This window comes from Mustela lutreola, chromosome 7 (genome assembly GCF_030435805.1).
Source record: "Mustela lutreola isolate mMusLut2 chromosome 7, mMusLut2.pri, whole genome shotgun sequence".
Lineage (NCBI taxonomy): Eukaryota > Metazoa > Chordata > Mammalia > Carnivora > Mustelidae > Mustela > Mustela lutreola.
In genome coordinates, this window is record NC_081296.1 from 69,817,745 (window position 1) to 70,307,167 (window position 489,423).

The 489,423-nt window shown below is 40.2% G+C and overlaps 6 protein-coding genes and 1 long non-coding RNA gene across 14 annotated transcripts; 4 read left to right on the forward strand and 3 right to left on the reverse strand.

Annotated features, from left to right (window-relative positions):
• Positions 1-9,967: 9,967 nt before the first annotated feature.
• Positions 9,968-11,790, forward strand: SERF2 (small EDRK-rich factor 2). Of its 2 annotated transcripts, none has more exons than XM_059181385.1 (3): positions 9,968-10,112; positions 10,720-10,828; positions 11,430-11,790. In XM_059181385.1, the coding sequence occupies exons 1-3, from the start codon at positions 10,106-10,108 to the stop codon at positions 11,713-11,715; spliced, it is 402 nt and encodes a 133-aa protein (XP_059037368.1). In that variant the 5' UTR covers positions 9,968-10,105; the 3' UTR covers positions 11,716-11,790. The 2 variants fall into 2 exon arrangements, with proteins under 2 accessions (XP_059037368.1, XP_059037369.1); XM_059181386.1 differs by having other exon boundaries at positions 9,969-10,112; positions 11,453-11,728.
• A 143-nt stretch (positions 11,791-11,933) lies between these two features.
• Positions 11,934-17,535, reverse strand: SERINC4 (serine incorporator 4). Of its 2 annotated transcripts, XM_059181388.1 has the most exons (12): positions 17,128-17,535; positions 16,464-16,640; positions 16,115-16,293; positions 15,609-15,688; positions 15,371-15,464; positions 14,902-15,113; positions 14,624-14,719; positions 14,401-14,527; positions 13,926-13,998; positions 13,452-13,500; positions 13,152-13,305; positions 11,934-12,964 (listed from the first exon to the last, which is right to left on the reverse strand). In XM_059181388.1, exons 1-12 carry the CDS (start codon positions 17,533-17,535, stop codon positions 12,766-12,768), a joined length of 1,848 nt encoding a protein of 615 aa, XP_059037371.1. In that variant the 3' UTR covers positions 11,934-12,765. The 2 variants fall into 2 exon arrangements, 1 of the variants encoding a protein (XP_059037371.1); XR_009355538.1 differs by lacking the exons at positions 11,934-12,964; positions 13,152-13,305; positions 13,452-13,500; ... (2 more) ...; positions 15,609-15,688; positions 17,128-17,535 and having other exon boundaries at positions 13,821-14,719; positions 16,115-16,682.
• Positions 17,536-17,633: 98 nt separating this feature from the next.
• Positions 17,634-19,126, forward strand: HYPK (huntingtin interacting protein K). Its single transcript, XM_059181387.1, has 4 exons — positions 17,634-18,006; positions 18,346-18,401; positions 18,760-18,811; positions 18,961-19,126. Exons 1-4 carry the CDS (start codon positions 17,845-17,847, stop codon positions 19,054-19,056), a joined length of 366 nt encoding a protein of 121 aa, XP_059037370.1. The 5' UTR covers positions 17,634-17,844; the 3' UTR covers positions 19,057-19,126.
• Positions 19,127-21,841: 2,715 nt separating this feature from the next.
• On the reverse strand, positions 21,842-35,717 carry MFAP1 (microfibril associated protein 1). Its single transcript, XM_059181383.1, has 9 exons — positions 35,584-35,717; positions 29,765-29,984; positions 28,433-28,562; positions 27,974-28,161; positions 27,341-27,449; positions 27,079-27,239; positions 25,384-25,543; positions 22,608-22,697; positions 21,842-22,513 (listed from the first exon to the last, which is right to left on the reverse strand). The coding sequence occupies exons 1-9, from the start codon at positions 35,660-35,662 to the stop codon at positions 22,331-22,333; spliced, it is 1,320 nt and encodes a 439-aa protein (XP_059037366.1). The 5' UTR covers positions 35,663-35,717; the 3' UTR covers positions 21,842-22,330.
• On the forward strand, positions 35,625-99,709 carry WDR76 (WD repeat domain 76). 2 transcript variants are annotated; one of them, XM_059181374.1, is made up of 14 exons: positions 35,625-36,020; positions 37,397-37,498; positions 38,419-38,829; positions 49,631-49,723; positions 51,367-51,422; positions 59,501-59,627; positions 60,847-60,948; positions 61,046-61,089; positions 61,966-62,119; positions 76,733-76,891; positions 82,954-83,171; positions 91,650-91,802; positions 93,430-93,483; positions 97,733-99,709. In XM_059181374.1, exons 1-14 carry the CDS (start codon positions 35,625-35,627, stop codon positions 97,986-97,988), a joined length of 2,325 nt encoding a protein of 774 aa, XP_059037357.1. In that variant the 3' UTR covers positions 97,989-99,709. The 2 variants fall into 2 exon arrangements, with proteins under 2 accessions (XP_059037357.1, XP_059037358.1); XM_059181375.1 differs by lacking the exons at positions 35,625-36,020; positions 37,397-37,498 and adding an exon at positions 37,638-37,782.
• Positions 99,710-101,923: 2,214 nt separating this feature from the next.
• Positions 101,924-418,558, reverse strand: FRMD5 (FERM domain containing 5). 5 transcript variants are annotated; one of them, XM_059181392.1, is made up of 16 exons: positions 418,239-418,558; positions 146,779-146,883; positions 143,096-143,138; positions 142,774-142,852; positions 134,707-134,804; positions 132,209-132,332; positions 128,914-129,001; positions 120,119-120,207; positions 117,004-117,067; positions 116,328-116,419; positions 113,506-113,580; positions 112,910-112,978; positions 111,945-112,051; positions 105,290-105,633; positions 104,365-104,416; positions 101,924-104,021 (listed from the first exon to the last, which is right to left on the reverse strand). In XM_059181392.1, the coding sequence occupies exons 1-16, from the start codon at positions 418,338-418,340 to the stop codon at positions 104,008-104,010; spliced, it is 1,545 nt and encodes a 514-aa protein (XP_059037375.1). In that variant the 5' UTR covers positions 418,341-418,558; the 3' UTR covers positions 101,924-104,007. The 5 variants fall into 5 exon arrangements, with proteins under 5 accessions (XP_059037375.1, XP_059037374.1, XP_059037376.1 ...); XM_059181391.1 differs by having other exon boundaries at positions 101,924-104,416; XM_059181393.1 differs by lacking the exon at positions 101,924-104,021 and having other exon boundaries at positions 104,365-105,110.
• Positions 120,165-122,708, forward strand: LOC131836212 (uncharacterized). The gene is made up of 2 exons (XR_009355540.1): positions 120,165-120,260; positions 121,728-122,708. It is a non-coding gene; the product is annotated as an uncharacterized LOC131836212 (long non-coding RNA).
• Positions 418,559-489,423: the final 70,865 nt, after the last annotated feature.

A 489,423-nucleotide genomic window follows, 5' to 3' on the forward strand; every position in this document is an offset into this window, starting at 1 on the left:
GCAGAGAGCCCGATGCGGGACTCGATCCCAGGACCCTGAGATCATGACCCGAGCCGAAGGCAGCGGCCTAACCCACTGAGCCACCCAGGCGCCCCCTGTTTGAAACTTTTAAAAACATTTTGTTATTGAGATATAACTGACATAACTTTTTTTTTTAAGTGAGCTCTATGCCCAATGTTGGACTCACACTCATAACTTTGACATCAAGTCATATTCTCTGAGCCAGCAAGGTGCCCCTGCTTGAAAATTTCTTCTATTTCCTATCTTTGTTGAGGATCTCACTGTGTTCATCCATTCTTCTCCCAAGTTCAGTGAGCATCTTTACGGCCACTACTTTGAACGCTATCAGGTAGATTGCTTATCTTTGTTTCATGATGCCTTTTTCTCATGTTTTGACTTATCCTTTCATTTGGAATATATGCCCGTCTCATTTTGACTCACTTTTTCTCTATATTAGTCAAATCAACTACTTCTCCTAGGCTTGAAGGAGTAACCTTGTGTAGTAGACAGCATGTGGAGCCCAGGAGCAAAATTCCCTCTGACCACTAGGACTAGGTGTATCTGTGGCATTGGGGGGTAAGGGGGGGGTAGTGCCCTTTTGTGATGCACAGCTGTGCTGTGGCACAGGGGTGGGCAGGGTTGGCACTTGGCCTGGCCATGATGCACAGTTGCACTGGGTGTGCAAGGGTGATCCCATGCACGTTTTTTAAATTAAAACAATGCTTTAACTGTGGTAAAACACATATAGCTAAATTTACTATCTTCATCATTTTTAAGTGTACAGTTTACTAGTGTTCATTACCTTTACAGTGTTGTACAATCAATCTCCAGAACACTTCATCTGGCAAAACTGAAACTTTCTGCGTATTGAACAACTCCCCATTTTCCTCTCTTCCTAGTCACTGGTGACCACCCTTTTTTGATTCTGTGGATTTGACTACTCTAGATACCTCATAAGTGGAATCAGACAGTATGTATCTTTTTGTGACTGACTTATTTCACTTAGAATAATGAATGTCCTTAAGGGGCGCCTGGGTGGCTCAATTGTTAAGCATTTGCCTTGGGCTCAGGTCATGATCCCAGGGTTCTGGGACTGAGGCCTGCATGGGGCTCCCTGCTCAGTGGGAAGCCTGCTTCTCCCTCTACCACTCTCCCTGCTTGTATTCCCTCTCTCGCTGTCTCTGCTCTGTCAAATAAATAAAATCTTTATTTTTTTAAAAGAATTTATTTATTTATTTGACAGAGAGAAATCACAAGTAGGCAGAGAGAGAGGGAGAGGGGGAAGCAGGCTCCCCACTGAGGAGAGCGCCCGATGTGGGGCTCGATCCCAGAACCCTGAGATCATGACTTGAGCCAAAGGCAGAGGCTTAATCCACTGCGCCACCCAGGTGCCCCAAATAAAATCTTTAAAAAAAAAAAAAGAAGAAGAAGAACGTCCTTAAGGTTTATCCATGTTGTACCATGTATCAGAATTTCTTTCCTTTTTAAGGCAGAGTAAGATTCTATTTTATGTATATACCACATTTTCCTTGTCCATTCATCTATTAATGGCCACTTTGGTTATTTCCACCTTTTGGCTATTGTGAATTAATGCTGCCATGAAAATGGGTGTACAATATCATGGGTGTATTTTTTAAAATATACATTATTCTGAGAAGTCACCTATGATCTTTTCTAAACTTCCAAAGGAATCCATGCCACATAAGAATCCCAGTGAGTGGTCTGGCTGGGATTTGAACTCAGGCCAGCTGTCTCTAGAGCTTGTGTTTTTTTTTCATACTCATTAAGTCATGTCACCTCATTCTTCTACATCAGGACAAGTTCTGCATCAAGGTATACGGAAGAGAGGGAAGAAGACATTTTCTAAATGTGCACGTATTCCTGCTTCACAATATTGTTTTAAGTCTTCTCATCCTTCCGTCCCCCCATTCATCTCACCACTACATGTTCTGGACTTGGTAATCCTTTCCAGTAGACAGAGGTATGTTTCTCTCCTTTTTACCAGAGTCTGCTGGGCCTGTAGCCCTTTGGCTTTGAGGTGTCAGTCTGCACTGAGAGGGCTCAATTTACTGAGAATCATATGTTCTCCAAGGGTACTGGTATTGCTGTGTTGATGGTATACTTTAATAGATGACCCCAGCACAAGACCTTGAAGCCATGTCTTAGCAGGAAGAGGGCCATACATATTTTCCAGCAGGGTAGCAAAGAGTAGCCTAGATTCTGTTATGTATTAGCTCCTTGCCTTTGAACTTTTACCCAAAGTGCTGAGGGAGAAAGGGAACACTTGAAGGGAATAGATAAACTGACTGCTAAAGTAGAGATGGTTGACAGAACTATGCAGTAGTTGAGAGTTTTAGTAAACACGGAGTAGGGAGGGAGTGGGAAGCAGAAAAGAAAACTGAACTGGGAAGGGACTATACGCTATCAGGGAAACTTGCTTATTCAACCCTGGTGTCTCCCAAAGCAGAGAAGAAGAAACAGAATTTATGTATAAGGCAAATGCCAATTCAGCTAAACCAAGGGACAAGCAGAGCTATCTGGAGGAAATGCTGCTCGGAGATCCTAGCTTTGCTTACAAGATGTTAATAGAGGTTGGTCAGCTGAGAGGAGATATTCAATGGAGGGAGGAAGCCATTCAGGAACACCAGTGTTCAGGAATGAGACATTATCGTCCAACCCAGGAGAAGCTCAAGGTGAAAGTGAAAAGTACCTTAGTTCCCCTCCTCAGATATTTCCTGGCCCATATTTAGTAGCTTTTCAAGAATGGAGACCTCAGTTGGCCTTGGGTCTCCCAGAAGTTAGAATCTGATTCCAATGCAAAGCCACCAACCCTTATGGGGATAAACTTAGCCATGTTTTTTATGGATTCTTCCCCTTTCCTGTGTATCCCAGTCTTTGGATATGCTCCCAGAAGTTCTTCCTCTTCCTCTTCTCTTTTTTTTCTCTTCCTGTCAACGCTCTGTTTTCTCAACTCAGATGTATTTCCCACTGGGAGTACGGGCTAGAGGGAAAGGAGATACTTCTCTGACAATTAGTGACATGTAAATGAGTTCCTAAGAAATTGGTACCTAGATTCCTTCACATTCTACTCTCTCCTCCTAAACTATTTCATTTGAAACCATGGTTGGGGTTGTAACTTACTATTTATTTGTTCTTATGGAAGTTACACATGAACATACAAGTTCTATACAAAACATAACAAAGGACTTAAAAAAATAAAAATAAAAAAAAAGGTTAGGGGTGCCTGGGTGGTTCAGTGGGTTAAGCCTCTGCCTTCGGCTCAGGTCATGATCTCAAGGTCCTGGGATCGAGCCCCACATCGGGCTCTCTGCTCAGCAGGGAGCCTGCTACCCCGTCTCTCTCTGCCTGCCTCTCTGCCTACTTGTGCTGTCTGTCAAATAAAGAAATAAAATCTTTAAAAAATAATAAAAATAAAAATAAAACATAACAAAGGGGCACCTGGGTGGCTTGGTGGGTTAAGCCTCTGCCTTCAGCTCAGGTCATGATCCCAGGGTCCTGGGATTGAGCCCCACATCAGGCTCTCTGCTCAAAAAGGAGCCTGCTTCCCCTCCTCTCTATCTGCCTACCTGTGATCTATGTCTATCAAATAAATAAATGAAAATCTTAAAAAATAAACACAAAAAAATAATTATCCCACTTGGTTTCCCACTGCTTAAAGATTAAAACTCCTTTAGCTGCTTCTTCTGACATTTGTTGCTTTTTCTACATATCATGCCATTTCTGGATTTTTAACTGATATTAGCCACTGATTTCTATTTTAAAAATGAGGACTTAACTCTCTCATCTTTCCCATAAATACGCATGTACTTTCTCCTTCCATCCTTCTAGTGCAGTGTTATTTTGGTTAGATCAATATTGAATGTTTATATTTTATGAGTGTGTAAATGTTATTTACCAGCTGTGACAGTTAGTGTACTGTTTACATTTCCTTTCTTGTATGCTTTCCCCCAAATTATCTATTTGGTTTTTTACTTAGTTGCTTATGTACTTATTATCAATTTATTTTCATACTGTCTTCTAGAAGTAGAAATCTCTCAATATATTCAAATACAATCAGGTAATTTATCAGTTTTATCAGTTTCCATTTTTTCCACTTAGATACATGGCTCCTGAGCCTTTCATCCTCCTGTTCTAATCTGAAATGGTTGCTCTCTAAGCCTGATGCAAAGCTATCATCCTGGGATCTCCCTTCACCAGTAGCCTTTTACTTATCTCTTATGTTAGATACTCTTTTTCCTGGATCCTGTGATTTTTTTTTCCCTTGGTTTATGCCTCATTTTGGTAGAGTACACCTTCAATATTTTGTAGAAAAGGGTGCATGGTAGGTAAGTCTTTTTCAACTCTGTATGTCTTTATTCTATTCTCAGACTTAATTAATAGCTCAGCTGGGTGAAAAAAATCTAGGTTGTTATTTTTCTTCAAATATTTGGTAATATTGCTCTATTGTCTTCTGGCTTCTAGTATTGTTGCTGACAAGTCTGAAGTCATTCTGATTCTTCACCCTTTCTGTGTGTTCTATGTTGTGTCTTAGAAGCCCCAAGGGTCCTCTTTTTGACTCCAGTGTTCTGATATGTGGCGAAATGGATCTGTTCTTATTCCTTATTCTGGCCACTCAGTGAGTCCCCTTTATTTTTGTTTTACTTTCCTCTCATTCTGAAATTCATATAATTCAGATGTTGGACCTCTTGAATGGATTCTTTAATTTCCTTATTTTTTCTTCTTCTACTATCCACTACTATCTTTTTTGTCCAATTTCCTGTAATATTTTTTCAGTTTTTACCTTCCAACTCTTCTATTTTTTTCTTTCAGCTATCATAGTTTTAATTTCTAAAAGCTCTTTATTATTCTCTGAATGTTTGTTTTTTATAGCTACCTGTTTTTATTCAATATCTTCTTCATCTTTAAGGATACTAATTATAGTTTCTCTCCCATTTTCCTTTGTTCCTCTAATTGTTTCTGTATCCTTGGATACTTTACTTTCTGTTTTGTTGTGTCTTAATTTTATATTGAGTGTTTTCTCCAATGCTTGATGATCCTTAAGTATCCACCTCTTTCCACAAGGAAAGCACTGAAACGCTGACTGGAAGCTTGGTATGCATGTGGAAGGCTGGTTGCATTTTAAGATAACCTGGATCGTTTCATTATGCGATCCCTTATATGCATCTAATATTCAAGCTTTCCCCACTTCAGGGCCTTAGCATATACTGTTTCTTTTGCTTGTATATTGATTAAAATGTATTTGGCTGAAGAAACAAAAATCCGACTCAAGGCAGCTTAGACAAAAACATATGATTCTCATAGCTGGAAGCTCAGAGGTAGAACAGATGTTACAGCTGATACATCCAGTGGTCCAAGGGCATCATCAAAAACCAAGATTCCTTCTACCATTCATTTTGCTTCAACCTAAAGCTGGCCCTTCTAGGTCACAGAAGCCAAGAGTGGTAGGAATTCTTTACTTCTTTGTTCAAGTCAGTGAGACAGAACACCATGCATACTCTTATAATGGAACAAAACCCCCCTCTGTTTGGTCTGAGCAGGCCAAGTTAGGTCCCATGCTAACTCCTGAATCAATAACATTCACTAGGTGAATACTATGCAAACAATCAGTATTAAGAGGGATGAGTTTACTTTGATTGACTTAGCCCTTCCAGGACCACCCTTGGAATATAGGGTGGAGGGGGAGAATTTCCTAAAGCTGCACTGCTTTTCCTTCATAAGAAGGGATGTAAAGAATGTTAGGGATTCAGTCATATTGCTGGAACTCTCTTCTGTTTTTCCTGCAACTGGCTCCAGGCCTCAGTTTAAATGTCACCACAGAACTGGATCGCTTCCATTAATCTTCATCCTTGAACTTTCGTTTTCTCTTTTAGCACTTAGTGCAAGTTGTAATTTTATATTGTTTGGATTACTTGTGAGTTGTCAGTTTCCTCCACTAAAATATTAACTTCCTGAGGTCAGAGACCATGTCTATTTTGTCCATCACTGAATACTCAGTGCCTAGCAGTGTCTGGCACATAATAGATGTACACTTAAAATTTGATGAAGAAATGAATGAACTCAGGAATATATAGTATCTTCCTTTCTCAACAAGTCTCCAAAATATATCTTGATGCTGCACACTGCCATTTCTGCTGCCATCATTTCAGCTCAAGTAGCTATCTTCTCTCTTTCATGTATTGGACATCTTTTGTTTTATCTGTCTCTATTTTCCTTTCTTGGGGAACAAATTCCCTTTCTTTGATAAACCTGTTCCTTCACATGCTCATCATGTGGGGCTATTTATATCTTGCCATTATATCCTACCTCACACCTACCTCCTTATCATAAGGTTAGATACCCAACCTATCCTGGATTTTAAAAACTAAAACTAAAGAGATTCAGATATCTCTCAAGCAAGCTATGAGATGTGAGGGGAGGGACCAGAGGTGGCCATTTCCTGTCATGTCAAGGGATCTGGGACTGAGAGGATGAAACAAAGAGACAGGGCGGGGTGGGGTGGGCATTCCCTGTTACCTTGTGGTTCTTGATAGGCTAGCCTCAGGGAGCAGGACCTTAGGGCCTTCACATATGATATCCCCTTCCCTGAAATGTTCTCCCTGCCTCTCTTCCATTGGCCTGGCTGACTCCTCCTTTTTGCCTCAGCTCAAATGTTACTTGCTTCACTTTCCTAATCAAAATTAGGGTCTACAGGTATACTCCCTTCACAGAACTAGCAGTACTAGGATTCCTTACCAGGACAGGTAGAAAAACTGTTCACAGATAGTATTCACTCAGATTATACTGAGTCCTGTTTTGTTGGGTAGGTGCTTATGCTGTGTACCCTGTTAAATATTTTGAATATCATCCTTGCGTAGAATCTGTTATCTTCTCTCACAATCAATTTGCATATATATATATATACAAGCTGTTTCCTTTCTACACTATATGTTTTATATATATGTGTGTGTGTGTGTGTATATATATATATTTTTTTTTTTGCTTTTTTTGTCACTGTATACCTAATGTCTAAACAATAGTTGGCACATAGTTGGTGCACAACACAGTATGTGATGAAAGAATGAGTGAATTTTTTTGGCAACTCCTGGGAAAATTAGACGGAGGGGTGTGGCAACCAGTCCAAGTTCTGACAGGATTGGAAACAGACTCTTAGTCATGGGGGTAGGGTGGGGTAAGTTGATAAGAGGAGACTGGTTATAAGGCTGTTCTACTCTCTCACCCACCTGAAATGCTGGAGTTGATAAGCAGGTAGCAGGTGCCCAAGAGAACTTGCTTCCTCACCCTATACTATTCACTCACAATGTGGCTCCGTTTTCTTCATGGGGCTGGTTCTGTAGTCTCTTTACATGCAAAGGAACCCAAGTGGCTTGGCTTCATTGGGAACCTTAGAGTGGTAGACTAGACAGCCCAAATTCTGCTTAAGAGTTGTGGTCAAACTGCTGCTGCAGGTCTGCAGGTGATGTCCCCACCCTTCAAGTTAGTTTCCTCATTTTCTGATGTGTCTGGGGTCCTTAAATTTTGCCTTACATCCTTCTCTGTTTCAGAGCCTCATCTCTGTAATTTATTTCCTCTCAATTTTGTGATGAGTTTAAATGGAGGTATTTTCCCTTCCCCTTGGCTATTAGCCACAGATTCAGTTCTTTACCATATGGGCCTTTCATGAAATGGCAGCTGGCTTCCCCCAGAGCTAGTGATCCAAGAGAGAGAGGAAAGAGGAAGCCACAATGTCTTTTATGATTTAGCATCAGAAGTGACGTATCAGGGGGACCTAGGTGACTCAGTCAGTTAAATGTCTGCCCTTGGCTCAGGTCATGATCCTGGAGTCTCCTATCAGGCTCCCGCTCAGTGGGGAGCCTGCTTCTCCCTCTCCCTCTGCTCCTCTCCCAACTCACGCTCTCTCTCTCGTTCTCTGAAATAAAATACTAAAAAAAAAGTGATATATCATCACTTCTGCCATATTCTATTGGTCGCAGACCAACCTTGATTCAGTGTGGCAAGGACTCCTCTAGGATATAAATACCAGGAGGAAAGGATCATTGGAGGCCATTTCAGATATTGGCTCAGGAGGGTTAGAGGAATTTAGAGAAAGAAAAGGAAGTTTTAGGACTTGGAAGAAGGGAGATGGAGGAGACATTAACCGAATGCCTACTATGGGCCAACCCTTTGGTATTGCATTAATCTCTTCCACAATGCTAAGGGTTAGAGATTATTCCCATTTTTCATATAAAGGAATTGAAACATGGAGGAAATAAGGGTCTAAAATCAAATCCAGTATGTAGCAGAGTCAGGATTTGTACAAAGTTATATGGGCCATCAATGTTGATCTAGTACATTTAGTATGTACCAAAGGGTGGGACATATGGCACTTGCGGTATGAGAAATAATTTTAGGTAGTATGGAGATATAGCATTAAGTAGCACTGAAAATATAAAAATTATTGTTAATCTGTATCAAGAGAAAGTTTTAGTTTCAAAGACATATGCCATATTACCTCTCTAAAACTTGTTAATTTATCTTTTTAAGATAGAGAGGGCAGGCCCCAGGCTCAGCATCTATGACAATGATATTATTTTGGTAGAATTTGATAACATATTTCATTTTCACTGTATTGATTTTTGACTTTTAAAGTTACTTTCTGTTTGTGGTCAGGTGATACCAATTTTAAATTTGCTAAAGGATTATGAAGTTTTATTTATCACTTTTATTTAAGTTTGGTACTTTTCCTTTTTTAAAATTTTATTTATTTGTCAGAGAGAGAGAGCACAGGCAGGCAGAGTGGCAGCAGAGGGAGAAGCAGGCTCCCTGCTGAGCAAGGAGCCTGATGGGGGACTCAATCCCAGGACGCTGGGATCATGACCTGAGCCAAAGGCAGCTGCTTGACCAATGAGCCACCCAGGCGTCCCACAAGTTTGGTACATTTTAAGCAATAGTAGTTCAAGTGATACTTTGTTTTGGCAAAAACTGTGAGGATGGCACTGAGGTTCATTGCCTTCCCATCAGGTCTATGTTGAGGGGGAAGCTAGTCCGAAGTTCCAGACTCAGCTCCGTTTTGCTATGAGCACCAACTGGAGAGAATCACATAATAAAATTTACAAACAGTCCTTTCCTGTGATATTTCCTAAGCATTTCTCCTTTATCCAGTGAATTCCTCGGGACTGGTGGGGAGGACTGTAGACAGACAGTGGAACTGGGGAGAATGAGTTTAATGCCCAGGCTTCCTGCCCTATTCTTTCATAAGCCAGTAGTATACTGGGGAAACGTCCAGAGGGAGAAATGTTCACAGTATGTGCATTTCCCAGTCTCTTAGTCTCTGATCCAACTCCACAGTTTGTGATTTTCGGTTTCTCCAAAATTTCCAAACTATTGTCATCTTCCCATTCAATATTTCTGTGGGAAACGAACAGGACTGAAGTTTTAGGACACACGGGATGTGGCTCCTAGTTTCTACGGGAGGGGTTTGCGGTGAGGGTACAGTTGGAAGGGGGTTTCTTAAAGTTACGTTTGTACCCGACTTTACCTTATAGGTGAACAACTCGTGTCTACATAGCTGGCTACTGGGGGATAAATCCTGAGTAAAAGGGCCAAGTACTGATAATACAGAAGTACCAGAGTCCTGATAATACAGAACAGAGTAAACCATTACGGCCCCCCAAAACCCCGCCCTCCATCCCCTACCGTTCCCCTTGGGCGAGTTTGCCGGCGTCCCAAACGGTCCCCGCATGAGGTCACTCCGCCAAGTCACGTGCTCTAACCCGCGAGAACGCCACATCGCCAGCCGCACCCCTCCACCCCCACCCTGCCCACGTGACCCGGCCTACTTTCTCCCCGCCCGACCCAACGCCTAGCTCAGGAAGCCCCGCCCCACGCAGCGCACTCGGCCTGCGAACCTCCGCCCCATATCCGCTCGGGCTGAAGCGTGGCTCGCAGCCCCACGTGTTTCTTTCTGTCCAATGAGAGACTGAGCCCGGGCTCAAAGGGGCGGGGAGGAAAGGACGACTTCGTTACGCTTGGAGAAGGGGGCGGGGTCTGCAACGTCGGACAGAACGAGGGGACGCAACGGAGGCAGGCCGGAGCCGCTGCCGTCGCCATGACCCGTGAGCACCGAGACCCTCTCTTCTTACCCCTTTCTCCCCGTCCACCCTAAACACGACTGCCGAATCTTGGCCTTGACCTCCACCTGGCTTCCCCAGCAAGGCCTTTTTCTGGAAGCGCTTTTTGAGACCCTCACACTCGGCGCCGGAAATCGGCCTTTTGCCCACCGCCACTTCTTGAGAACCCCCTCCCCCTTCTCCAGTCAAGCAAAGGCCCCCGCGACCTTCCGCGCCGTGGCGAGAAGCCCCGCGCCCCTGTGATAGGCCCAGAGCCCCCTACCCCAGATCGCAGCCCATCCCCCACAGAGATCCAAACTGTCCACACATCACCACCAGTCTGGACCCCCGTGCCGCCCCGAAACTCGAAACACGCCTTTAGCGGGCTCCTCGGAACCGTTCTTCCACCTCGCAATCTGACCTGCCCCGTGGCAGCTTGCCACCAACACCCCCCATGCTCCTGCCCCACTCAGTAGCCTAGGCCCCAAAATGGGCCGGTGTCGGGACAGAGGAATAAGCGCTGGACCCTGCTGGTGTCCGGGTGAGGGAGGAGGGTCGCCTGTGTGTGGCCATAAAGGCCCCCCGCGCCTCACCTTTTACCTTCTTTCTTTAGGCGGTAACCAGCGCGAGCTCGCCCGCCAGAAGAATATGAAAAAGCAGAGCGACTCGGTTAAGGGAAAGCGCCGAGATGACGGGCTTTCTGCTGCCGCCCGCAAGCAGAGGTAGCCCCAGGGAGGGGAAGGGAAGGGAGGGGAGGGGTGAGACCTGGGCTAGACCGAGGGTTGTACCAGGAAAGAGAGCTACCTCAGGGTTTACGTCTGGACTTGTGAGGGGCAGAGTGCATTGCTTCCTCTAGAGTTTTATTTCCTCCCCACCCTCTAAATTGTTAGCTCACAGCCTGACAGGAAGGGACTGGGGCGGGTGCCTGCCCACGGTTGATTTCTGAGTGCCCCTGAGTCTGACCTTAAGGGCAAGGGCAGGGAGCTTCACATTTCAAATGCAGTAGTGGTTATGACAGCACGGTACTTACGGCCCTCTTTGGTGTTCAGTTTCTCCTCCCTTCTCCCAACCTTCTCAGTGGTGTTGCTGGGTGTGGTACTCAGCAAAGAATAGCCTTGGGCCTGTGTGGCCAGACTTCTGACCCCTTAGGCAACAGCCAGATAGAGACTGATTGCCTTTTAAGCCTCAGCTCTCTTCCTCTTGTTCTCCTAGGGTGGGAATACAGCAGGCACACGCTGAATTTTGTCCCATCCACTTCCATCTTATCCTTTGTGCCCTTCATCCCCCTGCATCTTGTCCTTTTTGCCCTCTGGTACCTCCCAGTGCCCCATCATCTCTACCCCCAGGGACTCGGAGATCATGCAGCAGAAGCAGAAAAAGGCAAACGAGAAGAAGGAGGAACCCAAGTAGCTTTGTGGCTTCGTGTCCAACCCTCTTGCCCTTCGCCTGTGTGCCTGGAGCCAGTCCCACCACGCTCGCGTTTTCTCCTGTAGTGCTCACAGGTCCCAGCACCGATGGCATTCCCTTTGCCCTGAGTCTGCAGCGGGTCCCTTTTGTGCTTCCTTCCCCTCAGGTAGCCTCTCTCCCCCTGGGCCAAGCCTGGGGGTGAGGGGGTTACCCCTTCCCAGTGTTTTTTATTCCTGTGGGGCTCACCCCAAAGTATTAAAAGTAGCTTTGTAATTTCTTGACCGCCTGGTTTGACTGGGGATTTGGGGGGATGGGGATGGAGGAATGGCTGCCCTTTCCCACCAAAAGGGGAGAGAACTTTAGATTCTAAAAGGTTGTAGATATATAGACTAAGTGAAACATCACAGAGGAAATTCTTTATTTTACTACAACAAACAGACAAGTACTCCAAGTATGTGGTAGAGGAATCCTCTAAGAACTTTAGGAACTTCTTTTCTGTGATTTTTGTCCCCCACCCAGACCTTGAACACCATCCCAAGGATGGAGTTGAGGGTCTAGGAAGACTTCAAGACCTAAGTTTATGCTCCTCTTTCTCGTTCTTTCTCATTTTGCTCGCCTGAAACTTTGCTTGAAAGTTGGCCCCCAAATCCTGCTGCTCACTGACTTCCCACGGTCAGCTGCTCTCTAGTGTTCACATTCTCTTCTGTTCTGTCATTCTTCGTGGATTGAGGGTGGTTTTTGTCTTCCCACTTCCTTTGACCTCAAGATCAGGATAAAACCTAGGGTGGTCTCTGGTCCTTTCTTTCCGTGTCCTGGTTTGTTCTGGGCTGCTTATCTCCCTGTGCCCAGGGCTGAACTGCTTGTTTTTCTTTTTATCTCCAAGGGCAGAGCCAAGTAAGTCTTCAGTCCCTATTGGTCTTTCCCTGCCCCCATCTCCACTGTGAGAGCCAGGAAAGGGCTAGTGCCGCACTGTCTGCTGGGATCAGCAGTGGTTTCTGAGCTGCTGACTTGGGAGTTAGGTTCTTGAGCTGGGGTAAAGATGTAACACTAGCTCCAGTGAGTGAGACACTCTGCCCATGGCATTAGAGTATGTATGGCCACTATCTCCTGTTCAAAAATAGTACTGACTTCAAGGGGAGATAACTGCCCATTGTGTCCTTGAGGTACCTGCTGGGCTGGGCAGTTCCTGAGTCAAGACAGGGAGTATGACCTTAAGGGAACCCCAGTTAACAGTACCTAGATTGAATATTTGTTACCTTGCAGTACTTCTGCGAAGGTCGGGTCCCCTGAATGTAGGAGGTGACTGGGAGTCCTGGGTGGGGGACCAACAGAGTGGTACCAATAGCAGCCCAAGATAGAGGAGTACACAGGCCCAGCATGAGGCAACCTTGACCCAGAAGGTAGCCCAGCTACCCTTGGTGAAGGTCTTTTCCAGTTCTGCTCCCTCATAGCTGTGGAACCAAAGTCTCCTGTTAGAGAACACATAGGACCTTAGCTTTCAGACCTGTCCTACCTCCCCACCAAAGATAATGGTGGACCCATGTGTCTCCTGAGAACCCTTAGGACTGGCCTTAAATTGCTCTTCCTAAAACGGGTTTTCAGGAGTATATATATATCCCAGGCCCACTTCCATCCTACCTGAACCAGTTGGTAAGGGTAACCATGACATAGAGTGATGCAAGGAAGAAGAGAAAATGGAAGGCAGAATAGCTGTAGGAGAGATGCTGGGCTTGTGCTGGAGGAGCTGGAGAGGTCTCTCGGTCAGCTGGCCTGACAGACCCACCCCTCTGGCCTGGAGAGAGGGAAGGACTGCTAGCAGCAGTGTGGCTGAAAGACTTCTTCCCTCCTCCCCCAGTTTCTTTTGTGAAGGCGCTCCAGGGCTCTTTGGCACTCTGCAGAAATCTACACTCTTTTAGGGACATTCTTAATGACACTCACCTTCCTTTGGTTTCACCGTTTCAGGGCAGCAGAAACAGAGTGAGGGCTTCTGTAAAACAAAAGGCAGCATATTTTGGAATGACTTTTTAAAGAATGTGAGGGTATTAATATAGGAAATTCCGCTTTGAAAAGATTAGTCTGGCGTAAAAAGTGGAGGCACGCCTGGGTTCAAATTCTAGCTCCAGCATATAACTGGCTATGAAAACTTTGGTAAGATGTTTAACCTTTTGTGCCTCAACTTCTCCATTTGTAAAATGGAGCAAATACCTACCTCACAGGGTTGTTGTGAGGATTAAATTAAATGAGATGATGAATGTAAAGTAGTACAGTGCTTAGCACATTGTGGGTACTTAATAAAAGGTAACAGCAGCTAGAATCTGAGCATTCTGGGTAGAGGTTGGTAGGATGTGTGTCTATCTTTGTCTGTGTGTGAGGGGGGAAGGGCATTGGGGCTGTTGAGCTCTCCATCCTCACCTGGAACTCATAGCTGTAAACCTTGACAATCCACAAGGGCCCAAATACCTCAGCCAGGTAGGAAGCCTCATTGCTGAGAAAGAAAAGACAGTTCTCAAGCAGGTCCAGTCAAATAGCAGGAGGATTGCCTGAGAGTATATACTGCTAGCTGGTCCATATTGGTAATCCTCAGGAGGGTATTATATTTCCAGAGCCTGTTTCCCCCCAATATTTATAAATCTCATCATGTGAGGGCCCTAAAACCTTTGTATATATTTTTAATTCTCAAGTCATTCTCCCTGCCCCCTTCATCTAATACAGATCATCTGACAAGTGCTATTTTTAGAAATTGTTTCTGTTTATGGGGAACTTCCCTCACTCTTGTCTTGCTCTAAAGTTCAAATAAACCGTGGTCCCAGACAGTCTCCTGACCATCCTTCTCTGTCCTGGGTATTCTCCCTTCTCTCACACCTCTCCCCTTGATACCTTTACGCACCAAGCAAAAAGGACACAAGTATACATGATGCCAGCACTTAGCACTGCCAGAGAAGTATCTGGTGTTTGCGATTCCATTTTACTTAGGACAGGGAGGCACAGAGTGTGGTTTTGTCCTTCAATGAATACTGAGAAGGGAAAACAAGAAAGGTGGTAAGAAACAAGAGCTAAGTATTTGGCAGGAACAAAAGTTTTAACCTGGGGAGTCCACGTCTGGTCCTTACCATTTTCTGGAGGACGGCTGGACAGTGCAGAGAAAGTCAGGTACATGATATAGCAGCTGATGATAGAGGCTTGTAGAAGGCCAGAACGGGGTTGCCCTGGGGAGAATGGAGATCATTGCTTTTGTCTACAGAGAAGTTGTTTCTTCCACTCATATCCCTATCTATACTTCTCCCCACCCTTAGGAGGAAGCAGGCAATTGACTAAGATTAGGGAAGCTAATGAATTTTTCTATACTAAAGGCCTTCCAGATTTGGAATGTTGCAAGGCATGTACCCACTGAGGCGGATGCAGGGAGCGATGGAGAGAAAGGAGAGGAGGCCACAGAAACAAAGGTGCAGACTAAGCAGCATCTTGTTGAGCAGGCAGCCAGCTGGGTGTGTGTAGTGGTGGAACAGGAGCGCAGCTGCCACACCTGTCATGCTGTAGAATCCTAGGGTGGCCAGCAGTACCGCCAGGAACCAGCAGCAGTCTTGGGCTGCACCAGTCTGCCTAAGGGTAGGCGGTGGACAGTGGCTTGGGGCTCCAACTCCTCTTGCCCATTACTATTCCCCCTCTTGCAGAACACTGGTGTTATTACCCATCCCACCTAGCCCACAGAGTCATGTTCTGAACTTTTTGGTACTGCTTAGTGGGAAGTTAGGGACCACTGACCTGTCATGCATTTTGTTCGACCACACTGGGTTGGACAATCTTCCCAGGTCAGACAACCTTCCCAGGAAGAGCCTTTAGGGTTAGGTGCGCCTTACCAGTTTTTGTTCCAGGAATGGGCAAAGGCTGTGATAAGCACCAACTGCAGCAGGATGAATGTGAAGCCTCCACAGATGCCAATGTAATGCCAGGCTGCAAGTAGGTGGCACCAGTGGGAAAATGTAGCTGACCATGTCATTACTCCTGTTTTTTGTTTTTTTTTTTTTCCTACCCTCACTTTTTCTTAGAACATCTATTAGCTTATGCCTGCTGATTAGGATATGAGAGGGAAGGTACCTGGGAAGAGATGCTCATCGGGGATGCAGAAGGCAACAGCACAGAGACCTAGCAGGAACAGCAGTTTGAGGAGCCAGAAGCTGGTTAGGAGACAAAACAAGACTCAAGAAAAGGCAAAGGAGAAAGCAAAACTATAGGAAAGGGAAGAGAAGAGACAACTAAATACAGGGAAGGAGGAACCAGTCCCATGTGAGAGGGGCTGGAAACAGGCCCATCCTAGCCTATTCCAAATTCTCTCAGATACCACGTAATAACATCTGGACAATGTTTCACAGTTGACAAAGGGTTTGCATATAATAACCCCACAATTATCTTCATTTTAAAAAATTAGATGTTCAAAGAGGGTAAGTATGTGGGGCTCATGGTCATACAGTAAGTATGGTGGAAGCAGGAACTTAAAGCTTTTTTTTGGAGTTTTTACACACTTCATCTTGGAATTTCCTTTACTCAGCTTATGCTTGCTTCCCTCCTCATCCTTACCCCACCCAAAGTGTACATACACAAACCTGTTATGGAGCTGTGCCCTCAGGCTGGTAGGGGAATGGAGCTGGACTAGTAGCACAGCCTGCAGCAGGTGGAAGGTGGCAGTTCCTGCACATACTCGGTACACAGCTCCAGAGCCACTGAGCACTGGGCAATGAGGGTGGCCAAACAGATGGGCACACAACCCTGAGGGCATCTGGATCTGGAGGGAGAGTGCATGTGAGAAATGGCAGGGCGAATCATCATGTATAGAGAGGTACCTGCTTCTCATGGGTATATCCATTCACTTGTCCCTTACCCCCCAATCTGAATCTTCTGTCTGAGGGTTTCTTTTCTCCTTTTCCTGTTGGCAACCCGAACCCTCTCACTTACCCCATGTTCCTTCCCCCAGACCCTTTCCACTACTGTTTTTGACAGCAGGAGGCAGCAGACTGCTGAGGACCCCAGATGGAGGAGGATGTAGAACAGGCGGCTACAAGTAGATTCTGTGACAAGGGGGCACCTAGAATGGCAGCAGCAGGTACAGGGAACAGGCCCACAGCAGGACACCTGGGGGTTGAGCAGCAAGATGGAGATTTGCTGAGGAAAAGCTTACATTAATGTATGCATTAGATTAACCCATGAGGCTGAATTCCAAAATTTCCCTTTCCCTTTTCTTCTCTCCTTTTACTCAGGAATTCTCAGAATCTGGTTCCAAGCTATTTAGGATTGCCTTCCACTGACATCAAGTAGAGCTTTCATCATAAGAGCTGATGCAGGCTTGAGCAGACCTTCCTAAAAGCCCAAGTCACACCTGGCCTCTCACCTTTTTGTAAACCTGCAGATCTGGTACTGGGAAGTGGGAGGAGAGGTTTAATGATCATAGGCTCAGGGGCAAAGAAACGGAAAGGTTTCTGAGGTGAAAGGAAAGCCTATCATTTTTATTCGCTCTTGTGGGTTTTCCTCCCCAGCTTCAGCTACCATTCCCTTTATTTTTTTTTCAGATAGTTCTTGATCAGGGGACCTTTCAAGCCCCTCTGCCCAAGTATACTCTCACCTGATAGAAGGGAGGATTCACCATAATACTGCTGACTTCAGTGCGTTGTGCCAGGCGGAGGGAGGTGCTGGGGCCTGTGACAGCCTTTGCACCCACCATCCTTGTCCCAGGGATTAGACCTAGGTCTACCAGATGGAAGGAAGATGAGAAAGTAGCAGCTTTCGTTTGTCCTCCGCCATGGGCTGCCACAGTGCTGGGGGTGGTCACCCACTCTAAAGAAGAACGGGGACAGACATCAGGAAAAGAACACCGACCTCCGGGATGTGGTGAATGCAAATGTCGATGTAAAGCTACTCTCTCTCCAGGGCCTTTGGGCCACACAGGCTGTTCTCTCCAGATTAGGGAGCAGTTTGCAAATCTGGCCTCTAGTGGATTAGCATTCCTAATTGGTTTAGGTTTAGACGTCATCCTTCCTGGTTGAACGGAATTGGGGGCAGGGGAGGAGGGTTGAGATGGAGTGGGTAGGATCTAGATGAGAAGGATGTCGGATGGAGTGGTTAGCAGTGGGAGAGGGCCTCGCAGAAAACAACACTAGAACCTCCAAAAGTCTCAGCGGCTACCCGCTTTCCTGGCTGAAGTTTCCAGAATCCAGAACAGTAGTGAAGGTGTGGCCCGAGGTGAGCCCCGCCTCATCCTTTCCCGGCGGAAGTTTCGGGGAAGCTACCGGAAGTCTTCGTGAGTGGGGCGGGGCCTGTGCAGCGGCACGGTGGGATCGGTATGGCTACCGAGGGCGATGTGGAACTGGAGTTGGAGACGGAGACCAGCGGCCCGGAGCGGCCTCCGGAGAAGCCACGGAAGCATGACAGCGGTGCAGCAGACCTGGAGAGAGTCACCGACTATGCGGAGGAGAAGGAGATCCAGAGTTCCAATCTGGAGACGGTGAGGTTGGCCGTGAGCGTGTCTGGGCGGGCTGAGAGCTGAGGGGCCTCTCAGATTGTAACTGGAATCCCGGCTCCAGGACGGGCTTCCCGTACGGTTGGCGAGAGGAGGCACGAGGGAAACCGTCATTGGAGCCCGCCGCTTGCGAAAGGGAGCTTGATGGAGATTGTGTTTAAAGTGGCCCTTAGGTGCACAGAATTGAGTTAAACCTAGGCCTTGGTTCCTGATACACTCGTCATGTGAATACACACACACAACCCGCCGCCAGCTTCTTACACCTTTTTAGATTATTGGGAATTGTGGGTGGCAGAGCGGTAAGGAGATCTATTTTTCTCATAGGCCATGTCCGTGATTGGAGATAGACGGTCCCGGGAGCAGAAAGCCAAACAGGAGCGGTAAGTCTTCCGTAGGCACAGTCAGTCCTACCAGTTCCTCACTTTCCCCCATACGAAAATAAAAGCTATCTTTAAGCGTTTGTATCTTGTACCGTTCTTCAACTCTGTCACCGATTTCTACATGTGTGAAGTTTACAACCTTACTTTCTTGGTGGAAGGAAAGGCCTGACAGCACCTGCTGCCTGCTATAAAGACTGAAGAGGGGAGGGGATGGGGATGTTCGGTGAGGGCGTGAGAGTCATTTTGTATTTTCACTCAGCAGTGTTCGTTGGGAGTCATTTATTTGTAAGGCACAGCTGAGAATGAGAGTTAATGGTGGAGGTAGAGAATGAGGACTAATGTACATGAATATTTGCAGGGAGAAGGAACTGGCCAAAGTCACCATTAAGAAGGAAGATCTGGAGCTCATAGTGAGTAGTAAAGCCTACCTAGCCTATGGGCAGAGCTTACATTGGTTAATTGGGGTTGTTTACTGAAACAAGTCGAGTCAGGCAAGTCTTGGTGGCATTTTAATGCCCCGGAAGAAACTTAGGTAACATCCTCGATCCTTTTCCTGCAGATGACAGAGATGGAGATCTCAAGAGCAGCTGCAGAACGGAGCTTAAGGGAACACATGGGCAACGTGGTAGAGGCTCTTATTGCCCTGACCAACTGATTTGTGCTTTTTCAGACCCACTCATTGGATTATTTTATTTCAATAAAGATGTAGCCTTTTTTTTCCTCTTTTTTTTTGCAGTTATATCATCTTTGATCAAGTGTGATGTATATTATACTGTATTTTATTGTGGGAAACTTACATGTCGGAATATAACTGAATTTAAGCAACTCCTCTCCACCCCCCCCAGGCCTTAATGAAATCATGTGAAGAATCAGTCTAGAATGGTACCTCATGACCTCATGTTCACATGCAAATGCTGGGAAGCAGGTCAGGGTCATTCATCTGACTAGCCTTCAGTGGTATTTAGGGTATATTTGGAATCTCAGCAAGGTTGCTGAAGCCCATGGCATGGGTCTCTAGGGTGGTTTATATACCACCAATCTTGTTTATAAGCCACTTTTGAAAAAAAAATTTTTTTTAAGAGCACACAGTGGAATAGTCTTGGCTGAACTTGTTTCCCCAACTGTAAAATGATATATACCTGATAGGTTAGGAACTGAGGAGTTGGTGAATGTGAAAAGCTTGGCCTAATACCTGCCTCACAATAGACATTCAGATAGCAGCTATAAAGGTGTTCTTAAAAGAATTTCAGTGTTTTATTCTCATTTTGGCTCTAGGATAATTCTTAAATTGTATCCCTCTGGTACACACATGTGACATCTTTATGTGTCAGAAGACAGTGGGAGAAGGAGAAAATCCCAAGCAGGCTCTATCCCCAGTATGGATCCTGACATGGGGCTCAATCTCATGATTCTGAGATCATGATCTGAGCCAAAATCAAGAGCTGAGTGCTTAGCCATCTGAGCCACCCAGACACCCTGTTCATAAGCCATGTAAGAGTTAGAATTTAGGGGCGCCTGGGTGGCTCAGTGGGTTAAGCCGCTGCCTTTGGCTCAGGTCATGATCCCAGTGTCCTGGGATCAAGTCCCACATCGGGCTCCTTGCTCAGTGGGAGCCTGCTTCTCTCTCTGCCTCTCCCTGCCACTTTACCTGCTTGTGCACACACACACACACACTCTCTCTCTCTGACAAATAAATAAAAAAAATCTTGAAAAAAAAAAAAAGGTTAGAATTTAGGGACTGAGGTGGAAACATGGTTAAGTTCAAAAAAGATATCAAAGCTTAGGTCTTATACAGAATTAATCTGTGACTTTATTTTTAAAGATTTTATTTATTGGAGATAGAATGAGAGCGAGCACGAGAAGGGGGAGGGTCAGAGGGAGAAGCAGACTCTCCGCTGAACAGGGAGCCCAATGTGGGACTCCAGGATCATGACCCAAGCTAAAGGCAGTCACCCAACTGAGCTACCCAGGTGCCCTAATCCATGACTTTAATTTACGAAGTTGATTTAATTGAATTCTGAACTCCACAACACTATACCTTACATTCCATTTCCTGGAGAGAAGACAGTTTTACTTTAAAAGTTGATCAACCTTTGGCCAATTCATCCTTGCTGAACTTGTTTCCCCAACTGTAAAATGATATATACCTGATAGGTTGTTTTAAGAACTGAGGAGCTGGTGAATGTGAAAAGCTTGGCCTAATACCTGTCTCAGAGTGGACACTCAGATAGCAGCTATCAGTGTGTTCTTAAAAGAATTTCAGTGTTTTATTCTCATTTGGCTCTAGGATAATTCTTAAATTGTATCCCTCTGGCATACACATATGATGTCTTTATGTGTTTATTACCTCATAGTAATTTATATTCAGATTTTTTAGGACATGAAAGATCTGTGAATGTTTCTTCCAGTGGGGCACTTAAAAGATGGTGAAAAGACCTTGGCCATCTCATTTCTTTATGTAATTGAGAAAGAGCCTCCCCACTGATTAAATGTCATTCCTTTTAACCTCTAGGACCCTAGTGCTCTGCCATGTGCATGGTGGTTATGTAATAAATATTAAGTACAAAACCACCGAATTTAACTCTAGTTTGATGTCTTTAAATTACAATTTGAGAACACTATACTCTCCTCACAGGTATCTGTGAGCTTAGATTTACTACAAGGTAGCATTGTCCACTTACATGCCCATGTTTCTAACCCAAGCTAAGAGGCTGGAAAAAGAAATCTGGAATAGTCCCAAGTGAATATGGGAAGGCAGAGTAGTGATGAAATGCAGATTTCTCAGAAATGGTTTTAAGTGGGGAGCCTCTGATCCTACCTGGATAGTGCTTTTCTGTGGGTTTCTCAGCATGAGTCCAAACCTCACAAAGCACCTTCAAAGACTGGGTTGCCCAGTGTCACAAGTATGGCAGTAGGTCCAACAGGCTGGATATGTATGTATATATATATATGTATAAACTGGCTGTTGAGGATACTGGTAAGTACTTGGTTTTCCCATTTCATGGGTCAACTTTTGTTCTAAATACAGCTGTATTTTAGCAAAGAATACCATACATATATCTGCTCATAGAGTAAATCTGGGTGCCACTTAGAGTACAGACTGTCCAGTGTCTTAGTTTGTTTCTAAGATCAAAGGTGACAAAATGTGAAACACCCTTTGTTCAACAATTCTTTGCTTTCTTATTTAATAGGTAAATTCTTGTCAGCCTGCACATTTTATTTCCAGTTTCATAAGAAACCTCTTGGTGTAGGGTTTTTTGTTAAGATTATTAGAGAGAGAGAGAGAGAGAGAAAGCAGTGGGAATGGAATAAGGAGAGAGAATCCAAAGCCAACTCTGAGCTGAGCAAGGAGCTCAACGTGGGGCTTGATCCCACGACCACGAGATCATGACCTGAGCTGAAACCCAAGAGCTGGACGCTTAACCAACTGAACCACCCAGTTACCCTTGATGTATGATTCTTTTATTTCTTGACACACACACATAAATGGATCAAAAAATATGTTCACCTAGAAAAACTGACTTCAACCAGAAATGCAAAAACAGGTATCTGTGAGCTTAGATTTACTACAAGGTAGCATTGTCCACTTACATGCCCATGTTTCTAACCCAAGCTAAGAGGCTGGAAAAAGAAATCTGGAATAGTCCCAAGTGAATATGGGAAGGCAGAGTAGTGATGAAATGCAGATTTCTCAGAAATGGTTTTAAGTGGGGAGCCTCTGATCCTACCTGGATAGTGCTTTTCTGTGGGTTTCTCAGCATGAGTCCAAACCTCACAAAGCACCTTCAAAGACTGGGTTGCCCAGTGTCACAAGTATGGCAGTAGGTCCAACAGGCTGGATACAGGGGCCATGTAAATAATGGTAGAAGCAAATCAAGGACCAGATGCTGAGACATTGCCTGTGCCTCACAGCTAGAAGTAGTTGAACTCTAAGTAGTTTTCCGCTTCTTGGCAGATGGTCGTTCAAATACATCTCGTACCCCAGCTGCCTTCTGTTTAAAGAACTTTGTGTTCTGGGCACTCTCTTGGCCCCATGCTGAGTCAAAAGAGGTGGTGTCCTGATCCACAAGGTGGGTGTACTTGGTTCGACCAGAGCGCCCAAAGTTCTTGACCTGATCAATGAAGGATAGATGATGAGTTATACCACCAAACATCAAGTCCTCAATACATAACTTTTCTCTCTCATGTTCTTAAGGTAACCCATACCTGCATGACTTTGGGAAGAATAGTTTTGTTGAAGTGATCCTCCAGGGTAGGTGCACTGAAATCTCTCTTGTATACTTCTTCATCCTCATCCTGTAAAAAGAGTCTTATCAATCTTGTGGTTTTCATTACCCATACATTCAAACCACTAATTTATTAATCTCTACAACAAGGGATACAAAGAATGAGGGTACTAAACCTATTCAAGAGCTTATATCTAGTTGAGGATATGACACTCCTTTCTCTTTGTGTCTTTTTTTCTTCCTAAATGTGGATATTTCCTGAAGGTTGGCTATATTCTCTCTGCACCCACTGTGTTCAGTCATATGATTTCAACTCTGTAGAAGTCTCTCAAATCTCATCCTGAATTTTATACTGCCCACTATATAGTTAGCTTGGATATTCTGTTGGGACTTCAGACTCACATTTAAAGTGAAAATCATTTCCCTAACCTTTTCAAATTGGCCTCTTTCTCATTTAACTTCTGTTAATAGGGACACCATTTTCTCAATTACCCAGATTCAGAATTTATGTAAACTTTGTGCATAATGAATTGCCACTTACAAATTCGAATTCCCTGGGTTATTATAGTTTTTCTTAGAATCAACCTTACACACTGCCACTAGACTAATGTTTCTATAGTTTTCTTTTTTTTTTTTTTTTTTAAGATTTATTTATTTATTTATTTGACAGAGAGAGATCACAAGTAGGCAGAGAGGCAGGCAGAGAGAGAGAGAGGAGGAAGCAGGCTCCCTGCTGAGCAGAGAGCCTGATGCGGGGCTCGATCCCAGAACCCTGGGATCATGACCTGAGCCGAAGGCAGAGGCTTAACCCACTGAGCCACCCAGGCGCCCCTAGACTAATGTTTCTAAAACATACTTTCGTATCTCTGCCTTGCTCAAAAACTTCTGGTGATTCTGTTTTGTTAAATAAGGACAACTCCTCCTCTACAGTAGTCAAGGTCAAATGCCATAAAGCTACCTCTCCTTGCCAATTCCCTTTACAGATGATGCTTTTTGCCTCCATTCCTAGTCCCTTCACCTGGAATGTCTTCCTACCTGAACTCAGAAAGGCTACACATCTTAAATGTGCCCTTCTTCATGTTCTCTCCATCTCCTACAAAGTAAAACATCTCCCTCTTCAGAAGTCCCACAGTATTTTCACTCATCCTTACGTCATAGTATAGTATATATGGCCTTAGCCCCATTTTTAGGTTGTAACCCATCTGAGAGTAATAATTTTATATCCTATAGCAGTGTCAAACAGTAGTGCTCTTGGGGCTCCTGGTTGGCTCAGCTGGTAGACCATAACACTTTTTTTATTTTAAGAGAGGGAGGGGGAGAGAGTGAATAGGGAAGGAGAGGGAGAGAGAGAATCCCAAGCAGGATCCACACCCAGAGGACAGCCCAACATGGGACTTGATATCACAATGCTGAGATCATGACCTGAGCAAAAATCAAGAATTGGACACTCAAATGACTGAGCCACCCAGGTGCCCCTAGACTATGCAACTCTTAATTTCAGGGTTATGAGTTCAAGCCCCATGTTGGGCTCTGCATGGAGCCTACTTAAAAAATGAGAGCCTGGGTACAGAAAGGCTTTAAAGGTAAGAGTTTTTGTGAGATTTACTTTTCTCCTCGTTGGAAGCTGAGTCCCTCATTTAATCTCAGAAGGTATTTTAACTTCACTGTCCTTATCTGGATGAGGAGAGTTAACTGAGCATGTGCACTAAAAGACTTTTACATAACTCTTTACTTATGTATCTTAGCTAGCAATGTACTGTTTCTCTCAGAAGCTTATTAAAGCTGCTCAAATGTGTAAGCAATGAAACTTTATGACTTTAAAGCAGTAAAGAAATAATTCAATCTCCAGTGACTTCAGTCTAGAAAACTACATGAGCCAGGACACTACATGATAAGCAAACATTTCTGGCTGAATAGACTGAAATTGATTTTGGAGGGGAGTAAGGAACCTTCCACTGAAGTTTAGATTTTATGGATATCTACAGTGAAAGGGCAGGAATCTAGCTGCAGTAGGGACTTTTAGGGTTTGACGGTACAGCATTTAAAAAAACGAGTCTGCTTTTTGATTTAAACTCACATTGCATCAGGTAATAATTTAACAAACCATATGCTATTACAGTAATATGTGCAATCAGTTCTCCGATTTTCTTTCTTGACATCTCTCCATTAACAAATTACCACTGGTATAATCTAAATAATTTGGAAGAAGTTCTCATCACTTTATACAGGGTTAACAGATTGCTATTTTGACCTTGGTCTTCATATGAAGAACAAAATCTTGATGGTATTACACATAATAGTTAGATAATAAACCATTTTTTTGGTTAGTCAGTCTTAATCACTTTCTGTAAGCTCAGAATAAAGTGAATTAAATTTCTGCCTCCCAAATATTTGCATGAGCAGAATTTCTTACTTGGTTATGAAGAGTGACCTCTAATTAATTTTAGGGATGTAAATAGTCTTTGTCAATTTAATTCACTATCTCTCTTTTTAGTTCCTCAATTCTTTGGTTATACCATTTCCTCCTGAGAACTGGGGCCAAAAGAGAGAACAGTTGCTGCTACTTCTAAAATCCTGTTGCTAGTGCTTTTTCCTACTGGGTTTATATTCTTCAGATGCAAAAAGCAAATAAGAAAGCTGATCATTGGCAAGTAGAAGTAACATCTCAAGACAGTTTATTCTTGGGGGGAGAAAAGAACTCATAAGTAGTAGTAAGTTATTTCTACAGCCCAAACTTCCACTCCCTTTTCACTTACCATGAAGAAGGCACCCCGGTGATAATACTTCTGTAAGAACTTATATTTGCCCTTAACAGCTTTGTTGGTAATGACTTTGCCATTTGCCCGAAGCTCAGCTCGTCTCTCTTCCTCAGTCAGGTTTCGCATTCGTTCAATTTCTGCCTTCTCCTTCTCAAGCCTGTACAGAGAACAAAACTATTTATTAGTATCATTCCTGCTTCAGAGACACTCAAATTATCTGAACACAATGGAGTCTCATCTCCTTTTAAGCATTATTCACTCTCTTTAATTCTACCTATTGCCTGTTAGGAATTAAGATCAGGAGCCCAGGGGTGCCTGGGTGGCTCAATGGGTTAAAGCCTCTGCCTTCAGCTCAGGTCATGATCCCAGGATCCTGGGATCAAGCCCCGCATGGCATCGGGCTCTCTGCTCAGTGGGGAGCCTGCTTCCTCCTCTCTCTCTGCCTGCTTCTTTGCCTACTTGTGATCTCTCTCTCTGTCAAATAAATAAAATCTTAAAAAAAAAAAAAAAAAAAAAAAAAAAGATCAGGAGCCCAACAAATAAAAAAGTGGTCTTCATTATTGCAAACGGCCAAAAGTTCATTCTAGCCTTTATAAGGTTCAGACATACTATTATGCTTGATTTTGCAATATTAGTAACTCCCCTTCCCTAAAAAGCCTACTTGGCTTTAAAAAAAATCAGAATTTAACATAACTTTGTTCACATTTTATTGGTATTTTTTAAAAAAGTAATTACTATATGTGCTTAGTATCACAAACCAAGTGTTACCATCATTAATTAGACTGCAGTGACAAACCCTTTTTGGGGTGTGTGGGGTCATAGATCCCCTTTCTCCAGAAAAACACAAATACACGTAATTTTGTATACAATTTTAAAGAGTACATGGACTCCTTGAAACCCAGGATTAAAAATCTTAGAAATTGCAGGCTGAGGACAGCGTTTTCTATTGATGTTTTCCCTTTGTAATCAGGGATTACCCTCTCCTAATAATTTTCAAGAATGGGTGATGCAGCTCAGAACTGATTCTGCTCTAACAATAGTGACTGCCGAATTATTTGAAGGGCCACAAATTCTTCACCTCAGAGTATGCATGCCCCTTTGGCAGAAATGACATATGAACCTTAAAAGACCTTGCCAGTTTCCACTTTTGCCCTCTTGGAATACTGCCATGAGACTATTACATTAGAAAGCCAATCTAGCCCAATGAAGAAGTAAGGCAGTTTAGCATTAACTACTGGGCATGTGAGTGAAGTGATTTTTGGACACTCTAGCCCAGCCAATCCTCCTGCTGGATGCAACTGCATGGGAGAACCCAAGTGAAACCAGCAGAGGAACTGCTTAGCCAACTTGAAAACTGTGAGGAATAATCAATTGTTCCAAGTGACCAAATTTTGGATTGGGTTTTTATGCAAGAATAGATAACTGATTAATAATGCATAATGTCTGTGTGTCTACTAGAGAACTACAGGGAGTATCAGCTGATACTCTATCACAGAGAAATACTGACAAAGTGTTTCTTTTCCATGATTTCACTGTAATAAGACACATTCCAATTATGGAAAACTCACTCAATTGCAGGAACCATAAAAAAAGCTGGAATGGAACTCACAGTCTGTGTTGAGCCTCAGAGGTACCCCACCAGGAACCCATCCCATTACTGATATTAAACTCTAGGTCCATCTTATTACTCACGCTTCTCGATCTTCTCTGTCCCTCTTGATTCTCTTTAGCTCCCGAACTTTCCATGCCTCATATTCTTCCTCATCATTTTCATCATCAGTATTGAGAGCATCCAATGCAGCCAGGGACCGCTTGTTCTCCTCCAGCTCTTTCTTGGTCTCCTCTTCTACAATCTAGGTAAGGAGAACAGTTCACCTATTGGATTTCCTTATTTTCCTCAGACAAGGCTAAGTAACTCTGCCTCGTGTGCAATCGCCACAGCCACTCCCAGTACCTTGAGTGTGTACTTTCGCCTCTCCTCAGCCATGCGTTTTGCTTCCTGCTCCAGCTCCTTCTGTTTCAATGCTTCAGCCTCACGTTCTTGAACTGTTACTCGGTCCTTCCTGTAGCATGAGAGTCCTGTTAATTGCCCAAAGCCCTTAGAGTGGAGCTCTTTATCCTCTTAACTCAAGTGCCATCCAAATCAGACAAAGCCCAACAATCGCTGGCTCTATTTTTTCGCAAAGAGTCAAAATTGGGAGTCAGCCCAGGTATTCAGAGCATTAAAACTCCATTCATCTTTAAGAACTGCCTGAATAGCAAGAAACTGCTGGACTGTAAGTAGTAGGATTTCTCATCATTAGGAAAGGATTAGTAATTCTCTCTTCAACTTTCATTTTGTCCTTTATAGGACAATGGGCAGATTATGTGCTCTTTAACTGGAAAGGGAGATGTGAAAACAAACTCAGGCTCTCTGTTAACACCAAGATATTCCACAGCAAATATTCTGCACAGGTAGGGAACTGGGCAGAGGACTTTCACTCAGTGCTGATACTTCAGAAGAGCATGAGATAGAAAAAAGGCTTCTATCCTGAGACCTGGAAAGCAGTAACTATGTGGATTCAGGCCTGGTTTGTGAGATACTTACTTTCGAATGAAGACTGGTTTAAGGCGAGGCTCCATCTCATCTTCACTGTCTGTGTATTCTTCATACTCAGATTCTGATTCTGACTCCTCCCCAGAACGTCCCTCATCTTCCACTTCCATGACTTCCATCTCTTCATTTTTTCTCTCCTGTGCTCGTTGACGCATCATGCCACGGCGCCGCTCTATTTCCTGTCAAGTCATGGGTCCAAGTCAGTCAACCCAATGACCTATGTTCTAAGGCAGCTTTTTATTTTCCCGTCATTGCATTTAACAAATTCTGATAGGAGTAAGTACAATTTACATCATTTTATTTTCAATTCTATCTCCAACAAATAGGGAATCTTAGATCAGAGTTCTGCCAAAAGCAGCAAGCTTATTGCCTTTGGGAGCTCAACAAGGGAGAACAGCTGCCCAACTTTTTCTTGGACCTAGAAAGAACTTCCATTTTCCTTTTTTATACCTCATCATCAATTTCTTCTTCTTCTTCTTCACTACTATCTTCTCGTTCCATGCGCCATGCATCTCCTTCCACTTCTGAGTCACTTTCCCCTACCACTTCAGGTTCCACTATTTTCCGATGTCGAGCCAATCTGAAAAACAGCATCTTCAAGTGTAACACCAGTGTCACAAAATGATAGAGCATCAACCACATTTCCTTAGTCATAGAGCACCTAGAGGTTATGTTTGCTTTTATTAATACTGAAGTCTGAGGTGCAGATAAAAGAAAACAATTCAAAGTGTCAGAGCAAATAGTCAAGCTGGACCTAAAACCTTAAATGTAAACTGAGGCATCATGAGGCACTGCAACAAACATATAGGTGCACTGGGATGGTTTTATAGCTCCAAGTAGTTCAGTTTCAACATTAGATCACACTGGGTTTCTTTTCGGCTGGCATAATTATGTTTGTGAAACTGAATTTTTGGGGGCTGTATGAAAAGCAACTACTGCATGCAGATCAATATGGAACAGGAAATGAATGACCGTGCCAATCTGATTCCAAGGTCTGAGAAGTAGTTAGTGTTCCAGAGGCACACAGACCCCACTAATAAGTTATTACGGTTATGTAAGAATAAAATAAAAGTGTTTTTTCTTTTATGTGTATTATATTTTTCAAATGGCTTTAAATGTTAGGACATGACTATTTACTGAATTATTTGGATCTAACTACTTAATAAAATAAACAGAACTGTGTAGGTCTAGGAGCTCCCTGAGAAAATTCCTGAGACAATATGAACTGTAAAGTTTGGGATCTCTGGTCTATTTTGTAAGGTAATGTCTCAATCAACACACAACATATGGATTCCTTCATTGGAGGTTCCCTTTACTACCTGAGGCCATTCATTCATCAGGCCTTTTTTCCTACTTTATTGGTGTCATTCCCCTCATTAGCCTTTAGGAGAAGTGAGTGAATTAAGTCAGCTTCTCAAATTTTAAGATGTCCTCTGCCCTTCAACAATCAACTAATGGTTTGTGTTTTCTATTCCCTTAGTGAGTAAATTAGGGTTTTTGGACCAGAGGTAACCTGCTGTTTACTGGCAGCTACTTGCTCATTGAATACTTTCGATCATGTTATTTTCCTGATCCCTTCGTGCCTCAGTTTCCTCATTTGTAAATTGGGATAATATATACCTCATAAGGTTATTGGGTAGATTATATAAGAATTAGTAAATGTACTTGGAACAGAGACTGGCACATAATGAGTATTGTGCAAATATTAGCTATTATTGCTCTTGTTGTTAAGAACTAACCTGTGGGGGTTTAGGTCCAAGGAAACCTAACACTAGTCATTACCTCTCCTCCACATCTTCACTAATACGGTTCTGCAAACGCCGCAGTCGAGGGTCACTGGATGAATCCTCCTCCTGTTCCTCAGGCTCTGCTTCTTGTTCTTTGGCTTTCTTAATGAACTGAAATTCTTCATCCTCCTCATCTGAGGACTCCATAGGGGCATAGTCTGGCCTCTTTCCCGACACATAGCGTTTTACCTTCACTTTCTCCATCGAAATCTCACCTGGGTGATAAAGATAACTTATTGTTTCAGTAGCCTCTTTCCCAATGTCTTTCAACCTCTGCCTTTGCAGGCAGAGCCCTATTCCTGGTAAACAAGAGTTCAAGCAGAAGAAGAGAGCCACTATCCAAGCATCTATTCATTCACCTATTGTGTTTCCAGATAAAACGAAGTCATAGGAAAACATTCTTGTGAATACCAACACTAATGATAAAGAAGGTGAGCCTGAATACAATGAAGTGGAGGAAGACAGGCAGTGAAACAACAAAAAAAATTCCCCCCAGACAGGCAGATGACATCCATCACAAATTCATGCTATTCCATCTCAACTATATCCTTAAGGGAATTATTTGTAACAGTGCCCAGCACACAAGGGTGACTTAGGTAGGAACAGAAAATTAAAATGTTCCTCAATCCCTCTTTTAGTTCCTCTGGAATTTTCTTTTTTTTTTTTTTTTTAAAGATTTTTTATTTATTTATTTGTAAGAGAGAGAGAGAGAGTGAGAGCGAGCACAGGCAGACAGAGTGGAAGGCAGAGTCAGAGGGAGAAGCAGGCTCCCTGCAGAGCAAGTAGCCCGATGTGGGACTCGATCCCAGGACACTGGGATCATGACCTGAGCCGAAGGCAGCTGCTTAACCAACTGAGCCACCCAGGCGTCCCAGTTCCTCTGGAATTTTCTATGGCAGCCTTTATATCACCATATAACTCAAGCTTTTAATCTTATCTATTTCTACCTTTTCTTTTAGCTTATGTCCTATCAAACCTCCAAGATTACACCTCTCTCTCTTTTTAAAGATTTTTTTTATTTATTTGAGAGAGCGAGCAGGTGAGAGATAAAGAGAGAGAGAGTTACGAGAAGGAGGAGGGGCAGAGAGAGAAGCAGGCTCACAGGTGAGGACCCTGGGATCATGACTTGAGCCGAAGGCTGCCGCTTAACCAACTGAGCCACCCAGGGGCCCCAAGATAACATCTTGTTTACAAATAGTAACAATTCCTGTGAATAAAGTGAAAACTAACCAAAACATTTTATAAGATGAATATAGTTTTGATAACCAAATTGGACAATTCAAAGGAAAACTTTACATGAATTTTCTCTTAATAAACATACATTAAAAAGTACTACATAACATAATAGCAAATTTATTCCAGCAATGTAAAAGTAAACAAAAAAAATTCTAAGCCATCAAGACCTCAAACGATTTAGCTCAGGACCACAAGGATGGCTTAAGCTTAGAAAATTAATGGGAAAAATATAATATACTATTTAAAGTTTATATATTAAAAGTCACATAATCTTAACAATACAATAATCGTTATGCTTAATGATAAAACATTCGAGATATTCCTTTAAAAACCAGTAGGCATCTTTATGTTGTCCCTAACACACCTTCTAGTCAATGTTTTATTATGGTCCTAATTAGGACCATAAGAAAAAGAAGAAAGGGGTGCCCGGGTGGCTCAGTCAATTAAGCATCTGCCTTTGGCTCAAGTCATGATCTCAGGGTCTGGGATCCAGCCCCGAGTCAGGCTCCCTCTCTTCAGGGAGTCCGCTTTTCTTTTTCCTTTTCCCCCTCCACTCCACTCATTTTGTCTCTCTCTCAAATAAATAAAATCTTAAAAAAAAGAGAAAAGAAAAAGATAGAAAGTAAGGATTAAAAGGAAGAAGTAACTGTCAAAATTTGCAGACTATGATTATCTATGTAGAAAATACAAGATATTGTATCATCAGACAACATTATCTATGTAGAAAATACAAGAAAAAAACAAGCTAAAAAATGAATTCAGGGACAAAACTAAATAAATGCTGGATATAAATAAGTGTACCTATGCATTAGCTACATAAATTAGAAAATAAAGTTTTAAAAATACTATTTACAATAGTAACTAATCTACAAGATACCAAAAATTAAATTCAACAAATGATGTATAGGCTTTTCAGAGGAAAAATATATAATTATATTGAAAGATACAAAAGATCTAAATAAATGGAGAAATATATCATATTCAAGTATGAGAAGATGGCAGCTGTGCCCAAGTTAATCAATAAATGCATGACCTATAATTTTAATGCAATTCTGTTAACAGTAGTCCCCAGGCTGATTCAAAAATCACATGGAAGAAAAGGAGGCCAAAAAGAACCAAGACAGTTCTGAAGAACCAGCTGAGGCTGAAGACTTTAACATACCTCAGCAAAGAAGATACAAAGATGGCAAATAAGCATATTTGCTTCAAATTATATGTTGTCAGGGAAATGCAAAATGAGATGCTACTGCACATGTATTAGAATAACCAAACTACAGAGCTCTCACAACACAACTGTTGGGGAGAATGTGGACTAACAAGAACTCTAATTTGTTACTGGTGGGAATGCAAAATGGCACACCCACTTTGGAAGACAGTTTGGTGGTTTCTTATAAAACTAATCATACTCTTACCAAGTGATCCAGCAATTGCACTTCTTGGTATTTACCTACGTGTTGAAAACTAATGTCCACACAAAAACTTGCACACTGGTATTTATTTCAGCTTTGTTCATATAACTGCCAAAACCTGGAAGAAACCAAGATGTCCCCTGCTAGGTGAATGAATGAACTACGGTATGTCTACATGATGGAATATTATTCAGCGCTAAACAGAAATAAGCTATTAAGCCGACATAGAGGACACTTACAAACATATTACTAAGTAAAAGCCAATTTGAAAAAGTTATACACTGTACAATTCCAAATACGTGACATTCTAGAAAAGGGAAAACTATGGAGACAGTAAAAAGACTGATGGTTGCCAAGAGTTGGGTTGGGGGAGTTGGGGGAGGGATGAATAGGCAGGGCACAGAGTATTCTCAGGGCAATGAAAATACTGTGTGTGATACTGTTGTAATGGATGTATGTCATTATACATTTGTCTAAATCCATAGAATACACAATGCCAAGAGTGAACCTTAATGTAATCTTTGGGTGATTACGATGTGTTAATGTAGGTTCATCAAATGCAACACATGTATCACTCTGGTGGGGGATACTGATAATGGAGGAGGCTATGTGAGGGCAGAGGATATATGGGAATTGTGAACCTAAAACTGATCTAAAAAAATAAAGTCTCAGGGCACCTGGGTGGCTCAGTTGATTAAGAGTCTACCTTCAGATTAGGTCATGATCTCAGGGTCCTGGGATCTAGCATGGGGTTTTCGGATCAGCAGGGAGTCAGCTTCTTTCCCCTCCTTTTGCTCAAATAAATAAATTAAAATCTTGGGGCACCTGCGTGGCTCAGTCAGTTAAGCATCTGCCATTGGCTTAAGTCATGATCCCAGGGTCCTGGGATTGAGCCCTGCTCAGCAGGCAGCCTGCTTCTCCCTCTGCTTGCTGCTTCCCCTGCTTATGCCCTCCCTGCCTCTGTCAAATGAATAATAAAATCTTAAAAAACAAAACAAAACAAAAAACAAAAGAAACCGGGGCGCCTGGGTGGCTCGGTGGGTTGAGGCCTCTGCCTTCTGCTCAGCAGGGAGCCTGCTTCCTCCTTTCTCTCTGCCTCTCTGCCTACTTGTGATCTCTGTCAGATAAATAAATAAAATTAAAAAAAAAAAAACAAAACAAAAAACAAAACAAAAAAACAAAAGAAACCAAAGCAGTGGAGAATGGATGGGCTAGTCAAACAATGGAACAGTAGGGGCAGTTGGTTAACCATAAGGTAAACAGTAAAATTAGATCTCTGACACCACACAACACACCCACAAAATTCCAAATGGATTAAAGACCCATGTGTGATAAACACATCTTAAACACTTACATCCCTACTGGATTATAGGCTCCTTAAATTAGATCTGTCTTGCACAGTTGTATACTCAATCCTGTTTCGTATACACAAATACTTAAGATGACAAAGTAATTATAATGTGAGTATCTATGATCTCAGTACAGGGAAGGATTTCTTACAAAATATACAAAACAACACAAGCTATTAAAGATAAAATTGATAAATCTGGTAACACTAAAATTAAAAATGTCTATGAAACAAAAGTGCCTATTAAACAGAATTTAACTCCAAATTAAAGTAAAAAGACAAGTAAAAAAAAACCAAGACAAAATAGGAAAAAGATATGACAGATTTAGGATGAAGAAAAACTAAGTATAAAATGGACAAATGACAAAAACGGGTAATTCAGAGAAGAGAAAAACTAGATAGCTGATAAATGCATGAAAATTCTTGTATCACTAGTAATCAGGGAAATGCAAATAAAATTGAGATATTTCATAATTAGATTGGGCAAAATTTAAAAATCTGATACAACCCAAGTATGCAGATGAATATATGGCAAAATACAAACTCTCAATGCTCTCACAATGCATTGTGGACAGCAAGTGGAAATAGCTATTAAGGTTGATGATGAACTTTTAGGAGTCTACCCCAGAGAAATTCCTACACAGTGCACTGAAGAGACACATTTAAGAATGACAACTACAGTGTGTGTCTCGCTAGCTCAGTTGGTGGACCATGTGTCTCGATCTCGGGGTCATGAGTTTGAGACCCAGGTCTGGGGTAAAGATTACTTTAAAAAAAAAAAAAAAAGGACAACTATAGCACTGTTTATAATAGGACCCCCCCCCCCCACAACAACTTACTGTTCTTTAGTAAGGAATAAACTGTGGTTTAATTATACAATGGAATTTGTAAGTAGTTAAAATGAATTAGCTCTGTATGTATAAAAGGATACCAAAAGCCACTTTGAATTTAAGGAAAAAGGCAAGTTGCACAAGAATAGGTACAGTATATTAAAAAAAAAAAAAAACCCCTCAATTATTTTCCAAATTCCTTCCTGTAAAAGGGACTCTTTAGTCTACCCCTTTCCCCCCAAACATGTAGTGTTCCTTCTTCTATCTGCACTGGAATCCTACTCATCCTGTAAGGATCAATTTTAATGCCCCCTTCTTCAAGAGGCTTTCCTTGATTACCTCAGTTTGAAGAGATTACTCCTTCTCTACCCTTCCACATCATTTGATTTATATCACCTGTGTGACAGGAATCGCACATTGCTTAGGATGTGCCTCTTTTTGCATGTCTTACATCTACTACCATACCAGTTCTTTAAGGTTAAGGGCATTGCCTCACACACGTGTGTATTCAACTTAATAGTCACAGAGTTGGTTGAAAGGAATAATAAGTTTAATAAGACATGGTTCCTGTCTCAAGGACGTTATGAACTTAGGATGCAGTAGAGGGAGACAGATACACAAAATAATGATGAGAGTTATAAAAGCAGCACAACCGTACTGCTAGGATAACAAGAGGGACTGTATCCCGCACAATGCCCTGCAAAAGCAGGCATTCACTATATTTATTAGTCTAATTTATCGGTGGAGGCCAAGGGAAGAGGGATGCTTGATGTGAGGACAGACGGGCGATAGGAACAAGATGAGATGTAAGTGGGTCCCCTCCCCGCCCCCTCAGGCAACGCGATCGGGTGCGAGTTTGATCGTTCAAGTCGAAGAAATTAGGGGTCACGGTCATAAGGGTGGGAGGATTGAGGTGGTCTGCTGGGTAGGTTTGGAATATGCTGGCGAAGGAAGAGGTAAGATCCGACTGTGAAACGGCTCAGAACCGTACCTTTTTCATTGCGAACCGGGACGGCTCCAGCCGTAGACTGAATGGGCGGTTGTTTCATGAGTGCGCTTGGGACCGACATGTTGATGGCAGCGGCGGTGACTCCCGAAACTTCAGTGATTCCAAACAGCGAACAGCAACAACGTCAACGAACAAGGGGAAAAACAACAACAACAGCAACAAAAATACTCCTTCTCCTAGAGGTACCGGACACTGCTGCGCGACAGACAGAAACGCCACTTACGGCTGAGCTAGAGAAACCGGAAACTTGGGACCAGAGGATTCTGGGATTGTGGGCGGTGAGTCTATTACTGCGCATGTTCGTATACCGCTCTGGCATTTTAAGTCCTGAAGTGTTTGGACGTCGCTTCTGGCGGGAAATTGCTGCCTATTGGGCTTTGCTGTTAAAAATCCTGTGGCGAGGCAGTTCCGAATTACGGGTATCTTTTGTTAGCTTGGTTTGAACTCGAGGAACCTGGGCTAGTGATGAATAAGGAATTGAGCAGATAGTGAAGGGCAGTTGTCCCGACTTCTGAAAACTCAGCATTGGAGTTTAATGAGAATAGAAGTCCTGCCAGTAGCACCTGATTAGCTCAGTTGATGAGGCTGAGTGGGTTGTGGTAAGGTATTTTTTCGTCACGCGAGGGCAGCTGGTGGTGATTTAGGCCATTGCCATGGAAAAATCCCCCAAGGGGCCTGGAGCATTTCCTGAAGTCAGAAGAGGGTGCTTTTTGGCATTCCAGTTTTTTCAGTTTCTCAAGACCGTCTGTTAAAACATTCCTGGCTAGACAGTGTTTGTATATAAGTACATGAGTAATTATTAAGTATTTACTGTGTTTACTGTGCTTAGCTCTCTAAGGAGTATGGAATATTGTTTAAAGGCTTGAATTTTATTTAGGAAGTCTTCTAAGGCTTGGTGACAGAAGCAATCACAGTTTCCTAGCTAGGATTGTAAAAATAATATTGGCTTACTGGAAGTCGGAACACATTTGACCATACAAAGGATTTCATAAGTGTGGTAGGGAGAGATGGGACAGCAGAGTTTTGCAGTCCAGAAATAGCATGGTATATATATTAAACACGGAAATGCTTGATTTTATCACTAACTTTTGAGTCAAGGAGTGGTTAAATTTTGGCAGGAATCAGGTCGTGGAGAGCCCTGCTGTTACTGTTAATAGGATTAGTTCTCAAATTACTTCACTTGTGTTGTAAAATTGGGTTTAGGCTGGAAGGGGAAATAAAATTACGCAAGGCTTGAACAAAGAACCGTGGAGGACTGCTGTAAACAACCAAGGAAACAGTTTTGGGCTAGAAAGAAAAGAATCTTTAAGATAGAGTAGGTAGAAATTTGTAGTTTGACTTTTAACAGCTCCAAAACCATGCTGTCCGGAGGGAGTAAATATGATGGGAAAACAGTTGTTTTGACTCAGGGCAACTCAGAGAACGGGGAAAAAGATTACTGTGGCTGTGACTGTAAGACATACAGGCAGTAAAATCTTATTTGTTACTCTGTGATACAAAAATGATTTTATTATCACAACTTTTCCCCAGCCTTTGGGTCATCATTAGGATCTTAGTTAACTCGTGGGCAGATGATGAGGTGAAATTTAAAACAGCTGAAGTTACCAGCTCTTGAAAAAAAATCGAAATGCTTCACTTCCTAGGAACAAGGTAATATGGTAGCCATAGGGCATAATTTTCTTGTGGAGAGGCTATAAGGCATCCGGGGGCCCAGGTAAAGGCTGCCGGTTGATTCCGATTTTCTAGCCCGTCTATTCATTCGTACGGCATCTAAGTGCGTCTGAATCTTTTCCAGGCTCACATTGCAAGGCAAGGTGTTTTTTTCTCAGCAGAAGCGCCAGTGTTTTTTAAAGCGAGATACTGGCATCAGCAGCATCAAAAAATACCGGAATCTAAGGTAAAAACGTGTATTCGGTCCAATCGCATCTCTACAGAATTTCAGTTTGGGGTGACGCTGGTTAGCTTGACGCGTGCCCCTCCCCCTCCGGCCAGGGGGCGTCAGAGCGCGCCTGAGCTGCCAGCCAGGCCCCGCCCTAGCCCCCGCTCCTCCCCTTGGCTCTCCCCGCGCCTTCCGCCGCAATCTTGGCGGGAAGACGCCCGCTGCTAAGCCGCGGGAAGATGTCGGGGTCGCGCGCGGGCAGTGAGGTGAAGGTGGGCTCCAGGCAGCGACTCCAGATGAAGGTGAGAGCCGACTTGTTGCTTTCGGGTGTACTCCTTCCTCAGTGTTTACTGAGGGATTGCCCGGAGCAGGCCCGAGAGGGCACGAAGACTTGGCACTCACCATCTCCACACTCCGGAACTAGTTCCCGCTCCTTGGGGCATCTCTCAGCGTAACCGGTTTTTCGGGGACGTTGTTTCAAAAGATAATCGGGGATCCCGGCCATTTTCCTCTGTGGAAACTTCAGCGTTGGGGAAGGTTCTTATCAATAAGCCCGAAAGTAGGGGCAGGACGGGATCAGGGACTCTGCATCTGCCTTTAGGGCAGTTTCTGTTGTCTTCCGGCTCTAGAGACTATTCCAGTTACTCTGAAGGTGACAGTTGGGGTAGTCTCAGTTACAAATGTAGTCATTATTACTATGTTATTATTGGTTAGCAGAGTTCTGGGTAAAAAATACACCCAGTATAATAAATACTTCAATTCAGGTTAATGAGTTAAGTATCTAGATTTTGGTGGGGGGAAAAGTTTATTTACAGGCTATCACTTTGGATTTATGTTTTTGTACTGAAATAGAAATTAGATTTATTTATACAGGCCTGTAAGAGGAGGCATAGGACCTGGAATTCTAATGCTCTCTTTTCTTTTTTTGGCCTGAATAGGTGAATGAGTATAAAGAAAATCAAAACATCACTTGTGTATCTCTGAGACCAGTACAGACTACAGTTTTAGGGAAAACACCTAAGGTGTATCTTGTTCCCTTTTCACTCAGTAATTACAAACCAGGCCAATTTAAGCCCTCTAAGTCCCTTTTGGATAAGGATTTTAACAATGAAGTTGCATGTAAGAAATGTAAGAAGACTGAAATAAGGAAAACTTGCAAAAGGATTTTAACTCCAAGGATGGAAGGCACATCTTCCAAGGCAGAATCCACTCTGCAAAAATCATCCTTAGATGTTTATACTGAAAGTAACAAGCGACAATACAATAGCACTTCGGATACAGTGATTGTCAGTGTTGATATGGAAAGCAGTCACGATCTAGACAGTGATGAAGATACCACACCAGGCTTGGTAAGAATTTAATTACTAGCTTATTCAAATTTTTCTTATTTTAAAGTTTGAAATTCTGATAAGCTAAGGTTATCCAGGGTTCATGTATGTTTAATTGAAATTTTATTTTTTAAATGTTGAACACACAACTTCCTTGGTTAATTTTGCTCTTGGTTTTGATTTGTCAAGGAGAGGATTGACTTAATCTTTTTTTTTTTTTTAAAGATTTTATTTGTTTATTTGACAAATAGAGAGTGTACAAGTAGGGGGAGCAACAGGGAGAGGGAGAAGCAGGCCCCCTCCTCAGTAGGGAGCCTGATGTGGGGCTTGATTTCAGGATCCTGGGATCATGACCTAGGCTGAAGGCAGATGCTTAACCCAATGAGCCACCCAGGCATTCCTAATCTTCATTCTGTTTCCCTTTTTTTCCTCTCAGTTTCTTGTGGATATTTTTTTTTTTCAAGATTTTATTTATTTATTCGACAGAAAGAGATCACAAGTAGACAGAAAGTCAGGCAGAGATGGGGAAGCAGGCTCCCTGCCGAGCAGAGAGCCCGAAGCGGGGCTCTATCCCAGAGCCCTGAGATCATGACCTGAGCGGAAGGCAGAGACTTAAACCACTGAGCACCTGGGCACCACCCAGGTGCCCCTCTTATGGATATTTTTGAATTTACATATACTTTATGGTGTCTTGCTCACCTTTACATATTTATGCACAATGTGCCGGAAGAAGTGAGACATACAGCATTTGAGTGACCCTTGATATGAGGGTAGGAAAATCATCATTAATTGCTTATGATAGCTGAATAATGGTTCCTCTAAATACAAAGAGGAGAAATATGGAGTAGAGAAGATACATGAGAAACACTTGTTAGTTTTATTTAAGATAATAGTTTGAATCAGTTTAAGAAATTAAGCGTCTAATTTTTGGATTTCTGTTGCTTACCAGGAATTTTATACTTCATTTAAAGTGACAGATTTTTGTGCAAGATAAGATAAAACCGTACCACATGTCAAAATGGAGCAGAAAATGATGATAGGGGAAAGGAAGATAGGATAATTCTGGTGGTGTTCTTTTGAAATAGGGATTCAATTTATGCTTTACTGTCTCAGGTAAGAACTAGGACTGCTGGTGGGACAGTATAGGTCAGTCATTACTGCATTGTACTGGGGTTGAAAGCCTAGGTTTTAGATGTGGCTACTTCTAAGAAACCTTGTGTTTTTAAGCATATCACTCTGTAGTGAGGAGATTGAATAAGATCAGCGCTTCTCAGACTCCAGCCTGTATCAGAATTTCCTGGAGAGTTTTTATTTTTTTATTTTATTTTTTTAAAATTTAATTTTATTTTTTTCCCAGTGTTCCAAAATTCATTGTTTATGCACCACATCCAGTGCTCCATGCAGTAACATGCCCTCCATAATACCCACCACCAGGCTCACCCAATCCCCTACCTGCTCCCCTCCAAAACCCTCAGTTTGTTTCTCAAGAGTCCACAGTATCTCTTGGTTTGTCTCCCCCTCCTGGAGGGTTTTTAAAACTTCATTGCAGGATTCTACCACTAGAGATTCTGATTCAGAAGTTTTGGAGTGGGGTAAAGAATTGGCATGTCCAACATAGTTTCCTAGAGATGCTGGTGTTGTTGGTCTGGAATGTCATTTTGAGAACCACTGGATTAGATTATCTGTTTGGCCTCTTCGACTATATGATTCTGAGTATATGAGGCTAGTGTGAAGTAGATTTTATTTTTTAAGGTTTATTTAAAAAGTTTTTTAATTTTTTTTTTAAATTTCCGTTACAGTCAACATAAAATGTTACATTAGTTTTAGGTGTACCATATAGTGATTCAGCAATTCTGTACACTACTCAGTGTTCATCATGATAAGTGTACTCTTAATCCCCTTCCCTTCACCTATTTCACGCATCCCCCCACCCACCTCTTCTCAGGCAGCCATCTGTTTTCTATAGTTAAGAATCTGTTTCTTGGGTTTTCTCTTTCTTTTTTCCCTTTGCTTATTTGTTTTGTTTCTTAAATTCCATATATGAGTGAAATCATATGGTACTTACCTTTATCTGACTGATTATACTTAGAGTCTTAGATTCTCAAGCTCCATCCCTGTTGTTGCAAATGGTAAGATTTCATTCTTTTTCGTGGCTGGATAATATTCCATTGTATATATGGATACACACACTCTGTACCTTTTTTTTTCTTCAAGATTTTTATTATCTTTAAGTAATTTCTATACCCAATGTGGGGCTCAAACTTAAAACCACAAGATCAAGAGACACGTACTATACTAACTGAGCCGTCCAGTCACTCCCCAGATCTTCTCTGTCCTTTCATATATTGATATTTTAGTTTGATCTAAGGAAGCACGGTCAGAAGTTAGAACATTAGGAATTAAAGTACTGAAATTAATCAAGCAGAGTCATACATGCCCAGCATATATTTAAATTGAAGGTTTTAAGCTGAAGGTTCTAGCATCTTTTTTTTTTAATTAAGATTTTATTTATTTATTTGTCAGAGAGAGAGAGAGGGCACAAGCAGGGGGAGTGGCAGACAGAGGGAGAAGCAGACTCCTTACTGAGCAAAGAGCCAGATGCAGGACTTGATTCTAGGACCCTAGAATCGTGACCTCAGGGAAGACAGATGCTTCACTGACTGAGCCAGCCAGGTATCCCAAGGTCTAACATCTTTATGGGACATTTTATTCTTTTTCTTTTCATTAGTTATCTTTTTGGAGCAAAATGACTAAGGCTTTATGGTACCACGCTTTAGAAACTATGTATATATATATTTTAAAAGATTTTATTTATGTATTTGACATAGAGATCACAAGTAGGCAGAGAGGCAGGCAGAGAGAGGGGGAGGCAGGCTCTCTGCTGAGCAGAAAGCCTGACGCGGGGCTCGATCCCCGGACCCTGAGATCATGACCTGAGCCGAAGGCAGAGGCCCAACCCACTGAGCCACCCAGGCACCCAAAACAATATTTTATTTATAAGCTTATTTCTTCCCCAAATGAGGGAAGGCTTTTGTCACATTATAGACAAGTGTCTTTGCCTGTAAGTCAAAAATTTTAGGGGCGCCTGGGTTGCTCAGGTGATTAAAGCATCTGACTCTTCGTTTCAGCTCAGATCATGATCTCTTGGAAGGGGAGATTGAGCCCAGCCTCTGGACTCTGTGCTCAGTGGGGAGATGCTTGAGATTCTCTCCTTCTGATCCTCCCCCTACTTGTACTCCCTCTCTAAAATGAATAAATAAATCTTAAAAAAAAAAAAATCTACTGTATCTTCTGGGAAACTTGCTAAATTTTGTCTCCAAGCACTTAAAAAAAAAAGATTTTATTTATTTATTTTTAACAGAGAGAGATTGAGAGAGAGGGAGCACAAGCAGGAGGAGCTGCAGCCAGGCAGAGGGAGGGAGAAAAGCAGGCTTCTCGCCAAGCAAGGAGCCCAGTCATAGGGTGTGATCCCAGGACACTAGGATCATGACCTGAGCCGAAGGCCGCCACTTAACCGACTGAACCACCCAGGTGCCCCTTCAAGCACTTTTATTAAGTATTTTAACTTCCAGGGACTCCTGGGTGGTTCAGTCAGTTAAATATCTGCCTTCGGCTCAGGTCATGATCCCAGGGTCCTGGGATGGAGTCCCCCAATCTGGCCTTGCTCAATTTCTCCCTTTGCCTGATGCTCCTCCTTGCTGTGCTCTCTCTCTCTCTCTGACAAATTAATAAATAAAAATCTTTACATTAAAAAAATATTTTAACTTCACAGAGCATTTCTTTCTTTCTTTTCTTTCTTTCTTTTTTTTTTTTTTTAAAGATTTTATTATTTGACTGAGAGAGATCACAAGTAGGCAGAGAGGCAGGCAGAGGGAGAGAGGGGAAGCAGGCTCCCTGCTGAGCAGAGCATGGGATTCGGGGCTAGATCTCAGGACCCTGGGATCATGACCTGATTCAAAGGCAGAGGCTTAACCCACCGAGCCACCTAGGCAGCCATCACAGAGCATTTCTTAACAGTTTTAAGTTTTGAGAACAGTTTGGGCTTATAGAAGAGTTGCAAAAATGGTAGAGAATTCTGATACTTCTTTCACCTGCTTCCTCTTGTGTTAATATCATACATAACTGTAGAATGCTTACCAAACTAAGAAATAAACCTTGTTACAATAATATTAACTACAGTACAGAATTTATTAGGATTTCACCATTTTTTTTAAACTAATGCCCTTACTCTGTTCCAGTATTTAGTCTAGGATTGCACAGTGCATTTAATAGCCATGTTTGTGTAGTCTCCTTCAATCTGTGACAGTTCCTCAGTGGTTCATGACCTTGGCACTTCTGAAGAGTACTGAATAGTTATTTTGTGTAATGTTCCTCAATTTGGGTTTTTCTGCTATTTTCTCATAATTAGATTAAGGTTTTGCATTTTTTGGGAGGAGTACTACAGAAGTGAATGTCCTCCTTGGCTAAGGTGGTCTTTGTCAGGATTCTCCAATGGAAACAATATTTTCCCCTTCGTAATTAGTAAATATTTTGAGGGAGATACTTTGAGATTATGCATATATCTAGTTTCTGTCATCAAGCATATATTTATTTTTTTAATTGAGATAAAATTCACATAACATAAAATTCGCTATTTAAAAGCATACAGTTCGGTAGTTTTTAGTATATATATGAGATTGTAAAATCATCCCTGCTATCCAGTTTCAGAACATGTTTTTCACTATGAAAAGAAACCTGTACCCATTAGCAGTGACTACCAACTCCTTCACTTCCTTAACCCAGCCCTGGAAACCATAAATCTACTTTCTTTCTCTATAGATTTGCCTATTCCACACATTTCATATAATTGGAATCATATGATATGTAGCTTCTTGCATCTGTCTTTGACTTAGCATAATGTTTTCAGGGTTCATTCATGTTGTAGTATGTACTTGATTCCTTTTCATGTGACTAATATTCCATTGTACGGCTCTACCACATTTCGCTTATCCATTCATCAGTTGGTGAACATTTGGGTTCCCACTTTTTTGCTGTTACTAATATTGCTGCCACAAACTTTTGCTTATGTGTTTTGCTGAACATATGTTTCCCATTATTTTGGTTATATACCCAGGTGTGAAATTGCTGGGTCATATGATCAACTGTGTTTAACTTATTGAGAAACTGTCAAATTGTTTACCAGACTGACTGCATCATTTTTACATACCAGTAGCAATGCATGAAGAATTTACTTCCTTGATACCTTTGCCAATACTTGTTATTTATCTTTCCTAAAAATTGAAAAAAGTTGATCGTAAAATACACAATATAAAATTTGGCACCTTAACCATTTTTAAAGGTACAGTGTAGTACTTTATGTTGTTTATTTATATTATTGTGAGACCAATCTCCAAAATCCCTTTCATCTTGAAAAACAAACTCTGTGCCATTAAATAACTTCCCATTTCAATCCTCCTGCCATCCCCTGGCAGCTACCATTCTACTTTGTGTCTCTTTGAATTTGACTAGAATAGGTACCTCATAAAAGTGGAATCATGGGATTTGTCTTTTTGTGACTGGTTTATTTCATTTAACATAATGTCCTTAATTATTCATATTTTTTTAATTAAAAATTTTGGAGGGACATAGGGGCAGAGGGAGAGGGAGAAAGAGAATCTTAAGCAGGCTCCATGCTCAACAATGGAGCCTGACCCAGTCTCAATCTCAAACTCTAAGATCCTGAGCTGAAATCAAGAAGTCAGATGCTTAAATGACTAAGCCACCCAGGCACCCCCCCACCCCAGTATTTTTTTTTTTTTAATTGAGTAAATTCTAGGGCCAATGAGCCAGCCAGGTGCTCCTTGTCTTTTTGATTATAACCATTTTAGTGGATGTGATGTGGTGTCTCACTATGGTTTTGATTTTTGTTTTTCTAATGATCAGTAATGTTGAGCATTTTTACATGTACTTATTGGCCATTTGTGTTTTGGAGAAATATCTCTTCGAGCCCTTTGCCATTTGGAAAATTAAATTGTAACTTTGTTTTGAATTATAAGCGTTCTTTATATATTCTGGACATTAGACCCTTATTAGATATATCACTTGCAAGTATTTTCTCCCATTTTTTATACTTTATTTTCATGTACTTGATAATGTCCTTTGACATACAAAAGTTGTTAATGATTTTATTTCTTTAAAATTTTATTTATATAGGGGGGGCCCAGATGGCTCAGTGGGTTAAAGCCTCTGCCTTTGGCTCAGATCATGATCTCAGGGTCCTGGGATCGAACCTAACATGGGGCTCTCTGCTCGGTAGAGAGCCTCCTTCTCCCCCCTCCCGCTACTACCTGCTTCTCGGCATACTTGTGGTCTATTTTATTTATTTATTCAAGATAGCACGAGAAAGAGAGACCGTGCGTGTGCGCAAGTGGAGGGAGAGTTAGAGGAAGAGGGAAAAGTAGACTCCCCACTGAACAGGGAGCCCAATGTGGGGCTTGATCCCAGACCCCAGGATCATGACCCAAGCTGAAGGCAGATGCTTAATCAACTGAGCTACCCAGGCACCCCAAAAGTTGTTAATTTAAATTTATTTATTTATTTATTTTGAGAGAGAGCACTCACACATGTGAGTGTGAGAGGGGGGATGTGGCAGAGGCAGAGAGAGATCTCAGGCAGAGAGATCTGTGCCTCCATGTGGAGGCACAGAGCTGGAAGGGGCGCTCTATGTCACAACTGTGAGATCATGACCTGAGCCAAGATGGAGTTAGATGCTCAACCGACAGAGCTCTGCTATTATGAATGGTGTTGTTTTCTTAAAATCATTTTCTGATTGTTCATTGTTAGTGTATAGACATATAGCTGATTTTTTAAAAAGATTTTATTTATTTTTTTTGACAGAGATCACAAGTAGGCAGAGAGGCAGGGAGGTGGGGGTGGGGAGCAGACTCCCTGCTGAGCAGAGGGCCCGAGATGCAGTTGCCAGTGCAGATCCCAGGACCCTGAGATCATGACCTGAGCTGAAGGTAGAGGCTTAACCCAATGAGCCACTCAGGTGCCCCTTTATAGCCGATTTTTGTATTTTTTTTTTTTTTTAAGATTTTATTTATTTATTTGACAGAGATCACAAGTAGGCAGAGAGGCAGGCAGAGAGAGAGAGAGAAAGAGAGAGGGAAGCAGGCTTCCTGCGGAGCAGAGAGCCCGATGTGGGGCTCGATCCCAGGACCCTGAGATCACGACCCGAGCCGAAGGCAGCAGCCCAAACCACTGAGCCACCCAGGCGCCCCTGTTTGTTTGTTTTTAAAAGATTTTATTTATTGCTTTGAGAGACAGTGAGAGAGGGAACACAATCAGGGCAAGTGGGAGGGGGAGAAGCAGGCTTCCTGTGGAGCAGGGAGCTCGACACAGGGCTTGATCCTAGGACCCTGAGATCATGATCTGAGCTGAAGGCAGATGCTTAACGACTGAGCCACCCAGGATTCCCTCAGTCTGAATGTTTTTTAATATTATTTTTTTTCTAGTCATCCTGTCCTGATTGTCCTAGAATCTCTAGTATACTGTTGAATAGAAATAGCAAGAGCAGACATATTTTCTTGTTCCTGAGCATTAGGGGAAAAGCTTTCAGTCTTTTGCCATTAAGTATGTTGTTAGCTGTGAGAAACATCTGTTTTCAAAAAGTCTTTATCTCCAAGTAATTATAGATGTATAACAATTGGCAGAAATAGTACAGAGAGGTATCATGTACCTTTCACCCACTTTTTCCCTGTGGATACATCTTATATAACTGTATCACAGTATCATAATGGGGAAATTCACATCATACAAGGCATGTGTATAATTCTTTGTCACTTTATCACATGTTGATTACTATAACTACCACCATAATCAAGATACAGAAATATTCCATCTCCACAAAAATTTCCCTTGGGCTCTTTCTTTTTTTAAATTTAAGTAGGGTCCAGTGTGGGGTTTGAACTCACTACCTTAAGATCAGGGGTTGCATGCTCTAGGGACTGAGCCATCCAGGCACCCTAAGATACTTCTTTGTAGTTAGGCCTATAGCCCTCCCTCTCACTCTTCTTAGGCCCTGGCAACTGCTAATTTTTTATCTCTACAATTTTGTCATTTTGAGAATGTTATGTAAATGGATTCATACATTTTGTGAATTTTTGGCATCAGGCAAGTTTTAAATTCAGGTTACTTTGATTTTTTAAAAAACACATTACCCCTTGTTTTATGGCTATAGTAACTTTTTAAGCGTTTCTGAAGATAATGAAGTTTTAAAAAAATGTTTATTTGCTATATATGTTTACTTCAAGAGCCCACTTTTTCTGAGGTTGTTTGCTTGGTCTTCCTGTTACGTGTTGCAAGTTTTTGAGAGGTGGGTGATGGGTAAAAATGGTTTGAATTACACATACCACTTAAAAATACTGATTATTTTTCTTAGTTTTCTTAATTGTTTCTTTGGTAAGTATAATCATTTAATTTTGTTTCTTTGATTTTAAAATAGAATCTTATGAAGTCCTTGATGATGGTGGTGGTGATGTTTTTCCCTGAAAAGCATTTGTAAAGGCAATGACACAATAAAACTTTTACGTTTACTGCTGCTGTTATTTTGTGTGTGTGAGGAATATTTTTTATTTTGGTCAAAGTAATACATACATGTACATCCACATATAAGTCATACAATTCCACAATTGTATGTATATATGTATTCACACAGAAAGGTAGTTCCATATGTGCACACATACATACTCAGAAACAAATCAGAACACTCAGCAATTTCTGCCACATAACTTTTCTATTTGTGATTGGTGCTGCCCAGTAGACCAATTATACTTTAACCCTTTTTAGCTTTTATCCCTTCAATATTATCTGTTGATTTAATATGGAAGATGAGGACTTGTTTCATTCATGCTATATCTTATACACATAAGTGCCTACCCACTCCTTCCCTTTCTCACATCCTTACTTGGTATAGCCTAAGCTCTAGCAGAGTTGTAACAGAATTTTTATGGCTTCATATATCTATATGGTTTTTTTCATGAAACATTTCCTGAGCACCTCCATCTTCTTATTTCATTCTGGATTGTTTAACCCTAGTGCTCGCTTCGGCAGCACATATACTAAAATTGGATTGTTTAACCCTTTCTTGACCTGCCTTTTACCATTTTCCTTTGGATTTCTTTTATCATTCCTGATCTGGAACTTCTGTACCCTGGATACTGTCTTGGATCTTTTTTTAAAGTTGATTCTCTTGGGGCACCTGGGTGGCTCAGTGGGTTAAGCCTCTGCCTTCAGCTGAGGTCATGATCCCAGGGACCTTGGATCAAGCCCCTCGGGCTCTCAGCTCGGCAGGGAGCCTGCATCCCCCTCTCTCTGCCTGCCTCTCTCCCGACTTGTGATCTCTGTCTGTTAAATAAATAAATAAAATCTTAAAAAAAAATAAAGTTTATTCTTTTATTTTGAAGTGCAGCTTATAACTTCCTGAGAAAAGGTGTAGGAGAGGTAATTGACATGTCTGAAAAGTGTTTATGCTGTACATTTGATTGATAGCTTAACTGGGTTTAGAATTGTAAGTTGAAAGTGATTTTTCCTTAAAAATTTTAAATACACTCTTCCATTGTCTTCTAGCTCCCCCTCAGTATTGAGAAGTGACATTCTGATTCTTGTTTCTTAATGTTTTTTTTAAAGGTTTTATTTATTTATTTATTTTTTAAAAGGTTTTATTTATTTATTTGACAGAGAGAGATCACAAGTAGGCAGAGAGGCAGGCAGAGAGAGAGGGGGAAACAGGCATCCCGCTGAGCAGAAAGCGTGATGTGGAGCTCAGTCCCAGGATCCTGAGATCATGACTTGAGCCGAAGGCAGAGGCTTAACCCACTGAGCCATCCAGGCGCCCCTCTTCATGATCTTTTACCTTTATCTGCAAACTTTTTTTTTTTTTTAACCTTAGTTACCTCAGGTGTTAAGAAATTTTGTGATGTGTGTAAGCTTTGATCTTTTTTCATTTGTTGTTCTGCATACTCATTGGGTTCTTTTAATATGGAAATGCATGTCTTTAGTTTCAAGAAACCTTCTTATATTATTTCTCTAATAACTTTGTCCTCCATTTTCTCTGCTCCTCTTTTTTACCTCTATAACTATTAGTTGGATATTGGACCTCCGAGCTTGTTTGGTTTTATTGTCTTTTCTGCCTGTGCCTATATCTCTGTTGTTGTTGTTGTTCTTTTTTTATTTTAAAGATCTTGTTTATTTATTTGACAGACAAAGATCACAAGTAGGCAGAGAGGGAGGTGCGGAGGGGGGTGGGAGGGTTGGGGGGCAGAAGCAGGCTCCCTGCCGAGCAGAGAGCCCAGTTGGGGGCTCAATCCCAGGACCCTGGGATCATGACCAGTGCCGAAGGCAGAGGTTTTAACCCACTGAGCCACCCAGGCGCGCCTGCTGTTCTTTTATCTAAGTTTCCTTAACTCATTGAATGAATTTAAAATTTTATGTTACTGATTTCTCTTTTTGTTTAATAAAAAGATAACTGTGAATAATGGTACGATTTATGACCAATAGGAAATAATTTGCTTTTAGGATATACTACTTGACTTCTGCTCTGTCCCTTGTTATTTAATTAGGAAGCCATGTAGATACTTTGTGATTATCCCAAATTCAAACTCTTACATTTGGTATCCAGTGCAGCAAAGATTGTGTGCAAATTGGTAAGAAAGCATGTAATGAATAAAGCAGGTACTATTTGAAGGAAAGTATACATTTGAGAATTCAACACCTAGTTTTTTGAGGTGCTTTCCTGTGGATCATGCAAAGTAACAGAATTTTTTTTGGTGTAATTTCATAGGATGAATTTTCAGGATTGTCACCGTATGAAAGGAAGAGACTGAAGAACATATCAGAAAATGCAAACTTTTTTGCTTCTCTTCAGTTGTCTGAGGTTTGTGTGGAATTTCTAATTAAGAGCAAGATGCCATTCCTCTTGCCATAGGTCAATAAAATACTCATAGTATCAGGTTTTATATATTAGATAAGGGAGGGTAAAATTAGGACTGAGTTTTGTGTTTAGTAAGAGGAGGTTACCATATTTTATTGATTCTAGTTTTTTTCATTTTAATGCTTTTGAAATTGACATCTTGAAACTGTAACTGGCAGCTCTTCCTTTTGTTGGTGCATAAGATAATGGTGTCTTATGAAAGGTTATCTTGCATTCAGGGGAACAGTGTATGTTCCAAGTGGTTGCTTCCTCTAAAGGATAAAGGGGAAATAGGAGGAATGGGTTGAGGGATGTGTGGTAGAGGAGAGGACAAGCCTTCTCCCCCTCCCCCAATCCTTTTTTTCACTAAGATTTATTTATTTATTTGAGAGGGGGAGAGAGCATGAGTGGAAGTGGGGGAAAGGGCAAAGAGAGAGGGACAAGCAGACTTCCTGCTGAGCAGGGAACCCTGGGATTATGACCTAAACTGAAGGCAGACACTTAACTAGCTGAACCACGCATGCGCCCGTCTTTTTTTTTAAATCCTAAAGAATAGATGAAAATATGCTTTGTATAGTGAGCTTTAAGGATAAATGGCCAGGGGCACCTGGGTGGCTCAGTTGGTTGAGCATCTGCCTTTGGCTTGGGTCGTGATCCCAGGATCCTGGGCTGGATCCCCACGTCAGGCTCCCTGCTCAGCAGAGAGCTTGCTTCCTCTCCCTCTGACTGCCACTGCCCCTGCTTGTGTTCTCTCCATCAGATAAATAAGAGCTTTCAAAAATGGTAATAAATTCAGAATCTTAAAAAAAAGGATAAATGGCCAATGTATGGTAATGTTTTATAATCATAACTAAATGTGTAATTTACATTGTGTCTTCACACTGTGGGTGAAACTTCTGTGTGTGAGATCACCCTGTGTGAGGTAGCCTTTCAGGAAGGTGTGTGATATTTTCCTTCAAAAGGTAACAAGCCCTTGGCTTTATTAAATAATTACTTGATACCTTTGATTACACATTCTCAAATATTCAGCATGTGTTTGCATCTTGAGGGAAGGGTGGGTAACTTAATATAAGGGACTAAATTGTTAAGTTACTAAAAGTTGAAAAGTCATCAGAAATTTAAACAAAGTATCTCTGATTTTGATTTTAGTTACCAGAAATTATGATTTGATTTATAGAAGTGTAATACAGCTTTTCTGGAAAATATCAAAATAGAATTGCCTATAGCAGAAGTTAAACTATCATGTTTTAATTCATGATAGTATATTTGATTAAATGTTTAATGTTCAATCATGTAAACTCATTAGCAACCTGGTCCAAGGTATCAGAATGTAAATACAATGTGGGGCTTGAACTCTTGACCCTGAGGTCAAGACCTGAGCCCAGATCAAGTCTAATGTTTAACCGAGTCCTCCAGTTCTTTAGATGTTATTATTTACTTACTTTTATTATTCATGGTTTATTTGTCTCATGTCTGTTACCAAGAGCAGGTATTATATCTTAAGGATCTTTATTTCCTATATAGATCTTAGTTCAGTGTTGATAAAACAGCTTACTTAATATTTTATAAGGTAGTATCTTTACATGTATGTTTTGTATATTTTGCAGTCAGCTGCAAGGCTCCGTGAAATGATAAAAAAGAGGCAGCCTCCTGAATCCAAAAGGTAAAAGATTTGGTTTACAGTGCTTATACCATGATGTATTACTGAGTTATTTATAATTTGAAAAAATTGTTACCATGGTAAAATAACAGAAACTGTAATCTTAAACTTGTTGTTTCACATCTTCACGAGCATTTGCTGTTGTCAGTGTTCTGGATTTTGGCCCTTCTAATAAGTATGTATTGGTATATCTCATTGTTCTTTTAATTTCTGTTTCTTTGATAATATGAGGTAGAGCATTTTTTCATATGCTTATTGCTATCTGTATATTACTTTGGTGAACTATCTGTTAAAAATCTTTGGCTCATTTTTTAATTAAGTTGTTTGTTTTTTATTATTTTAAGTTTTAAGAGTTCTTTGTATATTTTGGATAACAGTCCTTTATCAGATGTGCAAATATTTCCTCCTAGTCTGTGGCTTGTTTTCTCATCTCTTGACAGTGTCTTTTGCAGAACAGAAGTTTTTAATTTTAATGAAGTTTACTTCATCAATTTTTTCTGTCATGGATTATGTTTTTGGTGTTTTATTCCAAAAACCATTGGTATACCCAAGGTCACCTAGATTTTCGATTCTACAAGTTTTATAGTATTGCATTTTACATTAAATTTGTGATCTGTTTTGGGTTAATTTTGTGATGGAGGTAAAGCTGTGTCTAGATTGATTATTTATTTATTTATTTTTGGGGGAAGAGATGAGTGAGAGAGACAGAGTGAGCATGAGCCAGGGAAGAGGCAGAGGGAGGAAGAAGCAGGCTCCCCGCTAAGCAGGGAGCCTGATGCAGGGCTCGATGATCGTGACCTGAGCCAAAGGCAGACGCTTAACTGACTGAGCCACCTAGGTGCCCCTAGATTGATATATTTTTTTTTTAAAATGTGGTTGTCCATTTGTTCTAGCACCATTTGTTGAAAAGATTTTCTACATAGACTATCATGTCATCTATGAGCAAATGCAAGCTCTGTTTTTTTTAAGATTTTATTTATTTATTTGATGCAGAGAGAGAGAGGGCATGAGCGAGCCTAAGCAGGGGGAGTGGCAAGCAGAGGGAAGGGAGAAGCAGGTTCCTAGCTGAGTAAGGAGCATGATGTGGGGCTTGATCCCAGGACATTTAACCAACTGAGCCACCCATGTGCCCCTGCAGCTTTTTTTTTTTTTAAATTTAAAAATAATTTAAAACAAAATGATTTTATGTATTTATTTGAGAGAGAGAGAGAGCATGAGAGGGAAGGAGGTAAGAGGTAGAAGCAGACTCCCCAAGGAGCAGGGAGCCTGATGTGGGACTCCAGGATCATGACCCGAGCCAAAGGCAGTCACCCAACCAACTGAGCCACCCAGGTGTCCCAGCTTTTTTTTTTTTTTTTAACTTAATAGATTACTGGTTTATTATAAAAGGATATAACTTAGAACAGCTAAAGGAAGAGATGCATAGGGCAAGGCATGGGGAAATGGTATGGAGCGTCTATGTCCTCTCAGAGCACTCTCTCACTGCTATTCTTCCAGCACATCCATGTGTTCACCAACCTGGAAACTCTTATTTTTATTTTTTTAAAAAGTATTTATTGAGAGAGTGTGCATGTGAGGAGGGGGTGGGGCAGAGAGAGAGGGAGAGAATCTTAAGTAAGCTCCATGTCCAGTGCAGAGACTGACTTGGGGCTTGTTTTCATGATTCTGAGATTATGACCTGAGCCAAAACCAAGAGCCTGATGCTTAACTGACTGAGCCTCTAGGTGTCCCCAACCTGGAAACTCTTGAACAAATATAGTTTTATTTTTTTCATTCAAATCTGTGTACTGTTTCTTTTCTTTTCTTGTCTATTGCTTTAGCTAGAACTTCCAGCATAAGGTTGAAAAGGAATGGTGAGCGAGGACATCTTATCTTATACCTTATCGGTGGGAAGGCTTGGTGTTTCTCACCATTTAAGTATGACATTAGCTCTAAGTTTTCTGTAGGTACTCTCTGTCAAGTTTGGAAAGTTCCCCTCTACTGAGATTTTTTTAAAAATCACGAATGGGTGTTAGATTTAGTTAGAAGCCTGTTCTACGTTAGTTGATGGGATTGTGTGATTTTGCTTTTTTAGCCTATTAATGTGATGGATTACATCGAATGATTTTTTGATAGATTACAATAAGTGATTTTTGAGTGTTGAACCAATCTTGCATACCTGGAATATATCCCACTTGTTTGTGGCTTGTAATACTTTTTGTACATTGTTGGGTTCCTTGTACTAATATTTGAGGGTTTTGCATCTGCTCATGAGAGATTATTGGTCTGTAGTTTTCTTTTTTATAATATCTTTGGTTTTGGTATTAGGGTCATGCTGACCTTCTAGAATGAGGTAGGTAAGATTCTCTCTGCTTTTATCCTCTAAAAGAGGTTGTAGAGAATTGTTATAATTTCTTTCTTATATGTTTGGTAAAATTCACCAGTGAACCTATGTCAGCCTGGTGCTTTCTGTTTTGGAAGATTATTAATTATTGTATAATTTCCTTAATAGGTGTAAGCCTATTCAGATTATCTATTTCTAATTCAGATTGTGAGTTTAGAAGTTGAGTCTTTCCAAGACTTGTCTTTCATCTAGGTTATCAAATATGTGGGCATAGAGTTGTTCATATCATTCCTTTATTTTTTTTATTTTTATTTTTTTATCATTCCTTTATTTTTAATGTCTGTTGGATCCATAGTGAGACCCCTCTTTCCTTTGTGATACTGTTAATTTTTTTTATTAGTTAGCCTTCTCTAGAGGTTTATTGATTTTATTGGTCTTTTTTAAAAAACGATTTTATTTATTTGACACAGAGAGAGCACAAGTAGGCAGAATGGCAGCAGAGGGAGAGAGAGAAGCAGGCTCTCCACTGAGCAGGGATCCCAGTGCTGGGCTCGATCCTAGGACTCCTGGGATCACGATCTGAGCTGAAGGCAGACACTTAACTGATTGAGCCACCTAGGAACTCTTATTTTATTGGTCTTTTAAAATTTAATTTAATTTTTTACTTTTTTAAGACTTTATTTATTTGAGAGAGAGTGAGAATGAGAAAGAGCAAGAGAGATCACAGAGGGAGAGGGAGCGAACTTGCTGCTGAGCAGAGAGGACCCTGAGATCATGACCTGAGCCTAAGGCAGATGCTTAACTGGCTGAGCCACCCAGACACCCCTGTTGGTATCTATCTCTTAGAGACCAGCCAAGCACAAGCAAGGGGAGGGGCAGAGGGAGAGAGAGAGAATCTCAAGCAGACTCTGGTGAGCATGGAGCTGGACATGGGGCTTGATCTCAAGACCCTGAGATCATGACCTGACCTGAAATCAAGAGTTGGACACTTAAACAACTGATCTACCCACATGCCCCAAATTTTATTGGTGTTTTTGAAGAACTGGCTTTTGGTTTTGCTGATTTATTCCCGCATCACCCTGCCCCCGGTGATTTCCTGTTTTTAATTTTATTGATTTGTTCAACTTTTATTATTTCTTTTCTTTTCCTTACTTTGGATTAATTTGCTCTTCTTTTTCTAGTTTTCCTAAGTTGGAAACTTAGATGATTGATTTTTGACTTTCTTTCCTAATCTGTGGACTCACTGTTACAAATTTCCCTGTAAGCACTGCTTTCTCTACATCCCACATATTTTATTAGGTTGTGTTTTCATTTTCATTTAGGTAAAAATATTTTTTATATCCTTTTGAGATTTAACAGATTGTTTTCTTCCCCCCCTTTTTTTAAAAACAGATTTTATTTATTTTAATTTTTTTTTTTTAAGATTCTGTTTATTTATTTGACAGAGAGAGAGAGATCACAAGCAGGTTGAGAGGCAGGCAGAGAGAGAGGGGGAAGCAAGCTCCCCATCAAGCAGAGAGCCCAATGCGGGGCTCGATCCCCGGACCCCAAGATCATGACCCGAGCCGAAGGCAGAGGCTTAACCCACTGAGCCACCCAGGTGCCCCAAAGATTTTATTTATTTACCTGAGAGAGAGAGAGAGAGATCAAGCGAGAGAGAGAGAAAGAGGGAGCAGAGCACAAGCAGGGCAGAGGGAGAATCAGACTCCCCGCTGAACAGGGAGCCTGAGGTTGGCTTGATCCCAGGACCGTGGGATCATGACCTGGTCCGAAGGTAGATGTTTAACCAACTGAGCCACCCAGTGCCCTTGTATGTGTTATTTCATTGAATTGGATTATTCCAATGGATGATCAGGGACTGAGGCTATATTTTCCAGGGTGGGGTGAGAAGACAAGTTAATTACCTGGAGGATGTTTTAATAACTTGTTTGAAGGGTTGGAGTGGTAGAGAGGACATGAGCCTGAACAGAACTGGGGAGGATTCTATTTCACTTAGCGATGATCCTTAGAATCATCCCAGTCTCATTCAGGATGCCTTGGGGTCAGTATAATGAGGCACCTGTCTGAAAAAGTAATAGAATTCCTCAAGTGGCAGAGAAGAAAACAGGAACTTGGGATTGTCTTGACGAGGGAAACCTAAGTAAGGATGAAAAGATAAGAAAAAAAAGCAAATGTACACAAAATGCTTTCATATAATCAGTAATGTGGATGAGTTTTGTTTTGTTTTTTTAAAGATTTTATTTATTTACTTGACAGAAAGTGTGAGCATACACCGGGGAGAAGCAGGCAGAGGGAGAGGGAGAAGCAGGCTGCCTGTCAAGCAGGGGGGCCTGATGAGGATCTCGATGTGAGGGTCATGACCTGCGCCAAAGGGAGATGTTTAACCAACTGAGCCATCCAGGCTTCTCAACCCATGTATTATTTGTTGTTTAATTTGTTTGTATTTTGGGTTTTCCAGGTATCTTTATCTTACTGACTTCTGGTTTAATTCAGTTGTGTTCTGAGAGCAAACATTGTAAAATTTTCTTCTTTTTAAAATTTCTATACTTTTAAATTTGTTAAGGTGTGTTTTATGATCTAGAATGTGGTCTGCCTTGGTGAATGTTCCATCTGAGCTTGAGAGGAAATGTGTATTTTGTTTTTGAGATAAAAAAATTTTTAAAAAGATTTTATTTATTTATTCATGAGAGAGAGGCATAGGCAGAAGCGGGATCCCCATGGAGCAGGGAGCCTGATGTAGGCTCCATCCCAGGACTCTGGGACCGTGACCTGAGCAGAAAGCTGATGCTTAACTCACTGAGCCACCCAGGTACCCTCTCCCCTTTTCTTTTTAACAATTTTTTTTTTTTAATATTTGTATTCTGTTTTTGAATGAACTGGTCTACAGATGTTTGTTTTATCTAGTTTGTGGATGGTATATGTCAAGTTCATCTGTGCCCTTGCTGATTTGCTGCCTGCTGGATGTCTCCATTTATAACGGGAGTGTTTAAGTCTTCCAACTAAGATAGTAGAGGCACCTATTTCTTTTTGGAATTCTGTTAGTTTTTGCCTTACATAGTTTGATTTTCTGTTGTTAGGTGCATTATGTTATGCTGTCTTGGAGAATTGGACCTTTATCATTATGTAATGCCTTTCTTTATCTCTGATAACTTTCTTTGCTATGAAGTCTGTTTTGTCTGAAATTAATATAGTCACTCCTGCTTTCTTTCCATTTGTCTTAGCATGATCTACTTTTATCCATTCATTTATTTTTAATCTTTATGTGTCTTTATACTTAAAGTAGATTTTTTTTTGAAGATTTTATTTATTTATTTGACAGACAGAGATCAAAAGTAGGCAGAGAGGCAGGCAGAGAAAGGAGGAAGCAGGCTCCCTGCTTACCAGAGAGGCCGAGGTGGGGCTGGATCTCAGGACCCTGGGATCATGACCTGAGCCAAAGGCAGAGGCTTTAACCCACTGAGCCACTCAGGTGCCCCTAAAGTAGATTTTTAAAAAATTCTATTTATTTGACAGAGAGAGACACAGTGAGAGAGGGAACAAAGGCTGGAGTAGTGGGAAAGGGAGAAGCAGGCTTCCCGCTAAGCAGGGAGCCTGATGTGGGGTTTGATCCCAGGACCCTGGGATCATGACCTGAGCGTAAAGCAGACACTTAACGACTGAGCCACCCAGGTGCCTGCCCCCAGAAGCTTGCTCTGTCTCTTTAAATTGTGTTATTTGTCTTTCATTGTGCCTTGTAATTTTTTCTTGATAGCTGGACATGATGTATTAGGGAAAAGGAACTGTTGTAAATAGGCCTTTAGTAATTGTGGAAGGGGAGAGAAAGCTGTTCTATAGTCCTGTGATTAGGTCTCAGTCTTTTAGAGAGCCTTTGTTTTCTGAGCTGTGAATTTCAAGGTGTTTTATTTTCTTTCCTCCCCTGTTAGGTGGGAGAGGAGGGTAAGAATGGGCTGGAGTTGGGTATTTCCTTTCTCTGACGTTAAACTCTGATAATACCCTAGCAGATTAGGCTCTGGTTAACCAGTTCTCCTGAGGGCAGGCCTTGTTAAGAAGAACAAAGTGCTCTGGTGTATTTCAAAAATGGTTCTTTTCCCCCTCCCACTGTGGGAAGCATGAGGGGATTTTTCTCTGATATTTACTGAAGACCTACTTGTTCCTGGTTGTAAATCTCACAAAATACTAGGGGTGAGTCCCCCTTGAGGGGTTTTTTTTTTTTTTTAAAGACTTTTTTAGAGCAGTTTCAGTTATACAGCAAAATTGAGAGGAGGGTACAGAGATTTCCTGTATATTCCTCTGCCCCCACACATGTATAATTTTCCCCATTATCAGCACCAGTCAGTGTAGTGTACATTAATTACCAAGGATGAATCTACACTAATGCATCATAATCATCCAAAGTCCATAGTTGGTCTTAGAGTTCACTCTTGGTGTTGTGTGTTGTATGGGTTTGTACAAATGTATAATGATACATATCCATTATTATAATATATAGAGTACTTTTACCACCCTAAAAATCCTCTGTGTTCTCTCTGTTCATCAACTTATCACCCTCAACTGTGGCAGTTATCTATTTTGTCTCCATTGTTTTGCCTTTAATAGGAGGCCATGTATTTGCGATCATACAGTATGTAGCCTTTCCAGATTTACTTCCTTCTCTTTGTAATAGACATTTAAGTTTTCTCCATGTCTTTTTATGGCTTGATAGCCTGTTTCTTTTTAGTGCTGAATAATATTCCATGTTTGGATTTACCGTACTTTATATATCTTCAGTTGAGGACATCTTGGCTATTTCCCAGTTTTGACAGTTATGAATAAAGCTATTATATATACTCATGTGCAGGTTTTTGTGTGGACCACTCTGGAGTTTTTAACTTGTCCATGCTGAGCCTCCAGCATCTGGCCAGTACAGTTCAGGTTTTCCTGCCTTGGCATTGGTTCCCATTGTGGTTTTGGTTCTTGACTTTCTGTTCCAGTAGGCCATGACTCCTTATATTTGCCTGTCTCTCCAGTCTTAAGGACAGAAAGCAGTTTGCACTGTGTCCTTGCTTCTCTTAAGGATCCTAGAAGAGTTACTGACTTGTTAATCTGTTTACCTTTTTACTTGAAAAGACAGGGTGGTGAATTTCAAGTTCCTTATTTGTGGAACTGGAAACTAGAAGTTCTGAACTACTTTTTTAAAATGAAAAAATAGTGCACAAAAGAAGTAGGGTACGTATATGATTTTAAAAAGTAAACTATATGGAAGGAAATGCAGTGGAACATTTAAATCTCTTTTCCATTTTAGACCTTAGTTCTCCAGGCCTTCTCCCTAGAAGAAACCACTGTTAGTAGTTTCATGTGTATTCTTTAATAGCTATTCTTAGTATGTACAAATACATGTGTGTACATAACCTTTCTCTCAAAAAAAATGGAAGCATATTCAGCATGTACTGGACCTTGTTTTTCCTTCTTATATCGAATAATTCATGTCATATCAGTGTGCAAAGGTCTATTTCATTCTTCTTATGTTTGCATATTATTCTCTTAGAGATGTATACCATGATTTGTTTTAACACCTCTCACCTCTCCATGGTGAACATTTAGGATTTTATTTAAAAGCATGGAAACATAAATGTTCAGTTAGAATCAGTGTAGTCATGTACGTATATTTTTGTAATGTGTGAGTATATCTATGAGATACATTCCTGGAAGTTATCTCCTTAATATTAACAAATACAGATCACTGTTTTATAACTTGAATTTTTTTCCCTTACTCCTTTAGGAAAAAGCCAAAGAAGAAAGAAAATGGGACTGGATGTAGAAGGTCAATGAGATTATTAAAAGTAGATCCTTCAGGAGTGTCATTACCAGCACCCCCAGCCCAGCCAACAGTAATTGCAGATGAAAATGTAAGAAAGTGCAAAAACAATATATTACTCAATAAAATACTGAAAAATTTGAAATGTTTGAAACTAGATTTTAAAGGTCATTAAATTTCTTTAATAGGTTCTTCATTAAGTACATACTTGACTGATTCTTGTTTAATGATTAAAATGTCAAAATCATAAAGACTAGTTTGAATTTTTGTAGGCTTAAATGCTATGGAATTATGGGTGAATTACTTAAACTTTCTGAGCCCCAGTTTCCCCATATTTAAAGTGGCAACAGTATAGAAATTTCAAAGAGGATTTGTGGGAGTTAAGTGAAACAGTATCTATAAAGTTCTATATACTGTGTTAAGGGCTTAGTAAATAAACAATAAATGGTAGTATTAATGTTATTAATAATGCATAATATGTGATAATGGTGATGGTCCCTTGCTGTAGTATAACTTTGTACTATCAGTGAATAGAAAGAGTTTTACTTATACTTACCAAGTTTATTATCTAAATAATATTTTAATCATTTTTTTATTCAAGTGCACCCACTGTTTTTAATACTTTTATCTAAGTGCTTAATTACACTTTAGAAGGTAACACTAATTAGATTGGTGCTTTGGGAGCTAATTGCAAATTAAGGTGCTTGGGGAGAGTAGCTTTCCAGTATTTCTGAAGCCTCCGCCCATGGTAGATTTATTTACATTTAACTCATTAATGCCACACAACTGAAGCAACACTTGTGAAGTGATACTTAATACTCACTGCATGTGATGTACTTTTTGTATTTTCTATTCTTTTGCTTTTCATTAAAACATTGCTGGCTATAATACATTGAAATGATTTCACAATGCATGGGTTACAACCTATGATTTAAAAAATTGCTGGCATAAAGTAATAACTTTGCTCTGAGTAATGCAATTGAACCAATCTGAATCCATTCCTAGCAACTCCTGTTCTTGGCATTGTAACTTTTGACAAGGTAACTTCTCTAAGATTCATTATCATCTCTTTAAAACGTGGTATCTCATTCACTGGATTATTATGAGGATTAAATAGGGTAATATATGTTATTAGTTTATAGGATATACCTGGCAATCATTCACTGAACAACTGTTTTTGAATGCTAATGATGTGTCACCTATGTTGGTACTGAAAGTAGAGTACTAAAAAACTTACATTCTAGGGCAGAGCAATAATCAACCCGTTTTATTTCTCATTTTAGTCTTTATTTTCTTATTTTTTATAACAGCCTTTGTTACCTCCTGGGCCTTTAGAAATGACTCCTGAAAATCAAGATGATGACAGTGAACTATTTAAAAGATTTTTACAGACTTGGGCAGAAGTGAGCAAGGTATCACTTGGGAGGGCTTACGGCTTTTAGAATTATCTGTTAAGGAAATTTCAGTACATATGTTAACTTAATACTTTGGTATTTTTCATTGTTTCAGACAAGTATTAAGAATACTGAGAAGGAGTTAGTTAACATTAAAAGGTGAGTTAAAAATCCCATGCCTTTGATTTATATTTTCTACAGTCTTTAAATTATAAAGATCATATACCATTACAAGAAGTTTTGAAAATGAGGTGAAATGATTACCTATAATATTTCTATCCTAGCATTTGTTGTTTTTGTATATTTTCTTCCAACTATTGCCATTTGCAATACCGCTATGATACGAGTTTCCTAAATGCTGGGATTTTGTCTCAGTAACCAAATGGTGCCTGGTACATGATATATGTTCACTCATTATTTAATAAATGAGTGAATACATGTACATTTTTAGTTTATTCTAGTGTATATATAAATTTGCATTATGCATTTCATTAATATTATAGTTACAAAACATTGATATTATGTTACTAGAGTCTTTAAATTTATTGATTAATTGCATACTATTTCATTTACTTAACTTTTTCTGACTTTGTTGGTATTTGGAATTATATTCAGTTTAGTTTTGTGTGGTTAGTTGCGTATTTAGTTATATGTGTACATACATTAAAGTGTATATGTGTGATGGTGGGTTAATTCTTTAGGATAGATTCCAGAAGTGAGATTAATGACTCAAGTATTAAGGGACATTTTTCTGGCTTTAGTATACATTACTGAATTGTTTTCTAAAATCTTTTTCTTCTAAAAATCTCATATGAATTTACTCTGCCACTAGCACTGTTAGTGAATGTATGTTTTAACTGCAGCCTGCTACCTTTTGTAAGTGAAAAATAGTATCCCATTCTTTAATTTGATTTCCTTGATTATTAGGAGGTTGACTGTTTTCACTAACTGTGTCTCTTTTATTTTTTGAGTCATCTTTTAGTTATTTTGACTACTGATTGGTTTTACTTCTAAAATTTAACTTCTTTTCCTCAGCTATAAAGCCAATTTAAGTGGCATGGTCATTAATGGAGATACTGTTCATAAAGTCACCAGAGGTGCAATATTTTCTGTGGCTCTCCACCCATCAGAAATTAGAACTTTGGTGGCAGCTGGGGCCAAATCTGGGCAAGTTGGACTTTGGGATTTGGTAAGTTAATTTTTTGAAAGTAATAAAGTTTGACTGAAATAGTCTATAGGAGAATGGCCTACAGCCACATGTTTTATAGATGTTACTTGAGATTTATAGTTTTATACTTTGTGATTCCAGATTTTAGAAATCAAGAAATTTTTGTTGGCTTTCTAGAACTTAAACATTTTTTATTTCATTAATAGTCAACTGAGCATAAATTAATTGCCAGGAAACAGTTATACCTTTAAATGTAAATATGAAAAGATGACACAAAATTCTTAGTTTTCTGATAGTGTTTATTTATTTATAATATTTTTATTTATGTTTGTGAGAGAGAGCACGAGAGCAGGAAAGCATGGGCATGGGGGAGGGGCAGGGGGAGAAGCAGACTCCCCGCTGCACAGGGAGCCCAGAGGTGGGACTTGATCCCAGGACCCTGGGATCATGACCTGAACTGAAGGCAGATGCTTAACTGACTGAGCCACCCAGGCACCCTCTTTTTTTTTTTTTTAAGTTTTATTTATTTATCTGGGGCCGGGGAGGGGAGAGAGAGAGAGATAGCACAAGTAGGCAGAGAGGCAGGCAGAGAGAGAGGGGAAGGCAGGCTCCCTGCTGAGCAGAGAGCCTGATGTGGGGCTTGATACCAGGACCCTGAGATCCCAGGACCTGAGCCAAAGGCAGAGGCTTAACCCACTGATCCACCCAGGTGCCCCATCCCTCTAACTATTTTTAAAATTTCTGGGGCACTTGGGTGGCTCAGTCGATAAACATCTGCCTTTGGCTCAGGTCATGATCCTGTAGTATTGGGATCGAATCACCACGTCAGGCCCCTTGCTCAGCAGACTCTCCCTCTCCCTCTGTTCTTTCTCTCTCTCTCTTGCTCACTCTCTCTCTCAAATAAGTAAATAAAATCTTTTTAAAAAATCTAAAAATAAATAAAGTTTTCAGACTGGGAAAAATATCTTCCTAGGGATCTGCTTAGGATAATCCCATTCAGGGGTGCCTGGGTGGCTCAGTGGGTTAAAGCCTTTGCCTTTGGCTCAGGTCATGATCCCAGGGTTCTGGGATCGAGCCCCGCATCGGGCTCTCTGCTCAGAGGGAGCCTGCTTCCTCCTCTCTTTCTCTGCCTGCCTCTCTGCCTACTTGTAATCTCTGTCTGTCAAATAAATAAATTAAATAAATCTTTAAAAAAAAATAATCCCATTAATTTTTTTATGCGTTACAAACAGACACTGAATTCCATTCATTGTCCATATAATTCCCCATGGATTGATTTTGTTGGTTACAAAATTGAGAAAAGCCAAGTTAATGTTCTTGAATTTATTTTCTTATTGGCAAAGTAGGACAAAGACCTGAGAAATACCGTAAGGACAATTAATGGAGATGAATATACTATGGTAACTAGAAGCTGGTTAGGGTTAATAAACAGATTTTGTGAGAAGAAGAAAGAAATAAATACCAAATTCTCTCTTGTTTTTGGAGCATAGGTTCTTCCTTAGTTTGATAAAGTGGGTGAGGTTGGGAGGTAAAAGTATTTGGTAAATAAAACAAATAGAGAAGTGGGAAGAGCACTAAAAATAGTATAAGGTAATACAAGCTAAGAGACGAGTTTCATGGGTCGGAGTTTGACCAGCCTTCTTGCAGGTAAGTTAAAAAGAATGGGAGTAGAGAAAAGGCCACTGATTTTGAAATTGGGGTTAGTTGAGAGAATAGCTTCAACAATGAGATAAGGAAGGAACACAGACTTTGATAGAATAAAAAAGAATAGGGTAGTGGAAGAAATGAAAGCAATCAATAAAAATCAGTGGTTGAAGAACTCTGAAAAGGAATAATAGAAAATTAGCATAGTTAAGTGAAAATCTTTTCAGGGTAGATTGATTTGTACAGAGTTGAAGACGTGTAAAAGTCCCTTTGTCATGTCTTTCCTGGTGGCTCCAAAATCTGTATTACTAAATCTCTGTAGTCTGGTATCTCTCTCAACTTTCTAATTGTCCCAGACACTTGGCTATCATGTTAACAGCTTGAGTAAGTCTTTTTTTTATTTTTTTATTTTTATTTATTTATTTATTTATTTTTTAAAGATTTTATTTATTTATCAGAGAGAGAGAGGGAGAGCAAGTGAGCACAGGCAGGCAGAATGGCAGGCAGGGGCAGAGGGAGAAGCAGGCTCCCTGCCGAGCAAGGAGCCTGATGTGGGACTCGATCCCAAGGACGCTGGGATCATGACCTGAGCCGAAGGCAGCTGCTTAACCAACTGACCCACCCAGGCGTCCCTTGAGTAAGTTTTAAATGCAAAACTTCTGCTGTCCTGTGCTCGTCCCCCAATTCCTCTAGTTTAAACAAAAAAAAAAAAATTAACTTGGAATCAGTTGGTTAAGTGGCTGCCTTTGGCTCAGGTCATGATCCCAGGGTCCTGGGATCCAGCTCCGAGTCAGGCTCCCTGCTGGGTGGGGAGCCTGCTTCTCCCTCTTCCTCTGCCTGCTGCTCTGCCTACTTGTGTCAAATAAATAAATCTTTGAAAAAAATTTACTTGATTAACACATAATTACCTATTATAAAATTCACATTTTATTTTATTTTATTATTTTTAAGGATTTTATTTATTTATTTGACAGAGAGATATCACAGTAGGCAGAGAGGCAGGCAGAGAGAGGCGAAGGGAAGCAGGCCCCCTGCTGAGCAGAGAGCCCGATGCGGGACTGGATCCCAGGACCCTGAGATCATGACCTGAGCCGAAGGCAGTGGCTTAACCCACTGAGCCATCCAGGCGCCCCAAAATTCACATTTTAAATATACAACTCAATGATTTTTAGTACGTTTATTACTGAGTTGTGTAACTATTCATACTCTAGTTTCAGAACATTTTCAATCATTCCTATATGTTCCTCGGCTATTTAGATTTAATCCCCCAGTTAATTACTCTCATTCCTAGGCAGATCTCCATAAATTTGCCATTTTTGGACATGTCATATAAATAGAATCATATAGTATTTGGTCTTTTATGTTAACTTTTTTCTTGTAATGTTTTCAAGGTTCATTTATGTTTTAGTATATATCAATATTTCATTCTTTTAAATTGTTGAATAGTATTCCATTGTATACCACATTTTGTTGATCCATTTTATCACTTAATAGATATTTAGATTGTTTCTACTTTTTGGCCATTCTGAATAATGCTACTAAAAACATTGGTGTACACATTTTTGTTTGGATATGTGTTATTTCTCTTGGGAAGACACCTAGGGGTAGAATTGCTGGGTCTTAATGGTAATTCATTAACATTTTGAGGAACTGGCAAACTGGCAAACTGCATTCTAAAATGATTGCTTCATTTACTATTCCCACCAGCAACATATGATGGTTCTAATTTCTCCACATGCTCACCAGTATATATTATTGTCTGTCTTTTAGAGTATAGCCTTTCTGGTGGGTGTGAAATGGTATCTCACTGCGTTTTTTTTTATTTGTATTTCCCTAATGACTAACAATGTTCAGCATCTTTTCATTCCATTTGAATATCTTTGGTGAAATAGCTATTCAAATCTTTAATCAATTTTTTAAAAAAGATTTTATTTGTTTATTTGACAGAGAGAGATCACAAGTAGGCAGAGAGGCAGGCAGAGAGAGAGAGAGAGAGAGGAGGATGCTGAGCAGAGAGCCCAAGGCAGGACTCGATCCCGGACCCCTGAGATCATGACCTGAGCAGAAGGCAGAGGCTTAACCTACTGAGCCACCTAGGCACCCCTCTTTAATCAATTTTTAATTAGGTTGTTTGTCTTATTGAACCAGAAGAGTTCGTAAATTCTAGATACAGATTCTTTCTTAGATATGTCTTCGAATTTTACTTATGCTTTTGGTGTTATATTTTAAAAATCTTTGTCTAGTCCCAAGCTTTTTTTTTTTTTTTTTTTTTAAAGATTTTATTTTTATTTATTAGAGAGAGCACAAGTAGGGGAGCAGCAGAGGGAGGGGAAGAAGCAGGCTCTCTGCTGAGCATGGACCCCAGTGAGGGGCTCCATCCTAGAACGTTGAGATCATGACCTGAGCCAAAGGCAGTTGCTTAACCAACTGAGCCACCCAGGTGCCCCTGGCCCCAAGCTTTTAAGAGCTTTTTCTGTTGTTGTTGTTTTGTCCTGAAAATTTTATAGTTTTCCTTTTACGTTTAGTTTGCTGATTCATCTTGAGTAATTTTTAAATATGGTGTGAGGCAAGAGCCCAAATTTATTTTTTTGTATATGAATATCCAGTTGTCATTTTTTTAAAAAAGATTTTATTTATTTATTTGACAGAGAGAGATCACAAGTAGGCAGAGAGGCAGGCAGAGAGAGAGAGAGGAGGAAGCAGGCTCCCTGCTGAGCAGAGAGCCCGATGTGGGACTCCATCCCAGGACCCTGAGATCATGACCTGAGCCGAAGGCAGCGGCTTAACCCACTGAGCCACCCAGGCACCCTCCAGTTGTCATTTTTAAAAAAGATTTATTTAGGGGCGCCTGGGTGGCTCAGTGGGTAAAACCGCTGCCTTTGGCTCGGGTCATAATCTCAGGGTCCTGGGATCGAGTCCCGCATCGAGCTCTCTGCTCAGCGGGGAGCTTGCTTCCTCCTCTCTCTCTCTCTGCCTGTATACCTGCTTTGTTATCTCTCTCTGTCAAATAAATAAATAAAATCTTTTTTAAAAAATTTATTATAATATTTATTTATTTATTTGTCAGAGAGAGAGAGCGCACAAGCTTGGGTGAACAGCAGGCAGAGGGAGAAGCAGGCTCCCTCCTGAGCAAGGAGCCCAATACAGGACTCAATCCCAGGACCCTGGGATCATTACCTGAGCCAAAGAGAGACACTTAAGCAACTGAGCCACCCAGGCATCCCCCAGTTGTCATTTGTTGAGAAGATTATCCTTTCCCCTATTGAACTGCCTTGACACTCCCTCAGTTTTTCCTCTTAACTTTCTGTCAGGTTCCTAGTGTCACCTAGAATCAAAAGTTGTTATCCTTTACTGAGTCACCCATTTTCCCATTCATTTCTTTGTTCATTCCACATTTATTATTTTGTGTTTAGTAATATTCTCATGATTTCCCAGCTATTAAACATTTGTGAGCAAAAGACTGTCTCTGCCCTCTTAGCGTTTAGAATTTAGTGGCCAAAACAGCATTAATGAAATAATGGCCAAATATGTAATTACATATTTGATAAGTGGAGTGAATTATATACTGTAATTAATGGCCTGAAGGAAAAGTACTGTAAATGAAAACATATGACAGGGGGCTGACCTAATTTAGAGGTTTAGGGCAAGCTTCCTTGAGGAACTGAGATGAGATTTGAAAGCTAAGGTGTAGACCAAGTAAAGAAAGGGGAAAGGGTATTTCAGGCCGTTGGGGGGGAGCATGTCAAGGACCTTACTAGAAAGGGGAAAGCCTACCTGATACATTTAAGGACCTGAAAGAATGTTTGTGTGGCTAGAGTATAGACAGCAAAGGAATGAACAAGAGGGATTATGTTGGGCCAAGGCCCCATCTCCTTTTTTAGAATTACCATACTGGGTTTTTTTGTTTTTTTTTTTTAAGATTTTTTGTTTGTTTATTTGACACAGAGACACAGCGAGAGGGGGAACACAAGCAGTGGGAAGTGCGAGAAGGAGAAGCAGACCTCCTGCCGAGCAGGGAGCCCAGTGTGGCGCTCGGTCCCAGGACCCTGAGATCATGACCCGCTCATAACAAACTGGTCTTGGATTCAATTAGATTTAAAGTAGTAAGAAGTACTCTTTTTTCCCCCTAGGATTTTATTTTATCTATCTATCTATTTATTTATTTATTAACAAATAAATAAATTTATTTATTTTAATTCCAGTATAGTTAACAGTGTTGGATGAGTTTCAGGTATACAAAGAGTGATTCAGCAATTCAACACGTGACTCAGTGCTCATAATGATAAATGGACTCTTAATTCCCTTGGCCTGTGTTACCCATCCTCCCTCCCACCCTCCCTCTGGTAACCATCGGTTTGTTCTCTATAGTTATGAGTTTGTTCTCTTGGTTTGCCTTTTTTCTTTCTCTGCTTTGTTTCTTAACCTAGGATTTTATTTTTAAGTAATCTTCATATCTAATGTGGTACTTGAATTCACAACCCTAAGACCACGAGTTGCATGCTCCACTGACTGAACCAGGTGCCTCTAGAAGCTCTGTTAACCTGGTATATTATTATTATTATTATTATTTTTAAAGATTTTATTTATTTATTTGACAGAGATGACAAGAGAGACAGGCAGAGAGGTGGGGGAAGCAGGCTCTCTAGCAGAGAGCCTGGTGCAGGGCTTGATCCCAGAACCCTGGGATAATGACCTGAGCCGAAGGCAGAGGCTTTAACCCACTTAGCCACCCAGAATCAGGTATATTCTAATTGAAATGGGCAATTGGAATTTTCCATAGAATGAGCAAAAAGCAGTCAAATCAGTAAGTAAAGCAAAACAAAACACCAAAAAACTCTTAGAGCAATAATGCAGTGTACTTCTTTAGCTCAGCTGGAGGGTGGGGAGGCCACAGCATGGTTTAGCTTCTACCTTGTCCTACAGCCGAAATCCATATTGGTGAATTGACCGAATCCTGAGGATTTTCACCTTTGTCTCAAAACTTGAAGAGAGGTACATTGAGTAGATTTTTAGATTTTTCCTGTTTCGAGTGAGGAATAGGGAAATGGCTGCTGAGGGGAAAAGGGGGAAAACAGGGGAAGTGGGAAAAGTGAACAGTAGGACTAAATTCTCTAGAGGGAAATTTTCTTGGTCTTTTGGAGTGGTTAAGCCACCTCCTTCCCCACAAACCAGCCAAGTAGATGGTATAAATCCTGATACAAAATAATGAATAGAATCTCGTAGTCTAGGAACTCCAACAAATACTGCTTGCTATTTCAGCTGAAACCCACCTATCTACTTCCCTCCTCCTGCTCCTTGGCTACAGAAAAGCTTATCTTTTTCTGAGGAAAAAAATGAACTGATGTCAGATACTGGGAGGAAGAGTCAACATATATCAGAGCATCTAACATGGACAGAGCAATTCAAGCATAATGGAAATTAGAAGAAACAATTAGCAACTAGACCAACACTGTTGCACTTCATATTGAAGATGTGGCTTTTATGTGGGTATAGGATTGCCCCAAGGAAGACATACCTGTAGACTAATACGATTTAAGAAAAATTAGTCATCATATAACAGAAGAAGGTCCTTAAATGTATCAGGTAGGCTTTCCCATGCCTAGTAAGGTCCTTGACATGCTCTTTCCCTGGCCTGAAGAACCTGGCATGCAAAGGCAGGCCTAGAAGAGGAACATAACCCAAGGAAAGAAAGGAAATTATTTTCAGTTCCAGACTGTAGAACTCTTCTGTTCAGTATAGTAGCTACTGGTTCTAAGAGACTATTGACATTCATGGGGCGCCTAGGCGGCTCAGTCAGTCATGATCTCGGGGTCCTGGGATCAAGCCCTGCATCAGGCTTCCTGCGCAGTGGGGTGTCTGCTTGTCTCTCTCCCTCTGCCTCTCCCCTACCTGCTCATGTGCCCCCCAATCTCTCAAATAAATAAATACATAAATAAAATTTTTTGGAAAAAAAAGATTTAAATTAAAGAAAATTTAGTTCTTCAGTTGCACAAGGCACTTTTTAAGTGCATATAGTCACATGAAGCCCATGGATATTACATTGATAGTGCATACATACAACATTTTTCTTATCTCAGAGAGTTTTTTTGGACAGTGCTGCTGTGGAGCAAGTTAATAACAACATTATTTGTAAAATAACACTCAAAGATAAGGTTATAAAACAAGAATGAGATGGAAAAGGAGATTGCAGAACTAACGAAAACAAATTGAAGATCAGTGAAACTAATAAACAAAAGCAAGGAACAGAATAGACATTGCTGAAAACTAAATTATAGACATTAAAGACTTGAGGTAATCTCAAACACAGACAGCCCAGTAAGTTAAGGGAAGACAGTCAAAGATGACCCAACAGTGGAACAGAAAATATATTCAAAGACCATTCTTCTGGAAAGAGAATGGAATGGCAGATTGAATATGTATACCATGGTCTAGGAAATCTTGGAACTTAGAGGATAAAGAATTCTTTAGGCAGAGAAAATAAATTGTATTCAAGGGCGGGAATCAGGCTTTTCTGTTTTCTACAACAGTATTTCATGTAATGTCTCTGAAGTTCCGAGGGAAGTAAGTATGGCCCACTATTTTGTACAAGTTACATCTCTAATTAAAGGCAGCTCGTAGGTATTCTCAAATGTGAAAAAACTCAAATTCAAGACATGTGAGCTCATGTGGAAAAAAAACTGCTTGAGAGCAAATCTCAGCCAGTTAAGAGTAAATCAGAATTAAGAGTTATGGAATGAGAAGCTTGACAAAAGAATTGGTGATGGGCATTGAATCCCTTCCAGTGCAGGACTCATAATATAGCTACATGAGCAATGTTTATGGAACTGGATGGGAATGTTATCAACCTGGACAAAACAAAAATAATAATTGACAAAATATAGAGATGGAGATAGGGTAGGTTGGTAAAGGGTCATATGCTGTCATTCAATAGAAAATGTCTAAAATTGAGACATAGTTAAAAAATAAGCATTATGACTACAGCTCATTTTGTTTTATACTTTTTCCTTTTTAGGGGCTATTGCTTGATAAAGTTACAAATACAGTTGACCTGTAACATGGTTTAAACTTGGTGGGCCTACTTATACATGGATTTTTTTTTTTTTTAATAAATATATAGGAAAATTTTTTGGAGATTTGTAACAATTTGAAAAACCTTGTAGATGAACCATGTAGTTTAGAAATACTGAAAAAATAAAGAAAAAGTTAGGTGTGTCATGAATGCATAAAATCATGTAGAGACTAGTATATTTTTCATTTACCACCATAAAATATATGCAAACCTATTTTATAAAAAGTAAACATTTTTCAAATCTTCCAACAAACACAGATTCTATGTGGCACCATCACATAGAATGTTAAGAGAAATGTTATAAATATAAAGATACTGTATTAAATCTTAACTGCATAAAACTAATAGTTATAGTACTATAGAAATCTCTTAGCTCTTCTTTTGTTACCGTGGTGAGCCTAATTATGGCAAGTATCTCCTTGAAACACCAGTCATCTCTGTGGGAATGGTTTATCTCCAGTAAACTGTGTATCACAGAAAAAGTGATCTCTCAGGGTTCTTGCATATTTTTCATCGTGCTCAGTGCAATACCGTACACCTTGAATAACACCGTAGAACTCATATGGTGCTACTAGTGATGCCAGAAAGTGCTTCCAAGAAACAGAAAATTCAGGACAGTACAGAAAAGAGTTGGAATTGCTTGATAAATGCTATAAATTGAGGTCTGTAGTAGCAGTTGCCTGGCATTTCAGGATAAATGAATCTAGCAGAAGAACTATTGTAAAAAAAAAAAAAAATTGTCCCTCTCCTTTGATCCTTGAAAAAAAAAAATTGTAAAATCGTTGCTACAGCTTCTCTAGCAGATGTGGAAAGCCTTGTACTTTTTGCAAAATACCTTTTTATTTCATATTGAAGATGTGGCTTTTATGTGGGTATAGGATTGCCCCAAGGAAGACATACCTGTAGACTAATACGATTTAAGAAAAATTAGTCATCATATGACAAAACAAATGGAAGGTGAAAGATCTGAAGCTGGGGAATTTAATGCTGGCAAAGGATGGTTTGATAATTTTTAGAAGTTTGGTTTAAAAATATGTCAGGGGGCGCCTGGGTGGCTCAGTGGGTTAAAGCCTCTGCTTTCGGCTCAGGTCATGATCCCAGGGTCCTGGGATCAAGCCCCGCATCAGGCTCTCTGCTCAGCCAGGGAGCCTGCTTCCTCCTCTCTCTCTGCCTGCCTCTCTGCCTATTTGTGATCTTTGTCTGTCAAATAAATAAAAATAAAATCTTTAAAAAAAAAAAAAAATGTCAGGATAGCAAGCAGCTTCTGCTGACCCAAGAGTGCAGACAAGTTCTCAGACACCATTAAGAAAATTAGTGAGAAAGGATATCTGCCTGAGCAGGTTTCTAATTCAGAGGAAAGTGCATTGGGTAAAAAAAAAATGCCACAAAAGACATTTATTAGTAAGGAAGAGAAATGAGCACCAGGTTTGAAGGCAGGAAGGAATAGGCTAACTCTTCTGCATAAATACAGTTGGGTTCATGATCAGGACTGCCCTCATCTATAAAGCTGCTAATCCCTGACCTCCAAGGGAAAAGATAAACACCAGCTGCCAGTCTTTTGGCTGTACAACAGGAAGTCCTAAACGAGCACTTTTCTGGATTGGATTCATCAGTGCTTTTTCTCTGACATCAGGAAGTACTTTGTCAGTAAGGGACTGCCTTTTAAATTTCTTCTGATACAGGACAATGTCCCTGGCTTCCCAGAACTCCATGAGTTCAACACCAAAGGCATGAAAATGTTGCTCCCAAATATGGTGAGCCTCTAGATCAGGGGGTCATTAAGGATGTTTAAGGCTCATAACACATGGTGCTCTATAGAAAAGGTTGTCAAGGCCATGGAAGAGATGCCCTGTAGAGAAAACATGAAAGTCTGGAAAGAGAACACCATTGAAGATACCATTGTTATAGAAAAAGCCAGGAAAGCAATCAAGCCTGAACAGAATAAATTCCTGCTAGAGAAAACTGTGTCCCGATGTTGTATATGACTTCACAGGATTTATAACAGAGACAAGGAAATCATGAAAGAGATTGTGGTTATGGCAAAAATGGTGGGGGTGAAGGGTTTCAGGATATGGATCTTGGAGGAATTCAAGGACCAAGAGATTCTCCACCAGAGGAATTTAGAGAAGAGTGCTTGGTGGAGATGGTACTTCTGAACCAGTGCCAGATGATGAAGCAGTGTTAGAAAACAAATTGACACTCTTAATCTCAGGAAACAAACTGAGGGCTGCTGAAGAGGGGTGGGGAGGGATAGGGTGGCTAGGTGATGGACATTGGGGAGGGTATGTGGTATAGTGAGTGCTGTGAATTGTAGAAGACTGATGATTCACAGACGTGTACCCCGAAACAAATAATACATTCTATGTTAAAAAAAAAATTGACAATCTGGCATAAGCATTTTGAGTATTCAAGATAGCTACTTCTTTTATGACGTGGGCCCTTCTATTGTATGGACACTGTAAAGCAAATGGTGGAAGAAGAATAGGTACTGTATGTTTAGAAACATTTTTAGAGAAATGAAAAAAAAGACAAATTATGATGTACTTCATAAAGTTACACTCTGTGTGCCTCCCGCTCCTGCATCTTCATCTACCTTCTCCACCTTTTCTATTGCTGTCACCCCTGAGATAGCAACACTCAGCTCCTTCTCTTCTTCAGCCTACTCAGCATAAAGACAGCAAAGGATGAAGACCTTTATGACGTCAATCCATTGATTTAGTAAATAGTCATCCTGTGGTACAGTTAACAAATTTATCTGTTGTATATGTGTTTGTCTTCATGTGAAAATCTAGTAACTGTACAGCAAGAAGTAAATGAGATATTTTTGTGTCATTATCATCCTCATTGCGTAAGTAGTCATTATGAAGAACATCATGTGCAAAACTCGTATGAAAGTGGATAGCCTATCCTTACATAGGCATAGGTGAGTAGTATTTAATACAAAATTAATAATGTGTTAGCTTTCTTACTGTTTTATAATTTTGCTTTCAAAGAATTATATTACCATACAGTATACCTTTCTTTCTTGTAATTAAAGATACTTTCTATCAGCCTATCAACATAGGCAAGTGTTTTTTTTTTTTTTAAAGATTTTATTAAAAAAAAAGATTTTATTTATTTATTTGACAGAGAGAGATCACAAGTAGGCAGAGAGGCAGGCAGAGAGAGAGAGAGGGGAGGAAGCAGGCTCCCCACTGAGCAGAGAGCCCGATGCGGGACTCCATCCTAGGACCCTGAGATCATGAGTGGTTTAACCCACTCATGGGTTAAGGCAGTGGTTTAACCCACTGAGCTACCCAGGCGCCCCTAGTGGTTTATTTTTTTTAAAGTGTTTCCAGTACTGTGTTGTGACATGACTGTAATACCATACACCATCAAAATTTTATAAAGATTCATTCATTTGTGTATAGACTATGCTACTGTAAAGCTACTGTATTGATTACACTAGGCTATCATAAAGCAGTCGGATTGCCACTTTATTATCAATGCAGTAAATATGGATTTCACATTATGTTTGCTTTTTTTTTTTTTTTTTTTAAGATTCTATTTATTTATTTGATAGAGACAGCGAGAGAAGGAACAGAAGCAGGGGGAGTGGGAGAGGGAGAGAAGCAACCTTCCTACTGAGGAGGAGCCCCATGTGAGGCTCGATCCCAGGACTCCGGGGTCATGACCTGAGCCAAAGGCAGACACTTAACGGCTAAGCAACCCAGGCGCCCCTATGTTTTCATTTTTGATGTTTAGTGTTAGTAATACATACACTATTTGAAGTGTTTTGTATCATATAAGACAGTATTTTTTTTTTTAAGATTTTATTTATAAGAGAGAGAATGAGAGGGGAGGGGTCACAGGGAGAAGCAGACTCCCTGCTGAGTAGGGAGCCCGATGTGGGACTCGATCTGGGGACTCCAGGATCATAACTTAAGCCGAAGGCAGTTACTTAACCAACTGAGCCACCCAGGCGCCCCTAAGACAGTATTGAGAAGTACTGACAGATGATTCATCTTGTAAACAGATGACATAAACTTAGGGTATTGAAAAACAATGCAGTCCTGTAAATGTATTTTCTTTTCCTTATGGTTTTAATATTTTTTCTCTGGTTTTCTCTATTGCAGAAGTACAGTATATAATATGCATAACGTACAAAACGTGTTAATTGACTGTATATGTTATTATTAAGGATGTTGGTCAACAGTAGGGTATGAGCAGTTAAGTTTTTACGTAGTCAAAAGTTATACATGGTTCAACTGCATGGTGAGCTGGTGCGCCAAATCCCCATGTTGTACAAGGGTCAGCTGTACTCAAACTAAAGAAATTCAGCTTGATTTTCTTTAATTATTTTGAAGTATAGTTAATATTTAGTCCTATTAAAAATGGCATGTATAGCATGGTCTTTTTTTTTTTTAATTTGTCTGTCATTCTATCTGTGTAAGTACATAAAAAGATATTTATATTAATAATAGTATTTTAGTGATAATTTAGTTAATTTTGGATTTGGAGTGATTTTTTTTTTTTTTTAAGATTTTATTTATTAATTTGACAGAGAGAAATCACAAGTAGACGGAGAGGCAGCCAGAGAGAGAGAGGGAAGCAGGCTCCCTGCTGAGCAGAGAGCCCGATGCGGGACTCGATCCCAGGACCCTGAGATCATGACCTGAGCCGAAGGCAGCGGCTTAACCCACTGAGCCACCCAGGCGCCCCTGGAGTGATTTTTAATAATTATCTTTCTACATTTCTGTATTTAAGTTTTTTGTAACAATGGAGCGTTTTTTGTTATTCTGAAAAATGCTATGCACAATTATGTGAAGATACTAACAATGGTTAACTCTGGGTAGGAGGAGTGAATATGATTATAATTTTTTCCCTTCCTTTCCTTTAAAAAAATTGTTTTGTTTAAATTTAAAATGAAAGATGCTCAAGTATTTCAGCTCAAGTGTTTCAGAGCAGATTAAGCCAGATTTGGAAATGATAGTTTTCTTTCATAATATGACATATGCCATAAGAATATAGCTTAGGGGCACCTGGGTGGCTCAGTGGGTTAAAGCCTCTGCCTTCGGCTCAGGTCATGATCCCAGGGTCCTGGGATCGAGCCCCGCATCGGGCTCTCTGCTCAGCGGAGAGCCTGCTTCCCCCCCTCTCTCTGCCTGCCTCTCTGCCTACTTGTGTTCTCTGTCTGTCAAATAAATAAATAAAATCTTAAAAAAAATAAAAGAATATAGCTTATCCAGATCTGAGAAGTGATGATTTAGGAATTGGTAATCTAGTTGTGGAAAGGATAATCCCTAGAAGTAGTAAGAATATTAATGTGGAATTGAAACATACGCATTTTCAGTTGCAATGGTGTATTTAGGGGATAGAACATGGGGCTTGAACTCATGACCCTGAGATGAAAACGGAGCTAAAATCAAGCGTCAGAAGCCCCAGAGATAAAATATTTTTAAAATTATCACTTTGTGTCAGGACCAAATACCTTATGAAAATTGTGCTTAGGATGATTTATAGAAGCATGTTGAGGAAGCAAAGTAGTAATGGTATTATTTATTTTTTTTTCCAGTATTTTTAGTATTAGGGAATTATGCTGTATGTGAAATAAAGAGTAGATTTCTCATTTCCTGATGATTTCATGAACTAAAGTCATAGTAAACTAATTATTTTCCTTCTGCATTATGAAAAAACTAGTTTGCTAGTTTCAAAAAGCTGAAAACTGTTAAATGTGACAGTATTGTTGGATTGAAAATTAGAAAAAAGTAATTTAGTGATGATAGAAAGTTTTTAGTTCTGACTTTCTGAATGAGGGGGTGACTATAATTACAGACTAAGGAAAGATTGAATGTAATACAGACATAAACAGTTTAATGACAGCAAGTGTTACTACTTTTCACTAGTTTTTGTCTCTCTCCCTGCCCCCAACTCTCTTACAGACTCACCAATCTAAAGAAGATGGAGTTTATGTTTTCCAGCCTCACACTCAGCCAGTTAGCTGTCTTTACTTCTCACCCGCCAATCCGGCTCACATACTGTCACTGAGCTATGATGGCACATTACGCTGTGGAGATTTTTCAAGGGCTGTTTTTGAAGAGGTAAATGTTAGTATATTTACATACTGATTTGAGGTGATAGTCTGGATTCTTTATGAAATGCCACCTGAATGATTATCATACCAATCAGAATGGGTGAAGTGGTATAGAATAGGAACTTTAGAATTACACTAAGTTTGAATCGCACCATCTGTTACTACTTGTGTGACTTTGGAAGTTATTTAACCTCTTTGTGCATCAATTTCCTTAGTTGTGAAATGGTATAGTAATAGTACCTACCTCATAGGGTTGTCATGAGGATTGAATGACTTAAGGCAGATAAAGTGGTCATAATGCAGCCAGACACATTAGTGTTTGCTCTTATTTTTTAATTTGTGTAAAAAATTTTTATTGTGTATTACTCTCTTTTTATTGAAGTATAGTTGACACACAGTGTTTCATTAGTTTCAGGTGTACTACATAGTAATTCAACTCTGTACATTATGCTGTGCTCACCGCCAAGTGTGGCTACCATCTGTCACCATGCAGTTGCTACTACTGCAATGCCATTGAATAAATTCCCTGTGCTGTACATTTTATCCTTTTTTATTCCCATATTCATTCCATTACTGGAAGCCTGTATCTGCCATTCCCCTTTACTCTTTTCGGCCATTCTTCCCCCACCCCTCTGAATCCCTTTGGCAACCAACAGTTTGTTCTATTTATGGTCTGTTTCTGCCATTTTTGGTTTTGTTCATTTGTTTTTTAGATTCCATATAAGTGCTATTTGTCTTTCTCTGTCTCACTTAACTTCACTTAGCAAAATGTCCTCTATGTCCATGTGTGTTGTTACAAATGGCAAGATCTCAATTCTTTTTTTTATGGCTGAGTAATATCGCATTGCATACATACACACACACACACACACATCCCAGCATCTTTATTCATTCATCCTCAGTGGACATGTGTAGTGAACAAAAGGGTATATATATATTTTTAAAAAATTTTTTTATTTTTTATAAACATATATTTTTATCCCCAGGGGTACAGGTCTGTGAATCGGCAGGTTTACCACACTTCACAGCACTCACCTTAGCACATACCCTCCCCAATGTCCATAACCCCCTACTCCCCCCCTTCCCCCAGCAACCCTCAGTTCTTTTTGTGAGATTACAAGTCACTTATGGTTTGTCTCCCTCCCAAGGGTATATATATCTTATGAGTTAGTGTTTTCATTTTCTTTGGGTAAATACTAGTAGAATTACTGGATTATATGGTTTTCCTATTTTTAGTTTTTTTGAGGAACCTGCATACTGTTTCTGTGGTGGCTCTACTAATTTACATTCCTACCAACGGTGCACAGGCATTCCTTTTTCTTCACATCTTTGCCAGTACTTGCTATTTCTTGTCTTTTTGATAGTAGTTATTCTAACAGGAATAATGTGAGATCTCATTGTGATTTTGATTTGCATTTCCCTGATAATCAGTGATATTGAGCATCATTTCATGTGTCTGTTGGCTGTCTCCGTATCTTTGGAAAAATGTCTGTATCCTCTTAATTGAATTACTTGGAGGTTTTTTGGTATTGAGTTAAGTTCTTTATATATTCATTCTCTATATATGTTCCAGATATATAAGGGATACTAATTCCTTATCAAATATATTATTTGCAAATATCTTATCCCATTTGGTAGGTTGCCTTTTTATTTTTATTTTTTTAATGGTTTCCTTTGCTGTACAAAAGCTGCTTATTTTGATGTAGTCTTAATAGTTTATTTTTGTGTTTGTTTCCCTTTCCTTAGGAGACATACCTAGAAAAATGTTGCTAAGTCTGGTGTCAAAGAGATTACTGCCTGTGCTTTCTTTTAGGAGTTGTATGGTTTCAGATTTCACATTTAGGTCTTTAATCCATTTTTAGTTTTTATTAATTAATTAATTTTTAAAAGTAAGCTCTACACCTAATGTAGGGCTTGAACTCGTGACACCAAAATTAGGAGTATCATACTTTACCAACGGAGATAGCTAAGCACCACCATTTGGGTTTATCTTTGTATATGGTGTCAGAAAGTGGTCCAGTTTCATTTTTTTCATGTAGCTATCCAGTTTTCCCAGCACCATTTATTGAAGAGACTGTCTTCCCCATTGTATATTTTTGCCTTCTTTGTCCTAGATTAATTGACCATATAAGCATGGGTTTATTTCTGGGTTCTCTGTTCTGCTTCACTGATCTGTTGTCCCAATACTGTACTGTTTTGATCACTACAACTTTGTAATGTATCTTTAAATCTGAGATTGTGGTAACTCCCATCTTTGTTCTTTCTCAAGATTGCTTTGCTTATTTTGATGGTTTTATGGTTCCATACAGATTTTAGGATTATTAGTTCTAGCTCTGTGAAAAATGCTTTCGGTATGTTAATAGAGATTGCATTGAATCTTTAGATTGCTTTGCATAGTATAGACATTTTAATGGTATTGGTTCTTTCCATCTGTGATTATGGTGTATCTTTCCATTTGTTTGTGTCATCTCCAGTTTCTTTGATCATTTTATAGTTTTCAGAGTACAGGTCTTTTATGTCCTTGGTTAAATTTATTCCTAGCTATTTCTTTTGGTACAATTTTTTTTTTAAGATTTATTTATTTATTTGAGAGTGAGAGAGAATGGAAGGTTAAGGATGGAGGGAAAGGGAGAGAAAGTCTCAAGCACGCTCTGCAGTGAGCACAGAGCCTGACATGGGGCTTGACCTCATGACCCTGAGATCATGACCTGAGCCAAAACCCAGAGGTGGACACTTAACCAACTGGGCCACCCAGGCAGGCACTCCTTTTTTGTGCAGTTGTAAATGGAATTGTTTCTTAGTTTCTCTTTCTGCTACTTTGTTATTATGGGTTGTATGGAAATGCAACATATTTCTTTATATTAATTTTGTATCCTGTAACTTTCCTGAGTTCATTTATTACTTGTGAAAGCTTTTTGGTGAAGTCCTCAGGGTTTTCTATGTGAAGTATTATGAGATCTGCAGATAGTGACAGTGTTAATGTTTTCCTTACCAATTTGGATGCTTTTTATTTCTTTTTTGTCTGTTGTGCTAGGACTTCTAGTACTATGTTGAATAAAACTGTTGAGAGTATACATCTTTGCCTTGTTCCTGATTTTAGAGGAAAAACTCAATTTTTCATCATTGAGGGTGATGTTAGGTGTGTGTTTTTCTTTTTCTTTTTTTCTTTTTTAAAGATTTATTTGTTTGAGGGCTCCTTGGTGGCTCAGTTGGTTAAGCTTTTGCCTTCAGCTCAGGTTATTTTCCCAGGGTCCTGGGATTGAGTCCTGCTTCAGGCTCCCTGGTCCCTGCTCCACAGGGAGTCTACTTCTCCCACTGCCCTCCTCCCATTTGTTTTCTCAGTCTCTCTCTCTCTCAAATTAAAAGAAAAGAAAAGAAAAGAAAAGATTTATTTGAGAGGGAGTGCCTAAGTGAGCAGGGGGAGGGGCAGAGGCAGAAGGAGAGAGAGAATCCTGAAATAGACTCTGTGCTAACTCAGGACTCAATCCCAGGAACCTGAGTATTATCTGAGTCGAAATCAAGAGTCAGCCTCTCAACCAACTGTGCCACCCAGGCAGTATATAACTTTCCGGACATTTCATATAAATGGAGTCACACAATTTGTAGTCTTTTGTGACTGCATTCTTCTACATAACAATGTTTTCAGAGTTCATCCATGTTGTAGAATGTGTCATTACTTCATTCCTTTTTATGGCTGAATAATATTTCACTGTATGGATATATCACATTTTGCTCACCCATTCGTTAGTTGAACATTTTGGGTTGTTTCTATTCTTAATATTGAAAATAATGTTGTGGACATTGATGTACAAGTTTTGTTTTGTTTTGTTTTTGCTTTTTTGTTTGATGTACAAGTTTTGTGTGAACATATTCTTTGATTTCGCTTGGGTATATACCTAGAAGTGGAATTGCTTGATCATATGATAACTCTGTGTTTAATATCTTGAGGAACTACCAAACTGTTTCCCAAAGTGGCTTCACCATTTACATACTGAACAAACATGAGTATTCCAATTTTTCCACATCCTTGTCAACACTTACTGTTGGTGACTGTAGCCATCCTAGTGAGTATGAAGTCTTATGTCATTATGGTTTTGACCCTCATTTCCCTAATGATTAGTGATGCTGAGTGTCTTTTCATCTGCTTATTGGCCATTTTTCTTTCTTTAGAGAACTGTTGGTTTCTCTAAATGTTGGATTCTTTGTCTAAGTTTTAATTGGGTTATCTATCTTTTTAGTATTGAGTTCTTAGATTTCTCTACTTACATATTTAAAGTCAGATTTATTGAGATGCAAGTTCTATATAATAAAATTTGTCCTTTTAAGTGTGTGATTCTATGAGTTTTGCAAATTTTCTGTACCTGTGTAATTGCCATCACAATCAAGATATAGAAAATTTCCATTACCTGAAAAAATCACCTTGTGAACCCTTTATAGTCAGTCCCCTGCCTTTTCCCACACTCCTGACAACCACTGTTATGATTACTGTCCCTATAATTTTGTCTGCTCCAAAATGTCAAGTAATTGGAGTCATATGGTATGAAGCTTTTTATGTCTGGCTTGTCTCACCTAGCATTATGCTTCTAAGATTCATCCATGATGTTGCTTGTATAACTAATGTGCTCCTGATACTACTGATGGAACAGTTACTTTGTGTTAGGCATTAACCTGAGAGTGCTTTATATATATTGTTAAGCCTTGTAACACCCTATGAAATAAATAATGTTATCGCCATTTAACAGTTGAGAAAACTGAGGTAAAGAGGTTTATTGGCTTGCTCAGGGACATGAATGGCAGTGCTAGAATTTTCATGTGGGTCTCTCTGACTCCACTGCAATTAAACCCCTGCACTTAGCCATTTTGATACACTGACTAAATACTTAAGGTATCCTTTGAGGGCTTTTTGGATGTACAGGGTTTGTGATGCCTTCGGTATATTAATTTGTTAGTTTCAGTTTATAATAGTATATATAACTTTTTATTAACTAAAAATCAGCAATAGTGATTCGTTGTTAAGAATTGTGGTTAGGTATGCTTCCAGAAAGTGCACATATACTTAGAAGCAAATAGAGGTGGATATTTTTTTCCTTTTCACTAATGGATTCATACCGTATCCATACTTTTTTGCAACTGGCTTTTTTCACTTGGTATTAGGGACAGATTGTAGTACAAATCGATCTCATCCTTTATAGCAATGCGTGGTGTTTCAAAGTAGAGATGTACCATCATTTATTTAAACAGGTCTCTTTTGGTGGACGTTTAGGTTGCTTCTTAATGCAATTGGAGTCTTTTATATTTTTTAATACAATTATGGTTTAAAAAAATTTTTTTTTTTTAGATTTTATTTATTTGACAGACAGAGATCACAAGTAGGCAGAGAGGCAGACACAGAGAGAGAGAGAGAGAGAGAGAGAGAGAGAGAGAGAAGAAAGCAGTCTCCCTGCCGAGCAGAGATCCCGATGCGGGGCTCAATCCCAAGACCCTGAGATCATGACCTGAGCCGAATGAAGGCAGAGGCCTCAACCCACTGAGTCACCCAGGTGTCCCTGCAATAGCAGTCTTGCAATGGACATCTTTATATATATTTAGATAAATTATTGTGCCAGAGGGTACAAACATTAAATATTTTGATAGGTGTACTCTGATTAGTTGTCAGAAACTTGTTATTTACTTATTTATACTTCTACCAAGAGTGAGTAAGTGATGAGCATTTGGCCATATGTTTTTGGACTTGGTTGGCAAAATTACTTGATATATTAAGGTATTTCAGCTGGGTAGAATTTACATTTAGTTCATTTCCTAGTAAGTGTTACAGAATAGATCTGCAACTGAGGTTTATTGGATTTAAGAGATGTGGCATGTAACCCTGACATGGTAGATGGGCCATTTGTTTATAGGTGAGTCTCACAGCTGATCTGTGCCTCAGTTTCCATTTCTGTAGAACGGGATGATCATTTTGCATTTTGCTTTCTGTGGGATGATGGGAGGATAAATGAAATTATTAGGTAAAGTATTTTTTAACCTTTTTTACCAAAAAATTTATACGTTGGTGGTTATTTATATCCTTAGGTATATAGAGATGAAAGAAGTAGCTTTTCCTCTTTTGACTTCTTGGGAGAAGATGCCTCCAATTTAATAGTAGGACATTGGAATGGAAATATATCACTGGTAGATAGAAGGACACCTGGAACTTCTTATGAGAAACTTATCAATTCTTCTTCGAGCAAAATAAGAACTGTTCATGTCCACCCAGTGCACAGACAGTATTTTATCACTGCAGGATTGAGGTATGTTCTTCATAAAGTTTTGTGATTTAATCTTTTGAAGTTAGAAATACTGTTCTGTTTATTTATTTTTTAAAGATTTATTCATTTGAGAGAGAGTGTATGTGAGTACAAATGGGAAGGTGTGGTGCAGAGAGAGAGAAGGAGAGAGAGAGAATCCTCATGCAGACTCCCTGCTAAGTGCAGAGCTGAATGTGGGACTTGATCTCAGGACCTTGAGATTATGACCTGAGCTAAAACCAAGAGTCGGGTGTTTAACCGACTGAACCACCCAGGTGTCCTGAGGGACTACTATAGTTTGGATGTTAAAGATAACTGATTTTTCTGATACTCATATAGCTGAATAATTTTTCTTTCTACACCACTTGAAGTTTTATTGAATATGATTTTTTAAAAGGTTTTATTTATTTATATGACAGAGCATAAATAGAGGCAGGCAGAGAGAGAGGGGGAAGCAGGCTCCCCGTCGAGCAGAGAGCCCAATGCGGGGCTCGATCCCAGGACCCTGAGATCATGACCTGAGCCGAAGGCAGAGGCTTAACCCACTGAGCCACCCAGGCACCCCTGAATATGATTTTTTTTTTTTTTTAAGATTTTATTTATTTGTCAGATTGAGGGAGAGAGAGCGAGCACAGGCAGACAGAATGGCAGGCAGAGGTAGAGGGAGAAGCAGGCTCCCTGCCCAGCAAGAAGCCCGATGTGGGACTCGATCCCAGGACGCTGGGATCATGACCTGAGCCGAAGGCAGCTGCTTAACCAACTGAGCCACCCAGGCGTCCCTGAATATGATTTTTTTTTTAAGGAGATTCTTTTGGAAATAAAAAAGATTCTTATGGATTTGGCATCATGTGAATTTACTTTTTTTTTTTTAACAGAGAAAAGTCTAATAAATCAACTTGTTTTATCTCAATAATACTTAATGGATACATTGTTTTCTACACTTAGAATCCAGAGGTTATTTTTTTAAAATTTTTTATTTTTTATTAACAAATAATGTATTATTAGCCCCAGGGGTACAGGTCTGTGAATCGTCAGGTTTACACACTTCACAGCACTCACCATAGCACATACCTTCCCCAATGTCCATAACCCATCCACCCTCTCCTCAGTTTGTTTTGTGAGAGTAAGAGTCTCTTATGATTTGTCTCCCTCCCAATCCCAGCTTGTTTCATTTTTTCCTTCCCTACCCCCTAAACCTCCCACTTTGCCTCTCAACTTCCTCTTATCAGGGAGATCATATGATAACTGTCTTTCTCTGATTGACTTACTTCACTCAGCATAATACCCTCTAGTTCCATCCACATCGTTGCAAATGGCAAGATTTCATTTCTTTTGATGCCTGCATACTACTCCATTGTATATATATATACACCACATCTTCTTTATCCATTCATCTGTTGATGGACATCTAGGTTCTTTCCATAGTTTGGCTATTGTGGACATTGCTGCTACAAACATTCGGGTGCACGTGCCCCCTTCAGATCACTACATTTGTATCTTTAGGGTAAATACCCAGCAGTGCGATTGCTGGGTCGTAGGGTAGCTCTATTTTCAACTTGTTGAGGAATCTCCATGTTGTTTTCCAGAGTGGCTGTACCACCTTGCATTTCCATAAAAAATATAGAAGGGTTCCCCTTTCTCAGCATCCTCTCCAACGTCTGTTGTTTCCTGACTTGTTAATTTTAGCCATTCTGACTTGTGTGAGATGGTATCTCATTGTGGTTTTGATTTGTATTTCCCTGATGCCGAGTGATATGGAGGACTTTTTCATATGTCTCTAGGCCATCTGGATGTCTTCTTTGCAGAAATGTCTGTTCATGTCCTCTGCACATTTCTTGATTGGATTATTTGTTCTTCGGGTGTTGAGTTTGATAAGTTCTTTATAGATTTTGGATACTCGCACTTTATCTGATGTATCATTTGCAAATATCTTCTCCCATTCTGTCAGTTATTTTTTGGTTTTGTTGATTGTTTCCTTTGCTGTGCAAGAGCTTTTAATCTTGACGAAGTCCCAATAGTTCATTTTTGCCCTTGCTTCTGTTGCCTTTGGTGATGTTTCTAGGAAGAAGTTGCTGTGGCTGAGGTCAAAGAATTTGCTGCCTGTGTTTCCTGGAGGATTTTGATGGATTCCTGTTTCGCATTGAGGTCTTTCATCCATTTTGAGGCTATTTTTGTGCGTGGTGTAAGAAAATAGTCCAGTTTCATTTTTCTGCATGTAGTTGTCCAATTTTCCCAACACCATTTGTTGAAGAGACTGTCATTTTTCCGTTGGACATTCCTTCCTGTTTTGTCAGAGATTAGTTGACCATAGAGTTGAGGGTCCATTTCTGGGCTCTCTATTCTGTTCCATTCATCTGTGTGTCTGTTTTTCTGTCAGTACCATACAGTTTTGATGATAATAGCTTTATAATAGAGCTTGAAGTCTGGAATTGTGATGCCACCAACTTCAGCTTTGTTTTCAGTGTTCCTCTGGCTATTTGGGATCTTTTCTGGTTCCATATAAATTTTAGGATTATTTGTTCCATTTCTTTGAAAAGTTGATGGTATTTTGTTAGGGATTACATTAAATGTGTAGATTGCTTTAGGTAGCATAGACATTTTGACAATGTTTGTTCTTCCAATCCATGAGCATGGAACGTTTTTTCATTTCTTTATGTCTTCCTCAATTTCTTTCATGAGCACTTTTTAGTTTTCTGAGTACAGATTCTTTGCCTCTTTGGTTAGGTTTATTCCTAGGTGTCTTATGGTTTGGGGTGCAATTGTAAATGGGATCAACTCCTTAATTTCTCTTTCTTCTGTCTTGCTATTGGTGTATAGAAATGCAACTGATTTCTGTGCATTGATTTTATATCCTGACACTTTTCTGAATTCCTGTATAAGTTCTAGCAGTTTTGGAGTGGAGTCTTTGGGGTTTTCCACATAAAGTGTCATATCATCTGCAAAGAGTGAGAGTTTGACTTCTTCTTTGCATATTCAGATGCCTTTTATTCTTTTTGTTGTCTGACTCCTGAGGCTAGGACTTCTCATACTATGTTGAATAGCAGTGGTGATAATGGGCATCTCTGCTGTGTTCCTGAGCTAGCAGAAAAGCTCTCAATTTTTTTCCATTGAGCATGATATTTGTGGTGGGTTTTTCATAGATGGCTTTGATGATATTGAGGTATGTACCCTCTGTCCCTACACTTTGAAGAGTTTTGATCAAGAAAGGATGCTGTACTTTGTCAAATGCTTTTTCAGCATCTATTCAGAGTCATATGATTCTTGTTCTTGTATTGTATCACATTGAGAGATTTGCAGATGTTGAACCAACCTTGCAGCCCTGGAATAAATCCCACTTGGTCGTGGTGAATACTTTTAATGTACTGTTGGATCCTATTGGCTAGTATTTTGGTGAGAATTTTCACATCTGTGTTCATCAAGGATATTGGTCTGTAATTCTCCTTTTTGATGGGGTCTTTGTCTGGTTTTGGGATCAAGGTAATGCTGGTCTCATAAAATAAGTGAGGAAGTTTTCCTTCCATTTCTTTTTTGGGAACAGTTTCAGGAAAATAGGAATTAATTCTTCTTTAAGTGCTTGGTAGAATTCCCCTGGGAAGCCATCTAGCCCTGGGCTCTTGTTTGTTGGGAGATTTTTGATGACTGCTTCAATCTCCTTACTGGTTATGGGTCTGTTCAGGTTTTCTTTTTCTTCCTGGTTCAGTTGTGGTAGTTTATATGTCTCTAGGAATGCATCCATTTCTTCCAGATTGTCAAATTTGCTGGCGTATAGTTGCTCATTATGTGTTCTTTTTTTTTTTTTTAAAAGATTTTATTTATTTATCAGAGAGAGAGAGGGAGAGAGAGCGAGCACAGGCAGACAGAAAGGCAGACAGAGGCAGAGGGAGAAGCAGGCTCCCTGCTGAGCAAGGAGCCCGATGTGGGACTCGATCCCAGGACGCTGGGATCATGACGTAAGCCGAAGGCAGCTGCTTAACCAACTGAGCCACCCAGGCATCCCTCATTATGTGTTCTTGTAATTGTTTGTATTTCTTTGGTGTTGGTTGTGATCTCTCCTCTTTCATTTATGATTTTATTTATTTGGGTCCTTTCTTGTTTTTGATAAGTCTGGCGAGGGGTTTATCAATCTTATTAATTCTTTCAAAGAGCCAGGTCTTAGTTTCGTTGATTTGTTCTATTGTTTTTTTTGTTTGTTTGTTTTGTTTTTTTTGGTTTCTGTTTCATTGATTTCTGCTCTGATCTTTATGATTTCTCTTCTCCTGCTGGGTTTAGGCTTTCCTTGTTCTTTCTCCAGCTCCTTTAGGTGTAGGGTTAGGTTGTGTATTTGAGACCTTTCTTGTTTCTTGAGAAAGTTTTTTTTTTTTTTTAAAGATTTTATTTATTTATCAGAGAGAGAGAGGGGGAGAGAGCGAGCACAGGCAGACAGAATGGCAGGCAGAGGCAGAGGGAGAAGCAGGCTCCCTGCTGAGCAAGGAGCCCAATGTGGGGCTCGATCCCAGGACACTGGGATCATGACCTGAGCCTAAGGCAGCTGCTTAACCAACTGAGCCACCCAGGCCTCCCTCTTGAGAAAGTTTTGTATCACTATATATTTTCTCCTCAGGACTGCCTTTGCTGTGTCCCATAGATTTTGAACAGTTCTGTGTCCATGAATTTTTTCAATTCTTCTTTAATTTCCTGATTGACCCATTCATTCTTTAGTAGGATGCACTTTAGCCTCTTATTGGACAGACCCTTTCAGTATGATATAGTGTCCTTCCTCATCTCTTATTATAGTCTTTGGCTTAAAATCTAATTTATCTGATACATGGATTATCACCCCAGCTTTCTTTTGATGTCCATTAGCATGGTGAGTTGTTTTCCACTCCCTCACTGTAAATCTGGAGGCGTCTTTGGGTCTAAAATGAGTTTCTTGTAGACAGCATATTGATGGGTTTTGTTTTTTTATCCATTCTGATACCCTGTGTCTTTTGATTGGGGCATTTAGCCCATTTACATTCAGGGTAACTCATGAGAGATATGAATTTAGTGCCATTGTATTGCCTGTAAGGTGACTGTTACTGATTACTGTCCCTGTTCCTTTCTGGTCTACTACTTTTAGGCTCTCTCTTTGCTTAGAGGACCCCTTTCAGTACTTCTTGTGGAGCTGGTTTGGTGTTTACAAATTCCTTTAGTTTTTGTTTGTCCTGGAAGCTTTTTATCTCTCCTTCTATTTTCAGTGATAGCCTAGCTGGATATAGTATTCTTGACTGCATGTTTTTCTCATTTAGTGCTCTGAGTATATCGTGCCAGTTCTTTCTGGCCTGCCAGGTCTCTGTGATAAGACTGCTGTCAATCTAATATTTTTACCACTGTATGTTACAGAGTTCTTGTCCTTGGGTTGCTTTCAGGATTTTCTGTTTGTCACTAGGACAAGTTTTAGTATTAGATGATGGGGTATGGACCTATACTTACAGATTTTGAGGGGGATTCTCTGCACTTCCTGGTTTTTTATGTTTGTTTCCTTTGCCATATTAGGGAAATTCTCTACAATAATTCACTCCAATATACCTTCTGCCCCCTCTCTTTCTTTTTCTTCTGGAATCCCAATTATTCTAATATTGTTTCATCTTATGGTATCACTTATCTCGAATTTTCCCCTGTGGTCCAGTAGTTGTTTGTCTCTTTTTGGCTCAGCTTCTTTATTCTCCATCATTTGGTCTTCTATATCACTAATTCTCCCTTCTGCCTCATTTATCTTAGCAGTAAGAGCCTCCATTTTTTATTGCAACTCATTAATAGCTTTTTAAATTTCAGCTTGATTAGATTTGGGTTCTTTTATTACTCCAGACAGGTTTCTCTATATCTTCCATGTCTTTTTTGAGCCCAGCTAGCACCTTGAAATTGTCATTCTTTTTTTTTTTTTTTTTAAGATTTTATTTATTTATTTGACAGATAGAGATCACAAGTAGGCAGAGAGGCAGGCAGAGAGAGAGGAGGAAGCAGGCTCCCTACTGGAGCAGAAAGCCTGATGTGGGGCTCGATCCCAGGACTCTGGGATCATGACCTGAGCTGATGGCAGAGCTTTAACCCACTGAGCCACCCAGGCACCCCTGAAATTGTCATTCTTAACTCTAGATATGACATATTACCAATGTCCGTATTTATTAGATCCCTAGGCTTCGGTACTGCCTCTTGTTTTTTGTTTTTTGGTTTTTTTGTGGTGAGTTTTTCCACCTTGTAATTTTATCCAGATAAGAATATATGAACGAGAGAATAAAATACTGGAAGGGTGGCAAAGACCTCTGAAAAATTTGCGTTAGCCAAATCAGAAGAGACACCAAATTGTGGGGAGAAGAAAGGGGGTAAAAAGTTCAAAAAAAAAAAATTTAAAAAAAAAGAGAAAAAAGAAAATATATATATTAGACTGATGAATAGAACAGAATCACCCACTTGATTTTGGAAGTATTATGATCTCTTAGAAGAAACTACCCTCCAAAATTTTAAAGAAAGAAAGAGGAACACACACACACACACACACACACACACACAAATAAGGATAAACATGATGAAGGGATGGAATATGACTGTAAAGATGAAAATTTTTAAAAAAATTCCAAGAATGGAGTTGATAAGATAAGTTGGTGGGAAAAGAAAGAAAAAGAAAGTGGGGAGAATTTGCTCAGGCTGGAGACTAGAACAAACTCTGCTAGATTTAGGAGTTGTATTAGAAGTTGTATCCCAAAATTTTTTTTAGAAGAAAAAACTGTATGTGTATACAAAAATTAAAGGTAGATACAGTGAAGGATAAAATATGCCTTTAATAATGAAGGTTCAAAACGATTTTTTTTAAGAAAGGTATTGTTAAGAGAAACTAGTTAAAAAAACATTAGAAGAGGAAAGAGTAAAAGTTAAAAAAAATTAGAATAAACAAAAAATAAAATTAAAAATAATTTAACTCTGCAAGACTAAAGAATCATGGGGAAAAAGCCATGAATTCCGTGCTTTGCTTTCCTCTTCTCTGGAATTCCACTGTTCTCATTGATCAGTGAGCTTGGTCTTGGCTGGATGTTCTTGCTGATCTTCTGGGGGAGGGGCCTGTTGTGATTCTCAAGTGTCTTTGCCTGAGGTAGAATTGCTCTGCCTTGTCAGGGGCCGGGCTAAGTAATCTGCCTGGGTTTTCTCTTGGGAGCTTTTGGTCTCTGAACACTTTCTGTAGAGCTTTGGAGGACAGGAATGAAAATGGCGGCCTCCCAATCTCCGGCCCTGAGGAGCTGAGATCCCGGGGCCCCACTCCTCAGTGAGCCCTTGGAGAAAAGCGCTCAATCACTCCCATCTCCCTGGTCTCTGGCTGCTCTTTGAGCACACCCAGCCTGTTATCAAGCGTTTCTGTCTCTGGCATACAGCCCCATTGGAGTCTCTAAACCCAGCAGATCCCTGCTGCTCTTCCAGGAGGGTCTCCCCAGATCTGCCACTTGTGGGTTCCCTGCTCAAAGAGCAGTGGTCTGACTGTGTCAGAGATCACAGTTTAAGGTAACCCTGAGTTGAGAGCTCACTCCTCTGCTCCATCTCTGTAGCTGGTTTTCCCCCTCTGATACCTGCGAGCTCTGCAACACTCAGGCACCCCTGATCCTTCTGTGACCCCGTGGGACCTGAGATCACACTATCCCTGCAAGGGCTCCATCCCCGCTTAGCCTCTGGAGCGATGTCCCTCAGTAGAACAGACTCTAAAAGTGCTCCATTGTTCCACTGCTTGCTGGGAGCCGGCCCCTCCCACCGTGGTCTATCTTCCCATTGCTTCGGATTCACTTCTCCACAGGTCCTGCCTTTCAGAAAGTAGTTGATTTTTCTGTTTCTAGAATTGCTGTTCTTCTTCTCTTCAATCTTCTGTTGGATTTGTAGGTGTTTGGAATGGTTTGATAACTATCCAGCTGATCTCCTGTTACCTGATGTCGTCTTAGCCTGCTACTCCTCCGCTATCTTGACTCCTCTCCCACTTTTTTTTTCTTAAAGATTATTTATTTATTTGAAATAAAGAGAACATGAGCAGAGGGGTGGGGCAGAGAGAAGGAGAAGCAGACTCTCCATTAAACAGGGAGCCCAGTGTGTGGCTTGATCCCAGGAACCCCAAGATCATGACCTGACGCTTAACTGACTGAGCCACCCCAGCGCCCACATATGCATTTACTTCTAGTGTTTGGAGAAGAAAACTTGTTAAAAAAAAAAGAAGTTATATGTGACCTCTAACTTGGTCTGTGTTTATTTTTTTCTCAGAGAGATTGGAAAACTAACTAGAATCTTCTCTATATATCCACTGGCTTCATATATATTCTGTAGTTATGGCATTTTTCTAATATTTTATTTTTTATCTATACAGTGTTTGTAAAATTATTCCAGATCAGAATGTTCCTCAGTGTATTGAGTATTTGAGTGTCTGTGTTCAGTGCTGTTTGAGAGCTCACTACATGTACTGTGCAACACTGAGAATTATTCCTCCCCTTACAGGGATATTCATATTTATGATACAAGGTACCTGATTCCCAGGAAAAGCCAGCCTTTGATTTCCTTAACTGAACACACGAAGAGCATCGCTTCTGCCTATTTTTCACCTCTTACTGGTAACAGAGTAGTGACCACATGTGCTGATTGTAAGCTGAGGTAAATTGGGGAGATAGAAATGCATTGTTAAGGAATCTAAAGAGTCTGTAGCTATGTGTAAACCAGTAGATTTGTTTACTACTGCTCCCTATTAAATTGCTAGTATTGTTTTGTAGCCATTTCTATTTTGCTGGCCAAATCAATAACCTGTATTTCATGGGTTTTCAGCAGTTTAGGGATCTGGAAATTTCCTTGCGTTTGGCAGGGAAGGTCTACAGGGAGTAGATGTCAGGTTTCCCTTTCAGCACTGAGTGATCCCAGAAGTCTCAGGAAAACCAGGCTTGTGATAGTTGGAAGAAGGATAATTTTAGCATCTGGACAGACTCTTAGGTTGGGGCTAGTGGCGCCTACCCTTCACATGAAGTTCTGAGTGGAAACTGCAGAGTCCCAGGCCAGGGGCAGGCAGAAAAGATAGCAATAATTTAACTTTTGTATAAACCACTGGATATAGTTTTTATGGTTTTAGCTTTGGTGCCTTTCTGTAGCTACTTTAATGGCTTTAAAATGGCTTTAAAAATGTGATCTAAACCAACTGAACCAAAAATAGAAAATAATGACTATAAAAAATGTGGAGAATGTTAATACAACTACAGAGGAAATGATTTTTGTTCTCTTCTTTAATTCCTCGTTTTGCTTAGCATTGTAAGGATTTGTCATTTTATAATTTTACCTTAATTAATTCTGGAATCCATTCATTATTCATTCAACAGGTATCTGTTGGATGTGTACTGTGTACTCCAAGCTCTAGAAAGGCACCTAATTTCTGTTTAGACTTTTCTGTTGGGAAGAGCCTTGTCCTTACTTTGTGACAGGTCTCCAGTTTCTAGTAAAGTCTGTGAGCATTACCAGGGGGGTGTATTGAGATTTAGTCACCAAGCAGTGGCAGTCCAGTGTCTCCTTTTTACCCATACAGTTTTCTTTGTATCAGAAGCTACTTGTTTTAACCATTCCTGTTCATTTGTACTGCAGAGTTTACATTAGCTGTTAGTGATTTAGCTTTCTAGTAGTCTTATTAGGCAATAAGCCGTAGGTGCCAAGAAACTACATTGGAATAGCTAGGTGCAAGAACAGGGAGGTGATGTGATGTGGTTAGTTTCTTTCTGTTAGGGTACCAGGTGTAGGCTCCTGGACTCTTCGAGCTACCCTACAAGAGCTTCCCATGGTTGCTGGTCAGTCGTAGTCTTACCAGCCTTTGGAAGTGACACTGTTAGTCCCTCAAATAATGAGTCTCATGGGGAAATTGCTCTTGATATGTGCAGAAATTTTTAGGTTATTTGTACGTTTTCAGACCACATCCCTTTATAGATGGTCTGTAATTATTGTGAATCTCAATATAGGATCCAGAGTGTTACTTTATAATGTGAATTTTAAATTTGGTGTAATAGTGTTTAAATAAATTATTTCTTCACCAAACTATAAAGCTCTGAATTTTATAATATTTTTTGTAATTTTTGTTAAATATATTAGCTGAAGTTTATTAAAGCCTGATCTTGTATATTTTAAAATAGCAATCTTATTTCGTGTCATGAACCAGTGAAGAACTTGGTAAATACACTGATTTTCTTTCAGAAAATTTTTAAGAAACAGTAAAAAGTGTGTTACTTTGTTCTTGATCTTTGTTTTACAGAATCTTTGACAGCAGCTGTATATCCTCTGAGATTCCTTTGCTCACTACCATCAGGTAGGTTTCCATATATGTTAGACATCTGATTGTCAAAACGATATAGTGGGTCTGAATTTTTGTAATACGTATTTTTAGTGTCCCAGGTTGCTAGTTCCTATCCAGAAGGGTTCTTGCTTCCAGGTTCTCTCCGTCTTCAAAGGGTTCAATCTCTTTTAGTCCATAGGTATTCTTTGCAGCTGGGTGGTTATTTTTGGTTAAGGTGAATGACTTTATTCCACTTGAATTACTTATGTTCTCTTATTAAGGAAAATCATAACCTCTTACCAGCTGTGAGGCCATCTAAAGCTCTTCTGTTTGTACCTGTTTGTTGTGGACTTAAAGGGTTTCCCTACCTTCCCACTTAAACTTTCTCTAGTTACCTTCTTTTTGCATCTGCTACTTTTAATGTGTGTATTTTATATCCAACTTCAGTGCCATCTTCTAGACATCCCTCTTTATCAATATTTGTGAAGTTGGGACCAGAGTGTGCCATATATGTTGTTATACCATGCATTTTAAAGTCTGTGGAGGCTACATTTAAGTGTGCTTGTTTCCTTTTTTATAAATTTTCCCATCTTCATTTCCTTTTTCAAACTTTATGCCCATTAAACATTGATTCTTCTCTCTGCCTTCCATACCTTCGCAGCCATCTTTCTACTTTACATTTCTGTGATTTTAACTACTTTAAACACTTGATGTGAGTGGAATCATGGTATTTGTCATTCTGTGACTAGCTTATTTCACTCAACATTGTGTCCTCAGTGTTCCCTTATGTTCTAGCATGTGACCTCCTCCCTTTTTAAGGCTGCATAATACTCATTGTATGTATATACCACAGTTTGTTTATCCATTCATCTGTCGATGGACAGTGGGTTTGTTTCTACGTCTTGGCTATTGTAAATGATGCTGCAGTGAAAATGGATGTGCAAATATTTCTTCAAGATCTTGCTTTGAATTCTTTTGGATATATACCCAGGAAGAGGAATTTTTTTAATTTTTTGAGGAACCTCCATATTGTTTTTCTGTAGGGGCTGCACCGTTTACATTCCTACCAGCAGTGCACCAGAGTTCTAATTTCTCTTTCTGTTAATCATTCTACTCTTTTATTGTGATTATCTAAATGGTTGTGAGGTAATATCTCATTGTGGTTTTGATTTGCATTCTTGTTGAACATTTTTTTCATATGTTTTTTGGCCATTTATGTATCTTTGTCAAATTGTCTCTTCAAGTCTTGTCCACTTTTGAATTGGGTCATTTTTGTTTTGAGTTGTGGGGAGTTCCTTATATATTATGCATATTAACCCCTTATCAAATATATGATTTGCAGAGATTTTCCACTGTTTGGGGGGTTGTCTTTCACTCTGTTGATTGTTTGCTTTGGTGCACAGAGGTTTTTTTTGAGTTTAATATATAGTCCTGTTACTTCTTTTTCTTATCCAGTTGATTATCAAGTGACTGTTCAGAATGTCCTCCTTATCAAATGCTTGTTGGTGTAGTTGTGATTCCTCACATGCAGGATCTGGCTATCTGTGTAGTTGTGAACACCTGGAATTTAGGTTAGTGTCTCTTGTCCTTCCAGTTTTCCAATGGTATGTTGGATAGAGATGGCAAGAGTGGGCATCTTTGCCTTTTTCCTGCTCTTTGAGGATAAGTTTTCAGTCTTTAACCTTTAAGTACGATGTTAGCTGCGGGCTTTTCACAGATAGTTTTTATTATGTTGAGATAATTTCCTTCTGTTCCTAGTTCATTGAATGTTTTTTATCGTGAAAGGGTATTGATTTTGGGGCACCTGGGTGGTTCAGTGGGTTAAGCCTCTGCCTTCAGCTTAGGTCATGATCTCAGGGTCCTGGGATTGAGCCCCGCATTGGGCTCTCTGCTCAGCAGGGGGCCTGCTTCCCCCCTCTCTCTGCCTGCCTCTCTGCCTACTTGTGATATCTCTCTGTGACAAATAAATAAAATCTTAAAAAAAAAAGAAAGGGTATTGATTTTGTCAGATGATTTTTCTGCATCTGTTGAAATGATCATGTTTTCATCCTTTATTCTCTTAATTTGTTATATTCTATCAAATGAGTTTTGCGTGTTGAATCATCCTTGTATTCTAGGTATAGCTCCAACTTGGTCATGGTGTATAATCCTTGCTGTTGAGTTCATTTTGTTAGTATTTTGTTGAGAATTTTTGCATCAATATTCATTAAGGATGTTAGTTTGTCATTTTATTTTATTTAATTATTTATTTTAGATATTTTATTTATTAATTTGACACAAGTAGGCAGAGCAGCAGGCAGAGGGAGAGGGAGAAGTAGACTCTCCGTTGAACAGGGAACCCGACGAGGGGCTCGATCTTGGGACCCTGGGATCATGACCTGAGCCAAAATCAAGAGTTGGATGCTTAACTGAGCCACGCAGGCATCTCTGGGTTAATTCTTTAAATGTTGGGTAGAATTCTCCTGGGAAGCCATCTGATCCTGGGGTTTTCTTTGTTGGGAAGTTTTTGATTGTTGTTTTAATCTCCTTAGTTATAGGACTATTTAGATTTTCTGTTTCCTCATGGTTCAGTCTTGGTAAGTTGTATGTTTTTGAGAATTTATTTCTCCTGGGTTAACCAATCTCTTGGCATATAATTATTCATACTGTTCTCATAAAATCCTTTTCGGTTTTTGTGACATAGTTGTAATGTCCTCTCTTTCTCATTTCAGCTACTTGCATTTTCTTTCTTGTCAATTCTGTTGATCTGCTCAAAAAACCAACTCTGTTTTTCTATTGTTTTTCTGTTCCCCTTTTTCATTTATCTCTGCTCTAATCTTTATTATTTCCTTCCTTCTGCTAACTTTGGGCTTAGTCTGTTCTTTTTCTAGTTCTTGGAGGTATAATGTGTTCATTTTGAGATTTAAAAATTTTTTCAAAATTTTAAAAAAGATTTTATTTGACAGAGAGAGAGGGAGAGAGAAAGTACACAATTAGGCAGAGCTAGAGGGAGAAGCAGGCTACCTGCTGAGCAGAGATCCTGATGGGGTCTCCATCCCAGGATCCTGGGATCATGACCCGAGCTGAAGGCAGATGCTTAACTGACTGAGCCACCCACATGCCTTCCCCATTTTTAAAAAAATTCTATTTTAGGGGCGCCTGGGTGGCTCAGTGGGTTAAGCCTCTGCCTTCGGTTCAGGTCGTGGTCCCAGGGTCCTGGGATCGAGCCCCACATTGGGCTCTCTGCTCAGCAGGGAGCCTGCTTCCTCCCCTCTGTCTGCCCGCCTCTCTGCCTACTTGTGATCTCTGTCCGTCAAATAAATAAATAAAATATTTTTTAAAAAATTGTATTTTAGAGAGTGAGTGCAAGTGGGGAGAGGGGCAGAAGGAGAGGGAGAAGGAGAGAAGTAGACTCCGCACTGAAGGCAGAGCCTGACATGGGATTTGATCTCACCACCCTGAGATCATGACCTGAGCAGAAATCGAGTCAGACACTTAACTGACTGGCCACACAGGCACCCTGAGATCTTTTCTTTTTTAGTGCTATGAATTTCCCTTACTGTTGCTTTCATAGTATTCCATAAATTTTGGTGTGTTGTGTTTCATTCTTCATTTGTTAGATGTTTCCTAATTTCCCTTGTGATTTCTTGAGCCTCAAATGTATTTTTTACTTTAAGTTGCATGGGGTGGGGCACCTAGGTGGCACAGTCTTTCAAGTGTCTGCCTTCAGCTCAGGTCATGATCCCAGGGTCCTGAGATCGAGTCCCACATTGGGCTCTCTGCTCAGCGGGGAGTTTGCTTCTCCCTTTCTCTTTGCGCCTCTATCCACTTACGCTCTTTCTCAAATAAATAAATAAATAAAAGTTGTATGGAATATAAAATGATTTCAGGGTTTGGTTATCAGGGGAATACAAATATGGGATTATAGATCCTATTAAAATGGTAGTAACATAGATTATATATTTTTTACTTCTAGGGCTTCTGTTTTGTATGTGTAAAAAAAGGGAGGGCATGGAGACCATTGAGCTAAGAAATAGTGAACAAAAAAGGTGCTATTTTAATACACAGTGACCATCCACTGAGTACAACCACTAAGCAGGGGAGATTCAGAAGTACAGAAGACATCATCTCTGTCCTGATTTCATTTTTATATGAAATTAGGCTGATGGTAACTCAGTAACTTAATGAAAAGAAACTTGGCAGAGAATACCAGCATTTAGGAGTAATGCCATGTTTACTCTCTGCCCATTGCTGCTTTGAGTTATTTAACACAATCCTTTAAAAAAATTGTGTTTTTCACTAGGCACAACACTATCACTGGGCGATGGCTGACCAGGTTTCAGGCTGTGTGGGACCCTAAACAAGAAGACTGTGTCATCGTTGGCAGCATGGCTCATCCACGACGTGTGGAAATCTTCCATGAGTCAGGACAGCAGGTGCATTCTTTTTTTGGTGGAGAAAGTCTGGTCTCTGTGTGTTCCATCAACACTATGCACCCAACTCGGTATATTTTGGCTGGAGGTAATTCCAGTGGAAAGGTACATGTTTTTATGAATTAAGAAAGTTGCTGAGTGTTTGGTTTAGCAACATCAAAATTGGTTCAAATTAATCAGTATCTAAGGAGCCTAGTAATTCATGTGGCTTGGCCTTTTAAAAAATATGTTCTACTTAGTTAATATAAAATTGCTTTATTAATAAGAACTGTGACATACTTACATGTTTAGTAAGGGACAGTTACATACTTACATGTTTAGTAAGGGAAAAGCCTTTTAAGTCATTTCTGTAGATTAGGAAAGGAATTTGAGGGGAGGCTGTGATGCCTTCAGCACTTTTAATCAGGCAGTATGTTGAGAAATTCTGGCATTATAAATTACAAAGCTTTGAATGATCAGTATTAAAAGTTCTTGTGGTTTCATGATAAGTTTTGATTCTGTAGTGATATTTGGATTTGTGGTTTATTTCGTAGTTTGGAGTGAATATTTCTAGACTCACACTGGAAGGGATCCTGAAAGGTCATCTAACTTAGTGATTATGAAACTTATTTTTTAATCGAGAATTCTTTTTTTCCTCCTGCCTTTAAATTAAATTTTATGTGAAATCCCAAGATACTTGTTGAGAAGCCTTGGTTCACTTGGGCAGGGCCCTGTCTTTGTGTGCTGACCCTTTTACCTCCTTTAGATGGCTCCTGAAGCACGGCCAAGGAATCGTAGGGCTGCTAGGACAGGGTTTGGATATGCCTGACCTTGTAATCCAGTGTGAGATTGCCTTCAGACCAGTGTTTTCCAGACTGGCTTGTAGCTATTCACATGAAATCCATGTAGCCATGACCAGTCTTAAAAAAAAAGGAAAAAGAAAGAAATAGTAAAGAATAATAAATGTAATGGAGAAGTGTTGTTTTGTGAAATTTAGTTATATGTGCTTACATATATGTAACTGTATATGAATATGCATATTCCGATGTGAAACATGTATTTATTACTGTGGTACTACTGTGGGTCATGGTGAAAAAAGTGAAAACTCCTGCCTTAGAAAGTCCCAGAGATCTTCATCTGTCCTTGCATTTAAACTCTCCAGAGGAGATTCATTAGCCTTATTAAGTGAATACCTTCATTCCTAATTCATATTGGGGGGAAATGTTATGATAAAATGCCATAAACTTTTTTCAGAAGTTAGTGCTATGTGAATGCGTTTGTTGGAAGGGTAGCTGCTTAGCTCAGTGACTAACATTTCTGTGTGATAGCACCTATCTGAATTTTTTAATTGCTCTTCATTGCCAAACTACTACTGAAAGACTATTGTAAATAGTTTTTGGCAATATATTTGAATTCTAAGAGAAAATATCTTTTCAAATTATATATCACAGAAATAAAATGACATGTATAGTTTCCTTCTCTGTAATTAGAGGTTAAATCTAATTTTGAGGCCTAGTCTATTAAGTAGGTTGTGAGTGTTTATAAGTAATAAGAGTTCTCTATTTTCTTGACGATAGGAATAAAGGAATTGGTACGTGAAATGGAAAATTAATTTATGAAATGGAAAGTAAAGCTAAGTGGGGTTGACTTATATTAAACTTCCCTGGAGATAGTAAATGAAGCCTCTAGGCTTCCTTTCCCTTTTTTATACCACTTCATTTGTTTCCAGAGTGGCAACTTCTGTGAGAATTGCTTTTTTTTTTTTTACGATACTGAAAAATACTCGCGTCAAAATTAGTACCATCATTTAAGCTTTGAATTCTTGGTGGTAATTGCCTGGTTTCTGCAATAAATGTTAGCAAATTCTTGATGTTTCTCACTTTCGTGGTTTTTTTTTTCCCATTTCAGCTTCATAAACTCTGCTGTTTATATTTAATTCCACTTAATAGAGTTCTGTCTTCTTGAGGCAATGCAGGAAGGTAGGAGAGTGGGGGGACTTGTTTCTCAGTGACAAGCTGTATAATGGAGAAATTGTTTAAATCTAGAAAGCACATAAAAGAAAATTGTCTCCCTTAGGACATCTTTAAACTATAATCTGTTGTGAAAGTACTTCTCCCAGAGACTTGCTTAAAGCTGTGTGGCTACTGTAATTGCTTGTATATTTCGATTGCTCTCTCTTTTTGGGATAAACTTTTTTTTTAGGTTGTGCTTTATGATATCCTTTAAGCATGTAAGTTCTCTATTCCCCTTGAGTCATTTTCTTTGAGATGCCCAGCCTTTCTTTATGTGACTTTAAGGAGGAAGGAGATGATTCTCATCATATGTGGACAGGTAGGTGACACTATAGATGATCAGGAATTGATAAAATCTGAGTTGATTCAGTCCTATTTTGGTATTCAGGTCTTTGAATTTCCTTTCCGCAGAGATGACTTTGAAAAGGCAGTTCTCCAGGAAAGCAGGGAGCTTGAGGGCTGTGATTACAGAGATTTAAATCTTTTCATTTAGTTACAGTACATGGGAAGTGGGGAGAGCAGGCACATGTGGAAGGAATATATGCCCTCTAACTCCAGATTCCAAAAACCTAAGTGTGCTATTTGTTAGGCTGTCTCTTCTCAATTTGTACTTCTTTTGGTTTTAACTTTGTGGTATTGTGCTGAAGGCCAGTAAGGAGTTTTAGTTCCAGGACAGCATAGATCCATATTTGGGTTCATTTGGCTATAGATGTTTTTGGATTTTCAAATGAAAAGGTGAAATTTGTGAGGAAGATAACAGTCAGGAGTAAAACATTTTAAGGTATCTCTTCCTAAAATGGAAGTTGTAAGAGGAAACGTTTTAAAAGTATCTTTTGCCTGTTTGATTCTACTCCATCAGCAACTTGTAAGGGTAGAGGAAGAGGGTATGGGTATGAAGAGGAAAGGAAACCTGTTCATGAACTAAAACCAGCAATGTAATCATGTGCGGAGGGGCTTAGTTATGGTTGAGGAACCCTAAGCAGAGGGAGTGGATGGTGGAGCCCTAAAAGGGTATATACATAGGGGAATCTTCATTAGGAATCCAGAGAAGAGTAGCTGCTTTAAAGCTTTGGATCATGGGCAGTCACTCACATCCAGTGGTTCTTTGGCTTTTCTCTCTGCAAATGACTTTAAGCAAAGACTTTTGTCATAAAAAAACAAACAAACAAACAAAAAACCAACAACAAAAAAAAACCACTCCTCTAAGACAGGATCCTACATATCATTTTATAGGTGATAGGAACTTCTGAAAATTTGGAGGTGTGTAATATAACCTGATTGGTGCTTTAGGAAGATAATCTGGTAGCAGAAAGGAGCATTGAAGGGCAGGTAGAAATGAAAACAGAGATAATAAACTAGCACAGTAGAACCTAGTTTCACCTTTCATCCTCAGGGAATTTAGAAGACCATTACCAATTCCATAGCCTGAGTGATGGTTACATAATCAGGTGAGGTATAGGAATGTAGTTTGTAAGTTGTAATTATGAGGTTACTATAGTGGTGACACCATTCTGTTCCTTTCACAGGAAGTGTTTTTTGTTCTCCCTCTTAGTTCAGGCTTGAGTAAAACACTGGTCTAGAAGCTAGACCATCTAGGTCTCTTTTTAATTTTAATTGTATTTTTAAGATTTTAAAAAAATTTTAAAAAATTTTTTAAACTAATCTCTTTACCCACTGTAGGGCTCAGGCTCACAGACTTGAGATCAAGAGTCTTTACCTGCTGAGCCAGCCAGGTAACCTGTACCATCTAGGTTCTACTTTTGGGTTCAAGACTGACTATGTAGCCTTGGGAAAATTACTCCTTGATTTTCCTCAGTAGAAAAATGAGATCCAATTCATCTGCAAAATCATTCCATTATTACAGCTTCCAAGTTCTTAATCGTATTTATTTGGGGAGAGGGACAAGGATAAAGATGGATATAAGCCAAAATGACTCTTTTAAGTGATTCTAGTCATGAATTAGTAGTCAGCTGTAACAATACCCCTGGTATCGTTTTATCTACATGTTGGTAACTTTGAGGAAAAAGTGAGACAAGCTAGAAGTTAAAAAAAGAGTCCACTCTTCCATGATATTTAAATATTTATTTAAGTTTAAAAATAATTTTCATGGCACCAATGATTTTATGCTAACTACATACTGCATATGTAGAAAAAAGTACATTGCTTTGAAGGAAAAATGTAACTTAGAATTTTTGGCACACGAAAGGTTAACAACTATATTTTTTAATGAAACTGAGAAATTCACATTTGCAGGTAGTTTACCTTCTACTGCTTAAAGATGCAGTACACTATTCTTTAGTAAGAGTTTTATTTCCTCTGATGGATGAAGCTATGGAAACCATTGTTTTATTTTCTACAATGAGATCAAACTAATTTTGAGAGAAAATGGGAGACATAGTGGAACACAGTTAAACCAGGTTAAAAATGTGAACAATGTTTAATGATGGGGAGATACCAAAAAAAGACTAGTCATCAACAAAGGAGGTTTGTTATTCAAGCAGTATTTGAAAAGCAAATCGAAGGAAACTTTACTATCTGTATTTTCTGGGGTAAGCCGTGGAAAAAAATAACCCAAAAATTCTGTTCAGAGAGCAAAGTCCAGCTCTTAGAAGTGGTATGGACTATTATTTTGTTAGAACTCTAGACACAAGTAACATACCAGGAAATGGCATACTGCATCTTTCTTTAATGTGAGTATGAAAGGTCAGTGTCAAGGCTATCACTCACTGCATAGAAACACCATATTCTACAGACTGAGGTAGGAACACTACACTAAAAGATAATCTGCTATGTTGCATAAGACAGTAGATATCCAGGTTAAAACCAGCCCCCTTAACTCCTGACAGCCTTTTCATCTCTGAGTCTACTTTTCACTTTAGTACTGTGCTAAATAAAGCTTTTCCTGTGTAGATGACAAGTGGCAGTGGCTAGTTGGTTCTAAGTGATCCCTAATTTTTACTAGGATCTCCCTCAGTTTGTCTTGTCACTTGGTAAATAGATGTTTGTAATTCTGCCCAAATTGTTGCTGGTATGGGAATGATCAGACATTCTTCTTCCATTCTTAGATTCTGGTCGAGTTTTAGCATTTCAGCACTTGATCTTGCTCATCTTGGCATCAGATACCTCTTTGCTGGTTGGTTGTTCAAGCACCCTTTATACAAACATCCCCAGTTTTGCCACTGGGAAATGGTCCTGGATCTGTAGCAAGTCAGGAATGGGAGCAGAGCCGGCCCTCTTTCTGCTAACATACTGGTAAGGAGCAGTTTTACTGTCTAGATGGGGTTGGCAAATTATGGCCTGTGGTCCAAATTCAGCTCATTATCTATTTTTATAAATAAACTTTTATTGGAACATAGTCACACTCCTTTGTTTATGTATTACCTGTGGATGGCTGTTTTTGTGCTATGACGGCAGAGTTGAGTAGTTGCTACAGAGTATGGCCCACAAAACCAAACTAAAAAAATATTATCTGGCACTTTACAGAAGTAGTTTGCCAACCCCTAGTCTAGATGAAGGGGCATTTAAAATTTCACAATCCACTCCCCAACCCTGTGGCCCTTATTAATTCTACAGCTGTTACACTCTGTACATGGACATGATTCTGCTATTTCAGAGGACAAACTAGGGGAGAGCAAATCTACAAGTGACTCATTCTGTTCTGCATTTGGGGCTGCCCAACATCATAGGATGTTAGCAGCAGCTCCACTGTTGTGGGGTTCCCAGGTACATGTATACTGACCATCCTTAAATGAGTCCTCAGGCCCCAGATGACTTAGAAATCTCTCCCTGAGATGAAAACAAGATCTTGTGAGTTGTGAAGAGTTTGCAGAGCTTGGGTCTTGGACCCCACACTCACCCTTCCTGTGCTGTTCTTCTGCATGGCTTCCACAGCTTCCTTCAGCAAGGATGGCCAATGCTTTCCTACAATTTTTATTTTCCTGATGTGGAGGTTGACCCTAGGGGGCAGTATTTCTACAACTAAGTGTTGGTCTCTACCACATTCACCATTTTTCTTATGTAGGCAACGTTTTAGTATGCCTGTTCAAAGAGATTCTTTCCCTGGTCCCTTTCAAGGCTGTTTGTTGATCTTGGAATTCTATTTTCTGAAGCTTTCCATTCTCAGGATCAGTTTCTTTCTTGCATCGTTTAGTTCATCAGGCTCTATTTTCTTAATCCATAAAGTAAAAACAAAATATGAATTGATAAGAAAATAACATTTCTTGTTAAAATATAAATTGAAATAGTTTTTTTGCGGGGGGTTGTACAAAATAGGTACTGCTTTCTGAATCTCAACAGTTTCTCAAGTACCTTGGCTCTGGTTTCTGTTAAGTACACTCTGTCCAACATTTCTGATAGTCCTATCTCTGGCACCACTGAATTCAACTAACATCTGTGGAACACTATAAAAATCTTGAGGTTCTTCAGAAGAAAAATCACAGAAGTCTAATAAGTTCATTATACAAGACTCATGGTGATGCCCACTAGGATCTATTCTAAGGGGACAGACTTACCCCACCCCTGTTGCTGCTGCTGCTGTAGCGGTGGTCCCTTCAGATGCCCACTCTGCTCAGATTTGAAAAAAACAAAAGGAAAAGAAAATCCAACTCAGACCATCATAAGAAGCAACTTTCCATTTAATCATTCTACATGGATGTTTACTTTTTAAAAAATTTCTGTCTGGCCAGAAAACCTAGATAGTTCCCATTGTCCAGACCCCTTGCCTGCCCTGCTGAGGCTGCACTGATGAGTCTCCTGGAGCCCAGTAGGAAAGCTCCTGCAGAATACAGAAGACAGCAGCTCTCCAGTCTTCAACTAGTGTCCCATCTGCTAGGTGACACTACTGCAATAATCAGTAATAGTAAAATAAATTTTTATTTGATACTTTGAAAATAATACACATCTATGAAAAATCAAAATTCACAACCAAAAATTATCCTGCAAATTGGGAGGATGAGAAACAGAGTCGCTGAGCCTTTCTTGAAAGAACCTCTGAAGGAAATGAGTTTTCCCAGTTTGTTTAGACAGGGCATGAGCCTATCCTTTTTTTCTTCTGGGAAATGACCCTCCTAGGCTGTGGACTTTGAGTCATGAGAGGAGGACTTGGTACATGTGCCGATGGTTCCGCGATGGGTCCCATTGCTGGGAATGGGTAGCCGGGCTCCTTGGTCCACCTGGCTAGTTATTAGGAGGAGTCATGCCTTCTCAGGTGTCAATGAGCAGGCTCACCACTGAGCGGATTTTGCAGGCAAACCATCGCCTGAGGGGACAAAAGTATTGATAGTGGAATTGTTCAAATTCGGGGGTCTGGCGGATATCGCGGAAAAAGGCAATGTCAAGGTCGGACTCGGTAAGGATGATCAGGAGGAGGAGCAAAACAAAGAGGAGTCCCATGGTCACAAGGAGCAAACGGAGCACACTTAAAACAAACTTATTCACCTGTTCCTCCTCTGGCCTGCCGTGCCCCTGACAGAGGGCCCTCAGCTCTCCCCCAAGGGCCTCCACCTCTGCAGCAGTTGGAGTGCTGGCCTCAGACTCCTTCTCCTCTTCGATGCTGCAGGTGGCCCCATTGATCTGTCGGGAAAGCAGCATCAGCTCCAGGCTGTGCTCGGCCACAGGTGTGGGCAGCACACTGTCTGCAGGGCTGTAGGCTTCGTCTGCAATCACAGCGACTCGCTCATTGCTGTCTGCCCGGCTGCTTCTCACGTGAGGCAGGAAGGTGTCCCCATGGGAGGAAGAACGCACTGGTGTGGAATGGGCACTGTCCCGTAGGGACTCCAGGCCTGGAAAGGCAAAAGTAATATGAGTAGGCTTTCTGGGTCCTAGTGTACACTTTGCTGTCTGGTGGAGGCAGGACCCATTCTGTTTTATATGGTTACCAAATTTTGCAGTGGCCACTGCACTGTTCTGATGTATCAGGAAGAGGATAAGAGAAGCAGACACCAAAGTGGCTGTGGTTGGAAGTTTCTTTTCTTTTTTTTCCTTTGTGCTTAGGGTTTTGGCAAGATTTGTTCAAGATTCTTTCTTTCTGGCTTTTGATGTCCTGGGCCTGGTTTTAGCCCCAATTGAAAGACACCTGAATCACAGACTCCCTAATTCAGAGCTGGGGCCCCAGTTCGGGGAGCTCAAGATTCCCTCTTGGGCCAAGGGCCTTGAGAGGCAGAAAGGGGGAGGAGAAGACTATTTTGCTTTACTGGGCCTCATCAGATACTGATTCTGGAACTGTGTTTCCTTCTAACATGCAGTTAGCATGCAGCTCCTTGAACTCGAGGTCATCTTTTGGTTTCCTGCTGATGGTCTCTTTAGCCTACCTCTTCTAGCTGTCCTGATTTTAGGGAATGTGAAAACCCTATCTGCTCTTTGGGAATAGCACTTGGCTAGCTAGCTTTTTTTTTCACTTTAGAATGAGCTGGGTCCACAACAGGCTGACAATTCCTTTATTACATATACCAGAGTACAGAGTGGTCTCTGAGAAGATCTTGTTGGGTAAGGGTGGAAATTTTCTTATATCCACCAGGAGAAAGGGTCCTCTACCCCCTAAAACTACCTATTATCTCTTTACTTTTTTAGACGGAACAGTCTCTCTTTCCAAGGCTCAATTTCTTGTTAGTGAAAAACAGGAGCTGGTTACTCTGTCAGCCAAACAGCAGCCATTAGGCTGGAGGATATGGGCCCAGAGTCACCAAGTATGGCCCACAATGCTTCCAGGGAAATGGCTTCTTGTTTCAGGTTCAATGTCTGCATTTTCCATTCGTGGTTACTCTGAGGTGCCAGAGTGGCTCTGGCTTTCTCTGCCTTTGTAGCCAATGGCAAGAGAAGCTAGTCCCCCTTCCATTGCTCTGCTGCAGACCGAACCAGATTCCCAGCTCTATAAAGGTTTGACCTAACTAGGGCTGATTAGGGAGTTTTTAAGTTCAGGGCTAACTTCAGAAGCCCAAGGGTCTCTGTTAAAAGGTGGCAGTCACCTTTCAGAAATAGTGTTTCATTTGGTTCTCTTGTGGTGTAGCCATATGTACCTGGGCAGCCTGCCTGCCTAGCCTGCTGGAACCCATTTTAGCATAGGTACAGTTAAGGATTCTCTCCAGGAACAAATCCTGGAATCTGCGTTATAAATGGGTGGGGTGGACTGGCAACAGCAGCCCCCTGCTGTCCACCTATACTCCCTATCACCTCACCCTCAGTATATTTGCTTTAGCTCTCAGCTTGTTTTCAGGAGCTCCTCATGATCCTAGTTGTATTTTGTTTTCCCCTGTGCTAAAATCTTAAGTTTGTATAGTGTTTTAAACTTTTTAAAGTGCTTTCATCTTTCCACAAAGTCATGAAGGCAAGAGGTTACAGAGCTTGCCTAATGACATGTGGTTGGCTGGTAATGGCAAAGGCACAGATAGCCTGCAAGCCTCTGTTTCCTGATGCTAATGGATCATATTGTTAGCGTTTGGGCCAAGATGAATTAAGTCTATAGCCTACATTTGCCTTCAATTTAGGTCCCATTTGCCCAAGAAACTGTTCTGAAATAATGTGAATTAAGAGTGTGCCCTTTGGGCGCCTGGGTGGCTCAGTGGGTTAAGCCGCTGCCTTCAGCTCAGGTCATGATCTCAGGGTCCTGGGATCGAGTCCCGCATCGGGCTCTCTGCTCAGCAGGGAGCCTGCTTCCTCCTCTCTCTCTCTGCCTGCCTCTCTGCCTACTTGGGATCTCTCTCTGTCAAATAAATAAATAAAAAAAAAAAAAAAAAAAAGAGTGTGCCCCTTGTTCCAGAGCTCTTGATGCTCCTTTGATCTTTTTTCTCCATTTTTTCTCCTTTATTCCTGCATTTGCATAAGCAGCATGAGGAATATATACCTGGTAGTATGTAATGAGTCCCTGATAGAACACAAACCTTTATGCTCTGATCATACATGTATTGGTTCAGCTCCTTTCCCACCCACTCCTCCACTCCCCTTCCCCTGAAACCTCAGCACTCCCAGCAAAGCACTTCTCATACCCTTTCTAGAGGCTGTCCCCTCACAAAGACAACCCCTTCAGATCTTCCAAAGCATGACGAGCTTAGCTGCCAGAAGGCACTTCAGTGCAAACTTAGCTTGGCCTCCAATTCAGCCCTAAGCTCGGTGGGGAAGGAGACTGAGGCAAAGCCTATTATATCAGAGAGAAACTACATTATAAGTTATATCAGAGAGAAACTGCATTATAATAAATACATTATCAGTAAATAAGATAATGGATACATATGCATTTCTAGTAGATTGCTTGACAGATAAAATTACTCAGTGTTAGTTTTCTATACCCTCAACAGACCTCACTTGCAAAGTTATTATTGCTAGGTCAGGCTAGTCTTGTATAGAACTTTGGGTTCACTAGAAACCACCACCCCTTCATCAAACCTGTTATTCTGGGAAGACAGGGTGGGTACCATGGGTGGGAGCTGACAGAGGAGTCTTTTTTACCTTGGATGTGCTCCAGCTGATTGCCTTGCCCAGCGGTGGCTCCCTGTGGGCAGGGGGACACAGTGGTCAGGAGCCTACCCTGGAGCCGGGGCCCCATCCTCAGGATGCGCACACTCAGTGGCCGAAGGCAGTGATTAGTCAACCGGAGCTGAACTCGGACTCTGGTGTGAATCTTAATCAGACTCTTCCCCATGGTGGCCAGGAAGGCAGATACTTCTTCAGTGGAAACCAGCTGATCTCTTCATGGAAACCAGCCAGTCAGGGGAGATACAGAGGGAAAGGATGGAAGACTGACTGGGGCAAAGGATTTTTGCTGACCTCAAGCCACGGCAGCTCCTTCACAGTGTCTCATGTGCTGGAGAAGAGAATGTCAGCTCTGTGAGACCGAGCAGGCTGCGCTTCAGGGAAGGAACAGCTCTGAGAGGCCAGCGTTATCAGGGACTGGATTCAGTCAGAAGCACTTAGAGCCATAAAAAGTAATGCTTCCCTAGCATGTGATGTTTCCCAGAGGCCCGTATAAGGGCCCCAGACTTCTCAGAGAGTGCGGTACAGAGAGGGCAGAGAATAGTCTCACAGAATAGGAAGGATCACATAGTTGCAGAAAATGCAGGATGTGAGGCTATAAAGACATCGGGCGTTGGGTTGGGTGGCCTGAAGTGTGAGGTGGCAGCTGTGGGGCGGAAATGGGCGGTATGCTATTTGGCCCCAGCTGCTGAGCTGTGCCCCACAGAGCTTGATGAACAAAAGGAATCAACATACCTGAGCATCCTCTCTGGCTAAGCCTGTGCTAACAACACGTGGTCTCTTGGCATCCCTGAGAGCAGAGGGGAGGGCCAGCCAGTGTACAGTCATCTTTTTAACAGTCCCAGCTTGTGAGAATTACCTGATCTAATTCAAATTGTAGTCTTTTTTAGGTTAGTGGTTTCGTTTTTTGTTTTTTTTTTCCCCCATTTTTTAGAGATTTCCCCATTGTTTTTAGAGGTAACAACCAAAGCTTTCCCCCCTGAAAAAGGCAAATAGTTTCTGTGACATTAATTTATGTGCCATATGGACAATAGGAAAGAGTCTCTGATGGAGCATGAGCCAGTTTCAAAAGTCCATAACTTCCTGGGAGTTTTGGTGGTTAGTGCCCTTCTTCTGAGACCCCCATCATTTCCCTCTCAGCCCTTTCCTGTCTGGTTAGTTGTACGGTGGGGGTCAGCTGTGTTTGCTGGGTGCTTTAAAGGTGAAACCCCTCTTGAGAGATGGTATAGCTCAACTCTCTGGGAAATAATCCATTCTTTTTATCTTCCCAGGCTTGATAATCCCTGCACTGATAGAGCCACTTAAATGCTAAAAATCTACCCCCCCACCCCACCCCATTGCCACACCAGATGTCCATCTGCCTCTCCTCACAGTGTCATTCCTGCTGGGACCGTTCTTAGGTGCTTCTACTTTTGTCCTCCTGAATCTGATGGGTCCTGGGCTGAGGGCTATGACTGGGGACGAAGGCTGTTCTTGTCTGCAGGCAGCCTCAGGCATGGGGGTGAGCCGCAGGTTGGCTTTTTGGGGTGACACATGGGCACCTGCTGTGCTATCATCCACCAGGTGTGAAGTTCTGTGGGGGCTGAGATTATGAGGGTATGCCCTGCCCCTATAAGTCTCTTCCTTACTAGCTTCCTTGGTGGCCTCTCCCTGCTGGCCTTTCCCTGCTGCACCCTCCCCTGGCATTGTACAAGCAAAGAGAACTGTTTCAGATGCTAAAGAGCCTACTGCTGCTACAATAGGAGAAGACAGGTTCTGGGAGGATGCTGGAGTCACAGCCAGAGTTGGTTGGGAACTGAGGCAGCCTCGTAGCTTGTCTTGGAATAGACTCAAGGACTGGTTTCCTGAGTCTCAGTAGTTCTGCTAACCCTGCTTGGCAACTACTACAAATGAGTTGTATCCCCACATGGATAGCTTGTCTTCTCTTTTCTGGGAACATGGGTTTTACTGGACATTCTTCCATATGCTGGAGAACAAATGCGTGAGGCTCTTCCCTAGACCTGTATTAGTGCCAGCTTCCTCCAGAGGGTGGCCTTTTCTCTGGGAGGACAGCTGTCCTTAACATTTTACAAGAGCTTTGATGTGAACCTGGTGGCTTCCAACCTCAGGATGGATAGGAAGAAGGGCCACAGGGAGAGGAGAAAGTTATGTTTCCTCAAAAGAGAAGAAATTCATTCTGCTTTCCTGAGATGAACACCCTAAAAGAAGAGGCACAATGAGTGCTATGCTCAGTTCTCCTGCTCAGCCTAAGACTGGAAGGAAAACCAGGAGTCTGTGTCTGATGACAAACCTCAGTAACTTCATACTCTGTACAGCAGTTATACTTCATAGCTCAGAAGACACCCTCCCACACCCACACCCCACTCTACAGTAGGGGCCACAGGCTCAGAGAGGTTGAGCAATGTGCCCTAGAGAAAGTACATGGCAGAGCTGTTATTTGAATCTCATCTTTGACTCCCTGACCAGGCCTCTTTGCACCGTACTTGCTGCCTGTCCAATAAATGCTTGAATCTCTTTAAAGTACTTCTACGTACATCACCTTCCTCACAATCCATGGAGTATACAAGGAAGATATCCCTATTTTACAAATAGAACAACCAAGATACTCAAATAATTAAGGCACTTGATTGTGGTTGCCCGGGCAGGGTTCTCAACCCCTAGACTGTAGTTATATACCAGACAGATAATACAAAGTCAGTGACACACAAAATCCAAAACACAAAGCCATGATGCTCACAGGGGAGCAGCAGAGTGATATCCTTCCTAACCTAAGCAGTTCTTTGTTTTCATTAATCAACATTCCCACAGAAAGGGCAAAGAGTCTTCCTTCCCCACCTTTCAGGACAGGTTTAAAGTAAACCTGCTGCTCTTTGCTGCTGCTTGAGATCTTCTGAGGTTCTACAAAAACATCTTTGGGAATGACAGCATTCAATTTTATACCTGTATCTAGCCTGTGGGGCATCTGAGTCAGTGACAAGGAGGGGAATATTCCAGGAGTTTCCTAATGATTAATGACCTCAGGAGTGGAGAGGTGCCAGGCCCAGCTGCTGTAGCATCTGGTTAGTGAAGATTCACAGACTTCATCTCTTCCCTCTCAGGACCCACTTCCTCCAGAGGGACGGTAAGAGAGAGAGAGGTGGGGCATGTGAGATTTCCTGAGATCATGTTAAAGAATTCAGATAGCAAGAGGACAGATTTCCCCCACTCCTACCCCCTTTGCCCACAATAGAAGGTGGTAGCAGCTATTGCAGTGCTTTAGAACTAGGAGTTTTCATTTCTTACTTAACTGCCTCAGCCGCCCTGATCCTTTAAACTGTGGAGACTAGTCTAATCTGTAACACAAGTGAAAAGTCTCTTGATGGAAAGCAGTTTCAGAACTGCAGGGAACCTTGTTAGATGCAATAACAGCCTCCCAAAGGTCTGCCCAACACTCTCAGGTTTAAACCCCCTCTCAGACTACACCTCATCAGGGCTGGGTGGGATTACCCAGCCACTGCCTGAAACCTCTCTTCCATTGGAGAAATGTGCTCTGGTCTCTAGTGTAACTTCTTTTCAAAGTCTCTGAGAGGAAGTGGTCCAGGACAAAATGTAGAGGAACCCCACTGTCATCTGCAGAGCTTATGCTTACCTTCCATGATGGAGATGTGAACAGCTCTTCTGCGGGTCCTGGGGACACTGCTCAGCCTTGGGCCATGGGTTATGGAGGGACAGCTGCGGCTGGGAACCATCCCTGCTCTGAGGTTAAAGAAAAAGAGAACTTTGTTAATTCAGTGCACAGACAGATGTGGTCAGGACACAGAGTTGAGAAGTAGCTGCTAGAATTGTCTGGCTGTGTTAAGTTTTATTTATTTGTTTAAAAAAGGTCTTTAATACCTGCTTTTTGCCTTTAGTTCCCAGATCCCAATCGGAGACACTGCTTTAGATTTGTCTGTCACCTCACATGCCAGACCCACCTGCTTTAGTGCAGGAGTGGTACCACTGGTCTCTGGGCAGGTTGGTCAGGGAGTAGAGCCCCAACATAAGCAGTACTACAGAAAATGTGCCTGAAAACATATGGCAGCCTCTCTGACTTCTGACAGAGACTGCTGGTGGCAAGGATGTGCCATGTGAAGGTGGTAGTAATGCTCCCATTCCCAGAGATCAGGTTGCTTGGTGAACCCTAGCTATCTTGGCCATTCATATTCTTTTTGCATGTTACTAGGTTTAGGAGATATACATGATGTACAGTTACACATAATGCAAGGATCTCAAAACTATTTTCGACCTAGTGTGATAGGGCTATGGGGCTATCCCTGGCTTTCAGTAATGGACTGATTCCAAAACTAAGGAAATCTTGCATTTTGGACATGTCCTCCATGGTCTGTGACCACCTTCAGGATTTGGGAGGACAGTAGAGAAGTACCCAGGACGTGGTACTGGGTACTATGCCATCCCTCAGGTTCCCTCAAGGACCAGAGATACCGGGGTCAGACTGTTCCCCATGCCTTTAGCTGAGATAGATCTCTTCACCTCCCTGCCGTGTTATCCTTCCCTTTTTGGAGCTTCTGGGATCTGAGCTGGAACTGGTTTTGGGGGAAGTCTGTTGCAGCCTACCTGTGTATTTCTGGTGGCTCCCGTTTGATCTTTGCACTTGACTCCATTACTTCCTTTGCAACTCGGCCACTATAAATAGTATAATAAAACAAGCAGCAAGGGATGAGATGGTATTCTCGCACTGTGCTCTTGTCTAAGGCGTCAGATACTTTTGATGAAGTGGGAGATGCCTTCTGGCCTAGCCCTTCCCAATGTTTAGGTCACTGAGAAAGGCTTGCTTGCTGGGTAAGTTCTAAGATGTCCTGACAGCTTATCTTAGAGAGCTCTCTATCTTGAGTCTTTGGGATTTCCCATTGTCCAGCATGTTCCAGAAATATTGCCAAAAAAAAAGAGAAAGAAATCTTTAGACAGACATGAAAAGCATCACTGCCACAGTTCTTATTTCACTGCTGTTCTGAGGGCAGAAGAAGATACATATTTAAACCCTCCAGACAAACTGTGGCAGGGAAGGAAAGAAATAGAACTGGATGGAAACCTTGGGGTTTTCTGAAGGTTCCCAGTTTCTTTGTTTTCGAGGATAAGGACCACTGAGCCACTGTTCTCCAGAGAAGGGTCTGAAAATAGGTCCATAACAATTACTTACTGTCACTATTTACCTGTATCGGAACCGGCTCCCTTTAAAGAATAAATTGCTGCTGGACACTGTGCGGACTTGGCTTGACTTCTCCAGCCTGCAGCAAGGCAAAGTCCAGTGTGACAGATGGCCTGCAACTGCCTCACAGGCTAAGGCAGTGCATTCCCAGCTCCTTCCAGAGGCTACTTAAGGAAACTCTTAAGGAAAAGGCCCTTCACAGCCCGGCTTGTCTCTGACTCTCCTTCATGACCAAGAGTGCTTTATGGTGTTTACCAGGGGACTGAGATTAAATGTTAGGGATGGTGGTCTGGGGGAATAATAGAATGCCACTCATCGAACTTTGGGCCACTTGTTAGCAGTGTAACCTGGAGCAGATTTCTTTTTTTCTTGACTTTGGTGGTCTCATCTATAAAACGATGGACCTAGCTAGGACTATTTGACCTCAGGAGTCCCTTCCAGTCCTTGTATTTGATGATACATGTTCATTTCTGGGTAATTGTGAGTTGAGAAGAGAGTATGGGCTGCCCTTCCTATTTCATCCCCCTCCTGGAGAGTCATAAAGTACGTTCTATTAAAGACTCTGAGAAGTCTTGAGATGAACAAACTATGCTAACTTTAATATAGGTTCCATCAGTTATATGGACTTGTAAGTTATTTGGACAGTAAGCCTATTAAGGCTGTTGTACGCAGTTAATGTGGAGGATCTGGAAGGCTGTGGGCACTGTCACATACCCTCTTAGGTGACTTCTCTGATCCCAGATGGCCCTCTCACACTTAGAAAAGGAAGCTGGACAGAACTGCCTAGAGTGAAGCCCGCCAAGACCTGATCAGCTTATAAGCCCTGAGGTGCCTGGAGTGCTGATCTGCACGGGAACCAATCTGGGTCTGAAACCTCTGCCGTGAGCAGGCCGTCAGTATTTAGGGAGCTGTCCCCAAAATCCATGAATAGCAGTTCCTGGGAGATACCATCCCCACCCGTCTCAGGGTTCTGTGAGGCATTAAGTCTCCGTGTCTTGCCCAAGCATGTCCTTGAATTTGACCCAACTGCCTTCAAAGTGTGAGGCCAACGGCAGGGCCAGGAATCTGCACGTGAAAGGTGCTCAGGGTGATGCCAGAGTGGCTGCTGCTAAGACTTGGCACAGCTGGGGAGCTGACCCAGGCCAGAGGCTTTTAACACTTACTAAAGAATGTTAAGTAATCAGTGGAAAGATGAAAAACAGCCTGTTTACAGTGAGGGTATTGGCAGGACTAGTTGGGTGGGGGGATTTATTAATGGAAAGACTCAGAAACTGAGTTTGGTCACAGGTACAGAAGCACAGTTCTGTTCCCATGACACAAATAGAAAAAGGTCTTCAGAAATAGTGCAGACATCTTTTCTTGGCTTTACTTGGACAGCTAGGGACTGAACAGGAGGGAAATTTGACCATGTAAAAGTCTTTTCTGAGTGTCTTCTTCATGAGATGAAAGAAGCCCACTCAGGTTATAACTCAGGCTGCCTGTTCAGCTCATCCCTGATCCTGGTATCAAGTGTACAGAGATTATCAAGCAATTCAGAAAGCCTGTCCAAGAAACAGCTTTGGGAGGCACCTGGGTGGCTCAGTGGGATAAGCCTCTGCCTTCAGCTCGGTCATGATCTCAGGGTCCTGCGATCGAGCCCTACATTTGGCTCTCTGCTCAGCAGGGAGCCAGCTTCCCCCTCTCTCTTTCTGCCTGCTGTGCCTACTTGTGATCTCTCTCTCTCTCTTTTTCTCTCTCTCCAAATAAATAAAAAAAGAAAGAAAGAAACAGCTCTGGGACTGTGGCCCTAGAAGGGAAAAGGCCAGTTCTGCCAGCCAGCATCCCATAGCAGCCAGCATGCAGCAGAGTCTTTTCACTGGGAAGGAGAATGGTATCCTTTCCAGCTCATAGTAGTTCTGCTCTCTTCAGGATCCTTGAGGTTACTGGAGGGAGAACTATGGCCTGTCAAAGGCAGAATATACCGCAGACTTTGTCTTAATGTTGTCCTGATTAAGATTCAGCTTATTAAAGTACAAATCATCACATTTTCTATTTTTAAAACCAGACCAAGGGTTTTAGTAAAACATACTTTATCTGACATCACCCCAGTTTCTTGATGGGCTGTTTCTTTGTTCCCTAATGCATTTATAACCACTTTCTTAATCAAAACAGCACAGAAGCCTCATATACTTTACAAATCCTGTGGTAATCAGAATTCTTGCCTTTGGCCCAAAGCTGGCTTTTCAGTAACAGACAAGTCCAGTCCTTGCTCCCCTTCCTGCTACCCCGCTCAGGTTCCTGGGCACTTGGTCTATAACTGGCAGTACCTCTGGCAGTGACGCACCAGAAGGCCTGGCATCAGCCCCAGCTCAGCACCAGGCCATCCACTGGGGAGCAAGCCCCAGGGTCTTTCCAAGGCTTAGAGACATTTCTGGCCGGCCCTGCACCTGCTTCTTCCTGGAGCTGTCATATTCTGGGCCTCCTATGGCTCTGAATGGCTCCACACGGCTAGTATGATTCAAATCAGGTACCCAGGGGCTTTTTTAGGCCCAAGGCTTGCCTGAAAAGACCTCCAAGTGCTTTGCACTGGGAGCTGTCCCAGGGACATCACAAGGTAGACCCCTTGGACATCTCTGCTGGAAACACATTCCTAGACCTCAACTCTGTCCCTCCAAGGAGTACAGACATCCAGAAAGGGGTCTGCATTTTATAAGGAAGCCCAGCCAAGTCCTCTTATGTCTCCTTTCTCAGTGTTTCTCAAACTTTCCTGCCCATCGTTAATCTGAAAAGTAGCTTTTATGACTCTCACTCTGATAAAGATAGTCCTCATCACATGTGTTCACTCACTTGTAGAAGGCTTGGTTCTCGATTCCACATTTCCAGAGGTGCTTGCAGGCTTCTGGAGTTGGAGCAAAATATGTGAGAATAATTTTCTTTTCCTACAAAAAATCCCACATAGAAACTGCTGAGTGTGGATGGAGAAGTGAAGGGTAAAATAGGCCAGGACATTGACCCCTGGACTGTCTAAGCCTACCCAGGACTGCAGGAAGAGATTTCAGATTGGGAAGGGGCTGCCTGGCAGCTGGCAGGTTGGAAGAGAAGGCCTTCAGGACCCAGTGGGGCAGAGCTCAGTTCAGTGAGTAAGTGCACCCCTGGCAGGTCCAGTACAGTAAGCATCAGCTGGCACAAACTGAAGCAAGACAGCTCTCCCCAGGGAAAGTGCTACTTTCATCTGGAGTTTTTCTACTTCTTTTTGAAAGTTTATTATCTTCTTGGAATTTTCACAGAAAAGCAAAAGAATCTTGCATTGTCTGCATTTCCTGGAGGTATGGAACCTCTGGGCATCACCAGCATTCCCTGAGGAATGCCCTGGGCTCCAGGGCCTAGCCATTTCTTCATCCCTTACCATCAGGTCTTGGCCTACCATTTGGGTGGCTTAGATACACCATTTTGGTTCAGTCCTGGCTTTCACAAACCATTCAATGCCCCAGCCCTCCCTTAAGAGAAAGAAGCCAGCACTCACCTCTTTCTGACTTACGTATAGATAGAAAGTCTTTCCTTCAAATTTCAGCTTGGTCACCTCATTCCTACAAGCACAAAGAGAGCACCTGTCACGTTGTTGTGGCTGCTTGTTCACAGCTAAGTCTTGTAGATGCACAGCCCACCCTGACTGGAAGGGGCTCCAGGCACAGACACAGTTTTAGCCAAAATTAGAACTGAAACAAGACAGCAGCGCAGGGGCCTTAGAGAACAGTTGCTGAAACAGTTCAATCCACAGTTTTCTGGTCAATCACACTATAATAATAGGGTGATAGGAGGATTTCGGGCTCATCAACAGTGGCTGTAAAAGGGAAACGTTTGCATGGGAAGTGAGTCTAGCTTGAGTGGTCCTGGGCCATTTCAGGATTTGGTTCATAAAAACAGGTGCATTATCTGGATGGGACTGTCAAATGTAAGATGCCACAGGTAGCTGATGAGGCCAAAGTTCAAGATACAACGAATAATGAAAAACAATGCAACCAGGTTCTGAGGGAGTTGAGTCTTTCAGGTGACTGTGCCACTGGATGGAAAATGCACTTTAATGCAAACAAATGTCAAACGATCTCAGGGAGGGGGCGGGGCAACATACCAAAGAGAGAGAACAGATTACATGAACAGTCATGCAGCGTACTGACCAGGAAAGGGGCTTAGGGGTTTTTGTAGAAAAATCCTTGAAGCCACCAGCCCAGTGAATGGCTGCAGTAAAAGAGGCAAACAGGATACTGGGGTACGTCACCCGCGGGACAGACACAAATCAGAAGAAGTGACATGGTTACTGTACATGGCACAGCTTAGACCTCACCTTCACATACTGCTCTCAGCCTTGGTTACATTTACAAAATGGAAAAATGACCAGGGTCTTAGATGGATGTCCCTGAGAGCCAGAGAACTAGGCCTCAGCATCGGTCGACCACTCCTTACTTCTCTTCCATTTGCCTGACACAGCTGCCCTTTGGATCCTGAAGGCCCTTCCATCTCACCAGGGGTGGAGCCCTTATTTTGGTACCCAGCTGGGGTCCCCAAGGAGGTCAGACCATGCCTATCTGCCTCTACTTGACTTTCTTCCTCTTAATAATCTCTAGGGATATTTTCTCAATATCCTAGGAAGTAGCAGAAAGGTAGTGAGAACCATGTACCTAATTTACTACTGGCCAAAATTCAGGAGACAGAGGAAAGACCCTTGTTTCCTAGAAATCATGGCTGGGTCAGGATGAGAGCTCATAATTTCTGACTTCCAGTTCTGAGCTAATCCAAGGATGCTGTATTCCTTATTTGAGTCCCTCACAGTCAGTCAGTCTCTCTCATACACATTCAGAATACAGTAAATATTAGTTAATATGTAAACAAATACGCCGATCTTCCAGGCTTCAACAAGCAAGATAGGAAGGAAAGTAAGGAGCATTCTTTTGGAAGTGAGGTTAGGTTTACATCTATTTTTTTTTTTAAAGTTGAGACAGTGAAAAAGAGACTTACTGAAGAAGTGGAATGTGAGAGAAGACAGAGAATGAAAAGTGTTGGGGACCATCAGGTGAGCATCAGGATTTCTGGATGGGGAAGAATACTTTGTACTGCAGGGCCCTGTAACAGGTGTGTTCTACTTTTTTCTAGCTACACATGCTTCTACCAGGGACGTCACAGCTACCCTGGTTGGAGTATAGGACAGGATCTGGGTCCTCTAAGCAGTAGCAGACCATCCAGTTATATCCAGGAAGCCAGTCCTCCTCACTGGAAGAGCAGTGGCCTGACCCTACTCATTATCTTTTTCTGAAAAGTATTTTGTTGGAAAAGAGACCCCAAACCCTCACCATTATCATTCAGAGAGCACAGTGAGTGGGCCAACTTCAGAAGGCCTAGCAAAGTGCTGTTTTGGGGCATGCCCTGGTTACTCAGTGTGGCAATCTGCCTTGTGAAGTGGTCGTTTTCCTGTGGGACGGGTCCTGGCTGGTCGTGTCGGCGGGGGCAGGAGGGGCAGTCTCATTAGCACCCTGGTTGATGCTCCTATTGCCAGTCTGCACAAGAGCAGCAGCGTTGGAAAGGCGGTGTTTATCCACAAGCTCAGTCAGGGAACTGAAGACACAAGAAGAGAGATGCCCTGCAGCACCCCTGGCAGAAAGCTCGCCAGGAAATAGCTTTGTCCTCAGATTCCCCATCAGCTCTTCTGGAGAAGGCAAAGGAACCAAGACAGGAGCAAGCTTTCCCAGCTGAGCTCTGATGGGAAAGGTAAGCCATTTGTCCAAGCCCAGGGGAGGAGTAGACCAGCTTAGACTTGGCATTCTAAGGCCAAAAAGGTACAGAAATCACAGGGCCTTTAGTAGAATATACAGTGTTCTGATGAGGCTGAAAGATGTTTGCAGGCCAGAAAAAGGAGCTCCAGGAGAGCCAAAAGTCCACCAGTAAGGCAATCTGTGCTGCATCAGCTCCCAGAACCATCTAGAACAGACCCCAAACTGACATGGTAGAGACGAAGCAGTTCAGATTAGCTTCAGCTGAGGGAATGGCTCTTACGTGCTAGAAATGGGAGTGGGAGGAGGGGGGGGGGAAATAGGGGATGTGACTCCTGGGGCCTGAAGACACCTGAGCCCTAAGAAAGGATAGGAGAGAGACTGAACAGCATCTGTGTGTGTGCAGACAGTGCCCACAGTTCTGGTCAACCTGAGGAGGGGGTTTTGCCAAAGCTGCAGCATAACTTCTATCTGCCCCAAGGGTGAGCCCCTCTTTCCTTAGGTCAGTGGGTAAGGGAATAAGCAGTTGTGTTCATGCTGTAGTCCTCAGTGAGGTATAGTCCCAAGGACAACAGTTCTCATAGGGTCCCTGCTTCTTTAACATTGGCTCCAGCCCCGGGTCTCTCACCTTGCCCAGAAATCAACTCTCTACATTCTTTCTCTCTCTGGAGAGGCTGTTGGCTCTCAGGAACACCCCTTTGGAAGAACAGTATTCCTAGTTAGAGACCACTGCCTTGATTAGTTATCATTATGGATGCAAGGCTTTGAGGGCGCTCAGAACCATAACTGCCCAGTCACAGACAAAGGACATAGGAACCATAGCCCTCCCCAGCTGGTGATGTATAAAAAGCCTGTTTTGGAAATGAAGACACTCACCATTTAATGAAGTGGACCCTCTTGTTTCCTTGCAGAACAACAAACCCAAAAGGAGTGAAGGCCAGAAATGCAGCATTTCCTGACACATCCTGCAACACAGAAGGATCTCTCATCAGGGTGATGCAGGCATAGAGGTGAAAGGGTGAGAAATGCAGCTGTACATTGGTGACACAGGGTTAATATGTGGCAGTAGGTCACAGGGCGAAGAGCATTTGGAGGTAACAGGCAAGCTATTTACCTTCCCCAAGCCCCAGGGCCCTTAGCTATAAGTTGTAACCAATCTTAGAAGGCTATTGAGAACATCCAGAGAAAATGGCACACCCTCCCACATTGCTGGTTGGGTCACTTCAGGAAGCAGTTTGGAAGTTCTTCAAGTTGTTAAATATAGTTATTACATGACCCAGCATTGCATTTCTAGGTACCCAAGAAAACGGAAAACACATGTTCATATAGAAATTTGTACATGAATGTTCATAGCAGGATTATTTGTAACAGCCAAAAAGTGGGAATAATCCAAATGTGCATCAGCTGACAAATAAATACAGTGCGGTACATCCGTACAGTGGGCTGTTACTCAGAAGTAAAAAGGCATGAGCAGTGACACATGCTATCACATGGATGAACCTCAAAACCATTATGCTAAGTGAAAGAAGCCAGTTACAGAAGATCACATGTTATACGATTCCATGTATATGAAATGTCCAGAATAGGTAAATCCATAGAGACCAAAGATTACTGGTTGTCAGGGCTGTGGGAAAGGGGAGATGGGGAGTGACAGCTAATAGATGCAGAACTCTGTTACTAAGACTACTGAATTTCACACTTTAAAAGGATGAATTTTATGATATGTGAATTATACCTCAAAAAAGCTATTAGCAGAGAGAAAGAGAATGAATGGCAGTTATTAATATAATGGCCCTACACACCGTAGCTGCGGGAAATGTAAGAAGCAACCAGCTAAGTGGAATAGCCACCGTCAGTCTTACTGTGCCTGAACCATCAAAGAGGCTTCCTGGCCACTGGTCACTATTCGTTTGTCAATACCAGCCTTGAGGTTCTGAGAAAACCCAGGAGGGGGTACAGCTGAAGCTGTAGGTCATGGCTCCCTCACGTGGGAAAATGACCTCCCTGAGAGCCAGGCTGGGGTAGGGCACAGAAAGTAGGTTGACCGATTGTGCTCTCACAGGGGCCTCAGATGAAAGACTGTTCTCTTAGGGTGTGTGTGCAAGTGGCCAGAAAATTATCCCAGGATGCTGGTCAAATGTACATGTAGCCCATTGTCTGAGCCGTAGCTTACATGGTGCTGCGGGGTCAGAGTCAGGCATCTGGTGTGAGGCATTCAAGTGGGGGCTCTGGCTGTCAGGCTCTTCTAGTCTCTTCCACTTGCAGGGTTTGCCTCCCTGGCACACATCTTCAGCCTGATTAGGTCTAAGAATAAGAACAGTGGGGCCACTGCTGGGCCTTGTGAGCCTTGCCTCAAGGAAAATATGCAGTTTTGTCTTAAAACTATCTCTTAGAGTCAGGGTGTGAGCCTCTGGGCCTAGTGAATGAACTATATGTTTTGCAAACAATTCCAATGAATCTGTTGCTTTTATTGTCCTTTCCTTAGGGTCTTTCGTGATTCTGAAGAATTCACACTTGGCCACAAGCATTGTGTCCTTCAACCCAGGGGCAGTAGCAAAAAGCTGTTTAAAAATAACCTAAATGGAGATACTGTGAAGCCATGGGGCTGATTGTCCTCCTGCCTGTCATCAGTGCTTAGTGATGGTTATTAATACCTGAGTGCCAGCGCCGCCCAAAGGCATGGTCCCTGGCAGTGGCATCAGTGCTAACCTAGCAGCCTGGCCTCTGGGAGTGGGGAGAATGCCTGGCAGACGTGGGTGAGGGAGGGCAGCCTGCTTTGGATGGAGGGTGGGCACTGGGAGGCCCTCTGCTCACAGTGCAGGCAGGACCCAAGGAAGTCCAGAAACTGCATGTTCAGAAAGTGACTTGAGGGTGGAAACTTTACCTTACCTGTACTCACAGAACAGGCCTGCAGGAAATGTTTATCTGATGAATGTGTAAGACAATGAGGTGGGCCAGAGGAGACAGGGGGAGTAGGAATGAACAAAAACAAGAGGGGAAGGCATCTTACAGTGTTCTGAGAGGAAGGCCTAGAAAGAATAGGTAGAGGGATGGAAAGGAAGGGTCAGTCAGCGGAAGACTGTGGGTGGCTAGAACTTATGGGTAAAGAGTAGGGAAGGGGAGCAGTGGAGTGGGCAGGGAGGCAGGGAAGGCCTTCTGTCTGCTCCTTGCACCACTGACCTCTGTGGGGAACAGCAGGACAAAAGAGTGCCTGCACTGTGACCACAGTGTCATGGGCCCTGTGTGGACCACTCAGGCCCATGTTCTGACTCTACCACTCACTGTCCGTGTGACCTCAGCTAGGTCCCATGCTTTCTCTGTGTTTCAGACTCCTTGTTGCAAAATTAGGGTTGATGATACTATGTACCTCTCAGGTTGCGCTTAGCAGACTCCTGGGACATGCTAGTGGTTGTGTTAATATGAGTCTATTGAGCTTAATAACCAAATACTTTTTTTTTTTTTTTTTTTTTTTAAAGCTGGTGTTTGGGGCACCTGGGTGGCTCAGTTGTTAAGCGTCTGCCTTCGGCTTAGGTCATGATCCCAGGGTCCTGGGATTGAGCCCCACATGGGGTTCCCTGCTTCTCCCTCCCCCACTCCCTCTGCTTGTGTTCCTTCTCTCGCTGTGTCTCTGTCAAATAAATAAAATCTAAAATAAAATAAAAACTGTAGTGTTTACTGTTTTTCCTGATGTTGACAGATTTAAATATTGCTAGTTAGGAAATGAGGGATAGGAAGTTGGGGTAGAAAGGGAGAAGTCAGTCATTGTTAGGGTCCCATGGAGAAGGGGGATTTGGGCTCAAAGTGAAGTGGGCAAAAGGGGAAGGAGACAGAGGCTGTGACAGAGGTCTGTGAGAGTCGTTCCAGTGACAGGTGCCTCTGGCCACAGCACAGAGAAGAGCAGGTCCTCCCACAAGCTGGGCAGCACTGACTGGGCTATCTGTCGGCACTGTCATCTGCACTGTCCAGACACCTCAGGGCTGGCCTCTGGGTGAAGGCAGGTGTTGGAGTTAAGGGGGAACAGCCTCTCTGGACCAGACTAGACTGGCTGATTTGGAACAGGATGCAAACTGGGAATAAACCCCAATTAGATACCACATCATTCAAGTAAGTAATAGTAGCACCTTGAGCAATCCCAGTCCAGTCTGTCACACAAAGAGATACTTTCTCCAAACTGTTTCCAATGCAACAGTTGTGGATGAAGGCGCCTGCAAAGGCAGGCACCTGGGAGTCCACAGGGGCAAGGGCAGCTGGAATGTTTGCCCCTTGTCTCTTGCACGTGAGGAGCAGGACTTGTAATGATAGTGAGAAGCCTCACATCAGCACCAGCACAAAACCTAACAGGCAGCCATGCTGACACCTTCTCCAGAACCTTCCTGGTTTCTTCCATCTAACATGTGAGCCTGCCCTTGGGATTTGTGTGCAAAAGGACAAGTTATATGACAAAAAGAGAAAGAAATGAGGATGAGGAGAGAAGTGATACAGAAAGTAGTAACCTGTTCCTCAGATCTTCCATTCTATTAAGCCAAAGGTGGTCTTTCCTTTCCGTCCCCTTCCTATCCTGATGAGATCAGTACCCACAAGACTGAGCATTAATGGATCTGAGAGGTGGAATAAAAACTCAAGTCTTAGGGGCCACACAGCATATATTACTAACCCCACTCTCACATCAGATAATGGTCTAAAATATTTAGTTCACTTCTATAGTTGTGAGGTACAAGATCTGTTTTCAATTCTTCATCCTTGTGGAAAGAGCTCATTTTTGGTTTAGGATGGTAACCCCGCTTCTTATTTGCTCTGTGACTTAACTTCTCTGAACCTCAGTTTCTTCATTGTCAAATGAGGACCATAAGATATACTTAAAGAAATACTACTTCTATGTGATTTTAGGGTGATGGCCTAAATGATTTATTGCCAGTCGTGGTTTTCCTTGGATGGGGGCTGGATTTGCACAGAGTACTTCATATGTTCATGTGGAAACCACCATCAAACTCGACTGCGTCAGTTTGACATCATCAAAGGTCCACCTTAAGATGACCACTCTGCCCAGAAAAAGATTTTTGGAAATCACCGTACTGACTGGTTCTGAAAAGCACAGACATCTGGCCATCATTGCCCAGTCCCCACAGGTTCTACCTCTGGATACAGTGAAGTACTCTGTCTGCTTCCACCCCAGAGGACATCCTGGGTATGCCAGAGTCAGAACCCGGGTATTCTTTTAAGATAACCACTCCCCTCTCTGGAGCACGACTTCAACTGATTCGGTATGGGTGAATGAAACCTCTGTTTTCAAAAACCTTAGGGAAGGGGTGCTTGGGCGGCTCAGTTGGTTAAGCATCCGACTCTTGATTTCAGCTTAGGTCATGACCTCAGGGTCATAGAGATTGGGCCCTGTGCCAGGCCCAGTGCCCGGTGGGGAGTCTGCTTGGGATTCTCTCTCCCTCCGCCTCTGGCCCTCCCTCTGCTCACATGCATGCTCTCTCTCCCTATCTAAAATAAATAAATAAATCTTTAAAAAAAAAAAAAAAAAAGACCTTAGGGAAGATTACACATGCTCTTCCACATGTTTATGCCCATCCCTGAAAGCTCATCGCTAGGAACTTTTAGATTAAGTCAATCATGAAAATCACCCAGTTTCAATATACTTAAATATGGTCACAAGAAAGTAGAGTGGAAGTTAGGAGGCAACCCTGTAAGAGCCTTGGCGTCACCCCATTAAAGATCAGAAATTGAAATTTTGGCACATACTTACCATCTAAGTGGCTTTAGTCAAGTTCTTCATCTCAGCAGTAAACCTACCACCCTCCCCACAGTGCAGCCTGGAGCGGCCTGCCTGGGGATGAGGGCGAGTCATCACTGATCCTTCTTTTTTTTAAATTGCTGATTCTGTTTCTCTGAGGTCAGGGGCAACTTGTCAAGATGGGGAAGGGGGTTTATTTAGAAAGGAGCATAGGTGGCTGATTATGAAAGTTCAGAGGAATGACAATTCCTCTGAATGACAATTCAGAAGATCTAACCTAGATCTTCTGAAATCAGTTTTCTCCTGTATAGAACAGACATAAAGCCACTTAGTGAACTTACATTAAATTTTTCTGATGATTTCAGTGGTGCTATCAGTTCTCTCTATCAGAATTCATAGTGAGTCATCCTTTGTTCCTAAATAAATGCCATCTCCCCAGAAGAAAGACTAGAAATGGTAACTGAAAACGTACAGCATTGAGACCCAGGCAAGACTGGGTTTGAGTTCCTTATCAGTAACTCTGGACATGTTAGTTGGTCCCTCAGAGGCTTAGTGTTTTTTAGATTTTACTTATTTGAGAGAGAGATTACAAGCAGGGGAGTAGGTAGAGGGAGAAGCAGACTCCTTGCTAAGCTGGTGAAGAAACCTGGGATCATGACCTGATTCAAAGGCAGACGCTTAACCGCCTGAGCCACCTGTGCACCCAGGCTCCGTGTTCTTATCTCAAAATAAGGACAGGAACATGTTCTTGGCAGTGTTCTAAAGATTAAATGAGATAGTATATGTAAGTGCCTGGCATGTGCAAGCTCTCAATAAATGGCACTTTCATGACTCATCATAGGGCTGGGTACAGGATGGGTACCTGTGATGGGTCTGACCACTCCATCAACCTCAGCAGGGCAAGAGGCCACAGTCTGGGCCTCTGGGAGATGCAGGACCAACAACCAGTCCCAGGGCCCCCTAGAAGGAACAAGATGGTAGCTCCTGAGGTTGGAGAGGTGTCAGAGTTGGGAAGTAGATGCAGCACTGGGCTGCCAGTGGTTCGCTTCCAGCATCTGTAGTCTTTGGAGATGGGGGCTGAAGGGTGATGCCAAGAGCTCAGGAGAGCTTGTGCAAGTTCAGAGCCTGGGTGTTCTTATAACACAGCCAGCTGCTGGAGCCCTCTGGCTGTCCCACCCAGAGCTGGTAGGATCTCTTCCTCGTCCCAGGGCCAGACAAGGACACTCTGGGCAGAGAGAAACCATCAGTGTGGACAAGAAGAACAGCAGCTTCTTAATCAGTCCAGGAGAACAGAGCTCCACTGAAGTGTTGTTCTACTCTCATTTAATTATCAAAACGATTTCTCTTCTTCTGTCCTCCCTAGGGCTGCATGCCCCAGATTCCCCGGGCCCAGTAATTGCCTCTCTGTTAATAGAAATCATCGGTATTTATTACACCGAGTGCTCCAGCTTATTTCAGGTCTCCTTGTAGCACCATTAAGGCGAGTGCTTGGGAGCATATCACCAAAGTAACCCTACTTAATGACAAGAGTAAATGCTCCTGAACTGTCCTTGCTCAGGAGGGCTGAGGAAACCACGATCTGGAGCCCAATGAGATGAGCTGAGGATCCATATGTGGAGTCTGCAGCAGAGCCCTGACTCTGGGGGAGCAAGAAGTACAGGGCCTGGGAACAAGGGACTGGAAGAACAGTAAGATGACCGCTCCCACCTTCTCCCTAGAGGGAGTCTCCGGAGGGATTCTGTTCCCTACAGATACATAGCAGTGGGAAGTGGCTTGAGTTCAAATTCTTGGTCTACTACTCAGGGCGTTGTAAACTGTGGCCTCCCAGAGCTTTAATCTTCTACCTATAAAACTGGAAGAGTAAAATCCACCTCTCAGGGCTGGCATGAGGATTAAATGAGAAGGATTCCAGTGGGCTTGCTGCCATAGAATGCATGCCACAAATTTGTCTTCTCTCCTTCCTTCTAGGAGTTGATGAAATGAGGTACTGGGCCTCATACAGTGCCTGGTATGAATAGGGGGTTCCTTTCTGCAGCTCTTCAGCCTGTGTCCAATAATGGACAAACTCATCAAGGATGGGTCTGGGCCAAGAGCCTTACAGCCTCAGGTTCATGTGGATCTGGGCTAGACACCAGGCTGACTGCCCCTGTAGCTTCCAGACCCACACAGGCAACAGCGGAGAATCCTTACCCACCTCCACTCAGTTGTGCTCAGGTTCACTGTCCACCATCTGGCTTGAAGGTGACCCGGCACCTTAGGATGAAGATCGCTATCTCTAGACAGCTGTGTCTTTTAAGGTCCTGAAGTGACTCAGCAGTTCGTGGAGCACAGTCACTGAATACCTTCTGTGTACTTTCACACAGATGAGGAAAGCAAGACTCAGGCCTACAAAGGCCTCAGAAAGCCGGAGATCAGAGCTGAAGATAGGCCAGCTGACTCTGAAGCTCTCTTCAGTCCTACGCAGTCTCCCTGTAGATAGTATCTGAGCAATTCATGGTTGGATCTGTCTGTCATGCAAGGGCATTTGCTAGTTCATTTGTAAATAACCATACATCAGTTTTTTGTTTTTGGTTTTGTTTTATTTTATTTTACTTTTTATTTTTATTTTTTGGTACTAACAGGAATGAATATATTTTCTGACAGCACTGGCCCCCAAGAATGCAAGGGTTATCTGGCAGTGGGTTGTGCTGGTGGATAGGGGAACTGTGTGGGGTGGCAAAGGTGACCAGGGTTGCTAAGTGCCAGAATGTTCTCAAAGTTCATATTTGAAGTTTCAGCATCAAATCCTATGCAAGAACAAATAACTATCACCTCACCAAGAAGCCAAGGGAAATGCAACTCTACCCCTACATTACCATGTTCCTTGTTTTCTACTGTTCTTTTCTTTTATTTCTTTCTTTCTTTCTTTTTTTTTTTTAAGATTTACTTATTTATTTGAGGAGGGGGCAGAGAGAGAGGGAGAGAACCTCAACAGACTCCTTGCTGAGCATGGAGCCTGAGATGGGGCTCAATCCCATGACTCTGAGATCACAACCTGAGCCGAAATCAAGAGTTGATCACTTAACTGTGCCACCGAGGTGCCCCTCTATTATGTTCTTTTACTTTTTGCTGGAAACTTATGGTGTCCCCTCATTAGGGAGAAAAAAGATCAGTGTCCTCTCGTTCCCATATGATACTGGCTCCCTCAGTTCAGATTGAGAATCTGCTTTACTGAAGGTACTGGTTTCCAGTAGTAGAGATAGGCAAAAGTTGGAGAAACTGAGGCAGAGACCAGGAGTGTGAAAGCAACTGAGATGTGGAGGTGAAGTGGAGGGATGCAGCCGCAGAGAGAGGGGAAGAAGCCATGTCTCTCCACTGCTGTCCACAGTGACTGTGGCTGCTTGAGCTCTTCTCCAAAATGCCAGACACACGCTAGCAATTACAGAGGTTTCCCCTGGGCAGAGCCTCCCGGGCTGGTTCCCCATCTCACCCTTCCCAGTGCATAATGGAATTAAATACGACTCAGGGCAGTTCCAGTTCCTCGAAGTGGCTTAACGCTGTGGCAGTCAATAAAACCCGCTTTTGGAAAGAAACGAGATTACAGATTACAGGTCAGGAAAGGGTGGGCAGTCCCGGGGCGGTGTCTGATCATTCCCTGTGGGGGGCCTTCCCCATTCCTCGCTTAGTTTCCACGAAATTACCTACTGCTGCCAAAGTGGGTCCCCGGCTTTGGGTTTGTTATTTAGATTGACTTGGCCTCGGACCCTCTGAGGTTGATGAGCCACCACAAAATTATGCAGTGTGGAAGCCAGAAGGTTTTTCTTTGGCCTCTGTCACTGAAAGAGCCGGCTAACCACATCCTGAAGGTGGAAGGTGTAGGCACATGCTCCTTCCCTGCCTGTCACCTTTTGGAGATGGCAAGGTCAGTGCAGTTTCCCAACAATGGGGGTCTTACCTTACACGGGTGAGGGTCCACTCCATAGGTCTCCAACGTCTGTGCTTTTCTTAAAAAGTTCAGCTCTGATGTTGCTGGTGTTTGACCACTGGAATAAAGAAAATGAGATGATTTCAGGGTTTCTTGTTCTCATAGACTCCCCTGAGGTAAACTCCCCATGAAGAAGCTTTCAGGGGCTGGCTCAGTCAGTTAAGTGTCTGACTCTTGATTTCAGCTCAGGTCATGAACTTGTGAGATCAAGCCCTGTGTTGGGCTCTGTGCTCAGCGAGGAGTCTGCCTGAAAGATTCCTGGCCTCTGTGCCTGCCTACTGAGCTCACTCAGGCTTTTTTTCTTTAAAAAGTAAATAAATATTTATTTATTTATTTCAGGGTAAGTCTTACACTCCAGTTTTTCCATAGAGGGTGCTCCCTGCCCTGTTCAGGACCAACTTCCAAGACTCCTGTCTAGCGTAAAAAAACTCAGATGTCTTCAGATGGAGGCTGACTACATAATGAATGCCGTGGGCCGAGTGCAGACAGGAGGGAGTGGTGGGGACTATGGCAGACTGGAGAGGGCTACATCATTGAATGAGGGCATTTGCTCCTGAGCTCCAAGACTAGTCCTGTGGGAATGCAAAGCCCAGCGCTACTAGAGGTTAAAAGCACTGCTTTTAGAAGGGAAGTCAGAGATACTGGTTTTTTATGTGCTATTTCACAATTTCAAGTACTACGGGAACAAACAAAACACACTTGTAGGCTGGCTGCAGGCCATGGGTTTCTTGTCTATGATATGATCTTGACTGGAATACATAGGAAGGGCCTCTATATCTTGCTGTGGCTGCCACCCCTTTTCCTTTACCAAAAGGGAACATGGGAATGGAGGGTGAAGAGACAAGAGACAATGCTGAGCTCCCCAGACGCCACAGTAGCTCTGTTTGTCTACAGGGTGATGACTATGAAAAGGAAACAATCAGGAAAAGGAAGAAAGCAGCCCTAGTGCCAAGCCATCTGAGGAGAGGGCCTTTGGCATCATTCCCTTCAGAGCTGCCTGGAATCTGGTGCTTTCCTGAGCCCGACATAGAACCAGTGGCAGGGTCCCCTCGGTGCCATCAAGGTCCAGAGCCCTTGTGAAGCAGACATACTCCTATGGACGTTGGGTCAGTTTCACTGCAAGGAAGGGCAGGTTTGTCAAGTCAACCACTCTGATGGCTGGTGGGCAGGACTGAAAGTTGCTGATTTCTAAGGTCATTTTTTGTCCCAAGTCATACGATAGTGTAGGAAGACAAGGCAGAGCAGGCAGAAGCAGGCCAGATTCCCGCTAGTGTCCCTTTGGAGAGACATCAATCAGCACATTTATGCTTGCTGTAAAATCTACCAAGAAATAAAGTGCACAGTCTGGGCCCTCCAGAAACTCAGGTTAGAGCTGGAGGAAGGAAATAGAGACATTTTTACATAAGGAAGATGAGGCCAACCTGCACTAGCAGGCATTATGTTGACTGCAGATTTCCACACCAGCAGACCTGTGGCATGAAGAAGGTGTTTGGGAAATATCTGTGTGGCAGGGGCTCTGGACCCCAGAGGCAGCTGAGCACCACTGCCCGTTCCAGGGAGCTTCCTCATCCCCATTCTGGAAGCTGGGGAGGGGGGGTCTTGTGGGCTTCATTCATTCCAGGAGTTGGCCCAAGCCTCCAGGGCCCTCAAAGTGGCCAAAATTTCCTGGGTGGTCCCCTGTCACCTACTAGGTTTCTGGATGACTGTACCCATTGCTCTGACATCAAAAACCCTCCTGTCAGTGCTTCTGGCTGTCCTAGCACACCCCTCATCTCTGCTTTGAATGAATCATGAAAGGTCCATGTGTATTCCAACCTTTACCACAAGGGGCCGCTATTTCCCTAACAATGATGGGAGGAGCCAGCCTGCTCAAGAAAGGCCACACCAGCCCTGGGACAGGTATGAGGAGTCGCTAGGATTCCACCTCTGAAAGGTGTCTCCATTCTCCTGGGAGAGTAGGAGCCAATGCAATATTAAGTGGAAGCTTAATATTAACATTAAAAATATCTCCCCCCGCCCTTCGGAATTAACCTGCCCCAGGAAGGTGGTTAAGCAAACATTCAATAAAATTTTTAAAAATTGTAACATACTAATATGATGGCATGTTTTATTTTACAGCAGTGCATTGTATATAGCCTTTTTCTCCATAGTTTATCAGTTTGGAGTATATGTGCTCCAGCATACCATACAAAGTGCTTACACAATATTGGTTTAAAAAAAAAAAAAAATGAGGGCACCTTGGGTGGCTCAGTTGGTTGGGTAACTGCTTTTGGCTCAGGTTATGATCCTGGGGTCCTGGGATCAAATCCCACATCGGGCTCCTTGCTCAGTGGGGAGCCTGTTTCTCTCTCTCCCACTGCCTATCATTCCCCCTGTTGTGCACACTCTCTCTCTCTCTGTCAAATAAATAAAATGTTTAAAAAAATTTTTAATAGTTTTTATTTTTTTAAAGATTTATTTATTTTAGAGAGAGTGCACGTGTGAGGGGGGAGGGGTAGAAGGGGAGAGGGAGAGAAGCAGACTCCCTGCTGCAGGCGGAGCCCAACATGGGGCTTGATCTCATGATCCTGAGGTCATGACCTGAGCTCAAATCAAGAGTGGAACACTTTACCTACTGAGCCACCCAGGCTCTATTGTGGTGGTGGTGGTGGTGGTGTTTTAAATCAATCTTTGTAGAAAATCCTATATATATGGATGAAATACATTAATACTATTTAATGGAATTTGGCATATTCTGGGCAAACTAAGAATCTTCTGTGTAGGGCTGTGGGTTGAGTGAGGCAGTACTGAAGACATAGCCCCTGAACCGCATGCTCTCACGGTACCCCCAGCATACAACAACCAGGCCAGCCCTGTACAGTATCCACTGACCCAGAAGCCACCTGTCACGCTGCCACAGAATGAAGGTAGAGGCTTGCCCATTTTCACATGCCTCCTCTCATCTGTTTTCTGTGTTTTTCTTTTCCTTTTCCCTAGCCCATGCTTCTTCCCTCTCTCTCTCCTTTTATCTTAGTGAAGCAGATCCCTTTCAGAGGCCAATCCTGCTCTGCTTTCCTTGTACTGTAATGACAGTGTTGCCCTCAAGCCTCAGCCTGCACTACAGGGCTTGGGCTCGTGCTGTCAGTGGAATACTGAAAACGACACATCCCAGAGTCAGGAGGACCGGGTATGTGGGAGTGGAGGCTGCAACACAGGATTTGTGTGTCCAGGCTTTGTGTCTTTGTGTCAGGACACTGTGTCCTGAGCCTGAATAAGAATCACGTACCTGAGTTCTGTCTTGTGAATCTCGGCAATCTTCCTTTCCAGCTTCTCTGAATGTTTTGGGAAAAACTGGAACTTGGAGCTGTAGCCTTCAGGGTGTTTCCCTGGGTCATAATCCCCAATCTCCGCTAGCAAAAGTAAAGCAGAGTAAAAACAGTTGTGGAGATAGGTAAAAAATCATCACTGGTAAACAACGAGAAATTAACACACAGAGCAAAAGGCAAAGCACACACCAAATTTCTAAGGAACAATGGGTCTTGAGCAAAGAAGTGGGGCAGACAGAGGAGAGGGCAGGCCCCTCAGAGGCAGGCCTGCCTTTGTTTGCCCAGGTGTGGACTGGGGGTTGCTGTCAAGCCTAAGCTAGAGACACTAGAGCCAAGCCTGTGTTCTGTGGTCACCACAAGTAAATACCCCAATAAAAGAACAGAAGGCTGGATCATGGTCCGTATCCATTCAGCCTGGAGAAAAGGGCCTGGGATCATTGCTCTTTGCAGCAGCACGGGAAACAGCTTGATTAGGAAGATAGCCAGGGGCCTGAGCCGGATTTGAAGTCTAAGCATCAGTTTTGGGGATTTTAGCAGGGACAGACTGCTCAACGAGACATGACCCAAACTCAGAACTCAACTCTCAGTTGAAATCGAATCTAATCAAGTGAATACATTTGAGTAAATATTCTTTCAGAGCTGACCAGTGTCAGGCCCCTTGGAGAGAACCTCAGAGTGGAAAGACTGGTTCAAACTGGCCATTGAGTTCTGGAGCACCAGGTTTCCTAGTTTTCTGCAAGGGGCAGGGCTTTCTCCACCCATTTAGAAAGATAGAGTTCATCCCTAAAGCTGCTGGGATCTCAGATCCGTGAGCTCTGCGGAGGGGAGGGTGCTAGGCCCCTGGTGCTGCTCCCTACAAAGCCAGTCAGAACCCACCCCTTGCACAGGACGTGCTCCACAGGGAACATCATGCCTATGTTAGGAGAAAGTATGGTAAAAAGTGCCAGCTGCTTTGTGGTTATTTTTGCTCTTAGTGAGAACCACAACCAGGGCCCATGAGATACGTCAAGTGAGGAGTAAATATTAAGAGGAAAATGTGCCCTCCTCTCACAGCTGAATATTGTACTTGTGCACAAATCTACTCATTGTGCCTTCCAAATCACTGGGGAATTTCTATCATTCAGCAAGAGACTAAAAGCTTGCCTGGGCCTATAGTCCAGAGTGACCTTGGACCACGGAGTCATTTATGATTTTATTTAGAAAGCTCCAAGTGGAAAACATCAATATTACACATCAACTGTTTTTTCAAAGGGAAAAAAAAAAGGAAAAATTCAATGTGGTCGTTAGGGTAAATCCGGTGGAAAGACTGGAGTTTAAAATCTCACTTAGGACCAACTTCTTTAAAAATGAAGGAGGCCTCTTTGGATAGCTTAGAGTTGGCAGGGACCTTCTAGACTTGCTGTTTAGGTGCTTTTTAAAAACAGGAGTCTCAGAAGTCAAAGTTACAATAATGTGTGGACCTTTACATTCTTTTTTTTTTTTTTTTTTTAAAGATTTTATTTATTTATTTGACAGAGAGAAATTACAAGTAAGCAGAGAGGCAGGCAGAGAGAGGAGGAAGCAGGCTCCCTGCTGAGCAGAGAGCCCGATGCGGGACTCGATCCCAGGACCCTGAGATCATGACCTGAGCCGAAGGCAGCGGCTTTACCCACTGAGCCACCCAGGCGCCCCGGACCTTTACATTCTTAATGCAGCTATGATAGTTCTCTTAACAGAAGAGCTGTAGTTTCTTATTGGCAAGCATTTTTCAGGTTCTCTTCGCAAAGCAGCTTCCTGGCATTCACAGATTGCCAATTAAAGGTTCAGATTCATTGACAGAAACTGTTTTTAGTGCTGTGGTCCCGAACAATCTAGTGACCGTTTCAGGCCTAAAGACTAAGAGGAGTCTTGGAAGTGGCACTTAGGAGAGCCTGCACTTCTCAGAAGAAGAAGGCATCACATACATGAAGTGTGCACACATTTCCAGCTGTTTTGCAGAACAAAACAAAACAAAACACCAGTTGGCATCAGCTGATACAGATTCAACTCTGCCTTACTAGGAAGCTAGGAAATGTGTCTGTTATTTGTAAACATTCCAACTTGACCACTCTGAATGGAAAGATCTCCGAAAGGGACACCAGTATTCCAAGACAGTTCATACCTTCGAGATATGCATGAAAGGCTACGAAAAAATGTATCCAGATGACTCTCCAGAGTCTCAGTAACTGTACCAACCAAGGGTGGAGGAAACCCCAGACAGAGTCCCAGTGGTCCAAAGGTGCTGGCAGAAAGACCCGAGGCACAAGTATAGGGTTGAGTGGTTGGAGCTTTCTGGACCTAGGGAGTCCAGGCAAAACCCTCCCACTCACACTCTGCTTCAGGTTAGATACTGTTTTTATCCAAGAAGTAGTCATCTGTGGAAACTCAAATAATCAGTACTTAGCATGAAAAGCAAATTCATCTTGTCAAAAGTCATTACCTTGAAGGATGTAAGCTGCTAACAAGGCAGCGTCTGATGTTTTACAGAGGAGGCGGCCATGGTAGAGATCCCTTTTGATCTGTAGGAAGACTAAGTACCTAGAGAGAAAACAGAGGCTGAACTAGAAAGGATTTCTCTGATGGCTTTAAAGACATAAGGATGGAATATGAGCCTATCAAAATTCTCATCAGGGCGCTTTTTTACTACATTAAAATAAACTTAAAATGTACCACAGAACAAATGTATTTTCCATTTTCCTGAAGACTTTTAAGTACTTTGCCCCAAACTGATTTGGGGTTCAATTCAAAACAACCTGTTGGTTTCCCTCACTAGCTCAAGACAGAATTGGTGCTTTCTGGCAAAAGCACTGTGCCCCACCCCAGTGCTGGGTTTTGGAAGGAGCCAGCTCTGGCCCCTTCAGTGCTAAAAAAGAAACCTGTGTCAGCAGAGAGGGGCCAACTGGTCCTCTCTCTTTCGTGGATTCCGGCTGATGTTTCTTCCTAAGAAGCAGAACTGCGGGTGAAGGAACCAGTCCAAGGAGGAGTTCCGCCTCAGCCTGCCAAGACACCCTGCCCAAGTGTGGCACGGCCTTCAGTTATTGGCAGAGCTCAACCGGACCTCTCAGAATCTAAATAAGGTGTAGAAAGGGGCACCCGTGAAGGAAGCAAAGAAACTTGCGGCTAGGGTTTCTTCCAACAGAGAAAGCTCTCACCTGAGATGGAAACAGGACAACAAGAGTAACAGCTAATAGTAGCCAATACGTATCGAGCACTTCTGATCTGCCAGTTCAGGGGTTATGCACTTTACGTGCACTATCTCATCTCATTCTCACCTAAGACTTTGAAAAAGGTACTGTCATCCCCCCATTCTTAAAATATTTAATTCCAGTATAACATACAGTGTTTGTTTTATTATTCCCCCCCTTTTAAGATAAGGGCGCTGAGGATTAAGTGATTTTTCTCACTGCACACAACTGGGAAGTGGCAGAGCCAGGGTTTGAGTTCGGGACTCTGAGACTCCCTTTTGTTGGCTCTTAGTCACTATGCTATATGGCCCTCCTTGCATTGTAACTTCTTCCAAGTTCCACAAGGAATTGGGTGGACCCTGTCACAGTGGAATGGAATTGTTGCCTCTATTTTAAAATGTCTTTACAAGGAGTAGGTCTCTGATGTCAAAACATTACAGGTGTCCTGAGAAGAGCAACCACCAAGGGAATTAAACCCTTAAGTGTGTCACCTACTACAGTGATGCCTTGTCCTGGGGCATCTGTGGTGATTTAGAAATGTGCCCACAGATTCTCTGATACTCCTCATTTCTGGAAGTAGAACTTAATTCTCTCCCTTTGTACGTGGGTTGGACTTAGTGACTTGCTTCTAACAAACAGAATGAAACAGAAGCAATAGTGTCTAACATCTGAGACTAGGTCATAAAGAAGTGAATCCTCCAGTCAGACCTTCAGATGACTGCAAGCCCATGGAAGACCCTGAGCCAGAGCCACCCAGCTACGCCTCTCCTGAATTCCTTACCTACAGAAATGGAGCGATAATAAATGCTTATCATTTTAAACCAAGTTTTGTGGCTTTCTGTTAGCCATAGATAACCACAGAATCCCTGTGAGAGTAATGGAAATATAAAATTCCCCTAAACTCAGTCTAAACCAAAAAGAAGTTGGGCCCCCCTTGGACAACTAGAGGTTTCCACTGCTTCTGTTTTCAGGCTAAACAATAATACAGACGATTCTGTGCCCATTTGATCCCGTGAAAATGCTCAAAAGAAAGAGGACCACTGACCATCTAACTTCTGGGGTGGGGAGAGGTACCAACAGGTGACTACTGATTCAAGTAATTAACAAATGCAGGAGCAATTAAACCTTCTCTCCTAAGGCTCTGATACTCAAATTGTGGCCCACAAATCAGGGGGGGTCAGCATCATCTGGGAGCTTGTTGGAAATGGAGAATATTAGGCCCATCCTGGACTTACTGAATCATTTTAACAATATCCCCAGGTGACTTTAATATCTAAAGTTTGAGAAGCACTGTCCTAAGAATATTCGAAAGCATCCATCTAACCACATCAGGAGGGACTGCTCTCCCCAAACCAATGGGAAGGTGAGTAATCTCATCTGAAAGTTGTTAAGAACTCCACTCCTCACTACCAACCACCACCATCACCAGCAGCAACCCTGCTCTGCCCCAGTGTTTGCTATGAAAAACTGAAAGAAAAAGACATCATGTAGAGTGAATAATTAAGATGGGGGGTCTACCAGATCTCCGGGTCTTCACTCTGCTTCCCACGGTAAGAATGCCACACCTCCCTGTGGGAGAGAGGGAAGCAGGGGGAGGGAGGGAGGAGGGAGTGCTTCTTTGCTCCTACCTTCCACAGGCTTTGGCAGGATGTGGAAGCCAACTTTTATCCCTTACTCACTGATCATTCCCTGGGCCTGAGTTCATACATCACTCCTGTACCTCTCTGTCTGTGTCCCCAATTCAGGGACAGCACATATTGGACTAAAGGAGATATTGAAAAGGGACAACGAGGCTCTGGGCTGTGACTCTCAATGTGGCAGTGAGGAGAATGCCCCCTGGGGGGAGCATGTCAGAATCTCTGTGTGTCTCCTGGGTTTGAAAAAGCCCTGCTGGACCTTCTGGTCTGCTCCCTTCCCACCCGGAAGGGACAAACTCCTCCTGACACTGAGAACCATTGTCTTTATGAGGCATCTTTATTTTTTTTAAGATTTTCTTTATTTGACAGAAAGAGAGCACAAGTAGGTGGAGCAAGCAGGTAGAGGAAGAGGAAGCAGGCTCTCTGCTGAGGAGCCCGACTCAACTTGGGGCTCGATCCCAGGACCCCGGGATCATGACCTGAGCTAAAGGCAAATGCAAACGCTAGACAGACTGCACCATGGCTCCCCATGAGGCATCTTTATTGATGGGTGTGTGGTCAGTGCCTCAGTGAGCTGGGAAGTATACAGGTTTCCACTACTGAGTGGGGATTCTTCAGACTAACCGAGGTAGGACAGCTACCGGGGGTGGGCTGGGGGGTCAAGGTAAGACCACGGGAAGACTGCCGGGCAATGGTACAGCAACTGCTGGGAAAGAGGGGACAAGTCAATGTCCTAAAAAACAAAGCACAGCTTTTGAAGTCAAGAAGAAGGGAGCTCATGAAAGAATCGGCCGTCAGCTTCAGGGGACAAAGCTGTACTAGGTCCCCCTCCCTTTTCTGCCACAGTGACGTTCATCAAGCTTCATGTTTTGTTCACTGAAAGAGGTAACCAATGTGTCGCTGTTGTTGGACATGAGAATGTATTCCACATGACTCGTAGCATCCCTAGACCTATTCTCAAGAGAACATGACATAGTCTCCCCTGCCACACATGGGTCTAAGGAAGACTATCCCGTTGCCTAGACACTGCCACTGGGGCCACTTTGTTATCGGGGAAGAGATCTGCCTGCCAGGCCTACCCAGCTCTAGGTGAGCAAGCTAGATGGGTTACCCCACCTCAGAACCTGCGAATAGGAGTGAAAGAGCCTAATTCTCTCCTATGTCAGGCAACAAAAGACCGGACACATAGAGTAACTTGTCTGAGGTGATAAACAGTGACCAGAATCAAGGAAGGCCTCCCGACTCAGGGCCTAATGCTTTTTCTACCTCCATGATAATTCGGCTAGTTATTAGAGAGAGAGGGGTCCTAAATCAAGTGAAGAGAACTCTGTCACTGGAGAGAAATTCTCATTGGAACCAAAGAAGTAATTAGCCTTAGACCAGATTTGAGATAACAGCTTATTCCTTAGGACACTTCTTTGGGTAAATTTTGCCAATCTCTTCCTGGCCTCATCTCCATTTTTGTTTTAAGGCCAATGTTGTCCTAAATTAATGGAAGTATGAAATGGGACTATCCGAAGGCAGAGTAAGTGAAAATCTAAAAGGACAGCCAAGGAAAACCTGTCTTTCTGTGACATGGACGTCTCTCCAAGGTGTTGGCTGTGTACTGTGCTTTCTGATATCAGAGGGTGGAGATGAATCCACAGATGGTTCCAGAATTAAAGGTTCTGACCTCTGCAAAGAACTGGTATCTCTTGAAGAGTTTCTCCAAAGAGTTCTTACTTCGGTCCTGGACTTTCCTTCATCAGATTCTTTGTCCCTGGCTTCCTCTATAATCTTATAGTCATCTCCTTGCAGTCAGAGATGTTTTTCAAATTTACTTTTAATATTCTAGAGACCCTGTACATCTTACGCCTAGCTCCCCTACTCACCCTCCCTCCCACGCATCATCCATCCATCCACTTCTGAGCACTTACACAAGCCAGGCACTGCCACAGGTGCTGGGAATACAGAAGGGAACAAAACAGAACCCCCACTCTTACGGAGCTTACATTCCAGCAGAGAGAGACAGACAATAGCAAAACAAAGTAATAATGATTTACTGACTGCCTGTTGTCAGCCACACACTGTACTGTAGTTGGTTTGTTGTAACTAGGCTCCACGCCCAATGTGAGCTCAAACTCAAGACTCTGAGATCAAGAGTCACACACCCTACTGAGTGAGCCAGCCAGGGTCCCCCACACCATGCTGTTTAACATGCACCCTCTCCCGAAGTCCTCACCATGACTCTGGAGGTGACACTGGTTTTTTCCCCCTGCTTCATAGATGAGGACACTGACTCATTGGAGAGACTGTCCCTTGCCTTGTCTCACCAGTTAGTTAAAGAACCCGGAATCTGAACCCAGCTCTTTTCAACAGGTTAGTCTGGGGCCGGCACGCTACGGCTTGCCACCAGAGTTTCCAGGGAAATAAAACAAATATTACTGGAATGCAGCCATACGCACCCATTTAGGAGTCTCCGGCTACGTTCGCACTGCAAAGGCAGGACTGAGGAGTTGGGCCAGAGACTATATGGTGCACAAAGTCTAAAATACTGACTCTCTGGCCTTTTATAGAAAATGCTGACCAGGCCATCTTAGCCTAGGGTAGGCTCAACTGATGTTCATCGAAGGAACTTATGACCCATAAACTCCATTCGTTCTTGCATTTTACCCGGTCATTCTATTCATATTTTTTGTGAGCAGCCCCACTCAAACATGTGTCGGGCAGTTTGTTTCCTTATAAGGTGGGGGCCCATTTGCACTCAGTTTCCTTCTACTATTTGATCTTTCCAAGAGTTCACACACCTGCGGTCCCTGTTAACCGCCAAATCTGGAGCCTAATCCCCGTTTTCTCTGCCTTGTCTCTAGTTCAGACAAGGAAATCTATTTATTACTTTAAAAAATGACAAAAGAGATTAATCAGGATTTGGCAACTAAATTTATCATCTGGAGAGAGTCCAAGAGATAAATGGAAGCACAGTGCTTTATGCCTTATTTCATCCCCTCCTCTCAGTCTGGCTTTATGGAAATAGCCGAGACGGCATGGAAATTTAGGACCGATATTGCTAGGAAAAAACACACTGACAGCTAAATTAGTTTGGCAGGAAGGTGGCATGAAGGGTTCCAAGCCAGGAATGACTTATGGGTGTTGAGTGAGGCTGGGGCAGGTACCCGCTCTCTCAAGATCAGCAGGGAAATGAACGAGCAGAAAGACTCAGCTAATTCCAAGGCCTCCACAGGACGGCCAGATCAGGCCAAGGCACCCTGCACTTCACAGCCCCAGCAATGCTTGGAAAATGCATCTGGGGAAGGAGGGCCGATGAGGTGGACAGCGAGGGGAGAATTGTCGAGGACGAGGATGCTCAGCACAGATGTATGCAGAAGGGGGAGGCGCTCATACCCTTGCCGGTGCCTTTGAAGCTTGCTGACCTGGAGAGAGGCCTGGCCGTGGTCCTGGTGCTGCGCCACCAGGACTTGGATGACTGATTGCCTGCGATAGCTTTTTCTCTGAGCCCTCAAAAGTTAGCTGCTTAAGTGGTAGGACTCTAGCTGGTGGGGGAAAAGGACAGAGGAGGAGCGGGAAGTCTCAGAAGAGGAGCGCCTTCCCACCTCAACAAAGGAGAGAGGCCAGAGCTAACTGTACCCGTGCCCTGTGCAGAGCCCTTGGGGGTCCAAGGACCATGGACTCCATCTGGCAGCCTCTGCTGGGCACAAGGCTTGCCCAGGGCCATGGGGGTGTGTATCACAAAGTCCAAGACCCCCGGGTAATGGTCAGTTCTCCCGACAATTGTGTGCAGGAGCTGTTACTCTCCTCATTTTATCAATAAGGGATCTGAAGGTCAGACAAGTTACATGTCTTGGGTCCAAGGCCACAGAGATGAGAGATGACAGAAATAGGATCCGAGCTTCCGGGTCTCTGCTGCCTCTGGATAGGAGAGTCTGTCTATTAGTGTCATGGAGGAACACCTGATTTAGAAAATTCTATTGTTAAGAGCTCCCCCTAAGGGCCAAGATAACCACATATTTTTGCCCTTTAATCGAATCAGAAAGCCGAGTGCCTGCAGTGCTCTCACCCGCCGCTCACTGAGCTGTTAGAATCATCCCTGTCACCCTCGCTGCTGGTTGAGTGAGGTGGAGACCGGGCGATCCCGAGGTGTGGGATTGGGAGGCAAGGTGCTAGGTTCGTCCAAACATGTGGACAGCAGTGTGGCCTTCTGGGTCTGCCTTGGCATCATCTTCTCTCGGGGTACAGGGAAGCAGGTAGGAGGGAGAGGGACAGGCTCAGAGTGAGGCTCGGACTCTGAAGGTCCCGAGCAGGGTGGGCTCGTGCTCCTAAAACCGCACAGTTGCTCCTGTAATTGGATGAGCAAAGTGGGAGCCCCATCCACTTCCGTGCAGGTGAGCAGAACCTGCCATTTCCATGCCCAGTAAGGAGCATGAACACACCTCGCTGACCTCAGAGCTTCAGAGGTGTTGCCAGTGCGCTCTCCCTAGCATCCCGTCATCCTTCTGATGGTACCACCAATTCTCCCCAGACTCCCACTGGGGCTCATGTGAAGAAGCCTCCTTTCCTCCCTGTCCCACTTCTTCGCTTTCTTTGCACTACTTAGCCCTGTTCCTTGCCCTCTTCTCTCCCCATTTCCTCGTTTTCCTTCTCTGAGAAACTGTACATAAAGCTAGTGGCACACTCTTCGGAAGAGGAAGCGAATGTAAATCTGTATTCCTTCTTCCCTCCTCTTTCCTCTTTTTGGAATTCTCCCAAGCAGCTAAGGATCTGGAAGGAAACAGCAAAGACTTAGAGGACAGAGTCTCTAACTGGCCATGGCCTCAGTCTCCCAGGTTTTAGGGGGAGCAGGGAGCCGGCAGAGCTCTCTCTTCCTCGGCTCTAGGCTTCCCTGGCCTCGCTCTTGCTCTGGGGCCCTGCCCTCTCCAAGGTAACACCGCCATTTTGCAGATATCAAAATTAGGTATTTCTAATATAAAAATTAGGAGTCCCTGGTACAGAGCAAGATGTCTGAGGCAAGACTTTGAGAGTGAATTTGTCTCAGATATACAAAACCCTGGGGAAGCTTTGAAGCGCCTACTCTTTGACCCTCTTGTAGGATGACATGGCCCGGAAGCTCTTTCTCATCCTCAGGTGGTGCTGGATGAAACAGGATTCATTCCACGCAGCTGTCTGCCCGCCACAGAACACGGCCCCCACAAGGAAGAGTCCATCACGGACCGGATCCCTCAGCACACTGGAGTTTATCCACGTGGATTTACAATCTTCAGTATTTGCCGGCTTCTTCTGTAGTGTCCTGCTTTAGCATTTCCCAAGTACATGAGGCCACTGGAGTCTATTTCAAGCACCTGCCGCCCCCCCCAAAAAGCAACCCACCCTCTCCAAAAACATCCACGGGGGCCACATCCTTGGTAAGAGAAAAAGATACTTTTGATTAATTAATGACTCCAGGTCCCTTTTGTAGGTGACCAGTTTAAATGAAGTATTCACACTCGAAGGAAAGCTCACTCTGTTCCAGTTCTATTGAGTGGGTGAGCAAAGAGGGCATGTGGAAACAAAACGCAGAAGTAAGGTTCTATTTAGGAAGATTCCTTCCTTCTAAGAGTGAGAAGTTTCCAAAATAGAGGCTCTGAGAGGCTCCAGTCCCTCTTTCCCATCCTCTCCAACAGATCTCTGTGGCTGCGGGAAGTTCAGCCTTACCTGGTTATCTCCTCCTTCAGAGCAGCAGGATCCGCGGGGTAAAACTTCACGCGGAAACACATGGTGAACGGAGGCTGGGCTGCGGAGACAGAGGCATGCCCGTCTCAGGAAAGACCCTTCCCAGAGTATCACTGGGCTTCCCTCCCCACTGGGATGCACGGGCTCCTGAACCATCATGAGAAAATCCTCATAGGTTTAGGGCCAGCTTACATGGGAAATGGTGAACAATTACCAAGACTTACTGAACTCGGGAGGTTTCATCCCCCAACCCCCTGCCCCCACCCAGGGGTAGGCTTCCCACCTTTTCAGGAGGAAGACTTACATCTCAATTGCTTCACCACAGACTTTGTAAACTCCAACCAATGCTGCAACAGAGAACACAGGATGAGAAAACCCGAATGAGAAGCAGCGTCCAATATACCTTGTTGTACCCACTTGAGAGAACTGGACAGATCGTAGCCCAGGGTGAAAGCCTCCCCAAAGCTTGTGATACGTAGGCTTGGAGAATAGAGAGTGATAGGGTTTTTGGAAGTAAGCCCCCTATGGAACCAGCTGTGAAGGGGGAAGAGTTTCAGCTTTACATGTCATTTCTGGGCTTGCCTGGCAATGCTGCCTTCCAAAGCAGGGTGCCAGAGTTCCGAGCCACATTCCCGGCACACCAGCAGGCACAAGCAAATGCACGTATGTGTGATGGGGACAAAGCCCCGCCTGTCTTGAGCAGGGAGATGCCAACGTTAGTGGGTTGTGTGTATTCATGTTATATGCCAGCTTTTTGAGGGGGGCAGGGCTTTTGGGGGGCAGGGGTGGGCAGGGGGGATAGAGGCTATTGGTCGGGGCTCTAGAAAGTGTCAACAGGTGGAAGTTCATCAGTGGTGAGAAGGCAGGAATGCCTGGTGCACACTCTTGTCTTTGTTTGAACAGCATATTGCCAACCCCTGTGTTAGGGCATACATACTCAGATTCCTTGGCATCGGGGATGTTTAAAGTCTCAGTCTCATAAGATAACTAACCACAACTAATGTGTAGGAAAGTATCGTTTTCCCCCCTGGATTTTTGTAGGGGCAGGGCATAGTAGCAATACCTTTTTTCCCATGGTACTTCACGTTTGCAGGAAGGAAGCAACGAGATCATTCTGTAACTGTTTCCCAGTTCTACATGAATGCTTTATAAAATCCATTATTGATGTTTGTTGCTTTTATGCTAATCAGGAAATGTGAGAGTTTGCAGAGAGCTACAACTGCTGTTACTTGGGATTGGATTATGTGGAAGTAGACTGAAACCATTAGCCATAAGCTCTGGGAAGGCAGAAAACTGACAGCCACTGGCACCTTGAACAGTGTTTGAGACACGGCTGCCAAACGGACAAAGGAAGCCGGTCCGTGCTGGGTCCACATCTCCCTCTTTTCTGGCTACTTCCATTTAGTGTAACATCTTGGCTGAATCCTCCCTCTGGCAGGAAAGCAGCCAGGGTGGTGCAGACAGCATCCTGGCCTCCTGCGATTCCCAGCTCTCACCTTCTGGGCTGGGCTGCGGGTCACACAGCTAATGGACCCACTAAGAGCCAGTTCTTCCGTCATCTGCACATGGATAATCTGGGCTGACATTCTGCTCTCTTGCTTCCTCTGATCTGAGTTCCCACGAGGCTGGCAACTCATTATAGCCACTCAATGTGTTTAAGAGGTTCTTCTCACATTACATGGCCCACTGTGGCTTGGCTTCACAGGGAAGCAAAGGCAAGAGATGAAATTGCACGGAAACAAGTGGGGTTCGAGGCTGAGCCTGTGAAGGCGGAGGAGGTCTGTCTGATCGGAGCACATTGGAATTGCGTGCGGCGAGGAGAATGCAGCGAGTGTCTGGGTCTCAGTAAACAGAACGCCCCCAGGCACATGACTGATAGGTTAAAATCAATAAACCGTGGAAGACCGAAACTACAAGGAAAGACAGTGAGAAGTGCTCTTAGCAGAAGGCAGGTGGAGCTGAACAACAAAACGTCTAGTCCCCTTGGCCAGGGCAGAGGAAGACTTAAGTCTGCCCCGCAGTGAGAGCTCAAGAAGGGAGAGGCTGGAGGAGATACGAGAGGGGTGTGAGGGGAGGGGACAGCTGTCACAGCTTGTCCAGGAGATTTTAAGGATCTGACAGAGAAATCGAGAGAAATCAGGATCCCAAAAGGAAAGTGATGGCCACAGTTACCTTTTACGGTGGTCTGGCTGAATCTGGGTCTCACAATCACTAGCAGACTGATAACACGAGACTGGGGATGAAGGGTCAAGAGAAAAAGAAAGAAAGAGGGGAGTTTCCATCTGTATTTAGGCCACTGGGCCAATGGGGCACGATCTGGAGGCTCTGGAGGCTGGAAAGGGTGCCTCCAGTTTGAAAGGAGAGGCTGAGAGCAGGGTGGGGCCTTGGGCCTGAGCCAGCAACAGGGGAGAGGGGAGAGAGGGCCACTCCTCCAGGAAGGACTGGGCGAGTTCCCAGACCCCATGGGGCAGGCAGTAAGGGGGCGGATGTGAGCTTGGGTTCTGGTGCCTCAGGGGAACCTAAGGGAGCGGGGAGCTCATCCACTCCATCTCTACCACGAGTAGATAGATCTAGGGTGACAATTTCCCCACAATTCTGAAGCACCTTTCCAAGTCCCTCCACTTTCCTTAAACCCTCAGTACAGTGACACAGCTTCAGAAACTGAGGTATGAATTCAGCTGGAACCTTAGGACCCACACAGAGTCTGGCATGAGATAGCTCCGAGTTGGAGACTGGCAGGCCATATGCCTTGGGCAAGTGACTACTTAACCTGAGATTTTATTTCCTCATCCAGAGAATGGCTATTTGACTTGCTATTTGACTCATCTCATTTGTGTAAGGATTAAGGAACAGATGTGAAACTTTTAGCTTCGTGCCTGATACAACTCAGGGCTCAACATACATGGGCTCAAAGACGTCACAAACCTGAAAAACTAGGTTTGTGCTCAGTGCACCGTTCGGCACATGGTAGCCACTCTGTACATGTTTCTTTCTCCTTTTCCCCATTTCCTTCTAGTTTTCTATCTCCTCCTGCTTTTGATCTTGATCCCCTCCATGTACTCTCTTACTCTTCTCAAGCACATTTTGACCTAACTAGAAAATAATGATATGTTTTGTCCCTTGTTCTTCATAAGCCACTCTCTTTAGGAGATGGAGAGAACTTGGGGTAACCAGCCTGCCTTCTTAAGAAACAGCTCAGACCAAAAAAATAAACAATAAGAAACTCTCTTGTAAAAAGCGTAAATGGACACCTATACCATGTGAGGACATGTGGCTTCTTGGTGTCATGGCTCTTTTGGGGTCTTATACTCCGTTCCAGAGCTGAGGAAAGTGCATATGTCAAGACCATGGAGACTTCATCGGGCAAAGGGCAGTTCAGGCTCTGGAAAGAGAGATGGACGACATCTGGAGAGCCACAGCAGGGAGGAAACAGGTCAGGGGAGAGGAAGCTGAGGGGGAGGCTGGGGCCTGGGGGTGATGGACCTGTTCTCATCTCTGTCTGGAAGGAGCCCTGTGCCTGTAGAGCAGAACAAGAACCACAGCATTGGCAGGGTGCTCAGAGGCCTATGTCAGTTGGGCTCTATCTCTGTGCTGCCCAAACTGGGGAAAGGTGAGGCCCTTCGTAACCAGAACTGTGTGCTTCAGCTCATTTATTAGAAAGCAGATGCGAGAAGCTTAGCCTGTGACCTGTGCTCAAAGACAAGAATGCCAGCCCCGCCACTCAGCCGCCAGCTGGCCAGCTTTGGGCAGATCACATCAGCCCTCCAAGCTGCCATCTCAGCATCTGTGAAACGACAGGCCACACTAGCTGAGCTCTGCCAAGGTGGCTTCCTGATCTCATTACGTGATATGAAGAGGTGACACCCAACTGCAGGACCCCGGTGGCCCCTGATACCTGAGGCTAAACTCAAGAGTGTGCATGGCAGTTCAAGGCCTCAGGCTACTGACCAACCGTCTTCTCCATGTGTGCTTTGAATATTGACTTACCCGCTGCTTATCTGGGTCCACAAAGCGGATCCCAAAGTAGTCTTTCTCGAGAAGGTTCAGGTGGTGGCAAAGAAGGTCAAACAGGTACTGGCCTTTGGCATCTCTCTGCAAAGCAAGCAAGCTTCATTGAGAAAACGATAGGGCTTCTTCAGTGTAACTCTGTTTTGGTTGCCATTAAAAATCATTCAGGGGCGCCTGGCTGGCTCAGTCGGTAGAACACGAGTCTCTTGATCTCAGGGTCGTGAGTTCAAGCCCCACACTGGGACTAGAGATTACTTAAAAAAATCTTAAGTTGGATGAGGGTATGAAGAGGGCACATGTCTATAACCGCATCCTCCATACTGTAATGCATTAGACAGTCTCGAGTTCCGAGGCTTTTTGCACCTAGAAGGAGCCCAAGAATGCTTCATTCCACAAAGATGTCACAGAAGTCAGAGGAGAGTCAGGTAGCCCAGTTCCAATCTCAAATGCATGAAGCTTTCCAGAACTCACAGGAGCGGGGCAAGTCAGTGTGGGACACACCGAGGCCAGCAGGCCCTGCCTCTAACGTAGATCCTGAATCCACCCACTTGTCTCCGTCCCCATTACCAACCCCAAGGTCAAGACACCACCATCTCTCAACACCCTCTGTCCCCACAGCAAACAACGTGACCACAATTTAGACATGGGGCATTTTATTGCTGAATATATAACACAGGCATACGGATGTATTCGAACGTACGAAAGGATACACTACAAAGAGTAGTCTCCCTTCCACCCTGGTCACCCTGTGCCTCAGTTCCCCTTCCCAGAAGCAACCCATGACCAGCTCCTTGTGGATCCCTAATGTGGGACTGTATACACGAGCAAGCCTATTTACAGATAAATCACTTTTTAAAATACAGTGGCAACATAGTTATGCTGTATTCTATTTCTTGTTTTTTTTTCCTCCTTAGCATCCCTTGCAAATCCTTCCCTGGCAGTACATACAGACAGGCCGCATGGTTTTTAAAAGCTGCAGACAATAGGATGAACCCACACTACTTACCCAGCTCCGTATTCAGGGAACGCCTTTCTAATCTGCTATTACAAACAATGTGGCCATGAGCACACAGTGATCTTTAATTAGGTTACCGCTCTTGCGTAAGACTGTCAATGGCTTCCCATGGCTTTCAGAATAAAACCTAAATTCCAACCATGGCCTCCAAGGCTCTACACACCCTAGCTCATGCCTCCCACGAACTCCTCCCAAATCGTTATCCTCACGACTCCCTCGACTCCCTCGCCATGGCATCTCTCCCTCATGCCTCAAAGCTTTTGGCTCCTGGGGTCTGTGTACGCCTTCTGCCTGAACCACCCCTCCTCCAGCTCTTCGGGGGGCGGGGCACGCCTTCTCTAGAGGTCTCAGCTCAAATGTCCTCTCTGCAGAGGTCTTTCCCCTACAGAAGGGCCCCTCCCAATTATGATCCGTTTATCCTGTTTATTCCCTTCCTGAGACTTACAACGGTCTGTAGTTATCTTGTTGATTTGTTTACTTGGGTTTTTTTCCTGCCGGCTCCCTTTCTAGACTGTAATTTTCATGAAGGCAGGAGCCCTTCCACAGCACTTAGCACGGGTCCTGGCCTACCGCAGCTGGGTCCTCAACAATTAGTCACTGAATAAGCAAACGACTGAAGGGATAGAAGGTGGAGGGTTGGCTAAAAGTTTTCATAAATTAGGAAATTAGGCCATTTCTAAACCTTTATCGTCTCCTTCAGAGACCAGCATCGGTATTTGGGATGAGCTGGGAGGAGGGTGGCTTGTGGAAAGCCGTCCGAGTTATCTGGAGCCCTGTAAGACGGCAGTCTCTGGGCCTGTCCCCTGTGGTCTCTGCAGCTCAGTGGAGATGATCACCTCTGGGGGGGACTGTGTCTCATTTGCATCCAAAAGCAAGGCTGACTTCTAAAATCCAACGTATCTCACCCTCATGAAGCCCTAGGGGCCTGGTGCTGCTCCAAGAATGGGCAGACCTTTCTGACCTCCACAAAAGGCTTTACACCTCACCACTTCCCTGTCGGCTGGCTCACCCTATACTTTCCAAGGAGAACTAGGGCAGGACAGCTGATCTCTCAGCAAATATCTTAAGAAGCTTATCCTTGCAGGATTGGAAGGATGAGTGAGTAGGCAGCTCAAGTAAGGGAAGCAATGCCATGAGGGCACCTGCCTTCCTCTCTTGCTGGCCCCACGCTCCCTCTCAGCACGACCCCAAGGCAGCTGCCCCATCCTTACACCCTTTGATCTCCCACCAGAAAGAGCTACTCTCGGGGGCAGACTTGTTACAAACCACGCAGGGACTTCTGGGCAGGTTTTGCAAAAGATTCCATCAACAACTGTCTCTTTGGTCAGGGACTGCCAACTATTTCCTCACTGATACCCCAGAGTGTGGGAAGAGCTTAAACTCTTCTATAAGGTTCTTCCGGGAGCAGAGGAAATATGTTTAACTCTATCCCATGCAGCATGTCCTATATTATTATCTCCCCCCCAGCTACTGGACTGGAATATTAAGAACTAGTTGCGTATTGTGAATATTTTTCTCTAAAAATGTTGCCTTGTATCGAGGGGGCTACTTCATGGTGATCAGTAGGGTGAGTTTTCATGGCTGACGTAGTTCACTTCCATCCCTACAACAACTGTATTAGCAGGAGCCTGGGGTAGCCATGGGGAATATGTGCTCGTGGGAGAGAAATCACAAGAACTTTTAATGAGAATCATGTCTTCCATAAAAATATTTTTTATGAATAAAAATATGAATATATTCCATAAAAATACTTCTCATTTCCAGGAGCTAGCAGCTCGGATACACTCATAGGGACCTGAGCTGGCGAGAACTTTATATTCGATAGATCCAAACTCAGAGTTCTCCCACTTCACAGGAAGAAAAAGCAAACATGGCTTTTCTCATCAGATTGTTATGAGAAAAAAAAAAAATCCATTATACTCCCCTTATATCAATAGAAAAGGATCTTTTTCTTGCTACTTTTCAGCATCTGGTGGAACTGATGCTCCCCACCATGAAGTCATAGTTCCCTCAGGTCCATCTACTGGTGGTAGAGGCATGGTTTTGAGCTCCAAGGCTCTGAAGAGACTAATGAAGAGAAGCATCTTTATTTGCTGTTTCTCTGGCTGGGTGGGAGGTGAGGGGAATGAGGAGAGAGGCAGAAAGAGAGTCCCTCCTTATGGCATAAGTCCATCAAGTTTAAATTCCAAGCAGAAACACAAAGGCAGAATCAACTCAGGGCACTGCCGCGGCACCCTTCACAGAGGGTTGCAACCCACTCTTGCCAGGGGCTGGTGGAGAGGCCTGAGGCAGCCTTAGGGCCCGGGTGGGGTGGGGAGGGGGTGTATCAGTCAGCCGAACCATCACAGCAGCCTCCCTACAAGAAGCCATTGGCAGGGACAAGTTCAGGAATTTTAAACTTCCTGTCCTCGTACTTTCAGAAGCCAGCCGGCAGTGTCCAAGGATTCTCTATCCATGGTCTCCCTGCACTACGTCTAGGGCTTTCTGGAATATTCTGTGGCAGCCGAATCTTGTCTTTCAGTGGGATGTACTGTCTTCTTTTCCCATTGTCTACAGTTGCTCTGACGCCACACGTTAAACCCTGTGTTGTGTGCTAAGTGTTGTGCCACTGATTCCTCTGGAGAGACGGGCACTTGGGTTGACAGGTGACTACTGTTTCGTCACCAGGTCAGGGTTCCAAGCCTGAGGATGCTTATCTTCAGGACGAGTGAGCTGTGGCAGAGCACCCGAATCCAGTGAACCCTCTGAGGTTATTTTCTTGCCAAAGATATCCCTGGGTCGAAATAACTTACTAAGCATCCACTTAAAAAATAAACTTATATTTTGTGAACCACAATAGGACCTATTGGAAAATATTACCTAGTAGTATTTGAAAATAATAGTGCATCTACATGCAACGCATTTACTCTCTCTGTATGGTGTGTAGGGCGATGGACGGACTCCTTAGACTCACTCTGCAACTCTGAGGTTGGGAGAATTCATATTCTCACTCCTCCCTGGAGCTCCAGGCTCTGGTTCTCTATTGTTTAGGGAAGAGACTGAGGCAGTAAGCAGTAAGCAGGCATAAACAATAAACAATAGTTTAGTGACCTAAGCTATTCAAGGTTAATTGCATTTTCTGCCTCATAATCAGTAACACTGGCCAGGAGAGCAGCTTTATTTTAGCCCATCCTGGGGTCAGTCCCAGGGACTCTGGCACCGCCCATCCTGATCAGAGCAGCTCATGTGTAGAAAGGTCCCCACTCATTAGGTCTCGCCTCATTTAATTAGCTTGCCCGTGAGGTAGGCAGATTTTAAGTGAAAACTACGTGAGTCTTGAAGAGGCCAAGAGCGATCACAACTTTCCTGGTCCTTGGGCTACGTGCTGTTAAAGAGGAAACGGCCACAGTTTCATGGGCCCTTAGAGAAGGCGGACGTGAGAGGGAGGGTAGTAGGCAGTGGGCACCTGCAGTCTAAGAGCACAAGAGCCCGGGGGGTGTCAGGATGTCGCGGCAAGGAGGGGGTGCCTAGAGGAGAGGGCAAGGGCTAGACCAATCTCCTCAGGGACCTGGCAGGGAAGGATGTGGCCGCAGGGGTGGGATGTCATCCCAGCCTCTGTTCTGGCTCAGCTTTATATTTAAATGTCTTACAGGCCAGAGAAAGCCTGCCTTCTTTGTCAGTGTCCTCTGAACGCATGTGTTCGCCCATGGCTGCCAGGTTCAGGAGCAGAGGAGGGGAAATGCACTTGAACATCCCAGAGAAACGGCCATGTAGCTCCTCTTCTCGGGGCCATGGCATGAATAAGCTGAGCCAGGAAGTGTGAATCAATGTCCAGGCAGCGGTACATCCAGCCCAGCTTTCTCAGGCAGAAGGAGAAGGGGCCTGTGTGCCAATAGCGGTGGGGATGGGGGGGTCAGATTTCTTAACCTCAGCACCTTCCACACTCATTTACATTTTTCTTTGAAGGGACGGAACTCTTGCTGAGCTCCTGGCTCAGGAGTCCACTTTTCTTGCTTAGTCGTAAACCCACAAAATCTGTCCAGGAACTGCTGAGGCTGCAGCTAGAAGAGCCGCCAAGCTCCCTCTGGGAGAAGATGGAGTAGCTCATTCCTGGGAGCAAAGCAGCCATACTGTCTTTGCAGCAGGTCCCCCCAGATGCAGCAGAGTCATAGGTGAGCCTGACCAGGCATGCTCTCGGCTCCTTAATCTAGAGGAGACAGAAGCCTGGACTTGGCAGGGAGGCCGGGAAGGATAGGGTCCAGGCAGGTACTAGAGATCCAGGCCATAGGGTCAGGAGCCATGCGGCCAGGGGAACCAGGTGGCGATGGGGCCCCGGGGGAGTGGCCAGATCCCAAGTGGAGAGAAGTCAGACTTCAGAAGGAGAGAACAGAGCTCACCTGCAGACTCCTGCAGCCACTGGTCTTACTAAAGATAGCAACTTCCTCCCCCAACACCACCTCCCCCGATTTGGCATGGAAACTGAGGGAGTGGGGGTGATTTTTATGATACAAAGAGATATCTGTAGGTTCAGATCCCAAGCATGGTGCCTCAGGGAGTCCTACTGGCAGTCCTTGCTGGGGTCAGAAAACAGCTGAGCTCAGTGCCACATGGTATGGCTTGTGGGGCGGGGGGGGGGGGGGGGCACATTCAGTCTGGAGCACAGAGGTCACTGTGTGCAAGCGAATGTCATGGGAGGGAGGATGAGTGCTCAATCAGCGCAGACGGCCAAACCAGACTCAACAAGATCAATTAAGACCCTCTGAGCAGAGCCTTCAAAGCTGCTGCTGTCCAGTCCAGAAGAGTGGGGCTCATGGGAAGGCCGGACTTCCCATGAGGTACCAGTGGTGATGCCGCAAGGGGCAAGGCACCTTCATGCCTCTGCGGGTTCCGTGGGCCCAGTGAAGTTCCTGGGAAGGAAAAAACTCAGAGCTGGGCCTGAAAAAAAGCAAATTTGTCTATCTTTCCCAGACCGAGGCCGGTCTCATAAGTCATGGGACTCTTAAAAGTCTCCCTGTTTCTTGCTCTCGACGGAGTGCATTTCTGTTGTATTTTTCCAGCCAGCACTGAATATCTCAGTGGACTAGTCATATCACAGCTGCAGAATTACTGAAAACTCAGCCAGGCTTGTTTAGGGAAAACTCAGTACTTTGTATTTTTGTACTCTGTGAAGCTCATATTGTCTCTGACACACACACTTCGTGCCTCTCATAAAATGTTGCTTCAGATCAATCATAAAGGAAGCCCAGCATTTTCGGGCAGACAGACCTCTCCTTGCCCCCAACCCTAAAGATAGACTAACAACTTATTTTATTGCCTCCCTGCTCCTTCTCTTTTGCAAAGGGCAAAGGCACATGCTATTTGACAAATCTGGGCATTTCTGGGGCTGTAGGGAGGGGCTGGTGGCCAGGGTCAGCAATATGGCCAGCTCAGCAGTCTAACTGGTTCTCCTAACCCTGTAGCTATTCCTTCAATTTCCCTCCCTCTCAGCAGAAAACTGTTTATTTGCCTGTACCAACAAACACATGGATTCTGAGATGCACACAGCCTGTAAATGAAAGAGGCCAGGATTTTTGAGTCCTAGTGCAGTCTCCTTTTCAACTATTCTCTCAGCTCACTCATGTTCCCTAGAAGCCAAGATGGAGGCAAAGGGAGCAGAGAGGGGGAAGACTCTGGGAAGATGGAGGCACTTGGGGACGAGCCCCAGGCTTGGAGTCAGGGCCCTGCTCTGTTGCTTCTCAGCTTGTGACCTCAGGCCTGTCCCCTGATCTCTCCGAACTTCCATTTCTTTATCTATGAAACAAGGATTATTGTGAGGCTTAAAATAAGAGACAAGATATACATAAAAACCCTGTGTATTTTTTCTACCAAATTCCTCTGCTTCCTGTGATGTGTTTTTTCTTTAGGCTGAATGAACTTGAACATGACGAGGTCTTAGCAATGATCCACTGCACTCACGGAACAGAATACAGAAGAGAGGAACACTCCGGTGGTTTCTGGCCATGGAATGTACCCTGACTGATGGGGATGGCCACCATTCTGGAAGTCTGCCCCACAAGGCTCTCAAAGCACGGATTTGTGTCTTCTCCATACTCCAAAGCTATTTCCCTAAGACTAGGTTGGAAGAAGAGTAGAAAATATCAAATATATGCCATCAACCCAAATCCCCCAGGGGCCTGACAGCTTCTACTCAGTGCCATGGAGACAAAGGCAGAGCTTATGACCGGCTCTTGACACATTCCTAATGCTTGGAAAGGAGGAGCTGAGAGTGGTAGGGGATGAGATACAACACAATTCCAACAGCCACTGTCCCCTTTAATGCCTTGGCATTAATTAGAATAAAAAGAGAAAAACATTTGGCAAAAGGCATTTCATTAAATTAACCCAGAGCCTCTATCTGTCTCAAAAAACATAACTGGTTCTCTCCGGTGTTAAAGCCAGGGGAGCTAACTCTTGTCTCAGACTCTTCCTGGCGGAATCCTCAGGGGACTGCCTGGCACATAAAAGGGGAAGGTTGGACAAGCAGAGCCCACAGCTCTCTGATTGGAGCCCTGTGTTCGCCAGAGCTCATTCTAACACTCAAAGCTACTGGTACTTGCAGCTGGGACAGACAGGGTATGCTCATTGCCTCTCTTGAGGATGGCCAGGGTCCCCCTTGGAAAACCCCTCACTGGAGCAATGAGAGCTCTGAGGCCACGTGCCAGGGCCTGTCCGTGGTCTGTGGTCCTGCAGGGGGGGCCCACCTGTCTGAGTGCCTCCCTTCCTAGCATGAAGTGGAAACAATCTCGCTGGCACAACACAACTGAGAGTCATGGGAGAGGACGGAGACAGGGGCCAAACAGACAGCAGAGAGACAGTTACTGTACACATGCTGAGGCCTGGGAGAGCAACACGATAAACCCCAGATCTCCCAGCAGCAGCTGCCTCTGGGTAGAGGGGATGCGGGCGGGGGGCAAACCAGGAGGCAGATGGCCAGCTCACTTCAAAGCAGAGTTTCCTTGACAAGCGATGCATTCAGAACCACACTGTGCCCTGGACCAGGTTCTCAAACTTAAGCCTGCATCACCCAGAGCACTGTTGAAACAGAATGCGGGGCCACTGTCCTAGAGCCACTGGTTTGGTGGATCTGGGCCAGACCCTATAATGTGCGTCTCTAACAATGTTCCCAGGGGATGCTGCTGCTGGTTGTAGACCAGTAGACTCGATCCATCCCTGTCCAGCACCCGCTGGTCCCGAGCTGCTCTGGGAGCAAAGCCGCAAGGATGAGGGAGGAAACGCAGACATTTGAATTCCACCGCAGCCCAGCTCGGACAGCCAAGTTCTCACTTGCGTTCTGCCCTCACCGTGTCACACACCAACAGTACCGACTTCAGAGCATTAGGCTTGCAAAGGAAGTACCCCAGAGAGCTCTGCTCCTTCCTGCCAGGTTTTCAAATTCTGCCTTTTATGACAGTGGGCAGCTGCCCAATTCCGGCTGGAAAGTTCAAGCCCCCAATTACCATTTACTTTCTATGGCTAAGTAGCTCAAAACTCACTGCACTTTTGCCATGAACTAGATCATCACAAAGTAACACCAGCAGTTACCCTCAAACCAGATTCAGAGAATAAGTTCCTTCCTGCCCCAGTTTTGCTGTCATTGGTAGGGAGTCTGTTTCAGAACCTTTTCCCTCCTGGCCTCTAGGGTCTCTTATCTAGGAGGTGGGTTGGGAGCTGCCCCAGACCTCTGCCTACTGCTCCCTTCTCTCTGGCTTCTCAGTCAGACTTCTATCTCCGTGCGTGACCCGCCTCCCCTCTCCTCTCTCTTTTCCAGGACAGGATCCAGCCGGTCTCCCATCGGGGGTGGGGAAATGGCTGGCTATAGAATGTGTGCCCCGGAGAGGTCATTCCATGCCAAGAAGGCAAGTCTTCTGTGTTGAGCATAGATCAGGAAGATGGGGATGCGGAGTGATGGGAGAAAGGAAAGGCACCTTCTTGGGCAAGTCATCTTCTTCTCTGAGTCTTGGTTTCCCTCTGTCTAAATGATCCCATATCCCCTTATGTGCCCCAAGTCTCTGATTCTGTTATTCGTTGACCAGAGTAATCACACTCCAAGCCCATGTTCTCTTCAATGAGGATAAAAAATTTCAACAGAGAAAAAGCTAAACATGTAGCTGTAGAAGGTAGAGGTTTAATGCGTTTATCGCTAGTTTAATTAATTTAAAAAACTCGAGGCTGTTGCTCAAAGTAAATGGAAAAAGTAACTAAACAGAATTCATTCAATTCCAGAAACCGCCTCTAGCAGGTCTGAGACAGTGAAGGCCATTGTGTGAAACTATTATCTTGCTCTGAGTCTGGGCATTTTTTTTTTTTTTAAGATTTTATTTATTTATTTGACAGACAAAGATCACAAGTAGGCAGAGAGGCAGGCAGAGGGAGAGGGGAGGAAGCAGGCTCCCTGCGGAGCAAAGAGCCCAATGCGGGCCTCCATCCCAGGACCCTGGGATCAAGACCTGAGCGGAAGGCAGAGGCTTTAACCCACTGAGCCACCCAGGTGCCCCTGAGTCTGGGCATTTTCTATTCCGCTGTGAGCGAAGGAAAAATCCTATCAGATCATCCAGTGCACATCTCTGGCCTCATCCAGTGAAGACCAGTGCAGAATCTTCTCAGGGTGGGTCCTGAGACTACCTCCCACTCCCTCCAAGCCCCTGTTTCCTTGGCTATAACCAGAGTGGTAGTGGGATTTCTGAATTTCTATTTGCAAGGGATTCCAGGAGACAGTCTGGCTCTTTTATTTGCACAGCCCTGTATATAAGAGTAACTCAACTGTCCAATAAGGAAAGGATAGGGAATGACAGAGATGGGAAGGAGCTGACCAAGTGTCCCTTCCAACCTCATCCTTCACTGTCCTAAATTTACCCAGAGGCAGAGCCTCTGAACCTAGGCTAAGGTAGAAGAGAAGGGTGTGCTGAGGCAAGTGCCTCTGGGTCCATGAACTCGTTAGTTTCCTGAGGGTTCTCCCAGATGTCATAATTCAGGGGCTGAACAGCAACAGGTGCCTCTTGGTCTATAAATAATTCTCGGGCTTGGAAATGTATCTGCTAACATGCACTGAGAGAGGACCAGATCCCCAGGGCATCAGGTGACAACACGGTCCAGGGCTTGTGGTGTGAAGGAGAAAACAGAGGAAGCAAGACTTCTGGAAGTATGTTGCTTCCCCTCTGCAGTTTTTCAGCCTGAAGAGCAGGAGAGAGAGCAGGGGAGGCAGGAGCCCGGAGCCCAGCATACCCCCGAGGCCTCTGACAGCCCCCTGTCATCTCTGTGCCTCCCTACAGCAAGGCCACCAACACCGAGACCAAGGGTCCCTGAGGTCTGCACGGCAACACTGGTCGAGATGTTGCTGCTGAAGAAAATCTTGCACTGCAAAATCTGCTGCAAACTGAATCTTGAGTAATTTGCAGACCACACAGTGGATGACAAGCCTCTGGGACAAACACTCAGTTCAGCATAGATCTACTGAGGGCTTCCCTTGGGCTGAGCATTGCTTGAGCACTCTCAGGGTTGCAGAGATGGGGGACTTAGAGACACAAAATAGTGACTTAGAAAAAAGTCATCTCTGCTCTCATCTCATGGCACTCACACTTTGTATGACTGTCCTGCCCTACTGCTGCCCTTCTCACCTTCAGGTCCACATTCCTCCCCATTACCAGGAGAGACGGAGCGTGGCACGCAGTGTTCGCCGTCTCAGCTCTGTACCGTGTACGTGGTCCTCAGGAAGTATTTATTGGCCCACTACTCCATGATAGGACCAGGCTGAAAGCTTCCCCCTCCTGGGTCAACCCCTAATAGCCACTGAGATCAGGGTAGGGAAGAGCAAAGGAGGACCATATTGGGCTGAGACTGTTCCTGGAGCTGGGGACCCTGTCCAGAGCTGCGTCTCATTTAACCCTGGAAACGCATTGCAGGACTGATCTCCCAGCTATTACCTTTTATCTAGTTTTCTGATTCTAACTCCCATAGGTTGTACTTGAGTGGGAGAGGGAACTCCCAGCCTAAGTGTCACTGGGCACCGGAAAGGAGCCTACTATAGAGCCCAGTTCCAAAATCAGTGTTTAATCCACAGTCATTAGAAAGGAAAACCTGGGTCTCCTTCCAGGAAGGTCTCTAGCTGGGTCCTTGCCATTGGAAAGGGAATTTAAAGTTCAATACTGGGAAAAGGCTAATCGTTACATCTGCTTAATTATATTGATGTGAATGTCATAGCCAAGTTCTTTTTAGCGAGTTTGAGGATAGAAAACATTTACAGGCTGCTGGGTTCAGATGGAATAGATTCAGGGTGTTTCTAACTTCTGGAAATTATCAAATGCCTTCCTACGGTAAAGTCCATATGTCTCGGGACTTCCTCCTTCCCCTACAGTTTTTCTGATGCTTTGCCTGTCTTTCTAAAATTTTTCCTGACACCTGGCTAAGGTGCCACAGGATCAGCTTCAGGCTTCAGCTCCTGAAGCTGATCCTGTGGATGGTTCATAACATGAGATCTGAGGATACTTGCCTTAGCCCTTGGTCAGGTTCCTCAGGAAGTAGAGACTCGAAGAAAGTTTAGCACGCACGACATGTTCCAGAAGTGCTCTTGGGATCAACACCCATGGAAAAGAGTGGAGGGAGGCTGGAATAGGCAGAGGGAGAAGCCGAGCTATGATGCAGGCCTGGTGTCAACCTGGCTGATCCGTGGGGAGTTCTGGATTTAGAATGGCCCTCCAAAGTTGTTGTAAGTTGAGCCAAAATAACCAGTCCTTTTACACCCCTGCCTCGAGCAGTCGCTGGGTGTGGACCACTGCCAACAGCACTCCCAGGGGGACCGGTGGGATGTCAGAGTCCATCACATCATTCCTAACACAAAGCCAAAATCCTAACTGCCATTTCCTAAGAGCCTACCCTGTGCAAAGCGTTCCACCAACATTATCTCTAAAGCTAAGAACAATTCCATGAGGAACGTTTCTATTAACCCCATTTTACAAAAGAGGAAACTAGGTCTTGGTGGAGTTACAAGACTGTCCAAGACCACATGACTAGTTTGTGGGACTCAGACCCAGGCCTGCCTTGCCCCAGAGTTCACACTCTTCTATTATGCTAAACTCCCATCTTAGATTTTCTCATATGGTCCCCGTGGAAGCAACCTGTAATTTCTATCCTTCTCTGTAGGTTTGGGTTGGCTTTATAGCTATATAGCTAAATGTGTAGTTAACACGACTGCTTGAATTCTCCTCTGAATTCTTTGGATCTCTTAGAACTGGGCACTACTGGCCCACTACAATCAGAAAACCACTCCCGTTGGAAAAAGCACAGATGCCGGCCTTCTCCAGGAGGGCACACAAAAGGAGAAATCCTCAAAACCAACAGGAAACCGGTAGCAGTCACAGACATTTGAAGATGATAAAAGAGAAATAAGGTGCATTTAAGCCATATTTCTTTTTATTTTTTTCCTTAGATTTTTTTTGGGGGGGTTGGGCTCAGAACATTTCCAAATTTCTATATCCTAGAGATTAGGGATTGGCTGGTAACCAATCCCAAATCCACAGACTGGGGATTTGGTTGGGTGTAACAGGAGAGATCTTATGTCCTCTTTCTCCATCCCCAAAGGCTGGTATCGATCTTATTCTTCCTTTGTACATTCTAGTTATCCTTAATCTTCAACATGACATGCAGAGGCCAGAGAAAATCACCAGCTCATGAAGAGAAAAGCTGCTTCAGCAAAACAATGCATCCCTGGCAAGTTTATTTGGCCTTGTGGGTCTTTTTCTTCAGGTAGAATGCCTTCTGTATTTTTTCAATCAGTCAAAGATGCTTACTCGGAAAAGAGTGTGACATCAGACTGCGTGAGTGACAGTCAATGGAATGGGCCCCGCAGTGGCCACCTTAGCAGATTCAAGTCCTTTCTATACTCTAAGTAAGAATTCTTTTGAGGCCCTATTACTTAAGCTTATTCTCCTTGACAAGGGAGGCTCTAGGGACAAAGAGTGATGGGATGATTTCCTCACTTTTCCATTAACCAAAGGTGAACCTTATTTTGGGGTAAGGGAGAATCTCTCTCAAGTCCAATGGAGTGATCTATGCCATCACAGAGGTGTATGTACAAGGCCCAGGGAAGATCTGGTGGAATGAGACAACCAGAAAGGAAGTGATTTACAAAGTGAGTTTTTTTTTTTTTTTAAAGGTTTATTTATTTGTCAGAGAGAGAGAGAGAGAGGGCAAGTGAGCACAGGCAAGCAGAGGCAGAGGGAGAAGAAGGCTCCCTGTTGAGCAAGAAGCCCAATGTGGGACTCGATCCCAGGATGCTGGGATCATGACCTGAGCTGAAGGCAGCTGCTTAACCAACTGAGCCATCCTGGTGTCCCTACCAAGTGAATTTTGAACGGTGCAGAGAACTTGCAGCCTAGGAGTGGGACATCGCAGAGGGAACTGCACGTGCAGAGCAGGGCAGAGATTTCAGCCAAGTGCACTGGTACAAGGAAGTCTGTTGCAGGAGATCAATACAGAGAGGCAGACAAGCACCAGAGGGTGAATGGCCGTAAATGCCAGTCCCTAGCCTGGAATAGGTGATGGCAAGTGGTGGAAAATTCTCAATGGGAAGTAAGACTTGAATAGATTTCATGTTGGTGGAGTAGGACTGGAAGATGGTAGGACCAGAAGCAGGAAGACTACTTGGAAAATCACTGAAGCGCTCCTGATGAGGTCTGATGTACTCCCAAGCTAAAAGAATGGCAAGGAAGATAAAATGTAATGGGTTAAATACATTTTTAGATGGCAGAATAAATGATGGTCAAGTGATCAATTTGAAGAAGGGTGTAAATGAGAAAATGGAGGACAATTTCCACAATTTCAGTTCAGCAAGGAGACTGGGGAACAGGCTGAAAGGCTATCTTTATTTATTTTCTTTTTAAAGATTTTATTTATTTGACACAGAGAGAGAGAGAGAGAGCAAGCACAAGCAGGGGGAGGAGAGGGGGAGAAGCAGTCTTCCCACTGAGCAGGGACCCTGATGTGGGGCTCCATCCCAGAACCCTGAGATCATGACCTGAGCTGAAGGCAGATGCTTAGCTGACTGAGCCACCCAGGTGCCCCGAAAGGCTATCTTTATTTATTTTTATTTTTTAAGATTTTATTTGTCAGAGAGAGAGAGAAAGAGAGAGAGCACAAGCAGGGAGAGTAATATGCAGAGGGAGAAGCAGGCTCCCCACTGAGCAGGGAGCCTGACTCAATCCAGGACCCTGGGATCATGACCTGAGCCAAAGGCAGACGTTTGGCTGAGCCATCCAGGCCTCCCAAGGCTACTCTAAATTGAGCATCATTATGATGACTTTGGTGAATGGGTCATTAATTCCGTTAAAGCTCTGACTACTGAATTAATTAAGAATGTAATTAAGATTTCTTAAATCAGTCATTACATTGATTTATTTTTAGAGCACACTGTTTTGGCAAATCTTGTCTTTTAAAAAAATGTTGTCAGAATACATTTCTTTCTTGTAGGTACCACAGTTGAATTGAATCAGCAAAGCAGAGAAACCATGTGTGTATCAATATTCGAGCCTTATTTTTTTTTTAAACTTTTTTTCAGAGAGTGAGAGAGAGTGTGCCTGTGCGCACAGGAAAAGGAGCAGAAGGACAAAGAGAGAGAGAGAATCTTAAGCAGGTGCCACACCAAGCTCAGAGTCTGATGCCAGGCTCCATCTCACAACCCTGAGATCGTGATTTGAGTCGAAATCAAGAGTCAGACACTTAACCAACTGAGCCACCGAGGCGCCCCTCAACTCTGAGATACTTATTCAAGAAATATATTAAGACAATTACTAGTACTCATATCTATCATCAAATTAAATATGACAGCTGCAAAATGTTTTCACTTCAAGTTGGATCTCAAATGGTTCATTTGCATTTTCTTTAACTCAGGAATATTGCTAGAAAAAGCCATGACTGCTGGTATAGGGTGGGGGGGGGGCGGGGAGGGGGAATGTTTCATCTTTAGTTCTTCTGAGTTGAATGAAATGTTTTAAGTTAATCATCTCTGATCTGTCATTAAGGGATCTGTCCACATGTGTTTTTACAAACTACAACTGTTAGGAATTTACAATTTAAGGATTTAGGAGGGTCAAGAATATGGAATTCCAACTAATATCTGAAATGATAGCTTCCAAGAGTCCCTCACATCTACTGCCTCCGTCTTCTAGAGCAATCTAGTACAAGGGCTACTGCTAAGATGTAGACATTTCCAAACGCAGCAACACTGGAACTCATTATGAGTTTTAACAACTTGCTTTTCAGAGCCTATGGGGCTTTGACAATCTAAATTTAGGTCTGCTTAATGGAATGGCTTTGCTTTAGAAAACAGTCCCCCCCCCCCCCCGACCCCAAGGGATTTTTTATAACCCTATTCTCCCAAAATTCATTTATCCTTACTCTTTTAGAACAATGTTGGGGAAAGGGGCAGGAGAGAGCAAGGATTACTTCATGGTATCTCAATTTTAAATGTTTACAATGAAATGAAATTTTTATTTTCAATGAAAACATATATAAAAGTTAAAATACAAATGAGCCACAGGTTATTAGGCATTCATGATCATAACACGAAGTTCACTTTCATGAATAAGTGTTCCATAAGCTAGAAAGTACTTTAATATTTGGGATTAATTAGACCCAGAACTTGCAGTTCTGGATATTTCTCAGTACTTTTTATTCACTTGTTTCCTGGGTAGAATAGTATCTCCCCCAATTCATGTCTGCCTGGAACACCACAATGTGACCCTACTTGGAAATAAGGTTTCAGCAGATGTAACTGATTAAGATGAGGATTGGGGAGGATTGGGTAGATTTGGGTGAGCCCTGAATCAAATGGGTGGTGTGCTTATGAGGAGGCCACAGACATGGGCAGACGGAAAAGCCACGTAGAGATGAATGCAGAGGCCAGAGGAATGCAGGCACAGGGAGAGGAATGCTAAGGGTCACAGTGACCACTAGAAGCTAGGATGAGGCAGGAAGGATTCTTCCCTAGAGCCTTCAGAAGGAGTATGGCCCTGCCAATGTCCTGATTTCAAACTTCTCTTCTCCAGAACTGTGAGAAAACAAATTCCCAGGGCGCCTGGGTGTCTCAGTGGGTAAGGCCTCTGCCTTCGGGTCAGGTCATGATCTCAGGGTCCTGGGATCAAGTCCCTCACCTCAAGTCTGCTCATCGGGGAGCCTGCTTCCCCCTTCTTTGCCTGCCTCTCTGCCTATTTGTGATCTTTCTATCAAATAAATAAAATCTTTAAAAAAAAAAAAAAAGAAAGAAAGAAAGAAAGAAAGCAAACAAATTCCTGTTGTTCAGAGCCATGCAGTTTGTGATTATTTGTCACAGCAATCCTAGGAAAGTAATACCACTCCCTGGGTGAAAGTCCCACTCAGTGGATGGCAGTCCCTTTGACACTGAACGTGGCCTTGCGTTATTTAAATGGTTCATACATACATGGATGTTATGGTTTCATGTCGGGGGGTGGATTTCAACTAATATCTGAAATGACAGTCTCATAGTCAAATTTCAATGATACTTAAATCTCCCCAGCACACAGCCATGCACCAAAAAGGCATTCAACAAACTCATTCTGAAATGATAACCTCAAAACCCGGCACTCCTGAGAACACTTCGCTGACAAATCCTAAAGTCTCGGGTACTTAGGAGAAAAGTATTTTCCCAAACTAAATGTTCAATTAACTAAGAATTAATTTTCGTCACTTTAAAAAGGAAATGCTACGTGAAAGAAACTACCCAGAGGTGTCGATCCTTGTAGGCTTAGGGGGGCTCCTTGGAGTCTGTCCCCCCGCCCCACAGTTAAGTATCAGCCAGAGATGAGGGCAGAATCTATGCACAGAATTTGGGGCTCTCCGCCCCCCCCCAACCTCGTCTCTCTCCTTTGGGGATTTTCCTCTTCATTTTTTCAGCTGTTGTGGTTGTCCTACACTCTGACCTATGTGGGTTTGATACACACTGTGGGTTTCTTTGCACTTTAAGTGGCCTTACAGGACACTAGATGCAACAGGCCCTCAAGCTAAAAGCCATAAAAGAATGGGAGCACACCCATCGCTATTTCCTTCCCTTAAGAGTTGACCCTCCTGTTTCTGCCTGCTTTTGAATCATGCTCCAGTGGCATGAGGCAGTTTGTAAAATTTTGTCCAGCATTTACAGTTGTCTGTGGAGAGTTGGTTCAATAGAAAGTACTTGGCTATTGCAGGAAGCAGAAAGTTGTTTCACCAAAATTTTTAACCCTTTTTTAAAAAAATAATTTTTCCCCCTGAATCCAGAGAACTAGAAAGAGTAATAAACAAAAGCCAAAATCACAATCAATTATAAGCAACGAGGGAACCGATTTAAATTACTACTCCGAAAGTCACAATTTAATTATATATGAACTGGATGTTTACCTGTTACATTCAGTCTGAATGAAGACGGTTCTGGAACCTGAGCCCCTTTATGCCTGCCATACCCCCATTCTGTGCCCACCACGAAGACACCAATACAAGAAAACACACCCAACTTCATGTATACACAACCACGTGCCTCCAACTCCAAACATACAGGAGTGTAACACAACCATTGTGAAAATTCCTTAGGGATATGGAAGAGGGGATACACAGCATGACAGAGAGCAAAAGGTTTTCCCAAACTGCCTTTGAAACCTCTCCTAAGTCTCACTTCCTCTGGCAGTGACCCAAAGCCCCTGCCCCATGCCAAGGCTTGACTGCTTTAGATCTGCAGCTCTACTCAGTGTCCTGCTCATCTCACCAAAGGCAGCGTCACTGGTCCGTTCAACCTCAGAATTCTTCTCCCCAAAGCATGGTGAGTTGTGTATATGTGTGTGGGTATAAGTCTGTGGCATGACTGAAAATAGTTGTGCTTTAATAGTTTTCTCCTGTCATAGTTACCTATTCACACACACGGAAATAAAAGGAAGGAAAGGAATGCATTTCAGGATGGCGGACTCTGAACCCGCCATTCCTAATATTCTCCAGTTTTCAGATGAAGAACTTCAGGCTTAGAGTCACTGTTTTTTCTCCTTTGGGATGTCTCTACTGTATTAATGTGAAATATGAAAGAAAGCATCAAAGTTCTGCTGGGGAGTCTTAGGGAAGAGGCAGGGGAGTGGAGGTTGCATTGTCTTGCGCTCATTGTCAAAATGTCTATGCTACCTAAAGCAATCTACACATTTAATGCAATCCCTATCAAAATACCATCAACTTTTCAAAGAAATGGAACGAATAATCCTAAAATTTATATGGAACCAGAAAGGATCCCAAATAGCCAGAGGAACACTGAAAAAGAAAGCCAAAGTTGGTGGCATCACAATTCCAGACTTCAAGCTCTATTATAAAGCTGTCATCAATAAGACAGTATAGAACTGGCAGAAAAACAGACACACAGATGAATGGAACAGAATAGAGAGCCCAGAAATGGACCCTCAACTCTATGATCAAATAATCTCCGACAAAGCAGGAAGGAATGTCCATTGGAAAAAAGACAATCTCTTCAACAAATGGTGTTAGGAAAACTGGACATCCACATGCAGAAGAATGAAACTGGATCATTTCCTTACACCACACACAAAAATGGACTCCAAATGGATGAAAGACCTCAATGTGAGACAGGAATCCATCAAAATCCTCCAGGAGAACACAGGCAGCAAACTCTTTGACTTCAGCCACAGCAACTTCTTCCTAGAAACATCGCCAAAGGCAAGGGAAGCAAGGGCAAAATGAACTATTGAGACTTCATCAAGATCAAAAGCTTTTGCACAGCAAAGGAAACAGTCAATGAAACCAAAAGACAACTGACAGAATGGGAGAATATATTTGCAAATGACATATCAGATAAAGGGCTAGTATCCAAAATCTATAAAGAACTTATCAAACTCAACACCCAAAGAACAAATATTCCAATTAAGAAATGGGCAGAAGACATAAAGAGATATTTCTGCAAAGAAGACATCCAGATGGCCAACAGACACATGAAAAATTACTCAACATCACTCGGAATCAGGGAAATATAAATCAGAACCACAATAAGATATCACACCAGTCAGAATGGCTAAAATTAACAAGTCAGGAAATGACAGATGTTGGCGAGGATGTGGAGAAAGGGGAACCCTCCTACACTATTGGTGGGAATGCAAGCTGGTGCAACCACTCTGGAAAGCAGCATGAAGTTTCCTCAAAAAAGTTGAAACTAGAACTACCCTATGACCCAGCAATCGCACTGCTGGGTATTTACCCTAAAGTTACAAATGTAGTGATCCGAAGGGGCACGTGCACCCAAATGTTTATAGCAGCAATGTCCACAATAGCCAAACTATGGAAAAAACCTAGATGTCTATCAGCAGATGAATGGATAAAGAAGATGTGGTATATATATACAATGGAATACTATGCAGCCATCAAAAGAAACGAAATCTTGCCATTTGCAACGATGTGAATGGAAGTAGAGGGTATTATGATGAGCGAAATAAGCCAATCAGAGAAAGACAATTATCATATGATCTTTCTGATATGAGGAATTTGAGAGGCAGGGCGGGGGTTTGGGGGGTAGGGAAAGAAAAAATGAAACAAGTTGGGATCGAGAGGGAGACAAACCATAAGAGACTCTTAATCTCACAAAACAAACTGAGGGTTGCTGGGAAGTAGATGGTTAGGGAGAGAGTGGTTGGCTTATGGACACTGGGGAGGGTATGTGCTATGGTGAGTGCTGTGAAATGTGCATGCCTGGTAACTCACAGACTTGTAGCCCTGGGACAAATAATACATTATATGTTAATGAAAATAATTAAATAATAATAATAAAAAAGAATGGCAGTCTCTCACTCATCTTGCTTTCTTCTCTCCCCTGGTTCTCCATATGGTGGTCACATGGCTTTTTCTCTGTTCCTCAGACACTCCCACCTCGATTTTAAAGATGGAGCATTCTGAATGAGGGTTTCGTTAGCTTATTTACTAAAGCCAATTAAAGTAGATACTTTGGAAGTCTCACAGAAAACTTCAGTCTTCATTGTTCTGATTTTAGTATATGTGCTACTGAAGAACTAGAACTTCAGTCTTTAAAACCCTGCATGACAGCATTTCAAACAGTAAACCATGTATCTTGGTTCACTGATGAGCTTTAAAAAGTACAAGCTTTTATGTTCCCAAACACCTTGTCTGTCAGTTTGGGGTGAATGGGTCCAAAGGCAGGGGAGGGAAATAACCTTGCTTTCCCTTGTCTGTAGAAGTAATCTGCTTTTAAAGTTATCACTTGAACAGAATTTAATGACTACTGACACTTAACTGACTTCTGTTTCATTGTATGATATCCTTTAAAATCTAAATTTCCTGGTATAGCTGTCTTGAATAATTCATTTTTAGCAAGATTACACAGGGATGGCTGCTGGAGATTTACTCTGGATCTGAGAGTATGCGTGAAGAATATTAGCTAAGAAATGTACTATTGGTAGATTACAAAAAGCCATGTGTGGCCACAAAAATTTCCATTTAGACTGTGTTCCAAACTCTATATATTTAGAAACGCTCATCTTAATTCCATGCTGACGACTTTGAGTAAGGCAAAAACTGACCATGAAAACAGTCTTCCTTGAGAGTTTCAGCATTGTTTTCTAAGAAATTTACAAAAGAAATTCATTTGAAATGAAACATTTTGATTTTCAAATGATTTTTATGATCACCGATTTTAAGAGGGTTTCAAGGAACAGGAAGGCATTGAAAGACAAAATAAACAAATGATGAAAGGAGCAGGAGGAGGGCCCAGGGAATAAACTGAGTCACTGACAGAGGGATCCAGAAAGGCAAAGGCTGAAGAAGCACCAGAGCCGGCGGGAGAGAGTGCCAAGCGTCCTGGGAAACCTCCAGGGTCCACAGATGCAAGTTGCCAGGTGATGGAGGCAGAGGCAGCTGCAGCACAGGAAAACTGAGAGAACTCAGACCCCACCACATTTCTAACACCTCTCGTACAGAAAACTTTTCACACCCAGCAGTTAGCAAAAGCCAACGAGTGGTGGAGCTGATGAGTTTTCAATAGCTGTGTTAAGTCTCCGGCAGGTGGAGATACCAGATGAGAGGGGTAGGGAGGAAAGGAGAAAAGCCAGTCCGTGCTGACCGAGGGCTCCCTCAGTGTCTGACACCCTGTTCAGCATTTCACTTGCACTCTTCGGTCTTTGCAGCTGCCTTAGGAGATGGCTGCTGTTACCATGCCCGCTTAACAGATGGGAAGACTGAGGTACAGGGAAGGCTGGTAACCAACTTATTATCACATAGCCAGTGGCTAAGCTGGGACTTGAACCCAAGCAAGTTAGCTATAGAACCTGAATGCCTAATCTCTGTGCCATATGGCATTTTCCAAAATAACTACAAATAACCAAGCTGACAGGATAAAAGAGACTGAAAGAGTATTATTCTCTGATACGTGGCTGCTACCTGGGAAATCTCTAGGTTGTTTTAATGAGAGCCCTCAGTCCTCTTCAGTGTTCATCTCTGCCACCCACCAGTGTTTATAAGTAAGGCGGGGTGGGGAGGGGGTAGGTACCTACCTGAAGAAACACTTTCTTCTAAATTCAAGTATGAATAAGTTGAAGAATTTAAAATGTTTGAATTTTTGACATACTCACTTCATTTTATTACAATTTATACTAAATGTCAAATACTCCTTGAGGGGAACATTTCAGTAATTTGGTGGCTGAATCATGTAGCAATTATAAGCCTAACTTCTAAAGCAGTTTCCATAAAGAGGGTGTACTTCTTATTTTTTTCAAAGTCTGTATAAATCACACACGTACTGATACTCTCTCTATATATAAGTTATCTTCAAGCCAAGTTCCTATATTTTTTGCAGGCTCTATTTATATGCAACCAGTTCTAAGAATTCTCAGAAAAGGACAGGCCTGAGACTGTCCCCTCACTAACATCCCTCAGAGCAAAAGTCTCATCTATTTTTCAGGCATGACCCACTTTAAGAGTTCAGACTCTGTGATGAGTCACATGCATATCTTCTAAGGACCTTGATGGGTTGCAAATGAGATGAAATGAAAATGACCAAAATGTTCAGAGTCAGACACTTTAGTCTCTTTCCTATTTGCCATCTGTTCACAGATTATAAGATTCAAATTGGATCTTTGTAAATATAAAGTAAGAATGCAGGGATTTCTTTTGGGGGCACTTCTGCTTCATAGCCCTATAGGCCCGAAGCAGCGGCAAGCAGGCTGTTGGGCTCCTCTGGTTGGTAGGCAAAACCTGCAGGGAGAGAACTCAGGGAGGCTCACCCGTGACAGCACCGTGGGCACCCAGGCTTACCACTTCCGTGCCCGTGTGGATGACACAGGGAGGCCCCTCACACCACTGCCCAAGTATCCACCAGGTCCTTGCTCCTTGCCTTGTCCTCGGTCCCATCCACGGCCATCTACACTCACAGCCCAGGGGCCCCCTTCACAGTGGAATTTCCATTCTTCTTCTACATCAGCCTTAAGGCCCTCCTAACTTTCTATCCAGTCCTATAACTATACACGAACCATTCTACTTCCTCCTAGACCTTAAGCACCTTTCAGGTAGGGCCCACATGCAATTTTCCTTTCTGGAACTTATGGAGACTAGCCTAGGTAGATGCCCTATAAATGCCGAATGAGCCCAACGGTTCTGGAATCCATCTCTGAAAACCGAGAAGTCACATGCTGCTCAGTGGAAACCAGAGGACGGGACAGGCGCCACTCGAGCCTCAGAATGTCCACTCCTCGTACAACGCTAGCGTTATCAGATTGTGGCTCACACGCCAACGGTGTTTTCCAGAAGTCTGTTCTGTGTACTCACCAGTGTCCCAAAGGTGAAGAAGCCATGTGATTAGGTAATGACTGTCTAAACACACATTAATCATGCATTAGGAGTTCTAAATTGAATAGCACAATACACAAGAAAATATCTTGGACACAAGGCATCTGTTACTGACAGAAGTGATTTCTCACATTCAGCCATGTACATATTTGGAGAGTAAGTGCCCTTCAGGGAGTTCTGCTTACTTAGGGAAAAAACCAAACAGGATGAAAGTAGAAAGACAACATTTGTATGCTGCATGGAGACTCCACGACCTGGGAAGAGGGGGTGCTTGTCAGGGAGCCCGGGGCTTTGGAGCTTGTACTGGTCATCATGACAGATGAGCTGCTCAGCACAGGTATGCCTCATTGTCTCTAAATGCTCCCTTCTTCCTTCTTGGTGTGCGAAAAGGCTAGGAGGTTGTCTTACACGGTGGGTTCTGATAAACACAGACCCACGGCTCAGGGGACTCCACTCTCCCGGCTGAGGTATCAGCAGTTTTGCAGCCTCTGAGAAACCCCTTCAGATCTCAGGTCTAGAAGCTTTGTGTGCTAGACATGCTTGGCAGAACAAAGAGGGTGGAGGGGTGCAGGTGGGAGAGGAATGTGACTCTGGAAGAACACATCCTCCTTTAATGAGATCCTAAACCTACTCCCTTTCTCCTCAAGAAAAATCCTAATCTGGGGAGGAAATTAAGTTTACCCTTTAAAACGTGCATTCACCCAGGTGAAGACCCATGTTGGATCTACACGAGTCTAAAAGCTGATGACAGGTCCATGGGACGATATTTCTGTGCCCTCTCTCTCAGCTATCTCAGGCATCCTTGGACACCCACACACACCCTCTCTCCCCACACCCCCCGCCCCAGCAGAGTCTCATTAAAAGAGGTATTAACTGAGCTTCTTAACCTCACTTTCACCCACAGCTCCTAGATGACGCAGGCAGAGGCCAAGCACTCTCATTCAGTGGGCCTGAGTCCCCAGAGAGAGCTCAGCTTGGGACTTGGCATCCTTAGATGATGAAGAGATCTTGAACAACAAGGCACAGCTGGGATGTCCTTACCAGCAACAGTAATCTTCAGATTCTCGAATGGTTCTCTCCAGCTGCCTCCCTCAGCTACTTTAATAACCAGAGAGGGAAAGCTGGGTGCTTAACAGAATGAATGCTCCCCTCACCATCTTTCTGGTACTTTGATTATGGGCAAAGTGACACTGACTTTGAACAAGAAAGATATAAACGGAGGTTGATTGATTTTGATTTCTTCCCTTTAAACGTGATATGGGGCCAGATAACAAAATTCAGGTGGCAGAGCCTAGAGATTCACACAGGAAAATCACTTAAAATTGTGTAGTATGATGATTTCATGGATAAAAATGCTTAAGAAAACTGGGAGGAAATAAGAGCAAGTCAAAATCTCAACGTGTTAAGATGCTGAGGGTAAGAGGGCTTTTCTCAGGTTTCTAAATGTTCCATGATGTGATTTTTTAATAATGAAAAGTATAAGTAAAATGATCATGGTGCTCTTAGATCTCAAGAATTAAACAGTTTGTGCTCGGGATAATTAAATGTAGATTATAATATAAATATAGATTACTCAAGAAAAGTAAATATAGAATACAGACGGACAACATGACGGGTGTGAAATCACCTCGCACACAGTCAGATGGTATGAAAATATTAGACATTATTGCCTTTCAATGCTCTCGAGGATTAGGCTGCCATATCAGGAGACTATTTAGAATGGCTCTTATCTGTTGTACTTAGTGATATTCAAGGAATAATTCACATGCTATCCACCAAAAGATTCCTTATGTTAAAAAGGGCTTGCCCACTAGCTCTTTGAAAATAGAGGAATGATAAAACCTGTGACAGATACTTTCCTGGCCGGGCCTCTCTCCCACCTTCAGAGGGGAGACCAAGTGACTAAGGGGGCACGTTCCTCAAGGGTGAGTGTATGTGCATCTGTCTGTGTGTCCACGGGTGGTTCTTAGTTGCCATGGGTCAAACGGCCATAGAGTGTCCCATCCTAGCTGGCTAAGTGGTCCTCCCAGGAGGAGTGAGATCAAACAGCAATCTGCTCAGCGCAGTGAGCAACTTCCTCACCAGGTGGGAAAATCTGAAGCTGCCCTACATTGACTTTTTATCATGCTCCACAGAAACAAATGCTACACCATATATTATATATCATATCATATATCATATTATATATTCCAAATACATTTTATCAGGAAGCCAGAGCAACAGCAGCATTCATGCTCAGGCTAATGCTCTATCATATGCATTATAATTAACTGGAATAAAACGGATATCCTCCACCACAACTCAATTGTTTTATGCAGTTTTTAATGAGATTCCGCCCAGTGTCACAGCAGTACTTATGTAATTACTCTATAGAACTCTGCCAGCAAGTAGGGAATGAGATCTCCTTATCAGGGTGTTGCAAACCAGTAACACCTCAGCAACCGCCTCTCTCTCAGTGCACTGCTGCACTCTGGCCGGTCTGGGAGTGCGGCCAATGCAGAGGGAATGCTCGGGTGAGCGGGTCTTCAGCACTGCAGAAGAGCTTTCAGGGATTGAGGACTGCCCTTTCCTGCAGTTTCTCAAGAAAATGTTATAGGAAAGGGAACCTGCATGAAGCTTCTAAGCTGGGTCCTCTTTGATCAGGAGAGTGAGCCTCAGGTCTGTGGAAGGCAGCTTTGCTGGAATGGTGAGGCAATCCATCAGGGAAGAGTGGTGATCGGGGCTGGGGGTGCGCAGTGGAGACAAACAATTGTTGGTTTGTTTGCCTCCTTGAGGAAAACTGTAGGTCAGCAGAAAGCAGAATAAAGAGAACAACAACAAAAAAAGTGCCACTGAGAAGGCGATCATATCGGGTCCTGGCAAGTTACAGAAATTAGGAATATGGGCTTCTGCCCCTACTGCTGGGGACCCCAGAAACCAGGGGCTAGACCTTGTAAATTTCCACTGATGCTCTGTCCTACGTCCAAAGAATAACTGTCTTCTCTGCTTGCATTTCTGCTTCAGGCTGAGAGGAGGAGCCCAGAGCTGACCCAAGGGGCAGTGTGAAATAAAGACCACACCCCAGGGACTTGCCTGCCAGGCCTGACCAAGGAAAGAATTCAATCAAGAGGACATAGGACAGTCTTGATATCTGCTAAAGGGTTCTCAGAGAGTTCCCAAGGAGGCAAAACTCCTCAGAATCTGCGGAGGTAGAGTGCCCAGGAGGGGACAGGACCCTTGCACGATGGAGTCCTCACTCAGGCTTTCTGGGCTTCTCTCTGACTGCACTCTCCTCCCGGCCATGCCCCCCAAGCAAGGCTCCACCCAGGGTGGTGAAGACGGGCAGAGTTAGGAAGCGGTTCTCCTCAACCAAAGGAAGATCAACAATTAGAAGCCTTGGTCAGACAGCAATAGGAAAACACAGTGAAACATCTCTACTCTAAGTAAGGAAGTTACTGTGTTCAAGACAGAGGCCGGGATGCTCACTACTGAGCCCTGTAGATCCTTCTCTGCTCTTCGCGTCCCTTCTCCCTTCGCACTCACTTCCCTCACATTTCATCTCCAGCTTCCCCCGCCAATAACAACAGCAACAATAACCTCACACCTTAGCTATAATTTACACTCCTTGTGTAAACAGAAAGGCTCCTTAGCAAGTTTCCACATTGTACATTTCATTTGTTACCTCCACGGGGTGGTATTATTTGCACTTAGGTGTGTTAACAGTAAGACTCCAGTAATAATACTCAGCACATTTTTTTAACTCTTCCAAGGGTATTCTCAGCTACTACGTGGTTTTACATTCTCAGACACAAAATTCACAGAGACCAGCAGGATGGGTATTGTTCCCAATTTATAAATCAAGAAAATGTAATTCACAGAATGTAAGTGCCTTGCCTAAAGTTTATGGCTCAGTTGAAACCAGTTCCCAGGTTTCTTGTTCCTTACCCAAGGACTCATTGTATGAAAAGGGTCTGTGCTACCTGAATGGAATGATCATTATAGGAGAAATCTGGCAGGGCTGAGCTGCACGTGATGGGAAGAAAGCTATTCAGCCAAGCCTTGCTGGTGCCCAGATTCAATTAAATATCATCAGGAAAAAAGTGATTCAGTTTGTGCACTTCTCATCCCTTCCTGCTCTCGTGCTGCCCCTGGGGACTGGCACAGGACTGCGACCCAGGCTGCTCTTGTGGGCCAGAGACGCCTCTGCGGTATGCTCACCCAGGAGATGGAGGCCTGCTGGAGGCTGCAGCTCAAAGCAGATGGGTGAGCTCATCAACGCCCTCGGCACTGCCCCAGGCTCACCAAAGCCCTGAGAGAGACGGTGACTCAAAGGCTATCTTTATAGACCCCAAATTATTCAGTTATCCCCATAAGCTTCCCTACCCAGACACACGGGGTTAAGTGAGAGAACAAAGTGAGAATCTGGGGACCAAAGTAAGATGAGTAATATTAAAAGGCAGGCATAAGAGTGACTCAACACAGATAAATGGGGTTGCTTCTTACTCCCCCACCCCATGCCATCCCCAAACGTGTAGGTGATAATGTGTGTGAGGAAGGGGCATTGTCTCTTCCTGGTTTGCCATATCTGAACCACAGCTATGGCATTTGACATAACATTTCTGTAGCATCTCTTTCTATAGAACCTGGCACTTGCCATAGTCACCTTCTCTTGGCTTGATGAAATAATGCTGCCCAACAAGATGAGTGGGAGCTAGCAGTCCTTGGCCATGACTAAGATTGTTCCCACAATCCTGCATGGCCTAAGGTAAAAGTTAACCTTCCTTCATGAAGTCTTTTCTTATTCCTTCTCATTATCTATGAAATTTCCTTCAAGCTCAAAATATTCATCTCTAAACCCGTCTTCTTTCTTTTCTTTCTTTCTTTTTTTTTTAACAGACATCCGTGCAGTAGGCTAATTCCCTCACAAGGAATAACCATGAGATCATGTTCCTTGGGGTTACATAAGGACTGTCACTATTTACTCACCTTAAGGTCTGGCCATTAGATCTTGACCACAGTGAGTGCTCTATGAATGCTGTTCAACAGAAGCAAATGATTTTCTCCCCACATCTATGCTGGGACTTCTCACAGCACCTCTGTGGTATTCTTTTTTTTTTTTTTAAATATGAGTTTGTTTGTTTTAAAGATTTTATTTATTTAATTGACAGACAGAGATCACAAGTAGGCAAAGAGGCAGGCAGAGAGAGAGAGAGGGAAGCAGGCTTCCTGCGGAGCAGAAAGCCCGACGCGGGGCTCGATCCCAGGACTGTGAGATCATGACCCGAGCCGAAGGCAGCAGCCCAAACCACTGTGCCACCCAGGCGCCCCCCTCTGTGGTATTCTTCCAGGTGCTCCTGACCAGGCTCAGTGCCCACCTCCATGGAGGTAACTAAGCAGAGGCACAGCCTTCATCTCGTAGGGACATGGCATAAGCAGAGTTGGGCCAACTGATAGGAAGTTTGGATGAGGTGATGGCTGAGGTTCCTTCTAGTTCTGAAACAACTGTTCTTAAATTTTGACTAGATGGAAATAAGAGATTAGTGAATTTGGAGGGGAATAATATATATTGAAATACTGAATAAATGAAAAGGGAGTTGGGTTGGTTGCAGGCCCAGGGAAATTTCCCGGATATTCAGGGAAAGCTTTCTTTTTGGGGAGGATATAATCTCAGATACTCAGAGAAGAATGGGAAGAACATTTCCCAGATAACAGTATTATTGGTGGTACAACAAGGTCTGGTTCAGGAAATGTCTTGAAATGAGACCCAATGAATGTAGTGTTGAGTGAATCTGATAAAGGAGGGCCCAGGAAAGGCAATGAGGTAGTCTGAAACAAGTGACAATCTGAAAAAGAGAGCAAAGTCAAGGGCAATGTATGTGTGTGTATGTGTGTGTGTGTGTGTGAGTGCACGCACGCTCACCCATGTAGGTGGATGATACATAAGCTTTAAAATCAGATTAGTCTGGAATCCTGGCAGCCATGCTTATTAGCAATGTTGTGGTAGATAGTTATTTAACCTGAGCCTCAGTTTATGTTTATCATGAAGATACATAGGCAGCTTCATTTGAGATTAAATGAGATGAATAATATAAACAATATATATTACCTAGCACTCATTCATTCAACAGATATTTATTGAGTATCTTTTTTGTGCTAGATACTCAATACCTTCACATAAAGGGCTGTTCTTTGTGTCTAGATACTCAAGACCTTCACATAAAGGGCTGTTCTTTGTGTCTAGATTATATGCCAAGTATTTTATATGGTGAGTAATTGGGAAATGGAAGCTATAACTATTATTAGCTAAAAGGACCACATGTCCCCTTTCTCCAACCCCGTCTGCAGTATTTTTTTGATTCTGGAGCTTTGAAGGAAAAAATTCCATTTTATTGTATGTGTGAGTTCATTTATTTGCCTTTGATACTATTTTGCTTAAAAATGAAACCCAAAATTTGCCCTCAGCTTTAGGAGCACCATAAGTGCAAAATAAATAGGGATTTTCTTAGAGTTTCAGCTCTTTAACATAGTCTCTCTTTGTGCACAGAGGTATCATCAAAAAGCCAAACACAGATTTTTCCCTTCTCTTGGAAAGCCATTTCCTGACATGGTACCCAAAGAGACATCTTGAAAGGGACATGCATGGTTATGTGTCCCCTCTCCAGGGACAGTCTTCTCCTGTGGATATAAAACAGGCTTTGGCAGCTGCTTAGTATCATTAGGCCAAGGGCAAGTCAACTGCTCTCTCAGGCTTAAAATAAAGTTATCATCTCAAACCAAAAATACCACGCACTGGACCAAGAAAAGAAAGCCAGTGGAGATCCAGTTATTATGTGGGATCTTTTTATTAATCTTAGGAGGTTTCTCCAGTAAATACCAAAAAGTCTGATTTGTATTTCTGTATGTCTGTATTTGTATACATATATGCATATGTATGTCTGTGTGTGTGTATGTGTGGTACTATGGATAAATTGCTAAAAGACCTTCACATAAAGGGCTGTTCTTTGTGTCTAGATCAGCAAACCATGAAACTTGAGCGAGGTTTATTTTTGCTTAGCACATAACTTCTTAATACATTTCGTGAGCAATCAGTCTCTGGGGGGAATATATTAGTTTCTGAATAAGGGAGCAAATTATTCTTCTATTTTATATGTTGCTTCTTTTCCAATGGTCTTTACTCTGGTTATAGCCAAGAATAAGGTAGCAACTTCAGAGACTGTTTTCTTGAGATCCTGGCTGTATGAGAGAACCAAACATGAAGTGTCTTCAGATGGATGATTTGGGATTCATTTGGGGTCCAGGTATTTTGATGGGCAGTTCCCCAGAAAAAAGGTGAGGACATAAGGGGAAGTAAATAGTACATGCAAACAAGAGCTCTAGAAAGTCACTTAGTCTTGAGTAAGAAGAAAGAAGGGCACACATTCATTTTTTTCTGATTCATTTCATTTTTTACTGATTAGAGGAGCTTCATTTCCAAACCAATGCTTAATCCTATTTATTCCTAATTGACACAATAATCTCTAGGCAGGATAAGGCATTTTCTCTCATAAATTTATAAACCTTTACAAAGAAAATAAGTTTGGGGAAATTACATCAAATGTCAAGTAACTCAAGGGACTTAATCTTGGGATTTATGTTTCTATTTTTAACATTTTAATCCAGACACATTTTTTTCCTTAAGTCTCTTCAAGTATTGATGGTACTAAATCAGCTCGCATACAAACAGCTCATCGGAAGGGAAATCAGAATTTTCTTCCTCATTTAGTTCTTTTAAATCCAGCTGTTTTGTGGGAAGATGTAAAAAAAAAAAAAAAAAAAAAGATAAATAAAATCAAACCAATTAAAATACACATGATGTGAAATGACGTATTTTCTGCTCCAAAGTTTTCAACATCCCAGTTACTTAGAAGCATCTGGTCACCTAAGAAAAACAGACTGAACGAAGGAATCTCAAAGTCATTCAGTTTATGATCTTGTCCCTGTGTCTTATGTCAGCTAAAATATCCCCCAAATGTAACTGCCTATATTAGGCAGTGTTTCTGAACCTTACTGTGCAAGACTACAAGGCATCAAATGAAATGAATTTTAAATCATTTTTGTCAAAGATGCTATAAAGCACTTCCCTTGCATGTATGTATCTTTCCAAAAAGGCTGGAAATTATGAGTCTATGAATTTCAGAAGTAGTAGAAGCAAGGAGAGGATTACTAATGTCCATTAATCACTGGCCATTGTTTACTTAACTTTATATTTAGGGTTTTTTCTCTTTTGTGTCTGCATCATTGATTGTTTAAACTCTTATTAACTCACTTCCTTCAACTCTGCCCTCTGAAAATGAAGAATTATCATCATCTGTCCCTTATTTATTCTGTTACCTATAACATCAGGAGGCAGTTAAGTGTGTCTTTTTGAAAGGAGTAAATATTTTTCCCCTTCAGCACCTTGAACATTGATTTATATAATGTTCTGAATTGGCAAAGTGCATATTCACAAAAGCTCTCTGAAATTTACAAAAGAGACTTCATCATTTTTACAAATGTGAAAACAGAGTGAGGTTATATGTTAAAGTATCTGTGAGAATTTTTTTTTTTTTTTAAGATTTTATTTATTTATTTGACAGCGAGAAATCACAAGTAGATGGAGAGGCAGGCAGAGAGAGAGAGAGAGAGGGAAGCAGGCTCCCCGCCAAGCAGAGAGCCCGATGCGGGACTCGATCCCAGGACCCTGAGATCATGACCTGAGCCGAAGGCAGCGGCTTAATCCACTGAGCCACCCAGGCGTCCCATCTGTGAGAATTTCTAGTGAAGTGGTTAAAGAATGTTAAACGGGGGCTCAAATGCAGGTTGTCTACCCCAAATCCTTGATCCTTTCCACTGTTTCCTGTTGACCTTCCCGAAGTCATTTAGTCATTTACATTCTTGATTTAGTTCCTCTTGCAGTGCTTTTAAATCGTGGGGCCCTAGTCTGAGGTAACCTTCCAGGGACATCCAGTGAAAGCCCTATCACTTTGATTTTGAATGCTGTACTCTTGCCAAATACCCTTTTAAAATAGCCTCTTCTCATTGACTATTCATTCAACTGGCAGTTTGCCTTGGCTCGTAATCATTTTTCCTGTGTTTCCTTGTGCTAGCAAACAAGTAAGCATCATTGTCTACTTACGTTATCTAGTTTACTACTTAGTTTACTTTCCCTCCTAAACCAGAGACCATTTATTGAGTCCTTACTGTGGGCAAGACACTGTGCTTATTCGTGTTAACTCCACAAGGGATATATTATTATTCTATTTATAGATGAAGAAACTGACACTCAGAGAGGTTTAGTATGTGATCCTTCTAGAATATATCTAAGGGAATTTAAAGGCTATCTTTCAGGTTTCTCTTTGTCCCATTTATGACACAATGTGTGTTCTCTTTTTCTTACATAAGTTGGAGATACTAAATGCCATTCTGAAGGATGAGTCACTTGTGCACATACTAGGACCCAGACCCTCAGACTAACCACCCACATCTAACCTAGGAGCTGGCATGTAGGTGCTGAATAAGGTTGTACTGAGGGTTGTTCATGACTTCGAGTACAAATGATGGATCTAAGTGAAAAAAAGAGGGAAAAATAATCTAGAAAGGGAAAAAAAAAAAGGAAAAATTGAAAGAGAAGGAGAAAGAATGGGGAGAAGTTTTTGCATGTTTCTGTTGCCTCTGAAATGAATGCTTTCTAAAAGTAGGGTCTGTTGTTTACATCCTATTCCTGAGCTCTTATTGGGACTACTGTTGCTCAAGTGCCTGCCCTTTCCTGTAGAGTGGTCTCTGTGCCTAACACTTGCCAGGATGACAGACCCCATAGAAACAGAAACGTTCCAGTATTGGACTTTGTGTCTCTCTGCTGGCCATTTAAGTCATTCCAACTCACACCTGGCACAGCAGCAACAATGATGTCAACTTTTCTATCCACTCTCTGAACAGAATAGAAAAGAGGTCTTCCCCACCTCAATACAAAGCCTAACCTCACCATTACAGACTACTTTGCTTTCTTACAAATTCAAACCACTGCTAGTGACTAATTATGTAAGAAGTTTCTCTCCTTGGACCTCATAGCGCACTGCCTCAATTCCTCTAAACAGAGCCATCTGTTAGCCAAGGACTCAACATCAAAACATTCTTTGATGAGTCACAATTAATGACAAGTACAATGTGAGTACTGCCAGAATGATAAATTTAACACTACTCAAATATTCATCATGGACTAAATAAAGAGCCTTTTAGGTTTTGAAAATGAAATATTTTAAGGTTTAAAAAACTGCTTGGCTTTAAAAATAAACCAAATGTAGTCCTGGTAGTTCTAGAGAAATCAATTGCTATTGAGGGAGTGGTAGCAAAGCTGGCATTACATGCCTGAAAATAACCACGACTGATTTTAATAGTTGATTTGGAAAACGTTGCAAATATAGTAGTGAGGTGAGCACAATGAACTGGGAGATGAGACACAAACAGTTCTGACTTTAGCTGAGACACCAACTAGCATCCCTGGCCTGGGCCAGATGGTTACCAACGTCGCTTTCGGCACTAATACTCCATCATTCTTTGAGTATATGATTTAGATCCACAGACATATGGTCACCTTTTGGATTTTAAGAGGACCTCACTGACAATAATATTTTCTGTGTTGAGATTCCTGGTATCTCTGGGATTTTTTTTCTGGACATACTTGCTTGTTAGTAGACTCGCAAATAGAGTGAGTGGATTTTGACAATATTTATTTTCCCTTTAAATGGGTTCTACTGGATAAGACCCATTACTGGGTACTAATGAAAGAGCTAGTTGTCTACATTCACACTTGCTAAACTTCTCTGGTGAGATGATTATGTTGTAAAAATAAGACCTACATAATGGAAACCAACAGTTCTCCTTTGGTCTGTTTGCAATCAATGAAAGATAAATTCAAACCAGCTCAGCAATAATGGGTAGTAGAAAAACAATTGTAATTCAGAATTTGAGTCCCATTTTATCACTTAAGAATGAGTTGCAAAAGTAGAAAAATTGAAGTCTAATCTTGTGTTTGAAAATAAAGTAACATAAAACTGTTATTTATGGGGGTACACGGGTGACTTAGTCGGGTATGCGTCTGCTTTCTGTTCAGGTCATGATCCTGGGGTCCTGGGATCGAATCCCGCATCAGGCTGCCTGCTTCTCCCTGTGCCTTTGCTCCTTCTCCCTGCTTGTGCGCGCGCGCTCTCTCTCTCTCTCAGATGGATAAATAGAATCTCTTAAAAAAAAAAAAGGCTTTATGAATGTAACTTCTGTTATAACCATAAAGTAAGATGGCCATTCGTTGCTAATAGACCAACTTTAAGTAGATGAGTCACAAGAGATCCATCTCAGAAATGTCATTCTATACAGTGGGTCAGATGCACAATCAAAAGTCCTTATGCATATATGATAATCTTGTGATTCCATTTTCCCTGTTCATTTCTTTGAAAACTAATGCTTTTATGGCTATTGTTCCTGTGATACTTTTTTTTTTCTTTTTCAAGTATGAAAACAATGGCCACAATGACAGAATTCTGACATAACAAGGTTTTTTCAATTGTAGCTTATTGGATTTTGGCATCCTTCACATGCTGATGCTTTTTTTCTTTTTTTCTTTCTAAGATTTTCTTTATTTATTTGAGAGAGAAAAAGCATAAGAATGGGGTGAGGGGAAGAGAGAGAAGAATACTTCCCACTAAGCAGGGAGCTCAATACAGAACTCGACCCCAGGACTCTAGGATCAAGACCTGAGCTGAAGGCAGTTACCCAGCTGGGTTACCCAGGTGCCCCACTGGTATTTTTTCTTATGTGTTAGCGAACACATGTCCAGAAGCCTGCCCTCGAAGTAGAGAAGATATTATCTAAAGGCCAATTCCAGATGATGCTAATCCTCTTTTGACCTTGCATTCTACTAGTTTTATACCCTCAAGTATTGACAACGTTTGTGCTTTATGAGTGCAATCCATCGATAGCATTGCTTTGGGTCTCGTCTAGACAAGGCAACTTTGGATCACTCAGAAATCATGATGATTTATAGCCAGTAGCTCAGAAGGTTCAGAACTCGCAAACTAGACATAAGTATAGTTAGAAGACTGTGGGAGAACAGAGTATAATTAGGGTTGCTAAGAAAGAAACAGCAAGCAAAGAAAGAGGATTTGGATTGAAGGGGAGCCTCCAAAGAATCCACTAAGGAAATTCACCTAATATAGAAAGGGGTGAAGAATGGCTGGGGGATGTAGGACTTCTTAACTTGACAATTAGGGATTCCAGCTATATTTAGCCTATAACCCTTATGGCCAAGGGTGCGCAAGAGCAAACAGAGAACATGGTGGCAGGGCTTAGAGAAGTAGGTAGAGGCTTTTCCTGGCTCTGTTCTATACTTATGGTATCCTGATCCCTAAGAGTTAGATAGAAACATGATCCTTCATTTTGACAACCTGTCAAAGGCATATGATGTGCACTAAGAAAATACTTGCCTTTTATTGATGATGTGCCAGGCACAATATATATATATTGTGCTTAATTGTGCAGAGCAAGTAGGATTACTGCATTTTCACTTTATGACTGAGGAAGCTAAGGAATAAGGAAGTCAAGTAAATTGCCAGGATTTCACACAGTTAATATATCTTTTCTAAGATTTTATTTACTTATTTGACAGACAGAGATCACAGGTAGGCAGAGAGACAGGCAGAGAGAGGGGGAAGCAGGCTCCCCGCCAAGCAGAGAGCCCGATGTGGGGCTCAATCCCAGGACCCTGGAATCATGATCTGAGCTAAAGGCAGAGTCTTTAACCCACTGAGCCACCCAGGCGCCGCACACAGTTAATATATCTAGGTTAGCATTTGAATTTAGCTCTATGTAACACGTAAGACTGAACTTTCTCCTGACTATGCTACTCTATGAAGTACTGTGTAAAATTGAAAAAAAAATTAAAGTTGTTTTTAAAAACCAAAGGAATAACAAGGTTAGTATTAATATGCTAAGTACAGCTATCAGAGACTATAAAATTCTACCTCAGTTCCAGTAATGTTTTCCCATAAACGCTAGTGAAAGTGTCCGTTATGTGCCAAGACTGGGCCTTGAGGCAGAAAGATATAAAAGTCACAATTCTTGCCTTCGAAGAGTTTATAATCTAACTGGACGGGCTAAGAAGAAAGTAACAGTAGGGATAATTCACCATTTGGTAGAAAAATAAAAGTGATATGATGAGGGAACATGTGATTCGTTGCCAAATCACCCCATGTTGAAAACTGAGAAAAATGAAACATTATCTGGTCCATAAATGTTTAAGATGTCTTTCTGGAGGAGGAAGGGTTCAGGCTGATTCCCACGGTTTGATAAGATATGGACAGACAGGGAGGAGAGGTGTCCTGCATTCCAAGAGAAGAAATGGAGAACAAAATACCTCTTGCTTGGGAGCTGAAAGTGTGAGAACATGAACAGGTGTGAAGGAGCTGGAAGGGAGGTCAGAGACCAGGTGGTAGAAACTTTGAAAGATAGTTTAAGTAAACTGGAGTAATCCCATGGGCACTGGGGACCCAGGAATGTTTTTGAACAAGGGAGTCACCTGATCCAAGTGGCATTCCAGGAAGATTTCTCTGGCAGTAAATGGAAGGAAGATTGCAGAGGACAAGATGGAAGGCAGAAAGATCAGTGAGGAGGAGACTGGAGGTGGAGCTCATCTATCCAATGGAAGCAGAAGCAAAGAAGGGAAACTGTTTCAGTTTTGTTCTGATTGTATAGGCTTAGAACAATTTGGACCTGGTTCTGGTTGGAACTGGTTTAATGAAGTGCATATTTGGAAAAAGTAGGAACAAACAACTTTGGGTAGGTTTATAATTCAATTAAAATTATTAACTTTAGTGGCTTAGCTGGTTAAAGCGCCTGTCTAGTAAAATGATTAACTTCACAGCTTTGTATAATTTCACAAGTTATATAGTATTTTCAGAAATACTGATGCATTTATCCTCATAATGCCTGATGTGCTGGGTAAGCTGGACATTTTTTCCATTTTCCAGACACTGAAACTGAGGTTTGAAGACCTACAGTAACTAACACAAGGCCACACATGGTACGTTTTGGGACTGAGACCTGCATATCATGAATGGGCTTCTGACTTCATTCTCTATGCATCTGCCATTGGCAATACTAACCTCAAAAAATGTGTTTTGTTATTTTTTTCCATTTTGAAGGTCCATCACTTTTAGTGTGTTTTCTTTTAAATGGGAAATTTCAAAAGTACATGAGAGTGGAGAGAAGAGTATAATGAACTCCCCCGTGCCTATCACCCAGCTTCATCAGTGGCTCCACTCATGAGCACTCTTGTCTCTGTCTGCCACCCACCCCAATTATTGGAAGTAAATCCTCCACATCAGCTCTTGATTCTTTTTAAGGCCCAGATAATATTTTTAAGAATTCAAAATCAGTTGCCTTTCTTACAGATGGAATCTTTTCCATCTTTAGCTCTAATTGGAAAATGGGGGAAGATGCAGGCTGCCTTACGGAGTACTCCTCCTCTTACCAAGATGTGAGAAAGTGAAGAGCAAAACAGTTGATCCCCTTTCTCAGGAGAATTTCCTGGGTATTTCATTTTTTCAAGCTTCCTCTGGTACATGAAAAATGAAATATATTCCTTTTGTTCTCTTGATGCCTTTTCTCTACGTTTCTTTTTTCCAAGCTGCAGTGATGACAGCCCATTTATTGCACATGAGGTGCCTGAGGTTTTCCTAACGGTGGTTTTAATAGAATGCCTTGTATGTATCTATGTTATTCTATTGTGTATGTGTGTGTATGCAATACGTGGAGTGATTCTACCGACTGAGGGAAACCGTTTTTCTCTCCGTACTTTGAGGGAAAAATACAGTCCGGTGTTTAGCCAGGTTTTCCTAAATTGCAAAAAGACCTCTTTTGCTCAGAACGCTATCATTTCCCAATCATTTATTCTTACATTGCTTAGGGGAAAAGTCTATCTAGAATTTTAAATTAGGGCACCTGGGAGGCTCAGTGTTAACGGTTAAGCCTCTGCCTTTGGCTCAGGTCATGATCTCAGGGTCCCGGGATCCAACCCTGCACCAGGCTCTCTGCTCAGCAGGGAGCCTGCTTCTCCTCTCTCTCTCTCTGCCTGCCGCTCTGCCTACTTGTGATCTCTCTGTCAAATAAGTAAATAAAATCTTTAAAAAGTTTCTTTAAGTAAATAAGTGAAAAATCTACACTTCTACCCAAATCCTGTAAGTTGCATTTTTATTTGGAATTTATGCCTAAAGTAACATTACTTTAGGCTTCACATACTGAGACGAGACTGTAGATAAATGAAGACCAATGGCATTGGGAGGCCTTAATACGGATTGAGAGGGAAGGATAGAGTTTGTTTATAAACACTCCAAAGAGGGGTTTAAATTGCTTGATTCTTTAATTTTTCAGAATTTTATAGCCATGTGTATTCATTCATTCAATCATTCATTCAATGAGTATTTACTCAACACCTGTTATGCTCAGAGTCTACTCTGCGTGAGGTTCTGAGGATACAAATGATGAACAAGTCCTTCCCCCAGGGGGGAATTTCTCCACATACATAGAATTCTAGGTAGAATTTCTACATGTAACTAGTGCAATTACTTGATTCTAGAAAATTATCACATACAGCCAAACAAAGAAAGGTCTTGTTAAAAAGGACTCATTTTATAGGTCTTAGCCAATAAATGACTATAACTGGGCCCTGAGAGTATTGTACATTGCCTCCAACCAAATCTGTAAGCCTTTCTAAATAGAACATACACCATTGATAAACCTGTGGGGAAAGGAAGGGCGACACTAGTTAACTGAATAGTCTGCTGGGTAAGAAAGGACGAATGACCTTACCCCCTTGCCCTAAGATTTTTCTGGAGGTAAGAACTAGAATGGTTACAAACGTGCTTTTTGGAGGGAGATACTTAATCTTATTTTTTCTGCCTCCTGATAAAAGCATCCTCCTCCTCAGCCTGCTTTTCATGATGAGACCTGCCAACTGGCTTTAACTACCGCCAGTTCACATGTCCCTGTCTCATCCCCATGCTAAAGGTCTGCCTTCAAGTGTGAGCCAGTACGAGCTCGTGGGGAACGCCTGTCCTGGAAGTGTGTTCACAGTGGGAACACGCCCTTTAGCTTGTTGGGCCCCAGGATGATACACGGGACAGAAGTCCAGGCGGACTGCCACACACCCAGACAGTCACAAGAGTGTCCTAAATGGAGCACAAACTGCATGCCACCAAACGTAAATCACTAAGGGAAAGGTGGAAGGAAAAGGGGAGATTGGATTCTGCACTTACTGGGCAGTACTGTGACTGATGGACTAGATAAAGAGAGTTCTGAAATTAAAGCCAGGACCAGGTAGAGATTTCTTTTAAGATAAATCTCTAGGGGCACCTGGGTGGCTCAGGGTCCTGGGATCCAGCCCCAGGCTTTCTGCTCAGCGGGGGGCCTGCTTCCTCCTCTCTCTCTGCCTGCCTCTCGGCCTACTTGTGATCTCTGTCTGTCAAATAAATAACATCTTTAAGAAGAAGAAGAAAAAAAGATAAATCTCTAGGCCCAGAAACACAAGAGGGGACCCAGGTTGCTGGCCCGATGCGCACGGCCCTATCTGGTACTAGCACCCCACCATTTACTCCCACTAGCTGCTTCGTGCTTCTCCTCTTCCCAGCATTGGCCTGGAGGCAGAACACAGTCAGGAGGGAAAAGTACTGCATCAGATGTTTGTTTTCAGCAGACGCCTTCTCCTGCTTCAACATGTATAGTATCTAAGGAAACTCACTCTTCTTGGATGTAGCATTTTACCCCGTCTGTTTCGGAAGCTCATTTCCAGGAGCTTTTCTTCAGTAAATGAGGTGTCTTTTTTCCCCAAAAGATTTTAATTGCACTCAGTTTGCTCTGGTAGCATATTGTAGTAATGCGATTAAAGAAATGAGAATGGAAAAGGTGTGAATCCCATCGGTGAGTAAGCTGCTGACAGGGTGGGAGGGTGAAATTTAGGCTCTTTAGAAACTTACATTCGTTTGTGTCACTAGGACGCTACTAACCTCTGACAACCAACCTAGACACACCAGGGATAACTTCCTATAACGACCTAACCCGTTAGCTCAGTAGAACAGACAACTTCGGTTATGCAAAGTTGAGAGCATTTTTCTTCCTAACCATATGCGGTGAAATACGATGTTTTATGTGTTTATTTTTCAAGGTGAAGGAGAGATTGTTTTACAGTATTCATTTTCTGTTTATAAAATACATAAAAATCACCCATAAAAAAAAATCACCCATTATCTCAACCCCCAGAGAGTACATCTGTTGCTATTTTGTCTTTTGTTCCAGAAAATTTCTATGCAGCAGAGCTGAAATGGAATTATACGTAGTTTCATGTCTTGCTTCTAAAATTTCACATTTAAACAAACGGATTTTCAGCAGAAAACATTTAATTGTACTTCATCTCCAAAGGAAGTTATGACAGGCACTGAACAGGCCTTAGAGGTGGCAGAGCCCAGCCCTTATTATGAGGACAGCCTACCAAGCGTGGAAAACCATCGCATCTGGCTCATTCCCTCCAGCAGCAGTACATCACAGAATGTCCCAGGGAAGGGAGTTAAGGAGTCCTTCAAATGCATCAATGCTTTTATTTAATTTCAAAATTCTTTATATTTTTAAGTAATCTCTACACCTGTACAAATACTTTTATTTATTATTTTTTGGAGAGAAAGAATGGTGGGAGGGGTTGGAGGAGAGGGAGAGAGAGAATCTTAAGCAGGCTCCATGCAGATCATGACCTGAGCCAAAATCAAGAGCCGGACCCCGAACCCACTGAGCCACCCAGGTGCCCCGTTGACACCTGTAACAATACTTTTCAAAGTGTAATTAAATTATGGTCCTTTGGGTTAAATGGAAACTATATGCTTGGGTTTTCTTCTTCACTTTATTTTCTTGAGTTTAGATTAAATTTAAGTGTGACCACAGACTAATGCATGATAAGAATTGGCAGGGAGTTAGCATTAATGACCTGATCTCCTACCTGATGAGATTTTTGTGCATCTGATATACTTGGAGGCCCTTTAGGAGAACAATAAAAGGGTGCCTCTTCCTCTGGGTGACCTATGCCAGATGCATGATGTAGCTACTGCTGTACTGACTGGATTTCAGCCTTAGTTTCCCCTCTGGCCAGGTGTCCTTGGTGAACTAACTGGTCTGTACAACTGTGCAGTCCTGACCTAAAGGTGATGGTTTTCCAGTCTCTACTTGAGTGACAGAGAGCTCACCACTGCCTAGAGATAGTCCACTCCATGTCTGAAGAGCTGTGATAGTGGCAAGTTCTCCTTAATGATAAGAAGAAATGTTTTCTTATAATTTTTATGCACTGATCCTGGTTGTCCTTCTGGGGGAACTGAGATATCCTCTACCAGGTTTCCGTATGACTGCCCTTCAGATACTTGATACTTACTACCGCATGTCTTTCAAGTCTTCCCTTCCCTGGGTGAGTACCTAATTCCTACAACTGGATCTTCATGTGACTTATTTCTAGGTCTTGGTCAATGTTATTCTCCAGTTTGTGAATGTTTTTTTTTTTTTTAACTCAGAGGACGGTACTGAGCATGATACTCCAAGTACATTAAAACCTTATAATATAGTATAGCTATTGAATCTGGATCTGAGTGTTATATTTCTCTAATGCAACCTAAACTTGTATTTGGTTTTAGAGAAATTTACACTGCTGGCCTCAGTCTGTGAGTGCTAGAACCCCATTTCAAGCACTCCTTTACTAAGCCAGACATCCCCAATCTTCTACTTGTGCAATTAGCTGCTGAAACTAAATGGAGGCCTTATTATGCCTACCTCCTACATTTCTTTTTGTTGGTGTTAGCCTACTCGTTCAATATTTGAGGATTCTGTTAAAATATATCAAATTAACTTTTTTGGAGGTCACTCTACCAGGGAAAGGTCATAACAATGGTGATTTTGGCTTTGAACGAAGCACTTCACTAGGATGGGGAGTCATCGCCTGGAGGAATTTAACTTACAGACATTTGAATGTTTCTAAAAGGTGTTGCTTAATAGATGAACCCAATCTAGAGGGAAGAGTTATGTCCTGACCCTGGGTTTTTTTCCCTCCCCAGTAGTCCTTTCACTTAGATAACAACAGAGGCTTATCTGTAAGTGCTCTATGGGCAAAAATCACAATTCCCACGACACCTAAAACACTACCAGGCACATAATCAATTTTTAATAATTTGTGTTAAGCCTTTAACCTGAATGTGGAGGGGTCTGGGACCAACAACAATCAGTAACACAACAAAAATAAGACACTTCTCCAATTAACTGTCACATTCTAATGATATTTATTTCTCCAGCGCCAAAGCCCTCAGCCTTATTCTTATATTTAGGTCTTTTCTTTCTCTGGGCTAACCATGCCCCTTTCCTGCCCCATATTTGTACATCTGTTCATTTACTCACCAGATAGTTCCTGGCTTACTCTTTTATTCTTCAGATACTTATTGAGTGTGTCTCATACCGTACGAGACACGATGTATGAGGCGAGCATATCTTTATGCACGTTGTCTACTGGGAAAAGACAGAGGCCATTTTCAATACAGTGTGATAAGTGGAAGAGTAAAGGTATACGACATAGTGCTACCAAAGCAACTAAGAGCGTCCCCTAGCCAAAGTGGGAGGTGAGGAGGAAAGCTTTCCTGTAGGAAATAAAATCTAAGATGTGTCCTTGAGTATGAGTGGGAGTGGCTAAGTGAGAAGGTCATGGAATGTGATCTAGGAAGAGAACAGCATGAGCAAGGGTCTGGGAGCCCAGAAACCTCTGATTGCCAACTTCTGAAAATATCGCTCTCTTTTTGGTCTCTTGTCCAGTTGTCAAAAATCATATGTTGCAGGTATTCATCTAATTTTCTAGCTCTATTCTTCCTGGCCAAGTTTCCATAAGTAAACACTTTGCTTTTTGTGCCTTAGAGTAGTTCTTCCTGCTCCTGCCTTTGCCTTCCCTTTCCTCTTCTTGAGAACGCATGGGAGTTAGTTAACTCCTACCTACATTCTGGTATCTGTAAGCTTTTCAGGGCAAGGTTTTGCCTTCTTCATTTTGATGGTTTAGGGTCCTGATAGGCGACTGGCATGCAGTAGGTATTCAACAAATGTTTGAAGCACTGAAAGGCAAAACTTAACTACTTAACAAATTCTAACGTGCGTAAAGAATATCCTATAAGACACAACCAGACCCATGCAGGTTTCTGACTTAGAAATCACAGAAAGCCTACTTTGTATCCACCAGAAATCAAAGGTCTACTTCTTAGATCAAAATCAATCAAAAATTGTTTCTTGAGAAATTGCTACATGGAGATCCCTTTCACTGCTGAAAGCAAGTTCACAGAACAATGACTGAGGCTCTCATGCCTTCTACCCACCGTCTCCCAGAGTTGCTGAGCAATCTGCCAAGGTGCCTCCTGCCTCAAAGGTGAGAACCCCAGGCTACCCAAGTTCTGCCCAGTGACGCGGGAATTACCTCTCTCTTTTAATGTGCTCAGTTGGAACAGAATCACAGAACGTCCAAGCAGTGAACCATGAGGAATCAGAGCAGATTAGCTGAGCAAAGAGATAAACTGGGCATCGCCCAAGGGACAATGACAAGTGAAGTGACCTCATGCTTTGCTTTCAAATCAGAATTCTCAAAAGTTATCTAAGCTACAACATGCCACAGCACATGAGAAAGAGCAGGACTTCCTGTTGGCACAAAATAGGAGAGGATAAGGTTAACAAGGAATAAAAAGATGCAAAGAGGTGTTTGCCCTAAAGTCTAAACTACTATTTTGGAATTTTAAGAGCTAAATAAGGAAAAAATTTTTTTACTACCAATAAAAACAAAAAACAGATGAAAAACAGGAGACCATAAAATCACCTGAACAGAGAGATTCTTGGGAAATAAAATGCAGGGTGAATACGAAAGCACTGCAGAGGAAGCCTGATAGGCCAATAAACACTCAAAAGAAGCTTGATCTCAGTGATGATCAGGGACCTGCACTAAAGCCACAATGAGACACCATTTCACATGCAACTAATTAGCAATATTAAAAACTCTAACACTGAAAGCCACACAGTGTTGCTGAGAGAAATTAAAGGAGACCTAAACAAATAGGGGGAGATATATTATGTCCACAGGTTTCAAGACTCAATATTGTTAAGATATCAATTCTCCTCAAGTAAATCTTTAGATTCAGTGCAGTGTCAAAATCTCTTGGCAAACCAATTCTAAAATTCATTTGTCAATACGAAGGACCTAAGAATAGGGCAAAAACAGTTTTGAAAGAAGAAAAATTTGGAGGACTAATATTACCTAATTTGAAAATTTATCATAAAGCTACAGTAACTAGGATGGCATGATATTGACAAAAGGGGGGGGGAAAAAGACAAGTCAGCAAAGGAGAATAAATAGCCTGGAAATGGACCCACACACTTCTCCTTGGTACTCTAGGCTGCCATCCCCCTGATTCATACATGTTGGTTCATCATATTCTTTCTAAACCATCTTTGGAAGGAGAAAACTAATCATGACTTCAGCTATTGTGTGCATGAGAAAATGGTCCTTCGAGCATTCGCTAACTGATTTTACCTGATTGGTGTGTAGAGTGATGTGGGCCTATAATGATAAGGGTATCTCTTATGAGGGAAGGGGTTTTGCCTAAGGGGCACTATCATTCTTGTCAGTGCCCGCAATCTTGCAAGTTAGCAGGGAGAGTCTGCCCTCATTGAGAATCAAGTGGGAGAGTCCTGGGAACATAGAAGAAATGGAATTGGCCTATTTTAGCCAAACCAGTGAGCACCTTTGGCCTCTCTTCATCTTGCCCCATCTCTGTGTATTGACACCATGGAAAACAATCTCCTTCTTAAAGATTTTTCCATGTGGCTTCCAAGATCCCATTCTCTCTGGTGTGTCTCCAGTCTATTTCAGACTCTTTCTCTCTTCCATCCCTTAAATGTTGGTGTACCCCAGGGTTTTTTCTTCTAATCTATTGCTTTGCTCTATGAAGTCTTTCTGGGATTTCCCATCCAATTTTATAGCTTCAATTGCCCCTATAAAGAGATGACCCATCTCCCTTCTGAACTCCATTTTAGTTAATATCACCGTGACAGGCAATGTTTTCCTCGTTCCACATATTCTGTAAAAAGAAAGTTTTAATTTTTTCATTATAAAAATAAATCACATTTACTATCAAAAGACTAATAAAGAAAATAAAAGTAATTCATAATTCCCACACTTTTTTTGTTTTAATATATCTTCATACAGTTTTCTTCCATCTCAAAATATTTTCATCTTTTCCTTTCTCCTGTCTCTCTTCATTCAACTTGTAAATATAAAAATGTTCCAAATTAAGACAAATAAAATGTTAGTGAGTTGTGTATGAAGCCCCTGAAAAATATTCAAAAGCCTACTTCAACACCATTATAAAGTTTTCCATTTACTCCCATATTAGCCTCTGAAAAGGTGATTTTCATTCAACACTACATTCAAAATTTATTTTTTTACATTCAAAATTTCAAAACACTGTATTATTTATCATTCAATTATTTCATATGGAATTTAATTTTTACACCCTACTGTAACTCATTTTCTTTTCATTACAAAACCACAGTTCATCAGTTATACCGTGAGCTAAATATTTTGTGGGCTAACCTAAATATCTCATCACTATTTATTCCTTCCTTCCTTCCTTCCTTCATTTATTTATTTTAGAGAGCAAGCATGCAGTGGGGAGGGCCAAGAGGAGAGGGAGAGTCTTAAGAAAACTCTGCACTGAGCACAGAGGCCTATGCAGGGCTCAGTCTCACGACCATGAGATCACAACCCTAGTTAAAACCAAGAGTTGGGTGCTTACCCAACTGCATCCATCCAGGTGCCCCTCTCATCACAATTCATAATATTATTTCTCTGGAGAAATATATTATAGGTTTTTATGTACCAATGTAGATTATTTTAAACCTATGCATAAGTTGCAGAAGTTCCTATTTGTTCAAAGGGCTGTGGAAAATGATGATATTTATTATTATGTCTAATTCCACTTAAACAATTGTATATGATCCCAACTGAAGCTTTAGGGACCATCCTTTATATCATCAGCCCTATCAAAACTACCCATTTGGTGATCTTTATTTTTTCTCCATAATTTCTACTGATAATCTCCCTTTTTGATGGGGTAAGGAAATGTTTGCCATGACCAGATCCTGACTCCTCATCCTATCTTTCATCTGCCATTTACTGTTTCTGAAAGATTGATGTTTCCTAGAATTCAGAGAATTTAAGCAGATTGAGAGCTTGTAGGGTGTAACACTATCTCTCTTGACCCTTTTTCTCCTGTCCTCACACTGCCACCCTTCCTAATGTATAGCTGAAGATATATTCTCTTGTCCCGTAAGCTTTTCTTCTTCAGTGCTGTTCCTTTTCTTTCTCTCCCTTTTCTTTTTAGAGATAGTGACTCATACATATTGGGGATGCCCTTAAGATGTCCATGCAAGTAAGAAAAGCAAACCGCACAGGTTATTCCCCGTGAATTTCAAGAATAAGGGTAACATGTTCCCATCCACAAATGCCTTTACTACAATGGTAAAGATAAGTGGACTTCAGGTATGCCCTCTTTTATACAATAGTTTGTCCCTGAAGAATCATAAGTTAATTAGGATTGAGTGATTTAAAATGCACTAAGAAAAATGGACAAGACTAAACTATGGTTTCTAGGAATGCACATTTTGTGATAAAATTATAAAAAGAAAAATGCAAGAAAGTGATTTGTATAAAAGACAGAGTAGTAATTACTAATCAGGGAAAGGGAAAGGGCTACAATTATGCTGGAGCATATAGATGGGGCTTGTGAACTGGGTGGCAAAGTGCTATTTCATTATCTAGGTGACTGTTTCAGTGCAGGCTGCTATAACAAATTACTATAGACTGCGTGGCCTGAACAACACAGATTTATATTTCAGTTCTGGATGCTGGGAAATTGAAGACAAGGGCACTAGGACAGTTGGGTTCTGGTGAGAGCCCTCTTACTGGCTTACAGATGGTTGTATTCCTGCTGTGTCCTTATACGGGAGAGAAAATGTCTATACTGCCCAGAGCAATCTATACTTTCAATGCCATCCTGATCAAAATTCCACTGGCATTTTTCAAAGTGCTGGAACAAACAATCCTAAAATTTGTATGGAACCAGAAAAGGCCCCAAATTGCTAAGGAAATGTTGAAAAAGAAAAACAAACCTGGGGGCATCACATTGCTTGATTTCAAGCTTTACAACAAAACTGATCATCAAGACAGCATGGTACTGGCAGAAAAACAGACAAAAACCAGTGAAACAGAGAGTCCAGATATGGACCTGTAACTATATGGTCAAATAATCTTCGACAAAGCAGGAAAAAATGTCCAGTGAAAAAAAGGTCTCTTCAGTAAATGATGCTGGGAAAATTGGACAACTATGGATAGAAGAATGAAACTCAACTATTCTCTTACACCATACACAAAGATAAACTCAAAATGGATAAAAGGCCTGAACGTGAAGTAGTAATCTATCAAAATCCTAGAGGAGAACATAGGCAGTAACCTCTTCGACATCAGCCACAGCAACTTCTTTCAAGACATGTCACCAAAGGCAAAAGAAACAAAAGTGAAAATGAACTTTTGGGACTTCATCAAGAAAAAGCTTCTGCACAGCAAAGGAAATAGTCAACAAAACAAAGAGGCAACCCATGGAATAGGAGAAGATATACACAAATGACACTACAGACAAAGTGCTGATATCCATGATCTATAAAGGACTCCTCAAACTCAACACCCCAAAAACAGATAATTGCATCAAAAAATGGGCAGAAGACATGAACAGACATTTCTTCAAAGAAGACATACAAATGACTAACAGACACATGAAAAAATGTTCATCATCATTGGCCATCAGGGAAATTCAAATCAAAACCACATTGAGATACCACCTTACACCAGTTAGAATGGCCAAAATCAACAAGACAGTAAACAACAAGTGTTAGAAAGGATGTGGAGAAAGGGGAACCCTCTTACACTGTTAGTAGGAATGCAAGTTGGTGCAGCCACTTTGGAAAACAGTGTGGAGATTCCTTAAGAAATTAAAAATAGGGGTGCCTCGGTGGCTCAGTGAGTTAAGCCTCTGTCTCTAGCTCAGGTCATGATCTCACGGTCCTGGGATCGAGCCCCGAGTCAGGCTCTCTGCTCAGCACGGGGCCTGCTTCCGCCTCTCTCTGTGCCTGCCTCTCTGCCTACTTGTGATCTCTCTCTCTCTCTCTGTCAAATAAATAAAATTTTTAAAAAATAATAAATTAAAAATAGAGCTACCCTATAACCCTGCAATTGCACTATTGAGTATTTACTCCAAAGATACAGATGTAGTGAAAAGAAGGGCCACATGTACCCCAATTTTCATAGCAGCAATGGCCATAATCACCAAACTGTGGAAAGAGCCAAGATACCCTTCAATAGACGAATGGATAAAGAAGATATTGTCCACATATATAATGGAATATTACACCTACATCAGAAAGGATGAATACCCAACTTTTGTATCAACATGGATAGGACTGGAGGAGATTATGCTGAGTGAACTAAGTCAAGCAGAGAAAGTCAATTATCATATGGCTTCACTTACTTGTGGAGCATAAGGAATAACATGGAGGACATCAGGAGAAGGAAAGGAAAAGGAACTGGGGGAAACTGGAGGGGGAGATGAACCATAAGAGACTATGGACTCTGAGAAACAAATTGAGGGTTTTGGAAGGGAGGGGGTTGAGGGAATGGGTGAGCCTGGTGGTAGGTATTAAGGAGGGCACATATTACATGGAGTACTGGGTGTGGTGCATAAACAATGACTCTTGGAACACTAAACAAATAAGATAAATTTTTTTTTTAAAAAGAGAGAGATGATCTCTCTGTTTCTCTTCTTATAAGGGCACTAATCCTATTTATGAAGGTTCCACCCTCATGACCTAATTACCCCCCAAAGACCCCACCCTCAAATGCCCTCATACTGGGGATTAAGGCTTCAACATACAAATTTTGGGGGACACACAAACATTCAGTCCAACAAAAGTTGTTTTTTTCACTTATAGTAATTTATTAAGCCATTCATTTGGTTTACATGGTTTTCTGTACCTGTGTTTTATAATAAAAAGTTTTTAAAAACTGTTCTTGGTTTTTAGATAAAACATATGTCAACGTTTCTTACCTTTAAAACAACAAGTTCTTTATACCTCACTCTATTTAATAACATGGACTTTTTGTATGTAAAGGAAGATGGAATCTCTTCTCCAAACAGCCAATAAATAAGCCTTTGCTTTTGAAGGCAATACACTCTATCATTTGCCACTATAGAAACTACTTATACAAGGGCTTCAATTTCCTTCCCATCGCATGTTCATTCAGCTCCCATAGCCCTGGGCTTTTGTAGGTAGATACTGGCCCATAATGATTTGGATTTGATCCCCAAGAGCAGGAGTAGACCACTCGGTCAATTGTTGAGGCAAAAGAATGGGACTTGAATTCAGTTTTCCAGGCTAAAAAGAGACAGCATTCTTCCAGATTCAAAATAGTTTACTCTCCATGGACTGTGGCAGGGGGGTAAATCTGTAAATGAACATCACCATCTTTAATGACCAGAAGAAACGTCGGCAGTGATACACATAACCACTGGATGACTTCCTCCTCTCCAGTCCAGAAATTCCAAATGGATTATCACAAGGCATTAGTGGAGATGCTCTGAATATTTCTGTATATTTTCTGTTTCACTAAGAATTTGGGCTGATCTCTGCTCATTCTTACTTACTGTTCTTTACAAATGTCAGGTAAGCCTGGAAAATGTCCCAGATGGTCCAATAGTGGGATAAGGCAGCAGATCTCTTATTCAACAATAACACAGGTGTTAGGCAATGATTTGAAAATCAGGACTTGAAGGACAATATCAATCTCCAGTTGGAGAGAAGAGTATTTAGGGTAAAGAAACCAGAAGATGTCAGATTATCGTTGAATTCCCACTCCAAGGCACTGCTCAGAATCCCAGATGTTCCATTTGAATTCCTTCCGTTGCCACTCTGAAATACTAGTCTATAAATTTAATTGGTTATAAGCATGATTTCCCAAGATGCTTGTTTACTCTTTTCATGTAATATCAGATTGCTTTTAATAAGGTATTCAAACCCTACAAAGTATGTTTCCAAAAAAAATCAAAGCTAATTCACTACACTTAACACTTAAGTGCTTCTCTAAGTCAATAAAACCCGCCTCTGCTTAAGTATAACTAGGACCTCAACTATCTCAGCTCCTATAATAGGGAATTCTCCCTTCCGTTCTTGCAGAAGTCCTTCAGAAAATGGACAATTCTAGTTGGGTATAAGAGATAACCTTTAGATCACTGCTATTGGAAAAACAAATGTGTCCCTCTTTAGGAAAAGTTAGCATTAGGGAAAATAACTCATTATCTCTATCTCTTCCGGTTCACCATTAAGTCTTTATTATCTCCCTATTCACTTCCTAATGCTTTTTTGGACACCACTGAAGTTTATATGGTCCTTTAAATGTTTTCTTGCCTCTGATTTTAATTATAATCTGGTCCTGACTCTCAGTACTCCCTGGCTTGTGCTGCTCCATCTTTCCATTCAGATTGTCTAGTCTCTTGGCAATTTTTACCCTTATATATGAAAAAAAGTAATCACGGAAAATATAAACACCCAAGCCATACATCACAAATCAGAATCTTCTTGAGCTTTAGACTAGGTCCCAGTTGGAAGCAGCCTAGGAGACTGAAAATATATGCTATTTTAATGGAAGAGAGAGGTTCAGTAAAGCTAAGGCTGGAGCGGATCCTGGCCAGGCACAGTGGGTTGCAGACAGTGCTCATTTTCTTGTATTTATCCTATGCTATATGTAAGAGGCATTTATTTATTTCTTCAAAAACATTTACTGAGCACCTGCTTGTGCTGTGCTTGTGGCTGCAGATTAGAACAATAAGCAAAGTGGTATAATCGCTGCTGTCTTTGACTTCGCAATAATAATCCACAAGTCTACAAATCCTCAGATCCACTATGTAAGTATTATAAAGGAAAATAAATGGTGGGGACAATAGGAGAGCAATAATGAGGGAGATCTGACCTAGCCTGGGGTTTTGGGAAGGCTTCTGAGGAAGTGCTCTAATGTGAGGCAAGTAGAGAAGATACCCAAGTGAAAGTGGGGTGGAGGGAAGAGCCCTCTAGACAGATAAAAAAGAGATTTGCAAAGTCCTTGAATCAGAAAGCAATGAGACACATTCAAGGAACTGGAAGAGCAGGATAGTTGAGTGCAGAGTGGGCCAGATGTGGAATGCGGGGAAGAGAAGGTCAAACGGTGCAGAGCCCTGGAGACAAGGAGCGCACATATTGCATGGAGCACTGGGTATGGTACATAAACAATGGATTTTGGAACACTGGGAAAAAAATATGTAAAATGTTATCCTAAGAGCAAAATAAGCCATGAAGAGTTTTTAAGCAAAGGAGTGGCAGGGTCAGACTGTGAATGATCAGAAGGGCGTAGGATTGTGGGAAGGCGTCTAATTCAGAGGCTCTTTCAATGGATTCAAGAGATAAGTGAATGGATTTGATGATTGTTTAGGAAGTAAAATAGATAGGAATTGGTAATGCAAGAACCACGAGGGGTAATGAACAGGAAGGAGGATCACTGGGTAGATATAAGACCCATTTACTGAGATAGGGATTGTCTAAGAAGTTTTCTCTAGAGAAGATAGGGAGAAAAACACAGTCTCTTTCTTTGTAGAAATAGAACCACCAAGCTTTAATAAGTATCAGTCATTAACAGTAAGATTGGGTGAGGTCTAAGAATCATTTTGTATTCTAGACAAGAAAGAAAAATATCTTACAATAGTAGAAAAGATAACTGATAAGGAAGCCAGAGAACTTTATAAAATGCCACATAATTAATCTGATTAAAGAAAGCATAGAATTTTAAAGTAGTGAAGAAAATCTTTTACTTAGAGAAAAATTAAATGCTTCTACGTAGAATGAAGTCAGAATGCTACAGCTTTTGACATACCCCCCACCCCCCCACCTATTACTCTTTTTTCTGTAGAGAAAATGAAAAAGAAGCACCAGAGGATATCTTAGTTTCTGGAAAGGCATCACTTCTGGGAAAACCTGGTAATATTAACCTAGTTCTCACTAAATGTTATGAAGAAAGTATCTGATAGATACCACTTTGTAACTCTTGAACAAGGGACCAGCTAAAAATACCAAATTGAGACTGAATTGGTCTCTGCTTAGGGAAAGTCATGGACTAGAAAATGACAGAAAACTGCAGGTGTCCAAATATAGCATGCAGACTACTGAGGATTGCATAGGATTCACAGAATGGGGTTGGGGGAGGAGAACTCCTGGTCCTATATACAGGGAAACTGCCAGCAATTCCTTGCTTTGTTTTTGGAGGACTCAATTTTTTTTTTCTTTTCAAAGATTTTATTTATTTGACAGAGAGAGAGAGAGAGATATCACAAATAGGCAAAGAGAGAGGGGGAAGCAGACTCCCTGCTGAGCAGAGAGCCCGATGCGGGGCTCGATCCCAGCACACTGGGATCATGACCTGAGCCGAAGGCAGAGGCTTTAACCCACTGAGTCACCCAGGCGCCACTTAAGTGGAGTTTTTTAAAGAAAGAAAACAGAAAAGAAAAAAAGGAAAAGAAAAAGAAATTTATTATCTTACAATAGACTTCTAGTATGTTTCCTGAATGAACTTTACTTGGTAAGGTAAAACTAATTTCAAAAAGAAAAAAAGGAAAAAAAGATTCACTTGCAAACTTAATTTCCCAAAGTTTATTTTTCAAACCTCCTTGTTTTTTTTTTAAAGATTTTATTTATTTATTTGACAGAGAGAGATCACAAGTAGGCAGAGAGGCAGGCAGAGAGAGAGAGAGAGAGGAGGAAGCAGGCTGCTCCCTGCTGAGCAGAGAGCCCGATGCGGGACTCGATCCCAGGACCCTGAGATCATGACCTGAGTGAGCCGAAGGCAGCGGCTTAACCCACTGATCCACCCAGGCGCCCCAAACCTCCTTGTTTTTTTAAGGAGGGAATGGATGCAACTGAACATAACCAAAACAGATGCTTTCTGTATGTTTCTGTCCTAGTCTTTAGGGCAAATCTTAACTTAAATCAGTAATGGGACTTTTTCTACATCTTCTTCATAGGGCCTGTAAATCTTTTAAAAAGAGAACGCTACTAAGAAAGGTACTCATGGATAATTCTTTATGTCTCCAGTCTCTAGTCCAGATAGGACTGTCTTCATCTCTTAAAAGAATTTTCAGAAAACTTGAATCATGTAAAAGGCAGGGATAGCCTGCCACTTTAACCTTCATAGCATAGGTCTATAGTAATGGCTAAGACAGAAATGTCTGGATAAATCAGAGATGAAACATACCAAGGACATGGAGGAAATGACACTGGAGAGCCAATTCCGATAAGGACCATGCAATGACAATGGCAGCCTGTACAGGAAATCCATTCTCAGGGGAATTCGTTGCAATTTTAGAAGCTGAATTGTATTTATTCATTACTTCTGATAAAGCTAGGAAAAGACAAAAACTATTTAAAATGGGGAAAGTCACTATATCAAGGACCACTCATTAGGCTCAAGTCTATGATTTGCCTAGAAAATCAGCCTCAGAAACATTATGTTTGAGGTAAATCTCTGCAGAGAATCAGCTGGATAATGAAGACCATCCTTTTTAATATCCTATTCATGTAAGACTTCTTTCTTCTTAAATGCTCAAGAGGTCTTGAACATTTTAAAGCAGACTTACTTTAAAATTCCTTTCAGAGGGGTGCCTGGGTGGCTCAGTGGGTTAAAGCCTCTGCCCTCGGCTCAGGTCATGATCTCAGGGTCCTGGGGTCGAGCCCCACATCAGGATCTCTTCTCAGTGGGGAGCCTGCTTCCCTCTCTCTCTCTCTCTGCCTGCCTCTCTGCCTACTTGTGATCTCTGTCAAATAAATGAATAAAATCTTAAAAAAAAATAAAATTCCTTTCTGATTGCTCTATTATCTACAGGATCTTGGTTCTTCTATCTGCAAATGGTTTTGTTGTTGTTTTCTGTGAGCACTTGTCCAGGGAGAGCTGCCTTTAAAAGACTCCTGGTGTCCTGATTTCAGAAGTTACCTGAATAGAGAGGCTGTGAGGATAGGTTGTTTGTTTGGGGTTTTTTTTGGTTTTGTTTTGTTTTGTTTTTTCTAGTCTTTAGACCAGTTTTCATACTAGATATCTTGGCTTGGGGCTTCTGCACTTTACAAGTAGTATAAAGTTGGCCCCAACTCTAGGTGTGGTTCAGATTAGGACTCTGATTTTTCAAGGATGACTCTTTATTCACCCAATGTCTTTAGGGCACCCGATTCTGTGCCCCATTTCCTGGCCACTGAGTGGATTCTTCCACAGAATAGACAGTCCCTTCTGGCCGATGGCTTTAGGCAAGAAACTCAGGTTTCTCCCTAGCCATTCATTGTCTCAATTCCAGCTACCTGGTAACAAATTTCAAATTCCATATTCTTTTCAATAGAAAAGTATTGATCTGGTTTTCCCCAATCAGCTGTAACAATGCCATCCTATCTCTTCCAAAATTCTGTCACAGTGACCACTATTCACAACTGCCAAATCACTAGGATTTCATACTTCATTTAAAGAAGTCTGAACATGTTTCTAGGTGCAATATGGTATAGTCAAAAACCACACTGGCCTGGGAATCCAGAAACCTGCTCTCTTGTCTAAGTCTAGCCCTAAATAAGTTGTGTAACTAAATTTGTTATTCATTTTGAGTTTCAGGGGAGAAAAAGAAGAATTTGGATTTGAAACAGAGGGGCTCTTTCAGCTCTAAAATGCCATGATTCTGTGAAATACTATCTTTCATCTTCTGGAGCCTCATGGGAGGCCACAAGTGTGGGGCAGCATGTACCTGAGACAAGGTGAGGATAATTTAGAAGGAAGTCCCTGGATCCCAGCTTCCCAGGCTTATGCAGCTCCTCCTTCATTAAAATAGCTACAAGACACATTAGCATTTCAAACACCGTTGCCTGTGACAGGTGATCTCAGGAAGATTAGGAGGTAGACAAATTCTGTTTTTTGTTTTCTTTTTTTATGTCAGGCTCAGTAAGTAAACATTTACTGTTTGAACACAATATTCAGCATTCCTCATTCATTTTTCATGAACTCATACAACATATCAAAAGGATATATGCCCCACTCCTTAGTTTTCCTCTCAGAATTACAGACAGACTCATTTTCCTCTGTCAGCAAACCTGAAAGCTAGAATTGTAGTTAAGTTGTAAAATTATCTCATGGAGGTGTGGACTTGGAAGATGGTAGCAGAGTAGGAAAACCCTAGGCTCACTCTGTTCCATAGATACAACTAGATAACCATCAAACATCCTAAATACCCCAGAAATTGACTTGAAGACTGACAGAACAAACTCTACAATTAAAGGTAAAGAAGAGGCTACCTCAAAGAAGGTAGGGAGTGCTGAGATGTGACTTGGGAGAAATGGATTGTGGCCACTCTGGTAGTGAGGGAATCATGGTCACAGAGAAGGACAAGAGACTGACTAGCACACAGGGGAGGGAGTATATGGGGAAAAAGAATCCTCATAGCAACTGCATGGAAAGCGAGAGGGCCTGAACCTCATGAGTTCTTGTAGTCAGTGGGACTTAAAGGCTGGAGTTTTGAAGGTTAGCAGGCATAGGTGAGTAGAGCCTGGGGGGCATTTCACTACTCTTGGAGAGAAGGCAGAGAAACAACCCACAGACATACAGTGTGGGAACAGTGATCTTAAGAGCATCTGGGACACACAGTGGGGAGGTTATTTGCTCATCTCAGAGTGCATCCCAGAGACACAGTATTCACAGAGAGGCCCCTCTAGGACCAAAGGGACTAGCTGGTGCCATTTCCCAACCTCACCCCTCAGCATAAGCACAAAACCACCTGTGGGAATCAGCGTAGTTCTGACACTCACTACCTAACATGCTTATGCCAAGCCCTGCCCTCCCATGCTCTGATGGAACCACCTCTCCCAGTCATGCTTGCCTCAGGTTCAATATGGGGGCCCTCTCTCCCAGAAGACTGGCCCAAATCCCTACTCACACCACATCTCCCAACTAGGGAGTTTTGTGGAACCTTGGTTCTGGGTGGTGGTGGTGACAGGTCTCACTTCACAAGAAGACCAGAACACACATTTTTAAAACACACCACATTCAGGCCAGAGACCAAACACTGTTCAAAAGAGGAAAACAGTGCCTCTGCAGATAACTAGCCTGAAGAATAAAGCAGCCAGGACACAACAGCAGAACGCACACAGCACACATTGGCGATACTCCTGGAAGCACCAGGACCTTGGGAACAGGGCATACTATACTGCAGAGCACTATGGGACCTTTCCTTCATAAAGCCATTACCCTCAAGAACAGGAGACAGAGCTGACTTTTCTAACACAGAGAAACAGGCACAGAGACAGACAAAATAAGAAGACAGAAATTTATCCCAAATGGGGGGGGGGGGGGAAAGGCCAGAAAATCGAGGTAAACAGATATATGTAACATACCTGATGGAGTATTTATACTTTTTTAAAGATTATTTATTTATTTAAGAGAGAGGGAAATAAGGAGAAATTGCATGAATGGGGGAAGGCAGAGATAGAGGGAGAGAATCTCAAGCAGATTCCCCACTAAGCATGGAGCCTGAGGCAGGGCTTGATCTCATGTCCCTGAGATCATGACCTGAACCAAAATCAAGAGCTGGATTCCTAATCGAATAAGCCACCCAGGTGCCCCAATCTGATGGAGTATTTAAAACAATGATTATAAGGATACTCACTAGACTTGAGAAAAGAGTGGAAGACATCAGTGACAGCCTTAACACTGAGATTTAAAAAAAGAACCAATTAGAGATGAAGAGTGCAATAAGTGAGATTACAAGCACACCTGATGCAATGAAGAGTGGGATAGAAGATGCAGAGGAATGAATTAGTGACCTAGAAGATGGAGTAATAGAAAATTATCAAATGGAACAAAAGAGAAAGAAAAGAATTATGCAAAATGAGAACAGACTTAGGGAACTCAGTGACTCTATCAAATGTAATTTCACATTATAGGAATCCCAGAAGATGGAAGAGAGAGAAAAGAGGGCAGAAAATTTGTTTGATAAAATAATAGCAGAAAATTTCCCTAATCTGGGAAGGAAACATATACTAAATCCAGGAGGCAAGAAAAATCTCAACAAAAGCAGATATACACCAAGGCATATTGTAATTAAATTGCCAAAATATAGAGTGATAAAGAAAAAATATTTATTTTATTTTATTTTTTAAAGATTTTATTCATTTATTTGACAGACAGAGATCACAAGTAGGCAGAGAGGCAGGCAGAGAGAGAGGAGGAAGCAGGCTCCCCGCTGAGCAGGGAGCCCAATGCGGGGCTCAATCCCAGGACTCTGAGATCACGACCTGAGCCGAAGGCAGAGGCTTAACCCACTGAGCCACCCAGGCGCCCTGAAAAAATATTTTTAAAGCAGCAAGACAAAAGAAAACAGTAAAATACAAGGGAAACCCCATAAGGCTAGCAGGTGATTTTTTAGCATCAACTTTCCAAGCCAGAGGGAGTAGCATGATATATTCAAAGTGCTGAATGGAAGGTTGGGGGTATCTGGCTGGTTTAGTTGATAGAGCATGTGACTCTCAATTTCAGGGTTATGAGTTCAAGCCTCATGTTGCATATAGAGCTTACTTTTAAAAAAATTTTCTCTTCAGGGACGCCTGGGTGGCTCAGTTGGTTAAGCGGCTGCCTTCGGCTCAGGTCATGATCCCAGCGTCCTGGGATCGAGTCCCACATCGGGCTCCTTGCTCAGCAGGGAGCCTGCTTCTCCCTCTGTCTCTGCCTGCCATTCTGTCTGCCTGTGCTCGCTCTCTCCCCCCCCCCCTCTCTGATAAAAATCTTTAAAAAAAAAATCTTTTTCTCTTCAAAATGTTGAATGGGAAAAACTGTAACCAGGAATACTCTTATCTAGCAAGGCTATATCATTCACAGTAGAGAGAGATAAAGAGTTTCCAAGACAAACAAAAACTAAAGGAGTTCATGACTACTACACCAGCCCTGCAAGAAATATTAAGGGGACTCTCCAAGTGGAAAGGAAAGACCAAAAATGACAATATGAAGGTAGGAAACATAAAAGCAAAAAATGAATAGTTCTGTAAAAAAAAAAATCAGTCAAGAAACTCACAAAACAAAAAGCTATAAAATGTGAAAACATATACCTAAATCATGGGGAGGACAGGAGTAAAGAATGGGTTTACACTTAAACAACCATCAACTTAATATAGACTGCTATGTGCAGAAGACATTATATACAAACCTAATGGTAACAATACATCAAAACCCACTAATAAATATGCAAAGGATAAAGAGAAAAAAATCCAAACATGTCCAAATATAGAAAGCAAATCAGCAAACCATGAAAGACAGAAAGACAAGAAAGGATAGAGAAAGTCTTCAGAAATAACCACAAAACAATTGATAAAATGACAATAAAAACATATCCATCTATAATAACTTTGAATGTAAATGGCTAAATGCTCCAATCAAAAGACACAGTATGACAGAATGGATAAAAAAACAAGATCCATCTATATGCTGCCTTTAAGAGACTCATTTGAGTCCTAAATACACCAACAGATTGAAAGAGAGGGGATGGAAAAACATCTATCAAGCTAACGTAAGTCAAAAGAAAGTCAGAGTAGAAACTTGTATCATACAGAATAGACTCTTTTGGGGTGTGTGTGTGTGTAAAGCAATAGAAATTTATTAAGTGAAGATACAGAAAAAGCTCTCAAGGGTGAGAGAGGTCCCAGTAGGGTTGTTAATGAGGGCCTATAGGGTTGGTCTTTTATAGAAAGATAACCAGGGAACTTAAATCCTTTTAACATCTCTATTGATAACACCTTCCATGGCTTACTTCCTTTTTAGGGGCTGGTTATTCTTTGTGAGTCACAGGTGATTATCATAAAGACACCCACTCCACATGACCTACCCCACATGCCAAGGGCAGGGACTCTAAAACAAAGATGGTAACAAGAGACAAAGAAAGACTCTATATAATAAAAAATTAAGGGGACAATCCAACTAGAACATATAACAATTACAAATATTTATGCACCTAACATAGTAGTACCCAAATACGTAAAACAGTTAATAACAAACAAAGGAACTAATCAATAATTATACAATAGTAGGGGACCTTAACAACCCACTTATATCAATGGATAGATCATCTGAACAGAAAATAAACAAGGAAACAGTGGCTTTGAATGACACACTAGACTAGATGGGTTTAACAAATATAGTCAGAACATTCCATCCTAAAACAGCAGGATAGACATTCTTTGCAAATGCACGTAGAATCTTCCCCAGAATAGATCATATATTGCATATAAAAATACCTCAACACCTGTCGGAATGGCTAAAATTAACAACACAGGAAACAACAAATGTTGGTGAGGATGCGGAGAAAGGGGAAAATTTTTGCACTGTTTGTAGGAATGCAAACTCATGCAGCCGCTCTAAAAAACAGTATAGAGGTTCCAGAATAAGTAAAAAATAGAACTACCCTATGACCCAGCAGTCACACTCCTGGGTATTTACCCAAAAGATACAAAAACGCTGATGTGAAGGGATATGCACAATTTTATGTTTATAGCAATATTATTTACAATAGCCAAGTTATGGAAGGAGCTATTGATTGATGAATGGATAAGAAGATGTGGTCTGTTATTCAGCCATAAAAGAATGAAATCTTGTCATTCGCTATGACCTGGATGGAGCTAGAGAGCATAATGCTAAGTAACATAAGTCAGTCAGAGAAGGACAAATACCATATGATTTCACTCCTATGTGGAATTTAAGAAACAAAACAAACTAGCAAAGGGGAGGAGGAGAGAGAGACAAATTAAGGAATAGGTTCAATTATAGGGAACACACTGATGGTTACCTGAGGGGAGGACAGAGGGAAGAGATGGGTGAAGTAAGTGATGGGAATGAAGGAGTGAGCTTGTTCTGATGAGCGCTGGGTGATGGATCAAAGTGTTCAACCACTACACTGTGCACCTGAAACTACTATTATGCGGTATGTTAACTAACTGGAATTAAAAATTTAAAAAGAACATCTCATGGAAATAATAATAATAAAAAAAAGCTTCACAGAATAGCACACTGCTATCTCCTAGGTCCCACACCCCATCCCGTCCCCCTTTTCCCTCTTCCATTAGGCAGTGTGTAGTCACACGAACAAGCACTGTGTGCAACTTGAATGGTTACCTAAGCACATAAGGGCAGCATCTGGGGCAACAGTCAGCAGGCACAGAGCAACCAACAGAACAGGACTGAATTGAGCTCCCAGGGCTTTTCCAGGGCCTATAGCACAAATTACCTCAAAATCCTTACCACAACCTCTGTCCCATGTGCTATGGAGAATTTTCTTTGAGTATCTCTTCTCAAAAGTTAATCCACAGATATACTTAAGTCCGGGGGGCAGGGGGAGATCACTGTAGGAGAACTTGAAAATAATGGTCAATGATTTTGATTGCATCCCATATGATGGAAATTAGTTAGGAAGAGTACTAGATTCAGAAATTGGAAATCACGGGGTTCTAGTCTTTCTAGTCTCCTCTCTGCCTGTAACTATGAGACCATAGCCAAATCCCTGGGTCTCAGTTTTCTTCTTATTTACAAAATGAGTATGTCTGACAAAATGATCTCTAATGCATTTGCCAGTTCTAAAATTCTATAAGGTTTCTAAGAACTAGGAAAGCATGGTTTATGTTAGAGGCCAGTCCCAGCTGATTAAAGGAAGAACTTTAAAAAACATTGTAAGGGCCCACCCTAGGCCCCTAAGGCTTGGGAAGTGGTTTGGATAGCACTTCAGAAGGTCCTGATGATAAACCAGAACTGGAACCACTGGTTGTAAGCTAACAGAATACTCTGGACTGTTTGACCAAAGGATAATAATGAGGCTGGGTCAGCCTCAGAGGTAATCAGCAACTGACATTCTGTGGGGTAATTAATATTCACATTAGTGAATGGAGAAATGTTTATTTAATTTGCAAGTGATAGAGAACTTGGGAGGGCAATCAGTACTCCAATCTTAGAGATGGAAGGAGTGCTTGGAAGCCAACAGTATAAAGACCAAAGGGGATAAGAATGAGAAATCTGAGTGAGGTGAAGTTGGCAAGAAAAACACCAGAAAAACACCAAAGTGTCAGAGTGGGTGACAAACTGACCAGTAACCAGCACATTAGCACTGGACCTAGGGCTAGATGTAGGAATTGAATAAGGCCTTCCTTATGCTGTGTGGTTCTAAAACTCAAGAATTTCAGTTACAACAGTTTGGTTTAATAACACCAGGCCTCCAAGAACAGAGTTCAGATTTCTTGCCATGGCATAGTAACTGTGAGTAACTGCATAAGGAGCAAATTTCACTGCAAACTCTTCACTGCGCAAATCATAATGTCAATAACAGATGTGCATCATCGTCAGTGACAAATCGCATCGCTTCGTTCCAAGTCTGCTACAGATTGGTTGCTATGGATCTGTTACTCAGTTCACACATGAACAACCAAGTGTCTAGTGGGGCTGTGTCCTTGTCTTCCGGTGATGAACCCCAAAATGGACAATGGAAAAAATGGAACTGGCCAACAAAGAGATGAATGTGCAGCAAAGAAACAAACAGTGATAACAATGGAAAGTAAACAGAGTTCTAGAAGACATAGTGAACTGTGGGACTGTGGACACTGCTGCTATTTGAGAGGCTCTAGATACGCACCAGAGGAACTTTGTGAAGACAAGCCAATCAATGTAAGTGAGTAAAGTGGCTGTGATGAGAAGTATGAAAATGTCCTAGAGGAAGTGATGCTGGCAAAAAAAGCTTCATACTAAACGAACTCGTGGAGCTATTTCAGACATTGAAACCATAAAAGACAAAATGTTGGAAGCTGATCCAAGTTAGAAAGGAGTGTGACAATTCACCAAGGCACAGAGGGGATGTTTGTCCAGGATTGTAAGTTCTAGGACAAGAAGGCAGTAAGCATTGTTCAAACTACTCTGGATAAGTTTTTTTTTTTCTTACAAAGAAAGAAAATATTTTAATTTTTAAGGTTTTATTTATTATTTTTTAATATTTTATTTATTTATTTGACAGACAGAGATCACAAGTAGGCAGAGAGGCAGGCAGAGAGAGAAAGGAGGAAGCAGACTCCCTGCAGAGCAGAGAGACTGATATGGGGCTCGATCCCAGGACCTTGGGATCATGATCTGAGCCGAAGGAAGAGGCTTTAACCCACTGAGCCACCCAGGTGCCCCAATTTTTAAGGTTTTAAATTGTAGTATCACAACATTAGTTTTTCCATGTTCTTTCATTTCTCTATACATTTATAACCAAGAGGAATAGTATTTTAAACACCTATGTATCGTGATTTTTCCATTGATTACTAAGATCACATGATAGAGTCTCAGCTTGCATGGTTATTTTTATAGTCACACTACCATCCAAAGCAAAAACTGCTATCCTAAAGTCCTAAAATGTAGAATCAGTTCTTATCCATGGAACAATATAAGTTTTGGAGACAGGCAATGGAAGATGGACTATATAACCTTTCAAGGTCTCCACCAGAGCTAAAATACTATGATTTCTTTTTTTTTTCTTTTTTCTTTTTTTTTTTTTTTTAACCACCATGTGGGACTTTATCTTTCCCTAAGCTGCCAATTATTTCTGAGCACGGTACTTAAATTGTTCTTTGCTTTGTAGCTTTGGCTTTCTTTGTCCCAGATCCTCTCTAGTTAAAGGGCATTAGATTATGGAGTAGAACTCAAATGGGAAAGCAAAGCTGCAGAACAACCCTGTCTTCCATGAGGCTCTGTGATGGGGACTGTGGTAGCTCTGATGTACACAGCTTCCACGGCATCAGTGCATCCATACAAATCAGCTTTGAGTGCCCAGGATAGATCTTTCTGCTGCTGCATTCTGTGCACTCAGACTGGCGCTGCTCCAGAGCCCTGGCATGGGTTTGAAGCATGGATACTCATTGCAAAAATCCACTGCCAAACCACACTTTTATGAACACCCTCCCAGGACAAGGCATTTATAGTGAGGACACATATGGACCTTGTGTGCTCTCTTCAATACTGTCAATTCTTGAGCTACAACACAGACAATCATTGCCTTAAGAAATCCACAATCTTGGGGCGCCTGGGTGGCTCAGTGGATTAAGCCGCTGCCTTCGGCTCGGGTCATGATCTCAGGGTCCTGGGATCGAGTCCCGCATCAGGCTCTCTGCTCAGCAGGGAGCCTGCTTCCCTCTCTCTCTCTCTGGCTGCCTCTCTGTCTACTTGTGATTTCTCTCTGTCAAATAAATAAATCTTAAAAAAAAAAAAAAAAAAAAAAAAAAAGAAATCCACAATCTTGTCACCACTAAGAATTATCAGGTGAGGGAATACTTGATATTTTTAAACAGGACACTGACCTGTTCTCTATTCTCTCATTCTCTGCCCTCCATTTATATATTAGTTCTGCTCAACTTGAGACACATCCCAATATTCTTCAGGAGATGGCTCAGCAATGTACTTCCTGAAACAGTGCAATGTCCTAGCCCTGTATCCTTCTTCCATTTACTAGATTTCCAGGGAGAAAAAATGTGATAGACAAAACCCAAACTTTGCCCATAACTCGCAACAAAAGTATGAGGGACACAGAAGCTCGTTAAACTGTAAGTTACTTAAGGATAAGGTGTCTTCCATTAAAAATAATACTGAGAATAGAATATTTGCTTTCTGCTATTAATTTGGATTAAGAAATAGAGATTACAAATATTCTTCATTATTAAGTCCCACAGAATCCCACAATCAAAATTTGTTCTTTCATCATGCGTCTATTTGGAGATTGTGAATTTTGGTTTCATCTGATTTGCTTAAAAATTGTCCCTACAGCAGAAATATGGAATTTGGACTGGGCATTCCTGAGTATGGCCAATTATTTATTTGATGGGAATATTGTGAATTCTTAAAAGGAAAAAAAAACCCTACGATTACAAGATTACTTAATTTTTAACAAAAAAATATTCCAGCTTGTTTCCCACCACATGTGTACAAACTTGTTTCAACTTCTGAGGCAGGTATCTCTACTTAAAAAGGCAGGACAACACTGATCAGGCAGTTCATTCTTTCACAACCTCACAGAAGATTCTACTATGAGGATGGGAAAACAAGATTGTCTAAAAATTACTGTACACTGAGATAAAACACGAACTACTATCATCTGACCTCTTTTTCGATCAAATTTGATTGTTTTTAACTAAGAGAACAGAATGCAACTGTTTTGGAAGTAAAACAACTTCTCCTTTGGGAGTTATTTATTGTAGAGAGTTGTTTGAGATTTTATAGTGCTGGTCAATAGAACTTTCTGCATTAATGGAAATGTTCTATATCTGCACTGACACAGAAGCCACTAATCAGCTGTGGCTTGACACAACTTGAAATGTGACTAATGCTACTGTGGAACTGAATTTTTAGACTAATTTTTATTTAAATACCCACGTGTGGTTACCGGCTAATACAATGTAGATCTAGAAACAAAATTCCCAGATCTAGTTACAGAATAGAATCACCAGGGGAGACTAAAAGATACCCATGCCTCCTAAACCAATTTCCTATTGATTTTCATTTAATAAGTCTCAGTAGGGACTACCTTTTTTTTTTTTTTTTTTAAGTTCTCCAGGTGATTTCTTTTTAACCACTTTTTTTTTTTTTTTTTTTAAAAACAGCAGTTTAGGTTCATAGCAAAAATTAAGAGAAAGGTATAGAGATTTCTCAGATATCACCTTCTCTCCCCACCACCACAGGTACAACCTTCCCTGTTACCGACATCCCTCTCCAGAGCAATATAGTTGTTACAATGGATGAACCTGTATTGACAAATCATAATCACCTACGTTTGTCCATAGTTTACATTAGGATTCAATATTGGTACTGTATATTCTATGGGTTTTGGCAAATGTATGATGACATGTATCTATCATTGCAGCATCATACAGAGTATTTTCATTGCACTTAAAATCCTTTGTGCTCTGCCTTTTCTTCCCTTCCCCCACCCAAATCTGAGCAACCACTGATCTTTTTACTGTCCCCATGGTTTTGCCTTTTCCAGACTAACATGTCATTGGAATCATACAGTATGTATGTAGCTTTTTCAGATTGGCTTCTTTCACTTAATAATATGCATTTAAGTTTCTTTCATGTCTTTTCACAACTTACTCAATTCTTCTTAGTACTGAATAGTATTCCATTATCTGGATGTACGACAGTTTATTAATCCACTCACCTAATGAAGAACATCTTGGTTTCTTTCAAGTTTTGGCAATTATGAACATAACTATTACAAATATCCAAGTGCAGGTTTTTGTGTGGACATAACTTCTCAACCCCTTTGGGTAAATACCAAGGATCGCAATTGCTGGATCACGAGGTAAGAATGTTTGTTTTGTTTTGTAAGAAGCCCTCAAAATGTCTTCCAAAGTGGCTGTATCATTTTATGTCCCCATCAGTAATAAATTAGAGTTGCTGTTGCTCACATCCTCACCAGTATTTGGTATTGTCAGTGTCTGGATTTTGGCCACTGTAATAGATGTATACTGGTATTTCAGTGTTGGTTTAATTCGTATTTCCTTGATGACATATAAGGTAGAGTATCTTTTCACAAACTTATGTTTTCCGTATAATACTTTGGTGAGCTACTTGCTAAGGTCTTTGGACCATTTTTCCCCCTTTTCCTTCTTTAATGTAATTTCTACACCCAATGTAAGGCTTGAACTCACAATCCTGAGATCAAGAACTGCATGTTTACCAACTGAGTCAGCCAGGTGCCCCTTTGGCCCATTTTAAAAATCAAGTTGTTTGTTTTTTATTGTTGAGGTTTTTTTTTTTTTTTTAAATTGTTGAGTTTTAAGAGTTCTTTGTATAGGGTGCCTGGGTGGCTTAGTGAGTTAAAGCCTCTGCCTTCAGCTCAGGTCATGATCTCAGGGTCTTCGGATCGAGTCCCACATTGGGCTCTCTTCAGCAGGGAGCCTGCTTCCCCTCCTCTCTCTGACTGCCTCTCTGCCTACTTGTGAATTCTCTCTCTCTGTCAAATAAATAAACAAAATCTTAAAAAAAAAAAAAAGTTCTTTGTATACTTTGAATAACAGTTCTTTATCAGACATGTCTGATAAGTATATCACAAATGTTATCTCCTAGTGTGTGGCTTGTTTTCTCACTCTTAATAGTTTCTGTCACAGGGTAGAAGCCTTTCATTATTTTAAATTTTTTAAATAAATATATAATGTATTATTAGCCCCAAGGGTACAGGTCTGTGAATCGTCAGGTTTAAACACATCACAGCACTCAGGATATCACACACCCTCCCCAATGTTCAGAACCCCACCACCCTCTCCCTCCCCCCTCCCCCCTGCCACCCTCAGTTTGTTTTGTGACATTAAGAGTCTCTTATAGTTTGTCTCCCTCCCAATCCCATCTTGTTTCATTTATTCTTTTCCTATCCCCCAAGCCCCCCATGTTGCATCTCCACTTCCTCATATCAGGGAGATCATATGATAACTGTCTTTCTCAGATTGATTTATTTCACTCAGAATAATACCCTCTAGTTCCATCCATGTCGTTGCAAATGGCAAGGTTTCATTTCTTTGGATGGCTCCATAGTATTCCATCGTATATATATACCACCTCTTCTTTATTCATTCACCTCTTGATGGACATCTAGGGTCTTTCCATAGTTTGGCTATTGTGGACATTGCTGCTATAAACATTCGGGTGCACATGCCCCTTCGGATCACTACATTTGTATCTTTAGGGTAAATACCCAGTAGTGCGATTGCTGGGTCATAAGGTAGCTCTATTTTCAACTTTTTGAAGAACCTCCATGCTGTTTTCCAGAGTGGCTGCACCAGCTTGCATTTCCACCAACAATGTAGGAGGGTTCCCCTTTCTCGGCATCCTCGCCAGCATCTGTCATTCCCTGACTTGTTAATTTTAGCCATTCTGACTGGTGTGAGGTGGTATCTCATTGTGGTTTTGATTTGTATTTCCCTGATGCCGAGTGATGTGGAGCACTTTTTCATGAGTCTGTTGGCCATTCTTTGCAGGAATGTCTGTTCATGTCTTCTGCCCATTTCTTGATTAGATTATTTGTTCTTTGGATGTTGAGTTTGCTAAGCTCTTTATAGATTTTGGATACTAGCCCTTTATCTGATATGTTGTTTGCAAATATCTTCTCCCATTCTGTAGGTTGTCTTTTGGTTTTGTTAACTGTTTCCTTTGCTGTGCAAAAGCTTTTGATCTTGATGAAGTCCCAATAGTTCATTTTCGCCCTTGAGAGCCTTTCATTTTAATGAAGTCCAGCCTGGGCACCTGGGTGGCTCAGTTGGTTGGGCAACTGCCTTCGGCTCAGGCATGATCCTGGAGTCCTGGGATCAAGTCCCACATCAGGCTCCCAGCTCCATGGGGAGTCTGCTTCTCCTCTGACCTTCTCCCCTCTCATGTTCTCTCTCTCACTCTCTCTCTCTCAAATAAATAAATAAAATATTTTAAAAAATAATAAAACCTAACTTATTGAAGTCCAGCTTATTTTTTCTTTCATGGATCTTGCCTTTGGTGTTTCATCTAAAAGTCACCATACCCAAGGTTATCTAAGTTTTCTGCTATGATATCTTCTAGGAGTTTTATAGTTTAGATTTTACATTTAGGTCTGTGATCCATTTTAATTTTTTGTGACAGGTGTAAAGTCTGTATCTAGATTTTTTTTTTTTTTTTTTTTTTTTTTTTTTGCATGTGGCTGTGTAGTTTTCCAGCACCATTTGTTGAAAAGACAATCTTTACTCCATTGTCCAGCCTTTGCTCCTTTATAAAAGATCAGTTGATTATAACTATGTGGATCTATTTCTGAACTCCCTATTCTATTCCAATGATCTATTCTAGTTACTGAGAGTTTTTATCATGAATGGATATTGGAGTTTGTCAAATGTTTTCTGTGTCTATTTATATAATCATGTTATTTTTCTTTTTTAGTCCATTGATGTGATGGACTGATTGATTTTTGAGGGTTGAACCTGTCTTGCACACCTGGAGTAAATCCCACTTGGCTGTGGTATATAATTCTTCTTGTACATTGTTAGATTCAATTTATTAATTTTTTTTAGTGTTTTTGCATCTATGTTCAAGAGAGATATTGGTGTAGGGGCACCTGGGTAGCTCATTCAGCTGAGTGTCAGACTCTTTATTTTGGCTCAGGTCATGATCTTAGGGTTGTGAGATCAAGCCCCCCTGTCTGGCTCTGCGCTCAGCAGGCAGTCTGCTTCTCTCCTTCTCCCTCTGCCCCTCCCCCTGTTCACAAATGTACACACACTTTCACTCTCTCTCTCTCTCTCTCGAATAAATGAGTAAACAAATCTTTTAAAAAAGAGAGATTGATTTATAATTTTCTCTTCTCGTAATATCTTTGTCTTGTTTTGGTAGTAAGGTAATGCCGGCCTCATAAAATGAGGTAGTATTTCTTCTGCTTCACTCCACTGAGATTGTAGAAAATTAGTGTACTTTCTTCCTTAAATGTTTGATAGAATTCACCAGTAAACCTATCTCATCTAGGTGCTTTTTGTTTTGGAATATTATAAGTTATTCAATTTCTTCAATAGATATAGGTAATTCTGATTATCCATTTTTCTTCTTGGGTGAGTTAATGCTAATTGTGCCTTTTAAGAAATTAATCCATTTCATCTAGGTTATCAAATTTGTGGACACAGAGTACTCAATAGTATTATTTATTATCCTTTTAATGTCCAAAGGATCTGTACTGATGTCCTTTTATTTCTTATATTATTAATCTATGTCTTTGTCCTTTTTTTTCTTAGCCTAGGAAAAACTTACTAATTTTATTAATCTTTTCAAAGAGCCAAGTTTTGATTTTGATTTCTCCATTGATTCTTATTTTCAATTCCATTTATTCCATTCTAAATTTTATTATTATTTTTTCTTCTGCTTACTTTGGACTTAATTTGTTCTTTTTATTCTAGTTTCCTAAAGTGGAAACTTAGGTGATCGATTTTAATCTTTCTTATTATCTCATAAGTATATTCAATGCTATAAATCTCCCATTAAGCACAGATTTCACTTTATCCCACAAATTTTGAAAAATTGTGTTTTCATTTTTATTTATTCAAAATGTTTTTAAAAATCTCTTGAGGATAGTTCCTTGATCCTGATGTTATTTAGAAGTGTGTTTTTTGGAGTGCCTGGCTAGCTAAGTCTGTAGAGCATGTAACTCTTGCTCTTGAAGTCATGAGTTCAAGCCCTGTTGGGCATAGAGTCTACTTTAAAAAAAAAAAAAAGAAAGAAAGAAAGTGCTGTTTAATCTCCACATATTATGGGATTTTGTGTCTATCTCTTACTGATTTCTGGATCAATTCCATTGTGTTCTGAGAGCAGGTCCTATGATTTCTGTTCTTTTAAGGTCTGTTTTATGGCCCAATGTGGTCTATCTTGATTACTATTCCATGTGAACTGGAGAGGAATGTGCATGTTTTTGATGGGTAAAGTAATATATAATTGTGCACTGTATTCAGTTTATTAATAAATTGTTAACTATGTCCTTACTGATTCTTTACCTGCTGGATCTCTCTATTTCTGATAGAAGTGTGCTAAAGTCTCCAACAATGATTGTGGAGTTACCTATGTTTCCTCGTACTTCTATTAGTTTTTGCCTCATAAAATTTGGTACTCTACTGTTAGGTGCATATATATGTTAATGATTGTTGTGTCTTTTTGAAAAACCGGCCCCCTAATCACTGTGTAATGCCCTTCTTTACCCCTAACTTTCTTTACTTTGAAGTCTATTCTCTCTTAATATAGCTACTCGTGCTTTCTTTTGATTTGTGTTACCATGTATATTCTTTCCATCCATTTACTTTTAAACTATATCTATTTATTTATTTATTTATTTATTTTATCTTTTAAAGATTTTTATTTATTTGAGAGAGGGACAGAGTGAGTGGAGAGAGGGATAGAAGAGGAAGGGGAGAGGGGGACCAAATCCCAAGCAGACTCGGCCCTGAGCACGGAGCCCAGTGTGGGGCTCTATCTCACAACCCTGAGATCACAACTTGAGCCAAAGCCAAGAGTCAGACACTCCACCAACTGAGCAATCCAGGTCCCCCAATATGTGTGTCCATGTTTAAAGTGGGCTTCTTGTAAATATGATATCTTGGGATATCATTTTCTGATCCACTCTGACAATTTTTAATTGGTGCATTTTAGACCACTAATGTTCAAACTGGTTGTTGATATATTTTGATTAATATCTACCATATTTGTTACAGTTTTCTATCTGTTACTTTTGTTCTTTGTTTCTATTTTTGTTTCCACTCTTTATGCTTTTTGTGCTTTTAACATTTTATAGAATTCTGTTTTCTTTCCTTCTTATGATATCAGTTATACTATTTTCATTTTTCTTAGTGGTTGCTCTAGAGATTGCAATGAACATTTACAATTAATCCAAGTCTACTTTCAAATAACAATATCACTTCCTGGGTAGTACTATAAAACAAAATAATCCTAATTCTTCCTTCTTGTCTTTTGTATCATTGCTGTCATTCATTTCACTTATAAATAAGTATACACAATCAAATACACTGTTGCCTGTTAGATCAATCCAGAATCAATCAAGAGTAAGAAAAATAGGGGCATGTGGGTGGCTCAGTCAGTTAAATGTCTGCGTTTGGCTCAGGTCATGATTTCACGGTCTTGGGACCAAGCCCTACATTGAGTGGGGGATGTCCTTGCTCAGTGGGGAGTCTGCTTCTCCCTCTTCCTCTGTCCCTCTGCCTGCTTGTGTGCTTGCACACTCTCTCTCTTGTGCACGAATAACTAAATAAATAAAATCTTTAAAGAAGAGAATAAGAAAAAGAAAAGTTTTTTTTTTTTTATCATTGCTTTTTCCTAGTTTGATGGTCTTTATTTCTTTATGTAGATCTGAATTTCTTATCCATATCACTTTCCTTCTAAAGAACTTTAAACATTTCTTGCAAGGCAAGTGTACTGGCAAACAGGTTTCCTCAATTTTTGTTTATCTGAGACAGTTTTTACTTCTTTGGAACGAAATTTCATAGAATTAAGAAATCTAGGTTGGTGGGTTTTTTCTTCTATTCCACTCTCTTCTTATTCTCATGGTTTCTGAAAAGTTGCTATAATTCTTATCTTTGTTCCTCTATACGTAATCTTTATTTTTATTCTCTGCCCTTTTTCAGGATTCTTTGTCTTGGATTTTCTGTAATTTGAAAGTGATATGCTAAATGTAGAGGGTTTTTTAGGCATTTATTCTGTTTGGTATCTGCTGAGCTCCCCTGGATCTGTGTTTTAGTGTCTGACATTAATTTAGGGAAACTTCTCAGTCATTATTCTTTCAAATATTTCTTCTACTCCTTTCTTCTTCCCTGACACTACTATTGTGCATATGTTACACCTTTTGTAGTTGTCCCACAGTCCTTGGTTAGTCTATTCTGTCTTATAGCCCTTTTTTCTCTTTGCTTTTCAGTTTGGAGGTTTCTACTGCAAAATTCTCAAGCCCCTCAGAGATCCTTCCTTACCCACGTCCAGTTTGCTAACAAACCCTTCAAAGCTACTCTTCATTCCTGTTATGTTTGTTTGTTTTTTTAATCTCTAACATTTCTTTTTGGTTCTTTCCTAGGATTCCTCTTGCTCTGCTTATATTGCCCATCTGTTCTTGCATGTTGTGTACTTTATGCATTAGTGTCCTTAGCATAATAATTATAGTTGTTTTAAATTCCCAGTATGATAATCATCCTTTCTATGTCTGGGTTTGATGCTTGCTCTGTCTCTTCAAATCATGCTTTTTGCCTTTCAGTATGCCTTGTCATTTTTCTTGATAGCTGGATATGTCATTTTTCTTGATACTGGGTACAGGAAACTGTTGTAAATAGGATTTTAGTAATGTGGTGGTAAGATGAGGGGGGAAAGGAGCTGTGCTATAGTCTAATGAATAGATCGTAGTCTCTTCATAAGCCTATGCCTCTGGACTGTGAAATTCACAAGTATTTCTCAGTTTTCTTTTCTCACCCCTCTAGGTGGGACAGGATGGTTGAAGTGAGCTGGGTTGCTTATTTAGCTTCTCCCAGTTAGTATCTAATAATGCCCCCAGAAGATTAAGCTCTGGTGAACTATGTTCTCCTGAGGGTTTGTTTGGCCTTATGAAGAAAAAGAGTCCTCTTGTGTAGTTCAAAATGGTACATTTCCCCTACCCCTGCAGAAAGCATGAAGGGATTTTTCTCCAATATTTACTGTGGAATCTGGAGGAGCTCCCGGTGGCAAATCTCACATTATTGTGGAAGTCCTCCTATGACTGGGTTCCTCTGGAGATTTTAACTCTCATAGTTGTTCACACTAAACTTCCAGCAATTCAGCAATTATAGTTCAGGTTTTTCAACCCTGGCACTGGTTCTCTTGGCAGTTTCTGTTCACTCACTCATGAGTCTGCTCTGGTGAGCTGCAACTCCCTGTAGTCATCTATTTATCTAATCTTGGGGGAGTAGTTTGTCCCATGTTCTCTCCTCTCTTTTGGATCCAAGAAGAGTTGCTGAGTTTTCAGTCTTTCCAGATTTTTACTTGTTAGGACAGGATGATGACTCCCAAACTCCTTACATTTGGAATAGGAAACTGGAAGTCTCTCCAAGTAATTTTTTATTGTGTTGTCAGAGTTTAAGAACCACTACTGTAGAATTTTGCTTCTCAAAATATTTTGCTTCACCTGATAGCTTGTTAAAAATGCAGAACCCCACGGATACCTGGGTCATTCAGCTGGCTAGGCAGTTGCCTTTGGCTCAGGTCATGATCCCAGGGTCCCAGACTCTGCTGAGCGGAAAGCCCAATGTAGGACTCAATCCCACATTGGGCTTTCCGCTCAGCAGAGTCTGCTTCTCCCTCTGCCCATCACCCTGCTCATATTCTCTCTCTCAATAAAATCTTTAAAAAAAATGCAGAAGCCCAAATCTACCCTAGACCTACTGAAGTCAGAAACTACCCTTTAGTAAGATCTCCAGATGATTCACTTGGACATCAAAGTCTGAGAATCACAGCTTTTGGACAATATTGTCAACTTGGGCTATACATCAGAATGTACAGACCTTTTCAAAAAATGATTACATGCACCATCATCTCCAATGATCCACTGTGAGGTTAGTGTGAGAACCACTGAACCAGAATGCACAAACACAAGTAAGAATTGTGTGAGTATACTTTCGTCATGATGCATAGAAGGAAAAAAGAGGAGGGTGAGTACCCACTTTCAAGGAGAGACACACAGGGGCCTACCTTAGTAAGAATCCTATTGGCACCAGAAGGAAAAATGATCCTTTGTATAACAGAGGCCTGGTGGGTTTTACCTGGTTCTCACTCAAAGGGGGGGGGGGGAGCCTAAACTACTGTGCTTTCTAGCATCTTTGCTCTACAGCTCTAAAACCAGCCTTCATTGTTGTCCTACTCTGTGGCCACTACTCCTCTTTTAACCCATACCCCAAAGATTACTCATGAGATTTCACAAGAAAACATGTTTCCAGTTCTAGAAAAGTAGAATGGATCACCCTTAACAGACATTCCCCATGTGCAGTAAGCCTATAAAGGATATATTCCTACCAACACATTGTCTTGTGGTTCATCACATCCCCTTCAGGATGCCTCCTGGCAACAACCTAAGATACCAGAACTGCTGATAGAAACTAGTTTTTCTCTTATAAGAAATTGTCTCTTTGCCTATTGTTTCCCTGCCCCTGAATTTTCTTGATGGAGTTCTGCTGCCAGAGTGAGTGACTTTTTCCCCTGGGCTTGATGTCTAGAGGAAAAAGGTTTTTTTTGTTTTGTTTTTGTTTTTTTTTTAAATTTTTTATAAACATATATTTTTATCCCCAGGGGTACAGGTCTGTGAATCACCAGGTTTACACACTTCACAGCACTCACCAAAGCACATACCCTCCCCAATGTCCATAATCCACCCCCTTCTCCCAATCCCCCTCCCCCCAGCAACCCTCAGTTGGTTTTGAGAGATTAAGAGTCACTTATGGTTTGTCTCCCCCCCAATTCCATCTTGTTTCATTGATTCTTCTTCTACCCACTTAAGCCCCCATGTTGCATCACCACTTCCTCATATCAGGGAGATCATATGATAGTTGTCTTTCTCTGCTTGACTTATTTCGCTAAGCATGATACGCTCTAGTTCTATCCATGTTGTCGCAAATGGCAAGATTTCACTTCTTTTGATGGCTGCATAGTATTCCACTGTGTATTTATACCACATCTTCTTGATCCATTCATCTGTTGATGGACATCTAGGTTCTTTCCATAGTTTGGCTATTGTGGACATTGCTGCTATAAACATTCGGGGGCACGTGCCCCTTTGGATCACTACGTTTGTATCTTTAGGGTAAATACCCAGTAGTGCAATTGCTGGGTCATAGGGTAGTTCTATTTTCAACATTTTGAGGAACCTCCATGCTGTTTTCCAGAGTGGCTGCACCAGCTTGCATTCCCACCAACAGTGTAGGAGGGTTCCCCTTTCTCCGCATCCTCGCCAGCATCTGTCATTTCTAGAGGAAAAAGTTTTTAAACTGTTGAAGTCTAACAATGCTAGTTTTCTCCCTTTATTTAGAAGACACTCAACAATGATGATGGAAAAATGTATTCCCTCTATCTCCAATCATTACAGAAAAACCAGATGGCCATACATAACACAAGAAACGATCATTTCAGTCCACATGACTTGTTACCAAACAACAATGACAACAACATGTTTCTCAAATTTCATGAGATTGTGAGACTTCCCATCTACCTCCACCAGGTGTTTAAGCATTTTCTATCTTTTGTGTGGAGTATTACCTCCATCACACTGGAAAGACTGTTAGATGGTGTTGATTAATACAACTACATTTCCTTAACTGGTTCAATTTGGAAACAGAGGTTCATTCCACATCAGTTTCTCAGGGAGAAGAGAGTTATAGCTGCTTACTGATTGCATATGATCCTTAGCTATGTTTCTTCCTCTACAGAATAAGGGTAAGACTCTTATTTTCAGTTCTGCTGTCAAGATTAAATGAGTTAACAGATACACAAGTTTCCATAAATTGCAAATCACTCTATAAAATTTAGATATATTTGTTATTAGTTGTTTGGGGGAAAAATCATGCTTCCAGAAGGATTAGTAAAGAAATAATTTCCAGGGCACAGTGAAGACATCAAAGGAGAGACAGAGTTCTCTGATGGCAAATCTCCATACAGGGGAATAAGAGTTCTATTTCTAGTTTCTTGTTAAAGGTTAGAGCTAACACTACGCATTGCCTTTGACATCGGTTTCAAACAAGCAGACTGATAAGAGGCAATACATATGTGACCCAGCATTCAGAGATGAGGGTGTGTGTCATGGCCGTTAGGCTCTCCAGCTCACTCTAGGTACAAACTCCCAAGCCCCACTGCTGTTCACACTGGCAGACACTGAGGCTTGCAAACTAAAGGGAAAACAAGGGGTGCTCTTTTAGATCTAATTATGGCTAGCCAGGAGTTTCTATCCCTGGCAGCACAGCTGCTTTCTACCAGGAAACCAACGAGATGAGCTTCTTAGATGAGGCTGATTTTGGCATCAGGAAGTTTGCCTGTGATTTGAATGAAAGACTGTTTGCACTCCAAAGTTCCGCCCTGCCGTGAGATAGGCAGGCCTATTTCTATCCAGCTGTTCTCCGCCATGCAAGATGACTTCACTTTCTAGAACACAGATAATCTCTGTGGACAACCTGCTGGCAACCAAGCACTGAAATATCTGGGGGAAATATGAGCTGGGGTCATCAAATGCTGGAGATAGGAAAAAGACAATAATTCCATTCCTCAGCTGTTAACAGTGTTTCTTTTCTCTTCCCAACTTGCTTTTAAACAAATTCCAAGTTAATTTCCCAAGTTAATTAATGTCCTGATCCTGGGTTCAATCCAGAAGCACAAATTGTAGGGGCACCTTGGTGGCACAGTCAATTGAGCATCCAACTCTTGGTTTCAGCTCAGGTCAAAGTCTCATGGCCGTGATCTTGTGGTTGTAAGACTAAGCCCCACATTGGGCTCTGTACTCAGTGCAGAGTCTGTTTGAGATTTTCTCTCCCTCTACCTCGCCTGCTCATGCTCTCTATCTCTCTCAAATAAATAAATTTTTAAAAGAAGCATAAATTATACTTCATTGTCATAACTCTATTCTTTTTTAATCTGGAATAGTTCTATAGTGTGTCTTTATCTTTCATGACTTATAGGAGATATTTTATAGAATGTTCCTTATTTTTAAAAGATTTTTAAAAATTGCAATAAAATACACATAACATAGAATTTACCATTTAAACCATTTTTAAGTGTATACTTCAGTAGCGTTATGTATATTCACACTGTTGGACAACCAATCTCTAGAATTCTTTCCATCTTGCAAAACTGAATATCTACTAAACAACAACTCTTAATTTGGGTTTGTCTGAGGTTTCTTCATGAGTAGATGGAGGCAGTTTCGACAGGAATTCTACAAAATTCATATTGTGTCCTCAATTCATCATATAAGATCATGATGTCAGTTTGTCGTACTACTGGCCATATTAATTTCAATCACTCAGTTAAGATGATAGTTGCCAGATTTCTCTATTGTAAAGTTACTATCTCTCCTTTCTAATAAGTATTTTGACACTATTTCTCATCAAATTTTCAGCCATTAGTTTAGGACCCACTGATAATTCTTACATAAATCAATTATTACCTTGGTATCTGTCAAATGGTGGTATTTCTAACTGTATCATTCCTTACTCATTTACTCATCTGGCATTCTATGATATGGAAGAGTTTTCTTTCTCTCTCAATAACCTACTTATTCACTTATTTATGATATCAGTAATAAATCCATGGACTCATGGATTCTAATTTTATTCTATGGAGGATAACCTATTACTACAATTACTTATTTTGATACTAAAATAGTCCCAGATTTGACAAATGAGAAACCTATTACTACCATTACTTATTTTGATACTAAGATAGTCCCAGATTTGACAAATGAGAACCCTTTTAAGTTAGTTCATGAGTTTTTCTGACATGTCCTTATCATTATTTGAGCACTTTCTCTCTTTCTGGCACAATAAGATGTTCCAGACTCATCCTATTCATTCTCTGCCCCAGCTTGAATCAGCGATTTCCCCAGGGTGCCCTATTTCTTTAACAAAAGAATCGTATTTAAAAACCTCTGTCTGGGTGTGGTGTGCTTATTGTTACCATTGTGATCCCTTTCAGACTTTTGCAGTGATGACGTTAAGAAAATATGTTTGAGAGTGTACATTTATATCCATTTCTGCACCTACATATCTATGCAATAAAAATCATGGATTCACACTTATATCTCTAATGCAAATCTTAATCCAATATCACAAGTTTCATCCTAGTCTTTCTCCTTTCCATACTTAAATAATTTTCTGACAGTGAGAGACCTGGCTTTTATTATTCTCACTTTTGTTTATGTGCTTAATCCCAGAAGGCAGCAAAAATTGTTTCACAATTTCCAAGTCATACACCAGAAGACTGACTTCTTGATCTTTCATTCCAAATGGGTTCTACCCATAGCCTTTTTAACCTCAGTTGATGGCAACTCCATCCTTGTAGTTGCTCAAGCCAAAACCCTGGAATCACTTTACCTCTCCCCCTTCTCTCTTTCATACCCCACATTCAATCTGTCAGGAAGTCTCATCATTTCTGCCCTTAAAATACTTTCAGAATCTGACTGCTTCCCATTACGTCCACTGCTACCAACCATCTGGTCCAAGCCACCACCGTTCTTTTGGCTTGAGTTTGTCCCGGTGGATCTCTGCACCTCTATCCTTACTTCTTAATCAATCTATTATCAATATAGTAGTAACCAGACTAGTCCTGTCAAAATGTCTGTCACTCTTCTGCTAAAATCCTGCAATGGTCTCCCAATTCACTCAGACTAAAAGCCAAAGTCAATGGCATAAAATGACCCTACATGATCTGGCCCCCTACACCTTTCTAACTTCATCTCTTACTTTTGTCTCCATCATCCAACTCCACTCCAGCCATGTTAGACTCCTTGCTGTTGGTCAAACACTCCAGTCACACTCCTATTTAAGTCCCAGCTTAAAGAATTACCTCAAGAATGACGTCGCTTCCTTTTTCAGCAGTATAATTTGATTAAAGATTTTCTGTTAAAGAAAAAAAAAGTGATCTTTAACCCTAGTAAGCAGTTTGAGCCAATGGGTCTCATATTTGTATTTCAGGCTCACATTCTCCCAAGAAGGAAGGTGTCCTTACCAAAAATGTAGTAACACACCAATAGCACTGAGCTTCAGATAAATGTCAAATAAAAGCTCCAGAGAAAATTGTGTAGTTTTGGTAAATGCTCTGTATGTATGTGTATCTATTTTTAGAGGTAAAGGGGGGATCTAATACATTCATAAGATTCTTAAAGGAGTCTGACCCAAAAGCAATTAAGAAACATTGCATTTGACTATTTAGTGGAACTCCTCTATTAACAATAAGCTTCCTGAGGACAGGAAGTATGTCTTTCCCATTATCAAATCTTAGTTCTTTACAAAGTAGCAAATAATGTTTACTGAACAAATAAAAATAAGTGAACGAGTAAAGATGAAGGGATGAAGGACCACTGCCTCAGCTCACCCTCTCTCCTCTTTCTCCAGTTTTCTAAGGATATAGGCAACAGTAGCACACCAAGGACATTTGACCGATAATGATTCAGAGAGTGACTAAGAATCACGCAATGAAGTTACTGCTAGATTTGGGTAGGGGAGTCTTCCTAGGAATGGGAAAGAAATCTTAATTAATGGAAAAACGTCTGGCTTTCGGTAGCTTTTCAAAGTTAAAATCTACCTTTATGGAGTTTTCTGGAGGCAAGAGACTCTTGCGGGCTTTGGAGGTTTTGTGCACTTTTGTGTGCTAATAGGAGAGGCCCAGAGTACAGGTTACACGAGCTTGTTCTAGGCGTGAGGTTTAAGGGTAAAAGAAATGATCCCTTTAGGTTCTTTTCTAAGTTATTCCATTAACTTCACCAGGGTAGGAAACGAGACAGAAATTCAAGTTAAGAAGACTGCTGAGGAATGAACATTTATGGATTTATGTTTTATCTTTCTAGAACCTGAGTATATTAGTAGGGCACAGAGGCACTCTTCTAATAGCAAAATCCTGAACTTTAAAGGGTTTTTGAAATTTTTATTATACAATTCATGCACCATGCTGGCCACAAGGATTCATATTTAAGAGAACCATCCACAAAATTGATCAGGCTATGGTTGAGAACAATCTCTGGGATTGGCTGCATCTGTTCTGTTGAGGGAATTTTCTGCCACGGATGGCTCGGCTACGAATTGCCAGAAATACTCAAGAGGGCAGCAAGTTGCCTTCTGTCCCTATTTTGCACTCAACAGAAGACCCAAGTGTTCAGAGAACACAGCGAGTTGCCTAGAAATAATCTGTGACCAGGAGTTCTATAAAGGCACACTGATGGCTAACCTAAGAGACGAAGCCCTCAAAGGGTTCTCCTCTAAATCAGAACCCACGAACCATGTTCCTGGTAAAAGAATTGGGTATTTCAAACACAGAAAGCAAAACGGAGGTACATCCAACATGCAGACAATAGGAAAATCTACCATTTACCTTTTATGCTGGGCAAAAGAGCAATAACTGGGATAGGTGTTGTCAAGGTCATACTTCATTACTTCAGTGAGCACCTAGGAGGTGTTAAAGCACTGTGTTGAGTACTCTGTGTGTGTGTATGTGTGTGTGAAGGGTACTAAGTGAACAAGATGAGAGCCCATGATCTCTAGTAACAGAGATAAAATATAAACACCAGTGACTGCAATGCAAGTGAGAAAGGGATACACAGATACGCATGTGTTTAGAAGAGGCAGAGCATCTGGCTGATGGCAGGCAGTTAGATCTGTTAGCTGTACTTCATGAATCAAGAAAGGAAGGAAAGACATTTGGGGACTTGGGTGCCCAGCTAAGGAAGCCATCTTTTTCTTTCCTTTCCTTTCCTTTCGTTTCTTTCTTCGTAACATTTTACATCCTTGAGTGTTTTGAATAGAGAACTGAAGGTGATCAGAAGTACTCTCTGGAAAGACTAATTGGGTAGTAATGAAGTTTGTGGCAGTGGGAGTTGAGGGAGAGAGCCAACAGATATTTAGGTCATAAAATCAATAGGTTCGGGCTACTGAACTGTTGTGGGGATCTGAAAAGAGGGATGAGTGAAAGGTGACTTGGAAAATGCTGATGCCACTTAAGAATAGGGTCCCGGGCAGAGAAACAGGAGGCTTGAGAGAAACAGATGATGTATGATTTGGAGCACACTGAAGTGTTAGTGAAGTACCTGGCAGTCTTCGGAAATGGGGGACTGAGGCCCTGGAGAGAGGTCTGGAGCTGAAGTCATAGATGCGGGAGTACTCTGCATACCAATCAGAGCTGATGCCATGAAAATGGATGAGCTCACTAACGAAGAGGCTTTGGAAGGAGCAGAGAAGAGGGTCAAGGGCAGAACCTTAGGGAATGCTTACATATAAAATGAGAAAAAGAGCCAGACAATGAAGCCATAGAAGGAGTAGTCAGAGCAATAATCTGAAAGTCAGCAGACTCTCATGGAAAATAAAAGAGGAAAGAGACTCAAGGAGTGGGGGGGTCACCATGACAAGTGCTACCCAGAGGTCAGAGAGGCTGGGACTTAAGCAATGCCAGTTGGGCTTGGGGAGCAGTTTCACACCCCTTCTGGTGGGATCACAAATCAGGTTTCAAGTGCAAGGGTTAAAGAGGGAACAAATGGGTTGTTCAATTCATATCTGTGGGTGTCCATCTGTCTTCACTGCTTGCCTCTTCTTCCTTTCTGAACTCACCATCTGTCCACTTTGACTGCTATGTAAAAATTTCTGAAGACTCTTCATTCTAAAGATACAATAGATATTGACAAATATTGACAAAACTAAAGAATATGTCCCTCCAGGAATCCCCAGGCTCCTAACAGGGTTATTATCTAGATTTTGTTCCCCAGGCAAAGATATACAGAAGAGAAATGAAATGTAGTAGTTTATTCTCATGGGCTGTGAAGTCAGACAGATCTGGGTTTAAAGCCTTGCTCTCCTACCACTTACTAGCTATGTGATTTTGATGAGTGTCTATGGTAAAAAGGATGTGATAACAGTTCTCATTTCAAAAACTTGATGTGAGGACTAGTTAGATCATGTACCTGGTGCCTAGCATATAGTAAGAGCTCAATAAATTGTATCTCTCTTCATTATGTCACAGGGATATTATCAAGGGTTACTTACTGAAATAAGTATTTATTATTGATAGAGGTAATAAGGAACACAAAGGAAGTACTTAAAATTCTATCTGGTCTCCACAGTCTCATTAGACGAGTCAAGGCAGACACAGGTGAAGAAATGAAGAACTAGTGCTAGGTGGTGTGGTGATATCTTTAGTGAAATAGAAAACTATAAAGAAGCAGAAATAACTGGGGGCTCAAAACAGAGGTGGGATTAAGGTGCTTTTTAAAAAAATATATAGTTGGGATTAAGATGATTTTAGTAGGCCATGGATTAAGGGAGGGAGGGAAGAGTGGAGAAGGAGAGAGAGGGGAGGAAAAGGGAGAGAAGGAGAGAGAAATTCCAGAAGATGGGAGAGGGTGTAAATGCAGAAATGCCCATACAAATTCTGGGTTCACTTATGAAGCTAGATTCCTGAATGTGGAAGAGAAGTGATGGGGATTAATGGGATATGAGACAGGACTTCCTTTTCCTCAGTATACCCATGGTTCTCAATGTTTGGTAGAGCCTGGGCTGTTGGTTGCCAAGTCCAGGAAAGATTATATGGAGGTGGCAGAAGGACCAGACAGGTACAATGGCTTCACATGGTGGAGTCAGTTAGGCAGAATGAAGACTGATGCTCACACACGGGCCAAAAGACTAAATGTTTTTAATGGTTGGAAGCAGAAGACTCATTCCAGATTGGACTTGCTACTAAAAAACTATCAGGTCTGGATGTTGAACTTTTAAAAAACAGAACATCAGGGGAACTGGAGGAGAAGTGGGGAAGGCAGACACCAGCACCACCAGAAATATGTGTATGTGCACCAGTGAATAGATAATGGGGTTTGCACACTTCCAAAGAGTTCTTGGGTATACAGAGACTCTAAATCTTCCTAAACTATAGATACCATCATTCTTTTGACACTTCCAAGTTTTGCAAAGTTACATGTTCTAATTATATTTAGTGAGAACCCATTTTAGAACCTAAGTGTATTTAGCCATTTCAAGTCTGTAACGAAAATGGCATTAAATGATAAAGTTTCCCTAAGAAACTGAATAATGCTAACCCCTCTATTCATTAGGTGAAAGTAAAACATCACACATTTTGATACACCTCTTTCAGATTTGGTGACCACCTTCCCAAACATCTGTACTGAAAAGATACAATGCTGAGAAGTACTGGGGGAAAAATTATAGCATATGCCTACTAATATTATTGACTGATCACAGTTAATAGAATATATAATTTTGGGTACATAAATTAATCCAGGTTTAGCATAAAAATCTTTTGGGTTCATCTAAAACACTATTGGTTACTGGCAAGTGATTATATTCTAAAAAAAGTTCATTCACATAATGAAAACAAAAGTTTGCAGTTTACATTGCCAACTTTTAAACTTTTCTCAGAAGCTTAAGTCAAGGCTATCATTATTGGCAATGCCTAAATTATGAAAAAAGTATATTCCCAAAGTTAATCAGTAATACATTTTCTTATAGATTCAATGCTACAAATAATGGTTAGGTCATGGACTTAATCCAGGGGTGGTGATTTGTGTCCTTAGTGACTGAACAAACGATTTTAAGAAATCAACAAATAAATGAAGTATAGGCCTAGGCTGTTCTGAAAGTAAATAACTAATAAAAAACTGCCATATATAAAAATGTTTCTTTGGAAACATTTGGAAAATGTGGGAAATGTGTTCTGAGTTCCAGCTTAGTTGCCAGGAACAACCTCTCCTTGTGGTTCATCCTTGGGTGGCCAAATGGGAATGTATCCCTCTGCAGTGAAAGAAAACTCAAACTAAGTATCTCCTATCCTGGACATTTTCTCACTTCCACTGAAGGGGATGATGAGGGAAAAGTGAAGTAAGAGTGGGGGCACATTGAACAGAGACTATACTTAGCATTGGTCCAGGCAATCCTGACACATGTTCAACGTTAGCCTGACTGGGGCAAGGTAAGGACAGAGATTTGAGTGGGAAGGGGTCTAGATAACAAAGGGTCTGCAGCTTTAATAAGGAGAAAAAAAATCCCAAGTAGGGCCAACACTGAGGAAAGGTGCCTTTCAGGGGACTTGTACCTAAGGCTATTGAAAAGATTCAGAACAAGTCTCTCCAAAATGCCACTTGGACATGTGGACTATTTTGAGCTGAAGGCATTTGAGACCCTGCAGCCTCAGGGGAAGTTTTTGCCCCTCCCTTAACTACAGAAGAATCTAAATTTGGTCCCCCCACCCCACGAATAAGAATTATTACCAGAGATAAATTTTATCTGAATGACCCAGCTGTACGGCAGGGCAAACACCTAATTAGCAAACATCTGCTCTTCTTCTTACCGCCCTGTGAACTGCCTTCCTCCCCTTTGAAGCCCTAGTCCCCTATCCCTTCCTTAGCTCAGGATGGCATATAGATCTCATTTTACCTTTCTGTCTTTGAATCTTTTATATATGTGGGGTTGCTGTACATATGAAATTAAATTTGCTGTTTCCCCTCTTAATCTCTCTCATGTCAACTTAATTCTTAGACTAGTTAGATAAACCTTCGGAAGGGCAGAAGAAAATTTTTTATCCCCGACCCTAGTATTTATCCAAATGTAAAGCATAATAGCATTGTGGTCAAGTGTAAGAACCTAAAAGCCAGACCTTCTGGGTTTAAGTCCCAGCTCCCTACTTAATTAGCTAGATCCCAAAAACACAGGATAAGAGTACCTACATAAAGGACTCGTAATAAGAGGACTAAGTAAGTTGACAGTGATGGTGATATATAAGGACTACACATGTATTTGTTGTTGTTTCTTTTTTTTTTTTTTTCATTTAAATTCAATTAATTAACGTATAATGTGCTATTAGTTTCAGAGGTAGAGGTCAGTGACTCATCAGTCTTGTATAATACCCAGGGCTCATTCCATCAAGTGCTATGTAAGTGTTAACTAAACAAACATCTCAGGGCACCCAGAAGTTGCTGATTACATGTTATACATGTGATGATTGAAAAGATGAGAATATAGGAACTTGAGAATAATAGGAACTTCCTGAGGATTAAGGAGCAAGAGGAAATGAAGGTGGATACTATTTATTAAATATCAAAAAAAGCATAGTACTATCTTTAATTGTGCTGTGATCACTGTTTTTTACTTCAAAAGAAAAAATGTGTGCCAAACCACCACCTAAGAACGGGAATTTTAAAACAATACCATGAGGCTCTCAGAACCAACGAGTCTTACTGAATCTATTTTAGGACTGTATTCTGATAATAAGGAAGAATATAAAATACATTTTCTTTTTTTGACAGCAGTGCCCAAAGAACAACTATTCAAAATGGGTTCCATTAAAGAGTACATCTCATTTCACTAAGTGAAATAAGGTCATCCTTTTTAATTTCAGAAATGTCTTTGCCCAGCCAAATGACAAATGTCATTTGGATCCTTGGTGCATAAATTGCAATAATTTTTTTAGACACAAACTTCAGGGTTGGGCTGCCAAGTCTACATGTTTCCTTTCATGGTTTTCCAGCACAAAGAGTTAGTTACTAGGGGAAATGTCTGTTAAATGAAAAAGGTTACGTCATATTGAAGGACTGTGCATATTGAAGGAATGGTTTGCCTTTGCCTAGTATTCAAGGATAGGAGTAGCTTCCATTTCCTCCTTTACAGCAGGACGACTCTTTTAATTAAATGAAAGGTTGATTTATAAGTGCATTACCCTTATTATCTTGTGAGAGCACAGAGTTAGGTAGAGGATCAATATTCAGGTCTGGGGAGTGCCTAGTTGTGAAGAAAGCGTCTCTAGGAGAAAAGACTAACACCTTGGTTTCCCAACAGTCTGTAGGACCAGGGAAGCGTGGCTCTCTTTTGCTTCCCAGCAAGCTGCTTTAACAGCTCTGCTAACGGACCTCCTGGTTCTCTCATCCTCTATAGAGCAACCTCATTAAACAGCAACATCTGCAAAGCCTGAGGAGCAACAAAACACGGCAGATCCGGATAGAGCGGGGAAAACCATAAAAAAATCACTAAATCTACTTAGAAACAAACAAAACCAAGCAATGCAGCAGTTTGTTAAGCCACTCAACTGCTTCGTTAGGAAACCATCACAGTCTTTGTAATGAAGTTAGTATTTTTCCCATGCAAATACTGTACTTCTTCATTATACCCTAAAAGAGGGGGCAGAAACACAGTATGGTATTGTGGAAACTCCACAGGCCCGGGAGCATGAAGACTTGAGTACATGAGCAGTTCTGTCTGGGGGGCCTTGGATAACACCGGATGAGGATAATACCTTCTGTATCTGCCTCACAGGACTTTTGAGAGGATTAAATGAGAGTATGTATCTGCAGGTATTTTGTAAAATGCAAAGGCCTTTCAGATTCTACTGTTCATTGTCACGATTCTATCTGACTGCTTCTTTTGTAGTATTTTGATCAGTATGGATCTTAAATAGGGCAACACCATAAACCAGTCAGCACAAGTCCTGAGTGCTGATTTGGGGCAAGTCATTGGTCTAATAGCATGAAGCCCCCGGGAAGTAAAACATGGCTTTCAGGCTTTCAAACCTGCGGCAGGCTATGAGCAAGTCCTCCTGTCTAGGAAAGGCTAAATGTTTATCCATTTTTGTATATAAGAGCAGTAAGAAAATGGAACCCCGCACATCTATATTAGCATTTAAATCAATATTTTATCTGTGAATATATTAGGCAGCAGGATTATTTAAGTTAATGTTATCTACTTGAAATATTTGTTCAGAGCACAGGCTGCCAACACGGTTGGCATGCCAATATGGTTTAGATCAGGGGATTAGATATTCCAGCTTAATGGAAATAAACTTCAAAAAGCACTTTTCACAAAAGTTAATAGAAATGGAATGCATAAATATAAAATATCACTTTTGTCTCAAAGGAACAGCTTTAAGCAGTAAACACAAGTCTGTTTTTTCCATGTCTCAGTGAGATCTAGGTATCAAAAAAAGGAAGAGGGTCAACTCCTTTAAAAAAGTGTGCAGATACTCTCAATGGTTGCCTGTGTAAAGTGATGAGGAACCATGTGATTAAGGTTAAGCATGTGTGTAATTGACTCTCAGCAAGAAAATCTGATAGGGGTTTAATGCATACAGACCCTTGAAAAGAAAGAACACCATCTTGGTGCACAATCATTAAGAATGCCCTCTCACTAAGTTCTCAGACTAAATAGTTGTTTAATACCAAGTCCTCAGGCCCAGGTCAGTGGCTGTGCCTCCAAGAATTCTAGGTTGAATATAAGGCGTGAGACAAAGTACAGAGGATGGGAGGAGAAAGCCCCAGCGCCCACAGCCCTAATCCTTTCCTTGTGCTTTCTTTTTTCTCATGTTCGATAAACTCTTTTGCCCTATAAATCCCAAGCCACCGCTGTCCCTCCATCACCCATGTTTTGATCTAATTGCATAGACAACCTACTCCAGGGAACTAATTTTTGGTAAAGTAAGATGGGCTGTTTGAGAAGCAGAAGGATGGCTAATAGTTGATGTGCATATGTATTTCTAATGCAGCTATGCTCATCTTTTTTTTTTTCCTCCGACAGGCCATATTTCACCCAACTCTGTAAATTGTAGAGTTGACACACTTGACGTACTTATTAGCACAGTGAATGCTCGCAGTGGTCATCTATTAAATGCTTACTCATGATGACCTAATAGCACCATCTGTGATGCCCAGGACAAGAAAATTTATGCTCTTATAGCCTAGAGAAGGGTTTCTATAATCCGAAAGGCTAGTCAAAATATCTTCGGCATCTTATTAAGAAAAAAAAAACAAACGTTAAAACCCTTGCAGAATGTCTAATATCAAACATTCACCACGTAATTTTTTGTTCTCTAACTTGTACAAGTTATCATGATAAGCAGATTATAAACATTTTCAGTGCAAGGAATATATTTCTCTGGTATTTTCTAGAGTGCTTAGAATTGGACCAGGTAAAAGGAAAGACTGCTAAGTATTTAAAGAAATAAAGTGAATATATATTTTCTTTGGGTAAAACAAGTGAGCTATATAAAAATCCTTTTTTTCATTAGAGTCCTTCAACTATAATGAATACTGTTATGCCGAAAATAAATTAAAAATAAATTTTAAAAAGAGTCCTTCAACTAAACAACATATGAAGAAAACATTCTATATAACTTATATAAATAATATTTATTTATATGAATATGTATATAAATAAATTATATACGTATATATACACACATATATATAATATTTTATTTATTTATTTGACAGAGAGAGAGAGAGAGAGCACAAGCAGGGGAGGCTGAAGGCAGAGGGAGAGAGAGAAGCAGGCTCCCCCACTGAGCAGGGAGCCTGAGGTGGGTTTGATGCCAGGACCTTGAGATCATGACCCAAACTGAAGGCAGAGGCTTAACCCATTGAGCCACCCAGGTGCCCCAAGAAAACATAATATATCAAGCCTGTATCAGATAATCTCATAACATATCTTAATAAGACTGCTTTACATTTGTGTAGTACTACCTATTTATGAAGCACTGTCAGCTTTAGCACACAGCACCTCTGTTCTTCCTCACCCCAGGTGACAGCAGTTTAGTTACATAGTCCTCAATTTACAGATGAAACTGAGACACCAAGAAGTTAAGTGTCTTCATTTGTTCAACAAGTCAGCCGCTTTTCTGGAAGCCACGTTTATAGTAATGGCAAAGATCCTGCTCTCACAGAGCTCACTCAGTGGTGTGTTTGTAATACTTAACAACTGGCTCTGTGCATTTAGGTTCACCAGGAATGTATGAATTAATATTCTCCTTCAACAATACAAAAAGTGAAATAACAAAGTGGTATGTTGAAACATCACTCATTTCTCAATAAAACAAATGACTTCCTTGCTAAATTAACACTTTTCAAATATTAAAAGAATATTTTCTCAATTTTTTTGGTGCTATTCACAATGTAACAGCCACAGACAATGAACTATTAACCTTTCCTGCATCACTCTCTTAAGCTTAGATAACCAACAAAACAATAAAACCCTGATTTATAGAGTTCACTGATTTCAGTGCTGTAAATTCCACCTTGACCAATTTTATGCTAGCAATATGAAGTTACAGAATGCAGAGTTGGGGAAGAAGGCACAGCATTATATAGTAATTATATATATATTATTATATAGTATTTCCACCATATAGATACAATGAAGGGAAATAACCTTTACAGCATAAGGAATCATACAATTATACAAGACAGAGATGACTTTTGGGTATATATTATATTGTTTTTTTATTATAACCTAACTTTAAGTTACATAATTTAATTTTTAATAGTGTGTTTTTCTTTTAGATTTAAAAAATTTTTAATTTTAATTTTTAAGATTTTATTTATTTGTTCAACAGAAATCACAAGTGGGCAGAGAGGCAGGCAATGGGGTGGGCAGGCTCCCTGCTGAGCAGACAGCCTGATGCAGGGCTCAATCCCAGGACCCTGAGATCATGACCTGAGCTGAAGTCAGAGGCTTTAACACACTGAGCCACCCAGGTGCCCTAATTTTAATTTTTTAAAATTTGACAGAGAGAGAGAAAGATCGCAAGCAGTCAGAGAGGCAGGCAAAGAGAGAAGGGGAGGCAGGCTCCCTGCTGAGCAGAGAGCTTGATGTGGTGCTCAATCCCAGGACCCTGGGATCATGACCGGAGCTGAAGGCAGAGGCTTAACCCACTGAGCCACCCAGGAGCTCATAGTGTTTTTGTCAGCTCACAAAAGGCAACTCACAGAACAGGAGAAAATATTTGCAAATCACATATCTGATAAGGATTTATATCCAAAATACAAAAAGAACTCCCACAACTCAACAATAAAAATTAAACAACTCTATGAAATTGATGGGCAAAGGAGAAATAGACATTTCTCCAAAGAAGATATGCAAAGGCCAGTTAAAGCACCTTAAAAGATCCTCAACATCAGTATCACTAGGGAAATTCAAGTCAACACCACAATGAGATACCATTTCACATCCACTGGAATGGCTATTATTTTGAAAAACAAAAACAAAATAGAAAATACCATGTGTGGAAAAAGATGTGGAGAAACTTGAACCCTCACACATTGTAAATTGGTTTAGCTACAGTGGAAAAAATTATGGTGATCCCTCAAAAATTAAACACATAAGTAGGATCCAGGAATTCACTTCCAGGCATACACCCCAAAAAACGGAAAGTAGAGACTTGAACAATATTGGACCACCAATGTTCCTAGCAGCATTATTTGCAGAACTCAAAAGGTAGAAGCAACCTAAATAGCCATCCATGAATGATGCTACAGACACATGTGGTATATATATACAATGCAATTATTCAGACTTTAAAAAAGAGTGAAATTATGATGCATGTTACAGCACAGACAAACCCTATGCTAAGGGAAATAAGCCAGACACAAAAGGACAAATATTGTATGATTCCACTTATATGAGGTAACTGACTAGTCAGATTCACAGACAGAAAGTAGGATAATGATTAAGAGAGGAGAAGGTGGGTTATTGTTTAATGGACATGGAGCTTCAGTTTCAGATGATGAGAAGCTTCTAGACATGTACTGTGGTGATGGCTACACAGTGTGAATGGAAGGAATGTCACTGCGGTGTAGACTTCAACATTATGAAAATGATAAATTTTATGTTATATATACTTTAACACAATAAAAAAGAGGGCAGTAAATAAATTAATGAGTATTCTGATGCTTAAATTATTTTAAAAAACCAGGTCTCAATGTTACTGAAAATTAAACAGATTTTGTGAGTCAGGACAGGCTGGCTCCAGCACGCCTGCAGCTTAATAGGGAGGGCTGACAGAGATTGCTCAAGGTCAGACATGAAATGGAAGAGCCAGCCCTGACTCTAGCTTTTCTATTTCCACATCAGCATACTGTTTTCCATGTAAGCAGGTAACTCTCAGATTGGTGTTGCAAATTCTGAAGTGTATGTGTTTGTTACAGAATGGCAGCACGGTAATCAGGAAAATGACCTCAGAGGGTAAGCTTTAGGAAGTGTTTAGTTTGGAAAAAAATGAACAGGGCAAGTATCAGAGAGTCGGAAGATGGGAGAATAGGGTTAGGAGGAAGTCAGAGGTCCGGTTGCCTGTTAGATCTGTATATATGCAGTAATGTTGCAGGGTGGAGGAGGGGAGGGTGGCAAAAAAAGCCCCCTTCTTTGGGCCTCACCAATTGTGTACACACTTGGGCTGAGATGAGGGGTTTCTGAGAGATGTCCCTACCTTCTAGATGTAGCTACCACCTGGACAACAGATTCCCAAGGATATCTTCTCCTCCCCTAATTTCCCTGGGTCCCCCAGGCCTCCCATCTGGAGGTTGTCATAAGAACGGCTCAGATGAGGCATTACAGTGACAGCCTGACAAAGAAGTCCTGAGCTATGATGCTGACAGATACATTTCACTCAGAGAAAATAACATGTACCAAGTCTCAGAGGCGAGAATAAGAAAGCCAAGGGCTTTGAACAGCAAACAACTTTGCCAACTCGGAGGCAGTAATAGGCGAGGAGCACCCTGACCTGCATGATGAACTCATCTCCCTGTGAGAAAGATGCCGTTTCAGCTCAACGTCTGTTCATTTCTTTCTCAGAAGTAAGTTCCTCCCTCAACTTAAAAGCTGTACAGTGAATTTTTAAAGGCTCTTTTAAAGGAAGTTGGACTTATTTATGGTCCCCACACATTCGCAACAAAGCCATGATCCTGCCAATGGTATAAAAATGAAATCATAAGGGGGAATTTGCAAATGTAAACTTTTTAAAGTATGTAATAATTACAGACTTGGAGTTTCACTCTTTACTAATGTTAAACTAGACATTTTTTTTTTTTTTTAAAGATTTTATTTATTTATTTGGCAGACAGAGATCACAAGTAGGCAGAGAGGCAGGCAGAGAGAGAGGAGGAAGCAGGCTCCCTGCAGAGCAGAGAGCCCGATGTGGGGCTCGATCCCAGGACCCTGGGACCATGACCTGAGCCGAAAGCAGAGGCCTTAACCCACTGAGCCACCCAGGTGCCCCTAAACTAGACATTTTTGAGAGCTCAAGTTATTTCCTGATTGTAAGTTATAAGAGCATTAATACTTTCAAGACACAAAGGTAATACTGAGTGGATTTCTGAGAATCAGCAAGATACCAACATTGAAAACATATTTACCTACCAGGGACTCATTTTCCTCATTTAATGGCTGGTCTAACAATGTCTGCCTGCAGAGTTGTTGTAGGGAAAAGAAGAGACTGTGAAGTACATACAGAACCTAGCAGTAAGTAAGCATTCAGTACATTGTGACTGCTAGTACCATTATGCAAATAAATGTTTAATCCAATAAATATTTGTTTAGACATGGTCTGGAATCTAGGTTTTGTTACATCTTTTATTTCAAGTTATTAAATATTCTAATCATAGAGAAACAGAAAAAGTAACGTGTCTGGAAGATCATTTATTTTAACTCCTTATGAGTTTCAGCTGTATAAAAATGCCACAATGGATCCATTCCCCCAAATCACACTGGCATTGAACACGCCCCCTGGGAGAACTTTTCTAGGGTACATATATAGAAGTGGAGCTGCTGGTCGCAGGGTATGATAATCTTTGCATCACAAATTACTCTCCAGAGTGGTATATTATTTTCTTTTCTATCCAACACTGTAGAAGCATTCTCATTTACCAACACTAGATGTCAGGCATTTTAATTTTTGCCAACAGTATGTGTATGAAATGGTATCTCATTGTTTTGACTTGTATTTCCCTTATTAGAGGTTGCGTATTATTTCATGTGTTTTTGCATATTACAGTGTTCCCCTTCAGTAAACTCCCTGTTCATGTATTTGACTCAATTTTGTCAATTAGGAATTTGATCTCTTCCTTACCGATGATACTCTGGCTCTCAATCCTCTGCCAGTTAATGTACTATAAATACCTTTTCCACGTCTAGTACTTGTCTTCTTAATTTTGTTTATAGTGAACTATAAGAATCTGTAAGGTGGAAAGGATTAACACTTACCTCATATGATAAAAAATATACCTGAAAGCTCCTAGTCAAGTGTCAGGCACAGATAAAATATTCAGTAAAAGTGTATCTCCACCATGCCCCCTCCACTCACAACCTTAAGAAATTAATAACTGAGTAATAATAGTAAATAGTAACTCTAGCCTCAACTTCCTTATTTGTAGAAGTGGGATAATAATAACAATTATTATTATTATTACTATTAAGTCCTCGATTTTCTAGTTTGAAGAAGTGGGATAATAAAAAACTCATAGAATTACCGTGAAGTATAGTATTTTGCCCAGGGGCTGGCAAACAGAAAGGTCTCAACATTTGGTAGTTGCTTTCACTGTCATCATTATTAGGAGAGGTACATAATATATATAATTAGAGCAAAATATCATCATAATATTATATATAATGTAATATGTATTCTATATAATATAGAGAAAAATATAATAAAAACTCTCTTTGAGAAAAGTATTAATTCAGTGTTACCAGAATACAGAGATGAGAGTGATAATGTCCCGCTGGGGGGCCAGAGTAGAGTACGGGAGACTTCATGGAGGAAATGGTATTTGAATGGGCCTTGGAGGAAGACAGAAATGAAAGACATTCTAGCAAACAACAGAGGCATGGAGAGGATGCATACACAAATCTCCAGTTTGCCAAGGTATGGGGTCAACTGAGTAAGTCAGACTCAGGAAGTGAACATTTGTTTTTCAGGTTATCAGCATAGTCTGTGCACTAAAAGGTAACTCATGACTTAATTAGTATTCTGAGTATAAATAGGAAACAGTGGTGGCTTTGGAATAAATTTTGGCACACAGGATCAGTGGATGAATTACCTAGAGAAAAGTACATTAAGAGAATAGGAGATAACACATGTAACTGGAACAGAGAAAGCGAGTAGATGGAGATGCCACATGAGTGACAGGCAAGGGCTTACTAGTCTGGAGAGCCAGGTTTGTGGCTGCTCACTTCCTGTCTTTCTGGGGCTCAGGAAGGTATGATTTTCTTTTTTAAACAGGATCAGTTCTAAAATCTGACCTAGAAATAGTACAGCCTTTACTCTTCGTCTTTGCTTATACAGGCCCAGGCAGTCATTGTCGGCCTAATTTTTTTGGTTTTTGGATGAAACAAATTTCACTCAGTATGTTGTATCTTGAACAAAATGTGCTCCACTTACGTTTTATGTACTTTTATTTTAAAATAGTATTTGTATTAGCATATACTAGCATCTGTATGGCTGAATTCCTTATGTTCTGTCTAGTTTTTTTCCTTTCCAAATTTATAGCATATGATCAATTACTTTAAAAATGATGAGGTGTTACTGTTCTCTTAACAGTGTAGAATTTACTCATGACACAACTGACTTGCAAAGCTGTTATTAGATCCAGCTGTAAATTTTATCCATCACACGCATAAAAAATTTGTCTGTCACCACCAAGTATCTGGTCAGGACTATTACTTTTTTTTCTTAGAAAATCCCAGGTTTGAACATAATGGAATGCTTTTTTCTCAAACAGAAAAGTGGGCAGTTTTGTATACAAAACCAGAAATGGCAGCAGGGAAATTCCAATCATTTAGATCCAGTGGAATGTTAGCTGCTTTTTTTTTTTTTTTTAAATCCATTTATTTGTGTGTGAGAGAGTGTGTGTACAGGCATGTGTGCATGCCGTGGGGAGGAGCAAAGACAAAGGGAGACAGAGTCTTAAGCAGACTCCACGCTGAGCGTGGAGTATGCAGGGCTGGAACTAACCACCCTGAGATCATAACCTGAGCCGAAACCAAGAGTCAGGGGGAGACAAACCAAGACAGACTGTGGACTCTGAGAAACAAACTGAGGGTTCTGGAGGGGACTGGAGTGGGAGTTGGGTGAGCCTGGTGGTGGGTATTAAGGAGGGCACATATTACATGGAGCACTGGGTGTGTTACATAAACAATGAGTTTTGGAACACTGAAAAGAAATTTAAAAACAACAACAACAAAATACCCCACAAGAGTCAGACACTTAACCAACTGTTCTACCTGGCACCCCACCTCAAGGATTTCTAAAGGAACAAAGCTACTACGTTTTCTTACTTTTTAAAAATGTATCTGCTGGAGGTGGTTACCATGTGTTGCACAGATGTAGCTAAAGTGATCACTGTGGGACCAACAGTTGTTTCCTCATTGTCTACCATCTCTTTAGTTTGCCTCTGCCATAAGTAAAATAAGCAGCAAGTGCATTCATCACTAAATAAGTTTTACATGCTTGCAAATTTCTAAAATACAGTAGAATGAAAAATAGTAAGAAACCTTGCTGCTTGTTGGAATCTGAGCTAAATTACTTGCATCCAAGCAATTAAGGACAAAAGGATCCTATGGAGGGGCGCATGGGTGGCTCAGTGGGTTAAAGCCTCTGCCTTCGGCTCAGGTCATGGTCTCAGGGTCCTGGGATCGAGCCTGTATTGGGCTTTCTGCTCAGCGGGGAGTCTGCTTCCTCCTCTCTCTCTGCCTGCCTCTCTGCCTACTTGTGATCTCTGTCTGTCAAATAAATAAAGCTTTAAAAAAAAAAAAAAAAAAGGATCCTATGGTTTGCCATAAAGTGTGGACCATGACTCTGGGATCAAAATACAGAATTTACGGTGCCTGAGAGCTCAGTCAGTTAAGCATCTGCCTGCTGCTCAGGTCATGATCCCAGGGTCCTGGGATCAAGCCCCACATATGGCTCCCTGCTCAGCGGGAAGCCTGCTTCTCCCTTTTCCACTCCCCCTGCTTCTGTTCCCTCTCTCTGTGTCTCTCTGTCAAATAAACAAATAAAATCTTTTTTAAAAAATACAGAATTTATTTACTTCTCACTCGATGAGATTAGTGCCTTCTTTTCTAGATCATGTCTCTATAACAACCTCAAATGATACTCAAAATGATATTTCCTATCTTTTAATAACTACTTTCTAATTTTCACCTGGATGTGCTATACTCCTAACATATATCACCATTTATTTAAACAGTAATGATTACTTCTTTTCAGAGCAAACACACCAAAATAAAACAAACACAATAACAAAAGCCAAAACCACACAGCTTAAGGTATTTTCTGCACAAAGTTCCTCTCTTTAAGGAACATGGCAATATTTTGAAAGAATTAAGATGCTTTATTCTTTTGCCCTTCTGAAAGAATAACCTTCACCCAGTCTGGCTCAAGGTATCCATCTGCTTAGGGAGAGATTATGACTTATTAGAGAAGGAAATTAAATAGAAGGAAGGAATTGACACTTGGCTTTTAATATGCAAAAGATTATGGAGTATATTTGTCGGCTTTCCTGTAGTAACAACTAACCCCAAATCCCAGTGATTTACAGCCACAAAGTTTTATTTCTTACTTATATTACTATATTTGGCTGCTGGTCAGTGTCAGCTTACTGCTGTTCAATGTGTCTTCTCATCCTGTGACCCAGGCTGCCACTCTAGGGGCAGAAGGAATAGAATAAGAGGGCTGGTAGAAGGCTACACTGACTCTCAAAGCTTCTGTTCAGATGTGGCCTATATCACATATATCCATCCACGTGCCTTTGACCAAAGTCCATCAGGTCGAAGCCCCATATCAATAGGGCAAGACTGTGTACTCTCCTCACAGGAAGTTTTGCAAGTCATATGACATCAGAAAGGGAGAATGAGCAATTGCACAGCGCAAGACAATCCGCAACCTGCAGGGTGATGGTAGCCATGCAAGCCAAATTGTCTTAAGAGAGGCTTTTCTAAAATCCTTTATTTCTCCCTTTGCTATATCAACCAGCAAGTCTACACAAAAGAGAATGTGGAAAAGACATTCCATCCAACCATTCAGCCACACAAGGCCTATGAAAGGAGGACAGAAGGTCAAGAGAAAGCCCAGTCCTTCCAGACTCTGGGAAATGAGAAGGGTGTCAATGCCATTCTGATTTCCTGGAATCAGTGTGTTAAGTAAGTGAGGAAGAAACCAACAGCAGAATACCTGCTCTCTCTTCATATTTGTTTGGGATTCTAGGACAAGATCAACTCTCAGGTGGCCTCTACCAAAACATGGGACACAGACAGAGTGACTCAGTGCTGCTGAAGTACTGAGAGAGAAGAACCTGAGGTTTAGGTTTTCTGAGCTCCCATTGTTCCCATAAGGTGTACGACCCACGGAAGCCAAGATGAAGCCCAGACAGCTGAGCACTACTGGGTTCTGGTCAAGCAGCCTGGAACGCTAATTTCAGCCATAAATGCCTGGAGAGCAAGCAGCCCTCAGGGGGGTGAGGGACACTGTACCCGAGACCCAGAGACAGGTAGGTCCATGATTTATGACACTATTGCAAGGGAGTGTTTGAATTATTGCATCATTTTAAGTTTCAACCCAGGCTGGATATTCAGGTAATTTGTCTGCCTTGCTCATCAGTGGGTAGGAGCTCAGGAGGCAGGCTGTTAAGATATTGGAAAAATAAAGAAGCTACATTTTCTCTGAAGGCTCAAAGAAATAGACTGAACCACTTCTCTTCTGCTCACCATGATATCTGCAGTTCTGACACAGTGCCTGATATAAGCAGGTATTTAATAAATATTCACTGAATGAAGGGGTAAATGAGAGGCCATAAGAGAGGTGGAATGGATACACTGGTAAGGCCATCAGAGAGCTACCAGGCTGACTGAATTAAGACAATAACGCTTCTTGGGGCAACTGGATGGCTTGGTGGGTTGAGCCTCTGCCTTCGGCTCAGGTCATGATCTCGGGGTCTTGGGATCGAGTCCCGCATCGGGCTCTCTGCTCAGTGGGGAGCCTGCTTCCTCCTCTCTCTCTGCCTGCCTCCCCACCTACTTGAGACTGAAATACATAATATCTTAAAAAAAAAAAAAAAAGAAGATAACGTTTCTTTTTGGCAGCAAGCCAACCAAGTCCCCACTTCACAACTAAAACAAGCTTGTAACTATTATGAAATGGCTCCCGTCACTATATTTAACTTACGTTTTGTTCCATGTTCCCTTTGGACGACACAGCTGCACCCTTTTGCCCCAAGAAAAATATATGACTAGAGGTACAGGATTTCAGTCACAGCACAAAAGCAGCAACTGTTATGGAACCAGAATGGGTGGTGTCTGAACCAATAAACTAACTTTGACATTTAGTGGCAACTTGGTCTTATCTGCCCTAAGAGAACTCCAGTGTTGGGGCTGCTGAATATGTAAGCAGTACAGTGGCTGGGATTCATTAAACAGAACATTCCTGGAAATAACAGGGAAAACATGGTACATGTATTGCTGGGCAATACTAACTTTGAAAAGCCCCCCAGGTAGCTCTGGTACACAGCCGGAGCATTCTGCGAGAGAGAACACCTGAAGCACAGGATGAGTAAATGCTGAATGAACTAATGAATGAAAAGGCTCCTGGGGATTATAAATTTTTCAAAAGCATGGACTGTATCTTATGTATTTTTGTGCTCCAGCCTCCAATGTTTCCTGTAATGAATGAATAATTGGATGAATGAGTCATGAGTACTCTACCTTGGTAGCCTGATCTCTCAAGAAGGCTTAAACTTGGAAAACAAACAAACAGGTTGATAGCTGATGTTCATTCTAAGTGTGCACTTCCTTAACAGAATTCCTGGCATAATTTTCTTTTTTCTTTTCTTTTTTTTTTTTTTAAGATTTTATTTGAGAGAAAAAGAGAAAGAGAGGAAGGGTAGGGGGGAGCAGAAGAGACGGAGGGAGAAGCAGGCTTCCTGCTGAGCAGGGAGCCTGATGCTTTACTACTCCCATCTCAGGACCCTGGGATCACGACCTGAGCCAAAGGCAGACGCTTAACTGACTAAGCCACCCAGGGGCCCTCCTCGCATAATTTTAGACAGACTAAATGAGAATGAACCTATGTGATCACAATAACACAGATATTTAAAATTTTTAATGAAATTCATTTTTGTTGAACTGGGATGCTGGGGGAGGGAGCAGAGGAAATTGGTGCTCTAATAAGATCTGCCCAGTGAAATCCTACATCCAAGAGAGTATGTGAAGAACAACAGAATCACCCCCTTCAGCTCTCTACTATTTGTTCATATTTATATTTATTTCTCCTTGAGCAGCCATATAAAGTACAATTGAAAATACCTAGTGTTACTGATACCATAAATAATATAACTGAGCACTACTTTGTGCAAATGTTTAACCTGTTAGTTAATGACTCCAAAACCCTGGGCAAATGAAGCAAACACAGACTGGTTTAGTGAAATTTCTAGCTCGGCGTAAACTTCATTCTCAAGCTTTGTGGAAACAGAAATTTTACTGGGAAAAAGCTAGCAGTTTTTCACTTTCTAAATCTTTCGAGTTAAATGCTATCATCACAGGAAACTCTGCTTGTTAAGCGAGGCTCAGCAACACCACAGAGCCCACTCTATTTCCCAAAAAGAGAAGGTGAAGGGGGAGGAGGAGGAAGAGGAGGAGGAGGGGAGGAGAGGCTGGCACGGTGTCGCTGTGTGGAGCGTCCAAGGGAGATTCTACAGTCCTCTGCCACACTCATACTTGAGGGTACATGAAGGGAGGTTGGGGAAAGCAGCAGACAGGGCATACTGAACCAAAGAATGTGAAGTCTGAGGTGAAAGAGAGAGGAATGGCCTGGAGGTAAATGAGGAGAAGGAATCTATTCTCTGTTATAAGGGTAAACTGCTGGGGCACCTGGTTGGCTCAGAGGGTTAAGCCTCTGCCTTCGGCTCAGGTCATGGTCTCAGAGTCCTGGGATCAAGCCCGCATCATCGGGCTCTCTGCTCATCGGGGAGCCTGCTTCCTACCTGCACACCCCACCCCCTGCCTCTTTGCCTACTTGTGATCTCTGTCTGTCAAATAAATAAGTAATATCTTTAAAAAAAGAGGGAAAAAAAAGGTAAACCATTGCCAAAGCATTCTTTCCGCAAGTTTTCCAAAAGGGGCCAGTAAAACAAATAAAAGAAGAAGTCCTGAAGCATGGGGGAGATTTGTTAGTGTGATGGAGTGTCCTAATCAGAAGTCTTGGCAGAATGATCAGACACACCCACAGGCTCCACAACCCTAGTTGAGGAGTGCTCTGGGCTGGCGCCCGCCTGTGTAAACAAGTACTACACACTCAGCTACCTGCCTGGCTGACACTCGCTATTACAGTCGGCGGTGTAAATGACGGTTGTCTTTGAACTACTTGAAATAAGCAAGAATATCAAGTTCTGACCAGGGTCCCTCTTCCAAGGGGGGGTGGTGAGGTCAGGGAGCTGTGGGTATTATAGCTATTTCATTCTCTGTGAAAATGTAAAAACAAAATTAATAATATTTTTTTGTTCTATTTTGTGTACTCCAGTATTTGCTATTTCTCTGTGAAAATGTAAAAACAAAATTAATAATATTTTTTGTTCTATTTTGTGTACTCCAGTATTTGCTATATCTATGGTATTCTCCAATCCCCTTACAACTTAACTTTAATATTACCAGAATGTTACAGGTATTTGAGAAACTATAGACAAACAGCTTTTGTTTTTCTCAAATGATTACTCTAACCCAGCTTTAGAGATCATATGGCCAGAAGCAGACTGATTACTGACCAGGTCCCTTGGATGCTTTTTAAATATTCAAGCAGGCCAGAAAAATCGATCACTGATGCTTTTTGAAGTGATGATAAAAAACAAATTCTCTTTGAAGAGATAAATAAATAAATATATATCACAAATGACAGTTTTTATACCAGCCTTTTCTTGACATGGAACCAGTGAGCTCTAGTCTATATATTTTCATATATAGTTATTAAAATTTGCATTTGTATATTCAATCGAATCTTTCATTTATCTCATTATTTCCATTTGCTTTGTAAGAGTTTTCTCTCAGAGAGGGAAACAAACCGTAAGAGACTCTCAAAGATAGAGAACAATCTGAAGACTGATGGAGGGAGGTAGGCAGGGGATGGGCTCGATGGGTGGTGGGCATAAGAAGGGCACTTGTTATGATGAGTACTGAGTGCTGTAAGTGATGAATCACTAAATTCTACTTCAGAAACCAGTACTGCACAGTATGTTAACTACCAAAAACCTAACTTTAAAAAAATAAGAATTTTCTCTCAGAAAACTACATAAGTAAATAATTATATTGAAAGATAGTTTTAGTTCTGAATTTCAAAAGTGGAAAGAGAAAAGTCACTAGATGTAATTAGAATGTAATGATTAAAATCATAAGGCACTACAGTTACAGTCCTTGAGTTCACATTCTGGCTGTGAAACTAACTGGGTGACTTCGGGCAAACCATTTAAATTCTCTAGGCTGAGCTTCCTCTATAAAATGGGGGGGGGGGGGGATTGTTGTTCCTTAAAGAATTCTGGAAATTAAGATCATTCATGTTTGGATCTTATACAGTGTCTGAAAACTAGTGTTTAATAAATGATCATTAGGATTCATTCTTACCTATTTGATCTAGAATATACATTTCCCCATGCAGCACTTATATCACACAGGGGAGAGACAACAGACCACAGACACAGTCTATCTAACCCCAGTGGTCAGAAAGATTCCAGGACTTTGCCTGGTCACACAGGGTTCTGGAATTTGGCCAGGCTGCAGCACTGAAACTGTTTTACTTGTTTCCTTGACAATAGTCTGGGCTTGAATAAGATCCCAATTTTGATAAGCAAAAGTCAATGAAAAATACACTCTTCAGGTAGGTGTCTAATTGAATCTGGTCTACTTGAAAAATACAGTGATATAAATTACCACAGCAGGATCTTAAAAGGTCACTGATCATGCAGGGATGACTACTGTTCATTCAACCCTCCTTTTCCAGCAAGGTAATTTACTTTTTCAGGCCTTCTGGTTAGAATTATAGGACTAGTCACTTACAGATTTTTTACGCTGACCAATGTCCATGTATTTTTCCTGAAGGCTCACTTCACCTACACTTGAGTTCACATAATTCCTTTTTTCCTTTTTTTTCTTTCTTTCTTCTTTTTTTTTTTTTTTGAGAGAGAGAGAGAACACATCCATGTGGTGGGGTTTGGGGTAGAGGGAGAGACCATCTTAAGCCGACTCCACACCCAGTGTGGAAGCTAACACAGGACTCCCTCTCACAGCCCTGATATCACGACCTGAGCCCAAATCAAAAGGGGGGTGCTTAACTGACTGAGCTACCCAGGTTCCCCAAGTTCACGTACTTCACTTACTTCTGGTAAACTGAGTTATACTCATCTTGTTTGCCACCAATTAGCACCTGTTTCTGCATCAGTTAATGTTGTAGTAAGGGATTATGTCCTTTGGGAGTTAATGGGTTTATCTGCCTATCTGTCTCAGGAAAATATTCCCCCTTACTTAGCATTGTTTGGGCCTGGAAGATGTAGGGCTTGCCTCTTTCCCTGTCCCTCTATTCTTGTCCCAGTCCCCATAATGAATCCTCAGTAACTTCAGCTGCTTTTTAAATTTAGCTCTTTCTTAGGGATGCTCTGAAACTTGGGAGCTGAGGGGAATAAGGGAATTGAAGAAGCCATAGTCCAATACTGGTGAGCTCTGTACCAGGCTCAGCCTAGTTCTAACCTAGTCACCGATTACTTGTAAAGTAGACTAGGAGTCTATTTTTCCTGTACCCATGTCAGAAAACTGTATCTCTACCTCATCCCTTGTCCCCTCTTTCGGTTACCTTGGGCCCTGAAGCGGAGTCCCTGCAGCACTGAACGTTGCTTTACTCCTAGCCTTCAGCCCCTATTGCTAGGCTCCAGACTTCAGTCCATGACCTCTGCAGGCTGCAACCATGCTGTCGCTGTTGACTCTTCTAACACTGGCCCGAGTTACAAGTCCTCTGTCCCATACCCAGCGGATACTCCACATACACCTGTGGTTTTACATTTTTGTTGTCTTGCTAGGTCATGCTGACAAAAAGCCCTTGACAGAGACTCTTATGGAATCAACATTCACTAAGCAATGGAACCAACCTTGGAACAGGCTGTGCACCACTTAGGCTTGGTCTGAATTCAAATTTTGCACACTTCTACATATAGAGCATTTTCCTAAGTGCTACTCTGATGGTTGGTGCAGAGAAGCAGCCCCCCAGACTCCGCATGTGCCTGACTGGCTGTGAGCCGGGCGCACAGCACTCTGGCTGACTGCAACTTTGGCGTTTGTGAGAATGTCTTTTGCCAATTCTTCTGGCATCTGTTTGAAGGTGTCAAAATGTGTTTTACCTCCTAAAGAATATTTTATTTCTTGTCCAAAGAATGTCTGTTGATGATTATCTGCTGAGTAGTGTTGTTAGTGTACTACAGAAGAGAATTCGGAGACACTTTTGGATCTGCCCTGTCAGTGATGTGCAAGTCCCTGGATGCTTCTTCCCTCATCAAAGGTTGGTACACGAGTGCAATTTTCTTTGAACCAACTGCCAATTGAACAACGTGGATCCTATTTTCTAAAAATCTCTATTTTCTGTTTGTGTGTCACAAAACCTGAGAAGCCCTGTGTTTTTTCTCAGGCATCTCAAAAAGGTGATGTCAGTTCGGTACTTTTTATTCATCAGCTGAGAGGCTTTTATTCTGTCCTAAAGCCAACTCAATAGGATGACTCAAAAATGTCACATGCATGTTCCTGACAGACCTTCCCCATAGTAAACTCCCTCTAAGGGCAAGGCTTGGATGAACGAAGTGAGAAATGTATGTTGACCTAAGAGAAGCCTCTGGCCAGAGAAACTGTGTCACATGTCACAAAAATTAAAGCAATAACTCCTAATACAGCATTGTCTAGAATGTGCAGTCAGAGAGCACTTGTCAACAGGGTTAGAACAACACCAGAAAGGCCTTACTCCAAACTCTGCTGTTTGTTTGAGGGAGAATAATACTTGAACCTGTGTCAGAGGAAGAGGGGGCCTTTCTCCTGACCAAGGGTGAACTTGTCCTGAGTTATTTCGAGCACATTTTTTTTTCCTGTCTCCTCTAGAATGAAATTCCATTCATCAGTCCTCTCTTCCCCATCACTCATACACCTCCTCAACATTCTCCAATCTTTAAATTTAAAAAGAATGACCAACCAAACAAAAAAACATACATGGGGGCACCTGGGTGGCTCAGTCAGTTAAGCATCTGCCTTTGGCTGAGGTCGTGGTCCCAGGGTTCTAGGACTGAGCTCCATCCACATCACACTCCCAACTCAGCGGGGAGCCTGCTTCTCCCTCTACCTTTTGCCCCTTTCTTTGCTCGCTCGCTCGCTCTCACTCAAATAAATAAATAAGATCCAAAACAAAACAAAACCCTACTTGTATTCTGGGTCCTTTCTATCTAGTATTCTGTCACTGTCTTTGGAGACAGTGGAGAGCAGTGGCTGAGTGTGGGTCTTTACAGCCAGACTGTCTGGCCTCAAATCCTTGTACCCACATGGCTGTGTGACCATGTCGTCATTTAACCTGTCTGTACCACACTTTCCTCATCAATAAATGCGGATGATCACTGTACTTTAAAATGATCTCTGTACCTTATCGTAGATATGAGGAGGACTAAACAAGGTAATACATGTCAAGCACATAGAAGAAAAAATCAAACTCTGATGTTCACATATACCTGGTAGTTGAGTAGATTCTCTTGGATTTTGCTAGTAGAAAACAAAAGGTCATATTGTGTATAAGTAATGATGTTACTTTTGTTTCTTTCTAAGCCTTACACTTGTTTTATTTTGTGTATGGGCTTCCACAGTGATGAGGAGAAGGAGATGAGTGATGAGGAGAAGCAGTGCTGGGCAGCATCTCTTCCTCCTGGCTCTTCCACTCACTGGCTTGTTTTAATGAAGACCTCTGCTCTACTCTGTCCCTGCAAGGTCTGTCAGAGGCCAGTCATGACTGCCTTGTTCATTTCAACAACCAAACTTCAGTCATCATTTTCCCAGTCAGGCATCATTCAACATGAACAACTCCAGCTTTTCATGATTCTTAACTCGTGTTCCCTTTGTATCCCAAGAATACATACTCTAGCTCATCTCCTACCTCTCTGGACATTCTGTCTCAGACTCACTTGGTGATACTTCCTCTCATGGCCCCCTAAATATAACTGTAACACATAACTCACACTGCAACTCAGATTTGGGAAGAAAAATAAAATCCCTCTATTTTGTTTAGAACTAATCTAACTTTCCTCCCAAGCCTACAACAAGCATTGCTTTGCGCGCGGAGGGGGGGGGGGGGGAGCTGAACATCTGACCCAGTTTAAAGTATCGTCTTACCCAAATATTTACAAAATTCTATTAGGTAAAGTTCAGCATCTCTTGGATCACTTGGATAGTCAGATGTGTCCAGGAAGGCTTTTGTCCTCCAAAATGATTACAAGGAGCATTACTGAATCATTAACAAATTCTATCATTTTGCCTAACTATATTTCATTTTAGTCTTGGATTCTTGGACATGGCATTTTTGGCAAGGACTTGTTTTCCTGTCATGCTGTCTTTTGTAACATAAAAGAAATAGCTAATAAGTTATGATAGATTCACTTCCACCTCTGATGTATCTTGTTTTCTGACTATGCTTACATGATTCATACCAAAAGGCTCCTCAATCCACGCTGACGACAGTCAAAACACTTTAAAGTGGAAAAAAGACAATGGGGAAGTGGAATAAGTTGACTATGCCTACATATGTGTGTGTGTGTGTGTGTGTGTGTGTGTGTGTACACATATACATACATATGCCCTTGAAGCTCAACATGGGAGACCAGAAAATTTGTTAAGAAAGATCAATGACAATAAAACAGTAATAAATAGTAATAAATACTATTATTACTACTCTTACTAAATAGTAATAAATACGATTATTACTACTATTATTATATTATAAATAGTAATAAAGACTATTATTCCTCTACAGACAGTGATACAGAAGGAGGAGAAACAAAACGGAGACAGGAATGGTCAGAAAGGGGATTCAGTGTGTAAGAAAGGGGCAGAAGGAGAAGAGTTGAAAGGAAAAAATATGGTATTTGTTACCCACTCTTTAATGTGAGAGCACAATGCTGGCTTTAACATCAGGTCAAAGCACTATCTGACTACTGGGAGATACAGTCATTCTTCAGCTCATGAACAGGGCTTGAACAAGGCCTGTTGCCATTTGTCACTCTGTCACCAAGAGTTCAGTAAAATTATTCTCTTTCTTCTTTACCATCATTCATAGCACTGTAATGTTGTTAAACTACTCTTCTGAGCTCAGCTTTGCAGTAATCTCCTCAATTATTTTAGAAACATGCAATACCTAGTATAACAACCTGCACAGAGTAGGCACTCAATAAAAAATTAAAAATAAATAAATAATTCTTGAATAAATGAATGAATGAATATGAATGGAATTCTTCTTTCATTGAAGAGGGGAAGGAAGTGTCTTATTCTTCCCTTCTTAAATGTTTCCCCAAAGGAAAACATTTTAGTATTTTTAATTTAGCTCTTAACAGACAACAAGGAGAAGCCAAAAGTGAAAGGGGGAGAATGCAATAAATTGCTACGAAAGTGCTAATATATTACATTAAGAATGGAAGTAGGGGCGCCTGAGTGGCTTAGTCGGTTGGGTGGCTGACTCTTGGTTTCAGCTTAGGTCACAATCTCTGGGCCCTGGGACTGATCCCTCCATCAGGCTTTGTGTTCAGTGAGGAGTCTGCTTCAGGATTCTCTCTCTCCCTCTGCTCCTCCCCACTTGCTTGCTTTCTCTCTAAAATAAACAAATAAATCTTAAAAAAAAAAAAAAAAAAAAGGAATGGAAGTAGACAGATCACACAATCCACAAAAATAATTTTTGAAGACCAACAATGGAAAATGCATTATGATCCTTACTGCTCCAAGGACATTTTCATGTATTTCTTTACATTTCCATCTTTCCAAATTTAGTATACACTTCCATCGATTTCTTTAAGGTTAACATATCAAATTACTGACGCCAACTGCAAGCAAACAGAAAAGTACAATGGACCACACAGAATGGCTCAAGAGGCTAATATTAATTTTAATTTTCCTTCCTAGCAGCTTTTCTGGTATTTGCTACCTTATGCTGGATGCTGTTGGTCCTAACACTTGATATACAATGTTGGTGTAATTACTTGTCTAAGAAGAGCAGTGGTCACCACAATTTCTAGAAAGAGTTCCTAACCTTTTCACATTTTTCAGTGTTTTCAAATTTTTTGGAAATAAAACAATATATAAATTTAATACATTTGGAAGTTTTAAGATTAGTCAAGCTCAGTTTCCTTTAATTTAAAAGCATCAGGACCTAGAGTATCCACGTACCCTAAGAAAAGATTATCCCATCACTTTTCCATACCCATACTAGCTGGAATCATTCTTAAGAAGACATTTATTCAAATTTTGCTCTATGTGTCTAGAATGCCAGAACCATATTTACTGTGAGGACAACAGCTTTATTGAGATACACTTTACACACTATTAAATTGTGTATGAGTCAGTTTTTAAAGTGTATGAGTCAGTTTTGCAACCATCAGCAAAATCTAATTTTAGAACTTTTTTGCCTGTCTTAAAAGAAACCCCATATTCATCACAGCTGATGATTTCCACTACTCCAACTGCTACCCACCATCACTACCAGCCTGGGTAACCACTAATCTACTTTCTATTTCTAATGGAGGTCCCTATTCTAGACAGTTCACATAAATGAAATTATACAATATGTGGCCTTTTGCATCTGCCTTCTTTTACTTAGCATGGTTAAAGCCATGTTCTAGCATGAATCAATATTTTCTTTTTATTGCCAAATAATATTCTATTATATGGGTATGCCACATTTTATTTATTCATTTCTCAGTTGACAGACACTTGGATTCTTTCTACCTAGTTAGAATATTATGAATAAAGCTGCCATTAACATTTGGGTACAAGTTTTTGGGTGAACATATGCTTTCACTTCTTTTCAGTATATACCTAGGAGTGGTATTGCTGGGTGGTCATGGAAACTTTTTGTGTATTTGTGGTTTTTTTTTTTTTTTTTTAAGATTTTATTTATTTGAGAGAGAGAAAGAGAGCACAAGCAGGGGGAGGAACAGAGGGAGATGGGTAAGCAGACTCACCGCTGCTGAGCAGGGAGCCTGATGCGGGGCTTGATCCCAGGACCCTGAGATTGTGACCTGAGCTGAAGGCAGACATTTAACCAACTGAGTCACGCAGGCACCCCTGTATATTTAAGTTTTGAGGAACTGCCAGATTCTCTTCCATACTAGCTGCATCATTTTATATTCCCACCAAGTTTCTCCACATCCTCACAAGGTTTGTATTGTCTATTTTTAAATTATTATTATTATTATTGTTGTTATTAGAGACATCCTGGTGGGCATAAAGTGGTATCTCATGGTGCTTTTGATTTTGACTTCCCTAACAACTAATGACGTTGACACACTTTCCTGGGTTTTTTTTTGGCCATTTGTATGTATTATTTGGAGAAATGTCTACGGGAATCCTTTGCCTTTTTTCTATTGGGTTGTGTTTTAATCATTGAGTTCCTTTTTTTTTTTTTTTTAAGATCTTATTTATTTATTTGAGAGAGAGAGAGAGAGGGAGAGAGATCATGAGCAGGGGCAGGGGATAGAGAGAGAAGCAGACACTCTGCTGAGCAGGACTTGATCCCAGGCTCCTGGGATCATGACTTGAGCCGAAGGCAGATGCTTAATGACTGAGCCACTCAGGTGCCCTCATTACTGAGTTCTGACCATTCTTTTTATATTTTGAATACAAGTCTCTTATCAGTTATATGATTTGCTAATATTTTCTCCCATTACATGAGTGGTCTTTTCACTTTCTTGATGGTATCATTTGCAGCACACAAATTTCTTATTTTGGTGAAGTCTAATGTACCTATTTTTTGTTAGTTGTGGTTTTGGTGTCATAGTAATACTACTTTTTACTATAGCTATATCCCTAGAAATCCACTGCTAAGGCACTTTGTAGTTCTTGGGGGAAAGGCATTATGCAAGATTGTTACTGCTTGTAGTTTAAAAACTTGGGTCATTTTTAAAAACCAAATTACAATAATGCAACTGACAGGAAAAACCCTTCAAAACATGATTGAGATGTGCTATCAGCTACCTCTTGGTAATTCACAGAAATGTGGGAGAAAGCCCATATACTGAAATCCACAGATGATATACAAGATTTCTTTTAGCCATAGTTTTAACCTCCTTCATCAGAACCCTGACAGGAGTTACTAAGAAGTAATAACTTGTTTGAGTTTTACTTCTTCTCCCTGAATCTGTATCACCATCTGGTAGAGATTTCCACAAGCCTTAAAGCTGACCAAAGAAGAAGGGCAAACAAGAGTACAAGCAGGCTGAATAAATCTGAAGCTGGACAGTGGGCTCCTAACAACAACAAAAAAGAGTACTTTTAATGAATAAAGGACTGGCTTTGCTCCTCCCTCCCATATTCTAGCCTTTGGAAAGTCACCGTGAAAGCCTTTGTAAATAATGTATTTATAAGTAATGTATTCATTGAGATGCAGAAATGGTATGTGACAGAATCAAATTAACTAACTCATCAACGAAAGAATCAACTTGGGTGGGGGAGATAGACATAGACATTATTAGTTTTATACCACATTGTAAGAAGCAATAGATAAAACTAAAATGTCTTTCCTTCCTCCCATCTTGGCATTTGCAAATCCTTTAGTCCTTCAACAAATGTTATTTAACACCTACGTGCTCGAGGTATATAAATTAATCATGTATAACCCCTGACTTAGAGGAGTCTGCAAATATTTATGACAAAGTCAACCTACTCCTTACTTCATGAGGCTTTCCCAGAATCCTCCATTTTGGAAGAATCTCTTCCCTTATCCATTTTGGATAGCACTTTATCCGCACCTCTACTGGAAAGTTATAACCCTCCAGTTTACGGTATAGTTGTTTATAAATGCATCTTGTCTCTAGCACTAAACTCTAAACTCCTTGTGGGCAGGATTCATTTATAAACTGCCTGACTAGCGTGTCACGCTGTACATGACACATAACACATTTTAGTCGAGTGGGTGGGGTATTTTTTTAAAAAATTAAATTTAGAAACACCATTAGAAGATTAATATAAAGCCATGTCTTTCACAAAAAAATTACATCCATGAATTGTTAATGCATAAGCTTATTACCTTAGTCTGGAATACCAGCTATTCTAGTTCCATATAAATGATTTCTTCTCATCTTCAGCAGTATGCCAAAATGGGGGTGGTTACATTTTTAGAATATTTCAGCTTAAGAGAAAGAAACTCAAAACAGTAAAAACAAAAAAGAAAATTATGGAGAAGTTATACTTGGGGGTATCTGATGACTAAACCCTATCTTTTTTTCCCTTGAATTTAGAAACTTTCCCCAAATCTCCCCCAAATGAGCAATAGATCACAAACAATTATATCCTAAATTATCTCATTGACCCTGAAATTCCAGAGTCATCTTTAACTCTTACCCACCCTTCATCCCCCAATAGTTTATATATTTAGCCACCTTTTTAAAAGTTTAGTAATTTTTTTTAAAGTTTAAAACCATTTTAGAAAAATAGAAACTTGGAAAGAAAATACACATATCCCACACCCAGTTTCTTTTCCTATTATTAACATCCTAAATTAGTATGGTATATTTGTCACAATTAATGAACCTATATCGATATGTTATTTTTAACTAACATTCGTACTTTATTCACATTCCTTAGTTTTGACTTAATGCCCTTTCCTGTTGCAGGATCCCATCCAAGATACCACCTCACATTTTGTAGTTATATTTGCTTAGGCTTTCTTGGCTGTGACTGTTTTTTAGGTTTTCCTTGTTTTTAATGATCTGGACAGTTTTGAGGAATATTGATTGGTCAAGTAATTTGTAGAATGTCTCTTAGTTGGGATTTATTGGAAGTTTTTCTCATGACTATGCTGATGTGGTGAGTTTTGGGGAGGAAGATGATTCTCATGACGTCATATCAAGGATGCATATTATGGACGTTATTTGTCACTGTTGATATTAATCTTTATTGCCTGGCAATTTATTGCCCGTTTGTCAGATTTCTCCATTGTAAAGTTACTCTCCCTCATGCTTTCCTTGCGGCACACTTAGGAAAGAAGTCGCTAAATGCAGCATACACTTACAGAGTGGTGATTTATACTCCACCTCCTCGAGGACAAAGTACAAAATAGCTACATAAATTATTTGGAATTCTTCTGCAGGAGATATTTGCCTGTTCATCCCCACTTATTTATCACAGATTTTTCTATTATTTATTTCTATTATTTATTTTTTGTTATTTATTATTTTTATTATTATTTATTTTTCTATTTATTAACTTATTCAGTCATTTATTTATATCAGTACATACTCATGTATATTTATTTTATATGAAACAATAGTACTTTTTTGTTGTTGTTGCTTGAATTCTTCCAGCTGTGACCATTGGGAACCCATTCGTTTGGCTCTTAAGTCCTTAACATAACCCACCATTGTATTTCTTTTAAATGCTTCCTTACTTTCTGGCACTACAAGATGCCCCAGGCTCATATTGTGTATTTCCTGCCCCAGTCCTAGAATCAAGTATTTCTCCAAAGATCTTTAGTTCCCTCTCCTGAAGAAAGATACCAGGATCCCAAAGCTGTGTGCTAGATGGATTTGTGTGCTATATACCCGAGTGCCATTCTCTCTACAGCCATTTATTTATACACATTTCTCTCCACTTACAGAATCAAACTGTTGTTCAAGCCATCCTGAGATAGAGCATAGGAAGGATACTAGAGACCAGCAAACCCTTCACTCTGTTCTTTGGGAAACCCTACACTTAGGGATCTGTTTCTATCTCAACAAAAGACATGGTCACCATTTCTTACATGTGGTGAAGAATTATGCTTCATTCAATACTTATGTAGTGGTTCACTTCCTTGTCCTCTATAAAATCACAGAATGTTAGAAAAGTCTTTAAAGCATATCAGATCCATTTGTTCACTCATTCACAAATATATATTGAAGAGCTACCCTGAACTGAGCATGATCTTATAGAATGAACATGGAACAGTACACAAAGCCAGACACAGTCCCTGACATCAAGGAGCTTATGGTCCGCTGACAGTGGTGAATATTTATTTTAAAATTTCACACAAATAATTTTAATGATGCAGCAGTGCTAAATGCATAAAAAGTAAATGACAGAAGAGAATACTGCAGAGAAACAAAATCTGCTATGGATTAGGATTCAGGGAAGGTTTCCCTAAAGAAGCTAAACTCTGGTGGAGTAGGAGGTAGTCAGAAGCAGCAGGAAGATAATTCCAAACAAAGGGAAAGCACATGCAAAGGTTCATGGCAGGAGGGAATGTGATACGTTAAAAAGCTCAGAGAGCAGCTGAGGGAACCTGGCCAAAGGTGAGCGTGGATGGAAAGCAGACTAGACTACAAGTCCTTATCAGACATGGTAAAGATCTGGTCTTACTTTAAAGAGGAATAGGAAGCTCCTGAAGTAAAGCTCATTAAGGTTTTAAGTAGAGTGGGGTGGCTATTGACATGTTGAGATTTGTGTTTTACAGCGATCATTCTGGTCACTGGGTAGAGAATGGATTGTTGGTGGGCAAGAAGCTCCAGGGAGAGGTGGCCAGTCAGGAGACCACTGGAGCAGTACAAAGAGGTGATACTTTAGAACTTGGACAGGAAGGGTGGCCCTGGAGATGGAAAGAAGTGAGCAGATTTTATAACTGTGTAGGAATAAAAACTGAGAGAACTCTCTGACATTCTGTGTATGGCGGAAAAGCAAAAGAGCAGTTTAAGGGCAAGACCTCGATTTCTGTTTTGTACAATTAGATGGATGGTGGATGGCAATATCATTCATTAGTAAAGAAAGCAGTGGAAGCACCCAAGTTTGACGGGGAAGACCATAAGTTCAGTTTTAGATTTGTTGAATTTGAGCTATTTCTGAGACATATAAATGGACAGGCCAAAAAGATCATTGGATTTAAAAATCTGGAGCTCAGGGTTAGTGACATAAATTTGATATAGTTAGTTTCACAGGTGATAAGTGAAGCTAGGAACACAGACAAAATAGGAAAGAATACAGAATGGAAAGAGAAGGGGCACTGGGCAAGGCAGTTACCCACAAAATGAGATTAATAATAATTCCTATCTTACAGAATTACAGTCAGGATAAAATATCATCATGTGTATAAAAGCAAATGCCAAACTGTAAGCACCAATTCTATTAGTTATTACTATTAAAATTGTGCATTTTATAAAAAACACTCCTGTGAGATATATGTATGGTTATTTACCTTCAGGTGTTCAACTACTTAGTAATGTATACCATTATTCATTACCTGAAAAACACAGAATCTCTAGTAGTTAGTGTAAAAGACTAAATGCTATTAATGATATAAAAAACAATATTGCTTTAATGTTCTTTAATGTTCTCTCATTTTCCTAGTTATTGGCCCACAGGTGGAAAATGAGGCATCGAGGGAAGAAAGTATTACGTCATAGCAGCAGCCCACATCCTAGTCTCCTCCTTTTACCTTCCCGGAGTTGTCTGCTCTCCAAAGCCATTTGGAAATGACTGGTTATAACCAAAAGAATCCAAAAGAGGGCATCCTGGGTGGCTCAGTTGGTTGAGCATCCAACTCTTGATTTTAGCTCAGGTCATGATCTCAGGGTCATGGGATCAAGCCTCCAATGGAGCCCAACATGGAGCTCCCTGTTGGGCTCTGTGCTCAGCAGGGAGTCTGCTTTAGATTCTGTCTTTCCCTCCCTGCCATGCTCTCACTCTCTTCCTCTCTCTAAAATAAACAAATATATCTTTTTTAAAAAGATCCAAAACAGTATAACATCTGGAAAAACCTGCAGATTTTACCAAGACTCTCTTCAAATACACATTAATTAAACATAAATGACAAAGTAACATTGTATTATAGAAACTGATTCTTGAATGAAATGAGGAAACATCTAATAATAAATCTAAAAAAATTAATAGATTATGACCATCAGCAAATGCTATTTTCATAGAGGCTGTCCTCTCGGAAATATCAATAGCTTCTTTACGTAGAACTGAAAATATTTTTTTTAAATATTTTATATATTTATTTGATACAGAGAGAGAGATCACAAGTAGGCAGAACAGCACACAGAGAGAGAAAAAGAGGGGGAAGCAGGCTCCCTGCTGAGCAGAGATTCCTGATGTGGGGCTCGACCCCAGGACCCTGGGAGCATGACCTGAGCTGAAGGCAGAGGCTTAACCCACTGAGCCACCCAGGCACCCCGAACTGAAAATATTTTTTAAAATTAGATTCTACCCACATTTTAATCAGATGCAAACTCTTTAGGATAAAATTATAACATATCAGTTTTCATAAAGGTAATTCTAGAATCACAAAAATGAAAGGTATAGAAGTATGTGCTTCCAAAAGAGCTGAGCTGTGTCCTCAGATTACAGTTTGTAAATTGCCCAAAGTCATGGGATCTTAAATTTAGCCTGTACTCCTCTCACAAAGCCTTGAGATCCAGAGTAGGGCTAGGATCATTCAATAAAGGCAGGGGGTACGGAGGATTTTGTTTTGTTTGACTTGGTATCTTTGGCACCCTACAGGTTATATAGTAGCATTACCGAAGGATCATATACATGGGTAATTGTTTGGAATCCAGACAAACACTGGAGTCTTAAAGACACATTTTGGGTTTGGATAACAAGCTTGAAAGGAAGTTTATGGCAAAAGCAAACATTAAAATGCTTTCTAAAAATTACTATACTACCCTCAGCTACTAAGATGTTTGATTTTCTTACTGAAGCCATTTAATGGACATGCTAAGTTTTAATACCTAATGTATTTTGAAACATTAAAAATAAATAGAAACTCAAGTACCTTTAATTTTACCAAACATTGTAGTGAAAAAAAAGAAAAGAAAAGAAAAAGAAAAAGCCACTGTATAGTAAAAACAGCTCTGGAGAAGCTCTTCAGGAAAAGATATATGAACCATTCTTGTAGGAGATGTTGTACTTTGTGGTACAAAGTAGGTGTGGAAAAACCATCTGGAATCCAAAGACCTCAGTTCAAATCTTGGATCTGATTCTAAGTATGGTTTGGCCCTGTCTCACTTAACCTCTTTTAGCCTCAGCCTCTTCACTTGTAGGAAGTGGACTGAACTCAATTATTTCCAAAGTCTCTTCCAGCTGGACAATTTTAACTCTACAAATGTCATTGTCACAACTCTTTTCTTTGCATGATCTTCTTCATTTTCTATAACCGTGGTTATTATTTAACTACCGTCTTGTCCTCCTTTTCTTGGTAGGGTAAGCATTTGTTCCCACACCAAAAGAACTTCCTTTTATTCATGAATTAACTTAAGAGCCTGTCTCATCTTCAAACATTTCCAAACTTATTTTAAAATTTTCGTTAGCAATTATTCTCTGAAAACCTTAAAGACTTCATTATCTCTTTGTCCACTCTCCAAACTCTACTGGACAAAATAGCCTCAGTCAAACACTCCAGCTCAAGTTCACTAGGTCAACAATCATTTCAAATTCTAATGGAGGGTGGGGTATGAAAAAAGTTAAAGACATCTTGGAGGAAAATTAGCATATAAGCAAACCAGGAGAGACTAATCCTGATGTAATATATAAATGAAAGGAAGTAGGGTAAATACAGTGAAAGTAAACTCTAACTAAAGACACTGCAGGAGAAATCTCAATACAGGCTGGAGTTAGTTCATCTCGAGCAAAGAATTAGAATTGAATTGGCAGAGGAAATCTCTCCATGTTGGACAACATACACAAAAAACTAGGTACTGAGCAATTTTAAGTCTGAAGAGCCTTTCCTTTCCGGTGTTTCCTTCCTTCCTTTCTTCCTTCCTTATTTCCTGTGTGTGTGTGTGTGTGTGTGTGTGTGTTTTCTCTTTATTGGAAAGAGGAAAGATGATCAAGACTGTAACTTTCCTAAACAAAGGTTTTAGTTATGGGCTTTTGAGTATTTAAATACCTAAAAAGTCTCAACCACAGCAATGTTAAAAAAAAATATCTTCTTAGAAGAAAGAGTGTCAGTCTAACTAACTCCTTCAAATGCATTAGCTGAAGATGGCTGTCATCCTCAGAAATGACTTCAAATCTTAGGTGCCTCCTCATGGCCTCTCTGAGGGCAGCCAAGGACACTATGAGTGAGGGGAAGATGTTCCCCATTGACTGCTAATTATCTATATACCCTGAGTTTCCGGATTCTTCCAACACCTCCAAACTTAGACAAAAATCCCACACCAGGGCAAGGAATCTGGGTTTCCAATTGGCTATCAGTGGAGTGAGATTACACAGCTCAGGAGTAACTCTCCATGGGGTGACTTTTTATTCCTTCCTCAGCTTCTGTTTCTAGAGAACCCAGGTTAAAATAACAATGAGGTCAAAAAGAAGTGAACGGAAGAACAGTGAATTAGTAACTGAGATACTGGCCCTAATCTTCTTATAACTGACTTTATTAATTAACTGTTTAACCTTAAACAAGTAACTTCCTGAGATCTGTAAAATGGGATAGCAGTTGGAGAAAAAAATCCTAGGCTAAGGACTGCTGAGTTGCTTCCAGCTCCAGCATTTTATAATCCTTAGGAATTACACAAACCAAAGCCTCAAATAACCCATTAGAAGATGGGTCAGTGTGAAAACCATGGAGTCCTATTACATGCCAATTCATCTAACCATGGCAAGAGTTTGGATCAGCCCTATGACATGTAATTATAACTGAATCTTGGGCAAAATTCTCTTGGCTCTGAAACAGAGCCATTTGGAATACCATCAGTGCCCTATGATATTTGATGTGTGATAGTATATTTTGCAACTTAACCCAATATTACAAATCCAATAAAACTAGGTCACAGAAGGAATTATGAGATTATAAGACCACATCTGTTTTATGGAAAAGTTAAAAGAGCATTTTTAAAAATCAGTAGTATCAAGTGAAAGAAGCTAGTCATAAAAGTCCACATATGGTACGATTCTATTTATATGAAATGTCCACCACAGGCAAATCTATAGAGACAGAAGGTAATTCATGATTGCCTGGGACTGGGCGTTGGGGAAGTGGAGAGTGACTCCTAATGGGCATGGAGTTTCTTTGGGGGATGATGAGAACATTCTAAAATTAGATTATGGTAGTGGTTGCACAACTCTGAACATACAGGAAAAACACTGAGTTATATACTTTAAATGGGCAAAATGTATGATGTGTCTCTGTCCAATAAATAAATATCTTAAAAAAAAAAAAAAAAGAATAAAGGACACATTTCAATGACAAAAAAAAAATGTATGATGTATGAATTATATATCACTAAAGCTGTTAAAAAAGTAACAGGGCTATTTTGTTGTTGAGAATGAATGGCTTAGAGACCAAAAAGTGTATGAGGGACAAACAAGCGTTTCTCTCTAAGGACAGAACTGTAAAGAACTTTACTTATTTATACATTTAAGTAGGTACTAGAAGAGGATACCCAGCTGGTTTCGGTGTGACACTAAATTTCCCCAGGCAGCAAGGAGCCAGGCTCTTTGGGGACAGACTACAGGAGGAACTCAGGAATTTGTGCGGCCAGCAGAGGAGTTCCAACATGAGCCAGTACCACATGGCACGAGTGGAGCGACCCTCCATTAGCATCATCACAAACTACAAAAGGGACCTGGGTTGAGAGGAGGTTACTCAACTCCACAGAACATGTTGGGGACAGCTGCTGTATACAAGGTACTGTTATAAGAGCAGGAGTAAAGACGGGAAAGAAAAATGACATGATTAGGGTCTCACTCTCTCCTGTACTTCCAAAAGCTTCTAAAATCTGCCAAGAGGGGCACCTGGGTGGCTTAGTGGGTTAAGCCTCTGCCTTCGGCTCAGGTCGTGATCCCAGGGTCCTGGGATCGAGCCCCGCATCTGGCTCTCTGCTCAGTGGGAAGCCTGCTTCCTCCTCTCTCTCTGCCTGCCTCTCTGCCTACTTGTGGTCTCTGTCTGTCAAATAAATAAATAAAATCTTAAAAAAAAAAATAAAATAAAATCTGCCAAGAGAGAACACATGCACTGCAAGGCCAGGCAAGTAAATGTTATGAGAGAATCTGAGAAGGCACCAAAAGGGCTAAAGAAGGCTTCACAGAAGAGCTGGCATTTTCTCTGGGCTTCAAACACTTGAGAATATGAATCCCATATGGTTCTATACCCTGGAAAACCAGTCAAATAATGGGAATCATTCAAGGAAGATAATCCATACACTAAATTATTCTACCTTATTTAAGACAAAAACAAACAACAACAACAAAAAAAACAACTCTCAGTATGGGTCACTACACTTCATGGAAATAGAGTAAGACTTCATTTATGCAGAGACAAGTCTCCTTGGCTTCAAATTCAGATGCACCTTTCTCTTAAAGTATTTAAGGTTCAGAGTGAACCTCTGAACATGTAGCTACAAAAACAGCCAAACGTGCTGATGAGCTAGAGGCAGATCAGACAGCTGTTTGCAGGAAAAGCCTTACTGTGATTTGCTGACAATATAAGAACAAAGGAGAAGGAAAAGCAAGGAAGGGGACAGAGCTGCCAGGCAGCCAAAGAGACTGGAAGCAGAAGCAGAGGTCAGAAACAATGACAAGACAGGTGGCAAGGTTGCCAGTGGCAGACGCTGGCACAGAGGAAAGCCGGTTACAAAAGAGGGAGAAAAGAAACTCATTCTACAGCTTCAGCCAACAAAGAATTATCAGCTCATAAACAGACAGAAAAGAAAGAGAAATTGAAGAGCACCTAAGGACACAAGCACCCTCCCAAAGGCCTGCCAACCAAGGCAGTCCAAGGGCTCCTGGGGATAGGGGTTATGGATGGTGCAGAGCTGTACAGTGACAAACTAAATCACTCAGGCTCATGTCCAACACCATAAAACACTGATGCTCCTAAACATGAACCTGAACCAAGAAAAGATCAAGTCAAGATAAACTATCTTTTTTTTTTTTTTTTTAAGATTTTATTTATTTGAGAGAGAGAACACACAGAGGGTGAAGAAGAAACAGGCTCCCGACTGAACAGAGAGCCCGATGCAGGGCTCGATCCCAGGATCCCAAGATCATGACCTGAGACAAAGCAGACACTGTTAACTGACTATGCCATCTACGTGCCCCAGCAATCTCTGCTATAAAAGACACATCAAAGAAATGTTTTCATTCAAAATTAAAGTTAAAATACTTGGGGCATAAATTGCCAAATCCCCAACTATTCTTTTATTCCCTCAACAATTTATTCCCTAATGACTTAGGACAATGGGAATTTCATTCCATAATGGAAGAAGAATGCAGCTCAAAGATAGAAATGATAATTCTATGAGGGCAATCTAAGAAAATTGCAAGGTCAGAAGCCATTTAATTACATGAAATCAGTAAAGAAGAACCCTGGCATGCTTGTTCTCTAAATCTGAACCTGAGAATACTTGGACTAAGAGACTATGCTCTCTGTGAGTAAGCGAGACAGGCCCCTATGTGCAAATATTTTACATTCCTTTAAAAATATACGCTCAGTGAAGGAAGGAACAGTTTCTGTGCTTCACAGTACTTAGATATAATGTCATGCATGCAATATGAACTTTCCTGTCATTTAACAATGAAAGCCTTCACTCCAAACTAACTGCTGCTTTAGATTAGCTCAGAAGAGTACAGCAGTATCCTGCTACATTTTTCAGTTCTCGACACAAAGATACATCAATAGGGAAATCCTATGTCCTTTCCGCCTCTCTACTCCATGTGATTTACAGATGTGATGTTTATCATTATAATATATTCTTTTCTCTCAGTTCCCACAATCCAGACATGCCAGCTCCTCTCAACACCATAGTCACTTAACTCTGACTCTCTCCCAGTCGAAATCAAGGGGCAGAGTTCTGGGACAGGTTTTAAGACATTTGGAAGAGATCATCGTTTCATTCTGGGTTTAAAGTAAAGTATAATGGATGATCTCAGAGGCTCAGTACTAAAGAAAGTTCTGGGATAATCCCAGGCTTCGCTAAGATAAAAAGCAGTAAAAGGTGCCAATCGTCCCCACTATTTAGTTTGAGCCTTTGGCTACCTTATTATCAACTATCCTTTGCACTCTGGATTGTTTAAGACTTCTGATAAGCCATAAATGTGTGATCATTTATCCTGCCTATCCTCCAGTTCAATTTTACACCTGCCATTGGAAAATTCCATATAGTTTGACATCTGAAGTAGAGTATCCACTTTTCAAGTATATTAAAACAAGCTCTAATAAAAATGCAATAAAATAAGCTGGAATAGGGGTGGGATGGCTTTAGCAAGCTCTTGGTTTTGAAATTCTAACCTGTGCCATGTGGTCTTATCTAGTGGTGAGATGCATTTACATTTCCCATATGCTGCTAAATCTTCAAGATGGCCAGAAATCACTTTCTATCACCATTTCCTGATATAAGTAGTTAACACCACCCTTTTAAAGACATCACACAAAGTGTTTGCTGATAAAAATGAAGGATGCAGGAATACAAGCAGCTAAATGTTGACCAACATCTATTATGTCTAGGATTCCCTCACACCCAACAACCACCGTTCCATTTTTACAAGTTAGAATTTTTTGGATTCTACATATATGTGAGAACATATTGTATTTGTCCTTCTCTGCTTGACTTATTTTTCACTTAACATAATGCCTTCAAGGTCCGTCCATACAGTCACAAAAGGCAGGATTTCCTTCCTTTTCATGGCTGAATACATGTCTGGTATTATTCCCTCAAACCCCTGAGTCCAGTCTAATCATAAGAAAACCATCAGACAAACCCAAATTAAGGACTACTATATAGAATATCTGACCAATATTCCTCAGAACCATCAAGGTCATGAAAACCAAAGAAATGCTGAGCAACTACCACAGACCAGAAGAAACTAAGGAGACAGGATATAATGTGGTACCCTAAATTAGAGCCTTGAACAGAAAGAGGACATTAGTTGAAAAACAAGGAAAATCTGAAAAAAGTCTGGTTAAGACAATATTTTTCTTTTAAAGATTTTATTTACTTATTTGACAGGCAGAGACCACAAGTAGGCAGAGAGGCAGGCAGAGAGAGAGGGGGGAAGACAATATTATCTTAACCAGACTTTTTAAAAAAACTTTTTTTAAACAAGAAAAACTTTATTTTTTTTAAATTACTCTTGTTAAAAAAAAAAAGTGCCTGAAAAATACAATTAAACAATTGCAGCTACATAAGATAGGTTTATGTATTACTCTGGGAAGCATGACTTTTCAGTTAGATCAGATGAATTCCAAACAACTTCACAAATTTTCAATATTAAATTCTTTTCATTCATGTCAGATCCAAATAACAATTTAATAAATTCCAATAATGGAGTTCGTTCTCCAGTGTACGTTTTTAAAAAAAAGATTCAGAGGGAATGTGCATGGGCAGGTGGGAGGGGTAAAGGGAGAGAGAGAAAAGGAGACTCCCCACTCAAAAGGTAGCCCCATCCATCTCAGGACCCTGAGATCATGATGTGAGCCAAAATCAAGAGTCAGGTGCTTAACTGACTGAGCCACCCAGGTGCCCCATGTTCTCCAGTGTACTTTGAAATATCTTAGTTTGTGAGGAGAATCTTTTTTTGGAACACCTAATTTCAGTTGGATGAATTTATATTTTATACTAGAATAGAATGAAATTGAAAAGTCCTCTGACAAAGAGTATCTGTATAAAACATTAAAAACAATCACAGAGGGATGCCTGGGTGGCTCAGTCGGTTAAGCGTTTGCCTTTGGTTTAGATCATGATCCCAGGATCCTGGAACTGATCCTGGGACTGAGCCCCACATTGGGCTCTCTACTTAGCAGGGAGCAGGGAGCCTGCTTCTCCCTCTCCCTTTGTGATCTCTCTTGCTTTGCTCTCTCTCAAATAAATAAAATCTTTAAAAAAAAAACAAGTATAGACATCATTACTTTGTCTTATAAAAATATTATCAAATAGGTATTCTGAGGGGAGTTAAAAAGACAGTTTATGAAAAATATTTGGGATGAAATATTTACACATTTTAATTTTTTGAGGTAAAATTTATAATTTTCACACATCAATAATATTGAAGTGTAGCGTTAAATGAGTTTTGACTCACTGTATATGGTCATACAGCAATCACCACAGTTAAAATATAGTACATTTCCATCACACCAGAAAGTTCCCTCGTATCTTTGCTGTCAATCCCCCCATCTCTCTCTAGGTCCTGGCAACCACTGATGTGATGTGTTTTCTGTATCTTTTCCAGAATTTCATATAAACTGTATAGTACAGTAAATGGTCCTTTGTTTCTGGCTTCCTTCCCTTAACATAATGTTTTTGCAATTCACCCATACTATTGCTTTGCCTTTGTACTGCTAAGTAGTACTCCATTATATGAATGTACCACAGTTCACCTGCTGAAAAACATCTGGGTTATTTCCACTTTGGTGCTGTCATGAATAGAGCTGTTATGAACACTTATTGTATAAGTCTTTACGGGGACATATGTTAGGAGTGGGACTGCAGAGTCATATGCTTAGTGTATGTTTAACTTTATAAGAAACAGGCAAACTGTTTTCCAAAGTGGGTGTATCATACTGCATTCCTGCCAGTAATATATGATAATTCTACATGCTCCAGATTTCAACAACACTTGATATTATAAATCTTTAATTGTAGTCACTCTAGTGGGTGTGTAGTGTTATGCCATTTTGGTTGTAATTTGCATTTTCCTGATGACTAATGATGTTGAGCATCTTTTCAAATGATTATTGGCCATTTGTATATTGTCACTGGCAAAGTGTTTAAATTTCTGCCTTTAAAAAAAAACCAGTTATTTGTCTTAATGATTTTTGACAATTGTTTATATATTCTGGATATAAGTCCTTTATCAGACACATGCTTTTAAAATTTTTCTCTGCCTGTGATTTGTCTTTTCATTTTCTTAACCATGTCTTTCAAAGGACAAAGGCTAAAGTTTCAATTAAGTCCAATTTGTCAATTTTTTTCCTTTTATGATGTGTGCCTTTTGTTTCTTCTCAAAGAATTCTTTGCCTAACCCAAAATCATGAAGATTTTCTCCTATATTTTCTTCTAGAAGTTTTAGCTCTTATATTTAGGTCTATGATCCATTTTGAACTAATTTTTGTATAAGGGGTATGACAATGGTTGAGGTTCTATCTAGCACATTGGATATCCAATTGTCCCTTGGTACATTTGCTGAAAAATGCCTGTATGTATGGATCCATTTCTGGACTGTCTTTTCTGTTCCAATGATGCATATATCTAGTTGAAGTCTAAACTATATTGTCTTGATTAAGTATAGCTTTATATCAACTCTTAATATAAAATTGTGTAAGACCTCCACCTTTGTTGTTCTTTTTCAAAATTACTTTGGCTATTCTAGGTTCAATGCATTTCCATGTGATTTTTAGCATCAGTTTGTAGGTGTCAGTTTCTTTTTTAAAAAGTCATCTGGGAGGCAAGAATATGCAATGAGAAAAAGACAGTCTCTTCAACAAATGGTGTTGGGGAAAACTGGACGGCTACATGCAAAATAATGAAATTGGACCACTTTCTTAGACCATACACAAAAATAAACTCAAAAGGATTAAAGACCTAAATGTGAGGCCTGAAACCATAAAAATCCTTGAAGAGAGCACAGGCAGTAACCTCTCTGACATCAGCTGTGGCAGTATCTTTCTAGATATGTCTCCTAAGGCACGCAAAACAAAATCAAAAATAAACTATTTGGACTACGTAAAAATAAATAGCTTCTGCACAGCAAAGGAAACAAACCAATAAAACTAAAAGACAACCTACAAATGGAAGAAGCTATTTGCAAATGACATATCCAATAAACGGTTAACGTCCAAAATGTATTTAAAAAAAATACTTATATAACTCAACACCAAAAAAAACCCCAAATAATTCAACTTAAAAACGGACATAAGACATGAACAGTTATTTCTCCAAAGAAGACATACAGATGGCCAACAGACACATGAAAACATGCTCAACAACACTCATCATTAGAGAAACGCAAATTAAAACCACAATGAGGTATCACCTCACACTTGTCAGGATGGCTAAAATAAAAAACACAAAAAATAACAGATGTTGGTGAGGATGTGGAGAAAAAGAAACCCTCATTCAGTGTTGGTAGGAATGCAAACTGGTGCAGCCACTGCAGAAGACAGTATGGAGGTTCCTTAAAAAGTTAAAAAGAGAACTACCGAATGATTCAGTAAACACACTATTGCGTATTTAACCAAAAAATACAAAAACACTAATATGAAGGGATACATGCACCCCTATGTTTATTGCAGCATTATTTACAATAGTCAAAATATGGAAGCAACCCAAATGTCTGTCCATCAATTGATGACTGGATAAAAAAGATGTGTGTGGGGTGGAGGGGATACTATTCAGCCAAAAAAAAAAAAGAAAAAAAGAACGAAATCTTGCCATTTTCAACAACCTGGATGGATCTAGAGAGTATGATGCTAAGCAAAATAAGCCAGTCACACAAATACCATATAATTTCGCTCATACATGAAGTTTAAGAAACAAAACAAACAAGGGAAAAAAGAGAAACTAAAATGATTATCAGAGGGGAGGCAGTTGAGGGAGATGAGTGAAATAGATGAAGGGGAGTTAAGAGTACACTTACATTGATGACCACTGAATAGTATATGGAATTGCTCAGATACTATATTGTATATCTGAAGCTAATATAACACTGTATGTTAACTACGCTGGAATTTTTTTTAACTTGAAAAAAAGTCATCTGGGAAGAGTTTATATAGAACTGTAAACTTTATTAATGTCTCTATCTAGGACTACAGTTTTCTTTGAGATTTTATTTATTTATTTGACAGAGACACAGCAAAGAGAAAACACAAGCAGGGGGGGTGGGAGAGGGAAAAAAGCAGGCTTTTTGCCAAGCAGGGAGCCTGATGCGGGGCTCGATCCTAGGACCCTGGGATCATGACCTGAGCCCAAGGCAGACGCTTAAAGACTGAGCTACCCAGATGCCCCTACAGTTTTCCTTTTTGCTTCAAGGTTTTTAACTATTAGTTAAATTTCTTTAAAAAATATAGGGCCACTCCAGTTATCTGTCTCTTCCTGACTGAGCTTTGGTTGTATCTTTTAAAATGTGTCACTTCATCTAAATTGTGAAATTTATTGGCATAAATTTATGCATGTACTTACACATTTTAGTATATAAGCAAAACTGAAAATATTCTCCATTTAATACAATTTGTTCTGAGTTTATCAAATACCTCAATATGTTAGAGGAAGTAATTTTTTAATTAAGAATATTGTGGATTAAACTGAAGACTCAAGAGTGTCACATTTATGAGCCATAAAATGCAACTATAAAGATGATCATGAACAATTTTGTAAAAATAACCAAAAATAATAATTTCATTTTGAAATACAGTTTTTAGAAAAATACCAGTGACATGATAATAGATACAGAAGCAGTTAAGAAAAATGATTAAAGTGATTGTGCCAAGAATAATTATTTTTTAATTTGTTGATAATCAATACAAATTTTATATAAAGTTTTGCTTTAATGTATGTATGTATTTTAGGAAAAAATATTTTTGGAGTTTTTGAACAGGCTATTTTTTTTTAATTTTATTTTTTTATTAGAGAGAGACATCACAGGGAGGCAGAGAGGCAGGCAGAGAGAGAGAGAGAGGGAGAGGGAAGCAGGCTCCTCACCGAGCAGAGAGCCTGATGTGGGGCTCAATCCCAGGACCCTGAGATCATGACCTGAGCTGAAGGCAGCGGCTTAGCTCACTGAGACACCCAGGTGCCCCTGAACAGGCTATTTTATAGTTCACCAATGTAATAAAGCCATTTTTCAGTCAAGAAATGAGTATTTTGAAAATTACATAATTTTAATTAGCTTAAGAACCTTCTTTCATTCTCAAAAGTGAATTAGGATGAGAAAAGATAAATTATCTTGTCAACTGAGGTATAACTCAATGCCTCAGACCAGTATGATGATGACTTCCTAAGACTGTCCTATGATATTACTGATCTTGAAAGTCATCTTCAATAATTCTGAAAAAACCTAATACAGAAACAGGTATGGACTGTAACACATGACGGAAGAAGCATTACAAATAAGCAGGAAACATTTGGATTGTTCAATAAGTGGATGAGATAACGGGCTTTCCATCTGGAAACACATATACACAAAATTATATGCATTATAAACAGATCCCTATCTTACAGTCTACTCCCAAATAAACACCAAATAGATAAAAGATCCAAATTTTAGGTGTAAAACTTTAAAACCAATAAAAGAAAATCTTTACACAGCATGGATTTCTTTTCCTTTTTTTTTTTTTTTTTTTTTAAGAGAGAAAGAATGCACACACATGAGAGCAGGCCGGGAGTAGGGAGAGGGAAGGAATGGGGGGACATAAGGATAGGGAGAAAGGGAATCTTAAGCAGGCTCCATGTTCCATGCAGGCCTCTATGTGGGGCTCAATCTCACGACCCTGAGATCATGACCTGAGCTAAAATCAAGACTTAGATACTTAACAAACTGAGTCACCCAGACACCTCTCTTAGTGGATTTCTTAAATAGGCATACTCTAAAAGACCGATGAGTCCAATTATATTGAAATTAAATATTCTTATACAACCAAATATATCAAAAAGTTAAAAAGATAAGTAACAGATTGGGAGAAACCATTTCAACAAATATAACAAAGAATTAATATCCAAACTTTGTGATGAACTACCACAAATAAGCAAAGAAATAAAGTTATTCACAGAAGATGAAACTCCTGTGACCAATAAACATGAAAAGATGAGGGTGCCTGGGTGGTTCAGTGGGTTAAAGCCTCTGCCTTCGGCTCAGGTCATGATCCCAGGGTCCTGGGATGGAACCCCACACTGGGCTCTCTGCTCAGCAGGGAGCCTGCTCCCTACCCTTTCTCTGCCTGCCTCTCTGCCTACTTGTGAGCTCTGTCAAATAAATAAATAAATAAATCTTTAAAAAACAAACAAACATGAAAAGATGATCACCCTCATCAGTAGTTAGGGAATTCCAAGGTAACCCACTAGACAACAGACATTTTAAAGGTTTGAAAATTTGGGGTGCTCTTGATTTCAGCTCAGGTCATGATCTCAGGGTTGTGGGCTCAACACCACATCAGGCTCTGCACAAGGCACTGAGCCTACTTAAGATTCTGTCCCTCTCCTTCTGCTCCGTCATTCCCATGCTTTCTCTCTCTCTCTCCCTCAAAAGATAAAATAAATAAAATAAAAGTTTGACAATTTTATGTGAGGAAGTAGAGATAAGGGGAATCCCTATCCATTCTTGGTGGAAGTGTAAACTAGTATAATCATTTGGAAGAGTAATAGCCATATGTAGTAAGGCTGAAAATGACCTAGTAATTTCAATTCTATGTACAGAAACAGAGCAGCACTATTCAACATAAATGTAAGACAAACCATATACATAATTTAAAATGTTTCAATAGCCAAATTAAAGTAAAAGAAATAGGGAAAATCTTAATATTTTTATAATATATTTTATTTAACCAAACATATTGACAACAGTATAATTGTAACTTGTAGTTAATAACCAATATATAATAATATAAAAGTATAAATGATAGTTTATATTATTTTTCAGACTAAATCCAGTGTGTATTTTTTTTTTAAGATTTTATTTATTTATTTGACAGAGATCACAAGTAGGCAGAGAGGCAGACAGAGAGAGAGGGGGAAAACAGTCTCCCTGCTGAGCAGACAGTCTAATGCGGGGCTCGATCCCAGGACCCTGGGATCATGATGGAAGCCGAAGGCAGAGGCTTTAACCCACTGAGCCACCCAGGCCCCCCCAGTGTGTGTTTTATACTTACAACACTTCTCAATTTGGACTAACTTCATTTCAAGGGCTCAGGAGCCATGGGTGGCTAGTGATTATTGCATTGGAGAGCAAAGCCATAGAGTCTGGTTAATAGAAGCATCACTACTACCTAGATAATTTTTAGAAACACAGAGTCTCTCAGGCCAAATGCCAGACCTGCAGAATCAAAACCCACCATTTAATAAGATCACCAGGTGATTCATATAAACATTAAGTTAAAAAGTTTGAGAGAGAATGCCCCAGAGCAGAATTTCTCAGCAGATGTGATGTGGCAAGATATTACAGGTATATTGAAAAAAATGACTCCTTTAGCCCTCAGGATAGCAGGTAGGCTGAGTTAGCCAGAGAGTGTGCCCTTTACCTCTCACCTGTATACATAGTGTGCTATTCGAAATCCTTTTCTGTTTTTGTCTTGACAGATAAAAAGTTTGAGAAGCCCTGCCCTAGAAAACCTCTCACACAAATACACAATGAGAGTTGTACAGGTGTGACCACTGAAGAACCATCTGTAAGAAAAAAAAAACCTATTAAAAAAATCCATCAATAAAAGGTGAGATAATTGTGAAATATTTATATTATGGAATGCAACACAATAGTAAAAATGTTTTACTAGCTCTAAAGATACTGACATGACTAGGTATTAATGAAGGTTGGTGGCTTCTGGGAAGGAAAGAAAGGAACAGAACCAGGAAAAAAACAAAGGATATTTCAATTATTAAAATTATTATAATTTTAACTTTAAAAATTTTCTAAAGCAAATATTTAAAAAGTTTACATTTCTTCATTTTGGGTGACTGGAGATATGGGAATATCTTACTATTTTTGCACTTTTTTTGTATTTGGGGCATTATTTCCAAGAAAAACAAACCCAATCCAATAAAAATAGGAATATATGCACATACAATTGCAAAGAAAACAAATATACAGAATAAAAAGTCCTACTTCACTCCATTTTCCCCAATTAACTACAGCTGAAAGCTTGATGTACACCATTCCAATCAACTTTATATGCATCTACAAATATATAATTTCTATATATAAAGGGTCTCTTGAGAAAATATAGAACATAATTCTAGGACTTGTTCTGTTTACTTGACAATGTATCACGGACTTCTTGTCAGAACATATATATCCAGCTCATCTTCTAATTTCATTTCATTTATGAGAGAGAGAGCAAGCACACATGCACAAACAAGAGGGGAGGGGCAGAGGGAGAGAAAGAATCTTAAGCAGTCTCCATGCCCAGAGCCTACAGCAGGGCTTGACCTCTCCACCCAGAGATCATGACTTGAGCTCCAATCAAGAGACGAAGCCACCAGGGGACCCTAGCTCATTCCTTGGAATAGCTACAGAGTATTCCTTTGTGTAGATACTCAATGTATCTAAAATAACAGTAGAAAATTAGAGAGTACTCTTACTTGATGATAAAACAAAATTCCTTAAAAGTCTTTAAATTTTAAAATTTTTCTCTCATTCAATAAATTTAGCAATGATATAAAGAAAATCTGAAAGTTGCCTCTATCTTTCCCCTTTGGAAGGACATAAGTAGAGAAACAACTTAGAAAAAATAAAAATTTTAAAAACCCTACTGAAATATCAGAAAGCACACTGTAGTCTTCCATTACTCCCATTTCAAATACAACTTTTAGAAGAAGAAAAAACTCCTTTAGATATCCAAATAATAAATCTCTCTTAAGCCCAAGAATTTAAAGATCACTAAATAATGAAAATGATGTAATGCCTTGTAACCAAGATGCTCTGGAAATTATTCTTGAATTCTCACACCACTATCATTAATGGACACCAGCTGTGGGCTCATAGCATCCTGGGCACATTACACAATAAACACATAGACAGTTTGTCACTGCACATATGCCATGTTCACAGCTTGGTTCTAATTAACATCATAATGAATACATATTTATTGAAAAAAAAATGGCATGGTTAGGAGCACAGACCCTGGAGTCATACCGCCTGGGTTCCAATCTTGGCTCAGCCACTTATGTAACGTAATGACCTTGAGCAAATATTGAAGTCTCATTTTCTCCTTTGAAAAGAGAAGGAAATACCTCACAAACTTGCTATGAGAATTAAAAGAAATAATGAATATGTAGTATTTAGGAAGGTATCTTGTCCTTAGTAAACACTCAACTGATATTAGGGATTAGCATTATTAGTATTATTGAATAATTAGAATCCTTAAGGAGTTCTATTAGGACAAAAATATGGAATGGTTTTTCCCATTTTCAATAGCTTATAGTTCAGAAATCAATTTGAATATCCCAAAATGAAAATATAAAATAATAAAGAGCATCCTATTGATACCTAAAAATTAAAATCACTTCTCAGTCACCCTACCCCGACAGGTAAATAAATATTTAATCAATTTACCTTATTTGAATACCTAATAGAGTTAATAACACAATGCATATAAGGAAGTGTGAATACAATCTAATACATAGGTTAACCTAAAGTTTTTTAAAATAAAAATTGGATATTGGGTTTATCTTTGATTCCATATTAAGTTTGGTCATGATGCTGATTTTATGACCCATCAATCCATTAAGAGTGACTTCAAGAGGCAGTCAGAAGACCATCACTGCCCATCAACTAGTAACATATCAATTGACCCATGTTTTGTAGAAAATATTTTTAAACTTTAATGGTTAACTTATAAGTAAGACTTTACAGTTCAGAAGTTTCTGCAACTTGCTACTTCCCTTTCTCCATAGTCTAGAGATGAACATGACATCCTTCATAACAATTTTAGGGCCTTCATTCAGAACAGATGATATAATTTGTCATATAAGGTGACTCTACATAATTTTACTCAACCAGTTCCACTTTATTTTCAGAGCTCTAAGGGTAAAAAAAGAAAAAAATAAAGAAAGAATGCATCTGCTATGCAAGGATTAGCTTTAAAAGCCAAAAGTGACATTCAGAAAAAATGAGGTTTTGAGCTTGTGACCTGATTCACTGTAAAGCTGAAATATAAATTACCTACTCAATATCAGAAATCTGTCTACCTTGTGTTTTCTGCTTTCTCTTTTCCAGATTTTTCTCCAAGGATGTGGGTGCTCAGGTTCTTGTTTTCAAATAAAATAAAGTGAGGGATACTTAATCATTACCTACTATATTGAAAGCCCTGTCTGGTTGCTCAAGAGGGCCCAGAAGTGGACAAGCTACCTGTCTTTGCCTTTGGAGAGCTTTCAAACTATTTTAAAAACCTACGATATAAGGCAGCATGATCAGGTCCACACAAAAGTTTGTTATGTGACAGGGATTTAAAGATTGGAGAGTGTCCCAGACTTCAAGACATTTAAACAAAGACAGAACTTCCATAAAAAGAGACAAAGGAAGATAGGCATTCTGGGGAGTGGGCATTGGGCAGGACTGAAGAGAGGGTGTTTAGGGAAGAGTGGGTTGTCCAGATGTGTCAGAGTTGAGAAAACGTATTACAAATAACTTTAAATATTGAGTTATCTATAAGACTCCCTAGCTCATTATTAAAAGAGACGTTGGAAATTTCTGGGCAGGAGAATTAGGTGGTAAGAACTTCACTTCGGGAAGATTTATCTCATGGAAAGTGTGTAAGATGAGAAAGTGGGAGACCAGACTTAGAGATCACTGAGAAAATAATTGCAATATTTTGGATGAGGCGAAACAGCTCTCTCAAGATTAAAAGTAAGGGGAAAAGCCAAAGAGGTTGGTAGGTTAAAGGAAAAACAAAATTGAAGAAAATGTCTGCCCCCAATATTTTTCTTTAAAGGGGAAACAGAGACCTAAGATTATATGAGAACAGAAAAAGAATAGCAGGGGAGAGATTACTCAAGCTGTTGAGGGAGAGGGAGGCCAAGTACCGAAACAAAGTCCTAGAGGACAGGATGGAAAGACCCAGGTGGAGGTATTCATCTTAAAAAAGAAAAGCAAAACATCTGTATTTTGAAGTGGGGGTTTGACAAGAGGAGGAAGAATGAAAATACATTGAAACTTAAATAGTTGAGAAATTTATGGCGAATAATCTCAGCCTTCTCCGAAAGTAGGAGGAAGTTCATCTGCATAAAAGAACTAGGAATAGAGTGGGCACTTGCTGGGAGTGTAGAGCTCTTTGAAAATAAAGAGTAAAAAAAGCATTGACTTTAAAATTGCTAAGATACTTAAAGGAAAGCAACTACAGGAAAAATAGTTAAAGTGGTCTTATTCAAAATTAATATTTGTGCTTCAAAGGACACCATTAAGAAAGTAACAATACAATCCAGAGAATGAGAGAAAATATTTGCAAGTCATCTGATAAGGGTCTAACATCTAGTATATATAAATGAAAAGACAAATAACCCGATTTAAAAATGGGCAAAGGATTTGAATGAGATATTTCTCCACAAAAAATACAAATAGCCAGTACACACATGTAAAAATGCTCAACATCATTAGTCATTAGGGAAATTCAAATCAAAACCACAATTCAGTACTACCTGATATCCATTAGAATGGTCATAATCAAGAACAAGTGATCACTTTGCAGAAAAGGCGCTACTAGGTATTTACCCTAAAGATACAAATTTAGTGATCTGAAGGGACATGTGTACAAGGGCAAATGTTTATAGCACCAATGTCCACAACAGCCAAACTATGGAAAAAACCTAGATGTCCATCAACAGATGAATGGATAAAGAAGATGTGGTATATGTGTGTGTGTATCACACATACATACATACAATGGAATACTATGCAGCCATCAAAAGAAATGAAATCTTGCCATTTGGAATGATGTGGCTGGAACTAGAGGGTATTATGTTGAGTGAAATAAGTCAATCAGAGAAAGACAATTATCATATGATCTCTCTGATATGAGGAATTTGAGAGGCAGGTGGGAAGTCGTGGAGGGTAGGGATGGAAAAAATGAAACAGGATGGGACCGGGGAGGGAGACAAATCATAAGAGACTCAATCTGACAAAACAAACTGAGGGTTGCTGGGAAGTGGGGGGAGGGATAGGTGGCTGGGTATGGACATTGGGGAGGGTATGTGATACGGTGAGTGTTGTGAAATGTGTAAGCCTGATTATTCACAGACTTGCACCCTTGGGGCAAATAATACATTATATGTTAATTAAAAAAGAACAAGTGATCATAATTAAAAAATAACAAATGTTGGTAAGGGTGTGAAGAAATTAAAACTCTCGTAGACTGCTGATGGAAATGAAAAATGGTACTGCCATTTTACTAAACAATTTGACAGTTCCTCAAAGAACTAAACTTAGTTACCATAAGGCCCAGTAATTTTATTTCTAGGTCTATCTCAGTAAAATATCCACATGAAAACTTGTACATAATGTTCACAGCAGCATTACTCATAACAGCCAAAAAAAAGTAGAAACAACTTAAATAGCCATCAACTGATGAATGTATCAACAAAATGTGGGATATCCACACAATTGAATATTACTCTGCCATAAAAATGAATGAAGTACTGATATATGTTACAACACAGATGAATCTTACAAACATTATGCTAATTAAAAGTCACCGGACACAAAAAGCTACATATTGCATGATCCCATTTATATGAAATGTCTAGAACAGGCAAATCCACAGAGACAAAAAGTAGATCGGTGGTTTCCAGGGACTGGGGGAATGCGACAATGGGGAGATCTAGAGAATGCTAAATGGTATGAGATTTCTTTTTTGCAGTGATGAAAATTTTATGGAATTACAACTTTGTGTACAGCTTTGTGACTATTCTAAAAATCACTGAACTGTACACTTTAAATAAGAGAAATTTATGGTATATATGAAATACATATACATATCAAGATTGCTAGGCAGTGGTGAGTTCAGATGACCTGCATTTTGTTCTCCATCTATTGAGGATGGAATCATGGCTTCCTCAGGCTGTAAGAAGTCATACAAGTCAGACTGTGGAAGTCACCCTGGGAAGGGTATTGGCAAGAAAGGAAAGACAGAGAATGAAAGGAATGACTAGCACATTGTTGAAATAGATATCCATAAAAGCCCGAGCTCTTTCAAAACCTAACAGTAAAATACAAACAATTCAATCAGAAAATGGCAAAAAAAAAAAAAAAAAATGAAGAGACATTTCATGAAAGAGGATATGCACATGGTAAATAAGCACATAAAATGATATTCAACACCACAAGCCAGTAGGGAAATGTAAATTAAAACCACAATGAGGTATCACTGCACATCTCTCAGAATGACTAACATAAAAGATAACGACAACACTAAATGCTGGTGAGGATGCAAAGAAACTGGATTATTTATACATTGTTGGTCAGAATGTGAAACGGTGTAGATACCCTGGAAAACAGTTTGGCAATTTCTTATAAAACTACACACAAAATTTCCATACAACCTAGCAATTGTACTTCTGGGCACTTATCCCAGAAAAGCGAAAACCTATGTTCACACAAAAAACCTTTACACAAATGTTCTTAACAGCTTTATTCATAGTAACGGAAAATTGGAAACAGCCCAGACATCCTTTAACAGGTAGTGGTTAAGCAAATTGTGTTATGTCATGGAATATTACTGGGCAATAAAAAGAAAATTACTGTTACATACAACAACTGGATGGACGTCCAAGGAATGATATTGAGTGAAAAACACCAATTCCAAAGGGTTATATATGGTATTATTCCATCTGTGTGAGATTCTTAAAAATGACAAAAATAATAAAAGTGGAGAACGGATCTATGGTTGCCAGGGGCTAGAGATGGGAGAAAAGGAGAGAAGGTGGTTATAAAAAAGCAGTAAGAGGAATCCTTGTGGTGATGGAAACATTCTGTAACTTGAGTGTCAATATCCTGATTGTGAGATTGCACTAAAATTTTACAAGACATTGTTATTGGGAGAAACTGGGTAAAGGATTCACTGTATCTCCGTATTATTTTTTACAATTTCATGTGAATCTACAATTATCTTAAAGTTTAATTAAAAAATAGTTCAGGTTGGGCTGGAGGCAAGCCAACCCAAAATCTGATGTGTCTTTCTCATATCTATAATATACCTAAAGGGAATTAAATATATTTAATATACATATTATATATTATATATATAAATCATATAATATATTATATATATATGTAAAGTGAGTAGATGCTGAAACACAAGGTCTCTTCATGATAAATGGCAGTTTACTCTACCATCTACCATCACAAAATGGCTCAGCAACTGCAAATGGCTGGCTATGTCCAGAGGATTTGTTATCAAGGACTCTAAATTCATAAAGTCCTTAAAGGATACATTCATGATACCTAACCGCTCCCCCTGCAAAGAAAACAGACCCTCCCATCCACATGCAAACTGGGCCCTCTCAGTGAGAAAATTCTTCTGTTTAAGAATGCTATAAGTCAAAAAAAAAAAAAAAAAAAAGAATGCTATAAGTCATAAAAGAATGGATCTAAATGGATCTAATCTTTACATGAGTCAGAGAACTACATTTCAGGGTCAGCTTTAGCACAGAAGTTAGCAAAACTGGCTCTGGAGCCAGATTGCCTGGATTTAAATGCTGCCTCATCAATTACGGACCACATGACCTTAGGCAAAACAAGTGGTTCTCTGGGTTGGCCTCAGCTTCCTCCTGTATTATAAGAATCAAAGAGATAATACATATACATTACAACACCATAGTGCTCTACAAGTACTCGATAAATGACAGCTCTTACTAGCAATTAAAAGGGCTACCATGATTAACTAATGTGGTCCAACCCTTCCTGCACAGAAGGAACCACTTAACATTCCCAACACCTTACCCAAACTTACTTAAATGTATCTGGTAATGGGGAGCTCCAAGTTTTTCAAGGGACGCGAGTCCAATTTTAGGCAGCTGCAGTCACTTAGAAAGTTGTCCCTTCTATTTTTAATCCAAATCTTTCCTTTAACTTCCAAGCATTAGTCTTGGTTCTGCCTTTTCAAGCTCTGAAAAATGTCTGGGCCCTCTTCCACACAGCATGTCACATATTGGGCACCTGCTCTCTCGTCATGCGGCACTTCTGGAAACTAGTCTGCTGCTCTTGAGTCCTGTGACTCAGGACACCTCTCTCTGAACCTGCTTCCTCACCTCAAAAGCTGGAGTTCCAGACTAAACCATCTTTAAGGTGTTTCCTCCCACGGGGGACATGGTATCTCTCCTCATCCCCTTGCTGCCTTCCTTTTGATGAACATCATTCTTAAAATGTAAGAATGGAACACAAAACTCAAGTTCTGGCAGTAATGGTCAAGCGTAATGTTAATACAAGCATTTGGAGCTAACATTTCATCGTTATGTTTTATGGTGAGCTTATAACTAAGTAAAACTTTTGGATCTTTTTGCTGTAAAATGCTGTGTTCTCCATCTTGTATAACCAGAGTTGATTTTTTGAATCAACAATCAGGATCTTCTATTTTTTTCTGTAATGTCAGTTTTTGAAACTCTATCCCATCATTTCAGCCGATGAAGCTTTGGTTGAATCTCTCTCTCTCTCTTTTTTTTTTAAGATTTTATTTATTTGACAGAAAGAGAAAACAAGCAGGGAGAGAAGCAGACAGAGGGAGAGGGAGAAGCAGACTCCCCACTGAGCAGAGAGCCTGATGTGGGCTTAAATCCTGGGACACTGGGCTCATGACCTCAGCCAAAGGCAGATGCCCAACCAACTGAGCCACCCAGGCACCCGCTTTGGTTAAATGTTAATTGTGTCATTCGTTGTATTATTAGTGAAGATACATTGATCATATTCTTATCGGGAAAACATGAAAAATATCTTTTAATGTTCCCCCATATACAAAAGTGCTTCTATGCAAAAACTGCTTCCTTACTGCTAATGTTGAATTTTTTAAAAAGATTTCTTTAGAGTCTGTTGTACAAACTGACTGAAAACATGTTTTGGTTCTCTCAACCTCATTAGTTCTCTTTTACTGATCCTAAAACCTAGCAGTTCTAAGTGTGACATAAAACAGTCAAAACAAAGAACACAGTATGCCTCTCCATGTGCTGGGATTGCCTGATGGAAGAGGAAGCAATCCACATTCCCCTGCAAATGTTTGCACCTTCTTGCTACTTAGGACAAGTGACTAAATAACTCTCCCTTGGTAATTAAAGAAGGGATTTTGAAACATAGCTAGACTACCTTGTCCTCCTGAGGTGAAAAAGGTAAAGATTATTTTGGAAATTTGCTGTCATAGACAATTTAATGAATTTCAGAAAGCTTTAGAATTTGTCACTGTTTGCCTCCATTATTAAAGATGAGTGTTTTTGCTTTTGTGGGACTCCCAAATTAACATGTTACATTCCTTTACATCATACTAATGTCCATATGATTATGTAATTATACACAGTTAGTGAAATGAACTTCCTAGTTCATTTCACTAATTGGATTATGATTATAAATGACAAGTACTGTCCCTTTCAAAGCTAAAATTATCCCAAATTTTTGTTAACAAAGAAAAAGTCTGTGCTTTTTATTACCTATAAATTATACCTCAAGAAAATTTTTAAAAAATGAAAAACACAGGAAAATAGGGTTCCTTTCTGGTAAATCGTGGTGTTTTTCTCGCTGTTGCTTGATTTCTTCTATACTCTAAATCCATGGGGACTTGTGATTAATATTACCTTTTTAACAGTCAAATTTTACTGACTACCTGTTACTGTGCTGACACATTCATAAGAACAAAAATGCAAAACATCATGGACATTGGAATCTTGACCCACTTCCAATCCTTGACCTTGTCTCACTGCTTAGTTTCACTCCTGATTTTCTCTGTAGACTTTACAGGGGTTGACCCCACTGTTCACAACAGTCTCTCCATGATGGCTGCTCTTGGCCTGATCTCAAATTGACGGCATGAACTCTTCAAGCCATTCCTTCTACACGGGCCCACATCCTTACCAGAAAAAAATGGGTATTCTATGATGCCAATTCATATGAAATTTTTTTAACCTGATAGAATTTTGTGGTCCATAATAATAAAACATTAGCAGGGACTGTGGGTTAGCATAGGGATATGCAATGATATAACACAGTATTTGTTAAAGTGGGATTCTTTCTGTAACCTAGTCTCTAATCAATTATCCAAACCCTCTTCTTTCAAAAGAGACAAGAAAGGCACCTGGGTGGCTCAGCTGATTAAGCACTTAACTCTTTATTTTGGCTCAGGTCATGATCTCAAGGTTGTGTGATCCAGCCCTGCCTAGCATGGAGCCTGCCTAAAATCCTCTCTTTCCCTCTGCTAACCAAAACCCCTTTCCAAAAAAACCCACAAATAATAAAAATAAATTTTAAAAGGACAAGAACATTGGGCCTTATTCTAGAATATCTTCTTCAAGCCTTGCCTATATACCCATTGTAACTAGACTGTCTCAACTGGAAAATGGGAACCAATTAGTCTGCTTCACAGATAGGTCCTTCCACCCTAATTTCTTATGCATTAGCAAGTTTATCTGTAAAGTTAGTCGATAAGACTAGCTCACTGATTTTCAGTCTGCATGCTCAGACTCATAGGAACCCCCCCCCCCTCCAAAAGTAATATTGGGCCTGGACGGTACGTTTATTTCCAAAAAGCGTATTTGTTACATCATCTAAATAAAATGTCATATTTTTTTCTGAGCTAAAATCACAGTCCTAACCATCATTTTTCTCATGTTGACCAGAAGTCCTGGTTGGTTTTGATCAATAAAATTGGAAACAAATGCATTATTACTTAATGTAGACAAGTAAATCTTTCAAAATTTGGAGACCAGGGGAAACAAAATTAATTAAAAAGATCTTTGGTAAAGATCACTGAATTATTCTTTCAGCCAATAATTACTGTGTACTTACCTATGCCAAGTTTTCCTCTAGGTCTGAGGGTTAGGGATAACACCAAGAAGTTCATGGTTCAGCCCCATGAAGGGGATGATCTCTTAAGTGCCTTCCATCTGCAATATGGAAGGTCTACTTATGTGTTAAGGGGAAAGTTGGCAGCTGTTGGTATTGTTGTTTCAATTTACAATGTTTCCTTTAACAGTAGTTAGGCTATAAGAAGCTTTTAAAACTTCCTCACAAAGGGCACAATACTTGCTGCCTGCTTTTTATAATAACATCAGCTGTTATGCAATCTCCAAATACTCCAGGTCTACATTTCAGAGGTCTAGAACTTCTACCATAAGCACCAAGGAAAGGAGAGTATTAGGATCCCTCTTGAGGTTACAGGTCATAGCAACTCAGGGTGGACAACTCAGGGTAGCTTCTCTCTGTCCAGGCCTTAGTACAAGTGAATCCTGATGGAAAAGCATGATTCATTGGTCCTGAGTAGTACAAAATAGAACATATTTGCTTCTTCCCTCTGCATAATAAATCTCTTAAAAACCACACAGACCTTGAAAGTTCACTAGACATTGCTGGTTTGATATAGAGCCATCATTCAACAGACTGGAAAAATGTCATCTCTCTGGCTTGGAGAGCAACCATTTTCAAGTATTGAATGGGAAGTGAGGTCTTAACCAAGTAGACCTCAAACTGCAAATTCTAAAGTGCTGCCAGGAAAATAAATGAATTACTTCCAACAAGATGTTACTTAAAATTTAAATAGTCATGTTCATCACAGATATTAAAGGATATAAGTTTCTTAAACCTTTATTTCCAAACAGAGCTCAAGTATTATAAAGGAACATGTATTTCCCCACTTAATTTTTAAAAAGATTTATTTATTTGGGGGGGGGAGAGCAGAGGGAGAGAAGCCTCAAGTAGACTCCCTACTGAGAGCAGAGCCTGATACAAGGCTTGATCTCGTGACCCAGAGATCATAATGTGAGTTCAAGAGTCAGACCTTCATCAAGTGAGCAACCCAGGTACCCCTTACCCTCCTAATTTAAGTGAGCTCTGACTCAACCTGCTTTTTGACACTTGTAATATAAAACATTCAATAGAAAATACTTAGATGATAGTATAAACATAGAACACTACCCTATTTAGAAAGTACTTTCCTTTTATATAGGTTCCAAACATATCAAAGAAAACAAGTATGCACGTGTCCATGTAAGCATTCAAAGTTGCTTCTCCTGCATATCTTCTTTTAGACCCATTTCTTCTACGGAAATGCCATATGGAAAGGAGTAAGCCGACTCGAAAACCAACTATCTAAATTCAGTTATTCCCTCCCCTGTTATGAGAACAGGAATTTGTGAGAACACAAGTCCTAACAGGCAGAAGGAAATAATTTGGAAGATGAAAAGCTCTATGAACAAGTACAAAGGTTTCCCGGTCTCTGGGTGTAAAACAAACTTCCAGTCATCTCTCAGTCCGAGATGCCCAGAAACAGGTATCTGAGAGGAGCCCATGCTTGTCACCAAAAATCTCAATTCTAGCCATCACATACACTCTTCGAAATACCCAATTCATCCACATGGCAGGCACAGATTTGCTCTTGGATACAGACTACCGTAGGGAAAAGTTGTGATGTCTGAAATCACAACACTCTTGTCCTAATTCTTTCTCCAGAAAACATTTCTTTTGCTCACTGTCCTGGAACATTCTTCCTGGGGAGATAGATTTATAAGCCAAAGATGGCATGTTATAGTATATCCATGTCAATGGATAACTGAACACAGTTTAGGAGTGAACTGTCATTACCTATTGCGGCTTACCATTCAAATAAATCAAAGAAGCTACCCTTTACTTTTAACACACATGCGTGATTATTTTCCTTTTCTTCCTAGGAACAATGATGTACTATTGATGGAAGATATTACTAGAGTGGAAGAGCTTTTGTTTGAAAAAAATCATTACAAAGAAATGGGAATTTCTTCAAGCATTCTTAAATACAGGAGGAAAACATTCAACTGCATTAAGTAAAAAATATTAATCAGAACTATACAAGCCTGCAAAAAGAAATGACAAAAGACCATTTCTGATATATTAAATTGGCAAAGTTTAGAAAGACAATTCTGTTCTTGGCACACTATTGCATTGAGCATTTTGGCTGTTAAGTGCCCCAAATTTTACAATGCTTCTAACTCCTGACTCGGTAATTCTAATTTGGGGGCATTTATTTTAAAGAAATAATCAGATGCATACATAAAGATTTATATATATAAATATTCATCTCAAAGTTTTATAAATAGGAAAATTTATTTTCTATAGAAATAATAGTCCAGGGGCACCTGGGTGGCATAGTCAATTGAGCATTCAGCTCTCAGATTCAGCTCAGGTTGTGATCTCAGGGTCATGGGATCAAGTCCTGCATTGGGCTCTGTGCTCAGCAGAGTCTGCTTGAAATTCTCTTTCCCTCTCCCTCTGTCCCTCCCGCTCATGTTCTCTCTCTCTCTCTCTCAAATAATTTTTTTTAAGTTTTATGAAGATTATATTTAATGTTAATGGGAAAAGTGTATATGGTAACCACAAGTTGCTTCTTTCTCCTCTTTCTCCTCTGCATGGTAAACATTCACAAAAGAATCCAGCTATGCCCATTCATAAGAGAATAAGCATACGTGAAAGCATGGATTAATCACTATGTTACATTGCACTATCACAGTCTGTTATTTAATCTTATTTTTTTTATTTTTTATTTTATATAAACATATATTTTTATCCCCAGGGGTACAGGTCCGTGAATTGCCAGGTCCACACACCCCACAGCACTCACCAAAGCACAAACCCCCCGCCAATGTCTATAACCCCACCCCCCTTCTCCCAACCCCCCTCCCCCCAGCAACCCTCAGTTTGTTTTGTGAGATTAAGAGTCACTTATGGTTCATCTCCCTCCCAATCCCATCTTGTTTCATTTATTCTTCTCCTACCCACTTAAGCCCCCATGTTGCATCACCACTTCCTCATATCAAGGAGATCATATGATAGTTGCCTTTCTCTGCTTGACTTATTTCACTAAGCATGATATGCTCTAGTTCCATCCATGTTGTCGCAAATGGCAAGATTTCATTTCTTTTGATGGCTGCATAGTATTCCATTGTGTATATATACCACATCTTCTTGATCCATTCATCTGTTGATGGGCATCTAGGTTCTTTCCATAGTTTGGCTATTGTGGACATTGCTGCTATAAACATTTGGGGGCACGTGCCCCTTTGGATCACTACGTTTGTATCTTTAGGGTAAATACCCAGTAGTGCAATTGCTGGGTCATAGGGCAGTTCTATTTTCAACATTTTGAGGAACCTCCATGCTGTTTTCCAGAATGGTTGCACCAGCTTGCATTCCCACCAACAGTGAAGAAGGGTTCCCCTTTCTCCGCATCCTCGCCAGCATCTGTCATTTCCTGACTTGTTGATTTTAGCCATTCTGACTAGTGTGAGGTGATATCTCATTGTGGTTTTGATTTGTATTTCCCTGATGCCGAGTGATATGGAACAGTTTTTCATGTGTCTGTTGGCCATCTGGATGTCTTCTTTGCAGAAATGTCTGTTCATGTCTTGATTGGATTCTTGATTGGATTATTTGTTCTTTGGGTGTTGAGTTTGCTAAGTTCTTTATAGATTTTGGACACTAGTCCTTTATCTGATATGTCGTTTGCAAATATCTTCTCCCATTTTGTCAGTTGTCTTTTGATTTTGTTAACTGTTTCCTTTGCTGTGCAAAGCTTTTGATCTTGATGAAATCCCAATAGTTCATTTTTGCCCTTGCTTCCCTTGTCTTTGGCAATGTTCCGAAGAAGATGTTGCTGCGGTTGAGGTCAAAGAGGTTGCTGCCTGTGTTCTCCTCAAGGATTTTGATGGATTCCTTTCTCACATTGAGGTCCTTCATCCATTTTGAGTCAAATAAATAATTTTTAAAAAGAAGTAGTAGTCCAACAATAGGGATCTGGTGAAATAAATTGTAGTATGTCCAGGAGAGAACACTATGCAGCTATTTTCTGAAAAGGACATATTCTGTCATACTCCATATCATTCAAGAAATCTGTTACTATCTGCCAGAATTGTATTTGTGTACACATACACACACACGCAGACACATATAAATACATGGACACATAAGGAAAAGACTACAAAATAATACACTAATAATGTTATTAATTACTATCTCTGGCACAATGTGATATGGGCAATTAAGAGTTTCTTCTTGGGGCGCCTAAATGGCTCACTCGGTTAAGCATCTGCTCAAGTCATGATCTCAGGGTCCTGGGATTGAGCCTTGCATCAGGCTCCCTGCTCAGTGGGGAGTCTGCATCTCCTCTCCTTGGCCCCTGCTAGTGTTCTTTCTTGCTATCTCTCTCTCTCAAATAAATAAATAAAAATTTTTAAAAAGAGTTTATAATATTTCCAAAATTTTTGAAAATTTGCAAAAGCATACTGCTTTTATATGAAGAGAAAATAATTTATAATAGTAACAGTTCCTATACTTGAGTACTCACTTTGTGCCAGGTTGGACAAAAAAGCCATTTTCAGTAATTATCTCATTTAATCCTCACTATAATCTTATGAGGCTGGGTACTACAATTCTCCCCATTTTGAAACTACAGAAATGGCAGAGTTGGGACTTGAACATAGGTCTAACTTCAAAACGTGTGTCCTTGAACATTTTTAACCATTCAGAGACATTTCTGAGTTAATTTTCTTAGAACCAAGTTTTCCAGGAAACACTAACACATGCAGTTTCAGCTGGAAAGAGAAAAGAAGCAAATAAGAGTTTGAAATTGTTCCTTTCTAAAAGGACAAGGAAGAGTACCTGAAAGGCTCAGATGGTTAAGCATCTGCCTTCATCTCAGGTCATGATTCCAGGGTCCTGGGATGGAGTCCTGCATCGGGCTCTCTGCTCAGCAGAGAGTCTGCTTCTCTCTCTCCTTCTGTCTCTCCCCCAGCTTATGCTCTCTCTCAAATAAATAAATAAATAAATAAATCTTTTTAAAAAAACAAAACAAGAAAAAACAGAAACAAAACAAAACAAGGAATCCTTTATGACTCTATATATAACCTGAATTTTGGTAGGTTACTATTACAAAAGCACATGATAAGACTGATGCCTGTCTAATTCATCAAACAAACTGGAGGAGTGATCCAAGAATCTCTATAGCAATCTCTACACACTTAGATCTCTTATACTGTCACATGTTTTAGATGCTAAATAAATGGTACCTGGTGGCAATGATAATAAAGCAAACTTCAGTGACTAAAAACTTCAGTTTTTGCTAAAATTGGACGTTTTCCATGATCCAGGGGATTTAACCAAGCTTCAAGCAATGACAGCCTAGTCAGTAAGCTCTTAGCAAGTCTCTCAGGTCTCTGATTTTGGAAAAATTGGATGAGCAATTCTTGGACACTTATACATGCATTAGGAACTGTCACACATATTTTGAAGCAGGCATTCACATCTTTAAAAAAAATCCACACACGATCCTTCATTGAATGTTTAAGAATAACCTTCTTAAGTACATTCCTGTGAAGCATTTTAACATGGATCCTTAAAAAAAAAAGTCAAGGATTATAAATTTCTTACACTGAGCTCATAGTTTTATAGCATAACAAAATGAGTCATTTCTCATTTCTGCTTTTTTCTACTGCTATTATAGCCAAACTAGATCAACTATGCAGTGAGCCTGTCAACTATTTTTCAATAACTCATCATTATAACAAAAACTTGAAATGGCCAAATTAGACTTTGGAGTTAACAGCCTGTCTTAAATACATCAATTAGAGAGTATTAAATATCCACATAGTTTGGAACCTCCTGGAATCTAACCAGGCAAAATTGATGTGGTTGTTGCCTTTTATGTGTAAATGACAATCTGTAGTAGATTGGTGACAAACTTCAAGAGAAAGATGGCAAGATCTTGACTTTCGCATCAAACCTTATGAAGATTTAACTTGTCTAATTCTGAGTATAAAATATGTGGGTGGTCATACTTGATCCAAAGGAAAACACCATGACCTGAATGTAAAGGAGACACTCAGACCCAGCAGGAGGGACAGCGATGCTCCTGCTGGACTCTAATAGTCTACCATTTATCCCCGATAGATCCAACTTGACTCTACCTGCTAGAGGGGCTGCAAATAACTTCTTATATATACTGTATTACAAAGTAAATAATCAGGTAAGTAACTACTAGATTTAAAAAAAACTGTCACATGCTGAGGTTCAAGGCCAAAAGAAATTTGATGATTCAAATGAAAATATTGATGGGAAAATATTAACTTCTCTTTTTTTTTTTACCAGAATGGTTAAACAGAGTCTAGAAAATTAAAAAATGTGACCACGATTTACAAATACAGTATTTTTCCTTTGAACAGAGAAGGGTGAAAACTAAGTGACTAGATGTGCTAAAGTAACTAAGAAAAGTTCCTTCAAACACTTCTTATTATTGGATAGGGAAAAGTAGACGTGAACATTTTTAAATTTCATTAGAAAACAATTACAAAACATCTGCTATGGAAAGCAAACCTGTGCTAGGCTTCATGAAGATTATGAAGATGTGAAAGATTTATTTAAAAGTTGCCATGAGGGGCGCCTGGGTGGCTCAGTGGGTTGAGCCGCTGCCTTCAGCTCGGGTCATGATCTCAGGGTCCTGGGATCGAGTCCCGCGTCGGGCTCTCTGCTCAGCAGGGAGCCTGCTTCCTTCCCTTCCTCTCTCTCTGCCTGCCTCTCTGCCTGCTTGTGATCTCTCGCTGTCAAATAAATAAATAAAATCTTTAAAAAAAAAAAAAATAAATAAATAAAAGTTGCCATGATTTTGTATCCTTAAACAACAAAAGGTAGCCACTGAAGATTTAGGTTAATTTTTCATAGCTTACATATTATATGCATATGTTATAGACTATGGTAGAAAAATCCCCCAAGCTATCCACTGGCAAGGCAAAAAATAAGACTATTGAGAAAATGGGAGCAGAGGAGCAGGGACAAAGGGGCAGGAACAGATCTAAATTGTTTTATTTTCTAAGCTTTTAAAGGACAATGGAATGAATGCCTTACTCATCTATTTGTCCCATGCAGCATTAGGACAACACCTCTAATAGGTGTTCAACAAATATTTATAAAAGTTGACCTGGGAAAGATGATGGCAGATTAGGAGGACCCTAGGTTCACCTCCTCCCATGAATATACCTAGGTAACTATCAAATCATCTAAAATACCCCAGAAATTGACCTGAAGACTGGGAGAACAAATTCCACAACTAAAGGTAGAGAAGAAGCCACACTAAAGAAGGGAGAAAGTATGGAGACACATTTTGGAAGAGAAACAGATCATAACTGCTGTGGTGGGGAGGAAGCTATCGTTTCAGAGAAGGGCAAGAGACAAACTAACACAAAGGGAAGAACATAGGGAAAATGAATCCCCATAGCAGTTGGCTTGGAAAGTAAAAGGACCTAAATTTCATAAGTTCTTGCAACCAGTGGCTTAAGCCTGGATTTTTAAAGGTCAGTGGATATGACAGGTATAGAGCCAGGAGATCACAGCCCTGCTCTTGGAGAAAAGGAAGGGAAACAACCTGCAGACATACAGTGTGGAAACAGCATTCTGAAGAGTGCCTTCAGTGGGAGGTTCCTCTCATCTCACAGCATGTTCCAAAGAGACAGAAGATATACCCAATCAAGGATTAGTATCCAAAATATATAAAGAACTCAACAACTCAACACCCCAAAACCAAATAATTCAATTAAAACATGGTCAGAAGACATGAACAGACATTTCTCCAAAGAAGACATAAAGATAGCCAACAGACACAAGGAAAGATGCTCAACTTCACTCATCATCAGGAAAATGCAAATGGAAACTACAAAGAGACATCATTTCACACTTGTCAGAATGCCTAAAATAAAAAACACAAAAAACAAGTGTTGGCAAAGATGTGGAGAAAAACAAATCCTCTCACACTGTTGGTGGGAATGCAAACTGGTACAGCAACTTTGGAAAACAGTATGGAGTTTCCTCAACAAGTTAAACATAGACCTACCCTATGATCCAGCAATCACACTACTGGGTACTTAACCAAGGAATACAAAAATGCTAATTCAAAGGGATACATGCACCCCCTATGTTTACTACAGCATTATTTATAATAGCCAAATTATGGAAGCAGCCCAAGTATCCACGGATTGATGAATGGTTAAAGAAGATGAGGGGACGCCCAGGGTGCTCAGTCTGTTAGGCATCCAACTCTTGATTTCACCTCGGGTCATGATCTCAGAGTCATAAGATCGAGCCCCATGTCAAGCTCCACACTGGGTGTGAAGCCTGTTTAAGATTCTTTCTTTCCCTAACCCCTCTCCCTCTATCTTCTCTCTCTCTCTCAGGAAAAAAAAAAAAAAAAAGATTAAAAAGACATGGTGTGTATACACACACACACACACACACACACACACACAGAAAGAGAGAGAGATCTATAATGGAATATTATTCAGCCATGAAAAAGAGTGAAATCTTGCCATTTACAACACCATGGTTGGAGCTAGAGAATATAATGTTAAGTGAAATAACCCAATGAGAGAAAGACAAATACCATATGAATTCACTCGTATGTGTAATTTAAGGAACAAAACAAATGAGCAAAGTGGGGGGAAAGGTGAAAAATAAAAAGACAAATTAAGAAACCGACTCTTAACTATACAGAACAAACAGTGGTTACCAGAGGAGAGGAGGGTGGGGGGATAGGTGAAATAGGTGACGGGGATTAAGGAGTGCACTTGTGATGAGTACCAGGTCATGTATGGAATTGTTGAATCACTGTATTATATACCTGAAACTAATATAACACTGTATGCTAATTAACTGGAATTGAAATTTTAAGAATTTTTAAAAATAATTAAAATAAAAATAAATTTAAAATAATTAAAATAAAAAAGTAGGGATTTTAAAAATTGAACTGAATCTGAGCACTAAAGAGAGACCCTTTAGTCCTTCTCCACCTGGTGTACCTAGACTCAATATTTACAGATTATTCCAAATCATGACTAATCATTTTGGCTCATTTGTAAATGAGAGGTCAGAGGTTTGCAGCTAGACCATAATGTCTATATTTCAGAATCCATTTTACTACACAAATACCATCCAATAAAAAGTTCAAGCCAGAACTTGTCTCTCTTTTTTTTTTTTTTTTGCTTCACTCAGCTCCAGACTCTCCTTGTGTACCCACTCCCTCCTGAGAACCCTGGCAAAGAGTTTCACAGCCAAAAATAAGGCACAAGGTCAAGCAGTGCTCCCTATGCAGGGAGGATATTCCCTCCCTTACTTTTGGAAACACTTCAAGTAACCTTGTTTTAGTTTGGCTGCTTTGCCTCATTTCAAAAATATTTCATTATACTCTATAGCCCTTCCCTGGATGCCCTAATTAATTAAGTTTACATAATTTCCTACTGATTAGTTTTGAACAGCTTGTTCTGGATTTTCTCTCCTTTCATTTTCAGCCTTTACTGACTGCTTAAAAGCCTCAACTACAAATTGAGGAAAGTATGTGTTGCCACGAAGATCACTGTCCTAACACCATGAAAAGCAAATGAGCACAATGATCGTTAAGAGATCTGAGATCATCTGTTCCAGGAAACAAAGAGCCTGGTAGGTGAAATCCAGCAATAAGCCAGTAGTCATAATTGCAAAGAAGTCACTAGTTATATGCTTTCACATACAAAAATATATAGTATGGTCTGTTCTTTACTAACACATTTCACATTTACTAAGATCCTTTGAGATTCTTTCTCTGGTCTTAAGAACTCAGAGGATTAATAAACAAATTACTAGTATATGTTCAAAAAGTATGCTCAAGCTGATTTATATCCCTCCTTGAATAGAATTCTTAAACATTTTTTTTTTTCTTTTGTCAGAGAGAGTGAGCACAGGCAAACAGAGTAGCAGGCAGAGGCAGAAGCAGGCTTCCTGCTGAGCAAGGAGCCCAATGTGGGACTCGATCCCAGGGCCCTAGGATCATGACCCGAGTCAAAGGCAGCCGCTTAACCAACTGAACCACCCAGGCGTCCCCTTGAATAGAATTCTTAACTGACATTGTGTCTTTGTTTTTGTGCCATAAATGCGGCCTATGGGGTATTGAAAACTCCATTAATTTTGGCCATCTTTGTGGCTGATGTGAATTGCCACACAACCAATGGAAGTTTCTAATAATGAATATGGTCAAAATTAATGGGTCAGCTGTGCCACAATCTGGTCCATCTGCTGCATGTACATAGCCTCAGAGGACAATGAGGAAGGAAAGTGAACCCAAAACGTCAACACCAATATCCTAAGGGCTTTCATGATCCAAGAAATAGCAATAGGCTTTAAAATTACTCTGAAATCTGCTATTCTCATAAATTCTTTAAGTTTCTTGGCACTTTGAGACAACATAGCAATAAATGGTCATTCCTAAGAGCAGAGTTTCATGCTATTTTTTCTTGCTCCTGTTAACCCTATAAAATAAAGTCCCCTTTATCCACTAGCCCACATCAGAACACAGAGAGGAAAAGTGAGTTTTAAGGTTGCAGCGAACTTTCAAACACACTCTTATCCACTAATCAAGAATAAATCTACCATGACTGAAAATAAACAAATGTATTTTTATTTTTTATTTACTTTCCCTATTATTATGTTCAGTTAGCCAACATACAGTACATCACAAATGTATTTTTATGAAGTACTCGCAGGTGACTTTTCTGGTGATAAGATCTCCTTGACTCCATATACTGAATTATTCTAGATCAGCCAGGATTCTTTCTATTTAAAAATCAGTCTTCCTCCCTGGAAGGACTAGTGTTTTATCTCGATGATTCTGTGCATAACTGACAGCCAAAATGTGCTGACTTTTCTGAAACGTGTTTTGTACAAATTTCATTCCAGTGTTCTTTTGTTTCTGTTGAAAACTACCTTGTTTCATGCACCAAGAAACACCCTGAGATGGGAGGGTTTTTAAATTTTATTTTTAAAAATCAGCATCCACAAGGAGTATGAAGATTTTTTTAAACCCAGACATATATAATCACTTTCTGAAAGCATAGCTGAAGGTCATATTATGCAGGGATGAGATGTCAGGCAAAGAAATACATACATTTCAATTTACAAGCTCGCAAGTAAGTGTCAGTACTTGGAAAAGAAAATTTGTAGGCTTGGGAATGAAAGATAAGATATGGAACACTGGCTAATTGGCTAATTCACAAGGATAGCCTCTCCTTGGAACAAGCATAATTCCCATTATGATAAGCACTTTGCAGGTGTGCTGAAGGCAGAAGAGATAAAGTTTTGCAATTAAGTTAGTGTTTCCCCCAGTGAATTCTGACTCCAACAATGGTACCAAAGGAGTGTGATGCAATTATGAAGCTGAATTTCACAGGATTTTGTGGCTGAAGATACTTTGTCAGTGACTTACTGAAAATGCTCCTAATTTATGGCAAGCATCTCAAACACCGTCTATCTGCTTTAAAAGACAGATTAAAATGCCCTTTTCAAAAAATCTTTGGGCCTATGTGGGCATATATAAATATCACAGGATATTTCATGTGATACTAAAACAGTGAAGGGGAACTGGAAATGTGCAAACTATGCCAAACTATCCTCTCTTCAGGATGCCATGGGGAAGATTTACGACACGTGATCCCAACCAGAAGAGAAGGGAGTCAAGATGCTCCCAGTACCCTAAACAACATCTATTTTAAGTAAGAAGAAGCTTTGATAAGCTCCTTTTGAAAGATTCGAAACAATGATCAAGGTTTGATTCCATTTCTTGTGGCAGTCTTACATGGTTCCTGATAGTTAAACGATTTCCATGCTATGTGCCTAAATTTTGAGGAGAGAATTGTTGCACACCCCCAGTCTAGCGCATCTATGTCCAAGCCAACCACCTCAGCAGTCCTGCACAGACAGGCCTCATGACTGGTGATGAGCCTCTACATCAAGCTTCAACCCAGCCCAGGTTTTTTGGTTTTTTTCCCCCCACTGCTTTTATTTCACTGTTCTTGAATGCTTTACTATTTTTCCTGTTATGGACGTGAGAAGCCTTGAATGGCTTACTGTTTAATGCATTTGCTGTGTTAAACATTAAAGACGCTGAGATAAAGGTGAACCTTTATCTCAAACAAGATCGGTGGGATCAAGCTATGAAAATAATAGATCATTGAAAAACAATGACAAAAGGCAGAGAGAGAAAAAAACATAAAGATATAGCACAGCTTAAAAAGCCATACTGTGTCAAATCAATGGTTCATTCAGTTTAGTATCTCCTCTCTGACAGCGTACCAGGGTAAGTTTTGTGGTAAAGCTCGTCATTCACGCTCTTTGATTTTGTCCTCTAACAGTTAGAAAGACATCCTGAACATATCTAGCTTTCATTAATAATACATGAAGCCTCTAGTCATAACCTAGTCTAAGATTTGTCAGTATTTCTATCCAGTAAGTATTTGTATTTTCTCTTCATTGTTAAAATGAATAATTTGACACTGGGCAAGGTGAATGACATCTGTATCTGTGTGCCCTTGTCTATAGAATGAGGGGGCATAGACAAAGTGATCTAGGAGGTCCCTCACCACTCTTAAATTTTATGATTTGGCTACCAAATGTCAAGAGGATAATAACACACTCAACCTTACATTCTACATAACCCGCTGTTCTGCAGACTGTAGAAAACCTTTGTTTTCTCTAGACTTCAAAGAATTAGTTTCTCATGGTTGAGAAAGACCTCAAAAATCATGTAACGCAACCCCAGGATGCCTGCATAACCATTACAGAATCCCTTTCTAGCTGTCATCTTGTTCCTGTTTGGATACTGTTATTGATAGAAATTTTTATGAGCTCCCAAGGCAGCCCAATTCATTTTCAACTAACTCCAATTTTCAGAAATTACTCTGATATGAATTCAGATCTAAATGTTGAAACAAATCTCTCTCCTTGCAACTTCCCACTTCTTCCCTCTGGGGGCAAGACAGCAGATCTAAACGTTTTCTCTACATGCTCTACATGATAGATCTTCTAACACTGGAAGAAGCTATCACATTCCTGTAAGTTTTCTCCCTTCTCCAGGCTAATCACTCATTAGCCTCTATTCCTGTATCAGAGAGTTTAATCATTTCATTGGCTGCCCTTCTCTGAACAAACTCCAGTTGACAGTACCTGTCTGAAAGTGTATCATCCCAGATAGAAACTAACATTTTAGCCATGGGATGGTTAAATGCTAAAAATAGAAGGATTATATCCTCTTGTTCAAAACATCCACTTGGGTGTTTCTATTAATACAACTAAGATCACATTAACTTATAAGATTTATACTCCTTAATATTTTTAATGCACTGCTATTCAACCATATTTTGCCCTCCTTATGTCTGTAGCTGAATACATAGGATGGCTAGAAACTCAAAGAGAAAGATGCCCACTACGGGTGTTAGGAGGCACGCCTCTTATTAACTGTATGACCTCAGGCGAACAATTTCAATTTCCCGTGCCCTGGTTTTCTTGTTCCTAAAATGGAAAGAACAATTCTTCTAAGTATCAAAGATACTACAAAGATAAATGAGTGGGTATAACTATTATTTTCTTGAGTTAAAAGAATTATGGAAAAACAGGCTGGCAGTTCATCAAATGTTTAAACATATGATCCAGCAATTCCACTCTTATGTACTCAAGAGAAATAAAAATATGTATCCACAACAGACACTTGTACACATTATTCACAGCAACATTATTCATAATAGCCAGAACATAGAAACAATTTAAATAGCCATCAGCTGATGAATGGGTCTACAAAATGTGGCATATCCATCCAATGGAATATTATTAAGCCATAACAATGAATGATACATGCTGCCATGTGGATGAATCTTGCATACATTATACTAGGTAGAAGAAGTCAAACACAGAAGGCTGCACATTGTATGACTCCCATTTACATCAAATGCCCAGAACAGGCAAATCTAAAGAGACATAAAATACATTAGTGGTTGCCAGGCTAAGGGAAGAATAGTCTGAGAACTGATTGGAAATGGGTACAAAGTTTCTTTTGGGAGTAATAAATACGTGCTAAATGTATTGTGGTAATGGCTGCGCCACTCAGTGAATGTACTAAAAGCTGTTGAATTTTATGCTTTAAATAGGTGAATCATAGGGTATGTGTTATACCTCAATAAAGTTGTTCTTTTAAAAGAACTACAGAAATGTCATTCATTTAATTGTTATGTCTCAGTGAATAACTGACAGAAACTCTAAAAATACCTCCTGGAGTTCTAAACCTCCCAGGTCATCATTCCCATTGGAATCATACTTCTAATTCTGCTCAAAGACTGTGGCTACAGTGCACAATCTGGAGAAGCAGCAGGTGTAAACCAGGGACCAGGATACATAAGTGCCTATAATCTGAGCATAAAGTGATTACCCATGAAAATCAAATATGGCCACAGGGAAATTTTCCCAGATGCACAAACTTCACCCAGCAGCTGCCATTATTTAGATTCTTATTTAACAGCTCTAGCCATCAGTTTGTTTTGAGTTTTTAAAAGTGAACAAGTACTCCAAATAAATACTGTAGCCTGGAGAATATTTATTAATTCATTAAACAGATATTATCTAAGCACTCTGTCCCAGACCCTAGGAATATAAAGATGAATTGAATCCAACTTGAGCCCTAGAGTTGTTCTAAATGAGATGTGAAAAAGAAAGATAGGAAATGAGATTAGAACTTTAAAAAAGAATTTTATTTCTGGCAACAGGGTGGACCAAATAACCTGAAAAACCTTTTCCAACCAAATGCAAGAAACTCAGTAACTCAGAATACAACAACTTACATAGCTAAGTTTTCAAGGAAAAAGGGAACTCCTTGGAAGCCAAAATAGAAAATGAAATAAAAAACAGAAGAGTGGGGGTGCCTGGGTGTCTCAGTGGGTTAAGCCTCTGCCTTCAGCTCGGATCATGATCTCAGAGTCCTGGGATCAAGCCCCCCATCAGACTCTCTGCTCAGCAGGGAGCCTGCCTCCCCCTCTCTCTCTGCCTGCCTTTCTGCCCACTTGTGATCTCTCTCTCAGTCAAATAAATAAATAAAATCTTTCTTAAAACAAAACAAAAACAAAAAACAGAAGAGTGGACACAGGACCTGACACAATAGCCACACTGTGGGTGGTGGGCATGCAGATATTGGTCTTGAAAATGTGAAGGACACAGGACACAAGAAGTCTAGTAAGAGAGTCTTGAATCAAGCTAAGGAGGTGGGATTTTTATCTTGTAGGCACAGAGTTATAAGAGGATTAAAGTAGTAGTTGTCATTATACCTCAAGGAAGCTGGGAGAAAAAAACGTAGGGAAGCAACATGATCAAATTTGTATTTTAAGGAAATTACTTTGGCAACAGTTATGGCTAATAGATTTGAGGAAAGCAAATGTGGGGAAGAGAGAAAGGCTAAAAAACTATTAATAATAGCTATATTTATTGAGCCCTTATGTACCAGTACAGAGCTAAGAGCTTTATATATATATTACCTCACTAAATTGTTTTAACAACTCCACATAGAAATTATTCCCCACTTTGATGAATAATAAAACTGAGACCCAGGTGAAATAACTGTTCAAGTCACATAATCAGCAAGTGGTTATGTCAGATATACTAAGAGTCTGATGATTTCAGTGGAAATTGAAAAGAGGGCTTTAGAAGGTAGAACTGAGAGTGCCCGCCGACCAGTTCGCCATGGGAAAGAGAGAAACGGAGGTGTTTAATTGCAATACGAGTAGTACTTACTATCTGAATATGTTCTACAATATAACGTTATTTAAAAAATACTGGAGGTTACCCAATAAGCTAAATACAAAATTGCCATATGATACAGTAATTCCATTCCTAGATACACATGCAGAAGAACTAAAAACAGGTATCAAACAAATACTTGTTCATGAATGCTCATAGCAGCTTTATTTACAATAGCCAAAATGTGGAAACCCAAATGTCTATCAACAGATCAAAGGAAAAAAAATGCAGTATATTCGTACAATGAAATATTACTCAGCAATTAAAAGGAATGAAGTACTACACACTACAACATGGATGAACCTTAAAAACTTTATGCCAAGTGAAAGATGTCAACACCAAAGGACACATGTTACAAGATTTCATCCATATAAAATATACAGATTAGGTGAATCCATAGAGACTGAAGGCAGATTAGTTGTTCTCCGGGGCTACAGGGATAATAGAACAGTGAATGACTGCTTAATAGACAGGGTGCTTCTTTATAGGGTGATGAAAATGTCCTGGGGCTAGATAGTCGTGATGGGTGCACAGCACGGTAAATGTACTTAATGGCACTAAACTGTGTATTTTAAAAAGATTACGATGGTGGGGCACCTGGGTGGCTCAGTGGGTTAAAGCCTCTGCCTTCGGCTCAGGTCATGATCCCAGGGTGCTGGGATCGAGCCCCGCATCGGGCTTTCTGCTCGGCGGGGAGACTGCTTCCCTTCCTCTCTCTCTGCCTGCCTCTCTGCCTACTTGTGATCTCTGTCTGTCAAATAAAATCTTTTGTAAAAAAAAAAGATTACAATGGTAAATTTTATGCTATGTGTATTTTACCACACACTTTAAAAAGGGGGATTGGCCTCTTGATAGAACATGGTTGATATTTAAAGGGTAGAACTGTCAAGGATGAGGGAGAAAAGCGAGTCTGTCATTAGAAAAATAGTAATTATGTATTTTGTAAAACATCTACATTGTGAAAGGGATACTGGCCTTAACAGAGTTCTACTATGGAGAGGATTTCCATTTATTGAACAAAATCACCGTTCAGGGTTTTGATAATATAAGGGACCACACAGAGTCAGGGTTACAGAAGGAGATAAAGAGCTAGTCCCTACCCTCATAGGTTTTAGAATCAAGTAGAATAAGTAGGATTCACAGAGCTCAACAATATACCAGTTGAAAACAACATAAAATAAAAATTTAAGAGCAGTGCAGTCAACATATGCTGTGACTGCAGAGGGAAGGCAGTTTTGAAATATGAAACTAAGCATTAAGGGACAACCCAGTGCACTAACTCCAAGTGTAGGTTTTTAGGTGGAGCACCCTAGATTTTTATGGTAATGAAACCACTCTGTATGACACTACAGTGGTGGATACATGTCATTGTATGTTTGCCCAAAACCATAGAATTTACAACACCAAGAGCAAACCCTAATGCCATCTACTGACTCTGGGTGATATGATGTATCAATGTTGTTTCATCAATTGTAACAAATGTACCACTTTAGTTGGCAATGTTCATAATGGGGGAGACTATGCATGTGCAGCACGGAAAGTGGTACAGGGGAACTCTGTGCCTTCCACTCAATTTTGCTGGAAACTAAAACTGCTCCAAAAAACTAAAATCTATTAACAACAAAAAGGTGCAGGTTTTGGACCCATGTTGCACATTGGCTCTACCATTTACTACCTGTGTGACCTCATGCAGGTTACTTTTCCTCAATGTTCTCATCTGAAAAGTGGGAATAACAATAGAACCTATACCAAATCTTGTGAGGATTAAATGAGTTTATATTTAAAACACCTTGACTAGAAAGGGCTTAATAAACATTAGTTATCATCATCATATCATTATCACCAACCCAAACACTGAAGCAGGTGTCAATTGTGTTTAGGAATAAAATTCAGTATCCCAGGCCAGTAATTTTTCAAACTTTTTTGAATGTATAAATAAGATAAAAATTGGAAGTTCAGGGGCACCTGGGTGGCTCAGTGGGTTAAACCCTCTGCCTTTGGCTCAGGTCATGATCCCAGCGTCCTGGAATTGAGCCCCACATCTGGCGCTCTGCTCACTGAGAAGTCTGCTTCCTCCTCTCTCTCTCTGCCCGCCTCTCTGCCTACTTGTGATCTCTGTCAAATAAATAAATAAAATCTTTTTTAAAAAATTAGAAGTCCAATATTTACATGGAGTTGAAGCATGGCTGTAATTGAAGTGATTCCTGTATGGTGAATCACACTATTTGAGAATTCTGTCCTGGATATCACATAGCACTTACTTAGGAATTCATTCATTATTCAACATTTGGAGAACAGCTATGTGCTAGTTGGGTTTATTTGTTTGTTTAAAGACTTTATTTTTACATAATCTCTACACCCAACGTGGGGCCTCCAACCCACAACCCTGAGATCACAAGTCACATGCTCTACCAACTGAGCCAACCAGGTACAGGTACCCCTATGTGTTAGTTTTTATGATGGATGGTGAGGGTTTGGAGAAGACAGAACTAGAACCTGTCCTTCATGGAAGTTCCATATGTTCTAGTTGACAAGACACACAAGAATCTAACAATTTTTTGAACAACTTCTTTGAGAAATAATTTACACACCATGTAGTTCACCCATTTAAAGTATACAAACGGAGGTTTGTAGTGTATTCGCAAAATTGTACAACCATCACCATCATCAATTCTAGAACAGTTTCAGCATCCCAAAAGAAACAAGTAGGCCATTCTCAATTGTAAAAAAAAAAAAAAACCCTATGTAAAACTATTACGAAGTTTATAAGTTTATGCATAATGTAGAACTGACCACTCCTTGTAATACGTGATCCCAGGAGATAAACAGGCATGCCAGCTTTTCTTTAAACAGTTGACCATTTTCTAACAGGTGGCATTTTATTTGACTGGGTTTCAGCAATCATAGCAAACAAAAGATACAAACAGCTTATTGGAGGATGTCCACAGTGCATGTAGCCCAGAAAGTCAAAACATCAGAAATCCAAAAGGCTCAAGGGAGGAAAAAGCAGCTGATGAGGAATAAGAGCCTAATAAAATTCTGTTTTCCACCCTTCCTTTCCTCTTAAAAGAAAGAGCACAGCAAAAACCTCCAACATTGTGTCCCTCAGCAGTGTGTGCATGAGTGTTTGTACGCGTGCACACACACACTCACGTGTATGCTCACTTTTCTCACTCACTTGAACTAACTCTGTGATTTAGGGAAATTCTACTCCAACCAGTCCCCATTTCAAACTTGGCTGTTGTGAAGTTCAGACCAAAGGCAGTCCATGACAATGCCAGGAATCTGAAAATTTGTGGTATTGGTGAATGTCAAGTACATAAGGGTACTATTTTAGATCCTACTTATGAGCCTCCAGGCCAGAAGCAAATTACTTAATCTCTTAGTGCTTGAGAACACTCACCCATGAAATTATCGAGATGATGTAAATAAAATACATAGTACTATTCTTTTTGGATGCCCCATATAGGTTATACTAATGTTAATGATGTGCATAATAGTCAGATTTTATATTTTGATATCGAACTCTATTTCAGCATATACAATATTTAGCCACAACAGCAGATCAAGATACTTTTTTATCAGAGAAAAAATGCAGCAGAAGCCTTCTCTGAATTACCAGAGAGATGAATAGCTGCAATTTTCTCCTGAAGATGTGTGTGTTTAAATTAAGTCTTATTGTACTCATTTCCAAAGGAAGTGCTATATTTTAATCACTCTACCTTTCCTGTTTCGAGTGTTTTAAAAGATCACTATGAATCCTTACCACAACTACTAAATTCTTCCCAGAGCTAAAGACTGCAAATATGCAATCTGTGAAAAAAAAATATGCAATTTGAGACTCTCTAACACAACCAGCTCGGGAACCTCACACAAAGAACACTGTAACTATGGAAACACTTGGCAATGGAGTTACAACATAAATCAAAGAACCTGTTTCATTATTCAAGTACCAAGCATTTGAGATCAATTTATAGCAACTGTAAGCTATTAATAATTGTATTCTATTTAATTTGTCAAACATGATTTTCTCTCTCAATGAGATCTTTAGGAAATCCTCAAGTGTTTTCCTTAAAGAGAAGAAATGATAAATTAAATCCATTTTTAGTGGTGCAGTACACCTGACTGGTGGTTTTGATCCATTTATGAAACAAACACTATGAAATCAGGCTTATTTGGTGGTTGGCATATGCTTTATACTATTATACATATATATTATATATACAGATGGCCTGGTTCCTTAACTGGGATGATAAATTCCTCAAGCACAAGAAACATAAACAATTCATAAGACTCCACATCACCAGTACCTAGCAAAGGGCTCATGGTAAGTTCATAATGAGTGCTTTCCTGGCTAATCTAGCTCTTCCTTTCTGAGCACAAGAGGCTTTAGAAGAAGATAAATCACAGCACATTAATGTGAACAGGATTTTATGATGGGGAAAGATGAGAATCAGTGACAAAAATCTCTAAAGGACTAAGTTCATGAAGGTTATCTTTAGGAAGTACATAAGCTATACCCTTAAAACATCGTGGTTATGTCCTTGCTAATTTTTTCCACAAATTTTCTTTTTCCTTTTTCATTGTTGTTTGTTTGTTTGTTTGTTTTTGGAGAAAGGAAACTGTAAGGCAGTTCTAACTCTTAATTTCCTTCTGCTCATAGGAAGTTTTGTTAGCTAACAGTTTTTGTTGTTTTTCTTTAAAACTGTGCTACCTGACCCTCTACTTCCCTCTCTTCCTGTTTCTCTTAGGTGAAAAGAGGAGGGGGAAAGTACAAAAAGGGCACATACACGAAAGAATTTTAGGATAAAGCTCAAGCCTAACATCATATATGCAACATCAACACAGAGTCCCCCTGTGTGACACAGGGATGGCAGAGAAGTTGATCTTGAAATATACATATATTTTTTCAAAACGCTCTTCTGATTGATTTGGGTTTAATGTTCCCAACTTTTAATTAATTTATTAATTTTAAGATTTTATCCATTTATTTGACAGAGATCACAAGTAGGCAGAGAGGCAGGCAGAGAGAGAGAGAGGAGGAGGAAGCAGGCTCCCTGACAGGCAGAGAGCCCGATGTGGGGCTCAATCCCAGGACCCTGAGATCATGACCTGAGCCAAAGGCTTGAACCCACTGAGCCACCCAGGTGGCCCCCGGCAACTTTTAATTTAAAACACAGGGGGTGGGGCGCCTGGGTGGCTCAGTTAGTTAAGTGTCATCTTGGGTTCAGATCATGATCACAGCGTCCTGGGATTGAGCCCTGCATCAGGCTCCCTCCTCAGCAGGAAGCCTGCTTCTCCCTCCCTCACTCCCCCTGCTTGTAGTCCCTCTCTCACTGTCTGTCAAATAAATAAAATCTTTAAAAAAATAAAATAAAATAAAACACTGGGGGAACTGGGGTGCCTGGGTGATGCAGTTGGTTAAGCATATGACTCTTGGTTTTGGCTAGGCCATGATCTCAGGGTCACGAGATTGAGTCCCATGTTGTACTCTGTGCTCAGGAAGGAATCTCCTTGGGAATCTCTCTCCTTCTGCCCCTCCCACCTCTAAAAATAAATCTTTAAAAAAAAAAAAAAGAGGAACTAAACATTTCATGTTTTTCTCTCATCAAACAATAATTTGTAGGTCTTGTTTGGTCTGCAGTCTCTTTTGGGAATCTAGTCCTTGACTGAAAGGGTCTCTTTTCTCTCTTGTGTCGGTCTGTCCTTCAGATTCTACTTTTACAGTATAATACCAGTCAGCCTTAATCCTTTCTGTTCTAGATGAGAAGCCTTCATTAATCCTCACCTGAATTGCTGTATTTACCTCCAAAATGGTCTCACAGCTCCTGGTATTCCCCTGTAACTCATTCTATATGGTACTTACTAGATTAATATTGCTAAAATATAGTTCGAGGGGGGTGCCTGGAAAGCAAAGTTGGTTAACTGACCAACTAGGTTTCTGCTCAGGTGGTGACCTCAGGGTCTTGAGATGGAGCCCAGGGTCAGGTTGTGCTCAGTGAGGAGTCTGCTTGAGACCCCCTCTTTCTCTCTCGTGCTCTCTCTCTCTCTCTCCCCCTTTACCCCTCACCCCCACTTGCTCTCTCTCTCTCTCTCTCAAATAAATAAATCTTTAAGAAAGTAAAAAATAAAAATAAAATATAGTTCTGATCCTTTGTGGAGTCTGAATATTTCTTAGGCACACATTCTCCATGCCAGATGCTGTGTTAGACCCTAAAGATTCAAAGAAAAAGACACATAGGTTTTTTACTTCATGAAGCTTTCATTCTAATGATATAATTCCTTGTCCAAAATCCGTCAATGGTTCCCCAATGTTGATGGAATTCAGCCTCATTTCTTTACTCTATACCCATTAGAGAACATAAGCTAAGTGGCCCTCTATGGATTAAGCTCCTTATGTCCTTTTGCCCTCTGTTCTGTTGAAATGAATTTTGCACACCAATAATTTTGCTACATCCATGTTCCTATTTATTCTGACCTCTGTACCTAGAATCCTCTCTCCAGTGCCATCTCATTCTCCAGAAATCCAACCTGTATTTCACAGCAAGTCTCAAGTGAAATCTCTTTCATAAAGTCTTTTAAGACCCCATATTCTAATGTTATGTCTCCCTAAGCTATTCTTCAGGAACTTTTATTTTGCATCATATTATAGTCATTGTGTATTTGTTCTAGCCCCTGTCTTGCTCCATGTTATTATATACTGGAATTAGCAGAGAAACATATAAATTAGGTAGGGAGTACAGAGCCTAGCCCTTGCTTTCAAGGATATACAAATTTTCTAAACTCTCTTTCCTTCCCTTTTCAGGCCAAAAAGCTCCATCTGATTAGGCATGAGGGAGATGGGAGGGAGAGATAAAGGTAAAGATAAATGACTGATGAGTTCTTCTCCTGAAAAGAGTCATTTAATCTGAAAGGTGAACATGAATAAAGGTAGTCAAGTGGAGAAGGGTAGGAATGACCGAATCTGTTAGCTTCTGTAAAAGTGCAGAAGGGAAGAAGCATCGTGATGGTAAGACACTACAACCACGCTAATATCTTAACGGATCTATCTTAGCAGAGCAATACAGTCTAGCCCCACTGAAAAAAATAATTACAAAAATCATCAACAATATATATCACAGTAGCTGTATTATGAGGCAAGCGGATCATCTCACAAGGATCCTCCTTTCTCATGGATCACAGCTCCACATTCCATTCCCTATCTCCAGAAACACGGACTCTGGCAGCCTTGGGTTTACCATAAACCCAGGGATGTATGGTGACTCACACCAGGCCAATCAGATCTCCCCTCCTGTGGATCTGGAATGAACCATGAGAAGAGCCAAGGCAATGTCTCCATGAAGCTGGAATTGTAACATGTAAACTTGGGTGCTATTGGGTAGTCATTTTTCTACCAAGTGGACAGTGGTACAGAGAAATCAGGTCTGTACCTAGATAAGGAAGCAAAAGCAGAGGGAGAGGGACCACAAGCATCCCTTAGGTCTATGCCGGCTTCCTGTTTGTTCCCAAGTTCTCTTATCTCTCTGAGGCCCAGCTATTCTCTTGTTCTTGGGTCTGCCAACTGCTATACTCTTTTTCCTTTAAAAAAAAAAAAAAGAGAGAGAGAGAGAGAGAGAGAGAGAGATTTTATTTATTTATCTGAGAGAGGGAGGGTGTGTGCACAAGCAGGCGGAGGGGCAGAGGGAGGCGGAGAAACAAATTCTCCACTGAGCAGAGACCCTAATGTGGGGTTTGAGCTCAGAACCCTCAGATCATGACCTGAGCTGAAGGCAGATGCTTAACAGACTGAGCCACCCAGGCATCCCTTTCAAAAACTATACTCTTAAAATAAGCCCCTCTTTCTGCTAAGGCTAAAAGTTTCCTTCAGACACCTATGCAGCCAGCTAGTTCTAACTAAGACATAAATATTGTACTGACACAAAATTTCCACTTACCAGTGTATTGAAAATCTTCCAGTGTTTTTCAAGCTCCTACCATGCAGAAAGTTATCCACCATCGGTGTACAGGAACCTAAGAGTCTTATTTTCCATTTTATTTAACATTTTCTTTTGACCATGGCATACATTATTTTAGACTACACGAATTTAGAAGTTTTAGATCTATAAGGTAAATCTAAAACCTAAGATTCCTGCTTCATTTCACAGCTAATAATCACTCTGTGAGTTGCTAATATATGTACATCAATATTCTAAAAGACATTTTGGAAGATGAAGAGGCAATGAGTTTAGAGATGACATCTTTCTTGTCTTTACCCAGACCAAGTTCATCTACCAAATTTTGGATGGGCTGAAAAACTGTTCTAAGGACAATTCATTAAGGGACATATTGAAATGACCTCTTTAGAAAGTATAAGTGGAATTATTATACCCCTGGATTTAACATTGCTATGATTCAGTGATTCACTATGCATCACTCACTGGACCCCTAAGGAGCCAGCCAACACAGAGCTCCTTCCAACAAAATAAATATAGTCTAGAAACAGAGTGTTTCCCAAAATTACCCAATCATAAAACTCACCTGTAAACGTACAGATTCCAAGAGGCCACCTCAGACCATCTGAATCAGAATCTCTAAGAGATAGACCTAAGACTCTGCATGTCTAACAAGCATCCCCAGAGGACTCACAGTTTCCCAGACTGTTTTTGCATACCTTTAAGAATGACCCCTTGAGCTTCACACCGGAAGAGGAAACACCAGTCAGATGTTGCTGAGTTAGGCTTTGATTCACTTGTACCTCATCTCTCTGCCTTGCATTTTCTGACCTTCATTAAATCCTCTTGTTCCTCTGCAAATGCACCCCTGCGGCAAGGCTCTGGAGCTTTCCCAAAGTTCAGCTACCTTGTTCTTCCTGCCATAGTTGCCTGGAAACCCAGAAATAGAGGAACTGCCCCTATATCTTGTTCCCCTTCTTGCCTTAGCCCCTCCAACTGTATGCTCACAGTACTCAAACACAACATTAGCTGGGTTTCACCTGGTCTTGACAGCCCATCTCAATCTAAAACATACTCCATGAAGGCAGACCTACTTGCCCTCCACAGATGTGAGAGTAAATGATGTTTGTCATTCTAATTCAAGTTGATCTATTTGGTCACATATGGATCCCTTTGCCTATATGTTTAAAAATATCGAACCAAATTCCCCAGTGTATAACTGAAGAATTGATCCAGTAAGATGTTTCTTTGAAGTAAATTTTGTAGAAGAAAATTTTCAAGAGGCAGTTCTTAGCCAACCAATTTCATAAACCACAAATGTATGCTTAAGGTCACCACCGTGAATTCCAGCTGTCACAAAGGTCCACCACTCACTGGGAAATGGAAGAAGCGAGAAAAAAGGCAGTAAGAAGGAGGGATGAGAGTGAGTGACACTCACCATGGCTTGTGCTTAGGATGCTTCAGACAAAAAACTAGGGGGTCTGCTTTGGAAAGTATGAAAAGCATGGTAGTAAATCAAAAGGCAGGGAGAGGATGTCAAAAGGGAGTTATTCATAGATTTACCACAATAGTTAATCAAATGATGTGATGATGTAACACCATAATGCTATCATTTTAGTTTATGGGACACAGGATTTTTTTTCCTCTCCACAAAAGCTAGTGAGAGAATAAGAATCCTGATAAAACCACCGTGTTCTCCGAAGTAAACAAACTGATACTTCTAATGGTAAAATTCACTTTGCTCGTTGGCAGGGGGTGGGGAGGGATGAGTGAGGCTACTGTAAAGCTAACGGAAGAAAAGCAATAGCTGTCCCCACCTGATAGGAACTGCAGACTTGGTGAAAAATTCTAGGGTGTCAATTTCCTCTGCAAACCTGCTTTCTAGGGGAGACTCTGAGCAAGCAGTGTGGGCCCTAATATTTATCCTCAGTCAGATTTGAAAACCTAGAATACCATGGCCGTGAAAGTGTCCAAGCTAGACAGACAAGAAGCAGCGCACCCATCAGCCTGACCCGCGTACTAACCTTGGAAGAAGAAGGTTCCACACGAGTGGGCTACAGGGAAGTTCTCTGGAGCAAGCAAGGTAGCCCAGGGGAGGCTCTGTCTTGAATATGGCAAAGAGAGAGAACAGATGAGTGTATACAAACAAATACACACACTAACAGTCTATCCACGTCCTGGAGATTCAGACTGGTAACTTGTCTGATGTGTACACATTCCTTCTGTGGGCAGAAGGACTGCAACTGGGTGCCCAGATGGATACATGGACAAATTATGTTTACCCAACTTCAGAGAAACCATGCCAAAATATTCCTCCCAAACGACTAATTTCAATTTGTTCTTGTTTGCCTCCAACAACAACCTAACAAACTGTTTTATACATGCATTTGACTTTTGAAATATTTGCAACCATGACAAAGTCAGTGAGTCCCTGTGCTCCAGAAGCTGCGGAATGGCCTTTGAATGACACGTGTACTGCATTCCAATGTAAAATGTCATCTTCTTAAAGTACAGGAGAAAGGACCTGCAGCAGCACAGACCTGATCTGACCCTCTCATAGATGCATCAGCAGGAGTCAGATGCCTACAGCAGCCAAAAAAGAAATGCCACACTCCCAAAAGTTCAGAGTGCCAAACAAAATAGAAAAACCAAGCTTCAATGTCTATGTGACTCTTCCTGCTCACTTAACTCTTCACTCAACAGAAAGCAAAAGGAGATGCTAGTAGAAAAGCAATTTAGGCGCTAGTTTCTGCCAGAGCTGTGGGTCTCCCTTCACCCACAGAGTTGGACAACTATTAGCCCCAACCGCAACTGTACCATTTCCTCACCAACGGTCATCTGACACTCCTGGTGCCTCTGAAAGAGACCCTATCACAACCCTAACTTAGAGGAAACTGTACTCCACACCTTGGAGCTGAGGTTTTTCATATTCATTTAATTCCTTTAAACATCCCATACTAGAATATCAGGCATACTTAGAGTGACATTTCCCCAAAAATCTACAAACTTTATTTAAAAATTATTTTTTTTGTGTTAACTATATTCAAATTATTTTTACAAAAAATTAATTAACTTTTATGTTTCTCAAATTAGCTATTTGCTATTTATAGTAAAGGGGTGTGCTGTACAGACAAAGAGCATTGAACTGTTTCCCACCTCCTGATGTCTTTATCCAAGCAGAGCACAACAGCAGTCAGATATCAAAACCATGACATTATCCTTCAGGTTCCCAGATTAAGACCAATGTCATCAGAACTGTTTATGCTGGTTGTTACATGGCTTCTCTGCATGGAAGCCTAGCACCCCCACATAGAAACACCTCCCTCACACCAATATGTTGTAGTTCTAGTAAATTCTGGCAAGTTCACAGCCATTTTAAAATCAAAAGAGCTTGGAAAAGAGTGGGGTCATGACCAATAAAAATAAATAGCCATAATCCCCCCCACCATGTCAGTGTTTCTCAAACTCTAAAAGTATATAAATCACTGGGTTATCTTGCTAAAATAGGGATTCTGATTCAGTAGTTCTGGGATAAGGCCTGAGTTTATGGGGTGTGACAAGATTCCACATGATCAGTGCTGCTGATCCAGGGACTGCATTGTGAGTATGGAACCAAGGCCTTCTACAAGGACCTCCCTTTGGAGGTCAAAGTAATTTCTCTGACACACATGGAATTCTGTCACACGATTATGGAAAAAGACACCGTTAAAAGAAAGTGCAGGCCTCAGTCTAAAGAATGGGAGAAAGAAACAACATTGGGAATCTTGGGCCCTATTCTGACTCATATGCATCATTCTACTCTCCTTTCCTCAAAATTAGCTTGATATGCTGACTCCCTTAGGAGAGACAGAGATTGTTTGTTGCCAAAGCTTACCAGTATCCAGGATATAAAAGCATTATCTTTGGTTGCCCATATACAACTCCAGGGGCTGGTTTTGTGCTTGCCAGGGAGGCACTCATCAGACTATCTCTGGCACTGAAAGCCCATCTAAACAACCATGATTACTCCATGAAGAATCACAAAGACTTCCACAACCTCTAAAAAGATAATCTGGTGTGAGTTCAATCAAACTGTTCTGAGTAAGCAATTTTTGCTGACTTTGCCTCTTGGTGATTTAATTTAGAGTATTTAACAAACACTCTGAAGAAAACCCTAAACTCGAGTCTAGCCACAGCAGGAATATGACACGAGAGCACATGCCAAAGTTTTTCCATCTTAAAAAAGATGGAGGACATAGGGGTGCCTGGGTGGCTCAGTGGATTAAGCCTCTGCCTTCAGCTCAGGTCATGATCCCAGGATCCTGGGATCAAGCCCCACAATGAGCTCTCTGCTCAGTGGGCAGCCTGTTTCCCCCTCACTGCCTGCCTCTCTGCCTACTTGTGATCTGTCAAATAAATAAAATCTTTAAAAGGGGGGGGGGGGGGGACAGAAGGGGGAAAGTTTAAATTATACTCACTAGAACTGAAATCCAGTCACCCTGACTATATTTGATGCCTTCTTACTCACAATTTTGCATTCCAAACATCCACACTGTCACCTAGTAGAAAATGGAATTCATAGTTCTAGAAATAATTAGAGTGTATCAAAGCGCTCATGGATGCATTCAAGTCACTAATAATAAAATACACACTCTATGAATACAATATTCTCCTGGCACAACATTTAAAAAAATACAGGCTCTTGACCAGTTGCTCGTCTGAACTAAAAACCATTCCTACATTATTAATCTTAGTGACCTCACTCTGCAACCAAGATCTCTTGTAACAAAACAAAGTGAAAACCATGTCAACAAGACACCATGTGAGAAGGTGATATCTCCCAAGGCAGATGTGAGCCACAGGCAGCTTGACTTCTGAGCTGAAGATACTACCTGACAAAGAAGTTGCTATAAGAAAAGAATCCTGGTTTTTCTGGACTCTTTACATGGTTGTTAGGCTAGAGGGCCTAGACCAGAGAACTAGCTCCTGCTGCTATAAATAAGTAGTCCTTTGGGGCTTGTGATGCCATCTGGAGAAATCAGCTTTGGGGCTGGGCAGCTACTTACATAATTCTGTGGGGCTTTCCCCACCAGGAAAAGGAGCACCGAGAAAGCTTGAGGATAGCAGTCAATGTATGAAATCAAACCAAATCAAATAAAAATATTAGAGGATATACATGTTTCTCCCAAAATGCATGTGTAATGAAGTATCTTAATGTGAAACAACACCTAACACCATAACCTCATTAACTAACCTACTTACTATATATTTCTTGTTGCTAATTTCCTTGGGTGCCTCTGGATTTCAGGCCTCTTACAGATGATTCTGAAACTCTTGTGAAAGTGGAAATAGACCAATAGTGAGAACTGGTTGCCTGCTTCCTTTAGAACTTCACTAGAAAGAATGGAAATGAATGTATTTTTTCCCAGGGTAAGGATGAACAAATATAAGGTGGTAAGTACTATTCATTCAGAAACAGAGAGATTCCAGGACCTGGGCAACTTATAAAGTATTCTGCAAATTACTATTAGTTCCACCTTTATTCTCTAGGGATGTAGCCTATCACTAAAGGAAAGGGTATTGTGACATTTTTTCCTCCAAGAATGATAGCTGGACCAATTGCATCATAATCACTCAGATGCCTTTTAATGCTAAAGATTCCTGGGTCCCACATAAAGTATGAATCACAGGTTGGCAGTGGGTACAGAAATCTCTTTGAACCATTATCCTTAATGATTCTGAGTTATCTGAAGTCTAGAGAATCCTGGGATAAGGTCTGCAGGACTGAAAAGCTTTGCACTACTGACTTGTAGAAAAGTCGCAGTAACTGATTTTTACAGTGACTGCCATGTCACATTCGATGGCAGGAGCATCCTGCTTGGCACCATTATGAATTTTTTGCAGGTACCTTTAACCTCTTGGACACACCTACTACCCTGGACCACGAGATCTAAATATAAACAAGATGGAGATGGTCATTTACCAACATGTAAAGTCTTGAAAAAATACTCCAATTAGGAGATGAAAGACACATGCAGTGCATTGCAAGAAACAAAAATGGATCAGCTGAAAGGTAAGAAGTAAGCCTGGATACTTCAGTGTGAGAAAATGTAGTTGAATCCAATAAGCATTAGTTGAGTTCCAAACAAAGGAAGAGAAAGTTCAGAGAAGGGAGTGGTCAGGAGTGTTGCCATTGAAATCAAATAAGAGGAGGAATAAGAGTTTTGGAATGGAGAGCCCAATCTATGAGAATGTTATTCCTGGTAACAGATCTGGCAAATCTATGGGAAGAAGAGTTAAACCAAGAGGGCCACGGAGAAATCAATGTAAAGAAACGAAGACCTCCTAAATACTCTTTGATAGGAAAAGGAAACAAAGAAACTGACCTAGCTTGAAATGTAGGGGATTTTTGTTGTTTTGTTTTGTGTTTTGCTTATTTGTTTGAAGATGAGAGTCTTTTCAGCAACTCCCAACAGACTTCCATTCTGTACTGCAGACAAGAGTATTTCAAAGGTAAATTTGTAAGAGTTCAAAGGTTTTCCAGGCCACTGCCTACCCACCTATCACGTGGCTGGCTAGAGCTGGACTTAAGGGGGCTCACTGACTCACATGGGGATCACTTAGACAACCAACGGGACAAAGAAAGTACCTGTGCCCAAAGCTCTATTGTGTGTGCCTATAAGAGTAAACAAATCACTAAAGCTCACAAGTCACAAACTTTGGGTCCAAGACTTGGAAACCTAAAAGGAACGAAGAAGGGAAAGGGATAAAAGAAGATGACAACTTCGGAGCAAAAGTTTTGCCTACTGTCACACCCTGGGATACTGGGAGAGGGAAGGGAAGACAATCCCCAAAGATTTGGTTGGGAAATTTTCCTTCTGTTGTTCAAAGAAAGAGAGACTAGGACAAGAAGACACCTATGGTCAATCAGGAAGAAAAACCTCTTTGTCCTTGATACATTTGATGCACTGTTCTCACACCATTTGCCCTAATCTAACTATATCCTTGGGAACACAGCCAGACAGAGTGTCCACTTGACTCATCAGCTACAACAGTGTTAGCCTCCAGGACCTCAGGGCAGTATAGAATGAGCTCTGTCAGAGTCCAGAGTTTCTCCAGAAAGAGAGAATACAGGAATTAAGTATTAACAAGATGACCATGAGATATAGGATTTTTAGCCTGCAAAAGAGGGAAAATCCTTCTATTCAAATTGTGAAGTTTTATGGAATAGTTCCAATTAGACATATTCTGTACAATATAGTCTTTGTCCTTGTACCTCCCCTCACAACATGCATTTTCAACCCTTTCAGTATTCAGGTTATCGCTCTACTGAGACACAGATAGATGGATAGATCTAACAGCTTTATTTAGATGTAACTCATCTGCCACATAATTCACTCACTGAAAGCATGTAATCCAGTGGTTTTTAGGATATAGTCACAGAATTGTGCAACATTTGGTACAATCCATTTTAGGACACTTTTTATCATCCCCAAAAGAAGACCTACACCATTAGCAGTCACTCCCCATTTCCCCAAATCCTCTCTCCCTCAGCCCTAGACAACCATTAATCTACTTTCTATCTCCATGGATTTGCCTATCCTGGACATTTCATACAAACAGAATCAAACAGTATCAAACAGTATATGGTCTTTTGTGACTGGTTTATCTCAATTAGCATAATGTTTTCAAAGCTCATCCATATTGCAGCATATATTCCTTCTTATTGCCAAATAATAGTCCATTGTATGGATATACCACATTTTATTCACCCATTTCTCAGTTGATGGACATTTGGGTTCTTTTGCCTTTTGGCTGTTATTAATAATGCTGCTGAAACTTTCATATTAGTACCATATGCAGTAGTCTGAAGATGATCACTCAATTTATTTCAAAGGTCTGGAAACAAAATTTCTTAAAAATAAATGTGCTAGTTGTAAGAAACTGTCATAGTTAGATTTAAATGTCTCCAAAAAAAATGCAGATTTGGTAATGTGTTTTGTCTTTTCTTACTGAGCTGAGGATTTAAAGATTTGTGGGTCTTTCCACTCTTTATTTGTTGCCTATCATTCTTTCTCTCCTGGCTATTCTGCTTAGCTCTAGCAATTCTCAGTTTTGCCTTTCAGAAAATGGAACTCCTTTTAACATTCATTAGCTTTAACAAGAAAACATATCATAATTACCGCTCATTAGAACTAAATGGATGGTGAATATTTACCACACAATTCCTTCCCATTAAGCGCATTACTGTGTTTGAAAAGCTATGGTTAAATTCTGTTTCACAGAAAAATAAAGTTAAATGTTTCCCTAAAAAAGATCATAAAACTTGCAAAAATGTTTTTCAGTAAGAAGCAATACAAGTATTACTAAAGCTGATTTTTCTCCCTATTTTTTTGAAGGTTATCTCAGAGCTGAGGAGAAACTAGTATTTATAAGCAGACATTAAAAGACATTAAACACTTGATTTTAAATCAAAAATATAAATCCATATATGGACAACATGAAGCAGAGAATGCACAGGAAGGTCAGAGGTAGAAAAGTAAAGGGAAAGGCAAAGTCAAGATATGGAACAAGCTTATTTTATACACATTCACTGCAGAAATCTTTGAATTTCCACATATAACCAAGTAGAGGGCTGTGACCCAATTTACACATATGCCTCATAACCTGCATTTGAAGCTCCCAAGGGAGCTTCAATTTCACATTTTCACAGAAGTCTATTAAGATCCCATTTGCTAAATGTCTATCATCAGATGTTAACAGAAGAGTTTTATTGTTAGAACGTAAGTCAGAGACTTAAACTTTCATTACCCGAGTTGTATCTATAAAGCTCTGCATCTCATCATAGGCTCTTCTTTCACTGAGATATAACACAAGACCAGAAATTTCACCCCTTCAAAATACACACTTTGGTAGTTCAGAGCACATTCACAGAGCTAGTTTTCATTTTTGAGAACAGTTTTGTAACTAGCTGTTCACAAGCCTGCCCTTTACCCTTTTTCTTTGGTTTGTATGGAGAGGCGCTACAGCACATCCGTAAAGAGTGCCAATTCTGGAGCGAGGCTGCGTGGACTTAAATATCATTTCACCCTCCAGACAGCTATGCATCCTAAACCTCTCTGAGCTTTCATTTTCTCAGAAGTAAAATGAGTATTATGTAAAGTGTCAACATATGTGACATGTTTAGAAGCTACTCTGACACTCAGCAACGAATACTACTTTAATAAACCAAATTCTTATGTATAGAAAGGAGCAACAAAACCAAGCATGTGCCAAAGAAAGAAAGAAAAAAATAGATGGTACTTCCTTTCCTTCTAAGGATGGAGTCCAAACCCCTAATGGGCCAAAATGGCAAAGAGCTGGCTCTTGCTCAGCCTTGTCTCCACTTCTCCCTGAGACGGACACTACACACAACAACCCAGCCCTGCTTGTCTGCTTGCACGCACTGACTGCACTCTTGGCTTCCACTCCTTTGCTTGAGAATGCCTCCTATCACAGTCCGTGACCCAGCTAACCCATTCTGATCGTTAAAATCACGGATTCATTGGTAACCTCCTCCAGGAAGTCTTAACAGAGAGGAGTCCCACTTCCACCAGCACCATACTGCACAAATAGTTAAAATTCCTTCTTTCTGGGTTCCTACTATGTGGGGTATATTTTCACTTACTGCCTCCAACTACACCTATACTTTGAAGAGTCTGTGTTTTCCGCTGAACTATGAGAGCTTTTTTTAAAAAAAAATTTCAGGTTTGCTGAGGTATAACGGACATATAACATTGTAAGATATTTAAAGAGTACATTGTGGTGATTTCATATGCATATACATGGTGAAAATATCCCATCTAGTTAATTAACACATCCATCATCTCACTTTTTTTTTTCTTTTGGTGAGAACATTTAAGTCCAATTCTATTAAATTTCAATTATACAATAGAGTGTTATCAACTATAACCACCATCTTTTATATGAGATCCTCAGACCTGATTCATCTTATAGCAGGAAGATTCATCTTATACCCTTTTATCAACCTCTATTTAAGATTTTATGTATCTAAAAGAGAGTGAGCAAGAACACAAGCGGGACCAGGAGGGGCAGAGAGAGAGGGAGAAGCAGGCTCCCCGCTGAGCAGGGTTCAATCCCAGGACTCTGGGATCATGACCTCAGCAGAAGGCAGACGCTTAACCGACTGAGCCACCCAGGTGCCCCTATCCCTCTCCACTTAAACGGAGATCTTTGAGGAAAACTTCTGTCACTTATTCCAAGACTAGAACTCTGCTTGAAAATACAAAGTGCTTGGTCAGCGTTTGCTGATAGGATAGGATGCAGCAGCCATTCTCAAACTTTTTGGTCTCAGGATTCCTCTACATTGTTAGTAATGATTAAGGATTTGATGAGCTTTTGTTTATGTGGATTATATCTATTAATATCTACCCTATTAGAAATTAAAACTGAGAAATTTATAAAATATGCATTAATCAAGAAAGTTAAAAAGGTAAATACCTTTTAGTATTATTATAAAAATAGCTGTGACTCAAAAAAAAAAAAAAAAAAAAGCTGTGACACTGAGGACCCTCTGAAAGGGTCTCAGGGATCCTGGAGGACCCCAGACCTCAATATAATGGTACATGGTAGTTTTTATTTCTTAAATTACAAAATGTATTTTTTATTCCTATGAAAGTTAAGTATTTGGGAAGGGTAATAGACAAATGAAAATACATAAGAATGTAAGGGAGATCCAACTTTAGCCTTAGCTAAAGAAAACTGCTGGAGACAGAGCAGCAAAAGAAAAGATAAGGTGGTCATAAAACACAAAACAGCACCAGTCTTACAAGAAATAATAAAGAAGCCAAAAGTAACTCTGCATAAACATAATCAGAAATGAGAATGGCACTGAAGGCCAAAAGTTTGAACAAACTTTAAATAGAAATTGATCTTTTAGGGGTACCTGGCTGTCGAAGTCAGTAGAGCATGCAACTCTTGATCTCTGGGTTGTGAGTTCGAGCTGCACATTGGGTGTAAAGATTACTTAAGAATAAAATCTTAAAAGAAAGAAAGAAATTGATCTTTGGGGTATAAAATGCATCATTTTGGTAATTCTGTCCTACTCCACTCCCATCTTTTTGTCATGCTCAATCCTCATGGTTTCTTTTTTACTCTTCTCTCCTCCCTCCTCCTTTGGAACTCTTGCTTTATGGTCATAGGCTTAAAAATGTTGCTCCGATGTTATGTGATCGAGAAGGAATAAAAAGCAACAGATCTGATGAGGCAGCATGACTGGAATCCAACTGATAAATTTTTTAACATTCTATTAGATTATAAAAAATGATAATGAGATTTTAAAAATAGGAACACTGAAATTATTTTTACATGCTGGACATACATTAAAAATTAGTGTCCTTAAAATACACTGCATGAAGGCCAGGATTGGAAAGTAATATGGACTTGGTTATAGTGCTAGGGTGATAAATGAGTTGAATGATTTCTTTAATGTGGTGATATCATTCTTTGTACAGCAACAAAATCCATGGAAATACAATCAATTCTCAAGTTACATTTGCCTTGGGTATTTTCTACAAACTTTCCAAGAATATACAATTTGTTTGAATTTTATTAGGTAGTCACATGTGCTGAAATCAAAAACTCAAGGTCTAGAACAGGGTCTAGACCATAAGAGGCCCAGACCACATCCAACCTGCAGGTTGTTTTTGTATAGACTTCAGGTTGAGATAGTTTTCACATTTTTAAAAGGTTGCAAAAATGAAAAAAACACATCAAACAAACAAAACCAAAGAATAATGTGCAAAAGAAATTATATGTGTCCTGCAAAGCCAAAAATATTTACTATCTAGCCTTTACAAAAAAAAATCTGGCAATGCCAAACGTAACACATGATAGTGTCTGGTCCATAATATATCCTAAATAAATGTTAGCTACCATTGTTATTTTCATATTACTATTCCTGTATTTTATTACCCTAAATTATTATGCTTCTTGAATAATTAAATTTTAATTTCTAAACTCTAAGGACATGGCTTGAATGTTGTCTAATCATATTAAAGTATCACTGTCACTGTTTTATCTTTGCATTCTTTTCATCCTTGCTCTTGAAAAATCTTGAAAACCTTGATTTCTTCTTTTTTACTATAGTAAAATACATATAACACAGAGGCTACCATTTTTTCCTTTAAACTTTTCATTTTTTGTGCTAAGAACACTGAACTTTAGATTTACAGTTAAATTTTTAAGTGTACAATACATTATTCACTATAAGTACAATGTTGTAGAACAGATCTCTAGAACTTATTTTACTTAATTTAACTTTATGCCTACTGATTAGTGACTCCCCAATTCTCCTTTATCCCCACCCCTAGTGATCACCATCCATTATCCTATGAGTTCTATTATTCTAGATACCTCATATAAGTGAGGTATATTTGTCTTTTTGTAATGGCTTATTTCACTTAGCATAAAGTCCTCAAGATTCATGCATGTTTCATATTGCAGACTTTCCTCTTTTACAGTCTGAATAATAATCTATTGCATGTATATATTACATTTTCTTCATCCATTCACCTGTTGATGGACATTTAGATTGTTTCCACATCGTAGCTGCTGGAAATGAACACAGGAGTGCTGATATCTCTTCAAGATCCTGATTTTGATTCTGAATGAATCCACAGAGGTGGAACTGTTGAATCATACAGTAGGTCTATCTTTAATTTCTTGAGAAACTTTGATACTGTGTTCCAAAGTGGCTGCACCATTTTACATTCCCACCAACAACGACAAGCGTTCCAAATTCTCCCCAACACTTACTGTCTTTTGCTTTTTATAATAGCTATCCTGACAAGCATAAAATGATACCTTATTGTGGTTTTGATTTGCATTTCACTGATGATTAATGATGGTGAACATTTTTTTCATATATTTGTTGGCCATTTATATGTTTTCTTTGAAGAATGTCTATTCAGGTCCTTAACCCTTTTTAAATTGAGGAGTTGGTGCTATTGAATTGTTATACACACACACACACACAACACACACACACACGTGTGTATGTATATAGACATATATGTGTGTGTATACACACATATATGTGTGTGCATATACACATATACACATACAAAATACACATATATGCACATATATGTATATACGCACATATATACATATATATACATACACACCCGCACATTAATATACCTACACACACATATATATTGCAGATTAACCTATCAGATATATTGTTTACCAATATTTTCTTGTATTCCATAAGTTGACTTTTCACTGTGCTATTTCCTTTGCTGTGCAGAAGCTTTTTTAGTTTGATATAGACCCAACTGCCAATTTTTGCTTTTGCTGTCATATCCATTGCCATGACCTACGTCACAAAACTTTCCCCCTATGTTTTCTCTTAGGAGTTTTACAGTTTCAGATCTCTAATCCATTTTGAGTTGTTTTTAATGTGTGGCTTAAGCGTGATGAATTTTGTCCAGTACTGTTACTGTATCTTTTAAGACAATCATGTGATTTTTATCTTGTATTCTGTTAATGTGGTGTATCACATTGATTTTTGTATGTTGAACCATCCTTGTATGCCAGGGATAAATCCCACTTGGTCATGCTGTATGAGCCTTTTAATGTGTTGTTGAATTCCATTTGCTGGTATTTTGTTGAAGATTTTTGCATTTATATTCATCCGGGATACCGACCTGTAATTTTCTTTTATTATGGTGCTTTTGTCTGGCTTTGTCATTGGGGAAATGCTGGCCTCCTAAAATGAGTTTAGAAATGTTCCCTCTGCTTCAGTTTTTTGGAAGAGCTTGAGAATGATTGGTTTTAATTTTTCTTTAAATATATGGTGGAATTCATCAGTGTTGGCAGGTGGTCCTGGGCTTTTTTTTGGCGGGGGGAGGTTTCTGATTATTAATTCAATCTCCACACAAGTTATAGATTTGTTCAGACCTTCTGCCTCTTCAAGATATAGTCTTGGTGGGTTGTATCTTTCTAGAAATGTACCCAATTATTCTAGGTTGCCCAGTTTGTTGCCATATAATTGTTCATATAATTGTTCAATCTCTTTAATCCTTTCTGAAGCATTTATTTCTGAGGCATAAATGTTCTTTTTTCTTAAGGATTTATTTGAGGTGGGGGAAGGGCAGTGGGGTGGGGGGAACTCAAGTAGACTCTATTCTGAGCGTGGAGGTGGACATGAGGCTCTATCTCACAACACTGAGATCACAACCTGAGCTGAAACCAAAAGTCAGTCGCTCAACCAACTGCACCACTCAGGCACCCCTCCTTTTTCATCTCTAATTTACGGAGTCCTGTTTGTTTGCTTTTTAATCCAATTAGGAGTTTGTCAATTCTCTTTTCAAAAAACCAACTCTTATTTTTCGTGATTTTTTCTATTGTTTTTCTGTTTTCTGCTCTAACATGTGATATTTCCTTCCTTCTACTTTGAGCTTAGTTTGTTGTTATTTCTCCAACTCCTTGAGGTATAAAGTTAGGTTATTTAAAATCTTTCTTTTTAGGGGCACCTGAGTGTCTCAGTCAGTTGAGATTCTCTGCCTCTCCCCTCCCCTCTGCCTTTCCCTACCCCCACAGAAGCAAGCACATACTTCTCTAAAATAAATCTTAAAAAATAATAAAATCTTTCTTTATAACATAGGCAATTATCACACTAAACTTCCCTCTTTGTATACAGTTTTCCATTTTAATTTGCCTTAAGCTATTTTCTAATTTCCTTTTTGGTTTAATCTTTACCCAATGTTTGTTCAAGAGTATGTTATTTCAGGATGCCTGGGTGGCTCGGTTGGTTCAGCATCTGCCGTTGGCTCAGCTCATGATCTCAGGGTCCCAGGATAGAGCCCTGCATCAGGCTCCTTGCTCAGGAAGGAGTCTACTTCTCTCTCTCTCTCCCCCTCTGCCCCTCCCCCTTCTCATGCTCTCTCAAATAAAATACTTTGGAAAAAAATAAAAGAAGAGTGTGCTATTAAATTTCCACATATTTGTGAGCTTTCCAGTCTTCCTTCTGCTATTAATTTCTAGTTTCATTTCCAATGTGATCAGAATAAACATTCTATATGATTTCAATCTGTTAAATTTTTAAAGATTTGATTTGTAACCTAACATGTTATCTATCCTAAACAAGGTTATATGTGCACTTGGGAAGAATGTGTATTCTGCTGCTTTTGGATGAAATGTTCTGTATATGTCTGTTAGTTGCATTTGGTCCAAAGTATGGTTTAAGTGCAACACTGCCTTGTTGATTTTTTACGTATATTGTAAAATGATTACCACAATAGGTTCAGCTGACATCTTCTTGTCAAATAGATACAATAAAAAGAAAAGAAGAAAGGGAAAAAAATTTTCTCCTTGTGATGAGAAGTCTTAGGATTTACTCTCTTAACTTTCTGATATATCATATAGTGATGTTAGCTATAGTCATCATACTATATGTTACATCCCTAATACTTATGACAGGAAATTTGTACCTTTTGATCACCTTCCTCCAATTCTCCCTCCCCCAACTCATGCCTCTTATAATCACAAGTCTGATGCCCTCCCCTATGAGTTTGGATTCTGTTTTGTTTTTAGATTACACACATAGGTGAAATCATATAGTATTTGTCTTTCATTGACTTCTTTCACTTAGCATAGTGCCTTCAAAATCCATCATGTTGCTACAGATAGTAGATTTTCCTCATTTTTTGTGGCTGAATATATGTATATTACATATATTAATTTATAAATACTATACATTTATTTATCTCACAACTTCTTGATGTGTTCATCCATTGATGGGCACTTAGGTTATTTCCATGCTTTAACTATTATAAATTATGCTGCTATTAACATAACAGTGCATTCACCTTTTTGAGTGTTTTTATTACCGTTGGATATGTTCCCAGAAGTGGCATTGCTAGATCATATGGTAGTTCTATTTTTAATTTACTGAGGATCTTCCATACTGTTTTCCACAGAAGCTGCACCAATTTATAATTCCACCAACACTGCACAATGGTCCCCTTTTCTCCCTATTCACATTAGTATTTGTTATCACTTGTCTTTTTGATGATGGCCATTCTAACAGGTATGTGGTGCTATCTCACTGTGTTTTTAATTTGCAATTCCCTAATGACTAGTGACATTGAGCATCTTTTCACATACCTATTGGCCTTTGTGGATCTTCTTGTAGATGTCTGTTAAGATTCTTTACCCACTTTATAATTGGGTCACTTCCTTATTTGCTATTGGTTGTATGAGTTCTCTATATGTTTTGGATATTAACTCCTTATCAAACATGTAGTTTGCAATTTTTTTTCCCATTCCCTAGGTTGTCTTTTCACTTTGTTGGTTTTCTTTTGCTGTACAGACTTTTATAGTTTGATGTAATCCCACTTGCTTTTTTTTTTTTATTTTGTTGCTTGTGCTTTGGTCATATCCAAAAAAATCATTATCAAGACCCCTGTCAAGGAGCTTTGTTCCTGTGTTTTCTACTAAGAGTTTCATGATTTCAGGTTTTATATGTAATTCTTTAATCCATTTCAAGTTAATTTTTGTGAGTGAGTTATCAGTCCAGTTTAATTTTTTTTACATGTAGATATCCAATTATTAATATAGAAGAGACTTATCTCTACTGGGTATTCTTGGCTCCCTTGTCATTATTAGATTACTATATATGCTTGGTTTTGTTTCTATGGTCTCAGTTCTGTTCCATTGGCCTCTTTGTCTATTTTTATGCCAATATCAGACTGCTTTCATGACTGTAGTTTTATAGTGTATCTTGAAATCAGGAAGCAGAGTTCTTGTGATTCTATATAAATTTTAGGAGTTTTTTTTCCTACTTTTGTGAAAAATTCTATTGGAAAACCTACAGGGATTGCACTGAATCTATAGATGGATTTCAATGGTATTGAACTTCAACAATATTAATTCTCCCAATCTATGGCCATGGGATACCTTTCCATTTATTTGTGTCTGATTTCTTTCATCAATGTCTTATAGTTTTCAGCAGAGATCTTTCACCTCCTGAGTTAAATTTATTCCTAGGTATTTTGTTTCTGATGCTATCATAAATAAGATTGCTTTCTTCATTTCTTCAGAAGTTTTATTCTTAGTGTAGAAACACTACTCATTTTTTAAAAAGATTTTATTTATTTGTCAGAGAAAGAGAGAGCACAAGCAAGGGGAGCAGCAGACAGAGGGAAAAGCAGGCTCTCTGCTGAGCAAGGAACCCGACGCAGGGCTCCATCCCAGGACCCTGGGATCATGACCTGAACTGAAGGCAGATGCTTAACCAAATAAGCCACCCAGGTTCCCCTACACTACTGATTTTTTGTGTTAATTTTGTATCCTGTAACTTTCCTGAATTTGTTGATTAGATATAACAGTTTTTTGGCCCCAAGTCTTCAGAATTTTCTGTATGTAAAATTTTATCACCTGCAAATAAAGACAGTTTTATTTCTTCCTTTCCAATTCTGATACCCTTGATTTCTTTTAATTTACCTGACTGCCTTAGCTAGGACCTCCAGTACTATGCTGAAGAGGAATAGTGAGAGGAGGCACCTTTGTCTTGTTCTTGATCTTAGAAGTTTTCATCCTTCCGGTATTAAGCATGTTAGCTATGAGCTTGTCATCGAAGCCATCTGGTCCTGGGTTTTTCTTCAGAGATTTTTGATTATTAGATCAATCTCCCTACTTGTAATTGGTCTATTCAGATTTTTCTCTTTCTTCCTCATTCAGTCTTGATAAGCTGCATGGTTCTAAGAATTTTTGCATTTCTTCTAGGTTGACTAGTTTGTTGATGTATCACTGTCCACAGCTTGCTGATTTTCTGCCTAAAAGTTCTGTTATTGAAAATGGAGTATTAAGGCTCCTACCACCACTCTGTTGCTGCCTATTTCTCTCTTTAGTTCTGTCAGTGCTTGCTTTATATATTTAAGTGCTCTGATTTTAGTTCTATATATAATTATTACATTTTCCCAGTGGACTGACCTTTTATCATTATACAGTATCCTTCTTTTCTCTTGTGACAGTTTTTGCCTTAAAATCTATTTTGGGTTGACAGATTTATTTCCTTTCATCACTTTAAAGATGTCATTCATTGTCAACCGACTTACAAGCTTTCTGATAAGAAGTCTATTCTAATTAACATCTTTATTCCCCTGTATGTAATGTGCTTTTTCTTTGGCTATCTTCAAGATTTTCACTTTATATTTGGTTCTCAAAAATGTGAATATGGTACGCCTAGGTAGGGATGTATGTATTGTGTGGAGCACTGACCCTGTTTGGGATTCTCTGTGCTTTATTGGATCAGTGGCTTGCAGACTTCATTTCATAATTCATGGAAAACTCTCATCTCTGTGCCTTCTAGTATTTGTTCTATCCATTCTCTCTCTTTCTCCTGGGATCCCAATTACATGTACATTAGTATATTCTATCCTTTGATATTGTTCCTGAGCTCTTGATTGCTGTGCTGTATTGCAGGGGTTTTTTTCATCCTCACTCTTTTTTCTCTTTATGTTTTGATTTGGGTAATTTCTATTAACTACCTTCAACTCAATAATTATCTTCAATTAACTCTTTCCTCATCTGTGTCAGGTCTATTGCTAAGATCCCAAAAGGCATTCTTCATGACTACAATGTTTTACATGTTTACCATTGCCATTTGACTCTTTCTTTTAGGTTCCAGCTCTTTGCTGAAATTCTCTATCTGTTCGTGCATGTCTATCTTTTCCCCTAGAGCCTTTAACACAAAAATCATAGTTATTTCAAACTCTCTATCTCATTCCAACATCTGGGTCATCCTTAAGTCCTATTCTGTTGATTATTTTGTCTCTTGACTGTGGGTTGGTTTTTCTCACTTTCTTTGTATGTCCCCTAATTTTCTTTAATACTTCATGTAGAAGACCTCTAATGGTGTGAGGGTTCAGATGGTTTCTACTTCTTCCCCCCATGGGTAGAGTATATTGTATATTTTATTTCCTTTATCCCTAGCCACAGTGGGTTTTCACTTGTGCTTTAGGGAGCAACAGAGTTTCTCTCCTTCAAATGATGTAGGCCTTTTTTTCCCCCTTAAAGTATGGTACAGATAGAGCTTTGTGTCTTTCTCACACAAGCAGCTGCCCCCCTCTCCACTCCTGCAGAACTGAGGGAGGATTTCTTTTGTCCCCTGTCCTGTCTCCCATCTTTCCAAGGATACCCATCAGAGGACCTTAGTTATAGAACTATAAATAGGTACAGGGACTCCTTGGTGGAGTCAGTCAGTTAAGCATCTAACTCTTGGTTTCAGCTCAGATCATGATCTCAGAGTCAAAGGACTGAGCTCTGCATCAAACTCCATGCTCAGGGCAGAGTCTGTTTGAGATTCTCTCCCTCTCTCTCTGCCCTTCCTCCTGCTAACATGCTCACTCTCTCACTCTCTCTCTCTAAAATAAATATTTTTTTAAAAATAAATAGGTATAAACACCATTTTTATCTGTAGCCCCTAGGTGTTCCATTCTTATCCTAGCCCACATTCAACCTTTAATAATTTGTTAAATTTTATAGCAAAGATCTTATTCACTAATATGGGGTCCCATCTCCCTCCTATTCTCTGCCACAGATAAGCCAGAGTTTTCATCCTGCCTCTCCTTGGAGGTACCTAAATATCCCTACGCTTCAAGCTAGTTGACTAGCTAGTTGACTTCTCATAAGCTCAAGAAAAGTTACAGTTTTGTATGTTATCTGAATTCTTATTCTTGGTATAAGAGCAACACTCTTCCCAGGTTTCTACATACTAGGTGTCAATCTGTCCCATCTTCACTATACTTTTTTTTTTTTTAAGATTTTATTTATTTGAGAGAGGGGGGGAAGCAGTGGGAGGAGCAGAGGGAGAAGGACAAACAGACTCCATGCTGAGTGGGGAGCCCAATGTGTGGCTCAGTCCCAAGACCCTGAGATCATGACCTGAGCTGAAGTCAGACACTCAACCAGTTGAGCTACCCAGGCACCCCTGACTATTCTTGAATACTCTGGTTATGAATAACTCTTGGGTTTTTAACAATATCATTTGCTCTTCTAATCTATTTTAAAGATACCATGTCCAGTGTCATCATATACCAAGAACAACTTTGTACCATAAGGTACACATCCCACTGCAATTATAAACAGGTATTTACCCATTATGATGGTCCAACCTATTTTTGAGTTGGTACCATTGTTACTCAGGCAAGACAAATTTGTTATTGTTACATTTTGCAGGACTTCATATATTTTACAACTGCAGTACAAATGGTCCTCAATTTACTGCCACTCAACAAAGCAAAACATATATAATCCTCTGGCAACAAAATCTTATAATTGCCTTTAACACAGTAAAAGCAGAGACCCCTTCTTTTCCATTATAATCCATCTCTAGCTTAAATATTTTTTTTTTCATTGCTTGCTCCTCATGTCTTTATCCCCAAAACTCTCAAGGGGTAAGCATTTTCTAATCCCCTTAATGAATCCATGCTCTGGTACTTCCGTGCCCTATGATCTTCCTCAGATTATTGAACCTCTCTAAACTTCAGTTTCCTCAGTTGCAAAATGAAGATAATAGTTTGAGAAATTAAATGAGAAAATGTATTATCTTTGAAAAGTGTGTGGCTATTATTATTATACTTTTCTACCATTAATAGCTGATTAAATATTAGACTTATAGCCAAAGTATAAGGACTAAGGAATCTCTCTCCTAGTCAAGCATAAACCCCTATCTAATGTCACCTTGAAAGGAACACCAATTTAAATTTAAAAATGATTTCCACTTAAAATGTCTTTTCCAGGAAGGCAACCCACTACAAATATGAGGTCTTCTTATGCACTACTAAATACCTTTCCTTTCTTATTTTAACTCCTCATATGTATACCTGAGTATGTGTGTATGATGTATTTCCACACCATACCTCTATTAGCTGGATGACTGGCCACTGCTCCTTCTCATCTGGCCTTCCATCTGCAACAGGGACAGGCACAGTGCTTAGCTCAATTTTTCTTAGACAGCCTCATTTAGTTTACAGAGTCTATAAGAACCAAGCAAATGATGTGATGGTTTTGGCACTTTTTAAAAAAAAAATTTTACTTATTTGACAAACAGAGATCACAAGTAGGCAGAGAGGCAGGCAGAGAGAGAGGGGGAAGCAGGCTCCCTGCTGAGCAGAGAGCTGGATGTGGGGCTCAATCCCAAGACCCTGAGATCATGACCTGAGCCGAAGGCAGAGGCTTTAACCCACTGAGCCACCCAGGTGCCCCTGGTTTTGGCAATTTAAAAACTTCCTACAAGCATACATTTTCAGCAATTGCTAAAGGTATTGGAGAGTGATAAATTGCTCCTGGAAGGACTTGATCAATATAGTTCTCGATCTTCAGGTTTCATCTGGTCTGTAAACAAAGTCCCTAAGAATATTTTGATGTAGCTGCTAGCAGCATCCTTCAGATACTGGCTAAGTATGCATCCTTTCATAATAGTAATTCTCAGGCTAAGAAAAAAATTAAAAAAGACTCAAAAAGAGGATTTCTAGATCTCAAAACAGAATTTTTAATGTCCCTAGGACAATTCCTCTATATGAAGACATGTCTGTCTTAGCAGCATTTAAAAATGCATTAGATAACATTTGCAGATCACGTGGAGATTTTTTCCCTTAAAATAATTTGCATGTAGGGGCGCCTGGGTGGCTCAGTGGTTAAAGCCTCTGCCTTTGGCTCGGGTCATGATCCCAGGGTCCTGGGATCGAGCCCCCCTTCAGGCTCTCTGCTCGGCAGGGAGCCTGCTTCCTCCTCTCTCTCACTCTCTGTCTCTCTGCCTACTTGTGATCTGTCAAATAAATAAATACAAAAAAATAATAATAATAACTTGCATGTGGAAAAGTACCATAGGTTAGAAGGCAGTCTCATAGTGAGAATAATGATTTCCATGTAATAGAAATTAGTAGGGTTCTAAGCATGATTTATATTCATTGAATTTACACTAATTTAGCTAAAATGCACAAATGCATTTGAAATATTTCAAATATATACCATTAATAAAGGTGTAATATGATTTCTTTCAGCTTCTTTGTAAATCTCAAGGTCACTGGGCCTGGAGGAGCTGGATTCCAACTATCTTTTAACTCCAAAACATTTAGAGTTGCTTTAAATCACCTGTTCTGAATCCTCTGAGGAAACAGGACAATAAGCATCTTTTTCTAATCTCTGCAAATGAAATAGATGCTACTTTAGTGGTCTTCCCATTCTTGGCCATCTGGAGTGCAATAAAGAGCTAGGAAATACACTCACCAAATGATGTTTCAAGAGTCAACAAAAGGAAATCAAAATGCCAAAAAACATTTTGTTAAGTACATCTCCCCTTCCATATGAAAACGCCAGAGGTGTCTGGAGACAGAAATATATCTTATTTTTATATTTCAAAGTGTACTATAATGCTTATGTGTACAAGAATTATCAAGAACGTGCTTTTAAAAGTAGTTCTTATTACATGGTTTTAGAAATCATTTTAAGAAAACAAAAGCCTAAAAGGAATATAAGAATTCTTCTACTAAACATTTGCTCATTATTAAAAAATTCATAATTCAAGGCACCTGGGTGGCACAATCGGTTAAGCCACCAGATTCTTGGTTTCGGCCCCAGTCGAGATCTCAGGGTGGTGAGATGGAGCTTGGTGCAGGGCTTCACACTCGGCCCAGAGTCGCAAGCCCACCCTCACTGACTCTTCCCTGCTGTTATCTCTCTATTTACACAACCTTTATTCAAACGAAAATGCCTCAGGGAGAAGTTTTATTTTAGTGAGTATCTTTGTGACTAGCCAGATGCAGAAAAGGTCTTACAGGAATGGATCTGCAAAAAAAAATCTCTCCAGCCTTTGCTCTCCTACCTGCAGCTATCCCAGACAGGATCAGAGGGTATCTAATTTTCAAGACTCTCACAAACAGGCTGCAGCTGTCTGCCCAAGAAACTTCCTGACCAGTCGGGTGACCTTGCTGTCTTGGTAGAAGCACAAAAGACCTACAAAAGGAACAAACTGTACCTTAGCATCATGCTTCCTCCTAGTTTCTGACCCCTGAACCACTCTTTGGTCCTACTTGCTCTCCTGGACCCCAGACTACTGTTTATTTCAAAAGCAGGGATTTTAAAGGTCAGAAAAATCTGTTTAATTCCCAACTCCATTACTTACTAGCTTTTTGACCTTGAGCAAGTCACTTATATTCTCTGTTCACCAGCTTCATTTTTAAAAATGGGGATCAAGATACCCTATCTCAGAGAACCGACACAGAGCAAGTGGAATAAAACAATATACTGAACTTTATTTGGGGAACTATGAGGTGTCAAGTAAATGTCAGTTTAATCGGCACGTAAGAACAAAGTATATCCAGAACTTGGAAGATATAACTCAATGTGAGTCTATGAAGGGTAAACATATAATGACATTAGTTCTCTGTAGAAGTCATCCATCATAAAAAGGCCATTTTGGGTCCTCTACTCCAAGTCTAAAGTAAGGTAATTGGTTATCACAGCAAAAATGATTTATTTAAAATAAAGCTGTAACCTACTGTTATGGAAATTTGTATGAAGAATATATTAAAAGGAGATGGCAATATAAATGGCTTTTTTAGAAAGAAGGGAGGCGGTGCAAAGAAAAATGTGGCAGTATTTAACCAGCAGTGTCCAAGGGAAATGGAACCTGACTCAACAGGAATTTTAATTTTGAGAGACAGATGTTTTGCTTTGGTTTGGTTTGGTTTTGGTGTCAACATACTATTTGAAAAGCTTTTACTTACATTCCAGTTAGCTAATACACATACAGTGTCATATTAGTTTCAGGTGTACAATATAGTGATTCAACAATTCCATACATCACGTGGTGCTCATTATAACAAATACATTCCTTAGCCCCCATCACCTATTTCCCTCAGCCCCCCACCCCACCCCGTGGTAACCATCAGTTCGTTCTCTACAGTTAAGCATCTGTTTTATGGTTTGCCTTCATTTTTTCCCCCTTTGCTTATTTGTTTCTTAAATTCCCCACATGAGTAGAATTGTATGGTATTTATCTTTCTCCGACTTATTTTGCTTAGCATAATACCCTATAGCTTCATCCATGTTGTTGCAAATGGCAAGATTTCCTTTTTATGGCTGAGTAATAGTCCATTATATATACTTATATACGTAGGGGCACATACACACATACATACACACACATCTTTATCCATTCAAAATTTAGCTATTGTTGCATGTGTCCATTTGAATTAGTATTTTTGTGTTCTTTGGGCAAATGCCTAGTAGTGTGATTACTGGATCGTAGGGTAGTTCTATTTTTAAGATGTTCTGTATTTTAAAAAGAGCTTACTATGCCAGTCTTCACTGCAGTATAATGAAATATTTTTTCAAGACTACATTTATGTTCACCAACTCATCTTTTGGTCACTAATTGAATCAACAAAAGTAAAAACCAGATCTAAACTGATGTGACCCACCTCCGGACACACAGGGACACTCTGAGAACTTGTGGAGGGGTAGGGGAGAAGCCAGCTTTTCTTCAGACTTCTCAATTGCCTCCTCTTCCTAATTTCAACATTACCTATTTTTTTTAAGATTATTTACTTATTTATTTGTAAGAGAGAGAGAGCAAGAGCGAGCACAGGCAGACAGAGTGGTAGGCAGAGGCAGAGGGAGAAGCAGGCTCTCTGCGGAGCAAGGAGCTGATGTGGGACTCAATCCCAGGATGCTGGGATCATGACCTGAGCCAAAGGCAGCTGCTTAACCAACTGAGCCACCCAGGCGTCCCAACATTACCTATATTTATTGTGAAGGTATTTTGCATATTTTCAAGAGCCATGTAACCCATTCTCATTTTTCTGATTCTACACTCTGCTTCTAGTTTATAATGCCAATGTGGAAAAATATGTTTACAAAGTTGAAAAATCACAAAATTTCATACATTAAAAAAATCCTGAGGATTATAATGCTCCCACTCCATGGCTATTTTATAATAATTTAAAGTAACAGTTGTAAAGACTACTGTAGAGCAAGAGTCACAAAGTCAAATGCCCACAAGATTAGGGGGGAAAAACAGAAAGACTGGTTTAGTAGTAAGGAACAAGAGGAATTATCACTGGTGAGAAGGATGAAGACTGTGACCAACTACTAGCTAACAAGAGCAGTCACTACTCAGCTCTAGTCATTTACTACTCCAGAGCAATGCAGACCCAATGTTGCCTAATCTTCTGATTTTTTCAAAAGAATCTGGAACTTAGGGTCTGGTTCACACACTGGCTTTCACACACTGGTCATTAACCCAATCTAAAAAAGAACAAAAACAAAAAAACACTGAATCAGCTAATATTATGAGAGTCAAACAGGACATGAGTATAGCCTGGATTTGGCTTTGAGTGTACCAGTTTGAACTCTGCTCTCCATCTTTGAAAAATGCTTGTGTTACAATGTTTAAAAACACAAACTATTGGAACAAAAGTCAAATTACACAAATGCAATGTACTTTCTCCACAGAGATATCAAAACTATACACATGTCGCATGTAATATAAACCAGTAATCAAAATTTTTCCCAACATCAGCTTTTATCTTCATAAAAAGAATAGTCATCTGCACTACTCAGACATTTATGTCACAGTCAACTTTAATTCTTTTAAATCTGGGATTGACTTACAAAATCAACTTCACATATTCTATACTTTTGAATATACTTGAGCTGAAAATATGTTTCTTCCTTACAAAAAAGCTATAAATGATGTTCAGATATTTAATAAGTTTTTGAGTCGATCACACATGGAAGAGTGATATTACACAAAAATGAAAGATACATGAATGTGAAATAATGTAAGCTAAAACTGGATTCAGATGATAGACTTTAGGCACATCTAAAACCACTTCGAATCTTAAATTCAATGAAAGGAAAGAAAATGCTTTAAAAGAATAATTCCAGAATTTTAGTGACAGCAAGAAAGAGTGCTAAGCAAGATCACAAATTTCGAGGCTTTCTCAAAGGATAGAAAGCAGATGGAATCAGATCAGAGAAACAAGATCAGAGGAAAGCTAAAGCTTAAACACTTAGAGGAAAAAACCACTGTGAAGGCAGGCACAGTTTCAGGGAGCTTCAAACTTTTAAGAGTCAGGTGAATAAGGAGCAAAGGGAGAGGTATTGAGGCAACCATCAGGATGCAAAGGTGCACCAAGTCCAGCAAGACAGAGTCTTTCTCTCCCTGGATTCTGCTATTAAGTAACGATGGATCAAAGCAACTCCTTATAGCACTGAAGTCTGAGCTACTGTTCGCTGATGATTCAGGATAACTGTCCCATCACCCATGTCTGAATGCTAGCCTTCTTTAATATGACAGTAGCTAAGGATTTGTGCTAACCAAGGGAAGTGGTAGGGATAAGGAAGAGGAAGATAGATTATTAGGATATATGGAGCAATGTTTCAAAATATATATATTTTTTTAGCTTAACAACTGGCAGAGCTTGCACCCTGACTATGGCCTAGAACAAGCAAATGATCCAAATATGCCAATTAGATATGATGCTGCTGTAAGGACCTATTTTACTGTTCCTGCTCCGCTTCCCCCAGGGGACTTAAAAACAAGTCTCAGAAACCTGCTCCAGGTGTGGAGGCCAAGAAAAACAAGGCTGTACCCACCTCGAGTCTCGCCCCGATGTAAGTACAGCCATCTTGGCAAAGCAAAAGTCGGCATCTTGCACGGTAAGAGTGGGTTAGCCTAAGAATGGCCATCCTGAAGGCCGGGAAGCCATTTCACTGAGCATCCCTAACCAGCCCAGGGCCTACGAGACTTGAGACAAGAGAAAGTAGCTAAAACCTAAGAAACAACTTAATCATATACCACCAGGGCAGTTCCGCGATAGCGCCACAGCGACCAGATGTTAAAGAAAAACAAATAGTTAACTTGCAGAGATCACAATCCTGCAACTCAGGAGTCTCCCTTGGTTTGCAAATGTCCTGGTGATTTAAAACAGAAAGGGCTAGCTCTTCAGTGGCCCAATTTCCAGAGACAAATGGCTCAGTTCCTCAAGGCCTAAGGTCGCCCTCCCCACCATAAAATTGAAGGAGGCTGAGGCAGAAGGAAATGTAAATAAAGTTAAATTTCTTCTAAACCTGAATCTCATTTAACCGCCAGGATGGCGCCAGGGTGATGCCGGGGTGGCAAAAAGTTAAACAAAGTTAAACTGTCCGAATGGGGCGCAAGATATGTATGTAGCCTTGAAAATGCTATATAAACCCTTGGCTTTGAGTGCTCGGGGTCCTTGTTGAAACCCGCTGCGCCGGGCAGATACTTGGACCCCAGCTAGCTGGAAATAAACCTCGCTGTGTGACTTGCATTATCGAGAGTGTTCTCTGTCTAATTGAGGGGTGGTCGACTCCGTACCCTAACAGCTGCCAGCAAAACAGACTTTCACTAACCAGTTAAGGAGTTAAAAAAAAATAAAATAACTGATTAGAATTGGGATAGAGGGAGAAGGGATCAGCATTACCTCCTTTATGCTTTCTCCTCCCCCGCGGCTGGTTACTGCTCTCTTCTTTTCTGTCTGTACCCTTCCTCCCTTGGAGCCAGAAAATAGAATTCTTAAATCTTCAAAGCCGCATTATGTAACGTGATTTGTTAAAGTGTGAATGCACCCATCCTGAGAGAAGAGGGGATCACTAAAATATACTTTATCTTCACCCAGTCAACTTACCCCTTCTAAGTCCTGCACAGCCCTGTAGGGAAAAGTTCTCTTCTGCACTATTCTGTTTCCCAAAACTTGCTGTGATTCAGAATCAAGAGAATTAGTGGAGAGAGGCAAGACTTGAGAGCCAAGAGGAAAGAAGGAAGAACTCCTGCTTCCTCTGACAGTTTCTGGACTCAACTTTCTTTCTTTTTTTAAGATTTTATTTATCTATTTGAGAGAGAGAGAGGGAGCACAAGCAAGGGAGAAGAGCAGGAGGAGAGGGAGAAGCAGACTCCCCACTGAGCAGGGAGCCCAATGCCGGGCTCCATCCCAGAATCCTGGGATGGTGACCTGAGCTGAAGGCAGACACTTAACCGACTGAGCCACCCAGGTGCCCCCACAGACTCAGCTTTCCTATAAAGAGTCTAACTAATGGGAAAGGAATAGAGAAAAATAAGAAAAGAAGCCAGGAATACTAAGTCTACCCATCTCGTAAAAAGTTAGGGAAAATAAATGAGCATAAAGAAAATCAGGTTGGGGTACCAGAAAAAGCTCATACTTTTAGTGAGAGAAGCATTGATGAGCAGCTCTAACATGCAAGAATTAGAAAAAAAAATTAAGAGGATTGTAAGAAGCATCGCTCTGGGTAACTTAACTTAGATTTTATTTAATATTCTTTGAGAGAAGCAAGTCAAGACTGAGATTTCTTTTCAGTTCCTCTGATTGCTGGACTGTTCTCTGTAAACAGTTCTACCAGGACAGTCCCGCAGGGCCTTCATATTCACGAAGCTTAGGGACTTGTGGTGGCCAGGAGAGAGGAAAGCAAAGATGGTATAGGTATAATCGACAGTTCCAGCAGCTATGTGTACTTCTTTCCTTGTTCAATATCCTTATGTCCCAAATACTAAAATTAAAAGGCCGGGAGCCTGGGTGGCTCAGTCAGTTGAGTGTCTTACTATTGATTTCAGCTCAGACCAAGACTTCAGGGTCATGGGATCAAGCCCTTCATTGAGCTCTGCACTAGGCATGGAGCATATTTAAAATTCTCTCTCAGGGCGCCTGGGTGGCTCAGTGGGTCAAAGCCTCTGCCTTCGGCTCAGGTCATGATCCCAAGGTCCTGGAATTGAGTCCCCCCATCGGGCTCTCTGCTCAGCAGGAAGCCTGCTTCCTCCTCTCTCTCTGCCTACTTGTGATCTCTGTCTGTCAAATTTAAACATAAATAAATAAATAAAAATAAAATTCTCTCTCTCCCCTCCCACTGCTCCCGCCCAAATCGTGTGTGCATGTTCTCTAAAAGAAAAATTAAATTAAAATGCATTTCTAAATATAACAGCAGTTTTTAATCACTAATAAATCTTTCTTTCTCAAATATACACCCCATTTTAAAGGTTAGCTTTGAAGAATTAGAGAAAGAAATAAAAATTGGTTAATCTGGATTCAATTTTATTTACTTTTTTGGTCACTGTTCTTTACAGAAACAAATTATCTCAAAGATAATGAAGTTTGCTAGGGACAATGGCTGAGGAGGGTTCATATTTTCTAGTAACTCTCCACTTGTGATTTAGAATAAAACTATGAGGAAGGAATTAAAGAAGCAATTATGAAAACTCCAGTACGTATCCTTCTTTAATAGGCCCCCAAGTAACACCATATTAATACATAACTACCCGGCAGGGCCTATCCCATCCTTCAAACTAAACCAAATTAGTTTAGGGGGGATAAGGTGTTTTTCTTTCTTCACATATTTACATTGCACAAGGCCAAAAACTCTTCAAAAAAATGTTCAGCTTTCACTGGTAAGTAGAAAATATACTTTAAGGTCTTCCTACAGATTCAGAACATGTCGGTGGTCTTCTCCTCTGACCAATAAAAGGTTAACTTTGTTTACATGTTTTATATTATTTTATCATAGGTACCTTATTTACCTTTTTTTTTTCCCTAAGATTATTTATTTATTTATTTGATCACAGATCACAAGTAGGCAAAGAGCACGCAGAGAGAGAGAGAGGAGAAAGCAGGCTCCCTGCTGAGCAGAGAGCCCAATGCCGGGCTCGATCCCAGGACCCTGGGATCATGACTTGAGCTGAAGGCAGAGGCTTTAACCCACTGAGCTGCCCAGGTGCCCCTTATTTTCCATTTCTGTGATATTTTATCTCTATATTCAATTACTTTCTAGCTCCTCCATACTCAGTTTTCCATGAAACTATCTTTTCTTCATTTCCTATTTCATCTTTTTCACTGAACTAAATTCTTAGCTCAATTTATCAGAGCATTTACTTCTCTCATTCAAAATCCAATTCAAACTCAAGCCTCAAGCAGGTAATCTTCATAAATCAGGAAATCACAAACTCAAGATTCACCCAGATCCCCCAGTGGGATTCACAAGGGTGATACAGAGAGCTTGATATAGAGTCTATCCTCTGAGATTATTTTTAAAATTATTATCGTTGATTTATTATCATTTATTAGATTTATATAGCACTTCTCCTCCAAAGTGGCTCACCATTCTTCCCAAGATCCAAAAAAGGAAGTAAACAGTAATTCTCACCCTAGGAGACAACTGGGAATAAATAAGTAATATGAATGGGCTCAAGGTTACTCATGAAATCCATTACTGTGTTAAAAACCGAAGGCCTAAGACATCAGACCTAGAGGGAGCACCTACCATAATCTACCTAGTTCTATTTCAAACTGCCTCTTTTTTTTCCAGTTTTAACAGTATTGAATAATGCTAATTGTTCCTAAATTTAACTTGATTTTAGGCAATTTGATGCAACCTTAAGGTTTCCTTTGGCCTTTCAGAATGGAATATGCCCAGCAGGGATAATACTTTTATTCCGTTTACAGAAGGTAAAAAAGGAGAGTTTAGTTCAATTCCTTTCATGAGAACAGGTTTTGATAATGGATGAGAGAGAGGGCAATTTATGCATTAGCACCGATGCCATCTCCTGGGAAGGATGTAAGGAGAAAGTCCCTTGATAAAAAAGCTAGAATCAGAGAGACTAACTTTGTCTATTTCATATTGCATTGGATGGTTTTGTTTGTCTGTTTTGTTTTTTTGGTTTTCTTCTTTTTAAAGAATAAGGTAGTATGGACTGTGAGAAGACAAAGGCACCCAGCCCAGGCATGGGTTCTTCCAGAACGTAAAGCTCCAGAGGCAGAGATTTCTTCTGGTTTATTCAGCACTATCTCTAGCATCCAAAACTCCCTAGCATATACTATGTAAAAAAATCTTTATTGAATGAGTGAATGACCTTCTCAGAAAAAGTGACTAAGTAAAGAAGAGGGAGCATATTTCAAGGAAACATAAGGTATGAACACACAGTAGCAGTAGTCCGGAGATATACAAGATAGTTCAGTATGGCTGGAGCACAGAGCACTTCAAGGAATGTCAGGACATAGCTATGGACAGGTACAGAGGACTCAGATCATAAATGGACCTGTAGGCCATGCTAAGGAGTTTAGGCTTTATCCTGACAAAAATGGAACCATTAAAGGAGTCCAACACGAAGAACAGCATGAGCATATTGTGTTTTGGAAAGAGCTCTCTGGTGTCACTGCGCAGCTTAATTAGGAAAGAGCTGTCTAGAAGCAGGGAGACTGAGTATGAGGCCCCTGTAGTTCACACAAGAATAATGTGGCAATGTTCATTTAATATATGATAAGTAGGAAATCAATAGCAACCCAATGTTGGGGAATCACCACTTAAGAAATGCTGAAATATTTGGAATAATTGAATATTAGTATAAAAAATCTATTTGGATCCATACTTTGCTTAGCATATCTGTGTATCTTTATGATTGAATATTTTAATAAAATAAACCAGAAAATTAATCTTTTGTGGTGATTAAGAAATTATCTCAGAAAAAGACAAAATAAGAAAATCAGTTTACTAACCTACAATAAAGAAATACAAAAAGGAGTACAACAAGTTGGAAGAAAGTAATGAAGGTTTGTTGTGTGAAAATGTAAAAGAAGTATACAATTATGTAAGCGCAACACCTAAAAATCACTCCTAACTAGTCAAAGGGGAGAAAACAAATTGAAAAAAGAAAGACAAATAGGAGAGGGATCATATGAGAAAATACAGTTAGAAATTTAGGTTTCAAGTATGACTGCCCAAAACATAAATTATAAAATCTGATGTTGCCTGAGCTGAACTTTTTTTTTTTAATTTAATTTTATTTTTTCAGTGTTCCAAGATTCATTGTTTATGCACCACACCCAGTGTTCTATGCAATACATGTCCTCTTTAATACCCACCACTAGGCTCATCTACCCCCCCCACCCGCCTCCCCTCCAAAACCCTCAGTTTGTTTCTGAGTCCACAGTCTCTCATGCTTCATCTCCCTGTCCGATGTCCCCCAATTCAGTTTTCCTTTCCTTCTTCTGATGTCCTCCATGTTATTCCTTATGCTCCCCAAGTAAGTGAAACCATATGATCATTGACTTTCTCTGTTTGACTTACTTCCTCAGCATAATCTCCTCCAGTCCCATCCATGCTGATACAAAAGTTGGGTATGGGCTGAACTTTTCTTAGTGACATTATGTGTTCATTCAATCTTTCTGAAAAATAATCAGTAACATGTAACAAGAACTATAAAACTGTTCATATTTTTTAAAGATTTATTTGAGAGAGAGAAAGAACAAATAGGAGAGAGAAACAGAGGGAGAGGGAGAAGGCGGCTTCCCTCTAAGCAGAGAGCTTGACATGGGGTTCAATCTCAGGACCCTGGGATCATGACCTGAGTCAGAGGCAGACGCTTAACCGATTCAGCCACCCAGGTGCCCCAACTGTTCGTATTTTTTTTTTGACTCAATAATTCCAGCTGGCAATATTAGGAATGTATAGAAGTATTCAGTACTCTAAAACGGAAAGAGGAAAGGAAGAAAAGCGGGAGGGAAGGGGTAGTGAAGAAGGAAGAAAAAGAATCTACAGAGGGATGTTCTGCGTTGTGCTATTTTAGAATACTTAAAAACTGAAATCATCCAAGGACCCCACGGTGGAAGAATCATTTAAGAATTATGATATATCAACAACACAGAATTTGCCAGAGCAATTAAAAACACATCTGGTGACAAAGGAGAGCAATTAATGTGGAAAGGTGTAAATGAAATTTTGTTTTTATTGTATTCTTTTTGCTGTGAAGTCACACTTATTCCTGAAGAGGGTACTTTTTCTGCTTGTCAGAGAGAATGTCAGGAGTGTGAGAATCGAAAGCTTGCTGAAATTAAGAAAGAGTAACTTACTATTTCATCCTTGTCTCTCGCTCTTGCATTGAAGAGGAAAAGGATCTGACAAGACTGATTTTCAGAGACATTTGGATTATTACCTTAGTACCTGTGCTCCTATAGGTGATACCAAGCTAGGTGTTATATGATTTGTTCCACTTTCTTCCTAAATGCAGAGGTTAAGCTGATTTTTAAATACCTTTGCTTTACCTCCAGGCCTTTGGAATTGAGGATAAAGCTTCAGCTGTAAACTTCTGAGATCTTGAATTTCTTAGACCCAAGAAGGGAGAAGCTTGGTCTGATGAATACTAACTACTTTTGACTTGACATTCAGATGAAATAAAAGCTCTTTTCTTACTTCTACAGAAAAAAAGAGAAAATAGAAAGGCGATAAAATCTCACGCTTTCTCATCAGTCTTTAAAATTCCACCATCATTTCTAGGACCTCTTTTGTGGCACTTTTTGTGTATCTGTGATCACTGAATAAAGCACCTGTCACCAGTCTTGGCACAGCAGTCCCTTTCCTGTCATTTAGAATAGACCCACGGTAAGCACAACCTTAACAGTGAAGCCTAGCACATCTTGGCCTTTCCCGAGTATATCTAAAAGCAATAGAAAGCTTTTTTTTAATGTAAGTGGTCTTATCAGTAAGTTCCATAAATTACCTTTCACTTGAAGAAATTCCCACAGAGTAGCAATCAGATGCTATCAGAAAACCAATATACGTTCAGGTCAGCCACTTTGGTGATTGTGCTGGACAAATGTATCATAAGTACACCAAAGTCTCATTAAAAGTTCACCTCTCTGAACCTTCTCCCAAGTGATAATCAGTACCAGGATCATTTTCTCTTTTTCTCTGATATATATGTTATGATATTAAAATGACACAACCCAGCTTGGTGAGTTCAAAGAAAAAAAAATTCAAGATATGGCTCTAACGGGCAGCTTTGAAATTCAGGCTGAGTCTCTAAGATAATGGCATTTCTCTATGATGGGTACTACCTTCCACAAATTTTTATGTAACCTTCTTCTTTGTAACAGTAATTACATCAAACTTTATTATTAAAAAAAACTAACATGCATCAATACAATAAGTCTTTTTTTATTATTATGTTAGTCACCATATAGTACATCATTAGTTTTTGATGCAGTATTCCATGATTCATTGTGTATAACATCCAGGGCTCCATGCAATCCATACCCTCCTTAATACTCATCAGGCTCACCTATCCCCCCCCCTCCCCTTTAAAATCCTTGGTTTGATTCCCAGAGTCCATAGTCTCTCGTGGTTCATCTCCTCCTCTGATTTTCAACTCCTTCCTTTTCCCCATAAGTTTGTATGTGATCTGTATTAGGACATGCTGAGGCTGAACGTTCTCAAGACTACAATATGTTTAAAGGAGCGTCATACAGTTCCTAATAAAATGTGGGAGTCTCAAAAACACTAAATTCTTTTCCACCTGCACTAACGTGGTCCTTTCATAAACCTTTGCAGGGACATCACATCGTCCTATTGACTAGGAACCAGCTCCTTAATCTGAGTTTCACATTTTTGTCACTGCACTTCAAGGACCTTCACCTCTCCCTTCTATCCCATAGACTCTTTCCTGATGAGACTAGATCCAGTCCTTGTGGTGCCTGGCCAGTTCAGTCAGTGGAGTATGTAACTCTTGATCTCAGGGTTGGGAGTTCAAGCCCCATGGCAGATGTAGATAGTCCTTTAATAAAAAACAAAAAGACCCTTAAAAAGAATATATCGGGGCACCTGCGTGGCTCAGTGGGTTAAAGCCTCTGCCTTCAGCTTAGGTCATGATCCAGTGTCCTGGGATCGAGCCCTGCATCAGGCTCTCTGCTAGCGAGGAGCCTGCTTCCTCCTCGCTCTCTGCCTGCCTCTCTGCCTGCCTCTCTGCCTACTTGTGATCTGTCAAATAAATAAATAAAATCTTAAAAAAAAAAAAGTATATATCTATTCATCCTCTTTACCAGTGCATGATTCTATCCTTATCCCTTGGTTGTCTCAAATACTAGGTCCTTCCCACTCTCAGCTAACCAATCCTTCAACCTGCCATCAATTAACTCACTTTGGAAACCAGTGTCTTCCTCACAAAAACTTTCCCAGGTAACTAGAAGCAAAGGGAACAGTCCAGCCACTGGACTGTTAGACTAATTAAACTAACAAACTTTCCTCATACCAATGTTTGGGCACCACCACACTCAGGCATTATAAACACTTTAAGTATCTGTTTGGTGTTTGATCCTAATGAGTATTCATTCTGTGATTGTTCACTTTACATCACAAACACCCACAGAGCAGCATTCTGTCTTACACAGAGAACAGAGCATGTTTTACACAGAATCATTTAATAAATGCATTTTTTATTATTAAAGTCATAATACCCAAATTCCAATCTGTACTGCTCAGTGTTCATGCCAGAAACTGAAAACCACTGACTAGCCATCACCAACCCCCATTTCCATGGCTACCAAACAATCTCAACTTCACTGTTGTTGGTTCTCTTCTCCCTCACCAATACCCGTTAATAAAAATAACCCAACCAAATTATCATTCTAAGAGAACTTTCAGTAGTATGAGGAAGACAGCTAGAGGAACCTGGCTTTTCCACTATATTTCCATTTTTCCTTAGACTTCCATTTTAATTATTTGATATCTTCAGTAGCTGTGCCAAGGTGAAAAAAAAAGGTAAAATTTCACCCCCCAATGGAAAGATGGGATCATGGCAATCATCTTTTAATGGTTCTTCTGAGGGGTAAAAAATAAAAAGGTATATATCAAAAAATACCCAAGATAACTATTTTTATGTCCACATTATTTAGTGCTAAAAAGTTAAGAAATTAAGTCTCATAAAGAAGTACCATTGAGGGCACCTGGGTGGCTCAGTGGGTTAAGCCGCTGTCTTCGGCTCAGGTCGTGATCTCAGGGTCCTGGGATCGAGTCCCGCATTGGGCTCTCTGCTCAGCGGAGAGCCTGCTTCCTCCTCTCTCTCTCTCTCTGCCTGCCTCTCTGCCTACTTGTGATCTCTCTCTGTGTCAAATAAATAAATAAATAATCTTAAAAAAAAAAAAGTACCATTGAAAAGTAATGGGATCATGAATTTGATTAAGATACAAGCTAGGCGGGGGGAGGAGTCAAGATGGCGGAGAAGTAGCAAGCTGAGACTGCTTCAGCTAGCCGGAGATCAGCTAGATAGCTTATCTAAAGATTGCAAACACCTGAAAATCCATCGGCAGATCGAAGAGAAGAAGAACAGCAATTCTGGAAACAGAAAAACAACCACTCTCTGAAAGGTGTTTTCTTTTTTTAAAAATTCTTTTCTTTTCTTTTCTTTTTTTTTTCTTTTCTTTTTGTTTCTTTCTTTCTTTTTGAACCTCTTTTTATCCCCTTTCTCCCCACTCACGATTTTGGATCTCTTCTAATTTGGTTAAAGCATATTTTCCTGGGGTTGTTGCCACCCTTTTAGTATTTTACTTGCCCCTTCATTTACTCTTATCTGGACAAAATGACAAGACATAAAAATTCAACACAAAAAAAAGAACAAGAGGCAGTACCGAAGGCTAGGGACCTAATCAATACAGACATCGGTAATATGTCAGATCTAGAGTTCAGAATGACAATTCTCAAGGTTCTAGCCGGGCTCGAAAAAGGCATGGAAGATATTAGAGAAACCCTCTCGAGAGATATAAAAGCCCTTTCTGGAGAAATAAAAGAACTAAAATCTAACCAAGGTGAAATCAAAAAAGCTATTAATGAGGTGCAATCAAAAATGGAGGCTCTAACTGCTAGGATAAATGAGGCAGAAGAAAGAATTAGTGATATAGAAGACCAAATGACAGAGAATAAAGAAGCTGAGCAAAAGAGGGACAAACAGCTACTGGACCACGAGGGGAGAATGAGAGATAAGTGACACCATAAGACGAAACAACATTAGAATAATTGGGATTCCAGAAGAAGAAGAAAATGAGAGGGGAGCAGAAGGTATACTGGAGAGAATTATTGGGGAGAATTTCCCCAATATGGCAAAGGGAACGAGCATCAAAATTCAGGAGGTTCAGAGAACGCCCCTCAAAATCAATAAGAATAGGCCCACACCCCGTCACCTAATAGTAAAATTTACAAGTCTCAATGACAAAGAGAAAATCCTGAAAGCAGCCCGGGAAAAGAAGTCTGTAACATACAATGGTAAAAATATTAGATTGGCAGCTGACTTATCCACAGAGACCTGGCAGGCCAGAAAGAGCTGGCATGATATTTTCAGAGCACTAAACGAGAAAAACATGCAGCCAAGAATACTATATCCAGCTAGGCTATCATTGAAAATAGAAGGAGAGATTAAAAGCTTCCAGGACAAACAACAACTGAAAGAATTTGCAAATACCAAACCAGCTCTACAGGAAATATTGAAAGGGGTCCTCTAAGCAAAGAGAGAGCCTACAAGTGGTAGATCAGAAAGGAACAGAGACCATATACAGTAACAGTCACCTTACAGGCAATACAATGGCACTAAATTCATATCTCTCAATACTTACCCTGAATGTGAATGGGCTAAATGCCCCTGTCAAAAGACACAGGGTATCAGAATGGATAAAAAAACAAAACCCATCTATATGTTGCCTCCAAGAAACACATTTTAAGCCCGAAGACACCTCCAGATTTAAAGTGAGGGGGTGGAAAAGAATTTACCATGCTAATGGACATCAGAAGAAAGCAGGAGTGGCAATCCTTATATCAGATCAATTAGATTTTAAGCCAAAGACTATAATAAGAGATGAGGAAGGACACTATATCATACTCAAAGGGTCTGTCCAACAAGAAGATTTAACAATTTTAAATATCTATGCCCCCAATGTGGGAGCAGCCAACTATATAAACCAATTAATAACAAAATCAAAGAAACACATCAACAATAATACAATAATAGTAGGGGACTTTAACACTCCCCTCACTGAAATGGACAGGTCATCCAAGCAAAAGATCAGCAAGGAAATAAAGGCCTTAAACGACACACTGGACCAGATGGACATCACAGATATATTCAGAGCATTTCATCCCAAAGCAACAGAATACACATTCTTCTCTAGTGCACATGGAACATTCTCCAGAATAGATCACATCCTCGGTCCTAAATCAGGACTCAACCGGTATCAAAAGATTGGGATCATTCCCTGCATATTTTCAGACCACAATGCTCTAAAGCTAGAACTCAACCACAAAAGGAAGTTTGGAAAGAACCCAAATACATGGAGACTAAACAGTATCCTTCTAAAGAATGAATGGGTCAACCGGGAAATTAAAGAAGAATTGAAAAAAATCATGGAAACAAATGATAATGAAAATACAACGGTTCAAAATCTGTGGGACACAACAAAGGCAGTCCTGAGAGGAAAATATATAGCGGTACAAGCCTTTCTCAAGAAACAAGAAAGGTCTCAGGTACACAACCTAACCCTACACCTAAAGGAGCTGGAGAAAGAACAAGAAAGAAACCCTAAGCCCAGCAGGAGAAGAGAAATCATAAAGATCAGAGCAGAAATCAATGAAATAGAAACCAAAAAAACAATAGAACAAATCAACGAAACTAGGAGCTGGTTCTTTGAAAGAATTAATAAAATTGATAAACCCCTGGCCCGACTTATCAAAAAGAAAAGAGAAAGGACCCAAATAAATAAAATCATGAATGAAAGAGGAGAAATCACAACTAACACCAAAGAAATACAAACTATTATAAGAACATACTATGAGCAACTCTATGGCAATAAATTTGACAATCTGGAAGAAATGGATGCATTCCTAGAAACATATAAACTACCACAACTGAACCAGGAAGAAATAGAAAGCCTGAACAGACCCATAACCAGTAAGGAGATTGAAACAGTCATTAAAAATCTCCAAACAAACAAAAGCCCAGGGCCAGACGGCTTCCCGGGGGAATTCTACCAAACATTTAAAGAAGAACTAATTCCTATTCTCCTGAAACTGTTCCAAAAAATAGAAATGGAAGGAAAACTTCCAAACTCATTTTATGAAGCCAGCATCACCTTGATCCCAAAACCAGACAAGGATCCCACCAAAAAAGAGAGCTATAGACCGATATCCTTGATGAACACAGATGCGAAAATACTCAACAAAATACTAGCCAATAGGATTCAACAGTACATTAAAAAGATTATTCACCACGACCAAGTGGGATTTATTCCAGGGCTGCAAGGTTGGTTCAACATCCGCAAATCAGTCAATGTGATACAACACATCAATAAAAGAAAGAACAAGAACCATATGATACTCTCAATAGATGCTGAAAAAGCATTTGACAAAGTACAACATCCCTTCCTGATCAAAACTCTTCAAAGTGTAGGGATAGAGGGCACATACCTCAATATCATCAAAGCCATCTATGAAAAACCCACCGCAAATATCATTCTCAACGGAGAAAAACTGAAAGCTTTTCCGCTAAGGTCAGGAACACGGCAGGGATGTCCATTATCACCACTGCTATTCAACATCGTACTAGAGGTCCTAGCCGCAGCAATCAGACAACAAAAGGAAATTAAAGGCATCCAAATCGGCAAAGAAGAAGTCAAATTATCACTCTTCGCAGATGATATGATACTATATGTGGAAAACCCAAAAGACTCCACTCCAAAACTGCTAGAACTTATACAGGAATTCAGTAAAGTGTCAGGATATAAAATCAATGCACAGAAATCAGTTGCATTTCTCTACACCAACAGCAAGACAGAAGAAAGAGATATTAAGGAGTCAATCCCATTTACAATTGCATCCAAAACCATAAGATACCTAGGAATAAACCTAACCAAAGAGACACAGAATCTATACTCAGAAAACTATAAAGTACTCATGAAAGAAATTGAGGAAGACACAAAGAAATGGAAAAATGTTCCATGCTCCTGGATTGGAAGAATAAATATTGTGAAAATGTCTATGCTACCTAAAGCAATCTACACATTTAATGCAATTCCTATCAAAGTACCATCCATCTTTTTCAAAGAAATGGAACAAATAATGCTAAAATTTATATGGAACCAGAAAAGACCTCGAATAGCCAAAGGGATATTGAAAAAGAAAGCCAACGTTGGTGGCATCACAATTCCGGACTTCAAGCTCTATTACAAAGCTGTCATCATCAAGACAGCATGGTACTGGCACAAAAACAGACACATAGATCAATGGAACAGAATAGAGAGCCCAGAAATAGACCCTCAAATCTATGGTCAACTAATCTTCGACAAAGCAGGAAAAAATGTCCAATGGAAAAAAGACAGCCTTTTCAATAAATGGTGCTGGGAAAATTGGACAGCCACATGCAGAAAAATGAAATTGGACCATTTCCTTACACCACACACAAAAATAGACTCAAAATGGATGAAGGACCTCAATGTACAAAAGGAATCCATCAAAATCCTTGAGGAGAACACGGGCAGCAACCTCTTCGACCTCTGCCGCAGCAACATCTTCCTAGGAACAACGCAAAAGGCAAGGGAAGCAAGTGAAAAAATGAACTACTGGGATTTCATCAAGATCAAAAGCTTTTGCACAGCAAAGGAAACAGTTAACAAAATCAAAAGACAACTGACAGAATGGGAGAAGATATTTGCAAACGACATATCAGATAAAGGACTAGTGTCCAGAATCTATAAAGAACTTAGCAAACTCAACACCCAAAGAACAAATAATCCAATCAAGAAATGGGCAGAGGACATGAACAGACATTTCTGCAAAGAAGACATCCAGATGGCGAACAGACACATGAAAAAGTGCTCCATATCACTCGGCATCAGGGAAATACAAATCAAAACCACAATGAGATATCACCTCACACCAGTCAGAATGGCTAAAATCAACAACTCAGGAAATGACAGATGCTGGCGAGGATGCGGAGAAAGGGGAACCCTCCTACACTGTTGGTGGGAATGCAAGCTGGTGCAGCCACTCTGGAAAATAGCATGGAGGTTCCTCAAAATGTTGAAAATAGAACTACCCTATGACCCAGCAATTGCACTACTGGGTATTTACCCTAAAGATACAAACGTAGTGATCCAAAGGGGCACGTGCCCCCGAATGTTTATAGCAGCAATGTCCACAATAGCCAAACTATGGAAAGAACCTAGATGTCCATCAACAGATGAATGGATCAAGAAGATGTGGTATAAATACACAATGGAATACTATGCAGCCATCAAAAGAAGTGAAATCTTGCCATTTGCGACAACATGGATGGAACTAGAGCGTATCATGCTTAGCGAAATAAGTCAAGCAGAGAAAGACAACTATCATATGATCTCCCTGATATGAGGAAGTGGTGATGCAACATGGAGGCTTAAGTGGGTAGAAGAAGAATAAATGAAACAAGATGGAATTGGGGGGGAGACAAACCATAAGTGACTCTTAATCTCTCAAAACCAACTGAGGGTTGCCGGGGGGAGGGGGTTTGGGAGAAGGGGTTGGGATTATGGACATTGGGGAGGGCAAGTGATTTGGTGAGTGCTGTGAAGTGTGTAAACCTGGTGATTCACAGACCTGTACCCCTGGGGATAAAAATATATGTTTATAAAAAATAAAAAAATTAAAAAAAAAAAAAAAAGATACAAGCTAGGCATAAACCACTAGGATTACAACATTGACATTCACCACTGAGCAGGTTAGGGGATTCCTAGCTTTGTGCTTATTTAAACAAACTGTTGTCATTATTCAACAATTTAAAAGAAAATAGTTGTACAACAAATTATATGATTACCTCTAGGGTCTCTCCTATTTGCAACATCATTCTTTCTTTTTACTGAGCATAATGGGAATCTAATTGAAGACAGAATTTTTTAAAAAAGACAATTTTTTAGATCTTGACAAGGATGATGAGACTGAGGATGTCAAAAAAAAAAAAAAAAGGAAAAAGAAAAGGGCAAAAGAGAGTAAATAATGTGGTCTCAGCCTCAATGGGAATAGAAGGCATACATATGGAAGGCATTCAGAGTTTTGAAGAAGAGAGGTAGTGTTAACTAAACAGAAGCGAAGAGCAAAATGTCAGTGGAGGTCCAATGCTCTTACAGAGACAGAAATCAACAGCACTGGGCATAAAACCCTTCTACATTATAAAACCTTAGGGGACCCTGGCTGTCTCAGTCAGTGGAGCATGTGACTCCTGATCTCAGGATGTGAGTTCAAGCCCCACATTGGGCATAGAGATTATTTAAAAATAAATAAAATTAAATTAAAATCTCAGGCCATCCTACTTTGAAAGACTGAGACTACAGGCTAACTTTAATCCAAGTAACCCTTAAGGATCAATGTCAATTATATCGTACAAGACGCTCTTATGTTCCCCAGTCGGAAATGAACAGAGATCTCTTGTTTATATGTCATTTTAAAAAAATCAATTCAAGAAACCATGTATAGTAAAAAAAAGGAATTTTGTTTCTAAAGTCAAACTCCAATTTTAGTGCACTTTTATAAGCATATCATAAACCTGAAACCATTTTGACTTACTATGAGTCAGATTCTATCACTGCAAGAAGCATTGTCCCAAAAATATAATACACAAAAAAATCACAACCACTATCCCCACGGCTACAGAACTACAGCAACAACTTTGTACCATGACTGAGGCACCCAGTGAGGAGGGGTGGCTATACCGCTATACCTGTTATTGTGTCTTTACCCTGCCATCTATACCTCAAAGGCATTTTTTTATTTAAAATAAACAAAAAGTGAAAGTAATCCTTAGAGATTCCCTGCAGTCCCCAGATGATGATATAACTCAATTTCCGCTTCAATATCCCATTAACTACAAACAAGGAAAGACAACTTAAAGTCATTTCCAAGGACATCAAGAGATTTCGCAGGATAATCTTTTAGAATGAAGATCCTCACAATCTTCCACACAACAAAAATAGACCTACCCAGAGCACAGTATAGAAGGAACAACGTTTTCCTCTGTGAATTTTCACTAGCACTTGTGCTTCCTCCTGCAGAAAGGTCAAGCGGTGACTTACAGCATTTCCTCAGGTTAGTGACTAGGACCCTTCCCATGAGTGGACCTCTGGCAAGGAACAAATGAGCCACGGGGAAAGCAAATGTCTCAGCAAACTCTTTATAACAGGTGTTCCCCACGGGACTCCAGCTTGGGTTCCATAGCCAAGGGCACTATTTCCAGGCACTGTCCTATGACTACAATCATCCTCTGCTCTCTAAACCCATTACATCTCAGTAGGCTGCTTCCATTTGTCACCAGTACCACATCTATGCCCCCATGCAAGGCAAGACCCATGAAAGACTAGCATTCCCATCAATCCTTGTGGGGGAGGACAGAACTTGCCCCTGGACTGGAACGGCTCTGCTGCACCTCCATAGCTTTCCTTCCCACACAAGCAATGCAGATTAGATCCCCAGGACTCTAACTACATTCCTTTCCCCCCCCCTCTTTTTCTAAAGATTAGACCTCAAACTCTAACTACTCCAAGGTAGTTCCAAGTGAGGCTTATACACTATAAAGGGAAAGCTGTCCTTTGGTGACCCTGGGCCACTAAGGAGGTCTAGTACAGGCAAAGTGAAACTTGTTCAAAGTTCTAGAAAATGACTCTAGAAGAAATCTGTCCATTACATGTATTATTTGTTAGAAATGTGAAGCTTATTTGAGAATTTATAAGCTTAGCACTTCAGAAGATACATGGTTTTTTCCCAGACTTTGAATATCTACACAAGTTATAGGAGAGCAACAGGTTTACAGCTGTAAGGATCAACTAAAGATGAACTAAACAACAGAGAACACATCGCTTCTCGGCCTTTTGGCTAAGATCAAGTGCAACAGAGAACACAGTATTCCTTGGGTACCTTTCCATGATTAGAACCTCAAAGCACAGGATACACAGGTTTGCAAGTTTATTTACAACTCTGACTCAGGCAAGCAGAAACCAGCTTGACATAAACTAGTTGTGTTAACACTAAAAAGAAATTCTTGTTTTTACGCTACAAATTTTACAGTAATATCAGTCAGAAAATACATACATACATGCATACATACATACATATGGCTTTGTTTCTTTGGCACAGATGACCTCTACTAACCAAAGGATAAATCCAAGCCAGATTTTAGCCTTATAGCTATCCAAATTTTTTGCCAGAGGTCTAACCTAAAACCTATATAATGTTTCTAACTTTCCAATTGCCATTCATAAAGTCTATAAACCTTACTGTGTAGCCAAGACAGTGCTACCTACTTTCACTTAAATGAGTATCAGAAAGTAATTATTAACTATCTTGGTAAGAAATCTTTAAAATCACCTGATTAAAAAAAAGTAGGCTTTTACAGAAATTAACAATGAGAAAATAAAGGAAGAAGAGAATTGCTAAATAGGACATAATTCTGACAAACAAGAAAAAATAGATTGATGCTATAAAAAAAATGACCAAAAAAATCTTCAAAGACGCCACACCTATGTAAAAAGGTATGTAAAAAGTATGTAAAAAGGTAACTGATTATATTAGACACATGGTTTAAAGTTTATGTAAACTTTATGTAAAAAGGTAACTGTATGTAAAAAGTTACTATGTAACTTTTTTTCTATGTAAAAAGGTAATTGATTATATTAGACACATGGTTTAAAGTTTAACAAATATTTTACCAAAAGTTCAAAAGAGGGGCGCCTGGGTGCCTCAGTCAGTTAAGTGTCCAACTCTTGATTTCAGTCAGGTCATGATCTCAGGGTTGTGAAACTGAGAGCCCTCTGTCAGGTTCCATGCTCAGCTGGGAGTCTACTCGAGATTCTCTGTCTCCCTCTGCCCCCTACCTGCTTGCTCTTACGGTCTGAATAAATTTTAAAAATAAATAAAAACTTAGAAGAAAACAAAGAAGTCAGAGACGCCTGGGTGGCTCAGTGGGTTAAGACTCTGCCTTCGGCTGAGGTCATAATCTCAGGGTACTGGGATTGAGCCCCGCATCGGGCTCCCTGCTTGGTGGGGAGCCTGCTTACCCCCCTCTCTCTGTCTGCCTCTCTGCCTACTTGTGATCTCTGTCAAATAAATAAATAAAATCTTTTTAAAAAAATCAGAAGTCAGATAAAAGCCAATGTTCAGATATTGTGAAAAAAAAATTTTTGAAGTCTCAGATGCCTCAAAAAAATAAATAAATAAATAGAAATTTCAACTACACAATCACTAAAAGAAGAAAAGGGAAAGATCTCTAGGTTGATGTGTATAGACAAGAAACCCCATGAAGCACCCAAATGTTAAAAGAATCTGTTCAAAACATACAAGAAAAAACCATATAGTGGAAGTGAAATATACACAAGACTGGCAAGTATTTCTATAAAGAATGTCTGGAAGGTAAAGGTCCAATATAAGCTGATTCATGAAGACATTCATGCTCATGGACAGCAATAAAAAGAGCTCTTCTTAGATGCCTAGGAAGGCAGAAAAACAAGAAGAGGAAAAGACTACTGTATAAGGCAGAGAAAAAAGAAGCACTCAGTCTCCATTTCCTCTCTTTCTTTATCCAGTTTGAAAATCAATTTGACAAGGACAGAAAAACCTTGATTAGAAAGAAATAAAGCAAACAAAAAAAATAATAATAAGGGTTATTAAGGTAAGGGAACACTCTAATTCCCTTATTGAGCACCTAATATGTCCCAGGTTCTGTCTAAGGCCGTAAGCATGTAACCATGAACAAAGAAGACTGGTTTGACTGTACTACCAGTCTATTGACTAGTGGAGCACACAGTCAATAAATAAATAAATACACAATATTTGGTAGTGAGAATATTTTAAAGAAATATCAAGCAGGGTAAGAGGACAGAGAGGTACTATGTAGACAATCCATGAGGGCCTTTCTGAGACAGTATTTAAGCAGGGACTTGGATGAGGCATAGGGCAGGCCAGGGGACAAAGGTCCTGTAGGATGAGGCAACAACAAATGCAGGGCCCTGAGTTCACAGAATGTTTAAGTGAGAAACAGCAAGGTCACTGTGGCTAGAAGAAAGGGAGCAAGGGAAAGAGCAACCAGAAGTGAAATTGGAAAGATGAGTCAACTATGGAGGGCCCCAGGCTTCAACTGCATGAGATGGAAAGCCCCTGGAGTATTAAAGCAAAACAGACATATGATCTGACTTGTACTTTGGGAGTATCGCTCTGGATGCTATGGAAAGGGGATATGGAGGAGTAAGCATGAAAATAAGCAAGCTAAGAGGCCCGTGGAACACCGGAAATAGGGATCATGGTGGCTAACTAAATTTGGGTCCCCAAGTCTACATAAACTACATCTCGGACTACCCTAAAAAATGTATGGATGCGTTATTCACACAACCACTCTCAATCATTTTTTCTATCTCATAAAAAGCAAGAATAGTGCCAGGAAACCTAGAAGTGTTTTCCTGGTTTTCACAGAGGAGAGGAAAAGCAGATTCCAGATATTAGGAGTCAAAACAAGGCTCCAATGAACAAAACAAGCCCAACTGGTTTTATTTTCTCTAAGAAAGGATCACATAAGCATGTACTACTTCCATTTTTTTAAATTATTTCTTTCCAGTCCTTATTCTTCACATATATAATTTTTCAAAGTTGTAATTATAACATAGACACATTCTTATTGCATAACTATTTTAGATTCCTCTGTATTATAAGCATTACTCTGTGTTGTGACTCTGGCATAATTTTTTAAGTAATTGCTAATAAAAGGGAACAATAAGACAAGTTTGTAGATGAGGCATGAAATTTTCAGGATATTTCTGCTTACTTCTTGAATTAGAGTCACAATATTACTTAGAATACCAATGTGGTGCCGGTAAGTTTTGGGTGGCAATGAAGTTAGGCCAGGAGAATTAAGAAAAACATTTCTTATCAAATGCAAATAACATTTTAATAAAAAGAATATCAAAAACGTCAGAACATCTTCAAAGATGGCTAGTAAATATTCTTTATTCTATAAATTCCAGGAAAAAAAGATTTCTTTAAATACATAACTAGCAAGCTGGCTATGATAAAATATAAAGGTAGAAAGAAAAGAGGGAGAATAAGATTTATTTGTAGCTAGCTAGTATTTTCTACGTTTTGGTCATATAAGTCTCCAAAGAGCATAACACTTCATTACCTTCCAGTTGTAGCAAAATGTGTTATATCTTCCAAATTTTCTTAGCCCAATCAATTTGCATTGGAATCTTAAATATATATTAATCTTTTTTTCCTTGGGGGTAAAACATATACCACTTTATTTCTGTTTTATAATTCAGACAACAGTTTTACATGTTGAGCATCTAAAAGAAACTACTTGAAATTGAAAAACAAAACAGTGTAAGTCACAGAGAGTTCTAGATAAGAGGGTTGTGTAAGTTCACACTTGGAGCCCACACCCCTCTCCCTACTCCTGCACTACTCATGTAACAGTGATAGACGAAAAATAAAAAGTAAACAATGTCAACTCCTAGTTGCTATATTCATCAGGATTCAGTTGCAGATATAAAAATGCTCTAGGATTTTAAGCAGAATCAGATTTAACACATAGTTGCTAAGATTCAGATGTCAACAAAATAGTTGAAAATGTGGAAAATCAGGCTCTATGCTAAGCCCTCAGGAACCACTATTAGAATCCACACAGAACTGGCCTGCCAAGGGAAGGGCCATGTCTGCCTCCGTCAGAAAGTTAAGAAAGCAGGTTACTGCTCTGCTAAGTGCTGGACAGAATCACAATTCCTTAGCCACATCCAGGAATTAGGCAGCTACCAACGTGATTGCTGGGTCTAAAACCACAATGCTTTAGCTTCAGTTAGACATCAGAAGTTGCTGCAAGAACTGTGGGCTCTAGGAGACATAGTCCAGGGCTGCAACTTGGGGATCAGAAAGACCTGCAAACTCTAAGCCACTGGATCTGCTCCAGCAAACCTGATGCCATGTTTACTACACCCCATCCCCACTGAACTCAGTTCTGAATTGGTGAGTCTCATAGAAGTGAATACGCTTAGTGAATTCTGAACTACATCAGGAGCCCAAAGTGTAAGGAAACCTAGGCAGCAATTTTTACTTTCCAGCTCATGTAGTAAAAGAAGCAATACCAGAAAGAAGTTGAAATACATGCTGAGTTGGGGCCCAAGGGTGGCTCAGTCAATTACTTGTCTGACTTTAGCTTGCATCGTAGTCCCAGAGTCCTGGGATCAGGCCCCAGATCAGGCTCTCTGCTCAGGGAGAGCCTGCTTGTCCCTCCTCCCATCCTGCTGCCCTTTCCGCCACTTGTGCTGGCTCACTCTCTCTCTCAAATAAATAGGAGGAAAAAAAATTTTTTTAAGATTTATTTATTTGGTAGAGAGAGAGCAAGAGAGCGAACACAAGCAGAGGGAGAGGGAGAAGAGGCCTTCCTGCTGAGCAGGGAGCCTGACGTGGGGCTCGATCCCAGGACATCATCACCCAAGCCGCAGACACCTAACAACTAATACACCCAGGTGTCCCAGGAGAAAAATCTTTTTAAGAAAGAAAGGAAGGAAGAAAGAAAGTAAGATGCTGAGTTATCTTGAAACCGTACCCAGGAAAAAGACAATAAATTACATAAATTCTATTGTTATACATTAGTTAAAATAAATATTCCCAAAGACTATAGAGAGAACAGAAACACAAAACAGTGAGTGAGGCTTAATGGGCTCCAAGTCCAGGACCAAACAAAGAAGGCCAGCAATTCAGATTCTGTAGGTTAATGAGAATTAAAATGCCTCACTTACAGCAAGCAATTGGAGCCAGCTCATTGCTTTAAAACCAGGGAGTGGACAGAACTCCAAAAATGAAACTGGAAAAAAAAGCAGTTTATGGAGCTGTACAACACAAGAGGCAGGAGAGGCCAGGACTCAAGCCATCCACTTGCTAGCTCAATGGCTGGATGTACATTATCACCATTATCATGAAGGTCAGGAATCCCGAATTCCCTTTGGAGCCAAATGGAGGCAAAATTGCGAGGCAAAGTAGGGTAAGGTGAGATGGGTAATAACTCCCATTGGAGTTAAGTTCTCAAACCACAATTCCAAAATACGTAAAGAATATTAACACAATTGCCAACAAAATCAACTGCTGAGAGATTAATCCACTCAAGACAAAATGGAAATAATAGATCCATCTGGAAATGGCCTCAAACTAAGTATGTTTAGGATCCTTACAGGAATAAAGAAATGAAAAACAGCCATAAAAGCACAGCCATTCAAAGTGCAATCTCAGGGGCACCTGGGTGGCACAGTGGGTTAAGCCTTTGACTCTTGATTTTGGCCAAGTCATGATCTCAGGGTCATGAGATCAAGCCCTGGGTAGGGGTCTGTGCTGAGCATGGGGCCTGCTTGAGATTTTCTCTCTCTCCCTCCCTCTGACCCTCCCCCCTCCCAAAAAAGGTCAATCTCAGTACCAATCAAGATAAATACAAATAAATACACCTGCACATGTCATTGTGAAAATGCAGAACATTAAAGTGCCATAAAGTATTACCTACTTAAAAGAAAAAAAGACTGACAGCAGACACTTAAGCCACAATAATAGATGCCTTGAAGATAATGGAGTTATAAAACCAAAATGTTAAAAACAAGAGAACTGTCAAGCTAGAATTCAATGCCCAGCTAAGCTATCCAAAAGAATTAGAGCAAAATAAAGAAATTTTGAGACCTATAATGATTCCGAGTTTTCCACTAAAAGTTTCTCACTAAAGAATTGATATATCTTAGGAAGTACTTCAGGGGGTGTCTGGGTGGCTTGGTTGGTTAAGTGACTGTCTTTAGCTCAGGTCATGTTCCTGGGGTCCTAGGATCAAGTCCTGCATGGGGCTCCCTGCTGAGTGGGGAGCCTGTTTCTCCCTTTGACCCCCTCCCCCGTCTCTCATTCTCTCTTCTCTCTCAAATAAATAAATAAATAAATAATTTTTTTAGATTTTATTTATTTATTTTTTAAAAAGGAGGTACTTCATAAAGAAAAGCCAGGTCATGATCCCAAGGTCCTGGGATCAAGCCCCGCATCGGGCTCTCTGCTCAGCAGGGAGCCTGCTTCCTCCTCTCTCTCTGCCTGCTTCTCTGCCTACTTGTGATCTCTGTCTGTCAAATAAATAAATAAAATCTTTAAAAAAAAAAAAAAAAAAGAAAGAAAGAAAAGTCCAAAGAAGGAAGCAAGATGTCTTGGTGGTCCCACAAACAGATAAAGTATATTATCAGATGGACCTGATTACAGATTACAAAAAATTACTAGTTTTTCATAGTTAAGAGTAGTAACATAGATGAAAACATTATACTACATGAAAGAAGCCACTAACAAAACCACATATTGTTTAATTCCATGTATATGAAGTGTTCAGAACATGTGAATCTAAAAAGACAGAAAGTAAACTGGTGGTTGCCTAGGACTGGAGAATAGGGGAGGGGATGTGGAGTAGGCCAAACAAGAAATCCTGGATATAGGATTGCCTTTAAGGGGAAAAAAAGTGTTCTAAAATTAGGATTGTGGCAATGTTGCACAATCCTGTGAATAAACTAGAAAACATTGGATTGTACACTTTAAATGGGTAAATTGTAAAATATGTGGATTATGTCTCAATGAAGAGTATTTAGAAGTGAACTAGAAAGGAGGAAGATATTCACACTTTTAAATTTTGATAGAAAATTTTGTATCTGGTTTTGTATCTATAACTGTTATAATAAAAAGTGATAATATGCGTGAATGTTAAAAACCTAGGAATAACCATTACAAGAACAGAAATGCCATCTATGCCTCTAAAAATCAGTAGAGGAACACAAAAGAGGATATTGACAATTTTATCAATCTAAATGACAAGAGTAATACAAAAGAAAGTAAGAAGAAAGAGAAAATATACAAGAAAATGTAAAAAATGAGTTCAAATGTCTCTAGACACACATACACACCCCTACTAAAAGACAGTCTATCAAAACTACGTTAACAAACCCAACCAGAGACACATTTAAAGAAAAATGATCCAGAGAATTTGACAATAGATAGTGAGCAAATATATTTGGTAAAAATTTAAGGAGAGCTGGTAAAGCAATATGAACAACTAAATAGAACTTAGGACATAAAACAAAATAGGAGCAAAAGACATTACATGATGGTAAAATCACAGAAGATGTAATGAACTTAGACAATAAATATAGACTTTCAAATGTACAGGAAGCAAAAACAGATACAATTAACAAGGATAAACAAACAAAACTATAACTGTGAGGTTGCAAAACTACAAGAGATTCTAATACTCTGATACCAGAAACTGATGAAGCAGACAATAATTCCCTAAGGACATAGCAAATCTGAACACAATGGTAAATTTGATCTTAGACATACACACACACACACACACACACACACACAGGCACGCATGCACGTGCGCATGTGCACACACACTGATAAAAACCCCTGTACCGGGGCGCCTGGGTAGCTCTGTGGGTCAGAAGCCTCTGCCTTCGGCTCAGGTCGTGATCCCAGGGTCCTGAGATCAAGCCCACCATTGGGCTCTCTGCTCAACAGGGAGCCTGCTTCCCTTCTTCTCTCTCTGCCTGCCTCTCTGCCTACCTGTCCGTGATCTCTGTCAAATAAATAAATAAAATATATTTTTAAAAACACACACACATACACACACAAAAAAAACCCTGTACCAAATAGAAAAGAATACACATTGGTTTTAAGCACACATAAGACATTTATAAAAATCTCAGAGGTAGCATCAACTAATTCCTGAGAATAAATCTCATTCCAATCATATTTTGTAAGAACAATGTCAACACTTAGAAATCAGTAATAAAGTGTAAATATAAAACAATCCTATCTTTAGAAAATTTTAATTATACTCAAAAATAACACATGGGATAAAATCAAAATAGAAAATATGAAATACTAGAACTGAAGAATAATGAAAGTACCATATACCAAACTTTGTAAAAATGTAACTAAAAGGGTAAAATGGGATCATCAAGAATAAAAGAATGAGGGGCGCCTGGGTGGCTCAGCGGGTTAAGCCGCTGCCTTCGGCTCAGGTCATGAACTCGGAGTCCTGGGATCGAGCCCCACATCGGGCTCTCTGCTCAGCAGGGAGCCTGCTTCTTCCTGCTTGTGATCTCTCTCAAATAAATAAATAAAATCTTTAAAAAAAAAAAAAAAGAATAAAAGAATGATGTCCACTATCACCACTTCTAGTCAACACTGTTTTGGAGGTTCCGAAGAGTACAATGGCATAAGAAAAAATTATATAAAATAAGAAGGAAATATCAAAACATTACATGATTTTCATGTAATCATTACTCTCATAAATGATCCAAGAAAATCTACAAACAATACAGAGAATACAGAGAATTCAAAAAAGTTGTTGACGATAAAATCAACTTACAAATATTGACAGTATTCTTATATACCAGTAGTGATCAACTGGAAAATATAATTTAAAAAAAGAAACAGTTTGCAATAGCAATAAACACTATAGGGTAACTGGAAATAAATCCAACAAGTTATTTGTAAGATTCTGCCAGAGAAAATTAAAAACTCAAAGAAGAACTAAATAAAGAGAAATATATTCATAAACAGGAATACTAGATGGAATAATTGTACCAATTCTCCTCAAATTACTCTATTAAAAAAAATCAACACAATTCTAGCAAATAGCCTATTGGGAATTTTTGTGGAACTTAACAAGCTCATTCTAAAATTCACAAAGAAGAAAGAGCCAAGAAAAGCCATCATAATTTTGAAGGAAATGGTAAAATAATTAAAATAGTATGATATTAGCCTGGGAACAGACAGATAAACCAATGGAATAGAATACAGAACTCAGAGACAGTCAAGTGCATCTGCAGAAAATTGGTATTAGACAATGGAGGCATTCCAAATCAATGCAGGAAACAGACTACGTAATAAAAGGTGCTGGGATAATTGGCTATGCACGTGGCAAATCGGATCGCCATCACAGAGCCAAATAAAACTGATGGGGGGAGAAAAGCAAAACACCTTAAATGTGAAAAGCAAAACTAGAATTTTCCAAAAGAACTATAACATTATGGTTCCTTTGACCTTCTTCCTGGACACGGTTTCTAGAGTCTAAACAATCCTAGTTGTTCCTCAAGGGCACCCTGTACTTAGAAGTGAATTCTCTTCATAATTTGAGAGCTGCAAAGTAGAGTGGGAGCATCACTTTCTTGGTGTTGTTACTGGACTTTTGGTAACACAGTCTACCTAAGACCACACTTTATGGGGCATCTGGGTGGCTCAGTGGGTTAAAGCCTCTGCCTTCTGCTCAGGTCATGATCCCAGGGTCCTGAGATCAAGCCCAGCATCGGGCTCTCTGCTCAGCAGGAAGCCTGCTACTCTTCCTTTCTCTTTGCCTGCCTCTCTGCCTACTTGTGATCTCTGTCTGTTAAATAAATTTTAAAAAGAAAATCTTAAAAAAACAAAACACACTTTATTTCTTCTCTACAAAATAGGACTGATGAACACTACACTCACCATCTATTAAATCCCAACATTGTTGTTGTTTTTTTTTTTTCCCCAATATTGTTTTTTATACCTGTCATACTTCAGCCAAGTCTCTCACATTTGGGGCGCATTATATAGGGTTGTTTGTTGTTTTTTGCTTTTTAATTTCCTTCATGTACAAAGTCTTATTCTTAAATCTATTTAATGCTACCACTAAACTTGGCCAGTTGTCTTTGTCTGTGGTTACCTTTTCAATATCTTCCTATGTCATCAAATGTATTCATTATCCCTTTCCACACTAGGTCATTCACAAAACCAATAAGCACACCTTCTACAGAAGACTTTATCCAAGAATTGAAGGGAAAAATATTGACCAAGCAGTTCTAAACAGCATACCCTAGAGGGATAAGAGAAAATTTCCTGCATTGATTCATTAATACCAATCCACTTAACTATATTAGCAATTGGTCCATATTTCTCCCCCCACTCTTCAAAAATACTATAACATGTGGTCCAATGTCCTATTCAGTCTTGGCTAAGCTTTGCTTAGTGCATTTCCATGATCAGTCAATCTACTAAACCTGCCAGGAAGTGAACTGTGTTGGACACAACTTGGTTTTAGTGAACCCACAGTGGTAGCATCAAATAACTTGGGCTTCTTCTCTTAGATGATCACAATCATTTATTAATAATTTTTAAATATATTAGAAACTAACATAAATTACAAATAAGATGAAATTATGAGAATTCCATACATTCATAACATAATTATTATAATCTCTATGGGGCACACAGAATTATGAAAAAAATATTTATCCCCATAATGTGTAGGAGAGAAAATTTCTTTAAAATCTATCATTCCAGAGTATAAGTATCTATGTATATCTATTAAAACAAAATTATTATCTTATTAACTGACCTCTTTATCAATTTGATATGTCAAATTCTGAAAGAGACATTATATTACTATAACCGACTATATATTAAAAATTTTAGGGGCGCCTGGGTGGCTCAGTGGGTTAAAGCCTCTGCCTTCGGCTCAGGTCATGATCCTGGAGTCCTGGAATCAAGCCCCGCATGGGGCTCTCTGCTCAGTGGGGAGCCTGCTTCCTCCTCTCTCTCTCCCTGCCTCTCTGCCTACTTGTGATCTCTGTCAAATAAATAAATAAAATCCTAAAAAAAAAAAAAAGAAAGAAAAAAAAATTTTATACAGTCTCTTCTGTATTCTTAGGAGTTTATAGACTTGTCTGGTATGTTGGTTGGTTCATACAGTTTTATAATTATAGATTATTCTCACCTTGCAACGTTTACCATCATATAATAAACAGTTCTATCCTAAAATAAAAAAAAATCTATCATTCACAGAACAGAGCTGGTACCTGCAAGAAATGGGCTCCCCTCCTTGGCATAGGGGAAAAGTTCGAGGAGGATGATAAGTGTAAAAAGATAACTTGTGTTAAGAATTACAATGTTTAGATTAAGAGGAGTACAGGGATACAAGTGGGCAAATTCTCTACTTCCTCCTATGAGGAGGGTAAACAATCTGTTCCAAATCCAGAGTTAAAAAACTCAGCTCTAAGATAACGAGAGTACCCCACCTGAAAATAATATACCACACACAGTGCAACCCAAACACTGAAACTGGAGATTTAGAAAATACTCTGTCATCCTCACACATCTAGCTTTGAAACTCTTCCTCATTTGATCCTTCTGTTCAATTCCCACATGAGCACCTCAGAAATTTACTTCCATCTAGCTTTCTTAATATCCCACAAATAAATAATGTTCACTCTCGGACTAAAACATCAGTTAGACAGCTGAAACCAGACAACTGACAATCAGTTCAGATACTGTATGTACAGAGATGGCCACATGACCAAGAATTTTCACTAACCACAAAGGACCATGAGCTAGAATAAATATATTGCTACGTAAGGCACCTTTCCAAGTGTTCCATTAATAAACAAGATATTATTAGAGAATACATAAGATTAGAGAACACATTATTATTAGAGATATTGTTAGAAAATTAGTAACTGCAAAAACCAGTTCTGAAGAAAAAGAAACATTTCCCAACACACTACACCAGAGGGATCAGACTGCACTACTGGATGGGAGATGATATTATCTTTGCCTGAAGCTTTTTTTCTTGATCATAAATGAGAAATAGAAATACAGAACTCCTAAAATCTAAAAAACATAGCCAGCTGCTATGTGTGACTATGAAAGTTCTTCAGAGCTTATTAGTGTCTAATACAGGAGGCATTCAATAATTGATTTTGTCTGCTTTTCTGTTGCCAGTTTCTTTCCATCACCAGCTGAGCAAAGACAACTGAATCATTTAGATGTTAGGATTACCATTAAATACCTATTAGAGAGATCAGTAGAATCTGAGAACTGAATGATAATCTAGAAGCCACCTAATGCAACCACCTAATCTTTACAGAGAAAAACACAGACCCAAAGAGTTCAAGAGCCCAGTGTCTCAATGATTAGTTCTTAGTGAAGTGCAACTAGAACCCAGGTCATGAGGTTCCACTTTCACAGGCATAACCTTGATTTGCCAGAGTCTCACTCTACTGGTATTATTTCTCATTCTGTTTAAATATTTTATTGACTATCATCAGACACTGCAATGACATTTCACAAAAGCCTTACCATTCTAGGCAGATGCCGAATATATTGGGCTCCTATAAACGTAGTATTTTGAAACTGGAAAAGTCTTTAGAGACTGTCTCTCCCTATTTCTGCCTCTTATACATGAGCAAACAGAGGTTAGCGTGTTTGCCCAAGCTCTCAATGTGGAGAGCAAAGTCAAAATTAAGAACTGGATGTCCTGATTCCCTAGCCAATGTTCTTCATGTTTCGTTACAGGACTTCTCTTTTCTTTTTCAAGACAAAAAACAAAAAACAAAACAAACAAACAAACAAAAAACCTCTTTTGATTAAGAACAAGAATTTTTTAAGGTGAGGCTATCTATAAAGCAGGTACAGGTACACCTCAGAAATACTGCTGGTTTCGTTCCAGACCACCACAATAAAGTGAGTCAAATGAATTCTTTGGTTTCCCACTGCATTTAAAAGTTATGCTTATACTACACTGTAGCCTAACAGTGTGCAATAATGTCTAAAAAAATGTGCATACCTTAATTTAAAAATGCTTTCTTTAAAAGATTTTATTTATTTACTCGATACAGAGAGGGAACACAAGCAGAGGGAGTGGGAGAGGGAGAAGCAGACTTCCCAGTGCAGGGCTTGATCCCAGGACACGGGGGTCATGACCTAAGCCAAAGGCAGACACTTAATGACCGAGCCACCCATGTGCCCCCCAAAATGCTTTATCGTTAAAAAATGCTAAGCATCATCTGAACCTTCAGTGAGTTGTGGATCACCATAACAAATATTTTCATGAAAAACTTTGAAATATTGCAAGAATTACCAAAATGTGATGCAGAGACACAAAGTGAGCTAATGTTGTTGGGAAAATGGCACTGACAGACTTGTTCAAGGTGGGGTCATCACAAAACTTTGATTTGTAAAAAAAACAAAAGCCAGTACCTCGAACGCACAATAAGGCAAAGCATAGTAAAATGAGGTATGCCTGTATTATTTTTATCAACATTTCTTCATTTCTTCCACCAACTAAAACAGCTCTAGAAAAGGAACTTGTAAATAAATAGGGCCCACTTAGCCTTTGATTCTAACAGCTTCTGGGCTGACTGTTCCCTGCCTATCTCTAACCCACTAGACATGGACACTGGTTAGGGCCAAAACACAGGATGGAGAAAAGACTGGCAATGACACAATGAGCACAGCAAGGAATATTCTTAGGAGCGTTCACACACTTCACTCACTGGACTGCATGTAATGCAAGCTACAAAGTGTCTTTGTGGGTTCAGGTATTCTAAAGCATCCTAGACTATAACAACTTCTCTTTGCAAAGACATCCTGAGCTAAACTGTCTCTAGGAACTGGCATGAAAACCTAACCACCATTTATTGCTTATCTATTTCAAACGCATCTTATCTTATAAGTAACAGACATTTGAATGCTTGCACAATTTATAAATATACTATTGTTATATTTAAGACACTCTATTCATTTTCTCTAAACAAAACCCTTTTAGAAGGGAGAACTTGCAACAGAGTGAGTCAAGTCTGTAGGACTTCCAAACCTTCTAAACCAGAAGAGTGAAGAAGCCCATGTTGTTTCCCTTACTGTGGCAGCCTGCAAAGAAAGCGGCTTTTAGTGCAGCATTGGTATGGGAAGCAGGAGAGAAAGACTTCTAGCTGAAATCTTGCCAGAATCACACCATCAAGACTTATTAATGAATCTGTCCTGGTAAATTGTTCTGGAGGTGGAAAGCTCTTACTCTTCTCAGTTTACTAAGATTTAAAATTAAAATTTCTGGAGTGGAATCCCAGGAGGATATAGAAACTGCAAGAGTCCACTTCCCCATTTCTGCTGCTTCACTACTGATTCTGTTTGACAGACTTACCTATAAAGACCTCCTGAACGCATTTGTCCTGAGGACCTAATGCTCCAGGCCATCAGAGAGCTGGCAGATAGCAAAGCTGTACAGAACTGAATGCACCTGCTACTCACCGTAGGCCAAAGCAGGAATGGGAAACGATCATCAGTTATGGCACCATCAACCTCGTGTGGCATTAACACTTAACTTTCTGAAGCCCAGCATCTCTTTAAAATAACTCTTCCAGGTAATGTATCACTTTTCAGAACTGTATTTGCTTGAACAAGTTCATGAATACAGTGTTTTTATATCAAACTAGCAGGGATTAAGTGCTGGTGTTATTAAGAGATTTTAGGGGTTTTGGTTCTCAGAATAGGTTTGGCAGAAAAAGGTAAACAGAAACTTTGATGAAATATACATTAAAGCCAGAAAATTTGGCATAAATCCATTTTGGTGTAAAACTTATCTGAACAGGACCCAACTCTAAGAAACCCAGTCCTAGAAGTTGCTATAGAGAGACTAGAATTTGTTAGCATATTACTTTTGGTTACAATTCTGATTGCACACTAGAAGTCCAATTATACTTAATAAGCAAGAGGGACACGTGGTTACCAAAGATAATTCTGCCAAACTGAATGAGAAAATTCGAGATTTAACACATGTAATTTAGTGAGCACATTTGGTCGCTAATAAAATATAATCATCCCCTTGTCTTTCATTTTAATCATCTTTATTAGGAGAAAAAATACATCATACTAAAGGAGTTTACCATATGGAAACAGCAACTTAAAATGTAATGCTGTATTACTATGTAGAAAATTAATGCATTATGATTTTGCAAAGTGAGAATCAAACTGAACTTTCACTTTGATGGTAACTTAAGTTGAATTCTGTCTTTTAACATGGCTTAAAAAACAGATGTTAAGAATAGGCCCACCTGGGGCGCCTGGGTGGTTTAGTGGGTTAAAGCCTCTGCTCAGGTCATGATCCCAGGACTCTGGGATCAAGCCCTGCATCGGGCTCTCTGCTCAGCGGGGAGCCTGCTTCCCTTCCTCTCTCACTGCCTGACTCTCTGCCTACTTGTGATCTCTGTCAAATAAACAAAATCTTTAATTTAAAAAAAAAAAAAAAAAAAAAGAATAGGCCCACCAAAACAGTACACAAGTTTTCCATTTTCCCTGGTACTTCTTTATCTACACACCTATTTGGCCACTAAGAGAACCAAAGCTTTTTCTTTGGGATTAATTTGGGTTTTAATCCTATTCAACAGTGCAAAAGAGTATGATTTATAATCAGAACACATTTATAAGATGTTCTGAGTGAAAATTACTTGATATATACTGCTAATTAAGTTTCAGTGAACTATTTTCATTGCAAAACAGGCAACACTTTATGGATAAAGTCTTTATTACAACCACTAGATAATGTCTTTTCTATTTGGCCTGCTAACTCATGCTCTGATGCACAATACAAGGTGCTTATACAAGAAAATTCTATATTGTTATCACAATCTTAAAAGATGAAGAGCCCTGAATCCTTTACAGAAAGATTCTGGAAATCACACAGCTTTGCCCTAATTGTTTTAAAAGGCTGTTTCTTAGGTCTTCTGGATTCCTTAAATACTCATTTGCCCTCTGTGCCTTTCCAAGAAGATATTAACATACAGCATTGACAACAGTTCCTTCAACGTTGAAATGCAAATTGAAAAATCTTCTGTGAAATAAGAATCCAATACTTAATACTTATCTGTTCCTCACTGATTCCTGGCTCATACCTTCTTTCATCACACTGAAGAGCATGACCATTTAAAAATCTTTCTTAAAATGTGCTCTTTGGAACACTGGTATGCCATAAAAATATGTGTTCAACATAAAACACATTAGCAATATTTATTTTTAAAATTTTAAATATATGTCTAAGAAAAACACTAAATACCTTTACGGAATTCTTGCTACATGCAAATCTTTAAGAAATAATTCACAACCCCAAGAGAAATAAAACCATATCTTGACACACAAAAACCTCTACACCAATGTTCATAGGAGCATTATTCACAATAGCCAAAAGATGGAAACAACCAAAATGCCCATCAACTGATAAATGTGTTTTAAAAATGTGGTATGTCCACACAATGGAATATTATTCAGCAATAAAAAAGATGAAGTACCTGCTGAAATATGGGTGAATCTTGAAAATGTTACATTAATTGAAAGAAAGATCTCATATTGTACAATTCTATTTATGAAATATCTAGAATAGGCAGATAGGCAGATCTATAGGAATAGAAGAGGATTACTTGTTGCCACGGGCTTGAAGTGGGTAGGGTGCGGATAATGAGGTGGGGGGGGGCAGAGTGTGGTGACAGCTAAAGAGTGCAGAGTTTGCTTTTGTGCACAAAGAAAACATTCTAAAATTGATGTGGTGATGAATGTACAAATCTGAATATACTAAAAGCCACTTAATTAGAGGCATCTGGGTGGCTCAGTTGGTTGAGTATTCAACTCTTGATTTTGGTTCAGGTCATGATCTCAGGGTCATAGGATTGAACCACATATGGGGCTCTGCATTCAGCACAGAGTGCTTGAGATTCTCTCTCCCTCTCCCTCTGTCCTTCTCCTACTCATTCATTCTCTCTTGCTCAAATAAATAAATCTTTAAATAAATAAAAGTATACACTTTAAATGTATCTATTATATGATATATGGATTAAGCTTCAATAAAGCTATCTTTAAGAAGAAAAATAGGTACTAGAATAGATAATTCACTTTTAAAAAATCCAAAAAACCATCAATAAACATAGGAAAAGATGCTCATTTTTATTAGGCATCAGAGAAATATAAAGTAACACCAAAACAAGATACCATCACACACTACCAGAGTGACTAAAATTAAAAAGATGGATAACAACACATGTTGGTGAGGATGTGGTATAGTGTATATACACCATTGAGAAGAACTGAAGTTGTACAGGAGCTTTAGAAAGCTATTTGGTAGCAGCTATTATTCAAGTTGAATAGAAATATATTGTAGGACCTGGCAATTCCACTACTAGATATATTATAGATACCTATATATAGACACATACAAATGTATCAATCATATAGGCACACCAAAAAATATATGTAGGAATATCCATAGCTATCCACTGGGTTAGCCCGGTGGTGGGTATTAAGGAGGGCAAGTATAGCAATAAGCACTGGGTGTTACACATAAACAGTGACTTATGGAACACTACATTAAAATCTAATGAAGTACTATATGATGACTAACATAACATTAAAAAAAAAATAGCAGCATCATTTGTAATAGCCCTAAATTGAGAAAATCCCAAAGTCCATAAAAAACAAAATGGATTTGGAATTATGGTACATTTACACAGTAGAATACTACACGGAAATAGAGATGAACTACTGATACAACAACATGGATAAATTGGGCTAATACTATGCTGAGAGGAAAAAATTGACTCAAAAGAATAAAAGAATACATTTATTCAAATAAGACAAAGAGTAATCTATGTCATTACAAATTAAGATAGTAATTATCTTTGGGTAAAAAAAAAAAGGTAGTGATGGAGAAGTGGGGGTGAGTCATGAGGAAGCTTCTGGGGTGCTGGTAGTATTTTATTTCTTGTATTTTTTAAAAGATTTTACTTATTTATTTGAGGGAGAATGAGTGAGAGAGAGCATGAGAGAGGAGAAGGTCAGAGGGAGAAGCAGACCCCCCAAGGAGCTGGGAGCCCGATGCGGGCCTCGATCCTGGAAGTCCGGGATCATGACCTGAGCCGAAGGCAGTTGCTCAACCAATTGAGCTACCAGGCACCCTAGTATTTTATTTCTTGATCAAGATGCTAATTACCTGATGTGTTAATTTTGTGATAACTCATATAGCTGTATACTTATTTTGTGTGTCTTTTGATATATATATTTAATACTTTAGTTTAAAAGTATATTTTTAAAGAATGAAAAAATAGAAAGATATGGTGAACAGCACAGTTCCTGACAAATGTCAAGAAAATTTGATCTGTCATTTACCTGGAGTATTTACTCACAGTTACACAGAATGTATATTGTTAATTCAATACCTGCTGGTCTATGTTATGAATACGGTCATTGTATTTCACCATATTTGTGATTTTTTTAATTATACGGCATACTGGTACCTCTCTTAGTTGTTGTGAAAATATGTGGTGAAGTATGGCTAATTTACAAGCTATGCACAACCCAAAAAAGCAAAAAACCAGACATCCTTCAATGTGAAAATAATAATCATAACACTTGGTTTTTAAAAAATCAGAGGTTGAGCTGTTGACTATGGAACAATTTATAAGTTACAGAGCTGTCTACTTCAAGAGCAGATTTTTGCAAGCCTGCAGTTCATGTTCTTCCTTTTGTTTCAAAAAGCCTTTCTGAAATGGGCTTATGCTGCAACAAAATAAATGAACAGATTTGATGCTACATCTGCTATGAGGACCCAACAAGGTTCCTAATAGTAAACAGTGGATATGTGCAAAATACAAAAACACTGTTTTCATTTTTAATGTTTCTCTGTGCATTTGAAAACCAAAAAAAATCTGTATTTAAAACATTCTTATTTTGTAATTTTTTTTATTCTTTCTGTTCTTAAATTTTTTACCCATGGATTGAGACTATTTTTTTAAAAAAGTAAAATATTCAAATTTTGATCATTTCTTGCATTAACTAACTTCTCTATAAAGCTGTTTTACTGCATTTTAATCCATGTACTAATTATATATCGCATGTATTTCATTTTTTACACTTTAAAATGTTCCATGGTCAATGCATTTGGGAAACTGTGACCTAGAATTATCTTCTCAATTTCAAAATATCCCTAAGCCTGAATCTATGATCACTAACTTCTATGGTTTCACAAAGTAAAATGTTTATTCATTGATTTAATTTCCTCTTTATTTTTTTAGTAAGCATTCACTAGATGCAATAAGGAGTACAATGAAATATGCAAGAAGTTCTCCAGAGAAAACTTTGGTAGCTATGACACAGCATAGAGTCATAAAGGGAGAATGACTAAAGCAAAGATAATAGCTTTCAGCATACTGGAAAAGACTAATGTGTAGTCTCAATGGCTACAACCATTTGCAAAATAAGGGAAGGATTTATAAATATAAATATTAAAAAATTAAATTTAAATTAAAATATATAAATATATAAAAATAAAAAATAAAATAAATATAAATATAAAAGTATTTGTATAACTGCAAATACCTCAATTTTCATATGACCCAGGTAGGCTGCTGTTTCAGGAGCTAAATCCCACCTCTTCCCTGCCATTTGGAAGTATGAAAATGGGATTAGATAATACAACTTGACTTATATCCACTATCTGTTTGGCACCATCATGCACAATGGGAATACATCTTTTAAAATGACAATTCTAGATACACAAGACATGTAGAAGCAATGGTTGCCTCTAAGAGGACAACCTGGGAGACTAGAGGTCGGGGATGGGAGAGATCAACTTTTCATTCTGTATCTTTATTTCTGCTATTAAAAATCAGAAATCAGGGGCACCTGGGTGGCTCAGTGGGTTAAGCCGCTGCCTTTGGCTCAGGTCATGATCTCAGGGTCCTGGGATTGAGCCCCACATCGGGCTCTCTGCTCCGCAGGGAGCCTGCTTCCCTCTCTCTCTCTCTCTCTCTCTGCCTACCTCTCTGCCTACTTGTGATCTCTGTCAAATAAATAAATAAAATCTTAAGAAAAAAAATCAAAAATCAACCTTCTCAAAAAGATGTCATTATGATTACATCTTCTACATCATGTTCAACACACACAACTTTTGCATGCATTAACTCTTTTCACAGAGAGCGGAAATCCAAATCCCCTCAGTTTCATTCCTGTCTCTAGACCACACCTCCTTTCTTTTTCAGAAGCCCACAACCCAGACCTCTTAAAAAGTGTAATTCACATCCACTCTCATTCACTTAAAGCTTCCAAAGTACACCTCAAAAATTGTCCCCACCAGCCAAACATTCAAGAATCCATAAGCATAAATATAGGACATGTTTTATATTTGTAATCCACAAGTTTCCCTCATATTAAGCGTTAAAGCTTCAGAATTACTCCTCTTTAAAAAACTGGATGATTTTTATTATATGAAAGGCTAATATAAGTCTAAATTATTAGTAGCACCATAGTACCCTGCAAGCAGCCATGCTTCCATGCTTGCGTTCTTGAAAAGCATTTTCCTCTAAGTTATACATACTTTGAAACAAATCAACAAAATTACGAGATCAGTTCTGATCAGAAAAAAAAACCCAGAACATCCTTAAAGTAAACACTTTTGCTAAGCATGCTGGGGGAAAAAAAAATGTTGAACATCCTTCTTTCAAGTAGCTACTTAGATTTTAAATGACATATTTGGGAAGCAAAAAACATTCGGTTACATCAGTGCACAGAGTGACCCTAAATTACCAGTAGAGGATTCAAAGGCTAAAATCTGAGAGGCAGGCATTTTCAAACAACAATTTGGTTGTTGAATCAGTATTTAAAGATTAAAAAAGAAGAAAATCTAAGTAACAGGATGACTTTAAAAGTCCTACCCAGGTATATCATACTCAATGCTTCTATTTTTTCAAGGTGTTGAAACTGAAATTTCTAAATGTGTTGTATGAAAAACAACTACTGCTAAGTCATTTATGTCATTTATATCATAAATTGTAAATCCAAAAGGCTCCTAGCTCCACAATATGCAAATGTACTAATTTCACTTTAAATTACTCTCACTTCCTTTCTTTACTAGACTCTGAACAGGAAAGAAAATGAAAGAGTATAATCCAGGAGTTGAAAGAAAAAGAAAATGCAGGAACTTCAATCAGATCTGCATGACTCATGTTGTGTCAATTGCAAATTTCTGATTTCAAGCCTTTAAAAAAAGAAACTTCAAGGACCCTTCAGATTATGTTCAAGCCATATGCCTGATTAGACAACTGAATCACTTTACTGGACTACATTTTTTTCCCTCAATTCAGATCTCTTCTCTTGCTGCCACAAATATGTTTGTTCAGTGTAAATGGAGTGAAGAAGATTGACCTTTCTAGTTGAGCAGCTGGCTGAACAGGATTTTAAATGGTGTGCTTAGGATTTTAGTTCACTCAATTTAAGGCAAAAGGAAATGAAATAAGAGTTTATGGAAGATAGATCCACATACCTAACTTTTATTCTAGGAATTGTATAGCCTCTGTCCCACCTCTTTTGACAAACTCAGCATCTCACACGAAGGTAAAGTGTAACCACAGGTGAAACCTTAAACCACTACTGTGTGAAGTTAGGGGCTCCAAAATAGACTTAGTGGCAGCTCTGTCTTTTAAGAATTTTTCCATCTATTTTCCCTATTCTCAGGGAAAAAAATTTTTAACAGAAGGGGGAAAAAATTGCTGTGCCCTTAAAGCTGTGTCTTGTACCTTGATTTATTCCAAAGTCTTTTCACTGATTTTTCCTTTCAATAGCACTGAAATAATACTTTCATTTCTTTCTTTTGTAACCTGACAAAGCAGTCTTGAAAACCCACTATTCTGGATATGTAAGACCACACATACTTTCAGCATTTTGCTAAAATTTTTACTTTTCCTAATGCTTGTCCTCTTTACCTAGTTACTCCTAACACAGCCCATCACTCACTAATATAGGCAACTATGTGCAACTGCCTGAGAAATTACATACTCAAAGCAGTCCTCAAAAACAAAATTCCATGAATATCTAATGGAAAGGGGAAAGAGCCTATGTTTATGAGATTTCTTTTAGACCTGCGACCTGATTTTCTGTCAATGCTGGTCCATGAGCAAGTGCTAATTTGCATAGCTTATAGGAAGCTGAGTCCAATCACTTATTCACAGCAGGCACAGGGCTGGAAGGGAAGGCTGCAGAGATAAAAGACTCAGTCAGACTCTTCATTCAAAGACTTCAAAGTCTAGTGGGAGAGAGCCACATAAACCTACAATCATAACATCATAGATGTGTCATGAGAGGAGTTATGTCCAGGGTAGCAAGGGAGGAACAAAAAACAAAAAACAAAACACAACCAAACCCAAGCACTCAACTCAAGTCTGAAAGAACTGGGGAAAGCTCTGGAGACACCAATGCCAAGATGGCGTTAGAATCAAGTCTGGAGAGATCCTCAAGAGGAACAGGGGTGGGAGTGTGGGGGCACAGCATTCTATTCAGACGGAAGTAGCAAGTAAAAACACAGATGTTTGGTTTGAAATGATGGGAATGTTCTGAAAATAGAGAGTGGTGATGGTTACACAACATTATGATGCGCTTAATGCCACTGAATAATACACTTTACTTTTGGCTTTTTGTGGGTGTGTGAGCAAGAAAGTTGGGGGGAAGGGGCAGAGAAAGAGGGAGAGAGAGAACGCCAAGCAGGCCCCACGCCCAGCGCAGAGCCCCAGTCAGGACTCAATCTCATGACCCTGCGATCCTGACCTGAGTCAAAATCAAAAGTGATATGTCCAACCAACCAAGCCACCCAGACACCCCTGAATTATACACTTAAATTGCTCAATTTTATATAATGTATATTTTGCCACAAGGAAAAAAAAAAGACACAGATGTGTGTCACAGTAGAAACACCAAATAAGTTATCTGTAAGGAAAACTAAATGTCATGAGAAAGAATGGAGATCTACCATGGCTAGACCATAAAAGGCTACGTGTTCCATGCTTACAGAGTATAGAGGCTAATCTGAGGGAAAGATGGACTGGAAGTTTCAGGCAGGATTAGGAGTTTATATATATAATCCAGATGAGAAGAAATGCAAGTCTGAATTCTAAGAGGTGAGGGTGCGGGGGTGGAGGAAGGGGGAGAATGAACAGATTTCCAAGATAGCAAGACAGAGGAATAAAGAGGACTTGGAGGCTAGATGTGAAGGAACAGGAGTCTGGAATGCCTCTCAGGTTTCTGGCCTGAGCAGTGAGGCAGGTGATGGTGCCATCCAGCTTGAGTGCAATAGGGGGAAGCATTACGTTGGATTGGGGAACATGGTAACTTCTTTAACTGGTCACACTTGAACCCTTGTAAATAAAGGATGAAGAAGAGCAGTTAGAGGAAGTCAGTCTGTGGGCTTCGTGCTGGCTTCAAGGCCCCAGCAGCAAAGGATGGCCGAGAGCGGAGGAGAAAGCCTTTCTCCCCACCTCTAAACAGAGCCCAAAACCTCTGTGTCAACCCAACATTAAGGATTTTGATGGACGCAGAAGGCAGCTTCTCTAGCAAGACCCTGAGGCTATCTACAGTACCTTCATTGAGGCTCATCAAGGACAGCATCTTTCAACAAAGATGAGCCAAAGATGAATAACATGGCTGGCAGTTAAGTCCCTCAGAAGTAACCGGGGGAGTTTAATAGGATGGACCAAGATCTGACAGGTTAGAGGGGGAGGGGAAATACTAGTTAGTCTCCTTTGGAGAATATAAATAGGACCTATTTTATTCTCCTGGGCTACTGAGGCCTGGAGCTTACCAGTTAAACATTCTAGCAAAAGTGAGCTCATATTACTCACTGAACATTCTGTGGACTACTCTTTGACATTTAACCACATGGTGAGTGTCTTTCTAGGTGATAACATTCTTCTATAACTTCATGTTTAAAGCAGAATAGTATCTGCCAAAAAACAAAATAACAACAAGAACAACAAAAAATAAAGTGGAATAGTATCTGATCATATACTATTATCTATTCTACAAATCCCCTATTGGTGGACATTTTGGTTTGAACAGAGCTTTTCAAACTAAGTTTTGGCACCAGTCAATCACATTTTTATGATACCTAAGAATATATCTAAGCATTTTATTTGAAGATTCCTTGTCCATAAAATTCACTTTATATTTTTGTTTTATCTTTTTTTAAAAAAATCCTATATACTCAGCTGTAAGAATGCATAGCAACTTACTGGCCCTGACTTTTTTATATGAACAAAGTCAATCGTTGTTGGGGGTGCATGAGTTTTATCAAGCCACTAGTGTACCATATCATACAATGAAAGAGGCAGGTAATTCACTAAATGACACCCTAGTGGCACAAAAGAATAAATGCATCTTCAGTAAGTGAACCATGTGCTGTCAGCAGGATCAAGTGTATTGTTTTCTATCTCCTTTCCAATCCCATGGATGTTTATTGGTCCCTCTCCAAGTCAGCAATAAAGGCAGGCAAAGAAGCCTCTACCTGTGTTCATGCTATTCCTTCCACCTGTAATGTCCCTCAGCTCCCCCAGTTTGTGCCCAACCAGCTCCTTCTTCCAGAAAGCTTCCCCCAACCACACCCATCCTGCACTACGTGTTCCCCAAGTGTCCTGCCTATACTATAAACATTAGCACAGTTTATTATGGTGATTCGATATTCACCCACCAAATCTTAAGTCTCTGTAGACTGGAACTTTGACTTTCACTCTAAAACCTCCAGGATCTAACACATCACTTCTTTAAATGATTACTAAAAAGGATGCTATGGTTTAAAAAGTGTCACAAATTCTCACCTGCCTACCAATATACTTATCCACCAGTAATGTTTTCTACGGAGAGTAATCGAGCAACATACCTAACTATGAAAGTACAGTTTCCTAATAAAACACAATAATAATCTGACAATGCATAATCATTGTTGTGATGCATAATAAGTCAACAAACAATAAGTGATTGTACAAATTACTACCATTGGTAATTACCAAGAATGCAGTGGGATGGCATTCAGTGACCAACTTCTCCCTCCATCAGAGGGAGTACTGACCTCATCTGGCTCTACTTCTATCTAAATGTCCTAAGCCCCAAAACTGTCCCCTACTCTAGCAGACCTTCCCCTCCTTCTCCACACTCTCCACTAAAATGACGATTTCCTTAGAAAATGGGGTTCAGCTGAGAGAATTCTTTCTCTGCCTTTGTAGTGAGCTATTGCCATTATGAGCCTTATATTCAGCCATTCCTTCATGAGATTTTAAGGTAAAGACACTTTCTTAAAGGGTTGTTAAGAATCTCAGACACCCCTTTCTTTCCCTACACAGGTATTTTGTGTGTGTGTGTGTGTGTGTGTGTGTGTATGTTTAAAGATTTATTTGTCAGAGAGAGAGTGTGCACAAGCAGGAGGTGGCAGGCAAAGGGAGAAGCAGGCTTCCTGCTGAGCAGGACTCTGCTGAGCAGGACCCGAGACACAACCTGAAACAAAGGCAGACAATTAATTGACTGAACCACCCAGGTGGCTGAGTGTCCCTGAGTCTCTTTTTTTAAAAATAGGTATAATAAGTTGGATGGTATGGGGGCACCTGGGTGGCTCAGTCGTTAAGCGTCTGCCTTTGGCTCAGGTCAAGATCCTGGGGTCCTGGAATCAAACCCCGCATCGGGCTTCCTGCTCGGCGGGAAGCCTGCTTCTCCCTCTCCCATTCCTCCTGCTGTGATCCCTCTCTTGCTGTGTCTCTCTCTGTCAAATAAATAAATACAATCGTTAAAAAAAAAATAAGTTGGATGGTATGAATGTCCTGCCTAAAAATCTCTCCCTTAGATTACTAAGCATTCCATCATTTACAGACTGATTTGGGTTAACAAATAAACATACACCTCTCCCATCACCAACAGAAAGCAAATAAACTAAGCAACACAGGTTTACTGGTCATGTGGGCGGTACAAAGCAAGCTGATACTTAATCATACCGAACAGTTTTGAGGGAAAGTGAGGAAGGGAAGGACCAAGTGGAACTTCTGCAATGGGGTGGCAAGAAAGCTCTGGGGATGAGGTGATAAGGGATGGCAACAGGAAGAGGAAGGAAACTGGGTGAAGCCCCAAGACGAGCTTCAACTTTCCATCTACAGTGGCCCAAGCATCCTTCTTTTCTTTCCTTCCTTTTTGAAAACCAGCTTCTAGCCTCATTACCTGCCATGTGAAGAGTCCATTAAACTTTTATTAGTCTTAAATGTTACATACTCCATTTCACAATACTTTGAGCGATGTACAGTCTTCTCATCTTGCAAATGGGGATAAGACCACCTGCTCAGAGGCCAAGAGAAGTAGAGGATTGCCCAGGAGCACAATAATAATACTTCATTCGTCTAAGAGAGGGTCGCTGAAAATACAAGTCCAAAGCTCTTTCTCCCTCATAATGATTGAGGTATTTCAGATTAAAAATAAATGCTGGAAGGTTAATGTTCATTAGACGAATTATTTATAACAGCCAAGAAGTAGAAATAATCCACTGTGTATCAAATGATGAGTGGATAAACAAAATGTTCTATATTCATATGATGGAATACTATTTGGCAAGGAACGAAGGACACCAATGTAAAAAGGAACATTGTAAAAAGGAACGAAGCACACCAATGTAAATATACCTAATGCCACAGAACTCTATACTTAAAAACTAAGACAGTAAATTGTATGTATGTTTTGTCACAATTTTTTTTAAAAAGAATGAAGTAGTGATATAGGCTACACCATGAGTGAACTTTGGAAATCCAATGCTACTGAAAGAAGTCATTCACAAAAGGGTACATAAAATATGGTTTCGTCCACAGGAAATGTCCAAAATAGGCTAAGTTACAGGCATAGAAAGCAGATTAGTAATTGCCATGGGCTACTGGTAGGAGATGTCTGCTAACATGTAGAGGGTTTCTTTTAAAGATTTTATTTATTTATTGACAGACAGAGATCACACATGGGCAGAGAGAGAGGAAGGGAAGCAGGCTCCTTGCTGAGCAGAGAGGCCGATGCAGGGCTTGATCCCAGTACCCTGGGATCATGACCTGAGCAGAAGGTAGAGGCTTTAACCCACTGAGCCACCCAGGCACCCCTGTAGAGGGTTTCTTTTGGGAGGGCTGAAAATGGTCTAAAGAGTGCCTGTGTGGCTCAGTCAGTTAAGTGTCTGCCTTCGCCTCAGGTCATGATCCCCCGGGATCAAGTCCCATGTCGGGCTTCCTGCTCATCAGGGACTCCACTTCTCCCTCTACCCTTCTCCCCTGCTCAAGCTCTCTCTCACTCTAACTCTCTCTCAAATAAAGAAATAAATCTTTTTTTAAAAAGGTCTAAAAATAGATAGTGGTAACAGTTTCAGAACTTTGTGAATATTCTAAAAACCAATCAACTGTACTCCTTAAAAGGATGAATTGTATATTAGTAAATAACCTCAATAGAGACAAGTTCGTAAATTATCTCAATTTAGTAAAAGGTCAGTAAATTATCTCAATAAAGCTGTTATTTTTAAAAGGCAAATGCTGGGGCACCTGGGTGGCTCAGTGGGTTAAGCGTCTGCCTTTGGCTCAGGTCATGATCTCAGGGTTCTGGAATTGAGCCCGGCATGGGCTCCCTGCTCAGCAGGGAGCCTGCTTCCCCCTCTTTCTGCCTGCCCTCTACCAACTTGTGATCTCGACCTCTCTCTCTTTCTCTCTCTGTCAAATAAATAAATCTTTTAAATAAATAAATAAACAAAAATAAAAGGCAAATGCTAGTAAAGAAAGTACTACCAACGTACCTGGGACATTCAGAAACATTTAGAAAATCAATATTAAGGTACAGTCTCAGAAACTATGTAACTGATCTATCCATAGACCGACCCAAAAAACATGAATAAGGTACAAAACACAAACTCAACTAACATCATGAAACTAACACCACATACAACACTTAGAAAAGAAACAAGATTGACAAGAAATTTTTTTAAATGACTGTGCAGAATTATACCTTTTGTCGATTGAAAGGGGCAGTAATGTGTAATGGTTAACAATTCAGTCTCTGAAAATCGACTGACCTAGGATCTAATCCTCAGCTCCAGCACTGGCTCTGTGATTCTGAGAAAGCGACTTAACCTTAATGAGATTTCATTTCCTTATCCAACACACAGGCAATATTTTAACTCCTTTTTTTTTTCTTTCTTTTAATATATGTCTCTTTGTCTTTGTCTTTTTATTTACATTTCATTGCCAAATACTGAATTTCTTCTCTCTACTACTTTTCTTTTATTACAGTTGGCCAATTTTAGATTTTTGTCGTTTTCTCTAAAGCCATGATTTTTTTTCCTGCCTCTGGGCTGGAAATCTGATGTTCTCCTATGTCCCTCACGGCTCCCCATCTTCAGAGCTTAAATTATGCTTGAGTCTCTCAGGATGTTAGGGAAAGCACACAATATTTCTTTATTGTACTCAGTGTGTCTGCTTCTCAGTAGACTGTGAACTCCTCCAGAGCAGACAGCAGGCTGGTTTGCCTCTCTTGCTGTCCTTCTGTACATGACTAATGTCTGGAACAGAGTAGGTGGGCCCTCAAAAAATACCTTTTAAATAACTAAGTGAATAAATAATGACTTTGACAATGATGTACTTCTTTAGCTTTAACAGATCCACTACATTGTTTCTTTGATCACTGCAGATCAAATTTCCCTACTTCTTGTGTCCATTTGGTAACTGCTCTAGAGTCCTGTTACTTCTGTATCAGCCTCATTTGACGATCCAAAGCTGAACTGCTAAGAACCAGACTTCAGTGCATATGGACATTCTACTATTGGATAATCAGATTGCTAACTAAACCAGCATGGGCCTGAACCCCCAAGTGTCCATTCTTCACCAGGCTGAAAGAGAAGAAAGTGAAGGTCTAGTGAATACCAACTTCCGTCAGGTCTCAGGCAAAGGTAAAAAGCTGCTATCCATCTCCCTCTTCCCCCTCCCAGCCTTTTTTAAAGATTTTATTTATTTATTTGACAGAGAGAGAGATCACAAGTAAGCAGAGAGGCAGGCAGAGAGAGAGGGGGAAGCAGGCTCCCCGCCAAGCAGAGAACCCAATGTGGGGCTCGATCCTAGGACCCTGAGATCATGACCTGAGCCGAAGGCAGAGACTTAACCCACTCAGCCACCCAGGTGCCCCTGTGCTAAGAGTTTTAACAAGGCCACTTACCTTGTCTCATGGGGAGAGTATGCAGCTGATTAGAGGTCCTGAATGTTGCCTAGTCAAGTGCTTCTCCTTTGTTCCATATGAGCCAGTTTAAATGTTGATAGACATCATCATCCATTTTTAACCCCGTGTTCTTTATTTCTGCCTTGTTACTAGCAAGAGGACGTCTTTCAAATCTGTGCTCCATTTTACACTACTCCTTAATCTCTGCACCACCTCTTGGCAAACAAGACAAACGAAACAAAGAGAAACTAAAGACGAGAGGTTTCTCTCTTTCCCGCCTCTCACTATGCTTTCCGCTTTTTATTTCTGCAGCCTCACTTTCTTCCACATAGCAGTGTTTTCTTCAGTTCCCCTGAATATCCTTACTCACTAGTGCATGTCATCGTCTCAGAAGATTCTGAGATGTCAAGCCCAAGATTTCCTCATTTGACTTTTTGATATATTAGTCTACTATACACATCCCAGTGAAAAACCTAGCATCACATTCCCCCACTGGATCATGGTACATTCTTTAAGTGTACTCTTTATTTTTGTATTTAAAGGACACTTATGTGTTTAAAAAAAAAAAAAAAACAGTGGGCTTTTCCTAACTTTTATGAATCTGTTTAAAAACTTCTACTGAGTTACCATGCACAAAACAAATATTACTGGTCATTCTCTGCAGATTCAGATCCACTCTTCAAACTAAAATCAGACTAAGTAATGAAGGTACTGATGCATGTATATGGGAAATCTCTCTGCCTTCCTCACAATTTTGCTGTAAACCTAAAACTACTCTAAGGAAAAAAAAAAAAAAAAATAGGACACCTGGGTGGCTCAGTGGGTTAAGCCTCTGCCTTCGGCTCAGGTTATGAGCCCAGGATCGTAGGATCGAGCCCCACATCAGGCTCTCTGCTCAGCAGGGAGCCTGCTTCCCTACCTCTCTCTCTGCCTGCCTCTCTGCCTACCTGTGATCTCTGTCAAATAAATAAAATCTTCAATAAAATTATAATAATGTCTTTGAAAAAAAAAACCTGAAAATCAGAAATCATATATGAAGTCGGACTGTGACACACTCATAAATAGCATCATACAGTAATAAAAACTAACAGAAGGCTGTCCTATTCACAAACAGGAGAAGGGCTACACAAGGTAATTTTAAAACTCTGTTCTTATTTTGATGGATACATACATAAAACGGACTTCTCTGCCCAGTGTATATGCTGTCTTATATAGGAGTCTTGCTGGAAGATAAGGTAGAAATTTAAATATCAGACACTCTCTTCCAGCCTCCCTTGCAGCTAGCATAGGACTTGGGCTTGGCCAGTTAGACACTCCTGTCCTAGACTATGACTCTGAAGCTGTGACAGCAAAGAAGCAGGGACCAAGGAGAATACATTCTGGAGGCAGATGCAAGCAGCTAAGACAGTTGCAGCACCAGTATCAAGTGACAGGGGCAGAACTGGCAGCAAAGTGACAATGATGCCTAGTGTCAAGTTCCCTTGGTGACACTGGGACAAGCTGTAGCATCCAGAGTTTACAGGCAGAGGCAGCAGTACCCTTTCCCATAGGCTCTACAGTGTTATTCTCAGTTCTGGGTGCTCCCTAGCCTCTGCTGCTATTGTCCATTTTCCAAGCCTGCTCTGCATTCTTCCTGTAAATTTTCTGAGTTAATCAAGGTCCTTTCTATAATTTTCTGCTTAATTCAGCCAAAGTCAGTTTCTGTTGCTTGCCACTAAGATCTCTGAGACAAGGAGCTAGTAGCTAGCAGGTAGCAGACATGAATTTCAGCAAATTAATATCTGATGAAGACCCATCAGTATACCTTTTGGTCAGATTTAATGAACTACAATTTACAAAAGGTAAATTCACCCTTTTTAAATAACATGTTTTGATAAATGTTACAGTCATTTAACCACTCCCACAATCACAATACAGAATGTTTCCAGGGTGCCCAGGTGGCTCAGTCATTAAGCCTCTACTTTCATGGGGCGCCTGGGTGGATCAGTGGTTTAAGCCTCTGCCTTCGGCTCGGGTCATGATCTCAGGGTCCTGAGATCGAGCCCCACATCGGGCTCTCTGCTTGGCGGGGAGCCTGCTTTCCCCTCTCTCTCTGCCTGCCTCTCTGCCTACTTGTGATCTCTATCAAATAAATAAATAAAAATCTTTAAAAAAAAAAAAAAAGGCATCTACTTTCAGTGCCGGTCATGATCCCAGTCCAGGGACTGAGCCCCACATCTCGCTCCCTGCTCAGCGAGACATCTGCTTTTCCCTCTCCCTCCCATTCCCCCTGCTTATACTCTCTCACTTTCTCTCTAATACAGAAATAAATACAATTTTTTTAAAAAAGATCCAGAATGTTCCCATCATCTAAAAAAGTTGCCTTATATCTTCTTGTAGTTAATTCCTTCTCCACATTATAGTTCCTAGTAAACACTGATATGATTTCTGTCCCTATATTTTCACTTTTCCCAAATGTCATTTAATAGAATTACACTGTATGTAACCCTTTTGTATCTGGCTTCTTTCATTTAGCATAATGCATTTTAGATTCATGCATGTCATTGCATTTATCAATGGCTTGCTCTTTTTTATTGCTGAGTACTGTTCCATTTTATGGATGTACCACAACTTATTTATCTTTTCACCAACTCATGGATATTTGGGTTGTCTCCTACAGTAACCTTTTAAAACACAGGAATCTATCAAAATAGTTACACTCCACTTTCTGGGAGCTAAACTAGTAGGAGTCCTAGGACAGTATAAAGAGTATATTTTCTCTATCATAAAACATTTTTTGTTCTATTTTAAAAGCTGATATGAACTGAGGTACATATGCTCAATTTTTCTTTCAGTATTCCCTTCCGGCACATCGGTTAAAAATAAAGATATTTTTATTGAACCCTCCCAATGACACAAGAAAAAACATAAGAAAAATTTTCAGGGAAAGAAATTCAAGAAATACAGACATATATTTTTGCTTCTTCTTTGCATAGCAGTATCATTGTAGTAGAATGCAATAAGAAGCAGAATGTACATCAGTGTTGCCTTCTGTATTAAATCAGTACATTCCTAACTCAACAGCAATTACAAAGCTGTTGCCAGTTTTCAACCTGTGGTAATTCATCCTACAGGAGAAAAATCATTCTCTAAATCTATTTTCATGACTCTCAAGCTTTGTAAACAATATGACTAAAGGCTGTTACAGTCAGTGCATTCAGCTTCTGAGTATTAAAAGGGTTATAACTAACATACATATTTCAAAATGTAGAAGAAATATTGACTTAGATAAAAAAAATCCTAACACTTCTATGTAAAACAGAATTCTGGCCCCAGATCCACTGATAGAGTTTAAGCATCAAAGCTGACCTCTGTTTCTCCACGGTATCTTCTCTGGTCATACTGAAAAAAGACATTCTTGCCACATCTAAGGGTCCACTATCTCTCACAAGGTTTTTTCGAGATTTTCAAAATTATAGATTTGCTTAGCTCTATTATATTGTGGTCGCTCTACAAGCATATTTTCCAGTACATGGATTCCAGTCAAAGACAGTGATAATTAACTGTAATTAAAAGTTAAAAATATTAAAATTCCCAGGCAGTCAGGGTACATATTTATACCCAGACTAAAGAAAGTCAATTCAGTTAACTCATAAATAGCTCATATCACTGAATTTAGGATAAATTATGGGGATATTATCCAATATGTATAAGGCAGAAGGAAGCTAGATATTGCAACATACAATAAACCTCAACGATGAAACCATGAACTTGGTCATATCAACATTTATTCTTTGAGGCAAAAAATGTTTCTTGCTAAGTTATAATTCTACTGTAAAATAAAGCCTATATGTGGGAGTGATTTATTGAAAGCCACCCAGACTTTTTAGCAAAATAACCTAAAGAATTGAAATTCACCTCCCTATCCCACAAGACAGCCATCTTCTATATAGTCCTAAACCTAATATTCAAGATCCCCCTTGTTTGCTTTGTTTCTTTAAGGAAGGACATGGAGAATTCAAAGGAGTAAAGAATAACAGGGACTGAGAGTAGTAGCCAACATTAGCAATATTAGAGACAGAAATCCTGAGCTGGATAAGAACAAAAATTCAACCTTCCAGCAACCTGATGTACCTAAGCTCCCAAGTGATGTTGGGAACGAATAAAGACACCTTCAAGAACCAGCTTATCTGAGAAGTAATTGAGTGAGATCCTGTTTTGTACACACAGCTGAGCTTTCCTGTCTTTAAGTCTTAATATTTTACCGCTATCTGTCCATCAGAATGAAATAGGACGTTTACTCCTTTCTCAAGTTAAAAGCCAGTTTAAGCAAGATGGAGGGTAAGTTGAAGATGAAAGGTACATTGAGATAGTTACTAATACAAAAACAAATTCTGAATGCTGTCTAAAAGTTAAAGGACCCTAACAACAGCAGAAATGATTTTATTAAAGATGACAGACTTACAAGTTTAATTTTGGATTCAATATTTTATTTTAAAAAACAGTCATCCTAAAAAAGGAGAATAACTTGAAATAAAGCGTCTTTTTCAAAATATTTCAAGAAAGAAATTCTAAGAGTATTCTCAAATAGAGTTCTCAGGACATTTAGGAATTAAAAACATCCAATAAAATGACTATCTGCAAAGGGAATCATGGTGATAATCTATGAGGTATTTTCAATATTTCAAAGAACCCAATGGGAATTCTATACTGAGTCTTAAGATTTCTTTGTATTTAATTGTTTCATAATGATCATTATGAAATGATGATTATTTCTCATTGAAATTTATATATGTCCTTTATTAATTAAAATGGGAAAACTAATTATTACTAAAATCAGTTTATTGGTTAAAAACCTTTCAAAAGTAATCAATGGAAGGGAAAATAATAAAGGAGTTCTGTTTAACTGTCCTGGTAGGGTACAGCCTCTAAATCAAATAACTGTCATAAAACTGGAGGGGAGAAAAAACCACACTTTTAAAGTTTTTAAGTCCCTTCTGAACATCTAAGCAGAAGACTTGATGATCAAGAAATCTGAAAATGTTTAAATCATATCTAATACAGTTTAAGAGCAGCTCATGGAGTTAATATCATTTCACTGAGTCTTCCTGGAAGACAGAAGGATATAAGAAGTAAAATTCTGCATAATCATAATACTCAAAGAAAATCACCATGAAGATTTTGATATATTACCTTCAGTAACAGACTGAAATCAGGTCTAATCCCTGGGACCTGTAAATGTCACCTTTTCTAGAAAAGGCTCCTTACATATATGATTAAGATAAATTCAGTTCAGGAGATTATTCTGAATTATCCAAGTGGATCCTAAATGCAATCAGAGCTCTCCTTACAAAAGAGTGGCAGAGGTGGGGCACCTGGGTGGTATAGTGGGTTGAGCGACCAACTCTTGTTTTCTGCTCAGGTCATGATGTCAGGGTTGTGACATCACCAGAATGGGACTCCACACTATGGAATCTGCTTAAGACTCTCTCTCTCTCTCCCTATGCCCTTCCCTACCACATTCATGCACATGCTTTCAAAATAAATGAATTTAAAATTAAAAAAAAAAAAGAGGCAGAGGAAGGTTACATGCAGAAGAGAAGGCAATGTGACTGAGACTACACTGATGCAGCCACAAGCCAATGAGTGCATATGCAGTCATGAGGAGCTGGAGGACGCAGGGAACGGATTCTCCCCTAAACCCTCTGGTGGGAGCACAAACATACCGTATATACCATTTGTGTAACCATTCTTCTGTTTTATATGTGGTTTTTTTCACTATTATAAATAATGTTTTAATAAACACCTTGGCTTAAAAAATATTTTCTTGAATTTTTCATCATCTCCTTAGGAAAGGGTACTAGGAGTGAACGTGCCCATCTTTTCAGAGATACCAATGTAAACTTGCACTCAGTATTCTTCCCATAATTACTGAGAATTATTTTTTTGTTTTTGCTAACCTAAATCCTAAACCTGGCATTTCACGTTAACTTATAGTTTCTTGCTTACTAAGGAAGGTGAAGTTAACATTTTCCACATGTTTATCAGCAAACTGTCGCTACTGATTGTATCGTCCATTTGGGGGCATTTTTCTCATTGACCAAATGGGTTCTTTTTTAGTGTTTATATAAGGAGTATTTATGGTTATTACTAAGGATATCAATCTTTTACCATATTAGCTGCAGATTTTTCTCCCGAATTTTCGCTTGCCTTCCAGACTTTGTTTTTGATGTTTTGACATGAATTTTTAATTTTATGTGATAAATCTTTTCATCTTTCCTTTGTGATTTCTTCCATCATCTTTATGCTTATATAAAGATGCATGCAAAGATTAAATACTTCTACTCTGCTCTTGTGACTCTTCTTACTACATATTCAGAAATTAAGGCTATCCAAAGTGGGAAATCGTCTACTGAGTTTGTTTTTTATCTAAATTCAGTCAGTATTTCTCAAAGCCAATGAATCATTCCAACTAAACCAAATGCTGATAGATTTAATATCTCCAGGATTTTTCAATCCAACTAATTCATTACTTTATTGCTAATTCAAATTTTTCCTAAGGCATCTGTCTTAATCAATATAATAATAATAGTAGACAAAAGGGCCAGTAGGTTCCACCACCAAGCAACTAGTATGGGCCTAGAGCCCTGGGTTAAGAAAAACACTCAGTAGAGCAAAGAATACCTACATCACTAACCGTAGTCCAGGAAGGGGAGTACAGCAACAATGCTCTCTCTTCCCTAGAACCTGGATCTGGGGCCTTGCCTTTCCTTCCTTATCCTCTGTGCTTAGCCTAGTGTCTACCATGTGAGATACTCAATAAGTATTTTTTGAGTGACAGAATGACATCCATTCCAAGGCTCCTCTCTCTGAGACATTCAAAGCACTTGAATGAGGCTTTTCATTAATACAATTTAACTTCATATTTGTTGTAGAGCTACTGAGGGAAAGTCTATGTTCAACAAAGCAGAACACTAATTCTATTTATCCTCTATTCTAAGACATACTGAGGCTGACATATCAATTAACAGTACAACCTTCTAATCAAGTAAAGTATCTAGAAACTCTATTAGCAGCCAATAAATAGATAAGCAATACTTCATTGAAAAGGGAGAACAATTTCTTTAACTATTAAGACAACTGTTAGAGTAAATCAAATTGTCTGTATTTAGAAAGCACACCATTTATGTCAAGATAATTAAAACAATGAACAGAATAGCCCATGACTGGGGCTCCTGAGTTGCTCAGTCAGTTAAGTGTCTGCCTTTGGCTCAGGTCATGATCTCAGAGTCCTGGGATTGAGCCCTGCATCAGGCTTCTTGCTTGGTGGGGAGTCTGCTTCTGCCTTTCCTTCTGACTGATGCTCTGCCTACTTGTGATTCTCTCTCTCTCTCCCTCTAATAAATAAATAAAATCCTTAAAAAAAGAAAAAGAACAAGTCATGACAAAGTGAATACAGTTGCTTAAAATAAGTCACATGCTTTCTGAGTGATTTCCCAATTAAAAGGAAATTTTATAATGCAATCAATACCAATTTTTTCTTAATCTCTAAAATTTTAAAGTCAGACTAGACTATGTATTAGGATCCTTCTGAATTTAAAATTCTTTCACATATAGAAGATCATCCATTTGATTAAGTTCCCACATGCATTAGTAGGAAAATCATGCATATAGATGTGCTCACTGCCAAATTAAAATGAATCTTAGAATTCTTGTGTTTGATTCTTGTGTGTCAGAGCCAATTTTATTTTTGGTGGCAAACACAACTGAAACTATAATAGTAATGGCAAGAACAGTTATTTGGTGTACAAAAAAATTTTTTAACAGCTCCACTATCTGAAAGTAAATACAAACTGTATCTTCACTACCCAATCAAAATCCAGGAATCCATTTAAATGTATGTAGGTGGGGCGCCTGGGTGGCTCAGAAGGTTAAGACTCTGACTTTGGCTCAGGTCATGATCTCAGGGTCCTGGGATGGAGCCCCGAGTAGAGCTCTCTGATCAGCAGGAAGCCTGCTCCCCGCACCCTCTCTGCCTGCCTCTCTACCTACTTGTGATCTCTCTCTGTCAAATAAATAAAATCTTTTTTTAAATAAATAATGTATTTAGGTGTTAAGACTTAAAATTGTAGGTGCAATTTTACTTGGAAGCTGGAACAATGCAAAGAACTGGAGTTAACTAATTGCCCTCCAATGCTTCACGTTTGATAGTTCAGATTTTATGCTGACTCCACCTCTACCCATCCTTTCTCTTCTGATGGTTTCCTCCATGCTGGTCCTCATGCCCTTCTTCCAAGCTGACTGAATAAGTGCTATCCCACTGCACCACACACCTGCTGCTCCAGGCTTCCTTCACTTCAAATAGTTCTTCTCTCCCTGTTGATCCCTGATCGATATCATTGCAGAATCACCTAGGCTACTCCTCCCCATTGCTTATTACTTCAAATTGCTCTATTTGATCTTCCCTGTGCTCGTGTGCAATCACTGGCCTCAGAGAGCTCACATGGAAAATGCACGAGCCCTGAGTAAGACAACTTTAATTTTATTCAATAGAAACCGAAAGTATAAAACTTAAGCAGCACTTAATGAAATGCTTATTTCTGGCTCCTACATTACACTCGGATTTCCTCTTTTCATCTCCCTTTACTTCTGGCTTCCTGGAAGGCTTAAATTATCTTTTATTCTCACCATGCATGTAATCCTTCAGGACAGTTTACATCTTCTGTCTTCCATAAGGAAAATCTAAAACCGTCTCCTAGATTCTCCTCCATTCTTTCAGACCTTCACATGAAGGCTACCTTTAACCAAACAATTCTTTTGGAATTAGAATCCCCAAAAATAATATTTTGAGGAGGGAAAAAAATACCTTTTTTTAATCTTTGCCACCTAACATCACCAGGCAGAAGGGAGAATTTGAGAGAAGTTCCTAAGAAAACCGAGTCAACAGGAGAGAGAAGGGCTGGCAAAGAGCTACGGAAAATAGTTATCCTGAAAATATCCAAATGCGCATCTCTTGCCCGTAAATGTAGATAGAATGGGAAGCCACCCCAGGACCTAATGGGTTGGGTTTTACAGGAACTTACTTGGCAACAGCCTATTTCTGGGATCCATGGCTTCAACAGCACTCATCAAAATAGATAAGCTTCAATACGACACAATGACAGAATGAGTAATTTTTAAAGCAAATATGGTGGCTACATTTATATAATTTCTGAATACACTTTTTTTTTAATGTGGTAACTATAGGTATTACCCTATTTAGATACAGTACAACTAAAACTCTTTTCCTGTTATAGAAAAAAAAATACTGAAACACATGCAGAGGTAGAATATTCAGCCTTTTGCATATTGCCTTGGATATAGCAGCTACACACCCTTTAATTCTTGGAAAGAAGGTTGTACTTGCATATTAACTATTTCTCCTGACTTTTAAATTTTTCAAGATTTCTTTCTCAAGTATTGAGTTCTCAAAACTTACTTTTCCCACCTTTTTTTAAAAAAACTACCTGATTGTTCATTTAAAAGTATTTTCAGGGACGCCTGGGTGGCTCAGTGGGTTAAGCCGCTGCCTTCGGCTCAGGTCATGATCTCAGGGTCCTGGGATTGAGTCCCACATCGGGCTCTCTGCTCAGCAGGGGGCCTGCTTCCCTTCCTCTCTCTCTGCCTGCCTCTCTGCCTGCCTACTTGTGATTTCTCTCTGTCAAATAAATAAATAAAATCTTAAAAAAAAAAAAAAAATCTTAAAAAAAAAATAATAAAAATAAAAAAAAATAAAAGTATTTTCAAAATGTTATCAGATTTCTTTTTGAACATGGAAAGAAATCTCCATTTTCCCAAGATTTCTCCCTTTCTATAACTAAGAATCTGTACACTTACACCATTTCTTGGTTTGGGGCCCCATTAGCATTTGTAGGCCCAGAGCCTCTTCCAAACAAAGCAGGCTTTGTGTATAACCCCTGTTAGCCACCTCTGCTGGTGTTTTTGCCCTTAGCTAAACCTCTGGCTTTCATTTGCTACTCCAGAAAGGGTTACCTTGCCCGGCTGTTTATACTATTACACCAATAACATGAAAACTCTAGGTTAAATTATGTATTATTTTAACTTATATACAATTTTTTTTTTCATTTAACAGGGTTTGCTACAGATTTCTGTAAATAGCTCATTTAGGATACTTCTATTTATAACCAATTTCTTTGAAAGCCATCTACTCTGTCACTCAAGATATACCTATAATATTACTCTAGCTGCTAACGCCTATGCAAGATATGTTTAAACACAAACATACATGACCATTAAAATCTACAGTAGTGGGGCACCTGGGTGGCTCAGAGGGTTAAAGACTCTGCCTTCAGCTCAGGTCATGATCCCAGAGTCCTGGGATCAAGCCCCGCATCAGGCTCTCTGCTCAGCGGGGAGCCTGCTTCCTCCTCCTCTCTCTGCCTGCCTTTCTGTCTACTTGTGATCTCTGTCAAATAAATAAAATCTTAAAAAAAAAAAAAAAAACTACAGTAGTCATAGCTTGGTGACAAATATATGCCTACAAGCGAACATTAAGACCCCACAATGATGCCCTCTAGTACTAAGCAGAAGAACCTGCTCTTCTTACACTATGTTAGTACACACCAAAAAAAGCAAAATGTTAGTGCATTTTTGTGTAAAACATCTAAATACAAAATATACTAAGTTGTCCCAAAATGGTGCCAATTGTAGAATATGATTTAATGTACATATTACTGAAAAATATGAAAGCCATTCTATAATGCCCATCATAATTAAGTCTGATAAGTGATATTTTAGAGAAGTCATTCTATTTCCAGTCGAATCATTGATGAAGCTGTTTAAACTGCCCAATTTTATTGGTTATGAATATCTCCAGCCTATTTAGTATTTAATACTAAGTTTCAGTTATAATTGCAAGGCTATATGTAAGAACTCAACATTTTCGGTTTTGTTTTAAAGATTTTATTTATTTATTTGAGACAGAGAGAAACAGAGAAAACACCAACAGGGGTAGGAGGGGCAGAGGGAGAGGGAGAAGCAGATTCTCCACTGAGCAGGGAGCATGACACAGGGCTCCAGCTCAGGATCATGACCTGAACCAAAGATAGAAACTTAAATGAGCCACCCTGGCCCCCCTATTTTGGTTTTAGTATATTAATACTATGGAGCATAAAATAATGCACAGTGATAATGCTAACCCTGTAGTATTTTTAGAAATCATATTTTTCTAGGCCAAGATAGGATTTTCTCCTAGAAAATGATTAAAGTATATGCCGACCTTTGAATTCCTGATGAATAACTCAACTGGCACAGACACCTTCATCTACCGCATTCCAGGCACTGTCTTCCCACCCATTCAATAAAAAGTGCTGCAAAGAAAATAACCCTACTAGAATGTCATTATTGAAGACAGTATCCTTAAATAATCATCTGCTAGCTTTTAACACAGTATCCCTATAAATTATTTTTATATAACTACACAAATGTTTCTAAAATAAAAAGTGTAACATAACCCGCAGTCATTCTAAATAAATTACAAACACATTGGTATTTCTATTTCCTTTAATTCAGAATTAAATTCAATGACTTTTAAAAAACTAGCCTCTAGGGCACTTAGGGGCTCCATCAGTAGAGCATGGACTCTTGATCTCAGGGCGATGAGTTCAAGCCCCACATTAGGTTGTAGAGATGACAAATAAATAAATAAATAAATAAATAAAATAAACTTTAAAAAAAAAACCTAGCTTCTAATTTTTAAAAGTGAGATGCTATTTTTATTTTTTTAAGGCTTTATTTATTTATTTGACAGAAAGAGAGAAAGAGTGAGAGCAGAATAAAAAAGCAGGGAGAGTGGGAGAGGGAAAGCATGCTCTCTGCTGAGCAGAGAGCTGGATGAGGGACTCAGTCCCAGCACCCTGGGATCATGACCTGAGAGGAAGGCAGACACTTAACGACTGAGCCACCCAGGCGTCCCAAGATGTTATTTTTATAATATGACTCCAAATGATAAAGTTTAACCAAAAAGCATAAATAGATCTCCTAAGAATTAAACCATATGTTATGCTAGATGACTTCCCCAAAATACCCCTTCATCTCAGTAATATTTAAAAAATTTTTTTCAATTAACTTGAATAAAAAGTTGATAAGACAGACAGTGACCACTAGATAGGTTTTGGAAATCCTCAGGTAAAAACTGTTCCCTCTCTAAACCAGGAAGAATAAGAAATAACACTAAAGTTGACAACCTCATCAGCTTCAGGTATCAGAAAGGGTAGATTCTTCCATTTTACCAACAGAGAAAAAATACTTGTTTCCCAGATCTACAGTTTCTAAAAACTGACAAAGATCTTTAACTCTATCTCAGGCACAGGAGCCAGATCAGCAAATGAAATCTCCTCTAGTCAGTAATGGGGGAGTTGAAGTATAGGACTCCACCATTTGTGTCCACAAAGCATATCTTGATAGGGTATCATGAACTCTTACAGACCAACAAATGGGATTGACCAGGGTAAAGGCATATTAAGTATCAAACCCACCTAAACAAAGCAGAGGACAGAGAAAAGGCAGCAATGTGGGAAACTCAACTACGAGCAAGAGAAATGCAATGTCTAATAAGAAAACCTACACACAGCTTCTAAGTTTGATACTTCAGCGAGGTTTGTTAAGCTAAATTTCTGTACAAAATAAAAACCAATTCCTCTTTTCCTTAGAGGAAACTAACACAGGCATCTCCTCTAATGGATAGAAGTGAAAAGGGTCATTTATTTGAAAGAAAAAGAGAACTAAGGACAGAGCAAAACTTCTCCCTAAAACTAGAGACATGGGATAGAGGCTAAATGAATACATATAAATTGTGGCCAAATATAAAGAAGAAAAACTTTTAAAAACCCTCTATATCGGGGCACCTAGGTGGCTCAGTGAGTTAAGCCTCTGCCTTTGGCTCAGGTCATGATCTCAGGGTCCTAGGATTGAGCCCCGCATTAGGCTCTCTGCTCAGCAGGGAGCCTGTTTCCCCCTCTCTCTCTGCCTGCCTCTCTGCCTACTTGTGATCTGTCAAATAAATAAAATCTTAAAAACAAAAACAAAAACAAAAAACCCTGTATCACAATTTCAAAGGTTATTATTAATAATAAACACTACACCTGAATAACACTTTAAAATATGCAAAGCAGGGGCACCTGGGTGGCTCAGCGGGTTAAGCCTCTCCCTTCAGCTCAGGTCATGATCTCAGGGTCCTGGGATCAAGCCCCACATCGGGCTCTCTGCTCAGCAGGGAGCCTGCTTCCCCCTCACTCTCTGCCTGTCTCTCTGCCTACTTGTGATCTCTGTCTGTCAAATAAATAAATAATATCTTTACACACACACACACACACACACACACACACACACACATATATATGCAAAGCACAGGGTGCCTGGCAGGCTCAGTCAGTAGAGCATGTGTCTCTGGATCTCAGGGTTGTGAGTTTTAAGCTTCACATTGGGAGTAGAGATAACTTAAAAAAAATAAATAAAAATTAAATAAATAAATGAATGAAAATTTAAATTAAAAATAAAATTACAAGGTTCTTTAATATAAATTTTCTCATTTTTTCCACTCATACAACTCTGGGATGCAGGCAGAGCAAATATCACTATCTTTTTCCAATTGTTTTAAAAATGTGAAAAAGTTGTAGAAGTGATGTGACTCATTCAAGGTCACATAGGTAGTATGAAGCAGAGTCGAGATTGACAAGTTTTCTGAGTCCAAACGTGACACGTCTTCCACCATACCATTATTAAATAAAACTTGTATTCAAATCCACCAAAAGCATTCTAATAAAATTCTGCTCTATCTAACCATGCACTGCTTACTCATCAGTCTTGCAGCCAGTCTCAGAATTGCCAATATAGAACTGCTTTCACACTCTAGTAATTTCTAGAAAAACTTCAATAAAAGGATTTCAGAATGGAATATTTCTTACAAAATATAACTTATTCTAACCATTAAGATTGCGCCTAATGGATTCAATTTTATCCTTTCAACATTGACAAGCCATTGCTGGTATTTGTCAAAACCGATAACAAAATATAATGTCTGTTTCCCCATGGCAAATCCCTGCTTGTTTCTTCACCTATTTCCATAATGTATTGTCATTTATAACCTCTGACAGTTGTGCCACATTTTTTACACTACTTAGAAACCCAAGCACAGTAATTTTAAAAGATTTTGTGCTAGAATCTGTTTCCTTTAGAAAAAATAACCCCCACTTTCTTATTGCAGATAACTCACAAAAGATGACTTAGTTTCCATGTACTATTTTTCAGTATAAAAGAAACTTTTTAAAAAATTTATTAACATATAATGTATTATTTGCTTCAGGGGTACAGTTCTGTGAATCACCAGTCTTACACAGTTCACATCACTCACCATAGCACATACTCTCCCCAATGTCCATCACACAGCTACCCTATCCCTCACCCCCCACCCCCAGCAACCCTCAGTTTGTTTCCTGAGATTAAGAGTCTCTTATGGTTTGTCTCCCTCGCCATGAAAGAAACTTTTTTTGTTTTAAAGATTTTATTTATTTATTTGACAGACAGAGATCACAGGTAGGCAGAGAGGCAAGCAGAGAGAGAGGAAGAAACAGGCTCCCTGCTGAGCAGAGAGCCCAACGCGGGTCTCAATCCCAGGACCTTGGGATCATGACCTGAGTAGAAGGCAGAGGCTTAACCCACTGAGCCACCCCGGCGCCCCAAAAGAAACTTCTTTGTAAAAAAAATTCAGGAGTTCAACAAATTTTGTGGTAATTCTTCCATGAGTCCATAAATACTACCATTTTAACATTATGACAAGATAATACAATATAGGGGCGCCTGGGTGGCTCAGTGGGTTAAGCCGCTGCCTTCGGCTCAGGTCATGATCTCAGGGTCCTGGGATCGAGTCCCGCATCAGGCTCTCTGCTCGGCAGGGAGCCTGCTTCCTCCTCTCCCTCTCTCTGCCTGCCTCTCTGCCTACTTGTGATCTCTCTCTGTCAAATAAATAAATAAAATCTTTAAAAAAAAAAAAAAAAGATAATACAATATAGAAAAAAGAACACTGGAGTATCAACCTACTCCAGATTAACTATATGACCTTAAGTAAGTCAATTTACCTCTCTCGGTTTCAGGTTTGTCCTCTAAAAAGAAGAGTGAGCTCAGTAGCTTTCAAACATTTTAGCAGATTTTTTTTTCTAATAATGTGTTGCATGGGTTCAATATAAAAAGAATGGTAAAACTAGAGCCCTTCTGGACAGGGAGCTCAGATCCCTACCCACTCAGTATGCTCCTCAGTCCTCCAGTTCCCCAGCCTCAGACAGCCCATGAAATAGGTCTGAGGAACACAATATAAAACCAGGAATGAGCTCTTTCCTGTCTCTTCTAACTCCAAAAATCTAGAATTTCATTAATTTTATGCTCCACCTTATCAGTTATTAGAGAAATACAAATTACAATTTCAGTGAAATATAACTACACATCTCTCAGCATAGCTTTTAAAAAAAATAACTAATAATCCCCAATGTTGGTGAAGATATGGAGCAACTGTAACTCTCATATATTGAAACTGGGAAGGTAAAACAGTACTGCCACTTTGGAAAAAGTTTGGTAGTTTCTTAAAAGGTAAACAAATACTTATTTAAAACGCAGCTCCATTTCCAGGTATTTACCAAGTGAAACAAAAACCTATGTTTATATAAAAATGTATATGCAAGGGGCACCTGGGTGGCTCAGTGGGTTAAGCCTCTGCCTTCGGCTCAGGTCATGATCTCAGGGTCTTGGGATCAAGCCCTGCATTGGGCTCTCTGCTCAGCAGGAGCCTGCTTCCCTCTCTCTTCCTGCCTACTTGTGCTCTTTCTCTGTCAAATAAATAAAAATTTTTTAAATGTATATGCAAATATTTTTTGCAGATTTACTTATAACTGACAAAAAATGAAAATAACTCAAATTTCCATCAACTGGTTCATGGATATACAAATTTTCATAAGTCCATAAATGGAATACTATTCAGCCATGAAAAAGAACAAAATGCTGATAGGTACACTAACATGAATGCAACTTGAAAGCATTATGCACACTGAAAACCACAAAATATCACTTAAAAAAATCAAATATCTATGTATATAGAAAGTCATCCTCTGTTAATCAGAAGAATTTTTTCATTAAGGAGATAGCAACACTCCCCAAGTTGAACTACAGGTTCAATACAATTCCTATCAAAATTCAACCTGTTTATTTTTTTGTAAAAATTAACAAGCTGATCCTAAAATTCATATAGAAATGCAATGGACTACGAGTAGGAAAAATTATCTTGAAATAGAACAAAGTTGGTAGATTCATACTTTCTGATTTCTACATACTTTCTAATTTACTACAGAGCTAAAGTAATTCAGACAGAGTGATACTGGCATTGATATATACAGATCAATGGAATAGATCAATAGAATAAAGAGTTCAAAAATAAACCCATACATTTATGGTCAACTGATCTTCAACAAAAGTAATAAAGATAATTTGATAGGGAAAGAGTGGTCTTCCAACCAACAATACTGGACGACTGGATATCAACATATAAAAATATAAAGTTGGAGCCCCCACCCTTATAAAGACTACACAACAAACAGCCCTGCTGGGATACCATATAGAAGTAGTAATTCAAAAAACACCTGGAGAAGGATATATAGGGAAGGATATTTATACACTAAAATCAGAGTGTGTATTGGAGGGACAGGGATCTTTGGGAGACTTCTCCAAGAACAAAAGAGCTAGTGGGTACCATTCCCCTCCCCAACCCCCCTGTCTAGATATGCGGACACATGCAGTAACAGTGCAGCTGGAACATTCCCCACCTAGCCTGCTAAAAGTATACCTTACCCCTCCATCCTGGCCTGGGCAGGAATTATCCCTGGTGGCTGTGGACCAGCTTGACCTTCCTGGTGCCAAGCACCTGGCCTCTGCACTCTCCTGCAGACCTATCCCTTCCAACAAGTCCTTGCCAGGAGACCACCCAAAGTGGTGTCACAAGCCTGGCAATGTGCAAGCAGCCCTGGCAAGGACCAGCACCTCTCCAAAGTGACACCTGTCCCAAGGAGAGGGGAAGATAACAATACACACCCATCCAACTGGGGCCCCAGCAGACATCTGGTCTGACTACAGGCCCCATGCACCAGTGAAAGCTTTTCAGGAGACAACACAAGGAGAGTGCCCTGCAGTTGGCAAGACCACAGCTCTGGAAAACACCTGCTCTAACTCAAGTCCAAGGCAGACCCAGACTAGCCCACTAACACAACAGGGACCAAACACCACCCTGCCCACAAAGGGGGCCATTGCAGCCAACTGGACTGAAGGCAAATGTGGCTAAACTACAACAGGAGGGTCCACACAACACAGAGAGTAGAAACTCCTGAAATCAGGTTCTGGGGAACAGGGAACACTGCACTGCAGAGCACTAAAAGACCTCTTCTTCACAAGGTCACTGCTTCCAAGAGCAGAAGGCATAGATGACTTTCCTAGCACAAAGAAAGAGACACAGGGAGTTAAACAAAATGAGGAGACAGAAGAACATGTCCCAAATGAAAGATCAGGACCAAATCAAAGCAAGAGCTAAACAAAATGGAGATAAGTAATATGCCTGATGTAGAAGCATAGATGACTTTCCTAGCACAAAGAAAGAGACACAGGGAGTTAAACAAAATGAGGAGACAGAAGAACATGTCCCAAATGAAAGATCAGGACCAAATCAAAGCAAGAGCTAAACAAAATGGAGATAAGTAATATGCCTGATGTAGAATTTTAAGTTATGGTCATAAAGATACTCACTATATCTTTATGTGGAGAACCTCAGTGAGACCCTCAACAAAGAGAAAACATTTTTTAAAAAAAATCAAACAGGGATGAATTCAATGACCAAAATTAAAAATACACTAGAGGTAATTAACCATAGACTAGAAGAAGCAGAAGACATCAGTGAACTTGAGGGCAGAGTAAGGGAAAAAAACAAGCTGAACAGGAAAGAGAAAAACAACAATAATACATGAAAATAGGTTAAGAGAACTCAGTGACAGCATCAAGCATAATAACATTCACATTATAGGGATTCTAGAAGGCAAAGAAGTAAAAGGGGATAGAAATTTTATTTGAAGAAATAATAGCTGAATACTTCCCCAATCTGGGGAAGGTAAAAGAAATCCAGATCCAGAAGGCATAGAGCGGCCCCATCAAAATCAACCCTAGGAAATCTACACCAAGACAGCTAGTAATTAAAATGAGAAAAAGTAGTAATAAAGAATTTAGGGGTACCTGGGTGGCTCAGTGGGTTAAAGCCTCTGCTTCAGTGAGTTAAGCCTCTGCCTTTGGTTCAAGTCATGATCTCAGGGTCCTGGGATTGAGCCCCACATCAGGCTTCCCTGCTCAGTGGGAAGCCTGCTTCCCCCCTCTCTCTGCCTACCTCTCTGCCTCCTTGTGATCTCTGTCTGTCAAATAAATAAATAAAATATTTTTAAAAAAGAAAGAAAGGAAGTTTAAAAAGCAGAAAGAAAGAAAAAGTTACATATCCGGAGAAACTCATAAGGCTATCAGTGGATTTTTCAGCAGAGACTTTGCTGGCCAAAGGGAGTGGCATCATAAATTCAAAGTGCTGAAAGAAAAAAGCCTGTAACCAAGAATACCCTATCCAGCAAAGCTAGTTCCCCTGATAAACAAAAGTTGAAAGAATTCATGGCCACTAAACCAGTCTTACAAGAAATGGTAAAGGGAACTCTGAATAGAAAGGACTGACAAAACAGTAGGAAGCAGAAAGGCAATGAAATTAAGTGTACCTATAAAAGTTATTCAAGGGATTCACAAAATAAAAGGATGTGAAGTATGACACAATACACCTAAAACAAGGAGGGGAAAGGAGTAAAAATCTAGTGCTTTTAGAATGGGTTCAAAGTTAAGTGACCACTGACTTAATATCAACCCTTATATGCATGTCAAAAACTGATGCTAGCCAAAAAATAAAAAAGAATTCAGTATATCACTAAAGAAACCCAGCAAATCATGAAAGAACAGAGCAAGAGAAGATTCCAATAAGGTATTTAAGAAACAAAAGGACAAAGAAAAAAAGAGACAAAAACACATACACTTACAGAACTGTTGGTTGCCAGTAGGGAGGTGCGTATGGGGGATGGGTGAAATGGGCGATGGGCATTAAGAGTACACTTATTTTGATTAGCACTGAATAATGTATAGAATTGTTGAATCAATATATTGTACACCAGAAACCAATAGAACACCGTATGTTAACTATAAAAAATAAATTAAGATAGAATAAATCCCACAATGATATACTACTTCATACCCACAGAATGGCTATAATTGAAAAGACAACTGTGAGGATTGGCAAGGATGTGAAAAAATGGAAGCCCACAGGCAACCACTTTGGAAAACTGTTTGGCAATTCCTCCAATATTAAACATCAAGTTACCATATGACCCAGCAATTCCACTCCTAGGTATCTATCCCAGAGTAATAAAAATGTATTTCCACACAGAAACCTATACACATGTGTTGCACACCTGAAATATTGTATGTCAACTATACTTCAATTAAGAAAAAAAAGTGTATGGGAATGTCCACAGCACAACCAAAAGAAATGAAAACATACATCCACACAACAATTTGTACATAAATCAGAGCTTCATCTATAATAGACAAAAAGTGGAATGACACAAATGTTCATCAACTGATGAATGATAAACAAAATGTGATAAAACCATACTATGGGAAATTATTTAGCAATAAAAAAGAATTAATTACTAATATAAGTTATTACTTGGATGAGCCCCAAAAACATTATGCTAAGTAAAAGAAATCAGTTACAAAGGACCATGTATTGTATGATATCATTTATTTGAAATATTCATAATAGGCAAATCTATAGAGAAAGTAGACTGCCTAGGGCAGAGAGTTGCGGGGAATGAGGGAGACAGGAAGTAGGAATAACTGCCTATGGGTACAAAGTTTCTTTTTGGGGCAATATAAATGTTCTAAAATTAGATTATGTTGATTGCACAACTCCATAAATATGCTAAAAACTGTTGAATTGTACACTTTAAACAGATGAACTTTATGATACGTAATTTGTAGCTCAAAAAAGCATTATGCTAACTGAAAGAAGCCAGACTCAGAAGATTACATATTGTATGATTCTATATATAGGACATCATGGAAAAAGCAAACCTATAAGAACAGAAATCAAATTAGTAGCTGACAGACATCCAGACACAGGGAGGAGACTGACCATAAAGGGGCACAAGAGAACTTCACAGGATGTTGGAAATATTCTATATATGATGGTTACACAACTTGCATGTATTTGTCAAAATTCAAAGAACTGTATAGCTACGAAAGAATGAATTTCAGAGACACTTGGGCGGCTCAGTCAATAGAGCACACGATTCTTGATCTTGGGGTCATGAATTCAAGCCCCATGTTGAGTGTAGAGTTTTACCTTAAAAAAAGAAAAGTGAAGTTTACTCTATGTAAACTGTACCCCAATAAACCTGAATTTTAAAAAGAGCAAGTTAAAGTGTAGGGGATACAAAAAAACAATATTGGGAAACTCAAGATCAAAATAGTGGAAATGGGGCACCTGGGTGGCTCAGTTGGTTAAACAACTGCCTTCGGCTTAGGTCATGATCCAAGAGTCCTTGGATCGAGTCCCACATCGGGTTCCCAGATCCATGGGGAGTCTGCTTCTCCCTCTGACCTTCTCCCTCTCATGCTCTCTCTCACTCTCTCTCTCAAATAAATAAATAAAATCTTTAAAAAAAAAAAAAGTGGAAATGTTTACAATAAATCAGAATTCACTCTATAGAGTTCTATAACAGATATGGTGTATACCTCCTAGGGATGACATCAAGATTATATAATACTGCCTATACAGAGTGGTAACATACATGAGGACCATGCAGAATTTGATACCAAAGTTAAAAAAAGGGGGGGCCTCCCTCTAAAATACAAAGTGGTAAAAGTTAATATAGATTAAAGAAAATTATCTGGCCAAGTCCACTAACATAGGGAAGAAAATGGTATTTAAAGCAGTCTTGAGGGCCACCTGGGTAGTTCAGTTGGTTAAGCATTTGCCTTCGGCTCAGGTCATAATCCTGCAGTCCTGGGATGGAGTCCTGCATTGGACTCCTGGCTCAGTGGGGCATCTGCTTCATCTACTTCTCCCTCTCCCAAACTCAACCCACCCATGTTCCCTCTCTCTCCCTTTGCTCACTCACTCTCTCATATAAATAAATAAAATCTTTAAAAAAAAAAAAAAAACAACTTTCAAATTTGTTTTTCCAAAAGTCTCTGATTCTGAAGAAGTGCCTACGATGGCAGAAACTAGTATTCACCATCCCACTGTAATTAACAGAGATTCTAAATTACAAAAACAAAAACAAAAACAAAAATCATGATTTTTGATTAGCATGAGTCAATGTCCCAGAATCTGATCTGTGTGGAAATAACAAGTAGATAAAGCTTTATTTTGTATTCTGCAAAACTAAGGGACAGAAGAGAGGCTGAGCAGTCACAAAGATCTGTCCTGACATCTCTTTAAAAAGAATATTTGCGTTTGTAAAGACTACCATCACAGAAGGAACACAAAGGAAAAACACTACTGAGCCATGGACAGATTTCTTGGGAACTGTAGAATGTTTATGCTAAAAGAGACTGGAAGTGTCTTCTCTTTGAGTTGCCTCATTTTGCAAATGAAAGGTTAAATTACCTGCTCAAGACCTCAGAGTTAATCAGTCAAGAGAGTCAGGCATTGGACACAAGTCCCCTGACTCCACCAAGTCAATGTTTTCCCCTTTGGACCATACTGCCTGCTTCACGGGAGAGCAACAGAAGTAAGAAAGAACAACAATGAGGTCACACAGAGTTTGAATCCCAGCTCCCCCAACAGACTAGCTGTGTGACATTAGACAAATTATTCAACATCTCTAAGCCTTATTGTACTCATCTGGAATTAGGGACAACAATACTTTCCATTAAACAGGTAGGATTAAATGAAGAAAGCACAGAAAGTGCTTATCACAGAGCCCAGAACACAGTACGTACTCAAATTTTTAAATAGCCCAATTAACATATTAAATTAAAATATGTAATATGGACATTACACCAAATAACTCTCTAAAAAACAACAATGGCATGTTATGAGATGCCTAATTTGTCAGTACATTCATTTTAATTGTAATTATGTCAGAGAAACCTTAGGAGAGGAACAGAGAATCACAGAAAAAAAAAAGATGAAAAAACCTACCAAGATATTATTTTTAAACTCTTATCTTACCTCTTTATTAAAATTGACTTTATTTTCAAGTATCTTCTGTTAAAACTTATCTACTTATAAATAATCCTACATAATTTTGAAAGCTAACTGGACCCTAATCAGTGAGAAAACTTTCTATAGTCATTCTGAACCATAAATCCTAACTAATAATAAACGTATTTGCTCAGAAAAACTAATCTAATCACCATTTTAAAACTTTGTAATTATACATTCACAAGAAGTGAATGATGTCCCATATATCCTCCACCCAGCTTCCCTCAAGGGCAGCTGCTTGTATTCTGGTACATTACCAAAACCAGGAAATTGACATGTGGATTAAGATATAATTCATATAAGATTACCTTTTTTGAAAAAATGATTTTATTATTTAAATAATCTCCACACCAAAAGTGAGGCTCAAACTCAGAACCCTTTGATTTGAGAGTCACCTGCTCTACCAACTGAGCCAGCCAGGCACCCCCAGATTACTGTTTTAAAGGGTACAATGCAGTGGATTTCAGTATAATCCTGGAATTGTACAACCACCACCACTAATTAACCATCTTCTAAAGTACAATATCACTCTAAAGACAAGAAAAATCCGATATTCATTTTTTAAATGTATTTAGCTCAAGTCAGAGGTAACTTTACATTTGCATTATTAATAATCTTCTTTATCATTCATGCATATCTGCAATGAATATTTATTTAGCCCCCTAGGTGAGACCTTAGTTACTAACTGTTAAAAGATGTAATCCCTGCCCTTCAAATAGTTGTCTAGTAAGAGACAGACAATTTAATATTTATAAGTGAATGTGGTAAATGCTATAATAAGGTCCCCCAAAGCACAGTCCAGCAATACTGGGGAGGGAGTTTACCTTGGAATAAGGTGATGAGAAGAAGATGATCTACAAAGTGGGATAAAATGCATAAGGAGGATGACAGGAGACCAGCCTCAAAAGGAAGGCCGCAAAGGTAACGGAAGGACATCTATGACGTGCTAAAAGGCTGTTATCCAGCAGGTAAAGGGAGAATCTTGAAGGGTTTTAAAAAAAAGAGAAAATGATCGGAAGTTGCATTTTGGAAGCATGTGAAGCTTACCGCCCCCACAGGAAGGTAAAACCTAGACCATTTGGACCCTGTATCTGGCAAGCAACAAATGAAGAGCCAGAGAAGACAGATGTAGGAGGCTCTGATTCCTGCCATCACTAAAGCTGCAGTCAGAAGAGGAAGACTGAATTTGGCAAGATCCCTATCATACCTCAACAACACCTGAGCTCTTATGGATTCTTGCAAGTTCCCATGTCATCTCACCTGACAGAAGGAGGAGTGGATTTAGATTGGCCTGCTCCAATAAGACCCTGCAGGTCATTAAAATATAGAAATATTAGAATACATATACACACACACACACACACACACACAATTTCCCTACCAGTTGGCCAATAGCCACTGCCCTAAGAGGCCTCTCCCTCTTCCCTGGGACCACTCTTGAACCCCACCTCCCATGTTTCACCACTAAATAGTATCTGGCCCAGCAGAAGGCCCCAGACTCAATTCCAGTGTGTTCTGGCAGAATCTTGGTCAGTGGGGTATTCACTGTGACTCACTGATTATTGAGGGGCTTTTGTTTTGTTTTTTAATATTTTTTCAAGATTTTTGTTTATTTGACAGAAAGATAACAAGTAGACAGAGAGGCAGGCAGAGAGGGGGGTGGAGTAAGCAGTCTCCCTGAGCAGAGAGCAGGATGCGGGGCTCAATCCCAGGACCCTGAGATCATGACCTGGGCCAAAGGCAGAGGATTTAACTCACTGAGCCACCGAGGTGACCCCACTTTTTTTTTTTTTAAATTTTACTATTTAACTAAGCTCTAGGCCCAACATAGGGTTGGAATTCATGACCACTGCCCCCCCAGCCCAGAACAAGAATCCCCTGCTCCAGTGACTGAGCCAGCCAGAAGCCCCAATTATTGAGTATTTTAAATATTACCTCCACATAGGAGCCAACCTCAGAGAGTTCCTTTAAACCATTAAACTCTCCTATCACACAGTTGCAAGAACAACAAAAAAGACCTCCAATATTCTTTCATTTCCTAACGTGCTTCTCTAGATTCTCCCTCCGGATTTTTTTTCTCCCTCCAGATTTTTTTTTTTTTTTTCTCCCTGCTGAGCAGAGAGCCTGATGCGGGCCTCAATCCCAGGACTCTGAGATCATGACCTGAGCTGAAGGCAGAGGCTTTAACCCACTGAGCCACCCATGCGCCCTCTCCCTCCAGATTTTGATTGGGTATTTCTGCTTGGGGCTTATCTTGCCCCATCCCAATGCTTTCTCTGGTTTTGATCTTTTGTTTCTCTCTCTATCAATTATTTCCACTCTCCCTACAATTTCACCAACTCCAACTGTCCACAGTACTCTTCTGACCATGGGAAGCACCCCCACTGTGCGGACCCAGTCCCTAAATACAAACCTGAAGTTACAGTATAGGAAGAGTCTCATTGAGTCTGTTATTTATTAAGAAATAATTGCAAAAATGTTAATAGAAAACTCTAAATATATAATATTCAGTCCAGCCCCAAGATATCACTTTATATAATACAGATTTTCATTTGTTTGTTTTCATTCATGCTGTTTCATTTGTTTATATTATTTAAAATTCCAGTTAATTAAAATATACACTATTGTGTTAAATAATGAAACTAAAGGATATGGATCGCATTATGCTTCAGTGTATATTTATACACATTTCAATTGCACCTTTTTTTTTTTAAACACCTCCCACCACTACTAAAAGGTGTGGCCACCATGCAAAGAATTTGACCATAAGCAAAGCTATAACTTAGTAGTGATGACAATTAGAAATGGTGATAAGAGGGGACATCTGGCTGGCTCAGTCTGTGGAGCATGCAACTCTTGATCTTGGGGTCATGAGTTCGAGCCCCATACTGGGCATAGAGCTTGCTTTAAAACAATGAAAAAGGGGTGCCTGAGTGGCTTAGTTGGTTGAGCCTCCAACTCCTCCTTTGGGCTGGGGTCATGGGCTCAAGCTCCATGTGGGGCTCTGTGCTCAGTGCAGTTTGCTTGTCCCTCTCCCTCTGTTCCTCCCCGCTCCCACTCGTGCCCATGCTCTCACTCACCCACTTGCTCTCTCTCTCCCTCAAATAAATCAATAAATAAAATCTTGTTTTAATAAAGAAAAGAAATAGTAATATAAGATTTATTAAATAAGTGGTCTTAAGTATGAATTAGCATAAAACAAAGGAGATTGTACGAGATGGACAGAAAAGCTATGATGTAAAGATGGTAGGAAATAAAACTGTAGAATTCAGGAAGTGAAGAGAAAGTTTTCTTTTTTCTTATTTTCTTTCAACCAGGAACTAAAGATAATTTATGTGAGATATATTCTTAGTAGGAATATAGAGTATTCCTACTCCGTAATATTTTATAATGACATAGTAAAAGACCTAATTTGCAGCAAGACAATGTACTATCATTATATCTGTCTCTTAAAAATTATCAGCCTACTGTACCAATATCAAAAACTGGAATATGAGCCTCTGCCTTTGGCTCAGGTCATGATCCTAGGGTACTGGAATCGAGCCCCAATCAGGCTCTCTGCTCAGCAGGGAGCCTGCTTCCTCCTCTCTCTCTGCCTGCCTCTCTGACTACGTGTGACCTCACGCGCGCTCTCACTCTCTGTCAAATAAATTAAAAAAAAAAAAAAAAAACTAGAATATGAGAAATGCATTCTCTTTTGCCATACAAATTATTAGAAAACAATTCTTAGATGTAATTCCGGTACTATGGGTCCTTATTTGAATATGCTTATCTAAATTATCCAAGGTATATTTAAAAATAAGCAAATAAGTATTGTTTTTCAGATCAGCAATGCTGCTTATAAAATCTGACACTGCCATGGTTGGTTCAGTATCTTATGACCTGAAGCGACACCAAGCCAATGCCAATTCACTTTAAAAAAAAAAAAAAAAAAATTTTTATTTCACATAATAGAATCTGAAGCTAAGTATAAATTAAGTTGAACTGTAGTACTAGACTACCTTGTGTTTTGATCAGATTTTTAGCTCTCAAAAGCCAAATTTCTTCTGAGTGGTCTCCCAAAGAACTGATGGGTTATTCTATTGCAGGGATGAGAGTGTACTGTGAGATTGCCTTATAACATCCCAGGCATCAATGCTGGTCCATGGGATCCTTCTGACATACAAACTTCCAATTCCATAATAACTCTGGGGGATTCTGGATTTTTCTAGAGGCGAAAATCTGAAAGAAGGCAGGCTGAATGTTTTCATCAGTCCAAATTATCCCCTAGAAGTACTTGAGACCCTTAGACTAATTAATTTTGCTTCCCTGTGTTGTGATCAATGTTCTTACCTGCTTGGCTCATGTCTGATAAAACAATCTTAGTGGCATCCTCTGCCTACCGTATATGGAATCCTTTGGTACTTGTGAAGACAACTCTTCCACTAGGGTGTCCTCAAAAATAGGCTAAGGCCCAGCCTAGAGGCCCCTGAGGTAAATCAGGCAATATGGAAATAAAGTTTTGCACCTGCCTGGAGGGAAAGAATAATTCGCCTGACCATGGAGTGCCTGAATGGACTACCAGACTATGAGGGTTCCAAATGATTTGGCTTTTTCCTACTACAAGTTCAATGAAAGTGGCCAGACATTTGAGTGTGCCCTGGGGCATGCCCTTTTGATGTACCACTATTTCTTTCAGGTCTTGGGCCTGTGGGCCTTTGCTAATTTATCTGGCTCCCATAATGCCACTTCACAGCAAGCCTCCTTAATCTCTCCAACAAAGTGGAGTGCCTGTATTGTCAGTCATTCCCCTATTCATCAGTCTTTAAACCATCCCTTCTTTTTCTCCTTTTCCAGAGCAAAATAACCTATTAGCATTGGCATTCTGCCGAACATTGATTGCCTAAATGCCAAAGAGTGCTTTCCTGGAGGTTCCCATCCCCAAAAGGTCTAGCCTGGCATTGTGTGGAGTGCTCAAAGTGCACCCCGTGTCGGGCTGGGAACTTCAGAGCTGGCAGGCAGGGGTTCATTGGGGGAATCCAGGGAAGCACTCCACCATCCTCTAGAAAAGCAATTTTGGTGGCCACTTAGGTTTGGTAACAGAGGGGCAGAATTGTGCCTTTTAGGGCTCACTGGTCACATTTCTTAACTGTCGGTGCACCATTTAGGCTGTACTGTATCAGTCCCAGGATTTTCAAACACCAGCTGAAAGCTGGGATTTGATACTTTGTGTATACAAATAAGCTGATGCCAGAGATGAGGTCCCTCAGAAACAAAATTCATATGCATAGTTACTGCAGCCTCAGAATTAAGAATGATACATGAATCTACCCCTTCTTTATATGATGCCATTGCTTTGTGAAGAACCTTAATTTGTGTTGTACACTTTTGGAGTTAGATTTAACTCAACACCCGCTTTATGTTTTAATTTAGTTTAGACTAATTCTTCTAAGCACGTCAAGAATGATTGAAATTTGCTGACAGCCATCTTTCCTAAGCAAGTAGTTTCTGTTATTTGACTCAACTGTACCGGAGTAAATCAGATAAACATAGTAAAGGAAAGACTAAATATATTTGGCTTTACATTTTTAGCTTTCCTACCTTGAAGTAGCCTGCTGTTGCCTCAGCCTGGAATGCCCTTTACCCATCCCCACAGCCCATTTTCTGCTTTTGGCACTCTTTCATGACCTAGTTCAAATCTCACCTCCTTTGAGAAATATTTAGTAATTTTGAGTCCCCCATATTTGCACTGCCACAGCATACCACCTTGTCTTAACACTGAATTCTATGACATTTATTTTTTGCTATTTACATGTTTGCAAACAGGGGCCTTCCTACACCCCCAGTGCTTCAAGTTGTGAAGATGATTTCTTTGAAAAACAGTATAGAAATATAATTTTCTTTCCAGGTCAGGAAGGACAAAAATAAAACCAAAAAATACAAGAGCATCAAATTGAAATGATGACCTGTTGTAGAATCTTTAGAATCCTGTCCCCTTGAAAACGGTATGCATATCTGCAAATAACCTAACCTTTACCTTACAAAGGTAGAGAATCAGTTAAGGCCACTCAGAAATAAATCAAAAGGTAGAAATATGGGATTCACTCTTGGCTTCTCTTTTTCCCTCACTTTTTATAATGAGTCAACACAACTCATATGTGTATGTCATACAATATGTGTATGACCCAGTTGTAGTGATTCTCAAACCTGAAAAAGCATAAGAGTCACCTGAAAGATTTGTTAAAACAGACTGCTGATGGGACGCCTGGGTGGCTCAGTTGGTTAAGCAGCTGCCTTCGGCTCAGGTCATGATCCCAGCGTTCTGGGATCAAATCCCACATCGGGCTCCTTGCTCCGCAGGGAGCCTGCTTCTCCCTCTGACTCTGCCTTCCACTCTGCCTGTACTCGCGCTCTCTCTCTCTTACAAATAAATAAATAAAATCTTTAAAAAAAAAAAAAAAAAAAACAGACTGCTGAGCCGCATCCCCCACATTTCTGATTCACTAGGTCTGCAGTGGGGCCAAAAACTTGCATTTGTTAACAAGTAACCAGGTGAAAATGATGCTGCTCATCCAGGAACCACTTTGAGAACAATTGTTTTCTTTAAATCATCCCCTATTCCATTCTTCTTTTTAACAAGGTTCACAATTTCTACAAAGGGAAAAAAAGCCCCCTGAGTTGTGACACAGTAAGGTGGTTCAAATAAGGCATAAAAATAGCTAGGTTTGGTCCTGATCTAGAACCGTTTCCCTTGGTGGGCAGGGGGTTATCTAAGGCTTTGAAATTATCATTAACAGATAGGAATGAGTCCTAAAGCATTTCTGGAGTGGTCCAAGGCATCTCTAAATAAGGACCAGCTGATGAGGTCATGATAATGCAAGGAGTCAGAAGTAGAGGAGGGGAATGAAGGCTATAATCACTGTCAAAGGGGTGTTTTCTGTAGACAAGTGAATGGAGCTATTGTACACAAACTCAGTGGTTGCCAAGCATGTGGTCCAATTAGCTTGCCTGTATGAGCATGGCACGGAAGGATCTCCTCAGAGGACTGGATTCACACAAGTTGATGTTTAGTACACAGCAGCAAGCAAAAGCCTGAAGAATTTGAACCTGAGGAGTTTTATAAGTTCCTGCTTTCCAAATATAGGATATGATACAATTAGATTGAGAAGCCTACAAAAGTAAAACACCATCCTCAGAAATAGTACAGCATTTACAGTTGGTGAAAGACCAATACAGAGGATCTTGCTCAAAATATTGACAACAATGAGAATGGCATGGTACCTTAGGTGGCAAGAGGTCCACAACTTAAATCTAAGGGTTAGCCTCCAAGAGAAACTTCTTTCCCTACTCTAGCTTGGGCTCTACTGATACTTAAAATGTTTGTACAAGTTCATAAAGTTGTTCCGGCCCACCTAGATCCAGAGTCTTAAAGGAAGGGGAAGTCTGCTTTTATGGCTAGAATGAACATGTAACAAGATGTTTTGCTCTCTTAGGGGAACACCATTCACTCTGCAACATAGGTATGGAGATGCTTCAGTGCTCTTCAAAGTTCTCAGCTGCATGAGAGAACCATTCAGGGGGAGGGTTTCAGCCCCAAGTATCCACGCCCGAAAACAGGGGCAACAACCGCCACCTGGCCTCCAGAAGAGCAACATTCTCCTCCCTGAGCACCACATAAGATATAGAAGCTGTAAGGTTGTTGCCAATGTTGCAAGAGATTCACATCTGTTGTACCAGCTCTGGCTACACACAGCTGAGGAAGAGTGACCCATAGGAGGCTGCTCCAGGAAACAGGATCTGCAGAGTCAGAATGTTACATATGAGGCTATCAGAAGGTGGATGCCGCTTAAAGAAGGTGGATGCCGCTTAACATAGACATAATTAGAAACAGGTTGGGAAGTATGGTTCTCTTCCAGTTGGGGCAAGAGGTTAGAAAATGAGGCTGGGAGGAGGTTTCCTGTGGTATTGATTTAGGGGAAAGGCATGAAGGAACTTTCTATAGCTGTGGTGAGCCCAGTGCTCAATATCCTAATTCTGTCAGACTTCCAACACCCCCATGAGCATTCATTGGATCTAAGCCTTCCAAACCTGCAGAGATGGTGGGGAGGGGAGACCTCAAAGGCCTGAAACCCTAAGAAACAAACCAAAAAAATCAAGAAAGCTCTAGATCACAAGAAGCTCTAGATCTAATTCAACAAGAGATAACTGCAAAAAGTTATCAGAGACCTCAAAGGCGCCATAAAATACCATATTTACATACCATACTTCTCACCAGGGAGAGGGGCTGCAGAGCAAAGTAGTTGGGAATCTGATGGGTTGAAACTATAAAAAGCCTTATACAGTTGTTAGAAAATGCTTATTGTTTTCAGGTACAAGAAATATTAAAATATATTTTTTAAAGATTTTATTTATTTATTTGACAGAGAGCTGGAAAGCACAAGCAGGGGGGGAGTGGCAGAAGGAGAGGGAGAAGCAAGGTCCCTGCTGAGCAGGGAGCCCAATGTGGAACCTGATTCCAGGACTATGGGACCATGACCTGAGTGGAAGACCGTTGCTTAATCAACTGGGCCATCCAGGCACCTCAAGGCACAAGAACTTTTAAACTGTTGGAACTAACACAGCCATCATGGAGCACAATCAAATCAGAACAAATATTTATTGAACTATAACCATAAGACACTGTGGTTTAAACTAGGCTTTCAATTTATACCTTCCTCTTACTCCTTTAAAAATTCTAAAGTATAATCTACTGGAAAATAGGTATTAAAATAATCAAAATATTTTGCCAGAGTGACTACAGTATCTAACTACTATAGTATCTTACTAATTAAAGCCTTGCTTATTTTGGGTTGCGCATTTTAATACCTATACATAAACCACTACAAATATAAAAAAAATGACTTTTTTGGTCTTCAGGTTGTCTGATTTTATCTTGGCAAACATCTTTTTATTTTTTTTAAGTGTGATATTAATGCTAGCACAGACATGATCAATGAGTCTCTGGGCAATTTAACAGAAGACTCAAAACCCACATGCTCTTTTATTATACACTATGTTGAATTGCCTCATCCAGCATATTCATTCCTAGCACTTAATAGAATGCAAATTCATACAAATACCCTTGAGTAAAATCTGCTGTGGTGAATGCTTCTAGGTTTCTCTTGGATGCCACTGACACTTCCTTAAACCAAACTTTTTCAGTAAGAGAAAGAATGAGAGCACATCTAGAATTTACCTTCTGTCCTAAAAGGTTGATCTGCATTAGTTTTATACAATGAGCTAAAATTTTAGCATACAAATTAAGAAATAGAATACAAGTGCTTTCCGGATTCTAGAAGGCTAATTTTGGAACCTAGTTTCAAGATTAGAGTCTGACTTGCTATTGTAACAGATTCTGAGACACCATAATTACTTTTCAAAACAAAGTTTTTAAAAGAACCAATATTCGTGAAAATACAACAGCTTTGTCTTTTTCTGTGGATACAATTACCTTAATTCTCTAACATCACTTTTGCATTAATGAAACCAAGGATTTCGCTTACCAAATATAAAGTAGAAGTTCTTACAAAAAGACAAATCACTGTAGGTCCTTGATTTCAATGCCCCTCTAAAGCCAAAGGATGGAAGGAAAGCAAACTTGAACTCTTGAATTTTACTGTTTTTAAAGATTTTATTTATTTGAGATAGAGAATGAGTGGAGAAAGGACAGAGGGAGAGGGAGAAGCAGGGTCCTGCCTAAGCAGAGAGCCCAATGTGGGGCTGGATCCCAGGACCCTGGGATCATGACCAGAGCCAAACGCAGATGCTTAACCCACTAAGCCACCCAAATGCCCCCTGAACTCTTGAATTTTAGAGAAGAGTTCTACAACAGAATCCAGTTATTCCAGCCTTGGATTTTATGATTTCACTGAGATTATCAGGAATCACTCTTTTACGATTTTATTTATTTGAGAGAGAGAGAGAGAGAGAGAGAGCACAAGTAGGAGGGAGGGGCAGAGGGGGAAAGAGAAGCAGACTCCCCGCTGAGCAGGGAATGCAAAGAGGTCTTGATCCCAGGGCCCTGAGATATGACCTGAGCAGAACAGAAATCATTTTAAGGAGGGGCACCAGGTGGCTCAGTCCAGTAAGTGCCCAATTCTTGGCTTCCACTCGGGTCATGATCTCAGGGTCAAATGACAGAGCCCTGAGCTGGCTCTGGCCTGACTGGGGAGCCTGCTTAAGGTTCTCTCCCTCTCCCTTTGCCCTTCTCCCACATTCGCATGGCCACATACTCTCTTTCTCAAATAAATAAATAAAATCTTTTAAAAAATCATTTTAAGGAGACTTATGGTTTATTTTCAAAAAAAATTTCTCAATCCTATTTTTGATTTGATAGAACAAGGCACAAGGTATATTAGTCTGTTTGAGAAAGACAACTATCATATGATCTCCCTGATATGAGGAAGTGGTGATGCAACATGGGGCCTTAAGTGGGTAGGAGAAGAATAAATGAAACAAGATGGGATTGGGAGGGAGACAAACCATAAGTGACTCTTGATCTCACAAAACAAACTGAGGGGTGCTGGGGGGAGGGGTTTGGGAGAAGGGGGTGGGATTATGGACATTGGGGAGGGTATGTGCTTTGGTGAGTGCTGTGAAGTGTGTAAACCTGGTGATTCACAGACCTGTACCCCTGGGGATAAAAATATATGTTTATAAATGTTATTATTTGTAATGACATTAATGAATAATTTTTTCTTTACTGTGAAATAAGCATTATTATTACCATTTTACAGATGAAGAAATTAAGGCACAGACAGGTGAAATAACTTAGGGAGTCAGAAGAAATAGAAGGAACAAAAGATGGGATTTAGAGACAAATTGATCATGGTTTAAATATAGTACAGCCACCTACTAGCTTTGAATGGATGAAGTTCCTTCATCCAAGCCTTTTATCCGTAAAATGAAAATAATACCACCTATCTCTCAAATAGTTGATGGAAGGTATAGTACAGAAAGCATAGTACAGATGGCCATTCAAGAAATATCGGCTCTCCCACCAATCCACAATCCTATTTTCTTCAGCTGGTACAATGGGTGTATAATGAATCCATATGCTGTTGTGAGGTAAGTGAGAAAATAACACATGCAGGGCGCCTGGCAAGTACGGGACTCAATAAATTTGTTCTCTCCCCCAATATTGCCTCCCTTACCCTAGGTCCCACAGTTACTGAATGGCTGAGACACAATCAAGCCACGATCTTGGTTGCACTCTATAACTGTTTCTGTCCACATGTATTTTACTTATAGTAGTACCTCATTACCTCATTTAACTGCAAAAACAAATTGAAGCCAGCTGCTGCCTGATCGGTTGTTATTTTAATGTGCTCCCAGTAAAATCAAATTCATTTCTAGGACAGCTTTACTTTTCAGTAAGCAGAAAAAAGTGGTAAGTATTTCTGACTTGTAAATATGTATTTTTGATACATATTTCTACTGGCTTTTCTGTAATATATATTCTTAGTATTTTATAAACTATTATAACTCAAGAGATTGTTAGAAATCTATTACTTAGGATATTAGCATTCAAATGACTTCATTTGATATGCTGAGTTCAAAGATATTATTAGGTAGTCTTTTTATTTTTTCTATTTGCACCCAAATTAAATAACAAGTAGGGTAGTAAATGCAGTAAATAAATGTAAATATTCATAAATGAAACAGATGTGTGAAAAATATGGACCAGATCTGCATTTATGAGGCAATGACCTTCAAATCTGGCAGGAAGCTGTTAACAATGTTCTTCACAGGGGAGCAATTATATTACAGCCCTCCTATGTATACTTCATTTCTCAGGATCTACAAATATATTGGCATATCAGAAAGAATAGAATAGGCTGGTAAATGTGGCAATATTCACTGGAGGGATATAAGGCATTTTTCCTTACCTTAATAATCACATTCTAAATGCCAAATCAGTATAACTGATGCAATATGAAAGGCAAGACCAATACTTAGAATTTCCTACAACTGAAATTTACTAAATGTGGCTATTATGGCTCTAACCCAGGGATACATTTCTGACTCTCTAATACCCTAACTATTCTGATTATCTCAAGAAGTACTGAAATCTTTCTAAAATATATACATTATTTAAAGAAAAACATGGCATACCATACTTTAAGGAAAATGATTCCAACTTATTACCAAAATTTTTTTAAAGTATACTGTACAGCACTTCCTAAAATGTTAAAAATATTGCTTTAACCTAGTAAGTAGCTCACAGTTCATTTCCATACTGATTTACAAGACTTTATGTCCAATGTCGGACAAATAAGTGCATGCACAAATACAACCGCACTCACACACTACAGAAATGTATAGGGGGGAGAAAGTTGCTAAGAAAAACTCAATCTCCAAAAGCTCAAAAAAGCTATATGCACAAAATATGAATTTCACATAAGATCCTGTCTTTTTGTTGTTGTTAACCTTTCCTCACATTGGGTAAAAACAGAAGCAAGTCACAGTAGTGGTGCCAAAGACTGACACTACATAAACTTCAGAATTCCTTTGTTTTTTAATTTTCCTTAAATAATCACAACACACCATCATTAACATGTCTAGACAGTGGACACTCACTACAGTATAGTCCTGTTACACCAAGCTTAATTTTCTTATGTGGCCTAAATTTTTATAACACATTAAATTGTAATAATGTAAAACCAGTAGAAAAATAAACACAACCATAGCAAGATATAACAAGCATAAACCCAGTAAGTACTGTTTGACTTAAAAATATTATTTTTCTCAACACTAATAAAGATTTACCCACAACTATAATACCAATCAACCAACCTCAGAGTTTCCACCAACTGAGAAAAGTAACGAGTTGTCTTATTTGATACCTCAAAATCGCTGGTGGAATGATTATGTGAATTGCGTTTCAATTGTATTCTATACCTTGGCAAAAGTTAATGACCTGCCCCAGAAATTTTATTTCACCATATATACCCCAAAGTATTTTTAGGACTCACAAAGTCTAAATCTCATGCTGCCCTTGATAGGTTATCCTATACATGCTTTAAATTTTAAAACAAAAAGATAAAGGCTTTAAAAGCTCTAGACAATGTATTCAAATGGTGACTACGTCGTCAATGCCTTCTCCTCCCCCACCCAAAACCAAAAAAGAACTGTACACCACACATAATGATACAATAGAAACAAAAAGTAGCATGCCACTCATTCAGTAAGGAAATAATACAGAGCATCTATCATATTCAACTGCAAAAATCCTTTCACTTGATGGCTAGCATCGTTATGACTGTTTAATCTATATTTAAGTGGCCTTAAAGAGATTTTGCTCCCTTTCTCTGCCCTCCTGGATCTTTGGCAGCAGTCAGCACTTATGCCCAGAGGTGGTTTGGGGAGTGGGAGAAAAGGGAGAGTAGAGAGACGGCTGAAATGAACACAGAGTCAGCACAGAGCAGCTGCTCTCACCCACTACCCAGCGTCTTTCTCACACACCGCTATTTTCCGCGGTTGAGCATTGTCAGCAAAAAAATAAATGGGGGGTTGAGGGGGGCGGGAGACAAAGAGGGTTGGACCAGAGGCCGACAGTTTTTGTCCGCCACATCTGAGGCGAGAAGCCCCCCTCTGGTTTCTTGCTGCAAAGGCAAGGGATCAGGTGAGACCCCTCCGGGTCCAACTCAATTTGCTTCTCCTGAAAGAGCAGTTTCCGGCAGCGAGCGCAGGATCCTTCGGCTGCTGAACTAAACACCGGAGCATTATCAATGCTCCTATCTCTGACTTTACAGAGGAGGAGAGAGGGCTGTGACTGCATTCCTGGGAAAGACTACTACTCCAGACTTGCCACACGGCAGTAGTGAAAAAACATAAGCAAGAGGTTGTAAAAATCTCTTCCAAAATACCAGGTTCTGAAGAAATGCTGCGAAGCATTAACGTATTGTTGGCGTTTTTTTAAGTCACCCATTCTTTCTAGCCACGGTCAACCCTCAAATCTCTGGTACTTGTTGCTAAATCTTTGCCTCATATCCCCCCCCCCAAATTGCCCAACACAATGAGATCTGGGGAGCAAAAGGCGGGAGGGGGGGGGGCTAATCTCGAGAACCCAGAGGGCTGGTCTCTCTTCCATAGGCCACTCTGCACGGGCTGCGCGTTCACTTCTACCTTCTGAGAGCTCTGACTCACAAATGCCGGGGAGGGGTGGGTGGTTATGACATTCAGCATTATCCTTCCAACCAAAGATAAGAAACGCCGGCCAGCGGTCCTTGCCTGGCCAGAGAGCCGAAGCCTGCGCCCACCCGACGGGGCGGCCGGGGTAGGAGCCTCCCGCCCTGCCCGCCTCCTGCGGATGCCCGCGGAAGATGCTCCCCACCCGGGCAGGCTCGAGTAGCCAAGATAGGGCGCCCTAGCCCTGGGAGAGGGCAGGGAGGGTGCTGGGGTCCGGGACGGTGGGACTCTCACCGCAGCTGCGCCGTGCGCCCGGTACCCCGCCCCGGACCAAGTCTCGGGCGGAGGCGCTCTGCACCCGGGCCGTCCGCCGCAGCCAGGGACGGACAAAGCACTGGGGTCTGCGGCGACCCCGGGCGGCGGCCGGGGGCCAAGTTAGCCAGACTCAGGGGACGCGGCGGTCCCGCGAGCAGGGCGGCACGGCACTGACCTGGATGGTGCAGGTGTACTCGCTGTCGTCCAGCAGCCGCACGGTGCAGCTGTACTCGCGCTCCAGGCTCCTGCTGCTGCCGCTCATCAACCTGCTCAGCATCTTCCCGCCCGGCCGCCCGCCGCCGGGAGAGACGCGGCAGCGCTGCGGACCCCGGACCAGGCGCCCCTCAGCCAGGCAGCTCCGCGCGGGCCCCCGGCACCTGCACCATCACCCCAGTCCGGTCGCGGCCGCTGCCTCCTGCTGGCCCAGCTCCTCCTCCTTCTCCTCCTCCTTCACCGCCACCGCCTCCCCCTAGCCCAGAGCAAGCGCCCCGCTCTCTCTCCTCCGCGCCCCACTCCCCATGCCCAGCTCGTGGGGCGGGGCCTCGGCCGAAAAAGGGCCAATGGGGGTCAGCGCGGCGGAACCGAGTGACAGACGGTAGAGCCAGTCAAAATAGGGAACTAAGATGATGGACAGGTAGCTGAAGCAATCACGGGAAAGCAGTCGAACAGAACCTTGCGGGACCAGCCCTCTGGCGTCCCAAACGAGGGGCTCCTCTCCTCTCTGCGGTTCCTCCAGAAGCTGTTTCCCCTCCCCCGGGCCAGGTGTGGGCACCCAGCCGGATAAATATCTGCTGCATGGAATACGTTTAGACTGGGCTTCAGCGGTCAGGTCCCACACTCTGCAACGCCACGAGTCCCGCCCTCTCGGGAGCCCGGGCGGTGCGAGATAACGATCACTGCACCTGCAGAATGCAGGCACCTTCCGCTCGGGACTAGGCAGCTGCCCCCACCTGAGCTTTACCCGGAGTCGGCCTGGCGGGCCTGTCTGCTCTGGTGCTCTTATTTTGGAGAACATCTGTTTTACTGGAGCTACTTAAGTAAAAACCGTAGGGTTCGCAAGGGTTTTTAAGCACCTGGGTTTAACCCCTCGGAAACCAACCACTCTAACACCCTAAGCCTCCCTTTTATTTTCAGAAGACAAAAGGAAGAGATTGAGGTGTGCTCCTTTAGCCGGTAGGGTGCAGAGGCAGTGATGGGTCCTTTCCTTGCACCTTCAGAACTAGAATTACCGTATCTCCAGACTTCTCAACAAAACACCAGAATGTGTCAGGAGGTAAATATCGCAAAGAAAAAAAAAATAGTCTCCTGCCCTTTGTGACCCTACATCTAAAGACCTCATGTTCTTTATGAAAACTTCACCAAAAAACAATATTCTCCCTCAAAATTTTTTGATGGAAGGAAATGTTATATGAAAGAATCCTATCAACCCAACATTAATGCTGTAATAAATGTATTAATTGAAAAATAATGCAGTGTGCATAATTTCATATTATTTTCATTTATAGTGGTCGTGTTTATGGGGATAACACACATAACAAAGATGAAACCCTACATTAATTTAGAAAACATCTGACCTTTAAAGTAGGTCCCCACCCCCCCACCCCTGGCCTGGGGCGGGGGGGGGGGGGGGGGGGGGTGTCCCTGCTGTCTCAGTAGAATGTGTGACCTTTGATGGGGGGGGGCGTCCTGAGCTCCTGAGCTCAAGCCCCTCGTTGGGGTTAGAACATTCTTTAAAAAATAAAGTATAGGGGCTCCTGGGTGGTTCAGTGAGTTAAAGCCTCTGCCTTCAGCTCAGGTCATCGAGCCCCGCATCCAGCTCTCTGCTCCTCGGGGAGCCTGCTTCCCTCTACCCCTTCTCTCTGCCTGCCTCTTTGCCTACTTGTGATCTCTGTCAAGTAAATAAATAAAATCTTTTAAAAACATAAAAATAAAAATAAAGTATACTTCTTCCCTAGTGTCCTTGGATTTCAGTATTTTTCTCCAATTTTTTGCATGGGGCCCTCCCCCTCTTCAGTAATCACCTCAACAACCTGAATTGTTCTCCTTAGTTGCATTTTCCTTTGTGGCATTCAACAGTCATAAGAGGAGGTTCCACTTTTCAATGTAATCCTGGAGGACTTAAGAATCTAGAACAGTGAGTCAGAAACTCAAGACTTCAAACCAAAGGTGAGTGCCTCTACTACGTAGCCCCAGCAGGTAGCCTGGGTGTGCAACATAGTAGGTATTCAATAAGTGTTTGTTGCATGAAGTAAATTAGATATTTTATAGTGCTTAAGTCCCAGAAAAAGATCTATGAAGAAACAAGTAATTTCAGGAAGGCCTTGGACACATGAAATCATTAATATGCCAAAGTGATATTCCACAAAGCTCAACTTTGTTTTGTGGTTCGAGAAAATAATGAAAGAGTTCAGGAAAGCAGAACTTATGTTGAAGGCAAAAGTTGCTATTTCTTTGCACAATCTACAAGAGCAAGAAAAAATGTCCAAGAAGCTAGAGGAAACCCAGTAGTTTGACAGTAGGGAAATGTCTTTAACTGGTTATGCAAATAAGCAGCTGTTAGAATAAAAAGGCAAACACCATGAATCCAGAAAAGCTCTAAGGAACTGAATGCAGTCTTTTTTCAGAGTATGACCGGAGATGCAATCAACAGGGATGAGATTGTAGGGACTATGCCGATGTGTTAATATTCCTGTTCAGCCAAGAAAATCATGTTAACTTAGATGCTCACCTCATTGAAAAACCGGTTAGATGTTCATCCATGGCCAAAAAGAGCTTCAAACTCTCCCCTTACTCTCTAAATCAGAGCACTTTGTGAGGAAAACAGAGGTTGGATGTATAATGGAAGAAAAGCAACTATCGGTTTCTGGTTAAATGTACACCTATACAGGGATCGAGAGAAAAGCCTAAGGGAAACTAAAAACAAAAGACTCATATAAAATCAAACTGAGGAATATTTTATTAATCTTTGTTTTTCTCAAGTCTTTTGAACAGGATGTCTATGATAATAAGGCTTTGTTCAATAAAAGGCCTTATGTGCCCTTGTTAATCAGAGCATCATAGTGTTCATGAATTTTTTAGTGTAAAGGAGGCCATATTTAAAACTCCAAACGACAATGATTGACCTCTTGCCTTCCAAATTATTAGGATGGCAGCTCCCTTTAAAGTTTCTCTACCTTCTTTCCTGTTGAGGAGTCCCTAGGGCAGATGCAGTCACCAACATAGGCCTGAAATAACTGAATTACTCCTGTCTCTACTTCAGATATACCATACCCTGATATTCTGGGACACTGAAAGTTGCTAGCCAGCACAACTTTCACCATTGTCTTGGGACCTAGCAGGAAGAGGCATTTCCCTCTCTTCTCCAGGATATCACGAATGCAATCTCTTCCCATCAAAGTCTCCTTACAGCACAGCTAAGACCAGGGTTATCCAGAGTAACCTGCAGTTATGACCTGGCTACTACTCTCAAAGTCTTCATGGGCTTTGTTGTTGAGCTTTCAGCTAGGGTCCATGTGACTGATGACAGCTCCCCTCTCCATCAAGAGTTCCCCTGACCATGTCTTGGACACTCCGGTTCAACCACAGAGAGAAGCTCAGAGAAGAAAACAACTCTCCTCACCCAATTTAAGGTCCATTTTCAAAGTCCCATTTTCTGTCCCAGTTGCTGCCTCTCCCTAGGATGATTGACCTGGGAATATCTACTCCTTTAGAGGAGACCCCACCTCCCATCACCAGGCATATGGCCTTGACCTTTGACCCAGCTGTGCCATTGCCTTAAGAGCTTAACAGTCCAACATTAGCACATTGCTCACAGAGACTGAGTTATTCAGTCTTTACAGGTAGGTCCAGGTAGAGACTCACTGAAACCAGTCCAGTCCCTTTGCATAATTATTTCTCCAGTAAGTAGTAATGATCATGCCTGTCCTTGGTTGCCTTTCTCTTTTAGATCTCAGCTTTTGTACTCCTGAGAGCAAGGGCTCAAAAGAGGACATTCACATCTCCACAGAAACAATAAATTGACACATATAGTCTACATCTACAAAGAGAAAAGAAACAATTTTTCTCTTCTCTTCTGCAGCAATGTCTGTGGAAGCAAGGCTCCTGTTCCATACACAAAGATTTGCATATCCAAATGGAGCACACTGCTTCACAGATTAAAGCATCTTTACTCAAGTTATAGTTTTCCAAGAATAATAAATGTATACTTGCTTTAATATGAGTAGCTGAACAATTCATTTAGTTTTTCCAGAGCAGTTTACCTCTGTAGAAATGTTCGAGTCTTTTTTTTTTTTTTCTTTTTTTAAATCAGGACAGAATTCCCCTATGGTTTAATAGACAGTTTTTCCTTCTTCTACCAACTTTTTGGATTTTCAGTTTAGCCCCCATTACACTTAGAAAAAAATTTTAATGTGGATTTTTATGTGGAAATACAAGTGCATGTGGCTTTTTTAGTCCTAACTACATTTATTGAGCATTTACTGTGTGTTAGGCACATTATACTATGTCAGCTTTCTTGAAAACATAATACATAGCCCAAAGAAAATGGGAAAATGAAATGTATAGACCAAGAAGTTCACAATCTAGGAGAGAGGGTTAGGTATATAAACAGTTAACTATTATACCATACATGGAGCAGGAACAAAGCCCTACAAGAGAACAACAAATGGTAAATTATTTAAGCCTGACAGCAAAGTCTTAGAGAGAAAGCATTTGAGTTGGGTCCCTAGGAATGAATGTATGGTGTTGGGTGCAGATAACAGAAGAAAGAGCAAGGTATGGGATGAGGAGTCACATTTTAAATAGAAGAAACAGCATGAGTAAAGACATAGAAGCACAAATATGTATAGCATGCTTCAGAAATTGCAAATACCCCTGGATGGATGGCATGTGGAATGTGTTAGCTGGGAAAAATGTACTGAGACCAGAACATACAGGACCTTCCATGCCACAATTAGGAATTTGGATTCTGTTGCATAGACTGTAGGGGGGCATTGCAGGTTTTTAAGCAGAGAAATGACCCGATCAGATCTGTATTTGGAAATGATTATTTTGGTAACAGTGTCAATGATTAAATTACGGAAAGAGGAGATTGTTTAATAAGGGGGAAATGCATCCAGAAAACAATAGAATGTCCTTAACAAGGCATCAGAAGCATTTACAATAGGTCTCTCAGATGTGGGTGCCAGGCTTTATTATATTTTCCAATTATGGTTCATTTTCCTTTTATTTCCAGCCAGTCTTTAGCCATTGTTCTAGCAACAGAATGTATATGAAACAAAACAAGTTAATTCATTTATTTAAAAAGTTTATTATGGTCTACTACATGCAAGTCCTCATGCTAAGTGCTGAGAGAATTCAAAGATGAATAAGACACATTCCCAATCTTCATAGAATTTACAGTTCTATACGAACTGCAAAATTACTTAAATAATATTTATTAAATATTCAGTTTATGTAGATTAATACTCAGTGCACATTGGTTAAAACATATATATAAAAGAGAAAGGCAACAAAGAAGAAAAAGGAATATGGGCAAAGAAAGGACATAAATCTAAGGAAACCAGAACAGCCCATTTTTCTTGATTAATAGTGTCAATTGACTATTTGCCCTGCAAAATGAAATCATTAACATTACTGTACTTCCTCTCAAACTCTGACTCTAACTCCCAATTTCTGTGGTTTATATAATCTGTTTTATCAGGCTTTATAATACTTATGGCTTTTAGCAACCATATTTCTTCTAGTTGTTTAATCTCACTTCAGTATTCAAATGGATTCAGTGCTTGCAACCAGTCCTTTTATCCTCCAGATTCACTATTCCTGGAGGTTTTATTTTTTATTTTTAAAGATTTGTGCATTTATTTGAGGGCAAGAGAGAGAGCATGAGCAGGAGGAGCAGAGGAAGAGGGAAAGAGAATCTCAAGCGGACTCGGAGCCCTACTAGGGGCTCGATCTCATCACTTTGAGATCGGCACCTGAGCTGAAACCAAGGGTCCAATGTTTAACCGACTGTGCCACCCAGTCTGGAGGCCTTATTTTTATCCATTCATGTCCTGGTAGGTGGGATTTCTTTGCTAAGTAGTTTAAGAATGGCCAATAGCCACATACTGTTTAACAAAGTGTTTTTATTAGCTTCAGGTGTAGAGTATAGTGATTCCACAATTCCATACGCAATCTGGTGCTTATCACAAGTGCATTCCTTAATCCCCAACACTATTTCACTCATCCTCCCACCTACCTCCCCTCTGGTAACCATCAGGTTATTCTCCGTAATTAAGAGTCTGTTTCTTGATTTCTCTCTCTTTTTCCATTTGCTGTTTGTCTTGTTTCTTAAATGCCACATATGAGTGAAATCATGTGGTATTTGTCTTTCTCTGACTTATTTTGCTTAGCATTATACTGTCTAGTTCCATCCATGTTGTTGCAAATGGCAAGGTTTCATTCTTTCTCATGACTGGGTAATATTCCATTATATATATAATGTCTTTTTTATCCATTCATCAGTGGATACCTGGGCTGCTTCCATAATTTGGCTATTGTAAATAATGCTGCAGTAAACAAAGGGGATGCATGTATCCCTTCATATTAGTGTCTTTGTATTCTTCCGGTAAATACCCAGTATTGTGGTTACTGATCATAGGGTAATTCGATTTTTAACTTTTTGAGGAACCTCCATACCGTTTTCCAGAATGGCTGCACCAGTTTGCATTCCCAACACAGTGCATGAGCATTCCTTTTTGTCCATATCCTCAACAACACCAGTTGTTTCTCGTGTTGTTGATTTTAGCCATTCTGACAGGTGTGAGGTGATACCTCTTGGTAGTTGTGATTTGCATTTCCCTGATGATCAGTGATGTTGAGTAGTTTTTCATGTGTCTCTTGGCCATCGTATGTTTCTTTGGAGAAATATCTGTTCAGGTCTTCTGCCTATTTTTTAATTGGATTATTTGGGGGTTTTGTGGAGCAGGGGTGGGGGATGTTACCTGAGTTCTTTTTTATCTACCTGTTGCATTTATACTGAACAAATACTTGCATAGAAACGTTACTTTGGGGGCGCCTGGGTGGCTCAGTGGGTTAAGCCGCTGCCTTCGGCTCAGGTCATGATCTCAGGGTCCTGGGATCGAGTCCCGCATCGGGCTCTCCGCTCAGCGGGGAGCCTGCTTCCTCCTCTCTCTCTCTGCCTGCCTCTCTGCCTACTTGTGATCTCTCTCTGTCAAATAAATAAATAAAATCTTTAAAAAAAAAAAAAAAGAAACGTTACTTTGTGCTCACACTTTCTTTACGTTCTTTCAGAATTTTATAGCCATCACCCTTTTGTCTTTTTCCCTAACATTTGCTATGGGAAAGTCTCAGATGAATCAAACTTTTCCCAAATGTGACTTTTTTTTTTTTTCAAGATACCTGGAGGATTCATATATTTAACTCTGAAGTTCAAGAACTTAATCAGAATATATCTCTCTGTCAATTTTTCTGAATCAATTTTCCCTGGTATAAGAGTGGTAGTTTGCTGAACAATAGCTCTTATTATCTTTGAGTTTGTTGTTTTCTTCCAGGACACCAGGTAGCTCAATATTGGATCATATTTGAGTATATATTTCTTTTTCTTTTTTTTAATTCTCAAATCTCTATGGCCTTTCCCTCTTTATTCATTGTGTCTGTCCCCAAGTCTCTCCTCCATGCCATTAACTTGATTTTTAGCCAAGTCTTTTTTGTTCCTTGTTGTTGAATCCACAATCCACTCACTGAGCCACCCAGGCACCCGTCAATTATTCTGTTGTTTTTATGTTTCACCTGGGATTTCTTATTTTATTGAATGTTATTTTTTACTGAGTCTATAGTAGAAAACATTTGTAAGGAATATGCTTCTTGGGGTGCCTGGCTGACTCAGTTGGAAGACCATGCAACTCTTGATCTCTGGGTGGTGATGTCAAGCCCCACATTAGGTGTAGAGATAACTGAAATAAATAAACTTTAGAGAATACTCTTCCCGGGGTGCCTGGGTGGCTCAGTGGGTTAAAGCCTCTGCCTTCGGCTCAGGTCATGATCTCAGGGTCCTGGGATCGAGCCCTGAGTCAGGCTTTCTGCTTGGCGGGGAGCCTGCTTCCTCCTCTCTCTCTCTCTGCCTGCCTCTCTGTCTACTTGTGACCTCTGTCTGTCAAATAAATAAATAAAATCTTTAAAAAGCAAACAAACAAACAAACAAAAAACACTCTTCCCTTCTCTGGGTTGTGACCAAAAAAATTTCTCCTTGACCAGATTTTAATCAGCATCTTCTGAATCCTCATCCCTATTAGCTTTGACTTTTGGACTTTTTCCATCCTTTGGAATTTTGTCCATCTCTGCATCACTCAGTTTTAGGAAGAATCTGTTAAGACAGTTTAGCCAGAATCCTCCCAAACTCAATATCTGATCATCTTCAACATCTTACCAAATACCTCATCTCCTGCTCTTTCCCAGGAGATGTTTGTTCATTTTGGCCCATCTTTAGCAACAATCTTGTTAGGGTGTTTTTGACAGAATCTCGCCTTATCCCTATTTCTTCTTAGTAATTGTTCATCCACCAACCACACACCCTGTCCTGACGCTGCTCCTAGATTATAAATTCCCAGTTTTCCTTACTGTATTCAGAATTGAGCCTGGTTTCACACTGAGGTCTTTTTTCTCCTGAATAACTTTTCTGAATAAAATCTGTTTTTAATCATTTTAACTTTAGTAACTTTAACTACTGCCCAGCTCTGGTTTTTCCTTAGCAGTTGTTTTCATCTGAACTAGATTTTCACCTGTTTTTCTTTTGCTTTTGCTTTTCCTTTTTTTTTTTTTTTTTTTTTTTTTTTAGATTTATTTATTTGACAGGGAGAGAGACACAAGCAGGGGGAGTTGAAGGAGAAGCAGGCTTCCCGCTGAGCAGAGAGCCCAATGTGGGGCTCAATCCCAGGACCCTGGAATCATGACCGGAATGGAGGGCAGATGCCCAATGACTGAGCCACCCAAGCACCCCTTTCACCTGTTTTTCAAAAAATATCCTTCACCCGTTTTCTTTCTACCATGCTTGAATGGTGGTCATGTTAGTACGGTTCACCCAGTTCATGCCTAGCATGGACAGACTTTTCAGACTTTCACTTTGCTCTGATATATGCCAGTTTTTCTTACCTCAGTTTAAGAGTTCGGAGTTGTTTTCTAACTAATTTTCTCTGACATGAGGATTCAGGATAAGGGAAAGAAAAAAAGGAAGTTAGGGCCGAGTGATGCCCTTAGTAGCCGTTCTCTCTTGTAAGACCCAGTTAAAGAGCCTATGCCAGCCCAGTCTAACCAGTCAGGGGTGCTAGAAACCTCCGTTCTTTTGCTCAGCCTATAGGAAATGGAAAGCTCCGGGGGGAAAGGGAAAGCTCATGTGGTATATGGAGGCTTCTATCTAAAACAATTTACTTGGATTCCTGCATCTCTCCATGCTACCCAGAATTACTTATCTATACCCTCAGAATTCTTCACATGTTAATGAAGGTATCATCGAGAATACTCAGAGAGCTGTCAACTCCCCACTACACCCTTATTTCCTCTCAATCTACTCTGAGGAATGGGGGTAGGGTGAGGAGCCATACTTATTGTACCAGAATATTGTTTCATTTGTTGGCCACTTTTTTTTTTTTTAAAGATTTTATTTATTTATTTGACAGAGAGAAATTACAAGTACACTGAGAGGCAGGCAGAGAGAGAGAGAAGGAAGCAGGCTCCCCGCTGAGCAGAGAGCCCGATGCGGGACTCGATCCCAGGACCCTGAGATCACGACCCGAGCGAAAGGCAGCGGCTTTACCCACTGAGCCACCCAGGCGCCGCCGGCCACTTTTTTTTAAACATTTAATTTATGTGTAAGGTTTTATCCTTTACCTTGTTGTAGCTGCTGGCAAATTTTGGGCTTTGCCAATGAAATTTTGTTGTTCATTTCCTTAGGTATTGGTGGAGAGAAAAACTGCCACCCTGCCCAATTCTTGTCTCCTTACTCAGAAGTTTGTCACCTAAGGTCAACTAGGTTTGAAGTAGTTGCTAATCAAAGATATTTTCATAAAGACATTCAAATAGAAAAGAAAGGAAGAATAAACATTCCATAGTGCACATGTTAATCATTCAGTAAATGTCTGCAGAATTAATTTAAAAGTTTCCCTGGACATCATTCAGTTAATTAAAACTGCAAATCATTATTACATCTTATCATTTCAATTTTTCCATTATAGTAATAAGGGAGCCCTCACTATATGCCAGAGACTCAGCTGGGTACTTTACATGCATTGTCTAATTGAATCCTCACAACACTATGGTGAGGTCAGGCTATTGCTACCATCCCCATTTTATAGATGAGGAACTTCCAATGTAGTGAAATGAAACAATCTGTCGTAAGCATTCCGCTATCAGGAGGCAAAACCTGGACTCATATCTAGGTCTCCGGTGCCAGAGACTATGCATTTAATAACTATGTTACATAGTCTTCTTTTTCAGCAAGTTAGTGAAAAGAATGGAGTCAGAAGAACTGAATACAAGCTCTAGATCCAACATTATATACAGTATAATCTTGGCAAGTCATTTGAAGTCTGTTACTCATTCATAAACTGGGGATAATAAGGTCTTCCCTGACTGTTCTGAAAGTCCTAAGACTTTTATTTTAAAATAGCAGGTTGAATGCAGCATTTACCTCTGTTCTTGCTCCAAGTCCACCCAAACAACAGTAACGTGATTTTTAAAAAGCATAAACCTATGAGACCAAAGTGAATGGAGAGGAACCACGGCAATAACATTTTGGAAAACTGAAAATACAGGGGTGGGGAGTTAACAGTTGACTGAGCAGACCCAAGAAAATTGAATCCAAACCCAGCAAAGGGGAGAGCTGAGAGGCAATCTTATTTGCACACAGAACCCACACAATATTTAAAGATTGATATACCAGGTACTTAACAGAAGTGGAGCTAGGACAGAAAACAGAATTGTTTGAAAGTCCATTTAAGTAACGGTTCCTTTCCTCAACTCCATGCAGCCAAGAGACTTCTTTTCTCCACTCTGTTAGGCAATTCCCTGGAGAGAGCAAAACAGTTTCTGAAGGGGGTAGGGGAGTCACCAGAAATTTAAGTAATATCTCTAACATAAAATAGAGACCAAAACAAAAAAGAAACAGTCAACTTCAAGGTTGGAAAGACTACACAGGAGAAAGAAAAATTTAAAAAAGCAATTTATTAGTAAGGATTCTAACAGAAATAGGAGATGAGGGCGCCTGGGTGGCTCAGTGGGTTAAAGCCTCTGCCTTCAGCTCAGTTCATGATCCCAGGGTCCTGGGATCAAGCCCCGCATCGGGCTCTCTGCTCAGTGGGGAGCCTGCTTCGCCCCTTCTCTCTCTGCCTGCTTCTTTGCCTACTTGTGATCTCTGTCAGTCAAATAAATAAATAAAAATCTTTTTAAAAAAGAAAGAAATAGGATATGATTTGGCATCTCTTAAATAAGTACAGGATGCCATTCAGGGGGGAAAACATTCCGATAATAATAACAAAAAAGAGTACCTTTATAAGTGTAAAATAAAACAAGAGAAATGAAAATTGAAAGGTAGTAAGAATAGAGATAAAGGGTAGAGGGCAGGAAATTATCAAAGGCACAATTCAAGAAAATTTTCTATGCTGCAGAACATGAATTTCCAAATTTAGAGGACCTACCAAGTGCCTAGCACAATAGATAGAAACAAAATCACACCATGGCACACCACTGTGAAATTTCAGAACACTAGGAACAAAAATAAGCTTCCAGAAAGGAAAAAAGCTACAAACAAGCATTAAGATTACAGTGGACTTTTCAATAGAACCCTGGATCAAGGAAAATATTAGGGCAACATCCACAGATTCTGAGGAAAATGATTTTCAACCTAGAATTCTGTATTCAAATAAACTACCAATTGGATAAAAAGATATTTTAGATATGCCAGACCTCAATTAATGTGATTCTTATACATCTTTCCTCAGGAAGCTATTGGAGGATGGGCTCTTCCAAAATGTGAGAGCTAACCAAGAAATAGAATACATGGTAGATTGCATTATGTGTTCAAAATATTCCCTGCCTCTCTCTATCAGGACTAGAATTTTACTCCCATCCCACTAACGTCAATCTTGGCCATCGGTTTGCTCTGAACAATAAAATGTAAAAGAAAATGCTGACTCCTATTGCTCTTTTCTTTCCCCAAACATTGGTATGGCTCAGATGATGACTGCTCCTGGGTCCTGGGAAAAAGGCAAGAGGGAGCAGGGGTGCAGCCAATCCACAATAAATAGCTAACGAAAATGAGAAATAAATGTTTTTTGTTTGAAGCCACTGAAATTTTGGAGTTACTGGAGGCACCTGCCTGACTCAGTCAGTAGAGCATGCGACTCTTGATCTCAGGGTTGTAGGTTCAAGCCCCACATTAGGTCTAGAGGTTACTTAAAAATAAAATCTTTAAAAAAAAAAAAAAGAAAAGAAAAGAAAGGATGTTTTAGAGTTGTTATTAAAAAAGAAAAGAAAAAAGTTTCAAAAGTTCATACATATGATCCTGGAAATGGGATCTAACACAAGAAAGAGATATGTGAATCCAAAGCCTTAGAAGGAAGGAAGGAGGGGCACCTGGGTGGCTCACGGGGTTAAGCCTCTGCCTTCAGCTCAGGTCATGATTTCAGAATCTTGGGATCGAGCCCCACATCAGGCTCTCTGCTCAGTGCAGAGCCTGCTTCCTTCTCTCTCTGCCTGCCTCTCTGCCTACTTGTGATCTCTCTCTGTGTCAAATAAAAAAAATAAAAAAAAGAAGGAAGGAAGGAAGAAAGAAATTAATTCTCAGACTAAAGGTAATATTTAATCCCAGAATCACAGCTGTGAAGCAACTCTAGAGAAGAATCAAAGCCAAAATAGAGGAAATCAGAAGGCTCTCGGGTGTTTCAAAGAAGGTAAAAGTGATAGATGTAACATAGTGTAAAGAAAGATATTTCTGGGGGAGAATTTCATTGAGTTAGTGATAATTATATCAAAACAAAGCAAGTGAAAAATAAAAATGAAGCATTTAATAGCTCTAGGAAAAACAAAAGGAAAAGTTGTAATAGTATATTAGCATTTCCATAGTCATAGTAATATAAGTGTTGATTTTATTTAACCAACAGTACGATATAACTATATTGGGAGAATGGACAGGAAACAACGTACATGTGTGACTGGGGTAGGCTGGGGGTAAAGGCAATTGAAAGATATATCTTTCATAGATAACACCTAATTTTTTTAAAATCAAGAAGTAGCAGCATAGGCATATTATTTAGAGATACTGAGACAAATACAAAAAGAAACAGCTAAAATAACTGAAAATTTTTGCCTCTGGGGAAGGAAGATGAGAAAATTGGGGACCAGAGAATCTATGTCTGTAATAGACTTGATAGAACTATTTGACTCCTATACTATATGTATGTTTAAAATAAAAACAAATATGAAAATAAGATGAAAACTAGGGGTGCCTGGCTGCCTTAGTCAGTAGAGCATGCGACTCTTGATCTCAGGGTCGGGAGTTTGAGCCCCACGCTGGGCATAGAGTTTACTTAAAACAAACAAACAAACAAACAAAAAACGGAGGGGTGCCTGGGTGGCTCAGGGGGTTAAGCCTCTGCCTTCAGCTCAGGTCATGATTCCAGGGTCCTGGGATTGAGCCCCACAATCAGGCTCTCTGCTCAGTGCAGAGCCTGCTTCCTTCTCTCTCTCTCTCTCTCTGCCTGCCTCTCTGCCTACTTGTGATCTGTATTTGTCAAATAAATAAATAAAATCTTTAAAAAAAAAATTGAAACTAAAACATCGCAGCACAGGGGCAGCTTAAGGCTTAAAAACTCAAAAGACACAAAAAGAAAATTAATATAATACCAGTGCAACACACATTTATACACCAAATGAAGGAAGGGGAGGGAGGAAGGAAAGGAGACAGGCGGAAAGGCAGGAAGGAAGGAGAAAAAGAACTTTGGGGCTGCCTGGGTGGCTCAGAGGGTTAAAGCCTCTGCCTTCAGCTCAGGTCCTGATCTCAGGGTCCTGGGATCCCTCAAGGCCTGTGTCAGGCTCTCTGCTCAGCAGGGAGCCTGCTTCTCCCCCTTTCTCTGCCTGCCTCTCTGCCTACTTATCATCTCTCTCTCTCTCTCATAAATAAATAAAATCTTAAAAAAAAAAAGTGAAAGAACTTTGTAAACTGTAGAGCACTGAGAACATTTATAGCAAATGTGAACAAGTTAGAAGACTGTGTAACATGGAAGCAGGAGATCATAATGGGTAAAAGCATGACTCTAGGTTCAGATAGCCCATGACTCAAATTCTACCTCTACTACATACTAGCTGTATGACCTTAGGAATATCACTAAGCCTCAGATTCCTCATTTGTAATACAAGGATAATAATAGTCCTCTCTCCTAGCCTTGATGTGAGAATGAAAAGAGATCAACACTTCCATGAAGAAAACATCAGGAAAATTTTTGCTAATACCAACCTCTTCTGATCTCTGTCTTTCCTGTGGACTGATGGACATGAAATGACAAAAAGACAATCAATAGAAGGGAAAATTGGAACCAAAAAGCTGAGATGATACCCAAACCGGAGAGCCAGGCTCTGAATAATTGAAAACTGCATTGTGGTTGCTTTGGCTGCAGCAGTTGGCAAGCCAACTGCCTCAGAGCTACAGCTGTTTCTTGCTCTTCTCTGTTCCTTTCTTGTTCTTTTCCCTCCTTCATTCCTAACTATTGTCATTATCATCATCTTTTAGTGCACACTGAGCATCTCATTAATTTAGCAAATGTTAGTTGGATTCTAAATGCACATCTTTTAGTCTCTGCTTCCCTTGTGCTCAGCTTATCTACGTACATAATTTAGGCAACAAGATAAGTTTGTAGATAGGGAAAGGAATTTTTTTTTTCTGCAACAAGATATTGTTATGATCAATAATAGGTAAGGGGGCTTATTAATCCAAGAGCAACAAGGATCTTTGACCAGCATCCAACTCTCCCAGAAGATCATTTTCCTCTGCAAATAGTGTAATTCTGAATCCAAAAGCCATTCCCTTCCCTAATCTGGTAATCATGAAACATGACTTTTTCAAATTAGATTTTTATGTCATGCTAAATAAACCTAGTTCTTCCTGGCATACTAGGACGCAGGTTTTTTAAGGACGTGGTGAGTGGGGGAGCTTCCAAACTCTAAGAGTTTATTGCCAGGAGAAATCTAGGAGTTCTATGTGGAATATAGTCATTATTTTTTTTTCTACCCATCACTCAGAGATGCAGCTAGGGCTAACATAAGGCATCCTTAAGGACCACCATTCCTTCATTGAGAGAATGCCCAGAAGTTAAATGGTGCTTCTTGTGACTCAAAGTAAAGAAGACAAATGAAACTGCCTAAGAAACTGCCTTTCTCATAGACACCCTGGTGTTTTGTTCTCCTTCTCTCCCAGTCCTTTTTATCCTCATCCATATAGGTGGGCCTTTGGGAGCTCAAGATTCCACCCAACCCATCCTTATAACCATCCCAGCACCCAGTGTAACTTAACCATTACTGCTGTGGTTCCAGACCCACACTGTACCTCTGACACAGAATTCTCCCCAGTTTCTGGTTTCTTTCTTTCTCTTTAAAGATTTTATTTATTTATTTGACAGAGACAGTGAGAGAGGGAACACAAACAGGGGGAGTGGGAGAAGGAGAAGCGGGCCTCCTGCCAAGCAGGGAGACCAATGTGGGACTCCATCCCAGGACCCTGGGATCATGACCTGAGCTGAAGGCAGACGCTTAACGACTGAGCCACCCAGGCACCCCAGTGGTTTCTGTGTTCCTTTCTGGTTCCCTTGGTTGGCTCCTGAGTCTTCAGACACTGAAAAATCACAGTCCCCCCATCCCCACCGGAGAAAGGGTCTAGTAGGCTCTTACTAGTCCTTCATTCCAGATGCTGCTTTATGCAAATAGCAGGCTATTTAGATCTCTAACTATTCCTTCTCCTGGATTTCCCAGCACTGTGCTATCTACCTTAGAAAAATTGACTTTAAGTTACTCCTCCTTCTTCTGCTTCCCCAAGCCACCCTCCCTTTCCTATCTCCATATCCTTCTGATATGCATCAGTGAGGCAGGGTTTCCTCCCAAGATCTGCAGCTCGGTCCACTTTGTACCTCTCCTCAGCCAGTGTACCTTGTCCACTTATAGTTAACTAGCACATGCTGGCCCTCTCCTAAGACAATACAGTCATCCAACCAATGTACTGGGAAGAATGTGATTCTCATAAGGAAGTTAGAAGTCTGAACTCTGGATCAAGGCAATTGGTCCATGCATGCATGACTCTATAGCTCTCCATACCCACCCTTCTGCATGTTAAAAAGACATATAACTATTTCCCTACTTTTGAGTCACTAACTGGGTTTGAAAGAATATGGCACTGATTGGAATAATTAGTTCTGTTGGTTGAACTTTCAAAAAATAAATATTTTTCTTTCTGGGGGCATACTAACAGTTAATGACACTATAGGCTAGGCACTATACTCAGTGCTTTCTATAAGCTAACTCACTTAATCCTCACAACTACCCAATGAAGTAGGTATTGTTATTTTTAAAATTTTTTATTTATTTTTAATTCCAATATAACTAACATATAGTGTTATATTAGTCTCGGGCGTACCATATAGTGATTCAACAATTCTATACACTACCCAGTGTTCATCACAATAAGTGTACTCTTAATCCCCTTCACCCATTTCACACTTCTCTCTGACCATCTCCTTTCTGGCAACCGTCAGTTTGTTCTCTATATCTCTAAAGAGTCTGTTTTTGTCTTTCTTTTTCTTTTTTTGTTTATTTTGTTTCTTTAAATTCCACATATGAAGGAAGTACTATGGTATTTGTCTTTCTCTGACTTATTTTATTTACATTATACCCTTTAGTTCCATCCATGTTGTTGCAAATGGAAGGATTTCGTTCTTTTTTATGGCTGAGTAATATTCCAGTGTGTATATATATTGCATCTTCTTTATCTATTCATCTGTTGATGGACACTTGGGCTGCTTCCATATTTTGGCTACTATAAATAATGCTGCAATAAACACTGGACTGCATATGTCTTTCCAAATTAGTGGTTCTGTTTCCTTTGAGTAAATACCCGGTAGTGGAATTATTGGATCATACTGTTATTATCCCTACATCACAAACGAGAAAATTAAAGCACAGAGAGCTTGAAATGCTTACACAGGTAGTAAAACCGGGTGTTAAACCCAAGCAGTCCTAGAAGACCACTATGTAATATTGCCTTTGCAAAACTAAAACAAATAGTGGGGATGGGGGGTTGTTTTTAGTTTCTCCTTCAAAATGGACATTATAGTTCTTAAAATAAGGAAAGTCCAGACTGATTACTTTCACCAAATCAGAACTCCTGATACATTTGGCTCTGTCTTCATAATACACTTGCTAATATAAACAGGAAAGCAGCCAATTACTAGTAAAGTGTGCTTTGTATTTATTAAACAATACTATAAAATTCTGATGAAAACCCCGATTGTAATTCAGACTTGAGGTTTTTTTGTTGGTGTTCAGAAACTGGTCCAGCTGTTCCTCCAGCTGCCTGGTTATTCGACAGGAACAAAATCAGTGAATCAGTTCAAATTCTAAATTTTGAAAAGGACAATGCATTTCCTTTTGTCTTCATAAGTCACCTACATTTAAATTACAATGCCAAAGCAACGAGACGCTGCATGAGCAAATTTACATAATTGGTGTCAGGGGTCTAAAGCAGAAGCAAAGGGGGCTAGAAATTGATGGAACTGATAGAGGTGATTATTCTATCCATCTTAGCTTCTTTTTAAGCCCTTTCATAATGGAGACATTAAATTGCTGTGCATATCTCCTTTAAGTCTAGCTGTATAATAAGGGCATAATTAGGTTAAAGAAAGAAAATTCAACCATAAGGTTTTGCATGTTTATAACTGTGCCTTTTTGTTTGGAACTTGTATGGCAAAACATGTGCCCGTTGCTGCGAAGATTCATGCCACTCAGCATTTCTTTGTGACCCATTTGCTCACAAAGCCTGCTGCATCTGTTGTACCAAACAGCCAGTTCAACCACCGGAAGGCTAATCTGGATAATTCAAGCAAAATTTTAAGAAGCCACACATCTGCAGGCAATGTGGCCCATGTCCTTCACAGATTTTAGCTCTTCTTTGTGGAGACGCACACTGTCTTAATCAGGGATAATTGCTTCAAGGAACAGAAACACACTTAAATTAGCTCAAGTACGAGGGGGGTGATGCTTATTAAAAAGATGTGGAGGTATCTTGTGGAACCAAAGCTGCCAGGACAGCTAGATCTTGACATGAACGTCAGGTGTCAAGGGACTTGACATGGAACTTGAAAGTCAGGACCTAAAGGTCTTATCTTTATCTCCTTTAGGCACAGTTTTTTGTTTTTGTTTTTGTTTTTTTAATATATGTGTGTGTATATATATTTTTTCTTTTTTTTTTTTCTGAAGATTAGTTTTCTCTGCTTCAGCATCCGCTTGATAGAAAGCAGCAATCCAGCCCCAGCTCCTCATCACCTACTTGGTCCAGTGCTCAAAACAAACTAACTGGAGACTCTGTATCCCAACTCCAAATAAACAGGCGGGGAGAATGCAATTAAGCTCTATTTAAATCACGTGTCTACCCCTTGTCCAATCAGCTGTGACTAGTGGAGCAGGATCACATGGACCCTGAGTTGCTCTGTCCCCTTTAGTAAGTGAGGCTATAGGCATTTTGAGAAGGATTCATTACAGCACACCGTTGTTGTTCTTTGGGATTAGCTGGTGATGAACTAGAGATGAGTTAGCACTTAAACCTTCTTGGATCCACACTGTACCCATCTCAGCATCTCAGATCCACCCTTACCTCTACTAATAATCTCAGACACTTAGTTTTCCCATCTTTGCATCTGCCAAAATCATAAACAAAGTGCTGGCAAGCTGGTTGTGAGCATTTGTCAAGTTGTACAACTGATGCTAACTCTCTCCTTCTTATGGAGATTTTCCTGGAAATTTTATTTTCATGCCTCAAGAAATTTCACAAGTAATGCCTCCACCCTTGTGCTCAAGAGAGGTTCTCAGTTATCAAAAATAACATCAGGAGGGGTACCTGGGTGTCTCAGTCAGCTAAGCGTCCAACTCCTGGTTTGGGTTCAGGTCATGAACACAGGGTCACGGGATCAAACACCATGCTGGGCTCCCAGCTCAGTGTGGGGTCTGCTTGTCCCTCTCCCTCTGCTCCTCCCGTCTGCCCCCTTCAAATAAATAAGTAAAATCTCTTTAAAAAAATAACATCGGGGAGCACATGGATGCCTTGGTCAGTTAAGCCTCTACCTTTGGCTATGGTCATGATTTCAGGGTCCTGGGATCAAGTCCTGTATGGGGCTCCTTGCTCAGCGGGGGAACCTGCTTCTCCCTCTGCCTTCCACCCCCACTTGCTTGTGCTTGCACTCCCACTCGCTCGCTCTCTCTGATAAATAAATAAATAAAGTCTTAAAAAAAAATCTGGAAAGCCAAGGTACACCTTTTCATTATAACCTCCAAATCAATGAGACCAATGTAAATGCCATCCACTGTGAAGATGTATAAAAGGAAAACATAAAGTGATATCCTTGTTAATTAACACATTATAATTTTGACTTCCTAGCCTGAAATGAGTCACTTCATTAAAATACAGCCATATCATTGTCAATTCCAAGTAACATTTCAGGAAAGAAATGATGATCCATCTAATAACCAAATTCAACTATGATAATCCTGTGCTACTGTCAGTTAGCCCAGATCAAGGCTCCTTTCTAAGGAGCCTCCTATGCTAAGAATGACAAAGTGCTTTATCTCCTTAATTTTTAAAAACCTAGTATTGCCTGGGTGGCTCAGTCATTTAGTGTCTGCCTTTGGCTTAGGTCAGGATCCCAGGATCCTGAGATTGAGCCCCACTTTGGGTTCCCTGCTCAGCGGGAGCCTGCTTCTCCCTCTCCAGCTCCCCCTGTTGTGTTCCCTCTCTTTCTGTCTCTCTCTGTAAAATCAATCAATCTATCTAACTATCTTTAAGTAGATAAATAAATAAAAATAAAACTCAATTTTTAGTTTTCACAATCTATGTGAAAATCTCCCTCTGGCATCTCAAGTTTCCCTAGATATAGAAGGTAAAGAAGATCCCACGTTAAGTAGCTTTTTTAACCCACTCCATAAGAACTTAGAATTTTAGGAGCTGAAGATAGAGATGATTTCCAAATTGCATCTGTGCAGAAAATGCTGACTTTGGGTACTAGTCTAGGAATAACTACAGCCATTTTCCCCCCTTCTTATGTTTTTCAAATGAGTCATAAAGGACCCTGTGCATTCAAACAGTATGTCATGAAATGAGAAAGATAAAACATAGAAATTGAATGTTGCTGTCTATTCTTGATGAATCCAGCTTTTTGTTATCTGCTGTGAGGCCAGACTAGCCTATCTAAAATAGGAGTGAGTTGGGCGCCTGGGTGGCTCAGTGGGTTAAGCCGCTGCCTTCGGCTCAGGTCATGATCTCAGGGTCCTGGGATCGAGTCCCGCATCAGGCTCTCCGCTCGGCAGGGAGCCTGCTTCCTCCTCTCTCTCTCTCTGCCTGCCTCTCTGCCTACTTGTAATCTCTGTCTGTCAAATAAATAAATAAAATCTTTAAAAAAAAATAAAATAAAATAAAATAAAATAAAATAGGAGTGAGTTAAAACATAAAATAAAATAACATGAAATTGGAGGGCGTTGTACTCCACGCCAGCCACTTCCAGTGTGCCCGGTTATTTCTCTGTTGTTTGTGTGGTACCTCTCCCTGCGGGAAGCAATGTTGCTTTGTCTTTGAAAATGTCTGATCCAGGGGTTCTTAATCCTGTTTATAAATTAGAATTACCCAAGAGCTTTTTAAAAAAATACCAGAGTGTGGATTCTACCAAGTAAATTGGAATCACTGAGAACCAGACTTGGATTCAGGGTCTTTGGAAAGTTCTCCAAGGGATCTAGATGTGTCCCCAGAGTTGAGGACCCCTGGATTAGATTTTATGAAGATAACCTGACCATTATTTTTTGCCTTTTAGACCAATGTTCCTCAACTTTAATTCATTATTGCCTCCTACTGAGACTTTTAAATTTTTTTCCCTAGTTGTACCCCCATTAGAATTTAATACCACAGATATACTGTATACCTGTTGTGTGCTGTATACATATCTGTATTTATATATTAAAAAGTAAGGCTCTTTGCCCTCCAAGAACCAATTTTTGTCCCCTTGGGGTGATATTATTCCTATTGAAAAATGTTTGTTGCAGACTAAACAAACCAATCAGTCCAGATAGGCTAGACTGTGCTGCAGCGACCAACAACCCAAATTTCAGTGGCTTAAAACAACACAGGTTCACATATTGCTCATGCAGCATGTGCACTAGAAATCAGCAAAAGAAAAAAATAATCAGCAAAAGAGCCTTGTTTGCTAGATTGTCAGAGCACCTACTATCCGGAATTTCACTGGTAACTATGGCAGAGGAAAAAGGAAACATAGCCAAGCATGCTCTGGCTCTTAAAACTTAGGCCAGGCGAACCCCTAAAGCACCCTCACATTTCAATGGCCAAAGCAAGTCACATGGTGACACCTGTGTTCAGTAGGACTGGTAAGTGTGATCCTCCATCAAGAAGGGAAACTAGAAGGGCGCCTCCGTGACTCCGTGGGTTAAAGCCTCTGCCTTCGGCTCGGGTCATGATCCCAGGGTCCTGGGATCGAGCCCCGCATCTGGCTCTCTGCTCGCGGGGAGCCTGCTTCCCCTCCTCTCTCTCTCTGCCTGCCTCTCTGCTTACTTGTGATCTCTGTCTGTCAAATAAATAAATAAATAAATAAGAAGCATGGTCTAAAAAAAGAAGGGAAACTAGATATTGATGAACAATTTACCAAGCAGGTAGTCTTCTCAGACAGTAAGAAAGAGACAGAGGGACCTCCGGGTGGCTCAGTTGGATAAGCAGCTGCCTTTGGCTCAGGTCATGATCCCAGGGTCCTTGCGTCTGGCTCTCTGCTCAGTGTGAAGTCTGTTTCATCCTCTGCCCCTCCCCCTGCTTGTTCTCTTTCTCTCTCTCTCTCAAATAAATATAATCTTTAAAGAGAGAAAGAACGAGAGGGAGAGGACGGAAGGAAGGTAGGAATGATGAGAGGGAAGGAGGGAGGGAGGAAGGAAGGAAAAGAAAAGAGAAAGAGAAAGCGACGTGGTGCTCCTAATGATCACTAAGAATCTCTTTACTGACGAAGGTAAACCTGGCTCCAGGGAAAGGGGCAACATAGCATTTTACTGGCAATGCTACTTCATTCTTGATTTTTATGCCTATCTTTTACTCGTATGAAGGTGAAATTAAGAGAACTCAGTAAGCATTCTTGGCCATTTTCTTTCATGGTTCTACTAACCTAGTACCAATGAGCATGGCTTTCCACTTACATTATTAACAAGAATTCTTTTGGTGCACTCTCATAATAGGCTCTTGGAATATATCAAGCTTTCCTCATTGGCTTTTGATCAAGTTTCATATTTCCAGTTTGAGGTTTAGGAGTATTTGCTGGCTACATTATATACCCTGTGCAAAACTTATTTTAGCTTCAAACACAGAAAATGCAGGTCAACATCCCATTTCTTTTATTTATCAAAAAAGTTCTCCTGGGACTATGTAAGATTTCCAAGACTGTGAATACAGAAGTCAGGATTTCCCATTACAAACCATGATAATTGGGCACATTGCCAAGTACTCTAATCTAGAATGAAGTTTGGATACAGTGTACCAAAAAAAAAAAAAAATGTGTAACTTCAAATTTGAAGCCAGGCACACCATTTAGAAATAGTTAGGGGGCCCTGAAAGAAATAATAGGTGTAGAAAGCAAGAATTTTAACTCAACTTGACATTATGATTCAAAGTATTTAATATGATGCCTCTCTTGTTTCTCATTGCAATTAGGCACACCAACTTTCGTTGGTTGACAAAAGTCACACCAGCTCCTAGGTCATGGCTTATCAAAAGACTTTTTTAAAAAAAATTTTATTTATTTACTTGACAGTCAGAGATCACAAATAGGCAGAGAAGCAGGCAGAGAGAGAGAGGAGGAAGCAGGCTCCCCGCTGAGCAGAGAGCCCCATGCGGGGCTCAATCCCAGGACCCTGGGATCATGCCCTGAGCTGAAGGCAGAGGCTTTAACCCACAGAGCCACCCAGGCGCCCCAAGACTTTTTGTTTTTTAAAGATTTTATTTATTTAACAGAGAGAGAGAGATCACAAGTAGGCAGAGAGGCAGGCAGAGAGAGAGAGAGGGTGAAGCAGGCTCCCCACTGAGCAGAGAGCCTGATGTGGGGCTCGATCCCAGGACCCTGAAATCATGACCTGAGCCAAAGGCAGAGGCTTAACCCACTGAGCCACCCAAACACCCCTCAAAAGACTTTTTGAACTACATGTTGGTCTAAGAGCTTGGAAAATTTCAGAAAGCACTTTGATTGGAAAAATAAAAATTAGGTTCTTTGTCCCTGCTCTATGTTCTATGTTGCTCAACAAACCTTTTAACACTGAAGGAATCCCGAACGCATCACTATAGATTCATAGTTATCAGAGATTTATCCAGCAAATTCCATAATGTACTTCCCACATATGTCTTTCTCTTTGATTTACTTGGATTCACTTTGCGGACAGAGCTTCTCTGTTAGTGATATGGCATTCCTATACCCCTTTTATCTCACAGCCCCTTCCTTGCCTTTACCCCATTCCTGCTGCAATGATTTCAAAGCTTGGAGGAGGTTAAAAGGTGTTTTTCTTCCTGAAATGTGAACATTGTATGATTTTCTTCAGTTCTGTCTCCTCCTAGGTAATAGAGAAGCATATTCCTAAATGTCAAGATCCCAAAGATATCACCAGTGACAAACTTTTTACTCTAGGAGATACAATATCACACAGAAGGTCTAAAAATAATTCTCAAATACGTCTCCAGAATTTAACAATGAAAACTGAAACACCTGTGCTCTTTATCACCTGCTCCTGGCTGGAATTCTACAAGGTTTGGGAAACCCAAACGTGATCTCCCCAAATCTCTTTGTGGAAGGGTACTACCAAATGATCAAAGTGTGTTTCTAGTAGCCCAGAGACTCCTAGGGCCATTCAGGATACCATAGAAGCCTTGACTGGGTCCTACAACCTCTGACCGCTTTGTCTTAAAGGGAATATTTCGTGCACAATAGAGTCAGATGCACATTTTCACAAAACTGGACCCACAGTCCTTCCAATACCTCCACAGAGGTAGGCAGTTGATAGGTTTTCCAAGCAGGACCTTGCTCTGCCCTTTGGTTGGCTGTCTCAGTGCCTAATTTATTCCCACTGTTTCTCCACACACTAACAGTTCTGCCTTGTGCAGTTCTTTGCTCACTTCTGGTTTTCCTAATGAATTAGTAATCTGGCTTTTGACCTGACGTTTCGGGATCAGGGACTGACTGTCTCTGGGAGGACTGGAGTCTGCATAACCCATCCTGGACAATAAAGGGCTGGACGGTGGGGAGATTGTTGAACAGTAAGCAATACTGCCGCCTTGTGGAAGACAATAATTTTACTCTTTGTGGCAGAAAAAAAATTTTTTTAAAGTACCCTTTCAAAGTGCATACTGGGATGGGGGTGCCTGAATAATTCAGTTGGTTAAGTGTCTGACTCTTGATCTCAGCTCAGGTCTTAATCTCAGCGTCATGAGTTTAAGCTCGGCTTGGGCTCCACGCTAGGGTGGAGTCTACTTTAAAAAAAAAAAAAAAAAGTGTGGGGAGCCTGTGTGGCTCAGTCGTTATCTGCCTTTGGCTCAGGTCATGATCCCGGGGTCCTTGAATCACACACACACACACACACACACACACCCCTGCATCAGGCTCCCTGCACAACTGGAAGCCTGCTTCTCCCTCTCCCACTCCCCTTGCTTGTGTTCCCTCTCTTGCTGTGTCTCTCTCTGTCAAATAAATAAATAAAAACTTAAAAAACAAAAGTACAAATTGGAATGTGGTTGGAGATCTGCTTTGCATTTTACATCTTTGTGAATTATTTAAATTTTTGTCATTTGCATAAATTAATCTTATTCTGAAATGTTTCGTTCACTAATACATAGACTAAATATTTAAAGTAAAAAAATACTTGGAGTATTTTAAAATATCCTATTGTCCTGACTCCATCTCTAGCTAGCTATTAACACTTGAACCTGTTTCCTCATTAGTAAAATGTAGAGCTGTATTTGGTGACATTTAAATTATAGTTATTTTTCTATTACCTTTCCATTAATTTTTTCCCAACCTTTTTTTACCAGATACAGCAATTAATGTGTATGTGACTTACGTAACAGAAAAACAGAAATTTTTAGTATTGAAAACTAAATCAAGAGAGTCATTCTAACCCTGTGGTTCTCAAACCTAGCTACACACTAAAATCTACGTGGGATACCTTAAAAATTCCAATATGCCTGGTTTCCATCCCAGACCAATAATTCCAATAGAAAGCTAAGATTAAGAACTACTAGGAGGTAAGTTGTTGCCAACTAAAAAAATATCTCTTTTACAGAGCTTAAAACTCTACTGCAACGCAACCTGGATTAATGACTGTTCTCTTCTCAAATGTAAATATACCCATAAAGATTAAATCAACCAAATGCTTTGATTCAAATTAGTTTAGTAAGAGTATTTTCTTCCTACCATCTAGCTAAAGTCAGGCTCAGGAAGAAATTGAGAGTTTAAATAGGGTTAGGGAAAAAGATAACTCATTTTGGAATATATCATGAAATACTTTGGGAGAGGTTAGGTCTGAATGGGCTGTAGAAACGAAACAATGAGCAATCAGAAATCATCATGAGAATACCACAAATGCGAATATGGAACAAAAGGAAGCAGAGATTAGCAGAGGAAAGGAGCAGAGGACTGAATCAAAGACAAATTGCAACTACCTTAAAATTTTCTCTAGGTCAAAGTGTACAAACTTCCAGGTTTAAGATGAGTGAGTTCTGGGGATCCCGTGTGGAGCATGGTGATTATAAATTAACAATTCTGTGTTATATACCTTGAAGTTCTAAGACAGTAGATCCTAAATGTTCTCAACAGAAAAAAGAAATGGTAATTATGTGACAGGATGGCACCGTTAGCTAAGGCTGTGGAATAATCATTTTGCAATATGTAAGTATATCATCTATGTTGCAATATGTAAGTATATCATCTATGTGTGTGCTTTTTTTAATTTTAAGATTTATTTATTTATTTGAGAGAGAGAGAGAGAGTGCTGGGAGGGGCAGAGCAAGAGGAAGAGAGAAACTTTAGCAGATCCTTTTCATGAGCTCAGAGCCTGACACTGGGCTTAATCTTATGACCCCGAGATCATGACCTGAGTAGAAACCAAGAGTCAGATGCTTAATCGACTATGACACCCAGGCGCCCTTGTGGGTTTTTTTTTTTTCTTTCAAAGATTTCATTTTTAAACAATCTCTACACCCAATGTAGGGCTTGAACTCACAAGGGAATCAAGGGTCACACACTCTGCTGACTGAGCCAGTCACACACCCCAATATGTAAGTACATCAAATCAATATGTTGCATTCTTTAAAGTTAAATGATCTTGTATGTTAATCATATAACATAAAGCTGAAAAAAATTGTATAAAAATTTCCCTTAATCCAATCCATAATGTAATCATTCTTAATATTACTAAAATCTGTCAGGTTGAGTAGAAAATGTAAAAAGTTTTTTCCGGCGAGATAAACACAACACCAGGCAAAGTGGGTGCAAGGCAAGATTTATTAAAAACACTCTCTGGCGAAGTTTCAGGGCTCAGGAGAAGGGGAGCCAGGAAAGTAGTGCCAGGAGGAGGTGGGCACCCTCGGGCGAAGTTCCGCGACTCTGGAAAGCAGAGTGGCTGGAAGTCGCGCCTAAGGCAGGGAGGAGGGGGTTTTTAAGGTGTCTTGGGGAAAGCTCAGGGGTCTTCTGGCAAGTTTCCCTTATTTGGATATCCCGCCTGCTCGTTGGGATCCCATTGGTCCACAGGAGCCCGGGGCGGGGGTCTCAGATTCCTGCTTGGGCCTTTGTTCTCCTGTCTGAGCTCAGGTCCTGTGGTGGGAACTTTCGCCATCTTTAGTAGCCCTTCCTGCCAGCCCAACAGAAAAGACTAGTTATGCAGAGCATCATAGCAGGATCTTTATATATTATTTCATTACTTGAATATTTTATGCACTTATTTTTTATATAACAAATGTTTTTTTTCAATCCTTACAACTTCATGAAGTAGGTATCATTATCTCTACAGATAAGAACACTGGGTTTGAAGGAAGCAGGATCAATTTCATTGGCTTTGTCACTATGAAAAGACAATTAGTTAAAAGGTGATTATATTTTAATGTATCTATTTGGTTTCCTTATCTCTGTCTAGATAGATAGATAGATATAGGTACAGCTATTTCCCAGATGCCCTGGAATAATTATGCCTTACATAAATGGCTGCTGCCCTCTGCTATCTGCTCGTCTGTTCTTTTCTTTTTTTTTTTTTTTTTAAGATTTTTAAATTTATTTGACAGACAGAAATCACAAGCAGGCAGAGAGGCAGGCAGAGAGGGGGGGGAGGCAGGCTCCCCACCGAGCAGAGAGCCCGATGCAGGGTCTGATCCCAGGACCCTGAGATCATGACCTGAGCTGAAGGCAGAGGTTTTAACCCACTGAGCCACCCAGGCGCCCCTGTTATTTTCTTTTTTAAAAATTTTTAAAAATATTTTCTAGTATAATTATGTTCATTTCAAGGTGAAAATGTGACAAATAAATCATCCTTGACTCATCTTCTTGAATCACACATATACATACCCACAGGCACTTCCCTTTTGAATGATAAATGGTTATCTTGAAATCTAAAAAAAAAAATTACTAAGCATAAACAACGGTCTGACACAATAATACCAAATATCACACCTGGACTGATTTTCTAACCTCACAAAAGATGAAAAGCATAGGCTGTTGTTTTTTATGCAGTAAGCTAAGGGAGAGATTTAACTTGCATATTTTGAAACATTAGCAAACCAAAGCCAGCTAATGAGAGAGTATGAGCTTCCTTTTGCCAAAGTAGAAAGGAATGTCATTTCCACCAATACTTAACAAGTGACCTTACAGGAAGTTTCCTATAAAATGGGGCTGGCAGTAGTTTAAGCTACATTTTCTTCCTGAAACAGAATCTTCATGAGTCTCCTGAGAAAGAATGGTTTGCTCTGAATCAAGCAGCATCTGGACAAACAGACCTCAGAGGGTCACCTAGAGAAGAATGTCCAGTTGTTTAAGATGTTTTCCTGGAATACCTGGCTCTGGCTCATTCAGTTAAGCATTTGCCTTCGGCTCAGGTCATGATCCTGCGATCAAGTCCCACATCAGGCTCCTTGCTCAGTGCAGAGCCTGCTTCTCGCTGTGCTCCTCCCCGCACTTGCAGTCTCTCTCTCTCTCTTAATCTGACAAATAAATAAATGAAATCTTAAAAAAATAATAATAATAGGTTTTCTGACACTTCCTTGTAGTGTCTTGTAGTTTACATGAGATGAATCAATTAACTCCAGTCCAAAGAACACTTATTAACTATACTGGATCAACACTTGCACTCAACCTCCTAGGGGATCCAAAGTCCAAGGGTCTTTGATGTAAATCACTCTTGTCTCTTGCCTGGATTATCACAAACATACAAACAAAGCCAAACCCCACTCCAGAAAAAGAAAAAAGGGGGAGGGGCCTTACCACATCTACTCTTGTGTTTCCAGTCTATTCTTCGTATTGCAGCTAAAGTGCTGTTTAAAAAACACAATTCTGACCTCCTCATTGATGTGGAGGACAAAAGAAAAATAAATAAATAAGTGTCCTTACAACTCACAGCCCATGACTGTTAGGTCCGTTATTAAACGAAACGAGACTGAGACAAAGTGAAAGTTATTTAAAGCTTTATTTTATGATAAGTATTAGAAATCAGATTGATGGGCCAGGGGAACGAGACTGAAAGAAAGTTAAAGTTATGCAAATTTCTATTCTATGCCAAGCATTAGAAGTCAGACTAACCAGGGGCACCTGGGTGGCTCAGTGGGTTAAAGCCGCTGCCTTCAGCTCTGGTCATGATCCCAGGGTCCTGGGATGGAGCCCCAAATCAGGCTCTCTGCTCAGCAGGGAGCCTGCTTCCCCCTCTCTCTGCCTGCTTCTCTGCCTACTTGTGATCTCTGTCTGTCTCTGTCTGTCAAATAAACAAAAATAAAACCTTAAACAAAAATAAAAATTCCTATGGATCTTCTTTTAATTTGGGGTGTCTGGGTGGCTCAGTCAGTTAAATGTCTCCCTTTGGCTCAGGTCATGATCCAAGGGTCCTGGGATCAAGTCCAGCATTGGGCTCCTTGTTCAATGGGGAGCCTGCTTCTCCCTCTGCCTCCCGCTCCCCCTGCTTGTGCTTGCTTACTCTCTCTCTCCCTCTGTCTCTCGCTCTTGCTCCCTGATAAATAAATAAAATCTTAAAAAAAAAGAAAGTTCTTTTATCTCTGCCTCCCCTTCTCCCCAAGATATATGTTAGCAATTATCCTCCAAGCATATGGCCCACTGATATACATCTGAAGGTCTTACTTGACAGTAGTGAAGGACATTTTCCTGACAACAGCTAACCCCTCAAGGTCCTGGAAACCTTGCTTCCAAAATTCCTTAGAGACTTACACTATCCCCAACCCCCTCCCTATTGGAAAGTATATTATTAGCCACTCCTCATAACCCCAGTGCAGCTTTTTCTGCCCAGGGTTCCTATACCTGTACTTTAATAAAACCACAGTTTTGCACTGGAGATGTCTCAAGAAGTCTTTATTGACCATTCATTCCTGAACCCCAGTTTCACATCACTCACCCCCCTTATGAATACCTCCAATGACTTCCTACTGCCCTCAGGATAAAATCATAACTTCTTAGTACTGGATCACCCAGCCTCTGCCTGTTGCTACAGCTTCTCATTCTGCTACATGCTCCCTCATTCTTCACATCCCCACAACCCTGACTGTTTTCAGTACTTAGAACATCATTATTTTTGAAGTCCTAGATTTCTTACTGTTCCCAGACTCTTCTTCAATTCCCCTCCCACTTTTACCCAGCTACTTCCCACGATACATTAGAATTCAATTTAAATGTTATTTCCAGGAAGCATTTTCTAACTCCCCAGACTAAATTATGTCCCCATAGTGTACACTCCTGTAAAAACCTGCATTATTCCATTATAAAATTCAACACGTTTATAATTATTTGTTAATGTCTGGCTTTCCTGATTGACTAGAGGCTTCATGAGGGCATTTAAAACAGTGGCTAGCCCTGATCATTATTGAATGAATAAAATTAATAAAAAATTTGATACTGCCCTCAGGAGCCCAGAGTCTAAGAAAACGGATGTTCACATAAATCACTCTTAATTTTAATACAAGATAAAGTAAGTGTAGTAGTACCATGCCATGCTTTCACAACAATGAAAGTAATAGGAAAATAAGAGAGGAAACATTAACTCCCAGTGATAAGATATGAAATACCAGAGGCACCTTGGTGGCTCAGTAGTTGGGCTTCTGCCTTCGGCTCAGGTCCTGATCCCAGGGTCCTGGGATAGAGCCCTGTAGCCAGCTTCCTGCTTCTCCCTCTCCCACTCCCCCTGCTTGTATTCTCCCTATTGCTTTGTGTATCTCTCTCAAATATATAAACAAAATCTTAAAAAAAAAAAAAAAAAAAAGACATGATAGCCCTACCTGAGCCGGGCTGTGAAGAATGGAAAGAACTCCAACAGGAAGAATGATAGGAAAGGATTCCACAAGGAGGGAGTAGCATAAGCAAAGGTGTGAAAAAGAGAGGCTCCAGGTAGGTTTGGGCAAAGGCAAGTCCTCAAATGTGATAGAGGGATAGAATGTTCTTGGAAGGGTGCAATGCAAGATAAAGCTAGAAAGGTAGGCTGGCATTATCTAACTGAAGATCAGACTGGCTGGAGAGTTTGTATGTTATTCTCCAGGCTGTAGGATCAGATCTGGCTTAAAAAGGGAAATTTTGACTGAGTCTGGGTGGCTCAGTCATTAAGCATCTGACTTTGGCTCAGGTCGTGATCCCAGGGTCCGGGGATGGATCCTACATGGGCCTCCCTGCTCAGTGGGAAGCCTGCTTCCTCCTCTCCAGCTCCCCCTGCTTGTGTTCCCTCTCTCACTATCTCTCTCTCTATTAAATAAATAAATAAATAATTTGAAGTCTTTTAAAAAAAACAAAAAGGAAAATTTTACATTATATGGAATTAAATAAAAGGAGAGGAGATGGATTGAGAACCCTTAGGGGCTGTTTAGATGAGAAGATCTATCTACAGGTAGCAGGCTCTCCATACTCTGAACAGGTAAACATTTAAAACACATAAGCCTTAAAGAAACCTCTGTCCTACAGCACACAAGCATTTCCGGAGGAGTGTAGGTAATCCTATGAATATTATAGATGCTGGTTCCAGGGGGTGGAAGAAAAGGATCCAGCCAGCTAAATTTATACAAAGAGGTGTAAGTACCAAAGTTTGGGTGTTTTTTTTTTTTAATTTTTTTTTCAGCTTTTCTGAAGTATAATTGCAAAATAAAATTGTAAGATATTTAAAGTGTACATCGTTATGATTTGATATACAAATATATGGTCAAAGAATTCCCCTATCTAGTTAGTCAACAAAGCCATTCCCCTCATATACTTACCTTCGTTGGTTTTTTTTTTTTTTTAGTTCTCTCAGCTCATTTCAATTCCACAATACAACATTATCAACTATAGTCACCACATTATATTTCAGGTCCTCAGACTTTATTCACCTTACGACTGAACCCTTTTCTCAATCTCGCCGTTTCCTCCCCCCGTACCACAGCCCCTGGCAACCACTTTTCTCCTCTCTGTTTTTATGAGTTTGACTGTTTTAGATTCTACATCTAAGTGATTCTAGGAAGTATTTGCAACAGATTTTTATCAGGGCTAAATAACACTATCATCAATAGTAGCACTGTTACTGGAGCAAAACGACCCAATTCTATAAAGAAAAGAAGGTGATCGGGCTTTTGAGAACAAAAATAATAGTAGATGGTCAAATGATTAAAAAAACTCTTCCTCTATCTCAGGAAAACAAATTGTCATACACAGTTGGTATAACCACAGGCTACCTAAAAAATCGGTTTGCCAGTTAGTTTCATATAGGCAAAAGACAGTTGATAGGGTTTCCATTTGCTATAGCACAATGCCTTAATCACAATCTTGCATCATTCATGAATCCAGAACACAAGCTCTCATGACTTTGAAATTTCCTACATCTATTCGGAGGGATTTGGCTTTTTTTTTTTCCTACTTTCAGGTACATCGTTTGGTATGTGATAGGCATTTCTTTTACATACATCTCAGTCATGAAATGCAAACACAGTTTCATATACTTGTGGGTGTTTTCCTTTCTTAGGTCCTGTATAGAATATTTACAAGAAACTATGAAATGGAAGCATTTCCTCTAAGGATGAATATTTGTTCCATTTATAGCAAATGTATATTCCAATGTCTGTGTTTTCTGCAGACAAAACAGCATTTATTTCAATTCAGAATCATAATATAATCATGATTAATTTTAAATGGCAATTAAACAATACATCTATTTTGAGTAATATGTAGATTTAAAGCACCAGTACTATGAACAGTATGACTGAAGTCATGTGCACAAAAGCATAGGCATTGACAGCTATGATAAGTCTGCTGTTTGGCTAAGAACAATTTTATAACACTTCACCGTGATTTCAGAGACATCCTGATTTCAGAGATATTAAAATGTGGGGAAAATGAAGTCAATAAAATATGGTGAGTCCTGCCTCTTCAACTAGATTATGTGTCCTCCTAAGTTGGAACCTGCATCCAAGTAGATGTTTCCTGAAAATAATATCAACCTGAATCCAACTGATCTAAATAAGAAAGTTTCTTGGCTCACAAAACTGGAAAGGCATAATGATGCAGGAGAAGCCCTCAGGGTTGGTTAAGCCTGAAGAGAAAAATCTGATCAAAAACTTAGGTTTTCAAAAGACAACTGATAGAATGGGAGAAGATATTTGCAAATGACATATCAGATAAAGGGCTAGTATCCAAAACCTATAAAGAACTTATCAAACTCAACACCCAAAGAACAAATAATCCAATCAAGAAATGGGCAGAGGACATGAACAGACTTTCCTGCAAAGAAGACATCCAGATGGCCAACAGACTCATGAAAAAGTGCTCCACATCACTCAGCATCAGGGAAATACAAATCAAAACCACAATGAGATATCACCTCACACCAGTCAGAATGGCTAAAATTAACAAGTCAGGGAATGACAGATGCTGGCGAGGATGCAGAGAAAGGGGAACCCTCCTACATTGTTGGTGAGAATGCAAGCTGGTGCAACCACTCTGGAAAACAGCATGGAGGTTCCTCAAAAAGTTGAAAATAGAGCTACCCTACGACCCAGCAATCGCACTGCTGGGTATTTACCCTAGATACAAATGTAGTGATCCGAAGGGGCACGTGCACCCGAATGTTTATAGCAGCAATGTCCACAATAGCCAAACTATGGAAAGACCCTAGATGTCCATCAACAGATGAATGGATAAAGAAGAGGTGGTATATATATACAATGGAATACTACACAGTCATCAAAAGAAACCTCTGTCGTGGATGGAACTAGAGGGTATTATGCTGAGCAAAATAAGTCAACTGGAGAAAGACAGTTACCATATGATATCCCTGATATGAGGAAGTTGAGAGGCAATGTGGGGGGATTGGGGGATAGGAAAGGAATAAATGAAACAAGATGGGATCAGGAGGGAGACAAACCATAAGAGACTCTTAATCTCACAAAACAAACTGAGGGTTGCCGGGGGAAGGGGAGTAGGGAGAGGTTGGTTGGGTTATGGACATTGGGGAAGGTATATGCTATGGTGAGAACTGTGAAGTGTAAACCTGACGATTCACAGACCTATAGCTCTGGGGCTAATAACACATTTTAATTAAAAAAATATATAAAAATTAAAATTTTTTTTTTAAACTCAGGGTTTTTTTTCCATCTGTCTGCTTTGCTCTCCTAACATAAGCCTCATTCTGAAGCTACCCTACCATCTTCCTCAGTGATCTTAATTAAGATGGGTGTCAGTAGCTATTGACTACCTTCTACCTCTTAACACCCAGCCAGATCAATGAACTTCCTTTTCTAGAAGCTTCCAACAGAGCTTTCCTATGACTTGTCAGTTTGCTGGTTCACATGTCTCTTCTTAAGCTAATTACATGATAAGGGGTTGTGATTATCCTGATTGGTTGAGATCCATCAAGTCTCCAGAACTATGAAACTGGATCTGTTTTTCCTGAGGCATGTGAAAGGGTGTCTTAAAGGCACAAGAATGCAAGCTCCGCATAGGCAGGGACTTTGTCTTTTTCCTGTTTCCCTGATTCCTAGTACAGTACCTGCCCCAAAGACAACTATTATTTCTTTCAGGGGGGAAGGGATGGGAGAGAGAGAGAGAGAGAATCTTTTTTTTTTTTTTTTAAAGATTTTATTTATTTATTTGACAGAGAGAGATCACAAGTAGGCAGAGAGGCAGGCAGAGAGAGAGGAGGAAACAGGCTCCCTGCTGAGCAGAGAGCCTGATGCGGGACTCCATCCCAGGACTCCCAGGACCCTGAGATCATGACCTGAGCCGAAGACAGCGGCTTAACCCACTGAGCCACCCAGGCGCCCGAGAGAGAGAATCTTAAACAGCCCCCATGCCCAGGGTGGAGCCTGACACAGGACTTGATCTCATCACCCTGGAATCATGACCTGAGCTGAAATCGAGAGTCAGACACTTAACCAACTGAGCCACTCAGGCATCCCTAGATAATTATTTTTAAAATAATGAAATAACTGAATGAGAAGAATGCCATTAAGAAGACATGATGAAAATAGATAGTGAATTATGGAGTATGAAAACTGTATTGTTTTTTCCACCAAGAAAATTCTTTCAGAACTTTAAATGAGAGCTTTTTGGAAAATGTACAATTAAACATTTCATGATAATGGTTTCCCTATAGAAAATTGATATCTTCAAGGTGCACATTTGGGAAAATTCCAAATCTTGATTTTTATTAAAAAATGTATATAATTCAGTTTTACATATGATTTATAAGAGGAGCTTAGAATTAAATTAGCAAAGTGCCATGTACAGAGAAGGCATTTCAGTGACTGATTATTGAATGTAATTACATTAAGGAAATATAATTACATTTTCTTGTATGAAAATCACATTATATAAATTACATTGTCTCGTATACATTAATTGTACAAATCATGAAGTAGGAGTTCAAGAGACAAGCAGCTGATTTGTGAAAAAACGCTGGCAGGCTGAACTGCCATGTAGGAGGGTGTTCTTATTCAGATGCCTTTGGTTACTTAGTATCTTCAACCTTATTCAAATAATGCCCCCGAATCCCTGGAAAGATTACTATGTGAGTGGCATCTTATACTTAGGCGATTAATAGCAAACAGAGGGAAGTGATATTGCAAAAAGACACTGTCACTTTCATTCAATTCCAGGTAATTGTTTAGTAAAATTGAATCACATTTTTAAAGGAAAAACTCTGATACTTCATAATATACCCAAAGTGATTTCTGAACTCGGAATAACAAAGTCTATTAGATGCTCTGTACACATACTCTCATATGCCTTCTTAAACCCACAGGAGGACAACTTCTACTTATTTTGTGCTGATTATTAAGGATGCAGGAAGGAAGCATTTAAAATAGGGTGACCAATTCCTTTCAGTTGGAGGAGATTTTCCTAATTTTAAAAATTCTATCCTAGAAATCCCTCAGTCTAAGGAAAACTAGGACAGTTAATCATCCTACTTTGAAAACTCCTTTTAGGGGGCACCTGGGTCACTCAGTCAGTTAAGCGACTGCTTTCACTTCAGGTCATGATCCCAGGGTCCTGGGATGGAGGCCCTTGTTGGGTTCCCTGCTCAGCAGGGGCATCTGCTTCCACCCCTCCCCCTGCTCATGCTCTCTCTCGCTCTCTCTTTCAAATAAATGAAAACTCCTTTTAAAAATAATAGAAAACTTCACTGGATCTACCCAGATTTCCCAAAACACTTTTGTTCTCTTTCTGAGGTTACCCAATTGCTCTCCTAAAAACTCGAAATGTTTCTCCCCGTAATTCTGCTGACTTATTTCCCTTTAGCTTGCTGTGGACTTTCAAGCCAAGGTTTAGGGTATATAGCTTAATGTCTATTGTATTTGTTAACCACTAAGTAAGCAAATGACCTCCATGAATTTTATCTGAGTTTTCAGAGGAGGTGATGTAGGTATATTGAAAGGTCTCCTTTTATTAGCCCTGAGCTTTTGTAGTGAGAGAGCTTAGAATGAAAATGAAAACTAATGGAATTGTGCTTTACAGATTTGAAAACTCAAGTGTTCAACGGTCTTGGATGGCATAAGGATACCTCCTTTTAGGGATTCTTCTTCAGTTTTGTTTTGTTTTCTTTAAGTGACTCAATTTAGGGGCATCTGGTTGGCTCAGTCAGTAGAGCACCTGACTCTTGCTTTTGTGTTCTGAGTTCAAGCCCCACATTAGACAAAGAGCTTATATAAAAAAATAAAAAGAGGGGCACCTGGGTAGCTCAGTTGTTAAGCATCTCCTTCAGCTTGGGTCATGATTCCGGGGTCCTGGGATTGAGCCCCCCATTGGGCTCCCTGCTCAGCGGGAAGCTGGCTTCTCCCTCTCCAACTCCCACTGTTTTTTGTTCTCTCTCTCGATGTGTCTCTTTCTGTCAAATAAATAAATTAAATCTTTTAAAATAATAATAATAGATAAAAAATAAAAAAGAAAGATAAAGTGATTCAATTTAAGTTTTCTCCTAGTTCCAAGGTGGCGTACCCGGGAAACAATTTAAGGTGTTATGCAAGGATACCATTAACTAACTAAAAGCAATGAAAAAGTTGTTTTCTTTCAAATCTTTCTCTCTCTCTCTCTATGAAAAAACTTGCACTTTATTAGTAGCCATGTAAAGGCAAAGGGAAGCAACAAGGAGGTGGTCTTTTCCTATCCAATATTTGATAAGTATTTTAAAACTTTGACATTATCAGGGGTGAGCAACGATGTGCAGCCAGGAGACAGTCATCCTTACATGGTAGTAATGTAATTTGCACTTAAAAAAGGGCATAAGGGTGAGCGCCTGGGTGTCTCAATCATTAAGCATCTTCATTCGGCTCAGGTCATGATCCCGGAATTCTGGAATCAAACCCCGCATCGGGATTTGTTCAGTGGGAAGCCACTCCCCCCGCTTCTGTTCCCTCTTTCCCTGTGTCTCTCTCTGTCAAATAAATAAATAAAATCTTAAAAAAAAAAAGGCATAATGGGGGAAATAGGCATAGGGAATAACTTATATACCCTCTATGACTTAGCAATTCCACTCCTAAGTCGTCCAACATTCTGGTACATGTAAATCAGGCGATAAGTATAAGATGTTCTAAATAGCTGTGTTTATCATAGCAAAAATTGAGAAACCAAAACTATCACCAAAAGAATAGATTAACCATGATATATTATATACTTACATACTGTGAGGCAGTAAAAAATAAATGAACCACAGCTAAAACAAATTTAACATTGATAAATCTCAAGAACAAAATGGTAAGTGAAAGAAGCAGCTCATAGAAGGGTATATTCACTATAAATCAGAACCAGAAACCTATCTCTTAGGGGAACATCTAACAGTGGGAAAAAGAAAAAGAAAGTTGAGGAGAGTAATTAATACAATCAATTGGCTTTTAATAACACTGATTTTAATGAGAAGAAAGTCTAATTTTATTTTATTTATTTATTTAATGTTTTTAAAAAGATTTTATTTCTTTATTTGACAGAGAGAGATCATGAGTAGGCAGAGAGGCAGGCAGACAGAGAGAGAGAGGGGGAAGCAGGCTCCCTGCTGAGCAGAGATCCTGATGTGGGGCTCAATCCCAGGACCCTGAGATCAGGACCTGAGCAGAAGACAGAGGCTCAACCCACCGAGCCACCCAGGTGCCCCTATTTTATTTATTTTTTTAAATATTTTATTTATTTTTTGAGAGAGAGAGTGCACACAAACAAGGAGGGGGCCGAGGGAGATGGAAGAGCAGACTCCCCACTGAGCAGGGAGCTTAACACAGGGCTCCAGCCCAGGACTCCAGGATCATGACCTGAGCAGAAGGCAGATGCTTAACCAACTGAGCCACCCAGGTGACCCCAAAAGCCTCATTTTAATGTTGCTATGTCGGAATACCTCTCTAACCTCTACTAATGGTCCCTTATAAGAAAGAGTGAGTCAAACCTTTAGACTCAGGGTCCAAAAGTATCTGGCTGGAATTTGATTACAAGGCTTTGTTTTTGTTATATTTTTATGGTTACCTTCTACTTATGACAACAAAAACTGGTTGGTTTTTTTTTTTTTTTTTTAATTTTGGGGAGTGATATAAAGATATTTTTCTTTTTAGGTAAATGTATGTAAATAAAAATAATCCATTGAAAGGAAATATATTCAGCAAAGACCATAAAGGTGGGATATGGATTATTGACACAGAGGAACCCTAGTCCAGGGAACTTTCCACATACTCATGAAGAGTTGGAAGAGCAAGGTATCTAGAACTCCTTCCACCCCTAGCACAAACATGCAACTATTTCTCTAAGGCAGCATTGAATAAAATCCTGTAGCACTATGTCACCACAGAATCTCCTATTTCTTCTCGTGGCACAATCTCCTTTTTTTTTTTTTTTTTTCTTTAAGATTTTTGTTTATTTATTTGACACAGAGAGAGATCACAAGTAGGCAGAGAGGTAGGAAAAGAGACGGGGGAAGCAGGCTCCCTGCTGAGCAGAGAGCCCGGATTCGGGGCTCAGTCCCAGGACCCTGAGATCATGACCTGAGCTGCAGGCAGAAGCTTTAACCCACTGAGCCACCCAGGTGCCCCCTGCACAATCCCCTTCTTGATATCCAGCAACAACCACCAACCAGCCCTGCAGTTGGACCTAACAGATTTCTCTAAATTCTAAAGTCTTGGCATGTCCAGAACCTGGACTCATTATGAGAGAGAGCAGCCATAAGCTCTCTCCATGGTATTAGTGTTGGAAGGATTAAAATGAACATCCTTGAGTTTCCTTGTTGAGCTAGCATCAAAAACAGAAACTTCAAATGGTGTTTGATTGCGGCAATTTTTGTTATTCCTTTTTATGTGACATTTTTAGGCATCCCATTCAGATTTAAAAAGATAAATCTGGAGAGACCTTTCATCAATGGCAAACTTTGTTTTTACTAAGGTAAGTGATATGATTAACATTTTACCTACTAGTCAATATAAAACAGACAACATAATTTGTCACCGAATCAAATTATTTGGAAACAATATAGGTCTTATCTTGGAGGGCACCTGGTTGGCTCAGTGAGTTCAGCCTCTGTCTTCCTCAGGTCATGGTCTCAGGGTCCTGGGATCGAGCCCCATATCGGGCTCTCTGCTCAGCGGCGAGCCTTCTTCCCCCTCTCTCTCTGCTTGTTGCTCTGCCTACTTGTGATTTCTCTCTCTCTCTCTGTGTCAGATAAATAAATAAAATCTTAAAAAAAAAAAAAAGATCTTATCTTGGTTCACAATTTGAGAAAGATGCTTCCCCAAACGCTAACTTTATCAGATTAACTTCACAAAATTGATCGATTTAAGTATTTTTAAGTTTCTACTTTGTACTCAGCTCATGTAGACACTGAAGACCATACAAAGAATAATAACTCTTACGATACAACTAGGAAGACTATACTTACTAACCCACACAGAATGATTAGACAGTAAAAAGTTGGAGCAAATATTTACATGGCAGGTAGAATAATAAAGATTTTATATTGGAATTTAATGAGTTTACAAGAGTTATATGAAGAAGAATTACAATTTTTTAGAAAAATTTTATTTATTTATTTGACAGACAAAGATCACAAGTAGGCAGAGAGGCAGACAGGGAGAGAGGCGGTAGCAGGCTCCCCACCAAGCAGAGAGCCCAATGCGGGGCTCGATCCTAGGACCCTGGGACCATGACCTGAGCAGAAGGCAGAGGCTTTAACCCACTGAGCCACCCAGGCGCCCTGAAGAATTAAATAAATGAAGATTATGATAGTCCAAGAAAGCATCATGAAAGGTGTCTGTTTTCTTTTCCTTTTTTTTTTTTTTTTTTTTAAGATTTCATGTATTTATTTGAGAGAGAGAGAGAACAAATGAGCAGTGAGAAGGGGCAGAGGCAGAGGAAGAAGCTTATTCTTCACTGAGCTGGGACCCCCATGCAGGGCTTGATCCCAGGTCCCGGGATCATGACCTGAGCCAAAAGCAGATGCTTAATGACCAAGCCACCCAGGCGCCTCTCTCTTTACTTTCTTTCTCTTTTTAATGGGTAAATTTTGAAATGAAAAAAGGAAGACGAAAGTATTTCATGATTAATACCATGATTAAATCAGGGTTTGATGTGACACCAGAAGTAGATATGAAGGAGAATGTGTAAGGCTAGTGGTACCAGCATGGAGTTTGTGAGGGATATTGATGGGTGAAAATGCGAGGTAAGTAAAGTGACACTAAGCTGTGGAAAACCCTGAAAACTAACCTCAGAGGATTAGCTGCTTCCATAAGCTGTAGAGAAAACGTCCTCAAAGGTTTGTGTGAGGATTAAATGAGGTAATATTTGTGATTAGAAATAGTGTTTTAATAATATTGATCTAGCAGTCATATACAAGATAGATTGAAATGAAAGAAGAAAATTAGGGAGCCAGTCGAAAAGCTATTTCAGCATTCTAGACTTGAGTCCTTGAGGATCTATGCTAGGGTAGTGCCATAAGGTATAATGAAAAGAGATAAATCTGAAACATTTAAAATAAAAAATCTAGTAAGTTATATATATATATATATATTATACATATATACCTATGTACATATGTATATACCTATATTTATATAAATTTATATTTTGAGTCATTCATCATTCAGCGTTTACTGAGCCATGTAATAGGTATTGAGCCAGAAACATGCAGAAAGCATAGAACTCAGTAAGATTTTGTACATAAGAAATCCATGAGAAGTTTCGAAGATTTCTGCACTACATTAGAAATAAAGGTAGTGTCTTAACAGAGACAGAGTCAAAGGAATTGAGAAGGGGAGTAAATTTTGTGGAGAAAGATAATCACTCCAATTTGGACACTTGAAATTTGAGAAGAATAGGGTTGTTTATCACCATTCACTTGCCAAATACTGGGCTAGATGCTAAAGCTACAAGAACGTGTAAGACAAGATCCCTACCTTCAAAAAGCTTAGGCTCAAACCTGGGAGAGAAGAAATATTAGCAAAATGGCAAATGGCAATACATAGTGATATATGCTAACCGTCAAGTAGGGGGTACAGGTAACAAATGCTACAGAAGTTCAGAAGAAAGAGGTAGCATTGTGGTTGGAGCAGTCTGAAGAGGCTTTGTTAAAAATATAGCATTTATGCAGAATATAAGAGATGAGACAGTAACAACAATGGAATAACTATTTGTTTTATCCTATATGTGTATCTTCCCACTCACATGTATTACCTAATTTAATTGTCACACCAATTCTATGACGTAGATACAGATGAGAAGATGAGGTCTTGGAGAGTTGAAGTATGAAATGCAAGTTTGTGTGGTTGGTAAGAACTGAACTGAAATATTAACCCAGGTTTGACTCAAGGCCATACTCTTTTTTTTTTTTTAAATTTATTTGAGAGAGAGAACATGGGGATAGGGACAGGGAAAGGGACAGGCAGACTCTGTGCAGAGCCCAACACAAGTCTCAATCTCACAACCCTGAACTCATGACCTGAGCTGAAATCAAGAGTTGGCCGCTTAACCAACTAAGCCACCCACACATCCCAAAAGGCCATACTCTTTTTTTTTTTTAAGGTTTTATTTATTTATCTGACACAGAGAGAGATCACAGGTAGGCAGAGAGGCAGGCAGAAAGAGGAAGGGAAGCAGGCTCCTGCTGAGCAGAGAGCCCGATGCGGGGCTTGATGCCAGGACCCTGATATCATGACCCAAGCCGAAGGCAGAGGCTTTAACTCACTGAGCCACCCAGGCGCCCAAAACGCCATTCTCTTAATCACTTCTCTACACGGAAGGAAAAGCTGTAGGAATGGAAAGTAAGGACTGCATTCAAGTGATACATAAATGGAGATGTACTAAAAGCAGATTTAAAATTTTGATCTTAACATAATGAGTTAAGACTTATATATTAGTTACTATGTAACAGGCATTCTTCTGTAGGTATTACTATATTTTGTGCATATTAATCTTCTAATAATCCAATGAAGTAAGTTTTATTATTTTCACTTTAAGGATAAGGAACTTAGGTGACACTGCCAGTAAGTGGCAGAGCCAGGATTTGAACTCAGACATTCTGACGCCAGAATCCATACTTTTAACTTCCATATTAGCATGTCTTCTGAAATAAGCACAGGTTAAAAGTTAAGTTTTAGAATTTAGATGGTATAAAGAAATGGGAGGGCACCAAAAATGGGGAAGAAAATGAGTATAAAGCCAAGTCAAGAGCACAGCTTTAGGGGCACACACAATTGGAGACCAGAAAAAAGGGGAAGAAATATTAACAAAGCAAAGGAGGGATGGACCATCAAAAGATGCTAGAGAAAGGCATCCATCAGAAAGTATAGTCAGCAGAATAAATGTTGCTGAGAAGATTATGAACTAAATAAAAGTGAAAAACAAAAAGAAGAAGGCTGATTTATCTTATAGGAAGCATTTAGAGATAGAAGTCAAAGTTCAAGGAGTTAGTAAGAGAATAGGACAGGGGCCATGAATATGGACTACAGATGTGGGGAGATTGACAGGTAGAAGGGAGAAAGGATGAGCTCACAGTATCAGCAAGGTCAGTTCTCTTACCTGCCCTTGGAGTAGTGGCCACAAAAAGTTACTCCACTCCTTACAACCATTAAGTTGGAAAAGAAGGCCCAGAGAAGTCCCTTTCTTAATAAGTCAATTGGAAATAATGCATAAGTAAATGGACAAGCAAGACCTCACTCTGAGTTCCTGTGATCCCTTTCAGGGCAAGTCTGTTTTGTACTGTTCACCTGAGCCCTTCTTTATATATTGTTTCCAGTTGCAGCTTGTTATTAGATATTGCTACAAGTAGACTGCTTCAGGCCTCTGAGCTTTTCCACTTATCTTCAAGGTTCATCCCAAATGCCACAGTCTTTTGGAGGTCTTCTCTGACCCCAGTCTGAGTGAGAGCCTCTGTTCTTTTTTTTTTTTTTTAAAGATCTTATTTATTTATTTGACAGAGAGAAATCACAAGTAGATGGAGAGGCAGGCAGAGAGAGAGAGAGGGAAGCAGGCTCCCTGCCAAGCAGAGAGCCCGATGCGGGACTCGATCCCAGGACCCCGAGATCATGACCTGAGCCGAAGGCAGCGGCTTAACCCACTGAGCCACCCAGGTGCCCGAGAGCCTCTGTTCTATGTCCCCACAGAACCCTGTCCCCACTCTATATAGCAGCTACTGCATTCTACTATAACTTGGTATTTTCTTGGTCTCCTCACATAGACAATGCACTCTTGCAGAAAGACAGTGAAGTTTTCATTACTGGCTTCCCCATGCCAAACACGATGCCTGACACATAATAGGCACCTATAAATGCCTATTGCACAAAGGAGTGAATAAAGGAAAGTAAGATTAGAAAGCATCAAGCAGGGGCACCTGGGTGGCTCAGCTATTAAACATCTGCCTTCGGCTCAGGCCATGATCCCAGGGTCCTGGGATCAAGCCCCTCATGGGGCTCCCTGCTCAGCGGGAAGCCTGCTTCTCCCTCTCCCACTCCCTCTGCTTGTATTCTTCTCTCCCTGTCTCTCTCTCTGTCGAATAAATAAATAAAATCTTAAAAAAAAGAAAGAAAGAAAGAAAGCATCAAGTAGTACCGTATTTGTCCTTTCAGTCCATCAGTCATCCCATAAGACAGGGGCCAGTATCAGGCTTCAGACAGGCACTTGACTTTCCAGTGGTATATCACACCAGTCATCCCATAAGACAGGGGCCAGTACCAGGCTTCAGACAGGCACTTGACTTTCCAGTGGTATATCACACCAAGTTCCTCACCCATAAGATAAAGTCTTTTAGAAATTGAAAATAGTCTTAGTCTCTAGATATTGAAAATAGAGATTTTTTTTTAGAACCTTGTAACCCCCTTTATCCTGTCTCTGAAAATAAAGTGAAAGTAAGCATTCTCATTTCTTTTCACAGATAAGGAAACTAAGGCAGAAAGCAGTGAAATAAATTTAAGGGTTCACCTCTTAGGATCTTAGGTTCTTTCAAAAATTTGATGGCTTGCTCTGTCTGTGTGGCGTTTCTAGACCAGACTGGTTTTATGACTCTTTTCATTACCTCTCCATTGGTCTCCTACACTCCGTAACTGACTCCCATGACCCAATATTCTACCCTCAGCAAACCTGTCCCTATACAAATACAGAGTTACTTGCAAAAGCATCGCTCAGACATTATTACCAATCATCCTGTTAGCCAGTTCTCATCCCCAAATGGACCCATTCTCATTCTGCAGATCAGACTTTGAATCACTAAGATCTAGGTCCCTGACTGTAGAAGTTTGGAACAAAGTGGGATTGACAATCATTATGTATAATTTAGTTGGTTTGAGTTTATTTGATCCATTTTCTTTAATCCATGGGAGATGAGCCAAAAGAATTGTTCACCTGGTAATCTATCTGGAGGCTTGAGCATTCAAATGCATTAAATAGATGATTCGCTATGAAATTTCAGCTCTGTCATTTGTAAATTCATAGACAAAGTCAGGTTTTGGGGTTAGCGGGCTGTGCTCTTTGCCGATTTGCAAGTTTAAAGGCAGTTGGGTGACTGGCTCCACTTAGTGCTGAAATGCCATAGTGCAGGCTGGTTATGGTTCCATAATCAAAAAAATCAAGAAAAGAGTGAAATACAGTTTTCTGTTTATGACTGTTGTGTGGCTACCATCTTCAGACTGAGAAGTTGAAGTTCAACTCCTTAAGTGTTCGTGCTGAAAATAATAGAATCTGGGGGCAAGAAATATGAGGCCAGAGACGGGAGTTAAGAGAGAAAGGAGAGTCTCTGGCCACGACAGTGGATCAGGTTCCTGATGTGCATTCTATGCTTTCTAGATAATGTTGCAGATCCTTTCAAAATCAGTTGTCTGAATGCCATTGTTAAGACTTAATGGAGGAGGGGAAAAGGACCTAGCTAGCGTCAGACTAGAATCAGAAACAGGACATTTTCAGTAGCATCACTGTATTACTCCAAATTTTGAGTTTACTTTATGCAAAATTTTTCATAGCAAATTAATGGTTATTTTAGATTTGTTAAGTAATAGAAAGGTTGCTGTGTGCTTCTAATAAACATTTTTTAAAGGGATTAATGATGTATTATGTCATATCTCTTTCAAGCATTGCAGTCTAAAACACTTACTTGGTCTCCAGTGTTATTCTGTATCCATAAAGAATTGGGTCAAGTCAAATATCAGAGCTAGAAGAAGACAGGGGTGCCTGGGTGGCTCAGTAGGTTAAGTATCTGCCTTCAGCTCACATCATGATCGAACCCTGTGTCGGGCTCCACACTCAGTGGGAACTCTGCTTCACCCTCTCCCCTTTACCCACCTTGTGCTCTCTTGCTCACTCTTTCTCTCTCTCTATCAAATATACTTTTTTTTTTTTTTAGATTTTATTTATTTGACAAACAGAGATCACAAGTAGGTAGAGAGGTAGAGAGAGAGAGAGGAGGAAGCAGGCTCCCTGCTGAGCAGAGAGCCTGATGAGGGGCTTGATCCCAGGACCCTGGGATCATGACCTGAGCCGAAGACAGAGGCTTTAACCCACTGAGCCACCCAGGCGCCCCTCTCAAATACATTCTTTTTTTTTTTTCAAGTTTGAAGAAGGCAATGAAACACGACAAAAAAATAGGAGCATGTCAAAATGGGCCATTAAAAAAGAGAATCCAGGGGCGCCTGGGTGGCTCAGTGGGTTAAACCGCTGCCTTCGGCTCAGGCCATGATCTCGGGGTGCTGGGATCGAGTCCCGCGTCGGGCTCTCTGCTCAGCAGGGAGCCTGCTTCCTCCTCTCTCTCTCTCTCTGCCTGCCTCTCTGCCTACTTGTGATCTCTATCTGTCAAATAAATAAAATCTTTAAAAAAATAAATAAATAAAAATAAAAAAGAGAATCCAAAGCTCTTATCTCTTGATCTTGGTTTTCAGTTCACTTTCCTGGCTCCTACCTACATTTCTCTATAGTCACCTTGTATTTACTTAAACTCGAGATTCCAGTTTGATTTCAGAAAGTCATACCAAAATGATTTCTTCTTGAGCTTCAGGTCCCGGAAACACTATGGTAGATTTCAGCCAGTGCAAGGACACGTCCTAAGCCCGTGACTCTCTGGGTGGTGCCCAGAGCATGTATTCTATGTATGTAAAGGGAACTCCATTAATCTCACTGACTGATGAACAAGGTGGGTGACCACTTGGAGCAAACAATCAGACTCTAGAACTTGAATCACTTCCACATGATGGTTTATGTTGGTTTAGGAAACATATTGCATGGCTTTAGAGGGAAAATAACTTGATCTGGACAAATTTATATTTTAACAGGGACAAAGCCTTCATTTTATGTCTGAAAGACAGAGGGGTCATGCTATTACCAGGATAATTCTAGGGTTTTCTGAATGAATAGTGTTATAGAAATGAGATTGCATCTGAGTAAATACATTAATCCGGTTCCAGGCTCAGTTTTTTTGGCTAGTACAATTTCAGTTGTTCATTGTTCTCCCTTGAATGGGCCTCTCTAAGTAATCATAAAAACATTTTCTTAACAAGCATTACTAAATAATTAAAAGGACTGGAGACAGTGCCCTTGTGCTATGATATAGAGATAACTCTATAACCTTTATATAAACTTTATGAAGAAGGTACTTTCCCATCTTATTACACTTAACTCATTCAAACCATAAAGCTTGACAAGGTAAATATTACTAGTATTATCACCATTTTGCAGATGAGTTACCTGAGACTTGCAGAGGTTGGGTAACTTGCCAAAGACAATAAATAAAGGGAGGAGTGGGAAAGCAAGCCCTGTCGACCTCCATCTTACCCTCTTTCCCTTCTTGCATCTTGACCTTTCAGAGAAATTTGGGAACATCATAATGTTTGGATAATAAGAATAAGGAAAGAAAATGGGGCGCCTGGGTGGCTCAGTGGATTAAGCCGCTGCCTTCGGCTCAGGTCATGATCTCAGTGTCCTGGGATCGAGCCCCGCATCGGGCTCTTTGCTCAGCGGGAGCCTGCTTCTCTCTCTCTCTGCCTGACTCTCCGCCTACTTGTGATTTCTCTCTCTGTCAAATAAATAAATAAAATCTTTAAAAAAAAAAAAAAGAATAAGGAAAGAAAAGAAGTTAAAATGTCAACTGAGGAAGAAAATAATAAGCACTTAATTAAAAGATAGTCTCCTAGATAAGAGTGTCTGTTAGGTTTACTTTAAAAATTACATGTACAAAGCCAGAAAGTAAGGAAGTGTTCCCCAACACTCCAAAAAGGAAAAGAAGAGATAGGAGCATATAGAAAAGACACAGAAAAGGGACACCGGGTGGTTCAGTGGGTTAAGCCTCTGCCTTTGGCTCAGGTCATGATTTCAGGGTCCTGGGATCAAGCCCCACATCGGGCTCTCTGCTCAGCAGAGAGCCTGTTTCCTCTCTCTCTGCCTGCCTCTCTGCCTACTTGTGATTTCTCTCTCTTTGTCAAATAAATAAATGAAATCTTAAAAAAAAAAAAAAAAGACACAGAAACTAACTTGAAAGAGTTCCCAATGGCTAGACCTGGAATAATTTGATCAATAAAATAAATAATGATACTATGATATTATAAGCCAAAAAATATAATAAATATCCTTAAGTCCACATTGATATAAATAGATGATTGAATAAGTAAATAAATGGAGAAGGGACAGTTTTTTTTTATGTTATCAACATATAATGTGTTATTTGTTTCATGTGTATAGGTCTGTGAATCATCATTCTTACATAATTCACAGCACTCACCATAGCACATACACTTCCCAGTGTCCATCACCCAGCCACCCTATCCTTCCCACCTCCCTCCACTCCAGCAACCCTCAGTTTGTTTTCTGAGATTAAGAGTCTCTTATGGTTTGTCTCCCTCCCTGGACCCATCTTATTTAATTTTTCTCTCCCTTCCCCTCACGACCCCAACCCTGTCTCTCAAATTCCTTTTATCAGAGAGAGGATATGATCATTGTCTCTGGTTCCATCCATGTCATTGCAAATGGCAAGATTTCATTTTTTAAAAAGATTTTATTTATTTATTTGACAGAGAGAGAGAGAGATCACAAGTAGGCAGAGAGGCAGGCAGAGAGAGAGGAAACAGGCTCTCTGCTGAGCAGAGAGCCCAATGCAGGGCTCGATCCCAGGACGCTGAGATCATGACCTGAGCCAAAGGCAGAGGCTTAACCCACTGAGCCACCTAGGTGCCCCAAGATTTCATTTTTTTAATAGCTGCACAGTATTCCATCATGTGTGTGTGTGTGTATACACATACATATGTACACACACACACACATACACATACCATATTTTCTTTATCCATTCATCTGTTGATGGACATCTAGGTTCTTTCCATAGTTTGGCTATTATGGACATTGCTGCTATAAACATTTGGGGGCACGTGCCCCTTCGGATCACTACATTTGTATCTTTAGGGTAAATACCCAGTAGTGCAATTGCTGGGTCATAGGGTAGCTCTATTTTCAATCTTTTGAGGAACCTCCATATTGTTTTCCAGAGTGGCTTCACCAGTTTGCATTCCCACCAACAATGTAGGAGGGTTCCCCTTTCTCTGCATCCTCGCCAACACCTGTCATTTCCTAACAGGTTAATTTTAGCCATTCTGACTGGTGTGAGATGTACTCCATTGTGGTTTTGATTTCCCTGATGTCGAGTGATGTTGAGCACTTTTTCATTTGTCTGGTGGCCATTTGAATGTCTTCTTTGCAAAAATGTCTGTTCAAGTTTTCTGCCCATTTCTTGATTGGATTATTTGTTCTTTGGGTGTTGAGTTTGATAAGTTCTTTATAGACTTTGGATACGAGCCCTTTATCTGATATGTCATTTGCAAATATCTTCTCCCATTTTGTCAGTTGTCTTTTGGTTTTGTTGACTCTTTCCTTTCCTGTGCAAAAGCTTTTGATCTTGATGAAGTCCCAATAGTTAATCATTGCCCTTGCTTCCCTTGCCTTTGGCAATGTTTCTAGGAAGAAGTTGCTGCAACTGAGGTCAAAGAGGTTGCTGCCTGGGTTCTCCCCAAGGATTTTGATGGATTGCCATCTCACATTGAGGTCTTTCATCCATTTTGAGTCTATTTTTGTGTGTGATGTAAGGAAATGGTCCAGTTTTATTCTTCTGCATGTGGTTATCCAATTTTCTCAATACCATTTGTCGAAGAGACTGTCTTTTTTCCATTGGACATTCTTTCCTTTAGTTGACCATTGAGTTGAGGGTCCATTTCTGGACTTTCTATTCTCTTCCATTGATCTCTGTGTCTGTTTTTGTGCCAGTACCATACTGTCTTGATGATTACAGCTTTGTAATAGAGCTTGAAGTCTGGAATTGTGATGTCACCAACTTTGCTTTGTTTTTTCAACATTCCTCTGGCTATTCAGGGTCTTTTCTGGTTCCATATAAATTTTAGGATTATTTATCCCATTTCTTTGAAAAAAGTTGATGGCATTTTGATAGGGATTGCACTAAATGTGTAGATTGCTCTAAGTAGCATAGACATTTTAACAATATTTTTTCTTCCAATCCATGAGCATGGAACATATTTCCATTTCTTTGTGTCTTCTTCAATTTCTTTAGTGAGCACTTCATAGCTTTTTGAGTACAGATTCTTTGCCTCCTTGGTTAGATTTATTCCTAGGTATCTTATGGTTTGGGGTGCAATCATAAATGGGATCAACTCCTTAATTTCTCTTATTTAAGTCTTGTTGTTGGTGTATAGAAATGCAACTGATTTCTGTGCATTGATTTTATATCCTGACACCTTACTGAATTCCTGCATGAGTTCTGGCAGTTTCAGAGTGGAGCCTTTGGGGTTTTCCACATAAAGTATCACATCATCTGCAAAGAGTGAGAGTTTGACCTCTTCTTTGCTGATTTGGATGCCTTGTATTTCTTTTTGTTGTCTGATTGTCAAGGCTAGGACTTCTAATACTATGTTGAATAATAGTGATGATAATGGACAACCTGCTGGGTTCCTGACCTTAGGGGAAAAGCTCTAGGTTTTACCCCATTGAGAATGATATTCACTATGGGTTTTTCATAGATGGCTTTTATGTATTGAGGTATGTGCCCTCTATCCCTACAGTGTGAAGAGTTTTGATCAAGAATGGATACTGTACTTTGTCAAATGCTTTTTTGGCATCTATTGAGAGTATCATATAGTTCTTGTTCTTTCTTTTATTAATGCATTGTATTACAGTGATGGATTTGCTGATGTTGAACCAAACTTGCAGCCCAGGAATAAATCCCTCTTGGTTGTGGTGAATAATCCTTTTAATGTACTATTGGGTCCTATTTGCTAGTATTTTGGTGAGAATTTTTGTATCCATGTTCATCATCAATATTGGTCTGTAATTCTCCTTTTTGATGGGGTCTTTACCTGGTTTTGGGATCAAGGTAATGCTGACCTCATAAAATGCGTTTGGAAGTTTTCCTTTCATTTCTATTTTTTGGCATAGTTTCAAGAGAATAGATATTAATTCTTTAAATGTTTTGTAGAATTCCCATGGGAAGCTGTCTGGCCCAGAGCTCTTGTTTTTGGGGAGATTTTTGATAACTCCTTCAATCTCCTTACTAGCTGTGGATCTTTTCAGATTTTCTATTTCTTCCTGGTTCAGTTTTGATAGTTTATAAGTCTCTACGAATGCATCCATTTCTTCCAGACTGTCATATTTGCTGGTGCATAGTTGCTCATAATATGTTCTTACAATTGTTTTTATTTCTTTGGTGTTGGTCGTAATCTCTCCTCTTTCATTCATGATTTTATTATTTTGGGTCCTTTCTCTTTTCTTTTTGTTAAGTCTGGCCAGGGATTTATCAATCTTATTAATTCTTTCAAAGAACAAGCTCCTAGTTTTGTTGATCTGTTCTACTGTTCTTTTGGTTCTATCTCATTAATTTCTGCTCTGATCTTTATTATTTTTCTTCTGCTGCTGGGTTCAGGCTTTCTTTCTTGTTCTTTCTCTAGCTCCTTTAGGTGTAGGGTTAGGTTTTGTACTTGAGACCTTTCCTGTTTCTTGAAAAATGCTTGTATTGCTACATATATTCCTCTCGGGACTGCCTTTGCTGCATCCCAAAGATTTTGAAGAGTTGTGTTTTCATTTTCATTTGTTTCCATGAATTTTTTCAATTCTTCTTTAATTTCCCTGTTGACCCATTCATTTATTCTTTAGTAGGATGCTCTGTAGCCTCCATATATTTGAGTTCTTTCCAACTTTCCTCTTGTGGGTGAGCTCTAGTTTCAAAGCATTGTGGTCTGAAAACATGCCGGGAATGATCCCAATCTTTTGGTACCAGTTGAGACCTTATTTGTGATCCAGGATGTGATCTATTTTGCAGGATGTTCCATGTGTGCACTAGAGAAGAATGTATATGCTGTTGCTTTGGGATGGAATGTTCTGAATATATCTGTGATGTCCATCTGGTCCAGTGTGCCATTTAAAGTTTTTATTTCCTTGTTGATCTTTAACTTAGATAATCTGCCCATTTCAGTGAGGGGGTGTTAAAGTTCCCTACTATTATTGTATTATTGTCCATGTGTTTCTTTGATGTTGTTATTAATTGGTTTATATAAATGGCTGATCCCATGTTAGAGGCATAGATATTTAAAACTGCTAGATCTTCTTATTGAACAGACCCTTTAAGTATGATATAATGTCCTTCCTCATCTCTTATTATAGTCTTTGGCTTAAAATCTAGTTTATCTGATTTAAGGATTGCCACCCCAGCTTTCTTTTGATGCCCATTAGCATGGTAAATTTTTTTCCACTCCCTCATTGTAAATCTGGAGGTGTCTTTCTTGCAGACAGCATATCAATGGATCTTATTTTTTTAATCCATTCTGATACCCTGTGTCTTTTCATTGGGGCATCTAGCCCATTTACATCCAGGATAACTATTGAAAGATATGAATTTAATGCCATTGTATTTCCTGTAAGGTGATCGTTACTGTATATTGTATCTGTTCCTTTCTGGTCTACTATTTTAGGCTCTCTCTTTGCTTAGGGGACCCTTTTCAATATTTCCTTTAGGGCTGGTTTGGTGTTTGCAAATTCTTTTAGGTTTTGTTTGTCCTGGAAGCTTTTTATCTCTCTTATTTTCACTGACAGTCTAGCTGGATATAGTATTCTTGGCTGCATATTTTTCTCATATAGTGCTCTGAATATATCATGCCAATCCTTTCTGGCCTGCATATGTTACCATTGTATGTATTTCTACTGTTGTACGTTACAGACCTCTTGTCCTGAGCTGCTTTCAGGATTTTCTCTTTGTCACTGAGACTTTAAGTTTTAGTAATAGATGACAAGTATCGATCTATTTTTATTAATTTTGAGGGGGGTTCTCTGTGTCTCCTAGATTTTGCTGCTTGTTCCCTTCCCCAAATTAGGAAAGTTCTCTATTATAATTTACTCCATTATTCCTTCTGCCCCTCTCTCTCTTTCTTCTTCTGGGATCCCAATTATTCTACTATTGTTTCATCTTATGGTATCACTTATCTCTCGAATTCTCCCCTTGTGATCCAGTAGTTGTTTATCTCTCTTGTTCTCAGCTTCTTTATTCTCCAGCATTTGGTCTTCTATATCACTAATTCTCTCTTCTGCCTCATTTATGCTAGCAGTAAGAGGGTGCATTTTTTATTGTACCTCATTAATACCTTTTTTTTATTTCAACTTGGTTAGATTTTAGTTCTATTATTTCTCCAGAAGGGGATTCTCTAGTGTCTTCTATGCTTTTTTCAAGCCTATAGCATCTTTATAATCATCATTCGGAGCTCTAGTTCTGACATCTTACTAAAGTCCGTATTGATTAGGTACCGAGCTGTCAGTACTGCCTCTTGTTCTTTTTTTTTTTTTTTTTTTGAGGTGTGTGTTTCTGCCTTGTCATTTTATCCAGAGAAGAATAGATGAATAAGAGAACCAAATACTAAAAGAGTAGCAATGACCCCAGAAAAATATACACCAGCAACCTCAGAAAAGACCCAAAACTGTGGGTAGAACAGAGCCACACACTTGATTTTGGATGTATTTTGGTCTGCTAGAAGAAAATGTTTCCCCAAATTTTAAAGAAAGAAAAACTTACATATATACAAAAATAAGGGTAAACAAGATGAAGAGATAAAATATGACTGTAAAGATGAAAATTTTAAAAAGATTTTTAAAAAGGAATTGATAAGATAAGAAGTTGGTTAAAAAAGAAAAAGAAAAAAATGTGATCAGGCTGGAGACTAGAATAAAGCCATATGCTAGATTTAGGGATTTAGGGTATATTTTGATCTGTTAGAAAAAACTGTATTCCAAAATTTTAAAGAAAGAAAAACTTATGTGTACAAAAAATAAGGTTATATACAATGAAGGGATAGAATATGACTATAACAACGAAAATTTAAAATATTTTTTAAAAGGTATTGATAAGATACAATTGTTAAAAAGGTTAAAATAGTAAAGAGAAAAAATAGAATAAGAAAAAAATAAAATTAAAGAAATTTAACTTTGAAAGACCAAAGAATCATAGGAAAAAAGCCATGAATTCTATGAGCTGTATCCATAGCTCTGAAGTTCTGCAGTTCTCATTGATCTGTTAACTTGGTCTTGGCTGGATGTTCTTGTTGGTCTTCTGGGGGAGGGGCCTGTTGCAGTGATTCTCAAATGTCTTTGCCAGAGGCAGACTTGCACCACCCTTGGCAGGGGCCAGGCTAAGTAACCTGCTTGGGATTGCTCTAGGGAGGTTTTATTCCCTGAATGCTTTCTATAGAGCTTTGGAGGATGGGAATAAAAATGGCGGCCTCCCAATTTCTGGGCCCATAAGAGCTGAGCGCTCAGGGCCCCGCTGCTCAGTGCACTCTCAGAAAAAAAGCAGTCAATCAGTCCTGTCTCCCTGGTCTCTGCCCACACTCTGTGCTCACCCAGCCTGTGACCAGGCATTTCTAAATCTGGCACACAGTCCCATTTAGAGTCCCCAAACCCAGCAGATTCCTGCAGCTCACTCCTGCACCACTCCTTCTGGAGAAGGAAGGTTAGTCTCCCAGATCTGCTGCTTGTGGGGTCCCTGCTTGAAGAGTAGTGGCCTGACTGTGCTTTAGATCATGGTTTAAGGTAACCCTAAGCTGAGAGCACACTCCTTAGCTCTGACTCTGCAGCTGGCTTCCCCGCTCTGATACCTAGGAGCTCTGCCACATTCAGGCACCCCCAGTCTTTCTGTGATGCCAAAGGTCCTGAGACCACACTGTCCCTACAAGGATGCCACCCCCAATCTCCCCACGCCCCCAACCCCCATCCCCCATCCCCACCACCCTCCCACTCCTGTTTAGCCACTGGAGCGATGTCCCTCCACAGAGCAGACTTCTAAAGCTCCGATTTTGTGCTCCGCTGCTCCACCACTTGCCGGAAGCCGGCCCCTCCCCCTGCAGTCTCTTCCCATATATAGCCTTGGATTCATTTCTCCACATGTCCAAACTTCCAGGAAGCGGTCACTTTTCTGTTCCTAGAATTGCTGCTCTTCTTCTCTTTGATCTCCTGTTGAGTTTGTAGGTGTTCTGAATGGTTTGATAACTATCTAGCTAAATTCCTGGAATCCAATAAAATTTAGGTTTCCTACTCTTCTGACAACTTGCTCCTCCTCCAGGGACAATTGTTCCTTACAGAAGAATTCCAATTAATAACAGAAAAAATGGGGCAAATGAAAAGAGAAAATCATCATTAGAACCCCACAGTAATAATTGCTAAAGGTAAGATCAATTGAATATTAAAACTATTGGGGGAAGTAGTGAAAGCTAAATAAACTGTGTTTAGTTAACAGTACTATAGCAATATTTGTTCAATACTTGTGATAAATTTTTATATAAGATACTGACAATAAGGGAAAATGAACAAGGGGGAAGTAGGAACCTTACATACTATCTTTGCAACCTTTCTATTGCTCTAAAACTATTCTTTTTTAAAATTTTTACTTACTTTTTCATTTTTTTTTAATAAAAAGAGTTTATTTATTTGAGAGAGAAGGAGAGCACAAGTGGGGAGGTGGGAGAGAGGAGCAGAGGGAGAAGCAGACTCCCCACTGAGCTGGGAGCCATATGTGGGGCTTAATCCCAGGACCTTGATATCACCACCTGACCCAAAGCAGATGCGTAACCAACAGAGCCACCCTGGCCCCCCTCTACAGCTATTTTTTAAAGATTTTATTTATTTGTTTATTTGACAGAGATCACAAATAGGCAGAGACGCAGGCATGGGGGGTGGGGTAGAGCAGTCTTCCTGCTGAGCAGGGAGCCTAATGCAGGGCTTAATTCCAGGACCCCGAGATCATAACCCAAGCCAAAGGCAGAGGCTTATTCCACTGAGCCACTCAGGTGCCTCCCCTCTACAACAATTATAAAATAAAGTTTATTTTAGTAAAAAAATAAAATTCATTTTAGACATAACAAAATTAGTGGCTAGTGGTTTAAGGAAAAACAGGATGTTGATGTAGTCCTAAAGTATTTTCCACAAAATATTTATTAATTTTTAAAAATATTTATTAATTACAAAGGGAAAAAGTACTAAACTTATAGTGAAGAAACCTGGCAGATATCACGTGAACTAAATGATCAAAGTTAATATTACCAGTAATCAGACATGTTAATATCACATAACCCTGATGGGATGTGCTATGAAGGGCACATGGCCCCTGGAAGATTCTTTTCAAAAATCTATTTAACCTCAATCTAAGAACGAGAAAGCATCAGACAAGTCCAAATTGGGGACATTCTACAAAATTCCCTATTCAGGAGTGTCAAGATCATGAAAGACAAGAAAAGACTGAGGAACTGTCAGAAACTGGAAGACACTTAGGAGATGAGGCAAGTAAATGCAATATAGGAGCCTAGACCAGAAGAAGGGTATTAGTGGAAAACTGGTGATTGCTAAATAAAGCCTATGTTTTAGTCAATAATATTGTACCAGTGTTAATTTCCTAGCTTTGAAAATACACCATGGCTACATGTTAATATTAGGGTAACTTAGGTGAAGGTACATAGGAACTTTTGGAATATAGATTTGTACTATATTTGCAGCTCTTCTGTCTAAAATTATTTTAAAATATAGAAAATTTTAATTAAAAATATAATAATTATATTTAAGTGGATCACAAAATGGTTTTCTTCTACTTCCTATGACTGAACTGTGCCTTCTGGAAAATCCTATTAGGTTTTACTTTTTTAAAAGATTTATTTATTTATTTATTTATTTGAGAGAGAGAGCATGAGCAGGGAAAGGGGCAGAGGGAGACATAAAATTTCAAGCAGACTCCATGCTGTGTACAGGGCTCTATCTCATGGCCCTGAGATCATGACCTGAGCCAAAATCATGAATAGGGCCCTCAACTAACAGAGCCACCCAGGTACATATATTAGGTTTTAATACTCTATGTAATATGTGTCCCTTCTCCCCCATTTATTTATTCAATTAATTATTTTTATAAGTGTGGATCATGGGTATTTGTTATATTATCAGGTTATATTATTATTTTGGGTTACAATACAACAGAATCATTATTTATTTTGTTGATGAATTTATTCCAGCATTAGCCACGGGTATGACATAACACATATGGTTCCTATGCATAAAAATCTTCTCTTCAGAAAGACAAATACCATTAGACTATAAACTGCTTGTCAGCAGGGACCACATCTTACTCATCTCTGTGTCCTGAATGCCTGGATGCCTTAATAAATGCCTACCTATTGAACTGACCTATGCTATATAGATGTGTAACACACACACACACACACACACACACTCACTCACTCACACACACGCATATAAAGAGGTGAAGGGGGAGCAAAAGATAAAAACTGTAAAGACATGTGTTCCTAAGATTGAAGAGCCAACTACAAAAATAAAACATGCCCTAAATCAAATGAGCATGTTGTATAAGCAAATCCATCAGTCTTTCCTCTCTGATAAGCTCTTTGGCTATTTGGCAGAACACATTTGCCTTTGCCACCTGGGGACCGGATGACAGTACTGGCAGTGGCTGACAGATTCTGAACTTTTCTCCTGTAAGACAGCTCCCACAAAGTGTTCAGAGTTCCCCATGTAACCATAAAAGAGCATCTCTTGATGGCTCCTGGGAGCTGACAGCCTCCTGGGAGTCACTGAAAAGGGAAATAATGGATCTGCCTTTTGCACACCCACTTCGGCTTCAACCCAGCGTGAGTAAGAGAATAAGGAAGAAAAAAGAGAAATTAATACAAGAGTGTGCGTTTTGCCCCGTTTTGCAGTGACAGATAGAAGAGGGCAGATGGTGGATGGATCAGATGGGAGCTGTTTTTATCTTTTCTTTTTCTAGAGGCTTCTCTTTATATGTGTCTGAATATGTGCATGTGTGTGTGTGAGAGAGAGAGAGGGGAAGGGACTCAGAGAATGGAGGGGGGAGACTGAATTCATTTCTGAATGTGTGTAAGGGGCCATATGCAGTCACAGTTCCACATACTGAGAGGTGGAGATCGAACTGGAGACAAAATTGCCTGCCTGCCAATTTTTATAAATAAATACGTCCACAGATTTCGGAGCATTAATGAGCTGCAAAATAACCATGTATTGAAGCTGGATGCAGCTGCCTATACTGAATTTGAAACTATTTTAAGTGAATATTAAGCTAATAATATAAATTAGAGAGGCCAAATTCTCAAAGATGCTGATAAGGAGATAGGATGAATAGAGGAGGAGTACATGGTTTGATTTCAAATGGGGGATTCATGGGTTAATTATTATAACTTTACAACTTCCATATATGCTTTTGGGTGCAGGAGTTAAAATATATGTTCTGGGAGTATGGTTAAAAGCCCCCTAATAAAAACAACTTTTTAATTAGTTTGTAGGCAACTACAAGTGTTGAAAGTTTAAAAAGAGAGACACAAGCTACAGTTATGGTGATACACACATAATGAGGTTTACAGCTGCCAAGGGCAAGGTCTGGAGCATTGCTGTGATAGTGTTGACTCAGTCTCAAGTTAGACTAAGGAATATCTATCATGTCGCCAGCATACCTGTGCAATGCCGAATTTTTAACAGTAACTTTAGTAATAAAGATGTTTTTCTTATGGTGAACTAAAAATAAGCAAATAGGTAATTGATCAAGGTAGAAAAAAACAAGCCTGAGGAGCACCAGGGACGGGGCGGGGGGCCAAGGCAGTTCAGCATCCAACACTTGATTTCCACTCAGGTCATGATCTTGGGGTCATAAGATCAAGCCCCACATTGGACTCTGCACTCAGCGGGAAATTGGCTTGGGATTTTCTCTCTCTCTCTCTCTCTCTCTCTCCCCCTCCGCCTCACACTTTCTCTCCCTCTCTAAAACAAAAAACAAAACCAACCAACCAACCAAACAAAAGCATGAACCCTTCTAATGGCCCAACAGGGAGGCAGGGGAACCCTCCAACTCCAGTCTGACACCAGAGCCCAAGTTTTTTCCATTGTATCACATCCTTTCAACGTGCTAGGGCCATTAAAGTTCTAACTTAAACATCAACCCAGAGGAACTTAACTAAAAGTCAGCCCTAAGGAGAGAAAATGAAAGTGCCACTTGACAGGCTCTTTCTCAAAGTTCTATGGAAATGCAAAATAGCAAAAATAGCCAAGAACCTTTTGAAAAACTAAAAAAGAGAACTTGTTCTTCAGAGCATAAACACAGAGTAGAAAGCTATACGAATTAAGACAGTAGTGTTGGTCCAAAGAAGGGCAAATAGAATGAAATAGTTTACGATTGATTGATATTTGGTTCTTAACAAGTGTACTGCAGAGCAGTAGAGAAAGAACAGTCTTTTCAATAAATAATGCTAGGATATTTGAATAGGAATCTTGGGGAGAGGGGCACCTGGGTGGCTCAGTCAGTTAAACATCTTCCTTCCACTGGGGTCGTGATCCCAGGGTCTTGGGATTGAGTGTTGTGGCAGGCTCCCTGCTCAGCAAAAGCCTGCTTCTTCCTCTCCCACTCCCCCTGCTTGTGCTCTCTCTCTCTGTCTCTCCAATAAATAAATAAAGTCTTTAAAAAAAATCTTTGGGATAAAAAGAGAAAAACCAACCCTTAACTCATACCATACACAAAAATCAATTTGAAAGGCAAAAAATTACAGTTCCTACAGAAGAATAGAAATCTTCATGATTTTGGCATAAGGAAAGCATTCTAAAACAGAATACATAAGTTAAATAGTCAATAAATTCAACTGTTAAAATTAAGAACTTTCATTCATCAAAAAACGTTATTTAGACAATAAAAAGACAAGCCACAAAAAAAGAAAATATAAGGTATAGGGTTGACGAATCACTGTGTCATACATCTGAAACTAATGTAGCATTGTGTGTCAACAATACTCCAATTTAAAAAAAGGAAAATAAATTTACAACATATAAAACTGACAAAAGCCTTGTACTTTGGCTAAAGTACTTAAAGAACTGCTAGAAATAAGAAAAAGATAAATAACCCAACTGAAAAATAGGCAAGAGATTTAAATGGATATTTCTCAAAGAGTTTATCAAATAACCAACAAATACGTGAAAATTGCCCAAACTCATTAGTAGTCAGGAATATGCAAAGGAAAACCACAATTGGATAATATTGTACATCCACTAGAATAGCTAAAATTAAATAGACTGACCATAACAATTGTTGGCAAGGATGGGAAGCAGTGGAAATTCTCATACTCTGCTGGCAGAAGTGGTAGAACCAGTTTGACATTTTTTTCTTTTTGAAGATTATATTTTTTTATTTGAGAGAGAAGCACGAGCAGAGGAGAGAAGGACGGTCCGAGGGAGAAGCAGACTCCCCACTGAGCAGGGAGCCCTTGCTCAGTCTCAAGACCCCAGGACCATTACGTGAGCCGAAAGCAGTTGCTTAACTGACTGAGCTACCCAGACGCTCCCCGGTTTGAATTTCCCTATGAATGTTAAAGATATACACACCCTATAAGGAAGGAACTCAATACTCAGGTACACAGTAGAAATGCATGCACATAATAAACCAAAGACACATGTACATAAGTGTTCATGGACGTATTATTTGTAATCTCTTTAAACTGGAAACAACCCAAGTATGGCATTAACAGCAGAACAAATAAATATGTAATGTGATACACTCATACAATAAAATGATATATAGCAATGAGAATGAACAGACTACATCTACACACAACATTATGGATGAATCTCACAAACATAATGGTGAGTGGAAGAAGCTAAATACGGAAGAATACATAATGTATATTTCCATTTGTAGAAAGTTTGAAAAAAACAGGCAAGACTAACCGCAGTGTTTAAGAGTACGTGCTTAGGAAAATGGCTAGCTTTGGGAGAACAGAGATAGTGATTGTGAAAAGGTTCTGGTAATGTTATTTTCCTTGAGCTAAGTAGCAAACACAGGTGTTTGCTTCATGGTAATTCTCTGAGCTATACATTTTTGTATCATTATATTTCTGTTAAATATATTTCTGATTGAGTTACATTTCACAACAACAAAAAAAGTCTTTAAAAAAAGGAAAATATCAGAATCTTTCTATCTCTACTCAATTCCACAAGGGGAAAAAAGTATTGAATCCTTCTGCACTAGGTTTGGGGCTCCTTTCTGAAGTGAAGAGTAGAATGGGAACCAGGATAAATGCCATGATTCTTGGCTTCAAGAAGCTTACAGTCTTATGGGGATCAGAGATACATAAAGTATTACAAGGTAGAATTTAATTATCAACAAAGATACCATTATGTTACTTGTACTCATTGGGTTCCTACAAAACATTAACTTATTTAAACATTGCATTATAGAAGTGATTGTCTCAATAGAGAGAATTGAGATATCTCTTCAGTAATTTCAGCAATAAAAATATTTTTTGTTAGGGCGTCTGGGTGACTCAGTTGGTTAACTCTCTCCCTTCAGCTCAGGGCATGATCCCAGGGTCCTGGGATCAAGACCCACACTGGGCTCCCTGCTCAGCAGGGAGTCTGCTTCTCTCTCTCCCCTCCACGCCCACTTGTGCTCTCTCTCACTATCTCTGTCTCTCTCTCAAATCAATCAATCAATCGATCTTTTAAAATGGTAAATTTTTAGGGGTGCCTGGGGGGCTCAGTCAATTGGGCATCAACTCTTGGTTTCAGCTCAGGTCATGATCTCAGCGGTGTGCACCACACTCAGCATGGAACATTCCTCTTCCACTCCCCCTACCCCCTCCCCTGCTCATGCACATGTGCTCTCACTCTCTCTCTCTCAAATAAATTTAAAATTCTTTTTTTTTTTATTAAGATTTTTTATTTCTTCATGTAACAGAGAGAGAGATCACAAGCAGGCATAGAGGCAGGCAGAGAGAGGGGGAAGCAGACTCCCTGCTGTGCAGAGAACCTAATGTGGGGCTCAATCCCAAGACCCTGAGATCATGACCTGAGCTGAAGGCAGCGGCTTAACCCACTGAGCCACCCAGGCACCCCAATAAATTTAAAATTCTTAAATTTTTTTTTTTTATGGTGGTCTTAAAGTAACAGATGAGTTGACCAAAACAGACAAAAACAAGCCTGAACCCTTCTCATAGCCCTTTAACTTCACACTCTGGAGCTCCTCCATTTCCGTTATCATCTTTGGCCTGAAGTTTTCCAAGCACTCATGTTCCAGGAAGATAATTTTAAAAATCTTATTAACATTTCCTTTAATGATACGAAATCCAGCAGGTCTAATGATGCTGCATGTCTTTTAAAAAAAATTTATTGTCCTTGTCTTTTGCATAAGTCATAGGCTTTATTTTCCTAGCTCTACACAATATTATCATTCACCTAGTACTTCTTACACACATTATTATTGCATTTATTACTCATTGTTATGACTGAAACAACACAAGAGTGAAATATGATGCGTACAAATTCCAGCCCCGTTCACAAACAAGAGGCCAACTAAGCTGCCAGCCATTCACTCAGCCTTATGTTCCTACATAACAAGTAACCCCAATGCTCTATCATGGCCACGTCCCAAAAACTGTAGCCAGTCTAGGCACTGCAAGTCATGTTCCCTATGTATTTAATTATATCCAGTTTGCAATATGAAACCCTAGCGTAGGTAAAATGCCTATCCATGTGAGTTGCTATGGAAACACAGAGAAAGAAATGTTTAATTCCTTCTTGGAGGTGCCAGGGAAATTGAAACTCGGAGTAGGTTTCACATTTGATCTGAATTTTGAGTGAAGAGGAGTGTCTGCAGGAGTCGAAGAGGGGGAAGCACCTCCAGGTTACAAATGAACGCAAATGTATATCCATCTCCTTGAGTAAAACTAGTGTATCTAATTTCCTGAGAATAGATGCTACTGCTCCTCAGTCACTTCTCAAGGACCTATTTATTGTGACGATCACACTTCTGTTAATCTGCATTCATTTTCTTCCCATTAGATATTTCCTTCCTTCATAAGAATTACTGTAATTCACAAAAGGTACTGGCAATCTCTGATAAAAGTATATCTCCATGGATGGACTTTTGTGTGATTTAGCAGCACGAACACTGAACTCTAAGCAAGATATCTGGGTCCTGTCCTGGCTGACCTTCAAAGAGCATCATGAACCTGTGAAAGTCACTCCAACCTATTCTGACCTCGCCTTTTTTATCTGTGAAACAGGATGATCCCGTCTATTATAATGGTCCTTTCAAATGGTGAACTGTGAGCTATTTAGCAGCCTAATGTCCTGTCTGCCTATGAGATTTGCCTCAGATGCCTGACACAAAACAGAAATTAAAGTATTTACTTTCGAAGAAAGAGGCTTTTGGGTAGAGTTTCCTAGACAGTGCTGAAGCATAGGAAGAACTTCAATTTAGGTACCTGATAAACTATACCAATAATGCTGATCTGTCATTAAAGTTTAATTAACTTAGATTCAGAAACCTATATACTTGATTAATGCTGTCCTCTTTTAGAAAATTGTAGTAAATATATATATAACCTGAAGTTTATCTTGTTAACTATTTTAAAGTGAACAGTTCAGTGGCATTATGTACATTCACAGTATTGTACAACCATCGTGGCTATTTATTAATGCTATGCTCTTGTATTTTGCTTTTGTTCCCCTAATTTCCTTAGAAAATACTATTTTTTAAAAAGATTTTATTTATTTACTTATTTGACAGAGCGAGAGCACAGGCAAGGGGAGCAGCAGGCAGAGGGAGAAGAGGGCTCCCTGCTGAGCAGGGAGCCTGATGCAATCCCAGGAGCCTGGGATCATGACCTGAACTGAAGGCACACCTTTAACCCTCTGAGCCACCCAGGCGCCCCAGAAAATATCATTTTAAATACATTTTCTCATTGATTCTTCTCCTACCCACTTAAGCCCCCATGTTGCATCACCACTTCCTCCTCCTGTCAACCGAATGAAAAGTAAGAGAGCTTTGTCTCAATTTAGCAACACTTGTCTCCCCCAGCGGGCAATGTCTGGAGCCATTTCTCATCACAACTATGAGGTGGGATGTTTTGACGTCTAATGGGTACAACATAGGAATATTGCTAAACATCCAACAATGCACAGGACAGCCCCCCAACAAAAAATTAACTGGCCCAAAATGTCATTAGTGTTGCTTTTAAGAATCTTTATCTAGCCATAAAAAAAGAATGAATGAAACCTTGCCATTTGCAACAATATGGATGGACTTTGAGAACATTATGCTAAGTGAAGTAAGGCAGATGGAGAAAGACAAAAGCCACATGATTCCACTTATATGGAATTGCTCCTTCCCCCAAAAAACCCCAGACTCGTAAATACAGAGAACAGATTGGTGGTTGCCAGAAGTAAGGGTGAGGGAGCAGATGAAACCGGTAAAGGTAGTCAAAAGGTACAAACTTCTAGCTATAAAATAAATAGATCAAGGGAATATAATGCACAGTATGGGAACTTTAGTTAATAATACTGTTGAAAGTTGTTAAGAGAGCAAAACTTACAAGGTTTTATCACAGGAAAAATAAATTTTAACTATCTGATAACGGGTGTTAACCACATATTATAGTGATCATTTCACAAAATATGCAAATATCAAATCATTATGTGGTATACCTGAAACTAATATAATGTTACATGTCAATTATAACTTATTTTAAAAAGGGAAAAAATCCTTGGGTCTTTCAGAATTAAACGGACTCAATGTTTCTCATCTCAGCATTGGGGGTCATAGTAGCAGCAAGATCAGTAAAGTTCTGAAACCTAGTTGAACACAGCAAGACTTGGGCAGATAAAGAGTAAAAATGAAATAAGGATGAACTGCGAACATTCCCTTTCCTCCTGGTGACCCCCTCCCCCGCACTATTCTGCTAATTCTGTGGTAGTGGTCATTTTATAACCCTTCCTCTAGTACAAGGTTTATCAGTGGTACAAGTTATAATATTAAGAAGGATGGTCCAAAAGGAGAAAGACCTAAACTGAGAAAGGCATTGTTTAATTACTTCTTTTGTGACGAGTTTCTAAGAAACACTCTCTCCTTGAAATTTGGCTCCTCTTGCACCTTCATTACTCCCATCTCGCTCCCAATTTACCGGTGATATATCTGGTGCTGATCGTGGCTTGAGATCTTTATCGAAGAGAGATAAAGCTTGGTTAGGTCCAGCCAAACTCCTTACCAGAAAAAGGAAGCAATACTTCCTTTTATAACCTCATTCTCACTTATTTACATTTTAGTATGTTTTTATGAGTGGGAAATAAAGAAGTAGAATCGCAGCTTGTACTGAGAATTCTAGATAACCCTAGAAGACTATCACATCAGGGATGATCATTTTTCACGTGTCATAAGACAAAAAAAGGTTGAGAAGTATTGGCTTATTAGAAAATTTAACAATATCTTAAATGAAACATAATTAGAAAGGTAAATCTGCTACTGTAAACAATATGCATTGTAATCAACTTTCAATAGTTTTAAATGACCTGTTTTTAGAAATCATATCACTAAATATATTACTAGATATATTAAATTTAAAGTAATCTAACCTTTGAGTTTGGAGCTTTACTTCAGCCACCATGTAAGTCATCAGTTCACTTTGTCTACATTTCCATGTAAGATCTATCTGTTAGATCAGTTTTTATTCATTAATTTTTTAAATCACCCCCACTCCCCGTATTCATTAATTTTTTTTTTAAAAGATTTTATTTATTTATTTGTCAGAGAGAGAGCGAGAGCGAGCACAGGCAGACAGAGTGGAAGGCAGAGTCAGAGGGAGAAGCAGGTTCCCCGTGAGCGAGGAACCCGATGTGGGACTCGATCCCAGGAAGCCGGGATCATGACCTGAACCGAAGGCAGCTGCTTAACCAACTGAGCCACGCAGGCGTCCCATAATTCCAGGTTTTTGACTTGTGATCATCATGTCTTATTTATCTCTTTATCCTTGAGACTGAACACAGTGCTTGCCATTTTTTTTTTTTAAAGATTTTATTTATTTATTTGACAGAGAGAAATTACAAGTAAGCAGAGAGGCAGGCAGAGAGAGGAGGAAGCAGGCTCCCTGCTGAGCAGAGAGCCCGATGCGGGACTCGATCCCAGGACCCTGAGATCATGACCTGAGCCGAAGGCAGCGGCTTAACCCACTGAGCCACCCAGGCGCCCCCATTAATTTTTAATTAAAAAAAAATTTTAAATGTTTTGGGGAGCCTGGGTGGCCCAGTCGGTTATGTGGCTGACTCTTGGTTTCGACTCAGATTATGATCTCAGCACAGTTAGATCAAGCCCTGTGTCTGGCCCTGTGCTTACCTTGAAGGCTGCTTGAGACTCTCTCCCTCTGCCACCGCCACCCCCCCACCTTGCACATGTACACACATGTGCACATTCTCTCTCTCAAATAAATAAATCTTTTAAAATTTTTATTTTTAAAAAATATTTACTTAAATTCCAGACAGTTAACATACAGTGCAATATTAGTTTCAGGTGCACAATTTAGTGATTCAACACTTACTTACAATACTCCATGCTCATCACAAGCACACTCCTTAATATCCATCACCTATTTAACCCATCCCCCACCCACCTCCCTTCTGGTAACCATCCGTTTGTTTGCCATAGCTAAAACTCTATTTCTTGGTTTGTCTCTCTCTGTGTTATATCAGAAGTGGGTTTTTTTGTTAGTTTTTTTAATTTTTAATTTTTTTAATTTAAATTCAATTAATTGACATATAATGTATGATCAGTTTCAGAGGTAGAGTTCAGTGATTTATCAGTTTATACAATATCCAGTGCTCCTTACATCATGTGCCCTCCTAATGTTTATCACCCAGCTACCCCATCCTCCTATTTCCCTCCCCTTCCAGCAACCCTCGGTTTGTTTCTTATGATTAAGAGTCTCTTATGGTTTTTCTCCCTCTCTGATTTCATCTTGTTTTATTTTTTCCTCTCTTCCCCTATGTTTGATCCTCTGTTTGGTTTCTTAAACTCCTCGTATCAGTGATATCATATGATAATTGCCTTTTTCTGAATGACTTATTTTGCTTAGAATAATACCATCTAGCTCCATCCACATCGTTGCAAATGGCAAGATTTCATTTTTTTGATGGCTGAGTAGTATTCCATTTTTTATATATATCACATCTCCTTTATCCATTCATCTGTCTAGTTCTTTCCATAGTTTGGATATTGTGACGCTTCTTCTAGAAACATTGGGAAGCACATGCCCCTTCAGATTACTACCTTTATGTTTTGGGGATAAATACCCAGGAGTGCAATTGCTGGGTCATAGGGTAGCTCTATTTTCAGCTTTTTGAGGAACAACCATACTGCTTTCCAGAGTAATTGTACCTGCTTGCATTCCCACCAGCAGTGTAAGAGGGCTCCCCCTTCTCCACAACCTTGCCAACATTTGTTTCGTCTGTTGTTAATTTTAGCCATTCTGAGTGGTATGAGGTGGTATCTCACTGAGGTTTTGATTTGTATTTCCCTGATGCTGAGTGATGTTGAGCGCTTCTTCATGTGTCTGTTGGCTATTTGGATGTTTTCTTTGGAGAAAGGTCTGTTCATGTCTTATGCCCATTTCTTGATTGGATTATTTGTTCTTTAGGCATTGAGTTTGATAAGTTCTTTATAAATTTTGGATACTAGCCCTTTATCTGATATATCATTTGCAAATATCTTCTCCCATTCTGTTCGTTGTCTTTTGGTTTTGTTGACTGTTTCCTTTGCTGTGCAAAAGCTTTTTATCTTGATGAAATCCCAATGGTTCATTTTTGCCTTTGTTTCCTTTGCCTTTGGAGATGTGTCTAGCAAGAACTTGCTATGGCCAGGGTTGAAGAGGTTGCTGCCTGTGTTCTCCTCAGGGATTTTGATGGATTCCTGTCTCACATTGAGGTCTTTCATCGATTTTGAGTCTATTTTTGTGTATGGTGTAAGAAAACGGTCCAGTTTAATTCTTCTGCATGTGTTGCATCAGTTTTTAAATTTCAGGACTTTGACTACTCATTTAAAAAGCACAAATCATTTCGACCCAGGTCTGTATTAGAAATAAGTTGAACTGTCTCTAAGACACAAATATGAAAAAAAAGAGGCCAAGTTATTAGGTTCTGCATGTGATATTTTATGAAGTCTCAAATAATTGCTGTTAGGAGAAGATCACAAACACTGACCTAAGAGAAAGTAACTTACTCATGGAGTGAAATTAAGAACTAAAATAATTAGAATAGCATTTCCCAAGGTATGCTCCATATGACTAATTCCAAGGAAGTTAACAACTATTATTGCAAGGGGCGGGGGGAGAATTTAAAACAGAGACCCAGATTAATTAATAGGTTTAAGGAGTTAAAATATCAGGTCTCTAAGAGACAGGCATCAGTTAAAATGGTTTTTCAACATAGTCCCCTTATATTCTACTCAAGATAACATTAAGTTAGTACCAGATATTACCTGCGCTGGTTAGTCATCTACTCCTGGTGATCTTGCTCCTGGAATTCTGTGCAAGTTTCAAGCAGAGCTGGAGTTTGATTCTCCCTTACCCTTAAGACATGAGATATGACCTGGTTACTGCTACTTGCCTCCCAGGTAACAACTCTCCTCTTTTCATCAAGATTGTCAGTAGAAGACATCCAATAGCCACTTTTTCCATCTTATTTGGTACACTAAAAGGTAGGTTTCTTTCCTTCTCTACTAGAAACTGTATAAAGTAGTAAGCATGCAGACATTTTTGTAACAGTTCATGTGTTCTTCCCTTTTTTTAATATAATTTATAGGTCTTGTTTTGTGAAAAAGAACAACCTAAGCATAAGCTAATACAATCTTTTCCCTGTGAAACCTGGCCCCCAAGGGACAGTTTTTGATGTACATATACTTATAGGTATATGTCCATAGCCTCATCCTGCTAGTCAACACATGCAAGGTAAACATGAATATAAACCTTGTACAGGAATGCTCACAACAGCATTAGTCATAATAGCCAAAAAATGAAAAAAACTAAATGTGTATCATAAACATAAACAAAATGTGACATATCTATACATTGGAATATTATTTGACAATAAAAAGCAAAGAAGGACTCATATAAGCTACAAACCCTGATGAAACTCAAACACATTATACTAAATGAAAGAAGATAATCACAAAGACCCCATATTGAATGAATCCATTTATACAAAATATCCAGAATCAGCAAATCTAAAGGGAAAAAGAGAAGGGGTGAGAAAGAATGGGGAGTGACTGTATATGGGTTTCTTTTGGGGACAATGAAAATGATATGAAATTAGAAACTGCTGATGATTGCAAAACTGTAAATATTCTAAACATTATGGCATATAAATTATATTTCAAAAAAACTGTCAAAATATCAATAGGTTTATTATAGGATTTCTCATATAACTTTTAATATCTTGATGTAATTTGTGAATCTTTAAGCAGAAAGTGGAGAATGAGATGCTCCCCCAAATAATTTGCTCCATGGACCACCTCCCCATCTATTTTATGAGCATCCCACAGAAATGGTATTTCTATGTGGCTGTTTAGAAGGACTCCCTTCTAGGATACATAAACAATCTTTAATTCCAAGCAAGAGATAAATCCTTCTTAATCCTTTGTTAGTATTTGGGGGAAATATTTCAATGGACTTAGGTGACATGGCTCAGGTCCTGCTACTTTAGCCAAAGTTATAGATAAATAATACTATAACTAAGAGATGTATCCTAACAAGCAATGTTTCAAATTAGTAACTTCTTAGACTTAACTTGCTCCTACCCAGAAATTATCCTGTAGTAGAAAAGGAAGAAAGGTACTGGAGGGAGGCCTCCTATTCCAAGCATGCTCATGGAAGCTGGACATCTGTCTTGCTTGGATAGGTCCTTCTTGGGGAATAAAAGGCAAGTCAGGGTGCAAAGAGCACCAGGGATGATGAAACTTTCCAGGCCTTACCTACTATTCCACCTTTAGACCAATGGAATGGTTTGTGCCTTATCACAAAGCTAGCTGACTAAACCAGAAATCTTGTTTCCTTTTCCCAAGGAATTCATTTTCCAAAGCATCCATCAGCCATCCTAATACTTTCTAGAGGTGAAGAACAGTCTAGATGGAGGTTTCCTCCAAAACAACCTCCCAGAGTTAGGGAAAAAATGGGGGGAAAGGAGCATAGAGATGGACAACACTTTACCAACAGGTTATCAAAAGATATCTTAGGGTTTTTTCTTACATTATTTCTTACACATTGGCAGGAGGAAGTGAAAGGCATGATATGGTATTCAGTCAAGAAAACTGATTTCATCATATAGAGGATAAAGCCAAAGTAATAAGTTATCTGCGTGGCTTAAGACTCAAGACAACTACATCCCCACACAGCTCTTGCTTACATTTGAGAGAGTAGAAAGATCTGAGGTTGTCAGATGAAGATCTTTAAGGACTGAGGGAAGTGATGTGCAAATTTTCTCTACAACTGGAAAAACTTCTCTAGTTATAGAAGTGACTATAAATTCACCTACAAAGAAACTTCTGATCAGTTCTCTGAGGTTCCCCATTTCAGTAAATGGGCTCTATATAGATTGGGTTGTTCAAATTAAAAACTGTTCCCTTGTCACTTGTATCTTTTCCCTGAATTATTGCAACCATACCCTAACTGGTTTTCTTGCCTTCTATAGACTTGTAAGCACAATCACACTAAGCTAGAGAAGTCTTACTAAATCATAACTCTAATTGTGTCACTCTCTCTTAAAATCTTTTGATAACTTTCTATTACTCTTGGCTAAAAAGAGAGTAGATCTAACCTTCATTTATCTCTTCATCATCATCTCTTGCCGTTTCTTCTTGAGTGTCTACACCCAGGGGATACAAAGTGGAGTGTACAAAGTCATCTTCTGGGTGTGGGAGGAAAATATTTGAACTTCTAGAGACTGAGAAGTAGGTACAGAAACTGAAAGAATGTCATAAATTAAGAGTCTAAAGTAAGCCAAGTCAAAAGTATGTGTAAATGGAAGGTTAGAAGAAGAAGCAAACACTATAAAAAGGGAGTATTAGGGAGATGTAGAGAAAGAGGCGAGACAGCAACAGCAGAAAGCATAACTGGTTCGCAGAACTTTATTCCTGATAGATGGATTTCTGGTTCCAGTTCCAATCTATATATGTCCTTAAGACAACCTCCTTTCCCTTGAGACAATTTGAATGGGTCTTATTTATATTTTTAAATGTCTGGGGTGTAGGAGGAGTATCTATGTTTCATGCAACCACAAGAATCTACCTAAAATACTTAGTGTGCACCTACAGGGATTGTTTAAAGTATAGCACATCTTTCTATGTATTTACCCAAACTGAATATGTAATAAAATTCATCAAACAGGAAGTTGCTTATAAGATATTAAGGGATAAAGTAGGTTACTAAATATATGTATAATATTTCATTTTTGTTTTATATTTTGTGTATATATGTATATAGATAGAAAAAAGTCTGGAAAAATCTATACTAAAATGTTAGCAGTGGTTATGGTTGGACA

Bases quoted from the DNA above. Each gene is read 5' to 3' on its own strand.
- SERF2 (XM_059181385.1), top strand. The intron at 10,829-11,429 runs GTAGCCCCAGGG...GGTACCTCCCAG, and splicing joins GCTGCCGCCCGCAAGCAGAG to TGCCCCATCATCTCTACCCC.
- SERINC4 (XM_059181388.1), bottom strand. From the start codon at position 17,535: ATGACGTCTAAACCTAAACCAATTAGGAATGCTAATCCACTAGAGGCC. The intron at 14,720-14,901 runs GTGGGTACATGC...CATTCTCCCCAG, and splicing joins CGCTCCCTGCATCCGCCTCA to GGCAACCCCGTTCTGGCCTT. The intron at 13,306-13,451 runs GTGAGTGTCATT...CCCTCTCTCCAG, and splicing joins AACGGTGAAACCAAAGGAAG to GCCAGAGGGGTGGGTCTGTC.
- HYPK (XM_059181387.1), top strand. From the start codon at position 17,845: ATGGCTACCGAGGGCGATGTGGAACTGGAGTTGGAGACGGAGACCAGC. The intron at 18,007-18,345 runs GTGAGGTTGGCC...TTTTTCTCATAG, and splicing joins AGAGTTCCAATCTGGAGACG to GCCATGTCCGTGATTGGAGA. The intron at 18,402-18,759 runs GTAAGTCTTCCG...GAATATTTGCAG, and splicing joins CAGAAAGCCAAACAGGAGCG to GGAGAAGGAACTGGCCAAAG.
- WDR76 (XM_059181374.1), top strand. From the start codon at position 35,625: ATGGGCGGTTGTTTCATGAGTGCGCTTGGGACCGACATGTTGATGGCA. The intron at 36,021-37,396 runs GTATCTTTTGTT...AATCTTTTCCAG, and splicing joins GAGGCAGTTCCGAATTACGG to GCTCACATTGCAAGGCAAGG. The intron at 59,628-60,846 runs GTAAGAAAGTGC...TTTTTATAACAG, and splicing joins CAGTAATTGCAGATGAAAAT to CCTTTGTTACCTCCTGGGCC.
- MFAP1 (XM_059181383.1), bottom strand. From the start codon at position 35,662: ATGTCGGTCCCAAGCGCACTCATGAAACAACCGCCCATTCAGTCTACG. The intron at 28,162-28,432 runs GTATAAAAAAGG...ATGACTTGACAG, and splicing joins AAGAAGAAATTGATGATGAG to GAAATAGAGCGGCGCCGTGG. The intron at 27,240-27,340 runs GTACTGGGAGTG...CTCCTTACCTAG, and splicing joins GGCGAAAGTACACACTCAAG to ATTGTAGAAGAGGAGACCAA.
- FRMD5 (XM_059181389.1), bottom strand. From the start codon at position 418,340: ATGCTGAGCAGGTTGATGAGCGGCAGCAGCAGGAGCCTGGAGCGCGAG. The intron at 142,853-143,095 runs GTAAGTCTTCCT...CTGTCTCCGCAG, and splicing joins TGTGGTGAAGCAATTGAGAT to CCCAGCCTCCGTTCACCATG. The intron at 113,581-116,327 runs GTGAGTGAACAC...GCCTTGCTGCAG, and splicing joins GAGAACCAAGCCTTCTACAA to GCTGGAGAAGTCAAGCCAAG.